The sequence below is a fragment of the Halichoerus grypus genome, chromosome 5 (genome assembly GCF_964656455.1).
Source record: "Halichoerus grypus chromosome 5, mHalGry1.hap1.1, whole genome shotgun sequence".
Lineage (NCBI taxonomy): Eukaryota > Metazoa > Chordata > Mammalia > Carnivora > Phocidae > Halichoerus > Halichoerus grypus.
The window spans coordinates 23,259,482-23,836,197 of record NC_135716.1 but is presented as its reverse complement, the minus strand read 5'-3'; the positions used below and the strand labels follow the sequence as shown (position 1 = coordinate 23,836,197).

Below are 576,716 nucleotides of genomic sequence, written 5' to 3'. Positions count from 1 at the left end.
CTGAAGGATCCCACCATGTCTGATCAAGTACACGTCTTAGTGCTAATGACACATCTGAAGTATGGACTAGGATGTCTATTTCAGGGACAAGGACAAAATGCTGGGGAAGGCAAGAGGTAACTGGATGTTTGCAAGTCATATGTGCCAAACTCATGCTTCCAGGAGATGCATCAATTCAATGATTCAGTAAAAATTGACTGAACACTTACTATGTGCTGAGTGCTGAGAACATAGGAGGGAACAGACAGGCCACATACCTATCTTAGGGAGTTAATGTCCTATACAAAGCTGTCACCTACACTCTTAACAACTTATTTCAAGACACCAGAAAGCTGACTGTGGAACTCTAAATAGGATCCACTTTTCTCCTGAAGGCATTTCTGTGGAATTGCCACCACCACAATATGCTATGGTGATTCTCTTAACACGAATGCAAGAAGCAGGAGTAAAGCAAGGGGCTTGTAGTGTCCTCAGTTCTAAAGTTTAGTTAGCCATTAGACTTTACCAAGTTCCATGCCTTGAAGATGGTCATAGATTCCTTATAATTTCTTCCTCAAACTATTTCCTCTCCTTTCTACCAGCCCTGAACTTGCATCTCTGGTTACTTCGATTAATAACCAATTCATCCCTTAGGTTTCTGAATTAACCTCAAGTCCCAGGTGGTACCGTTCACTGTCCCCTAGCCTGTCACCTCCCAAAGCACACATAGCTCCTAAAATGACTCCCTTCAAAATCATTAAATAACAGGGTGGGGAACTATTTATTTCCTCTTCTTCCTATCTTTCCTCTTCCCTTCTCTTCTGTTCCCTTTCTCCTCTCTTCCTAAATCTTTTCCTGCTCATCTCCTTATTTCTTCTCTCATTTCCCCTTTATCCTCCTACCACACTACCTATTTATTTTTTTCTCTCTCTCCATATTTCTTTGATTTGAAAGATAGTCCTTGCTCCTTTGTTTTGAATGCACCCTCTATCCATTCCTACCATCAAATTTGTACCTCATTAGTTTGTATCAGAACTTTAGTCTTATTTCACAAATAAGACATAGAACATCATATGATGAGAAATATGATTAAGTTTCTGTCCACTTTTTAAAACCATTTCTAGCAAAAGGTTAATGGGTTTAAAAAACAAGCCAGGAAAAAAAAAAAAAAAAAAAAAAAAAAAAAAAAAGCCCTCCAGAGGAAGCCTAAATCATAGAGAGATCCATTTTCAATGGGTATTGCCAACTGTTTGACCAAAAAAGAAGAAAGCTCCAGTATTAACATAACTCTTGTCTGCTTGGGGAAACCAGAGACCTTTTAAGTCCAATACTTATAAATTGGAAAAACCAAAGATAAACTATAGGTATGTTCCAATGCCAAAGTCCTCAATGGAGTTCTGTCCCCTTAAATGTTCTTTTGTTGTTGTTGTTGTTGTTGTTAAACTGAGAAAAACAGACACACATCAAAAAAGCATTTTTAATACATTCAAGAATATAACTATTACCAGGGCTTATGCAGCCACAAAGAGGAATTCTAATATTTCATTCACTTTTGTAGTACCACTATCCTATTCAGAATGCTCACCATACTGATACAATAAATGCAATGTATTTTCAGTTATGTAGCAGATCAAAGTGATAGCATCTAAATCCCTAGGTTTTCACATCCTGTCTCTCAGCAATTCTTGCTGCCACAGGAATATCTTTCAGTTTGTTCAGTCTCATATTCGCAGTGACACCCAGTGGATGGAAACATCTTGAACAAGCTGGCTCTCAGCTCTTTCTCTCTGTCCCCCCACCCCCACCTCATCTCTCCAGGGAAAGATTTTTGTAAGTGCTTTGTTTCTCTGACCTTCTTATGGCTCTCCACAGGAAAATAATTTATCAGATTGCCTAATGCCAGCCAGGTTTTCTTTAAATTTACTCAAATTAGAAAGCCTCAGACATTTCCTTTGCACTGAAGACATTTAAACCTATCAAAATATGTTCAACTAATCTGATATTTGGTTTCTAAAAATAAAATCAGATATACAAGTATAGGGATAAAAGAGGAGAGAGGTACTCAATTAATTTCCTACATTTTGCACTTTTTAATTGCCAGCAGAAATCATGGCTTTATTATTTATTCATAGCAAGTCATTCAGAGCATATTAAACTAAATTGTGAGGAAAAAGTAATATAAACTGTAGACTAAAATCAACTTCATTCCAAATGATGGCTATCAGTAAAAATATATATCCAACTCTTCCTAATATAACTATTTTATTAAAATTAACTAGTTCAGCTGGTCTCACAGGATGAAATAAATGGCTTTCTCCGATTTTACAGAAACTAACAAGATATAAATCTTTTTTAAAAATTTTATTTTATTATAAATGTAATATAAATGTAATGTATGTTAATCACCATACATTACATCATTAGTTTTTGATATGGTGTTCCATGATTCATTGTTTGCGTGTAACACCCAGTACTCCATTCAGTATGTGCCCTCTTTAATACCCATCACCAGGTTAACCCATCCCCCCACCCCCCTCCCCTCTAGAACCCTCAGTTTGTTTCTCAGAGTCCATCGTCTCTCATGGTTCATCTCCCCCTCTAAATCCCCCCCCTTCATTTTTCCCTTCCTACTATCTTCTTCTTCTTCTTCTTTTTTTTTTAAACATATAATGTATTATTTGTTTCAGAGGTACAGGTCTGTGATTCAACAGTCTTACACAACTCACAGCACTCACCGTAGCACATACCCTCCCCAATGTCTATCACCCAGCCACCCAATCCCTCCCACCCCCACCACTCCAGCTACCCGCAGTTTGTTTCCTGAGATTAAGTATTCCTCATATCAGTGAGATCATATGATACATGTCTTTCTCTGACTGACTTATTTCGCTTAGCATAATACCTTCTAGTTCCATCTACATCGTTGCAAATGGCAAGATTTCGGTTTTTTTGATGGCTGCATAATATTCCATTGTATATATATACTACATCTTCTTTATCCATTCATCTGTTGATGGACATCTTGGCTCTTTCCATAGTTTGGCTATTGTGGACATTGCTGCTATAAACATTGGGGTCTTAAAAGAAAAAAAACCTCTTACATATAGCTTCTTTATTCCAAAAACTCATTTGTGCAATATTTTTTATTATGATGCCTTGGAAAGCAGACAAAATTTTGTTTTATTTGAAAAACTTTTTTTTTCCTCTGTGTAGTTAGAGCCAAAGAAGATATTCTTCACCTTTAAGTAGACCATTGTCCAGAATCAAGCACTAGCAAGGGTCTCAATTACTTAAATGAAGCACCTACTCAAGGAAGCACCTACTAGCACAGATTGGTGGTGGTGGTAGAATTAACAGAACATTTTCTGATTTATCAAAGCTACTACCCTCTGAGATCTTTGGTTTTCAAAGAGGTTTTCTAGCATAGAAATGCATTAATTTGCATAAAGAATTGAGGGGAATTTGGAAACAAAGGAATAGGCAGGTCTTATCAGAGTGGTCATCACCAAAGTTAGGAAAAGTCAGTAAGTTCCCTGAAATAAAATTACCTGAGTAAACAAAAGGTTGTACTGGTAACCTAAGTTCAAGAAAAGGGATATATTTGTTGGGAGATGGTTGATTTGGTTTGGCATCATTTGTGCATATTACTTAAAGTTTATTTATACCTAGGTACTGTGACATGGGAATTGGGCATGGAAGGATGAAATAACAGGTTGCAACATGGTGCCTAACATAGGATATTAGCCAGCAGGAAAGGGTCCATCGGATTCTAAAGAATGATTACTCAATAGTGTCACCATATGCTAGTAAGAAGGAAAAGGATTTATGGGCTAAGATTCCTCTTATCCAGGGCATTCCAAAAGATTGGGTTTCACAAGGCACCAACATCTAGGGGAACACCTTTAATATCTTCAGTGATGGGAGTAAGATGTAGGTCTCCAGCCTAAATACTGGAGCACAGGAGAGAGGCAACCCCAACATAATTCCCATGAATCCACAGGGTCATACACACAACTGGGGGAGCACAGTCTCTTCCACTCACTGGAGAAGCTGTTCTTGGCCTTTTCTTTGCTTCTGCCCTCTCCTGAGGTTGCTTCCCTCACCCACTCACAGCTCCTGGACACCCAATCCACCCACTCACTTACTTTCACCTCACTTTGAATGTGATGGGTTGCTTTAGTTGAGAGCGCTTATGTGTGCTGAGCCTCCAGGGCTCTAAAAAGCTCTCCTGGGCCAGGCTGTTCAGACTGTGCAATAATACCTTCACTTAAAACAAATTTTATTTTCACCTGAGGCAGAAATGCTTTCTCTAAAGCTCGCAGAAGGTATCACCCAGGTTAATTATAGCCTGGTCCTTATTAATTTTTGTTTGCAAATAGGCTAACCCTCTTTGGATTAAGTCTCCTGTTATTTAGAAGAAAAAAAAAAAATCCTGAGGATTAGAAGGAAAGGTCTTATAATATAAATATATTTCTAATTGGGCATGTGATACTCAGGAAGAAATAGTTATGTGAACAGTTATTGGAGAAATAAGAGATTGAGCCATTTTGTACTTAAATAGATGAAACAGGTTATACTGTCCATGCTTTCATTCCTTTGTCAAACATTTATTTAGCTCCTACTGTGTGTCAGTCAAGGTGACCAATGTTGGAGATCAAAGATAAACAAATATTTCCTCTGCCTTATTGACCTCCAAGCTGTTATGTGTGTATACGGGAAAGGGGGGGAGGGGGAAATACTTACAAATCCTTTCCCCAACATGATTTACCTAAGTTGGTCTCAAATAAAAGACATCTATACTGTTAAGGAAGAAGTTAAACTGTCACTATTTACAGATGACATGATTCTATATATAGAAAACCCTAAAGGCACTACCAAAACAATAGTAGAAGTAATAAATTAATCCAGTAAAGTTGCAAGTACAAAATTAATACTCAGAAATCAGTTGCATTTCTACATACTAATAAGAAGCAGAAAGAGAAATTAAGAAAATAATTCCATTTACAATTGCACCTAGGAATAAACCTAACTAAGGAGGTAAAAGTGTAGACACTACAAAACATTGATGAAAGAAATTGAAGATGACACAAAAAGACAGAAAGATATTTCATGCTCATGGAGTAGAATTGATATTGTTAAAATGTCCATACTACCCAAAGCAATCTACAGATTCAATGCAATCTCTATCAAAATACCAACAGCGTTTTTCACAGAACTAGAATAACACTGAAATTTGTATGGAATCACAAAAGACCCCGAATAGCCAAAGCAATCTTGAAAAAGAAGAACAAAACTGGAGGAATTGCAATCTCAGATTTCAAGATATACTACAAAGCTGTAGTAATCCAAACAGTATGGTACTGGCACAAAAATAGACACAGAGATCAACAGAACAGAATAGAGAGCCCGAAATAAACCGATGTTTGTATGGTCAACTCAGGAAAGAGGCAAAGGAGGCAAAAATACAATGGGGAAAAGACGGTCTCTGAAATAAATGGTCCTGGGAAAACTGGACAGCCACAAGAAAAGAATGAAACTGGACCACTTTCTTACACCATACACAAAAATAAACTAAAAATGGATGAAAGACTTAAAAGTGAGACCCGAAACCATGAAACTCCTAAAAGAAAACATAGGCAGTAATTTCTTTGACATCAGCCTATAGCAACATTTTTCTAGATATATCTCCTCAGGCAAGGGAAACAAAAGCAAAAATAAACTATTGGGACTACATTAAAATGAAAAACTCCTGCACAGCAGAGGAAACCATCAACAAAACAAGGCAACCTACTAAATGTGAGAAGATATTTACAAATGATATATCTAATAAGGGGTTAATTCCAAAATATATAAAGAAATTATACAACTCATCACCAAAAAAACCTAATAATCCAATTAAAAAATGAGCAGTGGACCTGAACAGACGTTTTTCCAAAGAAGACATCCAGATAGCCAACAGACACACAAAAAGATGTTCAACTTCACTCATCATCAGGGAAATACAAATCAAAACTACAATGAGATATTGCCTTATACTTGTCAGAACGGTTAGAATCAAGAAGATAAGAAATAACAAATGTTGACAAGGATGTGAATAAAAGAGGAATCTTAGTGCACTGTTGGTAGGAATGTAAACTGGTAAAGCTACTATGGAAAACAGTATGGAGGTTCTTCAAAAATGAAAAACAGATGGGTGCCTGGGTGGCTCAGATGATTAAGCATCTGCCTTCGGCTCAGGTCATGATCCTAGGGTCCTGGGATCGAGTCCCACATCGGGCTCCCTGCTCCTTGGGAGCCTGCTTCTCTCTCTCTCTCTCTGTCTCTCATGAATAAATAAATAAAATAAAATAAATTAAATCTTTAAAAAAAATGAAAAATAGAAAAAACATATGATCCACTATTGGGTATTTACCCAAACAAAATGAAATACTTATTCAAAAAACTATTATGTACCCCTATGTTTATAATAGCATTATTTACAATAGCAAAGAATGGAAGCAGCCCAAGTGTCCATCTATAGATGAATGGATAAAGAAGATGTGGTATATACACATAATGGATATTACTCAGCCATAAAAAAGGATGAGACCTTGCCATTTGTTACAACATGGGTGGAACTAGAGAGTATTATGCTAAGTGAAATAAATCAGGCAGAGAAAGACAAATACCATATGATTTCATTGACATGTGTAATCTAAAAAACAAAACAGATGAATAAACAAACAAACAAAAAGCAGAATCAGACCTATAAGTACAGAGAACAAACTGATAGTTGACAGAAGAGGAGAGCAGGGGGTTGGGCAAAATGGGTGAAGGGGACTGAGAGGTACAGGCTTCCAGTTATGGAATGAGTAAGTAAGTCAATAAAGGGTAGAGCATAAGGAATACAGTCTGTGGTATTGTAATAGTGTTGTATGAAGAGAGATGACAGCTACACCTGTGGTGAGCGTAGCGTAATGTATAAAATTGGTGAAGCACTAAGTTGTACACCTGAAACTAATGTAATATCATGTGTCAACTATATTCAAATTTTTAAAAATGCAAAATAGGCATTCCAGATTTAAATAAATAAATAATAAAACGGAGAGTGGGTATAAATCAATTAATTCATATGCAAAGTTGTTAGAAATTTTTCCTTTGAGCAAAATAGGGTTTTGTTTTGTTTTTTTAAGTTTTTTTTATTATGTTATGTCAATCACCATACATCATTAGTTTTTGATGTAGTGCTCCATGATTCATTATTTGCATATAACACCCAGTGCTCCATTCAGTATGTGCCCTCTTTAATACCCATCACCAGGCTAACCCATACCCCCACCCCCCTCCCCTCTAGAACCCTCAGTTTGTTTCTCAGAGTCCATAGTTTCTCACGGTTGCTCTCCCCCTCCGATTTCCCCCCTTAATTCTTCCCTTCCTGCTATCTTCTTCTTCTTCTTTTTTTTTTTTAACATATAATGTATTATTTGTTTCAGAGGTACAGATCTGTGATTCAACAGTCTTGCACAATTCACAGCGCTCACCATGGCACATACCTTCCCCGATGTCTGTCACCCAGCCACCCCAACCCTCCCACCCCCCACCACTCCAGCAACCCTCAGTTTGTTTCCTGAGATTAAGAATTCCTCAGATCAGTGAGGTCATAGGATACATGTCTTTCTCTGATTGACTTATTTCATTCAATAGGGTTTTTTTTTTTAATAGATTTTATTTTTTAGAGCAGTTTTAAGTTCACAGCAAAACTAGGCAGAAGATACAGAGATTTCCTATATACTCCCTAACTCCACACATGTATCGTCTCCCCTATGACCAACATCCTCTACCAGAATAGTGCATTTATTAAAACTAATGAACCACAGAGACACATCACTATCATGCAGAGTCCATAGTTACATTAGTAAAGTTCACTCTTGGTGGTGTACACATTCTATGGTTTGGACAAATGCATAATGACATGTATCCACCATTAGAAAAGTAGGTTTTCATCAAGGGAGAAGATTTGTGGATCCTGATATCCTAAGGACTCAAACAACCCAGTTATCAAAAAAGGCACTGAAAAAGAAGTGAAGAAAAATTACAAAGAGAAGGAAGAAAGGAAATATGAGTTAAGTGCGCGAGGAAAAGGAAGAAGAAGAGATGAGGCAGAGGAAGGGCAGGAAAAGCTACTGCAAACTAACTTCACCTGCTTTAATTACTGCCTAGAGGGGCCCAGATAAATGGAATAATCCTAGAAAAATGTATGTGGACCTGGCCCAGGAAATTATGAAGGTACCATTTACCTACATGAATGGCAAACATCAGCTGCAAATCACTGATACAGGTAAACATTCTGTAGTCCTTGTGAAAAGAAACTTTTAAAAATTCACATCAAAAATAGGACACAAGAATGTGAACATTACTTTAGATTAGCACCAAAATGATACAGAAATAGGCTTACACTGTTTTCTCGTTTTAAGTTTTTTGGTTTTGGTTTGTTTTGTGAACTTTTTATTGAACTATGAGATATCATTTAAAAATACACAAATAATAAGTGCACAGCTTAAAAAATTTTTGTCAAGTGAACACACTCATGTGAGAGGTGCCCAGATCAAGAAGAACAGGAATATTATCAGCACCCTAAATGCCAATCATAAACCCCCTTTTATGCACTACTTTTCCAAGGGTAAATATAACTTGCCTTCAAACATCACAGATTAGTTTTTAAATTCCATACAAATGGAATTATATAGTATATAGTCTTTGGGATTCTGACTGCTTTTGACCCATGTTAGGTTTCTGAGACCCATCCATGTTATTGGAAAGAGGTAAAGTTTGTTCATTCTCAATGTTATACAGTATTTCATTGCATGAATGTACCACAGATTATTCAACCATTCTGCTAATGATCAAAGCTAATGTTCTTAATATCTGCTATTACTTATAGTAAAAAAAAAACCACTATTTTTCATTTTTCCAATAATTTATTTTTAAAGTATATTCAAATGAGCAAAGAACACTGTCATATACATAACTGACTCTTAATTAGATTAATTATTAGTAGGCTATATTGAGAAGGGGAAGTTGAAAAAAAGCCTTTTTGTGTCAATACACACACACACCACACACACACACACACACACACACACGAGTAAAAGAAAGGAGAGCAGATTGGGTCTGTACATTGAGTAAACAGTGTGGGAAGGAAAGTAGGGTTGCCAAGCCATGTCTGAAACCAATTGAGTTAAGCCCATGTTGGGAAAAGGATTTATGACTGACACCACTTTCTTCACAACACAAATGTATGGAGGTCAATAATGACCCTTATGAAACTTATGGGCTTATTATAAATAATTTTATTCATGAATAATAAAGAATACCTTATTCTTAACTTGGGAAACTTCCTTAAATCTATAGAAGAAAATTACAGAAATTGGTTTTGGTTGGTTTGTGTTATATCTCTGTGTGTATTTATGCGTATACACATACACATTCACATTACACGCAGGCTGAAAAATAAGTGGCAGAGGTTCCACTACAAAATTAATAAGCCAGATAACTACCCCTTTTCTTTACTTAATTGGGAAAAAAAAAAAAAAGGTCTATTTTGCAAAATACCTGTAACATGCAATTAATCCAGAAAAAATGTGAGTTTACACAGGTTGCCTATATAACAGTGTGCATTGTCCTGGCCTAAAACAGAGGCTGATCTTAGTTTAAGCTGATGATGGACTCTGTCCTGTAATGCCATAGCAGTAAAATCTGTTTGATGACTCATTACCCCTGTGCACTGGCCATTTCCTGTTCCACTACACTCATAAGCCACTAATGTTCTGGGTTAGCCTGGTACATGTAATCAGACTTAGTAGGGCTCAGGGGACCCAAGTTGTCTGAAGCAAAGTTGAAAATTTGCTGACCCCCCCATTTTGTTACAATGAATCTGGGTTTTAATGTGTGTTCCTGTGATGTCGAATTTAGCTGTCTACACAGCCTGAAATGAACAGTTTACTAATTCTCTACCTCCTTTTTTGCCTGTGTGTGTATGTGTGTGCATACATGATTTAACACAAATTTTATCTTTATAGAAGCAGGCATTACTAAGTTCAAGAAGAAAATCGAACATTACTCTGTCTTATCTTCCTTTTCCAAAGAATTATGGTTGGAATAAAAATAAGACCTACTATATTTGAAGATCAAATAAATTTTACACTTTGTGGGGGAGACACTGTCAATGTACATCCCTGCCAGTATACTCTGACTAAACAATTCCTTCTGTATAATAGGAAAAGGACTTAGCTACTTTTTAAATAATATATATGTTCTTTTCGAATAAGTTTCTTTTAGCCATAGTGATTATTCTGTCCTCTCTTGGAGAGGAGTTAATCTGAAATAAGTTTATGAATTAATTCACTCCTGAATATTTAGCCTCTTTTAGCCAAAATGTTGCCTCAATTCTTCTTAATTATTTTGTCATGTATTGATAGTATTATAGAAACAAATGTGATGCTGATTTCCAGAACTGAGTGAGTGAAGGAAGAAGCTGAATATGAAAATAGGGGATTTTTCCTGCTCTCTTTAGATTAGGATGGGAAAAAGAAGAAATACTATTCCTTCCAAATGACACAATTAAAATAGAATCACTTCTACTTGCACTCTACTGAGCTGGTCTAAATCCGGGCATTGGTCACAGAATATGGAAGGCAGATTGGTTATTGTGGAATAGTTTTTGTGGAGTTAGTGTCTGGAGACCAAATGCTTTCACACATTTCACTAGTCCCTATGCCAAACCTTATGTGTGAGCCAACTCATATTTATTAACTAATGAGGACTTTTCCATTCATTCTTTGCAAATTCATTCATTTGCTCAGATCATACCATGATCAGAGATGATACATGCACAATTAGAATTTAAGTTACTATCAGGATAATTCAAAGTATGTAAAACATTTTCCTGATATCGTCAGGCAATTGAAGCAACATTAAAATATTCCTTCAGGGGCGCCTGGATGGCTCAGTCGTTAAGCGTCTGCCTTCGGCTCAGGTCATGATACCAGGGTCCTGGGATTGAGCCCCGCATTGGGCTCCCTGCTCTGTGGGGAGCCTGCTTCTCCCTCTCCCACTTCCCCTGCTTGTGCTCTCTCTCTCGCTGTGTCTCTCTCTCTGTCAAAATAAATAAATAAAATCTAAAAAAAATAATAAAAATAAAAATAAAATATTCCTTCAATCTTATGAATTGTTTCCTCTAGTGTCCCTTTCACTTGTAAATTATTGGTGCAGCCATGGGGAAGGCAGGATTAGCACCTCTGCTTCTGCAAACTCAGCTGGTGCTCTTTACTAACATCATCCAAGAAGCAGCCTGCCAAGGAGTTGGGAAGTCTGTTTGGCTTTATAGTCTGAAGGCTGTGGTCACTAGGAAAAAAATTCCAGTCACTAATTGTTCCAGTCACTACTGCTGAGTCGCAAAATTAACCTAAAGCTGAGTGGCTCTAATCAGTCATTTTATTATTCCAAAAATCAAATTTACTAGGCATAGGTACAGAGAATCCACACAGATACGAACAAGAATTGAGACAGGAAACAGAAGAAATGGCTTATCTCTAGCCCACAACATCTGGAGCCTTCTGGGAAAACCCGGAGGATGGGGATGACTTGCAGGCTGGGGGCTAGAGTCACATGAAGATTTGCTCACTTACATGTATGGCACCTGGGCTGGGAGATTGGCTGCCATGGGGACTTACATGGGGCTTCACCACATGGGACTTGGGCTCCTCACACCATGGTGGCTTCGGGGCAGGAGGGATTTTTACATGGCAACTCAGGTCTCCATTTGCAAATAGTTAACTGAACAAGGGAGAAACAGCATTATCTTTCTGACCCAGTCTCATAAGTCACATGGTATCACTTCAACCATGGTCTGCCTGCTGACATAGTCAAAAGCTCAACCAGAATTCTTTAAAACTACAACAGGCATTGAAAGATGGTAGCAAAGGGGCGCCTGGGTGGCTCAGATGGTTAAGCGTCTGCCTTCGGCTCAGGTCATGATTCCAGGGTCCTGGGATCGAGCCCCGCATCGGGCTCCCTGCTCTGCGGGAAGCCTGCTTCTCCCTCTCCCACTCCCCCTGCTTGTGTTCCCTCTCTCGCTGCGTCTCTCTCTGTGTCAAAAAAATAAATAAAATCTTAAAAAAAAAAAAAAAAAGAAAGATGGTAGCAAATATGGAAAACAGTTTCTCCATGTATTTGTATGAATAGGCTTTTCTTGCTAATATCCTCTGTAGAAATTGTTAAACATGTCTTTTCAAGACATCAAGAGAAGCTAGACTAAACCTAGTTTTCAGGTTACATTTAGTTTATGACAAAATAACTATTCGAAAACTTTAAAATTTTACTCTACACTAAAAGATAGCCTGGCCTACTTATTTGGACTGAATATAAGTTGTTGTCTGAATTATTATACAAGGTCCACTAATTTATTTTGCACTTTGACAGTGAAGCAAAAGTTGTTTTCCTTTTTTTTTTTTCAATCTTGCTTGAAACTTATTTCTTTTCTAAAACCAAAGAAGATTATCTAAGTTTACAGTCAAATACTGTTGAAAATCCCCAAGACTATGTAGTTATTACCCAGCATATTTTTCTACTTGGACATTTCCAGCAAGATTAGTTATCTTCACCAAAAAAAAAAAAAAAAAGAGCGAGAGAAAGGGAGAGAAATAAGAGCTTACATATTAAAAATATCTATTTATATATCACTTAGTATTATAACTTATATGTAAGGGGCAATGAGAAGATTATATATGAGAAAATCATAATGAGCTTTCCTTTAGTTCTTGCATTACAAACCTACATGGAGATAACATTCCAATTTTAAAAGATATCACAATCCTGGAGGCCCCACGAGTCCTTAGGGCTCCATGTAACCTTATGGCATAGAATGATTAGGTTTCAGAGATGTAATTTTTTTTCCAGAAATGCCAAGCTGATAAACATCTGAAATTTCAACACAGCTGTTCTGAGTGATTTCCTTATTTTCTATAACCACACTGAGAAGTCAAAATTGGGGGAGACTATTTAGAACACTTTTTGTCTCCTCTTTAATAGCCCATTTGAGTGTCTATGGCGGCACTGCTTCTAAGGGAGGTGGAAGAAGAGTTGTCTTTTTCATTATTGTCACTGTGTGTTTTGGGGCTTTAATGGAGGGTTTTCTGATATTTGCCTTTAATGTTCTTTGTCTCATGGCTGGCATCTTCTCATGTAAATCTTAGAAGAGGATTTATTTTGAAACTTAACCTAGCTTTTCCTACTCAATGAAAGCAAATAGTTGAAGCAATTTTTCAGGTTACTTAGGCCCCAAATCACTTTTGTCTCCATTTTTAAAATATTTCCAGTATCTGACTCCATTTCAGAAACATTTTTACTGAGGAGCTGATTTAAAGAATGAAAAAGACAATATTTAAATATGTCAATAACTGTTTTGAAAGCCTAAACTAGACTGTGAACGTGTTCTTGGACTCTTCTTTTGCATTCCTCTGTTATATCCCTGTTCCCGTAACAATCTCTTACTGTTACTACACAAGATTTCTCCTGTTGACAAGCAGACACCAGCATCTTCATCAGAACGTAGGGTTCTATTTACGAGATATTGGGCATGAAAACTTCTGAAGCTTTCCCTACCTGTAAAACAACAATAAAGCTGGGGACTATTCCGTAGGGTCTTAATGGAATCAAACGACATAATATGTATGAAAACACTTTGTACACAGAAACAGGATATACAATGGAAATTGATTCAAGGTCCAAGGCCCAAAATGGCTGTATACATTGATGTAAGTTTGTTAACAGAGGGCTCCTGTGAGTGACATACATAAAGGAAAGGTACAACAAGTGATATTCTCCCACGCATTCATTCATGCAACAAATGATGAGAAAGTATAGCAAGGGCAGGTTAGATTAGACTGGGCAGTGAGCTAACATATGAAAGATAAATAAATGTTAACACCCTGAAGACATGGAGAAGAGCAAGTATGAATATCTCAGTCGCAAAGGAGTTTGATGCATTTAATGACTCAAAGAAGCTATGACTCCCTGTATTCATCTGTCTCTCCAATCCTGGGGCAGTGGTTTGCCCTGTGTCCTCCCCTCTCTTACGGATCCAGGTAGAGTTGTTGATTTTTCAGTCTGAACAACTTTGTACTTCTTAGGATGGAGTGGCAATTCCCAACCTACTGTCGGAGAGAAAAACCTTCCTCTGCCCTATGATTCTTCTAGCTGGACTTAGAATCAAATTGACATGAGACAGATTAACAGGAGAAAATCAAATTTACTAGGCATAGGTACAGAGAATCCACACAGATACGAAATTCCAAAGACAAATGAGGCAACATGAAGCTTGTGTGGGCTAAGGAGAGGGGGAGGGGCCTGAGAATACAGACAGGACAAGGCTCATTAGCAAGAAGGTGAAAGGAGATGTTTGGGAAAAACAAGATTGTTCTATTATGCAGGTAAGTTCCTTAGGTAAAGGGGAGTCTCCATTAATACTTCTCTTCCTGTTGCAGGCTCTCCTTTCCAATGTAAATTTAGGCGGTTGTGGGGGAGGCAGAGAGGCTTTCCTGCATCTGCAGGGTTTCTATAACCATTTTTTTAAAGATTTTTTATTTATTTTAGAGAGGGGGGAGGGGCAGAGGAAGAGGGAGAGAGAGAGAATCTCAAGCAGACTCTGCTCTGAGCGTGGAGCTCATTGCGGGGCTTGATCTCACGATCCTGAGATCACCTGAGCTGAAATCAAGAGTCTGATGCTGAACCGACTGAGTCACCCAGGCGCCCCGGGTTTCTATTACTTTTAACTAGCAATCACCTTTATGCCAAAGGGCACAGCCTGCCCTAGGCCCCTACACTCCTTCCATGTGGAACCAAAACTGGGAAATCATGACCTTTCTTTTTTTTCTAACTACTCACCTCACCTATTTTCTACTGACAATATTCACTGTAGTTTGTCCTTCCACCATGCTCCCTGCCTTGTGCTTCTATCCCTGATCACAGTCATTTCCATGGGTTCTGTGATTTCCCTGATGATGCAGGAATGAATGGCTCAGAGAAAACTGCTGAAAGATCCAACCCTCCCTTCATTTCATGGATCCAATCTTCACTAGCACAGAGATTATTGTTTTAATAAGAGTCTTTCTAGAGCCAGGGAGAAAGAGCACCTAGTTATAACTGCCTCACTGAGGAGTGATCATAAGCAAACTTGGGATAAGAACGTTTCCTCCACTGGGTGTTGAAAAGGTGAGAGAGAGCATTATTATGCCTAATGGTTTTTTAATGTTAAAGTAATAGAAATATATTATCTGTGATTTTTTTCATCAAACCATGAACTCCTTCAAGGTAAGAGAGCAGGTCTTCCTCATGGTACTATTCCTTGCATGCAAAATACAGCACCTAGATGACTCTAAAGAAATGTTTGTGGAATTGAATAATGAACTTTTGCTCAGTCTGGGCAGCTAACCGGCAGGCAGTTAACTGGGCAGTTAACCGGCAGGCAGTTAACTGGGCAGTTAACCGGCAGGCAGTTAACTGGGCAGTTAACTGGCAGTTAATAGAAGAAAGTTAGCTCTGTTGCCTTTAAATTAAATTGTGATGTATTGTGGTATAGTATAGTGTAGTGTAGCTTAATATCCTTTCCTCATAGCCTTGTAGGCTTTGAATATACACTGTAACATAGAAATCAGGGGAAGTAACTGAGAGATACAGAGAGAGAGAGAGTGTGTGTGTGTGTGTGTGTGGGTGTGTAAAGGAGCTAGAGAGAGGTTTTTCTTAATGACAGCTAAAAGCAATCTTTCTGGAAACAAAAGTGAAAATGAGGACCAAGAAGGGTTATAAAAAGAGGTGGATCCCAGAATTTGCCTAGGGATAAGACACAATTTCCATCAGAATATAGAACAGGTGGGATGTCGGGAGTGGGGGTAGTTGCTGGCTAGAAAAGATACTAAGGCTTATTAGGCAGGTCCCCATGAAAAGAGCTGCTGGAGCTACTCTTGGCCCCTCTCCAGGAGGGTTCAGGCTGTAGATTGGGATATACATTGGTCTCCAAAAAGAGAAAACAGGGACGGAAAACAGGAAAACAGTAGCTCGTGTTTCAACTGAACCTACTGCACATAACCCCCACATATTTTCAGTCAAGTAACTAAAATATGGTTCTGCTTGTTGAGATTCCATTTCTTTTAATGGCCATCAAGTGGCAGTGTTTTTTTGTACCCAAGAGGACAAATGTGAAAGAAGATGACCTAAGGTTATAACTCTGTAGAAATTACAGAAGGACACACATTTCTAAAACTGAGAAATTGAAAGTTTGAGCCAGGTTTATCCAATCACCAAGGACAGGAAAATCCTCACATGATAACTGGGCACCAGATGTAACCCACGTCTCCCATGTTTTAGCTAAGTAATATTCAGTCACTTTGCCTGACCCCAATATCCTAAATAATATAAAATATGTTTTACAGATGGATAATTAAGATAATCTCTTATATGTCTTTTTAAAGCCCTTTTGCTTATTATGAATCCATATGCAGGACCATAGCATTTATAAAGTAGGAAATTCTGAAAACATTTTTTTTTTTTTTTAAAGATTTTATTTATTTATTTGAGAGAGAGAGTGAGAGACAGAGAGCACGAGAGGGAGGAGGGTCAGAGGGAGAAGCAGACTCCCCGGCTGAGCAGGGAGCCCGATGCGGGACGCAATCCTGGGACTCCAGGATCATGACCTGAGCCGAAGGCAGTCACTTAACCGACTGAGCCACCCAGGCGCCCCTGAAAACATTTTTATGGACAATCTGACGTGGGCCCCATTCTTCTTTCATTCATTTGACTTTACCCAAACACACACTCCACTCTGATAAAAATGTTTGGCTAGAAGATCTGGATATTTATTTGGACACGTGAATGCTTTCTAACTTATCACTATTTAGAAAGCTGAATTTTAAGTATCGATAGTTGTTGGCAAATTCTTTAACATGTGGATACCCTGAAAATACTTTACTCACCATGTCTAATCATTTTTCCCTTTCTTTTATTATGTAAATTACAGACAGACATAAGGAGAAATAATCTGTAGGCATTAGAAAGAAAGAAAATTCAAGTTTTAACTATTGAAAAAAACTACAAATATCACCTTGGAGGCCAATGGAATATACTAATAAAAGGAATATCACCCTTTTGACCCTTGATGAATACATAATTGTGTTCTGATGGTTGCAGAAATTTAAATTACCTACATTTTGACAACAACAGTACCTAGCACCAAATACTTGATTTTTGTAACTCTTGGAGTTTGTTAGCTTTTTCGATGAAATTCCACAGATACATATTTCCACCCATTGAAATTTAAGGGGAACAGTTTGTTTTTTCATGAATTAAGGGCCTTGGGAAGAGAAGCTACAATAAAATGGAAAAAGCACTAAATAAGAATTAAAAGGTGCACATTTTTGTCTTTATTCTACTACTGGTGTGTTCAATGGTCTTGGACAAAACATTCTGCTTCTTTTTTATCTTTTATGCTTTTAGTTTTTATATCTTCAACATTATATGTGAACAAAATATTATGGAAGTTAAAAAAAGTAGAAGGAGGGAGAGGCAGAGGAAGGGAAGAGGAAGAGGAAGAAGAGGAGGAGGAGGATGGAATATTATGAAGCACACAAATGCTGAATTTCTTCTATTTCTCAGATGACACCAAACTCTGGCAACAAGCAAAGCCCTTGATAATGTGAAAAGTGATGTCATGCAGAGCACTTATGAAAGCAACATAAATATTATTTTTTACAATGTAATAATAAAAAAATTCTTTTTACAATAGAGATTGATTCCCTCCAAGGTAACAGTAGGTAAGAGAGAGAGAGAAGGTGGGTGCAAATGTAGATAGATCTGTGCATCTGGCGTTGAGAAAATGTTAGCAATTCCTGGCTAATGGCTTCTTTTTCCTTCTCTAGTTTCTAGATAAATGATTTTGAACAACATACTTCTCTGAGTTTCAGTTTCCCCTAGTATGGACAGGATAATAGGAGAAAACACATTTGAAAGAGACTAATACTCATTGTAGGTACTCAGTAACAGTGTGTTTCCATGGGAGAATAAAAGAAGAATTGTTTTTTTTTAGATTCAAGCTGGGACAACAGCAGAATAAAAAGAGTTATCATGGGAGTCTTAAAACACTGAGAGTGAATAGAGTTGCAAAAATATGAGGCAAGGATATTCAGGTAAATAGCATGAGTATACAGGATAAATGGGCAATGGCGAAGTCTTTGCCAGGGCCTGATGCTATGTTGTAAGGGGGTGGGGTCAGCAAGAAGAAGCACCCTGATCCAAAGCCATTTTCCATATTCTATAGTGGAGTTTCGGTTTTATCTTGTAAACATGAGCTCTCCAATATAGTAGCCACCAGCCACATGTGATTCTTGAGCACTTGCAATGTGGCCAGTGTGACAGAGAAATTAAATTTATAATTTTATTTCATTTCAGTTAATTTAAATTTTAAAGTTGAAGCAATGTAAACTTTGTGTTGTTGTCATCTTCAAAAATACATAAATATAACAATGGGGCCTGGCAATTAAATGAGGTAAACAGAGATTAAGACATATGAGACGAGAAGAGAGTTTCAATAATGTGCGGATGGCAGTCTGCAATGCTGCAGAAACATGACTGAAATGTTCTAATCACCTTCTCCATTAGCTTTCCTTGTTACTTCTCTAAACTATTGCAAAAGCTTCTTAGTTGCTTTCTCAGTCTTTAGGTTTCAACTTCTAGCAAGTCCATGAGTGGGTTTCAGTCAATGAACCCTAAAATTATATGCAAAAAAAATTTGTAGATACGCATATATGTGCATTTTTGTGCATTCTTCTAGGAATAGGTGCCATCGTTTCTACTATATTATAAATGGAGATAATACCCACCTCCCCCCCAAAAGAAAACCAAATGTTATTGCCCTAGGATCCATGTAAACTAAGAAACCCTGGTTAGAAAAGGCAAGAAATTAACACACAATCTTGGAGAATATCCATATTTATATGAGAAAAAAGTAATAAAGTAGAAGTATACTAAGCCCCCTCCCCAAAATACAGCTGAAAAATACATGGAAGTTTTTCATAAGTTTTTAACTTGAAATGAGTGTTAACTAGCCAAAGTACCTCATTGTTTATGTGAACGGTTCCCATGAAAATATTTTTTAGATCATGCTCTTTCTTGAATATCTAAGAGACAGTATCTGCTAATGTATCTGTATCTAGAAGTAAGATCTCCATTTTTAAATACCATTTCCTGCCCTGAAGCTGGGAAGTGTCTGGCTGGAACATCTGTGAGATAATTGGCTACTACTCAACAGCTATCTAGATGGCCTGGCGTCCTGGGAGTTGGAGCTGGTCATTTCAAAACAATGCAGAGACTGAGCTGTACCCCCATGGGCAGCTGAGAATTTAAATGGATTTCAGGTGCAGAGGTAGTATTACTTACCACTGAAGACTTATAACGAGAACAAGCTTCAGACCTGGGAAAATTAAAAGTAAACAGAACAGATCTATTCATGAGAAGCCAAGTCATAGCCTTATAACTACAACTCTAGCAAACTGTATGGATCGCTTTGGATTGACACAGTGCACTCATCATAATGTATTCATTGAATAATTAGTCTAGATTGAAGAGAAGGCAACATAAGTTTTATTCAATACAGCTTTTCCCAACATGCTTGCTCAGGCTTAAGAATCCAAAGAGGCACCTTGTAGGTTTGTGACAAATCTTTACTGTGGTGTAGACTGCCCAGCAGTTGATGAAAGAAGCACAGGTGTATGAAGGGGAGGTAAGGATTGAAGGGAGGAAACTTTAGTCTGGGAGTCTGTCCTACGATCTCAGAGCTTTACCCTTCAACCTGCCTTTCAGGAGACTGGACAAAAAGACATCGAATTCTCTTCCTTTCCTGCCTTTCTACGATTTGGTATCAGGACCCCTTACTAACAGAAAAATTGACATTGTGCATGGCTTGGGTCCTTGTTTAACTACCTTAAAGGTGAGCACTGTATCTTAATATTAGTTCTAGTTCAAGGGGTAGCTAAGTGTTTCATGTTTAACCATAAACTCAATCTAGTGACTTTTACTCTCACTTGGTCCCTGAAATTGAACTTCTCATCACTGACACAAATCATAACTTACTTACATAAGTAAGTAAATAAGTTTTTAAAAACATTTCAGTATCAGACAACCATAAAAATTTCATAAAAATTTTATTGTTTCCACATGTTCATATCTTCAACTAAAATATATATACATATTAAATTTACCTCCTACACTTATACATAAGCTCTTTATCCAAAATGCTGATTTTGTACAAATTATTTTAATTTGTTTAATCTAAGTCATAAAATGTGAACTGCTGGTGGCAGTAACCATTTACATTACTAGGCCCCACATTTATGAAAATCACTGTGAAGGCATATTATAGACACTATATTTCATCCTCACCACTAGTGATATCATTTCCCTTATATAACATATGAGAAAAATTCAAGATTAAAAATGCAGTCCAATGTTAAGTAGCAGGTAAGTTGCATAACCAAGATTTAAACAAAAATCTGAATCTCAACTCCCATGACCTTTTCATTTTGCAACTCCTCCTTTCCTACTTCATGGACTGTTTTTGTCATCTGTCATTTCTATAAGCAATTAAACGTTGCATACGATCTGAGCCTTATCTCTAGGGGGTTCCAAAAGAGCTCCCTTCATGGTCTTTGAAAAAGACCTTTACTGAATTACATAAGCATTGACTTTTATGGGGGAAAATTGTTCATATCTACTAGCATTCGGAATTTCCCAATTTTTACATAACTAAGAAAGAATTTGGGAAAATAATTGGGAGAATTCGGAATTTCTCAATGAGTTCTTTTACTATAATGGTGACTAAAGATCATTCAGCTTCTGCTTGAATCTTTTCAGTGGCAGGAGATCAATACATTAAAGGCAATTCATTCCAATAAGGTGAATTTCTAGATTTTAGAAACTATACCTATGGTATGAATAGTGTATATACTTTTATGAGGCCAAAGCCTCAATTTTAATCTACTCTTCTCACCTAAACTTCAGAACTGTATATCCAGACATCCAACTAATCCCTCCATATGCTTAGATTGTTCAGGAGCAATGAAAACTCAGCATATTTCAAAGTAAATCCATTTTCCTTTTCCATACCTGCTCTTCTTCTAGTGCTTCCTAACTCAGGAAACGTTTTTCCTATCTCCGTGAATGATACCTTTATCCACATACTTTCTCAAGACAAAAAATGCTGAGGTTATCTCTCATTTCTTAACACTCCCAAGAAAATGCTAAATCTTGTTGATTCTACCAACTAAAAAGCCTTTGACTCTGTCCGCTCTCCATTTTTACTAATACCACCATAAATAATAAATCATTGATGGTTTTCTCAACCATCTCTTAATTGATTTCCTTTCAGGCTTTTGAAAATCTGTTGAGCACATAGATTTAAACCAAACAGATTGAAACCTGAAGCCAGAAGTCACTGTGACCAGGCCAGGACTCATTCCATGATTATATGAGCAACTTCCATGAGATCATGAGAAGTCAGTCACTGACTGGGGTACTACGCAGTAACAACAAATCCTAAGAACTGGTAAACTGAGTAGATCTTCCAGAAGTAGGACTGAGACACTTGGTAGAGTGAGACCCCAGAACCTTTGGGTAATTCAGGGAAGGAGTGGGAGTCCTTAAATATATATGTACTGGGGCACCTGGGTGGCTGAGTCAGTTAAGCATCTGCCTTCAGCTCAGGTCATGATCCCAGGGTCCTGGGATCGAGCCCCACATCAGCCTCTCTGTTCAGCAGGAAGTCTGCCTCTCCCTCTCCCTCTGATCCCCCTCCCTGCTTGTATGCTCACTCTCTCTCTCTGTCTCAAATAGATAAATAAAATCTTTAAAAAATATATATGTGTATATATATATATATATATATATAAGATACTGAATTTATTTTTTAAAGGTAATGAAGCCTTGATTATGTAAATAATAATAACTGTAATAATATTAAATGTTCTATAGTAATTATTTTATCCCTAGTTACTGACCCAGGGGAAATCATTTAAATTTAAATTTAAACTTAAATAATTTTCATTATGCTTGGATAACTATCCCATATTTACCATAATAGCCTACCTTCAGGCTGCTCATAATGTAATAAAAAATAAACTACTATGTTTTTAATACTCACAGTAGAAGTTTCTGTTCTTTATAGCCAAACTAATCCTTAACCAATATACCTACATTGGTCCCCTTATTTTTCTTCTATGTGAAATTATTTTCTTCTTATCTAAAGCATTTTATCTCACTTAATATAAACTAACAATTATCAGTCTTCCAATGCCCTACTATTATTTAGTCTACCATAATTTAAATGTCACATCACAGCAATCATATCTTATTATGTTTTCAAAATTTTTAAATATTAACTTCTGAGACTGAGATATGACAGAAAGCAAAAAACCAGGAAAATATATGAAAAATAAAAAAAACAGAGGTATATACAGTGCAACTCCTTGGGAATTTTCTAATACAATAAATTAAATAATAAGCCAATCTACTTTGCGTAGGGTTACTTAATGAGAGAAATGAATAGTCAATATGTACTTGAAATCTCCTATCTTGTATTCACCTAATATCAGTTGAATCCAATCTAGCAACCAATTATTTTGAAGTTAGTACTTACTAAATATATATTTAAGCATATTCATATGGGAAACCCTTCCATTTGATTTGCAAAGAAAAAACATACACAATCTAGGACAAAATTCTATCAAACACAATTCTGTTTGAATTACACTTCTTTCTCCCAAAGAAGCATGTTCTTTCATTCACCTCTTTTTAATGGGATTAATCAACTACTGCTACAGGATTTTGCAGCTGCATTATTTAAAAGTCTATTAATTTCAACTGAAATCAAAATAACAAGTCAATCCATCTTTACCAGTGTCATTATCTTCATCTCCACTACTGCCAGAATAAGTCTTTATCACTAAAAGTGGAGATGGAAGAAAGGACTTTGCAAATATTTAGAAACCTATATTAAAACAATTGTTGACAATCAATTATGCCCAAAGGGCACTGCACTGCACAACTCGGGAGGGCACCAGTCATAGAGAATAGCCCTGCAAGGGTTCCAAACACATCACTCTTCCCTGTAATATCTTTTCTGCAAATCTGCTAGGAAGAATTCCACAATTGACTTTTCTGTCTCACCATAGATGGATGTCTTCAGTGGTTGAGGTCACGTCTCTATCTTTGTATCATCACTGTTATGGTACACTGGTTGGCACAGAGTACACAAGCAAAGATCAAAGATTATTCTCTGAACTGAACCAAACTTCCGTCTGTATTTCAAAGCACCAACCAGAGAGCTAGTTTGGAGATTCTAGCTAGCATCACTATCTTTTATCTGATAACGTTAACCAGGACCTAACGCACCACCTTAGTAAGTAAATACATGGAGTTTGGATAAAGGAAGGGAAAAGTTGCCAAACTTGCATTGGACCTAAAATCAACCCTGGGAACCCATGGAATGCAGGAGGTTTGAGCTGAACCTCCTTCAGATCCATAATTACACAGAGTCACTCAACATTCTAGTCAACCTTCCCTAAAATAGTTAATGCTCACCTCAAATTTGCACATCAATTCACCACATAGTTTTAACTTTTCAGTTCTAATCCTCTCATTTTTTTTTCGGTTTTAGTTGCCAATTTACCAGTTGCCCACATAAGAAAATCCTTCCACTCCTGCATCACTAAAACTCATGCAGCAGTTCAAATTGGTAGCACTTGTCTGACAGCTCATGGTGAAAAATATTACCATATGCTCCATACAGTAATTTTAGGGAAAGAAATCATCGCTTTAATTTCTGACTTGATTTCTGAAAGGGCACTGAGGTTAAAAATAGGGAATATTGTTTTATTAAAATATTCACCTTTACTACTGTACATGTCATAGTTACTTTGTTTCTTTGTTTACTTATTTATTTTTGAGAGAGAGAGAAAGAGAAAGAGAGAGACTGCAGGGACAGAAGGAGAGAGAGAGAGAGAGAATCCCAAACAGGCTCCATACCCAGCATGGAGCCTGACGAGGGGCTTGATCCCAAAACTCCGAGATCACGACCTGAGCTGAAACCGAGAGTCGACTCTCAACTGATTGAGCCACCCGGATGCTCCGATGATGTCATAGTTTTACATCTTTCTGCTCTCCCCACAACTGAGAAAACATTGTTTATCCATTTTTTTTTTTTCCAAATGCAGTAAGAGGAAGCAACCAAAAAAACACTTTAGAGAGTGTTGTTTTTCTCCCTAGAGTTGAGAGGAAAAGGGGGACTCATCATGGATTCATACCTAAGCAATACAAAGTTTCAAGGTTCAAAGTTCTATGAAATTATGATGCCAGAACTGGAAAAGACTGATATGCACTTATTGGTAGTCACACTTTGACTGCTCTGGAGAGCAAGGGTATATGTAGAGTTTCTTGTCATTAGGAACCATCAGTTGAGAAGTTCACTTTAAACTTGTAATCCCAACAGAGTGGGTAGGTTGCTGGTCACCCACATGGTTAAGAAAGAATCATATACAACAAACCAGGAGAGATACAGGTAAATGTTCTCAGTTAAGAAGCATTTAAGAGAGGCACCTGGGTGGCTCAGTCCTTAAGCATCTGCCTTCAGCTCAGGTCATGATCCCAGGGTCCTGGGATCGAGCCCCATGTCGGGCTCCCTGCTCAGCAGGAGGCCTGCTTCTCCCTCTCCAACTCCCCCTGCTTGTGTTCCCTCTCTCGCTGTGTTTCTCTCTGTCAAATAAATAAAATCTTAAAAAAAAAAAAAAAAAAAGAAACTTTTAAGAAGGGGCGCCTGGGTGGCTCAGTCAGTTAAGCATCTGCCTTCGGCTCAGGTCATGATCCCAGGGTCTTGGGATCGAGCCCCACGTCGGGCTCCCTGCTCGGTGGGGACTCTGTTTCTCCCTCTCCCTCTGCTGCTCCCCCCCGTGGCAAACAAATAAAATCGTAAAAAAAAAAAAAAAAAAAAAAAAAGAAATGTTTAAGAAATCCCCAGAAAAGCCCTATGAAAATGCCAACTTTGAATATCCATCAACCCTAGAAAACACAAATGCCAGATCATAACAGTATCTGTCAATCAAGAATATCCTGCCTCTTACCCCTCTTTGCCTTCAACCTTAAACTCAGAGGAACCAAAAACAGCCTGGGATGGAATGGTGAACTAGGTTAAGAGGATACACACAGAGGGAGAAATAGAGAAGTCATCCATAACCCTCTATCCTAGCATCCTGCATAATGCAAGGCAGAGCTTGGGGAGGTTAAGTATTAAGTTTAAGAATATTCATGATATTGAGTTTTATATGGTCTGGACATGTACTGGAATGAGATTATATGTTTATCCAGCATTTACTGAAATTTTATGATCAGAAAATCACCAAAAAAGTAACTGAACATGCTCTAAATTTCTCTCAAGGTACAGAAAAGTATTTGTGCTGCTGAGAAAGTTTGAATAGGTCTTGAAAAAAAAATAATGTTTTTTGTTTTTTTCATGTTTCCTGTCAATTTCTATTCTTTCAACCTAATGATTTCAGTAATAGTGATGTTTAAAGGCATAGAGGTATCCAAGAATGAGTTCCTCCTGAGGAACTAGAAGTGGACCCATATAACTGAAACCTTTATAAAATCTGTCAAAGTTCAAAATTAAAGTATGTCTTTTATTGGGCTCTGCTATGTCTGGAAATATCTAGAAATCCAGACTAGCCTCACAAAGGATCCATATCTGTTCATAGCATGCACTATTGCTTCCCTAACTACCATATGCCATCTGATCCTCTAAACAGAATCCAATTTTTCCAGATATCCATCCCTCCTGAACATATCCCTATATTCATAGACAGCTGAACACCCCCCAAATTCCAGGTAAGTCCAAGCTAATGAGGGAAATCCAATTTCTTTGCCTATTATGGTTTAAGTTACCTAATTTGCTATGGGTTGTAAGGAATGGCCTTTTAGAGGAAAGAGTTCTGAGGAATATTTTCAGAATCTGGATATTGTTGTCTGTGAATACAGAAAACTGATTATCTCAATTCTCTGCTAGTGGTGGCCCATGCAAAATATGTCAATACTAGACTCAGATGACCTTTTGGCTTATCTGTAAGTCCCAGGCTATCTAGGTGACCATTTCTCTTTACATAGCTGACATATTTTATATTACTGTTGCCAAATCAATTATTCCCAATCTAAGAATGAGAAAACATGCAAGATCATGGAGAACGATCTCTCCCACCAGTATCAAAAAAGTTGTTCCTTTAAAGTGGTCCAGAAGTAGGTCATGGGAGACTGGCAGGGAGTCCTGGGAAATTTGTATTGACTATGTAACAACACCCATGGTTCAAGAAATGTACACTGAAGTCAGATAGCCAAATGTTCTCTTTCCATTTAGGAAAAACTATCTGGGAAAAACTTTGCCAGCTGGGAAAGTATTACTTCAAGTTATGGGAGTCAGTTGGTCATTGGCTATTCTCTGCACCAGTGGACATAATTCTTATACGGACTTTTACAAGGGTGATATCTGTGGCTGCAGACTGGTGGTCAAGAAAGCCAAACCGGGGCCTTCAGCAATGTTCCCCAGACTCAGCTGCCAAGTGTAGGAGTGTAGAAAGCTAATATATTCATTCATTCTAAGTTAGGGATATGTTAGACAAGTGAGATTGAAAGAGAATGAGGATGGGACGCGTAGGTAGCTCAGTTGGTTAAGCAACCAACTCTTGATTTCAGCTCAGGTCATGATCTCAGGGTTATGAGATGGATCCCTGCATCAGGCTCTGTGCTGGGCATGGAGTCTGCATGAGATTTTCTCTCTCTTTTTCCCTCTGCCCTTTCTCCCACTTGCATTCTCTCTCCCTCTTTCTCTCAATAAATAAAATCTTAAAAAAAAAAAAAAAGAGGGCGCCTGGGTGGCTCAGTTGGTTAAGCGACTGCCTTCGGCTCAGGTCATGATCCTGGAGTCCCTGGATCGAGTCCCGCATCGGGCTCCCTGCTCAGCAAGGAGCCTGCTTCTCCCTCTGACCCTCCCCCCTCTCATGTGCTCTCTCTCTCTCATTCTGTCTGTCTCAAATAAATAAATAAAATCTTAAAAAAAAAAAAAAAAGAGAATGAGGTGACGAAGTTTAGTCTTATAAACAATAGTGAGCTTGAACAACAGCCCATGTGTTTAGACTGAAAAGAACTCAAAGAAGGAACAGGGAGAGAGAACTTAAGGAGAAGAGCAAAAACCTACAGGTCTTCATGAGAAAGGAAAACTGGGAATAACTGAATGAAAGAACTAAATGAATGTGCTTTGATTCTTACATTTTTTGTAAATTTAATTTAATATTAGAATGTGGGAAATTGGGGTGCCTGGGTGGCTCAGGTAATGATCCCAGGACCCTGGGATCGAGCCCGATGCCAGGCTCCTTGCTCAGTGCTTCTCCCTCTCCCTCTGCCCCAACCCCCCCACCCCCGCTCATGCTCTCTATCTCAAATAAATAAATAAAATCTTTAAAAAAAAAAAGAATGTGGGAAATTTTCTTTTATTGTATACAGATTCCTGTATGCTTGCAATACAGAAAATCATCTTAATATAATTTAATGGGTTCATTTTTACTTATGTACCATAAATTCTGATAAATGTTGGTTTCAGGTTCATATCAAGAACAGAACATTTAGAATGCACAGTTGGATATACATACAGAATGGAAGGAAATTCTGACCAGTTACCAATCACCTCGGGCACTCCCTCATACAGATAGTAATGGCCATCATTATTCACATTTTTAGGAAGAAAGGTCACAATCCTTCATGTGTCTTCTAGGTCTGAAGTCACACCGACAGGTGAGCAATGGCACAGATTTTACCCAAGTCCAGTGAACGTGTATGTGTATATAGCTGAAAACCTAACAGTGCCTAGTTAGGGAACACAGATTATCAAACTAATTTCTTTGGCTCCTGTTTACATCTATTGTTAATCTATTATTTCATTTTATATTAGATAATTCCCTTTAAAATTCAATGATGCTAGTAAAATTATTACTGAAGATGGATTTATTTTGTAACCAAGAAATAATTTTCTTGATAGCAGAGATTGAGTATAATCCAACCTGTCTCTTCAGTATCTTACACTTGGTGGGTGCACAGTAAATGCATACCAATGTTTGATAAATAAGTGAACACGTAAATGTTTATTTGATTTAGAGTTATTATATCTTTCAATACTCTCACCTTTAGTTGAGGTAAATTATTTTTCTCAACAGAATAGCAGAATACTATATTTTGGAGCTAATAACTTCTTAGCTTTAGCACGCGTAAGAGAACCTGAATTAACTAGGGTATATTTTCAATACTTGCTACTTCTGTATCAGAAGTTCATGCTTGCAGTAGACAACCTTCTTACTTCCAATAAAATAATGCAAATATTAAATATGTAAGCTACATCAAGAAGATCTCAAATGGTACAAACTTAGAGTAGTGAACTCTCTAATATATTTTCCCTTCATATTGAGAAGACTAATACCTGCCACTTTATTAATTTACAGAAATGTTTCTAGATGAGAAAATAGGTGTGAAGCATTTGAGAAAGGTGATATACAACCACAAAGTGTCATTATAATATTCAAGCTGGTATTTTGATTTTTGTGTCTCTAGAAATTCTGTTTCTTCTGTAACAAATCCTTGAATAATTTTCCGAAGATTGCTACACACTCATTCTCACGTTATCAGATCTAATGGCCCATATGCTCCTTAGGAAACATTAGCACTTTCCTACAGAAATACTCGCTAACACATGATGCAAACTTCTGTAGCATTAGTTCGCAGGTGGGAAATATGTTATAAAGACATATGAGCCCATTTTTAAAACATTTTAAATTAACTTTTTAATTTTAATCATTTTTAAGTTATTTTGTTCTTTATGTGGGAGGACAAAATGCTCTTGTACACTTTTTGAGGCAACAGAGCACAAAAATTTAACTCCCCCTTAGAATTTAAAAAGAATTTGAAAAACATATAATTCTCACACACAGGTGATAATCTCAGTTTTCCCATAAAAATCTGTTCTCAGAATAACAGACTGCATTTGTAACTGTCCCTCCATCTCCTGGAAAACTAGGACCACTGGAGGAAGGACATTTGGCTCAGGGACACCGACACATGTAAATGTAATGCTAACAATAATAATCGAAAAAGAAGCTGCAAGAGTTTTCTCTGGAATTTTTCTAAGTGCTTTGCATGTGTTGCCCCACTTATTCTCAAGGCAATTCTATGGTGTGACGCTACTATTCTCCCCATTTTATAGCCCAGGAACTAAACTTGAGAAAGGTTATAGCTTGCCCAAATTCACATAACTAGTACCTAGAAGAGCTGCTATTTGAAGCCACCCTGGTAGTCCAAAGCCTGGGCTCTGTCACTCTGCAGGATTGCCCGCCAGCACTTTTTTTTTTTTTTTTTAATGTCAATGCAGAATTCTTCAGCTTACAAAATAAGAAGTGTAAATCTTGAAGAGGATATTGTTAGGTAAATTGTATTTTTGTCGTATTAAAAAAAAAAAAAAATACTGAAATGGACATTTCACTCCTGGAGAGAAAGTACTATAAGTAACAGAACACAAGTCACTGTTTTAATTCACAATTTGCCAGCAGATCAGAGCCCTTACTGTGAGTTGTGCGGTTATCAGGACTCATAACCCAGGTGCAAGAGGTTAAGCCTGTTTGTGTTTGTAGTTCAATACTAATATTCCTATGAATTAGAACCTCCATTTATTCTGCCTGCTAGTCCTGTCTTTTCTGGCTGAGAACTGTTTATGCAGAAATCAAGGCCAGAACGCTAAGAAGTGATTTACAGAGGAAGCAATAGTTGGTAGGTGTTGGAGAATTTTGCTTTGGCTGAATTAATCTATGAAAAATATGTGTTTCATTCAGGAAGCCAGGATACATATGTAATCATTATAATCACGCATTTATCAATATTCATGGGGAACTTACCACGTATCAGGCACTGTGGTTGGTATTGAGCAGATAAAGTCCCTGCTTCCATGGCACTAGCTATTCTATTTGCCTAATACGTATGCAATTCTTATTTTATATATGTAATTACCTAACAGCAACAGGCAATAAATAAACTAGCAAATACCATGTCAAATGGTGATAAGTACAAAAAGGTGGATGTATGGTAACATGGGTACCCTTTATCACAGAGAGATGAAAAGAAGGCCTCTCAGATAAAGTGACATTTAAACAGGGGCCTGAAAGAAGACAGGGCAGGAGCCAGGCTGATACAAGGAAAAGAATATCCCAGGCAGAAGGAAGAGCAAGTGCCAGGGTCCAGAAATGAGAGCAGGCTTGGTACACTCATAAAACCTGTAGGGGTTTGGCGTGGCTGGAACAGAGCTAGGCGGCCTTGAAGGAAGTGGTAGAAGAGGGGTAGCGATAGGACACTGGGTCATGGGAACATTGTGAGGAGGGAGAGGTCAGATTTTGTAGGTCCATAAGGGTCACAGTCAAGTCTCTTGAATTTTTCACCAGTGCAAAACAGGACCCCACTGAAGTTTGAGTGGGGGACAGATATGATCTGACTTCTGCATTAAAAGGATCACCCTGGAAGCTAAGTCATGAACAGTAGAGGAGCTAGAGTGGTAACAGAGAGGAGCCAGGAAGCAATTGCAATGATCCTATCAGGAAATGTGGGGACTCCGCTGAGGGAAGCAGAGGGGGAAGGCGAGAAGCCCTCTGATAGTGGAAACATCTGAAGGCGAGGGTGACAAGATGCAGTGACAGCTTGGGTGTGAGTTGTGACAGAAAGAAAGGAATCAAAGGTGACTGAGGTTTTCGACACAAATAACTGTAAAATGGATTTGCCACATTCTGAGATGGGACAGATTAGAAAAAGAGGAGGCAGAAGATAAAGAGAAATTCAAGTTTGGTTTTGAATTTGTTAACTTGTGGTGTTTATTAGATATCCAAGTAGCGGTGAATATACAAGTTCAAAATGCAGGTGAGCAGTCCATTGTGGAGACACAAAATTTGGAGCCACTAACCTTAGACAGCTAGGAGCCTTAGGGATGAACAAGATCACTTACAAAGTGAATACAGACAGAGAATAGTAACGGTCCAAGGGCTGAGCCTGAGGAATCCAGTAAGATCACAGGGCTGAGAAGGAGAATCTAGTGAGGTACAGAGGAACCAAGGAAATGCAGGCCATGTGAAGAAAGTGTCTGAAGAAAAGGAGAAAGTGACAAACTGTGTCACGTGCATCTGATAGGTCCTTTTACGTGAGGGCTGAGCAACAGCCACATATGAATATGACACTGTATAGACACTGGTGATCAACGCTGGGGAGCTTTAGTTCACAGGTGGGTGAGAATTTGCACTGGAATGAATTCAGGAGGGATTTGAAGGAGCCGGGCTGGCAACAGCGAGGACAGTCTCAGAATGGTGACTGTATTTTCCTAACAAAAATCCAGGCTATGTGGCTTCACGTAACACCTGTTAGGAGCCAGGACATTTAAACTTAAAACTGTTCCAGCAAATCCAAGGCCTATACTGTCAGGTTACAATGCAAGTACGTTTACACTTGACTGTCCTTTTATAGAGCAAACCCAGTGTAACTTTATCTTCACAGATCCTCCGTTCCTAAAGACAGCTGGTCACAGCAGGCATCCTATGGCGGACTGATAAACGTCTATCAAAAGCTTTAGTCATTGTATGATTTAGTAGGATGTTTCCTGAAGCATAAGGCCAAATACTATTTCTAAATTTAAAATACCCTACATATGATGTTTATGCAAGTGTGCACACTACCACATTTTCTGCCCATGAATAATGCATGTCCTATGCAATTCGAGTCCAAAATAAGAAAAAAATGCTAAACATCTAATAGTCTACATTAAATGCATGACTAAAACTTCTGTGCTTGATACTAAAAGCCTTGAAGTAAAAGGAGGTACTGGGTTAATTCTATACAAATAATAATGATAATAATAATAAAGACAAATAATTTTCTCCACCTCTCTCTTGTTGTATTTCTCCTGCCATTCATTTCCAGAACTTTTCAAATAAGTGAATCTTGCTTTAAAACCATAAGGCAAAATGCTTATTTTTTGGACACTGGATAATGTTATTAAGTGACACAGGCAGTGGAAAGCACGCACGGCTGGAATCAAGACAGGTAAACACGGCTGGTACACATATCACTAATGCTTCTTTACTGCAAACATGTCAGACAAACTCAGCCCAGTCTAGATCAGATGAGATTGGGGGCGTTCGGGGTGGTATGGCTGTAGACAGTCCAGTCTAGATCATACAAAAATTATCTTACTAGAAATTTAGATTCAAAAGGAAAATGCAATTTTGACTATCAAGCTGTAGGATTATTTGTGATGATTATTTTATTTTATATATTTTATTTATTTATTTGACAGAGAGAGAGCGCGCACACAAGCAGGGGGAGCGGCAAGCAGAGGGAGAGGGAGAAGCAGGCTCCCTGCTGAGCCAGGAGCCCAATGCGGGGTTTGAACCCAGGACCCTGGGATCACCACCTGAGCCAAAGGCAGACACTTAACCGACTGAGCCACCAAGGTGCCCCTTGTAATGATTATTTTAGTGGACTGACTAACTTGTCAGCCAGAGCTCAATACCATGTGGTAGCTACGAATTAAGTATCCTTGCTCCCACTGCCTCTAGAGGAATGAGCTCTGGATTCAGCTGTCCAGACCCTAGGGATTGTTTTAACCCTGTGATATACAAACTAATAACATTGTCGTTATCACCATGGGTGTGGTACAGACAGACTTCAGTGAGATAATATGCTCTCTAATCAGTCTCCTGCTGTGTCCTCAGACACTTCACTTCCAATTATTTCCTGTCCTTTGTTTTCAATTTCTTTCTCTCTTCTGCTCAAAGTAATTTAACCTTAATCTGTTCCTTGTCCACACATCCTCCTCCATCTTTTGTTTCCTTCCTCCCTTTCAGAGCCGTTTTTAAAAGGTCTCTACGTGTTCCTATTCCCTGCCCTTTCTCCTCTCCCCTCATTTTCCATACAATTCTTTACTCTAAATCTTACTTATCTATTCAACCAGTACCTACAAGTCCAACTCCATTAGCAGAAATTTATTAATATTAACCCAACACTCACTTTTTCTCTTACATTCCTACTTTACACATTTATGATTTATGCAACAGGAAACAGTATGCATCCTGTTGCTCAAACCATAAACCTTGGAAAATAAACTTAACATGCTCCCTTCCTCAACACACTACTATTAATACATCACCAAGTGCTACTGATTCTACCTAGCTCTTTGCACTTCTATTCACTTCTCTCTAATGTCATAGTTATGTTGAGTTACCTATGAGTATATTGAGTTACATATATAACTATGACATTTATTACTGAGTACATCCTCAATCATTTATTGTCTGGATTTCCCCCCCAAAGCCTCTTAACTGGGCTCCTTGCAAGCATTCTTGCCACTGCTCAATGTATTATCTGTTGTGAAGCCTGAGTAATATTTCTAAATTCAATCTGATCATGTCTTCCTCTTAGTGGCTCCCTATTTCCTATTTCCCTATTTCCTTAGAAAATAATCTAAATTTCTTGAGATGAAGTTTGGCTTAAAAAGCCAATTTTGATCTAGATGGTACGAATGTCTCCACTCTGAATCCTTGCCATGTTCCTCCTATAAACTGTACACTAATATGTTTGAACTATTATTTTCCCCTCTCTTTCTGGGGGAGGGGGTACATAACAATGTTCTCCCATCTCTAGACTTTTCACATTTGATTATCTTTCCATGAACATTACCTTAAATTTGGAACAATTTTCTACATCATGAAATCTTCTCATAGTATATAAGAATATGTACCACTTTCTACATTTTGATGTATTGACCATACATTCTAAGATCCATGTTAATATATCTATTGGGTTTAAGTTGGGTACCTTAGAATTTTCACAGTGCTTGACACTTAGTAATGAATTAATTAAAAAGTCTGGGAAAGAACTGTATAAATTGTTAAGTATTATATAACTGAAAGTAATAATATTACATTACTAAAATTCTTATAAAAGATGGACACAGACAATTTAAATTTCATTAAGCCTATTGTCACATTATTGAATTTGCTATTTACATTTATGTTTGAGGAGGAGCAACTATTTACAAACAACTATAACTCAAAAAAGCTTCTTTTCTGGTTTTGTCTGTTGAAATTACAATTATACTGCCATTATATGTAACACTGATGTACAAGATACACAGGAGCATACTTCTTTTTTTTTTTTTAGAATAATCTGAAAATACAGGCCTATTTTGTTTTTTACAATGAATAATGTAATGGAAGGCTTCTGTTAAGTTTAATATGTCATTTTAAAAAAATTCAGTAGTAGTTCATATAAACAAAGGAAGAAATCACAATTTTCAGGAACCCTAAGGCAAATTCTTTTAAAAAGAGAATTATCTGTGGACAAATAATCAATTTCAGTTTGTTTGGTGGGGGAAAAAAAAATTCCCTAGTTTGTTTTCCCAAAGAAATTCCTATTCCATATTGCCCCCCCGCCAAAATCATTAGTGACTTGGTTCATGATAAAGAATAAGTATAAATATAATTAGCTACTACACACATTTAAAATGTATGACTAAATACATCATTTAATAAATTGCTGCAACCTACTTAAAGCTCTCGTAGAAGCCTTTAAAATGTTATAGTTCTTCATAAAATCCCTTCTTCTTAAGGAGCAATTTAGACTATGTTCATATAACTTGCCTAAAAACCACACATTTGGATTCTGGAATATACTGTAACTCAACAGTAGGTATTTAATTTAACCATTGACTCATCAAACATAGTTTTTTTCTGAAGTTATTGAAAACAAAGCAAAACCATAACTGAAAACAAATGTTATAAATACAATAACTTAAATGGTAGTATCTCTGCCATCTATTTTTGAGTAACAAATCATCCCAAAAGTTAGTGGCTTCAAGTAACAATAATTATTTCTCATGACTCTGTGAGTTGATAGGGATTAGCTGGCTGGATGGTTCTTTTGTAACTACAGTCATTCATGAGACGACATGCAACTGGGAGCTCAAATGTGGCCAGAACATCCACGATGGCCCTCATCCTCCATGGTCTCTCTTCATATCAACCTCTCATCAAAGTCCAGCCTAAGCTTCTTTACAGAATAGCATCTGGTTCCAAGAAACAAGCCCCAGCATTCAAGTGCTTTGTCAAGCCTCTGTAGGATCACACTTGCAATGTCCCATTGGTCAAAGCAGTCATAGGGCCAAGCCCAAACCCAATATGAGACAAAACTACACAAAATTCTGGCAACTGGAAAGCATGACCTTTATGGAATACCAATGTAAGTCTACCATAGACAGTTTAAGCTGGTATATTTATGTTGTCTGATCATTTGTTAAAAGTCAAATATCAACTCTCCATCAGCTGCAATACAAGCATAATTTAATCCAGACAACCTTAAAGCATAAGACACTTTCTTCCTATAATTTTACCCTACAACTTAAGTAATAAAACTTTGGAATCTACATTTTATAAATGATGGGTTTTTATATTGACTTACATTTACTCTTCCTTAAAGTCCTGAAGCTTCATATATAATGTTATCTGTGTCTTTAACCTCTATTCTAAAATTAAAATTTTACCAGTCTTCGAATTGTTTTCATTTTGAAATGTAAGTTTGTGTGGTATAATACTCCTTAATATTGGATTAGAGAAAAATAAATTTAACGTTTGCTTTTATTTAGAAGTCATAGCAGCGTATTCCCTACTTGGAAGGAACTTAATATTTCAGTGCCATGGCTTTATTATGTAACCTTTCCCAGTCTTCTTCAACAAGTATACTGAGATTTTGTTAGCTGGAACACTTCCCATCCATTCAGCAGTGCTATCTTCTTGAAATTCAGAGTTGAAAAACCAGAGAAAGACCAGAGAAAACACTGATTGAGTTGATTCTCTTCTCAGTTCTTGGAATTACAGAAAGTCTTCCCATGTACGTAAGAAGAGATTAGAGTACTCTGCTTTACAACAAAGATTGTATACTTGTTCTCTTAAGCTTTCTTGCTACCCTTGCCATAACCCCTTTTAAAACAAATTACTAGGGGCGTCTGGCTGGCTCAGTTAGTAGAGCATGCAACTCTTGATCTTGTGGTTGTGAGTTGGAGTCCCATGTTGGGTGTAAAGTTTACTTAAAAAAAAATTACTAAACAGTGAAATTTAGAATAGGAAAGGATCTTAAAGGATACTGAGTTACTTTTACTTCTCCTTTAGCTCTATAAGTGCCATAAAATAAGTGCCATAAAATATACTTCATTTTTCAAAATGTGTTTCAATATATAAAATTGAGAGGTTTGCAGCCCAGTCCACCTTTGACTAGCTCTGGCTTTTAGAAATTTTCTTCTTATGATGAAACAAAAATATACCCCTACATAACTGGTACACATTAGTTAGGAGTTTAACCCTGGGGCCACACAAAACACATCTAATCTATCATACCTGATTTCTCCGTTCAACAATACATTGGCATCACCTAGACTACTAGTTGATACATAGTAGGTACTCAATAAATGTTTATCAGAGGGAGACAGAGAAACAGAGAGAAAAAGAGAAAGCTAACAATTACTGAATGTTTATAATATGTTAAACATTGTATTAACCTCCTTAAATCCTGTGCATTATATCATTTGAACACATTTATCAGACTTTTCCTCCATATATTCTCAAGACTAAATAGCCACAGGTCCTTCAACTACTCTGAAATTAACTTTGTTGTCATGGGTTGAATTATGCCCACCCCCGCACAAATTCATATGTTGAAGGCCTAGACCACAGTATGTCAGAATGTGACCTTATTTGGAGATAGTGTCATTACAAATGTAATCCAGTTAAAAACGGACTGTTTGGAATGGGTTTTTTTTTTTTTTTTTTTTTTTGAATGGGTTCTAAACCAATATGACTTGCGTCCTTACAAAAAGGGGAACTTTGGACACAGAGACACATGTGATGGCAAGAAACACAGGAAGAGGATGGCCCATCTGTGACACAAGAGTCCTGAAAGAGATCTTTCTCTCAGAGCCCTGAGAAGGAATCAACCCTGCCAATACTTTGATCTTAGACTTCCAGCATGCAGAACTGAGATAATAAATTTCTGTTGTTTAACCCACCTAGTTTGTGGTCCTTTGTTACAGTAGCCCTAGAACACTAACACACTGGTGTTCTCATGATTTGTGGTGCACAGTCTTAAGAATACAGACAATATAATATCTATCATTTATTTTATACAAGAACTTGGCAAATATTATCCCTCTTAATACTGAAAAGATCAGTACAAAAAGATACTATTTATCTTTATTTTACAGAATGAAGAAATGGAAGTAGAGAAGTTGAGAGATTTGCCCAGTGTCCCACAAGTAAGCTGAGGAGCCAGGATTTACACCAGTGATTCTAAAGTCATTGCACTTAATCTTTATACTGCTCCTGTTTGATTATAGGCTTCTAAAATTATCATGGTTAGAAATAAGTATGGCGGGGCACCTGGGTGGTTCACTTGGTTAAATGTCTGCCTTTGGCTCAGGTCGAGATCCTGGGGTCCTGAGATTGAGCCTCAGGTCGGGCTCCCTGCTCAGCAAGGGGCCTGCTTCTCCCTCTCCCTCTGCCCCTTCCCCTGCTCATGTGCACTCTCTCTCTCAAATAAATAAATAAAATCTTAAAAAAAAAAAAAAGAAAGAAAGAAGTATGGCATTCATTTGTAAACTTGTTTGTCCTGTCACCTGACTGCAACCCCAATCTATTCATTAACTTCTCTATATTTGCTAGACATGTAATACATACATTTTGATAAAAGAAAAGTAATACATACATTTTGATAAAAGAAAATGGTGAGTGCTGTGAATTGTGTAAGACTGTTGAATCACAGACCTGTACCTCTGAAACAAATAATACATTATATGTTAAAAAAAAAAAAAAGAAGATAGTAGGAAGGGAAAAATGAAGGGGGGGAATCGGAGGGGGAGAAGAACCATGAGAGACTGTGGATTCTGAGAAACAAACTGAGGGTTCTAGAGGGGAGGGGCGTGGGGGGATGGGTTAGCCTGGTGATGGGTATTGAAGAGGGCACGTTCTGCATGGAGCACTGGGTGTTATACGCAAACAATGAATCATGGAACACTACATCAAAAACTAATGATGTAATGTATGGTGATTCACATAACATAATAAAATTTAAAAAAAAAAGAATCCTAAAGAATAACTAAATTCCCTCCTACTATCTCTGACCCTTTTTTTTTTTTTTAAGATTTTTATTTACTTATTTGAGGGAGAGAGTGAGAGCAAGAGTGGGACCTGAGCTGAAGGCAGATGCTTAACCCACTAAGCTACCCAGACACCTCTATCCCTGATACTTTCTAACTTAACACATTTGGCTTTAAGCATACAGAATCTAATTTTAAGCATACAGATTATATTTATGATGAACTACATACAGAATTTTAATTTGTCAGGTAATATTCCCAAACCTCATTTAATGATTTGTAATTCTTTGGAGTGATTCTTCTTCTGTTACTCCATCATGATCTTGGTGGACAGTCAAGTGGACTTCAACCCACAAATTGTACCTAAGCCAGAATGTTATCTAAACCATAAAAATCTTTCTTTCTCTCTCTGAAATTTGATTTTTGGGAAGAAAAAATGCAAGGACAGAAGATGGTTGGAAATAGGCTAGAGTACAAACAGAATCTTAAAGAGATTGCTCAGGTATTCCTGCTAATGAGCTCCTAGAGCTATTCTGATTTTGTTTCTTTCAAGGGTCTAGTTTTTCAGCATGTCCTTCTTTCTGTGAATTATCTAATGCCATTATAATAAACTGTCTTGTATTATTAAATAAATTAATCAGAACCAATAGCTATTGCTTGAAACAAAGAAATAAAAACAGTAAGTTAGAACTGGTAATTTTCCTTGGAGGGTTTTCATAGGGTCCAGGAGAAAAAATAAATGGAGAGTAAAACAGACTAACACTTTGATTCAGGCAACTGGCCAGAATAGAAAAAAATGCCTAGAAATTTGAAAACTGCCTAGAAATATGATCTTGGATACTAAACCTGCCTTGTAAGAAAGTGGGCAGCCCCAATCAATACCAGTGATTTTTCCTGATATTCTAATAAAAAGGTAGATGATACCTTAAGTTTAATAAAAGGTGCATGATATTTTAAGTCTCAGATCTTCTTAGTCTCTGATCTTTGCTTAGATACCAAAAATAATACCATATTTAATTCAGAATTCTAGTACATCTGAATGTGAAGCAGAATATTCTAACACTATTAGAAGAAAGTGGATGGAATTATATGAATCTACCTGTAAACTGGCATCTGTTAACTACACTTCAGCAACTAGAGCAAATTGAGTTCTCTCTCTCCTCTAGAAAACTCTCTTGACCTAAAGTATTCTACACACTGAGTTTGAAACATAGGGGTCTTCTTAGCCAGTGTCACCTGTCACTGACAGAGAACCTTCCTCGCCCTGACTGTACATTTTTAGATGGTATCTTATGCTTTTTACTTGGGCCTAACAAAACCTGCTTCTAGTCTCGTGTGTCTCAAACAACATTGCTTCTCTTTTTTTTGCTATTCTCTATGTTTATGAATCTTAGTTGGGAGCTCTCTGACTTTGGACTACATTCTGACTCTGACAAACCTCTTTACAGTGATGTAGCAGGATTGCCCTGAGCCTCTTACTCCAGGACAGAAAGTCACCTAAGAACCACCACTTTATTTGTAACCTTTTATCAAGCAACTCACTAGAACATGCTGTTTTAATACTGACATAGAAATGGAGTACAGTGGAGGCCTTTTCACTCAATCTGTGCGGTGACCACACAAAATCAGCCTGCAGAAACTGTGGCCAGAAGGCGAGACATGATGAGGTGTGTCCCAGGCTGGGCCTGCCAGGGCACGTCAGGTGGAATGAAGGCTCTCACTATATCTGTTCTCCACCACAAGGGCACAATTTGTCCCAGTGCTGCTGCATAAAAGCAGCCAAAGGAGGCATTTAGAGTGATATATGAAAAGGGGAATTATAAGGTTTGTGTGTTGATATTTTCAGAGAAATTCTAAACTTCAGCAAGTGATGACACCCCATCAATATCCTTTAGTAAGAGACATAGAGACACTAATGAATAAATATGCAATAGAGTAAAGGCTTTCGATATGCACAAACTACAGTAATTAACAGGAAAAGTCTACTATCTTAAGTAAATGAAAAATTAGATGTATTTTTTTCAGGCATAAATATAAGCACAAAATCACTTTTTTATTGTCTTGCTTGGCTCCAGGAAAAATCTGCCTTTTCAGAAAAGCTATGTGTAGACAGGCTCGGGTCAGTCTGGCGATGTATTGTTTGAGGAAGAACCAAATGATGGGTGACTACTGGGGGACTGACACATTCAAGTGGGAAAAGCACAGGTTTGACTACTTGGCATGTAGTAGTTTTGGTGTTGCTGTTGTTAAAAAAATAATTTTAAAGATATTTAAGTGTAGGCACAGCATAATTGCTATCCCTAGTTTTCTCACATGCCTGTAAGTGTAACTGAAAAACTGCCCTAACTCTGTCCTCAGTCATTTTCTTTTCATTTCCTGAATCACAACCAGAGGTCATTCCATGCTATCATTTGAAAGCAGAAGTATTGGTAACTGGTAACTATATGCAAAATTCCCATTTCTTAGCACCAGCATGTTCCACAAGCCTCCGCCTTCACTCTTTCTTTTCTTTGAAATGAAAAAAAAATCAGAAGTTTTAATGCCATTTTCTATTTAAACTGTCATATCTACCCAAATCATATTGTAAAAATCTAATTTCATGGGATGTAGCTGTCAAATGAGACAGTGTCTACAAAATGCTCATTTGTTGAAAACTTAAAGAAATTTCCACTGAATCTAATTCACAGCATTAAACTTTTAACTTATCAAAAAATCTTTTGCTTAGTTTTTAACCTTTGTGAGGAGCATCATGAGTCACTGTCATCAACTCACTGAAATATTCAAGCAGAAAGCAGGTAGGTCTACCTAGTTGGAAGTGATGGGCAATTTTCTCAATGCCAAGCTCTTGATTACAGGCAGCATTCTTCCTAATGAAGCTTGGAATAATCTAGCAACCACAAAATTGTCAAGAACAAACTTTCGAATTTAGAGTATTTTTCATTTTTAAAAAAATTTCTCCAATCTGTAATCTTTAGACATACATAGAGTCCTCTACTTACAACTGCATGACTATTTTGCCATCTGCTTAGAGATGTTGATGACTAAATCATTTAGTCCAACGATGATGCCTACGAAGAAATTAAGTCTCAGAACCAACTGGCACAGGTAGACAATTACCAGAATGTGGACTAGTTAGATCACAAATCATCCTCAGAGGTGAGAAATGCTACCAGTCATTAGAATGAAATGGAGATCAGTCATGAGAAGAATCAAGCTTTCAAATCATAAGAAATATAATTTTAAAAGACTTCTAAAAGTGCCAAAATATATGTGAACAGAATTTAAGTACAGTAAGATTAATAGTTTTTAAATTGGCCATCTTAGAAGAAAAAAAAACTTTAAAGCTTCTAAGTAATTTGAATAAAGCCTGCACTAAAATGAATTTGGATATTTAATTGTGCAAAATTGTGAAAACGTGCTACAGTTTTTTTGCAAGAAAGCTATTATTCATTACAATGTTACAGAAACTATTTACTTCTGATAACTGCATAGTTATTCATGTGTGATTATGGGAAACCTACCCTAAATTTAGGGAAACCTAAATTTCCTCATCTGTAAATTAAAATTATGCTATGTACACCATAAAATTGCTATAAAGATTAATGGAGTTAATATATGTAGAACAGCCTCTGGTACATAGTAAGTGTTTTGTAAGTGCTCTATGTGATACTGATAATGTTACTATTCATGATATCATTATGCAGCCATGCAAATCAGCAAATATTGTTGAACAATCTGTCTATGCTCTGCTCAAATGCTGACAATTCATGGTAAGACAAAATTCTTGCACTCATGTAGCTAATATTCTATGGTGAGGTTAAGAAGGCCATTCTACATATGGATAGAGAGGCTTCTTTCTAACAAAGCAACGCCTTATTAGTTTTACCTGTAGGAAAATGAGTGGGAACTCATTGTGTGTGACATAGGGAACTCTTGTGTGCAACAAGGAAATATTACAGGATTTTTCTTTTCTTTTCTTTCTTTTTTTTGGTTACAGGACTTTTCAACAGTGATGAGTTCATCACTGGTAAAGGTTTAATATCCTGCTCTTAGAGAAACAACAACAGAAAAGCTCTGGTTTGTAGTATCTGCTAATTTCCATGGTGTAAATACTTCCCACCTTGGCCAATTTCAAGCAGTTTCGATGTGACATGACTAAATGGTGTAGGTGGGAAGAGATATACACTGGTGTACCATTACCCAGTATTTCCTAGATAGAGATACATGAAAATACATCCAAGAGAGAATAGTAAGATGGAGTATAACAATTAGGAAGTGACAAGTTTTGAGTCTTTATGACTTTTGTTTTTATTGTAATTTACTGAACTGTACACTTACATAATTTCATTTTTATCAATGGCTATTTTTAACAACCAGCTCACAAAATGTCCGATAATTTAATAATTAGTTCTCGTGAGCCAGATAGCCAGGACTAGTACACCACTGCTTCCCAAGCACCATCCTTTCTAAAAGATTATTTTCAGCATCTGTTATTTTATTTTATTATGTAACTGAGCAAGGTAAAGTAGATAGTCAACATCTGGAGAGACGTTGCCGTGTCTGAATTTTGAAATATCACAAAAACTGACAGAAATGGATGGTATTAACATTACTGTATTCAAACAGAAAGGCTTTGCAAGTGTTTCCAGTTAACTGATTTCTCTTATGCTGTACTGCACGGTGACAGTGTGCCTTATTAATAGAGAACAGGCAGCTGCACCAACCCTGGGCTCAAACATGTCAGTTGAAAACACAATGAGGAAAGGGGATTAGTTGAGGATGAGTTTTAGTGTAGGCATTGGTATGGATACAGAAAGACAACTTTGAGTATAAAACCTTAGCCCATGTGCCTACAGCAAGCAATCAAGGGAGTTCTGATAAAATGACACATTTTTTTATGATCCAGGAGCCTTTAATGTAGACCCCAAGGGAATGCCCTGTCAAAATAGATGGAAAGAATTAAGTTTCAGAATCTGGACAGGACACTGAATGAAATGATACAGCCTTTACATCTTTAGAACTTCCCACCTAAATGATTTTAAATCTTAAAGAAATACATCAAATTTGTTAGACTTAATCAGGGGATTGCAAAGTCTTTATATTTGAAAAACTCTCTCTTTTGGAATCTGAGGAATGTTCCCATGGTGGCCCACCACAAAGATTAAATTCTGCCTTTTCAAGAAAAAAAAAGTCACTGTTTTGATCACAGAACAAACAGATCCCCAGGGGAGAAGGACCACCCTGCAGAGAGGGACCCTTTATAAGGAAGGCAGCTTGGAAAGTAAATCTGCCTATAATTTTTGCTAATAAGACAAACCCAATAAAATAAATTTACAGAAACCTAAAGCCACATAATGGTGGTTTTTCCAATATTAAAGTGAAAAATTTTTTAAATAATGGGTTTTTATTGCTTTTAAGTGTTAACTACTTAGGTCTATATGTTTCTATACAGTTTACAAAGTTCATTAACATACACTATATCAAATGATTCTCAGAAAAACATTATAAGCTATTATCTACATATTATAGATAGGAAAACAGCCTCAGACATAAAATGATTTATTCAAGAGTGATCATCAGAAAGGTAAGAGAGCCTCACATCCAGATTTTCTTGTTCATGTCAAGAAGAGGGTTTGAAAATTTTTCTGGAAAGGGGCAGATAGGAATGATTTTCAGCATTGCAGGCTGTAAGCCTCCGTGGTGACAACTGGACTCTGCTACTGCCATGTAAAAGTAGTCATGGGCATGTCTGTGTCCCAATAAAACTTAATTTTCAAAAACAAAGAGCAGGCCAGATTTGACCCTCGTGTCTAGCCACAGTTTGTTGACACCTGGTCTAGAGGAAAGAGATTAGATTTTTAAGTTAGAACTGAAACAGTTCAGATCTACCACCTAACATCTGTGTGATAATGGGCAAGTTACCTACTCTCACTAGGCCTTCTCTTCCTCATTAGTAAAATAATGATAATTATATTTCACCAAGATATGAGAGTTACATCAGGTAACATGTGGAAAGCACTCAACACCTTGCCTTGCACATTATAAATGTTCAGTACATGTTGAGAGCCTCCTCACTTCCCTTCCTTCCCACATTTCATTTTTCTGGAAAATATCTGGTAAATATCTCCTATACTAGAATTTTTTTTTTTAATCCTCTGGAATATAACTTGGTTTCTCTTCTCACTTATTTTTCTCTTTTCTTCCTCTGTACTTTTTTTTTTTCAAAAGAAATGTTCATATTATATGAGTTTCCTAAGGCTGCCAGAACAAATTACCACAGACAGGGTAACTGAAAACAAAACAAATGTATTTTCTCAAAGCTCCAGAGTCTAGAAGTCTGAAATGAAGGTGTCAACAGGGTCACGCTCTAAGACTCTGAGTCGAATCCTTCTTCGCCTCCTCCTGGCTTCTGCTGTTAGCCGTCAATCCTTGGCATTCCTTGGCTTGCAGCTGCCTCACTCTCATCTCTGCTTGTCTTCACCTAACATTCTCCTCTTCTTGTAAGGACACCAGTCATATTGGATTAGGGCTCACCCTAATGACCTCATTTTAATTTGATTACATATGTAAAGACCTTATTTCCGAATAAGGTCACATTCACTGGTACCAGGGGTTAGGACTTCAACATATTTTTTTTTTTTTTAAAGATTTTATTTATTTATTTGACAGAGAGAGAGACAGCTAGAGCAGGAACACAAGCAGGGGGAGTGGGAGAGGGAAAAGCAGGCTTCTTGCCGAGCAGGGAGCCTGATGCGGGGCTCGATCCCAGGACCCTGGGATCAACATATTTTTGAGAGGGACACAATTTAACCCATAAAACATCTATTATCTTCCTTGTATAGAATCTCTTGGTAGGCACACAAAAAAATCAAGAGGAATAGATATAATTCACATTGATCTTTACCTCAAAACATAAGGGTTCTATGTGATTTTCTAATTAACTGATTTCTCATACACAATATTCGGAATTATCAGCAAATGATTATGTTTTGGTACTTAACTCTAGACTGAAAATTGTCTGCGTGCCGAATAAAACAGCAGTCGGCCACTGTCTGACACACCATAGAAATTCTCAGATGTTACTTTAAGCAATGCCAAAACTAGATATCTATTTATTTTTAATTGTACATAAAATGAATTCTTTGCTAGTTATATCAGATTTTTTTTTTTGCAAGTGACAAAAAAACAACTTAAACTGTTTAAATAATTAGCCAAATCGATAGGCTCCCTTAACTTAAAAATGCTGAGGGATAGGGGCACCTGGGTGGCTCAATTGATTGTCGGACTCAGGTCATGATCTCAGGGTCATGAGATCAGCCCTGTGTCAGGCTCTGCACTAGGTGTGGAGCTTGCTTAAGATTCTCCCTCTTCCTCTCCCTTTCCCTCCACCACCCCTCACAATAACACTCATGTGCTTTTCTTTCTCTCTTTCTTAAAAAAAAAAAAAAATACTGAGGGATATAAAATGTCAAGATTGATTAGATTCTAGAGCTTTTATAAAACAAATTTTTCTGACTCTCGATTCTGTTTTTTGCGTGTCAGCTTCATCCTTAGACTTCCTTCCCCTTTCTTTCTAATGCCAACAATTTCTTGGGGATTCTGTTCTCCCATGTTCACACAGAAGCCAAGAGAGAAAGTTGTTTCCTAAAACTTATCTCAGAGTTGCTGGGGATTATCTTTTTGGGAAACATGAATTAAATCCCTCTTCTACCATAGTGGCTAAAATTAGATCTAATTGTTGTTCCGGAACCAACAACCAGTGCCCGAGGATGACATGCTCTATTCCCCATTCTCTGAAGCTAGAATAACAGTATCAAAGCATGTGGGTAGCTCCAGGTAAGGTAGATAGTTGGGGAAAAAACTAAACTCCTGGGAATGGATACTGCCACATTTTGCTCAAATTGTGAATCAGGGTTCAACCAGCAGGAAAGGTGTGTGTGTGTGTATGTGTGTGTGTGTGTGTGTATGTAGAGAGACAGAGAATGGTAAAAAGAGACTGATGTATTACATGGAATTGTCTCATGTTATTGATGTGATTATGGAGACTGGTTTAGCAAGTTGAAAGCCTACAGGAAAGCCAGAAAAAGAACACAATGAATACTCTGGAAGCCTATGAACACAGGCCATTTGTAGTCTTTAAACTGAGAGAAGGCCTAAATCCTCCTCTTTTGAAAGCTCAACTGATTAGGTCAGGCCCACCCAGGATGCTGTCCTTTCCTCTAGATTGAAGTCAAGTGATTAGGGATTATAATCATATCTGTGTAACCCCTTCATAGCAGCATCTTGCTCAGTGTTTGACTTGGAACTGTAGTGCAACCTAGTCAAGTTCACACATCGGAAACTCAGCACAGTTGCTCAGACAGTTCTCTATTTCAATTTAAAAAATTGTCCATCTTAGCTGGACTAATTGTCACGGAGGTAAAAGACTGTATTCCCTGACTTCCCTTGCATCTATATGTAGCTCTAGACAATATGATGTAAGTAGAAGTACTATGTGGGGTTTCTGGAATGTCACCTTAAAAAGACAGAGTAAACTTCTGGTGACTTTTGCTTTTCCTGCTGCCTTGACTTTTGATGTGATGGGCAGGATTCAAGCAGCCTCTTGGGCAATGTGGTCATATGCTAAATATGGTATAATAACATCAGAGAGGGAACCAGAATTCCTGATACCACTAAACTGCCACACCAGCCATGGACTACCCTACTTTAGATATCTTCTACATGAGACAGAAATAAACTACATTGTTTAATCTCTTGTTGTTTGGGCATTTGTGTTAGAACCAGCCAAAATAAACCCCAACTAATACTGGGAAGAAACCACAATATCAACTAAACTGTGATAAAATTGAAACAACTTCTGGGGCATGTTGCCAAAACAATACTCTATCTCCAGTTGAGAGGAAAATTAATGAATACCTCTGAATTTTAAGTTTAAAAAATAGGAAGTTTTGAATTTCATAGGTTGGAACACAGTCTAAAAACACAAAGCATAAAAAAAGAGATGTGCTATTTGTAAAGCTGATATGCTAGGCTGCATCCAAAAGCAGGAAGGGCACTAATATGATTCCTCTAATTTAAAGGGTAGTTAACCCAATTGATGCAGGAAAGTTCAAATTATCCTGCACAGCCAATACCTCTGCTGCACTAGAGTCAGTAATATTATTAAGACAAAACCCAGGCCCTTTAACAAAAATTAAGTTGGTTTATTGTACTGCAAACAAAGAAAATATAGCTTTTAATTTAATATAATTAGGCAAAGAACGTATCAATTCCTATCAAATTCTTCTTCAAATTTTAAATTTGTGTTTCATTACATATACAGAAAATGAAAGCATTGAAACCAAATAATATCACAGCCAAATGAAGGAATATATAGAAGAAATGAAGAAAAAGGAAGAAATTCTTTTGTTTAGCCTGCTATATTTTATGTGTCATCAAGTTTTATAGGTTCATAATTATTCTTTAATTGTTACAACAAATGAATTATTTTAATGTTCCTGTTTCGTTCTTATTTAAATTTATGGAAATTACATAGGTTTGGTCTCATTAAAGTTGGACCACAGGTGTATAACTGCTTAATTTTACTTTTTCGAAGGGGTTTATTTATCCGTCTTTGTGCAAATTTCTGGGGTTGACTCCAACTTTTAGATCATGGTTCAATTTGGTCAATGTCCCTCATGATGACAAAGGAACACAAAATGACTCAATGTGAAACTGATGGATATCGGAGAGGATTTCTTGTGCTTTAAATGAAAATGAAACACGGCACCAGACCAGAATGAATCATGGGAAGCCATTAGGCTTTCGGGAGGACTTCGGAGAGTGGTATGCTTCAGTAAGTCACAGCTTACACGAGGCTACACCAGAACAAAAGCCATGCCATATTATTCCATCAGGGTCCTTGTACTGGCTAGTGATAAACGTTAACCAGTTGAAAAATCTGGGTCCTACTGACGTACACAGAATCTCCTGCTGTCTACTTTGTCGTCTTGGGTTTTTTGGGTTTGTTTTTTTTTTTTTTTCAAATTTCTTAACAGTTTTATTTAATCTAAAAAACCTTTGTATAAAAATTGTTGTGCAAATGCTTTCTGAAGCATGCTGTCACCGAAAAATGTGTGCACATCCTGTAAAAGGGCTTTTCTTATCTTCTTTTCAGAGAACAAATTATAAACACACCTCCTCTTTTAAACCACAAATCACTATTGGCAAAGTCTATAAAGTATTATCATCACTCAGACTCAAGATGAATTAATCCAAATCTCCTAATACAAAATATACACATTTTATACAAAATGTTTAATAAATTGGTTGTTCTATATCCCAGATGGCTGTACAATTTTTGGCTCATAACAAGGTAGCAGTTTTTTAATTGGCCTTTGAGAAAAGCTGAAATTTTTACTGCATGGGTTGGCCTTCTTAATAGCATCTGTGACTTTCCATGGCTCAAAGTCTGAAGATAATTTTTTATTAGAGCAGGCTAATTATTCTTTTCTATGGAAAAGTTAAAATTTGATTTGTCTGACTAGAATATAGTTAGACTGACAAAGATTCTGTTATTGAAAGATATAAAGAATTTTCCATCAATGTGCGTTTCTGACAGTGGCAAATGGCTAACTACAAAAATAAACACATAACACATACACACACAAATAACAAAATCAAAATGTCACTTATAGACCTCCAGTTTTAGCTATGATATGTAAAGAGCTTGCAAGTTGTCACTCTTGTCCTTACAAGAGGAAAGAGCAAGACAAACTAAAAATCAACAAGTTTTCTTGGACTCATCAGAAAACTGAAGACACAGTGCAAACTACCACTTTGAAATCTGGAAAGACAGTCACATCTAGAGAGATGCAACAACCAAGATCTGTCTACCTGGAACAAAAGCTGCTGGAGCCATAAACAGGCAGGAATACATAAATGGTAACCAGGAGAAACTGTATGAGGCTGAGCATAGCCTAGAGTGAGAGTGAGGAATTCCTAGGGCCTACAGTCTTATTAAGGCCTCATGTTTGTGGGCTTTCTCTATAGGAACCCCAATAGGTTCACGTGGTGAAGATCTGAGAAAGATATCCTCAAGGCTCTGAGAGCCTGAAGGGAAGAGTGATCACAAAATATATCCAATGTGGGCATGGGAAAAGGCAACCAGGACCTTATCACTGCTGGGGGAGGGCATTTCTCTCAATCCAGCCACCTAAAAGCTGTGTCTTATGGGGAAGTGGGACAGATACAGTCAACAGGGTTTGGGGCTTCAAGGAAATACATTGGAAACCCTGTCTGAAAAGAAGTAGGATATCCTGAACATTCAAATGTTAAAAGAATACTATGAACAACACTATGCCTAGAAATTTGATAACTAGGTGAAATGGATCAAATTCTTAAAAGATGCAAACTACCAAAACTCATACAAGGGCAAATAGTTTACCTGAATAGCCCTATTTCTATTAAAGAAACTGAATCAATAATTAATAACCTTCTAGAAAAGAACATTTCAGGCCCTGATTGTTTTACTTACGAATTCTTACCAAACAATACTGTTACCAAACAATGAAGGAAAAATAATACCAATTCTCCACATAGAAAATAGAAGTGAACACTTCCAAAAACATTCATTCTATGAAGCCATCATTACTCTAATACCTAAGAAAAAGGTAAAGACATTATGATAAATGAAAAATACAAACCAGTATCTCTCACAAATGTAAATTCAAAAATATTAGCAAATAAAATCCAAAAATATATAAGGTGCCTTCTGGCCCAAAGTACGGCAAGTACAGATCCCATCTCATAAGGTTTCTTCTTAGGGATCCCAGGCTTGTTCTACATATTAATCAATGTTTGAAAATGGTTGCTTTGTGGATTTTTTTGGGGTGGGGGGTTCCTATCTAGTTGATTTTAATATCTGTTTTCTTTTGCTGTAAAATAGGGATGCTACCAACCTTTGGTCAGTTTATCTCCCTTCTAAGATCCCCGGCCTAACAGGAGAGTCTCAAGTTTTGCTCCTTCATAGGAACACTTACCCCATGATTATTATTCTTCTTGTAGTGCTTATTTAGTCGTTTGCCCTCAGAGAACTCTTTCTTGTGAGTGTGTTTACTGCTAACCATTTTGAACTCAGCTTTGTTTTTTTTAACACAGTGTGTGTGGGTGGCCCTAGGAGATTTTCCTTGCTTCCTGAAAGCACAGGGTTACAATAAAAAGCATGTTTTATGTAGGATCTAGTTGTTTGTAGCAAGAAGGACTTTCAGATTTTTTCACTGTGTTGCTGGATAAAAAGTTTTTCTGAATTTCTATTTTTAACTGTTAAGTCAATTCATAGATACTGTTTTTAACATGTTTGGATTTATACTTGTGAATTTTTAAACCATACTGTTAACTTATTTCATGTTTTTCTCCTCATTTCCTATATCTTCTTGTGGTAACATTTTGTTTCTCTTTTGTTTCCTCTAGGGATTTAGATGTTGTGATGGTTAATTTTATATGTCAACTTGGCTGAGCCACAGTGCCCAGATATTTGGTCAAACATTATTCGGAATGTTTCTGTGAAGGTGATTTTTGGAACATTTAAACTGACAGACTTTGTATAATACAGATTGTTTTCCATAACGTGGGTGGGCCTTGTATAATCAGTTGAAGGCCATAACAGCACAAAGACTGAGAACCCCCAGGCAAAACAGAAATCAGCCATCAGACTGCCCTTAGACTCAAACTGCAACTCTTTCCTGAGTTTCCAGCCTACTGGCCTACACCATTGGATTTTGGATGCACCAGGCCTCCAAAGTTGCATGAGCCAATTCCTTAAAATCTCTCTCTTTCTCTCTCTCCTTAAAATCTCTGTCTCCCTCTTTCTCTCTCTCTGTTGCTTCTGTTTCTCTGGGGAACTCTAATACAAGCATATATATTGACTTTTTTTCCGCAACGGCTACATGGACATTTTTAACTTGTACCTGTGACTCAACAATGTCTATAGTTCATCACTCCATCTCTACTTTTTCCCACTTCCTGCTGTGTCTAAGTGTAGGATTTTTTTTTTTTTTTTTTTTAGTCGACAGAGAGAGACAGAGCGAGAGAGGGAACACAATCAGGGGGAGTGGGAGAGGGAGAAGCAGGCTTCCCGCGGAGTAAGGAGCCCGACGCGGGGCTCGATCCCAGGAGCCTGGGATCATGACCTGAGCCGAAGGCAGACGCTTAACGACTGAGCCACCCAGGTGCCCCAGGATTGTTTTTGTTTAGCGTCTTTGAGATTTGTTTTTCTTGATGCTAATGATTTAAGACTTACAATATCTATACAGTCTTCCAACGATTTTCTTTTATTTTAGTGCTGTATTCCCTTCTTTATTCTCTCTATTGGATGGATGGATGTGGGTTCTTCTCACTTTATCCTATATGTATTTTAACTTCTTTTTAATATGCGCTATGTTTTATTTCTCCTTGTTGCATATGTGTGATTTCCTCATTTTTATCTTCCAGTTTATGTAATCCATTCTAGTTGGGTCAGTTTTGATGCTTAATGTAGCTATTTATTTTGCATTGTAATATTTATTTTCTGTTTCCACTCCTATATAGTTTTAAAAATTTGCATATTTTATTTCTATAGTTTTTTTTATTTAATGATTTAAATAAATGTTTTTTCCTTTCAGACTGTTCTGTAATTTTAAATTCTTGAATGTGTAATTTTGCTGCTTTTCTCTGCTGATGTTCACTCTGAATGGATGCATCTTTATGCATTTTATAGTTTCTGACTGTGGACTGGGATTGTTTGTATGAAAGAGAAACACAAAGAAAGAGGAGACATGGGCGAGAGAGTGAGACAGAGAAAGGCAGAGAGACAGAAAGAGAGACAGACAGACAGAAAGAGGGAGGGAAAAACTATCTGGTAGTCTGAGTTGTGTGAACTTTCTTCCAGCTTTGTTTGTTTTGTGCCTCTGCCAGGAGCCTCAGGCCATCACTGATCTGTTACAAAGGTTTTCCTTAAGTTTTAACCATGTAGTTCCCAAATAATGGGAAGACTGTAACTAAAACTCAGAACCACGTTAAGTCAAGGAAATGCGTTTTTTAATTTTCAGGAGATATCTTTTTTCTATTAAGAGCACAAAGGAAGACTTTGTTTTGATTTCCTTTGCTGTGAATATAATTTTTTCCCAGTCTGTTCTTCAGTGTCTTGGCTTTGACTGTATGTGTGCATGCATGTGTACGTATCAGTTATGTATCTCCAACTTTCAATTCCAATTTCTCAATGTATGTGGCCCCAGGACCTTGTCACACTTGCATTCAGGCACTGAAATTATAGTATTGACAATTCCCAGAGCAACTTAATGTTTACCACTCTGGTTTTCTGTTACCTTTTCCTTTGATTATATCACTCATTTACATGTGAGTTTGGATATTTTATTAAATGTTATGAAATATGCATTCAAAATAGTATTTGCTATATTTTAAAAATACTTATAGATATTTGTAGTGGAAGGGATTTTTGAGATACCTGGACTATCACACTTACATTTCAAACAGGTCAGTTTGAGCCAACTAATTGTATAGATACCATTGGCCAGAAATATCTGTATAGCAGCTGTACTTCTTAGTGAAACCAAGTAATATAGGAACCATTGCTCTTAGATGTATTTCTTCAAGCACACAGAACCCAGAATTAGATCTTTAATTTTATCTTCCCTTCCAGAAAGAAAGGGTTTGGATTTTGTCAGTGTTTTTATTATCTCCATTAATTTGAGCAAATAGAACATATAAGCTCACTGAATTGAGGAATCATAGATTGGAATTTGTTGCGGCTGAGAGGAAAAGAATTTGGCCAAAATTCAGGCAGAAAATCAGAGATGGAGAAGACACACAGAAAATTAGCTCCAGAAATCTGCATTCTTATAAATCTGTGTTAAAATCTAAGCTGTGCATTGACAGAATGTAACTTAAAATTTCCAGTGATCACAGATTATTAGGAAACATTCAATTTCTAACCAGTGAGGATGGAGAATCATTGGAGAAACATTCAGGGCTTTCAGTAAACACTACACATCTTAATAGGAGAACAAAACTGGTTCTAGATTAAGACGATTCTAGACTCACTTTAACAAAACATAAACCAACCTCAAAAGAATTAAGTTAACCAATGTGTAATTTAACTGAGTGCCAGAACAGATTCTGAAACTCTTTAAAGGAAAACAATAAAATCTAGCATCAACTACATAAAACTCAAAGCATCTACTAACCAATAAAAAATTTCTAGACATGTAAAGAAGTGGGAACTTGTGACCTATCACAAGGAAAACATTCAGTAAATAGACAAAGACCAAAAATGACAGAGATGATGGAATTATCAGACAAGAATTAAGCAATAGTTTCTATAAATATGTTCAAGGATAAGAAGGGAGGGGCACCTGGGTGGCTCAGTCGTTAAGCGTCTGCCCTTCGGCTCAGGTCACGATCCCAGATTCCTGGGATCAAGCCCCGCATCGGGCTCCCTGCTCGGCGGGAAGCCTGCTTCTCCCTCTCCCACTCCCCCTGCTTGTGTTCCCTCTCTCGCTGTGTCTCTCTCTATCAAATAAATAAAATCTTTAAAAAAAAAAAAAAAAAAAGGATAAGAAGGGAAATATGAACATAATAAAAAGTGAAACAGAATATTTTTAAAGTCATGATTGATTATTTTTTTAAAATTTATTTGTAGGTAGGCTCCATGCCCAACGCAGGGTTTGAACTCACAAGCCTGAGATCAAGAGTCGCATGCTCTATTGACTGAGCCAGTCAGGAACCCCAAAACAGAATATTTTTTAAAGAACTAAATAAAACTAGTAGAAAGGAAAAAGACAAGCTTTAAAATAAAAACTTCACTTGCTGAGTTTAGAAGCAGATTGCATATTGCAGAAGAAAGCACCAATGAATACAAAGACAGCAATGAAAAACTTCCAGAGTGGAGCACATAGAACAAAGAGGCAAAAAATTAAAACAAAACTCAAAAACAAAGGGAAAAACAAAAATAAAAATTTAATCCAGAGACTCAGTGATGTGTAGGAAAATCGGAAGCAAACTACCATATAAGTCCAACAAGGGGAGAAGAGACAGAAGAAAATGTGGAAAATTATGGCCAACAACTTCCAAAATTCACAAAAGCTACAAAACCAGAGACTCAAGTCCAGAGAAATGTAAGTAGGACCAAACAAAGAAAACCACACAAAGGCACATCATTATCAAATTGCCAAAACCAGTGAAATCAGTCAGAGAAAAAAAAAACTCATTACATAAAATGGATCAGTAGATTAACTGATTTCTCATCTGAAGAAACCCAAGCCAGAACACAATAAATTGACATCTTTACGCTACTGAAAGAAAAAATAAAGTTAAACTAGAATTTTATATCCATGAAAACATCTTTCCAAAATGAGAGCAACATGAAAACCATTTCTGACAAACAAAAGCTGAGAGGATTTGAAAAAAAAAAGTTACAGGAAGTTCTTCCAGTGGAAGGAAATCAACACCAGATGGAAACTTTTATCTACACAAATGAAGAGAGAGCACAGGAAATAATAAGTATATAAAAGACTTTTCTTTTTTTCAATTTTTAATTTTCATTGGAGATACACATAACACTATATTGTGGGGGTTTATAACATGTAGAAGGAAAATGCACAACAAAAACAGTACAAATGATAAAAGAAAAAGAGCATAGAGTACTATGGTCATTACATTATAATGAAGTGTTATAATAGTAATTATAGGTAAACTGTGATAAGAAAAAAAAAAGTGGAGGGTAAACCCTAAAGCCACCATTTAAAAATAAATAAATGAAACAAAAGGAAGAACAAATAAACCAATAGAAAAGATTAGATAGAATACTAAAAAGTACTAAAATAACACTTAAAAGGGCGAGAAAGGAGAAGAACAATGGTGACAGGGCAAATTAAAAACAAATAGTTTAGGGTGCCTGGGTGGCTCAGTCGTTAAGCGTCTACCTTCGGCTCAGGTCATGATCCCAGGGTCCTGGGATCGAGCCCCACACTGGGCTCTCTGCTCCGCAGGAAGCCTGCTTCTCCCTCTCCCACTCCCCCTGCTTGTGTTCCCTCTCTCGCTGTGTCTCTCTCTGTCAAATAAATAAAATCTTTAAAATAAACAAACAAACAAAAAAACAAATAGTCTAATTAATGGTAGATAAATCCAACAATATCAACAATACCATTAGGTATAAATAATCTACATACTCCAATTACAGGTAGAGATTGTAAGATTAGATTTTAAAAACAGCAAGACCCAATTATATGTTACTTGTAAGAAACACACTTTAATTAGTCTGCGTGGGCAGCCATAACATAATAGCACAGATTGGGTGGCTTAAACAACAGAAATTTATTTTCTCACAGTCCTGGAGGTTGGAAGTCGAAGATTAACCATCTTCTCTTTGTCCCCACATGGCCTTTTGTCTGTGCATGTGTACAGAGGAAGGGCGAGTCTCTGGCATCTCTTCTTTTCATAAGGACACCAGTCCTACTGAATTTAGGACCCCACCTTTGTTACCTCATTAATCTTAACTGTCTGCTCAAAAGTCCTATCTCCAGATGCAGTCACGTTGGGGCTTAGGGCTTCAACATATAAATATGAGGAGGACATAATTCAGTACATTACACATAGGTACACTGAAAGTAGAAAGATGTAAAAAGGATATACCATGCAAGCAATAATCACAAGGCATAGTAAAAATAAAGTAGACACCAGGAAAAGGAATATTATGAGTGATAAAAAAGGACATTCATAATACTAATCAATTTATAGCAAATATAAAGGCATATGCACATAGTTACTGTTTCAAAATGAATCAAACAAAAACTGACAAATCACTGGAGAAATAAATAATACCCTGATTTTATTTGGTGATACTCTTCACTGTTAATTAAACTGAAGAGTAAGGATATAGAAAACATAAACAATACTATCCTTCAAGTTTACATCAATGATATTATAATAAACTACACCATAATACAGAAAACATATTTATATCAAAAGCACTTAGAACATTCAATGAGAGAGACCATAGTCTGAACTATAAAAAAAAATCAATAAATTTAAAAGGATGAAGTCATATAGATATGTTCTTTGATCATATGGCATTATATTAAAATTCAATATCAGAAAGTTGTCTGAGAAATTCCCCAAATACTCAAAAGTTAAACAATACCCTTTTCATAATTCCATTGGTTTTTAAAGCAATTATAAGGGAAATCAGAAAATATTTTGAACAGAATGAAAAGAAGAAGCACAAAGTATCAATATTTGTGGGGTTCAATTAGAGCAGTATTGCAATAGGTAGAGATGTAATAATAAAGATAAATGAAAACGAATGTAATAGAAAATAATAGATAAAATCAACAAAACCAAATGATGTTTGGTGATATTAATGATATTAATCAGCTAGACTGATTAAGAAAAACAGAAGTCTCAATTTACCAATATCACAAATGAATGAGGGGATATCATCACTAGAGATCCCACAGACATTAAAAAATAATATGGAATTTTGTTAATAACTTTATGCCAATTACTTTGAAAACAGAACAAATGGACACATTTCCTTAAAAAACGTAACTAAGATAATTTGACATTAGTTCAGGGATGAAAAATTAAGCAATGGGACATTATATAGAATCCAGAAACAGAGCCAAACACAAACTAGTGCATGTAGTGGTGGTATTGTACATGACTGGAGAATGGAAAGAAATTACTCAATAACACATGGAAAATGAAATTAAATTCTTAATTCACACTACATATAAAAATCCATTCTCAGTGAATGTGACTTAATGTAAGATAATTTTTATAATTTTAAAGCACTTTTTGAAATAATATGGAACAAGAAAGAAAAACAAGATTGTGTCATAACCTCAGAAATAAGTATATATTTTGAAAGATTTACTGAAAAGAATATTAATGATTAAAATGACTTTTATAATCAGTTATATTCTTTAAATGTTAACAATATTATATTTAGAGAAAAACTACTTCATGAATTAAATATATACTGGGATTACACCCATGTAGAAGTAAAGCTTATGCAAGGAAAGTATTAGAAGGAAAGGAAAATTCAACTATGGGTGTAACTTTTTTTTCTTCTTTATGCTTTTCTGTAGTTTTCAAATTTAATGTGCAATTTATGTAATGGAAATAATCATCTTAAAAACCTTTTAACTGCACGTGTGTAATCAGTATTTGTTGGAATTTCTAGTAAGTCTTGAAAAAGAAAAAAGATATGATCAACTTTCTTCCTTAGGTAGAATTTATAGCCTGGTAGAAAACAAAATACAAAACAGCAATTAAAAATATTAGAAAATGCAATGTTTTGTCAAGTTAGTATAGATAAGCATTCCAAAAATGCAAAAAAAAAAAAAAGAAGAAGAAGAAGAAAGAAAGAAAAAAGTGAGTAGAATGGGCTAAAAAAGGAGGCAAGGAAGTTTTATTTAAGAGGTGAGAACAGAGCAATATAACATTTGGAGAAACCAAGAAGAAAATGATTTTCCAGTAAAGTTGGCATGCATACTTATTGATCAACATTCTACCAAAACATGACCACTTGGGGAAAAAAAGCCCAACTAAGTGCTCTGGCTATTCTCATTTTCTCAGTTAGAAGGGACTCATAATGTGTCCTCTGGTTCAGTTGAGAAATATATACTTTTGTCGGCTTCTTTTTAAGTACTTAGGTTCTTACAGCATTTTCAAATATTGCTTGACTAGGGTACAACCGGTCACTATGTATTCTCAAATAATAATAATAAGCTTCCTACTCAAATGAAATCTTGAGTCCAGTGACTATTCTGTTCCAGAAACCTGACACATGGAAGTTATTCATTGAGTAAGTGAATAAACGGAGGCAGAAAAGATCAAACACACAAAGGTTAGGTTAGTGTCTGGTATGTTTAACAAAATTTAAATCCACAAGAAAAATTTAAGAAAAAAAATCAAAACACAAGGAAACATTGCTGATGGAAGAGGAAAATGCAAAACAAGTGATCATTTTAAAATAGAAAGATAGAATTCCAATACTGATCTTATTAAAATTTAACTTTCCCTCTAAATTTAACATGTTTATACATCAGCCAAGTTATTGTTTAAAATCTACAACTGAAAAGAAGGTAAAATAAATACTCTTTAAAAAGTGGCATAAAATTCTATAATTTGAGAATTACTATTTCCAGAAAGTATGTAATAAAATAATTTTGTGATTTATTACTGAGTGGAAGATTAAATAATAATTTATTTCAATTCAATAGATTTATAAATATAATTTAATAAATTTAATAAATTTTCATATTAGCTAATCCCATATCCTACCATCAGTCATATCCTCCTACATCCAGACAGACGAAAATTTAATCTAGTTTCAAGTATATCCAGGAACAGAGATGTCTCACATTCTTTAAGAAATCACTTTGATATCCAGTCTAGAGCTCTAGATTACTTTAGAACTTTTTTCAAATTCTCTAATTGCATTAATTTAATTTTAAAGTTAGATTTTTAAGTGTGTTTCATAAAGGTAAAAAACAAATAAGCTTCATTCTCGAAGACCCTGCTTGTTGCAATTCTTCATTACTTGCTTCCTTCACCCCCCAACCTCTACAAAACGTTTTCAAAATTTAAGTAGTGTTTTGCACCTGGAAAATACAGGCATGCGTGGGGAGTGGGAGGAGAATTCAGCTGACAAGACTTAAAATAGAGTTCTCAGTTGTGGCGGATTTTGTTGATGGAGAAAGCTGGAATCTTCCCCTTCTGGTCAGCAAAGCAAATTAGGATGGTGTTGAAATTATATCTGTCTTGTCATCTCCCTGGCAGGACACCTCCTGATAGGGCCTTCTGTTCCTCCCATTTCTTGGCAGCTTCTGCCCTTGGGATATCTGGAAATAATGGAACTTTTGAGACTAAATAATGGAGCCTGGCAGAGCTTCTGTAGTTCTTACTTAAAGATCTAAATCATATGTTTGCATCAGGTCACTTAAAGTAAACTTGAAGCACTTGAATTGAAGCTTGAAATACAACTGCTTAGCAATAGAGATCAGTTTTGTCAGCTGTGATTGCAATTTCAACTAGAAAACAAGGGATCGCAGTATTTTGTTAAATGTATCCTGTTGCTTTTAAAGCAAACGATGCTTCACACTTTAGGTAAGAAAAGATAAAATATCCAGACAGACAATTTGGTACCCATCATTGGAAGCAGATGCATGCCTTTTCAGCGTGGCAGGGGATGGGGTCTGCCTGTATCTGGTTTTGCTCCATCCTTCACGGGCCTGATCTGAGCGGCACTTCTTGCTGACTTTGACTCCACAACAAACTCCTGTACGCAATTCTACAGGGCACAGAGCAAAACAGGAATGAACTTTGTACTTTTCAGTGTCAGTATGATTCATGTAATATTCCCAAATACATGTTCTCTCAGTGCTTGGCCTCTTGAAGAAAAATTTTATATATCCCTCGATGAGGGCTAGATTTTATTGCTGGTGTTTTTCTGAGGCAACAGATTTAAGTCATGCCATTTTTGTAAGCACTGGAGGACCTCATTAAAGGCTTGCTTTTATTAGTTTCATTTTAGTCTTGAAAAAATATGACTGTATAAACTGAATTTCAAAAATATGCTGAGTAAAAGAAGCCTTACACAAAAGAGTACATGTTGAATAAGGCCATTTATATAAACTTCTAGAACCAATCAATGGTTAATTATTTGTAAGGCCTTATAAGTAGGAATAAGATGTGCATTTTGATTTCTTTCAAAATGTCTTCACTTGCAAATTCACCTGAGGTAACAGGGACACTCCGAAAGGATGCCTATTAGCAGGTATTTCTCAGTTAAGAGGTAACCAGGAAGGCATTTTTTAATTTAAATTTTTAAACATTTTTGTATTGTGGTAAAATACATGTAACGTAAAATTTACTACTGTAATCACTTTAAAGCATACAATTCAGTGGCATTAAGTACATTCACAATATTGGGCAAACATCACCAGTATTGAGTTCCAGAACTTTTTCATCAGTGCGAAGTAAAATCTTGTATCCGTTAAGCAGTCACTCCCCATTCTCCTCTCCTCCTAACATTATCTTTTCTCTTTTACTCATCTATTAAATGTTTTAAAGTGCCTGTCTATCCTGGCATGGGGACAGGTAGGCAGATGCAGCACTGTCCAAGACAGACACACAGGTCCCTCCTATTGAATGGATCCCTCCCTGCCCTGCTGCAAGGGAAGGCAGTAAATAGAATGGATGAAACTGGGAGGTAAGAAGCTGATGCTTATAAAGAGTAGCACTGACAACATAAGATTGCAATATTTGTTTTCTAGAAACACTTTTTAAAATATTCTTCCTTTAGAAGAAATTTTAGAAGCAAAGACTTTCATGAAAAGTTTTCCATTTACTTTGAAAGAAAGACTCTGAAGTGTTTTGACAAATTATTTAGTGCCATCAGCAAAGGAAAGGGAATCAGGAACTTCTGATTCTATTCCTGTATACTGGTGACTTCCTTTGTGGGTTTAGGCAAATCACTTACTGTTTGCTGTGTTACTTATTGGGGTGTTCTTCTTTCTCAGAATGAGCAAAACAGTTCAATCTTTAAATTGGAAGGGATGTACAGAATGTGCACTGTGGAATTTTCTGCAACAAGGGTAATAACCTACTTTCTGAATGACTGAGAGCCTCCGTATTTCTCAGCATGACCTTTTTGCCTGGCCTCACTGGCCTCCATGCAGATCATGTTCAAAACAGCATCTTTTGACAAATACTGATCATAATCACAAGCCAAACAAGATTCTACACATATTTTTAACGAGGAAGAGAATGGTCACATTGTCAGGCACATAGGATCAACACCTACAAACACACAAATACACACACTTCCCTCAGATTTTTCAGCTGAGTCCCAACTTCCAATGACAAAGTAAGCCCCACAGATTTTGCTTCCCCTGGGTAATTCATTCCCATAGCTTCCCCTTACACTCTCATATACTCATATGTCTAGCTTGTCACAGTCTCTTTTTTACAGGGAAATATGGCAATAAACTACAAATTTTTAATATTAAATTAAAATTGACTGACGCTTTGATTTTGGGTATCTGCTTTTAGTATTTATCCTAAAAATACAATATTGTACACTAGTAGAAAAAATAGATTTAAAAAATTTTATTGCAGCATATTTTAATTTGAAAGAAAAAACAGAAAGCTTAATACTACAACCTGCATATATCCATACAATCGATAATATGTACATAAATATAATTTAAAAAACCCCAATAGAGTCTATACATACTGATATAGAATGATCACCATACTCTATTACTATGGAGATCATTTTTCAAATCATCAATTATTGAACACCTACTGTATTCCAGTATTTTTCTAAGTACTGAGATATAGTAGAAAACAGAACAAAGTTTCTATTTTCTGGGAGGAATTCATAGACAATAAACAAACAAATATGTCAGCTGGTAGTAAGTGCTTTGGAGAATCATAAAGAGCTTAAGGAAAACGGGGAGAAAGGTAGCAATGTATAAGCCAGGGTAAGTTAGGTTATGCTGTGGTAACAAACTCCAATACATATCACTTATTGCTCACATGATAGTCCAGGGACTTTCATTTGGAGAGGTATAGCTCTAAGTAGTAATCATTCAGGGATCCATGATAATGGGGTCTCCAGAAAGTTGTCAAGGCAGGATAGAGGGAGAATGGAGGATCACACACAGTCACTTCAATGCTTCCACCTGTCATTTCTATTTACATTCTATTGACCGAAGTCAGTCACATGGCCTTGCCTAACTCCAAGGTGGAAAGGAAATGCAATCTCCCAACCCTACCCCAAGCCAGTATGGACAGGAAGATCCAAAACATGGGTGAGCAGGGCTAATGTCTACCCAGGCTTATGGAGCTATTAATCAAGTCGTCCCTGATAAGGCGACATTTGAACAGGGACATGAAGACAATGAGAGAATTAGCATTGTGGACATCTGAAGGAAAAACATTCTGGGCAGATGAAACAGCAGAGCATAGATTTGAGGGAATTATGCCTGGGATATGTGAGGATATCAAGGAGGCTGGGCTGATGGAGTAAATGTGTGTGGGGGTTAATAATAATGATATTAAAATAATGCCATTCAAGTAGCAGAGATCCTAGCCCCACAGAGCCTTATAGACTACTTTAAGAATTTGGCTCTAATGTTGAGTGAGATGGGCTAACAGCATGAGAATGACAATATGTGTCTTGTTTTCAAAAGACCCTTCTGTTTGCTATGAGAAGAATAACCTAGAGGCAGGAGGCAAAAGTTGAAGCAGAGAGACAAATTAGGTGATTACAATAATTCACAGGAGATGACAGTGGACTGAGATAAGGTGATGGCACAAGAGGATTAGCGGTGGTCAGATTCTGCATATACTGGAAGGTATCGTGCACAATGGGGAAAAGGGGAAAAGATGATAAATAGTATACACAGTATGATACCATTTGTGTAAAAGAGGGGAAATTAGAAAAGTTTGACTGTAGTTACCTCTGGGCAATGACTGGCATTGAGCAGAAATATTTACTTTTATTTTATATTGTTCTATATATTTTTTTGCACTTAGCATGCATAACTTTTAATAACCAATGATAAGCAAACTAGAAATGTGGCCCTTCAATGTTCACACTGCAAAAACAAATGACTTCAAAAATATTATAAGCTACAGGTTAGAATATTGAAGGAATATATCCAAATTACATACACATAAATTTTTCAGTAAGAGAAGAGTGCATTCAGGTTTGAAGAACTATATCACAAATTATCTAATTGGATCCTCTCAACAACCCATAAATAGCTATCTGAAATTTATTCATCAGAACACTGATTCATTCATTCAACAGACTATTATTGGGTACTTTACTGTATGTCAGTAATTACATTAGATACTAAAAGGAAAATCAGATGAAAGCACAAAACAAATGTAGCCAGCTCAAAGTTAGTAAGCATGCTGCAAGATATCACTGCTTTAAAAGATACAAAAAAGAAAACTGTTGAATCATAGGAACAAGTCTAGAAGTAACAACTCAGAAACACCTGGCAGGCTATATTCAGCGCCGCAGATTCTTACTAGACTGCCGTGTGCAGTCTGGGGCTCCCAACTACAGACAGATAGGAAATCTTGGAGACTTTTCACAGGAGAACCACAAAGACAACTAAAGGATTAGGAAGTAATGTTTATGAGAAAAGGCCACAGAAAGGGGATTATTTAGCCTGCAAAGAGGATGTGGATGGTGACTGAATACCGACCTTTAGGGTAACCAACAGTTTTAAAGACCCTGACTAACTCTCCTCTACCTCAACTGGGAAGAGAAAATGAGGAAATGGTTTGAAGGTGCCATGGCAAGTTAGACACAGCAGTGTGAGGGCTGTCAGACCCTGGTATGAAGGCATGACATTTCCTCCTCAGGGGGCTTGGTATTTAAGAATAAGATCAGTTTTCATCTGCCTAAATGACTCCCCAAATCCCCTTCATCCTTCTGATTCTCTCTCTGGAGAAAGGGATTCCTTGACCCGGCTTAGCTATCCATTCCTATGCCAAATAGCCTTCAAGGTCAGGAAGCTCTCTAATATAATTCACCTAAATAGATCCGGCTTCGACTTGAATCCATTTCCTCTTGTTCTGGCCTCAGTAGAGAGAAAGAAACATTTGTCATGAAGCTCCATTTCAGAACATTTCAAATAATTCAAGACAGCAATTTTGTGCTCTAGCCTTCCTTTCTCTGTGCTAAATGATTTCAATTCCTTCAACATGTCACAGATTTTGCCCACCTTTTAATCTAGTTCATTACAGCATCAATCACAGCACCTCAATTTATAGTAGTGAATTGAAGAGAAACTCTTCTGGAACCTCTCTGTTTTTCACATTTCTTCTATGCAAAGGAATAAGCTCTGATTAAGGACCAGCATCTCTAGTCCCATACAATATCAAGAGATGTAAAAAGCGCATAATGTTTGTATGCTTTGAAGTTGAATGATCTGTTCAGCTGAAAATAAACTTCCTAGGAGGTCAGGTTTTGTACTGAACTGTCTCTTCTAACTTCCCAAAACTTAAATGTTTATGGTTCCTGGGTATATTAGTAAAAAAAAAAACCTTTTTGCTGCAAATGCCAAAAACCCAATTCAAACTCACTTAGAACAAAAAGGGAATTGATATAACCAATCCACAGAGGCAGGGGTGCAGCGGAGTCTCAGCAAGTAGAATACAAAATCAAATACAACCAGGACTTTTTCCTCTTAGTCTCTTGACTCTGCTTCTCTCTGCAATTCAGCTTCAATCTTTCCTCCCACTAACCAAGTTCAGGAGATTTAAACTCTTAAATGTCAGTTAAATTTGCCCCTTCCTCTCTGTTCTTAATTCAACAACCACCAATCTGTTCCTAATTATCTCTTACCAAGATTAATGCAAGGTCCCACCAAGAGACTCCCCCATCCTCATCCTCTTTTCTTATAACCCACTTTAAATTACATCATGTCACTTCTCTGGTTATAAGCCCCCAAAAGATCTTATCCTTTGCCTAGAGAATAAAAATCCACATTTTTAAAGAATTCAAGGCCCTTTGTGACTCCACTACTGGGTATTTACTCAAAGAAATGAAAACACTAATTTGAAAGCATATATGCACCTCTATGTTTATTTGAAGACTATTTACAATCACCAAGATATGGAAGAAACCCAGGTTTCCATCCATAGATGAATGGATAAAGAAGATGTGATACACACACACACACACACACAAACACACACATATACATGCAATGGAATATTACTCAGCCACAAAAAAAGAATAAAGTCTTGCTATTTGCAACAACATGGATAGACCTGGAAGATGTAATAATGTAATAATAAGCTAAATAAGTCAGTCAGAGAAAGACAAATACCATATTATTTCCACTCATAAGTGGAATTTAAGAAACAAAACAAAGAACAAACAAAAGAAACAAACCAAAAACAGACTCTTAAATACAGAGAACAAACTGCGGTACTTGCCAGAGGGAGGTTGGCAGAGGGGTGGGTGAAATAGGTGAAGAGGATTAAAAGTACACTTTTTTGAGAGAACTGAGAAGTATATAGAATTGCTGTATCACAATATTGTGCACCTGAAACTAATAGAGACTGTATATTAATCATACTTCAATAAAAAAATTAGAACCACACTAAAAAAAAAAAAGACCTTTAATGATCAGCATACTTTGAATTTTTCTAGCTTCAACCTTTCCTTACAATTTAACTATTCTGAACTACTTGTATTTTCCTGTTTCTGCCAAAAATATCCATGACTATGTCTGCTAGCACTTCAGTCTGGATGCTCCTCTCTATTTTATCTACCAGGTGATTTATTTTTATCATCTTTGGAGCTGCATCTCAAATTGGATACCTTGTTTTAATGTCTCCAGAGTTAATCCCTCCCCTGGAAGAGGAAAGGATGGTGTTATAGTCTGACAAGCACTATTTATTTCATTATTCCCCTTATCTTCCCTGCTAAAGTATGAACTCTCTGTGGGGACAGAGTTGATGTCCTTCTCATCCTCAAGCCCCACCCCATTTCTTATAAGCTGTGTGATCTCAGTGTCTTCACTTCTAAATGGAATGATGATAACAGTATTTACTCCAAAGAACTAAATGATCAACACATATAAAGTACTTAAAATATAAAATGCCTGGCATGGGGTGTACCCAATGAATGTCAGCTTAACATTGTTGTTATTGTTATTTGTTGTATTTCTACCACTGTGCCTCCTTCACCATAATACTCAATAAATGCTGGATGAGTAAAGAGATGATTAGTCCAGTGTAGGAAGGAACAAACGAATGAATATATCTGGTGGCATCTGGATCTCCAATACCTCTACTTCTTAAGCTTTGTAAGTTCCCTGAAGCATTTAAGTGGTAGCTGGGACTCGGTGGTAACCAACCTTTGTTGGTTAACGAAGAGATACTGAGTATCTTTGATGGTAACAGAGAGAAACTGAGTGATGTGTGAAAACAGAGTTGGGGATGCCATGTGGGTTGGCACTGGCCTGAAACCAAGCCCTTCAATTTCAGCTGCGCTGGCTGACAACAGAGCTCAGGTTGCTCATAAGCAGGGTGGATGCTCTTACCTCCCTTCAGAGAATCTCCTCCTGGAAAGGAAAAATGACATTCAGAGGACTACGAGGCTAGAAAATCACATCCACTTTCCCTGCCAGTGTTCCCCATTCTGTGTTTCAACAGCACTGGGGGAAGTAGATTACTCTTTTTGAGGAAGTATATACTAGTCTTCCCATACTACATGCTTCAAGTGGGCTACATAACTGAATCTTCATAATATTCCTAGGAGATGTCTTATCGTTCTCAAATTACAAACCAAGTATACTAATAAACCAAAACCTATGTCCTTTCCACTTTATTGTGTTACTTCTCTGAAATATTTTAAGGGAACAAAAGAAGAAAATAGGAAATACAAATGGAATTCATCTTGTGTGTTTATCCTCTTTTGGAATCACAGAGATGGACTATGAAAACATCCAAAAATGCCTTTGGAAAGAGGTAAATAAAAGAGAGAAAAAGAGAAGCTCGGTAGTACTTGCCAAGAAAGAGCAATAAAATGCAGCCTTGAGAATAAAGGTGATGTCACTTGAACTCTGATTATTCCTACCTATTTTTCATGCCTTTCTATTGATCTTCCACATAATATAAGCCATAGATTTTAGGGTTAGGTGTTTTATTCTCACCTCTGCCAATAGCTGTATGAATTTGGGCAAGGGTGTGTGTGTGTAAAAGAGACAGAGAAAGAAAATGTGTATGTCTACATAGTTCTTCCCTTCCCTCATAAATTTTCAAGATCTATCCATTTCATCACTGAGAAGAGAGGAAATAGCGATATACATATGTTATAAATCTTGTGCCTTGTGTACTGGAAAATATCTGTAAGATAATCTAGTCTCATGTCCTCATTTTACAGAGTCAAAGTACTTAGAAAAGGAATCTTACTAGTCTAAATGTGTCTATGCTTTGTCTTCTCCCATAAAAAGAATTTCAGAAAACTTTGCTTTCTTTCCAAACATGATTAGAAATAAAGAATTCAACTGTAGATAGCATAATTCTTTAATTTATATACATTCATAGGCATTGTATAAGAACAAGCTTTAGTAAGTGAAATGGCAGGTGAGAACACAATCCCTTCCCATTGCTTTTGTCACTAATAAGGAGAACCACCACAGCTTGTAACAAAATCATAATGGCAGATATATTTCTGAAAGGGTTGAATGCCTGGGGTACAAAATGAGAAACAAGAAGAGGCTTTGTCCTATTTCTAACAGTCTTTTAGTAATGTATTCTTGGTGGTGGTCTACCAACTACTGTGCCAATATTTGTCTCATGTTACTCTCTGGCCACTTAAGTAGGTACCTGAAACAGATATTTCTGTGCTGATACCTTTTATTCTATTAGACTACAGCTTCTTTACTTTACTTTTCTTGAACTGCCATAGTCTTATGGGAAAATAATAACCATGATATAATATTTTTTCTCAGCAGAATGCTTGACTCAGTCACAGAAATGACTTACTTATAGAAATCTCTCCCAGATCTTAAAATTGTCAATTTGTATCAGCCAAACCTCTAAAAAGCTCTCAAGAAGAGTGGAAAATGTTGGTATTTAACCAACATAAGTTTCTGAAAGTTATTTTAAAATTTTCACAAACTATTTACTTTGGTTCCAGGCAAATTAGAAAAAAAAAATTTAAACTCATTGTAAGTGGATTTCTTGATTTTTTTTTCCTTCTCTTTAAGCATCATCATAGAAAAAAACATTGGTTTGAAAATAAGGTGATCTGGGTTTCAGTCACAGCTGTGCCCATAGCCAGTTTTGTGCATTAGGAAAAGCATTTAATCTTTTTGTTTGCAAAATGAAGGGCAGTTCAACCAGATGGCATCTCAAGTTATTCCAACTATAGTCATTCCATTCTCAAATTGGATTATCAGGGTGTGGTTTTTTGTTTTTGTTTTTTTTTTTTGAGGACCAAATTCTAATTTGATCTTGAGGAATCCTTTAAGATTTAGAGTCACTCACCAACACCATCACCCTTCCCAAAAAAGGCAAATGGTAACATAGTTTGGCTGTTACCATAATTATTCCTTGAATTCCTTTCAAAATAGCTGTTGTCTGTACAATAAAGGCACAGAGAAGGGCAGGGGAAAAGAGAGAAAAATTCGATTATCTTAAAAAAAAAAAATAGGAGGTGCGATATTCCCTCCCTCACCAGATGCAAGGGTGATAACTGATTTAGGTGATATTGATCAAGGGTGATACGGATCAGAGATTAACCCTACCATTCTGAGAGAACATGCTGGAAATGCGCTCTTGGAGACCTGATGGGACACTGAGTGATGGCACAGCCTAGTGAGGTTCTATGTCATAACCCGTGCAGTTTTACTACTGAATACAAAAGTAAAATCTTCAGCCCAGGCAGCAGGGTAATAAAGCAACAGACTTAGCCTGGCTTCTCTGATGGTTTGCCCATGTCCCATCCATGACCTCCGGGGGGCGCTGCCAAGTCTCACCCAGAGGTAGACCTGGCCCCTGCAAAAGCAGGGTATAGGCAGGACCCAGCAAAGGAAGCATGGCCGCACCCACTGAAAGTGCTCTCCCCAGGACTGTTCTGTTTCTTGGCTTTGTTTTTGTGTTGTGTTGTGTTTTTTCATTACTTACCACCACAGAAAAGCCTTAAGATTTACTGACTTTGCTTCTGATAAATTTATTTTTTCTTTAGAAAATCCACTCTCTCCTCTAAACTTTATTTTATAGCCCTCTCCTCAGATTCCCTTAATCCTTCAATAACATCTCACTCTCAACCACATAAATAAAACTGCATTTCATTTTTCATGCTCCCCTTATAAATGAACAGATTCAAACTTAGACCTGAACAGTAAGTCTCTGCTCCTTACTCTCCTGACACCTCCATGCTTTGCAAAGTCTCCCCAAATTCTGACTTCACAGAACAAGGCAGTGCAGTCTGGAGATGCAGGTCTTCAGAACAAATGATGTTAAATCCCAGCTCTGCCCATAATAGTCTTGAGATCATGAGGAAGTTCACCCAGCCTCTACAAGTCTGTTTATTCACCTCTAAAAGTGAAAGACAAACCCTTATTTTGGAGGGCTTAATGAATATTTAATTTGATAACATAAATGAACTTAACATAGTTCCTTACACATGGTAAATATTTTTTAAAATATTTAATTTTTATGCTGTTACTACTGTTAACAATATGAACTTATTATGAAATTAAATAACCCAATAAATATGAATCAAATGATGCCAAAAAAATAATAAGGTATGGTTATTGTCCTCAATTAATTTACCATCAAGAAATGACACAATAGGGGAGGAAAAGTAATTTTCCTTCTACCCTTCTAGGTTTTTGGCTGACTCCCCTATAAATAAAAGACAGATTAAGAAGAGAAAAACAAACCTCCTGTATACATGGGAGGTAACCAGGAAAACTGAGTAACTCCCCCAAATGCCCCAAACCACCACCTTATAACTACATCTCCAGCTAAAGACAAAAGTTGTTAAGGGAAGGGAAGTCAGTTCTGGGAAAGTTACCAGGAAAAGCACAGTGAACAAAGACAAGGTTGTTACGCAGATTTGAGTCAGTTGCTTTCTCCACTGATAAGAGTTTCTAGAGATTTAAGTCCTCCTCTTCAAGGTACAGAGAGGGAAACACCCTTAAAAATGGAGATTTCCCTTTTAAATGTAAATCTCCCCAACTTCTACTTGGTTTTCAAGTTATTTCCCTTGTCTGCTGTTTTTTAAAAAACAACCAGCCTAAAATAATCCTTATGCCAAAGAGACATATCTTGGGGGCAAATTCTGATCCCCTTCCATACAATTTCAAAAGTTAAAATTTAGGGGTGCCTGGGTGGCTCAGTCAGTTAAGTGTCCCACTCTTGATTTCAGCTCAGGTCATGATCTCAGGGTCATGAGGTGGAGCCCCAGCTCCTGCTCCATGCGCTGGGCATGGAGCCTGCTTAAGATTCTCTCCCTCCCTTTCCCCTTTGTCCCTCACCCACACACACGCTAAAAAAAAAAAAAAAAAAAAAAGTTAAAATTTATTTGCCTATTTACATTGCTGGAAGGAGTTAATTTGAGCAAGAATAAACTGTTTTTGTAGATTCCAAACAATATCTACCACCAAGAATAATGTCTAACAATAGTAAGTTCTCAATAAATATTTGAATAGATGAATAAATGTCCCTCTCTAAAAAGTTCCTCTCGAATTAGGAGAGACTGGAAGATTTCCATGTTTACTCCCTCGTGAGCCATCTGCCTGGACCAAATCCCTCCAGCCTGCCAAGCCTTCCTCATCAGCAGCTCCATTCCCTACCCTCTATTTATTCCCATGTGCTCCCAAACTGCTGCAAGTGTAACTTTCAGTCAGGAAACCGATTATCTCCTCTGTCTGCTCACTTTGGTCTCATCAGGAGACTGGGGTGATTATATGTCTTTGAAGCACAGCATCCTGGTTATGAAAGAGGTAATGGTGCCTCTATCCTCTGGATGAAATTGCCCCTATTAGCCCTCTCAAGCCCAATCATGAATGCCCATTTTGAAAGGAGCATTAGAGAGAGGGAGGGAGAGAGAGAGAACACTAAGTATTGTGCAGTATTCTGGGCTAGATCCTGGAACAGAAAAGGGATTTCAGCAGAAAATCTGGTCAAATCCCAACAAAGTCTACAATTTAGTCTCTGTAATATCATATCCATGTTAATTTGGCCAACTATTGGGCATATGATGACAGAAGCTACAGTCGGGAGCCATACAGGTGGTGACAGGGAGGGTATCAGAGCTTAGAATAGTGGATGACTACCATGATAATAGCAAACACATGTAGTGGCTTACATACATAGCACTCAGAGTGCCCTATGTTAAATCTCTTAATCCTCCCAATCATTTATGAGGTAGGTACTACTGTTATACCCATTCTATAAAAAAGGAAAGGGAGGCTCAAAAAGTTGGACTTACATTTCCCCAAAGTCAGCAAACTAAGAAGATGCAAAGCTAGTGTTAGGAACCTTGGCAGTTTAGCTCCCACCCCTGTGCCATTAACACGAACCATCCTGCAGCTGTGAAAAAGATACGGCAAAAAGTAAAAAGAGGCTGAAAGCAGGATTATGAAAGATAAATTAGAAACAATAATAGAAGGTGGAATAATGCAAATTAAAAAAGGAGCAAAAATAGAAATGAGTTGGGTTTTGATGCCAGCTCTACTACTAACTAGCTATGATAACTTGAGCAATCACATTTTGTGAGCCTCAATTTTCTTATCTTTAGAAGATAATGGTGATTATAGTACAAATAGCAGATGATTAGACCAAAAAAAAAAAAAAAAAGTAGGAAAATATAAACCATCAGCCATTTCTGCCAAAATGGGCTGATGTGGGAGCAACATGAACGTGGGTATTTCACTGATTAATGGAGTCAAAAAGTTCAGTAATTCAATGTTTTAAAAATAAGTATAAGCCATCCTGCATTTCATAGTGGCATAAAAATAATGCAGCTGTTGCAATTAAATAGTTAACATAACTTAATGCCATAATAATTCACTGGGTGAAAAACTTTTGAAATGCATATGCAAGGCAGACAAAGCTGGTGAAACAGAGGTAAATAATCTGTGTTTTCTGCCCTCAATATTTGGAAATGTTTATGCTTGGGGTGACAAAGACATAAAAGATTATTACCAAAAAAAGGTGATAAGGGCTATGATTTAGAAGGGACTAAGGAGGAAGGGTCATCTAATCCAGACAAGAGAAAAAATGTTTGGACCATAAGGAACATTTTTCTCAGGTAGAGAAGAGAGGACAAACATTCTAGGAAAAGAGGATTTTGTATTCACAGAAAAGACTGGGAAATGACAAGTCTGAGAGGTCTGTGCATCAGTTGTATGGAAGGAAATTGGAATGAGTGGGGGTAAGGCCATTTATAAATTGAGCATGATTATCAAAGACCGAGAAAGGGAATCAGATGAGATCTATAAGCAGAAAACTACTTGGATTAGATTTGATTTTGAGGAACAGCATTAACTACCCTACTGTACAATGACTTAATCAGGTCACATCTGGAACATTAGGTTCAGTTATAAGTGTCCCATTTTGAGAAAAATATTGACAAATCGAGGCATTGCAGAGAGGCTACTGAGATGGCAAATGAGCTGAACACTCGCTTAAAGTATTACAAGAGAACATATTTAACTAATTTCTGCCATGTAATGTATAGCCTATCCCTAAGCATGGATGTCAAACCTATCCCCCAAACAATTTCACCTAAATCCAATAGTAAGGTATCTTCATTTCTATGCAGGGAAGTTTTATTTTTGTAAGGGAGATTGCGGAATGTTGAGGTGGGTGCACATGTGTGAGAGAAGGAAGAAATCATTGACGAAGAATTGAGAGAATAGCATCTTTATCCCCCAGTCCTTTGCTATGGAGAAAAGGGAAGAAATGGATAGAACTATTGAGGGAATTTTAGGACATGACAGAGAGCTGCTTCTAGCATCTGAAGGTAATTTAAAACACAAAGAAGAAGGGATGCCCCTTCCCCTTCTTGATATGGTGCCCTGCACTGTTTTTTTGTTTTGTTTTTTGTAGGTTTTGGAAACCTTGGGCTTTTCATGGTGGATGGTGATAAAGGATATGGACAAGTGGGAGCCAAAGCAGGTCTGAAGCACACGGTTATAATGCTAAAACCTTGACAATTCCTTTGAGAATCTCCAGATAGAACAAAGGGCAATTTGAGAATGAGGAACAAAGTACCATGACATCACAGATGAAAATTATCAAGCCAAAAGACAATTGGCTACCAAGTTTAAGTTCACCCTAAAAGAGGGTAGACTAAAACCACGATGATTAAATCCTATCATAAAGAATGAAATACTGGAGGAACGGGCCAGGAACAATGGATAAAAATAACAGAGAATTAAAATTTTTAATGAGATCCAGTTACTGGGTATTTAAAGTAAAATCTCAAACAGTTTGAGCTTTACATGGGTTTTAAGCACTCTGAAGCTAAGCACCACTGCTCCCTACAAGGTAGAAGAAGATGGCAGACATAGATGAGAAAATTTCCAAGTTCCATTGTGTGTGATTTTCAGTTAAAGTCAATTGAGGTTGAAAAATTAACTGTCATGGGGCAAAAATACACCAGGGAAGTTTAAACTACAAGTTAATGTAGAAAAATCACTTTAGGAAGCCATGATGTCTCCAGATGGCATGAAAAGTAAGTTTTAAGAGTTTGACAAGTAATCCATCCTATGGCCAAGAAAATGGTAACTTTATTGACATAGCAAAGCAGCACTGTGTTAATTTTTATACAAATACACACATGAACACACACACACACACACATATGCACATTTCTCTGGGCTCCAAACCCATGGAGGTTCTTTGTTGCACATTTCTCTTAATTCCTAAGACTACAAATCCTTCACACACACACACTAATTGCATTAGCAAAATATTTCCTTTTGTTCTTGTAGGGTGACTAAAATTAAGCATAACCCTGTCTTCACATGGCCTTGATAACCCTGCTATCAGGACTCAGAATTTTAGACTCAAGCGTTGGGCAAATTGACAAGAAGATAGGTAAGTATGTGGGCAAAATAGGATAAGGTGTGTGTTCCCATCTAGCAAGTTGCACTTGACATGGATATGCAATAGTTCGCTAGCATCTGACACCACAGGTCTAAGAAACTAGTGCTACCCGTCCCTCAGGATGCTCATTACACATTTAAATAACCCCCATAAAGCATCTAAATCCTTGTTTCTAACCCGGAGACTAGTGTGGATACCTCGGGGCTTCTGGCACACACAGCATGTGAGTTTGTCAGTGTCAGTCCATACATTAAATATTAGTATAGCATATTTCTCTCATGTCCGCATTAAAAAAGAACTACATCCCTATGGAGCAAATACAGCCTTTTGGAAACCACTGCTCTCCAAACATTCTTGATCCTCTGCTACCTTAAATAAAATTTATTTAAATGCATTCTTCATATGTTCATTGGTTTATGTTCTATAGACATATAAAGCAATACTGTTAAGTTAGCTATATTATAAAGTATGCACAAAAATAAATATCAAATTAAAATGAAGTATTAAATGAATAGTATTTGTAAATACTTGTATTTTGTTGTATTTATTAATGATACAATATTAACAATGCTACAAATAATGATACAAAGTCATTACAAAATTAATGGTAAGAAATAGTGCCCCAATAAATATAATAACCTAACAGTTTCTGATATCTAATTATAAAGTCTGTCATAGCTAAAAAGGAAATATCCTCAGAGAGTTTGTATATACCAGTGAAAGAAGTGCACTGTTGGCCATCTTTCATTCCACCCATGGATATTCAAAGGTTTCAGGTTTTAATTGGGCTGATAAAACTCTTTTCATATATTAATGAAAAATTAATTCATCCAAATTAATACAAATGTGTTACATTTTTCTATTTTTAATAAATTGATTTAAAATTTATTAAAACAACTTTGGAAGTTTTTTTTTTTAAGATTTTAAAAAATCCTTTACAACCTTTTCACTGTGTAATATGAGAGATTTTTTTTTTTATAGGAGTCTCACTTGAATACTATTTAATAACAAAGTCCAAACAATTCCAAGCATCTTTTTTTCAAAATACTCTCTCCATAGCACATGTATTTAACCCCTTCTTATCATCACCTTAAAGGGAAATACTGCATAGGTATTGATTATCATAACTGTTAATGTAGCACTCTACCATAAGCTGTTAGTCATCACAGAAAGCTTACTAAGTTTGAGATTCTCCTCTTTTATAAAAGAAAAATGCATAACTGATCTTTAAGTCTGTGAATGCTTTTAAATATTACTGGAGAGCAGCTAGATGCCGACATCTATTCTTCTCTTTAGTAAAAGAGTGTCACCAAACTTTAGCTGAGCACAGAGACTTGTAGCTAATGTTCACATTCTTTAGCTTCCCTTGCAGCTGGGTAGGGCCATGGGAATCAATTCTGGCAAATGGGAGGTGAGGTTAAGGGAAACAGGAAACTACCTGATTGTACCTCAGATCCCCTTTCCTTGATGGCTAGAAGGTGGATTTGGCACTGAGTTGTCTTTAACTCTGCAAATAAAGAGGAACAGGACAGAATGAATCCTAGTCTTCAACCAACATTGAACTGCCATTCTAGCCCTGGATTGCACAATTTAGATTATTCTACGAGAAAGAGAAAAACAGAAATAAAAGTTCTGGCATATTCTTTCTGTCCCACAACAGATCATCTTGAGCAAAACTGTACTTTGGAGAATCCTGCTTCAGATGAGCAACTGGCTAAAAATAAAAGTCCAGAAAGTTCATCAAAGGGAGGGATCTAAGGATCTTTATGTTCTACTCTTTTACTTTGTTTTTCTGGTTAATTTTGTCTCAAAACTTAATTCCAAATAATTTAATTTGTTCAAATACATCTTTGTATAGTTTAAGAACATACACAGCTTCTACTAAAATGCTACATTGGGGATATCTCATTCACATATTATTTAAAGAATGATTCATTTAATACTCTAAATATTTGTTTAAGTATACTCTGGCATTCACTTTACCTCTCTTTTTACATTTATTATTCCTTTCTTTGTTCAATTTTATCCATTTCTGAAAATGTACCGTTTGCCATCCTCCAATATGTTTACTTTTTTCTTCTTTTTAATACTAATATTGTTGCTATGAGCTCATTTTTCTCCCTAATATGACTTCTTTATAAGCTTTGTGTGACTAGTGTCTGACTTTGAGAAAATTTTTTAACTTTCTATAAAGATTTATCAGATAGCTCTGAGAAAGCCTTATGCTCACTTTTAAATTTAAACTGAGGCTGATCCCCAGCATAATTAGTCCTCAGATCTACCTGACCTCCAAATGTGTGCACATGTGCAGAAAATAATACCTGCATATATCAAGGATGGTATAGCACAGGACACATTGCCTAGGTCTAAATCCCTGCTCTATCATTTACTCACTGAATAAACTTGAGCCAATTGCTTTGTCTTTCCATGCATCCCTTTCCTGGAAAATAAAATGAGAATAATAATAATCATGCTTAATTATAGGACTACTGTGAGGATTAAATCATGTCAAATGCTTAGGACAGTATCTGGCATACAGCAAGTGACATAACTGTTGTTATTTCAATCAACTATCTCATTAGACTTATCCCGGCTAGGCAGACAACTTTGAAAATCTAGCATTTATGGTTCAATATAAAGGTGTAAGCAGCACACAAGTTTTGGAGATGCTAGCAATCAAGACATGCCAAAGTGACAGAGGAATTTTTAGAATTTTTATGAGTAGACAAAGCCACTCCGTTTTGTCACCTAGGCAGAGGTCCCCAAACATAGTTTTATTGGAACACAGTGACTACCAATCAGTTACATGAGGTCTATGTCTGCTTTTGCGCTACAACAGAGCTGTAGTTGCGACACAGACTGCATGGTCCACAAAGCAAAAAAATATTTACTATCCCCCCCTTTACAAAAAAAAAAAAAAAATTTGCCAACTCTACTCCAGGTCATACTTCACAGTTTTTTTTATTCAAAGACAACAAAGACAGCTGAGCCCCCATGTGCCTGAAAAGAATAGCTGTCTCTCACACTTGCACACACTCAGAACATCTTTCTGTTCTCAGGGATGGAGCTGTTCATCTTAGTGTACCCCTCAAGCTGCACCATCATCATTATGAGGTTGCTCTAACTGGCTTCTCATTTCCCATCATCTCAAAACTCTCCTGCAGTGGGTACACACTTTTGATGCCTTAAAGATGCTAACCTCTTGCTCACCTTGCCTGGTAGGGGAGTCTGATAGATAGGAAAATAGTAAGGAAAGAAGGAGAAGAATCCAGAAGGATGTAAAGGTAGTTGGTGTTCAGGTATAATAGTGAGCAGTGGTAGAGATAACCCACTTATTTTTAATGTGGGCTCCACAATTCAAAACCTACTGATCAACTGCCAAGAGGCTTTGTCCCGACTTAAGTCACACCACCCAAAAATATACATAGAAGAGGAGTTCAGAAGTACCGATATTTTTTCTGAGATGGAAATGACTCCAGAGGTTCTCTGATATAGTGGTCCTCAAAGTATGGTCTGAAGACCCTGGGGTACCCTGAGACCTCTTCAATGGCTCAGTTAGGTTAAACTATTTTTATAATAATACTAAGATATTGTTTGCCTTTCTTAACTTAATTTTCTCACAAGGGACAATGAGGTTTTCCAAAGGTTGCATGACATGTAATATCACAACTCACTGAGTACAGCTGTCTACATAATAATATTGCTGCCTTCTATTAAACCAGACATCAAGATATTTGGAAAAGATACTCTTCCTAATTTTTCTCCTAAAAGTGTACTTTTTATGAAAATATTTTACTTAGGGGCACCTGCGTGGTTTAGTCGGTTAACGGGTGGCTCAGGTCATGATCCCAGGGCCCTGGGATCTAGCCGCATCAGGCTCTCTGCTCAGCGGGGCGTCTGCTTTTCCCTTTCCCTCTGTCTGCCCCTCTCCCTGCTTGTGCGCACTCTCTCCCTCTCTCTCTGTCAAATAAATAAATAAAATCTTTAAAAAATATATTTTATTTATATTAATATATATTAGGCCTATTTTATTTTAAATTATTTAATAAATAGAAATGTTTTGATTTCTCAATTTTAGTTTCTTCTCTGGTAAGCAGTATGCTGATAAACTAGCTCTCTCACACACACACACACAAAGCCCTTATTGGTAGCATTTGCCAAGTTCCATGATGTAAATATTCCTTCTCAAGGGGCACCTGGGTGGCTCAGTTGGTTAAGCGTCTGCCTTCAGCTCAGGTCATGATCCCAGGGTCCTGGGATTGAGTCCCACATGGGGCTCCTTGCTCAGCAGGGAGCCTGCTTCTCCCTCTGCCTGCAGCTCTCCCCTGCTTGTGTTCTCTCTGACAAATAAATAAATAAAGTCTTTAAAAAAATAAAATAAATATTCCCTCCATGGTTAATTTCATGCCACCAATGGTTTGACTACAAGGTTATTTAACAATTGGCTCACAGCACAGACAAAGTAGCACTACAACAACAACAACAACAACAGAAAGCTCTATAGGGCCCTAAGAACTTTTGGAGTATAAAGGGGTCCTGGGACCACAATGTTTAACATAATAAAACCCCTTCTTTCCACAAATAAGGCAGTGAGAACCAGATCACCTTATCTGACGTAAGTGTCTGGCCCCATGTTACCAAAGCAATCAAGTGTAGAGTCTAGACTAGAACCCAAACCCCTTTGCTACTATTTCTCAAAGCTAAACTGGAAAGAAAATGAGTATTTTCCCAGCACAGTGAAGCACCTAAACCTGATTTGATGTGAAAGATAGGGAAAGTATGGTGATGCATAGTAAAGATGAGAGGAGAAAAATAATTTTTATTAGAAGTCTCAAAAGCCATATAAGTCATAAGGATTTTTTTTAAATAAAAGGATTCCAGAGATAAGCAAAATTAACCGAAAAAGTAGCTTCCTAAGACCAAAGCCTCTCAATTCCTAAATCTCCATCCCCAGTGAAAAGAATGTTCTAACAAAGGGCATAATCCTTTCTAAAGAAATAAACCATAAGTCAAATAAACACGGGGTGTTAGGCAGTTCCCCTTTACTTGAAGGATGGGGGCACAACAGTCAACTTTGAAGGAGAACAATTACAGCCTGATGCCCTTAGGACACACTCTATGCACTTCATCACAAATCAAAGTCAATCTCCAAAGGAGAGATACTCAATCCTATCAGTAGAAGTTAAGTCCTCACATTTGCTCACCACTTGCTAAGCAGGAGAAACCTTGGGTCAAATCTCCCTTATCGGGGTCATTCAGAATTAGAGAATTCATTTTAGCTACAGACAAACAACATCTCAAACCACAGATCAAGACACCACTTTGATCACAACAGCTAGTGTTCAGCAACTGCACTTTGTGTGTTAACACAGGATATTTAAAGAAATCACTGAGAGCTATGACACAATAGTCAACTAAACTGAAACATGAACAGTCAAGAATAAATTCCAAAAGGTTTAGAAAGTTAACATTTCCCTCCAGAAATCAATAGTAGAACATCCTTTAGAACTTTAGAACATTCCTGAACAAAAATTATTCATTTTCTACTCCCCTCTCTAAAATACCCATTCTATCATATTTTGTGTTTTATTTTCATAATACTGATCATGGTCTGAAATACATATTTATATTTTCTTATTAGTTTGTTTTTTTATCTCTTCACCCACTCACAGAATATAAACTATGAGAACAGGAGCTATATCCCCAGAAAGTACAACAATGCCTGCCACAGGTAGGATCTTAATAAATATCTGCTGAATGCACAAATGTATGAACCCAAGGTCAATCTCTCCTCTATTCCATTTTTCCTTGTCTTCCGTCTTCCAAATCTCACGTGAATGTTTCTCATTGGCAGACACTAAACTGGAACCATATGGAGAACGGGGACTTGGGAAATGCAGTTCCTTATTTCTCCCCTGCCTGAGAATGTGTTGGTGGTGAACCTAAGCTGAAAATAGATGATCTGTCATGAGCGGTTTGTATGCTGGGTCTCACCCCAGGCTCCCATTACGCTACCTCAACAAGATGGTTATAAAAAGTCTCCTAATCTCTTCAGAGCTCCATCCGACATAAATGCAAAAGCACTATTCTCCTATAGGAAAAGCCTCTGAAAGTCGACAAGCAACAAAATGGAACAGTGAGAGAGTCCCCCTCCATAGGCATTATGTAACTGAAGTGATACTGAATTCCATATGAACAGAAACCAGAAGTAAAATGCAGGAGGGCAGAACAAAGAAGGTGGTGGTAGTGGTGGTGGTGATTTTAATTGTATTCTACTGCTTAATGAGCGCCACTCCTGAGGTCAGAACAGGCTGGAGAGGGGTCTGGTGTGAACGGCATGCAGGTGCGTAAGCAGCTAATGGAAGCGACAGCTAAGATGACATGGAACCAGGGTGTTGAAAAATGAATTATCCATGTGGTTTAAATGGGCCAAATGATATACTGGAACACCATGTGGTTTAACACAAAGCATGGCATTCAAGATGGAAGATTCAAATCCTAATCCTGGCTCTCACACAGACCACTTTTCCGAAACTGAATGAGTCATTTAAACCACACGATGCTGTGGTTTCTCTCTCAGTCAAATCAGTGCAGCAAAATGGATTGCCCAGTCACAACACAGGATGTTGCAAGGAAACTAGGGTGGTAACAACAAAGGTAGCCTATTCTGAACACTGCAAGGTGCATGTGTTGTGCAAGATAATGCCTCTTACATGTGATTATCAAGGTAAGGCTCTTAAGAAATTAATTTGTTTTTCAAACTAAAATCCTATTTCTCTAAACTGGTGCAGTGCATTAGAAATATTACTCTTCATTGCTTTAATTCTGTATTCCCTCTCTTTATATGAATTTACATTACATAACACAAACATTCAGAATTAGAGAATTCATTTTAGCTACAGCAACTGTTGCCAATAATTTGCAGTGTTTTACCATAGCCTGCAAGATCCCCTCTGGCCAGAAATATGCATCCTTGTCCCTGTATTCACAATCTTATATTTAGTCCTTGCCAACAGGCCGTTTAGGTTGCTCCAAATCAAATAAACTCTGAAGCCCACACAGTAAGTATTAGATCATTACTGAGCAGGCGGTACACAGGCTGGAGGTGCAAACAAAACTCAAGGCAAAAGGGAATCACCAGACCTGAAATTAGACACAGAGGCAGTTATGGCAAAGCGGAAAAAGCACAAGACAAGGCATCGAAATAGCTGAAGTTAAATACCAGCTCTGTCACTTACGGTCTGACCGCGGTCAATCCTGAACAGGACTTTGGACCTCAACTATAAAATTGGAATAATAGATTATGCCAGGCAACCAGAGGCAAGAGGGTGCACATTACTCAATTCAGCAAGCTCTGATTCTATAGGCAGATAAGGTTTAGAGCGACAGTGCTTGGGCTTAATTGTAGCTCTAACTCTAACCATATGACCTTGGACAAGGTACTTAACCTCTCTGAGCCTCAGTTTTCTTATCTCTCAAACAGTAAGAGTGGCCGCCTCACACTCAGGTGAGAACGAAATGAATTAACCTAAATAAATGAAGCATTTAGAAGTCAGTGGCACATGGTAACATTCAATAAACACTGGCTATTACTACTGTGTGCCTGGCACGGAGGACCCAAAGATCAGATCAGATAACATCCATGCCCCAAAAAAGCCATAATATGTATCTTCCAAGATCTTTGTCAGATTCATGACTCCTTTAATTTTAGTTAATTTTAGTTTTGCTTTCTCATTGCTCATTTTGTTCCTTACAGCCAAGGAAATTTCATAAAATTTGGGAGTTTATTGCAAAGAGGTTCCTTGCCTGCCATTCGCAAGCTCTCTCTCCCCCGAGAAATACTCACCGGTGACAGTGGTATTAATTCTCTCTATAACAATTGCTGTATCACAGAGAACAAACCACCATGGGACCAGCAGCAAGAACAGTGATAGCTGTACCAAAATCAAAGCAGTCTGCATAACCTCACTAGAAATAAGACAAGGGGTGGCAAATACAAAAAAACATTATTTTTATTCTTTTACTGAATCTGTTCTTTACTGAGGAATCTCATGAGTGCGGAACAAAAACCAAGTTTAATGAACTCTAAAATAAAGGCACTGTGAAATACTATTATTACGGTAGGTTTCCTAATCCAGTATTTCATAATAACGACTGTAAACCATTGGCCCTCGTTCTCAAACCTCTAGACCTCCTACACTGCCCTTCTCTCTCAGATGTCCTCCCTGGAAGCCCCATGTTTCTATGAAAGACACTAAATGGGCTTCCCATCACCAAATGTATAAATTTGCCTTTGTCAGTTTTCCTCCTATCCTTTGTTTTTGTACATCATTCTTCCGGAAATGGAACAAGTGTCCCTCTTTCTCACAAAGGCTCCCTCTGTGTAAGAAATCCCAGGCCCCACTCTGCTTGTCCCATACTGAATTACTGCTTTCCCTTCCTGTAGCTGCACTGTCCCTTTCCGCAGGCTCCCCCAGGTCAGCGTAGAAACTTAATCAAGGGTTTCAAAGTGTAAAAGGTAAAAAAAGAAAACGAAGTTTTCCCTCAGTCCCACACACTCCTCTGACTTCAACCTTACCTCTCTCATCTTTTTGAAAGCCACAGTTCTCAAAGCAGCTATCTACAAGAGACATCACTATTTCTTCACTTCTCTTTTTCACTTTAACTCATTCAAAGCAGCCTCCTGTTCCACTGAAACTGCTCTTGCTGAGATATCCAACGATCTCCATCTGTACCTCTAAGTCCAACAGACTCCTTCTCGGTTTTTACTAATCGTGACCTGTCAATGGCATTTGACCTTGTGAACCACTTCCTCCTTTAAACATACACACACACATGCTTTTTACTCTGCGTCAGCACAGTACAAACTCCTGATTTTCCACCTAGTTCTTTAGCTGTTTTACCCAGGTCTCTTTGCGGGTTCCTCCTTTGCTACCCATCTCCTAAACTTTGAAATTTACCAGCACTACCCACAAGACTCCATGCTCATCTCTCTCTCCACACCTCCCTAAGTGATCTCACATTTATCCATGGCTTCAGTAAATCTCACCTCTAGGACAGACTCTCAACTTGTCTGATCTTCAGATCCATAATATACTCAAATATGTGGTCTATATCTCTACTTGAGATGTCTTACAGGCATCTTTAAAATTAATTTTCCAAAACTACTCAGAGCATCTCCATTGACACAAGTGCCCAAACCAGTACTTGGGGAATAATCCTTAACTGTACCCTCCTACTCCTTGCATCCAATCCATTACCAAATAATTTCAACTTCCTCATTTATCAGCTCAAACATCATTTCCTAATAGACTTCTCTGTATCCAAAGATATAATTGGCTCCCTCCCCATCCCCTACACTATATAGTCCCATACGTAGCTTCCTTTCTCCAAATCTATTACATAGAAATCATCATTTCCTTCTAGCTACCAACACCCAAAATAGAGTATATGACACTGAACAATGCACGTACACACACACACACACACACACACACCCTGAACTTCAACTAATAATGAAATATTAGTGATCCACAAATATATCTTAGAAATTAATGCCCGTGTGATTTGCTCGCTATGGCCTACCCTTCTCCTGCAGTTCAGCAACCAGGTCATCTCCTCCATTAAGCCGCTTCTCACACTTCTCACAAAGAAGCCCTTTGTTTCAACCCAAAGTTGGTTCAAGTCCCCCTTTCTAGGGCAACTTGTTCTTATTTATCTTTGATTTTTCTACCATCTAGCAGATAGACAGATACAAATACACTCAAATTATTTATTTATTAATTGAAATTGGAAAAACAGAAAAAGAGGCAACTCCATTAGTCTAAAAATAAAGATTTTAGTCTTATTTTTCATAAAGTTGGTAAAATGTTTAAGAAATTTCCTTAAATCTCAATAAGTGAATCTTAATGGGCCAAGGGCAATATCATATATTCTCTGAGAGAAAAAAACACATTATTCTTTATTAGAGAATGAAAGAAAAGTAATAATTAAAGATTAATGCTAACTAATGTGAAAAATAAAACTGATATTTATGACTAATTTTTTGAAACATAAATAATAGGCCAATTTCCTTAGGCTTTTTCTAAAAATATATAATGGAAAGTATTTAAAGAAACTCAAAAAAATCCAGGAAAAACATTGTCTTCATATACAATATTAATGGCCTAATTATGTTAAAAATAATTTAGCACTGTCAGAACCAGGACAAGAACATATAGTCTTCAGGCACCTGGGTGGCTCAGGAGGTTAAGCATCTGCCTTAGGCTCAGATCATGATCTCAGGATCTTGGGATCAAGTGCCTTGTCGGGCTCCCTGCTCAGTGGGGAGTCTGCTTCTCCCTCTCCCTCTGCCTCCTCCCTGCTGCTCATACTCTCTGTCTCTCTCTCTCAAATAAATAAAATCTTTAAAAAAAAAGGAACATAAAGTCTTAAAGGAGTGGTGCCTAATAAAAAGAAATCACACAGGGAGTAACAACCTCTTCCCTTTTGCCGGGTATTTGGAGAATACTGCTAATTTTGTTGCACGTAATCATGTTATACTTACATTGGTTGAACTCCAAACATGTATTTAGATTACACACACACACACACACACACACACACACACACACACGCGTATATATATTAATCATGGAGAGAAAATTATGAAATAGCCTTTTTTCTCAGAGTTTGTCTGGGTGAGGAGACATAAAAATAAAGAAATAACTTCAATTGTTTCTGTGAATAACAAAGAAATAATACAGGGGAAAAAGCATAATAAATGGGAAGGATGAATGGTTCAGAACTGTATGAGAAAAGTGATGACCCCTGAATAAAGCATGGAAATTTGTTTAAATGTTTTATTTGTTTATTGTCAAAGTGATGCATTTTAATTGTTGAAAAACTGGGAAGTGCGGAAAAAATAGCACCTGTAATCTAATACCACCACCTAGAGTTACACAAGATAAAATTACAGACTTTCTTCCATTATTTTCTATCTTCTTTACGTCACTGGCTAACACTTTACCTTATAATTATGTTTTCTGACAGCACATGTAATAGGCACTTCAAACAACCCGGTGAACCTGAAATACTTATAAGTAAACTTGAAATCTTTTTGCAAACGTGATTTTTATAGAAGCATCATATTAAGCTATTTGCTATAATACACCAGACCATCCTCTCATGGTGGGATTTTTATTTCTAGTTGTGAGTATCCTAGAGTTATTAGAAACACAATTCTAATAAATAGTTGTCTTCATAAATCTCATTTAAAATGAGAATTTGGCATAGAAATCACAAAGGAAAGAATGTTATCTTTTTTTAAGATGAACAGAGTTTTCATTGAATGATCAACATTCAACACATGACTGATGACAGGATAGGTATTCTAGGCCTCTGGAAGAGAATGTACAAAAGCATACAATATTGACGCATAATAGGGGTTTAAAATTCATAAGCACATTGTCTTGCTAATCCATAAAGATAAGTCAGGTGAGGCGGGATGGGGGATGAAGTTGAAAAAGTATGTAGGAACCAGATCATGAATATGCTTTTATGCCATGATCAGTAACTTATCTTTTATCCTGCAGGCAATGGAAATTCAATAAATGTTTGCTCAATGTAATTGATTTACTCACTGAGGAAGAGTTTGCTTCCTTAAGTAAATAAGACTAATAATGGGATATCTAGCAAGGGCTCAGGTGAAAATATTCTTTCTTCACGAAGTATACCTTATTTTCCTAGCTGAAATTAGAGGAAGCCCTCTCCCAAATCATTCCAGACATCTAATTAATTAATGCCAAAAATTATAGCCACAAATATTTTTTGCATGCTCACACACATTGAGTGTTAATGTTAAAACTTAGACAAGTGCTAGTTACAAACTTTTGATTAGGGGCAGTCTTTTCTTTGGTTAGGGATCCATCGATCAGAGTTCTACCTCCTGACCCTTTGTATACAACACATCCATAATTCATAATATATGATACCCCTATTTTATTTCTTCAAGATGGAGCCAAATGTTTAAAATGTGAAAAGCATTCTAAATGTAGTGAAAAAGTCTAGCCTTGAACATTTTATCAATCTTATATTTTATGAATTTTCCAAACTTTCAAAATTTTCAGTTCAATAGCAAATATTTCTGAACAATGCATATACCAATTCTTATTTTTTTAAGATTTTATTTATTTATTTATTTGACAGAGAGAGAGGGAGAGATAACGAGAGCAGGAACACAAGCAGGGGGAGTGGGAAAGGAGAAGCAGGTTTCTCGCCGAGCAGGAAGACAGATGCTGGGCTCGAATCCCAGGACCCCAGGATCATGACCTGAGCTGAAGGCAGACGCTTAATGACTGAGCCACCCAGGAGCCCCTCATATACCAATTCTTAAAAAAGCATTCTGCTTAGATTTCATTGTAAACATAAATTTCATTTAAAACTCATATTCATTAGTTTACTTAATATTGAATGTTTTGAGTAGTCTTATTAATTAGTGAAACTGGTTTAATCAAGTTTGGTTTACTTGCCAGCTTAATCAGATTTACAACTGACTTAATAGGAATTCAACACAAATGGAGCAAAAAGTGCACAGGTGTTAGGAAGCAGAGTGGTTAGCTTGCAGCAGACATTCATCAGTCCGCCTTACAAAGGGAATGAAGGTAAGCCCTTCAAGCCTCTTAAGCGGAGTTCTGTCAAGCGAGTTACTAATATGATTTCTCTTTTCTCCAAATTTCCAAAGCCCTTTATCTGAAACTTTCATCACTATCTACCCAAATATATAATTACTTAGGTACATGGTTTTTCCCCCTTGAAAAAAAATACATGGGTTAGCATATAGAAGCTTTCATTAAATTTGTTATCTTACTGTTGGTAAAGCCAAAAAGGTCAAACAAATTCTACATGGACTTTAAAAAATATAAATATTATTCAAATTAATAAAGACTTCATATGTATCCTATTAATACTTTGTGCGGGGTTTCCCACATGTACTTCAGTCAATTAAACTCAACTATGCAATAAATGTGATTTTTATGATTGGGTGACTTAATATATATATTTTTTAATGTAATGATCACAAAAGGGATAATACAGAAAATCCTCTAGGACAACTGAGACCAGACAGCCCTGTGCTGGTTGTTCTGTCTTTGCACACTCCCACCCTACATATTCTCCATACTTCCTGCTCTTATCCTGGAAAACTATTTCAACCAGTCTATATGGCTCTGGAAGCCAGACAGGCTTGGCCAACAGGAGGCATGACTGGAGGATGGAAAGAGACAGCGGCCAGGAAATTCTGATCCCCACTTCCATCTCACCTCAGCAGCAAAGTTTTAGCAGTGTCTTTGTCCCTTGACAACTACACCTCCTGTGAGCAGTCTAGTTCTCAGAGGTGAGCCCACACTGGGCTCCAGAAAAACCACGTCCTCACCTTGTCCCACCAGATCGTGGTTATTAATGGCTTCCTTGGGGGCCTCAACATCCCTTACTGGTTCTCTTAACCCTCCCCACACTTTTGTAAATAATCTCTCAACCAATTTTCTTCAGGATCGCAGGTGAGTATGTATTCTGTTTCCTGCCAAGACCCAGGCTGATACAACCACCAAGTATCTAGCCTATAAATCCTTGCATTAAGTTTCTGCTACTCAAAGGAACTTAAAAGTTTTTGCTTTTTTTCCTACGTGACTTATGTTACATACAAGTCTAGTGGAGAACCTAGAGGAAAAAAGCACTCTGGGTATTTCATACAACTTGAAAAATAATTTCACAGTACTTACCAAAAATTTATCATGATTCTACCCTTTGACCCAGAAATTCCACTACTTAGGCTTTATCATTTAGTAATATATTCCAAAATAAATGTTTAATGATAGACCTCAGGAATCACAAACTAAAGGGCGCATGAGAACCAGGCAGGTGCTTTAAGTGAGGACAGCCTGCCAGGTGTGATGTGACGGAGAAGGTAGGGACTGTGACAAGTGGAATAGATAGGAATTTATAATTGCTATGGCCTCAGCTCTGCCAAAGCTAGTTACTGCAATTCAAGAACTAGACCCAGTGGTTATTGATCTTTAAATTTCTTTTTTTTTTTTTTTTTTTTTTTAAAGATTTATTTATTTATTTATTTGAGAGAGAGAGAATGAGAGAGAGCACATGAGAGGGGGGAGGGTCAGAGGGAGAAGCAGACTCCCTGCCGAGCAGGGAGCCCGATGCGGGACTCGATCCAGGGACTCCAGGATCATGACCTGAGCCGAAGGCAGTCGCTTAACCAACTGAGCCACCCAGGCGCCCCTGATCTTTAAATTTCTTTAAGAGAAGCCAAAAACCTGGATTTTCATCTAAATTCTCTTGATTTATAAATGTTGACTCAATTTAAAAAAAAAAAATTTAAACAACTTGGAGCCAAAACCAGATGAATCTGCACTCTTAATGTGGCCCTGAGGGGGCAAGTTTTTGAACATTGATGGATGTTTAAGAATGTTATTGGCTGCATTATTTGAAACAGCAAACATTAAGAGACAAAGTAAATGGCAATCATGAGATAGATTTTACGATATATACCTTCTAGGGACTAGTTTGTTGCAACTACAAGAACAAGGCAGGTCTAGATGTATGAACCCAAAAGGATATACTATATATGGTTATTTTTGAAAACAATCTCACAATAAGATTGTCATATATATGTCATTAAAGAAAAATAAGATTTAGCTAAGTTTCTAAAACTTTATTGTTCACCAAATGGCTTTGTTGAACTTCAGTCAATCATGAACTATAGCAAAAAGAAATAATACATAGTCAATAAATATTGGCTATTAAGTTGTGCCAGGAACATTTCTAAGAGACATACATGTATTAACTCAATTGAATTTCACAACAACCTTTATGAGGAAGCAGTTTTAATTTTCCCCATTTAGCTGCTGAGAAAACTGAGGCACACAAAGAGTTTAAGTAACCTACCCAAAGTTTGTAAGTTGTGGAGCTGGGAATCAAACTATTGGTTAACCCAAACACTTGACTTCAATAATACTGCCTAAATGTTGTCCATGAAATGCCAGAGATACAAGATGGTTCAATATTAAAAAAAAGTTAATGTTGCTCAAGGTATTATTCATAAATTATGTAAACAGTGTTATCAAAAAAAGCTCCAATAATATTTAATTCAAGATAAAATAGCTCTTTTTATTGGAAAGCAAACAACCCACAATTTTCTATATCCCTATTGTGTAAGTTTTTACCAAAGCTTAAAAATTTATAGATTCACCTCTAAGCTAAAACAGTCAGTAACTGTCTTTTAAATATTCAGCCAAGAAACACTTCAGTTTCTAAGATGTTTTGTGACAGATGCTGAAACCATGATTTAAGAGAAGTCAAGGTAATTTTATCTTCTGTGGAGGAAAGAAGAGTTATGTAGACTTTGTAAACTCGAAGAATAAAGGAGAGTAAAACATCCTGAAGACATGCAAGCCTTGTAATATCCGATGCTCCTTTTGTTAAGTATCACCATAGTAGACATGTCTATGAGGAGTCACACTGGTTATACGGGCTTGGTACGCAAGAGGTAGTGTGTTAGAACATGCTAGAGGGACTTCAGAATTTTCCCTCCACAAGTTTCTACACTTTGTGCCACTCCATCCAACATTAGTCAATGTGGGGCTGAGTTCTGACTAGGAGAAAGATTATAACTTTGTCATTACTACTTCCCAGGAAATGGCATTTTTATGACAAAAGCCATGGTCTTGTTAAGGTTACATCAGTATTAATACCTACACATTCACCAGGGATGAAATTTGGCATTTCTTTCTTCCGTGCTCAAGCACTGGTAATTCTTACCCTAATTCATTCAATCCAACATACAGAGTTTATCTGCAGGGCATTTTCAAGTCATTGAAACAAATTACTCTTTGTTCATGTTTTTACTTTTGCTTTCCTAATAAAGATAACTAGATATATGACATTGTTGCTTTATCTAGGAAATTCCTGAAGTTTTTTAAGCTTGATTCCTTAAATGCCTTATATATCAGAGAAAAAGACTGTAAAAGAATACAACACATCACCAAATTACAAATTTCTGTGAGGACGTGACAAATAAAGGAGGAAAGGGAACACTTCTGTGCCAAATTCTGCCAAACAACCTGAATTCATTCAAGGGATAAAATGGAGCAACAAATTTAAAACCAAGAGAGGGGTAACAATTTAAGAGACTAACCAGTTTATTTCTTTATTCTCCTCTCTGCCTGTCTGCCCCCATGATCGTCCACTTTGGGCCACAAAACACAAGGCTATTTCCCAGAGGTAAGGGTATGACAGCTAGAAAATAAACACATAAAATTATCAGTTCGAAGACCAAAGCTTGACCTACGCCAAGGCCTAGAGTTGACAGATTACCATGTTATATCTGAAGCAAAGTACCAGTTTAAGGAAGAAACAGACCAAGACCAAGGAGAGAGCTATCTCCCCAGTGAAGCCACGTCACTCTTGCAAACCAAGATGAAAGTTAGCACATATGCAAGAATAAAATACCTCAGGACATTCTAGTATTCTACATACCAAATTTAGTCCTTCAAGTAGCCTTTATACTAATGGGTTTCCCTTCTTACCACTTTCTTTGATAATCCAATAGAGCAATGACAGCCCCAGAGGTTTTCTTCAAGACCAAGAATTCCAGGGATTATTTTTAATACTGATCTCTTCTCACTCCATACAAAAGGTTCTTAAAATGTTGGAGTGGTGGAAGGGCGCCTGGGTGGCTCAGTTGGTTAAGCGACTGCCTTCGGCTCAGGTCATGATCCTGGAGTCCCTGGATCGAGTCCCGCATCGGGCTCCCTGCTCGGCAGGGAGTCTGCTTCTCCCTCTGACCCTCCCCCCTCTCATGTGCTCTCTCTCATTCTCTCTCTCTCAAATAAATAAATAAAATCTAAAAAAAAAAAAAAAAAAAATGTTGGAGTGGTGGAATCATGTGCTCTCTTTAGGATACTTTAAATACTATGGACCCCTTCTCCCAGGGAAATGCACATACAACAACATTTGGCTATAATTTCAGGGTGACTGCTAAAATCCATCCACGATCCTCCCATGTTATAAACCACTGCCCTGGATAGGTGCAAAACCAAACCAAACCCTGGGAATGCAAGCTGGTGCAGCCACTCTGGAAAACAGTATGGAGGTTCCTCAAAAAGTTGAAAATAAAACTACCCTATGACCCAGCAATTGCACTACTGGGTATTTACCCAAAGATACAAATATAGTGATCTGAAGGGGCACCTGCACCCCAATGTTTATAACAGCAATGCCCACAATAGCCAAACTATGGAAAGAGCCTAGATGTCCATCAACAGATGAATGGATAAAGAAGATGTGGTATATATACACAATGGAATATTATGCAGCCATCAAAAAAATGGAATCTTGCCATTTGCAATGATTTGGATGGAACTAGAGAGTATTATGCTATGCGAAATAAGTCAATCAGAGAAAGACAAGTAACATATGATCTCACTGATATGAGGAATTTGAGAAACAAGACAGAGGATCATAGGGGAAGGGAGAGAAAAATGAAACAAGACGAAACCAGAGAGGGAGACAAACAATAACAGACTCTTAATCTCAGGAAACAAATGGAGGGTTGCTGGAGTGGAGGGGGGTGGGAGGGATGGGGTGGCTGGGTGATGGACACTGGGGAGGGTATGTGCTATGGTGAGAGCTGTGAATTGTGTAAGACTGATAAATCACAGACCTGTATCCCTGAAACAAATAACACATTATATGTTAATTTAAAAAAATTTTTTTAATTAAAAAAAAAACCTTCATTTATAGTTTTAACTATAACCTAAAGGCAGGCAACCACAAAATCTGTAACTCAGACCTCATTTGTAAGGTCCAGAAACACATAGCCACCTGCTTTTTAGACATTCAAACCAGAATCCCATAGAAGCTAGGTCGAAATTGTGTGAGCTATTTAAGTATATGGACTTAACTTACCTGGGCTTGAATCACAACTCTACCACTTAATATCTGTGTACCTAAAGTACTGTGATTCCTCATAATTGTACATATCTTACTAGGTTGTGATAAGGACTAAATGTGCTTTTATGTGCAAAACACTTGGCACAATATCAAGTTAATGCCAAATAAATGTTACATTATCATCACCAGTGCTATTAGCATTATCAACACAATATTAAAAATATTAATTTGATATTTATAAAATGGAACTCTTCCATTCCCTAACACCAGCTTGTTCTCCTGCATTTTCTATCTTGATTAATTGCAGCATAACATACTTAATTGTCCTAAATCAAAAACCTACAAAATATCTTCTCAATCACCTCTTCTCCGCCCCATACTCATCTGGCTTATTCCCCACCAATACAAACAATGTTCTCATTAAAATCCTATTCATTATGTTATGTCCCATCAAACTATTTTCATTTTACCAAAAATACATCTCTATCTGACTATAATGCTCTTTTCCATTAACTTAATTGGTAGTTTCTGCTTTCTATAAAAAAATTCTGATTAAATATCACTGCCTTTAGAAGTATTTTCATAATACTCACCCCACCAAATCAGACAGAATTATTTACTCTTCTCTATGTTCCTTTCTGTGAATGTCCATGACACACCTGGCTTACATCCAGTGCAATACTTGTCATAATATATTGTAGCAGTTAGGCTTCTTATCTATATGAGCAATCATCAGGGACTGCGTCATGTTGAGCCCAGTGCACCCAGGTCAATCACAGGACCTAGCATAAACTAAGCACTTGCAAAGGTTTATTAAATGTATGTGGATAAAATCAAGGACAGTTTTTGATAGTAAATAAAATATACTTTAAAAAATCTTCCTCCCCAACCCTGCTAATAGCTCTGAGTAGGAAAGCAATTTAAGAAAACTTCCTAATCATTCCTGGGAATGGAAAAATTAGAACTTCATCAGTGAGATATTGTTTCAAAGGAAAGCAATCATCCCCCAAAAGTCGAAGTGACACTGTTCTTCTTCCTATCAGTTACACAGTTATGGAATTTTGCTGACAATAGCCAATTGCTTATAACACAACAAGGTACAGGGACTAGAGACTGATTATGGTCAACAAATCTCTTCAATTTCTTAATGTCCCTGTTTATCTCAAAATGTGTTTTCCCAAAAATAACTCTCTCATTTTATAAAGTTTTCTAAACACAGTATACCATATTCATCCATTTTTATAATAAAATATTACTCATACAGACATTATTCTTGCACTCTACAAATTCTGAGATAATATACCTGAATACATGTCCTTCGCTACTATCAATCTAAAGGCAAAAATACAAAATGTCTAAAAAGAAATGCTTCAAAATACATTTCTAATGTTCTGGCATTGGACAAAATTAAGTTACAGAGTTTAACCAAAGGGGAAAATATTTCTAAACTGAATCTATTTGTGATATACTGGTTTAAAATTCAAAACTGCCAACATATTCTGTTTACTCCCTTGGCATCTGTTGCATCTGCCAACTGGTGGCCAAAAATTAGAGCAGACTTAACTAATTAAAAGGGTCCCCATCTGGTAGCTGAACTTCTTGTTTATGCTTCCTTTACATTCTAAGTACAGAGATTTGAACCAGAACTTTTGTGGTTTGTAGCAGCGGGGGCTCTCCCTGGCCGGCCCACTTGCTTATTGTCCTGCTGAACTGAACTTGGCACAGATGGAAATGTTCTCTGTATTTTATGGACTCCCTTCCTGTGTTCCCCTTGGGTTGAATCATCTTCGCCACAAGAGTTTCCATTGTCTCTCAAAACACTTTCCCATTCATTTTTATCTCTGTGGGCCTAGATCTAAGATTATGAGTACTTTATTGACAAACAGAACTCACGATTTGATAAAACCAATACTATCCTTCCTAAGAATAAAACTAAAAGAAAGGATTAAAGGAAAACATCATAGTATAGTGTGTTTCTTCGTGGTTTTTATTTAATCATTGTGAGTATAGTTTCATAATGAAGGAAACTCCTGGTGGAATCATGCAGCAGTCCCAATCTCAGTCTCTGAGTAAGGACTTCTGTTGGAAATTTTTGCCCTGCCTGCTAATAGTTGTGTGTCCCTCAGCAAGTTGACCTAACTCAGTTTCCTCATATGCAAATTTGGGACAATATTTTAAATGCTGTTTCATAGAATGAAATGAGAATCAAATAAGAAATTATGTGCAAAGTGCTTACACCAGTACATGGCATAAAGGAAACTAACAAAGGGCCTATTATTATTGTAAATAGAGGCCTAACATTTTTAAATAATAATAGTTTTTAAAATATACTTGTTGCAACATTTGGTTGTTCTGAAGATGTCATTTTGTTATATTTTTTAAGTGTCTCCTAGAAGCGTGTTATTTTCCAGTCAGTATCAGAGGAAGATTAGAAACATGCCAGGGAGCAGAAGAAAGCAAGAGTTCAATTTCTGTATTATGAAGTGAAACAGAATGACTCTATTTATTTTGTCACATTTTGCCTATTTTCCAAAGATATTTTTTCCTCTAAGTGGACATGAAGTGACAAAAAATGTGAAAACAAACTTACGTGGAGAGATTGAGGAGTTGCCAAACATCTGCTAAAACCCTACTGTGTGCCAGCCCTGTTTTAAGCCCTGGGAATACAAAGATGGGTAAGACATATTCTCTGTCTTCAGAGTTCACAGGGTTTTGTGGGATCCAGGTATATGAGTAAATAAATACGTTTCTGTATAAGTAACCTCAAGCCTGTGTTGTAGTGTCTGGAAACACTTCATAGGACAAGTGACTTCTGAGATGAATTTTAAAGGATTCATAGAAGTGAATGGAGCTCCACATGATAGTTGAGAGGTATTCCAGTTAAAAAAGAGCAGTGTAAACTCAATCATGGAGTAGAGTTGAGAAACAGTATGATGTTCTTTGGGTTGATACAAATAGTTTAGAATTGCTGGAATTTAATGCACATGGCAGAAAGCATGGCAGGGACCAATTATAGAAGACCTCATGCATGAGTTCATCCTACAGTGGCAATGAGAAACTATTGAAGGGTTTAGTATATGTGCTGCTGAAGCGAGCATGAAACTATTGAAGGGTTTAAAGCTGTAAAGTGGCATAGACAAATTTTCATTTTAAATTACTTCCAGCAGCATTGAGGACAGGTCTGAAGGAATAGTCAAGATGAATTTTTGCAACTCAGGCATTAACTAAGGAAAGATAACCTCACCTAGGGCAGTAATAGTTTGAAAGAAGTAGCTAGGATAGACCTCCAAAAATGATGTAAAACATGGGGCGCCTGGGTGGCTCAGTTGGTTGGGCGACTGCCTTCGACTCAGGTCATGATCCTGGAGTCCCAGGATCGAGTCCCGCATCGGGCTCCCTGCTCAGCGGGGAGTCTGCTTCTCCCTCTGACTCTCCCCCCTCTCATGTGCTCTCTCTCTCTCATTCTCTCTCTCAAATAAATAAATAAAAAATCTTTAAAAAAAAAAAAAAAATGATGTAAAACATGGAGGCCTCATTGATTAATCGTACCTGGGGCATGTGCCAGTATAGTGAGGGAGAAATAGGATACCCTCATTTGTAGTTCGGTGACTAAGGGAATAGTGAGGCACCCTTTATACTAGAGAACAGAGTAAGAGAAGCTAGGCCAAGCAGCAAGATAAGGGGTTTAGCTAAATTTGGAGTGCCTATTGCCTATGGGGGCATTGGTGGAACAAATTGGTTATAATTAAAATCATGTGAATAAATGAGATTATCCAGAAAATTTATAGAATGAAAAAAAAGAATAGTCCAAGAATGGAAATACAGGGAAAAAAAGGAATTTTTGGTGAGCAAAAACTTTTAATGAGCAAAAAGAGGAAGAAAAATCCACAAAGATACCAGAGAAGAACTGGTCAGAGAAAAGAGCCAAGAGAGAATAGAATCATGGAAGTCAAACAAATAAAGCATTAAAGGAAGGACAGTACTTGACAAATGCCCAATGGAGATCCCAATGGAGAACCTAAGAACTAAAATGTGTTATGAGTTAGCCTGGACTTTGGAGTTAGACAAACTTGGGTTCAAGTCCATCATTCACAATTTACCATTTGTGTGACTTGGCTAATTTTCCAAATCTGTAAAAATGATGCAATGTATCTCCTTCTAAGGTCTGTTGGGAAGACTAAATAGAACAATGTAAGCAAAGGGCCAGTACTGGACAAATAGATTATACAATAATCTCTTAATAGGGGTACCTAATATTTAGGTTATTTTTTCTCATAAAATGTTAGTACTATAAAATGATCCCATAGTTTAAATTTTCTAGTCGACAGATTAAGTGTATGATCTCTACCTATTTCACTATTAGAACTGGGTGTTATTTCCCCAAACACCTGGTATGTACCCAAGCTTTGTATTAATGAATGAGACATAATTAAAAAGGCGATTCATGGTCAATTTTTAAAATTACAGGTCTAACACTTCATCAATCTAGATAATATCTTTAAATATAATGAAAGTTACAGAATTGCAATCAGGTTTTGATGGAGCTTCGATGGTGGATTTATCACATTATATGCAACAATTTCAGACATTTAAAAGGAGTTTGGCTCTAAAGTGAAAACAATAGTTCCCTTGCCTATCCAAATCCTCTATTCTCATACCCTTAAATTTAGACACAAACTACCTGTCACTGTTACTCTCAGAAAGAAGTCAAGCAGAAAGACATGAAACAAACAAGAACCAAAGGAAGCATACCATATAATACAGGTGCAAACACAGTTTGAGTGTTGCCAGATCACATGCATTATAGTAGGTCCTATAAGGTACCCCAAACGACTCTTCCCTCAAGAAACATACTCTCTAGTAGCAGAAACATGACATTTCAAACATGACTGATATGAAGAAATCATATCAGTATGAGCCCTCAGAAAAGACTTCAAAAGGAAGATTTTATCAGAGATAAAATTTTAAATAAAGAATGAGTTGATTCATTCAACAATACATATCATGTGTCTTTGTGTCAAGCCTTGTTTTTGAGGTTGAGGACTTAGTGGCAAATAAGAATTTATCAGGGGCAATCCGTGTCTGTTAAGCAACAACTGAATCAATTCTAGAGAGAGGGAGCCACCCATACAATGATCTGAGGCTTTCCATTGAGTTATTAAACAAGCATGCAAGAGAAAATTAAATATTTTAAATACAATATTTAAAAACTTCTTGCAGTAAGAATAAAGACTTGAATATTTTAAAATGTCAGTAAAATTATAATTCATTTGATATCACTGCAATTGATACAATTCTCAGCTTTCTTATTATTTCTTTGTCAGCACCCTTTATATAATTTGTCAAAATAAAATGAGTAAGGAATGGCCCAGAAACTGAACATACTTGTGTGGCCTCCGCTATGCTCCTCATGTAGTACTCTGGATCATCTTTAATTCCTATGGGAAATAAATTCTGCACAGTAAGTTTTTAAAACGAATAACAAAGACCTTGACAGAACCTTGTTACGATGGCCAGGGACCTCCTAGACCCACTGCAGGTAATGAAATCCTACCAATGTGGTAACAACTGTGTGTTTACACCAATGAACTATGTCTAGAAAGAGTTCACAGTGCAACGTTTTTGATCTCTTCAGCTGTTTTGGATCTTAGGATAGTAGTTGCTATCAATATTTAAAGAAGCAAGCTCACAACTACTCAAACATAGCATAGGCATAATTGACTGATCATCATTGGAATTGCAGAATTAAGACATTCTGCAATAAGATTCAAAAAATAGTTTTAAAAAATATTTTAGGTGCATTTTTATTTTTGTATGATGTTAATTTTCAAAATTCTAAATAATTAAAAATATATAATGAAATATTAGGCTGAACCACATTAAACTGCCTTTTTGTAGCTCAAAAAAATTTCATATTGTCCAACCTAATGTATAACCTGGAAAATATCATAGTTAAATACTGCAGATGTAACATTGGACCCATGTATCCAGCTGCCAACGAAATAAAACCTAAATATGGTTGACACACTTACCAAAACAACTGAATTCCTCAGCCAAACTGGTAAACACTCTTACCTACATGCCCCTTTCTGATCTTAGTCCCACCTCCCCACCTCCCCAGCACCACCATAACAACTCTCTTGAATATGGTGATTATCCCTACAAGCATTCTTTATACTTGATTTAAACAGTTCCCTCACGGCCATTCTTGCAGTTTCCTTGAGCATAGGCACAAGAGTTCACCTAAGGTAATACCAAAGAGTGGAAGTGCTGTCTTATTAGTGTATGTACACCTGTCTTGCTAAATATTGCTATGGTTCTCCAATGTGGCTCTTCTAATTTATATTCTCACTGGCCAATTAAAAGTTCATATGCCTCCACATGTACCAACACATCATTACCAGATATCTTAATCGTTTCCTATCTGAAGGGTGTAAAATGGTCCCTCACTGTAGATTTAATCTGTCTTCCTGTTTACCTGTTTAAAATAATTACCTATTAGGTATAAATGTAGTTTCCAGACTTGAAAATAAACTGTATATATGCTCTAGGCTAATGAACTACCTGGGCATGTCTGTAGGGTTAGAGAAGGGGACCACTGGAAATCTTTTTGAATATGAGGCCATTGAAAGATGGGGAATTCCTGTGCACATACCTAGCATAACGCCATTTGGATAATATCCAAGGGGACAAAGTGAGACTGTATCTTGTTTATGACAGAAGCCACTGGTTCCACCGTTCCTTCCTCTGGATCAACCTCAAGGATTTATGAATGAATCCTAGAGAGAAAAAACAACCATAGGAGTGTTTTTTCAAATCTATTCTCCAAATCTCTAAGACACTGAAAGAAGTTCAAGGTCATAAAGTTTTGAAGCTCCTGTAAGAGGGTATATTACAAGTGGCATATACCTGTTGTCTGCCATTTTCCTTTCCTCCCCCAGTCTGGACCTGGCCAACGCTCTGTGACTCCAGTGTTCCACTGCGTCTGTGGCTAAGCATACCAACGGCCAGAACCGAAGGACCAAGGCTTCAAGTAGTAGTCTTCCCACTTCTTCTGTTCTGGGTGTGAGACCAGTTTGGCTTCTTCTCAGACTACTCTGTTCTTTACTTCAATTTCTCCCTTTCCATTGCTTCCTGTCTTCAACAATGAAACAGACTATCCCCTTACACATATAAGAAAGAATATACAAGTAGAAGGAAAGGATACCAGGCATCATGTTCCCATGTGCTTTGATGTAAATTTTAATTTATGTACCCAAACAGGCAAAGCAGTAATTATACTGCTTTAATTATGATGGTTGATTTTAAGAGACTAATGGTATGAAAGGAAGAAAGAAAACAAACAGAAGAAAAAATAGTTAAACTTAACATTTTGCTCCTGTTTGTGGTTATTCATCACAATTTACATCTAAGTCCCACATCCTCAAATAGACTACAAGCTCTTTCAGTGCTGACAGAATCTCTTGGGTTCTTTGAGGCCCTACATATGGAATCAAAGGTCCCCTCCAAGTATTTGTGAATAGTACTATCAGTCAACACTTTGACGACCACATAACTAGGTGGATATCTTAAAGAATTAACTCTTATCCCTTTGGTTTTGCATAAGAAAAACTGCTGTTAAGTAAATAAGTAATCCAACATATTAAATTACTTTTCTTTGAAAGAAAGGATAGGAGATGGAAAAGGAATGTGATTACTTTTACTTAGAAAAGTAACTATGAAAAAATTCAAACATTTTTAAAAAATGCTTTCAAATGCTTTCAGTTAAAAAAAATGCTTTGGGACATTGTTGTGATCCAAGCACTAGTTTCTCTCTCTCTCTCTCTCCCCCTTCCTCCCCCACTCCCTTCTGTGTCTCTCTCTACCCTTCCCTTCCTTCCTGACCCCCACCTCACACACACACACACACACACACACACACACACACGCACACACACACACACAGCCCAGATATTCAGATCCCATTTCTGAATGCAAAATAAGGTCCTTTAATCTTCCTTTAGTGACTTTCTACCACTACATATTAAATTATCTGGGAGTCTGGGACAAATGTCATCTCCAGGGTGCTCCTCCCAAATATTCACAGGTTTTTTTTTTTGTTTTTTTTTTCCGCTTGGGGAGTGGAGTTTTCACTTAGTATTGTTCTCAGACATACACCCATCCTTTTCTCTTCTACTTTGTAATGCAGGGGCTAGGATTCTGTAAACTACATTTCTCAGGTTCCCTTACCTTTCAGCCTGTCCTAATAGGAAAACTTAGCAAGTTCATTAAGCAAGAGAAATGAGAAAAGCATGTTTTTCTCTTTTCTTTTTCTTTCTTTCTTTCTTTCTTTTCTTCTTTCTTTCCTTTCTTTCTTCCTTCCTTCCTCCCTTCTTCCCTTCCTTTCTCCTTTCTCTTCTTTCTCCTCTTTCTTTCTTCCTTTTTCTTTTGTTCCTTTTCTTTCTCTTTCTTTCTCTTCCTGTCTTCTTTCATTTGTCCGTTCATTCGTTTGTTCTTTCTTTCCTTCTCTCCCCCTCATGTCCTTCCCCCATATTCTTTCCTGTCTTCCTGCTTCTAACAGCAGCTCTGGAAGTTGCAGTAATTTCTCTGAAAACCTAGCCTTTGCCTCAGTGCCCCTCCTCCACATTCTCAGAGAGTGCTGTCTGCCCTGGATTTTAGTGTACCATCTCTTTTCTTGTTTCCCAGAGCTAGTCTCTGGTTCCTGCTATTATTTTCCTCTGGATTACCTCACTTCCCCTTTTTATTTCCTTAGCCCTTTCAACACTATGTAAGCAATTGCCTCTATTAAATTCCCTCTGTTTGAAACACTTAAGGTGTCCTCTATTTTTCTGACTGGACCTTGGCTGATGCATTTGTCTATTAATCGGTCCTCCTCAATCTTCCGCTGGCTTGCCAGGAGCGTGGGAACTCAAGAACATCCCTCCATATAAGAATCTGCCAACTTCTGGTAATATATGTATATATACTACACTTATACACACACACACACACACACACACACACTTTAAAGAGTATTCTCAGAGAAGTATATCTTAATATAACTCCTTTTATGTAAAAATGTATATGTACACACACACAGATGTCCATATGGGTCATCACACTAACAGTTATCACTTGGTAGGGAACATTAATGGCTTTTACTCACATTTTTATATTAAAAACATGCATCATTTTATAAAGCTATTTTCATCTTGAAAAAAGTTCAAATATCTTAAGAGCACAAGAATACATCATAAAAATTTCATATACATTAATAAGTATGTTAACTGCACAAAATATTTAAATAGGATATAAAATATTATGTATAATGTGAAATAATGTGACTACAATGTGCCTTTCTTGTAACAGGCTTAATAAATGTTTATTAAATTAATAGTATTTTTGATTTTTAAAATTCATTTTGTTATTTGACACATTGTCATTTCTTCTCCTAAAGCATAAACTCTCATAATTGTGATCAATTCTACCCTAAGACATCACTGCATACATTAATCTGATACCAACTGGAGTACACAATAAATAAACAAAAGACTTTGAATCAAAAGAAAATAAAGCACCAAATGTAAGACTGGCAATTACCTCTCCTGGGCACCTGTTTACTATAACTGAACAGCAGGATACTGCAAGACTCCAAACAATTTCTAAAAGGAGGAATAAGGCAATTTCCACAGAACAAGTTAAAGACTGAGTCACTCCATTTTGTTGGTTTGTGCTGCAAACTTAATGCTAATTAGATGTATTTTTTACAGTGTGTTAATAATAGTAATAAAAAAAGGAGGAAAAAATGACAACATACAGCTATGTTATAATAAGCAGATGGTGGCTGGAGATGGGCTGCTCTCCAACTGTTCCCATTCTTTTCCAATTCATGATCAGTAAAAGGAATAAACATTTGCGTTCCCCTAGTCGGCCATAATATTCCAAATATAAGGTTCAGAATTTCAGTGCCTTACCACATAGAAACTCTGTACAATATTTTTTTACCACTCTAAACTTAGAATTGCTAATCCAAAGAGTGAGTGGTAATTTAGAAAGTTTCAGGAGTAATTCTTTTGGAATTATAGGCAAAACTTACCTACTGCCTCCATTAGAAAAGACCCAACAACAACAATAACTTACATAATTTATTAGAAAAGATATATTTTTATTCTGCTCAAAATTTCTTTGGTGATAATTTGTTTTAATAAATATCATAATGGGATATATCAGTCATAAATATTAGTGTACATATTTGCCATCAGGTTTATGGTGTATTTTTGGTGACATGAATGGACACTCATCTTTAAAATCCATTTGGGGACATATTTCTATTTGGGGACATATGTAGATTATCATACACTGTACATCAAATAGATTCATCCAATCATAGTGAATCTGTGATCTGTGCTTAGCAGTTGGTTTTATGTTGTACAAATCAACATCTGTTCTAATTATCTTCATAACACCTAGATTTATTACGTTCTTGACATCCCATTAGGCCATTGCAAGAAAAACTGTAGCATAGAAGACATTGACCTTTTCCATCCCTATGTCATCATTTCTGAAAATTTGCCTGAATTGTATGTACCACTTATTGTCATCAATATGCTCCTAAAGTCCTCATGCCCTCCTTCATTTCCTCCATTTTCTACCCTGTGCATAGTATCTGACATAAATTACTAAGGCATAAAGGACTGCTATGCATGTAACATTATAGCTGTAGGGCCAGTTGGTATTTAACTGAGCATAAAACTTGAAGTCAGTGTCCTCTTCCATGATGACTGCTACTGTCTCAGCTCAAACCCTGACAAGTTCTCATCCGGTCTCCTACAACAGCCAGCAAACAATCGCCCTTTCTCCACAGCCTAGTTTCCCTGAATTCCAAGTCAGACTACACTGGTGTAGTCTTTTTAAAAGGAAATTCTCCTCTTGTTACTCCCTTTGCCACTCAGTATTTGATAAAAATAACCTTTAAATAGTTTCTGACCTTATCTCTTCCTATACCACTCCTATAACTTACTCAATTGTGGGCAATTTTCAAACACTTCACAATGTTTCATGCTGCTGTGTTTTGTTCAGGTTTTTGTTTGGTTTTTGGTTTTTGGTTTTTTTGTTTTTATGCCTGGCTGGAATAAGTTGCACCATTGATCCATCTGCTGAAATTTTGTTGGTCCGTCAAGACTTAGCTCTAATATGAGCTCCTCTCTGAAGCCTCTCTTGGCACCAGTTTAGAAACAACCACTCTGTCCCTGACAACCCTTATACATACCTGTGCTCATCTGTCTGTTTCTCTTACTAGAGTGTGAACCCCTGGAGGCTAGGGACTATGTCTTAATCTGTGTCTGATTTGTCTTCATATTCCCTACAACTGAGTAGCGTAAGCACTTTGCACATGTGCGCTAATAACTACAAACATCATTAAAGCAGGGGCGCCTGGGTGGCTCAGTCAGTTAAGTGTCTGACTCTTGGTTTCAGCTCAGGTTATGACCTCAAAGGTCATGGGATTGAGCCTTGCGTGGAGCCCTGAGTCAGGCTCCACACTCAGTGGGGCGTCTGCTTGAAGATTCTCTCCCTCTGCCCCTCCCCCACATGCTCGCTTTCTCTCTCTCTCTCTCTCTCTCAAATAAATAAATGTTTTTTTAAAAAAATCATTAAAGCAATAGAGAAAACATTTTTTGATATGGAAGTTTCACACTCGAAGGCAAAATATGTATACAGCTGCTGAATCATAAGGCTAGTGTACAGACAATCTATAATCCTTACATAAATATGGCAGTAGACATTTGCTGGGTATCTTCTCAGCATGTATTTTACTTTTCTCTCCTTTTACTGATGATGCTCTGGGTTTCCCAGCTGTGTGGTTTGGATGAAATCAGTTTGTGTCCACCTAATGAAGTAAGCCTTGCTTTCTTTCCTCTCAGAAGAAATCTCATCATCCAGTCACAGTGTTTGCTTCAGAGGCAGTCACATGGCATAAGTCAAGCCAGTCAAAGCCAATGAAAATCAGTTCTGGGATTCTAGGTGACTTATCAGGAAAGTAAATTCCTGTTTCCATGTGCATATAAGTGAGAATAGACCTTATATAATCCAAGGAAATAAAGGCAATCACTCTGTGGCATGGAGTAAATAACCTGCTTTGGAATAGAGCCAACACTGAGAAATTAGAGTTAAATATAGAAAGAATCTAAACCCTGGTAAATATATATATGAACTTTGGACCAAGCTGCTCCTGTTTATTTCCAGCGAAATATTTTTAAATTTATACCATTTTTATTTTTTAGAGCAGTTTTATGTAAAATGACATATGTAAAATTATAATTTACATAATTTATGTAAAATTTTATAGAAAAATTACACAGAAAGTGCTGAGAGTTCCCATTACCCTGTTTTCCCCGAACATAGTTTAATCTATTATTAACGTTTTTCATTAGTGTGGTATACATTACATTAGGGCTCACTCTTTGTATTGCGTAGTTGTATGGGCTTTGACAAATGTATAATTCATGTATCCACCATTACAATATCACACAGAATAGTTCACTGTCCTAAAAATCTCCTGGGCTCTATTATTCATCTCTCTCCCTCCCTCCGAACTCCTAGCAACCACTGATCGCTTTACTGTCTCCATAGTTTTGCCTTTTTCAGAGTATCCTATAGTTAGATCATACAAAATTTAGTCTTTTCAGACTAACATCTTTCACTTAGCAATATGCATTCAAGATTTTTCATATTTTTCATGCCTTAATAGCTTATTTCTTTTTTATCACTAAAAAAATATCCCACTGTTTGGACTAACCACTATTTGTTTGTCCACTCACCTACTGATGAACATCTTGGTTGCTTTCAAGTTTGGGAAGTTATGAATAAAGCCACCATAAACATTCATGTGCAGGTTTGTATACAGAATAATGTTCAACTCAGTTGGATAAATACCTAGGAGTGCAACTGCTGGATCATATAATAAGCCTACATTTAGCTTTGTAAAAAACTGCCAAAGTGTCTTCCAAAGTGGCTATACCATTTTGTACTTATCTAGCAATCAGTGAGAGTTCATGTTACTTACATCCTCATCAGTATTTGTTTCCTTTAGCTTTTAACCCAGCTTTAAGGTATTTTTTCAGTTATTTATAACTGATAAAATTCTATCCAAGAGAGAAAGCATAGGAACAAAAAGGAGAAAAACATAGATGCTTAATAGCATAATATAAAAATCCACACCCATAGTATCTGGACTAAAATTTTAGTTCTTTCATTTATTAAATGTGTGATTTTGGACAAGTTACTTAACCCCTCTAAATTGCAGTTTTCTTACTGGTATACAAAATGGAAGGAATGGTTCTTCCCAAGACTGTCATAAACCCTGAACACACATGACAATGTAATGATCAGAATATTTAAAAGGAAGGTCAAGTATTAGATTACCACCCTAGAGATTAGAAAAAAATGTAAGTGAGGAGAAATAGAGGTGTATTGTTAAATTCTCTTTTCTTATGAACCCCAGATCAATTAAATTTCTTCCTTTGCTTTCTTTGCCTATACCAAAAAAAAAAAAAAATATTATATAGACTCAGAGATCTCTCTTCCCAAATGGCAGATCTGAACTCTAGAACTTTTTGCTTGCCCTCACTTGATTTACCTGTAAGCATTTAATGAAGCATAAAATATCAGTCAGTTTTGTGTTCCTACATATTTATATGTGAACAGTAATGTAGTCACTCTTAAGTGGAGAAGACATAAAATGAAAGTAAGATAATGCTTAACTTTTTACAAAATGGATTTCCTCTGCACAAATACAGAAATCAGTGAGGAGACATTTTACTCTTACCTCAGTATTTTCTGTTCTTCTCTTCCCATGCCTGTCTAAATGTCCCTTTCCTTTTCAATCTTTTTTGTCTTTAAGAAATAGATCTTTACTCAATAATCTTTTGGCTCTCTTGCAGGGTCCCTATCCACAAAACTTTGTGTTCTCTTACCTTTCTTAGGCCAGATATAAGAGTAATGTGGATGAAGTATTAAAATGTTTTCAATATGTATTCCACTTCTTAAGTGAGGTCTTCAGTAGACAAATCAATCAAAATGCAGTATCTGTCAAGTGGCTGTTTTCACTAAGTACATTGTAGGAATTCCTGGGAAGCTATAAAGAACTATAGAAAAGAAAAATCTCTGATTTTTTCCCTCTGTTTTTTTTTTCTTCTCTATTGTTTTTGATGTTCACTTTTCTTAGGAACTCCATAAACTCTAGTTAACTCTTTAGACGAACCCAAATAATTGTTGCTTTCTCATACTTTCATATTTCTAAAAGGCTTACCTTTACTTTTTTACTTTTTACTTTTCTCTGCTAAACATCAGCTTTTTTACTTATTTATAACCATTAATAAAGTTTATAATTATAAAAATTGCTCAAGATTTAGGCCATAGTGAGCTACAAAAAATATTCTAAAACATGACATAACTGTAAGTCACTGCACTTTGATAATGTGTAGGTTGTACTCAGCCAAGCAACATAATAAGTGTATGGAAATGTATCAACAAATAGTGACTACCCATTATGTGCCAGCAACTATTAGATATGAGAGATACCAAGTTAAACAGAGTCTATTCTCTCAAGAAGTTGACAGTCTGGTAGAATGTGACAGGCATATAACAAGCAAAACAACCAGGAAACTAAAAATCACATTAAGTTTAACAAAGAATTTAATGCAGGGAATTGTCAGATGGGTGATGGGAGAGGTGAGAGACAAAGAGCAAGTAGATAAACCAGAGATCAACATCAGCAGGAAGTCCCTCAATTACTGAAAAAACAAAGGGGCCAGAATCCTCTAGCAGAAATGAACCATCCCAGACAAATCAAGTGAGAGCTGGAGCCATAGAAGAACAGAAACCCTGAAAGAAAAGCAGTCTAAGGCAGAGAAGCCAACTTCCTCAGGTTTCCTTTCAGATTTTCAGCGAATCAAGCAAATCCAACCAGAGTCTAGCTTCCATGGAGCCTGAGAAATTTACCAGACAGCAATCAAGATCCCTACAACACAGAGCAGAACAAGAAAAAGGCTCAGATAGTTCACAGGGTCATTGAGCCCAGAAATGGCACATATACTATGATAGATGTCTGAGCAAGGTAGAGTGGAGGCATAAAAGAACTGATCAATTCTAGAGTGAAAGAGAGGAAAGAGCAGTAAATTGCTCATACTAGTATCTCAGAATGGACATGGAAAGAAGGAAGGAAGGAAGGACCAGAAATACATCATTTAACCTTGAACCTTATTAAAAAAAAAAAAAAAAGGAGCTTACAATTTCATATATATATTCTCTGTTAGTGAAAAAAAATGTTAGATATTAAGATGTAAATTGACCCAGAGAGAATATTTCTGAGGGTAACAACTAAGGGAATGTAACCACTAGATAGAAACTTCTCTCTTATTTAGTGCCCTAATGGTCATGTGTGAAGACAGAAAAATAAGAGCCTAGCTCATAAAAGGGAAACTTTAAAAATTTACCCGTTAGGTCCCAGGGACTCCAGGAATGGTGGTGGTGATACAAGGTCTGTAAAGGAAACTTTCATTCTAAGTGTTCATTACAGCATGCTAAGCTAAACCCAAAAAGAAATCCAAGTGTCAAACCTTTTACATATCATAATTTATTTCATGCCCAAAGCCTGGCAAGAATCAATAAAAGAAAGGAAAGTGTTGGGGGCATGAGTTGTAGAAGAAACTAAATGAGGGAGAGCCCCAAAGCTTCAGAAACCACAATGAAACATGATTGTTAAGAGTGTGTCTATTCAGCACAAAGCACAATAGCCAAGAAAAAAATAAATTGAGAATCAATAACCTTAAATTCTAAAATCGCCTTAGAACTTTGAACAATGATATTCATCTTTCCTTTTTTAAAGCAATGCACAACAGGGTCACAGAATCTCATGGAAACCACAACCTAGGAAATTTTATCTTCCCTGACGACCTCACAAATCTTATTTTGCCCTGTGCCACGGGCATTACCGTGGCTGTGTGCATCTCTCGATGGGAGAAACATGCCCCTGAAAACACTGCAACTAAAGGTTGCAGTGCACTATAATTCTGTCCATGTGTTTTTATTTCACTTATGTGTCCCAGTATTTTTTTTTTTTAAATATGCCTGTTAAAAACAGAAAGAAATGCAAATCAGTACTTTCAATCTCCCAAATCTACTGCTTATGTCTTCCTCTGGTTTTGCATTCTCATAGGAAAAAATCTAAATTCTCAAAAAGATTAATGAATTCACATTGTCAAAAACAGTTTACATGAGGCCAGCAGATCTTTCACTAAGAAAAGAAAATCATTCCAATATTTAATATTAAATGTCTGGATTTCATTATTGCCTCCTTGGTATTCAGCTTGTCTCTCAAAATTGTCAAGAGCCCTAAAGTCTTTCTGATGGTCACAAGCCCACCCATTTAGAAAGCATTTTTCTTAGTCAGTGGGCAAGAAATGGCATATTGATAACTATGTTTGCAAATAAGATACTCCAAGGCTCTCACTGGAGGATTAGGTAGGGTGTCAGGGAGTGCCTGCCTTAAATAGACCCTCAATCTTATCCAACATTTGTAGAAGAAAGGATATTTAGGATATTTTTAAAGATGGAGAGGGAAACTTTCTCCAAGAAACCTGTTTCTCTGAGATGACTCAGAAGTGAGGCTCACTATAAACAAGGTTTGTTTCAACAAGACAAGACAATTACAGTGTACTTAATTTGGAGGTTGCACAGCTGCTAAGCTAACTGACCATTCCAATCTAATTTATCCTAATGTGCCCCCATGATTCAAACTGCTTGTCAGAATACCACTGTAGGCTTCAAAAATACCCAAGAGAAAAAGCTGCCAAGCTTTCTCAGAGCCCCTTACGTTCATTTTCACCCAAAGAGCCGGCCACTTTCTGTAGAAACAGTCTGTGCAGAGAGAAAGGTGGAGAAGGGCATGGAATCTGAAGAGACTATCTGGTTCAATACTTCAGGACTAGTGAATGTCTGAATCATCCAGAACAAATACCTAATTTCTTGAAGACCTCAGAGAGGGAAGGGATAAGAGAGAAGGGAAAGATTTATTGAGAGCCTAATAAATGTAATCTCAACATCAGCAATATCCCTTGATACGGAATTCTGTCACCCTCACATTAAAACATTTCTTCCTTGTGCCTAATTTTAATCTTTCTTCCTTTATTTTTACTCTAATTTATATTTGTGTTGCCCAGAATTATAGAGATTAACTGTTCAACAAACCTCCTCAATTTCATCTATTAGTACAGATGAAGACCAAAATGAAAACACCCTTTGTACATCCACAAACCATGTTATTCTTTATATTACCATTTCATTCTGTTCAGTATCTTCTAAGTTTCCATTTTTGCACATCTTTTTTTAAATACAGAAAAATAAAACTAAAAGGTTACTTCAAAGCCTTTTGTCTGTGGTATTTTTTCTCTACATTAAAACAGGTAGGCTTATTCGCACAATGGCATCGTATTGCTGACTCATTCAGTTTACTAAACCAAGCCCCAGGTCCTTTCCTTTTTGTTCTTGTGCACAGATAGTTCTTCCTCAAATTGTATTTCTAATGTTTACTTTTTTGTCCCTAAGTACCTGAGCAAACATACTGTGGTTATAGCCAGGGGATGTTAGGAATTAGAGACAACAGGTTTTAGAGAATCACACTGAGAATTAGTTCCCTCCAGCTCCAAATTTTAAGAACAAGTTTCAAAAATTTTGGAAGTAATTTTGATAAATTTGTCCAGCTTTTTGTTCTAATGTCTCATTGATAAAAGGTAAAATCTTAAGGTGATCAACAAATTACCTCAGCTGATCTTCATTCCTTGGAGAAGATATGTAGAAGGAATTATACTTTATGGTAATAAGGATTTGCAAAAATAAATCAATAAATAAAAAGGATTGATTGATTAAAATTTATATCATGAATTAAATCTGGAAATGCTATGGAAGCAAGTGTAAACTTTGGTATATAAGAAACAGAAAGCTAGCTCCTCACAGCCTCTAGGTAGCTTTCAATGCCAACATATGGGGATGTTTCTATATCTAGAAACAAATAATTAAAGAATTCAGTCTTAGATCAAAGCTAAATGGATATTCCCTTGGAAGCAGGTATGTGCCTCAATAAAATCTGATCTCTATGGGATATGTACCAATTTGGACATATGTATACTCAGTTTTTAAATAAATATAAGAAAGTGATAATTATATTAACTATAAGATATCTTTTTATCTAGTAGGGTTATTTCCAGCTTGTATACTGAGACATTTCTCAACTTATTCTCATAAAATCTAAGTATATACACTTTTTCCAGATTGACTGGAATTTATTGGTACCTTACTTATTAGCAAACCACAGGAACTCAAATTTTACCCTTTGTCTGACACCACCATTCATTTGGTCTCTCAAACTCAAGATTCCAAATATTTTTTATGTAAACTTTTACTTTATTCCATACGGTCAATTGTTACTAAGACTTGTCAAAATTGAACTTGAGTTGTTTTTTTATTTAATATTTCCTTTCTTCCAGCCGGCTCTGTGGCGCAATGGATAGCGCATTGGACTTCTAATATTTCCTTTCTTCCAATACATGTGGTACCTTCCTAATCTCAATAGTCTGCTGATCATTTCAGCAGTTCTCAGGTGATCTTTTGGCCTTTGTCAAACTTCTTGCTGTTAAAGTGATGTTTAAAAAAAATTTTTTTTGGCACAGTAAAACTATAATTTTTTTTTTAATCATCACTTTAGCAGCAAAATCTTTTCTGAATTCTATATTATTTAGGACATTGGGTTACAAATTACAGAACTGTGTAAGAAAACTTTGTCATCTGACCACACATTAGTCACTTGGGAGACTAGGAATCATAGTCTCTATCTGGGGCTGTGGGTGAGCCAACACGAGGGTTCAGTCTATCCATCACTGAAAACAGACAGATCCTGGTAACATTTAGCAGACTGCATAGCCACACACAAAAAAACTTTGTAATCATTTTTGTTTTGTTTTGTTTTGTTTTGTTTTTAAATGACCCTAGCAAAAGTATTTTTAGATTGAAAGAACTATAGTATGATTAGCCCAGCAACATTGTTTTTGAAAACTATGCTCTGCTGAGGCTCTATATTCAGCCAAGATGCCCTTAGGCTGCCTCTGGGGCCAAAAGGTGGTTGAGCAATAAGAATTCTGGCCACTCAATTCTTCTTCAACAAGAATAGCACCTCTATACCACATCATAGATATTTTAATCATAGACATTTTCTCATCCTGAAATAGATAAATATTCTTCTTGACAAGCCCATCTCCATTACTTAAGCAATTTTTTTTTTAAGGTCGAATTGTATTGAATCAGACTGAAACTGTTCTCAGATATTATTCTATAAGAAAAAGGAAAACTGAAAAAAATATTCTGGTGTGAATGCAAGAAAAAAATTTTCTATTTGCAATGTGAGAAGAAAATTTTTCTATTTGGAATACAGAGAAGAATGTGATTTATAAGGTAGGTACACTCCAATAATAGGAAAGGGCAACTTTGGTCTGAATTTAATATTAGATCCCAATATTTTTACCTTCCTGACGAGTATTTATGACTTCCTATTAAGTCTTACAGTGCTGTAGGGGACAAGGAATGGTATTCTTTGAATTCCCCAACCCATCTCCATACCCATCCACTTAATTTTTTTACCCTTGTCTGCTACATGTTTCTTGGTATTTAGAATCTTAGAGTATTGTCAATAGAGAGAAAGCTGACCTCTGACGTCTAGCACACAGTTATAATTTCAATTCCAAGTGAACACCCACTTGATCCCTTTGACAGTAATCCTTGCCAAAGCTTTAATACATAGGGTGAAATCTCCCAAGGCTAGAAATTTTTCTTGGCAGAAGAACATCAAGGGGATGGAAAATGCTTTGAAAGAAGGACCGAAGGTTTTTTTGTTTTTGTTTTGTTTTGTTTTTAATTTTTACACATTAAAGCTTTATCTTTGCCAAGTGCTTCTTCAAGGTTCAGCCCACAATGTCTAAAGGATAGAAAGTGCCTTATGAGATTTTGCTACGATGGGATTTATTAAAGGACTTCATGTGGTTTATACCATCAGAGATAGCTGAAAGGCCCTGGCATTCATATTCCCAAACTGGCTCCAGTGATTTTTCTGTTCTTCCACTTGATCTCTCAGAATTGAGGCATAGAATCCACATTGCTATAATAGTTTCACTCATTTTCTTTTCCTTAAAATTTCACTCTTTCATTTGTGATTATCCTATTTTTCCATTCTCAAAATTTATATTATTTCTAATTTTATTTCTTTTGCATTTTATCACAGCATACATTAAATTCTAGATACATGAAGAAAAACTAGAAACAATCATTAATTTCTTCTAGCTGTATTGCCCCACCACATTAACACTGTGTGAGGCATTTCTTTTGCTCAAATTCAGGACATTTTGTTCTATTCTAACCTTTGTTTTCTTTGTTCTATTAATTCTCATTTGGGGCTTCCATAATAATAATTTGTTATTCTACTTCATATAGTTCCCTATTAGTCATTCCTTAACCCTCATCCTCAAACCTGTAACTGGGTAATTTTTTAATAAAAAATCTGGGTATTTTGTAGTATGTACTGTATTATGTAGTATGACTGATCTAGGACACATACTGAATTTATTCAGTCCCCTTCAAAGAAAATATTTCATTTTAGTAAATTGCCCATGTTTATTAGTGTTTCTACTCTACTCAAATAGTGGAGAGGTAAAAATAGCTCTCTAAGGCAGGCAGTCTCAAGAATTAAGGACATTTCATGAAGGGTAAGTATCCCCAGTGACCAGTATCCAAGGGGGAGGAATGTAGGTTTCAAAAAACTTACTCTTCAGTAACCCTACATCTTCCTTTTCTGAGATCCAACCCCTTATTTCCCTCTCATGGCTCAAGGGCATAAGGACTGGAATAGTTCAAAACCATTTAATTTGTGAAAACTAATTAAATAAGCAAATAGCATTTCATAGGGTGAAGATCAAAGATACAAAACTACTAATACCAGAAAATATTTTTCTTTTTAAAATATGGCAAATACATTGTGTAAAACAAAACAGAAGCATCCACTATTATTGTAATTAACAATTATCAAGGAAATTAAAATATCAGTTGGTAAGTTTAGCATGTGAAACTATTTATAAAATTCTGAACATATGGTTTAAGATAATAACATTAGGGTGATCATATTTATTGTCCAAGCTGGGACACTTGCAAGAATGAAAGAGAGCACTATTAATAATTATGTTGGATGACAGGTATAAACTAAGACCGCCTCTAAATAAATTGAAACATATGATCATTCTTTAAAAATCACAGAGAAGGGGCGCCTGGGTGGCTCAGTTGGTTAAGCGACTGCCTTCAGCTCAGGTCATGATCCTGGAGCCCCAGATCGAGTCCCGCATCGGGCTCCCTGCTCAGCAGGGAGTCTGCTTCTCCCTCTGACCCTCCTCCCTCTCATGCTCTCTATCATTCTCTCTCTCTCTCAATAAATAAATAAAAATCTTTAAAAAAATTTTTAAAAAATCACAGAGAAACTGCATACACTTAGATACAAATACAGCCCATTATTCCATAACTACTTTTTAATAAAAATGTTGTAAGATCCCCAGATAACATAAACAAAGTAGAAAGAAAAAAATAAAGATCAATTACAAGGAAACCAGTTTCTATAAAAAGCATGAAAAATCAGACAGAAGAACTACCATTATAATTAGGGAATACATGATCAGTATCCTAGAATGGCAAAGAGAGTGGACAGTCGGAATAAAAGAAGTGTCTTGATTTCTCTTTCAATTCAAAATAAAACTGAATTATAAAATGGAGACAACTTCAAGAGATTTCTAATCTAGGTCAGCATGATTAAATTGAAAATAAGAGTATAGGTTGACCATCTAAGAGTATTGGTTATTCAATTGATAGTTTAGTCATTAGCAGTGATCAAAACTTCTGTGGAATAAACTGGAGGCTGATAGATTCAGGTGCCACATTAACTACTGCACACCTGGTTAACAGTTTACACACTTCCAGGATATGAGCACACACATAATTTATCAATATGCTTTAGGAATTTTTCCTTTTAACTGAAAGAGTTGAAAATGCATAAAAACAGAAAATGCTTCTTATAAATATTTATAACCTAAAACATTTATTCAATGCCTGTATTCACATGAAAATAGGCTAGAATTTGTCCTAAGAATATTATTAACGTCTAGTCCTTGTTCACAAACAACAGCAATGTTCATTTCTACTATAAAAGATGGGCCTATAAAGGTTGCAAAAATCATAGAATTCTAGACTAGAAAAAAAAGTCATAATTGCTTTTAAAGCTGTAAATATAATAAATCCATCATTAAGAAAACATCCAACTTAATATTGAAATATGTTTGGGTCATTAATAATAATGTAACATTTAAAACCTAACATACTATTCATAATATTTGCTCTATTTAAAATAGACTTGTAAAGCAAAACTGTGATCTTCATCTTATTATCATTGGAACAAAATTCAAATACTTAAAATGACACTCAAAGTTATTTCTACTTTCAAGACTCTGTCCTTGTTTACATAATCTCACCTGTGCTCAGCAAGCCGTAAACAAATATTTCATTCTATAATAAATAAATTCAAACTTAAACAAAAATATTTATAAAGTTGTTTAGGGAACCTAACTTCTAACTCAATTTTTAGAAGCAAGCAAAGCTGGTGTTCTTTTGTTTGTTTGTTTTTACTATAAATTCTTTTTGGCAAACACTAATATCAGAACTTCCTATATAAAATTACAGATTTTTTTCAACACAGATATGAACAGAGTTTATTTTTCATTGATATAGAGAACAAAATACGTTCTATTTTCCCTAGCATATCAATATTAGTAAGTAAAGTCATTATTTCCTTTACCAGAAAAAATTAATACAAATCAATTCATAGAAAGTAGGGTAATGCTATTGAGTTGGGTGTTTTTCTTAAAGATCAGTGACTTACCACAAGTTCTGAATGCAGATATTTTCCATCTGAAGCGCTATGGTATTGAGATGAAACAGGTTTTAATGGTGATAAACTGCCAAGAACTTTTGGCTTTACACAAATAATTGACTTTAGGGTCTTGTGAAATGAAAAATGAAATTGACTTTAGGGTCTTGTTTTGCTTTAATTTTAAAATCTACCTTTGCTTTGTGTTTCCAAAGTACTGTGACTCTGGGAATGATAAGATGCCCCCCTCCCCCAATTTTGGGCCTGTTTAAACCTCCGTAGGTCCTTCTACCACCAAAGTACTGTGGTTAGGAGAGGCATGATTTGGTGGGACCATTAATTTGTTTGAGGCTATAATTTTTGTTCCAGTAACTAACACTTCATTAAGTTGAAATAGTTTCATTATGAAAGGAAATATTCACAGAGAATTTAACCAATGAATGGAAAATTACTAAGTTTCCAACCAGCCTGATTCAGATGAAATGTAAAGCTTATTAATAAAATTGGTTTATGTTTTGAATTTTTAAAATTTTTTAATCAGAGGAGAATGAAGACAAGAGGTTATGTGCAAGCTTTCAAGTTTACCACAGAGAAGCAAAAATGGCATATAAAAATAATTCATTATTCTTTTAAAATGTGTCAGCTTCCATTTCACTGAAATTAAATGCAAATATATGCTTTGTTTTCCTTTAAAAAAAATCTGTATGTTATATCCTGGATGTTATACTCTCATTTAAGCACAGAAATTCAGTTTTATTCCATTTCATTCATTCATTCAATAGCTATTTACTGAGCACCCACTTTGGTCAAAGCATTGAACTAGAACACCAAGGCAAAAAACCCCAACATCTGTCCTTTCCTCAGGAACTAACATTACAGGCAGTGATACAGAGATTACATAACCAAGGTCAAGTTATTTCATTACAGTCATGGTAAGAGGCATGAAGGTAAAGTCCAGGGTACTAAGAATGTTTCTCTGAAGAAGTAGCACTTAAATTCACATCCAAAGAACAAACATATCTGGCTTAGGTGAAGGAGGAAGACAGGAAAGATAATTCATAAAAATACACACCCTGAGGTGGAAAATAGCCTGACTCATGTGAGAAAATGAAAAGAAAAAAGGGATGGGGGGGGGGGGGTGCTGCTACTAAAACTGAAACACAAAGAACCAAGCAGAAAAGAGTGCTGACCCTCTGGAGTCAGACATACTGGATTCAAATCCTGCCTCCAGTGTCACTTATACATTATATGATCTTGAGAAACTTAAGTTTCTTCATCTATAGGATAGAGATAATAATAGTTTTGATTCTATAGTTGTTACAGATTAAATAGTTAACACACTTAAAAGTTTATGGTGGTACCAGGCACATAAGAAATGCTACAGAAATACTAGCTATTATAAGATTGCCCTAACTCTAACCAGAGCCTTCTTTATTGTACTTTTACTTCTCTGAACTGTATCCTCAGTTATACAGTGGGATTGGGAACAGGAATTCTTTGTATTCCCACTGTAAATGTTTCACAATGTGAAGCAAACGGACATCATGGTCAAAGCACCACATACATTTTTAAAACACCCTTTGTGAAGATCTCTAAAACTACAGTTCCAGGAAATTCAGCTTTTCTTGTTGTGGTGGTCATCATCATTATTATTTGGCTTAGTTTTACTTTAACAATGTTATGTCTTTAAGACTAGGGAACATTTAGACTCTCATAGTAAAAAATGCTTTTATATTTTTTTAAATGTAGTCATATGGTGTGAAAGTAGGCTCTATAATACAGAATAATGCTATGTAAGCATACTTATGTTATCTTTGAACCAAAGTTTAAATTTAAACTTTAATGTTGATTTTCAGTTTTTGTACTTTCCTTTCTCTTCCTTTCTTCCTACTTAAAGTCTTCCTATTTTTATTCATTCCTTACTGTGTAGCTAACATAAGCTATACCTTCCTTATTTCTTTTGAGTCTTGGCCATTCAAATCTAATTAGATACTTCTTATCTTGTTAATCAATTATTTTTCCTTTCCTGTTTGTCTTTGAAGACTATAATATTTAGGCCTCCCAATTGTAAAAGGATTAACAAAGCCAGTTACTTTAACATAATTTGTTATATATGCAGGAGAGAACTCCAGCCCTATTCTCTGACCTGAGGTCATAAAGTTCTCACATATAGGCTATAAATGCAGAATTAACTATAGAGACTAGCAAACCCACTAATAGTGATGTTCATAGTCCAAGTACTTATCTGACATTCCTAGTGCAACAGAAATTCAGACTCTGGATAAATCCCTGCATGTTCTCTTGGAAAAAGTCCCAGGTTTACTGATATTCACTCAGGAAGAGATTCAGGATTTTTCTAAATTTATCTGAAAATGAAACTTCTCAGGGGAATGACTATAATCCATTTATAGTCTGGCTCTGCTTGAACATCTATCCTGAAATCTGCCTACAATCATCAAAGACTAAAGTATTCACTCCTGAAGCCCAAACTAATACTTCCTTTATTTGGTTTCCAAATTCTGTTAGGGTTTTCAAATGTTCATTAAAGACTTCTAAGACCCATATGCTTCCCCAGCTATTTCAATTTTAAATGTGATGCTTTTTTAATTACATGCAACATTATGAATTACATCATTTCTGTTTTCAGTTCTATGTCTTTTCCTGATTATAAAATTAATAATCAGATCATTATGAAAAATTAAGCAGAATAACATACATCCATCATCACCCACTTCCCCAAGAAAATTCATTGTATTTCAGCACATTTCCTTTCTAAATTTCTAATATTTAAATAAAAGTGAATTTATTTTCTCATGCAGTTAAATGCCACAAAAATAATATTTTTCTATTCAAAATTAAGTCTATGAAAGTCTATACCCACCTGTTCTCTCCGTAATAGAACACATGATTTTTTCTTGCATCTTTGTAGCATTTTAAAATATAAAGCGGAGCACATATTATACCACTGTCACCATTTCCATAGCAATATATTTTTCCAGTTTAAAAAGTACAATGAGAAAGTTATACATTAAAATCAATAACCCTCTTTAGACAGTAGGAGAGAAAGATACCTTAAGTTGAACAAAGATACAAGCTATTATCCTTTCTGGATTTTTGCATTTAGAAAAAAAAAAGCATAAAAAGAAGGCATTAAGCTCTCCTTGACTTTTTACTTTGCCAAGAAAATTTGCCATCCTGGTTAAATTATATTTCATAATTCTGGGGTTTTTAAAGTTAAATCACATACCAAGTAATTGTGGTTGAATGTGGATCTACCCATTTGGGTTTTTTGTAAACACATACAATTATCTAAAGTGCATTAACCATGACTATTTGTTCAGTGAAGAAATAGCATTTTTTCTGTGTGTCACATATGAAAATATGATAACATTCAGATAAAGGCTAAAGCTGTTGACTGATTTCTAAAATGCAGAAGCAATTTCACCACAAGGAGCTATGTCTACAAAAAAACAAACTTAAATGAAGAGGATGGAAAATTTACTTTGGGGTCATTTGGTAAGTTTTGCACTCCACTGGGGTTTATTCATAGGAAGAACATAACTTTGTAGAAACAATGTCCATAGTCAAGAGATTCTCTTATACTTCCTTTTCTGTTCTTAATCCTAGGTTGACCAGAAGAACACATCAGTACTAAAGAAATTGTTTTCATTTTTTCTTTTTCCTCCAATGCCCACAGATCATAGAAAAGATACATGCTGGGATAAAAGTGGAATATTACAATTATTCTAAATAACTATCAAACCTAATGACTATTAGGGCCATGACAATTACTGATCTACAATATTCAATATGTTTAGAACCTCACCAATTTACATATGAGATTTCTCCCTTTGTACCATCAGGAAGATTAGCCAAAAAGTTAATACTTCCCTGCCAGTTTGCTAGAGAAACTGGACTATTTAATGTTCTACCCAGGTTTTAATACCACAGAGTTAAAAACTGAGGTAGGTGTGGGACAGATTCGCTACTGGTAGTTAGAGAGGAAAATCCATTGAAATAAGTCACACCTTGCTTATCTTATCCTATGGGATTGACATTTTGACCAATATTGTCTGGATTCTCCAATACAGACTGCTTCTTCTTCTTCATCATCTTTCATCATGCGAAATAGTGATCTTCATCTTTTCAGCATGCAGACAAGCAGTCTACACATTGGGGTATGTGGTTCAAAATCATTCATTAAGGTATGGGGAGAAAATAGTAAAACCTCTATTCAATATTAATTTTTATTGAAAACAATAAAAATTGTCTCAGTAATATTTAGTATGTAGTTTGACTTTGTCATGGGTGTATAATGTATAAATGAACATATACTTCTGAGGAACAGATACTCTATACATTTTTACTGTAGAGGCAAAGAATTAGTAAAGTTTGAAAATAATTGTCTCTGCCAACTAATATTGCTATTTTCGAGGATGTTCTTGGGAAAGTAAGCAAAAACTCTCCCTGTCGCACCCCTGCTTGTCTTCTACAGAAGTGGAAGTATGTTCCCAGTGGACTCCTCATAAAATAAGGCATGCTTCTATAAGGGGATTCTTTGTGAGAGGGGTTTCTTTATGTCTGAGGGGGGAGTTTTCTGGCTACATTTCTAAAAGAGTTTTTATGTTGGTCTAGTCTTCAAGATGACCACACCTTCCAGGATTTACATGTTTGTGCAGTTCTCTTCCCCACTGACTAAAACTGATGTATGTAACCCACAGAATACTGTATAAATCACCATGTACAACTTCCAAAACTAGGTTTTAAAAGACATTATGACTTCCACTTTACTCTCTTGGATCACTTACTCTGGGAAAGCCATTTGCCATGTCATAAATATATTCAAGCAGCCCTATGGTGAGGAATTAAGACTTCTAGAATATCTAACAACAAACTGAGGCCTCCTGGCAATACTCAACAAGGAATCAAGCTTTCTTAGCAACAGCTAGCAAGAAACTAACACCTCCTGCCAACAGCTATGTGAGTGAAACATCTTGGAAGCAAATCTACCAGCCTCAGTCAAGTCTTCAGATGACTGTGGACCCACCCAACATCTTTACTACAACCTTGGGAAAAACCCTGAGCCAGAAAGACAGAGCTCTGCTACTTCCAAATTACTCATCCACAGAAACTCTGAGCTGATAAAAGTTTATTGTGTTCAGCCTCTAACTTTTAGGGTAATTTGTTATTCAGCAATATATAATTAATATAACTTTGTTCAATCATCACTATTCTAATAGAATATAACTGTACACATCAAAATTCTGGGCACACCATATTAAAATAATGATAAAAATAAGTTCCCTTCTGTATATTTGACATTGTAATATTCATAAAAAGCAGAGAAGAAAAACTGATGAGTAAACTTGAGGAAAATGAGTCAATCTTTCTAGGATCTCAGAAGAACAGAAGTCAAATTATCAAAGTGAAGTATTTGTTCACTTTTCCAAATGTTGCTAAATATTTGTTCACATTTCCAAATGTTGCCAATTAAATTCTCCCTAACTCCAACATATCACAGAGGCATAACTCTGATCTTCCTCTATATGACAGCGAAAATAATAGAATTTAGTTCCTTCTTCTCTAAGATCTACATGCCTTGTTGGTTTTTCACATTTTATTTTCTTTTTGAACTTCGAAGAAAAGCCATTTCATACAGCAACGTGACTACATTAATCCCATATTCCCAACAGCACTTAAATATATTGTTTAAGCTATATTGATCTCATATAATCTAAGAAAATTTCCCAATTAGTTTTCCAAATATCTTTTTAATCCTCTCTCAGCAAACTAAATGATTCTTGAAGGAGAATAGGTCTTGATTTTCTTTTGTTGTTTCTCAGAGTGATTAGAAATATGTTCTGCATATTGTAAGGACTTGATCAATAAATCTGGTTAACTAATAGAAAAAAAAGTAGACTTTTGGTGCGCCTGGGTGGCTCAGTTGGTTAAGCGACTGCCTTCAGCTCAGGTCATGATACTGGAGTCCCAGGATCGAGTCCTGCATCGGGCTCCCTCCTCAGCAGGGAGTCTGCTTCTCCCTCTGACCCTCCCCCCTCTCATGTGCTCTCTCTCTCTCTCTCATTCTCTCTCTCAAATAAATAAATAAAATCTTTAAAAAAAAGAAAAAAAAGAAAAAAGTAGACTTTTGAAAGAAATTATACTAATATATAATATAGTGAAATAAAGTAAATTAACACAGATAAAATTATTCTATTGGTCAAATAATGAACATACTAGTATAATGATGTACCATAAATATCTTGGTCAGGAGCCCATTGGCCTTATATTACAGTATCAATACCAATCTCCACCAAATTAAACTCTTATATCAAAGTTTATAGCTATAATGTAGAGCCATTTGTCTTTTTAATAAGAAGAAATTTAAAGATATGTCTGATTTTACTTTATACTACTAAAAATATTGAATACCTAGGATGAGCAGGATTACAAGGCATCTTACTTACATTTGAATTTTGAGCTTACCTGGCCAGAGTTTCTGTAGGAGGCCTACAGTGTCCATATGAGGCCCAAAGCTTCGGCTGCCCATTTGACCCACTGATGATTAGACCGTAAGTTTCCTGATATGTCCTATCCATTAGCTGACCTGAGACCTATAAAGGGGGGAAAAGATTGATTGGGCCAATCCATTCTTGTTTTATAATTCTGAGTTTGTTAAACAAGGGGGTCATGTACACTAAATATTGGTGATTGTCATGCTGGGCCATACACAAACTCATGAGAAAGACAGAAAGGAAACTGATAAAGGCAGAACACAATACAGAAGACTCAAGTAGAAGAGATGAGAGTCCTTGAGACCCCAGAGAAGTGAGATCAGAGGCTTAGATCTTGCCATAACATTTCTGGTTCCATTTCACATAAAATTTGACTGTATTTCCATGCCTGTTCCCCTGCATCTTTACATTAACTCCCACTCCCTTTTAACCTGAACAACTCTGAGTGGTTTTTGTTCCCTGCTCCATCAAAAACATTGGCTATAACATTCCTTTAGGCTAAATATAGAAGTGAATTGGAATATTATATCAGTAAAGTAGCATCAGTGAAGATGCAGAGCTACTTGAGAAGAATAAAAATGAGATAAACCTTAATTTACTCCTCTTGTTTAAAGAAACTTTTCCATGGCAATCTCATTTACCATCACAGATTCAACTACTAGAAAGAGAGATATTTCCAAATCTAATCTTCAACCCAGATCCCTCCCCTGAGAAATTTAGATTGCCTCCTAGACCTATCTACCTAAATTTCTAATGACATTTTATATTCAACAAGTTAAAATTCAAGACCATTATTTCCCCTTAGTTAATTCTGCTCCAGTATTTTCTGAGTAACCACCATCTTCCTCAAGCTAAAACTTAAATTCACCTTTGACATCTTTTACATCCTCATTTCACTTTTCTCCCTACCCTTATACACCTATTTTCCAAGAGCTGACAATTGACCTGTGTAACATTTCTCAAATATGCATCCTCTTCTTCATTTCTAGCATTTCTGCGCTAGGTCATCATCCCTCCACTGAAGCAGCCAAAGTAGAAGTAAATATGCTCACATACCTGTCCTTTGTTACATAAGATCAGAAATCAAACTGTTAGTCACGGAAACTTTCTCTCCTAAGTAGAAGTAAGGATCGGAGGTGATGTAAGTGTCATTTTCTCCTCATTGCTGCTTCCAAACCATTTTCTTCTTCCTTCTTTCTAAAATCACCCAATGTTTCTACCATGATAAATCTCATGTCATTATTTGGTCATCTACTAATCCTCATTTTTGCTATCAATTCACTCCTAAGTCTTTGCACCTTGATTTCTTAGTGATTTCATTGTGTGTTCACTCAACACAACTTCTATCATATTTCTTGGTGATTTCAACATTCACATACAAAATATTCCCAGCACCCTGACATCAAATGGCATTGACTTCCTTTCCTCCAGTGATCTCCTTCCTTTCCTCAGTCACATCTCAACCTTACATTACCCAAAAAAGCATATACTTCAATGTCTGAACTGTAAACCCTCCATTATCTCATCATAACCTCTTCTTTTTCCATTCATTCCATCTGGTGTACAATTCTAAAAATCCTTTACCAACACCTGGACCCTCCATTGATCCTAATAATATTTCATGCCTCTCATTCTCCTCATTTTCACTTTACTCAATTTATATTATACTACATATTATTAGAACCACTTTCTTGCATATGCCCTAAATTCTTTGGACTCTCTCTACCATCTCACTGACCTTGAAAGATCTCAAGCCCTGATGAAATGCAATTCTTTATATATTTTGTCCTATCCCCCAAGTAGCGGAATGTGGTCAGAGAAAAACACACATCTTTTTTTTTTTTTTTTAAATATTTTATTTATTTATTTGACAGAGAGACAGCGAGAGCAAGAACACAAGCAGGGGAAGTGGGAGAGGGAGAAGCAGGCCTCCCGCCGAGCAGGGAGCCCGATGCGGGGCTCGATCCCAGGACCCCGGGACCATGACCCGAGCCGAAGGCAGACGCTCAACCACTGAGCCACCCAGGCACCCCAAAAGCACACATCTTTTAAGTTCAAGTGGGCCCTTAAGATTACATGGAAATTTATTTTCCCTAGTTGATTCACTCTCCTACTCTTCCAGATAACTTTCATACTTTCTCCTATTTCCTCAAACTTTCAACACATCCTCTTTGCTTGCCACTCTGCTGAGAGAACAGAAACAAGCAGCAAAGAATCTCCACTTGCACATCTACTAACCTACCTACATCTGAACACACATACTTTGTCTTTACTCCTTCTAGAATAAATAAAATATCAGCACACCGCTTAAGGTTGATCTCCCTACTTGCGCAGTGCAGCCTAGCTCCTGTCTCTACCCAAGAATATTATTCTAGCAATATTCTCCCTCTCTCCTACCTTGTCAATTTCTTTTTCTCTATTGGTTAATTTCAACAGATTATAAATATGCTGTAACATACCCCATCTTACAAAACAACTCTCCTTTGGGGCACAAATCACTTTAAAGCTTGCTACTGCCCCATGCCCTTACTCTTCTATACTGTCAGACTCTTCAAAAGAGTGGTTTATCAACTCTAGCTCCAATTTCTCTTCCAGTATTTTCTCTTCAACCTACTACAGTAAGGCTTACACCACTACCAGTTCTCCATTTAAATGTCATCAATGAACTGCACATTGCCAAATCCAGCCATGAATTTTCAGTTCTTATCTTACATGTACTATCTGCAGTATTTATACTCTCTCCTTCTTGCTGGTTCCCATCTACCCTGAACTATCTGCAGTATTTATACGCTCTCCATCTTGCTGGTTCTCATCTACTCTATTCTCCAGCTCTCCTACTCTGTCAATTTCTAAACATTGGAGTTCCCAAATTAGCCTTTAGACCTCTTCTTTATCTACAATTACTCCTCAAGGTGGGATGTCATCCAATGTCAAGACTTTATATATACCTTTAAATGCTGATGATCCCTAAATCTACATCTCCAAGTTTCACTTACATCCTTAAATCTGGACTTAACTAATCACGGATTTGCTCAAAATATTTGGCATCTCAAATCCAAAATCACACATACAAACCCAAAATCATACCCCTACTCCCCAAAAAATAACTATTCTACTTGAATTCTTCATCCCAACAACAAATAACAATTTCATCTATCCTGTTTCTTAGATGAAAACATTGGAAATATTAATTATCTTCTCTCATTCTCTCATATATATATATATATATATATATATATATATATATATCCAAGCTATCTACAAATTCTGCTAGTGAAAACCCCAAAATATATTTGAAATTTGAAGAGTCTCCTATGGTGTTCTTTGCTTCTCCTCTGCTACACACAGTTTATTCTCCATTGATTAAACAGAAAAACCTTTGAAAAATTAAATTATAACATAATTCTCCTGCTCCAAACCTTTTGAGGGCTTCTCACTTAAATAGGAGTTACACTAGAAGCTCTACAGTGGCCTACAAGGCCTACCATGATTAATGCTGCCTCCTTCTATGACCACTCTATAGTCATATTACTGTCCAGTCTATGACGTCTCTGACTTCTGAATACATTTGCTGTTCCTCTGCCCATATAGCACTTCCTTCAGATACGTACACTGTTCACTCACTCTCTTTCTTATAGTCTCTGATCAAATATCTCATAGATAGGACCTTCCCTGACTACCTTACCTAAAACAGCAAACTTTGCTTTAGGCATAACGCATCCCACTTATTCTTTATTTCTCTCCATAGAACTTATCAGAATCTGAAACTTTGTATGTTTGTATTGGACCATTTTCTATCTCCTTCAAATCAAATACATATTTCAAGAGGGTAAGAAATTTATTTGGTAATGGCTGCCTTTAATACCTACCTTAATACCTATTATAGTACCTCACATATTAAGCAATGAATATTTATTGAATTGAATAATGAGTGAATAAATTGATTCAAGACAAGCATAATTCAATTCAAATATTGGTATCTGAAAGAAATTTTGCCTATGGACTTGACAATATTTTAATGCAGTAAAATCTTCAAAATTTATCTAAAGTAAATACAATGAAAGCTTTCATATAATTTCATATAATTTACTATGAAGTCTTTCAACATGGACCAACATGGACCAAGTAAAAATAATTTTACAACAGGATAATAAAAACTACCCTACATACAGTTTTACTGTGTATTCTTCCTTTTTCTTTCTTTCTTTAAATTTAATTAGCCAACATATAATACATCATTAGTTTTGATGTAGTGTTCAATGATTCATTAGTTGCATATAACACACAGCACTCATCAGATCACATGCCCTCCTTAATGCCCATCATGCGGTTACCCCATCCCCCCACTTTGTCCCTTCCACAATCCTCAGTTTGTTTCCCAGAGTCAAGAGTCTCTCATGGTGGGGCGCCTGGGTGGCTCAGTTGTTAAGCGTCTGCCTTCAGCTCAGGTCATGATCCCAGGGTCCTGGGATCGAGCCCTGCATTGGGCTCCCTGCTCAGCGGGAAGCCTGCTTCTCCCTCTCCCACTCCCCCTGCTTGTGTTCCCTCTCTCGATGTGTCTGTCAAATAAATAAAAAAGATCTTAAAAAAAAAAAACAGTCTCTCATGGTTTGTCTCCCTCTCTGATTTCTTCCCATTCAGTTTTCCCACCCTTCCCCTATGGTCCTCTGCACTTATATTCCACATATGAGTGAAACTATATGACAGTTGCCTTTCTCTGATCGACTTATTTCACTTAGCACAATACTCTACAGTTCCAACCGAGTCAATGTTAATGGTAGGTATTAATCCTTTCTGATGGCTGAGTAATATTCCATTGTATATATGAACCACATCTTCTTTACCCATTCATCTTTTGAAGGACATCTGGATTTTCTAGTCCTTAAAATTCCACATTATGGAAAAATGTGAAGATTTTAACATGAAAAAAAAATTTTTAGAGCATGCACTATACAATATCAACATGGATCATTTAAAAAAAAAAAAAGAAAGAAAAATGGACAAAATGACCCTAGCATGTGACCCCTGTTAAAATGTTTGCAAAATAAGCCTTTCTTTGAGTTACTTTGCTGTCAAGATTATAAGCTACGAGATGATTAAAAGATGAAAATCTCTATCAAGTGGTATGAGACGAGTTTGGGCAAGTTAAACTATTCTTTCTACTGGTTATTTCTTACCAGAACCAACTCTTTAAGAGCTCTCCTTGTTCTGGAAGAGAAAGCCACATCATTGTACATGGACACATCAGCACATATAAATGATATAATAAGCAAATAAAATTTATATCTATAAACTAGGATAAATAAGTTCATATTAAAATAACAAAGAAAAGCACAAGTATGACTTTATTATTTTACCTTGACTTAATAATTAAGTATAAATTGACTTCTATAGAGTGTTAACTAAATACCTGGTATTGTGTCAAGTAGTTTTCAAAAGAAACTCTCTTTTAATCTAATGAAAGAGCCCATTGACAGGTGAGATTACAGAGGCTCAGAGATTTTATGTAAATTGGCCCAGATTACAGAGTCAATAAATGGAGGAGCTTGTACTTGAACTCACAATTACAGCCTCTCGAGCTGGGGCTTAAAGGAAGGCAGTGTGCCGTCTCCACCCTGAGGTGACTGTGGATGTGGATAACCTCATAGCAATTAAGTGAAACTGTGAGAAAGCAAAAAAGCAATCCAAAAGCTATGAGGAAGTTGTATCATAACCTAAACGTAATGAGATAAATCAGGATGAAACCTCGAAGCAGGCTTAGAGGTAGCAATGATTGAATAGTGTCCTCTGAAGGGCAGTGGTAGTGATGATTTATTAGTTCTAACACTGTCCCTTAACCCGTAGATGGACAAGAAAACCCATTTTGGAAACAAAAAATAAAAACAATAGGAAGAGGAAGTCCATCTGGGAAACAAAGAGGAAAAACAATAGGGAAAGAGGTCCAGAGATAGTTTCTCATAGGAATTGATCCTTGAAGGATAAGAAGCATTTCTAGCAAGTCAGGAGAAGGAAGGACATTCCCAAAAGAAGAAGAAGAAGAAGAAGAAGAAGAAGGAGGAGGAGGAGGAGGAGACGGAAGGGGAGGGGGAGGGGGAGGAAAACAGAGATAAATGCAGGGCTTGATGAAGGAAAAAGCCAGCAACTTCAGGGAATAATTAGTAGGATGGCTCCCAAGGGAGGGATTTCTTGAGAGAAGTAATACCAGATAGGAGGCTAGCTGACCTGTTAAAATTATGCTTCCACATTTATAAATTTACATTTGTAAATTAATCTCTGTAGGTAACACCTTGTGTATACCTAACCCTAAATTTAAAGTAGAAAAATTCTAAAATCTGTCTAAAGGGCAGAGAAGTCTCTAAGAATATGCAAACCACCTGACCCTGGATAGGTTGTGGGAGAACTTAAAAGTGATTCATTTGATTGAAATGATGAAGACAAAAACAGACCTGGAAAAGGCAGAAAAGAAAGTGGATAAGAGAAAAATGGAAATGATACTAGAAGGCCTATCATTTTTTGGCCTAAAGGAGAACAGCATGATGGAGATCTGGATAAAATTAAATGATCCATCTGATGATGACAGATTTTTTTTTTTTTAATCATGAATTGTGGTCAGTCTTTTTCTAACCTGAAATCTCCAAGTCTTTTGAAATTCACCATTAATTGCTAACTATAATTCAGACACCAGTAAATTAGCTAACACTATGAAATTGTCATGACCTAGGGAGACCAGCACATATGAGGCTGGAGCCTCAGTGATGTGGGCTAATGGAGAAGAGCAAATAACTAGGACCAGCAAAGTGCTTACCAACCCAAAAGGGTTTTGCTCACAAAAAGATAGCTTTGTATGTCAAAATCTGGCTTCATTTGAGCTAATATTAATATCTAAGGCTTTCAATCTAATGCTGTGAGAATAGTAGCAAGACTTTCCAGTCTACTCTACTAAGGGCAGCTACATTGGACTGAACAATTATGGTTTGGTTGACAGAAGGAAAGCATTTCTTATCTTGAGAGAACTGGACCAATGAATTGTATCAATATCAGTGCCACTGTTTCCAATATATCCATTGATTATATCAAGCTTCCCTTTAGACTGACCTAGAAACAGGGTAAACTGAGCCAGCAGAGGACAGAAAGCTCTGAACACAATGAAAGCAGTATCTGTCAACAGTTACTTCTAGTTTTTTTTCTTGTTATTTCTTACTCTGTTACTATCTTTTTGAACATTATTACTAGTTTCTGCAGCTAAATGGCAAGTTTTCAAGAAAGAAGACCTCCACTTATAGGTTATCCTATTCATTCCACAGCACCTAGCTCCTAATTGGTGCTCTACTTATGTTGATTCACTCTATAAATATAAAGTCTCTAAAGATATGAAATAAGAAAGATTAAAGAGTAGCATCGGCAAGATGGTAAGATAGGAAGTATTCCTCCCACAAAAACTGGTTCAACAACAATACAGGGACCAATTCATGGACCAATTCATGGACCAATTCTTTCTATGAGAAATCCAGGAACCAGTTAAGAGCTCCCTGCACACCAGCTGAGTGTAAAACCAGCTACAATGAAGTTGGTAGGACAATTTTTGGAACTCTCTCTTTCTCTCTCTTTTTTTTAAGATTTTATTTTTAAGTAATCTCCATACCTAACGTGGGGCTCAAACTCACAGCCCCAAGATCAAGAGTCACATGCTCTACCAACTGAGAGTCCCTGGAACTCTCTCACCATAGTCTACCCAACACAATGGCATGAGATGAAGAAACTCCAAGCTCCAAGGGAAAGGAAAGACTGGAATATACATCCAACTTTCTGACTGGGGAGGGCTGCCCAAAGGATTGTCTTATGTCTTGCTCTGTCAGAGTGATTTCAGGACCCAGCATAATCTAGACGTCCATGGGGGCCACTGAGAACAATAACAACAAAGCTGGGTAGAATTCTGCTGCTCCAGAGGACCCATGGTAGAAGAGACAAAGGCTGATACAGCTCAGTAGCCTCTTCCCCGGGGGAAAAGAAATGAGGGGAGCTTGTGTTCAGAGTTCCAGGCCTGAAGGGCCAGTTTCTGTCTAGTCCAATTTGGGGAACTGATGTGACCTGACATAATCTTAATGCCTAGAGCCTCTTGAGAACAAAAAGAGGCCAGTGTCATATTGCAGCTTCAAGGACCTGTGGTATAGCAGACAGACACCAGAGGGAGCAAGAGATTACAAACTCCTGAAGAAAAAAGAAACCAGCATATCCCTTTAATTAGGAATCTAAACAAAGGACTTGTTTGTGTACATTCACAATTAGAGACACAGCCACAGAAAAGGTTTGGGAGGCCCCATGAGTCTCTAGCTGGACTGACTGATGAAGGTCTTTCCCTGTATGGAGCCAGTCCATAAAGACCATGAAAGGTGACTACTTTTTCAAATGCATGCCTACCAACACAAAATTATAAAGAACACAACAAAACAGGGGGAAATGGCCCAATCAAAGGAACAAAATAAATCCCTAGAAACTGACACAAAAGAAACAAAGTTATATGAATTACCCAACAAAAACTCCAAATAACTGCTATTATAAAAATGGTCAAGCTAACAAAAATTGTATCTGAACAAAATGAAAATTTCAACAAAGAGACAGAAAATATAAAAAAGAACCAAAAAAATTATGGAGCCAATAACTAACCAGAAAAATGTGTTCAATAGGATGATATATTCCAAGTGCTTGGGGAAAAAAAAAAAAACTGCCAACCGAGAATACTGTAACCAGCATAAATGTCTTTCAAAAATAAGGACAGATTTTCCCAGATGAACAAAAATCAATGGAGTTTATCACCATTAGACCTGCCTTACAAGAAATGCTAAAGGGAGTCCTCCAAGATGAAACGAAAAGATGCTAAACAGCAACACAAAAGCATATGAGTATAATGCTTGCTGTTAAAAGTAAATATATAGACAAACAAATACAGATACAGTAATACTGTTACAGTGGTTAGTAAATCACCTTTAGTTCTGGTATAGAAATCAAAAGAAAAAGTATAAAATAACTATAACTGTAAAAATATGCTAATAGTTGTACAATATAAAAAAGATACAATTTGTGAGATGAATAACATAGAGTAGGGGGAGGGAAATAAAAGTCTAGAGGTTTTGTATACAATTGAAGTTAAGTCATTAACATAAAATAGACTGTAATAACTAAAAGATATTTTTTGTAAGCCTGATAATAGCCACAAAGAAAATATCTACAGAAGCTAATCAAAGGGAAAAGAGAAAGGAATCGAACCATGTCACTAAAATAAGCACCAAAATGCAAAAGAAAACAGCATGAGAAGAAAAGATGAACAAACAAGTTAAAAGACAGAAAACAATGAACAAATGGCAATAGTACATTTCTCCCAGCAATAATTACTTTAAGTGTCAATAGATTAAACTCCCCCATCAAAAGAGTGACTGAAGGTCTAAAAAATAAATAAGGTCCCATTATGCTGTTTACAAGACACTCACTTTAGATTTAAGGAAACTCATAAGCTAAAAGTGATAGAAATGGAAAAAGATATTCCATGTAAGTGGTAACCAAAGGAGAGCAAGAATGACCATACTTAGACAAAATAGAATTTCTAAGTCAAAACCTATAAAAAAGAAATAAGGACACTGTATAATGATAAAAGAGTCAATTCATCAGGATGATATAACAAAACTATAAGTATATATGCACCCAACATCAGATCACTTAATTATATGAAACATACACTGACAGACTAAAGAGAGAAATAGATAGCAATACAATAATAGGAGATTTTAATACTCTACTCTCAATAATGGATAGAACATTCAGATAGTAAATCAATAAGGAAATAGAGGATTTGAACAACATTATAAGCCAAATGAACCTAACAGACATATATAGGATGATCCACATAATAGCAGCCGAATACATATTCTTTTTAAGTGCACATGGAACATTATCCAGGTTGGATCATATGTTAAGCTATAAAACAAATCTTAATAAATTTAACAAGATTGAAATCATACCAAGTATCTTTTTTCACTACAGTAGAATAAAACTAGAAATCAAAAACAGAAGAAAAACTGGAAAATTCACAAAGATGTGGAAATTAACACATTCTTGAACAACCAACAGGTCAAAGAAGAAATGAAAGGGAAATTAGAAAATATACTGAGACAAATAAAAACACAGCATAACAAAATGCATGGTATTCAGTAAAAGAAGTACAAAAAGGGAAGTTTACAGAAATACCTACTTAAAAAAGAATGAAATACCTCAACCTAACTTTACACCTCAAAGAACTAATATAAAAAGAAGAAACTAAGCTCATAGTTAGCCAGGAGGAAATAATAAAGATTAAAGCAGAAATAAATAAAATAGAGAATAGAAAAAAATTAAAAATAAAAAACTGCTTTTTTTAAAGATCAACAAAATTAACAAACTTTAGCTAGACTAAGAAAAAAAGAAAACTCAAAAATAATCAGAAATGGAAGAAGATACATTACAACTAATGCTATAGAAATAGAAAGTAGTATAAGAGACTACTATAACAGTTTTATGCCAATAAACTGGATAACCTAAACGAATGGATTAATTTCTAAAAACATACAACTTACCAAGACTGTGTCCTGAGGAATTAGAAAATCTGAACAGATCTGTAACTAGTAAGGAAATTGAATCAGTAATCAAAAGCCTCCCAAAAAAGAAAAGCCTAGGACCACATGACTTTACTCATGAATTCTACCAAATGTCTAAGGAAGAATTAATGTCAATCCTTCTCAAACTTTTCCTGAAAAACAGAAGAGGAAATACTTCCAAACTCATTTTACAAGGCCAACATTACCCTGATATCAAAGCCATAAAAAGACACTTCAACAAAAGAAACTACAGACCAATATCCCTGATGAGAGATGCAAAAATCTCAACAAAATACTAGCAAACCAAATTCTACAACACATTAAGATTATATATTATGATGGGGCGCCTGTATGGCTCAGTCAGTTAAGTGGCTGCCTTCGGCTCAGGTCATGATCCCAGGGTCCCGGGATCAAGCCCCACATCGGGCTCCCTGCTCATTGGAGCGCCTGCTTCTCCCTCTCCCTCTGCCTCTGCCTGCCACTCTGCCTACTTGTGCTCTCTATCTCTCTGTCAAATAAATAAATAAAATCTTAAAAAAAAAAAAATTATATATCATGACCAGGTGGGATTTATCCCTAGGCTACAAGGACAATTCAGCATATGAAGATCAATTAATGTGGCAAACCACATTAACAGAACTGAGGATAAAAATCACATGATCATCTCAATAGATGCATAAAAATAATTTGACAAAATTCAACACCCAGGGGCACCTGGGTGGCTTAGTCGGTGAAGTGTCCCAGTCTTGATTTCAGCTCAGTTCATGATCTCACGGTTTTGAGATTGAGCCCCATGTCAGGCTCTGTGCTCGACATGGAGCCTGCTTAAGATTCTCTCTCTCCCTCTCCCTCTGTCCCTCCCCTGGCCTCTAAAAAAAAAAACTAAAAATTTTTAAAATTTTAAAAATTCAACACCCAATCAGGATAAAAATACTCAATAAACTAAGAAAAGAAAATTACTTCAACATAGTAAAGGAGGTATACAAAAACCCCACAGTGACTATCATATTCAATGTTGAAAAACTGAAAGTATTCCTCTAAGATCAGGAACAAGACAAGGATGCCTCTCAACATTTTTATTCAATATAGTACTGAAGATTCTAACCAGAGCAACTAGTCAAGAAAAAGAAATAAAAGGCAACCAAATCAGAAAGGAAGTACAATCATCTCTGTTCACAGATGACATGGTCAAATATGTAAAAAACCCTAAAGTTTCCACAAACTGTTAGAATCAATTAATAAATTCAATAAAGTTTCAGGATATGAAATCAACATACAAAAATGAATTATATTTCCATACACTAACAACAATCCAAAAGGAAATTAAGAAAACAATAACATCAAAATAATAAAATACTTAACTAAGAAGGCAAAAGACTTGTACACTGAAAACTAGAAAACAGTGCTATAAGAAATTAAAATACAAATAATAGAAAGACATCTCTGTTCATGAATTGGAACACTTAATATTATTTAAAGGCCTACACTATCTTAAACAATCCACAGATTCAATGTAATACTTACCAAATCTCAAAGGCATTTTTTACAGAAATAGGAAAAGTCGTCCTAAAATTCACATGGAAGACTCAAAAGACAAAAGACCCAGACAAAAGATCCAAAATAGCCAAGACAATCTTGAGAAAGAAGAACTAAGCTGAAGGCCTCATACTCCTTGATTTCAAAGTATGTTATAAAGCTATAATAATCAAAACAGTATGGTACTGGCATAAAGATGGACATACACACCAACAGAACAGAATAGAGAACCCAGTAATAACTCCACACATACACAGTTAACTGATCTTCAACAAGGGTGCCAAGAATACTAATGGGAAAAGGATAATCTCTTGAACAAATAGTGTTGGGGAAACTGGATATTCCCATGTAAATCAATGAAATTAGACCCTTACGTCCCTCAAAAATACCAACTCAAAATGAATTAAAGACTTAAACATGAGAGCTGAAACTGTCAAATTCTTAGAAGAAAAATAGGGGGAAACCTCATCACAATGATTTTGGCAACGATTTCTTGGATATTACACCAAAAAGCACAGGCATCAAAAGCAAAAATAGGTAAGTGGGACTATATTAAGCCAAAACAGAACAAAACAAAACAAAACAAAAAACAACTTCTGCTCAGCCAAAGAATCAACAGAGTGAAAAGGCAACCTATGAAACAGGAGAAAATACTGATAAAGAATTGATATTAAAAATATATAAGGAATTCCTAGAAAAAAAAATCCAATTTAAAAATGGGCAAAGGATTTGAATAGACATTTCTTCAAAAAAGATATACAAATGGCCAACAGGTATATGAAAAGATGTTCAACATCACTAATCATCAGGGAAATACAAATCATAAACACAATGAGATACCACCTCACACCTGCTGGGATAGCTATTTAAAAAAAAACAACAATAACAGAAAATAAGTGTTGGTGAGGATGTGGAGAAACTGGAAACTTTACACTGTTGATGGAAATTAAAATGGTGCAGCCACTGTGAAAAATAATATGGAGGTTCCTAAAATATGACAAATAAGACTACTATATGATCCAGCAATCCCACTTCTTAGTACTTATCCAAAAGCCTTGGAATCAGAATCTCAAAGATATATTTGCACTAGCATGTTTATTGCAGCATTATTCACAGTAACTAAGAGGTAGAAAGCACCATAAATGTCTATGAACAGATGAATGGATAGAGAAAATGTGGTATATACATATATACATACAATGGAATGTTATTTAGCCATATAAAATAAGTAAATCCTTTCATATGGTACAACACTGAAGAACCTTGAGGACATTATGGTAAGTAAAATAAACTAGTCACAGAAGAACAAATACTTCATGATCCCACTCATATGAGGTATTTAAAGTAGTCAAACTCATTTAACCAGAAAAGGAGTTGCCAGAAGCTGAAAGGAGGGGAAAAGGGGAATTACTGTTTAATGGGTATAAAGTTTCAGTCATACCAGATGAAAAAGCTCTAGAGATTCACTGTACAACATTGTGCTTATAGTTTATAATATATTACAGTATCATACTGTAATATATTGTACCATACTGTAATATACTCTTAAAAATTTATTAAGATGTTATATCTCCTCTTACCACAATAAAAAAAGACAAGGGATTTTAAAATCATGATAGGAATTAATGACATGAATACAGATTCACAGCTACCATTTTGGAACTCCTCTAAAAAGAGAGCACTCTCCTAAAATTAATTGTAAGGAAGACAAACCATAAACTATATAAAATTTGTAATTATGCTCAGGAAGTAGTTATCTGAAAATGCAGTTTGGGTGAAAAACATAAGTTAAAGAATTATTTCAACAAACTAGCAGAAAATAACCTCAGATGAAATTAATTGAAATTACGAACTTTTCCCTAAACATCTTAAGGTGACATCACAAAGAATAATGGGCTCTCTTAAAAAACAAAAAAACAAAAAAAAACAAAAAAAACTCCTGATGAACCTGACCTCTGTGTAGTTCAGTAATTTTTATTGCAAGGTCACTCAGACAAGTTAAAGAAAAAGCTAGGAAGAATAATACTGACACAAAGATGAAGTAAGGAAAGAAACTTTCCAGCACTTGAAAAGTTTTACGCTCAAAAGTGCTGATGACACAGCAGGAATTAAGCCTTTATCCCTGAAGCTAGGTCTGGTTAATATTTCATGGAGTCACCTCTCTTCAGAAGCAACCAAATTAATTCAGTGGCTACACTGAGATCTGAGAGCCCACAGCTTCCTCACATACACACTTTACAGACGGCCAGCTTCCCGTGAAGGCTGCTGGAGCTCTGTCAACACAAGGGAGTCGCCCAGTGGAAGATCCTATAATGCCATGCTGGTAGCAAACAAAAGCAGGGAACAAACTGTGTAGAACAGCCCCAGGAAAACTAATACAACCAACATACACCCCAGAATCCTGTCAATCACTGAATTTCAACATCTGTCTATCATCTATCTTTATCTATCTATCTATCTATCTATCTATCTATCTATCTATCTATCTATCTATCATCTCCAGCAGATCTCCCTTCCAAATGAAATTCTATTTGGAAATCCAATATACATAAAACAGGAAAAAGTGCATTTAATCTGATTGAAATGGGATGGGAATTCAGAGTTCTGCTTACCCTCCTTGGTCTCCCTGTATCCATTGTGTCTCCAACATTTTTGCTGAACTCCAGGGCTTTTCAGAACACAGTTAGAAAAAAGAATAGATATAAACCACTCTATGAAGCTTTCAGTTTTCTTTTTTTCTTTTTTAGATTGAGAATAAAGATCACCAAGTATTTTCATATAAAGAAACAAAGGCTAGAGAACATTCACCAAAAAAATTTTTAAGCAAAAATATCATTCCTGGTTGTCAATCAACTTGCTAGGTAGATGACCCAGAAAAGCTGTGGAGTACAAGAGGAAAATTGATTTAGCTATTTAAATTTATTTAAGAAATATTTAATAGCATCTCTGATCCACCAGGCATGGACAGATCTGAGAGATATAAAGACAACTTGTAGGGCCCAGAGTTCAAAAACTTCTGTGTACAAAATTGGATCACATTTATTCGATATTACTCCATAAATCTCAACATTTTGCAATCCCCCAGCTTGATTGGCAGAAGCCCACCCTTTGTTCAGGGGCTCCTCCCAAATACTTCTGGAAATCCCTCAGGTTACTTTCATGTGTCTACCAAGAATATCTGGTTATCTCTTCCTGCCAACAAACTGGGAACTCACATACTGCTCAAGGCTCTAAGTCACAAAAATGGCAACCTCAATAACCCCCTGAAAATGCTGCTCCTATTAACTTAGCCCCTCCATCTGCCTGAATTCAAGCACAGCCTATGATGCTGCATGGTCAGGTCACCCACTCTCTTGGCCCAATATACCCTCAGAAACATGAGTTGAACCTGATTTATAGGGAACTCTGAAAATGGCCTGAGGGTAGGAGTGAGTTTTCAGAACACCCTATCTAAATATCTGGGCATTAAGTTTATAGACTATACAGAAACATATTAGTCCTAGAATATTAGCCTTCCCCTGTTAACAAGAGGAGAAAAAAACATATGGAAGATTTATCAGCGAGGTTTTTATCTGCTGCCTAATTAGAAAAGATATTCATGACAGGCATATTAGGAATTTCCTACACTTCTTTCAGAGTAGGAAGTTACTATTTACAGATTTATACAAAGGATTATCAGCAGTTTCCCCATTTCTTTAAAATCCCTGGAGTTCTCTTCAATTCTCCACTAACTTCTTGGGTATTACCACTCCACCAAGGATCACTAGGGATGCACTAACTCCCATTTTTCTCTGCATCAATTGGAACCAATTCTTCCCCAGGTGATTATAGTATACCCCACCCCAGGCCAACTGAATCAGAACCTTTGCAGAAGACCCAAGCATTTCATTTTTTAAACTCACCCCAGTGATTGCATTGTGCATCCAAGGTTTAGAACCACTACTTCTTTTGACCAGTGATTCTCAAAATTTAATGTGCATATGACTTACCAGGAATCTTGTTAAACTGCAAATGCTGACCCAGTAGTTCTGAGTTAGGGATCTGAGATCCTTTTTTCCTCCCTATTACTGTGGTCCTGAGAGGTAGTAACCAGTTTAGCATTTTTTTTTTTAAATCTTATACTCCTAACCCCTAAACCCTCTTTGCTTCTTATGTCTCAATAGGCCCTAATGATCCTTTTGTTTTGGCATCTGGCCCTTGGAAAAATTACTTTCACTTCTCTGAGGGAAGGAACGGGATAATATTCCCAGAAAAACTCTCCCAGAAGATGAGAGAAAATATTTTATCTGTAGAAAATGCACAGAATAAAATCAAGACAGTTAAGTTTCCATGTTAAGGCAATCTCAAAGCCCTTACCCAGCTACAGTTTGTAAATTTGTAGGTCCCATTTCTATGTCCTATAAGATATAGTCATGAGAAGAATTTGTCACTGGAGAGAGAGAGAGAGAGAGAGAGAGAGAGAGAAAGAAGGCTTATATGAATGAATAATGTAGTTTTTAGAGGAAAATACACCCCCTCTGATAAAAACATCCTTCTCTCAATCTCTGTGTCTCTCTCCTATCACAATCATTTTTAAAGTACCTTTATGATAGTACTTCTCAACTCTTAAGGCACTTTTAAATGTAGCAAAGCCAAAGCCCAAACCCAACAAAATTAATTAAAATTTTATATAAAGGGGTGCCTGGGTGGCTCAGTTGGTTGAGTATCTGCCTTCGGCTCAGGTCATGATCCCAGGGTCCTGGGTTCAAGCCTGACATCAGGTTCCCCGCTCCACAGAAAGCCTGCTTCTCCCTCTCCCTCTGCCTGCCACTCCCCTGCTTGTGTTCTTTCTCTCTCTCAAATAAATAAATAAAATCTTAAAAAAATTTTACATAAAAAATAATAATAAAATTTAAAAAGTAGCTAAGCCAAGACCCCAACTAGAACAACCGATTGAGTCCCTTGAGATGAAGTGTGACCAAATGTGACTTTTTTTAATTCCCCACTTATGCACACACAGTGGGTTACAAATCATTGATACAGATGGAGAGGAAAATTATGCTAAGGACTTTTGGGTATCCTACATTTCGAGGCCTCCAAAAGGAACTGCTAATGGAAACTGAAGAATAAACAAAGCTCAAAAGATTTTAAAAGAGCATTTGATAAAACTTAACATTCAATTATTAATTAAAAAGAAAACTTAGTAAACAAAAAATGAAAGGGAACATTCTCTACCCTGATTAAGTATTCTACCAAAACCTACAGCAAATATCATATCAAAAAATGAAACCTTCTAAGTATACCTTTTAAAATAAGGTATAATTTAAGGATGACCCTATCGTTTCTATTATTTAACATTGTGCTGAAGGTACTGAAGAGTAAAGGAAGAAAGAAAAGATGGTATAATAATTAGAAAAAAAAATTTAATCTCTTATTATATGTAGACAACATAATGGTGCTCATGGAAAATCTAGAGAGAAAATTTTAGATCCAATAAGAGACTTCAGCAGAGTTTCTAGATATAAGGGCAACAATTTTTTTTAAAAAGTCATTAACATTACTATTCAACAGCTGTAATGGTTATTGCAAAATTTTGAAAAATAACATTAATAAAAACATGGAGGGGCTCCTGGATGGCTCAGTGGGTTGAGCGTCAGACTCTTGGTTCTAGCTAAGGTCATTATCTTGGGGTCACAAGATCGAGCCCTACATAGGGCTCTGTGCTCAGCGGGGAGTCTGCTTGAGATTCTCTCTTTCCCTCTCCCTCTGTCCCTTCCCCCCACTTGTGCGTGCTCTCTATCTCTCAAATAAATAAATAAATAAATCTTTTAAAAAAATGGACAAATTGTAGTATTATATAATGGAATACAGTTTAGCAATTATAAACAATAAATTATTGCTATATATGTCAACATGGATAAATCATAAAAATATAATTTTGCAAAGTTTCATAATAAAGCATTCCAAATGGTACCATTTATTAATGTTTATAAGCAAATAAATGGTATATATATATATGATTTATTAATATTCATGTGATAAAAATACATAAAGGTGAATGAGAACTATATTGAATTGAAACAGCAACTCCAAAATAACTATTGCCTCTGGTTAAGAGAGGGGAATGAAATAGGAGAGGAGTAAGAAAGGGAGTTTTAACTAGTGTTTGTAGTATTTCCTTTAAAAAAAAATCCAAAACAAACAGGAAATCAAAACACTGCCCTTACTATAAATATTTGTAATATTATTCTCTGTGCTTTTTGGTATGCATGAGACATGTTATAATACATATTTTTAAAACAGTGGTGAGAGATGTATGAGAATAACATTGGTCATAGGGAAGCACAGAACATGAGGAAGGAGGTATTTTCAGCAAGAAGTTATCTTAGTCCCTTCGGTCTGCTATAATAAAATACCACAGGCTTATTAAACAAAGGAAATTTATTTCTCATACTTCTGGAGGCTGGGAAGTCCAAGATCAAGGTACTAGCACATTTGGTGTCTGAGAGAGCCTTCTAGCTATAACATCCCCTGGTAGAAGGAGCAAGGGGTCTATGAGGCCTCCTCTGTAAGAGCATTAATCCCATCCATGAAGGCTCTACCCTCATGACCTAATCCCTACCAAAGGCCCCACCTCTTAATACCATCACCTTGGGGGTAAGGATTTCAAGACATGAATTTGGCCTGTGGGGGGGAGGACACAAACATACAGTCTATAGTAGAAGATCTAAATGTCATGGGGGCCGTTTGATTAGGTGGTTAAAAGCTCAATGATTCATTCATAGACAGTTAAACAAAGTAGATAAAACTTTGGAAACTAGTATCAGATGGACATGAGTTTGAATTTCTATTTGGTCACTCATTAGCTGTGTGGACATAGTCAACCTTAACTTCACTAAGTCTCCACATTTTCATCTGTAAATGTTAGTAACAATCGTTCCTATTTGGGGGATTATTTTGAAGACCAAATAAGATAATGTATATAAAGAATTTATTATGAATATTGGTGACATAGTCATTTGCTTTACCTCTCTCAAGCTTGAGTTGGTTTAGTGAAATAACCTAACAAGAACAATAAATCCAATCCAATTGGGATCTATGGGTGCTTCCAAAGAATTTAAGTATTCTTAGGAAAGTGGAATATGAAAGGAAGACCTTAGAGTCAGATAAATGGGGCTTCATGTCCAGGCTCCTCCATCTAAATTAATTCTCTATTTTCTTTCCAAGATTAAAACAATGGAGATAATAAAACATTTTTCACAAATTTGTCATAAGTGCTGAATGAGGTAAAGTATGCAATACTGACAGTATCTACCATAAACCATAAAAGAGTTGCTCAATAAATGTTCATTGTCTTTGTAAAGACAAGAATAATAGGAAATGTGAGATTAAGTCACCAGAATGGGTAATCAAATGCCAAAGGGGTGGTCAGATAAGTGTTCCAGGAAGCAAGAGGGTAAACTGTGTAAGAATGTTAAGGTTGACTCCCCTTTCTTCTGATAGGATTATTCCAAAGGTGTAATGCTTCTCAAGTCTAGGCAAAATTGCTTGTTTAAGGAAGTGACAAAATAAAACTCTTCCTTTGTCTCTCAAAGAAGCTCTTGAATTTTTGGCTCACTACCTTTGAGAATCTTCTCCATCAATCTTCTGAAACAGGATCCCTTCAGGCTTCATTCTCATATCTTATCTAGTTCAACAAACTAGTTGTCTTATCTTTTCCTGTTTTAATCTGGAGATTTCCAGGCATATTTGCCTAAATTTTCATGCTTCATTTGCAAGGCAGTAAACTGTTGTTAAATAAGGCTTGGCTGCAGACTGTGCCTGGGTGCAAGATTAGTCTGGAGTCCTCCAAAAGAGCAGAGATAACCTCGGCAAGGGAGGCTTATCTGGCTTGTTTTTACAAATCAAAGACAAGTTGCTGAACAAGGGTTTATCTCAACCAGGGGAGCTCCTTGAACAATTCAGATAACTTCCTATTTGCCAACCAACTTTCTGTTATCAGGAAATGCTATACCAAGAGCCTGACTGTGTAAAATATGCAGAAATTTTCAGCATACATTTATATTCCAGCTAGAAAGATGATGTTGTCTAAAGTACAGACAAGTGTTGAAATGCTATTAAAAGTGTACAAAGTACCCAGCAGTCAAAAAGCCAGAGCAAGCTGTCACAGATAGGCTCATATATCAACAGCACTGTGACTTTTTGTTTGCCTTTATCACAACTTGGTGTATAAAGAGCCATTTACCTGCCTGAGACTGAGGCAGTTGCCATGTCCCTCTTTCTTTGAAAAGGTGTATTTCAGACTCGTGTGCCTGACTGATGCTCTATTTACAAGAGTTTTCTCTTTAGTAGTGTTCCCAGAAATCTCCAAGAAATTCACAAGATACATTTAGAACTCCTCAAGATCAAAAGCTTCCTGCAAAAATTGAGGGGGTAAAAAGGGACAGGAATCCTAAAGACTTCAAAAGAAAGAAAAAACATGGTAATTTTCAGCAATGGAATTGATTACGAGGAATAAAGTGGTTTATCTCACCAAAGAGGAAGATGAATGGCGGATGCTGCTTCCTGGGCCACACTTTGGTGAGCAGGATCCTGTATTGCAAGAGGAATATCACAAAGTGAGGGGAAGAATATTATATGGAGAGATAGAAATGTTGAATAAAGAAGGCTAAAGTCTGACTGAGAGGAAGCATATGAACTTGGGCAAAGCTATGCAGGAAGTTTAATAAAGTTGCCTCAGACTTGGCAACTACTGAACAGCAGGCCTAATCTAGTATTTAATCGAGAATTCTAACTGTCACAGGAACAAGAAGTTGGAGGAAATGCTGAAAAGTAAAAATAAACAATAATGAGTCTTTTGTATGTGACAAACCACAGATAGACCAATTTTGCTTCTGGTGGGCTTTCATTATGCAAAGGGAATCAGTTCTATATGAAACAGGGTGCTTTTTAAAAAATCAGTTGGCAGTAAATTTGGATAATAAAGATGAGCCTCTGGATTTGAATACATTTATGAAAGAAGATTGACAAAATGTAGAAAAGGTGTAAAGGACCAAGGCAGAAAATAGCTAAATCATTTACCAACAGAAAGTTTGAGAGAAAAATGAAACTTTTATTTTTTTTTTAAAGATTTTATTTATTTATTTGACAGAGAGAGACACAGCGAGAGCAGGAACGCAAGCAGGGGGAGTGGGAGAGGGAGAAGCAGGCTTCCCGCGGAGCAGGGAGCCCCATGCGGGGCTCAATCCCAGGACCCTGGGACCATGACCTGGGCTGAAGGCAGAAACTTAACAACTGAGCCACCAGGCACCCCCAAAAATGAAACTTTTAGACAAATGTAAGTCTATACTTAGGAACTGCAAAACTCTTAAAATAACTATGAAAGAATTTTTATCTGTGAAAAGTCATTCTAAGTCTCTTATGTGGAATGTAAATTCTTAGCTTGAGTTCACTCCAGAGTCCAGGTGTGGTTCAAAAACAGAGTATGAACCAGAAGAAAGAATGTATAACCTTAAACAAGTTACCTCATGCTCTGAGACTCAGTTTCACTCTTACTGTAAAATGGGAATGATACTGATCTCTTGAGGTTGTTGTGAGGATTAAACAAGAATATAAATACTTTGGCACTACTTTGGCATATAGTAGATGCCTGACAAGTAGAGTCAGTCAATATTAATATTATCACCACTATCACCAGGATCTTAACTCATTTTGCCCCAAGACTTAAGATATAAGAAATTGTGCCTGAGTTCTAAGAGGAGGACCTATAAATAAAACAGGGATAAACACTAACAAATTTTCTAAAGAAAAATGGCATGATTCCATGAGAGCAAGCAGTGTCAATAGTATTAATGCTTACATGCCAGCAGGGTTCGGGGCTATGAAACAGGAACAGTGTCAATCAGGGAAAAGTTGTTTAGGATGTCCTGGCACCAAAGTGACTGCAGGAAGTATTCAAACATGGCATTAAAAAAATCAGTGACTTACTTGCTGAGGTATTTCTTTTTCAGTTCTTTTAGTTCCTAAATAATTCAAGGAGAAAGTATCAGCATATGCTAAAACCTCTGCCTTTTTAACATCTTTCTAACACTTACTAATCTCCCTACTAACAAAAAGAGAACAGAACTCAGGTCTAGAGTTCTTGCAGGTGAGAGTCCCTACCTAAAATTCATTGACATGATTTGCTTTTACAGTATTTGTTCTGTGGCTGTCTTTTATTTATAACAATATATTGCCTTTCCAATTAAGGTTGTGATAAAGAATTTTTCTTCAAAATACACCTATGTGCATAAAAAAATATGTGTATGTAAAGAAGAATATTAAGTAAGCCATTTTCCATTAGTTGCATGTTTTTGGTAAGGTTGCTTCAACTTTCTATGCTTTACTTTCTTATTTATAATATGGGGTAATAACTGCACTTACCTCATAGGGATTTAAAAGGATTAATTAAATAATGTATGTGAAGTGCTTAGCCTAGCACATAGTAATATAGCCTTAAGAAAAACTTGCTATGATTATAGAAGTCAATTATTGAGTTCAAAGTATGGTCCACCATTCTATGTAACCAATCTTCACATTTAACAGTGTAGTTATCTAAATTATCTACTAAAAAGGGGGTGAGTTAATGCTATTATTAAATAAGTAGTACAAAACACATACATACATATAGCACAGAGTTGTCAATTATTTCCCTCCCAATCAATAATTGATACACTTTTAAAAATCAAGCAGGGCCATCGGGTATATTAGAGAAGAGTTATATGTGATTAAATGATAACCAAATTAACACCAAGTATCTCAGAAACCACAAAATATGCTTCTGAGTTCTCAGAGGTTAAATAAAAGCAAAGAGAAAAATGTAATTTTTCAAGTTATGGAACATTCTCCATAGCAGAGCACATAGTAGGCCACAAAACAAGTCTCAACAATTTCAAAAATACCAAAGTTATATTATGCATCTTTTATGACCACAATGCAATGAAACTAGAAACCAACAAGAAAAAATCTGAAATGAGCACAACTACATGGAGGTTAAATAACATGCTACTAAACAATTAATGGGTCAACTAAAAACAAAAGAAGAAATAAAAAAAATATATGTGGAGACAAATGAAAAGGAAAACACAACAACCCAAAATCTTTGGGGTGCAGCAAAAGCAGTTCTAAGAGGGCAATTTATAGCAATACAGGTCTACCTCAAGAAGCAAGAAAAATCCCAAATAAACAACCTAACCTTACACCTAAAGGAACTAGATGAAGAAGAATAAGCAAAAGTCAAATCCAGAAGAAGAGAGGAAATGATAAAGATTAGAGCAGAAATAAATTATATAGAAACTAAAACAAGAGAACAGATCAATGAAACAAGGAATTCATTCTTTGAAAAGATTGACAAAACTGATAAACCTTTAGCCAGACTTATAAAAAGAGAGAGAAAGAGACCCAAGTAAACAAAATCAAAAATGAAAGAGGAGAAATAAGAACCAATACCACAAAAATACAAAGAATTGTAAGAATATTATGAAAAATAATATGCTAACAAATTGGACAACCTAGAAGAAATGGATAAGTTCCTAGAAACATATAACCTACCAAAACTGAAACAGGAAGAAAAAGAAAATTAGCACAGACCAATTAATAGCAATGAAATTGAATCAGTAATCAAAGAACACCCCAAAACAAAAGCCTAGCACCAGAGGCTTCAGAGGCAAATTCTACCAAACATTTAAAGAAGAGTTAATACTTATTCTTCTCAAACTATCCCAAAAAACAGACGGGAAAGGAAAACTTCTAAATTCATTCTACATGGCCAGCATTACCTTGGTTCCAAAACCAGATAAAGACACAACAAAAAAAGAGAACTACAGGCGAATATCTCTGATTAATAGAGATGCAAAAAAACTCAATAAAATACTAGCAAACCAAATTCAACAATATATTAAAAAATTCATTCACCACAATCAAGTGGGATTTATTTCTGGGATGCAAGGAGTGGTCCAATATTTGCAAATCAATCAACGTAATACATCACATCAATAAAAGAAAGATAAGAATCAGGGCGCCTGGGTGGCTCAGTTGGTTAAGTGACTGCCATCGGCTCAGGTCATGATCCTGGAGTCCCAGGATCGAGTCCCGCATCGGGCTCCCTGCTCAGCAGGGAATCTGCTTCTCCCTCTGACCCTCCCCCCCTCATGCTCTCTCTCTCTCATTCTCTCTCTCAAATAAATAAAATCTTTAAAAAAAAAGAAAGATAAGAATCATATGATCATTTCAATAGATGCAGAAAAAGCATCTGACAAAGTACAATACCATTCATGATAAAAACTCTCAATAAAGTAGGTTTAGAGGGAACGTACCTCCATGTTATAAAGGCCTTATATGAAAAACCCACAGCCAACATCATACTCAATGGGGAAAAACTGAGAGCTTTTCCCCTAAGATCAGGAACAAGACAAGGATGTCCATTCTCACCACTTATATATACTGTATATATAATATATATATACACTGTATATATATATATATATATATATATATATATATACTGTATATACAGTATATATACTATATATAGAAAACCCAGACCATTCCACCAAAAAACTACTAAAACTGACAAATGAATTCCGTAAGGTCAAAGGATACAAAATCAATGTACAGAAATCTGTTGTATTTCTATACACTAATAATGAAGCAGCAGAAAGAGAAATTAAGAAAACAATCCCATTTACAATTGTACCAAAAATAGTAAAATACCAATGAATAAACTTAACCAAAGAGGTGAAAGACCTATACTCTGAAAACTATAAAGCACTGATGAAAGAAATTGAAGACCACACAAAGAAATGGAAAGACATTCCATGCTCATGGATTGGAAGAACAAATATTATTAAAGTGTCTATACTACCCAAAGCAATCTATACATATAACACAATCCCTATCAAAATACCAACAGCCTTTTTAACAGAAGTAGAACAAATAATCCTAAAATTTGTATGGAACCACAAAAGACCCTAAATAACCAAAGCAATCTTGATAAACAAAAACAGAACTGGAGGTATCGCAATTCCAACTTCAAGTTATATTATAAAACTGCAGTAATAAGAACAGTATGGTACTGGCACAAAAACAGACAGATCAATAGAACAGAATGTCTAACCCAGAAATAAACCCACAATTATATGGTCAATTAATCTTCAACAAAGGAGGAAAGATTATGAAATGTAAAAAGACGATCTGCTCAACAAACGGTGTTGGGAAAACTGGACAGCTACATGCAAAAGAAAGAAACTGGACTAGTTTCCTACATCATACACAAAAATAAACTCAAAGTGGATTAATGACCTAAATGTGAGATCTGAAACCATAAAAATCCCAGAAGAGAGCACAGGCAGTAATTTCTCTGATATTAGCTGTAACAACATCTTTCTAGATAAGCCTCCTGAAGCAAGGGAAACAAAAGCAAAAATAAACTATTGGGACTACATCAGTATAAAAGCATTTGAACAGCAAGAGAAACAACCAACAAAACTAAAAGACAACCTATGGAATGGGAGAAGATATTTGCAAATGACATATCTGAAAAAAGGGTTAGTATCCAAAATACATAAAAAACTTATAAAACTCAATACTCATAAAACAAATAATCCAATTTAAAAATGGGCAGAAGACATGAAAAAACATTTCTCCAAAGAAGACATACAGAAGGCCAACAGACACATGAAAAGATGCTTGACATCACTAGGCATCAGGGAAATCTGCAAATCAAAACCATGATGAGATAACACCTCACACCTGTCAGAATGGCTAAAATTAAAAACACCAGAAACAACAGGTGTTGGTGAGGATGTGGGAAATAGGAACCCTCATGCACTGTTGGTTGGAATGCAAACCAGTGCAGTCACTGTGGAAGAGAGTATGGAGGTTCCTCAAAAAATTAAAAATAGAAATTATGATCCAATAATTGCACTACTGAGAATCTACCTAAAGAATATAAAAACACTAATTGAAAGGGATACATGAACCCCTATGTTTATTTCAGCATTATTTACAATAGCCAAATTATGGAAGCAACCTAAGTGTCCATAAATAGATGAATAGATAAAGAAGATATGGTATATACATACAATGAAATATTACTCAGCCATAAAAAAGATTAAAATCTTGCCATTTGCAACAACATGGATGGATCTAGAGTACAGTGCTAATCGAAAGAAGCCAGTCAGAGAAAGACAAATACCATATGATTTCACTCATATGTGGAATTTAAGAAACAAAACATACAAACAAAGGGGAAAAAAAAAAAAAGACAAAAAAACAGACTCTTAACTATAAAAAACAGAGGGTTGGGGTGCCTAGGTGGCTCAGTCGTTAAGCGTCTGCCTTCGGCTCAGGTCATGATCCCAGGGTCCTGGGATCGAGCCCCGCATCGGGCTCCCTGCTCGACGGGAAGCCTGCTTCTCCTCCCACTTCCCCTGCTTGTGTTCCTGCTGTCGCTGTGTCTCTCTCTGTCAAATAAATAAATAAAATCTTTAAAAAAAAATAAAAAACAAAACAAACAAACAAAAAAAACCAGAGGGTTACCAGAGGGGAAGTGGGCAGGGAGGATGAATGAACTAGGTGAAGGGGATTAAGAGTACACTTATCATGATGAGCACTGAGTAATATATGAAATTGTTGAATCACTATATTGTACACCTGAAATGAATATAACACTGTATGTTAATAACACTGGAATTAAATTTCTTTTTTAAGATTTTATTTATTTATTTGAGAGAGAGAATGAGAGAGAGAGAGCACATGAGAGGGGGGAGGGTCAGAGGGAGAAGCAGACTCCCTGCTGAGCAGGGAGCCCGATGCGGGACTCGATCCAGGGACTCCAGGATCATGACCTGAGCCAAAGGCAGTCACTTAACCAACTGAGCCACCCAGGTGCCCTGGAATTAAAATTTTACAAAAAAAATTATAGCTACTTGAAGTCAGCCCATAATTACCCTGTCTAGGTTCCAGTAGTTGCTGTCCCCTTAGTCCTTCAGATCCAGGGCCGATAATAATTCCTCAGTTACTAGCCCTGAAGTCCCCACACCGTCCCTTGTTGGTTCCCCCAAACCAGCCCACGCTTTTATAAACAGTTCCTTTTTTTTTTTAAAGTGTCAACTGCAAGTTTAAGAGTTCCATATAGTTTTCTAGGGGCCCAAACTGATAGGTCTTTCAAAGACACTCTTTCCAAACAAAATCTTTTCCTTGTTTGTTGATATATAAAATACTTACAATAGAAAGGTGAGAAGCATTTTATTCTACAAAGTTTAAAAGTTTCATATTCTATTTATTCACTGATTGATACACACTTCACCTCTGTCTAAAAATATTACACAAAAGAACTAATAGAAAAAGAGAGATAAAGTTATAAGTTAATAAACTGATAATAAAAAACCAGTAACAGTGACAGCATAAATGTGGCAACTATGTGACTTAACTTGTGGATGGAGTTTGGGTTCAGCTTCTGGACAAAGCAAGAAAAAAATCTTGATAATTATTTACATTAGAAAGCAAAAAATTATAATAAAGTGCAAATTACCAATGGTATTATTCTGTGACTAAACTTCATTGCACTAAAGGTGTAAACAGCAGGAAAAGTTCAATGAACTGAAGTCAGTTCTTTCTTTATTTAAATGGGATTTAATAGAATGGGCAAGAGGGGAAGAAAGGAAGAACATCTGAACACTGTGTGGGGAGAATGCTTACCAAGAGGGCAATGCGCCAAAATAATGAGGGATGGGGAGGGATAGAACAACCTTCAGAGAGGTCATTAATTTTTGAGGGTTTATCCTTTCATTTGACTAGATGGAAATAACTAGAAAACTGAGCAGAAATGACCAGCAATTTGTTATATTTCTGCTACTACATAGCCCAGTCTCTGATGATCTATGAAGATTTTTGTTTGGGGCTTAGTTTTTGTCTTGTTTTGTTTTTTTCTTGTTGTTTTATTTTTAAAAAACATGGAGAAATTCATTAATGAGGAGACTTTATACTGACAAGATTTCTAATATGAAGCTTTACTATAAACAATTATGTGATTTTAAAAAGACTTTCTATTCAAAATTCCAATGGCTATATTAAACACTGTTGATTAGGTAAACCAATTCTCCTAATTCCTCAGATGACAGGGGTCCAGGCAGAGAGCAAGATATCCTAAGAGTTCTTAATGACAAGAGGAGAGGAGGGAGTAGGTCCATTTCTAATGCTTGTGAGGGGGCCCGTATTCCTTAGGCTTAAATATTTTAAGTTAAAAATCAAGCTAAGAAGCTGCTAAGTAAAATGTTTAGTTTTACCAACTCCTTATCAACTTACAGAACTGACTTGAATTTAGACTTACTGGATTCTGTGAAGTTCCAAACCAGAATACAAAGGTGTTGGTAGATCTAACTTCTAACCCCTCCCCTGGCTTTCCCCCTTTTTCTTACCACCCTGACTCTATTCCTAACTGTGAAGAGGTCTCATGCATATATGTGTTGTTATGGACTGAATATTTGCTTCCCCCCAAAATCCATATGTTGAAACCCCAACCTCCAGTGTGGCTATATTTGAAATAAGGAAGTAATCAAGTTAAATGAGGTATTGAGGGCGGGGCCCTCATCCAACAGGATTAGTGTCCTAATAAGAAGAGCCATCAGAGAGTCTTCTCTCTCTCTCCCTCTATCTCTCCCTACTCCCCTTCCCACACACATTGGTGAAAGGCCATGTGAAGACATAAGGAGAAGGTGGCCATCTACAAGCTAGGAAGAGCGCCCTCATCAGGAACCAAATTGATCAGAATTTTGATCTTAGACTTCTAGCCTCCAAAGTGAAAGAAAGTAAATTTCTGTTGTTTAAGCCACCCAATCTGTGGCATTTTATTATGGCAACCTGAATAGACTAAGGCATGTATAAGCACCCAACACTATATCCAGGCTCTGTCCATACTCCCCACAAACAGCAACCCTTTGGCTACCCCTTGTACCTAGAAGTTTGCACAGTGATGACATGGAATGCCATCAAGAGGTCATTCCTAAGCAGAGAACCATCTGGCCAGGGAATTTAGAAATTATGAGTACCCAGAACGTGGTCTGAAAGAACAGGCACAAGCTCTGGGTGGGCACACACCCTTACTCTAAGGAATCCTGTAGAGAGAAGTATGAATTAAGGAGGCCCAGGGCATCCTCTCAAAAATGTGGGGCTAATGCTCAGACCTTATATAGAGAGACTCAAATATGATAGATTCATGGTGCCTCAGGGAATTGTTTTTTTTTCTCTTCCGAATCTCTGGCGATTCTGATGAGCATGGCCCATTGGAAAACACTGTTCTAAAGAACAATTATTGTGTAGTGGTTAAATGCATGGCTAAATGTGGTTAAATTCATTCTAAACCAAAACGTCTGTTTTAGAATGCTTCCTCTATCATGTCCTAGGCATGGATCTCCACACAAATTACTTATCTTTGTCGAATTTTCTCACTGTCAAATGGGATACAGTACCTATTTCATATGGCTGTTATGTGAATGAAATGAATGAATGGTACAAAACAATTATACATGTGTCTAACTCATAATAAAAAAAAGAAAAGTTAGTAAATCTCCACTATTTGAAATAATCATGGAAACAGTATACAGGGGAAAAAATAGTTATCAAACCAATTAATAAACTTTGCCAATATTGTATAGATAAAGCTATTTAAACCAATTTCTAATATAAGGTTTTTGACAGATGAGAAATTTTAAATCTTCTATGTGTTCTCCCTATATTCATTATCTTTCTTCTTCATTAACTCTCATAATCGAAACTTGGTTTGGAATATGAAGTGCAATTGGGCTGCCAAGGGGATAAAAGCATTGTCTCTTCACAGTGTGAAAGTCATTCTATCTCTGCTATGTAAACTCCCGTTAGTAAAAGTGCAAAGTCCATGCACACCTTGAAGAATTTCCCATTCCTACAATTGCCAATTGTCCTGTAAAAGGAGACTTCACTGCTTGTTTCCAGCATACTAAATTCCTAATGACTATCCGCCCACCCCACCATGGAAAAGACATGCTTATTCTTGCAGACTGAGCAAATGCTTATTCAGAACACATATCTAAAAAAGTCTGCAGGCTAATGAAATAATATTTCAGATCTCACATTTCCATGTGGCAGAACAGGAATAGAAAGAAATCCTACTAAAGCTGGTACTGACATTCCCAGATGTGCAGCCATTAACACATGCTAAAACAGGCTTTTTAAAGAGTCTATGCATTTTTCTCCAAAGGAATATAAAATACTGTTCTCCAAAGCAGTCCCATAATACTCTGTCCTCCTTAACTTAGGAGTTATCAAAGCAGCAAGAGATGTTCTGGAACATTGCCTCTGTCATGAATGCCATGAGTGGGGGGAAAGGAAGACAATGTAAATCAGTGTGGTACTTACATTCCTTTGTTTCTTTTGAGTTATTAGAGAACCATACAATATTGATTTAGGACAGGATTAGCCCAAAGTAGTCTATGCATCACTGAAAGGTTTACTTGAGGACCTATTTATCCTTTACTGTTTACTGCCACCCAACATATCTTCTGGTGATAAAGATGGGCCTCTGTCAAAAAGCTCAGTGAAAACAAGCAGTATAAATCCACTCTGCAGAAGTACTTGTAAACTCTTAAATGCAGCCTCTACCTGGACCAGGAGTACATGCTGTGCTTAAAATGACTCCTTTGGGGAGTATTGAAGAATTTGATGTTATCCAACCTTTCAAAATGTATTAAAATGAAGTCCAGACATTATTATAATAATTTACATCACCTAGAATCAGAATTCACCAGAGAATGAAGCCAAAAGAATCATCCCATAAAGCCTTAGGACCCGGCTATATTTACCACAGTACTCATAAATGCCAAGTTCAAGATAAGTTTTGGTTCCTATTGTGGCTTATCAAAACTCACTGAAGGTATTAAAAAATATATTTTCTTAGATGCTTCTTTGACAAAGTTTCTGAGCTCATCATTCACTCTTTAAGACTACAATGAGTACCACTGAGTACACAATTATGTGTGAATGTGGGAATGCGGAAATTTCCCAGTAAGTTTACATTACACATAAAAATATGTCTTAATTATCATTATATCCCAATTTCTTAGTGCTATAGGTGGCTGATAACAGGTTCTTAATTAAGTATTAAACTAAGATATAATAAATTTCTACTCAACAATAAGAAAAGCCATACATTTTTAGGGAAGACACTGGTTTTTACCACTAGCTTTATTTTCATTAAAACAGTTCTACTACAGGACATCGTCAATAGACTCCTCAAGTGGCAAGTTACAATGAGAAGTGTGGTAGACTGATTGCATTAATACCCCCCCACAAAAACTGACCCCTTTCTGTGTTCCTGTCCTTTATCATATAATGTCCCCAGCTCTGACATGGGACTTGATCATTTGACAGCTTTGGTTAAATAAATGTTTAGTTTATTGTTGTATGCAACTGAAGACTTGTGATTGTTAGACAGCATTTGCTAACTGATACAGGGAGCTAGTTAGTTCTTCTACATTTTGTTTGTGTGCTAAGTCTTCTGGAAAATAGAATTAGACTTTTGCTCTAAAGCAGTAAAAGTAGAACATTTGATATCTATTTCATCTAAGTCATTCCTGGTTTACATTTTTTGGTAAAGTTCTACATAATATAATTATAATCTCCTTTTCCATTTTTAGTATTCAATGCCATGTCATTTGTTTAACCTCAAAATATCCACACTGCTGCTAAGAAATACATGTAAGCATGTTACGAGACCATGAATGTAAATAGGACATGCATGCTTTCCTTTCAATCATCCAATGGGACTTTTCCCTAAAAACAAGATGGCTTCAAGAGAGCAAATTCTTACTTTTCACAATAAATGCATGTCCAGAGTTAAATTATACACAAGCTGACAAGCAGCAATAGTGTCATCCTCAGAGCTGGTGGGGGGGGAGGGCATCACAATTCTGTTTAGGAGTTGTACTGATCATGAACCTCTACAATAATTTTTTTTCCTAAGCCAAGCAAAGACATTCTGGCATGCCACCAAATAGTGTAGAATGTCTTTTTCTCAGTACTTATTATTATAATAGACTCTGAAGTCCTTAAGGGAGAAGTTGGATTTTATTTGTCTGTATTGAGAAGGTACTTGGTACAAGTTACTTACTATTAGCCAAATGAATGACTAGATGATTAAGTACACATTCATCTCTGAAGGCGCTCCTGTGCTCCTGAAATAGCCTGGTTAACTGTCAGGGGAAGGCTAAAATTTAAAAGGGCAGAGAATTGAAACTAGACCCATCTATGGAAGATAAGGCATTTTGCCAATGTACTTTGCTCCAGGCCCTTGTCTAATAAGAATCAGTACTGTCACAACTTGCCTTGTCAATCTGCATTTAGACAGGTGCGTGCACTACTATATGTACCTCTCTTGGTTGGTTTTTACTACAAATCTCTTCCTTATTGGGAATCATAATTGTCCCTGCCTTGATAATCACATCAGACTGTGAATTCTTTATATATTCATTTGCCCATTCATTTATCTATTAATATATAGAACCCCATTTTTATGTTCCAGGTGTTCTCCAAGAATGTTCAGTCAATTAAAGTGTGAATAATTTTAAAACATAATAGTAAATGCAATACCAGAGGACAGTGGGGAAAAAAAATTCTCTTTAGTCAGAGTCAGGAACTCTTCTTAGAGGAGGTAACATTTTTGCTGAAACTTAAAAAATGAAAGGAGTTAATTCAATCCACATTGGGTCCTCACTCTATGTTGGGATATGTGAATACTGCAGCGAACAGGAAAGATAAGGTTGTTTCCCTAATGTGGCTCATCATCTAATGATGAAATAATAGACAAAACAGCAATCACAATGTGTTTCATCAAATACAACGGTATTAGGGGATCATCAAGCCTAATAAAAAGAAAAAAAGAAAAAGATGAAAGGGATTTTGTCTTATTCATCTTTCTGCTGTAAAACTGATTGATACAGTTCCTGTTACATGGCTCAAACAACAAAATCTTATTAAATGAATAAGTGGAAGTCACCCTGTGTTACAAGGTCCAAGATTCATTGACCTGAATAGGGTATGATTGGTTAACTCAGCTTTAAAAATGCCCCTCTCATGTTGATCTGAAAATAATACAACTACTAGAAAAATTTTACCTAGAGCTCAGGCATCTATAATGCAGCCTACAAATCAGTAAAATATACTGTCCCTCTGAGTGTATATGGGAGTTGAAAAGGAGAGGGTATGTGAAATGGTAGCAATAGCACAGGCAAAAATCAGAAGCCACTGTAGGTAAAGAAGAGAGACAATAATGCAGGTGATTGAATATACCGGTAATTGAAGAGCTGAAAAGCTAAGCAGGGGATTATCAGGCCACCTAAATTTAGTTAGCAACAGCAGGAAACTCCTACCACTCCTAAGGATGGAGGGACCAAAAGAGCTGGAGCCTCCTGCTGGAAGATGGAAACAATTCAGAATACCTGGTGGGAAACAGAACCTCTTTGGAAAGTTCTCCACCCTGTGCTGGACTACAAGAGAAGTAGCGCTGCTAGGGATGATAACTGAAGCACAGACAGACAAAGAAGGGGAGAAATACTCTGGTTCAGTGGTGTGCTGATAAAGTTCTCCCTTGGCAAAAATATCCCCAGTTTGTAGTGTTTGTCAATTTCTAATGTGTAAATACTTCTAACATGGCTGATTTCAAAGTCCCAAGAATTAACAAGCTGCTTGAAAATTTAATGAGTAATTCACAATCTAGTCTTGCTAGCCAGTATGAACTGCCTTCAGCACACTGCCAGTACTTCTCCTCTCCCTTCTACCAGAGCTGCCTTCCCTGAAGCCAGGGGAAAGGGAGCCGGAGAAATGTATAAAACATTTGTGGAACCTGGGCATAACATTCACAGAGATTACAATGTTATGTTCTAAGGAGTGCCATTCACACTTTATTCCTTATGAATGTTGCCCCCTGGAATCGTGCACCTTTCTACTCTGCATATGCTCAACATAAAAATATCTTTACATTTTCTGGCTGCAGGAACCACTGAAAATATAAAAATAAAAATAAACTTGAAAGGAAAGCTTTGCTCTAGAATCATCTGGTATTGGCCTTTTGGCTATGTCAATAAGGATTCATCAGGGTTCAGAAAGTGTAGGAAGTAGTGATTTTTTTCTGAACTGTAACTGCTAAAGTGGAATTCCACTTTTATGCCCTAAGGAAAACACTTAGATTTTACAGCTATAGAGGCTGTTTAATGGTGTTACATATGGACTGTCAGGATGTCCATGATTTATGCACTGTAGGAAAGGCTTTTCGAATTTAACTCAATATCAAGTTATTCTTTCCACCAAAAGCAACAAGGGTATAAAACCATCCTGTCACTGTCACAGCCGGGCAAAAAAATACACTGAGTAAGTTGAGACATGATTCATCCTACCTTTTGCCTTTTTAAGGTAAAAGCTTGTCTTTGATTGCTATTTATGCCTATACCGAACATTCCTTCTGGATTTTTCTTGAGGCTTTCAAAAGTTTATGTCATGTATGTTTGACCTCCCAAGAAGTCTCAAAATACATGTCAGTGGGATCATTCCTTCCCTTCATTTGCTTATTCTAAAATACAAAGAAATTCTGTCTGAAATTAAAGTAGTAATGGATTCAGTTTGGGCAAGGGTTTATCTTCAAACAGCTGGGATCTTAAAATAAGTACTACCATTGATTTGGTTTTTAATAGCCATCATTTTCCCTAGGCTTCCTCTGGGAAAGGATTTGAAAGGAGTTGAGGTTTTCCACTTACATTAGATTGAGCAGTTCAATTCAGCTCTGTTTTTATTTCTTGGAGCTATCTTGGGAATTACTTTTATGTTATCCTAAAATGCTCACTATTAAAACAATGGATTCATTTTTTACATTATCATAGGCATACTATATTCAATAAATATTAATATTCCTATCTTAGAAAAATCTCAGTGTGTAAAAGGAAAAAAAAACTAGTTAGGTATACAAAGACTTTTCTGAAGTACCAGTTTGGCAGAAGTTGATTGCTATGGGATCTGCATGTCCCATGCATGACTAACAAATACAATACTCACAACTCCATAATTGATATTGGAAAAGCTAAGCAAAAAGAACCTTCTGGAAACACAGGAGCTGGAGGTAGATAATATATTGTTAGACTGCAATATTTGTGAATCTAGTAATTTAAAATAATCAAGATATGAAAATAACATTTGCTTTAGAGTCTTAAAAGCCAATCCACTGAGATTATTTTAAAGACTTAATGATTTAAATGTTCTGATATAAGGTGTTATCACAATACTTGCACCTTTGTTTTCTGTTCGAAATACATTTTTTACCTAATGAACAACTATAGTTCCCAAATTATGTATCAAGTGCCCAGAATAGACCTTTCTCGGGAAGATGTTTGTGCACACACACACGCACGTGCACACATCCATTTTTAGGCAATCTGCATGGCAGTTCTCATTTGCTTTTTCCCCCTCAAGAAAATCTTTAATTCTGTATATTCTGTCGCAAGCTCTGTCAGCAGTTTCTTATGAAACTCTAAACAATTAACTAATGAACTTACATTTTAGTAACTTACTTACAAAAAGGAAAAATAATATTGACATAAATTACAATGTTAGAGAAATGATCAAGGAAATTATTTTCCAGCAACTTGAAAAAAGCAAACCAAATTAATGTCCATTCAGAGTTTTTCTGAGACTTTCAGATCATTTAATTTTCCAGAGTAACTAAGTTTTAACTTAGTCAACTGATAGAACTAAAGTAGCTTTAAGACTGATTCTTTTCCACAATTTATGTAGTTATATACTAAAAACATTAGATCAATCATCAAGTAAATTATTATTGGTAAGAGTATATTTTGGAGACTATGTATGTTTATTCGGTAACACATGGCAAATATTAATGATCAAAAAAGATTCTATGCCCATCCATGACATTTCATTTCCATTTAAATTGTGTATATTCCCATTGCTGCCCTTGCTATATTTTTTCTATTGTTGTTTTCTTTTCCCCATAAAAGAATCACATTTGCATGCAGTTCCAACTACTATTGTAGTTATTCTGAAATTTAATTCTAAACGTGTGCAGATAATATTACAACCTTCATTTACCAATTTAAAGCAGCTTTTCTGATATAGGTCATCTCACAAATCTCCACACCTCAAAGAAATTTCCACAGGTGCAACGAGGTCAAAATTCAAGCAAAATATTATCTTTCAGGTTAACAGTTTTATCATTCTCTTTTTTAGATCAAACTTTTAGATGGGAATTTTAAATATGCTTAATCATATATTTACATTTTTCTCAGGTTTTCCTATTTTATTTTTATGTATGTGTTTGTGTTCTCTTTTAATGAACTATTCACAATACCAAACAGTAATTAAATTTCAGATACTTACATGAAACATAAGGTTGGAAATTATTTTCCCAGGACTGGTGAGGCAGTTTCCCAGCAGGGTTTGATCTATTATTTGCTATTAATGAATAAGTACTGCAACAAAATCAAGAAAAACTTAAAATGTGTATGTTGAAGTAAGTTTCCATTTAAAAATTCCAAATCTTTCTTTATAAAAAGCAAACATAATTCATATAGAAATCTGTAGAATTCCAGACGCTATGTGAAAACCCTCACAGTGTTTTTAGAGAAAGATTTAAACATAGCAATCAGCATTGTTTGTGGTTACAGGGCAATTAATCTCTGATATATCCTTAGGCATAGGAAGAAAACTGACATTACTAAGATTTTATGGTTTTCTTCCTTTCTTACCTAACATCTTGGCATTGATAATTTTATAGTATGAGTGCTGAAGGTTTTTTGTTTTTGATAGAGGGAAAGGGTAATATTAAGCATATCTAAACCCATTTAATATGGATAATGCCTAATCAGACTGATGCCAAAATACAGCAATAACCAATGAGAATGGATCCTGTCTATAAACAACTCCTGGGTGGCCCAGTTGGTTAAGCATCTGCCTTCGGCTTAGGTTGTGATCTCCAGGTCCTGGGATCAAGCCCCGCTTCGGGCTTCCTGCTCAGAGGGGAGTCTTTTTCTCCCTCTCTCTCCCCCTCTGCCCTCCCCCCCCACACACAAACTCATTCTCTCTCTCTCAAATAAAATAAAATAAAATAAATAAACAACTCATGCAAACCAGCTGAATATCAGCCTTGGCACTGATGCATACTGTCAAAGAAATTTCCAGAAACCCAAAAAGTTTCAGTTGTCTATTCCTTATGTCTCTGCCTACAAGTGCATTCCTACTCTCTAAGGTTTGAAGAGCTAGATAAAATATACATACACACATACAGTCTTCAAAGAAGCAACAAATAACATAGTTATTAGGTGCAAAGGGAAGGGAAATTGAGGACTAAGGGAGAAAACTGGTTTGGAATCTGCCTTTGTCCTAAGAGAATTTATTGATCCAGGGAAATTACAGTGTTTGTTTTGTCAACTTCACCAGAAAGAGGGAACAGAAATCAAACCCTAGCATCTATCAGGTAGGAAGCTGAACAGGAAACTTAGCCCAATGGACAATAATATTCTTAAGGTGAGGATGAAGTATATCCTACTTGGATTTATATTCAGATTTTAATCTCCTATGTCATCCAGGGAAATTTTAAAACTTGAAAATGGATTATAAGTTAGTACTGCAAGTTGTGACTACAGTCTTCTAGCAAAAACAAATGCCAATCTTCTGTGGAGAAAAGTATTTCCATTATAGACTTCAATTTATTTCTGAAAAGATTTTTATCAAATACATTGTATAACACACAGCTAATGATCTTGAGTCACACAAAGACAGTAGACCTCTTGAGCAAGGACCAATAAAAATAAACCAACAAACAACAATAAAAAACCAACAAACAAAAGCTACATATTTGCATAGAATTTAGATTTTGAATATACTCAATGCATATTATACAATAACTATGTCTATATTTAAAGAACTAAGACACTGACTATACAACCATAAGCCATGATATGTGATTTAGAAGATTTAAAAACAAAATATATTCTCTAGAATAAAAAAAAATTACAATAAATAAGTAACTCAATGGTCATGTTTTAAAGGAAAACTGGAGACAGATAGGAAGGAATTATTGAATTGAAAGATAGGTTAGAAGAAAATATTCTGAGACAAAAATGTAGAAAATAGAGAAAGAGAAAATAGAGAAGTTGAGAGACTACTGTGAGAAAGTAATCAAAATTCAGAAAAAGAGAATAAGGATCAAATAGAAACATTATTTAAAGAGAAAACACCTGAAAATTTTTAAAAACTAATTAAGACATTAAGACAAATATGCAAGAGGCTCCAAAAAATCCCAAGCAGATTAATTAAAATTAAATGGTATATTTAAATTCTAATATAAATTCTAATATATAACCATGTGTTGAAAATATTTTCCTATGGCTCTGTATTTGCTCACTTGACTGTAATCTCAAAAAGATCAGAATAATATCTAGTTTGTAATCCAGCACTTACTATATAAAAAGACTGGATCAAGAGTAAAATCTAGCTGTATTATTTCAGCAAATAAATACACATGCTCAAATTTTTCAATAAAAAGCAAAAATTTTCAGATCAGTTTTTCAGACTGTAGAATTTCTATTGACCTATGTTCAATTCACTGACTCTTTCTTCTATTATCTAAAATTTGCTACTGATCCCCTTTAGTGAATTAATAAATCTGATTTAGCAAATTTTCAATAAAAAATCATGTGTTACAGGGGCACTTGGGTGGCTCAGTCAGTTAAGCATCTGACTCTTGGTTTCAGATCAGGTCATGATCTCAGGGTCATGAGATGGAGCCATACATCAAGGCTCCACGCTCAGCAGGGAGTCTGCTTGAGATTCTCTCCCTCTCCCTCTGCCCCTTCCTCCCCCCCACCCTCAAATAAATAAATAAACCTTTTTAAAAAATAATGTATTATGACCAGGTAAGTTTTATTTTAGTAATGCAAGGGTATTTGAATATTATAAAATCAAGTGACATAATTTATTACATCAAAAATTAAAGTGAAACTAAATAATACTATCAATAAATACTGAAAAGACATTTTGATAAAAAATTCAATGATTAACATTTTTAAAACCTGTTACAAGAAAGAGGAAACTAAATATGGTGAGGACTACTGAAAACCAGGAACAGATAGTAATTTAAATAGTAAAACACCAAAAAACATTTTTATTTTTTCTATCCCATCAGTAGTTAGTGCTTTGTGAATGTTCTAGCAAATGCATTAAGGAAAGAATTATTACAAATATTGCAAGAAACATAAAATACTGTTGTTGTTTTTCGCTGGTAGTATGATTCTTCATACAGAACACTTGTAAGAATTCAGTTAAAACACAAAACATACCAATGAGAAAATCCTCCAAGAATTAACAAGAAAACTAGGCAATCATAAGCTATACAAAAATTGTCAATAGCTTTTCTTTATATGAATACTAACATGGAAGTGGAAATGAGAGAAATATTTTATTCACCATACCAACAACCATAGAATATTTGGTAATGTATTTATTGAGAAATAAGAGACCTTTATGAAGAAAATGACAATATCTTTTCCTAAGATTTTAAAGCTAAATTATTACACTAAAAAATCCTTTTTAAAGGACATAATAAAGCTTATTAGATCCATGGAAATGGGGACACTTAATATGCGTTAAATTCAATTTCTTCAAAATTAACATATATTCAATAAAATTCTAGTTAGAATGTTAAAGTTATATAGAAATTTGGAATTGGAGACAACTGTATTCAAATTCATATGGAAAAATAAATGTCTGGAAAATGCCAAAAAAGTGATAGGAAAAAAACAATCAGGGGAACTAGCGACACCAGAAATCATAACATGCTATAAAACTACTAAAAATATCAATATGGTATTCAAAAGGAATCGGCAAGTAAATCAGTACAAAATATTAAAAATTCTAAAATAATTCTCCTTTATATGATAATGTAATATATGTCAAAGGCAGATTTCAATTCAATGTCTTATCTAATCTAATACATGTTGATTTTATAACTGGCTATATATCTGGAAGAAAAAAACTTGAGCCCTACCTCCACATATGAAAAAATAAGTTTCAAATGGATTAAAGAAAAAATGTTTGTTTTAAAATCAAAGGTATCTAGAAGACAGTAGCAACAATGTAAAAGAGAGACCGTCTTAATCAAGACAACACCCAAAAGTTATAAAAAATATATATTTAAGCATATTTGACTCTAAATGAACATGAAACATTTGAATGTAAGACATATCTGAAACTGGACTCCTAATGTCTTACTTCCCCAAACCTGTTCCTTCCCCACTCTCTCTCATCTCTGTTGATGGCCACAGTTTTGTTCATTTGCTCAGAGCAAAAGGCTTAGAGTCATACCCATCTTCAGTCAGCCAGGAAATCCTATTTCCTCTGCCTTTCAAACAGATCCAAAGTCTGGCTTTTGACCACTTTCACTCCCTACCTGCTGTAAACCATCATCACCTAAGGTCTGCATTGCTTCAACAGCAACTTCCAGTATCTTCTACATTTCCCCTTATCCCATTCCAATTCTTTCTCATCCAGTACCTACAATTGTCCTTTTAAAACACAACTCAGATCCCATCATTCCTCTGACGAAAACCTTGCAACAGCTTCCCAATTCTCTCAATATAAAAGCCATAGTCCTCACAATGCCCCCACCTGCCCCTATGCCCATTATTTCTCCAACTCATCCCACACTTTTCTCAAGGTTGGGTCACTGCACCAATCACACTAGTCTCCTTGCTGTTGTTCTTCCAACATATCAGCCTTAACACTACTGTTTCTCCTTTCTGGAATGGTATCCCCTGCTATCCACAGGGCTTATTCCCTCTAATCCTTTATGACTGCTTACTGTTACCTTCTCATTTTCTCAAACCCATAGCATACTTCGAGATATTTAAACCACAACTGTGGGCTTGTTGGTCTAGCCCTATGGATTGTTAGTTCATCAAGAAAGGGGGCCTTGCTTTATTTTTATGTGTCCTCACTATTCTCTGTAGGAATTCATTACATAAGCAAGCCTCTGTCTCTTGATAATATGCTTTTGTTTCTCTAGCATGTGGGCCAGTTGTTTTTAAAGAGTTTTCTTTTCCTTTTTCTTTTCCTTCTTTCCTTTGTTTTGCTATACCACTTAATAAATATTTATTTAATTTTATATACCCAAATTCTGATCTTTGTGTTATTCATGAAATCCATACTTTCATGTCTTCCCATTATGACATAAATGAGCTCATATGGATTTTTTTGTGTCACTCAAATAAGTCTCTAATTGTAATATTTCAAAATTTAAATTTTAGAACAAAAGTAACACATACTGTAAGGAGAAAAGCAAATACTTGGCAAAGAAAAATCACTGTTAATATTTTTGTATATGTTCCTCCACATTTTTCCTTTCATATAATTAGATATTAATGTGTTTGTTCAATTAGTTATTATAAAGTTAGAATCACAAACCAAATTTTCCTATCAACAATATTTAGTAAATTTTCCCATGTCAATTAATACATTTTTACAGTATCATTTTTAATGGCTCTGTAGTATTCCATATTATGTCAAACATTAATGTTTTGTCTACATTTCTACTCTCTGAACAATGTGATTTTGTATATCCTACAGCTAATGCCATATATATATATACATATATGGTTTCTTTAGGATAAATTCTTAGAAATAAAATTACTGATTTCAATTGTCCAATGGACAAGGATGTTTTCAATATTTTTCCTAATAAATACCTTGATTATTAAAAGTATTATATCCTCTAACCAATGTCCTCATTTTCTGCACTGGTAGAAAATCTTGGTGACTTTTCAATACCTTTGTGAGCTAACTGGTGATACATAAAAAACATTAATATTTAGATAGTCTTTAGAATGATCAATATTAAGTTGACTTTTAAATTACTCAAAATCGGGGTGCCTGGGTGGCATCAGTCGGTTAAGTGTCTGCCTTCAGCTCAGGTCATGATCCCAGGGTCCTGGAATGGAATCCCACACTGGGCTCCTTGCTCAGCAGGGAGCCTGCTTCTCCTTCTCCCTCTCCCCTTCCCTCTGCCTGCCCCTCCCCTTGTTTGTGCTCTCTCTCTCTCACTATCCCTCTCTGTTTCTCTCTGTCAAACAAATAAATAAAATTTTAAAAAAATAAATTACTAAAAATCTAGTCATGGCAAGACAGAAAACATAACAAATAGTTTCACTAATTAAATATGGTCTGTTGATATGTAAGAAATGAAGAGCTTTGAAATAAATAACAATTACATGGTGCGGTAAATGTATCCACTGAGTGTAGGAGTACAATTAGGCACCAAATTATACGGGAAAATGCAGTTGCATCTCAAGAAGGATCCTAAGCCATAAAACCTGTCCTTGCTTGAGCCATTGTATTCCACAAACCCTGGGGCTCTACAGTGGTTTCAGTGCTTTTCAGATCTTCCACAAATTTGCCCCAATTTTTACTTCACATCTCTCTCCATAATACCTAATCTGATACTGTCATATTATCTTCATTATATTCCTTTTATAAACTTTCTTGATTCTTTCAGACCATCTGTTCATCTATGCTGCCCCCAAATGCATCAGTTAAACTCTGCCAAAAAACATCATTCAAAATTTGACACTTACTCTAAGACACCTCTCTGATTAAGAAACAAGAGATGGCTTGTAGGAAAGTTCAGCTTTCAACCAATTGCTCCTTCTAAAGGTTACAATTACTCTTTCCTCTGTTTAACCTATAACCACAAAGCTTACTCTTTTAAATCTTCATGTAAGTACAGAAGACACAAAAAATACTGAACTGTGTTTGTCACTTTATTTTTAGCCAATGTGAAAAGTTATAGACTGGGACACACTATGTTTTAATTTGGGAAGGGGTTTAAATGTATGATGCCCATGGTCCAATAATTCCAAGGAATCAATGGATATTATCTCCATACTTTATTTCCTAATAAGAGCCTATGAGGCTTTTTGTAGGAGAGGAGGTAATGAAAAGAGAGAATCAAGAGTATTTAGTCATTAAATCCATTACTAACTCCATTTTCTCCATCTCTTTCCTTATAATGTCACAGAGATAAAGCCAGTAGCAAAGACTCAACCCTGGGACATCTCCCCAATTGCCTGGCAATACATGACACATTTGTATTTTTGGTCACTCAATCTAATTGTCTATTATAATTCCTAGTAAAATAAAAAAATCACATTATAGAAGACTAACTTTCTACATGGAAATAAAACTTTTCAAGTATCATTTGCTGTAATTTTTATTCCTAGTACTGTTTGCTGATGCATGGCCTTTCCAATAAGACTGGGGTAGCCATTTTTTTGGACTAATAGAAGAAGCCAACTAGATAAAATCATAAATAAATACATAATTATGCACAGAACCTCCATAAAGGCCCTAACAACCTACTGCCAGTGTAACAGTATGACATAAAGCACTTTGGTTTATAAGAACCTGACACCTTAGAGAGAGAGAGAGAGAGACTTGGATTTTGAATTCCAAGAAAGTTTGGCTTAAAAAGCTGTCTTAGTGTTAATGTAAGCCATAATAGAAAGTCAATCAGAATAAAACTTAGTAGTGTGTTTTCATTTTTGCTTTGCCACCCAGAAAGATGAAATCCTTTCTTGTGGATTTTTAAAAGAAATTTTGAGGGAGAAGAAGAGGAAAAAGATTTAGCTGTAGAGGTAGATCTTAGATATGGAATTTCTACATATGAAAAACTCTATAGTGGATTGGGAGTTTATAAAGGAAAATGCAAATAAGTAGTTTGAGGATAGCAGGATAGAGGGAATTTTGCTCTATTTTTCAACAGAAAATTCTTTCTTTTGGAAAGAAGAAGAGACTAAGATGGAGGAAGAGGTATTGATGTGGCAACCACCAGGCCTTGACCAGGGCAAGAGAACAGACAAGAAAGACACTAGCCTTTGAAATAATTTGAAATAATTTGAAAAGCAGAGACAGTTGAAACAGAGGCTGACAGTCAAAGGTCAAGCTAGATATGCTGACCTCAAACACCTCAAACAGAGGTTACTGAGAGCCAGAGAAGAACAAGAGCTCTGGTTTTCAAAATAATTTGCTTGTGTATCATCCCCTAAAAGAATTTTTAAAGGCTATATTCTAGCTCATTGTAAAAACTGTCATCTGTAATTTTCCATCCTAGTTTTAAATAGTTGTAAGATATGCCATTTCTAGTATATTATATATACTGAATTTTAAAATAAACTTCTTACATCAGTTTTTTAAATGTATCCAATGAACTAGAAATAAAATAGATTTGATATCTGCCATCATCAGTTAAAAAAATTAAATAAACTTGCTAGGTCTACTTTATCAGTCAGAAATTTTAAAATAGAAAGTCATTTTTTCTTTGAACAGTTTTCATTTTAATTTCACTATAGAATTTAATGAGGTAATGCAATATTATGTTTTAAAGTATTAATCAGCCTATCATACTTCATTATAATAAAAATATGCATATAAACTGAAATTCCATTTTTTATTTTCCTGAGATCATGAAGCTTTTAGTGAAAAAAATAGAAAAAGTGTTATCAATAGGAGCCCAGTTAAATCAGGGTGTAACTATATAATGGAATACTATGCAGCTTAAAAATCAACAATGACTCTATTTATTTACATACTCATATAGAGAATATCCTAAGGTATTGAAAACAAGCAACAAAATAATGTTAAAAGGGAGAGTAAAATAAGAATTTCTATGTGTACTTGACTTAAGCAAAAACAAAAGAAAACAAACAAAAACCTCTAAAATCATTAAGACAATACAGTCATCACTATGATGACACCTAGAGCAGGATATTAGACAGATGAGTCAAGGGTGGAAGAAAAGTGTTTACTAACAATTAATTTTGGGTTTTGAGCCATGTGAATATTTGACATAGATACATATGTGTGTGTGTAATTATTACTAGTATACTATAGCAAAGACTGAATATTATAAATTTTGATAAATAATCAAAAACCATAAAATACATTTCAATGAAAACATATCACTTAATGAGATAAATGAAGATGGATTTTTCCAATTAGATTATACACATGTGAATAAATATTATTTATCACTACAATGTAACAGGAATTCTATTCCTACCCTGTTTTTCCATGGTATAGTTTATTTACTCAGAAACCTTCTAAACAATACAGAAAGTAGATGGGAGAAGAAACTTTGGTCATTTTACTCAATTTTTTTTTTAATCTCTTTCCAAGTTTTATGTCAAAAATTCTGAAGTGAGCTATCATAAAAAAATTAATTTTACTTATCTATCATATGATAACTGAATTAACTCTTCCTTTTGATTAGAACAAATTACTGGACAACATCTAATTTACAAAATTATTTCTTACCTGGTTATTAGAGTCATTAACTGTTTCAATTTTGTAAAAGCATATAAAAATACTGTGAAAAAAATAGACTCAAAATGGTTGAAAGACCTAAATGTGAGACAGGAGTCCATCAAAATCCTAAAGGAGAACACAGGCAGCAACCTCTTCAACCTCAGCCGCAGCAACTTCTTCCTAGACACATCGCCAAAGGCAAGGGAAGCAAGGGCAAAAATGAACTATTGGAATCTCATCAAGATGAAAAGCTTTTGCACAGCAAAAGAAACAGTCAACAAAACCAAAGACAACCGACAGAATGGGAGAAGATATTTGCAAATGACATATCAGATAAAGGGCTAGTATCCAAAATCTATAAAGAACTTATCAAACTCAACACCCAAAGAACAAAGAATCCAATCAAGAAATGGGCAGAAGACACGAACAGACATTTTTCCAAAGAAGACATCCAAATGGCCAACAGACACATGAAAAAGTGCTCCACATCACTCGGCATCAGGGAAATCCAAATCAAAACCTCAGTGAGATACCACCTCACACCAGTCAGAATGGCTAAAATTAACAAGTCAGGAAATGACAGATGTTGGCGGGGATGCAGAGAAAGGGGAACACTCCTACACTGTTGGTGGGAATGCAAGCTGGTGCAGCCACTCTGGAAGACAGTATGGAGGTTCCTCAAAAAGTTGAAAATAGAGCTACCATACGACCCAGCAATTGCACTACTGGGTATTTACCCCAAAGATACAAATGTAGTGATCCGAAGCGGTACGTGCACCCCGATGTTTACAGCAGCAATGTCCACAGTGGCCAAACTGTGGAAAGAGCCAAGATGTCCATGACAGATGAATGGATAAAGAAGATGTGGTATATATATACAATGGAATATTATGCATCCACCAAAAGGAATGAGATCTTGCCATTTGTAACGACGTGGATGGAACTGGAGGGTATTATGCTGAGCGAAATAAGTCAAACAGAGAAAGACATGTATCATATGACCTCACTGATATGAAGAATCCTTAATCTCAGGAAACAAACTGAGGGTTGCTGGTTGGGGGGTTGGGTGGGAGGGATGGGGTGACTGGGTGATAGACACTGGGGAGGGTATGTGCTCTGGTAAGCGCTGTGAATTGTGCAACACTGTTGAATCTCAGATATGTACCTCTGAAACAAATAATGCAATATATGTTAAGAGAAAAAAAAAAGAAGAGGATAGCAGGAGGGGAAGAATGAAGGGGGGGAAATCGGAGGGGGAGACAAACCATGAGAGACGATGGACTCTGAAAAACAAACTGAGGGTTCTAGAGGGGAGGGGGGTGGGAGGATGGGTTAGCCTGGTGATGGGTATTGGGGAGGGCACGTTCTGCATGGAGCACTGGGTATTATGCACAAACAATGAATCGTGGAACACTACATCAAAAACTAATGATGTAATGTATGGTGATTAACATAACAATAAAAAATTTAAAAAAATACTGTGAAAAATCTTCAAAAAGACTATTACTGATACTTGTTAATCTTTTACTTAATCTTATTTAAATACCAAGAAAGGGTTGAGAATATAAAATCATTGTTAATGTCAATAATTTTGCCACTACACCATGTTTTTTTAATTTTTATGTAATTTATTTACCTTAAAAAATTTGCTACAGTCCTATCACAATTTTTTTTATTTTAGTACAGTATGAAAAAGGCAGAATTCTTTAGGACAATCAGATCAAGGTATACTTAGAATAAAATTAACATCAAGTTGTGTTTATATTCAGATAGTCTGATCCTCTCCTTTGAAATGAAAATGGAAACCACTGTAATTGAAGGCAAATGCACACATTTGTTCTTCTATACAAAAACTCATTCTTTATATAAAATCAACCACAATTTCAATCAAATTAGAAATCTTGAGAAACACTTATGGGCACATATCCACGGACAATCCTCAGAACTTGGATTTCTCATGATTCCATGACCAGGTCTTCCCTCAAGACAAAGATTCTGAACATTTAGGTGATACCCCATCTTCTGTCAATAAAATTGTAACATTTCAAGTGTAATAGCTTAAAGTAGAAGCAATGGATGTAGTAGATTCAGTAGTTGATAATTCCAGGCTTGGGTTCTGCATATGCAACAAGAGGTGAGCAGAGGCAAGAAGCACCTACTCCTAAAATGAGATGACAAGATGACACCAAGATTCCTCATTCTGAGTGTCTCAACTTAAAACTCGCTGGAATCTACATTACTATTCTAGTGTAGGCACTTTGTGAGAACTTGAAGAGTGTCATTAATGCAAGGAGAGAGCAGGGCATTTTAGACACAATTCTCAGAAACATGATTATCGGAAGTGGTAGGGAGATAGGACAGAGGAAGGGAGGACAGAAAAGGTATGACTCACCCGTTGGCCTGAAATCCCACCACCCTGTCATTTAGTACATTCCCTGGGTTTCCTTAGCATTGGGCGGGTGAATGGTAACTGTTCCACCTCCACCTAGAAGCACAGGAAGCTCGGTTCTTAGAGTCCTCCACACATATATGCACAAAACATCCAAGCAACTCTAAATAGCCATTCCATCTTGTTTCTGGGAGGTCAACAGCACTGCTGGCATCCCCTCTCAATTGCCCAAGGATGGTTTACAGGAACATGGTGACATCTAGGGAGGAAGGCATTAGGACAGGCCCCAAACAGAGATCCCCTTTTACTTATTTCTATCTGAGGGAAAAGGGGCCTAAATGATGGTGTAACTTCATGATTATCTACACAGTTCCTATGTACATGATACCTCCTCTATAGACATTTCAAGTATCTGGGTTCAAATGTGCTCATTCCTTTCCCATGGCCTACAAAGTCCTCTTGCTGTTCCAGAGTGAAGGTCTGTCCTTAAGGAGGATATCCTTGGAAAAGAGGAATGAATGTTTTCACAGTTGTCTTAACTGAGATCCAGCATTTGGACTAAGCCTTTTTCATAAACACAAAGATTCTCTTCACATACCAGCTTGTACTGGTTTGATGCCTGCACCATCATGGCACACTGGTCTCAGATTTTCCAGACAACATCCAGGGGTAAATGGGCAGGTTTCTCTCAGTTAGGCACATGGCTGTTTCCACAGTGACCAGCACACCAGTTGGACCTATTCCAGCACTGCAATGAACTAAGATGGGTTCACCATCCACTCTCACCAACCTCACATAATCTACACATTCCAGAAAGTCCAAGGAGTCACTGGGAACGCTGTGGTCAGGCCACATGACATACTAGAGATGCCACTACAACAGTTTTAATGAAACAGTTTCATCTTTTCACATATTCTCGATAAATGTTCTTTAAAATCTTGGAGCTGCACCTAGAAACATCGCCAAAGGCAAGGCAAGCAAGGGCAAAAATGAACTATTGGGACTTCATCAAGATGAAAAGCTTTTGCACAGCAAAAGAAACAGTCAACAAAACCAAAAGACAACCGACAGAATGGGAGAAGATATTTGCAAATGACATATCAGATAAAGGGCTAGTATCCAAAATCTATGAAGAACTTCTTAAACTCAACACCCAAAGAACAAATGATCCAATCAAGAAATGGGCAGAAGACACGAACAGACATTTTTCCAAAGAAGACATCCAAATGGCCAACAGACACATGAAAAAGTGCTCAACATCGCTCAGCATCAGGGAAATCCAAATCAAAACCTCAGTGAGATACCACCTCACACCAGTCAGAATGGCTAAAATTAACAAGTCAGGAAACGACAGATGTTGGTGGGGATGCGGAGAAAGGTGAACCCTCCTACACTGTTGGTGGGAATGCAAGCTGGTGCAGCCACTCTGGAAGACAGTATGGAGGTTCCTCAAAAAGTTGAAAATAGAGCTACTGTACGACCCAGCAATTGCACTACTGGGTATTTACCCCAAAGATACAAATGTAGTGATCCGAAGTGGTACATGCATCCCGATGTTTATAGCAGCACTGTCCACAATAGCCAAACTGTGGAAAGAGCCAAGATGTCCATGACAGATGAATGGATAAAGAAGATGTGGTATATATATACAATGGAATATTATGCAGCCATCAAAAGGAATGAAATCTTGCCATTTGCAACGACATGGATGGAACTGGAGGGTGTTATGCTGAGCGAAATAAGTCAATTAGAGAAAGACGTGTATCATATGACCTCACTGATATGAGGAATCCTTCATCTCAGGAAACAAACTGAGGGTTGCTCGAGTGGTGGGGGGTGGGAGGGATGAGGTGCCTGGGTGATAGACACTGGGGAGGGTATGTGCTATGGTGAGCGCTGTAAATTGTGCAAGACTGTTGAATCACAGATCTGTACCTCTGAAACAAATAATACATTATATGTTAAAAAAAAAAAAAAAAAGAAGATAGCAGGAGGGGAAGAATGAAGGGAGGGAACTCAGAGGGGGAGACGAACCATGAGAAACGATGGACTCTGAAAAACAAACTGAGGGTTCTACAGGGGAGGGGGGGTGGGCGGATGGTTAGCTTGGTGATGGGTATTAAAGAGGGCACGTTCTGCATGGAGCACTGGGTGTTATATGCAAACAATGAATCATGGAACACTACATCAAAAACTAATGATGTAATGTATGGTGATTAACATAACATAATAATAAAAAAAAAACTTGGAGCTGCAGATTTAGTTTATTTAATTTACTTAAATGTCTGCCATATAACCTAATTGGAAAGGCTAATCTTTACTGCCATATTCATTAGCCCAGTATGATTGACTTTCTTCTGGAAAATGTCTAACTTGTTATTTCTATTGAGATAAGCATATACATTTTCATGACAGTGATCCATGTCTGATACCTAATTCTAAGATAGACAGATAAGGCAGAGAGTCTTGCCAGGAGTTTGTTGTCTAGATTAAATGAGTCACATACATTGAATACTTCTTATCAAGTTTTCTTTGTGTTACTTTTACTATATTTCCATTCCAGATCAAGGCATTATTTGACAGTAGCCAAGGACTAGAACAGGCAGAGCTTTAAATCAATAAAAAATCACTTGTACCATCTTCCCTATATTTTTCTTAAGAGTATTCTTATATAGGGGCACCTGGGTGGCACAGTCAGTTGAGCATCTGACTCTTGGTTTCCACTCAGGTCCTGATCTCAGAGCTGTGGGATCAAGCCCCACACTGGGCTCCACACTCAGTGAGTACCCAGGAGTCTGGGCTTCAAAATTAACTACGCTGTTTGGGGAAAGACCAAATTGTAAAATGGACAATACTGTGTTTCACTAAAGTAGCTGCATTAAGTTATGTTTTGTTGACAACAGTAGAAATGGATTGTAATCACATGAGTGAGTTGGGTCAAGTTGTATTTCTGTGTATTCAAGTCATCATGGATGAAATTATCCTTATTATGGTACAGATCAGAAATGGATTTGGGAGATGAATTTTACTTAAGGCAATTAGTCCTAGGAGTACCAGATGCTAGTATATTACAGTCTACAATACTGAGGGGAGAGGGAAGGATTTCAACTACCTGTGACAACAGAGCTTTTGCTTATTTCCCTAAGGAAAGATGATGCTCAAAAAAAAAAAAAAAATCCTATAAAAAGATGAGTGTTCTGGTTGAAGCCTGACTGGGAAGTCCAGATCCTCCTCACCATCAGGTCTCCTCTTTACTGCTTAGATCTGCTCCCAAGTCTTCGTCACAGAGACTTAGGTGCCATGAGACACAAATGTGACACACTGCACTACGCCAGTCTTTTCATGGACTTGGAGATCAAATGCGCAGCAAAGTTAACATTGAGAACAAAGCTGAGAACCTCAAAAAAGTAAAAAAAAAAAAAAAAAAAAAAATTCTGAAGTAATCAATTTAGCATTAAAATTGAGTTAGGGAATCAGGCAGCCTGGGTATGAATCCTAACTTGGATATTTTTTAATAATATCAATAACTTAAATAATAAATAAATTTAGCAAGTTACTACCTACATCTCAGTTAGGACATCTATGATTACCCAGTTCACAGGATTGTCAGAAAACAACCACCTCATACATACTATATACCTGATGCATAGTAGAAGCTCAGCAACTGATAGATAAACTGATGGCATTTTAATAAAACTCAAGGACTTTTAATTAAGTTACATTTAACAAGGTTCCTTCTATGTATCTCTTCAATTTCTCCCCTCATTAACAAACATACCAAGCTTCTTAAAGCTTATTTGACTGCCCTCATCTTTGAGGGAGACGGAGAAAAAGAACAAGTTCAGTTCAGATTTTTTAATATTTTCAGAGAAAATAATCCTAGGCAGATGACTTAGGTCCAGAGAGAGGGGAGTGTTGAAGCAGTTGTATACACTTCTAATGTATCTGATATCTCAGAGCACAGTAAAGCTTCAAATGACAAAAGGGAAGATGGATAGAGGGGGGTCACACTGCAGGAAAAGTGATAGTCCAGAAAAAAAAAAAAACTATTTTAATAAATAATAGAGGGTCATCATTATGTTTCAAATTATCAACAAATGATCAGACTATCTTCAACATTCTCTGTTTAAGAAATAAATAAATCACCTTAGAAACATCACAATCAAAAGTATTTTTATTTTTTTTAATCTTCGGCACTTAAAGTATTCGGTTTCCTTTCTTCAGAAAATCCATTTGCACATTCACTCAAAAATGACAGGAGGTACTGTAGCATAGTACCAACAAGTTGATGTCCTGGAGGCATACTGCCTGAGTTCAAATGCAGTCAAAGTAGTTGAGTTCAATCCCACCTATACTCATGCTTATGTCTGTAACTTTGGGCAGGTTACTTTTAACCCTGCTAATGCTCACTTTACTCATCTGCACCATCAATGGGGCTAATAATGATAAATAATTCGCAGGTTTGTTGTGAGAAATGATCCAGGTGAAATGTTTAGTACAACTCCTGAAGCATAGTAAGGACTCAGCAAATAGAGGATATTAGTATTACTACTAGTGTTGTACTGCAAGGGTGGTGGGAGAAATACTACTAGCAGTGGCACTGCTAGAATTCATGTTATATTTAGGTATTTACCTCTCAACCATTTCAGATGTGTTTCTACTGGCTCCCCAACTACATTACAATTTTCTTCATAATAACATCAATTTATCAGTTTTTAAAAATCTGCCACAATTCCTACTTGTAGTTCTGGACTTGTAGTAGACACTTAGTAAATATTTCTTGATTGATTGATATAACATATGCATTATAGTTGGATGAATATGAATTAATTTGCATTTCAACTCAAATACTTAAAAAAAATCCAAGCTTCACACTTGATATCTTCATTTGCTCAACTCTATGTTGCAAACAGCTAATTAGGGATGATATGGCACTGTTTGAGTTTTGGCAGACTATAATCCATGGATTTTAATACAACCAACTGCCTAATTTACATTGGTCCACATGCCAGGAAAAGATATTCAAAGAATATTATTTGGTTAAAGAAAATCAGAGGAATGGACTTAACAAATTGTGACTTTTGGAGTCAAAAATTTAGCTTAGAGAAATGGTTTTATTGATGCTTTCATTTATACTGAGCTTTGTTTATGTCATAAATACTAAAGAAACAGTATTTTGCCCCCAGGGATATTCACAGGTATAGCATCAGCCAAGTAAACATGTCATTAGTTGTGGTAATGTGTTCAACATTTTTCAAAGTAATATGGAACAAAAACATTTCAGTTAAAAATAATTTGAATTCTGATGTCCATGCAAATACCATCCTCAACACATAAATTTTCAACTGAGAGTGCTCTTTATGAAAAAATTCAGAAGAAGCAATCAATATATGTTTCCTGAGTTAATTTTTTTTGCTTTTTATTTTTATTCAATATAATTAAAATTAGATAGGACTCTAATTTTAACAAAATGGGACAATGTAAAATAACACATCTCATCTGATTGAGTTATATATATAGCTTACTTAAAACCATGGTATATATTTTGTTTTTTTTGTTTTGTTTTGTTTTGTTTTGTTTGGGGACTGACCAGATGTAACTAGTGTAGTTAAATTCATGTAAATTATCTTTCAAAATCTCATGTTATATTCAATTGCACCAAGCAATACTATAATGTAAACTGTATAAATTGAACAGATGGCACAGACATTAGACAGATAGATGACAGATAGATAGATAGATAGATAGATAGATAGATAGATAGATAGATAGATATAGATAACAGGTTGATAGAGGCATAGAGACATACTTAAATCACTAATATAATCATTATCTGTAATAATCGACTTCCTCATGTCCTCTCTTCTTCCCTCTATGTCCCTTCTATTTTTTTCATCCTTCTAAATACACTGAGGCAATATACAATTAGGTATATATAGATTTAATTATGTTAATTTTCTAATGTAGAAAATAAATCCAGAAAAACTAGATTAGACTTTTTAAGAAAGGAAAGGCAGAGAGTATAAAGGAAATTGATAGAGAAATCAGAAAGACAGGTATGAAAAGAATTTGTTACCTGTTTTGACAAGCTAGAATGAATGATTCAATACAGTGGCAGATATTATTTATTGCCATTCTAATATATACTCTACTCTTCCTCACCTGATTCTGTTTATGTCAATAATATACTCACCTCCCTCCAAAATACAACTAAATCTCACAGTCTTCCTTTCAAGCAGGAAAAGCTAAGTCCTGATCAATGAGGTATCAGTGAAAGAGAATGGTTTAAACAAGGACACGCTTCTAGGAAGGAGATATGGGAAAGGAAGAGATTAAATTGATATGTCCCTTTTGCCCTTTGACTTCGTTAGTGATAAGCATTAAGATGAAAGCCACATGATAAGGCTAGATAACATCTATTAAATTTTTTTTTTAATTTTAAGTCTCTTTTTGAGGAAAAGAGGGGCACCCCTCCATCTCCACACACAACATTTACACTGCTGTAGTCATTTCTAATTTTACTTCCTAGTTCTACTATTTGTATCTACTCTAAATCCAGTTCCTCTTGTTCTATTAGTTTGGTGGCTTTCAGGGATGGAACTAGGTTGAAGCAAATGAGATACCTACAGTACAAAATTTAAGGAAGTATTTATTCAGGGGCAGTTACACAGCACTGAAAGTTAGTGCCTCTCTAAATTTTGATCACCATTATAGACTCTCATTCTTCCCTATATTTTATTTCATTAACACTTATTGAAATTGCAAGTAAAAAAATTATTACTTTTTTTTATTGCTGTTTTAGATATTTTTTTTTTTTTCTTTCCATTTGGAACAACATGGATGGACTTGGAGGGTATAATGCCAAGTGAAATAAGTCAGTCAGAGAAAGACAAATACTGTATGATTTCACTCATACGTGTAATTTAAGAAACAAATGCACAAACAGAAAAAAAGAGGCAAGCAAAAAAACAGACTCTTAAATACGGAGAACAAACTGATAGTTGCCAGAGAGGAGGTGGGTGGGGGGAATGAGTGAAACAGTAAAGGGAATCAAGAGTATACTTACCTTAATGAGCACTGAAAAATGTATAGAATTGCTGAATCATTATATTGTACACCTAAAACTAATATAAACCTGTATGTTAATTATCCTCGAATAAAAATTATTTTTTAAATGATTTTATTATGTTTTTCTGATTGTTGTCTTGTTCGCCATCATTTATATGGAGGGAGGGACCTTGTTCAGTGCATCCCTGTGCCTAATATAACAACATATATTAGGTACACACAAATATGAACTGTGTAGACCCACTCTGTCTCCATTTTATTTGAAGCTATGTGATGCCTAAAACAAAACAACAGATTAAAAGTAAGCCCACCTTTCAAAGTGATTCACTAGACCACCAAAACAGGAATTGGAAAGGTAGCAGCCAAAGACCAATTTGTGACAGCCACATGAAAAGGCTGAACGAGATACTGGAAGAAAATAGAACATACTAAAGAGTTTTTCTTTCTCATCTTTAACCTATAAGAAGAGCTGCAAGAACACCACTAGAATGATTAATATGTATTTCCTGGAGTTTAGGGCACGCAAGACAACTGTCTGAAACATACCAAAGAAACTGAATTGTAACAGGCTATGACTATCAGACTGGGCTATGTTGGCAGTGAGGATAAATGACTTTTCTTGCCAGGCTATAATCATTTCACATTCTTGGCAAGCGGACTCCTGAAATGATTATCTGACCCTAACAAAAGGGGTAGACCCTTGATGCACAGGGCAAGATGCCCAACGAGAGACGAATAATCCATATCACAAGATGTTTGGGTGAACGTTCCCAATGGAAGATGTCTCAGAAGCAGTACAATTGTTTCATGAGAGAATAATTCCAGCAGGATTTTCCCTATCTCTCACATCTCCTTTCTATCCTTGCCCCATCTATAATCCTGGTGGGGGGAGGTGGAGAGGCAGCCTAGTGGGGAGAGGGGGGAATAGGAAAGAGAAAATGCTGAAATGGAAAATCCCCCTTTCCCACTGCAGGTTGCAAATTCCAGCCTGAAGCAGATCCTAGCTGAAGAAACAATAATTTCCTATTAAGTTCAGAATGCTAATTTTACATTGGAATGAAAATAATAATTACACAATGAGACTTTTGTGACTGAAAATGCCAGGAAAATTTTTATTATGTGAAATGACTAGAAAAGTCACAGATCTGCCTCAAAAATTAACTCAAGATATAAAAAGAATAAGCCCAACAGAATGGGCTTGAACACATAGTTGTAATAAGGTAGAGGAAGAAAAATTACTCTCTATGGAGTTTCTATGAAGTTACACTCTATAGAGATGTATTCTTTCAACACAATGGTTACTTTTTAATGAATGAAAAAATGAGCATAAATAGTCCTATTATCAGTGTTCATTTTAACAACTTATTAATGAATAGAGGGGCAGCATAGGATTTTAAATGGCAATCAGCTTTTCCTTCATGCTTTAAAATTATGTATAAAATTAAATTATTTTTCTTATATTATAAAATATAATAGACTGCTATATTTACTGCCATTAATGACACTGAAAATTTGAAAGGCATTAAAATGTATGCTTGTAAGCAGAATTAATGACTTTACCATCCAACTTTTGTCTAGTTTATTATCCATGGCATTCTCCATAGATCTAGAAAACTATTCCAGCCTTCATTAAAGTTTTAAACAGTTATGAAATAGCAATACCCACCACATGGTTTAAATATTTTATGCAACATCTTTAATCACCTCTTTATAATTTACAGTATAGATTGTAAAATCATTACAGATATACATTAATAATTAATATGTAATATTATCTTCTTATAAATATATGTCATAGATGCATTTAAATCCTTTGCTTACAAGGTGAATAATAGAGTTTCTTTTATGACTGCTACACACAGTATAATTTTATTGTAAACTTGTGTTTCATGCTTAGTTTTCTAGGTCAGATTATTGTCAACTCAGAACGATCATGATAGCTACCTTTTGGATTATACAGATAATTTCTCTGTGGTAATTGTTGGGACTATTCACAAATATTCAAGTTTTCTTTGGGGATATATGGCAGGATTCCATTTTCCCATTCCCTTTGGGGATATGCATGGTCCTCTGACTTGCTTTGGCTAAAGAAATACAAGTGGAATTGATGTATCACTTCCAGATGAAAATTTTCAGAGCCCCAGTGCAATTCACTGGAATCGGGAAGCATGTGTCAAGATGCAACTTCTGTCAACCTGGGACCATGCCGTGGCATGTGTGTCTACCCACATTAGTCATGTAGCATGAGTGAGAAAAAAATGTTCTTATATTCAGATACAGCAATTTGGGAATTATTTATTCCTGAAGCACAGCCTAGACCAAGAGGTGGGAAAGATTTTCTGTGAAGGGGCAAACAGTAAGTATTCTAGGCTTTGCAGGCCATAAAGTCTCTGTTGCAAGTATTCAAGTCTGCCACTGAAATGAGAAAGCAGCCATAGGGGGAAAGTGTAAAGGAACAGACATGACTATGTCCCAATAAAACTTTATTTACAAAAAATGTTAGTGCCAGAGTCAGGTTTGTTGTGTGGGGACCTTTGTCAATTCTAGGTCTAGCCTTTCTTCTGTGATATAGTCCTATAATGAAGTCACGGGAAATACATGGAGGTGAACTTCAAGTTATGTATTTAATAGATTATTCTGATTTTTTTTTGTTTTTATTTTAACCATGTGGTGCTCATGTGGTGTATGTGTGTGTGTGTATGTATGTATGTATGTATGTATATATATACACACACACACACATACACACACACTACCTGTTCTTCATTCATTCATCAGTTGATGGACACTTGGACTGCTTCCATATCTAGGCTATTGTAAATAATGCTACTTTAAACATGGGGTTCACGTATCCCTTTGAATTAGTGTTTTAATATTCTTTGTATAAATACCCAGTACTGTGATTGCTGGATCATAGGGTAATTCTATTTTTAACTTTTTGAGGAACCTCCATATTATTTTTCAGAGTGGCTGCACCAGTTTGCTTTCCCACCAATAGTACACAGTGTTCCTATTTCTCCACATCCTCACCAACAATTGTTTCTCATATTTTTGATTTTGGCCATTCTGACAAGCATGAGGAGATATCTCATTGTAGTTTTGACTGGCATTTCCCTGATAAATGATGATGACCATCTTTTCATGTGTCTGTTGACCATCTGTATGGCTTCTTTGGAGAAATGTCTGTTCATATTTTCTGCCCCGTTTTTTAATTGGATTATTTGGTTTTTGAGTGTTCCATTTTCTAAGTTCTTTATATATTTTGGATACTAAACCTTTATTGGACATATCATTTGCAAATATCCTCTCCTATTGCATAGGTTGCCTTTTAGTTTTGTTGATTGTTTCCTTCACTGTGCAGAAGTTTTTTATTTTGATGTACTTCTGATAGTTTATTTTTGCTTTTGTTTCCCTTGCCTCAGGACCTATCTGGAGAAAAGTTGCTTCAGCCAATGTCTGAGAAATTATTGCCTGTGCTCTTTTCTAGGATTTTTATGGTTTCAGGTCTCACATTTAGGTCCTTAATCCATTTTGATTTTGTGTATGGTGTAAGAAAGTGGTCCAGTTCCATTCAACTGCTGTTCAGTTTTCCCAACACCATTTGTTGAAGAGACTGTCTTTTTCCCATTGAATACTCTTTCCTGCTTTGTTGAAGATTAATTAACCATACAATTGTGGGTTTATTTCTGGACTTTCCACTTTGTTCCATTGATCTATGCATCTATTTTTGTGCCAGTACCATACTGCTTTGATTACTACAGCTTCATAATATAACTTGAAGTCCAGAATTGTGATGCCTCTAGCTTTGCTTTTCTTTTTCAAGATTGCTTTCTCTATTCAGGGCCTTTTGTGGTTTCATACTAATTTTAGGATTGCTTGTTCTAGTTCTGTGAAAAATGCTGTTGGTATTTTGATAGGGATTGCTTTAAATCTGTAGATTGCTTTGGGTAGTATGGACATTTTAACAATACTTGTTCTTCCAATCCATAAGCATGGAGAATCTTTCCATTTGTTTGTGTCATCTTCAATTTCTTTCAACAATGTTTTATAGTTTTCAGGGGTGCCTGGGTGGCTCAGTCGTTGGGTGTCTGCCTTCGGCTCAGGTCATGATCCCAGTGTCCTGGGATTGAGCCCCACATCAGGCTCCCTGCTCCATGGGAAGCCTGCTTCTCCTTCTCCCACTCCCCCTGCTTGTGTTCCCTCTCTCATTGTGTCTCTCTCTGTCAAATAAATAAATAAAATCTTAAAAAAAAAAAAAAAACAAGGTTTTAAAGTTTTCAGAGTATAAGTCTTTCACCTCTTTGGTTGGGTTCATTCCTAGGTTATCTTACTATATTTGGTGCAACTGTAAATGGGATTGTTTTCTTAATTTCTCTTTTTGCTGCTTCATTATTGGTGTATAGAAATGCAACAGATTTCTGTACATTGATTTTGTATCCTGTGACTTTACTGAATTCATTTATCAGTTCTAGCATTTTTTTTTGGTGGTCTTCTGGGTTTTCTATATATATCCTCATGTCATCTGCAAATAGTAAAAGTTTTACTTCTTCCTTACTGATTTGGTTGTCTTTTATTTCTTTTTGTTGTCTGATTGCTGTGGCTAGACTACCATGTTGAATAAAAGTGGTGAGAGTGGACATCCTTGTCTTGTTCTTGATCTTAGGGGAAAGGCTCTTAGTTTTTCCCCATCGGGTAGGATGTTGGCTGCGGCTTTTTCATATATGGCCTTTATTATACAGAAGTATGTTCCCTCTAAACCTACTTCATTGAGATTTTTTTATCAAGAATGGACGTTGTACTTTGTCAAATGTTTTTTCTGCATCTATTGAAATGATCATATGGTTCTTATCCTTTCTTTTACTGACATAATGTATTACACTGATTGATCTGCAAATATTGAACAACCCCTTGCATCCCAGGAATAAATCCCACTTAATCGTGGTGAATGATTTTTTTTTAACATACTGCTGGATTCAGTTTGTTAGTATTTTGTTGGTTTTTTTGCATCTATGTTCGTCAGAGATACTGGCCTGTAGTTCTCTTTTTTTGTTCTATCTGGTTTTGGAATCAAGGTAATGCTGGCCTCACAGAATCAATTTGGAAGTTTTCTTCCTTTTCTATCTTTTGGGATAGTTTGAGAGGAAGAGGTATTAACTCATCTTTAAATGTTAGGCAGAATTTGCCTGTGAAGCATCTGGCCCTAGACTTTTGTTTATTGGGAGTTTTTTGATTGCTGATTGAATTTCTTTACTGGTAAGAGGCCTGTTCAAATTTTTTATTTCATCCTGTTTCAGTTTTGGTAGGTTATATGTTTCTAGAAATTTATCCATCTCTTCTCAGTTGTCCACTTTGTTGGCATACAGTTTTCCATAATATTCTTATTGTATTTCTGTGGTGTTTGTTGTTATTTCTCTTTTCTCATTTGCTATTTTATTTGGGTCCTTTCTCTTTTTTTCTTGATGAGAGTCGTTAGAGGTTTATCAATTTTATTGTTTTTTTTTTAGGAACCAGCTCATGGTTTCATTAATCTCTTCTATTATTTTTTTAGTTTCTATATCATTTATTTCTGCTCTAATCTCTATTATTTCCTCTCTTCTACTGAATTTCGGTTTTGTTTGTTCTTTTTCTAGCTCCAATAGGTATAAGGTTAGGTGGTTTATTTGAGAGTTTTCTTATTTTTTGATGTAGGCCTGAATTACTACAAACATCTCTCTTAGAACCACTTTTGCTGCATCCCAAAAGTTTTGAACTATTGTGTTTTCATCTTCATTTCTTTCCATGTACTTTATTATTTCATCTTTTAGTTCCTGGTTGACCCATTCATTGTTTAAGAGCATATTATTTAACCACCATATATTTGTGGTCTTTCCAGACTTTTTCTTGTGGTTGACTTCTAGGTTCATAGCATTGTGGTCAGAATTGATGCATGGTACGACTTTGATCTTCTTGAATTTGTTGAGGCTTGTTTTGTGGCCTACCACGTGATTTATTCTAGAGAATGTTTAATGTGCACTTGAAAAAAAAAGTGTATTCTGCTATTTCAGGATGGAATGTTCTGAATATATCTGTTAAATCTATCCGGTCCAGTGTGTCTTTCAAAGACACTGTTTCCTTGTTGGTTTCCTGTTTGAATGATCTATCCATTGATGTAAGTGGGGTGTTAAAGTCCTGTACTCCAGGGGCGCATGGGTGGCTCAGCCATTAAGCATCTGCCTTCAGCTCAGGTCATGATCCCAGGGTCCTGGGATCAAGCTCCACATTGGGCACCCTGCTCCACAGGAAGCCTGTTCTCCCTCTCCCACTCTTCCTGCTTGTGTTCCCTCTCTTGCTGTGTCTCTGTCAAATAAATAAACAAAATCTTTTTTTAAAAAAGTCCCCTACTCCGATTGTATTATTATCAATTAGTTCCTTTATTTTCTTATTACCTGTTTTATGTATTTGAGTGGTCACATGTTGAGTACATAAATATTTACAATTGCTATATCTTCTTGTTGGATTGTCCCCTTCATTATCGTACCATGCCCTTGTCTCTTGTTATAAGTCTTTGTTTTAAAGTCTATTTTGTCTGATCTACAGGTGTCAATAGGTCACAAATTAGTCTCTTATAGACAGCATATAGATGGGTATTTTTTTTTATTTTATTATGTTATGTTAATCACCATACATTACATCATTAGTTTTTGATGTAGTGTTCCATGATTCATTGTTTGCGTATAACACCCAGTGCTCTATTCAATACCTGCCCTCTTTAATACCCATCACCAGGCTAACCCATCCTCCCAACCCCCTACCCTCTAGAACCCTCAGTTTGTTTCTCAGAGTCCATCGTCTCTCATGGTTTGTCTCCCCCTTGGATTACCCCCCTTCATTTTTCCCTTCCTACTATCTTCTGCATTTTTTTATTTTTTTTATTTTTTTATTTTTTTAAAGATTTTATTTATTTATTTGAGAGAGAGAGAATGAGAGACAGAGAGCATGAGAGGGAGGAGAGTCAGAGGGAGAAGCAGACTCCCCGCTGAGCAGGGAGCCCGATGCGGGACTCGATCCCGGGACTCCAGGATCATGACCTGAGCTGAAGGCAGTCGCTTAACCAACTGAGCCATCCAGGCGCCCCTCTTCTGCATTTTTTTAAAAATATAATGTATTATTTGTTTCAGAGGTACAGTCTGTGATTCAACAGTCTTATACATTCACAGCACTCACCATAGCACATATCCTCCCCAATGTCTATCACCCAGTCACCCTATCCCTCCCAACCCCCACTACTCCAGCAAACCTCAGTTTCTTTCTTGAGATTAAGAATTCCTCATATCAGTGAGATCATATGATACATGTCTTTCTCTGATTGACTTATTTCGCTCAGCATAATACCCTCCAGTTCCATCCAAGTCATTGCAAATGGCAAGATTTCATTCCTTTGGTTGGCTGCATAATATTCCAGTGTGTGTATATATATATACATATATGTATATATATATATGTGTGTGTGTGTGTGTGTGTGTATATATATATATATATATATCACATCTTCTTTATCCATTCACCTGTTGATGGACATCTTGGCTCTTTCCATAGTTTGGCTATTGTGGACACTGCTGCTATAAACATCGGGGTGCACATACCACTTCGGATCACTACATTTGTATCTTCGGGGTAAATACCCAGTAGTGAAATTACTGGGTCGTAGGGTAGCTCTAGTTTCAACTTTTTGAGGAACCTCCATACTGTTTTCCAGAGTGGCTGCACCAGCTTGCATTCCCACCAACAGTGTAGGAGGGTTCCCCTTTCTCCGCATCCCCGCCAACATCTGTCGTTCCTGACTTGTTAATTTTAGCCATTCTGACTGTTGTGAGGTGGTATCTCATTGAGGTTTTGATTTGGATTTCCCTGATGCTGAGCGATGTTGAGCACTTTTTCATGTGTCTGTTGGCCATTTGGATGTCTTCTTTGGAAAAATGTCTGTTCGTGTCTTCTGCCCATTTCTTGATTGGATCATTTGTTCTTTGGGTGTTGAGTTTGATAAGTTCTTTATAGATTTTGGATACTAGCCCTTTATCTGATATGTCATTTGCAAATATCTTCTCCCATTTTGTCAGTTGTCTTTTGGTTTTGTTGACTCTTTCTTTTGCTGTGCAAAAGCTTTTCATCTTGATGAAGTCCCAATAGTTCATTTTTGTCCTTGCTTCCCTTGCCTTTGGCGATGTTTCTAGGAAGAAGTTGCTGCAGCTGAGTCTGAAGAGGTTGCTGCCTTTCTCCTTTAGGATTTTGATGGACTCCTGTCTCACATTTAGGTCTTTCAACCATTTTGAGTCTATTTTTGTGTGTGGTGTAAGGAAATGGTCCAGTTTCATTCTTCTGCATGTGGCTGTCTAATTTCCCCAACACCATTTGTTGAAGAGACTGTCTTTTTTCCATTGGACATTCTTTCCTGCTCTGTCGAGGATTAGTTGACCACAGAGTTGAGGGTTCATTTCTGGGCTCTCTATTCTGTTCCATTGAGCTATGTGTCTGTTTTTGTGCCAGTACCATACTGTCTTGATGATGACAGCTTTGGAATAGAGCTTGAAGTCCGGAATTGTGATGCCACCGGCTTTGCTTTTCTTTTTCAACATTCCTCTGGCTATTTGGGGTCTTTTCTGGTTCCATACAAATTTTAGGATTATTTGTTCCATTTCTTTGAAAAAAGTGGATGGTATTTTGATAGGGATTGCATTAAATGTGTAGACTGCTCTAAGTAGCATTGACATCTTCACAATATTTGTTCTTCCAATCCATGAGCATGGAACGTTTTTCCATTTCTTTGTGTCTTCCTCAATTTCTTTCATGAGTATTTTATAGTTTTCTGAGTAGAGATTCTTTGCCTCTTTGGTTAGATTTATTCCTAGGTATCTTATGGTTTTGGGTGCAATTGTAAATGGGATTGACTCCTTAATTTCTCTTTCTTCTGTCTTGTTGTTGGTGTATAAGAATGCCACTGATTTCTGTGCATTGATTTTATATCCTGCCACTTTCCTGAATTCCTGTATGAGTTCTAGCAGTTTTGGGGTGGAGTCTTTTGGGTTTTCCACATAAAGTATCATATCATCTGCAAAGAGTGAGAGTTTGACTTCTTCTTTGCTGATTCGGATGCCTTTTCTTTCTTTTTGTTGTCTGATTGCTGTGGCCCTAGCCACAGTGGTGGCAGTGGACATCCCTACCATGTTCCTGACCTCGGGGGAAAGCTCTCAGTTTTTCCCCATTGTGAATGATATTCGCTGTGGGTTTTTCATAGATGACTTTTATGATATTGAGGTATGTACCCTCCACCCCTACACTCTGAAGAGTTTTGATCAAGAAAGGATGCTGTACTTTGTCAAATGCTTTTTCTGCATCTATTGAGAGGGTCATATAGTTCATGTTCTTTCTTTTATTAATGTATTGTATCACATTGATTGAATTGCGGATGTTGAACCAACCTTGCAGCCCAGGGATAAATCCCACTTGGTCGTGGTGAATAATCCTTTTAATGTACTGTTGGATCCTATTGGCTAGTATTTTGGTGAGAATGTTTGCATCCGTGTTCATCAAGGATATTGGTCTGTAATTCTCCGTTTTGATGGGGTCTTTGTCTGGTTTGGGGATCAAGGTAATGGTGGCCTCATAAAACGAGTTTGGAAGTTTTCCTTCCATTTCTATTTTTTGGAACAGTTTCAGAAGAATAGGTATTAATTCTTGAAATGTTTGGTAGAATTCCCCTGGGAAGCCATCTGGCCCTGAGCTTTTGTTTGTTGGGAGATTTTTGATGACTGCTTCAATTTCCTTAGTGGTTATAGGTCTGTTCAGGTTTTCTATTTCTTCCTGGTTCAGTTTTGGTAGTTGATACATCTCTGGGAATGCATCCATTTCTTCCAGCTTATCTAATTTGCTGGCATAGAGTTGCTCATAATATGTTCTTATAATTGTTTGTATTTCTTTGGTGTTGGTTGTGATCTCTCCTCTTTCATTCATGATTTTGTTGATTTGGGTCATTTCTCTTTTCTTTTTGATAAGTCTGGCCAGGGGTTTATCAATCTTGTTAATTCTTTCAAAGAACCAGCTCCTAGTTTCATTGATCTGTTCTACTGTTCTTTTGGTTTCTATTTCATTGATTTCTGCTCTGATCTTTATTATTTCTCTTCTCCTGCTGGGTTTAGGCTTTATTTGCTGTTCTTTCTCCAGCTCCTTTAGGTGTAGGGTTAGGTTGTGTATTTGAGACCTTTCTTGTTTCTTGAGAAAGGCTTGTATTGCTATATACTTTCCTCTTAGGACTGCCTTTGCTGCATCCCAAAGATTTTGAACAGTTGTGTTTTCATTTTCATTGGTTTCCATGAATTTTTTAAAATCTTCTTTAATTTCCTGGTTGACCCATTCATTCTTTAGTAGGATGCTCTTTAGCCTCCATGTATTTGAGTTCTTTCCAACTTTCCTCTTGTGATTGAGTTCTAGTTTCAAAGCAGTGTGGTCTGAAAATATGCAGGGAATGATCCCAATCTTTGGTACCGGTTGAGACCTGATTTCTGACCTAGGATATGATCTATTCTGGAGAATGTTCCGTGGGCACTAGAGAAGAATGTGTATTCTGTTGCTTTGGGATGGAATGTTTTGAATATATCTGTGATGTCCATTTGGTCCAGTGTGTCATTTAAAGTCTTTATTTCCTTGTTGATCTTTTGCTTAGATGATCTGTCCATTTCAGTGAAGGGGGTGTTAAAGTCCTCTACTATTATTGTATTGTTGTTGATGTGTTTCTTTGCTTTTGTTATTAATTGCCTTATATAATTGGCTGCTCTCATGTTAGGGGCATAGATATTTACAATTGTTAGATCTTCTTGTTGGATAGACCCTTTTAGTAGGATACAGTGTCCTTCCTCATCTCTTATTATAGTCTTTGGTTTAAAATCTAATTTGTCTGATATAAGGATTGCCACCCCAGCTTTCTTTTGGTGTCCATTAGCATGGTAAATGGTTTTCCACCCCCTCACTTTCAATCTGGAGGTGTCTTTGGGTCTAAAATGAGTCTCTTGCAGACAGCATATTGATGGGTCTTGTTTTTTATCCAATCTGATACCTATGTCTTTTGATTGGGGCATTTAGCTCATTTACATTCAGGGTAACTATTGAAAGATATGAATTTAGTGCCATTGTATTGCCTGTAAGGTGACTGTTACTGTATATTGTCTCTGTTCCTTTCTGCTCTATGTTACTTTTAGGCTCTCTCTTTGCTTAGAGGACCCCCTTCAATATTTCTGGTGGGGCTGGTTTCGTGTTTGCAAATTCCTTTAGCTTTTGTTTGTCCTGGAAGCTTTTTATCTCTCCTATTTTCAATGACAGCCTAGCTGGATATAGTATTCTTGGCTGCATATTTTTCTCATTTAGTGCTCTGAATATGTCATGCCAGTCCTTTCTGGCCTGCCAGATCTCTATGGATAGGTCTGTTGCCAATCTAATGTTTCTACCATTGTAGGTTACAGATCTCTTGTCCTAAGCTGCTTTCAGGATTTTCTCTTTGTCTTTGAGACTCGTAAGTTTTACCATTAGATGTCGGGGTGTTGACCTATTTTTATTGATTTTGAGGGGGGTTCTCTGTGCCTCTTGGATTTTGGATGTCTGTTTTCTTCCCCAAATTAGGGAAGTTCTCTGCTATAATTTGCTCCAATATACCTTCTGCCCCCCTCTCTCTTTGTTCTTCTTCTGGGATCCCAATTATTCTAATATTGTTTTGTCTTATGATATCACTTATCTCTCGAATTCTGGCCTCGTGATCAGTAGTTGTTTATCTCTCTTTTTCTCAGCTTCTTTATTTTCCATCATTTGGTCTTCTATATCACTAATTCTCTCTTCTGCCTCATTTATCCTAGCAGTTAGATTCTCCATTTTTGATTGCACCTCATTAATAGCCTTTTCGATTTCAACTTGGTTAGATTTTAGTTCTTTTATTTCTCCAGAAAGGATTTCTCTAACACCTTCCATGCTTTTTTCAAGCCCAGCTAGTATCTTTAAAATCGTCATTCTGAACTCTAGTTCCAACTTCTTACTAATGTCCATATTGATTAGGACCCTGGCAGTTGGTACTGCCTCTTGGGTTTTTTTGTTTGTTTGTTTGTTTGTTTTTTGGGGTGATTTTTTCCATCTTGGCATTTTGTCCAGAGGAGAATAGATGAATGAGAGAACAAAATGCTAATAGGGTAACAACAACCCCAGGAAAATATACACTAAAGAAATCAGAAGAGAACTGAAACCGGGGGAAAAGAAAGGGAAAGAAAGAAAAAAGAATAAAAGGAAAAAGAAAAAGATAAAAAAAAAAGAATATGATCAAATATGATCAGGCTGGTGCATAGATCAGTGCCACACACTAGATTTTGGGCATATTTTGGTCTGTTAGAAGAAACTGCCTCCCAAAATTTTAAAGAAATAAAAACTTATATACATACAAAAATAAGGGTAAATATGATGAAGGAATGGAATATGACTGTAATGATGAAAATTATAAAAGATTTTATAAAAGGAATTGATAAGAAGTTGGTTGAAAAAAGAAAGAAGAGGAATTAAATAAAAAGGGGAGAGAATGTGATCAGGCAGGAGACTAGAACAAAGCCATACACTAGAGATTTAGGGTATATTTTGGTCTGTTAGAAGAAACTGTATCTCAAAATTTTAAAGAGAGAACAACTTATATATATATACCAAAAATAAGGTTAACTACTATGAAGGGATAGAATATGACTCTAAAAATGAAAAATAAAAAAGATTTTTTAAAAAAGGGATAAGATGTTGGTTGAAAAAGGGAAAAAGAAAAATTCCAAAAAAAAAAAAAGAATAAGAGAAAAAAGAAAATTAAAAAAATTAACTTTGAAAGTCTAAAGAATCACGGGGGAAAAAGCCATGAATTCTATGTGCTGTATTCCCCTAGTGCTGGCGTTCTGCCATTCTCATTGACTGGTAAACTTGGTCTTAGCTGGCTGTTCTTGCTGATCTTCTGGGGGAGGGGCCCGTTGCAGTGGTTCTCAAATGTCTTTGCTGGAGGCGGAATTGCCCCACCCTTGCCGGGGGCCGGGCTAAGTAATCTGCTTGGGTTTGCTCTCGGGAGCTTTTGTACAGCTTTGGAGGACGAGAGTGAAAATGGTGGCCTCCCAGTCTCCGCCCCAGAGGAGCCAAGGACTTGGGGCCCCACTCCTCAGTGAGCCCCCAGAGAAAAGCAGTCAATCACTCCTGTCTCCCCGGTCTCTGGCTGCACTCCATGCTCACCTGGCCTGTGACCGAGTGTTTCTATCTCTGGCACATGACCCCATTTGGAGTCTCCAAACCGAGCAGATCCCTGTGGTCTGCTCCCACGCTGCTCCTCCTGGGGGGAGGAAAGGGAGTCTCCCCAGATCTGTCACTTGTTGGGTCCTGCTGGAAGAGCAGTGGCCCAACTGTGCTGCGGATCACAGTTTATGGCAACCCCGAGCTGAAAGCCCACTCCTTAGCTCCATCTTTGCAGCCGGCTTCCCTGCTCTGATACCTGGGAGCTCTGCTGCACTAGGCACCCCCGGTCTTTCTATGACCCCGAGGGTCCTGAGACCACACTGTCCCAGCAAGTATTCCATCCCCTGCTTAGCCACTGGAGTGACGTCCCTCAGTGCACCAGACTTCTAAAAGTTCCGATTTTGTGCTCCACTGCTCTATCACTTGCTGGTAGCGGCTGACAGAGGCTCCCTCCCCCCACCGTCTATCTTCCCAAATATTGCCTTGGATTCACTTCTCCACACGTCCTACCTTCCAGAAAGTGGTCACTTTTCTGTTCAGAGAGTTGTTGCTATTCCCTTCTTCGATCTCCTGTTGAGTTCGTGGGTGTTCAGAATGGTTTGATCCGTATCTAGCTGAATTCCTAGGACCAGACGAAATTTATGTCTCCTACTCCTCCACCATCTTGGCTGATTAAACCTAGATGGGTGTTGTTTTTTAATGCATTCTGTTACCCTATGTCTTTTGATTGGAATGTTTAGTTCATTTATGTTCAAAGGTAATTATTGATATTTATTTATTGCCATTTTATTACTTGTTTTATGGTTGTTTCTGAAGATTTTCTCTGACACTTTCTCATCTTTCTTTCATGGTTTGCTGCTTTTCTTTTATGATATACTTGGATTTCTTACTCTTTATTCTTTGCATATCTATTAGTGGTTTTTGAGTTGTGGTTACCATTAGGTTTGTATTTAATAACTTCTGCATATAGCAATCTATATTAAGTTGATGGTTGTTTGGGGTACCTGGGTGGCTCAGTCAGCTGAGCATCCTACTCCTGATTTTGGCTCAGGTCATGATCTCAGGGTCATGAGATCAAACCCCACATGGGGCTGCATACTCAGCAGGGAATCTGCTTCTCTCCTTCTCCCTCTTCCCCTGCTTGCACACACACTCTCTCTCCCTCTCTCTCAAATAAATAAATAAATCTTAAAAAAAAAAGCTGATGGTTAAGTTTAAAGAACCAATTCTTTACTCCTCTCCTCCTCATGTTTTAAGTATATGGTGTCATATTTTATATCCTTTTATTTTGTGAGTTCCTTGACTGATTTTTTACATAAATATTCATTTTTACTGCTTTTGTGTTTCCTACCTTCATATTGTCACCTTTGGTCTTTCCTTTCCACTCAAATAGTCTCCTTTAATATTTCTGCAGGGCTGGTTTAGTGGTCATGAACTCCTTTAGTTTTTGTTTGTCTGGGAAACTATCTCTCCTTCTTTTCTGAATGATAGCCTTACTGGATAGAGTATTCTTGGCTGTAGGTTTTCCCCATTCAACACTTTGAATATGTCATGCCACTCTTTGCGGGCTTGGAAAGTTTCTACTGAAAAATCTGACAGCCTTATAGGGTTTCCTTTGTATGTAACAGCCTTTTGTCTCGCTGCTTTTCATATTTTTTCTTTATCAGTATATTTTGCCATTTTAGTTACAATATGTCTTGGTGTTGATCTGCTTTTGTTGATTTTGTTGGGGGGGGGGTTCTCTGAACTTCCTGGATCTGGATATCTTTTTCCTTCTCAGATTAGGGATGTTTTCAGCTATTATTTCTTCAAATAAATTCTCTCCCCCCCTTTTCTCTCTCTTCTTTTTCTCAGCCTCCTGTAACACAGACGTTATCACATTTAATGGAGTCACTGAGTTCCCTAAGTCCATTCTCATTTTACATAATTCTTTATTTTCTCTTTTATTCAGCTTGATTACTTTCCATTATTCTTTTTTCCAGGTCATTAATTCATTCCTCTGCTTCTTTCAGCATGTTGTTCATTCCATCAAGTGTGTTTCCCATTTCATTTGTTGAGCCCCTTATCTCTGCTGTGTTATTCCTTATCTCTGTGTTAATGGTCTCACTGATGTCCTCCACTCTTTTTTCAAGTCCAGTGAGTAGTCTTATGATCATTGCTTTAAATTCTCCATCAGGCATGTTACTTACATCAGTCTCACCTAGATCTCCAGCCATGGCCTTGTCTGATTCTTTCATTTAGGACAAATTCCTCTTTCTTCTCATTTTGTCTAAGTCCCTGTGCCTATTTCTCTGTTAGGAAAGTCAGACGTATCTCCTATTCTTGAGGGTAATAGCTTTATCAAGAAGAGATCCTGTACTGCCCTGCAGTGCAGTGTTCCCTATTCTCCAGGGCCTGGCACTTCCAGGAGTGTCTCCAATATGTGCTGCATGCATTCTACTGTTGTGTCCTGATGACTTTATCCTTCGGTCCTGTCATCTATAGAGGCTCTCTTTGCCTGTCATGGGTAGTGTTTGGTCCTTGGTCTGAATGTGGCACATTTTAATTAGATGTGCTCTGGTCTGCTTGTGAAATGAGACCTGTCACCACTGCCACCAGAACTGAGGCCTTGCTGAACTCCCAAGTCAGGAGACATGGTGTTGTCAGGGGTTTGGGCTGGTCTCCTGGGAAAGGGGGCCCACTGCATTGGGACTGAGGCAGTCATGACCAGAGAGAGCAGTTCTTCTGAAGTGTGCAGGGTGACAGGTGTTGGTATTGTGCTGGTTCCTGCAGGTGGCTCTGTGTTTATGCTGAGGGGTGAGGGAAAGCAATGTCACCAGCCAGTTCCTTTTTTCTCACAGGAATCTCTTCATGAATGCTGTCTCTCTGGGACACACTCCAAGGTGAGCAAATAACCTCCCCACTGTGTGCCCCAGGCACTCTTCAGATTGCTGTTTCCACACCGTAATCTATGGGCTCTGTGCCTGCCTTTTTTCCAAGAGCAGCTCCAATGTCCTCTGAGTTTTCCCAGAGCCAAGCACACTGACCTTTAAAACTCCAGGCTTTAAGCCTTGCTGGTTGCAAATCATGAAATTCATCCCCTCTTGCTTTCCAAGCCAATTGCTATGGGGATTCATTTTCCCCGTGTGCTCCCCTATATGTTAGTCTGTCTCTTGCTCTTCTCCACAACCACAACTCCCTCCCCACCACAGTGGCCATGATCCATTTCTCTCCCAAACTGTGTCTCCATACTTGCTACCTTCTTCCCTGGCTTCTTCTCTACCTTTAGTTGTGGAGTTTGTTCTGCCAGTCTCAGACTGATTTCTGGGGTATTTAGGATGATTTGATAGTTATCTAGTTGTATTCATGGGACGAGGTGAGCCTAGGGTCCTCCTACACTCCCACCATCTTTCCAGTCTTAGTATTCTTTCTACTCTCTGATTTTTTTTATATATTGGAATTTAAACTAATACTTCCAAAGAAGTTTAAGATTCTTTGCGGTTTTCACTTTCCATGTATTTTCTAAATAACATTAGGACTGTGCCTAAGTTAAATAAAAAATAAACATGTTTTTACATTCTTGAATTGAAATATCTAAATATTTCTCCTTCTTCTTAGCTAAATATAATTTTTTTGGCAAGGTTTAGGCAACATTGTTTTTTATTTCAATTATTCAATTATAGGAAAATGAACCATTACAATGTCAGTCTTTATAGTTAGAGATACAAATAGACATTTGCCTAAATAGAATTAGCCAAACCGTTTCTTAATTGAAAAAGAAGTCTTTTCAATGGTTTTATATAGGTGGGAATATGGTTAGATACCCCAAAGGTATGTGGTAAAGAATACATATTCACACTTACCTACATTATTCACACACAAGCATAGATATCTATAGTGAAAATGATGGAATGGAAAATATTTGAGAAAGCATCATTTCTTTCCAAGGCAACTATATGCGCTAAGTAAGTTGAATCAATAAATAAAATATAAATCCCTCTTATTCCCTGTGACTTATATTGATTTTTATTTTAATATAATATATTCATATTCCTCATTTTTTTCCTTAGAGTAACTTCTTCATCAACATTTAAAATAAATGAAGTGAAAATGTTAAAAGTATGTGAAGTATTTGAGCATTAGTGTAATAAGTAACCACATATTTCAATGAACATACTACTTTTTGGCTGTAGCTATTAGACCTGTAAAGAAGTCATTATGTTTCATTCCACACAATTCAATGAATGGATTTTTGACAAGGCAAATTGTAATAATTCCTTTGGAGCCATTACTTTTTTTTCCATGTAAAAGCCTTTCAGCTTTGGGATTATTAGCATAGTAGATCCTTATGCTTCTACAAGTGTTGATGAATTGGCTGGCCTACAAGAATACTCACTTAATTAAAATTTTTTCTATTCATAAATGATAAAAAAAAAATTAGGTCAAATTATAGACTAAATGCTTCCCAAAGTCCTTAATTTTCATTCTGGTGGTTGTGAGCAAAGGTTAACAAAAGCAACTTAACATGTTGAACTTTCGTGTGTGTGTGCATGTGTGTGTGTGTGTGTGTGTGTGTGTGTGTGTATAAACTCTCTAAGCATGTAAAATATGCATTTGTTCTGATTTTCTAGATTATTTACAGTCTGGTATTAAACCCATCAACATTGTAGGTTTTAATGGAAATGCTGCCCAGCCTTTCATGTACTACTTTAAATAATTAAAGATTTTTAAATTCCTGGTTTGGTTTTTACCATGTAGATACATTTATTCCACTCATTAGCAGAACATCGTATAACATAGTCCAAATTAACAAAATGCAAAGAATGTCATCCCAGCAGGAACCCTGGAACATGAAATGGATTTCTATCACTGTAATTTTTGCTAGAGCTCATTTGGGTACCCTCAATATGCCGTAGCAGTTACATTTATGTGCCCAATTCTCTGGCTTAATCTTATGATTTTTCTCCATAACAGGATAAAAAGAACTTACAAATAAGCAATGTGTGTGGATAACTGCTGTTTTGTTTTCTTTTGATACATTTCCCCTACGGGCTTGATTTGTAATTAAAATAAGGTTACTCACATGGAGGTCTTGAAATTTCCCCCATTTTCTTTTATAGTTTAGAAAAATCCCTTTGTTTCTGAGGACTTGAAAAATCCTTATTACAAGAACTTAGATAAATATGTCTTCTTTATAAGAGCTATGAATTTCTTTAAAACATAGTCTTCCAATTGGATAAGATGTTATAAAAAAACAAACTATGAGATATTAATTTTCAAACTACATGGAAAGGGGAGGAGAATTTGCCACCCAAAATATGTCTCTTTGACACAAGGATTATTTTGAACTGATTATTTTTAAGAAACTGCAGACACAGGAGAAGCTCTGAAAATCAAGTAAAAAATACCCTTTTATAAGAGACCTATCCATTTATAAAGGAAATCTCCATTTCTAAAGGTGTCTCCCTCCCTTCCAGTACCAGGAAGAGAAGGATGACTAAATCTCCAGAAATTTATCAGTGAGAAGGCAATGACTTAGATTTGCATAACAACCTTACCGTTATTACTTGTTATTGTACTTTTCCTGGTAACTTCCCGTTCATTAACAAGCCTTTCCCCCCAACTCCAGCATCTTTTGTCATTAGTTGGAGATGGTAGTCAAGGTGCTGGCTTGGGCCATTTCAGGGAGTTACTCAGTATTATGGGTATCTCCCATGTACAGGAGGTATGCATGTTATTAAGCTTCTGTTAATTTTTCTCCTGTTAATCTGTCTTTTATCACAAGGCAGGGAAAGGGGGAATATCTCAGCCCAGAACCAAGAGGATAGAGGGAAAATTATGTTTTTTTGCCTAAAGTTCAACGCATACAGTATCTGCTGAGTATATAAAAATAAGGAAATTAGTCTCCCTATTCTTCCTTTTATTTTTCTTCCTAAAAGTTCCTGGTTTTATTAATTATAATAATTGTGTGTGTGTGTATGTGTGTGTTATTAGTGTATTATATAAAGAGATCTTATAACTTTACTTCAGTAACTACAATTTCCATATTTCTTGGTTTTAGTTAATACTTAAATGGATTTAATAATCTCTACTTGTTCAATTGCTATGGCTTCTCCTTTCCTGGATTCTTTGGTTCATCTTTAGTTGAAGAATTTTGTTGTCAAGTTTTTCTTTTCAAGAAAGATTGTGGGTGCTTTCTAATCCTTCCACACTTGAAAACAATTACTTCTTACCATTTATGCCTAAGGGGTAACAAACAAAAATTGTGAATGAAATCTATTTTCTCCCCTGAAAAATTTGTATATATTCCTCTGCTATCTTCTGGTATTGAGTCCTTCTCTGCATTTTTGGTTAACGCAACTTTTTCCTATTGACCTGTTTTGTGTGTTTTTTCTTGCTTCAGTGCCTTATAATTCTTTCTTCATGATTAATGTTGAATAACTTTACCACAGTATTTCCTGGCTTTCTTTCCATCTACAGATTCATGTATTTCTTCATGTCAGGAATATTTCCTCAGGGAAAATTTTCATTGTTATTTTTTCTATTTGTTCTGCTTTCTTCTTTACCAATTATAGTTTCCAAGTTACCTTCCATATCTATTACTCTATTATTATTTCTACACTTTTCTTCTTTTAAATTTTGTTTTGTGTGATCTCTTTCATTGATCTTCATTTGTATTTAATTTATCTTACTGCATAAAATATGATTTCCTCCCTGCATTGTTTCATTTCTCTTCCATTTCTTTCATGAATTTTGGCAACTTTTTTTCTTTTCCTTTCTTTCTTTTTTCTTTTCTTTCTTTCTTTTTTTGTATTCTTTGTGCTGCCTTCATCTTGAATGTTTGTACCTCTTCTTTCAGCGGTTAGAGGTAAATCACATAGCCTACAATTGAAGAACTTGGAATAATTTTGTCAGAATATATCTTCTGTTTTCTTGGATGAATCCTTTAATGATATAGTTTATTCTTCATGTGACTTTTCCTTATATTCTTTTCTTCCTTTAAATTTTTGTTACTTTGCAGCATAATGGGTAGCATCCAGGGAGGACTACCATAGGCATTTCAGAGTAGATAAGAATACAAATGTATCGGAAGGTCAGGAAAAGCAAATAGGTGATGGTAATCCTACACAGTGGTCACTAAGTAGAGGAAGCCACTCCTATCTCTATGGCTGGAGAAGCAAACAGTAGAAAATAGTGTAACCCAGAGCCCATAAGTATACTATCTCTGAGGCTGCTGGGGTGACACTTTTGTCACTGCGGTGATTGGAGATTCTAATGCTTCTGCCAATGCAATCACTGCATTTGCCAATCACAGTATTCTTACAAACACCTTTATTCCAGGAGGTCCCAGCCACCTACAAAATACCACTTGCCAGAACAAAAATAACAGGAAAAAAAAAATGACTTCTTTATCCTTGCCTTTTCATCCCCTGTCAATACCTTCTATTGGAAGATCCTAACTGGAACCCAACTAACAAGGAACCCTGTGAAATATAGTTTACAGGTTTCCAGTCCTTGGAAATACAGAAGAAAATATAAAAAGGCAAAGTATGGCTGAGGTCCAAAAGACCAAAACTGGCATATGCAGCATCCACACAAAATTCTGGTGCTTATACCCTTCTGATTGCTGCATATATTTGAATGAGCACAATATGGGGTGAAGCAAGAGAATATGAACAGGTATATATTGTAGCTCTGATCCATAATTTCAGAATATTTCATTTGGAACATTTGTATCACCAAAGCTATTGTTTTGTTTTCTCTTATGTCTCCCTTCTGATTTTTCCCTTCCTTCAAAGAGGTTAGTGTATCTCAATTAGAACCACTTAAGAAGCACTTTCTGTTGAGATTTGATGATAACTGCTCCTCCCTCCCTTCCTCACTTTCCTTTTGCTAAAAGGCTGTCATTGTGGCAGAGAAAACTAGTGCTCATGAAATATCCACATCCTCCCCCCACAACCCCAGGCTCCCTTGCAAATAGGATGAAAGCCATGTGGCTCTTTACAGAGAACAGATTGTGAGCAGAAGTTATATGTGTCACTTCCTCAAAGGACCCATTCCAGATGGTAAAGATAAAAGTGGAAAAGAGTTGTCTGACCTGTATCAAACTTTATACAAGCAAAAAAATTATTAAGTCACTGACAGTTGTAGGTTTTCCAAAGCTGATTGCCTTAACTAATAAGAGATGATAGAAAGGCATCATGAGTCTACATCACAGTGGCTCTTCCAGCTCTACCACTCCATTCTATGAATTCCAACTGGTTTTACAGGAATGGTTTCCATTTATCCCATGGGCCACCCACATCCCTAGATTTCATTATTCTAATAAGCAGATCCTTATATAGATGTTTTTCAGACAATTTTAGGAAAATATTTTTCTGCTATACTTTTGAGAAAGAATGTGTCAACTCTCAGCATCTTCCTTCATTAACATACAAATTTAATAATATAGTATACACCCCAGTTTTTGCTTTGGATGAGGAGCTATCTCCCTGTATCACTGAAGATTTAATGGTCTCCATTTTTACCCTTCTTTACTGTCTGGTTGTTTTTAAAAAGATTTTTAGATAAGGTAAAATACAATTTTCCTCTCTACCTTTTTAACTCTTCTGCAATTCCTCACTGAAATTTGACATGTAGTATGATGTGAAATGGACAATGTCAGTTCACATACACGCCTTTCCCTGACTTCTCCACTTCCACCCATCCGCAATATAAACCCCACACCCAGAACAGACTAAATAAACATAAAAATAACAGTCACCCAAAAATTGTGGTGAAATTATGCATAAGAGGAAGATCGGAACAGTTATGTGAGCAAATGAATAAACAAGAAATACATTTAGAAACCTGGGTAAAATACATTTTTGATGTTTTTAATTCCTTTTCCTATCTTAAAGGAGCATTTAAAGTATGTTCACAAACTGTTTTGATAAGACATATGCTCACTGCTCTTGGTAGTTTTTCACACATTCCCAGAGAAAAAAGAAAAGGTATTAGGTCTCTGTGGGCAATTTAACAACAAATAACCATTATAAACAGGTAAGTGTTGTTTGAATGATAATTCTCCAAAAGATAAAATGAGTCTGTTTTAATCAGATTATGACATGAAGTCACATTTTTTAATGGCTCATTGCTATATTTATACTGAGTATATTTTGATAGTACTGTATTCCTATAAATTTTGTCAGTCTTTGTATAGACAGGAAAAAATAATAAAAGGAGGGAAATCTAACAAAATATGATGTATAACAAGAAATATGAATATATTACTTAGAGAAATTTCCTTTGGACACTCCATAGCTTATTTCATACTTGATCATTTTCACAGTGACGATATTAAATATTTAACTCCTACCACCACCACCAACACACCCCTTCATTTTTTTTTAGCCTTAGCTAAAATTTTCCTACCCACTGTCCTAGCACCCACTACTGGGACAGCATCAATGAGACAGCCCTCCAAATATTCATCTCCTCACTGCCCAAAATTTCCTTGTCACCACTTTGCAACTCATCTCATTACTACCATCACTATTAATTCTTCTTCTACTATATTACTACAACTCTCATTACTGAGTTCATAGATGAGTTCAGCAAAAGTTTTTCAGGTGAAATGATGGGAGTAGAATCCAAATCCTAGTGGGTGGGAGTGAAAATTGAGAAAACTGTAAACACAAGTAAAAATAATTCTTATGAGAAGACTGGCTGAAAAGGGGAGGAGAGCTATAATGGGGGAGTAGGTATGAGGTCCTGTGTGGTTGACTTGTTGTTGTTGCTGTTTTAAAAAAGGAATATTTGGGTCTATTTGAAAATGAGAATAAAAAAATAAAAAAATAAAAAAAAAAAACCCTGGAGAAAGGGAGGGGAGACACACAGAAAAGAGAAGGGAACAGTAAAATGTATGGTTCCTGCAAAAGCAGGAAGGAATTGGATCCAAAACTCTGGATCCAAAGCTCTGGATCCTACCTCATTAAAAAGAGGTAAAAGCTCTTTGGTTTCCCTGGCAAGGAGAAGGAAATGATCAATGTGACTGTGAGCATCTCTAGTTTGGTGGCGGTGAGCACAAACATTTTCTATGGGAGGTGTGTTATCTGCTGAAAATGACAAGGAGGAGGCAGTGCTTGCGGTATTTAAGGAGGATAGAAAGGTTACAAAATGGCCATAGAAGAGAGCAGAACGGGTATTTCACCAAATAGTGTAGGGGAATGGACAACCAGTATTAAAAACTCATTTGATGTGGTCATTCCAAATTAATAATGAAACCAATGTGCCCTCTGGTGTGACCGTCTCCAGTAATACTCAGATGTTCTCAATGCTACCTCTACTAATAACTGGGTAGTATAAAGAGCGGGTTTTGCTAGGAGGTATGAGAAAAGAACAAGTATTTTTTTTAAGATTTTATTTATTTATTTGAGAAAGAGAGCAAGAGTAACAAGCAAGGGGAAAGGGAGAGGAAGAAGCAGACCCCACACTGAGCACAGAGTCTGACGCTGGGCTGGGCTCTATCTCAGGGCAGTGAGATCAAGACCTGAGCTGAAGTCAGACACTTAACTGACTGAGCCACCCAGGCACACTGGAACAAGTATTTTTTATAACAGCAACAGGTTATTGAAATGACAAAGTATAAAATTTGAGCTGGATGATAAGAAAAATAAATTATTGTAAAAAGTAGAAATATTAACTCACTACCACCTTTGAAGAGGTGGATATATCTAAAGTTGTAGATTAATTCATCCCTGACTACCTTAATTAAGCAGAAGGCTAGATTTTCTATAAAGAATGAAATCAGATATGTAACTTGAACCATTTTTCAGAGGTATAGGCCATCCCTTTTACTACATGAAATGTTTGCTTGAGAGTCAAATTCACAATTTCACACCAAAGTTTGCATTTGTTTTTGTAAGGAGTAGGCATTAAAGAATTGTTTTAAAAATTTACTGAAATGCATACTCTCAAATGCACATTTCCTAAACAAAAGCATACAGCTATTTGCTGAAGTAATTACTAGTTCAAGTTGGGTGGCCTAAAGCTTTTCATCTGAAAGTTCCAACCAGCAATGATTCTGTACATCAAATAACATTTGGTGTGGGTATATATACACACATATATGGATAACTAATTAACATTATATATGAAGCCACAATAGTATGCATTCCTTTATAATGAAAGGCACAATTCACTGTTTTAAAAAAGAACAAAAATAAACAAACACAATAAAGACATTTATTCCCAGCTTTAACTTCCTTGTATAATTTGATGAAGGTCCAAGGTTATTTATGTTTTGTTCCTAAATGCCCATGAGCTTCTAGAATAAAGTTAATACAGGTTTTTGAAAAAGTGATTAAGTTCCTTTAAATGTAACACATGCAAAAAATATCAAATGGAGGTTTCATTATTATGTTTATGAACAGGTAATAAAAATATTTCAAATAGTTTAATGCTTTAAAAACTTACTTTTTGAAAATAGCTAAGATTCATTCTAAATTAAAGATATTAACTTGGTTGGGAAGAAGGGCTGAGATGGGATGATAAGGAAAAAAGTCATTTCTAGGTATATCATGAGACAAATTTATTTCTTATTCTTGTCTATCAGATCTTCCCTACTCAAGTAAATGTCTGGAAGGCAGCCTAGAGAATTCAACCATAAAGTGTTTTACTTCTATCAATAGAACGTCTTTGTCCATTAATTTCTGAATTGATTTCTATAACCCTGGAGTTTGCCAAGGTAGCAAGACATAAAGCAAATGAATGAAATCTTGGATACATGTAAAAATATTTGCTGGGCCAGTTAGTTTTCCTATAACCTGTGAATATCTGAGAGTGTTCAGCAAATGTGTAGATTATGCCTCTGTTCAGTGAACTGGTCTCCATTTAATCATTTGTTTATTTAATGGAAGTCTATTGTTCTTCCCAGGAAATGTAATATATCAAAATAATATTTGTTGAGTCTAGCAAAGCGCTGACTCCCACTGGACATTAGCCAGTTAGCAGTAATGCATGCAATAGGAGAAAATAGATAGAATCCCACATATTCAAACCATTAGAGTTGGAAGGAACCTTAGAGATTCTTGGGTTCAACCCATTCATTTTACATAACAGAAAACTGAAACCTAGAAGTGTCCTGCCAAAGTTTGCACAAGTACTTATAAATTGGACGAGGACCAGAGCTGAAGTCTCAGACTCTATATCCAATAATCTTTCCTCCAGCTGATGAACATAACAAGAAAAGGGGTACCATTTTTGTAACATATTAGCTCCATGCAATCTCATATAGTTTTATAACCTCTTCAACATATTGGAGAACTAAACTTGGTAATTAGAATAAACACTACAAAGAGACTTGTTATTTTTCCATTCTACATCACAGATATCATAAAGAATATAAATTTACAAACTTACAATTCAGAGTTATATATAACCATCACTTAAGTCCTGAGACTATTGAAGGCATCATGTCTTCTGAGATTTTAAATCAATATAGTGGGAAGCAAAAGTGTAACTGTCTAAATGGTTTTCAACTATTTCCTATTTATAAACTTATGATAAATTTTCACTTTTTTTAGCTTGAACATTGAAGAATATGGTCATCAACTCCACTATACCCATAAGGTACTCAGATGAAACAAGAATATCCAATATATCTATTAATAGGATCACTATGCAAGATTTTAACTTTACAATCTGCTGTTATATGTGTATAGGACTGAATGATAGAACAGTTGTGAAACATTTATGACTGTAACCTATACCAGGTTCTGCCCTGCTCTATCAACTTTGGGTACAAAATGAGGTCTCATTTCATATAATAAAGCAGTTAATAGAGCTAAGACACCAATCCTAAAGTTTGTTTCTTCTTATTGTTATCTTTCCTGTGATGCATGCAACAATCACCTAAGAGTGCTTCCTAAGTCCTGGCCACTGTCAGTAGGAAGGGGAAAAAAACACAGAAAACTGATCTATCCACCAGAGGGACCCACATATTACTACTGTTTTTAATGTGGCTGTCACATGGAGTGGCTATTGAAAACAGGAGTTGAGGTAGCCCAGATTTTCATGCCTACTGCTGGCAACATCTAGGCATACTCTACCAAAATATATCCCTCAAGCAATTACTGCAGTGTCTACCTTCTGCTGGAAGATTTCAGGTCACTTGAGCATAATTCATTACCAAAATCAAGGTACAGTAAAATACCTTTCTGCTGAAAAAAAAAACACTGGTAAGGGAAGAACACACCATGACACTCTAGAACAGTAGTTTCATAGTGTGCAGCTTTCAGGAAGCAGGTACATTAGCCTCTTGCCCCAGGGCTGAACATAACTTGGGCTCTTCCACCAATTTATAGGACTAAGCTGCTAACAGTCGGGGTCTTTCAGTTCATCTAAGACCTGTATACAAGGCTGGAACAGGCAGGGTCTTAATTTCAAACTCATGATATACCTGGTAGTAGCATATCCTCATAGTAAGTGGGGCTTTGGGGTTAAACATGGGCCATTAATCCAGATGTTTCACTCCTGTCATTTCCTTAAGGTCAACCCCTGTACTCTCATTACTTTTTCATTCCTATACTTCACCCATCTCCTTCCCATAATCTTTTCTTAACTACTGGATCATTCACAAGAGTATGCAAATATAACATTCCAATTAAATTTTTTTCATCCCTTGACCCTACTTCCCCCTCAATTTACATATCAGTTTGTTGGTTCTCCTTTATGACAAAAAGAATTGTGGATTCTCAATGTCTTCAAGCACAGTCTTCTCTAAGGTGGCTTAATGTCTATATCACTCTAAATGTTGCCATTTTTAATAGTTTTTTGCTTTCCTTTTAAAAACAAAAAGTATGATCCAACATATTAGACTCTATGCTATGAAAACAAAAAAAAATTATTGTATCAGATAATTTACTGCATATGGATCATGAAATGTTCTTTTATTTTTTTTAATTAATTTATTTTAGAGAGACAGAGAGAGCACACAAGTGAGTGGGGGGAGGGGCAGAGGGAGAGAGAGAGAATCCCTGCTGAGTGCAAAGCCTGACGGAGCCCCAGAGAGTCTGAGGTGGGGCTCGATCCCAGGACCCTGAGATCATGACCTGAGCCGAAATCAAGAGCTAGACACTTAACTGACTGAGCCACCCAGGCGCCCCTGAAATGTTCTTTTAAAAAAAAATGGTTGAAGTTTACACACATACTCATGGGGTTTATCTCTGATGCTTTCTTAGAAATAAAATGGGCAGCAGAGACATACTGTATCTGCCTCTGCCAACGCCCCATCAACCCCAAGCTCTATTTTTTCTTTTCTTCTTTCAATATTAACTAATATTTATTAAGAAACTACTATGTGTTTGATCTAATAATGTTCCCTGGCAGTACAAAGATAAAAAGATAGCCCCAGCCCTAAAAGATCTCATAGCCTAGACAAAAGTAGGCATGCAAATAGCATGGATTACTAGTTAGGTAAAAGTGTTACAGGAACAGGGACGAATATTTACAGGATGAATAGGCAATGACCAGGAGAGAAAGTAGAGAAGGAGATATTCCAAGAGGGGAGAACAGCATTTGCAAATGCAAAGAAAAGGATAAGGCTGAAAACAAAATGTATGAATTGTTTCCTATTTCTGGAGGATAAAGCTTGAAGCAGAAATAGCCATAAAATGTTGAGCAGAAAAAAAATGGACCACTTCTTGACAGCCTTCTATAGTATGCTACTTTTGGTTTTATTCTGTAGGTCAGTCATTCACAAATGGACAAAGGCTCTGGCAAGAAAATGGGAGAATCACATGGGAACCCTTTTCTAAAAACACATGGTTACCATATGTGTTTTGAAAAATGTCTCAGATGATTGATACAGCATCTCCTCCTTTCCACCTAATTTGAAAAATCACTGCTGTGGATTATGGACAGCCATTGGTGAATTCTGAGCAAGGAAATGAATAGATACTTGCCCAATATCCAGATGTATAAGACCTCCATAGATATTGGAGGTCCAATGCCTTGTCCAGTGAATGCCTATCTTACAACTATATTTAACACTTTGACTAAATCCCCAAGATAGATTCAACTCCACAACACATTAAATAGAAATGCAAGTATTATGCAGAAAATTTCATAGAGAAATTTTAGAGAAGTTCAGAAAATAATTTGTTCCACACAATAGTAACTGAATAAAAATTTCACATTACATATCTCTATTCCTCTCACTGCTGTTTCTCATTCTTCTTTTTTTTTCCTAGTCTCTGAAAAATCCCCTCTAACATCCTGAGCAATTTAACTTTTTACCTTCAACTTGCATACCCCATTCAGAAAAACAAAAGCCCTGCAGCCACTATCGATTTTTCTTCAATCATTTATTTCTCTTAGTTTCACCCCTCTATTACAAGTCGCTTATCAAATTATCCAATTCTTTTAAAAGGAAAGGTTCTAACTGTGGACATTTTTTTCTATACTTGTATATGTATTAGAAACATCAGAATAATCATTCATTCATTTTATAAACATTTCTTAAATGCTTATTATATGCCAGTCTATCTTAATTCATAGCTACTATCTAGTAATATGTCTTGCCATTACTCTCTCTCCAGCTTGTAAAAATGTCCTCATAATAGTGAAAGACAATCATAAAAATACTCATTTAACATTTTATTTCAATTATGGAAGCACTATTGTGAGCTCTGAAAAAGCTTTTTCAAACAACAGTCTTGGCTCTTGCATATTTTTTTTTAATGAAAATGTTCAGACTTCTATTCTCCAACAGCTCTCCTGCCCTCCTGCCTAGAGACAGAGAAATGGAATGGGTATCCTTTCTGCCCTTCTGTCATACAAATAACAGATTTCCCCATTAATCACATACAGGTTCGCCATCAGCTAAAAAAAAATTAATTCTTTTCTACATACGGGGAATTTATTTTAAAAAATCAGCAAGTTCTATATTTATAATTCTTTTAATAATTTCACAGTCTCAAAATATAATAAATATATAAGCACAGCAAAACAAAGGCATCTATCTAGTTGTAAGTAACTTCTCAACCAAAGATAGAAGGTTGAAATTCTACTCATGCCCTGTTTTCAAAATGTTGCACTGCCATTTTTGAAACTAATTTGTTGAGCCTCAGTGTAGGACAGAGAGAGAAATTGCATTTACTCGGAACTGTTTCCTGGTGAAATTGTTTAGCCCTCCAACAATAAGAAACTACAGGAGGACATTGAATTACTCCCTACTCAAATCTAAAGCTCCAGTTTGGAATGTGTTCCTAAGAAATGTATCAATCTGAAGAATTCCATGTTAATTAATATCTTTTATTTATTTACATAAAATGTTTGAATAATACATCAAAATTATCCTTATGACAAAGTATGCTTTTTTAAAACCCCTTTCAGACACAGAATACTTCAACGTAGTTGTCTATTTTTTGCATGTGATCCAATTCTGCTTGAAGATAGCTTTGGAACACAGGCAACTATTTCAGGAAAACAGATTATTTAAAACTAGATTTTTATGCCAGATCTTTTTGTTGTTGTTAAAATATTATACAAATGAAGATATTTTAAAGAATAATTTAATCACATCCATCAAACAAAGGCATCAGAGAAGAAAAGCTAAGCATTTTCATTAAAACACTTTAGAATCCATTGTAGACTTTCCCCCACCCCTTGATCCATAGGTGTGTATGTGTGGTGGTGGTTGAAAGAAATTATTTAAAATTAATTTTAAATAAAAAATCTGACTGGGCATGTGCATTGCTTTATTCAATATTATAAACTCTTATCTTTGTGAAATATGTATTCAGTGTGTAAGGTTGCCTGATTTAGCAAATAAAAATACAGGATGCCCAGTTAAATTTTCATTTCAGATAAGCAATGGACACATTTTTTTGTGTAAGTATACACCATGAAACTTTTGGGACATAATTATATTTTCAAAAATTACTCGCTACAGCCTGTATTTTTTCTGGCAACTCTAAGTACATGAATAAAGCATTGAGTCTTTAAAGAAAAATAATTGGATAAAATGCAAAGCTTATGCTGCTTTGATGTTTGCTGAGTCACTTATAAATTGAAGGCCCATCCCGCTCACATCCTGGCATAAGGTGTTTGTGATTAATTTTAAAAGTTTGGACTTAGAGATCTGAGTGTTCTGAAGGTTCATGGAATTTGAGCAGCCAGGATACCAAAGACTTCCGTATCTGTTTTAAACTCAAAACACTGACAAACCAGGAAAATCTGATAGGTCTTCACTTTCCGTTATAATTATTCATTACTATTCCCTCTGAGTGGTACCAGAGACAATTCAGTTTAAATAGAAGTGTTGATTTAATTTATCTAATTTTCCAAAATACCCAGGCACTTTACACATTATCCTTTACATATCTGATTATTCTTTGCTCTTTACATGTGTATAGCCCATTCTGTTTCTCACTCCCTTAATAGCTTCTTCCACTTCCCTGCATGCCTAGGCAAACTCTACCCTGGGCTCAGTTACCCCATCAAGCGTTCCCCAATCATTTCTCTTAACAGTGATTTTCCCTATTCTGAGTTCTTCTGGCACCTTATCATATAATCAGATAAAGGTTAAAAACCACTTGTGAAGGTATAGGTACATCTGGATGTACATACCTGCACACACAAAGTGACACACCCTGCCAAAGATAATTTAATATCCCTTTCTAATTTTTCACTCACTTGGGTGGTTTGCAGAGTAAGCATCTATGAAGTACCTGTAAGCTTTGGAAAAAACAGGAAGGAAAGGAAAGGGGATGTTACAAAGTGAATTACATCTGGGTCCCCTTTGAGGTTCTTTCAGAAAAAAAATGTAAAGGATTTAAGTTATTCTTGGCTACAGGACTAGGCTTGTTTTTTTGGTTTTGGGGGTATTTTTTTGCAACATTACTCTAAGATTGTACCAAATAAAAGCCCATATCTGTAAGATTACATTCAGTTAGCATCCTAATGATAACTAATAGAAAAACAGCTTTGAATATATCTTATGCACAAGGTACTACTATTCTAAGCAGTCTACATGTTCAATCTCATTTAATATTCAAGATAATTGGATAAAGTACTTTCTATCTCCATTTTACAAAGGAGGAAAATGAGATTCAGAGAGGTGTCATAAATTCCCCACAGTCACACAGCACTTCAGATTAATGCAGATAAAATACATAGAGGGAGTTTACTATAATTCAGGCACTGAGCTAGATCCGAAGTGTCAAGCCAGAGGAGATGAAGGGAAAGCAGCGGGGGAAGAAAAGGAGGATGAGGGAGAAGGAAAGAAGGAAGAATAAGAGGAAGAGGAAGAGGAAAACAAGAAGGTAGAGTCCTTAGCCTCCTATATCTTATAGTCTCTTAGGGATAATATATATATGCAAATAAGTAAACATAATCATATATAATTCTGTATAAAGATCATAAGAAGATAAAATGATTAGTTGTGTGGGAGATGAGGAGGAAGAGCAGGAGAGATGAAATATTCACAAGGGGATTACAAAACAAGAATCTGAACAAGAATCCATTAATATACAATGTGGTAAGCACCCATTTATATGTGAAGGTTTATAATTGTGAATGCAAACAATATGTTGGTAACACTCTAAGTAATAAAATAAAGCTGGAAAAACCATGAGGTACCTCATATGCATATAACGGGTCTTGAGTTGTGACATGGATGGGATGGGGAATGTAATACCTCATTATTCAAAATTAAATCCAAATGCCTCCATATAAAGTCCAAACTCCTAAATCTGATGGTCAAAGCTTTGAAAAAATTGGCCCAGGTTGACCTTTAAAACTTTATCTTCAAGTGCTCCTACAAATAAATATTCTTCCCCAAACATGTCAGTCTACTCATTCTTTTTTTTTTTTTTTTTTAAAGATTTTTATTTATTTATTTGAGAGAGAGAGAATGAGAGAGAGCACATGAGAGGGGGGAGGGTCAGAGGGAGAAGCAGGCTCCCTGCCGAGCAGGGAGCCCGATGCGGGACTCGATCCAGGGACTCCAGGATCATGACCTGAGCCGAAGGCAGTCGCTTAACCAACTGAGCCACCCAGGCGCCCCCAGTCTACTCATTCTTTTACAAAATATGCCATGCATTCTTCTTCCTCTATGCTTTTGGCTGTCACTTTTGACATACTTAGAATACACACACGCACATACACACAGTTTCTTCCTTAAAGCTCAACTTGAAAGCTTAAAAGATTCTCTGTGAACAAATGAATAAAAGGACCCTACCAGGACAGACAAGTTTCATGATTATACATACTAGAATAGTGAAAGATCAATAATTCCTTAATAACAACATAATACATTGAAAATATTAATAGAGCTTCAAAAATAGGCTAGCATACTTTCTTAGATAAATTCCCATGTCAGAATAATATATTACCAAACCAAGCCACGTCACAAAGGAGAGTTGATGACCTCAGTTGACACAAATAGGTCATGAAGGCAAATGAGCTAGTTGTAGGTGATTGGACTGGGACCATCTGTAAAATTGTACCTGGGCAATGAGATGCTAAAGATGCCATCAACTTGGCCTTCAGGTAGCAGAGGAATAATCAGATGGAGACCGTGTTCTGAACTTTAAGTGACACTGGAGATCCACAGAGATCAGTAATTGTGAGGCAGCAAGTCAAAAGAACTGAGTTAAATATTCCCTTATCTCCTTACGATTTTCATCAAAACAGCCAGAGTCCCAGTCCTGCTAGGTGAATGTGATAATTATTTCTAACAGTCTGTAAATAATAAAAGCAATCAATGTTAACTATTTTTTTTTAATTTTATATTACTGGACTTTATATTTTAATCCCTCTCATTTATAAAATGATGCATTCAGTCATTCATTTGTCCAATGTATTTTGAGTAACTAGTATGTACCAGGCACTATGTGCCATGAATATGATGACAAACAACACATACTTGATTCCTAGCCTCACCAAGCTTACAATCTAGCAGGAAAGACAGACAATGAATAAGTAATTAAAAATGTGATGAATAATTCTGAAGGAACAGTACATATTGCTTGGGGAGTTTAGAGTAATGTGATTTAACTTAATACTCAATTTCAATTTTACAGGAAGAGAATTGGATGGAATACCAATGGGAAACTCAGTTGGCCTACCCAAGATAAATTGAGAGGAAGCTCTATGAAATATGTTACTTTCCTTTCCTAGAGTTTAAAGGACAAAAGAAAATACTGCTCATTCCCATATGGATAATTTAGTATCAAGATGCTTAGGAGAGGGGCGCCTGGGTGGCTCAGTTGGTTGAGCGACTGCCTTCGGCTCAGGTCATGATCCTGGAGTCCCGGGATCGAGTCCCGCATTGGGCTCCCTGCTCAGCAGGGAGTCTGCTTCTCCCTCTGACCCTCCTCCCTCTCATGCTCTCTGTCTCTCATTCTCTCTCTCTCTCAAATAAGTGAAATCTTTAAAAAAAAAAAAAAAAAAAAAAAAGATGCTTAGGAGAAAGGGAACAACTGGGTCAACTATTAAAGCTCCAAGCCCTTACTTAATAGCTGAAAAGAATTAAGACCCAATGTAGTCACATGATGGGCCTCAGGATTATATATATAAATAGCAGAGCTAAAACTCATATCCAGGTGGTAGACCTCTGCAGGAGTACTCCCTATCCATTGTTCAAGGGAGAGGAAGACAAGTTGTCCCATACTTCCTTGGTTTATGTATCACTATAATATTTTTGAAATATTTTGGTAGGGTGCTGGTTATGGTCACAGGTTTTCAGAATTTTGGGAACAGAGGTGGGGATATAGAAGTTCCAAGAAAAGGGAATCTGAAAAGAAGGAAAGAAACCCAATGTAGAAAGTAGACTGGTAGAGAAATAACCTTACTTCAATCAGGGACATAAAATGTGTTCCTCTTTCCCCTTCCAGTTTCTCTGACTAGTGAGGGCACAGAGGAGTGGCAGAAGGTTGAGGCAGATCTTAAGTTTACCCATAACTTCTACCATCCCTCTTCAGCATCCTTTAATATAGACAACTGAGTTTCTTAGGATTACATCAAGTGTGATTAAAAATATATTTAGATGGGTGCCAGGTGGCTCAGTTGGTTAAGCAGCCAACTCTTGATTTCAGCTCAGGTCATGATCTCAGGATTGTGGGATGGAGCACCATGTCAGGCTCCATGCCTGGCATGGAGTCTGCTTGAGATTCTCTCTCCCTCTGTCCTGCCCTCTGCTCATACTTGCACTCTCTCTCTCTCTCTCTAAAATAGATAAATAAAATCTTTAAAATATATATATATATTTAGAGTGATTTACTTTTTTTATCAGCTATGATATAAAAATCTAAATAGAAACCTAGCCTTTGTTATTCAAAAGCATTTTTCAAGTTAAGTTCTCTGGCACTATTCCCTTCCTACACCACTTACTTTCAACTCCACTGTTTCTTAAGAACACACCTACTGGGAAATTCTGGAGCGCTCAAGCCTGCACCAGGCATGAGAGTTGGTTCACTGGATGACCTATGTCATCTTGTACCTTGTATTTTACCCTGGTGGAGACCTTTCTTTGATTGACCCCACATAGTCCCTGGCTGCTTAATTCTTCACCCTGGACGACCCCCATTTATGACCCAGATTCTACTTCTCAGCAACAAAAGGAAACAAAGCGTTACCAGTTTAAAGAAGAGGCTTTCTTTGAAGCACTTAATACCAAAGGTGGTGTTCAATACACATGCAGTGGGGAAGTGTGGGATCTTTTGTTTGTTGGTTTAATGTTTAACCTTTCCTTAATATCTCTTCTTTTAATGGGCTTTAACCTTTTCCCTTTGATCTCTCCTTTTCAGAGAAGAGGAGCGCAGCTTCTGCCCACCCACCCAATTCACCACCCCTTTCAGCAGTTTTCCCGTCGGCCTTCACAGCAGCCCCAAAGACACTGGCACTTCTTCAGCAATGCCCTCCCCCCAGACTATCCCCATTATACTTGTCATCTTCCTGATTAACACCTCCAACATTCATCCCCATTTTTAAGTACTTGTGAGAGCTCTGTTCCAAGAAGAGAGTTATGCTTTTGTGAAATTTCTCCCCAAAGCATACTTTACTGACCATCTTTCACCACATTTCCTTTAACAGCAAGCACTATTCATCCAATAGAAAACTCAGATGAGAAAATCATATGAAACCTCCACTTTAGGCACTTTGAGGAACTAACTAAATTATTTCAGACCATAAAGCATTACCTCGTACACTGAAGTGAAACTGTGTAAAAGCTCTACCTTCATTGACTGCTACTTGTTTTTTCAAAAAGTGCTTTCACAGACATTATTTTATATAACTCTGTGAGGCAGGCAGGCCAGAAAAGAGAAGAAAACTAGGACTCAGAACATGTGAGTGATTTACCAAGTCTACATCAATTATTACAACTGAATATGGGAATGCCAACTGGTAAACAGTTCTGGCCTTGACTCCAGAGTGACACCCCTACCTGCCATCCCAGTGCCTCCACTGGGACACTCCATTCCTTCCACAATGTCTGGCTCTATGGGGTAGGTATCCTGGGTTATGGTCAACAGTTAGTTCTGATTGTCCACACCTGATTTATACCTGCTGTTAAATGTCCACCACAACTAGGACCAGTGTGAGTTCCAGCTGCAAATCTGTGTGAAGGCGAACTTGTGGTTAGGAATCTTCAAAGATCTTTTTTTCCCTGCTCCCACCAAGAGGCAAGGTTGGTATAGACAAGTTCCTTCTGCCTTGTGCTATGTAAGAGTTTTTGTTCCTTAAGAATATGCCATTCTTTGGGGTACAAATTTTATGCAAGATTCACCTTACTATCTCCCACTCTATGTGGGCCCTCAGCTTTGCTTCCTGTCCTCCACTAATACATATGCCTAATATAACTCACTCTAGATTATCAGTAATTAAAGCTGCTTGCAGACAAATGCCAAATCTAACACTTGCTTACACATCTGGACTTAAACATTTCTGGCCACTGATGATTTCCTTTACTGCTAGTTCAGCCATGCTTTTAATAAGATTTAATCTTTAAGCCAGCATTTTTTAGGTGTTCGATACTGAGAGGGGTTTCTCCAAAGAGCTAGCTCTCCATAATGCCAGAAACAGAAGTCTTTGACCCACAATTTGTCATTTTTGTCTTTTATTGGCTGCCAGACATGCCATATACAGATCTCAAGGAAAAATGAACTTGCAAAATTGGCATAGAAAAGTGGGGTTGCATTTCATGATAGTGCATGGAAATGGACCCTAGGGGTACATGGATGCATGGAAGGCTGTGAAGTCACTGAAATTGCTATCATCTGGAAAAGATGATGTGATCATCCGCCAGAAACATGGGTTTAAGCAAAGGAAAGTTTACACATTTATTAACAAAGGTTTTCTTTAGAAAGAGAGAGGACTTTTTTTTTTTTTTTTTTTTTTTTTTATGAAAGCTAGAGCATCCGCGGCCATGGGAATTCTAGGAAAAGTACACTGCAGGAAGCGGGGACCATGGTGGGCTTCATGCCAAAACAGATTGGGAACCACTAGTATAGAGAAAAAAATGCACTCATCTCACTTACAAGATTGAGACAGTTGGATTTTCCCCTTTGTGCCAGGGAATACATGTTCCCTTAGGGGCTAAAACAGAGACATTCTCTCCAGCTCTGCCAAGGTCACCTTTTTAGGTAGATTTATTCTCAGGTGAAGCGAAAGATCCAGCTCCAGCTGCAATGTATTCTATTTGCCTGCCTTCTAACAGATTTGTTGGTTACAGCTGAATTCCTTGCTCTATACGAGCGGGCAAACCTCCTAAGGGATGGGGTAAAACAACAATATATAGAAACCATCTCAATCATAAGGTAGATATGAAATATGTTAGAAAAGACAAACACCAAGTAATAATAGGAAGACAACCGCACCAAAAAGTCTGGTGTCAAACAAATACTGCATTTACCTACTATTGCATGCTAAGCCTCCCCTCAAGCCAAAGAAAGCAAGCCCCTCAAAGGTCAATTATAGGAAGAATTTAGTGCATCAGAGAAATAAATTCATAGTAATTTCTTCATCCAAGTAATATTTATTGAGCTTCCGCTATGTGCCAGGCATTGTTCTAACAAACTTATTAGTGAACAAAACACAAATTGCTGTAGCTTGTAAGATATTTTAATACAAGTCTTTGTGGATTTCTAATCATTTTTGTGTTGCTATATTTTACTACCTTCCATTCTTGGATTTCTCAGAGCTTTGCCCTTCCCTGTCCTGGATATATGTACAGCCCTTGTGGATTCTGTGGCCAAGAATAGTTTCGGCAGGTTCTCAATCTACATGTAACTAGATGGAGGAGGAAGGCCTTTATCCAGCTCCCATGGATTGGCCTTTGTGCCTGTGAGCTTACGTTCTCCCAAAAAAGATGATTCAGGATAACGATTCTGGCACATTATCTCATTAGGCCTCCTGATACTAAATGAAGAAGGCAGTTGAAAAATAACACTCCATTTCACAAGAGAGAAATCTGGGGCATGGAAAGGTTAAATAACTTCTCTAAATCAAACAGCCAGGAATTGGGCCTGGGACAAGGACAGAGATCTTTAAAATTCACATCACATTTTCCATCCCTTACATCGTACTGTCTTTAGATTAAGTTTAAAGAATTCTGGCAAAAATCAAGACTATACAAAGAGAAAAACACAACTATTAAATAGAGCAGCTATTTTCAGAATACTGCTATAATTTGGATATTGTCAACACTAACCCAAGATACAAAAAATTAATCATCCACATAGAAATGTGTCTTATAAAATTAATTCTTATTTTCTTTAATTAGATAAACTGTAAGATTGTATTAAAAAATATTTATGTTCCAGATGTCTCTCCTAATACTGATAATATAGCAACAAACAAAACTCCACAAAGTATTTCACAATATTATGTTGCTATCGGAGCTTTTAAAATACAAACTTGGAAAATAAAATGCATAAAGGAAGAAGCAGAGGGAAACACATTTGTAAATAACCTGGAAACATGAAGAAAAGAGATCAAGCTGAAACTTAATATCCAGCTGTGTAAACACATTTAGATACTTTTTAAAAAATCTCAAATTGATGGTATTCACAAGGTCCTCCCAGTGCCAAATCGTATACTTCACATTAATTCTTCTGTGATTCCACATCCTTTCCACACTGCATCAGTCTAAACTGTCTATTTCAGATGGAACCACTTGAATTCCATGAATGTTTTTGTTTAATCAACTGAACACTGTAAACTGTTGTTCTTGGTCATACACTCTACTCTTAAGTAAAAATAAGATTTTTGAAGATGAAAGACTTGAGGTGCAGGTGCTAAATATTTGCAAATACTTTCATTACTCTCCGAGATCTGAATTACAAGTGGGGAAGCAGGGCCTTCATTAGTTTCAGTTCAGAAACGAGTGCTAAATTCCACTATTTGAAGGGAGACTAATTTTCTATCAAAAAAAAAATTAAAATGACTAGAAGAGAGACTTCCCAGAGGATTTCTGGGACTTCTGACAGAACTTCTGGGAAGTCAGTAACCATTCTAGCCACACGTTGAAATTCTTCTTCCAATTACATGAAATTAATGACAAGGAGAACCTACAGAGTGTGTGGCATTGCAGTAGGAGTTAACTTAAACCTTCATTTGCAACCTTCATAACTACATTGACAATACCTATTTTGATGAAACTGATCACAAGGCAAATTCACATCTAGGTCCTAACTGCATTATGAATTCAACACCTCTCTCACCCCAACACCCTACTTCAGTCAAATGAATGCTAACCTATCAAATCCAGGAAAAAAAGTCTTGTTTATAAATTGCAATAACTTTATTTTGGACATTAATTAGTTGGCTTAGAACTACACTATTGAAGCTAAATATAGTTGAACTCACAGTATGTACCTTCTACAAATTCTGTGACTATCAAGCCTTTATTTTACCTGTTTATTATGGAAGACTTCCCAGCTCATGGTCCATTAAGTCCATGGTGGTATATTAAACAAATGTACTCAATAAAAATAACTATTTTCTAGATTACATGGAGGAAGGACTGCAAGATCTAACAAATAGAAATATACAATGCTCAGTTAAATGTGAATTTCTGATAAACAATTACATACTTATACTAAAATTACCATTCATTGTTTACTGGAAATTCAAATTTAAGTATGTGTACTGTATTTTATCTGACAACCCTGCTGCAAGGTCACAAAACCAGTACTTATAGCTAGGGAAAATGTGAGATATTAGACTGAATCTACTCATCCAGAATTGTACCTTCTTAAATTGACCAAAATTCAACTTGCTTCCTTGTCATTTTTATGTCTGTGATCAAAGTAGAGGATAGGATGATTAGGTGAATGAACTTTTGGACAAGTACAGTGAATACCTTTTTAAAATTCAATTTTAAAACCAAAGATGCAACTACATTTCTCCTAAACTGTGAAGCCTTTTTAAATGCAGCTTTAAGACTAACTTTAAGACTATTATTTTACAAGAAGGATAGTGTTAATGAAATCTATTCATCTTCCGAAAGGCATAAAAACTATTTATTAAAATTTTTGAAGCCATATAAGAAAAAGAGGACAAGAATCTTTGTAATGTGGTGGTATTGATCAAATAAAATGTGTAAGTGTATGCCAACTCTAAGGGGCAGATGATTATTAAAAATAAAGTTAGTTGCATTTGCTTATCTACATACGAGATTTTGCCATATATTTCATATTTACACATGCAAGTATCAAACTTCCCCCCAGACACTAGGTTTTGGAATACCCATTATTTTTTTTAATATATCTCATGTTGAGATACTTGGATCCATGTTTTTTAAAACATCTTTTCTTAAGAAATAGCTTTATAAATTAGGAAACAAAATTCTTTACATTAAATATATCTAGGAGTAGTTATCAAAATAATTAAATTTAATAGGCAAAAAAAAAGTCACAATACAAAACTTATCAGATGTAAAATATCCCCAAAAAAGTGTATTACCTCCACAACCAATTCAGGTGTGTGTTATCAAGTGGGTCACTGGTGCTTAATCCCATAGTACCCTCACTGAAACCTTGTGAAATGCATCTCGGCACTGTTGGCTTAGGGAATGGAAGAGGGAAGCATTCACCCAGCAGCTCTTATGATCCAATGGTCAAGGGTAATCATATAGGTTTCAAATCCACCAAACATATGGGTTGCTCAAGCGTGCATAAAAGTTGGTTTTTAAAATCAAGTCCTGGGATTTTAGACACATAGTTGCATATATTTCAAAATGAGGTGATTTTAGTCCAGTAATATGGGTTAGACTAAGTAGATGATTATGTAAAGCTTTCTAGCTATGATTCTGTAATGAATTTATACAAAATAATATAATTCCAATTATGATTCTGTAATGAATTTTACAAAATTTTATACAAAGTTTATTTATACAAAACAACAAACTTATTCAGTGGAATAAAGAAAATGCTAATTGGGCATTTTCGTCATTTACAGAACAAGGAGCACACTGACTGAACAAGCCTGAACTCAAGAAGACATCACCAAGACAATAGTGTAGGGGACTCCAACCTCCATCCCCCTATGAAGATCAACAATTAGCTATCCATGAACAAAAACAGCTCTGAGATTGCTAAGGAGTCCCCTTAAGAAACTTCAACAACACAGTGGAACAACAAACCTGAAAATAACCACCCAAAAAGGAATGGAAGAACAGCTTCATTTTACCTGCCTCATCCCCCACAGGCCAGCACTGCTTGGCAAAAAGAAGGCAATTCCCAGCTAGAGTTTCCCTCTCCCATAAGGGAGAGCAGGTGAAAAGACCCGCTTCCAAAGCCTTTCAGGCCCTAAGTAAAGGACCTCCTTGGGGTCCAGCCCAACCAGACACCAGCCAAGCTGAGACGTACAGTGACAGCTAGGAACAAAGAAGAAGTTCAGAGGTTACCAATATCAGCGACACAGTGGGAGCGACCCAGGTTTGCAGTTACCTGCTCTGCAGAGAAGCCCAGCAGCTTTCTCCTCTGAAGAAGCCAACCAGCGACCGCCTGCAGGTTCCACCTGATTTCGCCCCACAGGTGTTCAGGTTCTCAGACACCAGCAGCCTGCGTCCCTCCCAGCAGGCTCCGCAGCCCTCACACCCAGCCGGGGACCCACGCACGCAGCCATCTCTGGCCTCTGCGGCTGCGCGAGTGCCGGATACCAGGCTTGACCTCCTGGCTGACCCCCAACACTGCGCGCATGCTCAGGACTAGCCCCTCCAGCTGCGCGCTGCATGCCCTCGGACCATTCCTGAGGGGGTGGGTGTGTGTGTGTGTGTGTGTGTTCGGACCAATCCTGAGGGGTGTGTGTGTGTGTGTGTGTGTGTGTGTTGCATGCCCTCGGACCAATCCTGAGGGTGTGTGTGTGTGTGTGTGTTCGGACCAATTCTGAGGGGTGTGTGTGTGTGTGTGTGTGTGTTGCATGCCCTCGGACCAATCCTGAGCTGGGTGTGTGTGTGTGTGTGTGTGTGTGTGTGTGTTGCATGCCCTCGGACCAATCCTGAGCTGGGTGTGTGTGTGTGTGTGTGTTTTGCATGCCCTCGGACCAATCCTGAGCTGGGTGTGTGTGTGTGTGTGTGTGTGTGTGTGTGTGTGTTTTGCATGCCCTCGGACCAATCCTGAGCTGGGTGTGTGTGTGTGTGTGTGTGTGTGTGTGTGTTTTGCATGCCCTCGGACCAATCCTGAGCTGGGTGTGTGTGTGTGTGTGTGTTTTGCATGCCCTCGGACCAATCCTGAGCTGGGTGTGTGTGTGTGTGTGTGTGTGTGTGTGTTGCATGCCCTCGGACCAATCCTGAGCTGGGTGTGTGTGTGTGTGTGTGTGTGTGTTGCATGCCCTCGGACCAATCCTGAGCTGGGTGTGTGTGTGTGTGTGTGTGTGTCCACTCCTGAGCTGGACGTGTGTATTGGCAGCCAGAGTGTACCCCAACAGCCAAGGCACCCACAGATGACCTTTGTGTCTGTGTGTCTGTGTTTGCAGCTAGAGTGCACCCCAACAGCCAAGGCACCCACAGCTGACCTGTGTGTGTGTGTTTGCAGCTCGAGTGCACCCCAACAGCCAAGGCGCCCACAGCTGACCTGTGGCTCACTTGGATGCAGCACCTCTAGCTCTGTAAGTGCATCCAGCCCCAGAAGTCCTGTCTCTGGCCCCCGGTGCCCTGCACACGCTCGCCGGGGCTCCATCTGGATAGCCAGGGCTCCTGCCGCTGCTAGCGTACCCAAAGGTGGCCCTGGCCCTAGCTGCTGGCCGTTGTCCTTGCCACTACATGTGTGTCTGCAGTAGGCCCCTCCCATCACTGTCGAGGTAAAATGAATAAACCCTTGAGAATTTCTAAAAAAAAAAAAAGTTTTATTGAAGCCCAAGTTAAAAACAGCTGCCTGGGATACACAATCTTCACAAAGAGTGCTCTGGGAAGGGAACATTTGGTTAAGGGTTATATACAATTTTTACATAAAAAGTTACAAATTATTAGACAACATTGCAGACCTTATCTTCAGTTACTCCTATATGCAGGGCTGTATGACTTTAATCTTATGGGAACCAGGGAAGTTTCTTATTTTTTCTTATCTTTTGTGTTCAAAAGTCCCCTTTTTGGTTATTTTCTTTAACGCAACAGATGTACAATGTATGCTTGGGGCAGAAATAGAGCCCATGCTTTGAGGTTTTGCCGAGTCATTTTGACCTTGGTAAATGTTAAAGGATAGCTTCCCTGGGAGCCCAGGAGCAGGACCTACAAACATTAAAAGTTGAAAATTTCCTTTATCACTACATAGACACCTGCAGGTGGCCCCCACAGCCGAGTGTGTGTACGCCACCAGCTCTGGCCCACAATCAGGTGGGATTTATCTCTGAAATAAAAGGATGGCTCAACTCAATGCAAATCAATAAATGTGATACACCACATTAATAGAATGAAAGACGACAATCACATGATCATTTCAATAGATTTAGAAAAAGCATTTGACAAAATTCCACATCCTTTTATGATAAAACTCTCAACAAATTTGCTATAGAAGGAACATACCTCAACATAATAAAGGTCATATATGACAAACCCACAGCTAACATCATAGTCAACAGTGAAAGTACTCAAAATCTGATTCCAAAAGCCTGAGTGAATAAACTTAGTAAAAACCAAACTATTGTGGTTCCTGCATTATTCCCTGTGAATTTTCAAGAGGAATGCATCTATGTTTTTTCTAATATAATAATAATACAAAATTTTAAATAGTGCTATACACTTCTCCCCATCCTCCCCAATATTTCCTGGGCATTTCACAGCACTTCTCATCTCTGGGACTAAATAGGGTAACCTCCCCCATTGACCAACCTCCATCTCCTAATTCTACCTCAAGTTGTCTTTGAATATTAAGGACAGTTAGCAACTTATGAATCTTGCTTTTTAACATTGCAGACTTTAGTTCAAGTATATGTATAATTTACCTCCTCCCATATCCATCTCTCCCTCCCCCCATTTCTACCTTAGTAATGGGTTTGTTTCACATAATAGCAGCCTCAACTCCCAGAGGAGAGATACCCATTATACAACCTTCCCAAACACTTTAGGAAGCAGAATAGGATAGTGAGCAAAATAATTAACCAGGAGTTTAGACAGCTGAATTGTGGCTGTGTTTCTGCCTGTAATTGCATATTTGACTTTAGATAAGTCAACTGAACTTTTTAATATACCAGGACTTGTTCAACACTGATACAATGTCTCTCTATGAAACAATGGAGTTTTTATCTTTTAAAAGTTGCCTTTAGAAAATGACAAGATTGGTAGATCCCATTTTGCGCTGATTTATTTTCCCCATGAAATTTATAATTAGCAATGACTAGAAAATCATATAAGAAATATTGAACATATATAACTCAGCTTGTTTTCTATAAAGCTATTTAAATGCAAAAATATAAGTATGGGGAAAATGATTATGTAATTACAAATTTTCTCAAAGTTGAAAATATTTGTTTAAAAATGCCTATTTTGGGGCGCCTGGGTGACTCAGATGGTTAAGTGTCTGCCTTCGGCTCAGGTCATGATCCTGGGGTCCTGGGATCGAGTCCCGCATCGGGCTCCCTGCTCCTTGGGAAGCCTGCTTCTCCCTCTGCCTCTCTCTCTCTCTCTCTCTGTGTCTCTCATGAATAAATAAATAAAATCTTTCCAAAAAAGCCCTAGAAATTAAAAAAAATTAAAAATGCCTACTTTCTAATGAACTCTAGTTTGCCAATTTACAAAAGCAGTTTCATCTGCAAACTGGTAGATACAACCTGCTCAAATGAAGAAAAAATTCTCAAGGGGGATTAAAATACAATGAAATTAATTTTTATGTCTAATATTGAGTTTAAATACCATTGGTTTTAAAACTACATGATAAATTCATCTTGCTGTTTTTAAGTTCAATTTTTTGTGCTATTTGTTTTTAAGTAATCTTTGCTAATTACATGAGATCACAGACTCAAAGTATTTTTAAATCCGTACATATTTAAGCTCATATTTAACTTCTAAAAATACTCCCTGTGGTATAAGTTCCAAAAATAGCTCAAACCGCTTTTTCCACTTAAGTAAATGGATCTGTTATTCCATATGTTACCATATAGATGACAGAAATATAAAGATGAGTAAGATATAGCGCCTGGTTTTAAGAAGTTTACAATCAAATGAGGGGAAAATAGGCAAATAAACAATAAAATCCCAGAAGACTACATTAATTAATTTAATAAGTGTTTATTAACCATTCAGTATTTGCCAGCCACTGTTCTAAGTGCCAGGCAGATATCAGTAAACAACAACAAACAAACAAAACGACAAATATCTCCACCCTCATAGAGCTTACATTATCATGGAGGGAGAGGAAAAACAAAAAAGTAAAATATACCATATGTCAAGTGTTGTTGATAAATGGTGTAGAGGGGAGCAAAATGGAAAAGGGGGAAAGGAGTTTGATGATGGTCAGAGAGCACTGAAAGGGTCATATTTGAACAAAAACCTGAAATGGGCAAGAAGTTGGCAAAGGCTATCAGCCTTAGGCAGAAGCACGCTGATTTAAAGAAAAGGTTGATGTGGCTGGAGTGGGTTGAGCAAAAGGGCAGATTAGCAAGAGATGAAGCCAGTGAAGTAATAGAGAGGTCATAGCAAGGGTGTCCTTTTAGTGATGATAAGTGTATTAGTTATCTATTGCTGCATAACCCAGTATTCCAAAACTTAGCAGCTTAACACAATAAATACGTATTATTTCACAAAGATTCTTTGGGGCAAAAATCCAGGAGTCATTTAGTTGGATGCCCTGCCTCAGATTCTCTCAGAAAGTTGCAGGGAGATGTCTGCTAGGGCTGTGGTCATCTGAAGGTTTGACTTGGACTGGAGGATCCATCTCCAGTTTGGCTCACTCACATGCCTGCTAGCATTGCTGGCTGTTGCTGGAAGGCCTCCATTCCTGACTAGGTGGACTTCTCCATAGGGATGCTGGAGTGTCCTCCCAACAGGGCAGCTAGCTTTCCTGGAGAGAGAGAATGATGTAAGAGCGTGCAAGACAGAAGCCGCTGTGTCTTTTATGACTTGCTCTCAGAAGTCACACACTGTTATTTCTACAATGTCCTATTGGTTACGTAGGTCAGGACTATTTAGTGAGAGAGTAAACTACATATGGGCATACATACCAGGAGACAAGAATCATTGAGGGCCATAGGATAGACTGTTACCTCAGTAAGGAATTCAGATTTATTTTGAATGAGATGGGAAGTTACCAGAAGCTTGTGAGCATAGTATCAGCAAAACTTAAGTTTTAAAAGGATTACTACAGTTCCTAGGTTGAGAATGGACAGTAGTAGGACAGCACAGAACCTGGGAGGTCAGTTAGGTGGTTTTTACAATACCAGCAAGATGGCAGATTAGATGGTGATGAGGATCAGAGGGTCAGAAATAATAAGACTGTGGGTGTAAAGAAGAGGAGAGTCAGAAAAGGCCAAAACTGAGATGTGACTTTGGGAGAAAAACAGACTATAAAGAATTTTGGAGTGAATTATTGTGTGCTAAGTGATATAAAACCTCTTCAGTCTTTTTACAAATTCTTCAGTAAAATATTTAACTCTAGTGGCCTCTGGATTTTTTTTTTAATAAAATGTTGATTTCTGCTCCAAGTCCAAGCAGGTCTTTTACAAGCAAAATGGCCCAGAGCCTTCCCTGGGTTCAGCCCACATCTGAGTTCATCTGTATCTGATGCAGAAAACCTTTTCCTGTTTCCCAGTCTCTCTGTTTAGAAATTGGATTCCTTTTACCTTATTTCTTTTCCTGAATCCTTGATTCCAAGTACACATCTGTCTCAGTTTCCCCCTTGCCCCTCTCATACTCCCAGATGGCCAGGCTCCTCTCCTTTCCTCACCTAGCACTTTGGTATTCCTATTTCCTCCTCCTAAACTACCTACTCAATCCTCATCTATACCTTGTCCTAATGAGGCTGTTTATAATTCAGTGTGGCTTCTTGGGTCCTTGTGAACTGCAGGCCTGTTCCTGTTTATATCCTAGAGGCAGATCTAGCTAAAGGAACTTAGAAGATATATGCTACTGGCTAGAATATTTTTACAGTAGTGCCACTATAATTATATTTTATATATCATCATTATTATATTGCTATTATCTATCATTATTATAGGTAAGATGTGTTGGGTTCTCACTATGTCATGCACGCTGTTAAATAATCTGAAGTATTCTGTCACCTAATTCTTAAGGTGACTCTAGGAGCTTAGTATTAATAGTATTATTTATGCATAAGGAAACCAAAGCCCAGAGTGGTGGAGTAATTTGCCCAAAGTTACAAAGCAGATGCATATTCCAACCCAAGCATGTTGATGCCAGACTACAATTAACCACTACCATATATTAATCCACATTTAGCCATCTTTAAGATTCAAAAATCTTAATAAATGATATTTTTATTCAGATATAAAAATACAAAAAAGTGCTTATGTTTTGCTTTGCTTTAATAAGGTACAAGAGAGAACAAACAAATGGGATTGGAGAGACTTGGAATATCATAAAAAGAATTTCTCAATAAATTGAAAACCAAGCTTACATATATCACTTTTGTGAGAAAATCCAAAAAGCTCAAACTTAACCACATGGGTAAAATGTAAAAAGTTAAAAACAGACATTCATAATTCAGGTTGTCAGCTTTCAAAAATTTCATCTTAGACTGGGTATTGTAAACTATACTATGATGTCTTGCAAGAGCATAAAAAACGTTTTGATGGCCAGGGGAAAAGTGAAGTAAATTTGAGTATAGCCAGCAAAATGGGGAAAACTAAGATCAGGAAAAAGAAAAAAAAAAAGAGAGAGAGAGAGAGAGCAAGAGAGAAGGAAGAAGAGGAGGAGGAGTTTATCTAGAAGCTTTTAAGTTCAGGAAAGCCTGGGAAAAGTGGTTGTGGAAACATTATTAATAGTGACAAATTGACATCATTGATTATGAAATTAATGGAAGTAGGAAGAGCCTGTCTCTGAGCTTTTATCCAAAGATTTCAAATGTTTTGAAAGAATCCCATGGTCAATTCTTTCCAAAGAGACTGATAAATTGAACATAATAAAAGCACAGCTCAAGACCCTGTCAGCCAACATTCTGGGATCATTATGTTCTCCCCGAAGGATGACCCTTCTACCATGCTAGAAGCCTAAAGGCTGACAGCCACAAAATATTACCCTGTCTCTAATGATCCCAAAGATGATGTGACTCAGCTTCCAACCTACCTTCCCAGTGATTTCCTGTGCGAAGCAAAAGCTAACTTGGCAATAAATAACCCATTTGCCCATAGTCAGAGAGGACTACTTGACAACCAAATGAATAGAGATTATTTTGAAAATAGAGGAAAAATTACCCTTCACCAAGAAAAGACTGATAAATGAGATGCTTACACTGGTCTCAGTTAACCATTTAAAAAATAGGAACAGCCTGGATAGATCAGTTGGTGGTTAGACGTAATCTCCAAACCATCTGTAGTGTCAGGCTCTGAAAAATCCATGAGGCACGGGAAAGCAAAAGGTAAAGAAGCACACATATGACACAACAGAAAAGCTGTTAGCAATAACTGCTCAGTTTTGTACTTTAGGATGATATGACTTCTCTTGGTTTTTCAACTCAGCATGAAACTGCTTGGCTAAATAAATATAGTTCAAAGAGCGAGATGTCTTTTTTTAGCCCAAGTTAAATCTCAGTTACATGTGATAAAGGAAGAGTGGCAAAACCTGAAACTCAGGTTAACCCATTGTCACCTGTTATGAGATCCAGTCTTGAGAGACAATCCTTAAGCCACCCAGTCTGGAAGAGTAAGGTGGTTGGGGAAGCATTGGCTCAGAGGAACTCTTTTGAGGAAGGAGATAACCCAGTTCAGAATCCTGGAAGTCTATTGCTAATAAGCTTGAACAATGAATATTTTGCAATTAAAAGTCAATTTAGTAAAATTCCAATTAGATTCTCATCTTTGGGACCAGATAGAATCTTCAGTATAGGCTTTCTGCATAGTAGTAGAGATATGAGCTTAATCTGTTTCCTATCTTTCAGATATCAAAATAGATTGTCTGACTGGAACTCTGAATATGTCTCTCAAAGATTTGACCTTCTGACATGGAAGAGGAATACTCTATTCAATAGTATGCGAGTAGCTACCTATTCCATATGAAAATCTCCATAATATTCTTGGAGAGATATAAAATATGAGTGCGTTTTGAATCAAGGACATAATGACCACCGTTATAGCAAAGGATTTTGTAATGAGGCACTGGTGAATAATATTACAATTTTTAGCAAAGATGATGAGAAACATTATCTTCACAAATAATACAAGGCAAGAAAATGAGGATTGTTTAAAATTTTCCAACTCTGTGCCATCCAATCATTTTTCACATACATACACACACACACCACCCAAATCCATGATTCAAGATGACTGGAAAGCAAAAATCTGAGCCTTTGGGCAAAGAGAATAGAGAGAAATGTTAAATGAAAATGTTAAAGTAAGAAAAAAGTTCTGACTCTTATACACTAGTGATGAGAATATAAATTGGAATAGACTTTCTGAAGGACAAATTGGCAGTATTTATGAAAATTTAAAATGTGCTTACTCCTTGACCCAATAATTCTATTTCTAGGATTCTAACCTAGAGAAATATTTCCAGGTGTGCATAAAGGCACAGAAAATGTTCATTATGTATTGTTTATCAAGCAGAAAAACTGGAATCAAACTAATGTCTAGCAATAGGGTAGTAATTCAATTATGATAAATTCTAATCATAAAATACTGTACAAAGATTTAAGAGAATGAGAAAGAGCTGTATGTTCTAATATTTGACTATCTCCAAGACACATTATTAAATAGAAAAGGAATGGAAAAAGGAAAGGCAGAGATCAATATATAGATGGATATTATAGTATGATTAAAATCTGTTTATTTTTACATGTATATTACATAGATATAAATACATTTACAAATGTATGTGAAAGCATTCTTTCAGTGGTCCCCTCTAGAGAGGAAAGTGGGTGTTTAGGGGAGAGGAAAAGTAACTTTTCATTTTTTTAATTTTATAAATGCCTACATTATTTAAATATTTTCAAAACAAGTATATAAAGATTATAAAGGGAAATATTTTAAAACAAAAATAAATAAATAATATTATTGAAAAAGGAAACAAGATTTACTCAGGATAGACTAGAGTATGCAGTGATATTAATCAATACCCAAAGCCCAGTGGTGTATATCATGTGTCTATCACAGTGCAGAGGCAGCAACATACCAAACACCTTACTGTTCTCCAATGTCCAAAGCTATCTTTGCTTTGCAACTGTTTCATCCTCTGCTTGGAGCTCTGATGCGCAGCGCCTCGGGAAGTCCTACTTGTCCTTTAAGAATCATCTCAAGGCTATCACCATTTCAATCACTGATCTTCCTACGCTGTTATAAATGTACCCTTAATGCCTTTGTGCTTCTCACTGCCCTGCATTCATCACAAGAGATTGTAATTGCTGATTTATTTACCTGCCTTTCCCATGAAGCATGTGCTCCTTGGAGGTGAGGCCTAAATATTTCATCCTTTGTATCGTTTTCTTATACCAAGTTCAGTACTTGGTATCTATAGGTATTTGAGAAATGTGAGTTAAATACTTTCAGTACAATTGTGTGGGAAGGGTATAGGTAAGTGTTCTGTGTAGCTCCTGCTTGACATGCCTTCTAAATCCGTGCATTTTCCCTTGATAGAGAAGTGGATTCCTGGGCAGGATCAAGGTTGCTGACATCATAAAGTCCTGATCAAATCTCAGGACAGTCTGGGGTTCTGATCTCCACCTTCTCCAGAGTTAAGCTGCAACCTGAATGGGGATCCCTATATCAACTTGATGTCAAGAATGGCCACTACATTGAAACACTGGCACTGAAACTCCATTACCTTGGGTAATTAAAGCAGTGCCAATGGCAAAAACAGACACATAGATCAATGGAACAGAATAGAGAACCCAGAAATGGACCCTCAACTCTAAGAGCCCACTAATTTTTGACAAAGAAAGAATATCCAATGTAAAAAAGATAGTCTCTTCAACAAACAGGGTTGGGAAAATTGGACAGCCACATGCAGAAAAACGAAACTGGACCACTTTCTTACAGCATACACAAAAATAAATTCAAACTGGATGAAAGATTTAATGTGGGACAGAAATCCATCAAAATCCTAGAGGAGAACACAGGCAGCAGCCTCTTTGACCTCGGCTGCAGCAACTTCTTGCTGGACACATCTCCGGAGGCAAGGGATACAAAAGGGAAAATGAACTATTGGGACTTCATCAGGATAAAAAGGTTTTGCACAGTAAAGGAAACAATCAACAAAACTAAAGGCAACCTATGGAATGGGAGAAGATATTCACAAATGACATATCAGATAAATGGCTAGTATCCAAAAATCTATAAAGAACTTGTCGAACTCGACCTCCAAAAAATAAAAAATCCAATCAAGAAATGGGCAGAAGACATGAACAGACATTTTTCCAAAGAAGATATACAAATGGCTAAATGAAAAAAATGCTCAGTATCACTCATCATCAGGGAAATACAAATCAAAACCACAATGAGATACCATCTGACACTGGTCAGAGTGGTTAAAATTAATAACTCGGGAAACAGTAGATGTTGGCAAGGATGCAGAGAAAGGGGAACCCTCTTACACTGTTAGTGGGAATGCAAACTGTGGTAGCCACTCTGGAAAACAGTATGAAGGTTCCTCAAGAAGTTAAAAATAGAGCTACCCTACGACCCAGCAATTGCACTACTAGGTATTTATCTAAAGGATACAAAAATAGTGATCCAAAGGGGCACACACACCCCAGTGTTTATAGCAGCAATGTCCACAATAGCCAAACTATGGAAAGAGCCCAGATGTCCACTGACAGATGAATGGTTAAAGAAGATGTGGTAACACACACACACACACACACACACACACCACCCTCCTTAAGGCCCAGCCTATCTATTATCTATCATCTATCTATCTATCTATCTATCATCTACCTATCTATGAAATGGAATATTACTCAGCCATCAAAAAGAATGACATCTTTCCATTTGCAATGACATGGATGGAACTAGAGGATATTATGCTAAGCAAAATAAGTCAGTCAGAGAAAGACAAATACCACATAATTTCACTCATATGTAGAATTTAGGAAACAAAACAGATGAACATAGGGGAAGAAAGGAAAAATAAAATAACATTAAAAACAGAGAGGGAGGCAAACCATAAGAGACTTTTAACTATAGGAAACAAACTGAGGGTGGGTGGGGGGATGGGGTAACTGGGTGATGGGCATTAAGGAGGGCACTTGATGTAATGAGCACTGGGTGTTATATGCAACTGATGAATCACTAAATTCTACCCCTGACACTAATAATACACTGTATGTTAATTAAATTGAATTTAAATAAAAAAAAATAACAGTGCCAATGGTCCCTGAACTTTTCCCTCCCCATTGGACCACAGGCCATTCTCTTTAGGGCCCAGCCTAACCAACAGTTTAGGGCCATTAACTCAACACGTCTTCCCACTGCCCTCACCAACCACCCAGGACTTGACCCTTGTCGGGGCTAAGTTCATGCTTCTACTTGAAAAGCTGGCAGTGATTTTTCTTCAACCCATTGACACTAGAAAATCAGAAAACTTCCTTTTGAGAAGCTAAGCTTGAATATAAGCCAAGACTGGGTGTAGTGGTGTCACACTTTCCTACAGACACTGCCATCCTAAGGGGCTACATTTTAAGCAACATTCCTATTCCAAAGACTTCCAACTACTTTACCTGGTGAAGTATTTTAAAGGGCATCTACAAGACTTTAATAATGGCCTTATGCCGGTAAGTTCAGTTATTTAACCTGTTTACACACCAAATCTGCCTGCCTTCACTGGGTTTCTTACCCAATATTTTTACATCTAAAATCTATAAAGTTATAAAAGTAAGTAACTTCTCTAATTTATTTTCCTTCACAGCTTTTCTTACCATCTGACATATTTCATATTTTGCTAACTTATTTATCTCTCTTTTTGTTCCTACTGTAACAGAAGCTCCAGAAAGGCAGAAATTTTGTTACTTTGTTCCCTTGCATATTCTTGGTGTCTAGAACAGTGCCCGGCTCCTTAAAGCCATTTGTATGGACACAAAGAGGGGAGGATGTGGATTAAGAGCCAACTGGCAATCACTGACATGGACTTTTATTCAGCTGATAGCAGGCACAAGGCCACACCTAGTCTGAGTCATAACAGGAGTGTATTTTTTTTTAATCTCCAATGATTTTCATATGCAGCCAGATTTGAGAACCACAGTTGAAAAGATTGTTGTTTGGTTGTTTTCCATTCAACAATATCAATGTCAAGAGGAGTTTCTGATGCTCTTCTTGTCTTTGTCTCTTTCTCTGTGTAAAGAATCTTCTGGGTAGCAAAACCCAATGGAGTTGGGAATGAAATTTGGGGATGGAGGTGGACCTTGTTAACAGCTCCTTAAAGGAACGTTGTAACCTTGAATCAATTTAGGAAAGGATTTAACTAAGGAAATTATGACCCGTGATGACAAGCTGACGATATTTCTGCTTCTATCTCCCCTTTTAGGCCAAATATCTTATATTTGAAGTAGGACTAAGGAAGTAGTTTAAGACATTAAAAACTATGATCTTGGGGCCCAACCAGACTGCTCGCTCTTCCTCATCATGAGCTTTCTGTGTTGACTTCCATGACTTTTTTTGAACGAGATTTGTTCTACCCTTAACATCACAGAAGTGGCAGAGAAGATAATCTATTACAATTGAAACATGATATAACAGCTAAGAGTTTCTTTCCTTGTTTTCTTAAAATTTATTTTTTAAAACTTTTATAGACTATAGGGGGGAAGGGTAGCATTTTATTTTAGCCATTAAATGTTGCCTATTAAATAAAATTCAATTTCTCTGGTACCAAAAAGGCATTTCCTGTCAGCTATAGCAGTTATGAAATTCAATCTACAGATTCAAACAAAATCTTTTTAAAATGACAATCTAATACGAGCTCCCATCTTCCTGGTATAGTAGAAAGTTATTTTGGGGTTTCTGCTTTCCTTAGGCTTCTAGTTTTTGAACTTTCACATGGTGCCGAGGGATGTGACAGGATGAAGTCTGAAACTCCTAGGATCTGCAGATCACCGGTCTTTGAAGTTATGTCCTGATGGCCCTGAAGTAATTCTGCTACCTTCCAGCCCTGCTGGAGCATGAAAATATCTGATAAGCTGTCCAAACGGTCTTTTATGCGGACATGCCACACCACCGAGCCCTTCCTGAGATTTTACCACAGCCCTAGACTCCAGCAGGCTCCCAAGCACAGGATTCCTCTCTCCAGGTCCCTCTCATGTTTTCCTCTCAATATCTCTGCTCCATATGTCTTCCATCCAGGACAGGAAAATTCATCTTTTGTTTGCTTCATAGGCTTCAAGCAAAATCCCCTTAATGAATTGACACATTTGTAAACTAAAAGCCCTTAAGACACACTTTTTCCTACTTTCTGACAAACTGCTTTCCTTCCCTGAGGCAATGAGTTTACTGTGCACTTGAAGGGGATGAAGTAAAAAGGAGAAGTACAGAAGGAAAAAAACCCATCATACTAAACAAAATGTTATCCTACTTCAAGAGTAGATGGTGAAGTTTCAGATAAAATGTATTTTTTTCTACGATTTTGACTGTAAAATGCTTTTCAGCAATGGTTCTATATCCAGATATGGTTTACCCATGTTGTAACTCCTAAGAAATATGTTTTATTATTGCATTTCATCTACCCCCATTTGAACTTCAGGACCTATTATAAGTATTTCATAAATATTTGTTGAACTGGCACGTAAAATCAATTTCATATAATCTAAAACCAAAAAGCAAAGAAGGGAGGATGTAAGTAAGACTGAAAAATTCAGATGTGATAACAGATGGATAAGTTGTACAAAATTTATACTTAATTTTCAATTATTTAAATAACTATATTACCCAGTTGGGAATTCAAATGATCAGGGAAATGGTACAGTTTCCACATTGATATAAACTAATCTGAAAAGACACAAACACGTATGAAGACAGCAAAGATGGGTCACCATTTCCTAAGCTGGATCTGATGAGAGATGGTAGATATGTAGAGAAATAAGGATTCCATAGGGAAGCAAGTTTGAGAAGTGCTGCATATCAGACCTTAGAAATTTAAAAACCACATTAGTTTTTTTATCTGAAGCCTCTGAAGAGTTGTGCAGAAAAGGAATGTTTAATTTTGCTTAAATTATTTTTCAAACTTATTTGAGCATCTTTCTCTCCCTCTCCCTCTACACACACACACACACACACACACACACTAGTATTCCTATTATCATCTAATGGACAAAGACACTGTGTTAAAAAAGATTACCTTTGGGTGCCTGGCTGGCTCAGTTGGTAGAGCATGAGATTCTTGATCTTGGGGCCCTAAGTCCGAGTCCCACATTGGGTGTAGAGATTCCTTTAAAATAAAAAAAATCTTAAAAAAATGGAAAATCCTTATAAAAAAAATTACCTTTGGTATTACTTAATTCTAAGTTCACAATTTACTTGTCTTCCATTTTTTTTCTTAACTGTTCTTTAGTAACTTTTACCATGGAATGAACATTTATTCATTCTATTAAGAAACTACTAGTTGAATATTTGATAGGGAAGTGATTGTGCAAATATTGGCTTAAAATGCTTGTCTTTAAAAATTTATGTACATATTTATCAAGGCTAATGTTTTTTCTTATTCCTGCCTCCTGGTTTCTATGTTTTTAGAATGAGTTTCTCTCTTTCATTCTTTTTTTCTTTCTTTCTTTCTCACTGGCAGAGGAAGTACCTACACACTAAACTTTGAAGACTTTGTAATCTAATTTTTTTTTAGGTATTTCAGCAAGCTTTAGAAGAAACTACAGGAGATAGCCCTGCTTTTTTTGTTTGTTTGTTTTAAACATAATATGGTGTTATCAACCAAAAAAAAAAAAAAAAAAGATTATGCATCTTTCAGAATCCTTGCCAAAGTAACCAGAAGATAAAAAACAAATCCACACAAGAGAGGACCCCCTTTAGTCATTCACATATTATTGGTGAACAGGTGCTTGGCTTTACCTTAAGTTCAGATACAATAGCCAATTTCTTCCTTTTCTTTCTACTTTGGCCTCTGAAGAAGTGAGCTCCTTCCCACTCGTCCTCCATTAATCAAAGAGAATTCATCTGATTGGTGAGAACCTGATATCCACAGGCCAGATCCCAGGTGTGGGTAATTTTCCTTCTGATGCAGGAAGCAGGATTGGCTTTCTGTCCCACGGACCACGTGGGTCTTGTATTTCTATTCTCCATATGTAGACCAGGGTCACTCAAATTTTGATGGGCACCAGAATCATTTGGAAGACTTCATAAAACATATTTTTGGGCCCCTTCCCCAGAATTTTTGATTCAGTACTTTGGGGATAGGGTCCAAGAATTTGCCTTTCTAACAGGTTTCCAAGTGATGTTGATGCTGCAGTCCTTGGATCCACTTTGAGAACTGTGCTAGACAAAACAGAAACAGCCTTTTTTTCACTTATTATCCAGGTCTCCACCATCTCTGTTCTAACATCTTCTCTTCTGGCTGAGCAGGTAATTCAGCCGGTTAAGTCTCTTATTTGTGCAGGTGATTTTTAATTCAAGGGGAAGCTAATGGCTTCATTTCCTTTTAGACACTAAGTCATTATCCTCCCACACAGGATGAACAGTGAATTTTGTACTTTAGATGACTAAACTGATGCTTAACCAACGTTTGGCTCCTTGTGCCTTTTTTAGCAATTGATTACAACTTATAGGGAAGGCGGAGTAAGTGGTTAGATTGTCCCCTAGGTCTCTTCCTGGTCCCAACTTCTTCCTCTTCTGTCCCAAAGCAACAGATATTGTCCTGCCCACTCAGAGGTGGATACATGTGATCTTTCTGCATCTGTAGTTTGCTAAGAATTCAAGCTTTTTCTAATAGAAGGTCCTGTATCAGTGTAAGATATTCCACTGCCTATATTTCTGCAGAAAGAGCTTTATGGAGACATTTTGCACATAAGAAGTGGCAGGTGTTTTCATATCCATATATCATTTGTAGTTCACTGCCACTAGACCATGACAGCAGAATGCACATTTATCACAGAATTTAATATAAAAAGTTTTTTGGCCAGCTTCCTGGTCTCCAAGCAGAATAATCATGATTTTTCTCACTCTGGAAAAAAAAAGGGGGGGGGGAAGGATGGTTACAAACAAGAAAAGAAAAAGCAAAACTTATACTTCTCTTTTTTTAAAAAAAAATTGACATATATGGGGCGCCTGGCTGGCTCAGTCGTTAAGCGTCTGCCTTCGGCTCAGGTCATGATCCCGGGGTCCTGGGATCGAGCCCCGCATCAGGCTCCCTGCTCCGCGGGGGGGCCTGCTTCTCCCTCTCCCACTCTCCCTGCTTGTGTTTCCTCCCTTGCTGTGTCTCTTTCTGTCAAATAAATACAATCTTTAAAAAAAAAAATTATTATATACAGATATTCATTATGTTATTATTTATAGAAGTGAAAAACTGAGATGTTTTAATTTTCACACACAATAAACACCCACAAGAATCTGTTGAGAAAAGGAATTATGGTCCGGTGTTGTGTTGGGAGGGGCTGAACCTGGGAGAAGGTTAAGTAATGCTGTGCTGGGAGAGGGGTGTCTTGTGGTCTTCATATCAACTAAAATCACCTTTGAGATTGTCTTCAGGCACTGTCTTGATTGTTTCACATATGATATCTCAAAATATACTTAAAGAGAATCAGTAGAATATAAATATAACTATATATGTATGTATAGGTTAATAATGGTACCATTTATTTTGAGTTGGTTTGAGTTGAGTGCTGAGTTGGTTTAATTCTTTCACAGTTTTTGGCTTATTTAGAAAAAGCCTAATGAATTCAGTCATACCTTATGCCATTTATCCTCGACTCTTCATCCTAAATATGACAATCCAATTTCTATCTTCCAAGAATCCATTCATTCTCAACTTGGGGTGGGGAGTCACAATATTATCCCCACAGGAGTAAACATTGATTCTTGGGGGATGAAAAAAAAATCATGGTCATTACAAAGGTATGTGGCCCTCCAAAGATCATACTAGCAAAATAGATATATAGTGTAACTGTTGTAAAATTTCATGAGGTGGCAAGGATTAGGAAAAATTCTTCAAAAAGGCTCCTTAGGGCATCAAATAGTGAAAAAAAGGGCCATGAAACACTGCTCTAATGTGTTGCTTCCTGTGTGAGCTCTAATCCACTCCCAAGACTTTTCTGTTGTTATTTCTGTAACCTTTATTGAGGACTTAATGTAATGAATTTGTGATATTGGTATTATCATTCTGCCCATTTACAGTGAGGCATGAAGAATTTTAAAAAAATTAAGTTGCATGGGTAGTAAGTAGCAAAGCCGGTGTTCAAGTTCAGGCTGACTGAATCCACAACTCAGGCTTATCAACATGATGCTCTCATTTAATTCAAAGGTTATCTGAACCCAAATAACTGTAAATCTAGTTCTTCCCCCGAGTTGCAGGCTCTTCTGTCCAGCAAGCAAACTGTTCTACTGTTCTAATCTTGATCTGGTCTACTTGGATATTTCACTGGCAACTCAAAATTTTTTGTTTACTTAACTGATTTATTTTACGATAATTGACGTACAATAAACTGCACATAATGAAAGTGCATAAGTTGTTAAGTGTTGGCAAATTATTCTCCCATGAAACCACACTCTGTAATAAAGGTAAGGAACATATCTATCACCCTCTAAATTTCCTCAAATTCCATTGTAATAACTGTCCAGTTCCTTCCTGAGACCCATCCCAGCCTCAGCAACCACCGATTTGCTTTTTGTCATCTTCACCTTTTCCAGTGTCCTTCACGGTTTAGGTAGAACCAGATTTCCAACCGTTATCATCTCCTTCCGCCTGGTGGAGTTCTTCTATTTCTTGTAGAGCAGTCTGTTAGTGACGAATTCTTTTATCTATATATGTCTGAAAAAGTGTTCATTTCACTTTTGTTTTAGAAAGACACTTTCAGTGAGTGTAGAATTTGAGGTGATAATGTTTTCTTTCATTATTTTAAAGCTGTTGCTCTATTCTTTTGCTTGTGTTGTTTCCAAGAAGTCTGTTGACATCTTATCTTTGTAATTGTACATGATTTGCCTTTTATCTATGTCTATTTTAAATATTTTTCTGTTATTAGCATTTTAAGTAACTTCAGTATGATGTGCCATTGTGCAGTTTCTTCATGTATTTTGTGTTCCAAATTCATTGAGCTTGTTGAATGTATAGGTTTATATTTCATCAAATTTGAAAATATTTCATATGTTATTTCCTTAATACTTTTTAAAAAATTTTTATTTGACAGAGAGAGACAGAGCAGAAGCAGGCGGAACGGGAGAGGGAGAAGCAGACTCCCCGCTGAGCAGGGAGCCTGATGCGGGGCTCAATCCCAGGACCCTGGGATCATGACCTGAGCAGAAGTCAGACGCTTAACAGACTGAGCCACCCAGGTGCCGCTCCCTTAATACTTTTTATCTCTCATTTTCCTCTCCTTGAGGAACTCCAACTGTACTTGTCTCAAAAATCATTTATAACTCTGTTCATTTAATCTATTTTTTCTTTGATCACTTGTGCTTTCGTATCATATTTAAAAAACATTAATCCAAAAATCATGAAGATTTACATTCAGGTTTTTAATACATTTTGAGTTAATTTTTGTATATAATATGAGGTTCAACTTTTTTTTTCTTTTTTTGCATGTAGATATCTGATTATCCCAGACCATCTGTGGAAAATACTATTATTCCCTCCCTGCCCCCATTTAATTGTATTGGTACTTTTGTTGAAAGTCAATCATAAATGTGAGGGTTTATTTCTAGACTCTCAGTGTTATTGCACTGAGTCATATGTTTCTCCTTAGGGCAGTACCTCATTGTCTTGATATCTGTAGCCTTGTAGTAAGTTTTGAAAATGGACAGTTTAAATCCTCTTTGTTCTTCTTTTTTACAATTGTTTTAGCTGTTCTGGGCCCATTGAATTTTCATATGAATTTTAGGATCAGCTTGTCAATGTTTGCACATAAGTCAACCAGAATTTTGATAGAGATTGCACTGAAACTGTAAAACAAATTGGGTAGTACTGCCATCTTGATAATTTAATTTCTTTCAATCCTGAAATATGGGCTACCTTTTGATTTATTTAGGTCTTCTTTAATTTCTTTCAGAAATTTAGTTTGTAGTTTTCAAAGCATAAATTTTGCTCATTTTTTGTTTAATTTATTCCTATTTTATTCTTTCTGATGCTATTTTAAGTCAACTTTTTAAAGATTTCTTTTTCAGGTAGCTCCTTGTTACTGTATAGAAATATTCTTGATTTTTTTTTATATTTTGTCCTGACTTTGCTGAGCTTTTTTATTAGTTCTAATAATTTTTTAGTGGATTGATTAGGATTTGTTTTATGTACCAGATCATGTCATCTGGTAATAGAGATAGTTTTACTTTTTCCTTTCCAATCTGGATGTTCCTTATTTTGTTTTCTTTCCTAACTGACCTGGATTGAACCTTCAGTACAATGTTGAATAGAAGTAGCAGAAGTAGACATCCTTGTCTTGTTTCTGATCTTAGGGGGAAAGCATTCTGTCTTCTTTCACCATTAAGTATGACACTAACTGGTTTTTCACATGTACTCGACTAATGAAGTTTCCTCTCTTCCTAGTTTGTTAAGTGTTTTTTATCATGAAGAGGTGTTGAATATCCTCAAATGTTTTTTTCTACATCTACCAAGATGATTATATGATTTTTGCCCATTATTCTACTCTATTGATGTAGTGTATTACATTGATTTATTTTTGTATGTTAAATCACCCTTACATTCTTGAAATAAATCCCACTTGGTCATGGTTGCAACAGATTCTTAACTGGTCTTTTTCCCATCTCAAGCTCCATCAAGCCATCCTACCTATTACAGGTATCTTTAAAAGATGCAAATCTTAGTCATACTCTTTTATGAAACTCCTTTTTATCGTTATGGCCTTTGGCATAAGACCCAAACTCAGCATGGCATTGGGAACTCTTTGACCTGGCCTAGTAGGATCTCCAGACTGACTGCTTACCACTTCCTCCCTCCAAGCACTGTTAACTACTTGTAATAGTCATCTCCAACTTCATTCCTCTGCATATGTTCCACCTGGAATGGTTTTCATCATCTTTGTCTAGTTAATTCCTAATGATATATCAAACCTGATTTCTGGTGTATGCTCCTCGCAGAAGCTATGTCTCATATTCATTCTCCCAGCATGTAATAGAACCTTGTCATAGGTACTCAGTTTATTTCACTCCTGGTATATATTGTGTCATATTAAGATTATTTTCTCTATGGAAATTTCTGAGGGAGACTATTGGACTCCTTGAGGAAAGGACCTTGCCTTAATGATCTCTGTATTTCTGGTGCCTGGTACAGGTCCTGACCAAAGGATTCACTGATGTTTAATACTAAATGTATGTATGATGGAGGAATAAATATAATGCATATTTTAAAGATCTGTAGAATTCCTAAATACTTAAAATTAATTCCATTGCCTATATAGAAATTCTGTGTGGCACTTAATCACAATCCTAAGTGACGATTTGCCTGTTATACATTTAACATCCAGTCTCCCATGAAGGCAAAAACCATTTCTGTATTGTTCACCACTGTATCCTCAGCCCTTAGCATAGTACTTTTATATACTTGTTGAATGTACAAGTGAATAAATAAATGATGATTTTTTGCATGAAGGAATTATAATTAAATATCTTTCTAAAATAGATCATACTTGATGGAAGTAAAGTATTAACTCTCTGGATTACCTCACTGTTATCTCCCCCCCACCCCCAGATTAGCTGGTTTTAGCAAACTTGGAGTCCTAAAATCATGTACTTTGACATGAAATTGCAATCATCTAATTTCACACTCATGCATTTGCTCTTCATTAGTTAATAATAACTTACTGCAGGTCCCGTTCTAGGTAATTTGTGTAAAGTACTTTTTAGTATATGCGATAGGCATAATTATTGTGGTAATCATTAGTGCCTTGTCATTGAACATTTCAGCCTCCTTCTCGTGCACATGGTCAGATTGCCCTATTGGCCTTGTATCCGCATCTGGCCAATGATTTATGAGGGGAAGTGAAGTAGGTCATTTCTAGGTGAGTACACTTGCTGGAGACAACCTTCCTGAGCTCTTTCCCCTCCGGTATGGTGACTGGCAATAGTCCAGACAATGACTGCTGTAGCTACCTGGGTCCTTGAAGAAGCGTGATGTGGAATAGAGCCCCCAGCTGATCTGCGATGAGCATGCAGAATTAGCAAAAAATAATCTTTTTTTTGCTTTGTAAAATTCAGACATGTGGGGTTTCACTGTAGCGTGGTGCAGATCAGCATGACAGATCCAGTTATTGTCTCTGTTTATAGATGAAGAAACAAGGGTGGAGAGTGGCCAACTGAACCGTTTCCATCATCCCACCAGTGTGACGTAGCCCTGTGGGATTCCGATCAGGCAATCTGCCCGCAGAATCTGCACTCTTCACCCTCGCTCCACGGCTCTACACTAACGTTAGCCGTCTTCTGGCTGGGACACTTTTCCTCACGCGCACGGAAACACACAGCTGTGTATATTCCAAAGGAGAAGTGGATAATAACATAAAGAACCAGTTTAATAGGGCCAAACCTCAGAGAACCATTTTTCTCTCCTGATTGAGTACTCTGTCATTTTAATGGGACAATCATAGTTTCACAAATCATTGAGTTAGGACAATTTCTGGGATAATTACCTTGTCAGTTAAATTTAAAAATATTGAAACTAAGGTTGAAGTTTGAAAATTATTCACAGCTTTTGCTTTCTCCTTGTTTTATAAAACCACCGATAATGTCCAGAAATACATAAATACTCTGATATTGTAAACCTGAGATCAAATGAAGTGTAATCAATTTTTCACAGTGGTTAAAAAGGCCCATGGAGAAAAGCGTGGTTCAGCTGCCTCAGAGGCAGGGCTTATTATTATAATATAAAGTCACTTCGGTATATTTGCCAAAGTAAATTATTCAAAAAATTAGTAAAAATGAAGTCCTTTTTTTTAATGACCCTTTTGATGCTTTTAACATTAATACACACAAAGTACTTAAAATTAATTACTAAGCTTTTTACCATAGAAACAAAGGGCACGAAAAGATACAGAGTTGCTGGTGTTATTTTCCCAATAGAAGAGCAACATAGCATGAAACCCCTTTTAAGAAGAATGTAGGGCTGCACTGCCCTATAGAACAGCACCGGCCACATATGGTTACTTAATTTAAGGAAAATAAAACAATCAATTGCTCATACACTCAGCCACCTTCCAAGTGTCGCTCTTGTGGGGCGGGAGGCAGACTACCAGCATGGTGTGAGTGAAAAGAGAGGCATGTGCCAGGAAGTCCAGAGGAGGGAAATTTTCACCGCTCTGTTCAGGGAAGTTATGCTATAGGTAATTTCTGATCTGAGTCTTGACAGTTCAGTAATGAGAAAGATAGGCAAATAAATGTGGGAAGTGCCCTCATATCAGAGGCAACATTACAAGTAATGATGTAGACTTGAGAAGTCCTTGATGTGTTTGTGAAATTAGAACCAGTGTAGTTTTACCAGCGAGTAATATGTGATGAGCTGTCAAGATCCATGGGGGCCAGGCATTGAAGGCTTTACAGTGCAAAAACCCTTGTGTTTAATTCTGTAAACTAAGTAGGAAGCAGGAAGGTCTTAAAGTAGGGGAGTGACAAGATCAGCTTTGCATTTTAGGGAATTCACCCGGCAGCAGTCTGGAAACTATATCCAGGTAGGAGACCATGACCATGAACCAGAAGAAAGATGCCTCAACAGGGGCAGAGATTCAGAGGGTAGGGGGCAGATGAGAAAACTGCACAGCAGGAGAAATGAGCAGGGCTTGTTCCAAGATTGAACGCGGGGGGTGAGGAAAAGGGAGAGAGCTCGGATTGCGCTCCGGTTTTTATTATAAGGGTGTTTACCTACTGACATAGTATCTTAGAGGAGAGGATGCATAGCTGTTGTAATACAGATAGTCAAGAAATGGTTTTCAACAAAACTGAATGTTAGATGAAAGAACTATGAAATTACTATGTTAAAAAACTGACAGCACATTTTCCTCAGTGGAAGTTTGTTTATAATGTACATTTTGGTCCACAAGGTGCTACCCACCTCCAGACTCTAGAGGAACTTCAGGGGAAACTTTTTTTTTTTTCTTAAAACCTATTGCCTCACAAAAAAAAAAAAGTTGATAGAGGCACATTAGAGAACTTTTTTGATTCTGATGTAGCTAACTTGTGAGGCCCACAAATGAGTAAGTTAAGATCAAACTTGAGTTTGGCAGTATCTCATGTGTACATTTTAGTGATACACATCGTCCCCTGCATTCCCCACTCCTTGCTTAAACACATCCAAAACTTGACCCTTCGTAATTTAATCAATAAGTATTTATTTAGTGACTATTATGTCTAAAATGATTTCAGTAGGCATTACATTAAAGAAAGGAAGACAATTCCAAAAACTTGTTATTTCAAAACATTTCCCAAATGTTACTTTTGTTGTTGTTGTTAAAAACTTCTTCCCCTAGTAGACATTCTCAGTCATTACCAAGTGATTCCATCTAATCTAAAAAATGTCTATTCAATGCCCACTAACACTAGATACAATGTTAGGAACTAAGAACAAGGAATAAATGAGCTCTGCTTTTTTCTGCTCAAGCATCATTCTAATATATTTTACCTCCTCTTCTCTTCCCTGCCCTCTTCTGGTAGATATAAAAATGTTTTCTGAAATAGACCAAAGGCAAGTAGTTGGAGAAGAAATTGTCTGAAACTAGTATCTGTAACCTCAGTCCATCATTTAAAAAATAATGGTTAGAATAGCAGAGATAGGTATAAATAGTAGTGGGTGGGAGAATCATTTTGATTTCCCAAGAGAAATATCAAAACTATCCTCTGCCCAAAGGGCATTTTTGGTACAGTCTTCAATGCTTTGGAAAAGAAGGAAGCTATAGTGATTTATAAAATATTGAATGAGAGCAGAAAAGTTTTGTCTGAATTTTAGTCTTCTGTGACACTTCCATGAGACATCACTCACTTCAAAATATTAAAAAATACCTATTTGTATTTCCCCATAAACATATTTGGAATACCCTAGTTTTTATCTTTATATTTTTCCGTAAGGGAGTTCTTATAATTGATTATAAGCTAGAAGTAGGGATCTTTTTTGAGTAATCTTATATTGGAATTGTGGTGAATTTGATTTCAGTTTTATGTCTGGAAAATAAAATTTAATTGTTTTTTACAAAAAGTATATTTATGTTGTTTTATATAACTAATTCATAACACAACTCACAGGGAGAAGTGACTTTCACTTTTGAAAAGCATATACTATGGAAAGATGCGAATGTTTTAATTTTTTCCAGATGCTTCTGTATTTGTTAAGGAAAAAAAATAACCAAATTGGGAAATAAGGCAAAAATAACTGCTTCACCTTCCGAGGTCATACTAGCATTATCTAAAAGGTTTATTATCATTCTAGTCTCCTGGAGAATGTAACTATTTATTATTACTATTTTACTTCTTTATAAAGTTACCTTATAGAAAACTGATCAGTCACGATGATTTTCTTATTCAGTAACGAAGACAACCCGAGAGGTTTATGGTCATTACTGCCAAACAGGACGTGAACTGTATCGTATGTAATTTAGAATCTTATTCCAGCACTCTTTCTTTTCAAGTCTTTCATATCCTTTTTTGAAACAGCTTTGTCCTATTGCTTGTTCCTCCTTTAAGGAGTTAATTAGAGCTTTTGCATGTGCTCACTCTCCCTGTGAGAATGATGTTTTTGTTGTTTATAATATTTTGAGAGTTATGTTTTGACAATCTAAAAATTAAATAACAATCTAGTTATTTTATTTACCACCAAACCCATTATGATGGAACACCATACATAAGGATCCCATCTATAAAGACGTTACCCGTAACCAACAGAATTTCTAGAAATGTTTGTGGATAAGGCTAAATTGATTTACTTGTCATACGAAATAGAAGATTAACTGGTGTCTAGAAGGTGCAGAGCTCAGTTCTTTGTATGAAGGAATCTGTATAGGAGGCAGCCGGCTCTTTAGCTTACATAAGATGGTGTCGGCCTGGGTTGTCTGCTTTTATAAACTCTGCATGTTTGGTAAGTGGTAAATGACTGATTATATGTAAACTGACTTGCCAAAGTATTACCATGTATTTATTTCTATTAATAAGCCTAGTCCACAAACAAACATGCATTGAGGGGCAAAACAGAGTTTAAAAAAGGAAAATAAAGAATCTCTTTGATGGCTGATTGGATCCTAAACATTAATTATTAGTACCGCCAGTTTTTTATATAATGGGAACTGTTTTATAAAACTTTTCCAAGAATTCCATGAAAATTGTCCCCGAAATAGAAGTCAGCATGTTAAGACAACTTTTAATTTAGTTTTTGCTGTTGTTGTCATCTTTCATGCCTTCCTTCCAGACCAAAGACATTTAAAACACAATCTAATGTATTAATGTTTATAGAATGTTGAGTTATATTTCCTTAGTCTACCTTCAAATCATTAACTATCAAAAATCATCATGAGCAGTGGTGCGTGCCAATAGGCAGTCCTCTTTTCTCTGGGTGTTTATACCTTTAAAAATATTAAAAATATATTTCTGTGTAAAAGAGGACTCTATAATCGAGTTTAACTATCAACAGAGCTGCATATTGGTGTTTGTCTTGAAAAGAACAATTCTTGTTAAATATAAAGCATTTTAGAGTTTGTTTTTGAGGTTAAAGTGGTTGGGGCAGGAAGGCTAAAAGGAGGAAGCTTTAGTGACTTCAGTACTCTCATGCATGTGAGCACAGTCTGGGAAAGAGACATTCAGGAGTGGGCCTTGTTCGAATGATGTGTTCATCTTTAAACTTAGTTAACTGAAATGCAAGTATGTCTACTTGGAGTCTGTGAAGGTGTTAAGGCCATGGATTTGAATCAAAAGAAATGTGCCTGGAAGCTGTATCAAACTTCAGGTTCATGAAATAATGTTTAAAATGGCAAAGAAAAATCTCATTTTTTTACATCTTCAAAAGCAAAGGGCAATCCATTTCCTTTCGGACAATAAGATGCTAGTAAGGGAAGAGGGTTTGGAAGGACAGCAGATGGCCAAAGACACAAAGGTGTCAAATGAGAAAGGCTGCCCCATGCTTTTGTGGCAGACAACTTCAACCAAAGATACCAAGAAAAGCTTCCCTGCAGTCTTTAAATATGAGACTGTCTGGGAAATTAGGGCCAGAAAAAAAGACCCTCCACTGCACTTGAGAATACTAAAGTCTCAGTGAACATCATGGGTCAGTAACGTAAGGGTATCAGGCAGTCTACTCTGTGACTTTCAGGGGTGGTAAACATTTGCTATCGCCTGTGAGGCAACTTGCCTTACCTGAGTGCTTGCGTGCATGCAGGTGGGAAGTGTGATAGCTGGATACCGCGCAAAGACAGGGGCAGCTGACAAAGAAAACTCACCCATAAGACAGCATTGGCTGATTGCTGGCTTACAAGTTAAAGAACCATATATTGGCAAAACCAAACCAGTTTCATTCTCTAGAACTTCTGTGGGTCATTTTATTTGGGTTTTCCAGTTTTGATTTTTACTTTATTAGATATCTAACTAAGGTAAGATAGCGGTCCCTAAGTGCTTTCTTAGAAGTTAACACTGTTAAGGAAGAAGTAACTGTAAGTTGCACTGTTAACAAATACCAAAGCCTTTCTGCTGAGTATATGATCTCATATTTAAAAGTCATAGTGGGAATAACAGAGAAGTGTCTCCTAAAATTTCAATAAAATTTTATTGAGATAATGGGAAGACTTCTTGTCAAGGGTACTAAAACGCATCACGAAGTGAAATGCAAAAAGGAAAGGTTCAGAAGATGCTCCCAAATGAAAAAAACTTATAATTAAGCCACCTTATAACTGAATCGGTTGGACATTTGTGGAAAAATCAAGAGTATATACCAGATTTGAACTCTCTTTTGTGCCTGTTACTGCTCGTGCGCAGTTCTGAGTCCAGAATCAGTACTCAGCAAACACGAATTAACTCACTCAAAAAATCAATCGCAGTCATAAGGAAAACTTGGTAAAACCCTGCATTTTATCGGGTGTATCTTCAGGAAATGTTATTAAGAGAAACTAAGAAGGCCATACTTCCTGTGGTGTTCCTTGTTAGCATAACAAAATGCATGCTGTCTTTTAAAAAATAGAATTAAGAAAATGAGAAATAACACTTTGAACTAAACAAGATGAATATGTTGGGGCAGATTTTTAGGAGCAATTTTTAAAGTGAGATTCAAATACTATTTTCATTTAAGTGACAGTTTTCCGACTTTATCCAAATATCCACATGCCATTGGGATAAAATGAAACCATATTAGTTAAGTGACAGTTTTCTGACTTTATCCAAGTATCTACATGCCATTGGGATAGAATGAAACCATATTGGCTTCTTTAATGTACACGCGGCCTTGTTTCTGAATGAAATGCTTTGGAGTTCTGAATGGAGTAATAGCAGAACAGGAGTGCCACCAGAAAAACATTTCATTAAAAAAAAAAAAAAATAGAGCTTTCCAGGACTATCGCAGCCACTCATGTCCCCACATCTGTGTCTACTAGAATCTGCTTTGCCAACTGTGACTGTGAACGTGAACGGCTCGCTTCTTTTCTAAAGTCATCCTCTCCATTTGGGCATGAGAGCCTATCTCCTTTCACTCACTCACCTATCAATGAACGTCATTCTGGCTGTTTTCCTCTCTCTTTTGGAAGATGAATAAAGCCCTCCTTACTGCATCATCCTCCTTGGCAAAAGAACATGTTTTTATTTCTCCCATGCTAAAACAACTTTCTATTGATTCAACATCTCTTGCCAGCTATCATTCCTTTTTCCAATCCCCATTAGAGCAAAGCTCCCCAGATTGTACACTGTTCTGCAAACCTCTCGTCCTCTTCTCTCTTAAATGTACTCTCAGACTTTCCCACTTCTTCAATCAACTGCTCTCGTCAATGCGCCGCCGACCAGGGGCAGGTACGCGGGCATGCCTTCCGGGCAGGCGTGCACAGGGTGCTGAGCTTCATTGGAAGCTCTGATGTCACCGTCCTGAAACTGGAAATTTCTGAACAAGGGGGCTTGCAGGTTCAGTTTGCTCTGGGCCCCAAAAAGTATATAGCCCACCCTGCTGGTGACCTTCACGCTGTCAAAACGAGTGAGCATTTTCCCACTTGACCTATCAGCAGTATCTCCTACGGTCAATGGCTCCCTGCTTCGTGATACATTTCTGTTTTCTGTGGCTTCCAAGATACCTCACCCTCATTTTCCTTCCACCTCATGGGTGGCTTCCTCCTCAGTTTCTGTCGCTTGTGTCTCCTCATTGCCCTGATTTCAAACACTGGGTGTATTTCCACCTCTGTTCCCTCCCTAAATTATCTCAGCCAGTCTTACGGTTTTAAATACTGTCTAGATGCAAAGGCTAACGCCTAACTTCAACTCCTAGATGTAACAGTCTACTTGATCTTGGGACCCTAAAATGTAGCTTGTCCCAAATTTAACTCCTCTTCCTCCCCACTCCAAACCCGATCCATCGAATCCATTTTTCCAGTTTGCTCAGACCAAAAATCTTGGATTAATTCTCCACTCTTCTCTTTCTCTCCCACTCTGCATCCGGGCCATCTAGTTTATTCTCCTTCTAAGATGATTTCTGGAATTTTAACTGCTTTTCTGCTCCTGTTCTCTCTTGCAGAGATGACTAAATTAGCTTCCAACCTGGTTTCCTTGCTTCTATCCTTGTATGCTCATCTCCTATGATTTATTGCAAGCATAGAAGAGAATGGTCCCATTTAAACATACATCAAATAGCAATCCTCTGCTCAAAACACTAAAATACCCCCTGCTTCAGACGGAATAAAAGTCATACTAGCCAGAGTGGCCTACAATGTCCTAAATGATCTGATCTCCTCTTACCTCAGTACTTTCATCTCTGAGTTTCTAAATATTCTCCCTCTGGTTTCCCTGCCTCAGCCACATTGGCTGCCCTGCTCTTTTTCAAACTTACCGGATAGACTCTCTCCCCTTGGGGACTTTGCGTGAGCTGTTCACTTTGACCACTCCTCCTTCACGTCTAGGCTCGGCTGAGGGCTGTACTCTCGGCTAGCCTAATGAATATGGCTCCATCCACTCTACTGCCTTGAACTCTGCTTTTCTTCTCCAGCGCGTGCATCACCTTCCAACATGAAATGCTACTTATATATTTGCTTATTGTGTGTGTATGTTTATTGTCTGTGTCCCTTCCATACAAACAGGAGTTTGGGTCAGCTTTTCTTCATTGATGCAGTCCAAATGCTTGGAATAGTGCCTGGTAACTAATAAATACTTAATTGATATTTGTTGACTGAATGTGTGAAGCCTGGGTTTGTCCCACAGTCACCACCACCACCACCAAAAAATAACAGCAAGGAAAATTTTGCTATAGAAAAAAAAAAATCAGGGGCGCCTGGGTGGCTCAGTCGGTTAAGTGTCTGCCTTCAGCTCAGGTCGTGATCCCAGGGTCCTGGGATCGAGCCCCGCATCAGGCTCTCTGCTCAGCGAGAAGCCTGCTTCTCCCTCTCCCACTCCCCCTGCTTGTGTTCCCTCTCTCGCTGTGTCTGTCAAATAAATAAAATCTTTAAAAAAAAAAAAAGAAAAAATATCAAGGCAACTGTAAAAAATAAAATCATAGGAAATGAGCCATCATGATGATATCAAATTGATTGTTGTAAACTAACTGGTGCATTTATGCTTTTTCAGATACATTAATTCATTGGGCAGTATGTGCTATGTAGACAGAAAATACCTAAGGAGATTTAAGGTCTGAGGAAAACACCACTGGTTGTAGAATAAACTAACTCTAAAAACGGACTCATATGTAAACATGAGGAAGGCAGACACTACTTTCATGTGAGAGGTGGTGCAGGTTCTGAGAAGTCTGTGATGTATTTGTGGGGCTTGAGTTCATAAATATTCCTGGGAAATCGCTTACAGTTGAGTGCTTCTGCAGTTTTAATTTGGAAATTCACCTATTTATGGAAATAATTTAAAGAATTTCTATGATGTTTTCCTGCTAATCGCACTTGCTATCCCAGGCTCTCCTGCTTACCTGAAGGAAAAGATTAATACTCGTTACATGTTCTGTTGTTATTGCACAAAGGTTGGGAGAACTGGTTGTTATGTCATAATATATTCTGTATCAATACTTTAACATTCAGGGAAGGTGACTTTCGGATTACTGACATCCTAAACGTATTGGAGAACAGCATTATAAAAGTAGCCATAAAATTTCATTGTAAAAATTGCTTACTTTTATTCAAAGAAATTCCTGAAATTATTCATTAGAACAATCAACTGTAACATGAAAAAGCCCCTTTCTCATCAACTGTTAGGCTCTGCTTTTCCATCGCTGTTACTTCCACTCAAAAATGTGCCATGGAGAGAGTCACAAGGACATCTTGGATGTTGCTGGCCATTAACTTTAGCAACTTTTAATCGTTTTTGAAATTTCTTTGTTCATCCCAGCGTGTTAAAAAAACAGAAAAATGGTACTTGGGGTTACAAAGACAGAGAACAAAAGTACAAGCTAATTAGCAGTAGGCTCAAGAACGAAGGCTGGTTTGTCTTCTGTGCAAATGTTTTTCGTCTTAAGCAAATTTGGCTCTGAAAGAAATCAGGCAGGTGCTGCTGCCACGGCGCTTTTGGGTTTCCTGGCAGAGCTGGAGGTGCACTGGGACCCGAGACAAAACCCAGGGGAACCACAGCTAACCTCAGCACTTTGCCCCATTTCCTCCCTGCCAGTCACCAGAGTTTACTATCGTTCAAGCTCCAGGGGTCACACACTGCCTGTCTCGGGGTGGAATTTATTCTGAACAAGTGTTTTGCTTGGCTTGCAATATTAAAAAAAAAAAAAAAAGTCAGCCACCGACATTAAAAATTAGGAGATTTCACATCAAATTCCCTTTGTCCAGTTTTTTCTTGAAAACTGAAAATCTGCAACCCAAGTCAGCTTGGCACTGTTCTCAGAGCCGAGGAAAGGCTACCTTTATATAGCCCTCGGGTTCCCAAGGTCTCCACCCGGCTGGCTCACCCACACACGCTACTTGCCCGCATCCTTTGTGCAACTGAGTTCCTGACCCCTGCTCTACCCTCACAGAGATGGGAGACCAAAGGTGAGGGAGGGCTCCTAGTGCTGACTCGCTCTTCTTCTTTCCCCTCAAAGAATGGTAAATAGCTGATGGTTAGAGTTCTTTCTGCATGGGATCCTGACAGTGCTGGGTGAGAACAAAGTATATTGGACTTCATCTGAAAAGTGGTCCCGACAGGACAATCAAGTTCTACATAAAGAAATCACATTGTTACTACCGCACTCTTATCTAGAGAATGTTGCTCCAGCTGTGAAAAAACCTTGTCACTATTATGAAAGCCCCTGAAAGTCTCTACTCTGCTGTTTTCAAAATAAGGGAGAAGAGAAAGAGCTAGGACAAAAAAAAAATACATAAATGAAGGGGTTTGTTAATTTAGGCTCATAAAAATCAGAAGCGAAGATTGTGTAAGGAGGGTAGATACTAATTAATTTGAAATTTTCAAAACAAATCTTCTGAAGCAGTTAGCTATTTAAATACTTTAAAGAGTCCTGACCTTTTTGTGTTTTTCTTTCTGGCTACAAACACTTGGGTGAATTTTCCCATGTCCTTCTCCTACCTGGATTTCTTCTGCCTCATCCCTCTTTCATTTTTTTTTTTATGTTTTATTTATTTATTCATGAGAGTCAGAGAGAGAGAGAGGCAGAGGCAGAGGAAGAAGCAGGCTCCCCGCCTAGCAGGGAGCCCGATGTGGGACTCGATCCCAGGACCCTGGGATCATGACCTGAGCCGAAGGCAGACGCTTAACCATCTGAGCCACCCAGGCACCCCTGCCTCGTCCCTCTTTCAAAATCATCCTTCAGGAAACCTCCTCTGATTAATCTCATTTAAGCAAACAAACAAGGCATGTAATATATTAATAGAAACTTCTTGAGATTATTACCAGGATTTTCACATCATATGTGGGTACACTGAATTGAATCAAAGTTAAGCCTCAAAAGCAGGAGTTTTTTTACATATTGTAACATAATCATTACCCAATACTCAACACCCGATACTTAATACTCAATAAATGTTTTTTGAAATAAACACCTTTTTTATTGTTGTTCTTCCTCAAGAAACTAGTATATATATATATATTTCTTTACACAAGGCCTATCAATAAGAGATTGGTTAAAGAAAAAAAAAAAAAAAGCAAAGCAAAACAAGTTGAGAGAATCCAGGCCTTTTCAGTCTTAGTCATATTTTTGAAAATGGTGATTTGATTTCACCATCTCAATTCATCAGAGCCTGTCTATATGTTACAATGGTCTGTATTTCCTATTGCTACGTGGATGAAAATGAATCCATATAAACCATACCAACACCATTATGTATAACTGGTGGTAAAACTTTATTATTCAAGTTTAGATGTAACAGACATCTTTGCTGCCTGAAGATTGTTTGCATAAGAAATACACCAAGAACATGTTTGTGAGTAGAAATGAACATGCACTATGAAAACAAAATTAAATAAAACAAAAAAAATATTCCATGTGTTGTAAGAACAGAACTATTATAGCCAACATTCTAATATTCAAATCAGGACTACAAATTGAATATTTTCTTAGCAACATGAAATCATTCCATATGAAAGACATTTTCTGCTGGTGAATATTGCTGTAAGTTAATTTTACATTGGCATTTTGAGATGTTTCCCAACCCCATCCCACCCCCCAATTATCCACGTTGTCAAATAGCCCACCCTAAGAAATTTGGCATTTCTTATTGTGATATTTGCCTTGTTGGTAGCCATTAAGAAACTATCGTTTTATCAGCCTTGTAATAGTTTTGCCTCTTCATAGTCAACACTATAGGCGGTCTAGTATGATATTTACAGCTCATCTTTAACAAAAATGACCCCAACCTTTCCTGGCCCTTGGGAACTGAGAGTTTAAATAAGCCCCTTGGCCATATAATAATACTTGGCACTCCCATGGTGCCTTTCAACCAAGGATCTCAAAGTGCTTTACAAAACAAGTACTACATTACCATTATTATTATTATTAATATTAATATTATTATTATTAATATATTTTTTCCATTTTACAGGTGAGGAACCTGAGGAACGAAAAGAAAAAGTGATTTACTGCAGGTCATAAAATGAAAAACAACCAGGGGTAGAATCAGGATCCAGTTTTGGGACTTATGGGTCTTGAAGGACCATCTTCTCTGATGAAGGCTAAACGTTACTTCCACGTAAAGTTACTCTTGCTTTTCTCTGGTGTAGGACGGAGTGAGGCTTACAGCTCTACCTTTCCTTTCAAGAGAACAACACATGAGCATACATTATCCGGTTTCCATGTGTGGATCAATGTTGAATTTCACATTTTCTTCATCCCTGACTTCACACACTTCTGCCCTAGCATCTTCCAGAGGTCCTAATTACTGCAAATAGTTGTGGACAATTTCTAAACAATTGTACCGCTATCAGGAATGTGTGAATCAGCTGTCTATGAAACAGTGATGGAAAACCAAAAGGAAGTGTTCTCCAAAGAAGCCATCCCGCTGTCCTTGGCTGGGTCTTTCTTTGGGGAAAAAAAACACAGACCCTCAAAGTCCCAATGCATGTCTTTCTATCCTCTTCTCATTTACGGCTGCCTACTGATAGAATTCCACCTAATAGTACCTACCTTTGGTTAGCATATTTAGTTTCATATTCTGGTTGAATTTCAAATCCACCATTTTCTCCTGTGATCTAGGGACGACCAGCAAGCTCTCACCTACTTGCTTACCAAAGATGCCTTGCATTTTTTTTTCTTTTTTTTGCCATGACCCTCAACCCAAAGATTGTGACCTCATGTAAACTTTGGGCAAAAGGCTGGCATACAGCACAGGAGCTGACCACCAGCTTCTTTCCTCCATGCTTCTACCACTGGATCACAGATATCCCCACTCTGGAATTACGTTAATGTTCACTAACTAAACAGGCAGGCAGTTCAGAGGTCTCAGGACGGGTCACCTTGTGATGTTTTGCAGCCACAGAGCAGAAGGCTAGTAAGTAGTTTAATAGCAGGATTGGTACTCTTCAATTTATTAAGAAAAATGTATATCCTCAGGCATTTAAAAATATATATACATTTAATATTTTTGGAGCTGTATTTGCATTGGATCATAATAGATTATGTGCACATGTGCAATCATAAACGTAATGTGCTACCAGAGGCTTCAACAAAGAGCTGTTAAAGATGATCACTTTTTTTTTTCTTCTTCTCATTAATATTACCTTAGAAAAGAATCCCCATGCTTGTTTTCTAAAATCTACCTTTACTAAAAGAGAACAGTTTAGAACAAAACATCACTATCTTAAAAGTTGATTTTTTAAAAGAACATCTCAATATGTCATGTAGAAAGAATGGGCACACTCTTTTCCTTCTGAACTACAGAGTTAACATGTTAAGGTTTAGAGCTCCATCCTTTTCTCATTCACTCAGAGTCCTGTAGTGTCGCTCAATCCACATCCTTCCAAGGTGGGCTGGCTCTTTATGATTTTTTATCCCAAACAACAGTATGATTTTATGGGTGAGAGAGGGAGAAAGAAAGAATAAGAAAAGGCAGAATGAATGCATGAGCTGGTCCTGACCTAAAGTTTGACTCAAAGCTTGATTCAGAATAGAGACAAGTAATTTCAAAAGACTTACAGTTTTTCAATGGTATATAATTTTAGCTGGCATATAATTTTCATCATAGGGGAAGGCTTTTCCAAGAGGGGAAATTCCTAAATCATCTTGAAAGTCCTTAAAAAAAAGGATAAGTACCTAAATAGCTCATTTAAAATCACAATTTAAGGCAAAATCATTTGGAAACCTTAAAACCAAATAAAATAACAACCATTTTTATAATATATTTTGAGAGCTGGAACAAAGGCTTTTGTAGGTCAAAAAGTAAGGGGTATTTTAGTGTTACAATAAGTTTTCATCTTTTAAGAAAAGCCCAACCTCTTCTCCATCAAAACATGTATAACAATGAAAACAAAAATGAAAATAAAATAATCAATAATAAAGGAATATGGAATAAGATCTATCATGTCAATGCTACCCAAGAATATTCTACTGAAAGTAGACTGACCATAAATATTCCAAGAATAGTGATATGTATTTTCCAATGCTAATCGTTACTACTACATCTGTCTGAGAAAACAAAAATCAGATAAAAAAAAAAAAAAAAGAAAAAAGAAAAAGGAATACATGCCAAAAAGGAACAACCTATTTGTGTCTGACACACTAGAGAAATTATTTATGGAGTAGTTTTGCCTAAAAAGTCATACCTGTAATATTGCCCAAGTTAACCAAACTTCTGGCATTTTGCTGATTTGAGCAGTTCATGTATAATGTTGCTTAAGGATTGCCACACTGCACTTCGTTACTAGTCTTTTTACTAAGAAAATGAAATATTGTTTTGTTGTTTGGGACATCTCCTCTCTTTCTGAGATCTTTAACAGCCACCTCTCAAGTCTGCCTGTACATTCTGAGATGCATTCATCGAAATTCCTAAGAAAGATAAATCAGCATCACATAATTTGCATGTCAGAACGCCTCACACCACTTCTTTATTTCAGTTTATGTGAATAGAAGAGCTAGACAGGTGAGATCAGATAGGGCCCTTTCAAAATGAAACTGAAGCTGAAGGCTTAGTCCTGATTTCTTTTTTCTCTCTTTCTCTCCTTTTTTTTTGTTTTTGTTTTTTTGTTTGTTTTTTGTTTTTGTTTTTTACATGAAAACAAAAATGCAAGAATGGAAATGACAACACATCAGAAAGACATTTTTAACTTCATTCACTACGACAGTCACAAACTGCTTGAACTCTACCTGCCATCCAACTTTAAGGAACAAAGACCTGGCACTGGGAAAAAGAAACAAAACCCAAACACAACAAAACAATACAAAGCAACTGGGAATTCGGTAAAACTGAGTGCAAACACGGCTACAGAACGCAATAAAAACACCAGTGCTGCGGGGGCCGGCAGCGCTTATCAAAATAATTTCTGAAATGTTTCATCCGAAACATAGACAAAGCAATAAAAAGAGGATATATGTTTATCATTTTAAGCATAACAATGTGTTAAGAGCTTAAAAATTAAAAAAAAAAAAAAAAGAAGTACTTGGAATGAATAGTGCTACCCTTTTTTTTTCCTAAGTAGGCATAAAAATATTTTCATTTCCTTCTTGTTTTCCATACCATTATATCAAGAACTTCCATTTGTTTCATGTTACCGTTTACAACTTTAATGCACACACACACACACAAAAAAGGTATCTACCGCAATAGAAATAGTTGCTTCATTACCTTGTTTGCTACATTTGCAAATGTAAACAGCTAGGCAGAGCCAGAACTGACTCTAATGCATGATGGAATATCTTTGTTGCATACGTACACTGTAGAAAATAATTATTCAATATGTCAGGCACCATTATTTGAAATGTAATACATTAATATTTACTAGAAAAATAAGTTTTTTTTTTCCTATTTGTTCTCCCAACTTCTTTAATGAAATAAGTTAATCTGACAGTGCATCCAGTAGCTTGTAATATCTTCTACATCTCCGTGGCAAAAAATAAACTACTGGTTGGGACAATATAATGCAAATTATTAAAGTCAGTCCTTGTACATACATCCTTGTAGCAAGCATTGAGGCTCGACTAACAGCACCTTTAACCAATTACTTAATGTTCAGTTATGTAGCCCTATTTCCCTGAGCAGTTATGCTGAGGAGCTTTCCCTTCATGGATAGTTTTACAAAGCCTTAAGTATTAAAAGTACTATGAAGATACACTTCTAAGAATCCTATTTAATGCTACTTAACTAAACCTGTATAAATCTAATGAAGGGAGTGACTGGTACATATACCAACTGTCAGTCTGTGATAACGTAACCTTAGACGCTGCCTGGCCACAAAGTTTGGAACTTCTACTTAACCAAAAGAAAATAAATAATACAGCAGGTTACCTTGTGGAGAAATACCATGTATTCTAAACAAATTCAGCCCATGGTCTGAACTTTTGTATCCATCTAATCTTTTTGAACTGGGGGGGGGGATCCCTTTAGTTATAACGTGCCAAGTGAGATTGGTGACCAAGAGGAGGCTTAAAATACAAATCCAAACCGCTCTATCACATACGAGAAAGAAACATCTGGCTAAAAAACAAAAAAACAAAAAAACGACTACGTAAGCACTGAGGACACTTTTTTGTTTTTTTTTTTTTTTAAATGCATCTATATTTGGACAAAATGAACCTAAATTGCAAACAAAAGGACTACTTTTGAAAGGAGTATCTGAACATCTAAAGGACAAAAATATCAGAGAGGGTGTGCATGTGTATGTACAGGCAGGGCCGGCCAAAATCACCACGCCCCTGGCTGTCACTTTCCTTGCTGCTCTCTCCCCAAGCCTAACCACAGCTCGCATTTCTAGGTCTGGGAAACATGGTCAATGAGAGGAGACTGCTGTAAGAAGCGCCATTTTCCCTTCACTGCCCTGGAGATTCGATTTCTCCTCATCTGCCTAGGATTTCGTGATACTTCTAAATTTAGGCAACAACTTCTGGGTTTATGAACAAATGGACCAATGGCCAGCCCAATACTGCGTTAGTATCATAATATGTAAACCCTTTCAAATTCTAGATAGCTTTGATCTCTTTCTTTACAAACAGAATAATGAGAGTCTGGTGATACTTCTTATGGACCGTTTCCACCGTACACATTCGCCAAGATGGTTTTTTGACTTAACTAGGTTCTAAAACATGACTATTTACCATCTTCCATTTTTTTTTTTTTTCTTCTCACTGACCATTTGTCTCACTTTTTAATCTTGGTAACCTACTCATCAAAAGAAAGAATAAAAGAAGGGAATTTCATGTTGGATAAGGCAGGCTCTATGAAGTATTTTTTTAATAGGTCTTCATAAGACATTACAAGCTATTGAATTCCCATCAAGAAAACCTATTTCTATTTAATTGTGCTAAGTGCTAAGGTTTTACTCTTTAGGTTTTCCATTTTTTTCCGCTTGTGCATTGTTCCTATGCAGGCCCCTCTGGATATGAGTTGTGAAGTCATATTTGTCCGTGCAAAGATGCTGACATATGCTGCACTGGAAAGGTCCACTGTCACCATGGCAACTCATATGCAAAGCATACATCACTTCATCCAGAAAGACAATGCCACAGTGCACACATTTTGTTGAAAGTTCATCTTGAGTACTTCTATCAACTTTCTCTGTTTTTACTACATTCAAGGGACCTTCACTTTTTACATTTGGTGGTGCCTTCGTTTTCTCCTTGGAGGCACCATTTGCAGTTGGCCCAGGTCTGGAATGCTTGATCGCCAAATCTAGAGGAATGTCATTGTCTGATCCAACAGCTGAAAAATGAGGAGGCAGATTGAAGGTGGGATAAGGCACATAGTTTTGGCAAGGATTTGGTAGGCCAGGCACGTGACTCAAGTAGTGCGGATTCCCAGGGACGGAGAGCTTATATTTACTCCAGAACCGCAACCAATCAGCTTCACTCTGGAAGTCATTATGTACAAAGGGAAGTCCGAAAAGGGGGTACTGGTACTTTTCAATAGGGCTGCCTGGTGGTGAATAGTTCGGGTGTTTCACAGGTCTCATGTACTTTTCTATGGGACTGCCTCTCTCAGAACTTCCTTTCCCTTCTGACACGGATGAACTGTTTCCTGGGTCTCCAGTACTTTCCTGAGGACTTTTTATCTGAATGTGCAAAGGTTGCATCCTTTTGTGAATATCCAGAGTTTGGCTGACCAGGACCGGCTGCTGAGCAGAATGGCTTTTAGTCAATGAACCCTGGGCTTCGTATTTACTCAGGCTGGGGAGCGGAATTTCTCTCTGGTGACCTTCAGTTAAATGATCTTCTGACCTCCTCTCCAAGGGGCTTCCGTTGACCTGCTCCTCGCTGCCGCCCCTCTGCTGTTTGTTGAGCTGCTCAGCTTGCAGCGCCTCTGGGTTAAGGCGCTTTCTGGTCCTTCTCCTAATAATCTGCTCACCGTTGTTTTGTTTAATGATGTTTAAAGGCCTGGGAGTCTGCAGAGAACACACACGCACGGTACATAAAAGGGACACGTGAGAAAATACGTTAAAATGCATTAATGATTCCTCACAAATATGAACCACGTTTAAGTTCAAAGCAAGGGTGGATGCTATGTTATAGGTTTACTAAATCTCCTCCTCTTGCCCTAAGCAGGATCGGAGGCAGTCACCAAAGCACACTATTTTAGTCTAATTAAATCGTGTCCGACTTTGCAGGGAGGACTGAAAACTTTAATCTACTTAAAAACAGCTTTCTCAAACTCAATAGATTTTGGAACTGCATCATTTAGTGATAAAACTGTGTAGCAAGTTCCTTGAAGAAACGTGATTTTTCTGCAGTATTTCTCAACTTCTGGGTCACGCACTAGGATGACAATACAGGAACACGGGAGCTAGGCTTTCATGACAAGTGTGGTAAAATTATACATTGCTGCAGACTGAACTGGGTCCCCTCATTCATATGTGGAAGCTCTACCCCACAGTGTGCCTGGATCTGGAGATCCGGTCTTTAGGAGGCAAATAAAGTTAGATGAGGACATAGAGAGAAGGAGGCATTCTCCAAGCCAGGAAGGGAGCTCTCCAACCAGAACCTGGCCACGCTGGTACTCTGACCTCGGACCTCCAGCCTTGAGAACTGTGTGAAAATCTGTTCCGTAGTTTAAACCCCCTAGGTCTACGGTATTTTGTTATGGTAGCCTGAGCGGATGAATACGTGCATTCTTCTAAATAACTGAAAATGTGAATATAAAGTATTAAATATCAGAGCATAAATAATCAAAGACAAATGAGCAGAATCATGAGGAAAGATATCGGGTAATCAAAGCCGTTATCAGTGGGAGACTTTTTTTTTTTTCACCTCTCATTTTTATTTCTCCTTGTTTAATAGGATTTTATATATCACTATGGAAAATTTTACTTGTTAACAGGTAAAGCATTTGTTTTCTGTTGAAAATCTAAATTCTTTTGTAGCTTTGGTCCAAATACCTGATACATCATTCTACTCTGTACTTAGAATGCTGACTTTCACTCAGCTTGTTTTTTATTCAGCTTAAGCGTGGTATGATTGGTAGTTATGTACATGTTCAACAGGCGTTTATATTACAGGACTAAAACCCATAGATAACACTATGCCAAAAACTTTACTTGCAATGAGAGCTCTAACTTTGATTTATAAAATAAAAAGAATAAGTTTAATAATTAATGCATATTTATAGGTTAAAATTTAGGAAACTCTTTAAGTGGGCTAAAACCGGATTTTTCTAAAAGATTACTGAAATCTTCAAGCAAATAATTTCTACATAGAATGTAAATATATATATATGTATTATGTAATTTGTGAATTATTCCTAGAAAGAATGCGCCTTAATGCAAGAGAGACCTTTTATATCTTAAACAAAATATAAATATAAATCCTTTTTGGAATATTTCTATTGTCACAGAGGCATTTTGAAGGCAAGAAAGATAACACACTTGTCACTGACAATTCAATTATTGGTTTCAGAATGAAAATGCCACATCCCTTGGATATGCCATATTCATTTATTTTGTTCAGAATGTTCAGGTTTATAAAGAGCTCGTATTTGTATTATGAGAATATGCAGTATTTAGTATCTATCTATAAGGAAACTGGAAATTTGCATTAATACTCTTTTAAAACTTTTATAACTTTTGTGACAGTCTTTGACATGAGATGTGAGCACAACCTTTATGTATTTAAATTTACGACGTAAAGAAACTCAAAACTGAATACATCTTGCCTCTGGAGAGATGAATATTAAAATAATTGTAAAAAAAAGAGTTTACTTTATATCATAGTTGTTAAATTATCATAAGCTGGAAGAGCAGTAGTTTAATTAATTCTTGGCCTATGATTGGCCAGAGTTCAATTAAAACCATTAATGTCAGTACTCATTAAATGAAAGCTTATTGCTGTGCTAAAATGGTGAAGGTGAAGCAAAAGGAAGGTGATGTGGTGGTGGTGGGGGGGGAGAATCTGTTAGCTACACGTAATAACTAAGGTTTTACAGTTTACCACCAATTAGTATCGTTGGCAGCATGCATTTTTTAAAGAGTGCTTCCAGTGGTCCATTTATGAGGACGTTTTGTCTAAAACTGTATTCCCTGTAGCTGTAATTTATTCATTGGCTGTGCTAAGAGCTATGGTAAAATGCCAAACAAAATGAAAAAGGCAGAGGGAAATGGATTTCTGTTTACTAAGTGGGGTATTCCTATTTTTAAAGGCAGCTCTTGTCAGCAGATAAACTTCCTAAAACTAAAATAAAATATCCTTCAGGACGTCAAATGCATATGGAGATGGGGGGAATTCGTGAGCTTAAACTTTATCAGAGGATTCTCACTAAAATCTGAGAAGAAAGTTCTGGAAGTATTTTGGTGAGCCACAGAAAGAAGCCAGCCAGAGAGTTTAAAACACAAAGCACCTTCGCACCTTACTCTACTGGGATGTGTGCCGTTGGGGCCCTGAGATACCTCACTTGAATATATCCCTCAGAAGAAGCGAAGAGATTGGCCTGGCATTCTCGGGTCCTAGTTCAGAACCACTCTTCTGAACGTGCCTAACTTCTAGCCCCCAAAGCAGCCAAGAGGACACTTGCAAATTCTGAAGTTAAAGTGAACATAAGCATTCTTTCCCTGCCCTGTGTTTACGTGAAACAGGAGAGTCCTCTTTTAGAAACACTTTTTATGTATTTTCGAACTTTTAACGTTTCTCCTTTCTGCCTAAATTAATTTCACCAAATTCTGATAACCATTAGTTCGACTATCTGTTATGGGAAGTTCCCAGAAATCAATCATTTTCCTCGTTTATATCAAAAGAAGCATAATGCATTACTAATGATCTCAAATATATCTCCCCATAACATCGAAGGCCATTTCACCATCAATCACAGGTGCTCTCAAAGTGACTGTGTTAAACTCTGGGGGAGCAGGCCTTGCAAGCCAGGGAACGGCACACATCCTACCACAGACCAGGCTGCTTTATAAAGCTTTTCCTCAAACAGTCTAACAAGCTCTTACCGAGTGAAGCTTCTGGTAGAGGCCACACGCGTTGCATACATATCCGCCATTTGCATTCTTTCGCCAGAGAGAGGTCTTTGTGGTCAAGCAATTGGCACAAAAAACACCCGAGCCTCTACGCCTCTGAAACGGGGGGGAGAAAAACACAAGGTCAGGGGTGAGTCACATGATCAGTGGAGTTAGACCAAATCAACCCAGGAGTTTTGTCTTCAGACTGGCAACAATGACAGTATAAAACCACACTGCCCATAATGAGGTCAGGTTCAATTGTGTTTAATAGGCACCACTGATTTTCATTATAATTAACCCTACAGTGATGGATGAGGTGTGTGCGACACCAAAGGCTTTTCCCAGAAACAGCTTTAACTTCTTGAACTTTCGGTTCTGTGCCTTTAATGATGGCTCCTAAATGCTGAACCCTAAAATATACCTTTTAAAAGTGTCACGACAGAAGTCGCAAGACAGAATGTGGCAATATGTTTAATATACTTCAGCAAAGGGGGGGCCACAGGCTACCTGAGCTTTAAAAATATAGTCAAGCGTGGAATAAAGGCGGCATGGAAACCATTTAAAATTAAGCCCAATTTGTGTCTTTTTGGGGGGCATTCATGTAACACAAGTATTAAGAGAATATCACACACTCAATTCTAGTTTGGGGGGTTGCAATGGTAAACTTTGAAAGAGAACACCGTCTATTTCCCAAAGCTGAGGGGACCAGTCGAAACTTGCTGTCAACTTGAAGTACAGTATTACTGAGAGCGCTTAAGAGGTGCCCGCTGAAGCCAGACAAGCTAGTCCCATCAATGGCTATTTATTTTATTTGCCTCAGACTTGGAAATCACAAGCATTTCCGAATACAAATTGATTTTAGTGGGCTGAATTCTGTAATCACCAGATTCAAAAATAATCTAAGAATATTTAAAAGTAGATAATTAGTATTGCTTGTTCCATTCTTGCTATCAAGTAATGATTCCATTAAACCCATTGAAACAAAAGTCAGGCTGTGTTTGTAGGCGCAAATACTAACAGGCAGGAAATGAAATGCTCCTGCTGCAAGGAAAAAAAAAAAAAAGACAGCCTGAATTGCAACTTCCCTCTCCTTTCACTATGAAGCGAAGCCTTTAATGATAAAATATGCACGTTAGATAAGGAGTGGAAAAAATGTTGCTGGAACCCAATTTTATTATAAATTTAAAATTACAAATACCGTAAGTCAAAATTTCAGGGATTCATAAAATTTAGGCAATTTATTTAACTTGAGTCCATACTGTAGACCAGTGGTATCCCTGCCAAGAAAATACAATGGTTATAATTGTACTCTGATACATTTCAAATGGAAAGCTTTCTGCAGACATAATTTTGGCTTCAAGACTGGAACACTTTCTTGGCATTGAAAGGGCATTTGATTCATCGGGTGTTTCACAATGTATCACTAAAAAGACCTGGTGAGCAGCCAGTTCCCTATAGGGTAATTTTTCCATCCAGATGCAAGTGCTATCAGAGGCCCTCGTCAGCTAAACTAATTATGATCTTGCAATTGCTGATGCCTGCTCACTCTAACATTCGACATCCTCCATTAATCATCAATACAAGGAAAATGAATGAAACGTAAAGAAATGAGGGCTGGTAAGCTGCACAGCCATAAAAATCTGAAATGAGAGCAATAATTTAACAAGATCGGGGGAATGTTTTTAGTGCGCACAAAGTCAGGCTAACAATTGCCCTTTTCAACCAAGAACACGATTTCATTAGTGTAGCAGGTCGTGCTACTTTAGGTGATGTAATAAAAGCTAGATTTTTCACAAAGATAATCTCTGGCTCCCCTTTTAGTCCCTCTCCGCCCAAGTCAGGACCAGGAATGAATGCATCATGGTTAGAGCAATGGCAAATGCTGGGTGTCAGTCCACAAGTCCCAGTTGGGACCTCCTGCAAAAGCAGAGACTGCTCCCTTCTAAAAATCAATGAACTATTAGATGCTATGTTTATCAAACATTCTGGGGCCCCCTTTATCTGAAGTAAGCTGGGGAGCCTAGTTAGGTTATAATTGTGAAACTTCCCTGGGGCCACGCCATCTTTTTCCTAGATCTAAATAACACGTTTGGCAAATAAACACCAACTTGATCCACATAAAGGCAATGTAAATGTCCATTTGGAAACTAACCCACATATATGGCTGAGGCTCAAATCTGAATGTGTAACCATTCACTCCAGCCTGCTTTTCTTTCCTTATGCCCTGGGTGCTTGACACAGCATGCCAAAGTGGGTGTAATCCTGGTTTCTGAGAGCATTTCAATCCTTGCACAATTTTGTGCTTAATTCTCTTGCAAAGAAAGTGCCCTTCATTAGTTAGAGGGAAAGTCCTAAAATTATAGCACTGGTTTCCACAGGCATATCCTGCTTTAAGCAGCACTTAAGCTCCACTAAAGAGGCATATTTTGGGAAAACTACATCTTATTTTAAAGACATCAGGGGTACTCTGGATTCATTTACCCAGAGTCAGTACAGCATGGAGGTTAATAATCAGATTTAGGAGTCAGACTACTTGTATTCAAAACATGTCTCTGCCTTTTGCCAGGTGCAACTTTAGGCAAGTTACTTAACCTCTCAAAGCTTCAATTTCTCCATCTTTAAAGTGTGAGCCGCTGTAGTATGTGGGCAAATGGATGCATTAAAACAGTTCCAGGGATGTAGTAAATACTCAGTAAGTTAGCTATTTGTAAAAGGGATACAATTTTTTTTTTGGTAAGAGAAAAATACTTGGCTAGCTTTGTTTTCATCTCCTTAATCTACTTTTTGAGCATTATAGAGATGCTTAAGACATACAGTCGGATATTATCAAATGTATTTCATTTGTGTCAATCTTATCAAATATGAGAATGGAAAGTTGAGTCAGAGTGAAATATCTAGGTGTTCACACCTAGAATTCAATAGAGCGTACTTGTGTGGGGGTGGAAAGTAGGAGGGAGGTGAGAAATATTTCACATATTAAGTTAACTCCCATCTAAACACATTTATCGCTTTGGTAAGCACTGTACCACTTTAGTTTTGGTGCATTTGGAATTTCTGGAAGCAGCAGAGAAGGTGGCCTATGTGGATAGTATGCTTAGCTGTGTGACCACAGAATCGTAACTATGCCACATCTCTCTCAACTACAACACGGATGAGAGCCCTGACCTGGTCACTCTGTGTGTAATGTAACCTGGCTGGACACAGTAAAGCATCTTTTTGAAGTTATCAACATCCTTAGCCCAATCACGTGTAGAGAAGCAGGTCTGTCGCCAAAGGAAGGCGGAATAGAAGTCTCTCTTGCCCCACTTTTTAAAAAACACGCTTGGCCTTGTTAAAGAGAAAGAAAGGCACCGAAGACTTTATTTCATTCATAGTTTATCATGCATGACAGAGTTTTAAAATATTTTGTCATTCTCCTTTACACTGTGTGTGTTAAGGACGGAAATCATGACTCCTAATGGTCATCAAATATTCTAAGTAACAAGCACCTAGGACAGTGCTCTGTCTTGAAAGACTAAGCGTTAATAAAGTTGAAAATAATCTACTGGAATTAAAAGAAAAGAAGGAATCTCACCTGCTATCATTTTTTTTATCATTAATAGTCACTCCCATTTTTGAAAAAAGTTTTTAAAAAATATTCCTTCTAAATGTCATCCATTTGGATTGACAAATTTATTTCCAGTTGGGCAAAGATGACTAATGATGTTGTAGAAAAGAAACAAGAGAAAAGAAAATCAAGACTGTTCCAATCCTACAATTCACACTTATTTTGGAGGAACAGTTGAAGGCAGGTACTTGCTAGATCCTGACGATACAAAATCAGGTAGAACAAGACTCCAATTCTCCTTTATATACATCATTATAGTCATATGTTGTCGATGTTTCTATATGTGCACATGTGTGTTTAAATAATAAGATTACTTCTCCTTTTCTACAAGCTGGTTTTTTTTTTTTAATTTTTATTATTTTTTTGAGAGAGAGAGAGCGGGAGAAGGAGAAGAGGGAGAAGGAGAGAGAGAATCTGGAGCAGACCCCCTGCTGAGCACGGAGCCAGACATGGGGCTCGATCCCACCACTCTGAGACCATGACCTGAGCCAAAACCAAGATCCAAAGCTTAACCAACTGAACCCCCCAGGTGCCCCCAAGCTGTTTAAGAGTTAATAATATTTTGTATCTCCATGACATTATGCAGGAGAGAGGAGAATCGAGTCACATAGATAAGGTCCCTTCTGGAGAGTTCGTGAGAGGAATCCGAGCTAGGGGATGACACCACTGGTGTACCTGAGGGGCATATTTAGCATGATTCTTATGCTCCTCTCAGGCTTGTATCTCTGAAGCCACAGACCCACTGCATTCTCTGCCCTTGGACTTCTCCAAGTGCCCCTTCTACTTCTTTGTTGCCTTAACTGAAGGAAAGAGTGAGGGAAGGTGGGCCCCAAACCCAAATCTACAAGAAAATCACCTCAAATGAAAATTTCTAAAGAGAAAATTCCAGAAGCAACAATTCAGGGACCTGTTTTTTGTTTTTGTTTTTGTTTTTTTTACTTCAAGTTTTACAGCTTGCCTAGTAACTTTTAGGTCACATTTGTGTTGTCTCTACATAATTTCTGTTGGCTGATAATTTGCTGTGTGAAAAAGTAAGGGTGGTGATAGAAATGGTTAGTTGCAAGGATTTTTGAGGCCAGCCAAAGGCTAGCAAGTAGTTTTCAGTGATAATTACTGAGAATTCTTGGGGATCACTTGTTTCCTATCCACGTTTCAAATGTATTATGACAACAATACTGATTTTCAAAACAGCAATTTAGGTGATGAATTTGGACAATCACCCATGTTAGGATTTGAAATAGAAAATGACATACACATCTTTTAATATAAGTAACTTTAAATCCAACATAATTTTTTTTCCCCTGCTTTGAAGGGCAAGAAGTATAATGACTAAAATAACAGATCAAACAAAAAAAATTAATTTAGGTTCACAGCTAACCACTGTGCAGTATCACTATCATCAAATTTTTCTGAAAGCTTCTGGTTCAAATTTTGCTTTTAGGGGGCTTAATTCTTTTTTTTTTAAAGATTTTTTTTTTTTTTTATTCGACAGAGAGAGACACAGCGAGAGAGGGAACACAAGCAGGGGGAGTGGGAGAGGGAGAAGCAGGCCCCCCCGCGGAGCAGGGAGCCCGATGCGGGGCTCGATCCCATGACCCCGGGATCATGACCTGAGCCGAAGGCAGACGCCTAACGACTGAGCCACCCAGGCGCCCCCAGGGGGCTTAATTCTTTAGTCAGTTATAGATCAGCGGGTTGAGCCTTGGCACGTGTATTGGTGAACCCAGATGTGTCTTAAGAAAAAAAGTGAAAAAAAAGTTTTAAAATTGGTTTAGCTGTTTCTATTACTTACATTATTATTGAAAAATCAGCCCAAAACAAACATTTGAATCAGTTTTCAAATTTCATTAACAAAGAACTGATTTCATTTGATTAATAAGAAATAAATTTGACTGAATTATTCATTCAAGTGGCTTAACATTTAGAGACATGGATATTTATCTGCAAGAGATTAAAGTCTCCATTGGAAAAGGAGTTTGTGCAGAAATGATCCTTTATATTAGTGTTCTATGTATAAGAACTATACTGAAACCATGTAATTACATAACAAGCTTTGATAGGCAGAGTATTTACTCACATTTTTTATGGTTTTAATATCTTAGCCATTTTAAATCAAATCAATCTGAAATTTGATATACACGCTGTTAGGGCAGATATACCTCAAATATTTTTTAACTTTAAATAATTTCTGTGTTTACTTGATTGTATCAAGAATCTTTTGCAAACTTCCTTTTAGGGACGTGTACAGATGGCTGTGATAGAAACTTCTGGTACAATTTTGCAGTAATAAAATTTCAATGGTAAATTTAACTCCGTTTGGTTTTGGGAATGGAATAATTATTGAATGTCCAGCATGTGCCTGGCACCGAGCTACCAACTGGGGGTTATAGTGACGTATATGACAAACATGGTCTATGATCTAGGTTTCCAGTAGAATGTGCTAAAAACACACTAAGTGTGGAGTTAATGTGACACAAATTGAGATGTTCATAAACACTGAGAGTTTAATTTATGCAAATTATATGGAAACTTTTCTGAGGAAACCAAAGTATATTACATCAATAAATCTTATTTATTTATTTATTTATTTTAGATTTTAAAGTAATCTCCACACCCAATGTGGGGCTTGAACTCACCACCCCAAGATCAAGAGTCATGTGCTCCACCAAATGAGCCAGCCAGGTGCCCCAATACAGCTCATTTGAAGGCTGACAGTTATCTAATGATCAGAGAGCTTACTCTCTGTGCTCCTTTACCGAAGTGGGTAATAATAGTCTAGTCATTTCAGAAACAAGCTGATACTTGTTCATTATCCCATAAGTAATAATGTCCTAATGGTAGGACAATGATCAATAACATTGCCCTACCGACTACCAAAAAAGTTGATATGAATTAAATAATGTATTTATTATTACTATCATGTAGCGGGTTGGCATTCAATAATTATGAATAAATGATGATTAGTATTTTAGTCATTATCACTGTTACTTACCACTGAGTGACAGAGAAGGCCACCTCTTCCTCCAAATTCTCCCCAAGCGAGGATTAACCAGCTACTGACTACGTATCAGTAGATAATACAGAATGCATAGAATGCAGTGCCTAAAACCACTTAAAAATAGATGGTGGCTTGCAACAAACATCTTTAAATTAATAGCCAGAATTTTACCCAAAGCACAGGCTACCTGATATTTTAGGAAGAGCAGGGAAAGAACACTGCCAACACAAAGCAATAGCTACCAATATCTTGGCTGACTTTTGCTCCAAATAGAATTGTGAAGAACAGTGCAGTTCAAATGGGCTGCACAGCAAGTCTCTGCCTGATTCAGAACAGCCCTCTTTGCCCTCAGATTTCTTGCCAGAAAACTGAAGAGACTCTACAAGGTTCAGCCAAACATCCATCTTACGATCTCCTATCTCAGAATTTGGAAACAAAATCTGTTTACCCTGCTTAAATTCACTTCCTCAACACATCAGCAATGATAATGGAGACCAGTGTAAATAAAGCTGACATCCCTGGCTAGGAGCAATGGAACCACCTCTGTTCCAGGACATGAGGCAACACATACTCTAGTAATCATACACTGTACCCAGGTAGGAATGCACCTGAGACTTACTGCACTGACACATCACCATGTGGGAGTTGCCCCCCATATCAGGAAATGCTAGTGTGCCAAACACATTAGCTCCATTTCTTCTGAGATGCAACTGGTGACTATTGAAGTGGATAGCAGACAAATCAAGATTTTGCAACATATATCCCACACTTCAAATCATTCATAGAGTTTCTTCAAATCAGCAGAATTTACAAATTTATCACATACATATAGAACCCATTACGTAGGTCTGAAGGACTCCATCTCTATTCTTTGACTTACCCCGTATTTGGTAAATGAGCAAACCAAATATCCAGTGTCATGCCCAAATGACATAAAGAACCAGGACTAGAAAAACCCAGATCTCTGGAGTTCTGCCTACACTGTTTCTGTACTACTGTTCTGCATTTACAGCAATATGTATTCAGACAGCTAAAACTACGGTGGAAAATTTATGTCTGCACTGTCTTTTTTCATTCCACGTGAAAGTCATTATTGTCAAAAGAACTACTCAAGTCTTTCACGGCTTCTATTTCTGCCACCATGGATCCATTTTCACCTTCAGCTACAAAACTCCCTGGAGGCTTTCTCCACAGGGACTTTCTTCCATGCAAGTGCCAACACCTGACACTGGAAAGGAAGAAAAAAGGCTTTTTGGAGGCACAGTTAAACAATTTTAGCACCTCTTAAGCAAACTTCAGCTTGAGAACAGAGCTGATTGTTTTAATAAATTGACTGCACATTTTACCTAACAGTCTATTTTGTAAACACATTTATTATGGGAATTATCCACATTATACAAAATAAAAATCTTAAGTGATAACGATAAAGAAGAAACCTGTTGTAGAAAAAGCCTAACATCCAAAGGGTTCGGCCTCTGTGCACTCAAACACAAATAGAGTTATTTTATGTATTATCTATGAGGGGTTGCCTTTATAATAGATAATGATGAGGAGGATGGTTATTTTGGAAGAAACAGAAAATACCAAACGATAATCAGGAATTCTTTTCATGGCGTGGTGCCTGGCTGGCTTAGGCGGTAGAGCATGCGATTCTTGATCTTGGGGTTGTGAGTTCGAGCCCCATGTTGGGTGTAGAGATTACTTAAAAAAAATAAAATAAAATCTAAAAGAAAAACGAATTCTTTTCATATTAGCTAACAGATTATAACTGGCCCACAAAGTGTTTCCATCCTCATGGCATTCATATATACATCAGTGGTTCTTCACTGGTTCCTAACATTCTTTGATAAAATTTATGACACTCTCCCCAGGAAAAAAAAAAAAAATATGTAAAATACTTTACAAATAACTTCAGGCTGTTGAGAAGAATGTCCTTCACAAGATGTAATCAGGCATTTGGTATGGACCTGAATGCCTACAGATCTGAAGGTTAAGAACTCCTAACATCTATTATCCCAGTTTAGATCAAAATGAATTACTAGGTATTATTATTCCCCCACTTTCATTGATGAGGTAAAAAGCCTAAGAATGGTTCTTTGACTTATCTAGTATCAAACAGTACATCCTAGTCTCTAAGTCTAGATAAAAACACAGGACTGTGTTCTAGAAACCATTTCTCAATCAATTATCTGACAGAATTCTCTCGCTTGACTACTTTGTGTCCCTTCTTTAATAATCACCATCAGACATCTAATATTTCTCCAGACTTAACTATGTGTAGGATAATATGCATAGGCTTTGTTTCATTATCTGACCTCGTTAAAACGATCCTAAGAGACAGGTATCACCATTATTGTTGCTGTTGTTACTGTTATTCTTCTTCTTCCCTCCACTTTACAGATGAGAAAAACTGAGGCCTAGCAATGTTTTTCAGTTGCTAAATAGCAGGGCTAAGATACAAACCCAGGTCTGCCTCGCTTGAGAGCCACAGTGCTAAACTATGTTTCAGGCCCTGGTACTAAAGAGGCGATTGGGGAATTTTTACCAAAAATATTTCACCATAGCTTGGCTTTGAAGAACTCTTATCTCTTCAAACCACCCTACAACAGCTGATTGAAATTATGCAAGTTTTGAGGTACCAGAAAGAAATGACTCATCCTCGATCAGATATGGCAACGATCTGTTTTGAGGTTGACAGATACAGTCATAGGCAGAGGGACACAACACTGGGCTGAGGGAGGGGTGGGGGTGGGGAGGGGGATGGGTGCAGTACACGTGTTTTAGTCCTGCCATCTCAAAAAAGAGGAAAAAAAGTATGTAAAATAAGCCTCCGCTTCAAAGCAGAAAATTAGTCGACACCATTGACTTAGCTCCTAATAACGCCCGTCACATGGGAGGGCAGCTGTGAACCAGAATCTGTTTTTGCATTAGTCTTGGCTAGAGATGGGGCAGCAAAAACGACGCTGGGGTTTTGACAAGTTCTGTAAACACATATGTTCAGATAACAATTTACTAGGTTTACTTTATATACTTGTATGTTCCCTGGCAGAGACCTTTTGCAATGTGTGGTATCATCATTATTCAACATAAAACACTGCCAATTCTGAAAGAGGAGGTTATTTTAATAAATTCCTCAGATTTGGATAATATGAAAATATTTATAATTATTTCCCCTTAAATATTTCCCCTATTATTATATATAAAACTATATGTTCTTCATCAACCTATGGAGCTGACTTTGATACTTTTCATGTGTGATATAGTTTCCATTTCATTACAGAACAGTGAAGACCAAAATATTCTTAACTCTAAACACTTTTTACAGGCTATCAAGTTGAGAGGATACAGTACAGATCAGATGTTAAAACATAGCATGTAGTCTGCTCAGCAGAAGGATGGTAATTGCTGCTTATTTCCACTGAACAGCATACAAATTATGGAAATACAGTTAAATATACTGAAGTTCAAAACAATTAAGAACCATGTTAAAAATCTGCAGATGTGTGTCAACAAGAGACTCGGATACCAAATATGCAATTTGGACTAAATACTTGATAAGACTAGATTGGGAATACTTCTTGTACCATTTCATCCTCTAGGACCTAAATACAAAAATAAAATAAAATAAAATAAAAATTAAAAAAAACAAAAATAAAAAACTAAGAAAAATGAATCTGAATTTCATTTAATTTTTGAATCTATAAATAATTCTCTTAAAATGTCTCATTTGTACTCAGTTTTGTATTTCCTTGGAACACATAAAGTCATAGGTATTTAAATCCACCTTTCCAATGGTAAAAATAAGCACCTAATATGTTATGTCATTGCTCAAATAGAAGATGTATCTTTAAATGAGAATTCCGTTCCTGCTAGGGTTTAAAACCAAACTTGAGCAGATAATTTCATTATAGAAGCATGGTGCAGACAGGGAAATCAAAGCTGATTTTTAAAGTTTTAATAACATTATTTTAAAAAGACAAGTTGGAATTATGAATTTCCTTAACAATCAGGATGTAATTTTGTAATAACTGAAATCTTTCATGGGAAAACTGCTTCTTCAGTAACTCACACAGTCAATTACACAGGAAAGCACGGTAATAGGCTGTCCCCCCATCGCCCCCCCCACATTCAAACAGCTCACGTACACGACTTCCTTTTCCATTACCAACTTGTCTGCAGTACCATCTGTGAAAACGAACACATACCTTGTGCTGCCAGTTTCTGTTTTTGCACGTCCATTAGTGGGACTGGCTACAGCTGCTCAAGAAGAAAGCAATGATTGTCTTTGCTTTTTTATATATATATATATATATATATATATATATATATATATATATATATATGTATATTTCCCCTCCAGTACAACCATATCAGCACAAGGCAATACATCGTCCTGAGTAGGGGACTGCACTTAATAACCTGACTCGGACCTGGGTCTCTGTGTGATCTGGAGTTTGTTAATCACACTGTATCACATACCAAAGCAAGAACTACCTCATCGCATCCAGCACTCTCGAGACGACCCCTCAGTCACTCCTACCAAATGGAACAGTTAAAATCATTCTGTACTGTGACATTCTGTCCCTCGAGCAGAGTATCAGGAAACCAATACTGAGGCCTGGCAGCATAGCCTGAGACACAAAACTCCTGGTGAGTGAGCTTTTATTTCATGAGAGGGGCTCTGAAAATAAAACATAGCAACTCACTTTTCTAAAACTTTATTTTCCCCTGCCTGCCTCGTGTTTACATTATTTTTTTGTTAGCATTATTTTTCTCCTAGACAAACATGATTAAACTGTTCACAATCTTTGCAGAAGATGCAAATATATTAAAGCAAGAAATGACCTCAAATTAATTTTTTAAAGTGATTTGCCTTCAAGAAACATTTCTCCCTACTGTGGAGTAAAAGAATTAAAAAAAAAAAGAAAAAAAGAAAACATCAACTACCAAGTTCTTAAAAATATATATATAAAAAAAAGATTCATAGAGAAGCTGAAATTAAAAACACACACAAAAGAAAAGCAGAGATCCAAAAAATGGCTTAGATGTTTTCCTGTGCTATTCCACATTTACAAATTTACCCCAAATATATCAAAACTATTTTTCTTCATAAGAGGTATTTTGCTGTCAGTGTGTAAGCTTAGCTTTTTGGAACATTAGGATGCCAATTCTGCCTTAGCTTCTCATATACTGAATTGTCTTAAATCATCAAATGGCTCTGCTTTCTCAGCATTTAGGTATAGGAGATAGAGTGCTGGATTCCAATTATTTACAGATGCAAGTCACTCCCAGGGGACTGGAGCTATTAAAAACAAGGGCCTATTTTTTTCTTTCAATCTTTGCATTATCAGTGCACTGCACATAGTAGGCATTTAATTACTGACAGCTTAATTGAACTGACCTCTGTCAGAAGACAGGGTTCTGCTGATTTTAATAAACAGACATTGTGTTAAAATATATGTGTGTGTGGTATGTATATATATATATACATACATGCTATGATCAGCAGCTTATACTTTTTTTTTTTTTTTTTTTTTTTTTTTTTTTTTTTTAAAGATTTTATTTATTTTCTTGACAGAGAGAGACATAGCGAGAGCAGGAACACAAGCAGGGGGAGTGGGAGAGGGAGAAGCAGGCTTCCCGCAGAGCGGGGAGCCCGATGTGGGACTCGATCCCAGGACCCTGGGATCATGACCTGAGCCGAAGGCAGACGCTTAACGACTGAGCCACCCAGGCGCCCCAGCAGCTTATACTTTAAATGAAGCTTTATTCATGAAATATATATGGCAGTCATCATTACAAAAATAGGACTTAGACTGAAAACAGTTTCATTTTTGTGAAATGCAAAATAAAATTAAGTTATGCACCATATTTAGACTATATATTATATGACAGGAGGGAAAAGAAACGGACTTTGCTTGAGCTTCTGAGCGATCTGCAAAACTAGTCGAAATGGCATATGTTGATGTGTGTATTTGTGTATGTATACACATCAAAGTGACAGTCCATATACATACACATACACAAATATACATACATACACAAACGAATCCAGGGCAACATTTTATCACTGACATGTAGTGAGATGCTGCTAGTGGCTTTTATTTTCATTAAAACAATATCATATTTTATAAAGGGCTAAAATACCAATGATGTTGTTAAATTAAAGAGAAAAAAATCCCAAGAGTTTCCTGGAGAGTGGAGAAGAAATGTAATTAACTATGTGTACAAAAGACCGAAAAGGAAATGAAGGAACAGAGTACCTAGGAGAGTGACTTATATGTCAGCCTAATAATTATTGATTTTAATAGGTGGAAAATAAGACATCGATAACTTGTGATTTATTTTTATTATTGTGTTAGAGTCCTCTCAATTCACTTACACACTCAATTAACATAAGTGTAATTATATATGGGAGAATACTGAATGCAATGCTTGACATATATCAGGAATTCAACGAGCGTTAAATTCTTCCTTTCTCTCTTAGTTTCAGAAGATACTGAGTATCAATAGATATTAGATTTTAGAAAATACTGAATAGCTAAATAAGATTTTGGCATGTATATACACATATATCATTCAATTATCTAGATTTACATATTTATGCACATTTGTATAAAAGTTATGCAAAGAAGCTCTTATTTATTCTATTTTTACAACATGAAAAGAGGATGAATAATGATCCTAAAACTCTCTCACATTTAGGTGACTGTCTTAAAATTTATCACATCAATTATGTGTTTGAAAATACTATCTCTCCACCCTCTTTCTCTCTTCTATTCTTCATCTTTTGACTGTGTTCCAAAAGACCTTTAAGGATTTCATTACGTAAATAAACCAGTTTGGTGGTGACTTATTTACTTTCATGAGATTCATCAGTCTATCAAAGATACATGTCTCACCCTAAAACACAAGTGGAAATTTGGGGAAGGAATCCGTATCCTTTGGAATTTTCTAGAATATAAAAGAATGCTAGGTAGGTCAAGTTCCCTTACGAATATTACTCATTCTAGCTAGTTTTCTTCTTTTCATATAGTGCGATCACATAGCTTAATACATTATCATAAAATATGACAATGGATATTTAATTCATAGACTACACAAAGTTGATCCACTTAGATTTATACAGATCAAGATTTAGAAACCTCTGTACAAAAATTAATTTTGGGTGCTGGCTGTAAATTTATATCCATAAGCACTATTTGGAATTTGACATCCCCTATTTTATTTAAAAAAAAAATATATATATATATATGCACACATAATACATTAACATGCACACAAACATACACTTAAAATGTGTATTGCGCATTTACATGCATATTTCCTTTAAAAAAAGTGACTTCTAGGTCCTCCAGTTTAATAATTTAAAAAGTTCAGAGGGGACAATCTCGTATTTTAAAGGGTTTACTTTAAAAACAAAACAAAACAAAAAAGTTACACTTCTTTCCCAAATAAAGGGTTATATATAACTAGAAAGTAAAATATCTCTGACGAAAAAGTAGATATAAAAAGTGTAAGGACAGAATCAATGAAACTTAAGAAACCAGCAGGTAGCATTTCATGAAGAAGGAATAATTTATGTATGATTAAAAAACATTTGCAGATATTACATGCTCCAAAAATTGTGTACTCTCTGAAGGGCAGGTTAAGTAGCTAGATCTGATTTAAATCATCCCTCTTTTTCTATCTACTTTCCAATATTTTATTTCACTCATTGCACATATGTATGTATATACTTAGTGTGCCCATGTGTATATTTCCTTGGCAAAATAAAAATGGAAATAGTCATCTTCTTTTAAACTCATCCCAAATGGAGAAATAATTCAAAAATAAACAGAATAGACTGATTGGTACCAGACTAAAATTCAAAGCAATTCACATGTACAAAAAAAAAAAAAAAAAGAAAGTAAGGAGAGCCTTAAACATAAAAGTCCTAACTTTTAAAGAAGAAGAAAATCACCATTAGCAGAGGTTTAGCTAATTAGCCGATCTAATGCAGAGCTTTTATGTTTGTAGGTTTACAAATTTCAGAAAATGACCAAATTATTCCACTTATACCATTAACTTGACCCCTTCCAGAATTTGACCCTCCTAATAGATTTGTTTTATAAGATATGACATCTTGAACAGCTGTGCTATTCTTTCTTGAACTTGACTTTTTTTTTTTTTAAGCATGAAAATAGACTGATTTGCTAAAACATGAGTATTCTTTGGTAACAGTGGGGGGAGGGAGGAATCAGAAATGGAAAAATAATATGAGTTCCTATCTGAGCGAGTCATTTTGAAACTCAGAGAACACTGAAGTATTACAAACATTTGTGACTAGTTAGAGAAATGATGTAGAGAGAATTTGAAAATAATCACTATGAATTGAGTTCATTAACATAAGGAGGTATGATTATTAAAATGGAGAAGAAATTCATTTGAATGTTCTGATCTTCAAACCTCCTACCACTGAGTGGATGCCATTATGTGCTCGTTGCAAATTGCAGTATGTTTCAAGTCTGGTTAGTAAGGCTCTCTCCAGAATTTTACTTATAAAAACTAAATATAAATCGAGATTAAGTTAGACAATTTCAGGGAAAAGGTTTTCTAAATTTCTTACAGGGCAAATAACTTGCAGGCACATTGGGAATTTTAATCTATGCTAAAAAATACCTCTAGCTAGATTCTATTTAATATAGCAACTAAATAGTTTGATGTAACCGGAATACTGGTCTTACTCAGAACCCTCTTGATAAAAAGCCACACTGGATTTATAGATGAAGTAGGAAGGGGGAACAACACGGCATTTAATAATCACCGCATCTACCCTTACTCAATGCCCTATCAAGTTTAATCTTGCAGAGGTACTTAGGCTTAAGTGTTATTTTTGTACCTTGGCTCCAAATGGCATCTTGACTTAAAATTCCGTTAAGTACTTCAGAAAAATAATAAATTTTGCAGCACAGTACTAAAAGTACATATGAGGCTATTCTTAATTTCAATTATACTTTTAATATATTAGTGATCTGTTCATCCGATCGCTGCTTCTGATAGGTCGACCATTGTTTAACACAGCCCAAGCACACTGTTATTTTTACAAGAAGTGAAGGCATTTGGAAAAAAAAAAAAAAAAATCAGACAACTCTGTTTCCAGTGTCTCGGGGATAATTGTTACCTTTCTTCTTTTCAACTTTAAAAGAAAGCAGTGTCTGTTTTGCTCAGGGCAGCTGTTTAAAGTTCCTGCTGTCAGAATCTTTTCAACTTGAGTAGATTTAGGATTATTTAAAAATGATTATTGTATCGCACTAAGTCTTCTATTGCTATTAATACTTGAGCATCCTAATGTCCATACACAGCACAGTAATTAACCCAGGAGATACGTGTTCACACTCACCTTTGGGATGCACACACATATATTTTTACATGGGTGGTTCTAAATGGTTTATTTTTATTTAAAAAAGTTTTAGACAAACCTCTGATGGGGAATGTAATATTGGTAGTCCGAGATACAATGAAATTTTAAAAATATTTGGTCTTCTACGTCTAGTTCTGAAATTCATATTTCAAAGCAAACTCTGAAGACGATTCACTTACAACAGAGCAACTTCTATAAGCTGGTCCATTCTTTTACTTTATTTTATTAGGCAATATGCTATTGTAATGCAATCCCAGAACATTAGCAGAGAGGTTTTGCTTTAATTGTCATAAATTTACAAAAAATCCTTATTTTGAAAATATATTTTTCAGCTCATAGCTTAAATGATTGGACTTGCTTTCATTATTAGATAAATATATAATTTTTAACTTGGCAATACTGGTATAATTTTCCATTAGAACTACAATTAAAATTCATTTTCGTCCAAGCCATAAACATTGGTTTCCTTTAGCTTCCTTCTAAGTTGATTTAGATTTTCCTTAGCAACCAATGCACAGCCTTCTCCACCCTTTTATTTCTTTGAATGTTTATTACCTGTTGAAATCTTCTTGGCTTGCAGAAATAGCAGACAGGAAAGAAAAAAACTTACAACCTAAATGCCTGATATTTAATCAATAAAGGAAGGATTTTCTCCCTTAGGAATTCACTGCTCTATAAACTCTGCCTCTTCTCCTCTTTCAGGAACAGAGATGAAAATTCTCTGATTCCCACAAAATCAAAACCTCAAGTCACTACGACACACTGAAGAGCCTAAGAAACACGCACTTACTTACTTATGAATTACAGGTTATTCATCTATAATTTTTAAATACAACTGCTTATCACTTGCTATTACACAAGGATGACAAGGCCTCTGAGTCTAAACTCATACTTCTTCCAAAGTTTCTCAGAGATATATATTCATAATATTCATTATATTGATTCTCTCAGTGATAGAAAATCAACTTTTCTGGAGGACAGATCTCATTTCTGTAAGAAAGCAACATTTATTCAGAGTAACGCTGATGAAGAAGACAGCAGAACCACCTGGGTGGGACCCAAGGGTGGCAAACGCGTATGACGGACCATGCTGGTCGTGGGGACAATGACTGATAGGAGTCAGGACCACCACTGGCTGTTGTGCGAGGGCAGAGTTCGGCACCCTCTAGGAGGTCAGGTGTACCCCTTCACTGCTGGGTGGTGTAGCTTCCAGAGATTTGCTCAGGGTGCAGCTGGGGCCCCCGGTGGATCTGGGACTCGGGGTTGAAGGCTAGTCAGTCAGGACTGAAGGGGGCTCACCAGGTTGAGTATTAGTCTCAGCACTGTCATTTTGAGTAAAAGTTTGATGTAACTAGCAGATCGCTGGCGTGATCTCACGGCTCAAAAACGGGTGCTGATCATTATTCTAAAGACTTACAACAACGTTCTCTCCAAAGTCAGCAAAACCTGAATAAATTGGCAGCTTCCTCAGGTGGTGGTTTTGAAAGTCTACACTCACTTGGTAATAAGTTCTGGTATGTTTATTTATAAACGTCTTATTACTTTAAATTATCACCTCATGTAAGGAAGGTTCAGTGCCTTTGAAGTGTTTATAATTTTGAGGGGAGGTAAGGTAAATATACATGAAGCAATTAAGAGAATGATGCAAGAAAGCAGACATGTCTAAATACTAAGATTTTTATGATTCCTCTGCTTCTAAATGCTACAACAAGCGAGAAATGTGAAACATACACACTCGCACATGCACACGTACACACCCTCTCACACACATTCACACGCATGCAGCTGAGGAGCCCAATCCATGCAAGTAGGTGGTAGGACTCGAATGCACTTTCAATCCTTACTTATCACTGCAACTTTTAGTTTCTTTCAGTTGCTTGTGGCAGAAAATACAACCCAAACTAGATTAATATGAGGATAAATCTGATGCCTGCAAATGAAAAAACCAGGAAACACTGACTTTAGGCACAGTTTAACCAAGATTCAAGTGATAGCATGAGAGCATAATTTCTCACCCTCTGGTATATGTTTCCACTGCACTAACTACAGTTTCTCCCATATACCTTCTCTCTGGTTGGCAAAATGGCTGTTGAACATCTAGTGCCATATAGTTGACTGAACAAGTGAGGGGGGGAAACAGTGAGTCTTCTTTCTTGATAGCTCAACACAACGTCCTCAATAGGGCCTTGCTGGCCTAACTCAAGCCATGTCCCTTTCCTACCATGGCCAGATGGGATGCAGGATGGAATGCCTGCATTGGTTTATTAGTCCTAAAATCGATTCTCTAATGTGAGTTACAAATTAGCTGGGTGATCTTATCCAAATGCAGATTTTTATTTAGTAGGTCTGAGATGGGATCAGAGATTCAGTATTTCTCCTAAGCTCCCAGTCTGTGTAACAAAACACAAAGACACACACTTGAGCTCCAAATCTTGGGCAAAATCAGCTTCATCTGAACTAGATGAAATGAAAGTGAGGGAGGTGTGGATTTTCAAGGGAAAACTAAGGACTGTTATCAGAAGTAAGATATTAAAAGATGAGATAAAAAAATCAATACATTTCTTCTACCACCCCCCGCCCACACTCTTCTGTATGTTATCTATCCAGAGGAGGGATCTTTTAGTAAGTAAAGCATCTGTGCTGTGCTGACAGTACTGCTGATCACACCTGAGTGGCCCAACCAGGCCATCTAGTATTTTCTGTGGTTTGAATAATCCTTGAAAGAAGCCATCATTATCTACTCTTCTCATGTAACTCTCTTGAAAGAGTTGATCTATGCCATTTTCTTTTTTCTACAAAAGCCACACTATGAGGAGGTAGTAAATGATCACAATACCACCAACAGTCTGTTTAGAAGAATGTGGCAAAACCTTATTGTCACAAAAAAGCAAGGATGCCCCCATGGCAGGTGCCATGGTCAACTATTTGAGATTCAATCAATCCCATTTCCTTAGTTCACAATGAACATACAGGATATGTTTGGAAGGTTCACAATAAAAGCCCTTGTGGCCAGCTCACGTGAGAACGCTCCTGAAGGTTTATCTGTACTTGAAAGCCAATAGAGCTTTTCAGTAGTCACAGTGATGACAAAGGTAGCATCCGATTTTTTTTTTTTTTTCTGAATGCATGTTCTTACGGTCCTTTGTCAAATATCAGAAAGTGTTAAATGGGCCAATAACTGTTTCCATGGGCACATGTGTCAGAAAAATAACTTATAGACAAATGTATCATCCTTATCTTCCAGAAAGGCTGAATTACTACATTAACAAGAAGAAAGGTTTACCCTCTTTCAAATGAGGTATCTAAAAATATATACGTCTTCTGATCCTATGTCTAGCCCTAGCTCATATTTACACTGTAAATATTAATTACTATCAATTTCCACTTTTGCTTTCTTCACTCCTTAACGAGCTGGTATACTCTTTGTTTGAATTCTCTACATCACTGGGCACGTCTCTAGTTTGGGTTATAACTCAGAGTCAAAGAGAGCATGAGACTACTTTCTATATTCTTTCTCAGGTAAAGAAAAGCTATGACTTTTATTTCCCCCTATGAAGTGAAAGCATCTTATAATCTAGCAAGTGACTGTTGTGTCTCATAAGAGTATTAAGACTAAAATACCTAAACTTGGCATGTATTTTCTATTTCTAAATGAAAGCAGGCCAATGTCATCCAAAAGATGTACAAGTGTCTAAAAAATAGAAAGTGCAAGGCTTACTTATTGCCAAAAGCATGTAAATCTAGTGCCAAAAGTCTTACATGTACAGGATTGCATAAAAACCAAGGCCATGGCCCACTAAATGTGATAATCGGGTGATACGTATCTGTCATCACTTACTTATTCATTAATACTTAATACCATTCATTGACCATCTGCTTGGTGCCCAGTACCATGCTGGATGATTATGGACCCATAGCTATGGACCTATAGGGACTATGGACCCATAGAAGACATGACCCAAGGTCTCAAGTTGCTCACCAACAATCAGAGAAGCCATATAAGCAAAGACCTGGTAAGTGCTCTAATAAAGCTATCTGTATTTACTAGGTTATGCTTCAGGAAAAAAAAAAAAAAAAAAAAAAAAGAGCAAATAGCCAATTATTCTGAAGGGTCATGAACATGATGCACACAGAATGTCTTGTGCTATGCCAGTCACATAATACATACATGTTCAGTAAATTAGTCTCTTCCTTCTTTATATATTTATGTAAAAGGGGGTGGGTGTAAATAACAAATGATATCATTGTCTCTTCCAGTTCTTGCATTTCAATACTTTTCAGTAGTTTTTTCCAGATGATCTGAAGTAATCTCATTGGCTTTGAGACTCACATTTCCTCTCTCCCTTCTCCCTTCCTTTCTCTCTCTTCCTCCTTCCATCCCTTCTTTCCTCTTTGTTTCTTCGCCTTTTCATTTATCATTTCATTTTCAGACTACTCAAGTTCCAGGCATTACACACTAGTGATTCTAAGAAAAACTGTATTTTGCAATAAAACAAACACTCCAAGAACATCTTACACAGTTACTAAAGCCTGATCCAATACACAATGACTGGTGACTGACTGAGGCAACCTAACATAACATGTATTCTTAATAAAGGTGAACTAATGTTAATTTCATTCAAGATACTTATTTAAGTACATAGTAAAATGCACTCTAGGTTTGTCTTTTGTTGCTGTTTGAGGGGAGGGAGCCAAATGGTCTCAATTGCATATGGAGATAGCATTAGATGTGTTTCTTTTGCTCAACTTAGACAGTCAACAAAGTGCCTGAGTGTAGGAGTGTGGATGACGAGTAACTCCCAGCTTCAGTCATGCATTTTCTATAAACTAGGAATGGGGCTATTCACCCCTGGGGCACGGGGAAGCAGTCAGTGAGTCTTTCAGGATGGTGGTGTTGTGATTTTCATTTCCTGGCACAGCATAGTGCTAAATGCAGGAAACTGGGATTAATTTTTCACTGGAACAAAGTTATTTTATCATTCTCCTTTAGTACTCTCCCCTATTTTAGAAAAGAAGGGGTAGGACCTCTGCACTGCCATTTTCAGTGATGCTAACAAGATAAATTAGAACACGTGACATGGATATGAAAGTACAAATCATGTCACAAGGCAAGGGATTTTAAAGAGCATCAAATGGACAGACACTGAACTTGTTAAAATGGCAAAGACACCCAGAGCAGAGACACGACGGAGTCATTAGTTTTTCAACTGACCTGTAAGTAATTTTCCATACTATCCTCTAGGACAAATGGGGTTCACTGTGTCGTGTTCGTCAAGTCTTTACAAAGTTTGTTTTAAAAGTAAATCACTGGTAAAACTGAAATTTATTTTAATAACGAAAATGTTGTATTTAAAGAGCCTAGTTTTTCCCCATTAGCCACAGGGGACATTTTGTACGTTATTATTAGCACTTTGCAGCTAACAAGCAACTTTTAAACACTACTCTGCAACAGCTGTAAGGCTAAACCTTCCAGTCATTGGTCCCTTCTGCTGAACATCCAGAAATGCAGTGTTATGACATGTACAAACATCCACCCTAACTTCCTTTCAACTGAGAAAGCTCAAGATGGTAGGAAAGGGGAGACCAACAAGAATCTGCTCCCTTACTGTACACAGTATCTCGCTCTCTGATTAGAGCCCAGGGCACACTCCTGGGGAAAGCAACAGCTCTGCTTTCTGTCTTTTCATTCCCTTCTCCCATTAATGTTATTTCAATTGTGTTATGGGCTGCACTTTACATCTAAAAAGAAACATTTAGTTTTATTTGAATGCTTAAATGATTAATGACCCTCTAGTGTAGCTGTCCTCTCATAATTGCCATAGAGTAAGCTGCAATTTACTTTTAAAATCCAGACCTCTGGGTACTATCGCGAGCAAACGATAGCTCAGGCATTGGCCACTACGTAGAGTTCATTTTTTAAAAACTGCATCAACTCCCCAGTATTCTAGGTGGACCATTTCCTAAATGTTTACGTCAATGGAAAGTCTTGAAACTTATTATGGAAAAATCAAGGCATTGCCACACTGTTCAATGAAGGAGGGTAGGTGTGCACCTGAGAACTGGAAGATAAAAGGAGAGGGAGGCTCGAATCACTAAGAAGGATTGTCTGGACGGGCCAAGACTCCGTGTTCTTCAAAAGGAGGACCATTTTGCATTTCATCCGAGAGCGGTGCACAGCTGTCCACTGAAGGGGAAGGAAGTAGTTATGTGCACCTATCATGTAATCAAGAAAAGGTGCCTGTGAGTCGTAACAGGACCATGTGAGTTTTACACTTTTCTATTTTATACAGCTAACATCCTCATATCCCAGTGCAAGTCAGAACAGCAGTCTACATAAAACATGTAACTCCTAAAAATATAGCTGTTTACATTTATATAATGGAAAAAGATGTGATGTTTGCTTCCCAAGGTTTCAGCAGTGAGCCTAATAATAAGTTTGTATTGCTCTCCTAACTTTATTTTTTGGAAAATGCAAAATGCATTAAAGAATAGATTCTAAGGCATCGCTGCAGAGCATATTCTGTGTGACAAAGGATAATGGGCCGTCATAGGATAAAAATGGACATTATCAAACCACAGTGCCTGGGAGTCACCTAGATAGCGCTGTCAGTTTGTTGTGTTTTTCTGTTTAAGTCTTCTGGCTAAAATGTTTTCTGACTTTTGTCTTGGCCAATTTTGGGCCACACCGAATGTTAAATAAACTATTATTTAATCAAATACAGGCATATTAGTCTCACTCCTGCTGACAACTTCAATTAGAATATTTTTGCTTTGTTAAAAAAAAAAAAAAAACCCTCATGATCTTTAAACTGTTAAGGCCTCTGCACAACATCTGGTAACAATTTTTGATATATCCAACCATCAAACTTGTATCTCCGTGAAGTGGTTTATCCAAGATTTGTTTTAATTAGGCCGCCTTTCTAACTTCACATGGCTTTCAAAAGACAGAATCACTCAGATGTTTTAAGCTGTAAACTTACTGAAAGGTTCAGAGGCTATAATTAGAGATCCACCAAGGTGGACTATTTCTGTTCATTAGCTAGATAGCCAGGTTAATTTAGTTGCCTCTTTAAAAGAACAAGAAACTATTTCTAACTTTAGCACATTAAAAAAATTTATAAAAGCTTCAAGCTGCTTTTTAACACCCTACTCTTCTTGCTGGTGCTCCTATCAAAAGCATTTGAGTCCAACACTTTCCATAGGGACGCGTATTCCAAATGTATATTTCTCTACTTGGGCAGCCCGGTTCAGTTTTAACGTCTTCCATTTAAATGAAGTACGTAGGATTGCGAAGACAAGATCACAAAGAACAGCATATACCTGAACAATAAATATAAAAATCCATCAACTTCTAGATTCATTTTTTTTTCTGTGTCTTTCTTTTTTTGTTTTTTTATTATGTTATATTAATCACCATAACTTCTAGATTCATTTTAAGAAAGCATCTTCCCTCCATCAACCATAGCTTCTGGTAAGCCACCGTTTCAGTAAGAAATTACACTTACCTTGGATGTTCTTTTTTAATATATTTGCCTCTGTCTAAACCTTGGGGAGTATAAAAATCTCCACTCATTTATTTGCATCACAGGCACAGATTAAAGGCAAAAGTAATGTGGAAACTTAAAACTATTTATTTTATGAGGTAACTATTTAAAAATCCACTGGGAAAATAATGAAAAATGGCCTCATTATCCCTCTTTTTTGGTGAACCAGGCTTCATTCTACCAAAATAAGTCTCCCAGCTCTGTGTGTGCGTGTGTTTGTGTGTGCGTGCATGTGTGTGTGTTGAGGTTGATGGTAGCCCGTGGCTTTCCTCCACAAGTTTTTTATGTTACTCCCTTTGAAGCGCTAGCACAACTTTATAGCTTTGTATTATTATTAAACTTCTTCATCAATGCAGGGGTTTCTCATTGGTGTTCACAAAGCCTAAGAATGGACCCACAGGATCACTAACATTTTAATTCCTTCTGGATAAAATGGACTGACAGCAACTGTAGTGAAGTTCACTATTTGGTCTACATGATGCAATGCATGTGGATATTTGGAAACACTTGGAGGACTGACTTAAATGTCATATTTAGATTCACTTGTATTATATAAACAGTCAAATTCTCAGAGTAGATGATACAGCGTAGGCAGCAAAAACATTTTCACCCACTGATTCTCTGAAGGAAAAAAATACATCTGCTTTTCTATTTTTGCTTACGGAAATATGGGAGAAAAGTATGAATCTTCACCTTGCATTTGAAACTGTAGTGCATTTTACATTCAAACATTCTCTAATTCTGTCCGTGGCAAGAAATATATATATATACATATGCAATATATATATATATATAAAGACTTCAAAGGATTCTATTGTAAATCAGAATTATCTTCCTGGTGAACACAAGGCAGCAGGTGTGTGTTTTTCATTTGTTTAATATTTGGGTTTTGTTTTGTTTGGTGGGGGTAGACCATACAATGTAGTTCAACAGGGAAACAAACTAGTAGCCAATATTTAAAAATTGGGTGATCTCACATAAAAACCCATGTCTTTTTTCCTAGGTTTTATTCACATTTGCAAAATCTGGTATTAATGAGGTTCATTTTTTCACGGGGCAAGACACAGCTGAGGTGGTTGGGACCGCCCCTTTCAGAAGCTGCACTGGCCACTTCACCACGTGACCTCTGAGCCTTGGCATTTTTACACAACCTGCTTGGCTCCCAGAAGCATTTAATTTTGCCATGGTAACTTTTAAGTCCTTTGATATTAATTATCCCAGGCTTTTTCTGTCTGAGCTATTTTGTAATCTGGAGGTACCAGAGTCTGCCTGGCTGGGTTCAAATCCTGTCTCAACACCAAGTAGCTGTGTGACCTTCGACAAGTTGCTTCAACTCACTTTGATATAACTGCTTTATCTGGGGAAAAAAAACAACAACAACAAAAGGATAATAATGATACCTACCTGATGGGTTGTTTTGAGGAGTAAAGGAGTGAATTCAGTGCTTGGATAATGGTACACACTCAATAAATGTTAGTTATTATAGCTCTAGTTTCAGACCTCCATCCTTTCTTCATACTCAAACTCAGCAATCCCATACATCCTGTAACTGGCTGATACCATCAATTGGACAAATATCTAAAATGCATCTTCATGCTTAATATATCCATAAATAAATGCTTTAACTTGGGGATTTTGGTACCTTTCTAAGATATACACCAACAATGTCTTCAATAGAGAGCTAAAATATAGATCTCCCATCTCCTTAAACATTTCAAGTTCCCCATCATTTAGAGAACATGACCTACTGCTCTCCTTCTTTCCCCATTTGGTCTAGCTTGTCTCTACCATCTTCCACCAACTCCCTCCATCCTCACTCCTTTCTCCATTCCCATGGGATCAGATGCTATTCACTTAGACTTGGTACTTGCCAGTCTTTATTTTCTCTGCTGGAGACTGTGCTTTCTTATCACCATGTCCAGTGTCCAGCACAGTGCCTGCAACAGAGCAGGTGCTCCATAAATTTTTATTGAATGCATGAACAGAGGAAGCATGAATCCAACTAATTTAAGGCCTTCCTATCTATCATTTTAGGTCCAGCTCAAACCAGTTCTTCTATCTTCTCTTCCAAGATCTCTTTCTCTCTCTCTCGTATATTCTCCCGTTTCATTTTGCTGGTAGTTCTCCCATTTTATGGTATATCTTTTTCTATAGTGTTTGTTAACATGGCTATTTCTTCCACTAAACCATGAGTTTCTAAAGGGTAGAGAACACACTTTTGGGGGTCATTTTCCAAGATGCTTTGCAAATCATCAGTGCTCAATTATTCAAGTGAATAATGCTTGATCATTTCAAAACTCAACAACCATTTAAGGAAAATCCTCGTTTATCCACAACTGGTTTCTTCTCTTCCTTGTGACTTGGTGGGCTCCACTGTCCTGAATTTGGCACCAACTTTGATGACTTCCTCCACCACAGCCAATCTTCCTAGCATCAGTGTTTTTCTTCCACTAGAGATAGCTCCCTGCATTCACATTTACCTTTCCAATCCACCAAGAATACCATTTCTAGATTGAATTTCTTTTTTTTCTTTTTTTTTAATTTAATTTTATTATGTTATGTTAGTCACCATACAATACATCATTAGTTTTTGATGTAGTGATCCACGATGAAGAAAAACTTAATTTTATTGCTTCCTTGCTCATAACTTTCATCTTTTCATAACACAGCGGGTAAACTCCAAAATCCTCTGTTCCACATTCTTAATGCTCTTTACAATCTCAATTCCTCAATTAACTTCCTTCACTCTTCCTTGAACCCTCCAAACTAGTTTCTTCCAACTTTCCTCAAACAGACCTTGTACAATAAAACAGGTGTATTTGAAACACACACACACACACACACACACACACAAACACACACACACACCAAGCCTTCTACATTCCCAGCTCAGTGCATTTTCAGACCGTTCTCTCTCTTCCCCTCAACCTTCTGAAACCTGTGTAACCTTCAGAGATCAGCTCAACTTCTAGACTTTATGAAGCTTTAAATGCTAAATCTGGTATTTCCTTTTCTTTCTTGCTAAATCTGGTCTTTCTTTCTTTCCTTCTTTCCTTTTTTTTTTTTTTTTTTTTGAGAGAGAGAGTGAGACAGGGAGGGGCAGAAGGAGAGGGACAGAGAATCTTAAGCAGGCTCCATGCCTGATGTGGGGCTCGATCTCAGGACCTTGATCACAACCTGTGCCAAAATCAAGAGTCAGAGAAGCCCAACAGACTGAGCCATCCAGGTGCCCTGCTAAATCTGGTTTCTAACACTTCTCCAGGAAGGCTGTCAAGCCTACCTCCTCATCAGCTAGATGAACATTTTATTCTTTCCTATTTACCCTTTCCGCAACATCGCCCAAACCTCCCTTCAGTGATTTCTACTGAACTACTTCCCTACTCTACACCGGGCATCTTCAATCATATTCCTCCTTGAGTTAGTCCAGACTTGTGGGAGCTAAATTGCACCAAAATTCCTTCTTCATTTAAGGAAACAAAAAGAGCCAATGAGGAAATCAAGTGTCTGTTTCTGTATTCAATTGTGACTTCTGGAAGGCAGGAAATTATGATTTTCAATTGCTCAGCAAAACTTAGTTCACTAAAGAACTGAGAAGAACTAAATGCTCAATTTATAAACTGAAGAGGAGGCTACCAATTTAACCTAAAGACAGTTTTCTTTCAAAACATTGCTTTAACAAAAGGCTAAAAACCTGTAAGGCGAGATGGAGTTACCAGATGAAAATTACTAAAATACTATATTATTGTTGCACTGCCACTACAGATTTAAGAAATTTATCTATAAATATCAATTCATAATGGTTTAATATAAAATGCAACATGTCATTAACCACAATCTCACTCTTGGATACATTTATAAAAGAATGGTAAGTATAATATGCATATATATTTACCATGATGGTTTTCCCATTTAGGGAAATACAATTCTTTTCTGTAGATTTTTTTTTCTTTCAGACAGTGATTCCTTTTAAATTCCAAAGTTGGGGAAAAGTACTATAAAATGACCATCTGGCTTGCCCACGTTGGATTTTGTGTTAGGTTGGATATGGTCATGAGGGTTGTAGTTTGACTTTGCAGCCAAGTGGTTTTTTTTTTTTTTTTTTAATAGACTTCACACAAAATCAAGGATGTGTATCATGGGAATGTTCAAAATACTCAGGTCAATGTTTCCAAGCTATCTGAGAATCATAATTTACATAAAAAACAACGTGCCACGTATGCATTACTAGTGCGTGCTTATTACTCTGTGCTTCCCGCACGAGAAAGGACTTTGTTTCCTATCAAGATGAAAACCACGGCTACTTCCCCCAATCTCACGCTTTTCACCTGCACCAGCTGCTTCCAATTACCCGATTCCACCTGCAAGACCCCCTCTAGTTGTGTTGAGATTGGTTCCTGTTTCAAAAACAACCAGGAGAGTGACCTGGGCCTGAGGCAGAAGGCTGCTTCAGTTAGGAGCAACAATCTTGCATCAATTTAGTTTCCTGCTTGTTTTTTTCTCCTCTGCAATCGTTGGTTCCCAACTCCTGGCCTGGTTTCTGATCACTTGCTTTTCAGTCCCTGAAATGGGATGGGTGCATCCACCCTCCCAGCTTCAGTCCTTGTCTGCTCTATCCACGGCCATTCTAGAATCCTCAAGTGTTGGAACCAACTTACAGATGATGAACATGAGCCTAGAAAGGTTATGGGGATGAACAAGTGTCATTCTGACAAAGACAGACTTATAGATTGGACCTTATGGGATGGCCACTTTATATAGTTCAACCTAACAGAATGCAGTTTCTGAGGTTACCAATTCAGGCTTCCCTTCTGTTGTACCCTGATGTCTTTCTATGCTTCAGCTCCTCCAGTTTCCCTACTTGCTTTCAATGCTTATCCTTGCTCTGATATTTGGGGTGGCAATCTCTTGACCTAGCATAGTGTTTCTCAAAGTGTGGTCCACACACTACAGATTCATCTGGGAGTACTTGTTAAAAATATGGGGTTTTTTTGTTTGTTTTTTTTTTGTCCCACACAAGACCCCCTGAATCAGAAATCACTAGTTATGAGGTCCATGCATCTATATTTTTAACAAGGCTCCCTAGTGATTCTTAGTTCAGGTTTAGTTCACCTCTGGTCTTTTAGTTCCAGTTAGACTATGACCTTCTGGATTGTGCTACAAGTTCTTTACCAAACCTACTTACCACACCTTTGCCCCTTACTTGCTCCCAAGTATCTTCCTCTTATAATCATTGCAACATAACACAAAATGAAATTTCCCTGCTTTGCTACTGGATTATTTGAAGGTAATGGAATTCCACGTGTAGGAAAATTATTTAGCAATTCTGATTTTCTACCTGTATGTTGTTCTTGGTTTATTTGATTTTTTCCATTGATTCTATAAAACAAACATTTCTAAAGAAATGAATGTTTCCTTTATGCCTTTAAGAAGCTCTCAGGCTCATGAACTTTTCTACGAAAGACAGAAGTAATGAAAATTATAATAAAATATGCTAAAAGTAATAAAAAATTATGCCCAGGTGTAATGTCAGTACAAACAATTACCAATCAAACCCAGTCTGGATTCCTACTGGATTAAACCAACCCTTCTAAACTTTATTGAAATCTTAAATAATACCAGATTTCTTTGGGGGGGGGGATTAAACTTACAATTTTACTTCAGAAATAATGTGATATTCTTAGAGTGCCATATTTTATATATCTCAGAAGAAATGTCAGTAGCACTATGCAAAAATAATTCAGCAGGTTTAAAAAAATACTAATATTTTAACTGTTAACTTTGGTAATTAAATACTTGGAACAAACAAAACTTATGTTCAATGTCACCTACTATGAAATCACTGTAGAGATCTGAGTTCATTCGTTTACTTTCATAATTGTTGTCAAAGTTAAAATGTATTAAACCTTTGAAAACAGAAACTAAAATGTTTCAACTTTCTAAATCACATAAAAGAGAATACATTTTATGCTTGCTTTGCAAGCCTCTGATGTCTTTTCCTTTCAAGTACACTAAATTACTGACTTACCATGATGACTAACATAAAAGGACCAAGCAAAATACTGTTCACTTATCAAAGAAGATATATAGGCTCGTTATAATAAAGTACAATTAATTTTCATTTATGTAAACTAAACAACAACGATACTAGTAAGAACGGCCTTAGCCATGCTCCAAATCTTCGTTTCGAAAGAGTCCAAATAGAACGCAGCTTCACAGAATTACATTGGTATATTTTATTCTTTTCTACCAACCATATTGCTCATATTGCCTTAGACATTTTCATTATTCTTGTGATGTTTGAGAAATGACAAAATTAGAGAAGAAGAATCTGATAAAGATAAAGCATGGCACAAAAGCTATATAGATAATTGCCTTCACAAATCTAGTGCAGTTTTCATCTCTCCTAATTAGCCTCATTACCATACTTTAAGACAGACTAGCAGTCACTCAAGACCCTGTTCTTTTCTGGGAGAACAAGTGCTGACAGCCAAATGGACAACATATGGAAAAGTACCCTCTTTCCAGCTAGTCTTCCGTGTACTAGGCCTCTGGCAGAAAATGTAGGACAGAGAAAGTTTCCTAAAATCCACACTCTAATAGGCGTCTCTACCTCAGGGGTAGAACAATGTGCCTTAAATACCTCTCTTCACCCCCAACTTGTCACAATTTGGGGCGTTTAGGTCCTACAGCCTATGTGTTTTCTAACAGGAATGCTGACCATTTTCTAAAAGTACATAAAGAGCGTTAGCACACCAATTCTGCTAGACAACTTGATTTTTTGGACCTCTTCATCACTCAACAACTACCATGAAATTCTCACTTTCGGATGCCCCATGGTAGTTTTTGCCCTTGACATAACTGTGATATCGCCTTAAATTCCTTAGAGACTAAATATAAGAACTTCACTGATCACCCTTTGAAAGTGAGTTTTAAATAATAATTTAAAAAAATGTCAGGTCATTCTTGAGTATAACATAACTGTCAATATCGACTCATTTGCTAGAAGGAAAACATTATGGAATCCATAAAAAAAAAAAATGTTTGGTGACAGGCTGAATATTTTTCAGATTTCTGGAAGCCTCACTGCATATGTTCTACCAGGGTTATTTCTAACTAAATCACTTTTCATAAAATACATTTTGATAAGATTTAAAAGGTTATGTTCAACTTATAATATGGGAAAAGGTCATTATTTGATCACATCAGTCATAGTATTTATAGGATTAATTTTCCCCATTCTAAGAAATCAGAATGTTTCAGTCCCTTTAATTTAAACAATTTCATTATTAAGTACTTCTATAGATCCTTTCTAGGCCCATTTGTTTATATAATCACAGGTATCTTTCTTTTTCCTGATGACTTTTCCAGTTCTTTAAAGAAGATTTTTGCTAGATTTAATTTTGCTTTTGCATTGCAAAACCTATGATGCAATCTTAATGGCAACAAAATCAGGGAAATGGATTTTCTGCACTTTGCAGTTTGGGGAAACTAACAGTCCATTCAGCGTGACTGAAAAATACCCTGAAGGCTAATATTTACTAAGCATGGCACACACACAGGAGCCTTGTTAAAAATCCACAACAAATCTCTCATTGCAAACAAATCCAAAGGCTTCAGAGCTTCTGCAACTGTCTGAGTAATGTTGATTCTGACAGCAGAAAGCTGCTTTCTTACCAATCCAGCAGCTAGCGAGAGGTCTGTTGGCCCCAGACCAAGATTTTATGATTTCTTGCCTGTATTCTTTGCTACATATTCCTCTTGTAACAATCTACCAGAGATGAAGAGCCTAATATTAAGGTGAGGTTTTCTTATCTCCTTACTTAATATTCAAAGGAGATGGGTAAACACCAACTAGCTGTTTAACTTGATCATGTCAATAAAGGCATACATAACTAATGTCGGGTTCGCATCAGACGACTGGAAGAAAAATAATGGTCAAAGCAGCATTCCCAAATAACAGGAAATACTTTGAGTTTCACACAAAACACTTTAAAATGCATGTTGCCTTCATGTGGAGATGCCACGGTAATATGTGATTTAAAACACACACACACACACACACGTGCGCGTGTACGCACGCGCAGATACTTGGAAGAGGAAAAAAGTGAGGAAATTTCTTGCATGAAAAAAAACCAGAGTACACAGGAATGCACTGAACTAGGCACAGGCATGTCATGCGCAGAGTGACTAGGCCGTGTGTAAAGCAGAACTCCGATACGTACATTTCGAAAGTTTTCTTACAGAAATCTGATTATAAATTTAGTGAGTTATTTCTGAAATCTACTTCTTGCACCCACCTATCCTGCCTGGGAAACATCTGTTCTGATCATGATGTGGAGCCAGAAACTGAATTCCAAACCCAATGTGATTAGATGATCAGTATTCAGAATCCTATGTCTGCAGGAGCTGCTCTGAATGGCACAGGCCTCACCAACCATCTTAAATGCTTTTTGAACATGCTTTTCATTCTTCACGCTATTTAACTTTCAAATGCCTTACATTCCATTTCCCAAAAATTAGATAATACAATTAAGCGCCTATGATTTTGGGAGGACCACTTAAAATCACTAGCGAATGCTCTCTTTGAAAAATAACTTTGAGCCCTGAACTTGAAGTAACAGTACACAAGTTTCTCTTTTGTACCTTTCCATTTTATAAGTTTAGGATCTTGTGGCCTGGGAAGATCGGTGTCAGGAACTTCTTTCTTCTCCAGAGTTATGAACTGTAACTCATGTGTCACCCATGCATCCCCAAACACCAATTACACATGAAAAAACAGAGCAGGGAAAAGTGGTTGCACACATATGTGCCTCCTTCTTGCTTCCCCCTCAATAAAAACAAATTAACAGCAGAGCCTTGGGATAGATTTTTAGTGTTCACAACTTACAAAAATTTCATAGATCCATAACACATCCTTTTGGGAACACAGCAAGTTATATACGTTCAAGACCATTATGAAAATCCACAAAACAGCAAAGATCGCAATCAGAATTCTGATGGCACTCTACTGATGACATTTTTCCTATTATCCTAAAGTGTACAAAAGGGTGGTGTGAGCAAACCATTGGTGACTATTAGCAACCAGCAAATTCCTCTCCAGCCTACTCTTTTTCTCATATTTACTTTAAAATTTATTTACAAAGTCTGCATGATGCAATAATTTCGCAAAGAAGTTAAAAACTGCATATTAATGTTAATTGATAGATGTGCAGTGCTCTATTTAGGTCAATGATACTCTACAGGTAAACCTCTGGCACGCTGTTAATTCACAAAGTGATCCTAACTACTTCTGAAAAGCATAAAATCCAAATTTGATTACATGCACACTTAAATGTACTCTCATTCACTACTTGTTTCTCATTCATTCCAGAATCATTCTTTTTTGGAAAAAAAAAAAATAGTGCACTCTATGTACCAGACGTTGTGATAGGTGCATCATTTTGCATTTTAAATGGCTAAAGGGGATAAAAGCAGGAAAAGTGACCTATCTCATGCACTGATACCGCATGTCAAACAAGAACGGGGCTGATGAACACATGAAAGAAACAGACAGCAAAAAATGCAACCACTTTCGCCAATAAACACTAGATCATTTAAGGGAAGTCCCTCCAGAGTTACTGCTTCCTGATTGATGTAATCCTAACCACAGCCTGTGGTCCAAAAATTGCCAATCAATCATGTATACATTACAGGAAAAATTGGGTTAACATGTCTTCATGCTGGTGCTTCAACGATGTTCTGTTCAACCCTGGCACAAGATACCCTTTGCAGAAACCCAGCCTGGTAGTGCATCGTTAGTTTGTTTTCACCTCACCATTTTGTTATGATGTATAGGCAACGAGCCTCCTGTGGCCTTCCTAATCTGAAAACGAGCCAAGAGAAAGAACGTGCTCAGAAGTGTTGAAAGAAAGGCCCATTCTGTGCCCAGGGAACTGCATCTAATACAGGAAATGAACACAAGTTTGCTGTAAGCTGTCCAGCTTCTGAATCAGCTGTTCCCCGCTCAGAACCCTTCGCCCTCCCCCACCCCCACCCCAGAAAACCAAGAGCTAAAAACCAATACTAAAGTTTTGAAAAGTGTTTTCTTCCTCTTCTCCCGTGTTCTCCCAAAGCTGTGTAAATCTAACTTGAATGGTAAGCGGCTTTATTTTAACAAGTGTGAGTTATCAGAGTTCGCATATCAAATTAAACCCAATGAATTCGGGACTTGTTTTAAATTTCAAGCCAGAGGCCCTCACTCCCTGCATTTCACTTGGCGGCTCGCCAGACTTAGTAATAAAGTGCTAAGCAGAAGACAGGAAATACTAGAGAAGTCGAACAATGTTATGACAATGTTTATAACTTTTACAGTCAGGCCTGGCCGCACATGTGCACAACATCAGACTCTGGTCAGACCCGCAGAGAGGAAACCATTCCTTAGCTGGCAGCCTTTTGCTCCAGCCAGATGTTATCACTTTACTGGTATCTTTTCACCAAACAAAAAAAATATATATATTATATATTCTATAATTACATTTCTGAGAAGGAAATGAGGGAGGGGGTCTCCTGTTTGGGAGAAACGGTGCCTCCGATGAATTCTGTCCCATAATTGATTTATTCTGATAGATCTGAGGCAGCTCTCAGACAACAGCATCTTTCCCTTTGATGTGATAACATTCAAACTGCCTTTTTTTTTTTTTTTTTTGTAGAGAGGGGGAAAAAAGCCTTGTTTGATGCCACAGACTGAAATACAAAGGAACTCCCAAGTATCACGGCCTTGGCATGCTTGGATAAGACTCAGATGCCTGTAAAATTAGGCAGGCACCTGACAAGTATTTATATAAATGAGATGATATTCGTGGCGTTTCCTTGAGCACAGATGTAACATAAGAATGTCTCTTGTACTTAAATCATTTCAAGAGCCTGACATATAAAATGTCGCATCACCATTAATAATGCTCTAGATAGATCAGTATGGGAATCGATTTTTAACAAACCTAGGCTCATGGAAAACAAAACCAAACCAAAAAAGCTCAGTGGTTATTTGGAAAAATAGTGTCGGCAATAATATAACTTCAACGTGTCCTTCATCTTCAATTACTAAAACTAAAGTCGGACACAGTCACACATCAATTCAGTGTTCACTGGCAAAACAGAAAAACAAGATCAACCAGACAGAAATCCCCTCCATGATTTCAGATCTGTTTCTCAATTTTACTAAGAGAAATGTCTCCATTTGCATGTGTGCATGTGTGAGAGTGGGTGTGTTCGCGTACGCGTGTGTAGATAGCTCAATGCACCTGTCCTACACCCGCCTTCAAACAATTCATCACATGTCTCAGATAAACATGAAAGCCAGTTCAAAATGTGAAACACATTGTTGGCTTAGCATCCTGGGAAAAAGCCACATCAACTTTATCAACTATGAGAGACACGTTAAAATGAACTCGGTTTTCAAAACACCTTCAAGGAGCCATGTACCTGCTGCAGTGTCAATTAGGAGACTGCCTATTTCTAAAGTACCCAAACTATAAACAGGCAACTGACTTGGATGAATTTGATGAGATAATACCGATGAACTGCTGTTTGCACTGGGATAATTGTTTTCATGGTACACGCATGTGGCCCTAACCGCGTTAACATACTGGAAGCCTGTGGATGGGAAAATGCTTGCAAGGACATTTATTCCCTTGGCCATTCAATCTGAGTTAAGCTGAAATTGGGTATCAATCTGATGGTTCCCAAACTCCTGTTTCGTACTGATATCACCTTGGTTCCTTGTAAAAGTAAATTCCTGGGCTTCATCTCCAGGTCAGGGATTCTACGATGGTATACTGAAATCTCAAGGATATTGGGAGAGACTGCTTGCCTACAGTTAAACCCGCGCCCCCCATCCCCAATTTTACACTAGCCTGAGATGTTCCACACAGCATGTCTGTTGAGCTGAGCAGTGCTGCCACGATGGCTATTCAAGATTTTGAACATGGTGCTGGGTCCAGCCATTCAAATTAGCTGGCCTAATTCAAATAGTTTTCTAGTAATGTTTTAAATTATTCCTCTTGTCCTACTGTACTTCCATGTTATGAGTGTTTGTCTTTTAAGTTTTTCAAGTTTTTTGGCTTTTATGCAAAGTAAGCTCCACTGTGTATAAGTTGTTTTGACATATTTAATTCCACAAGAGAATTCTATCCCCCAATTCTTTCATCAGCATTCACACTACTGCAATGATAGAATGCTCTATTACTTAATATTTTTCTCAGAGCCCAAGATACTGATGGTTGATTAATCTCAATCTGATGTAGTCAACAGTGATATTATTATCACTGTACTTTGATGGATTGAATTATTTGTAAATCCTGTAACACTCCTCATTAATTAACTCTATGGGTTAGAAGCTTGCGGAGTTCAATTTTATTTTGTCATGTTCATGAAATTCACAGAATTTTCTTGAAATACAGAATCTTTTCAAAAAAGAATTCTATGTAACAGAGTATAAGAAATTAAAAGATCCTGCTCTCTAGAAATTGTTACAATGCATGAAATCTTTCACAACACAAACACTTCACCTTAAAACTCTGCATACTTGGATAATATTTCCCATTTCCCCAACTTTTCATTATAGTCCATTACTAGATTATGGGTTGAGATGTAAGTGAGGCCTCTGTAGGCTTTAGGCTTCCAGATAGTAGGTGGATTTTGTTTTTCTTTTTAAGAGCCCTTATAATATCTTGATCAAATTAAACGTCATCATTTGCTTCAAGTTCTTTTGTGTATTTCCAGGGCTCAAACATTCATTCCTAGTTTGAATGATGCAAAAGGTCTGTTGGTATTTTCACATTACTCTTCCTGTACTCTAAAGCACATACTATTCTTCAGAGTTGTTCTTACTGCCCAGCTCTACAACTGGTTTAAGGGCACAAACTGTAAAAAAGGCAAACGAAATTTAAGTGACTATGAAAGATCAGGTTGTAGCAATGCCCACACCAGGGTTTCATTCCACACAAGATGTGTTCCTCTGTAAGACATTTTGTCCAGGTAACCTGAGAGGTTACGATTCAGTAATAGGAGGTCCGTGTTTTAATATTTAATAGATCCAGCATGTATTACCTAATAATGGAAGCTATTATTTATGAGTGCATGCTAATTTTTTAGCTTATACACATTATTTCTGTGGTTTTCAAACTTGTTATATCAGTGAAGACATTTTTTCAAACCTTGCATGGGTGCTCAATATCTCTATATCTCTAATTAGTACACATGAAGCTGCTAGGGGAGAAGGTCTGACGGAATTCTCAGGGCTCCACTGGGCTCATGCAATTAAGATGGTTTGGGGAATCCTTGCTGAACACCAATGCATTATTAACAAATATAAACAGGGGAAATTGAACTCATTTTCAAGATTCTGAAACAGAGCTGAGAAACTAAATAATACATCTAGTAAGCTTCAAATCTGTTTTTTTTTCTTTTTCTTTTTTCTCCAAGGCCAGAATTCTTTTTTTGTATGCCATATGGCTTCTTTTTGAAAGAGAAAAATACTTTCTTTCACAGTGTGTAATACATGGGTAACGTATTTTCATAAGCAATGGCAAATTTTTCTAGATTAAAAATTAGGCAACCCATGAGGAACCTCTGTATACATCCTATTTCATTCTAGCTGACCTGGAATTATATGCTTTAACTTCTCAAGGTGTCCCTCCAGTACTTTGGAGTTTTTAGCCCCTTTCTTTCTTGGTGATTCAGGTTTGATATTGATTTTCTTTTTGTTACCAAATTCTTACTCTGATCTGCAACTTGAATTGTATTCTAAATATGTAATTAATCTATAGGATATTACTAAGTTTTAAAGATTTTATTTATTTATTTATTTTAAAAGATTTATTTATTTATTTTAGAGAAAGCACCTGTGAGCACGGGGTGGGGGGGGAGGCAGAGGGAAAGGGAGAGAGAGAATCTCCAGCTGACTCCCTGCTAAGCAAGGAGCCTGATGTGAGTCTTGATTCCATGTGGCTGACTTGAGCTGAAATCAAGAGTGGGATGCTCAACTGACTGAGCCACCCAGGCGCCCCTATTTATTTATTTATTTATTTATTATTTTTTTAAGCAAACTCTATTATCTAACATGGGGCTCAAACGCCAAGATCAAGATTCACATGCTCTACCGACTGAGCCAGCCAGGCACCCCAGATATTGTTAACTTTTCAAAATGCATTCTTTACATAAAAAATTTACATGGTTCAAATAAATGATAGTTGGGGATTAAGAAACAGAACCAAAATATTTTAGTAATGAAGTGAATTTAACATCTTGTCCAAACCACTCACTTTGGCTACGGCCATCTTAAGATTTATACATTGGAAAATTGTCTGGAGTATTTCTCAGTATATTTAGACACAAGCAAATCATAAAGAAATAATAAAATATATGGCTCCTCTATATTATCTCCCAAGAAAACTCAAAGGCACAACATGGGCACACTTTTTCTTTCCTTATTGTAATAAAATCCTCATCATTTTAGATCATTTGGGTCTAAATTTATTAAGAAGTTTGCTATGAAAATGACTTAGCAAAACCTTAATTACAAAATACATGGAAATACATGTTTTCAAGAAGTGTTCTATTCAAATCAGTGCAATCCAGCATCAGGTAGTGAGCAACCTTATTTGCTCATTTAACAAGTGCTTACTGAGGGTCTAAGAGTTGTCCTATGAGCTGGGAATAGAACAGGAAACAATTAAGATAAAAATTTCTTGCTTTCATTCTGGTGTGGGAGAAGAGTGCACCATTCAAATACTGTGGAGAAAACAGAAATGCATAACACTGTTGTCCTAAAAGAGAGAGAGCACAGTGTGTACCTAAACAGTATTAATGCAAGGAAGAGGAAGTGGTTAATTTAGACTGATTAGATAAAGTACAGTAGTTTTATTTTAAAAGGTAAAGAACTTAGGTTAATTCAAAAGAACTAAAATATAGTTGTCTTTACTTTAAAGGTTAAAAAAACAAACCAAAAAAACTATAATAGCACCGAGGCTGGTCCACACTCAACATTTATAAAGATGGGAATGGTGAGCAGTGTTCTAGATTGCCCAACAGAGGCCTTTAGTGATTGCCTAAACTGGAAGGACCGTGAATTGGCACCTCTGTGAGAAGGTGGGTGAAGAGTGCTCAATGGCTCAGTAAGAGAGCTGGTGTTGGGGTGCCTGGTGGCTCAGCTGGTTGAGCGTCAGACTCTTGATTTCAGCTCAGGTCATGATCTCAGGGTCGTGAGATTGAGCCCTGCATCGGGCTCTGTGCTGGGCATGGAGCCTGCTTCAGATTCTCTCTTTGCTCCCCAACAGGGCTTGCTCGCGTGCTCTCTCTCTCTTTAAAAAAAAAAGAGAGAGAGAGAGAGAGCTGGTGTTGATTACTTCAAGCAGAGAGAACAATTAAGGTTCTGAACTGGGTATAAAGCAATCCTGTTTGTGTGTGAGGCATATACATTCGTGGGAAGTATGGACTATGAATTGGAGAAGTAAAAATAGCAGCCCCTTTAGGAAGTCCATGGGGTTCTGATGAGTAAGCAAAGACAAAGAGACAACTGAAAGGAGGGGTTAAATTCAAGAGAAATTTTGGCACCACATGAGATCACATGACTTCTAGTTCCTTTTCAACCCTGATGCTCAGTGACTGGATATGAGGAAATGGAAGAGGGACAGTCAAAGACAAGGTTCCCTGGGGATATGATTTGGTAGCTAACAGAATGGCTCCCAGAAGGTTGTGCTCTTAGATTGTTTATAGCGTTCCAAAAATAGAAGCACTAGCAAAGCTCAGAAGACTTTGTTTTGTAAATGGTGTATGGCATACTTGAATCTAGAGCTCTCTTAAATGAGTATTTAGTCTCATTTAAAGGAGAGACCATCAGTGTAGTCTTCTTAATATATAGACATACACCTTATCACATCACTTGTAACTATTTGCAGTGACCAGCTGAACCAAATGGGCAAAATCCAAGCCCAGTGCCCAGTTGCTACTGGTCATTCAGGGCACCTCTGTGGGTCTCATCTGTAAGCAGACAGGGTTGGATACATCATATTAACGGTTCCTTCATTCCCAACAGGTTATGTTTCTAGTCAATAATGTTGCTATATTTCAATTCAAATTTTACTAATACACTTATAGAAAATTAATCAGATGTGACTGAAAACATGAGTAATTATTTTACTGCACATTTACTGAAGCAGTACCTGGTAGACATCCAGCACCAAGGGAACATAGGAACACAGAACTTAGCACTTATAAAAGCTGTTTTGAAAGAGGAGAGTATTGATTAATTATGGTAGACATCTATAGTTCTAGTTTAAATTAAAATTATTCATGGAGAATTGAAAACTTTCACCATTAAAAAAAATCCTTTCAAAACTATGTTGAAATTCTATTTTTAAAATACAATACAAGCTAAAATCATTAAATGCTAAGGTGAGTTTTTTAAAATGTGGAATTGTTAATGCAGGTTTATACTTTTCTAATGCATATATTAATTCAAGCTAACCAGTCAAAAGAAAACTAGTATCGATGTTATCCAGTGAGTAGTTAAAATTAACTTGTAATTTACAATCAACAAATAGTTAATAGGCTAAGATCCTAAAAAATTCTTAAATACCCATCCATTGCCTTGTTTACATTTTACCTTACTGAAATTTTTCTTCATGGTAAAAAAATAAAACTTTAGAGCAACGTAAGGTAAAACACCAACATATCTCAATTGTGAAAAGGGAAAAGAACCTAAAACACTCTAAGAAGAGTTACATATATTCCATGAAAACCTAAAAGAGCCTTAACATAAGTCACTGTGAATGAAAACAATTAATTTGTTGATACTGGTCCTCCAAAGGGATTTCAATTCATTTTGACTATTGGTCAAAGTAAGTACTTTCTCATTAAAGGTACTGATTCACGCTTAAAAATGAATTTTGCTCATAAGCCTTCTAAGTTTTAAATTTTACCTTTTCTTTTTTTTAACCAATTCATATTGATGATAGCTTTTAGTGCACTGTATTTCCCAAAGTTCCAGTTGGTGATATTTCTAAGATAGCTCCCCATTCATCTAGGTTTTGAGCCACTCTTCCAACAGGATCAAGATCAACAACCCTAGAATCACACCAGGATGAGCAAATTGTAGAATTTTCTTACCCATAATAATGGTTTTGTAGAATGACAAAGTTAAATGAAAACCAAGTGAGATGATAAAACTATGATCCCCAAAGACTATTAGACTGTTGATTTAGTGATCTTTTAAGTGGAACTGCCTGCCTGAATTTTTGAATTGTGAACAGGTGTTTAGGTGTGCAGAATTCTCATTGATTTTAATGGAGTTACACTATGAAATCCCTATATACTACTTTGATTGTTTCCCATATGTAGAGCATAATCAAATTCAGACCACTGAAGTTATCCACATGTCTCTGAAGCTAGGATTTTGTCAGCATACTGAATTGTACAAACGGATAACCATGGCTTTTCTGTAGAGCAGCTGAGTAAGTATAAATTGTGCAAAATGGTGGTCCATCACATACAGACTTCCAAAAAATGATACATATATTGATAACACACCAGTGAATTCTTTTCAAGGACAGCATTAGCTACCCATTAATAACTAGATTTTTTTTTTAATTATCAGAAAGATACTGAGCAGGGAGGGATTTCTGTCTCTTTTGTTTACTGAAATATCTCCAGTGCCTAAAACAGTGACCCACACATAGTGTCTAATAAATATTTGATAAATGAATGAATTGCAAATAACCCATCCTTAAATACAATCACCTGCTCAGTTAAAATTATAATCAGACTGCAGATTAAGAAAATCCTTTTGTTTTTCTGAAATATTACTATCTTAGTTTATCTAGTATGTAAAATCAACACATACACATACACACGTGCATACACCACAGCAGATTCAAAACATGATTATCTTATTGAAAGTTCAGTAAAAAGCCCATCATACGGTTAAGGTTGGTATTTGAACCTTACCTTCAAGTTCTTCTGGACTTAAAACCAAAAATCAGATATTTTTACCATACAACCCTAGGGTTTATAAAACTTCTACATTATAATAAGGTTGGCATGAAAGGCGCTTTGGAATCACACACTTAACCCTATTGTGCAGAGTTTTGAATAAATGCTGTTATGTGACCACCAAAAAAAAAAAAAAAAAAAAACTTCTACATTATATTTTCTCTTTATTTTTTTTCATACAATAAAATGCACTGAAATTATACTTACTAGAGCAAGAACATCATTTTATTTTATTTACTTTTATTTTTTAAGGACACTATTTTAGAACAGAATTTTGCTACTAGATTGCAAGAACATCACATTGGTGGTAGGATCGGTAAAGGAACAAGTCACGTGATCTAGAAACTAGGTTTTTTTTTTTTTCTTAAGTCAAGCCTTATAAATAAGTTAAGCCTTATAACCAGCACCATGAGAGTCATTTTCTACAAGTTTCAAAATTGCTTTTATTCAGAGAATGGTCTAAGAAACAGTTTGGATAATTAATCTTTCCATCACCTCCCTGTCTACCCTCTGAACCCTTTGTAGGATGCATTCATTCAAGCAACAACATACCATTTATTGATCACCTATTATATTCTTAGCCCTGAGCATACACATATGAGTAAGAAACCATATCTCATATGAATATGTTTATCTTGTGGTTGAAGCCAAATTATGTAACAAGCATTTTAGAAATGGCCAAGTAAGTGTAGCTACAGCTGTATCCATAATACAGTGGTGTTGGCATAGTGGTTAACAGCATAGTGGTTAACAGTTTTGTCTGATGGGGCGCCGGGTGGCTCAGTCGGTAAGCGTCTGCCTTCGGCTCGGGTCATGATCCCAGGGTCCTGGGATCGAGCCCCGCATCGGGCTCCCTGCTCTGCGTGAAGCCTGCTTCTCCCTCTCCCACTCCCCCTGCTTGTGTTCCTGCTCTCACTGTGTCTCTCTCTGTCAAATAAATAAAATCTTAAAAAAAAAAAAAAGTTTTGTCTGAGAGGTTCGCAGAAGGTTTCAGTCTCACAAACATAAGAGTGATAAAGGCTGAACAAGTAGTACCAGCTGAATTCTCTCGCATGTTATAAAATACAACAAAAAATCTGGGAATTCTAGGTAGTAGCAGATCATTCAAATACTATCTGTTATAACTCTCCATGTTCCAGGTAATGTGCTAAACGCTTTATATGTATTAAGGATAGATGACAGATACATATATCCATACATCCATAGGTAGATAGGTGATAGATCGATACAGATAGACCATCAATTACATATTTTGTTAAGGCAATTAATAGTTTGTATTATAATTATTTGTTTACATAGATACCTTCCCTCTACAGAGCATGAATCCCTTGTGGACACTGTCTTATTCAGCTGTGTGTCCCCAGAAACAGCTAAGGTTCCTTCCCCATGGTAGGCATTCCATAAAGGTTTCTTGAACTAATGAACACCTGAACCAACATCTTTGTGGCATCTCTCAAGTCAATTAATATTTCTACACCTCAAATTTTCTCAATCTAGTTGGCCTCTAAGGGCCTTCTGAATTAGAAAATACTATAAAGTTTTCCCTCTAAGTTCCATATTAACTGATTTCTATAAACCTCAGCTATAGGGGTAAGAAAGAAAATATGGTTGTTTCAGGATCTGATTAAAAGCTGCCTGCACATCCTTTATTCTTGAACCTATCCATTCCAGAGACATAAAATGTTTATTAATTGCCTATAGGTTCAGATCTATTTTATGTTCCTGAATTCTTTCTAAATTAGTAATTACTTTGAACACACAAATATAAAAATAACATAAAAGCACAATCTAACAAATTCTAACCTTAAAGCAAACAAACAATGTACACCACCAATAAACCAAAGTCCCTGTCAATGGAGTACAAGCCTCCTCTTTACCTGTTTCCAGTACTTTTCTTCTTTCTCCTAAGAGGTAACCACAATCCTAAATTTAGTGTGTTATCTTTCCTATACCCAAAGAGCAAAGCCCACAGCCAGAAGTGAATGAAATTCATAATGAGGGTATTCTGAAGAAATATCATCTCACTCTCAAAGTCTCAACAATGCCCTGGGTCATCACTACTGATCCCCAAGGAACAAGACAGTTTCCAAGCAACTCCGGTGTACACAGAGGATGGCCAAAAGATCTCTGCAGACAATCAAGCAGCTGCCTGGGTAGAAAAATCATTGTGACCACTCATCACCCCTTCATACGAGGGCTTCAACCAATAGTCTGAGAATTTATAGTGTAGCAAGAAGCAGAATAATGCAGTGGTCACAAGCTGGGGCTTGCAGCCATTGCTCTTGTTTTGTGACCTTGAGCAAGTTACTTAACCTCTCCCGTACTTCAGTCATGTCATCTATAGAGTGGAGGTGAGAACTGTGTCTACCTCACAGAGTTGTTCAGATTAAGTTAATTAATGCATGTAGGATGCTTTCAAGAGTATCTGACACAGGATACCTGCGTGGGTCAGTTGGTGAAGCACCTGCCTTCGGCTCAGGTCATGATCGCAGAGTCCTGGGATCGAGTCCCGCATCGGACTCCTGCTCGGCAGGGAGTCTGCTTCTCCCTCTGCCCCAACCCCCACTCGTGTGCGAGCGTGCACATGTGTGCACACGTGAAAAAATAAATAAAAAATCTTAAAAAAAAGAGTATCTGGCACATAGTGAGTGTGCAATAAATGTTTAAAGTTAATACATTCTACGTCCACAAACAAAATTTTACAAAGGGATGTGCTATTTCCTCCCCATCATCTCCAGAAATCTATCAGGGCCATGCACCTCCTCAGAAAAGAAAGCATACTTCTGGAAAGCACACTCATCACTAGAACTCCATGTTTTGTAGTCGCCTTACAGTGTGGATAAAAAAAACATGAAAGGCCAGGCAATCTTGCTTCTAATCTCTGTTCATTTATTCGATGCCCTTCTTGAGCAGCACCTACTAAACATCAGTCCGTGAAGTATGCACTAGGGATAAAGGGTGATGAAATCAGAGAGGACATTGCCAACAATCATACATTAAACACAGAATTGCACCAAAATTTGACTAAAGGTAGGATCCTTCATTGGCCGTCGCAAAATGTTTACCCTCTCTGAGCCTCAACTTTCTCATTCATAAAATAAAGGCAGTAACACTTGCTCTCTCTCCTTCATGTTGCTGTGAACTTAAGTAAAATCATTTCTATGACTACCCTTTATGAAAGCCCAGACATCATCTGAATAAAAGTGCTCATGATACTGACACTTTGGCTTGGTTGTTGAGATATGTTCACTTAGAAATATTCTCAAGTCTCTCCAGGCAGGGAATGAATCGTAGGAGTCCTGTGTTACGAAGCTTAGATAGAAACCTGTGTGACAACCACGATTCCCCTCAGGTGGACTGACCATAAGCACCTAAACACAACGGCTGGATATAAAAATTAAATGTAGTATAACTGATTTGAAAACTGAAGAAAATAAATGATCATTCTTTTCTGATAAGGTTAACTATTTTATCTTTAGAGGAAGACTGAAATAAAAAGTAATGTCTTTTGCCACCCCTCCTCATAAATTCTGTCTAAATTCCTAGACACAACAATGACAGAATTCATGTAAATACGTCTAACCTGAAAGGTCAGCTTTTGGTACCTCATGGGGTGGTGCAAGAGAGTCTGGCCAGCTACTGACCACACTCAGTGTATGAAACCAAATATCCATCTCCAGGCTGGCAAACCCGAAAACCTTCACTATAAGACCCACCCGCTTTGCTAAAAAGGAGCAGGCCATTTAAAGCGTCCCACTGATTTCAAGCACTCAATTATTCAAAACAATTTAATTTTAAGACAATTTTAAATTAAAAAATAATTTAATAAATTAATATTGTAAAGAAGGGACTATTCCCCAGCCTGAATATCAAATTTGTTTTCCTTATTTCAGAAGTAGCTTCCCTTAGTAGAAATGTCGTGTTGCTGATAGTTTACTAAGTACATGTTTCAGGTTTTGTTCCAAAGCTAATATTTTAATAAAATATATTTTTTATATATAACATATATATATTATATGTTATATATAAAATATTATATATTATATGTTATATATAAAATATTAAATATTAATATATATATATTATATGTTATCACCCCTTCATACGAGGGCTTCAACCAATAGTCTGAGAATTTATAGTGTAGCAAGAAGCAGAATAATGCAGTGGTCACAAGCTGGGGCTTGCATATATATATTATATGTTATATATAATATATATATATATATTATTATATATATGTTTACATATATATAATATATGTTATATATATATATAACATACACCATATGTATATAATATATAACAAATATAACATTGAAATAAATTATATCCATCTTTCTATAAATTAGTTTATAGTTTGATTTTAAGTACCTCTCTCTCCAATTTGGTGTTTTAAATATTTAAATTGCTTGCACACGCTCAATACTTTGCCTCTTCTATGTAGTTAGCCTTGACAGCTATTTATTATAAAAGGCAAAATAACCAAATAGATATCCTGATACGTTTTCTGTACTTTGGAGTCAGGTAAGTCATTAATTTTCAATGAACAAAACAGTAAAATCCTAGTAATAGAGCACAGAATTTCCTACTTTTAAGTAAACTTCTTGTTTTTTTTTCTTCATTGTATCACCATATTATATTATCCAAATCAATTTAAGTATGGTGATATTATTTCCTGGTTTTGGCTTCATACAAAATGCTAGGATATTGGGTCAAGTGTTCTGTAACCTACTTATCATTGGTGATCCCTAGATAAAATTTAGCAGAAAAATTCAAAAATTATAATGATGGTATCAGAGCTGCAATATAATTGCACACAAACTATTAGGAACCCATTTGAACTCTGATAGAGTGGCTCATTATTTGTGGTTGTCTGACAAGAGCACAATATTCTCAGCAATATTTTATATGATATAAAAGGTTAGGTTTGAAAAATTAGCATCACAAATGTCACATTTACTTCCAGCAGGAAATGTGCAACAATATGTGACAATACTGAATAAAATGTTGAAACATGTTTTCCTTTTGTTTTACTTTACTCATTTTTGTAATACAACACTGGTTACTGGAAAATGCCTTACAGCTTTATTCAAAACACATGTTCAAAGATTTGAATGAAAAAACTTTGACTCTCTCTGGAACATCTAACCGATATATCATTTGTGAGCTTTAAATTTTTTCTTACTGTCAGGAACACTTTTATGTCTTTAAGATTTATTTAAACTAGTTTATTATATAATGAAGCTTGTCAGATCATAGGAACAAAGTCAAACAAGATGTGCTATATCAAAGTATAACATTTAACATATAGATTTAAGTATACATATCAAGTACAATGCAATCAAGCAAAGTTTAATCTGAAAATGCAAATGTTTCAGATTATTAAAGCCACATCTGTCCTTTGAAGCACAATTTAGACTGTTTATCAAAAAGCTATGTGTAATTATTCTCTCCTACCCTAGACTTTGTAACAACAGATTTCTTTTCTTAAGAACTTTTCAATTTCACTTTAGAGTTGGGGTTTTAAAGACTTAACCACCAAAGAATATAAGATCACAAATGGAAAATTAAAAATCTTTACAATGTGTCCTATTATAATTGCAATGTTTTGTTGTTGGTAAATTGGGATAATATTTCAAAAGGCACTTCTCCAGGGTTTAAGAAAAATTCTAAATGCTTTTGGAAATCAATTCAATGTAGTCCTGGCTTCAAAAATGTGTGCATAAACACATTATTAAAATTTTTCAATATAAAGTTTTATAATACATTTGGCTTTCTCTGCCTTGGCCAACAGAAACCATCAAAAGCAGCAGTTTAGCTGGTAAAGAGTGACTACGAAGCCTTAGGAGAAACTAGGACAGAGCTTTGAGTTCTAAGTCACCGAAGTTCTCAAATCTTAAATTTATGTATGTATAAAAGAGGCTCTGTTGTATTCTCTATATACATGGACCTGCCTAATATATATACATGTATATATAAACTAGAAAAGATACATAAACCATCCTCAGTACTATTATTACATTTGAACATCTGGGAATGAAATGGGTTGTTGCAACATTATTCTAGAACAGACCTCGTTTCTGTGTAAAGCTATGATCTGTTATTGCACACATAAGAACTGGAAATGACATAGAAGCTTTAGGCGCTCATTTGCAAAATCTACTGAACGATGAGAGCTCATTTTATCTTAGATTATAAAGGCTCACATGTATGATAGTCTTGTTATAAAAAAGCAGTAGTTTTTAAAATTAACTGGAGTCTCTGATCCCTATTGTAGCAAAGTTTAAAAATTAAATGTGTATCTTGAAGTTTGTGAGCGCTGCACTCAGGCATGGAGATCCACTGCTTGTGACTGGAGATCACGAAGGCTCCTTCTACAGGAGTAGGTAGTTGCAATCACAGCACAAACTCTGCTTATGCAAAACCTAGAACTCAAAGACTGCTAAAACCGGAAACTCTACACATCGCCTCCTCCGTATTCAGGGTTTAATTTTATAAGTTATAATCTGGCTTCAGTCATCGACAGGGGACAGAGGGAAAGTGGTAGCTTACAGGAGCTTCTGCTTCACCTCTTACGTTTTTAAAAAAGCGTATTTACTAGTACCTCTGTGACTCCACAGGCAAAGGAAACAAATACTAGATGATTGTGCTCATGTTCTTTTTAAGGAAACCGGGTCAGGAGATAGCTTGAAAGGTTAAAGGGAACACATAATTCTGTAATATCATAAACTCTGTCATAATCTATCTGGAAAAGAAGAAGACTGTTGACAAACGTCACATAGAGGAGTGCTTTATTTCCTTTCTCTAAATGATTGTGAGATTGAGGATTTTTTCTGAAACCTGAATGTGAAGTCTTCAAACTCATGAAGGGCTGCTAATGAAACACAATCGAGTTTCAACATAAGAAACAGTTAGTATGCTGAAGAGCTTAAGTCATAAAACCCTGTTAGACAGATACTGGCTTGGGGTCTAGAGCTGCTACAGGTAAAACGGGGTAGGGGAGACATCCTAAAGAGAGGTGGCAGGGGGCTGAATTAACCTACATTTCAGTAGTGACTGCTCTTTTCACTTCCCTTCCATTTTACAAATGCCCAGAGGCATTTCTGCTGTGGAACATCTTGCAAATTCTAAAAATAAAGTAATAAAGTTTGATTCCTCAACTTTCACAATATTTTGACAGATTCTTCCAACTTTAATTTCCTTTTTGTAATGGTAGTATGATTTGCATTATGTTACATTGCTTCATTTTACCATAAAAAAGTTCATCTCTAGAGAACTGCTCTGAAATTACGCACCACTTTAAGAGACCTCCCCTCAGAACTGAATAAAAATAATTCTCTCATTGTAATCTTATATCGTCGTGGTTAGCGGGATCTCACTGTAGACCTGTACTTGAAGCCAGGTTTGAATTTTCTTAAAGAAATTTTGAACGATAGTCCCATAACAGGTTCTTATTTCGCCCCCGAAATCATTTACATAAAGGAAATGACCAGAACTGATTTATTTAAAATTTGGAGAAGTTACAAAAACAGAAAAAAATCTCATTCAGTGTTGCTGGATTCCCTCACACAGAGAGATAGTGTCCTTTTTTTGGGGGGGGGGAGGGGTGAGAGTCTTAAAAAAAGCAGCTCTGGCACATGGAAGGCAAAGTGGCAAGCACAACAATTATGGTGAAATGTGCTCTGCGACAAAATCCGCTCCCGAAACACTGCCTTGCTAGGAAATCAGCAGAGCAGGGGTACTATTGGAGAAACCTCTTGAAAGAAAGGAATTTGGCCTTTTATGAAACAAAAACAAAAACACACACACAAAACAATATTCCTAATGTGCCTTTTATCCACAAATAAAGCACATTTATTCTGAACGTTTTTGTGATGTGAATTGATAGATGTGTATCAGAGAGTCAAGATAGAGAGTAAGAGACACTGAAGCGGGGGTGGGGAGGGCTAGGCCAGAAGTGGAGTGTTGAAAATGATGTTAACAGACCCGAAAGGGAGAGAGAAGGGAATGTGATACTGGCAGGCTATAAAATGTCACTCAGGGAAATAAGACCGATGTTCAACAGGATAAGAAAGCAGCCTGGAACATCAAATTTCTTATCATTACTCTTCCCTCACTAGGTACATAAGCCCACGCTTCCAGCACCCCTACACCTTCTCGGTTACCTAAGCAAGAAGTGTAATCACTTTTCTTCCCCAGGCTCATCATCACTGAACTTACTCCTCTGATCGAAGGGAGATCTCTGCTACCCTGGTTGCAAGAGAAATCGGAGCCAAGCACAGCCCCACTGTACAACGTGAATGAGAATTATTGAGCCATCCTCCTCCATGGCTGACATCTACTAGAGCTTTCCTGCCTATAAAAATTCCCCACGAAGATGCCATGACTACTGGCTAGAGTGCGCTTCACTGATGAGAAGTGACAAACTAGAGCACTACTTTTGCTGCTGAATTTTAATTTCCAAAATACTAATGCCACAGTAATTTATGTAACTGTAACTCATCAAGGGCCATATATATTTTTTTCAATTCATGTTTTTAAATAGTCAACTTCCAATTATCTTCAAAGGATCAGATGCCCTGCAGTTTATTTCTGACAAATCATCCATTTTATTGTTTCTGACATTGTTACCAACTCTGCTTAATTAAACGTTTATTTACATAAAGGGGATATTTCCTTAATCTAACCCAGGATTTTAGGAGGGAGAAATGCTTTAGGAATACAAACAATTTCCCTTGCACATATGAACAAGCAAATAGTACTTCTGCATGAATGCTGACTTCCAGAATGAAGTAGAAGTGGTGATAAAATTGATTAGAAGGCTAGGATAGAAAAAGTAGGCAGTGTTTCCAGCCGTTCATGAGACACATATTAACCGTGTGGTTACTGTGTCTGAGTTATGGAGAATTTTCAGATTAGAGATACTCTCCAATGAACGATAAAACACCCCTGCCAAAGCTAAATAGAAAGGCTTTTGAAAAGTTTCATCCAACTAAACGGCACAAGAAAATGGAAGAGTGGAACAGAGTAGCTATCTTGCTAGCCCATCATTTTGAAAAGCAGTAGAGTGCATGTATACAGATTTGAAAAAGGGATATACATAGTCCATTACTCGTTTGCTTCAAAGTCATCAGACTTTAGTTAACAAACACACACACGTGCGTGCACGCTGAACCAAACAAAACTCCCAATTGACAAGATGAAACAGTGAGAAGTGGCTCAAGATTCTTATTCACAGTTGCATAACAAGCTCCTTGATCTGCAATATGCTTGGCAGCAATAGCAAGAACAGATATTGTGCAAGTTACAAATTAACTAGAACGTCATTAACCAGTGCTAAGAAGACAGGGCCTGGTGTTGTCTTAGTAAATTGGCTTCTTGAGGAAAAATTTTTTCCTAGCTATGCCTTTGTCCATAATGCCCCAATGAATATAGACACAATCACATTATCACTTCTCTTCTAAAGAATATCAATCGGTTATACTCAGGGTTTAAAAAAAAAAAAAATCAACCACTACACCACATCAATGCTACCCACTGGCTAGAGACCTAGTTCAGTTCCTTTGAAAGCTTCTGGAAAAATAAATTTCTCAATTAATTTCATAAAAGGCTATTACTGAAACCAGACTGAATATTTTCATGTCTAGCCTTGTATATACTCTGGTCATTGATAACGTGAGTATCTCCTCTACGACTGGGAGACAGGGACAGGATTTTAAAGGATGATACCTCTTTATTCTTTGCTTTCCTAGCCACAAGGAATACTAACTTCAAGAACTTTTTAAGGACTTCTCATTTATGCATTCTTTTTCTTTTTCTAGTAGCATTATTAGGGTTTCCACTTAGAGTAAAATGTTTTATGGGTCACCCATTTTATTAATCACACTTGCTTCAATGTCCTCTCCAGTATTTGATGAAGATGTTGAAATGAGAAATAACACCATGCAACAATTAAAGTAATCCTATGCAAGATCTGATTGCTAGCCAAATTTGAAAATAGGAATTGTTTACTTATTTTTGTATTGCATTTATTTAAACATTTTAATGCATGCTTTTACATATTAAGAATATAACTATACATGTTGGCATACAATTTCATAAAAGATGGTTGTTTAACTCTAGTCTTATCTATGAATGTTACATACCTACTACAGACAGAATAATAAGTACTTGAGTCTTATTATAATCAGATACTTGGTTGTTTATTAAAAAATAAGAGCTTTATTTTGTCTGGTTAATGTAATTTTACCAAAGACCAGTCATTTAAAATATTTTGACATTAGCCATTGAAATGGAAGGCTCTTTTTATTAATTATAATGATAGCAGTACATAGTATTAAGACACAAAAGGTAAACAAATGTAACCAATTGGGTAATAGGCAGCTACCAAATTAAAGTTAATAGCTAACACATCTATGGCTCATATTCTCTAGGCTGAAGATGAGAAAATGCCTTAGGTTTTATTACTCTGCGTTCTGGGGAAGTTCCTTTCATTTTGTATTTTACATGATTTCACAGATATTAAAGATTTCATTAGATGAAGTTGATCTTCAGCCAGTTTCTAACTTTTCAGAATTTATTTCTGGACATAGAGTCTTTGCTTTAAATATGGGCAGCAGTTGTCTCCATAACATACCACTCTGCTCCCATGATCAACACAAATATCCCATAAAGATGTGGCTGATTTGCGCCAAGGCCAGAAAGCACTACCGTTACTTGTTTGCAGAGCACGATGCAACTTCCCTGGAAGTCAGGTCAATCAAATGTTTCAATACGTATCTGTCTAATCCTCAGAGCTCTGGGGCATGCACTATACATGATTTCCCTTAGTTACTGTGGATCTTTCCTTCCATGCCTCTTCAGATATTTAGAAGGGCGGGGGGGGGGGGAAGCAAAGCATTCTTAATTAAAGCATTCAAAATGATATCTGACCTTTCACTTGTGTTGACCAAATGGTTTATGCTTTTTTCAATCACTGCAATCTATCATCCTTAATTAGCATCCACCCAATAAAACAGCTCACTTCTGAAGTATATTAATTACTGTTTTACGACTTTGGTTCCTATTATCTTAGCTGTACAGCAACAACTATAAAAAGCGTGGCATTTCCCTGCACAAAGGGGCAGTATATGTTATGTGTGATTCATGTAAGTTACATTAATATTTAGAAGAGTGGTCTGGAATAAGCTGCGTGATCTAACTTCATGCCCTAAGGAGTTGTTTCAATTTTCAGCACTAGAAATAAGTCTTTCTGGGAGACAAGGGAGCAAAACTTTCCGCTCTGGGAATTTCAAAATCATTTAAGTTATGAATGGCAAATCCAAATAATAAAGGACGATGCTAGGTTTAGAAGAAATATTCTGTTCTATAAATTTTGTAACCATGGTATGCAGGGGAAATTCCCTTTTGTATATTTGTGTATAATACAGAGAATTGAGAGTCATTTCACTGTTAGTTTCTAAGTAAATGACTTAATTATTTTCATGATTTGGCTGTGTGGAGTCCTGTAAATAACAGAATTTTCTGTAATATTTACTGAAAATTATTCACCAAGGATTGTTACGAATTTAATATTACAAGACGTTACTAAAAAAATCATAAAACATTCTGGTAGCCTTAAGGAAATGAATATAAAAAGAAAGGAAGAAAGAGAGAGAAAGAGGGTGAGAGAGAGAGAGAAAGAAAGAAAGAGAGAAAGAGAAAAGAAAAAAGAAAAGAGAAAAGAGGAAGAATCAGTCAGAAAAATTTAAATTACTAAAACTTCTCAGAATTCACAAAATCTATGAAAGGAAGAAATTCTCTTAGAGCTTATGGTTTATTTCCATCACTATACAATCATAATGATAGAAAGAACCTCAGGCCTGTTTCGTGCCTTTGTTTAGGACCATAAATAAATCCACTGAGCCATGAGAACTTACTCTGGGATGGACAGATGGAAGGAAAGGATGAAGAGAGGATTTTCTAGAGGAAGGAAATTCACAGCACTTTGCAAAAGCTCTTCCTAGCAATTGATACTATAATAAAACTGGCTTGTGCACTTCTCTCACATCGCAATTTAAATCTCTCTCTTGTCCCATCATCAGTGAGCAGAGAGAACGGTTCTTTACTGTCCTCTTTGAGTAGTGAAAAGTATCTTTATTTAGGATGTTCATTACTGAGCAGAAGGAATACGGTGTTCAATGGCACTTTAATCAGCGTCCAGATTTCACTTATCAAAATATTAAGAGATATAAAATTATTTCTGTAATTTATATAGAGACTCGAGGCAAATTTTCAATTTCAAGTAAAGAAAACTTAAGTGAAATAAAATATGGGGGAGCAGAGTATTTTTAAAACCATGCATGTGGATCTAGTACTTTATGTAAAAGACTAGAGACAGAAATTCTGTTTGCCCATAGGTTATAAATGTAGCAGACCATAATGGTGCAGGCTTCTCTGGTCACTAAGAAAAAAAAAATAATGGCTCTCCAGATTCAAAAGGATATTAAAATTAAGTGTAGAATGGACTTGCTTTCTTCCTGAACTAAAATATGGAAAGCTAAAGACAATAATGTTTTACTGCCCAACTTTCTAAACTCCAAGTGCATGAAGCAGAGAATTAAGTGAAAAATCAGGTTCATAAAAAATGCATAAATGGTATTTAAAAGAGTGCCATAACGAAAGCATTATTTTATGAACTTTGCTTGTCATAAAACACAAATTTAGTCATGTACTGGTTATAAAGTCAGCATAATTTGAATAACTTCTAGGGATAATGGCAAGTTATTTTAAAATTTTTGTTTGTTTGTTTCTGTTCATTATAAAGAAAACACACACACACACATACCCCTTCACATTTTCTTTCCTGGTGAAACTCAGATCATTTTGCTTTTACAATCAGTTGGTGTCAATTTGAAATTCTTCTTGAAAGCTATCATGACTGCATAAGCACCTTTACTATACTGCACACAAAACAAAAGCATAATAAAGTCCAGGAAATTTGAAAAGAAAGCAGTTCAGTCTTAATGACACGGTGATAGAGTGAATACGTAATTTTTTTTAAAAAGCAAATATGATTCCAAAATTCTGTTATTCCCAGCTTACACGTAGTCATGGTCATACTTCAATGATGCTATCTCAATAATTCTCATTTATTACCGATATTACTAACAAATAATGCACTCTGAAAATATTCCCTGGAATACTTCCTACTGTTAATTACTATTAAAAAGTAGTCCCCTATCTCACTCCTATCTGGAAGTAGTTTTTACATATACCCCTTTCCCCACATTTACCATCTATGATATGTTCTAGTTTATAGTTTCAGGAACTTGAAGCATAGAGTTTTAACAAAAGGAAAAAAAAAAGGAAAAAAGAAAATGACACAAGTTTGTAGATTTTTAATTACAAAATATGCTTGACCACAAAGTGATATATGTTCAGAAAATATGCAGAAAAAATATTTTCATTTGTTTAAGCATAAGGAAATATGCATAAGCGGTTGAACCTGATTCGTAAGCAACTATAACACAATTGTTGGCAATATTGAACTCAAATTGGAACTAGTAATTACCACAATATGATTTCAGAGAAGGAACTGTTTCCCTAGGAAACATGGCAGGCTCCCACTACTGAAGTTTGGCCAACTAATCAACCTTCTATTCAACATATAGCCCGTGGTTCCTCTTTTGCCTCAGAGCATCTATTTTTGAAGAAAATCATATTGTAACAAACAAGTAATTCTAATTAAAAATGCTAGGAAGAGCTAGGCAGAAATTTAGTTTCTGCCTAACCAGCAAACAGCAGTCCTTGGTTTATATATACTTTGCAATTCTAGGTCCTCAATATTTGCACAAAACTATGAATTTTCATAAATGTTTGAGTTTCAAAAGGACCAACACGATCAAGCGAAAGAGAGAACCAGGAAAATATTGGGAAGTGTAGCTAATACAATGATGCCCCTGATTTCCATCCAAAGTTTTAACAAGGAATGAAAAACATTATCCTCTACTTCTGAAAATGCCCTCAAAATAAAGTTCAAAAGCCACTTACCGTACTTACATGCCTACTTTGTTCTGTAGCTAATATTGTAAATAAAATAATTCCTTCACAAGCTTGCATTTTTCAAAAACACAATTATAGCCATTGTAAAAAAAATCATGTCATTACATAACTTTAAATTTTGTAGTCCTTGTTATAGAAATAGTAGTAAGTTGAGGTTACTTAGAACAGTTTCCTTAGTATCTGTAGCCTATCATAGCCTAAGAAAATAAAAAAAACCCCAAAAACCAAAAAACAACATTTGAGTGGATTATGAGAGAACTGTGACACAGAAATACCAGGATGTTATTTATCATTTCCAGACATGGTATTGGGGGGAATAAATAATGTTTAAGAAAGCATAAAACTTGGAAGATTAATAGTTATTTTATATATTATTATTATTATATATAACATATATTATATTTATAATATAATAACATATTATTATATTATAGGCTCTCATATATATATAAAAATATATATTTATATATATAAAAGAAAAAAGAACTAAGGAATGTAATTTCTGAGCATAAAATAATTAGAGATGTGCCAGCAGGTACCAATAGCTTATGGTAATATTCAAATGGCTATGCATCATCAGCTCTGCACCAGGAAGAGGGTTCCTTTATATCTTGCCAGGGCTCCCAGGTGTCTAGAAGTGCTACTGTATCTTCAGCTTCTAGGGGGCAGTTCTGCAAGCTTCTCTGAACTATTATCCTGCTACTGTTTCACAACTGATTAGAAGACTGAGTTCCACCACAGACAGGAATTTCTAACCTCAAATAGGTTCAGTGTTGTAGATACAGTGATGGTTCTCCAGCTTAGACCCCAAATTTTGGAATCAGGTCATTATCTATTGAGTGTAAAATATCCACTGATAGCTCCTAAGGTTCAGAGTTACACAACAGTAAGTTCCAGTAGAACATGGTATCCTTAGTCCGTCTATCTATATAGTAAATACTAAACAGGCAATAAGATCTTACTATACAGACTATTTCTTCAATGTACTTTTTTTCTCATTTAATATGTTCTCATGTCAATAAATATAAAGCAATCTATATTGTCCACTTCATGTGTTATTTGCATAGTTATCCATGGTGGATTTAGCAAAGTCCACGCTATCCCATGTTTGAATTGCTTCTAATCTTCTTCCCTCCCTCCTTTCTTTCCTCCTCTCTCCTTTCCTTTCTCTAATGTAAACAATATGTGATGAGCATCCACATGTTTTCTCTTTTGACTAAGTTACTAGAATTCTTGCTGTATTTCTAGCAAGGTATGCTGATTTAAAATTCTACTATGAATTGTAGTCAAATAGACATCTGAAAAGATACAACAATTTGTATCATCAAAGTACTCCCTAGCCCATACCCATGCAATCTGGTAGAAAAACAGAATTCCAGGGGTGCCTGGGTGGCTCAGTTGTTTAAGTGTCTGCCTTAGGCTCAGGTCATAATCTCAGGGTCCTGGGATTAAGCCCCACATTAGGCTCTGCTCAGCAGAGAGCCTGCTTCTCCCTCTCCCCCACCCCTGCTCGTGCTCTCTCTCGCAATCTCTCTCTGTCTCAAATAAAATCTTAAAAGAAAAGAAAAGCAGAATTCCATTTTTATTCAAATGTATATTATTTTTATCAATAATGAGGCTAAAACTCACTTAATATTCTTATTGGTCAGTTATATTTCTTCTTTTCCTGAACTTTGACTCAGTCTTAGTGCCATATATCCACTGCTGAGGAAAAATGTTTTAAATACATTGTAACTTGAATCATAAAGACTGAAAATACTAGACTAGGAATACTACATGCCTTTTTATTTTTTACATGGTTGGCTTTACATATCCGTGTAGGTGGAGCAGTTAGATATCCCACATGAACACAGAGGATGGGTTACAAAATTCTACTTTAAAAATGTCATTCAGCTAGCTTCTAAGGAACAATTTTTGAACATATACTACACAATGTATAGGCACTACAAAGTACTAGTGTGTAGGGGGATAAAAGAATAAAGAAGGTGTAATTTCCTGACTTGGGTTTATCTTTTCAAGTTGCCTAGAAAGGCATGTCTAAAAAATTAATTATGATACTTTATATAGTTAATAGATTTATTACTTAAAATAAATACTCATCCATTCAACAAATACTAGTTGAACACTTACCCAAGACTAAAGGCGAATTAAATGTTGATCTTGCCCTTACATAACTTGCAGTCTAGTGTATGAGGCTCAATAGGACAGATGGAAGTCTAATTCAGGTGAGAAAATATTGTGAGTTAAAGATCCCTTTGCATTGGAAAGGCTCTGTAGAGGGAATAGTACCTGGCCTGCAGCTGACTGATACACATGTCTGTCTGGTGAAAAAAATAAAATAAAATCAAGAAACAAAATTTCATATTCCTTATGAAATGTTTATAATCGAATCCTAAATATAGAGATGATTAGTGTAAAAGACCCCACAAAACCTAAGACTTCTCTCAATTTCTTAAAGAATTTGATCTTTTGTAAAATTTTATACCTAAATATACCCCCTTCATATGCATTTTTCTATATTTAATGACATCACAAATCACCAACAGCTAAGATATCAATATATATATCAATGGAATAAACGGGGTGGCGAAGAAAAGCTTCCATATTAACAAGAGGTAAACATGATGCAGATTTTTTTTTTAAGATTTTATTTATTTGAGAGAGAGAGAGAGTGCGTGCTAGCAGGGGGAGGAGCAGAGGGAGAGGGAAAAGCAGAGTCCTGGCTGAGCAGAGAGCCAGATGTGCGGCTCAATCCCAGGACCCTGAGATCATGACCTGAGCCAAAGGCAGACGCTTAACCAACTGAGCCACCCAGGCACTCCATACAGATTTTGTTTTTAATAAACAACTGGAACCAGGAAAATAAGCATTGAAAGTATGACATAATCTCTGAATATATTTCTTAGAAAATTCACCTCCAAACATTTTGCCACAGCATCGGAAAGCCCTTAGGGTAGTAGTGCTGGACCCAGAAAGGATTAGGTAACTTTACAGCCCAGAGAGAGTGATGGTTTTTCACTCCCCCAAGAAGCAAAAGCTCTTAGAAACATGGAGAGAGGTGGAAGAGGGCAGAGTTCCCAGGGGCATAGTTTTATTTGCATTTATATAACTTAGATTGCATACCATTTGCTTCAATTCACTTTATGTATATGATGTAGTTTAAAGGTGCTCAGGGATTTTCTTTTGTTCAGACTAAAGATGACCTTGGAAGTCAGACAGACCATCATGAGCACCAATCCTGATTCCATTTAGTAGCACGTGATCTTAAGAAATTTACTTTTCCTCTCTGAGCTGCTTTGCCTAATCTATAGCTTTTAAGAGAACGAGTAAATGAAATACTATACAAAACAGTTAGCAGAGTGCGTGGAATAAAGGAAACACTCAATAAGTAGTAGCTATTATTATCAAGAAGTTTCAATATAAGAGCTCAACATTAAAATGCTATCAGGACATCTATAGCTTTCATAGAATTTATAGGGAAAAATGTCAGTTTATAGATTATGCTTTGAGACTGGCTTATTTCGATAGGAAGGATGAATTATTTAAGGAATAGGAAACCTGATGCCTTCTTAGGTGTGTTGAGTTTTTATCTGGGGAGAGACTGATTAATTATTTTCTTCCTTCTGTTTAATGTTTTTTTCCCTTTACTCTGCCGCATGTTATCATAGGTAGCATTATTTGATGTAGGAACACTACATCAAATTGAGAAACAATCTAACTTAATGTGTAACCTCTCACTGTAAGATGAATGCGTGTAAAGGATGGATATATTATGGGAAACAATTTTTACACACGTATCTATTTATTAAATCCCTTTCATTAACAAGTTTTAAAATAGAAGCCTCCTTTGAAAAGATTCCTTTCTTTTAATGATTATACTTGAATGTGAAGGAACTGCTTGTGAAGTGCCAATCTAGCATAATTAGTTAACAGGACTGGCCGTTGTGTTATTTCTCCATGCTAACGATTTGATTCAGTATGAAGGCGAAATTTATGGGCATGCCAGACATAAGATGGTAAAGTTATTAACACTGGTTAGAAAAAAGGCTTACTACAAAATATTTAAAAATATTTTAGATTATAATTAAATGTTAAATGCTATGCTCCTTTTTACCTTTATAAAGAAAAGTACTAGGTCAGATTTATCATTTGCAATGTGTTGATATTTTTCCAATTACCCATCCTTTTCCAAGTACCAAGGGATGGAACAGATTCAGAAAAAGGTGACTGGCAAATAAAATGTATACATATTTGACCTGTTTGCTCATTTTTATTTTTATTTTATTATTTATTTATTTATTTTTTAAAGATTTTATTTATTTATTTGACAGAGAGAGACATAGTGAGAGAGGGAACACAAGCAGGGGGAGTGGGAGAGGGAGAAGCAGGCTTCCCGCTGAGCAGGGAGCCCGATGCGGGGCTCGATCCCAGAACCCTGGGATCATGACCTGAGCCGAAGGCAGACGCTTAATGACTGAGCCACCCAGGGGCCTCTGTTTGCTCATTTTTAGATCAGAAAGTTCAAGTTTATAAATAGTTCTTTAAAAGGCTGGCTGCCACTTAGAATTAATGAAACTAAGAAGCAAAATGTGTGACCTAGCCAAGGCGATTCATCCAACATATGGATTTTAAATTTCACTTTGTCTCAAAACTTTTGTGGTGTTAGCAAATGGAACTCATATTGCTACTTACCAATCCCTCATTTTACCCCAAACAATCCTTTGATCTTAACCAACCTCACCATTTGACCACAACTCCAATATTGAGTAATCTTATTACTTATCTGTCCTTAAAAAATCACAAGGGTTAAGAATATGCTGGAAGTAAAGTGACAGAGTTTCATAACTCAGACACTAGAGAGCCTCATCTAACTGGACCAGAGCATCAAAAACTAGGGCATAAAAACTATGATGAGAACTCCATTCATTCCAAAATCTGAGCAACTATGTTTATTGTTTAAAGAAACTCCTGCCCGCTTGTCACAAATACAGAGGGTAACTATTTGCAGAACAAAGATTGACTATATGTTTAGGGCTGCTTTCAGGAACACAGTGGAAACCTGGATAAGTATATCTGCTGAGAAAGTGATCTTTATTTCCCCCACCCTGAGTTTTTTTCTGAAATGTTTCAGGATAGCTCAAATATCAAACTTTTGGCTTACGGCTTCAATTAAGAGAATTCTCCTTCAAATAAGGGGCTGCAAGAGGCACTGTCATGATTCTAGAGATGAAAGATACTCCCTGCAAAATCTCTGTACAAGTAGGAAGAAAGTTTAATGATACAAATAAATAGAATAGAGGGCAGGATAGGATAGTGCTTTCATGTGTTTCATAAAGTACTAAGAAAGTACAGAGGAGGAAAAGAATTCTTAAGGAAAAGATTGGGTATAAATCAGGGGTTCAGAGTCGCCTGGGTGGCTTAGTCGGTAAAGCGAATGAGTCTTGATTTCGGCCCAGGTCATGATCTCAGGGTCCTGGGATCAAGCCCTGGGTCAGGCTCACAGCTCAGCAGGAAGTCTGCTTCTGTCCCTCTTCCTCTGCCCCTCCCGCTCGCTCGTGAGCGCGCTCCCTCTCTCTTTAATAAATAAATAAATCCTAAAAAAAAAAAAGATTAAAATTAGGGGTTCAGTCAGAACTGCAAACTGATATATATCACTGGGCCAGTCCTCAAATCAGGACATTAGCTTTGCTATTTGAATAACAGCTTTTCATCAAAACTAATCATTCCACTGCAATAAAAAACAAACGATTTCAAATGAGGATAAATATATGTACATTTAGACATTTATAGCCCTAGTTTGCCACATTTTGGTTATGTAGAAGACAAAGCGTAGCCTACATACAAAAATTGATTCCACTGAATCATAAGTGAACATGCATGCAGGTCAATTTTGACTTCGCAAGATCTTACAGTAATAAATAATGAGTTGATTTTTGCACTTTACAAAGCAGTCTTCCTTCCTTCAATTACTAAGAATATTTAAAATCTTTAATGCGAGAAACCATGCATTAAAATCCCGAGAGACGGCTCCATCTTCTCTTGCAAACATCACAATACTAGAAGAACACAGCCCCCTCTCAACTTTCAAGTCAAAACTGCATAAACATGGGCCTTTTAGTATTTCTTCAACACCACTAAAGTTGGGATACATCAATTTAAGAGTAGAAGGAAGTCCCTAAGGCAAGGTAACGCCTTTGAATTTTTTGGCTCCTTTCATCAAAGATCAAATCTAGAAAGAGTAAGAAGACAGCTTCAGTTGACCAACAACATGAATCCAGCAGCAAAGGAAATAAGAATATAACTTCAATAGCCAGGATCCATATCCTGCAGGCATTTTAGATAAAAGAACTCCACCTTAGTTGCAACCAAAAGGAGTAGAAAGCCATGGGAAAATCCAGAAAGATTAATGTAATTATTTCCATGTGATCAACAGAACTTGCTATATAACTTACTATCTTTTGTAATATGCAGTTGTAATTTGGCATTTTCATATGAACGTTATTTAAGTGTCTTGCATTCTAAATGTATATACATTGTTCTTTCATATAAGTTGGTCTTGCCCTCTTTGTGGGCAAAGGCTGTGTTTTCATTCATCCTTATGTACCTGTCACAGGTCCTACCACAGAATAAACACTGTGACTTTCTGTTAATGAATTAAATGAATAAGAAGAATACTATCAAAATTGACATGTGATCATGACTATGAAAGAGGGGAGGTAGAAACAATAAGTGTTGGTGATTAGAATGTCCTAGACATTCTGAGGTCCTTATTTATGCTTTTTATTTAATTCTAGGTATCCCATGATAAAGCAAAAATGATCTTTATCTTACAGACAATATTTAAGCTGAGAGATGTTAAGTAACTTGCATAAGCTCACACAGCTAGTAAGTAGTGGTGTCAGTATTTAAATTCTGGTCTGATTCCCAAACCTTTGTAGATACACACTGTAGGCATTGGTGAAAAGTCACTACCTACCTCTTCCTAAAATTTTAAGCCATCTGAAGGCACAGATACAAACCAGGTTGCAAATTTCATAGATATAACTTAACACAGCAAAGAAATTATACTATAATCAGCTCACAGCAGTCTCTAAAATGAGAGACTGGTTTGAAAGGCATGTAAGTGACATGAACTGGGTTTCTTTTAGACAAGAACAACTGAGAACAAAAGAGGATATTTCCTGGTTTCAAACATTCTTTCATGGGAAACTGTGTTTGATTCATAGTTGCTTTGTAAAAATAGCCTTTAATCACTGTAATACTATAATTCTGGAAAAAAATTAAAAATGGGATGGGATTATCATAAATCAAATGTTTTAGAATTAGTGAAAACATTTTTTTCCCATTAAAATAAACCAACATCAGTGTATCTCAAAACAAGATAGACTATTTCCCAACTAGAAAATCTAAGCATTCCTCCCATCTTTAACACTACTTATAATGCCAGATATTTTCATTAGCTTAGGCCTAAAATAAGGCTCAGGTAGAGAAAATACAGTTGAACATGGTATCGTAATATGACTATCCTATACTCATTTTAAATATCTAATATTTAATATTTAAAGATTCAATAAAAGTTAGATAAGTCAGTATTTCATATACATATTAGTCTTGTAACCCTAACTTGAGAGAAGTCAAATGCACTGTCTCCATAATGTAAGAAATATCTACAGTACAGAGATGTTAAAGACATCTCAAATTTTGCCCTACAAGAAGCAAATAGGGACTAGAAAGCCAATTTTCCTAAATCCCTGTCCTCTTCCCTTTCAGTTCTATAAAGTGTTGCTTCCATGTTTGGAGTTTGTTATTCACTTTGTAACATAAAAGTACTCTTCTTGAGAATACTTCAACTATCAGCCTCAACTAAAATGGCTTTACAAATTTATTACTTCTTCTAAAACTAACACCTTCTACAATGCCATCTTCCAAACTTGGTATTTGAGGGAAGATGCTGTATTAGTTTTCCAATTTTATCTCATTGATAGAACATATAAAAACTTTCTAGAGTAGTGCTTGATATCTTCCAAGAGAAATTCCAGAAATGTTAGCTGGATGAACACATCACCAACCGTGAGCAACAAGTTGTCCTGAGACACCACCTCTAGAACTACATTTCCTCTTGAGACTATGGAATCTGTAACTTCTTGGAATAGGCAGAATCCTAAGATGGCCCTCTAAAATTCTTGGCCTGTGGTATACACACACCTGTTCCAGTCATTCAGTAGCACTGATCTTGGTGCTGCTGTGAAGGGATTTTGCAGATATAGTCAAGTCCCAAATTGGTTGACCTTATGATAGGGAGATTATCGGGGTGGGGGGAGGGGCGCTGACCTAAGCACATGAGTCTTATCAAAATAGATCTTCTCTGGCTGGTCTCAGAAGAAGACAGGTCTGGAAGAGAGCAAACATCTATGGGGGCCACAAGGCCATAAATTGCCAACAAGAGCTGAGAGTGGTCCTTCGCAAACACCTAGAAAATGGGGACCTCAGTCCTACATCTAAAACGAAATGAATTCTGCCAATAACCAGTGAGCCCAGGTGAAAACCACAGCCCTCACTGATACCCCAATTTCAGCTCCGTGAAGCCCTAAGAGTATCCAGCCATGCTGTGCCCAGTCTCCTGACCTACAGAAACTGTAGGGGAATAAATCTGTGGTATCTTAAGCTGCTAAATTTGTAATTAATTACATAGCAAGAAAAAACTAATATGCTCCTTTAGATTTTTAATGTACCCCATGCTTCCTTAACCACACCATGTACAGAGATGTATTTACTATATATTGTCAACTTCTTTGATCAATATGCTATATAGCCACTCTGGGGGGGAATGATAAAGAGTTTGGCCACAGTCCCTGCCAGAGTTTACTGTGGAGTTGAGGGTACAAGGCACAATCATAGGAAATAGCTTAATGACAACCCAAGTTACAGCATGAGTCAGACATTTTGAGCTAGGACGGATGTGATTTGGAAAGATTATCCCGCAACACCTAGATGAACAGGAGAGAAGAAAGGACAGGAGGACCAGGCAGGAGACGATATGCAATGAATCAAGAGAGGAGGAAAGAGGCACATGGTGAGTGGTGGGAATGAAAAAGAAGGACTGAGCCCTGACATATTTGAAGGAAGACTGGATACAACTGTCCTCCTCATCACTCGGATACATGTTTACATCTACCTTAGACGGTGATGAAATCTTCGAGATCCCAGCATTGCTGAATAGTGAGAGAGAGAGTTGATGAGAGACCCGTAAGAAGGAAAAAGGGAGAGGAGAGTCAAGTATGATTCTGAACTTTTTTGCAAAAGAGACTGAAGAAAAGGTAGTATCAATGAAAGAAATAGGGAATCTGAAAATAAATCAGATATAAACTTCTCTGTTCCTGTTTCCTCACTGACAAAATGGGCACAATAAGAGTAACTGCTTCAACCAAAAGACAACCGACAGAATGGGAGAAGATATTTGCAAATGACATATCAGATAAAGGGCTAGTATCCAAAATCTATAAAGAACTTATCAAACTCAACACCCAAAGAACAAATGATCCAATCAAGAAATGGGCAGAAGACACGAACAGACATTTTTCCATAGAAGACATCCAAATGGCCAACAGACACATGAAAAAGTGCTCAACATCGCTCGGCATCAGGGAAATCCAAATCAAAACCTCAGTGAGATACCACCTCACACCAGTCAGAATGGCTAAAATTAACAAGTCAGGAAACGACAGATGTTGGCGGGGATGCAGAGAAAGGGGAACACTCCTACACTGTTGGTGGGAATGCAAGCTGGTGCAGCCACTCTGGAAAACTGTATGGAGGTTCCTCAAAAAGTTGAAAATAGAGCTACCCTATGACCCAATAATTGCACTACTGGGTAATTACCCCAAAAATACAAATGTAGGGATCCGAAGGGGTACGTGCACCCTGATGTTTATAGCAGCAATGTCCACAATAGCCAAACTGTGGAAAGAGCCAAGATGTCCATCGACAGATGAATGGATAAAGAAGATGTGGTATATATATACAATGGAATATTATGCAGCCATCAAAAGGAATGAAATCTTGCCATATGCAACGACATGGATGGAACTGGAGGGTGTTATGCTGAGCGAAATAAGTCAATCAGAGAAATACATGTATCATATGACCTCATTGATATGAGGAATTCTTAATCTCAGGAAACAAACTGAGGGTTGCTGGAGTGGTGGGGGGTGGGAGGGATGGGCTGACTGGGTGATAGACACTGGGGAGGGTATATGCTATGGAGAGTGCTGTGAATTGTGTAAGACTGTTGAATCACAGACCTGTACCTCTGAAACAAATAATACATTATATGTTAAAAAAAAAAAAAAGAAGAAGATAGTAGGAAGGGAAAAATGAAGGCGGGGAAATCGGAGGGGGAGAGGAACCATGAGAGACTATGGACTCTGAGAAACAAACTGAGGGCTCTAGAGGGGAGGGGGGTGGGAGGATGGGTTAGCCTGGTGATGGGTATTAAAGAGGGCACTTTCTGCATGGAGCACTCGGTGTTATATGCAAATAATGAATCATGGAACACTACATCAAAAACTAATGATGCAATGTATGGTGATTAACATAACATAAAAAAAAAAAAAAGAGTAACTGCCTGATAGGGTTGTTACAGTAAATAAGCTAATATATGCATGGTGCTTAGAATGGAGATAGTAATCACTATGCAAGCATAAGCTACTAGTTTTATTATTTGCTCTTTTTTAAAATTCACTAATGACGAATAACCATACCACTTTCTTAATCATTGGGAAGGATACACTGCAAAGGAAACAACATTATTTCATTAATGCACTAAATAAAATTGGAATTAATTTCTGTGATTCACCCAGGCATACCTGCTTAAGAAAATATGCATATATAAGTAAGATACACTTACTAACTTTTTAGTTCTCATTACTTATTACCCTCAGTTCACATCGGTGAAGATTTTTCTACGAGGGGAATATAAAATATGAGCCATGTTACACTTTGGAAATTACACAAATTATTTTAAATTTTTCTATACCTTATGCACTCAGAGATAATAGTGATTTCATTCATCATTCTCTCAACAACTATTTTAAAGATACTATTAGACATATAATAACAATGTGGGAAACATAATGGTGCAACATACCACCCTTTCCTATCATAACCCTTACTGCACTTTACTGTAATTATGTGTCTAATTTTTTTAATTTCCAAGATAGACCATAAATTACCCTGTTCACAAGCTCAGACCCCTTTTTACTGCTGTATCCCGGGGGCCAGATGCAATGCTTGGGGCACAGGCAGCGGTCAGGGCTCCAGTAAATTTTCTGAATGGGTGAATGTCTCTCATTCATAATTAAACAAAGGTCGCAGATTGGGAGGTGATAAGGCTAGATCTAAAGTCAAGAAATATGGATTTTTTTTCACAATTTACACTTGTTTGCATGTGTTTTCTGATATTTATTAAACATCAGGAATAGTGGTTCTCAACACTGATAGAGCAGGTGAGTTTTCATATTTTACAAAAAAGAACATGGACTAAAAAGACAGAGAAATACTGCCCTACCACCGAAAGAAATCTTTATAATCCAAGTACAGCCATGGGTTTGATATGAATGACTGCTGATATCAAAGAGCTTGGAAATTATTTCTTTAGGATAAATCCAGTAAAGAACAAACCAGCTTATGTACACTGAAATTTGCAAATGCACATCTCAGTTTCAGTATTCATGAGAACCTGAGCTACTGTTCTCAATTTCTACAACTTCCTAATTACTCATACATTGAGAAAATCTGGTTTACCATCATAAATTTGCTCAAAATATAAATGATGAAAATGACATACACAATCAGGGAGACACTATTTCTAATGGTTAATTTCAGTTCCTGGTAACATCAGCAACAAAGGACACTCTTTAGCCCCTTCAACACATTAAGGGGCACCTTACTTCATTTTCAGCAGCAATCTGACGTACATTTCATAGTCTATGATATGACGCCCTACCTAAGCTTAACCGGCACTGGCCAAGTGTTGATCAATTGTCATCTTTTTTTTTCTCGTAAAAAATAATAAACGTTGTAATAGCTGCCATGATTCAATATTTAAATAGAAACAAATGAAAACTGTATCTGAATAGAAACAGAAGGGAAGTGTGAGCAAAGCGAAGTGTGAGCAGAGAACCGAAAGCCCTGTCTAAAAGTCAAAATGTAGCCACTAGCTACAGTCTCTTTCCTCCTTCCAGGACTAGGAACAAAACACAGAGCTCAAGAAATTCACTGGCAGCCATTCCTACAGAGGATTACAGAGCATGATTTTCTCAACTTAAAAAAAATTATTTTTTTTACTGCCTTTGTGAATGTGTGCAGGAGGGTCGTGGTGATCAACCTGTTATGTTCAGTTTTAGTAAACCAACCAGTAAACTGGCCATTTTTAAAGAGCTCCTCTTGAATCTTTCAGAAACTAAACTTTTCCTTCTCATCGGCGATGACTCTGGAGAATTCATACCCCAAAACAGAAAACAAGATATATAATGACAAAGTAGACACTGGATAATTCAAAATTAAAATAATCAGCTCATAAGTAGTTGAGGCTTATTAAAATCGAGAATAGGGTATGTATGTTTCAATACTTAAAAATTGTTCTCATAAAAAAACTACATACTCTTTTTGGTAGGTCATAACTACTTCTACATTTTTTTTAATAGTGGCAACATCCTGTCCTCTAAAAGTATAACTCTGATGATTTTATATTTCCACCCTATTATAATGATACCCTTGTCTACTGAAAAACAATCGTATGACTTGGCTTAGCCTTCCTATTCTCCATATTCTGCCCTCATTCTCTAAACTCGGACACATACCTAGTCTCAAGTGAATTACATGGTTCACACATTTTCATTTAGAAATAGATGAGATATATTGGTTACTAATAAAATGTTAGCATTTTTCATCACAGCATGTGGGAACATATTTTCTTATTTCATTTTTGTGTGGTCACATTGCCCAGTTATTCTCATCATACAAACCAAAACTAAACTGCTAGGTGAATCCTAGTCTCAAGAAGCAACAATCTTATAAGGGAAAACAAATTAAAGCTTTTCTCCCCTCTGCTTTTTAGCAAAGACCCAAAATTCTTTCCACAGCATTTAATCTTTTCTAATTAAAAAGTTTTATAGCATACCACTGTCCGACAGAATTTGGTTCAATAATCACATATTTCTTGGTTTACTAATAAAAAGTTGCATTTTTAAACATTAATTAAAAGACATACATTTTGTTTTCATTTCTTTGTATCAAAAGATCGTGAATTATGATGCTCTAAGGATACATTATATTCTAATTTCAGGGCAAAGTATGGTTTTTGGCAGGAAGAAAAAATGTGCCTATGACATTTTGAGGAGGACATTATCAGAAATATACTTCATTAGAATCCCAATTAACAAGAATTCCATTTTTTCAAAAGAGCTACTTTCAAGTTACAACTTTCTGAAACACATTTAAATTGTATTTTAAAAACATTTTCAAACAAGTGTATATTTTACCATTCTTTCATATCTCTAGCAATATTCAAATATGTTTCTTGATCCTTCTTAAACTTATTTTTATAAATAAGCCATTTCCTATACTGCACATCAAAATAAATGGTGCTATTTTGTGTTCCTCCATTCTCTGCTACTGAAAAAAAGTTACCAATCTGATCTTCCAATTTCCTCTTTTTACCTAAATGTAAGTGTAAAAGACGACAAAAATGAGAAAAAAATGTCTGTGGAATGTGGCTGACGGCTATCTCTATATTTCATTCCATTTTGTTTTGTCTTTTTATTTTTATACAGGTATTCGGGCAAGGTCCATGCAGAGGTTCTGTCGAACAAACTTTTTATCTTACCAGGACAAGGAGATTTCGCTGCGGCAAGACATTCTCAAATGTTTCAATCCTCATAAAATCCAGAAATTATAATAAGTAGTAAGTCTGTAAAATAACTTTTTGCATCAGTATTTCCTTAAGGTGAGGATAATTTACAAAATCTTTATTATAAGAGGACAGGGAGCTTTATAGTTAATTATGCCATTTATTCAAAATATTTTCAATTACAACCTGCACATTAAAATCCATACAAAACCAACTATATACCTGGGCATGCATGTAATACATGTTTATGCATGCAAAAATAACTTTTTTCCTAATAGAGCCAAAGAATAACATTCTGATAAATTGGAATTCCACGGTCTAAATGCATATTTCCACTAGAAGAGGCTGTAAGTTTAGTACAATAAGCAGGATATTTCAGCCTTTTATTTTGTGTCCCTCTTGAGTCAAATGGCTACCTTTTTGCCGATATTCTTGTGTCTGTCTCTTATTACTGCTGCCAACAGTCACAGGTTGATCTGCCCAAATAATTTCATTGCCCCAAACCACAGAATTAAACTCATGGAATTTGAAGCTGTGGTTATCTTCTTAAGACTCTTTCCTTTAAATTCATAGCAAGGACTATAAATATGTTTTTCTAGAATTTGGAGGGTTGGCTTATTAATTTGTAAACTGGAAAGCAACTGCTCCTCTATTCAGATTAAATCCAGCATAGACTACATCTCTTTGAATATAAAATTGACAGGATCTTTTGTACTTACAATAATATAATTCTACCATTATCTAAACACACAGTATAAAAAACAACAACAGGGGCGCCTGGGTGTCTCAGTTGGTTGAGCATCCGACTCCTGACTCTTGATTTCGGCTCAGGTCATGATCTCAGGGCTGTCAGATCGAGCCCCAGGTTGGGCTCTGTGCTGAGAGTGGAGCCTGCTTAAGATTCTCTCTGCCTGGGCGCCTGGTGGCCCAGATGGTTAAGCGTCTGCCTTTGGCTCAGATCATGATCCCAGGGTCCTGGGATCGAGCCCCGCATTGGGCTCCCCCTCTCCCTCTGCCGCTCCCCCTACTTGTACTCTCTCTCTGTCAAATAAAAAAAAGATAATAAAAAATCTTAAAAAAAAAAAGATTCTCTCTGCCCTTCTCCCTCTGCTTCCCATCTCCCTCTCTTAAAAACAACAACAACAACAACAACAAAATACTGGAACATATATTCTGAATTCTGGCTTTTCAGAAAATTTTTCAATATTTTATTCAGGATGTCAGTTTACGGTAACAATTCTCTTTTCCCCTCCTGAAGTGCTAACTGGGAGATAAGTAGACATCCCAATGCGTACTGTGCAAGAATGAGACCTCACCTAAGATGGTTCCAATTCCCTTCTTGTGCAACTATTATTCACTATCATCTCTGATCAAGACCTTTGTCTTTTCCTTTTTTAGAAAGTCACAGCTGAATTGCCAGATTTTACCCCCAAAGAAGTGCATTATTTGCATTTATTTATGTGTGATTTAGATTCTGAGATATTCCATTGGAAAGAGATAAATATGGACAGCCTAGTGGCACATTACATTAGTACTCATTTCAATTTTAAGTACTATTGACTTGCTTTTGTGCTTTAGCTTTGGCTTGAACAAGATAGCTGCTAACGGAAAGGAGTCTTAGAAGGCCTGATGATGGCACCCTCCCAGCTGATGAGAACCCAGTAGCAATGAGCCCATCAGAATCACTGTATAATGATAAATATCAAGAAGACAAGTTAACTACCTGATGTAGGCTTAGCAAGGAAGAATAAAGCCAAACACTAACTAAATAATTAATTCAAATTTTTAGGGTAAATGAAATTGGTGGCAAGTAGATATCCTTGGGATATATTTTTTATGATGTTTCTTTCATAAATAAAATATACCCAGGAGGGTCTGAGGAAATTATTAAGGGTTAAGGGTCTTTTAATTTCAAACCAGTTCTCACTTGGCTTCTAATCCATATATTTAAAGTTCTGAAGAAGCTATTGAGAGAAGAAACAAAAAATTGGGGGGAGGAAGGTTAGATTAGTCAGAAAATACTTTAGGGATTATGGATCTTAAAGAAAATATTGACCTTAGGTAGAAAAGGAGGGGCAAGGGTGTTCTCAGTCAGAGACCGTGCTAAGCAAAGTCTCAGAGGTGAGAATGTTCATGAAATATGTTTGGAGGGTGTCCAGAACAATAAGTAGATCCATTTTTCATGCATTAGTTGAAAAGGCAGACAAATCTGCAGTAAGAACGTGACTTTCATTGTGAATATCTCAACATTCGGTGAGAAATAGGAGACACTGAGGTTTTTTGAATATAACAACTCTATTTATTAAACGCCAAGCACCATGCATCATTATGTTTATCATATTTCATTCAATCCACATAACTCTATGGAGAGGGTGCTATCGTCATTCTATTTTATAGATGAGGAAACTGAGCTTTAGACAAGATAATTAATTGGCCCAAGGTCACATGATGAGTAAGCGGCAGAAACGTGATTTGAATCTAGGTCTCACTGAAAAGTAAGTGAACAAAACAGTATTGTAAGGGGGGAAAATGGAACAGAAGTGTTTTTGATGGATAGGAGGGGTGAGATATTAAAAATAAAAGGCTGGTTAAGACTACAAGCTCTCTTTGAAGCGCAGAACCTCATACTTGGCTTTTAGCCTGCACTTAAATATCTCTGCTGCCTGGACTATTAGCAGAAGTCTAGGACTGGTAACATTTTGTCACTTTCCCTTTGAACTTCACAGGTTTTCACCCACATCACCATAATAAACCACCAGTCTTTAACTTTCAGAAATTCTTTTCCAGTTTTAAAAATTAAAACCTGCCGTATGTCACATCACGGTATACAGCCCACCTTTAAGACATATTGGCAGCTTTGATCTCTATAAAGAATTTTTAAAAGAGATTCACCTGTGATATAATATCATCAATTTATACCGCCAGAAAACATACTGGTACAGATCTTCTAATAATTTGAACATCTGAAATTTTATTTTTCTCTATTTAAACAAAATGTAATTTTCAAAGACATGCTATAAATGGGTATGTATTACAAAGGTAATTAAAGATTTAAGTAGACGTTTGCATTAGTTTCATAGAGTACTGTAGCAGAGGATTATTTTATTTTAGTGGGAAATACTGATTGATAAAGGAAACGCTCAATATTTCTGCAGCCAAAATGTATTTCACGTATCTTTCACAAGATTCTGTCACAGCTCTGAAAAAAATATATTCCATCATTTCATTAACAAAGCTTGAACTCATGCTGGGGCATCTCATTCTCAAGCACTAGATTTAACAATGGGACTGTGAACCTCAGTGGCCATGGCAACAGTAGCTAATTCTTCTTTCCAATCATGGTGGCAATTCTCTCCCATGGCTTGAATCAGTTACAAAACAAAATACTCTCAAAGACCTTTCTGAGCCAATAGCCTTGCAGCTAATCTGCTAATAGGAAATAATCTGCAGCTAATACACACATACCAGGGCAGCAGTGTGTTTTCTTAATACTTTGTTTCGTGGGCCTCTTTCCAAAGAAAGCACAGTAAAGAATAAAAAAACAGACATTCATTAAAAATAGTATTATACTACCTGGCCACTATTAATGTCTAAAACTTGCTGCAACTTGCATTGCAAGAGTTTGTTAAATAGCAAGTGGAGAGGAGGCAATGGAGCAACAAAGAGAATGAAAGTAAATTGTTTATGCCAAGAGGGTAAGAGCTGAGTTAAGAGAAGCCGTATTTAAAACAACTGATTTTTAGCAAACATTTGCAGTTAACAAATTAATTTTTTTTCACTCTCTACTCGCCACTATTTGTAGAATCTGTCATTGGATGCACTCCAGCAACAAATATCTCAACTGCCTTGTAAAGCCTTTTTTTTTTTGGTTCTCACTGTGGAATAATGGAAATGGTTTAGCATTGAAATTAGTTTTTCACCTCAAAGGTCAAAGTTTAACCTCTTGAGCAACTATAATGATCTAAAATCATTCTACTTACAGAGAAGAAACAGTCTTCCCCAAACCCTGATAAAACTAATGAATCAGCTTCCAAAGCTCAATATTGCCTTTTGTTCAGAAGAATATGGGGATGTTTTTTGCTTGAAAGAAAAGCCATGAATAATCATAAAGAAAGATGAAATACCTTTTCTACCCACTCGGAGTGGAACTTCCTCCTGCCCGGGGTTGGGATGGCTGGACACAGCAGTGTATATGAGTCCGGATTCCAGACCCTGAATTCTACCTGGCTCAAAGAGATGTGATGACTTTCAGCTGCAACTCTTCATTTGGGAAGAAGTATGGATCCCCATTTTTCCCTCTAGCCGTGCTCCCCCTTCCACAGTTTATAAAAAGGATGCAAAATGAAATAAACAGAAGTAGAGGAGGAATGAAATCTTTAAAGTTAAAGGAATCACAGCACCAAAGGGTATATCCTTCGTCCTCTTTAAATCCGTTTTATAATTCTGGTTGCTATGACAACATGATGCAACTCTATATTACCATGACGATCTGACACAACTTTCAAAAAACAGTAAGCACTGTTTTATTCTGTTGTTCAATTGCTCCCAAGGAAACATGCTGTTATTTACTTCTGTGATGAAAGCTCTACTAAGTCATATAGCTCTTATGTCAGAAAATGGAAAGCCAAAACATGGCAGACAACGGGGGAGAAAAAATATAGGTCTAAATTAACCATTTATTAAGTGGGACCTTTTCCCCCTATTCCTAAAGAATCTGAAATTGCAGGGTTCTTCATTTGAAGAATGGAAATGACTTCTTGACACAAGTGGGGGACTGTTCATACAAAATAGGGCTGGTTTAGCTTCCCAGCTACGAAACATGTTTTGCCATCACCTGTGCAATATGAAATGGAAGTCTATGAACGGGCTACGGGGGAAGCCAGAGGACCAAGTGCAACCCAAGGAATGGATTATACAGAGCTAACCATGTTGTTCAAGCAAAACTCTATTTAAAGAGTTCAAAGTTTTAGTTGAATGGAGCACGGTGTTTCCTAAATTATTAGGTATCTTCAAAAAGGGAGTCTTTGGAGCCCTGTTAGTTCCTTTCCTCGATGATTACTTCCAATTGTCACTTTACAGTGAAATCAATGATCTGATGTCTTAGAAACTTCTTCCCACCACTACCACCCCATCAATTCCTCCCACCGCTTCTCAGCTCATATAATAAATTAACAGATATATCTGTTGAGTAACTACAACATGTCAAATCCTGTTTCTGAAAATCCTTGCAATAATTATGCAAAAATAGGTGTTATTTCTACTGGATGGAAAATAAAACTGCAACTTAGAAAGTCTAAGGAACTCTCAATAAGACTCAGGTATTAATTAATTGGCAGAACCACAATTTGAACCTCGCTCTTTGGTCTCCAAAGCCCAAGCTCTTCCCAACCAATGGACTGCCTGCCTGCCTTTCCAAACAAAGAACATCTTCCAGTTCTTATATTATGACAATAAATAATAACATCTGTAAATATAACAAGCAGTTGTTAAATATAAAAAAACACAACCTACATCTGGATAAGCTTTCATTTGAAAATGGGTAATATTTTGTTACATCAACGTAGATATTAAAAGGCAGAAAAATAAATCATTCTAGGGAGAAAAAAGGTAAAGACGTTAAGCGTGATTAATATCCTATAACAAGTTTGTCTATTTAAAAAAAAGATGCAAGCACTTTGTTTTTTCATCCTGAAATATAATGGCTATCATTTATTGCTAAATAGCTGGGAGGGAAGAAAAATCTAGTAAGTTAAACTCTGCCATCAGAAATTTTACTGGACATTTCAATTCTTATGAAAAACAAGGTAGAGTGAATCTCTCAATATTGTGAAGAAAGGATAATGCCAACTTCATAACCAAAAGAAACCCAACAAGCCTACTGCATTCTGAATTTTTCCGTGACTCGTAGTATACACAGGGAACTTTCAATAAACATTTGTTTTAACAACAGTTTCCTACATTTGTATCTTGATTTCAGATCTAGTTTTTAATACATATTTTATGTGTATATAAAAATGCATGTTTAGTCTTATACACATCTCTTCCCCCAAATCTTGCTACTTAAGCTTCTGATGCTAAATTATCAAATTTCAGTCTCAAAAATACCTTTTAATTTAAGTAGTATTTTCATGTGTCCAAAGCAAGGGGGAAAAAAACTGATGACATAACATTCAAAATGAAGGTAAAAAATATGGGCAGCAAATACCATCTTCACTTTGCTCATGGAATATATCTCTGAGTGAACACAGCAGTCTAATTCAGTTCTCGCTTGTGCCATAGAAAACATCCATTCCCTCACTCCCTTACTCATCATATTTGCTACTTGTATCAAGCCTAGAGATGGTGGCTCCAGTGTCCTCAAGTTCTAATTTTTCTGAACAACAGAGGAAATGACACAGAAGCAAGAGATAGAAAGTGATTAGGGGAGGGGATAGTTCTACCAGTTCTGTTTCAGGAATAGCCATGGGGCCCGAGGAACAATTCTATTTCATGTTGCTCAGTTTCAAAGAAGAGCAGACCATCTCTGCTTGCTCAATTGTTGATGTTATATATGATACAAAAATATCAGAGGTTAAAATTATGTTACATGAATAATAAGCCTTTGTAAAGGGCATCTATTGTAAGCTAAGGTTTTGATTGTGGGCATATACCAAGGTGCGTTCTTGTGATGGTAAAGTATCTGAATGTAAATTAAATCAATATTTATTGAGTGTTTTTGATGCCAGAGGTACCAAAAAACAAGCTGTCAAGGAACCATGAGCCTGGATGAGCTCCATCAGTATCTGTGCATATTCCATATACAAAACCCTATAGGAAATGTATTGATGTTTAAGATCCTGCCTACAAGGAGTTTATGATCTAGAAGTGGAAATTCGTAATAAATATAAGAGTCTGCCGGATACATTGAGAGATACAAATGTTCTTAGTGTAGAGATGAGAGAGGAGAAAAGACTATTAAATTTATTCATTTTGTCTTTTTCAGTTAATTTTATGATTTTAATCTGAGCAGGAACAAAAGCATTCAAAGAAAAGAACTTATATTATTGGTGATATCTCAGCATATAAAAGTGCTCTATAAAATGGAGGATTTTTTTTTAAGATTTTATTTATTTGACAGAGAGACACAGCGAGAGAGGGGAACACAAGCAGGGGGAGTGGGAGAGGGAGAAGCAGGCTTCCCGCTGAGCAGGGAGCCCGATGTGGGGCTCGATCCCAGGACCCTGGGATCATGACCTGAGCCGAAGGCAGACGCTTAACGACTAAGCCACCCAGGGGCCCCAAAATGGAGGATTTTTTAATTCACTGTATCCCCAGTGTCTTCCTACAATAATGTCAGATAGCAATGAATGAGTTTGTTGAATATCTAAAGTGGAATTAAGAATTCATGACCCTAGGCATGTTTCCACCCCGAGTCTACATTATACTGAAATATTTTAAAACCAGCATTTAAGAGCTACAGACAAAGGTTGGTAGATGAAAATTATCAAGTGAATGTGCTTTACCTGATGTTTCTTTGCTCTTTTAAAAGCTAAGACTACTGTTTGTGAAGATAATTGATCCCAAGATTGAAAGTTATATTGTCTCTCTAGCCCTATTCTCTTGTAGAAATAATCTTTGTTAAAAAAGATTTATTTATTTTGAGAGAGAGAGAGAGAGTGAGCAGGAAGAGGGGCAGAGGGAAAGGAAGAGGGAGAAAATCTCAAGCAGACTCCCCGTTGAGTGCAGAGCCTGTCATGGGGCTCAATTTCACGACCCAGAGATCATGACCTGAGCCAAAATCAAGAGTCAGATGCTTAACCAACTGAGCCACCCAGATGCCCCTCTTGTAGAAATAATCTTGAAGTTCAAAACCAAGGGTAAATTCCTCTCTCCAAAATTAAGACAAATATGTCCAAAGGATAATATAAAGCTTCTTAGTCAAAATGGATGGAAGGAAACCCATACACAAAGATCGTACCTTTATTAATAATAAAACTGACCGTGTCCTTGTTCAGATTGTCTTTTCTCTTCCTTTACAGTTTAGAAGTCTTTAGTGGACTAGGGACATCAAAAAACAAGGTCACAGAAGAGGGATAGGGAAGGTCATCTAACAACACTAGCAAGGCAGAAATATTAGATGTTAAGTAAGAAAACTGTAAGAGACAGACAAAACAACTCAAAAAACATACCAGACAGATGTGACTTAGGAAGAGCAATGGGCACTGCTACGTTATGTACCAATGGTCGTAAAGCCAGAGAAGAAATTGCAGTTGATTCACAGACTTCCACTAGGCACAGTTTACCAAATACTTTAGGAATAGTTCCCCCAAAAAAGTTTTCTGGCTTTCTCCGCCCCACCTTTTTCTTCAGTTTTAAGTTTGAAGAATAATTTCAGAATTTGGAAAATTCACTTATATAGAATGTGATAAGCTAGGATATAATGTAGCAGAAGCCACGACTAGATATTTGAATCCTGTAGGTGTGGGATTTAATGTATTTGTAGCAGAAGGTTCATGTTACACAAAATAAGGAAAATCGAACCTTGACTAAAGGAACTTCATGACACGTATTTCTTTGAGGAAATGCCAGGGTTGACGGAGCCATGATTCATTATAACACACTTCTTGTCACTAAAAGAAAACACATAGAGCCCCAGACAGAAATGACCTAATCCTGGTTGTTTACTGAAGTTGTAATAAGGCAATCTGTTTCTACCCCAAGTAGCTCCCACCTGGGAGGTGTGGAAGACTTCAGAGTAGATTCTGTAAATTGGAAATGTTTATTCACCTTTTAAACCTACTTACTATGGTATTAAATGAAGTCTTTTGAAAAATGAACTACCTTTAAATCCAAAGAAAAGACAAAAGTTTTCAGAAATCACATATTTTTGGCATTTATGAACAGTCTTTTGCCTTAAGCAGAACTTGTCATTTAACTATTATTTTTCCCATTTTTATTTACCAGAACAATAAATGAAGGGACGGGTAAAGAGCTACTTTTGACACAATGGTTATGTAGGTTCAGAGACAACAGACTTCTTGGTTATTTCCAAAACTCTGAAATTATGTTGATAAATGACAAAGGGCAATTGAGTCACAGTTATTCTAATTTATCTACCAATAAAATCCTTCTTGCTCCTTTATAAAATGTTTTAAGATTATATTGAGCAAAAATCTTGAGGACGTGTAAGGTGCTATGTTAATGATATATATGTACTACTGATGAATCAATATGCCGAAAACAAAGCACTTTCTGGTTGTTTTCATAATGAGACTCAAACGTTAAGACTGACCAGGGCCAATATATCCCTTGTGTGTTAACACCAGGTTCCTCTTTCCTTCCTTTTCCTGTCCTTTGTGCATTCTACCCTCAAGAGGACACATGATTTCAAAGCTGTTGAAGGCAAAATGTTCTGGTTTTTAAAAAATGTAACAAAGATTTTCAAATGGAGATCTTTTACAGATCAGGCTTTGCTAAACAACAACAACAAAGTTAAAAGCAATGAGAATGTTAAGAAGAAGCCCTAATCAAAATCATAAGTTCGGGGTGTCTCCTGAAACACACAGTTTTCTTTAGCAATGGAGTCAGTCTGTCTGAAGTGTTTCCATACCATTTCTGGGGGAAGAAGAAATGCTGTTTTAGTGCTCTTGGAGGTTAAAAAAATTTTAATGAACATAGATTAGGAGAAATTATCAAATTCATCTGCTGTTTCTGAGCAATATAATTGATTAGATGGTATAAAGATATTTTCATACAACTGGATAGAATACAGGGAGCTAGATCATGTGAAGCTGTGATACTGGGTTATGACATGAAGTGCTCTGGGAAAATGCTGATTTCTTAAATTACCTACACAAGTTCAATGTCATCCTTTTGTCGTTACTAGTCAGGGTACAATTTTGAGTAATTAGATTTGCCCCAGCTATCCATGTCTACTATTACAAAAGCAACTAACTAACTGCATGACATGTTAAAATACATCCTCGCTGAATTCTGCGAGAATCTTCATGCTGAGTAATTGTACCTTCACATAGTTTCTAAAGACACGGAAACAGTATTTTTTTTTTTTTAAACACTGCTGCCAGTTTATTATTCGATGTATGGAAAAACACAGATTAGGGTGTCAGTCATTCAGTTGAATTGACGTCTAACCACACGATAAACTGGGTTTTAATGCCAATACAGGCCAGTCATGGCATGTGATCTTGACAGTGACAGAGAATCCCAAATTTCAACCCTATGAACCCGACATACTAGGAACATGTGTACAGGTCTGGTTATGAGGTAATTTCTGTCACTGTTCTTTCCCATGGAGCTCGGGGGGGGGGGGGGCGGTGTGGATGGGGAAGGAGCTAAATGAGCCTGATTACCAATAACTCCTAATTCTGTAAGTCTCTCCTCCCTTGGCTTCAGCCAATACCCACCAGTCTCTTCAGGTTCTCATCAAAGTTGTGGTACTACTACGCTACAGAAATAGTATTATATAATCCCAAACCATATTTTCCTCAGAGTCCCTTGCTTCTCATTTGACACGTCTTCGGTCGATTTCTACTCTGGTTTATCTATTCATTCGCTAAACACAAAATTGAATGCCCACGTTCCAGGTGTTGTATTAGGTGGAAGAGATGCTAATAGGAAGAAAGAGGATTCTGGCCTCACGGTGTACACCAGCTAGTGGGCGGATCGAGATGCAAATAGAAAGATGAGATGGTATAACTGCTATAACCTAGGGATCCACCAAAGACAGGAGAAGCTTTGAACCCTGACAAAGCTCATCTATGCTCAAGGTCTCAACTGATATTTAAATATCCCAAAATTTCCAAAACAAAACTATCTCCTGGAGCCACATTCTCACCTTACAGTTTTTAAAGGGTGAATCTAAAGATGTGAAATTCAAAGAGTTCATCAAAAACAAATCATATCATTAAGAACAATATGATTTTCACCCTCCCCCACCCCCGACACACAAACCCCATTACTTCTTAGTTCTCTATCTTTATAAATGGTACAACTCTTCATACTGTCAGCCAAGGCCAAAATAGGAAGTCATCTTTTCCCCCCATACGATGCAGCTAACCTTTGGCAAAGCGGATCTTTACCAACTTAACATCTTAAATTCCTCTGAACTACTGCTCTTCTGTAAATCTATGCTGCTGCCCTAGTCCAGCACTTCGCTCAATTTCTAACTGGTTTCCTCGTACCTGGATGCTGGAATGCTGCCCATTTCAGGCCTCCTTCCCCCCTACCAGCAGAATAAGCTTCCCCAAACACAGATTTCATCTTGTCCTTCCCCTGGTTACAATGTTTGGTGATTCACTATCAAGCAAATGTTTTCACGTCTACCTTCTTGGCATTATCGAGCCAGCATGGACTTAACTATGTGGGGAACGGATTCTCCTACACGGATTAAATGTGAGCTAAGGATCTGGAAGAATACAGGCCCACCCTTAGGATATTGCAGATCTGAGCCGGTTTTTTCTTGATGGAACAAAATACAGTCACAAGATCAGGGTGAGATCAGGGAAGTCATGACACTCTTTTCTGAGGTATGGTTTCAGTTTTCAAAAAAGCACAGCGATCAAAATTGGAGAAAGTCGACAGAGAACAGAATCCAGCAGCTTAAAGTAGATGAGAACACCCTGGAGACCTGGGCACTAATAAGAGCTTTAACTTCAAAAACTAGAATAATGAAAGGCTTATTACCTCCAATTATCAACTCCCTTCCCCTTATCTCTTTGATGCGGGATCCAGGCAAAACACAAGGGATATGAAAAGAGAAGCCCAAGTACAGAAATGTGGACATTTACAAGGCTTTGGGTGTCAAAGCACCCGAAGGCTCTGAGACCACAGCTTCTACAGTATCTATGCAAACAGCAAAATCCGGAGCCAAAATAAAATATCTAGAAACAATGCACTGCATTTGGCCCAGAGTAGATGCTCAACAAACATGTGCCATGTGAATTGTCTAAATGCTAAATAGGCAACTGGGGACACCAAGAAGCAGTGAGTGAAACTGTTAAAAACAGCAGGTCAATTAATTAACCATGCTTACAGTATTTATAAACACACGCACACATACACATTTTTAAAATGGCATCCCATTTATTTTTCATATTTTATTAGTAAATGTATATTCACATCCTTATTCATGGTGAAGATTTTTTTTTTTTAAGATAATTCACTTTCACAATAGGTCTTCAATATAAATACCCAGAAATAATCTGGCTTCCTTACTCTCTAACTTAATGCAAAAACCCTGCCTGATAGTGTTTCTCTTTGTGTGTAAAATATTCTAAGAATGACACCTAAGATACCACACAGATGCAGGTGAATTACCAGATAATTCAACCTAGCTGTCAAAAAACTGCCACCAAGTTAAAAATAAAAATAACAACAGTCAACAGAAAAAGTTTAAATCTAATCCTGGATCTGGATAAGACCCTCTTGATTGATTATCTACATTTTAAGAAAAAGCTCCTTTCAGAATTATTAAAAAATAATTGATAAACACTGGAATAAATCAAATATCCTGAAATAGAGTAAAAACCTCCAAACTAAAACACAGAACAAAATTCAGTTTTATTTAAAAATCAGAGGGCTGGGCCAGGTTTATTGAAGTTCCCTCAGCTCTAGAAAAATTATAATTCATGTTGACAACACAAAGAGGTGAGAAAAAAAAACTTTGAAAGAGGCAAAACATCTTTATTTATTAGGAAAGATGCAAACCTACCCACAATATGTATTCCATCATCATCTTGATTAATTTGGAGTATTTCTGGTTTGGTGAAAAAGAATGAACATTTCTTTCTTAACACGGTAATGTTGTAACTTGTACCACCAACTTATTACTGCAATGAAAACCATGTTTTTCCTTATTTGGTATTATCTTGAGGGTGGATAAAAATTGCGCACCTTTATTCCTGTAGACAACAATTTACGTATTTTTCTAAGGGCCTGTGTAAAATCCGCAAGTGAGTTTTTCATTAACTTCTCCCAGAGAAATCTACATACTCCCTAACCAACCTGCTTCTAGGGCTGTATTTCCTATCTCAGGCAGGATAACTTCCTTGCATCCTTACTATAATCTCTTAAATCCTTCTCACTGCTGACTGGTTACCAAATCCTGGGAGTCAACTCTACTACAATGCTCCTTCTTCAGGTTATTAAATCTCACTATTCAAAAATAGATGTAGTCTGGTTTTGGCTTGTCTTTTGGGAAGAAGGGTTACCAGGCCCAATACATTCTAGGGCAAACAGAATGAGAATGAGGCACAATGGTCAAGCAGCTCTGGAGTGTTTTGGGGACTACCAAAAATGAACATTGTTCACAACTTTTTTTTTTCCCTTGAATCAGCTACTAAATGATACATGAGTGCGACCAGGCCAGCAGGTATGATTCTTACCGCCCAAAAAATAAAATTCAGATTATTTCAGATGTTCAGGACCCCTCCACCATTAGATCTTAACTTTTTATTAATGTCATTTACCACTCTCATGTTCAAAACCCAGTACACCCAACTGAGAACTGGCCCTTTTCCCATCATTACACACATTTGTTTTTTGTTTTTTTTAAAGTGGTTGAATAGGAAGCTTCAATAATCTTAAGGGAAATAATTTTCTTAGCATAGGTCAGGCCATGCAGTGATGAGTGATACTGATAACACTGAGTCATTTTCCATGAAATTATTATCTGTCAGGCATATTTATTTCTGAAATCCCCCAAAGATTGTTGCTTTTGAAATGCATGAACACCTACCTCAAGAATTCATTCTGTAACTAGTTAGTTAATACTAATATTAAAATTGTACCTTAAATATAATAAAGTTGAAATAAAATAAAAATGAGAACTTATTTAGGTGCAAGAGAACTTCTGGCTCTGAAACCACCACAGGATAATGTTTTCCTCAAAGACACAGCAGCTGTATGGGGGACCTGGGCTGGCATTTTTGTAAGGCACCAGGCCCAGGCCATCATATCCATGTAGGGAGCCACATCATTTGTTATTCTGGTAAAATTGTATCATCATATCAAACACGCCTTTGTAAATGCAAGAATTCTTCTCAGGGTTATGTGTAGAATGCTCCTAAGGTTACTGTCATTATCAATCAGCATTTACGGATGGTTTCAATGCAAGAATTATGCCAAATTAACCAATGTACAAAAAGGACAATAAAGAAGTGTCTTATGAAATATAAAGCTGTCCACACCATGTATGAAATATAACAAAAACCATGTTTAGGCATGGTTGCTGTTAACATGGTTTCACTTATGGTGTAGACAGGACGGTAAATTATCACACATTCCAATAACAGGACTTGGCCTCACTTTGAAATCACGATGGTAATATTTTTAATATGCAAGAATTCTTACCTGAGGCCACTCATATGAAACAGGAAAACACATGTGCGCTGAAATTGTTTTAATGTGTCAGACAACCACACACTTCGCCCTTTTCTGAAATTTCAATTGCATGTGACGTCTTGATAGTGTATCTTCTATACTAAGTGTTATGTATGGTTGTGTTATTTAATGGTCTGAAATTAAAAAGCCTCTGTCCTGCCCATTTCTACCTATATGCACAAGTATTCTTCCTTAAAATTTTCTCCTAATCCTTTTATTTTTTACAAGTAACAAATAATCCAGCTACTTAGCAGAGGTATGCATTTGGTTCCAATATCTTTAGACATTATTCTTGCAAAGTGATCTTGTAAAGCATTTGGCAAAAACGTGAGCACTTTTGTTTACCAAAGTTAGGTCTTAAGCTTATGGAGGCAATTTGAAAGATTTTGAAAAACTAGGACTTACTGACTGAATGCTTGTTTAGACTTAAAAGCTTCCTGATTTAAAAAAAAAAAAAAAAAAAAAGGAAAGAAAAAGAAAAAGCATGTGTAAGTGTTTGAAAATGCTTTCCTCCCAAAGTTATATTTCTTAATTAGGAAACTTGTAGAGAGGTGGAAGTGAGTAAATTTCAAAACTTTAATGCCTCTAAAAATCTGTCAACATTAATCTACAACCTAAAAATGCATTGTAGAAAATAAAACATTTGATTCACTGTTATTTTTTAGGAGTCAAAATAGTTTTGGGTTTTCAGAGAAAAACGTTTATCTTAACCACAAAGATTTATAGAATGTCACTCACAGTTTTCTAAAATGTTACTGGTAAATTATTCAAAAGGAAATACAAAGAAAAAAATGCCATAAATGATGTTAATGACCTAAAGTGATCTGAAGGTAAAAATCAGAAGATCTGGAATGACTTTTCCCTAAAGAAACACATGTTTTAATTATAATTTACAAATTTGTATGGAAAAAAAAATTAAAGGAAGGAGATGACTTTTCCCATACTGGTTACCAAGAGGCCCAGCAAATGAAGCTCTGAGATGACAAAAGAGAATATAGTTTAGTAATTTATTATCAGACATAATTAAGAATTGAGAATTATCTCTAGAACTGATTTCATGACTCAAATTTCTCTATCATAAGTAGAAATCAAATAGTCTTAATGGAATTCATATCTTACAAAATTATAAAAAGATATATTTATGGAACTGTCTAGTTCTCGTTCCTATTATATTGTCTGGCCCATTATACTTAAAGCATTTAGAGAGGCTTTGTTCAAGTAACTCATTTAATTGGAGCAAAAATTAAATACTGGTTTAGATACTTACCTAAATAAGATTACCTACATTCAAAGTCAGTGAGTCTGTATCTTTAAAACTGTTTGAAAGCAATAATCAATGTTTAAAGCTACATTTTGACAATTATAGCTCTCTCTTTTCTTCAAATATCTACTATCAATACAGCACAGGTAAGTCTCATTCATACCCAGAAATTAAGGAGACACATTTGTAAACTGTTTACAGTCAACATCTGTCCTGTTTTAAATCTCACAATTTTTTCTTCACGATTACACACAGCGCAAAAATGAAATGGTATCTGGTGGATCTCTGTTCTTAACCATTGTAAAGTGTGAGGAGAAAAAAGGGAGGTTGATAGTCTAATTCAGTTTTCAAAAATACTAAAGAAAGAAATGATTCAGGTTAAAAATAAAGATGGCTTAGTTTTATCTCCCTTACAGTAAGTAGCAGAAACATGAGCCGAAACCCCGTGGAAGCTGTACTCATTTCTATTCACAAAGAACTGTTCTACCGTCTGTCTGCAAATAAATCTCCTCAGTAAATAGCTCCAAGGTTGAGCTAAAGAATATTGTATGGATCAAAGAATTCATGTCTTCCTGTGTAAAGTGAACAGGCCGCAAGCCCACTTGTTTGTCTAAAACAATTAGAGGTAGTATGAAAAGGAGGGGGTTGGGACAAATAAGTTACAGCTGATTTTACTCTGCAAAATATTTAAGGGGGGTTTCAAATTAATAACCACCCAGGCCCCCAAACAGCCTAATCTTTGTCAATTGGTGCCAAATTATGCAAGGTGCTGCCAATTCTGGTTGTCTAACAAATCAAGACCAGTGTATGTTACTCCTCGGCTGAAGTCTGATTGATTCTGGTCATTATATGGGCTGATCTCATTTTCACACATGGAATCAATATGGGAGCCAGATGTTCATTTACAGAGAAGCATTGAAACGACTCATCTACACGCAACTTTATCCCGGACCACAGAGCCCCACAGACCCATCGCCTCTTCTCACCCATACAAGGCTTCACACAGTACAAAACCTATAAAACATTCTGCTAATATTACTGTCAGCTGAATGACTTTTACAGTACTATATAAAGTTGACAGATAATACATGCCAGTCCTAATTTGAGATAGACCTTTTCTTTTGGGACCTCAACCATTGAACAAGCAAACAGATTGAGAAGTAACATTTATTACAACACATAAATCATTTTCTTACAACTACTATAGGTCTGGCCCGAGGCTGAAGCCCCTGCATAGCCCGTGAATCCTAATGCATTTCTTAAGTTACTAAATTGTACTGTCATTCCCCTATTGGTGTGCAGGGAAGGGCTCATCTAGCTTTTCATGAGAAAGTTCTCATCACAACAATTTTTGTACTTTGTTCCATGAAAAAAAGAAAGGCTACTAATTTGTCTTCTTGAAATAAAAAGGCAAAGCATTCTCTTGAACAGTAATGACCACCTTAATATATTTATTTATATTAGACAGATACGCTTCGTATTTCATTTCACACCCAAATTACTGTGTGGTTCAACACAAGAACCAAACCTAAGTTTCCTATAAAGATATCCAAAGAATTTGCCCATTTTATTTTATTCTTCTAAATATTTTATTTATTTGACAGAGAGAGACACAGCGAGAGAGGGAACACAAGCAGGGGGAGTGGGAGAGGGAGAAGCAGGCTTCCCGCCGAGCAGGGAGCCCAATGCGGGGCTCGATCCCAGGACCCTGGGATCATGACCTGAGCCGAAGGCAGACGCTCAATGGCTGAGCCACCCAGGCGCCCCGAATTTGCCCATTTTAAAGACAAGACAAGAAGTATCATAGATCACAAATGTGATGGAATCAACATAGATGACATGCACTTTCTTTTTAGAAAAAAAAATGTCATATTCAATATTAAACATGGTAGGATATTAATAGGGAATGATCATATACCACTTAAGGAATTCCTCCAATTTGCAGAGCTGATGGAAATCAAAGTTCTTTATACCTACTGACAAATACCTGTTTAATACTATCCTGAGCTGACAAATCCAACGTGCACTTCATGACATAGTAAATTTCTCTATAACTTTTTCTATAATACTGTTTTGAAAATGCATGGGTGACCTAACATGGTGAGACCGTACCTTGTATCCAGTTGCTTTTCTGTGATTCCTCAACCATCTTGGCCTCAGTGGGGTCTTCTAGTTGCATTTAGTCGGCTCAGTACTGCTTGAGGATAATCTAAAGTATGTCTGTTTTTCATCAGGTAACGATCATTAAGTTTGGCTGTATTTCCTGCTAAGTCTTGCTGAATGGCACATGAAACAGAAGCTAGAAAACCTTTCCTTGTAACCCTGCTATGGTTTCTGAACCTAGACCTTCCTAGAATTGTGGCTCACTACTGCAGAACTCTGACGCTAGAGTCGAGTCCAAATGCTCTCCAACTCAGGATCTACTTTCCTGGAAGTATTTATGACTGCTGCATGTTCCAGCACACCCTGGAAGGACTGATCACTTGGGTCATTTCTAAAAAAAGTTTTCAATTGTGTTCCTGTCTGTGCAGCACTTGGGGCTTTGCCTTTCCTTCTCCTGAACTAAACAAAAATATGGGCCAATCAAATACTCTCCTTCATGTCTTTAAATTCCTCTCAGTGACTCCTTACAGTGAGTTACAATCCTAGTGTGTTAAGAACTACTAATAATTGGTTTGGGGTCAATTTTTTCCTGTATGACAATATCCAAGAAAACTGATGATGAATGAATCTACAAGATGTTTTCCCTAAAGCCAAACTCTCATCATCTCTTGAAAGAAGTAGACGAGTTTCTAACAGAAGAGGGTCCGTTCCAATGAGAAGGCATATGACAAACCAATCAATGCCAGAAATCATAATAGGCTTCCATTTATTAATTGAATTATCATTTATGAAGCACCTGTTAGGTGCCAGGCATGAAGTTAAGGCTGAGGATCCAGAGACAGGTAAGCCATAAATCCCTCTTATCGAGGAATTCGCTGCCTAGTGCGGGGAAGGGATAACAGTAAACACCATAGGCACCCTGCAGTGTTTGTGGCAAATAGCATGTAAAACATTTTAGTTTAGGCCAAATATTAGACCTGATAAGCCCAATTCCATTTTCATTAGTATTGTCAATTTTATATCACCTATACTGCGGTAAAAGCTGTTCCCTCAAGGCTAATTAAAGTTCTTGTCCTTTTATAGAGAAGAAAAAAAAAATAATCAAAATAGAGTTTTCACCAGGGAAAGTTTAAAAGAAGTTGGTCCATTTCCAAAAGAAGTGAGTTACAGAAAACAAAAAAGGAACCTGTTTATGTCCTGGTGAGTCAAACTCAACCTGACGGATTTTTTTTGTTCCTGGCATGCTCTCTTATTCCATATACAGTGCCTCATGGAGCCTTGGGCATCTCTTTTCATCCGTGTGACAGTCTTCCCTTTCTCTTCCATGCCATGGCCACCATTCTGTTTTCATCAGTAATACTTGCCATTCAAACAGATTTCCAGGGTCCTGCTCCCCTCTCCTGATATTATAGAGAGGTTAATCTGCATGAAACATTACTCTCATTTGCAAACATCAATGGCTTTGCCCTAATAAAGTTCAATTAATTTAGCCCAGTTAGGTTTCCACCTCCGTGTCTTTAGCCCTATTTCTTTATGGTAGAGAAGTCCTAGATACAGTGCCTCCTCCTCCAGGATCCACACTGGACCCAATCTATCCCACTTATCTTAGTCTTGGCCAACCTTCAAAGCTCGGTTCAGTCACATTCCCTCACACACATCTGGAAACAAGCCTCATGGTGCCATTCCTCTTCCTTTTACCCTACAGGCAAGCACTGGCCCTATATAGCAGCTATATAAAATATCCACCAAACGTGGCCTGTAATAGGTTTATCCTTTATGAAGCATTTTTAAGTGGCCAAAGAGGAACCTTTTAAGAGTTCTTAAAACTGTGCAGTTGCAGACACTGAACTGATTGATCACTCACAATAGAGCTCAGGTCATCCCTCTATAATTCAGGCTTCACTCCAAAAACTATTAATCTGTACTTCCTAAGCCATAAATTTTGAACTAGCTATTAATACAGCTCAGTTCTTTGGGACTTTGTCTCTTAGGCCCTAAAAAGAATGTTAAACTTCTGACGATGAAACTTCCTCAACTGTCAATTTCTTATTAAAATAGATTTTCATTAAGATTGAAAATCTTTTGCATTGAGTCCCGCTTTGACTTTGACCTTGGCTTTCTCCATGCATTTCACATCTTGAAAGTAAGTCCCTTCTTTTACCTCTTACACAGCTCAACAAGTCGATTCAGAATTCAACACAGATGTCACGATGCTTTATTTATCAATATTACATAATTCCTTCTGCCATATTGAAGCATTTAGAGGAAAGCTATCTATCCTTTATCTCCATTTTGAATGTCAAGGTTATCAGAATTAGTTCCAGAAACAGATGTTAGAAAGTCTCATCTGATTGAAGAAATAAATGTAAAGGATTTTAAGAACGTAGTAAAGCAATATTCCATCACTGATGTATACACCTGGCTCAAGGACTAAATATTAGTCTTTGAGTAGTTTGTTTTACCTTTTCTTTTTCTTTTTTTCTTTGAAGTTGTCTTTCATCAAACTGTTTGGTCCTTCTTTTAGGGCACTTGTGTCAGAGAGTAGGCATGTCAAGAGTTTAAAAAGCATACTTCCTGCCAAATCTGAAATTATTGTCTTTCTGGTGGAAGAAAGAAGCCACAGACATGTACCAGGAAAAGCAAGGACTTTTGTCTCTTTCAATGTGAATTAACTGCTAGAATAAAATTTATTACATGTCTATAAATTTTCTACATTATTAACATTCTGTTCTACTAGATACTATTTAAATTAAATATATATTTCTACTTGAAAATCTTTTTCTCTGGAGAGAACCAAAATATAATGCATGTATTTGACCTTTATTTGGCAGCATGTCTTCCTTCCATTTTGTTTAGGTCCCTGAAAAAATGACCAACTCCCCCTGCTGAGTATCTACATTATTTGTTCTGCCTATTCTGCGCCCAAAGATTCAATCATCTGTTCTTCCTTCCCATTCTCCCACCTAAAAATGATCCCTGTTTGCAGTAAAATACCACATGTTCTTACGTAGGAAGTGAGATTTTTGGTTCCGATGGCCCTTAATCCTCACGAAAGAGATGGGACCCAACAAAACCCCTACATATTCTGGGTTTCCCCAAAAGACAACTGACTCCCGGTTTACATAAAGAAAGGGAGAGTTCAAAGGCTCTTATAGGGGATTTTTTCGACTTCCAAAGATACTCAGCCATGGTCAATGTGACTACGACAAATCTAACTTCCATACTGAATCTAAACCACATTTAGCAGTTAAATCACAAGACATATTTAATTAAGAGGTTACATTATATGTGACATCAAAAAGATAGATAAGACAAAGGCTTCTACATATAAACTACCCTTGGTGTGAGGACAAGCACATTTTAAAATTTAAAAATGATATATCACATACAAAATTTAACATTACCAAACATACAGCTCAACAAAAGTCTGTCCTGTCCTTAAGAAAAGTACAAGTCACTGCCGCCATTTCTAAATAATGAAAAGTTACCTTCATTCTCAAAGGTAGCAAGATTTGTGGCCCTCACTAAAAGTGTGTAAGGATTTCCACTTAAAACTTTCTATTTCGGGGGTTTATAAAAGCTATAAAAATTCTCTCCAAGCTGAAACTTGGCAAATGAGAACTCAGCATGAGGACATTTTTTTTAAGCCTAAATTTAAAAACAGTATGTTCATGTACTTTTTTAAGCATAAGAAGAAAAAAGGAGAGAATTTTTGAGGTTTTAGTTGCCTTTTTTAAAAATCTGCATTCCTCAGGAACTAGTTTGTTTTTAAAAATGGAAATTTGCAGGCTATAAATTCAAATTTGGCCAAGTTTCTTTGAGAATTTGATATAAATTAAAATAATCTAAAATGGACCCTACATGAAGGGAAGAAATCCATTGTTCTCAGAAGACTGTTTCCAGAAATAACTGTATCGCCCTTCCCTCCAGTATGGATATGAAAAATAGATGCATCACTTTTTTTTTTTTCCTAAGCTAAAAAAGCTATTTTTCTCTGAGTGAAAAAGTTCAATGAATCACCATGATATTTTTGGTTAGAGAATACTATATTTTCTATCTCTGCCTCCATCAAAAATTTATACATATACTTATAGTTTAATTATATACATATGCATATACATATATGTATACATTATCTAACATAGTCTCAGATTTTGGTAAAAATTTAGCTCCCTTGAATTTTATGCATATACATTAAATTTCATAAATACATGCATGGTAAAGTAAGGTTATTATATACACGACTATAAAAACATGATCTTAAATATTGTGCTAATAAAATTGGTCTACTATTCTATTAAAAACATCTCAATATATATGAGAATTTATTGTTTCATCTCAAAAAATATCTGACTTCCCTGCCTCACATTTCGTAGTGGGGAATAGGAATGACACAGGCACAGGTCCTGTTTTTAACATGCTCATAATCTAGTTGTGGATCTGGACGTATAAAATGTAAACACTTTAGCCATATTCTCATATAAAACCCGCTATGACTTTTTTTTTTGAATGGAAAAGACCGTTTCCATAGGCCTATTCTCCTTCTTCCATACTTGAGTTTTAGAACACTTAATATAGTTCAAAAACTTTATCACCACAATCTGGTTTAGAGCACTTTTCTCACTGAAAACTTTCCTTTGTGCCCACAGTGATCCTCTTTCTGAAATAAGCCAATCGTACGAATGCAGGGCCCCTCTATTGCTTTTCCCAGAATGCACTCTCCTTCCCTTTGAGAGACATCATTCTGCCTTTGGGACTTTTTTTTTTAAGATTTTATTTATTTGTCAGAGAGAGAGAGAGAGAGAGCACAAGCAGGGGGAGAGGCAGGTAGAGGGAGAAGCAGACTCCCTACTAAGCAAGGAGCATGATGCAGGACTCAATTCCAGGACCCTGGGATCATGACCTAAGCCGAAGGCAGACACTTAACCGACTGAGCCACCCAGGCATCCCAAATCACCTCTTTTTTAATGGGTCACATGCCAGCCACTTCCACAGTCTGAAGCAAAGAAGGCCTGCCTTCAGCCCCTGCCTGCTGCCCAGTCGACTTGGCTTGGTCTTGTTCCAGTTGGCCAAACCCCAGAGTACGCAAGGCTCAAACCTTGATACTTTCTCTTTAGAACTAATCTCAGTCAGTTCTCAACTGCTACATACCTCCTATCTATACTAGAAACTGGCAGGAAATAAATGCTATAAAGAATTAAACTGAATGGTCTGAAGAACTTCAAAACAAGGAAAGGAGGTAAACAGGTCAAATACAAATCAAACCAAAAATACTTTGATGTAAAAATCAAACACAAAATCAGAGTGAAAATGTTATCTTTACTGCTTCAAAGATCTTTATTGAAACTCTAGGAGGAGGTATAATGAGTGTTTGAAGTTTGTATTTATTAAATAAGAGCATATATATATTTTATAAGAACATATATTTTGGGGCACTGGGTGGCTCATTTGGTTAAGCATCTGCCTCTTAATTTTGGCTAGGTCATGATCTCAGGGTTGTGAGACTGAGCCCCACACTGGGCTACACCTGGGTGCATGGAGCCTGCTTAAGGATTCTCTCCCTCCCTCCCTCTGCCCCTCTCCTGTGCTTTCTCTCTCTTTCTTGGAAAAAAAAAAAAAAAAAAAACATATATATAAACTGAAACTCTCCTTCCCTTCTCTCTTATCCCATGGTCTACTTCCAAGCTGTTATGACATTCAATTATTTTTTTCTACATAATTATTTTAAAAATTTTTGCTTAAATTATTACCATTATTTTATACAATGATTCAAGTTAACCATACTGATGCTATTTCTCATTCATACAACTTACAGTTTAAATTTGCAGTAAACTATTACATGCCACAATTCCAAATACCTTCCACTTGAGCCTTTCAAATAAACAGAAGGCATATGAAAAATAGTTCGATAAGCAAAATTACTTTTCAGCATAGGGACAGCAAATGACTGTAGCTACATTAACATTCTCATGTTCAAATGCATATTTCTACTATCATGAGATTCTTACAGTGTCATGTGTCAATTCCAAAATAAGAAAAATGAAATATATTTTGATGGTGTTGTTTTTTTAATGTGTTTCTTGTATGACAAAGACTATTAGAACCTAAGGCTAGAACCTCCAGAGATGATCAAATACATAGTTGAGATAATTAAGGTGGTATTTAAGGGGAATCTGTTGGGGACTCAAGAGAAATGAAGAAACTCTTCAGGGCCACAGAGTGAAGTTGGAAAGAGTCATAGCTGGAATACAAAAATCTACCTATCTTCACTGTCCAAACCTTTTTTTACTATTCTGTGTTGCCTAGCTATCACTAAGGTCTTGATGTAGTCACATCTGTGACAGACATTTTGTAGAAACCAAAGAGATCTGATTTTTTCAAAGACTAAACTCCTCTTTGAGAGTTATTATCCAAGGAGATTCCAGACACTTAAAGCAGTGATATTTAATAAGTTTAGTTAAAAAGTTTAATTAAAAAAGTTAGAATTAGGTTACTATTTTATGTGAAAAGAATTTAACACTCTTTAGATTCCTCTAACCGATGCATTTTTCCATGAAGCATAAATGGAATTAATGCGAAATATCTTTTTCCTATAACTTTAAATCTAAGTAGTCTGGCATGTAGCATTAGTCAAAACAAACAGATCTGTATCTTTTACATAACTGACCTAAATCAGGATGCAGTGAATCTTTCAATAAACTTTAAGTATTTCATAATTATAGTGTATAAAATCATGTTTTAGGATTTTAAGATATTTTAAATACTACTATATAGTCTTCTTTGAATGAAGAACTAGTGTTGATTAGTAAATAAATGTGAAAGGCGACATGCACTAAGAGGATTATTCTTTCACATGAACATTAATATAGGAAATGTCTGTTCTGTCGTAGCTGTAGACACAGAAGGTAAAAAAAAAACAGAACATGCTTCATTTTTGATAAGGTCCGAACACCTTTATAAAGTAATCAAAGAGAATATGCACATCTGCATCCATGCTGTCTCTAGTTATCATGTAAAGTACCGAATGCTAGCTTTTGCTGGGTGGACAACATGAAATCTTCCCTGTCAGTTAGCACTCATGACTTAATAAAATCCATGGCAGAGTAAAAATCAATATGGATTCTCAGACCATTATCTTCTTTAACTCAGTTTTCTCCAATTCCTTGAAAGCTTTCCAAAATTTTTCCCAATGACATTGTGTAGGACACATACCCTTGGGGATCATTCTTTAAAAAAAAAATTAATCATTAACCCGAGTACACCAGAGTACATCAAAGTTACCACATATACCACTGTTCTCTGAATCTATGCTGATACTAAGTATTAACAAAATGGTATATAAAATGGGGGAAAAAGGAAACACACACATATAATAAATACCATTTATTATAAATGCGTTAGCAATGTTAAGACAAATTTTGAAGAAAATTATGGTATTTGGCATTTTAAAGATACCTCTTTACAGAATGAATGAATTTTGTTATAGGTATTAAAATTATTTCAACTTCTTTTGCTTCCAGATGAACAAATGGATCTAAAATATTCATTAATGGGTCTCAAATATATTTTTACATCTGACTTTAAATTTTTCTATTTTATATAGACTTGTAGTCACTACTCCTAAGAAATTTAGGAATCTTTTAATCTGATGTCAAACAATGACTGCAAAAAAATGCCCCAAAATAATTGATAATTTTATGGAAATTACATTCAAATCTTTGGAAAGACTCAAAAAAGACAAGCTGCCATAAAATTAATTTTGGTTTGGATACAGATGACATGTAAAAAAAAAAAAAAAAAAAGACAGAAAACATTATAAAATATAGAGGACTTTAAAAGAGAGCAAAATATACCACCCCAGAGTATGCCTCCTTAGCTAAATATTGATTATTTTATGCTGGTTATTTTTAAGAAACAGCAAACACAGGAGAAGCTCTGAAAATTGAGTAGAAGTTACCCTTTGGTAAGAGATCTTCACAATGATAAGAGAAATCTCTATTTGGAAGGGCGTCTCCCACTCTAGCAGGAAGGGAAGGATGACTAAATCTCTAGAAACTCATCAATGGAAAAGGCAGGACTTAATCTGCATAACCACCTTATCCAGGTTTATTGTGCTTTTCCTGGTAACCTCCCAGAACTGGCCTCCCAACCCAACATCTTCTTTTGTCTTTAGATGGAGATGGTATTGAAGGTAGCGGCTTGGGCCATTTCGGAGTCTTCCTGTGTATCCTGGAGGTACACATGTTCTTAAGCTTCCATTTGTTTTTCTCCTGTTACTCTGTCTGTTATTAAGGGGGTGGGAGGTGTCTCAGCCAAGAACCCAGAAAGGTTAAAGGAAAACGGGATTTCTTTCCTCTCTTAAAATTTCTGCCCTGAAATTATTTCATAACTGCCTTTCTACTTTCACTCAACAGTTCAAAATTGGATATCAACAACTGGAGAAGACACGTTAAAGGACTGGTCTAGGGGAAAAAAAAGAGGTAAGACTCAAAGTAAAGGCTCTACTTCAAGAAATAAATGCTCACATGTTCTGTATGTTTCAGTTGTAATAAAATCCGTGAGGTACTAACTTTTTCAATAATTGCCTGCCCTACCCCATTTTTTTGATTAACCGTATAATAACCAACTGATCTAAGACCTTCCACTTTACAGCAATCCAAGGGGCCTCAACTGGGGTAATTTTACCCCAAATAAACATCTGGCAATGTCAGGAGCCCTTTTGGCTGTCAAAACTAGGGAGGGAGGATACTACTGGCCTCTAGTGGGTAGAGGCCAAGGATGCTGCTAAACATGCCACAGTGCATAGGACAGCACTCCACAACAAAGAATTATCTGGCCCAAAAAGTCAATAATGCTGCTGTTGAGAACTCTATAACAAAGAACATTACCAATAATATAATTATGTAAAATAGGATTTAAAAGTTTAATCACTGATCAATGTCTTGTTAATATCTCTAAGTAACAACAATAATTGCGGGGATGATATATTTGCTCATCATTTTCACACACATTTTATCATTTGATTCTCCAAACAAACTTAGAAGTAAGCAAGGTATGTATAATTAGACCCATTCTAGAGCACAAAGCACTGAGGCTCATTAAGGTTAAACAGTATGAACAAGGTCATTTGAGGCTCAAATAAAACACAGCTATCTTTTTTTTTTTAAGATTTATTTATTTTAGAGAGAGGGAGTGCGCAAGAGCGAGAGGGGCGGGCGGGGGGGGGGCAGAGGAAGAGAATCTCAAGCAGACTCTCCATCCCATGACCCTGAGATCATGACCTGAGCAGAAACCAAAAGTCTGACGTTTAACCTACTGAGACACCCAGGTGTCCCTAAAACACAGTTATCTTAATGTCAGTCAACTGTTCTTTTTAGTATATGTCACTACATCACTGAATTGAAACAACTTTATAAATATTTTATAGAATGCCTGAAAAATTAATAGAATCCTACATTAAAAAAGCACAAGTTGCAGAGGAATATTCTATTGCATTTTTACTTTTGCAGGGAAAAGGATTTGGTAAAAAAAATATATATATATATATACATACATACATATATATATATATATATATATATACATATATATATATATGTATATATATATATCTTTTTCTATAGTCTTTGATATGTATATTGCTAACACAAGAAGATAATCTGCTTTTGTGTTTTTAACCAAAATACAGGATCATTTATCTGGATCTAGAAAACTCACCCTGTTTGTCAAAAAACAAGGAAAGAACACTTTCTGCTTTGGTATTTGCAAAAATTGTTTTAAAACATGAAATCTGTATCTTTCTGTAAGCTTCAAAGTGGAATTGCCAGAGTTCTTATTATCATTTAGATAGATACCCTAATTACTTTCTTATTTCAAATCATGTAAAATCTTCATTATTAAAAAGGTCCCTGAAAGTCTTTGCATAAATACACACCTTCCCTAGAAGATATTTTAACAAGAGATTTTTCTTAACGCCCACAGGAGGAAAGCAGATCAAGGACATCAGCTTGGGGACCCTCCTCTCAAGTAATTTTGATGCAACAGTTGCTATTAAAAGGAAACAGTAAAAATGCCAAAGGATGTCATAGGGGTTCTAAAGAGCTAATTAGCAAGACAACATTAAAACAATAAAAACTGGTTTGAGAAGAAGCTTCCATGATTCAATATACAGAGAAAAAAAGAAAGATAAATGGCATAAATTAGTGTTATGATATAGTAAATACAGTATCTTTCTGCATGAAAGGAAACAACTTTAAAACATGTCTGGTATCATAACTATGTTAAAGTTTAAAGTTCCAAGTTCTGATTTCCAGACCACTCTGGAGAGAACAAGAAATTAAAGACCTGGCAATCTTTCATCAATTTCAAATCTGTGTCAGTTTGACTTTAGATTCTGCTCTTGACCATGACATAGTAGCCTGCTGGTTGTTGAGCTATTTGGCACTTTCACTCCTGGTTGATTGGATTTGTTTAAGAACCTTATTTGTGTGAACTATGATTATTATTTGATTATTTAGTATGACTTCAAGATAGCATAAGTTAAAACCTGAGCCTACAGAATTATTCAGGTAGCTGCTCTGGTCTAGGAAAGGCTTCTAGGCATGTTCCCACTACCTACAGTGCTGACTGACCAGGTATGAGGATGGGAAAGTGTAGGGCCAGAGGTCATGGCCCAACATGAAATGTTCCTATAGCACCCAGCACTAGAAGTGTTTTGGTAGAAGAACAGAATCAAGAGTTGAAATGCACAGAACCAGAAACTGTGCAAAATACATCCAAATCTTACAATTCACATGTGAAGGAAGCTTGATGATGGTGTTACCAAATTGAAAGATAATCCTCAAAATTTACCTGACAAGCCAATAAGTTGTAAAACTAAAGCTGGGCACCTGGGTGGCTCAGTTGGTTAAGCGACTGCCTTCGGCTCAGGCCATGATCCTGGAGTCCCGGGATCGAGTCCCGCATCAGGCTCCCTGCTCGGCAGGGAGTCTGCTTCTCCCTCTGACCCTCCTCCCTCTCATGCTCTCTGTCTCTCATTCTCTCTCTCTCAAATAAATAAATACAATCTTTATAAAAAAAAAAAGTTGTAAAACTAAAGCTAAAGGAAAGGAGCTATCGTATACTGTCATTCATACAAAATAAATTTTGATTATCCAGGCTAAAGCAAAAACTTTTTTCTCTCTAGAAAATGTTACAAAACTCTTGTCATGTGATGAGGTCTTCAAAGATCACATAGACAAAAATGTGAAAGAGATAACAGAGGTGATCAAAAAGACAACCCAAATACTAGGCTTTTTCCCCTAGATTTTCATGATGTTTTTGGTCTTCTGTCAACTTTTCAAATTCTGTAACATGCTATAACTTTTCTCATTCTAACCAAGTATTCATTTTTAGCCTAATTGTGCATCCTAATTATGTATCCATTATTATGAGTTATCTTTCTTAACAGAGGCCCTCCAAATTTAATAAGCTTTATGGTTCCACAAAACCTCGATCCACCATTGTAGATGCTAATCTCTAAATGGAGAAAATTACCAGGAACAGTGATATACTTGTCATTAAAGTTAAAGAAATTCAATATGGCATAGCTGTGACCATCCAAAAAAAAAAAAAAAATTAAGAGGTTGAAGTGATAGTGATATTTTCCCCTGCAGTATATTCTGCCAATTTCAAAGTAAACAGTCAGATAAAAATTTAAACTTATTTCTACAATAGCATCAGACACAAATCAAGTAACTATTCATATTCAGGTACAATGTGTAAAGATATGTCAGTCATAAACACTACAAGACTTCTGTAACTGTCAAGGTCATGTATATTATTTGCTATTTTGCAGCATTTTTCTAAAGGGCAGGGACCTCTTCAATGTACACATTTACATGTGCCCCCCAAACCTGTCTGATGAAAACTCCACTAAAATTTCTTTGATGTATTTTTATAGTCATTATTTTAGAGTGATTATTTTTACAGTAATATTTTTCAATTTTCTCTCACTTGCTATTTTGTTGTTGTTGTTAACTTAGAAGTAGTATTTTCATGGGCAGCGAACTTGACAGGAAAAAACCAAATGTGTCATGAAAAATAAACCAAATTTCAGTCATAAAAGCACGCATTGTGCAAAACGATGTAGAAACACATACTTCAGATGAATAAAACTTCTTCACAATATTCCTAGGGAGGGTTTACCATCATAAACGCTCATGAGAGTAATCCTTTGAACTGAAATTTTTAATTAACTTTGAAATCCACAATGTAAATTTGAAATATGTTGCCTTTAGAAATCATGTTCCAGTTAAGGAGTTGGAATAAACTAAAATCTAAAAAGATTCTTTTTCAAGATAACATATTTAGTGACTCTCAGTCCATTTCAATCATGATCATAAGAGTTGTGCTTTAAAAATAATGTGTCTTATATTCTTTCCAATGTATTTAACTATACAATAGATGTGAAGCCAACAAAAATATTAAATTATTTGGCCATGAAATCAATATACATAAAAAATGTTTTCTAGGGCGCCTGGGTGGCTCAGTTGGTTAAGCAACTGCCTTCGGCTCAGCTCATGATCCTGGAGTCCTGGGATCGAGTCCCACATCAGGCTCCCTGCTTGGCGGGGAGTCTGCTCCTCCCTCTGACCCTCCCCCCTCTCATGCTCTCTCTCATTCTCTCTCTCAAATAAATAAATAAAATCTTTAAAAAAAAATGTTTTCTACATTGTAACTTTAAATTAAAAAGGCTTTGCCCCATATTGTGCAGACATTTATGATAATGTAGAGACTTAAAAACTAAACAAATTAAATGAAAGGTGCTATTTGAATTCTGTATTTATTGGAAGCATAGATTAAGAAGTGAGGTTCTATGACAGTTTAAAGGAAAAAAGTGTCAATTATAATGGATATAATGTTTTTCTAAAAATCTAAAATATTAATTATTAAACACAACAATCTAAAATGTGTTTCCCAAGAAATATTTCTTGTAAAACTCCTCCATATTTTGGCAGCAATTCATGGCATTTCTAGTTCCCAGTTGATTCTATCTACAGTATTCAACTCAGCAAAGAAGGAAACACACATCTAGATTCTAGACATCGATTCATATACATACCTCTTCACTGTCAATGTAATCATGACTGTTTTGCTAATTCATCAACAGAAGATATGGAAACACTTTTTAAAAAGCAACATTAATATATGTCCTGATTGTGATTGGCAGTGTTAATTATAGGGGGTTTTTAACCTGTCAGCAGTTTCAAGACGATTACCCTTAAGTTTAAATTCCAGAAATGCTCCGTATATATGCACACACATACATCTCATACACTAGGAGACCAGAAGAAACAACAAAGGAGCAGGGAAAATACAGGAACACAGGACTGGGCATTATCCCAGCTCATCTCAGATTATCTGTCTTCTAGCTCTTCTTCCCGTAACTAGCTCTAGATTGATTTTTGGTTGAGCCATTTAACATGTTGGATGGATGAACTAGATGATAAATATAGTCTATTCAGTAGTCGAACTTATTATGAATGCTTTCAAAAAAACAAAAATCTAATTTTAACATGCACATTTTTAAGGTGACATCTAAATTTTTTTCTCCATTAGTACTGTTATAAAAAATAACCCAAAATTTGGAAATAAGGCAAAATAAAAAGTAGGTAGCCTGTTCTTTCAGTTACACACTGGGGGATTCTTTAAAGGCTCACATAAGGATTACTTAATTATCTAGGAGAATAACCTGTGTTTGACTTTGCTATTTACGATTAATTACAGGCTCAGCTTCTGTGAAGTTACATGTTAATTTTCTGTCCAAAAGAAATGATAACCACAAAGGTTAAGATTCCATTGTCCTACTGGACAATATTAGTTGATTTTATTTCTAAGTCAGAATGTCATTCCTGGGGGACTAAATAACTCATGTTCCTCTGATTTTCCTTTAAAGCGGCTTTGCCATCTTACTGATTTTTACTGAGCTCAAAAAAGTATCTTTAACATGAGTTTATTATGGATTTATACAAGTATGCTGTTTTAAACTTTTCAAATTTATTTTTTTGACAAACTTTGGAGGTTCCACTAAAATACCCAAGCAGACTCACCTTCCAGAAGTATTTAAGCGAAGGCACTCTATTTATTTATTTATTTATTTAGGTCCTAGGAGTGAATCTCAAACAACAGTAAAACTTAACAATGAAACTTTACCTTCAGTGGTTCTCAGTTTCTCTTTCTTAACCTAACTCTGTGATTTTGTTTTCCTTCCTGGTTCTTGGCCACATTATTTGTTTTTGGTTCTGGTGTCCACAGAGCAAGTAAGTTATCTCCCATTGGTGACACCAATGATAGGGGATCCTATGATGGACCATTTGATGATCTTTAACTACTGGGGTTCTATTCTCTGTTGGGTGGGAGACAACAGAAATTGTTTTGTTAGTCTTTCATATTGTTTGTGTAAGAACACATTACATACCCATGGAAAAGACAACAACGAAAATATCAGCTTCCAACCAATGAGTTTCATGTTTATTTCCTCTTGACCCATGGCTGAGATTGAAGAATTGAAGCTAAAAGTCCTCTGTGCTCCTGCATTTCTCTAATTGACAAGGGACTTTTAAATTCAAAATGCTTTCCTATATCCAGTGTGTATTAATAAATTATATGATAATGCCTAAGTTAAATGAGTTGTATTATGATTGTTTCTGAGATTTACAATCACATTCATTCTAAAAGTCCCACATTCCAAGAAAATAAAATGAATTTCTGAAATTTAAATGAGCTAGTACTTTAAGAAAACAAAATTGTAATACTTAGGGAATTTGCTAGCTTACAGCATCTTTATATAAGAAGATAAATCCAGGTTTATATAACTGAGGTACATCTTTGGATTACTGTAACTTTTGTGACCATTTTGAAGAAACTACTTATCTTTCTCTGATTTTCTTGATGGTCAGGTATAATCCAAGCTCATGCTTCGTTTCTTATAACATTTAGATTTTTTGTCCTAATGAAAAGACTAGTTAATATAAACCTCCTAAACTTCTTACAAAGGTTTACTGCTAACATTTCTCCAACATTATGCCCAGGATTATAAAAAACATAAAATTACGTGTCTCATCAAAATGTTTTTATATCAGCAATAATTACATTCTGTAGTTTGCAGGTGGACCTAAACATAATTGCGTTGGTGAGTTATCTTTAGATAGCTGAATTTCTTTTTTCTTTTTTTTTTAATATTTTATTTATTTATTTGACAGAGAGAGACACAGTGAGAGAGGGAACACAAGCAGGGGGAGTGGGAGAGGGAGAAGCAGGCTTCCTGCCGGGCCGGGAGCTGGATGCGGGGCTTGATCCCAGGACCCCGGGATCATGACCTGAGCCGAAGACAGACGCTTAATGACTGAGCCACCCAGGCGCCCCTAGATAGTTGAATTTCTAAGTAAGATATGGTATTAATAAACTGTTCACCAGTCTATCACAATTACAGTGTTGCTGTATCTTTGGATCATTATAATCTAAATATTCATTTTTCCCACTTTAAAAAAGGGTAAAATAAATGTGTGTGGCCGTAGGGGCCTGGGATGGCTTGTATGAGATCTGCAAATCTGAGAAAATGATTGTGAATGACAAACACATCTCAAATATCTACCTTTCTTAGCTCTCTCTGTGAAATAGAAACGACTTCATTTGGTTAAACATTATAGTTAATATGGGTGATCGAGACTTTCTATAAGCAAGAGGGGCAGAAAAGTGCAACTGTGTAGCAAGTTAGAGAATATGGTCTTTGCTTATATCAATGGAAATAAAAAGAAGAAAGTGGTTTTCAAAGTGAAGGGTCTGGTTGCTCCATAATATGACAAAGTAGTGAAAGATACAACTTGAGTGGGTGCAATAAACTGTACAAGAGTGGAGGGAAGTAAATGTTGTTTGAGTTGGTTTACTAATACCGGCAAATAACGAACCTGAAAAGTAGTAAAATATGTTAAATTTTGGTAAGCTGACAGACTTACACATAAAATAAAACAAAAGGAAACCTGTGAATCCTTTGCTACCATATATCATATTAATACAAAATTAGATATATTTTTAATCTCTGCTAGAATAATACAGAGCATTTTAGTCTGTTCTGAGCAAAGGTTAGAAAAAGGTTATTTTTTACCTTCGGTGTAATAAATCCAGATAGCAGGGATTCTGCTCACCAGAATAAATTTCTATGCGTTGACCTTTCTTTGGCATGCCCTTGATTCTCAAAGATCTATGGTTCCTCAATTAAGTCACTTCTGAGTTTATTCAAAAATTTTATTGTCATTTGGATCGACAGGTAGCCACGCTATTGTTTTTCAGGCACCTTGATCCTAGTTTATTTACCCAAATCCTCTCTGATACCCTTTTGACTTTACTTTTCTAAGATCTGATCCTTAAGTTTAGGGGGGGAAAAGATCATACTCAAGAGAATTCCAACATAGCCCCAAATATGCAAGTTTTACTCTTAACGGAAATATATATGAAAATGTACAGGACAGGGAAAGGCAGGAAGCTTAACAGTTTCAGATGTTTTGATAAATTGAAGGAGGCATGTGAGGGTTATGCCTCTTCCTAGAGAGACTATATAAGCACACATAGTATCTTGAAATTGATTCCCTTATAACTGTCTGTGCATACCACCTAGAAAGTTGTCCCAAACTTCATGCAAACTCTAGTTTGAAAGGCTACTGATCTATCTATAAAATTCCATTCTGAATTTCCAAGATGTTTCTCTAGAGATCAGGGCTTTAATACATGACAAAGCCAACCTTAAAAAAAAAAAAAAAAGGCTACCTGAAAGAGAATCATAATAATGTTATCTGCTGGTATAGAGATAAGTCTCCAGTTAAGGTTTAGCTAGTACATGAGGAAGCTTTATTTCCAGCTTACTAATGAGCTATCAGAAATGTTACTCAAATCAGTTGGAACTATAATGAATTGCTGGCACTGGAAGGTTAAAAAGGTTATTGCCAAATTCAAGATCCATAAAAGGACTTTCAATTCTCTTTCTAAAATTGTTTCAAGAATGGTCTATCCTCCATGGGGGGAAAAAAAAGAACAATGCATTTATTAGGACTCTTTATATAATAATATTTTCATAAAAACTATACATTCAGAAAGTTATTTTTATTCAAACTTCTTAAGAAAACTATCCATAATTGGATTTATTGAATTGTTACCATGATTAGATTTTTAAAATAATCAGTAAGTGCATAAGAATTTATTTTATCTGCCCATATAGTTATGAAATATGTACGTTAAGAGAAGATTTGGCTTTAAGTAGGTCATTTTATTGTCTATTCTTTAGCAATAACTGGCATCTGCGGACAGACTACTGAATTGTTTCATACAACAAAGTTCACATAATCCTAACATCTGTTTTGGTTGCATTTTCTTCATATTTCTAAGAACAAAATTAGAAAAGGCACATGCCTTTTGTGTTAGTATCAACTCTTCCTCTCAAATACAAATCTGTAGTAAATAAACAATGAATAGAAGTTTCTAAAATAATATAAATGACACTAAAATGTTGCTCACATGTTTAAAATTGGTGTACAAATGCAATTAAATTAACTCAGCACCCAATAACCACCCTAATATTGGTCAACAAAATTTGATTCCCTCGACCAGTGATCAAAGTTGAGTCATAGCTTTAACTAACCTTATTATAGTGGTTATAAGTCCATTCTAAAATTTAGAATTTCTCGGGGCTCCTGGGTGGCTCAGTCCGTTAAGCGGCTGCCTTCGGCTCAGGTCATGATCCTGGGGTCTTGGGATCGAGCCCCACATCGGGCTCCCTGCTCAGCTGAGAGCCTGCTTCTCCCTCTCCATCTGCCTGCCACTCTGCCTACTTGTGCTCTCTCTCTCTCTGTCAAATAAATAAATAAAATCTTTAAAAATAAATAAATAAATAAAATAAAATAAAATAAAATTTAGAATTTCTCTAACCTTTATAAAGATATTACTATGACTGCTTATGAAAGAGTTCGTAAGTTCAAACAATCCCTTTAAAGGTTGTTTTTTGACAATAAATAGAAGCTCGTCTATTAGATAAAAATGTACTCAAACTTTTTGGAAAGCATCTGATGCATTTTATCTGAGCATTAAATCTTTCCATTTTACCAGAAATTGAGTATTAAAGACAATCTTCTGGTTAGGTTTTGTTATATTCTGGATTCAGTGAAATCAGATCAGTTCTTCTCCTTATGTACACATGGGGCAGTATGTAGTCAAACTTTCCCATAAAGCATGGAATGCCTCTGAGAGAAAACATTATTAATTCAATGCCCTACAAATTGAATTCAGGTATAATTATAATTGACTTCTAAGCTCAGAAATAGAAGGATTTGTCTACATTACGAAGAAGCCAAGAAAGCAGAATCTATACTATTCCAACGGGCTCACACAGTATTCCCATATCCACTGTGACGTTTATGCTCATAATATAGGCAGCCCATTTAAGCCACCACAGAAGATATTTCCTCCTTAAAAAATGATGGTGGTGTTACAGGTAACAGAAAAAGGCAACAGAAATACATTTTATGGATTTATAGGTATAACAGTAACAACCATTCAGTCTTATTATGTGATAGATTCCTGAAACTTATAGCTTTCACTTTTGTTAACACCTTAGGAGGGTGGGAGAGTGGGCTGAATCAAAGCTTCTGAATGCAGAAAAATGATGTAACAGCAACAATTATTACTTTTATGTTGTCTTCATTGTTATTTTCAAAACCCTGATGCCAAACACCTGGGCTATGGATTTTGACCTATTATGTTATATATCAATCTCACCTTGCTCAAGAATGAAATGATTTAATAAATATGGTAATGATTTTTAAAATCCAATGACAATTTGTTATTTCTATAAATACACAGGAGAGACTGTGAGAGTTGACCATTATACATTGTAATTTACTCCACTTGAGCTTCATAGATGAATACCAACAGTAACATCTGTGAAAGTCATTCATTTATTCAATGAATATGAGACTAGTTGCCACATTTTACAGTTTGTTCTTTAGCCCATTATAGGGAATTATGATATATTAGTCCATTTTTCCCCTTTATTTGTTATTTATAGTTCAACTTTATGAATAGAACTACTTTCTTTGTTTTTATGTATGAAGAATAAAATTCAGTATAGTTAAGCTGTCTCTGAAGGTGAGTTCAAAGCTATGTCTTTATACCACACTGGGTTAGAGAGGACTGGGAGGGGAAAACATCTGTTCATTCACAACGAGAACTGAACTCTTGCAATGATCCATCTATTATGCTAAGCTCTGGGGCCTTGACACACCCACAGTCCCTCCTCTCATGGCACTTACGGTCCCCTTTGAATACCATGGTCTTATTAAGGTCTTAGGAGAAGAGGAGAGGTTTCATGCTGGTAGGTGAGTAATAAGCCAAGTAAGAAAGGAGAAAATGAAGATGCAACAGAGGGAGATGATTGATGTAGCAAGATCTCACAGGCGGCGGGAAAAGCAAGGGTATTATGGGAAAGAAGAATTTTGAATTTTTGAACTACATTATGATACAGATATCATAGGTGTAACACATCAATAAGCAGCCGAAGTGCCCTGTTTCTCAGTGATTAAAAGATTGTGAAATGTGGATTAGTCTAAGACTAAATGAGGTTAGATCTTATAAATTTATCATCTTGTTTTAACGTGAGATCAAAGTACGTGATTAATTCAACAGCACTGACACATAATACAGAGATAATAAAAACGAATTTTCTAGAGTTGTGCTCTCCAGTATGGTAGCCATATGTGGCTATTTAAATTTTATAGAATTAAAATGAAATATAACTAAAAATTTCATTCTTCAATAGCCCTAGCTACCTTACAAGTATAAGATAGCCACATGTGACTACCCAAATTTGGGTAGCACCGATTTTTATTTTTTATTTTTTATTTTTTTAAGATTTTTATTTATTTATTTGACAGAGAGAGACACAGCGAGAGAGGGAACACAAGCAGGGGGAGTGGGAGAGGGAGAAGCAGGCTTCCCACGGAGCAGGGAGCCCGATGCGGGGCTCGATCCCAGAACCCTGGGATCATGACCGGAGCCAAAGGCAGACGCTTAACGACTGAGCCACCCAGGCGCCCCTGGGTAGCACCGATTTTTAGAAAATTTGCAACATCACAGTAAGTTCTATTGGAAAGTACAGAGAGAGCCCAAAGATGCTGACATTTAGAGGGGTTCATAAAGGTGGAAATCTAAATAACACTTCATTTGTTTGGTATGACTAACAGATACAACCTTAAAGACAATGACAACTGTCTCTTCACCTAAAATCGTCACGATGCCACTGGCAAAATGTATACTGAAAAATAATGTAGGGCAGAAAACCACTTGAAAAGATTTTACAACTGGCACCCAGGTCAGAAAACAGTATCAGATTAAATCAGGTTGAAATGGAAATATGTAAAATACTCAAGAAATTTCTGGGTCATTTAGTTGATACTGGTAATGCTATCACAGACCCTGCTTGGGACTATTTTTTTTTAATAGCCTGAAGATGTTTGAAATAGCAGGTAACAGAAAAAAGTGCCAGTGTTATTATCTTTAAATATTCTCAATTTGTTTTCTTTTTGTTCCATTTTCCAGTGATATACTACTTCTATAATTCAGACAAAGGCAAGAAAGTTACAAAGGGGGTTAACAGAGTTAATTCTGAGAGAGTGAAAGAGAGGAGAGAAAAGATGCCTAAGCACTAGAAATGAAAATATAATGAAATCACAATTAAAAATCACAAATTCATGCCTTGCTTAGGAGAAGGCAATAAACTATGTGCTAAAGACAAAACATTAGTTCTAGTACATTAGAAAAGGAATCCCCACATTGCCCTGCCTTAAATTATGTGGCAAAGAACCAGACTATTTGTTTCTACTAGCAATAAATTAGCTAGTCACATAAGGATTAATTGCAAAACTGACCCTTGAAACACTGCCCAGTAGCCCAATTTTGAACAATAACTCAAATTTGGTCTTCTACCAAGGAATTTTTAGTAAAAAGAATCTGAATGGTCTAATTCATAGGAGAGAGATACTGGTGTGAGGCTTCCTTTTACAAATTTTTCCAGCTACCTACCAACCTCCAAAGTGTATATATTATCTGTTTCTCCCAGGAGTCCAGCACCTTTTGGGAATATGAACAGACTGTGCATTTTCTATCCAAGTATTCCAGGGGATATCAGTTTTCATAATACATTCGAATTTTCATTACTCATGGGTTCAAGAATTTGATGAGAAGGTGTTGATTATATAAACGATATAAACAGAGATTTCAACCCAAGGCCATTTTTTTTTTCATTCTGACTTCAGTCTTCTTATTAATTTTTAGCAGTCACTTAAATCTTTATTCCCCAATCTCCAATATCCCAAGAAAATGTGTGCTCTCCACAAGAATGACATCATCTAGGTAAGTACATTTCCATCTTTCTTTTTTTTAACATGCAAAATTATATCCCACATACAAGGTCAAATAACTTAAGTCCAAATATGTGCAAGGCTTTGGTCGCTGTTGAAAAGAGAAAAATGAATGTTTAAGGGATACACTTTTTCTGGCAATCTAACCAGTAACGCATTCAAATTTTTCTACATCTTTTCATACTGAGTTCCTACATAAAAAAAAATAAAAATAAGAAAGAAAGAAAATTCAGTGACAGGCTTGGAACAAAGAGAATAAAAGAACAGTTAAAATACCATTCCTTCACTTCGTTTTTAATGCACTAATGGGCAATTTATAATAAAACTGAAACTATGTGAGGTAAAGGTCCCTTTCACTAGCCAATTACACCTTCACCTGAAAACGGTCCGAAGAGAAAAGTCAACTTTTAAAAAAATGCAGTTAATAGATGGGGAGATATTTACCTCCCAAATGCTCAAGATAATTGAGCATTAATAAAAAGAAGCCATTCTGGTATTTTATTTCAGCTGACATTACCTCCTTTGAGCTAACGAAGTTGAGATAAACCGTTCCCTCTACATAAAAATCAAATGGTCACTGTTACCCATTATCAAAATGTCAGAATCTGACTAAAGCACCCAAAGTTAGAGCTTCCTATTCTTTTACCAGGAAATAAAGACAATTTTGTTTAAAGCCATCTTAGATTTCAATGGATAGGTAAAACTGGAAAATATCAAAGCATAATTAATTACTTGTTGGTATACGCCAAATAGTTTTAAATTTGCCTGTTCTCTTTACTCATCTTCTTTCTCTTTTTGGAACTCGGAAGCAAGTGTTGCACAAAAAAAGTAAATAAATAACTAAATAGGTAACATAAAAGACAGATATGCCCTTTTCTGGGAAAAGTAAAGCTCAAAGCTAACTATTTACTAAACTTTAAAACCAGTTGCAAAGCTGAACAATTCAAGTGACAATATTTGTTATATTAATCTTTTTTACACAACTATGAGCCTAATGCATACCTCTTTATAATAGGAAATAGATTACAACAAACAACTAATATGTATTGAGCACTTAGCCTCACCAGACACTGTATTAAATTTAGTTTTATACATAGTCTCTCAATCTTGACAACAATCTGAGAAAGGGTATATAACTCGGAAGTAAGAGTGTCAGGATTACAACCAAGAAAGTCCAACAATATAGGAAAGCAAAACTGACTTCATTTTTAAATGATAATAAAGATTAAAGCACTCTTGGGGGATGGGTGGGTAGATGGGGTAACTAGGTGATGGGCATTAGGAGGGCACATGATGTGATGAGCACTGGGTGTTATATACAAGTGATGATCACTGAACTTTACATCTGAAACTAATGATGTACTATATATTGGCTAATTGAATTTAAATAAAAACAAAGATTAAAACACTCTTGATCTCACTTCAATATTCCTATGATATCCTCAGAATGGTGCCAAAATCCTAAGGGATAAATGATAAATAAAAAACAAAATTCAAAACTAACCCAGTGGATAAACAGTGGTACAGCTAATAGGCAGGTCTTTAGCCATTAAGCACTTTAATCTTTATAAAAGTCATCTAGAACTTTCCATATAATGCTACTCAATTGTAGAGATGGTATAACACACAGTATATAAAGGTGATATACTGAGTTGTTTATTTATGGTTCTTGGAGAAGCTATTTCAAAATAGGACTTGAATGAAATTAGAATAGAATCACATAACATAGGACAGGTAAATATTAGGAACACTAATCAACATACAGAATGGTGACAGTCAAAAATCTTATGCAAATAAGTAGAATTAAGAACAGTATCACTGGTTAAGTTAAACCACTGAGCAATCTATGTTATTTGGTAGGAAGGAGATGATTAAGAACCAAGTTGGGGCAGTGACACAGGGAATTTAAAAAAAAAAAAAAAGCAATGGATATGAAAGACTGGCATAAAGAAGATATGTCACCTGACTGACTATAAGGCAAGAATGAGCAGGAAATACATAACAACTGAAGTTTCTAGTAGGGAAAGTGCAGAAACGGTGCACATGAAGTGAGTCTAGCTAGCCACAGATGTCAGGTAAGCAATATGTGAAACCAAAGAGTACACTTTCAAACACCTGCACAAAGTTTTACTGTGGCTTTAAATGAGCTGATCTGAGTAAAATTTTAAAATCACCATTACATATACAATATGTAGACTGAAAGTCATATACGCATATTTGCATTATTAAAATTGTCCCCATTATTTTTTATACTAAGTAAAAGGCATGATCTACAAATTGGTGAAGAGGAAAGAGATGTCCTAAGCAGTTACCTTATATGAAAGAAAATAAGTGTCCTTACCAGACAGGTGATTTCCACATCTGCATGCAGGAAACATCTACAACTACCTCCCCTGCATAAGAATAGAAAGCTTATTTCGCAGAAGGATTTCATGCCCATTTTGCACCCTATGCATGTGAGAGTACAATCATCTAAGAGTACAATCATCTACAAGGTGTTTTCACAGTATAAAATCTGTATTCCATTACAGAGTCTTCGATGTATTTATTTTTGTGCAAACAGTATCTATAATGTTGACCAAGACAACAGAAACTAAAAGGTCAATGCCAAGTAGTTATCTGATAACACTAGTTACCAGCATCTGGTAAACCAGACTGAAGAAAGCACAGTCCCCCATTATGCGCAGCACACAACACGAGACTTCTAATAGCAACTGTCACGGAGATATAAAGATGTTTTCTGCACAGGAGATCTTTGAAAAATTACATCAGCATAGATACTTAAACGGGCATTCAAATCCATGAGGGCACAGGGTAAAGAGAAATAAGGAGAAGCTGAGGTTACTTATCTGGCTCCTGTATTTTCCCCCTAATCTGGAGAACTTAATGATAAAAAAATTCTTCCTGCTACTAGCTCTTGAGGCCTTCTCTTTTCAGTAAATTTCATTATCTGACCATTTCCTGTCTTTATTCCTTGAAAACCTGACATTTAATATCATCATAATATTCCATCACAAAGAATGCAGCAATGTTGGGGCTGCCGGGTTGCTCAGTTGGTTAAGCGTCTGCCTTCAGCTCAGGCCATGATCTCAGGGTCCTGGGATCAAGCCCCGCATTGGGCTCCCAGCTCAGCAGGGAGTTTGCTTCTCCCACTCCTTCTGCTCCTCCCACCCCCCATTTATGCTCTCTCTCTCAAATAAATAAATACCTTAAAAAAAATGTAGCAATATTTATTTCACCTGACTTTGTTTTTAGATATTTTCTAGAGATCATGACATATATCACCAAGTGTTAACTCCATGTCTAGCCTTGTGCTGGATCTTCCAGAGAACGTAAGAGGAAGTAAAGACAAAATCCAGTTATGGGAGAACGCGTAGTCTGCTTGAGAAAAATTAGGCATGAAAATCGCAGGCAGTTGGTATAGAAAGAGCATTTAACTAGTATGAGGAAACAAGCTAGTTGTGTGGTCCTCAGTAAGTGAGGAAGTGAATTGGAGTGATCCAGGCTTATCAAACTGCATATGTGTGCACATCAATGTGAAAACATGAGTGGTATCAAGATAAAGACAGTAACTACATTTTTAACTACATTAAAAACATAACTCATTTATTAAGCATGCCAATTGCCCTAAAGAATATGCAATTAATTTTCATATTAAAACAAATAAGTGCCTAAAGAACTTGCGGTTTATTAATTTTACAAATTAACAAAAGATAGCAACTAGAGTGAATGATAAAGGTGCCCAAGAAATTCAGAGAAAGAAAAGACCATGTAGACTGAAATATTTAAAGAAGATCTTTCCTTTTTTTTAAGGAAGCTGTATGCCCACAAACGTGGGGCTTGAACTCACACCCTGAGATCAAGAGTCACATGCTTTACTGACTGAACCAGCCAGATGCCCCTAAAGAAGATGTCTCAGAAACTTTAGACTGCCCACTTCCTAACTCACTGCCATTACTAAACATCTAAGGTATTCTTGTACCACTGGTGTTTAAGTAGGGCCAGCCAACTGACCAGCCAGTTCATGTAACTTGTGGGTTATATAGGCCTTGCTGAAGCCATTCGCTATGATACTAAGCTTTCAGGAAACTTTCAGCTCCAGACATCTCTCAGAAAGAGAGAGACTGAGAACTGAAGAAAAAACAAAGTGAAAACAAACAAACAAAAAAAAAAGTTCAGAGAAAAATGTCCATATGGTAGGGGATATTTTATACATTTTTATGCAGAGGGAGAAAGGAAGACTGCCAAGGAAAAACTGATGACAACATCAGGAGAGGACAGATCAAGGGATTAGAGCAGGTTGGCTCAGAAGGAAGGTGGAGAGCTCCTTTTCCTATCAGGGATGAGATGAAGCTGAAGAACCACTGTTAGTAAAATAAAAGACATTATTTACAAAGAATGAGAGAGGTTCGGATAACTGAGAAGGGTACAGAAAAGTGAAGAACCTTGTCTGTGAGGAGTATCATAGGCAGTCAAATAAAGACCAGTAAAAAGACTGCTAAACGTAAATCGAGGCCCAGCAAGAGATGAAGCCCTCCACTAATGTGGAGACTGAAGTTCCAGAAAGACTGAGGAATCCCAACAGGTAAAAGAAAAAAACTGGAGGTTGTGGTCAAAGATGGGGGTTTCTGAAGTCTTGGTCGTTGTAAGGAATGATGAAATCTGAGGTACGACACGCCTGTGAAAAGCCGAGGAGAAAGCAGTTGGGGTCACCGAACGGAAGAGGTCGAGAATTTCTGAGGGAAAAATACTGGAAGAATCACCAAATATACAAAAGAATCCAAAGATTAGATAATCAGACCCTGGATACTACATGTTTGTACCATGGTTTTCTTTTGAAAATAGCTACAATGGGTCCAACGTTTCTAAAACAAGTCTAGGTCTAGGGAGGAGATGGAATTGCACTTCAGTTTCCGGATGATCCAAAATTTTCCATTGGAGCAACACTGGTGAGTGCTGGGATAGGAGAGAAAATTCTAGCTTGATACACCTTTTTGTGGCTTGTTAATAGCTCAAAATGGAAGATTTATAGTGTTAAGCTGTGAGGCTATCTTCTAGGCTGTCCACCATACTTTATAAGTGTACCTTCCACATGTCATGTTAGAAGGTAGAAAAAAAGTTAAAAAATCTAGAATAAGAAGTAATTCACACATCAGAATCAAGACTTTTGATTCACCTGCTTTGGATATCAGATAAAGTTAGTGCTTCAGCTCACTTTAAATCTTAATTGTTATTAAAAATTTCAGAGTATTACAATCTGGGTAGTATTTCAAACACAAAAGTCTCACATCTCATTTTACAAGTGATGATTACATTGCCCACTCACACAAATAGATGTAGTCAAGAGTGCTACCAATTCACATAACAGAATTTCTTAAAATTGAATTCTAGAAGAATAAAATTAGGTGATTCTTATTCAAAATACGATACTATTGAGCCAACCAAGATAAAGTGCAAGGTATCTATTACTGAAATCACTCAACTGCATATAGGGATATGACACAGGAAAAAGGCACGTTTTTATAATACAATTCATTTAATCCTGAACTTTTAAGACATACCTTAAAAATTATTCTAGGTTATCACAAAAATAGCATATCACTGTATTGTAAAGTATCATTTACATAACTTCAAATGTCTCCTCATTTTTGCCTGATTTTCATTAACATAAAAGTCAGCATGCATTTGATTGGCTAATTTGCCAATCTGGTCACAAAAGTAATCCAAATGGATACTTCACGGAATTAAACCCTGCATTCTATGGTAACATTTAGGAGTTAAATGAGTCCTTCCTAAATAAAGTTGGAGTTTCTTTCCCTCACATTAGTGAGAAATAGATGTATTTTTAATGATTTCATCGTTTAAAAATATTAACACAAATCTGAAGGTCGGAATTCTACATTGAGAGGGAAATTCCTTTATATTCTACTAAAATTAACAAATTGCCTTTGGAGAAAAGTCACTTTGTTTTGACACACTAGCAAAAATGTCCACGTCACATCATCTATTATGAATAAAACGCTGTTACAGAGCAACAGAGAGAAACCACAGTATGTGTCTCTCTTCTTGTCTCCTCCCTCTCATTAGATAAATGAAGGATGCTTTAAATTTTCCATTAGATGATTCCTTAAAAGAAAAAAAATTCTATTTTAAAGTAAAGAGAAAAAGCCAGATATAATTTTAAATCAACATGGAAGCTAACTTCTGATATCTATCCCCTTTCTCTCATAAGTGGTTCACATGTAGTTTTTCTTTTTATAAAGACTTACCCATGAAATGTCTTTGGAAGATGTTCATAGTCATGATTCATTTTGTTTACTATATTGTGTCAAATAAAATGTGTTCTCAGAATTAGACATGTCAATGTTTGAGAAGAGGAATCGAATCTAGTTAAACACAGCAGTCAAAATTTCAAAATCAACTCTCGCCTACAGAGGGCTATACAGAAATCCCATCAACCTCAGAACCTCAAGAAAGCTAAGAAGAAACTCATTCATATATAAAAAGCCATCAGAGAATAAGAACAACTTCTGACACACAATCCTTAGCTGAATCTAAGTAGGGCAAGTATGCAAAACGTACTTTAAAGCCCGTATTTATTTATTATAAAAATCTATCTCTGATCTCCATGCTGTGGGACTTCAAACTAACTCTCCTACTAAATAGACACAACTTAAGACTTCACAAAGATTTTTTTTTTAATATAGGAGAAAAACATACGTAAGATTAAGATACAATCCAAAAAATTATCCTGTTTTAAATTTTTACATATTTATTATTTGTTTAAACAAAAGGTCCAGGCTTTGTTGAAACCTGAAGTAATAGGTAACTGAGCTGGATGGACTTCAAGTAACTTACAAACTGGACAGACGATCATCCTTGCTTCTACTTTGCTCCTGGTTTAATCTTAGTCACATTTTACAAAGCTAACACTTATCCTCCAGTGTTCTACTAATTGCTTGGTGCTATGTTGACTACTGGGAATGAACCACAAGCTACATCACTGTAAACTATAGGGAGTGCTTCAGTGATCAGGAGGTTAAAAACTCCCCATCAGCAGAAAGGGAGAATTCTTGACTTAACTCAGTGATACAAATTATTTCCAGGTGGTGATAATTATCACTTGCGGTGTTTGATATTCCGGACTTTGCATCTAAATTTATACTTGACAAGTTAAACTTTTCATCGTGTGCATTTCCCCGTAATCTCTCAAAGGCCAAAGACAAGGATAGACGGATTAGTGATGGGTGAAACCAATTCCACCCAAAATGGCAACACTTAATTACAAGCCTTGTTGTTTATAATTAACTGTGTAAATCACTAACTTGAAAGTTTCTTTTCAAAGTGTTTAAAACCAACTCTTTTCCCAGGGAGATTTTATACTGTATATTATTACATAGGTAAGTATTATTTTGTTTGTTCTATGAGCAAGATGTGCAAATGACACATTTCACAAACTGTCTTGCAAACAAATCTGGAAAATGTTCATGAATTTCATTTGTAAGGTTGTTTTGTACTTCTCAGAATTTTAGGCCATTCTTTGCCGCACATACAGATGAAAGTCATAAGGAAGACAATGCGCTTACCTAAATGACCATGAGGAAGCAGTGTTTAAGAATGGAGAATGAGTGCCAAATTCTCCAAAATTTCAGAAAATAAAAAAATAAGCTTCCAAATATTTCTTCTGAGATGCATTCATTTTCCCGTGCAAAATACTTAGAATCAGAAAACACTTCCTGAGAACATACTATGTGCCAGATACCATCTGCTTTGAAATATTCTACTTCAATCATTTCTATTTCTAAATACTCAAAAAATGCTGAGAGGCAGGAATAATAACTCCTATTTCGTAGATAAGTAATCTGAGGTTAAGAAAATGTAAGTAACCTATTCATGGCCACTGGGCTAGGGAGGGGTGGAAGATCTATAGTTTGGACTCAGTTTCTCTAAATTTAAGCTTTTTTGTTTTTCAACCAACCCTGACAACACAACATCAAAAAAAGTAAAATATTCACTTGCCCTGAAGATCTGTATCAAAGGAAACCACAAGGAAAAGAAAATACAAATGCATGTGCACTAAATTCTAGATGCCTGAAAATATCACATCATGTTAAAACAGAGTCAACCTAAAAGTAAATCTGTAAAAACAATTCTCTAGTTCTTGATTTGTTACTGAATTAAGCTAATGTTTACTAACAGTATTTACTATGCTGTCTCAGATACCAGAAATATAAGGAAAAAATAATATATATATGAAATATAAGGAATAGGAAACAAAGAACCCTTCCCCCACTTCCTGCAGGAGATCCATCAGCAAAGAGATATCTAGAACACAGCCCCACAGATTCACTGGCAAAGTATCAACAAGAGTTCCAAGGAAAGGCGAAGGGTTCAGGATCTATCTCATTCTAATTTCTAATTTAAGCTCAAAAAAATCTCTGGACTCTAATTCAATCTTGTTAGATTCAACATTTGCCACCACCTCCAAATCCTTACGTCCAATCGCATCCTCTCCCAGTTTCTCATTTTACTGGATAATTCACTCCACCTCAACGGTCCATCATCTAACATCTAAAAGGCTGCTCCCAGGAATCATGTTTCTCTCACTCTTCAAAGTTCATGTAGATTATATTTCTATGGAATGAGGGCTGGGTACAGTTTGGCATGAGAAACCTCCACACTCTCCACACACCACCTCAGACCACCAATATCTCTTCATCCCTCAGAATTTAGAATTTATAATCTGGTGGTACTTCTCTTGGGTTATGAGCTCCATTATGGAAGAAATACTAACATCTTGAAGTTTTTGTACAAATTGGCAAAACAGCATAATAATGCTGTCAGGACACCCTAATAATCAATACCAGTATTCCAAAATACACAAACATTATAGTCAAAGTAGAATACTAGCGGGAATGTATATTATTACTAAGTAATAAGTATAATAAACATTAGTAAATATTGAGGGTTATAAAAAATCAATAATATTATAAAGCTACGGAAACTCAACTAACCAACCAAAGACTGGTGGTTTTATGTGCATGGCATGAAAAGGAAGACCTGTGAATAGCAATTCTTGACCTTCTACCATTGCAGAAGTCACCTCACCAGCTAACTATCAAGTCAGTTCACTGAAAACACCAGATGAAGCAGGGAATCATTAAAAATGCCCCATATAGTATTGCTTTTTATTTTTATCAGTTACTATATTCTTCAATTCAATCATTTATCTCATGTGAAAACACATAAAATATATTTTTGCCAATCTTTGAATCAGATACCACATTGTCCTTCTTACATAAACCCAAGCATGTAATAAACCCTCTAAAATTTCTGAATGCGTATGATCTTTCCCCCAATCTTTTACAATTGTCTCACCCATACTTAATTTGTTACTTCAAGTGATAACATTTCATTAAATCTTTCTGAAGCATCCACTTCTAGAGTCATGGAAGAATTTTCTTTTCATTCTTAGATATCACAACTTTACATAGGATTTCATTTGTTTATGTAAATATACTAGGTACAAAAGCCATAACAGGTTTGGAACAATGACCACTCTTGGTAAACCCCCATGTCACCAGTAATAGTGAGAGTGTATCCAGGTTACATTGGAGAATACAGTCCGCTAACTGAAGGCACTCAGCACGCCTAGACATCAGATGGTGCAGTTTACAGAGTCCAGACGGGTTGAGAGGGTTTCCACTGTACTTTCTTAATATCCGTTTTTCTTTATCATCATGGGGCAACATTTCCAACTTCAGTTTCCACTCAATACACGTTAATGCTCTCACTCTGAACTATTAAAAAACAAAAAGCTGTAATAACCTTTATTCTAGTGTCACCAATTTTCATTGGTAATGCCAAAGCAGAACACTTTCACAGTGCCCAACTAAAAAAGTAACCACTATATGTAGACACACTTCCAAAATTACATACGTCACTTATTTGTGTTTTAAGATGAAAACTCAACAATGAGAAAAATGAAATAGGTACAGAGGTCAAGATGTATAAGTTGCCTGCCACTTGAAGATCCTACCGTCTAGTTGTGACAGTTATAGAGGCTGCCTTATACCCAAAACCAATCTTTATAAACAGCATTCAATTTCAAGTTCCTCATTTGTAAAATGAGATGGGAATAAGAATCCACTCACCCCTGATACATTTTATGAGTCTGATACGGATTTTTTTTAAGGACCACATTCCATTTTAAGGTATACTTAACACATTTTAGCCAAAATTCTGTACTGTAACATAATATTTATTAAGTGAGCTGTCAGGCATAAAGTGTGCCAGAACCTCTTATATCCACACATAGCAGGACCCAAAATGAGTAGCAGTGTACTGAGTTACACCAATATGAAAAGTTAGGGGTCAGAGAAGCCACACAGAGCCTTGCGAAAGCCAACAATGTAACTTAATGTCCTTTCCATGTCCAGAACAATCCTCCATGCAGCTTCTGCAAAAGAGATTAATGGTGGTAGGAGCAGCAAGCCGAAGAGAAATGCGCACTATGGAAGCCCAGCCAATATTCCATTTGTAATTTGTCACATCTCAGCACAATAAGACTACTGCAATTTACAATTTACAATGTTGGTAATTTACAATTCAAATGAGTGCCTTGATTTTTCAAAGAATGGACTGTGTACACATCAGTCAGTATGACACAAAAATGCCCGGTCAGGTTCATTTTAAATGTACGTTTTATTTGGTACTGTTAACTAATCACTATCATTACTTTTACTGTTTACGGATACAATATTTATTAGGCAAAATGTAATTTGGAATCCTTTCTTGCACCCAAACCTAATTCATTTCCTGACTTCCCGAAATATTTATATCCTGATTAGACATATTAGGTCTTTAAAGCTGTTATACTAAGATGATTTATTTATTTCTGGGGCAGTGTTAAAAAAACTGCTCTCTAAGAGGCAGGCTGAAAAAGGAAAACACCACACAGAGTCCCTTCCAGGGGACTTTAAAAAAAAAAAAAAAAAAGAGAGAGATGGGGAGGAAGAAGGAAGAGGTCTAATTTAGGGCCAAGAAAGAAGACTGAGGTGTCAGCCACTCCTGAGATGGCATCCTGGTTTTAGACTTTGACTTCCCACTAGAGCCTATGGCATGACTCTTAACTTGGCTTGCATCAACTTATACATCTGTAAAATGGGGATGATGATACTTACCCACCTCACAGGCATGTTGTGAGAATTAATTAGTGCTTGCGAAATGCTTTGAAGATGAAACAGGCTGTATAAATGCTAACTATTATTATTACGAGAAACCTGTCAAATGCTATAATTAAACAATCTTAAGTCCCACAATACAGCCTACTCTAAAACGATCACAGCTCCATGAGGAAAAGTACCAGCTTTAGCTTTCTCCTTTCAATTTACTGAACAAGATCCAAGAACAAAATTCATGCCTTTCATTTTATACTCGCAAGAAGCAAAGAATCCGTACGCTCCCGAAGCTTGACACAAACAATTTCGTGAAGTCATTATGGCAGTTCTTAAAGCAGGTCAGTGTCCTGCGGGACATGGAAGCCCACGGGAGAGAGATGAAAAAAAGACAAGACTCAGGATATTTTCAACACCACTTGAAGCACACAGGGAAGATAAGTTGCCTTGCTCTTAGTGTTTCCACAATCACATGGTCATGCGGAAAAGAGCCTCAAAGCCTCTTAGTGTACCACAATGAGGTGGTAAAGATTAAGTTTTGGTGTATGTGGGTTCTCTTGCTTTTGTTGTTGGGTTATGCACATATCTGCCTCTAATACCAAGTTTTCTTATATTGTGTTCTCTCCAGATTAGGAATGACTTAAAAATTGCCAAGTTACAGGGCACCTGGGTGGCTCAGTCATGATCTCAGGGTCCGAGCTCAGTGGGGAGTGTGCTTGAGATTCCCTCTCCCTCTCCCCCCACACTCACTCACTCTCTTTCTCTCAAATAAATAAATATATAAAATCTTTAAAAAAAATTGCCAAGTCATTAGCTTTCCAAACACACCTTAAAATTTGTTTTTAAAAATTGTTTAGTCATCTGTGATTTTTCTTCTGAAAGAACCAAGGGTTTATTTATTTTTTTTTACCAAGGGTTTATTTTGTGTAAACTATAAGATCCCTGACTTTAGTTTAAGCAAGTGAGACCAAAAAAAAAAAAAAAAAGAAGAAGATTTTACCAAAATAAAGATTTTAAAAATTGAGGTTAACCTTTATCAAACTGAAAAATGATGTTCCAAGTTTTTTTTTCTTCATTCAGGATTCAGTTTAGCAACTTGTTTAAAGCCCAGTCTTCTCTTTTCATGCACCATGAGAAGGTCAAATTGAAACGAACCAAAAATGAAACAATACTTCACTTTAAGACAAGAAAGAATGTAATTTAATTTAGTCTGGAATTTTAAAGTGGCCCTCTCATCGGCTGATAGATCATTTACTCATCTCATAAAATCCTCAGGCTTTGGTCTGACAAAAATAATTTAATGAATGGTTTCCCTGAAACTACTCTATCAACCTGTTCTAGATGCTCACGTCTATTTCATATAGCGCTGATGGTATCCTTACTACTACAACCTAAAAAGGCACATATCCTAAACAGTAAGACATGGATTTTTCTCCCCCAAAATCATTCTTTACAATTCATCAAGGCAAAATGAACAAAAATATATCTTAAACATGAAATAAAATCCTCTTAAGATATCAGGGTATTTATAGGAAATTTCAGGCTGAAAAGGGAAATAATTCCAAATCCCTTAAATATCATTTTGGTGGATAGAACGATAGGAAAGATGAAGAGACTGGCGATGGAGAGGAAAGATCTAGTACCAAACTTCAAGTTCAAATCCAGCCCATCACCAAGGAGCCAGCCAGATGCCTCCTTCAGGCCTTGTTTTCTTCATTAGTAAAATGGGACTAATAGTATCTACCCTCATGGGATTGTTGTGAGGATTTAACGAATCAATACATGCACTATTTTCCTACCACACCCTCAAGAACACTGTAGTCATGATCTACCGGTATGACGCTGGCTTCAGATGCAGGTGGAAGTGTCAGGATTGCCCTGAATTCCCATTCCTGGGTCTCCCCAGCAGGTTCTGTAGCTAATATCCCAGCATGGGAAAAAGTTCCTCTAATTATACCTGAAAATATTAACTAGAATGTGTACTGTACCAATGCACTCAATAAAGTTAACAGGATCCGCAGCCTAAGAAAATCCCCTTTGTGAACAAGATTGATAAGGAACGTGGTTACTTATACCAAGATGAACTTAAGTACAACCATTTCCACCTGCCACAGAGGCAATGGAGTCCCCCAAGGCCTCACATCTGTATTAGTTAAAATGCATCACTTTAAAATGTAGTGACTTCATTCTTCAGGAAAAGTGTTAACTCCTGTGGGATTCTCAGTGTTTGCTTTTGAGAAAGCCAGTGCATGGACTTGAGAATTCACAAGTAACTGAACCTCACTGGAGGAGAAGGGGGAGGGGGAGAGGGGAAGAAGGAGGAAAAGAATGAAAAATAACTTCTTTGTTTCCATCTTTTCACATATTATTTGAAGTTCCTACTGTTAAATACACAGTCATTTTAAAATGCAGACAACAAGACCTGGTACCTGAGCAGCTTATGGATTCTCCCTTGAGGTAAGTCAAAGAATTTTTTTTTTTTTTTTTACCAATTGTATTTTGAGAATCCTCCAAGCAAAATCCTCTTTATCCATCTCATTATCATTTGCAGCTTTTACATGTAGTTTCTGAAGTGGATGCAGATGCATACGCCCCGTTCTAGAGGATACTTCCTTACGATGCTTCTCCTGTCTTTTACCCTCTTGGAAAGTAGCCTACGCGGTCAAGCACAAGAAGAAATAATACCTGGATGATCAAATATGCCGAAATAAAGAAGCCTAAGAGGCTGTTCTCTATAACCCACATTAGAGCTTCTTCCGGCGTCAGTGTGGTGACCTGTATGATTAAACCACAGGAGGTATGATTTTCATTTCTCTAGTAAGTAATACTTGGACCGAGGAGTCAAAGAGTTCAGTTTCAATAGCTAACACTGTGTTTTCTTCTATGTGTCTCTAATTCCTATCTAGATAATTCCTACTCCTTCTTTACCATACCTGAGAGCCTTGAGGACTACGGGTAGCCACTATTTACTAATCTTCAAGAGCAGATAGTCAGTAAAAGAGCATAAACTATGCAATGGCATCAATTACTTTCTTCTTGAAACTATCTAAAACTTAAGTCAAAACAAAAACCACCCAACAGGTCTACACAATATTCTATACTTACTAAAAACGATTATATTAAAACTGGGTCATTTCATTACGCATATTTTAGATGGAAAATTCGGCTTAGATTTAGGAAAACAATCCAACGACCTAACAATTTCTCAACAGTCAACTTTTATTTCAGTTATATTTTATATTATATTTTAATTATATTTTATATCCATTATTTAAAGTTAGTTTTAGAACAAATGGCTTCACTGTTTTATTTCAAGCATAGACTCAAAGAAGTAAAAATGAATATAAAGTTATGGGGCTGGGGCGCCTGGGTGGCTCAGTCGTTAAGCATCTGCCTTCGGCTCAGGTCATGATCCCAGGGTCCTGGGATCGAGCCTGGCATCTGGCTCCCTGCTAGGCGGGAAGCCTGCTTCGCCCTCTCCCACTCGCCCTGCTTGTGTTCCCTCTCACTGTGTCTCTTTCTTTCAAATAAATAAATAAGATCTTGACTTTTTTTTTTTTTAAATCTGGCTGAACTGCACATATTACAACTCATTTTACCAATTTCTATCCTTTTATCTCCAGATATCACAGACTACAATAAAACCTGTAGACAACATAAGACAATTTACAATCTGAAAAAAAAATAGGTATATATACAACAATGGCATGATAGTGCCCTTAATTTATCATCATCTCTCCTTTAGGGAAGAAACAAAAAAGTCTTCTCAAATTACCCAAATTATAAACTTAACCTGGCACTATTCATATACCAGAACTTATTTAGAAAATACCACGGCTGGCAGAAAGCAACTTTCAAAAGAAATAAAATGCCACAAATTTACATATATATATATATATATATATATATATATATATATATATATATGTGTGTGTGTATATATATATGACTAAATCCTTCCTTTAATATACATATGCATATATACATATATATTTAAAACTCACTTGCAATAATATGTTTTTAACAAGGATCCCACTGCTAGCTATAAAAAATGCAAAACAAACAAAAAACATAAAAAGCCTTATACGAATAGATGACTTTCTCTAATAAATCTGCATTCCAATATATTTAAGTGACACCTGAGCTGCCATTTGTATTAATTTCAGAAATATAATAGCTCCCACATAATAGTATTTGCTTTATAAGTCATTTGACATGTTTTATCCTTGGCATTTCAAGAAAAGAAAGCACTACATGCTCAATGGATAAAGTAGGGAGAAATATAAATGTAATGCTCTTGGCATGCAGGAATATAACACACACACAGAGTTTTTAATGTTCAACTAAGTTAACATTTGTGTAAATTACTTTTAAAAATATTTCCAGATTATCTACACTTATGTTTCATACAAACAGGCACCATAAACTTGGGCAAAGCAGTTTGTCTGCTTAACTATCCACTACTGTGAGCTGAATTAACAGTTTTTAGTTTGATTGAAATTTGCTAACTTTTACAGAGCAGAGGCTCATTCTAGATCTATGTTGGTGAAAAGAAGGGCAGATGTCTGCAAGTACAGACAAAAGGCAGTTAGTAAATAATTCTGAGGAAAAAAATCTGAATCCCACGTTAACTTTCCCCATAAAGGCCCAGTTCAAATGTTTAAATAATAAAACTGCCAGTACAGTTGTCAACTACATTTGAAGTTTATCACTGACTTCGTAATTTCCTAGAAATTAGGTTTTTAATCTAGCATCCAAATTACGGGAAGTTTACTTAATTTTACTTTTTAATTATATTAAGAAATATATCAAATAGTATAATTCTGGTCTGATAAAATCATTAAGATGCTATTATCAAATGGCAAACGCTTAAAAGATGTTTTTATTGCCCATACTTCGTTAAAATGACATCTAAGCATCACTTTTTTTTTTTTTTTTTTTTTAAGGAGGGAAGGAAGAGGACAATGTATGATTCCATTTTCCCTCTCTCCCTCTCTCCCTCTCCATCTCTCTTCCCCATCCTCCTTCTTCCTCTCTTTTTATTCTCTGTGCTAAGCTGAAATCATCCAATGAGCTTCTTTAGCTTTAGCTGGGCCAGTGAAGCATGGGGTTTAACTCATGGGCTGTGCTCTAGAGTGACTTGGCTGTGAACTCTTTTCCCTAGCTCTGGGGCTCTTAAGCAAGTGGCCTGGTACGTTGGTCACTTAACAGGATCATGCATTGTTAAGTGGGTCAGAGAGGAAGTAATCGTCATAACCAGCTTCAGGAAAACCAGAAGGGCCTCGGGCTTCTCTTCTCTCCCTGTTCTCCTCCAAAGAGATTCTCTACCTCTGGATCTACCCTTGTCCCAGTACAGGCATCGCCCTGAAGGTATAGCCTTTAAACTAGCCATCTCTCCACCACTCCTTGTAGACTGCACTTACCTGAATTTTCCTTTTGGGTCCTGTTCTCTGCTTGGAATAGCAAATTCATTATATGAAAACCAAACTGTGCTGGGGCGTAAACAGTGTAACATGCGGCTACTCTGAGGATCACTTCTATTGTAACAGAAAACACGTACTCATAAGAAGCCTAAATATAAAGAAATCAAGTCTTAAAATGGACATTTGAGAAACCAAATTCATTTAGAGGGCTGAGGAAGTGAAGAGTACATTTTAGAAACCTGCAAACCAAGACACCAGGGGAAAGGAAGCCAGCTGGAACATTTGAAACTCTTAACTCTAACATAAACTCTTTTATCTTCTAACAGGCGTATTACTCTCCAGTGGGTCTATAATTAAGGTTTCAGGTATTGGTAAATAAGACTATATTCAAATTCATAAAAGAATTAGTAAGGGATGAAAAATATTCCCAGCATAATCTCTGATGTGTCTTGTTCAGAATGCCAGTCTTAATCACATAGGTTTCTGATTGCTAACAATTAAAATCCTGATCTCCTTTCCCCCCCTAATAGATGAAAGCCTTTGTGAAGAAGATGTAAAATTCGCCCTGTCATACTACTGACAAGTGGCACTGAGCTGGTAAAGTAGTGTATTAATACTGATTACACTGATTAATAGTACCGTAAAAATTGGTTCAATGGTGCTTTAACATTTTTTAAAGGAACAGATGAGAGACATACTGGGCAGAATATATAATTGGTTTTCTCATTCCATCACAAAGAGAAATCTTTGAAATTTATGAGTTAAGGTGGAAGTTGCATGGTTTCTAGTTTTAATCAATAAATTCATTTAAAAACGAAAATGTATAATTGAATATCTCTCTCCACTACCTCTCACTATCAGGAACCTTTAAGCAAAAAATGCTCAAGGCTTAGGACAGATCCTTTTAAATTCAAGCACTGTCAATCTTCTTTATGCAAATGAGTATGTATTCAGCATTATATCATTGTCACAAGTCAATACTGATTATGTTTACAATATGACGGGTCTTGGGAAATATTATATTGCGTAAGATGATAGCATCCATAAACTCTTCTAAAAGTTTCAATGCATAAATTGGTAAAAAAATGTTCTCATATACAGGCCAATTTACCCTAGTATCAAACCTAGAAGATCACTACAAAAAGGATTCCTTCATACTTCTTTTAAGAGCTAAAGGACTATACTCCTGGGTTTGTGTGGCTCACCCAAACTTTTCCAGCTAGTTAGGACAAATTCAAGAATCTCAGTCAAGTAGCCCTTCTACTATAATACCAAGTTAAAGACAGCCCTTCAGAGTAAGATTTAAGATACACGAAGTATTAAATATAAATTAGAGCTCTACTAGATAAACTCAAGGAAGCCACTTGTTTTGGGTAATGCTTTTCATGTCACTACTATGCATCAAGAGTCTGATGGGCAATGTTCACCTCATGAGCCTCGATGAATAACAAATGTTGCAAAAAATCTCTCCTTGCTTTATAAAAAAAATACATAATCACATGTTACCACTAGATTTCTAGTGGTAATAAATGATCTGTGGAGAGATTTAAAAATCTCAAACAGTTGGCTTTTGGAAAGGAAAGTAATCGAAAATAGATTTCTAGGAATAAAACAAAACAAAACAAAGAGGGGCAGCTATGGGCTTGGCAGCCAAGCACTCTAGCTCTTAAGTTAGACCCATGTGGACTCCCATGCTAGCTCACTCACTAACTAGCGGTGGGACTTTGGATAACTCACTCAACCTCTCTGAAGTTCAGCATATTTATCTCTAAAATTGAGGTGATAATAATTAGTGCCTCAATCACTAAATGAAAATCCACATAAAGTACAGCCCTTTTAACTGCTGACTATTTGTTATCATCATAATTTGGAATTGCCCAATCAAGAAACAGCTGCTTTGCAAAGAAGTGATCTCTCTGATACAAGAAATTTCCTACCAAGCCTGGGAAGGGTCTGTTAAAGAATATCATGTGAGGAATTCTTGGCATTGGGTAGGAGGTGTTCTATTTGACTTCTAAAAGCCTTTGATATTCTTGGAAATCTATAACTATCCCTAAAGGTCTCCTCTCTGCACCTTGACTAAGTTTAACTAAACTTTACTGAACTCCAACCAGTGTGTGTGAAAACATTAACAAGAATCAGTCCTTGCCCTAGAGGGATTTCGTTCAATCGGGGGGAGAGAAACACAGACAATTTCCTGCTGACAAGGTGTATCAGTGATACAAGTTCTGTAAACTTTGAGTTTAGGAAGAGCCTCCTAAAGGCTGAATCGTGAAGATACATACATGGAGGACCTCTATGCCAAGCTGAAGACTCCAGGCTTAACTCTGCAATCCTGTCAAAGACTCATATATCTCTCCAGCTGAAGGGTGAAGGATGGATTTCAGAGGCACAACACTGGACTCAAAAAGGCCTGTTCACCACTACAAAACTTTCTGTTTTAACATCAGATTATAGGAAAGAAATATGTTTAATAAATCACTTTTTCTTAATTAAAAAAAAAAAAAGATATTTGGATATTCCATGACTCCAAGATAGATTTGTAAAAGTTAAACCTACCCAAGGCAAATTTCAAAAGAAGAGGAACAAACGTTTTTCACGGCTTTATGATTCAAGTTCCCATACCATTCATTCCATTCTAAAAAGTATGGGTTGTTCCAGAAAAGCTCACAGCTTTGTTCAAGTTGTTATAAACTTAAATTCTACACCTACTATGTAGTTTTTTCTTCCAAGCTTCTCTAGGCCAATGCTTGTGTACTAGATGTGCTTTAGTTCATGTTAAGTATACATTAAAAATTTCCATTTTTGCAAAGTAAATGTGACAAATGTATGCTAAAGCCTTTATCGGCAGAGCTGGATAACTCACATGTATTACATGCAGGGTACTGAGAGTTCAAAGAAGCAAACCAGATTTTGATTATTATGATGCTTCCAGTAAAATGAATGAAATGATTAGTAGTATAAAATTTTTTCAAAGTGCTTTTGAATAGACTTGTATCTATTTTCTAAAACATCTTATATAGCATTAAAAACATAATTGAGCAGAATATGATTACATGGAACAAAATTATGTTCAAAGGCAGAAGTAAAATGCATTCTAAAATCTAAGTTGAGGAGAATACATTTGCAACACTTAATTTAGTGCATCCCTTTTATAGCTGGATTGCTAACACAGCAAAAAAGCAAGCCAGTCCGTCTGCTCTCACCTCCATGCAGGGCCTGCCTTTTGCAGGTGTGCCTCAAGGACTGCTCCCTCTTACTCTTTGAATCATCTTGCAGACACTAATGAGCATCGCTCTTCAGCTTTAATTATTGGCCCCTGACAAGTCAACATAATAGGAATCAGCTTAACCAAGCATACTCCCTAGTGACATGTTCAATTACTCAGGTTGTACTTCTCCAGGAGAGGTCTGAGGGGTTGCTAATTTAACACTGTCAAAAAAATAAACATAGGTATCACTTACAGTTTATCTTTTGACCTTTATGTCACCAAATCTAACAGGATATGCTTCCCCCTGCCCCCCGGAAAGGATCCACAGATTAAGTGTGCTATAAGGCCTTTCCAAAAAATTAAAAAATCTGTCTGAGATACACACTGGTAGATGAAGTTACATAATGTGCTTTATAACCTGAAAATGCTGGAATTTGTGGGGAAAGTTACTTCATCTCTCTCTCAAAAAAAAAAAAAAAGATCTACTCAGATTGCTCTTGTTCTACCACTTTATTTTTTCACATCAGAAAAAAACAATAATCCTGCTACCTTTCATGCAGAGATTAGTTATCATGAGTATAAAACGAAATGCATATTAAACTAAGAATTTTAAGTATCATTTTCCACAGAAATATCTAAATATATTCTACAGCAGATGACAGTGGTTTACAGCAACACACCCCTTTCTTAGGGTATGAAAATAAAATAGTATTTTTAATTCAAACCTGCAGCACAGTAACTTTTTTAGTAAGTTAACTAAATATAACCAACAAACTGTGCCATAATTGAGCCATACCATTAACAATCTTCTTTTAATTTTTGTAATAATTTGGTTGTTATAATCAGCATCCCCATGAGCTCTTATAAAGCTTACATTCTCCCTTTTACACAACTAGTTGAAGATACGCTATTTGTCAGCTTTATTTTTTTTTCCTTCAAAGCACTCTTACCTTCAAACTTTAATCCTGGCAATATCCAGAGGGGAAGGTCCACCCAAGAAATGACTAATTAAAGTTGACCTGGTACAATGGTCACAGACTACACCTCTACCCTGTCCCCTGAACGCTGAATCATAAAAATGCATCTCTACCTAATAAGGAAATGAGATGTCCTAAAGAATAAGAAGAACCTTTACAAATCTACCACAAAAGGAACTGAACGCATGAGTCCTAATGGTAGTGAGACAATTATAACTACATAAAAAACATTTAAAAATAATACCCAAATTACTTATTTTCTCCTATATCATTATAGTTGAGTAATCAGTCTTCCAAAAAAAAGTAACAGTCTTTTATAAAGATTATTGGGATGTAATCTTTATAAGGAACAGGGATTTTGTATATTTCAACTCGATACTGCAATGCCCAGGTCAGTGTCTGGCTCATTGAGAGCAAATACTCTAAAAAAAACCTTTGTTAAATAAGGAATGAATGAATAAAGAAATGACTAGTCTATATTCATCATGGTTAACCCACCCTAAATACAGGTATATGTCAACTCTTCAAAAAGTAGTTCCTATTTCTCCCTTTCTTTTTTAAAGATTTTATTTATTTATTTGAGAGAGAGAATGAGAGAGAGAGAGAGCATGAGGGGGGGGAGGGTCAGAGGGAGAAGTAGACTCCCTGCTGAGCAGGGAGCCCAATGTGGGATTCGATCCCAGGACCCTGGGATCATGACCTGAGCCGAAGGCAGTCGCTTAACCAACTGAGCCACCCAGGCGCCCCTCTTTCTCCCTTTCTTAATACACTAATACACTAACATGAAGTTTAGGCTGACATGCTATTGAAAATCTTTCTAGAATAGACAGCCATTACTGCTGCTCATAGTTTGTGATAATATGTTGTTTTACAATATTCTACCTTCCTCTGTAGTGTGAAGGTAGTTTTTGTAAGTAAATAACAACAAATAAATAAGTACATAGACAAACTAGGAGAACGTAAATATAACCGTATACTAAAAGCTTAATTTTCAGCTCCATTTGTTTTTCTAGATTAAAATACTATGATGATAGGTATTACTGATATTCAGAAACTTTGGTTGGTTTTCTTCATTTTCACAGCAGCATAGGGGTAAGTATATTTATACGAGGATGACTGAATCCTATAACAAATAAGAGCTGAAATTGGAAGATGATATCTACATTTCTGATCTGATTATAAATGGGGGGATATTTGGGGTTCACCATCTTCCCCACACAATTACTCCTTTAATAAACTTACCAGACTCTGATAGCTAAATATTTGCCAAACTCAATTTCTGAATTTATAGACCTTAATAAGCACTTACTTTTCCCTTAAAATCCTCAAAATGTAGGGTGTAGTACATTTAGAAAACATTTTTCATTTTAAGGAAACAATTCTGATAGTGTTGAATATTTAACAGTGTGGAGTATTAATAAATATTTCCATGACAGTGTTTGTATGTTATTTTCCATTCACTAAACCAGTTCCTCAAAAGCATTCTTAAAGTAATGCAAAGCAAATAAACACAGGAAAATCTGTAAAACTGGCTCAGCATTCCTAGGCATTAATGAATAATAGCAGAGGATTTTTTTCTTTCTCACAAGCCCTCGGAGTGGACTTACTGGGGGCGCCCCACCTGTCTTAAGAGGGAGTTTTTAAAATGACGAGGACAGTGAGACGTCCCAGCCGCACCCAGAGCCCGCTATCACACGGAGGCACCTGTAGGAGGGCATTTCTGTTGCCCTGAAGTCAATGACCACTCCATTCCTAAAGTCAATCTTACTCCAAAAACATGATAAGACATTGTGCAAAACAAAATGTTTGATTTGAAAAGGTGACAAGACTGAACTGTGCTTCATTTTCAAATTTTACACGGAGATTCCTATACAATTATTACATGCCAAAGGAGCTACACGTTACAGCAAATGAATATTGCAACACTGTCTGCAATTAAAGATTCACATCAGTTCAACGGCACATTCCTCAATGTCTGGTTAAATGTGAGGTTTATTGATGTAATAATAGAAGCAGAAATAAATTAACAGAGCGGAGGCCCAAAAGAAGAGATAAGTCTTCCAAGGAGATTGGAAACAGAGCAAGTCAAGGGGATGTAAGATAAGGAGCAGCAGCCACAGCTGGCATGGTTCAGAGAAGGCCCTCTGAGAGGTGGGACACTGTGGAGAGGGAGACAGGAGGCCCAGGGGTAGGTGAGGAGAGGGACAAAGGAAGGACCAGGGACACTGAGACCAGGTGGATAATGAGCATGAATGGAACAGGGCAAAGACGGGAAAATAAACGGTTCTACCTCAATCACAGAGGTATTCTTCTTCTACGTTGTGGTTACAGATACCTTCCTATCTCTTCCCAAAACATCTCTGGGAGTCTCGTTCCCCAAACACCCGAACCCTAGAAGGGTTTAACTGTCAGAGGCAAACCAAGTACAACAAGCACTTAACAATCACTGAGTTTTCACAGGTAAGGCTCTTCTAATTGGATGATTCCAAACTAATAATTTAGTTAAAATTATATATATATATATATATTTTACCCCCCTCTGCTAATTTTGCTCTTATAACTTTCAGCAAAATACCAAGTAGCATTTCAATTAGAGTCTTCCCTACTAGGTTATATGTTCCAAACGGAAGAGTATACAGGGTAAAGGAAAGAGATTATTTCGTCACTTGCATTTCTCACTGCCACATCAAGAGTTCTTCTGTAATTCTTGAAAACCAGAAAGGAAAACTAATAGTTATTCATAACATTTCCAATATGTTATCAAGCGCTAATGACCTTTTCCAAGGATTTTAAAAATCAGATTTGTTTGGCAAGTCACCTCCCCCCTCCTTGAGAGGATGCGTTCTCTTCAGACAAGAGTATGTGAAGCAGAAGGCTGATGGGGACCGGATAAGGACACAAAACGTCAGCAGAGCTTAGACCAGTTGATTTCCACATATGCAAACCAGTAGCCAGCATACAAATAACACCTTCACCTTCTGCTAAGATGATGCTAAACTAACCACGGAACTTTAAAGAGTAAGTGTGACTTCAGTATATTCCAACCACTCTACGTGCTGATCTCAAATAAAGATGGTAAAAGATTAACCATTCAAAGGCAAAACACCCAGCAGACTGGCAACCTCCAGGTATCAAGGTTCATGTTGGCAACTATCGCTCACCCCCAAAAGTTCTGAATTTGTCTTTCAAATGATAAGGGCTTTTCAAAAGCTACAGGTTGAAAATAATAATAATAAAAACTACCGGTTGACCAAATATTTTTATAACAACAAAAAAAACCTGCTGGTTGTACTTTTTTTTTTTTCTAAATGGTTGCTTTGAGAAACCACGATATTTTAAATTACCAACTATTTTTACTGACACATAAACAGCCTATTTAAATTGGCTACTAACACTCATGCAATGCTTCCATAGCCAGTTAATAGAACTGACCCTTGATCCAAATTCCAGGATCAACTGTACAGGTCTTGAAAATCAATGTCCCATTGGTGAAAACCAATGTCCTTTATTTACTCTGAGTCCTTCTGATACTAATGTGCTATAGTGCTACCCTATCTGTCAAAACGAATGGCAACTGTTATTCCTCTGCCAATCCATGGGCCTGTGTTCTTTCCAAAACAGACTGCATGTTTCCTAAGCTAAGAAGCACATCCTATTGTTATATATTCCTAATATTTTTTGGTTCTTTACACACAAACATCCATTCAGCAAATCTGGTAATCTAATTAATTTGGGAAATCTTCTTTCTAAGATCTTCAGAAATTCAATCATGTCTAGAGGCAGTTCCTAATTTTTATGATGCTCAGAGTACACCTATATGCCATAGCTCCAAAATTCCCATAATCTTAGTCCTGGCATCTTTTTGACCCTAGTAACTCAGATGTCAGTCTATGCAAAGAACAGGTTTAGTGCTGGAATTTACTGGTTACTTAAAACCCTATTTTCTGTTCTGCACAGCAAAGGAAACAATCCACAAAACTAGAAGGCAACCTATGGAATGGGAGAAGATATTCGCAAATGACATATCTGATAAAATCTCTAATGAACTTCTCAAACTCATCACCCAAAAAAACAAATATTCCAGTTAAGAAATGGGCAAAAGACATGAATAGACATTTTTCCAAAGAAGACATATAAATGGCTAACAGACACATGAAAAGATACTCAACATCACTCATCATCAGGGAAATATGAATCAAAACTACAATGAGATACCACTTCATACCTGTCAGAATGGCTAAAATTAACAACACAGAAAACAACAGGTATTGACAAGGATGCAGAGAAAGGGGAACCCTCTTACACTGTTGGTGGGAATGCAAACTGGTGCAGCCACTCTGGAAAACAGTATGGAGGTTCCTTAAAAAGTTAAAAATATAACTACCTTATGATCCAGCAATTGCCCTACGAGGTATTTACCCAAAGGATACAAAAACACTGAATCCAAGGGGCACATGCACCGTGATGTTTACAGCAGCATTACCAACAATAGCCAAATTATGGAAAGAGTCCAGATGTCTAGAAGGATGAATAAAGAAGATGTGTGTGTGTGTGTGTGTGTGTGTGTACATACACATACATACACATAATGGAATATTACTCAGCCACCAAAAAGAAGGAAATCTTGCCATTTGCAATGACGTGGATGGAGCTAGAGTGTGTTATTCTAAGCAAAATAAGTCAGAGAAAGATAAATACTGTATGATTTCACTCATATGTGGAATTTAAGAAACAAAACAAATGAACAAAGGGGAAGGGGGGAAAAAAGAGAAGGAGGCAAGCCATAAGAGACTCTTAACTATAGAAAACAAACTGAGGGTTGATGGAGGGGAGGTGGGTGGAGGGTGGGCTACATGGGTGATGGGTATTGAGGAGGGTACTTGCTTGATGAGCACTGCGTGTTCTATGTGACTGATGAATCACTAACTTCTACTCCTGAAACTAATATTACACTATATGTTAACTAAAATTTGAATAAAAACTTGAAATATATATCTATAAAAGACCCTATTTCTCATCCTCATGTGTCCCAATTTCACAGGATGCTGAACAATGACCACACTGAAACGTTCTCCTTTTCTCCCCCCAAAATCTAAAAGCTGGCACCAAACTGAAGATGAGCAAACATGATCCTTGAATGGCAAGCGCCATTACTATTCTTGACCCAATATCATAGCACATTTCAAGCATCATAGCTATTTCACCTTTCATCTCAAATTTTATTTCTAAGGATGTTTCTGTCAGTGACACTAAAACACACAAAAGCACTATGTCTAAATCCAATTCCAACATTAATAGTTATGGTACAATTAAGAGGTCAGGCTTTCTTAAGACCAAAAAAAAAAAAAAAAATCTAACGCTGGCATTCAAGTAACCAGATTTCTAAAAATTAGGGCAATCCTAAACTCAATTCACAAAATAATAGTTTTGCCCTTATTACTGAAACAAATGAAAAGTTAGTGTTTTATGCTTAAAATTTCTGATACTCTGTAAACTTCAGCCTAACTTTAACCAGGCACCTAATGGAATACGATATTAGATTAATTTAACTTAACACAGTATGAATAAAGATAGCTGTCACTTAACTGTTAACATTGGGAGAGGCTGATGATAAAAGATAAAATCTCCTATTGGCCTTCAATGAAAGCTCTTGAATTTTTAGATTGTTATAAATGGAAATCAGAAAACAAGGAGGGAAAGCAAGGGCAGGTCAATGTTTAAAGTTAGTGATTCCATTTCTCCCATGTAGAGAGAAAGCCAGACCCCAAACCAGAGCCTGAGCTACTCAACCCTAGCAAAAGTCTTCCAGAGAATCCAAGGTTAAAGACTGGCATAAGGAATCTTGTTTCTCAGTATTTTTCAGTGCTGCCAAGCATTTTAGCAATTAAGTATGAGAAAACACTCCTGGTAGCGTAAGATTCATTTTGTGGATTTATATTCTCCCATTATTGGCCTGTACTTAATCACTGTTTTTTTTTTCATCATCTACTCAGTGGGGTTCTGTACAATTAAGATTTTTCAAATCCGTAATTACAATTATATTTTTGTAACACAGTTTTATGACGAATTGCATGTGCTTTTAGGGTTATCAAATTATCTAGAATCAAGCCTGCCAGATATATGAAAGCATGGTGTAAATGATAGAAAAACTACTCTCACTAGAAATACTAAAGAATCTTTGGAATGCTAACGTGGAATATGGATTTTTATTTTTTAAGAAAAAGGACAGGGAGGTGAAATTTAAAACCAACTGTTTTTACAAAGACACCCTACCTAAAGATTTCATTTGTAAGGATGACATTTCTGCCAGAAAACCTGTGGTCTTTGGTTGCCCTTAAAAGAGCTGGAGCTTTATATAAAATACGCCCATGTTTTAAAATCTACTAAACACCCTAAAATCTCAAGATAAAGCCAGCTGTCTTTTACCCTATAATGTTAATGCTTCAGCACTGCAAAATATATTAATATTTATGAATGACAAAACCCATTTTGAAATCCTATGAAGATGTTTTTGCCATTTATTCTATCCAGTTTATTAGTATGAATAAAAATGCCATATTTATTATCAGCCATGGTTGGTGTCGGCATACCAATATGTCACCCAGCAGCACTTCAAATATTGATACAAAAGTGAGAGTATGTTATTCACTGGCCTTCTAAAACAAGCTTTTAACATTTTAAATCTAGGCATCCATCTTTGCATTACATTATTATTTGGGTAACACTAAATTCATAAAGTGTCGCTTTTGGGGCTATAATAAGGACTAGGTAGGTGTGAGCTCATTCTGATTTATTCGTAGGTTTCACAAACCACAAATATTTTATATTTATTAGCCTTGAATGTTCAGATTTACAAAAAAAGAAGTAACTACGATAAGAGCAAAGATATTTCCATCTGGCTTACTACTGAATACACAGTACCCAGCCTAAGGCCCTACTCTTAATAGGCACTGATACGTGTTTATCGATAGCGTGAATGAATACAGTTTCAACATATTTGAGGCCATACGAGGACATTATTTTTAGGGCAATGCATGTTTACAAATAAAATAAAACTTGACATCAAATCTCCAAACATTAAAAAAAAACAAACCTGAAACTCCTATAAAATCTTATGGTTGCATTTTAAACACACCTTTTCCACGTGTATATCCTTACCATGAAACTGAATCATCAAATTGTTGGATTTTAGTAACAGCAGTGATGGATAAACTGGCATTTGAAGTTTTAATATAATTCCTTTAGTAACATCTTATACATATATCCACTACCTTGAGTCGAAAATGTATGAATGTTGAAACTCCATCTTGACTGCCTGGGGAGGCACCAGGAAACTGAGAGACTCAAAGAACAAGAGTAAGTTACTTATACTTGAAGAAAATTTGAAGATGACTCTCAGCTCCATTCATCCTCTTTCATGTTACTGTCTATTCATCTTGGTTTTTTTTTTTTTTTTTAGGCTAGAATAAAATTAAAGTCAACATTCAGACTCAATCGTTTCCCAAAGATAGAAAGAGGATTACTGTGGGCATTCGAAATCTAAGAAGGCTACTTTTCCAAACTATAAAATGGGTCAGGAATATACAAGCAATAAAATCAGTGATCAATATCAGGCCTGCCCAAAAAGCAATCCATGAAGAAGAATTTTATTTAGAGTCCTTACAACATTAATGAGGCCGAGGCATCTTTGCTGACTGAAGCCAGAAGTTAGCAGAGAAGAGAAACAAAGACTGTTTTCATAAAATCATAACAACCACGTTGCTAAGGTGTAAAGGGGCCGTTTAAGTATCTAGGTTACTTTGTGCCTTGAACTATTTTGAACATTGCAGGGAACTGCTGTCGAATCCATTTTAGGCGAGTCCCAAATGCGAAATTACATGCACTGTGAGAAAAGTTAAAAGAAACGCTGACAACCGTGAGTGGGTAAAATAATTTGTACACTGGTGCAAACTGCCCATTGGGCTGTAACATTTACTTTTATCAACTTTAGGCAAAACTGAGGGGCCTTTCAGAAGCCAGACTGGACAAATGCCCCAAAGTGAGATATGTATTTATGTTTTTACAATGCTACCTGGCAGACAGCGTGGTGGGGAAACAAATAACTATTTTCACTCCCCTTCTGATTGCCGAAGTATTAAGAACCATCAACTTCGCATGAAAAAGTCCCGGCTGAGTTGGTGACATGGAGAAAAGCCTCAGCTTAAATACAGAACGCTTGCTTTAGGAGGTAAAGCAGAAGGGATCTAAACCTACTTACTGTTCTAACATTAATATTCTCTTCCCTCATTATCTCTAGCACACTTACAAAAACTCCAGGTACAAAAGTCACACTTTATTTTCAAAAAGATGAAAGTAACATTAACAGTCATCGTGGATTCGTGATATGATTACTTTGTAGGAATACAGCCCTTTCTATCTGAATGCCTCAGACACTTTATAAACAAAGACTCTGCGGTGCAGCATGAGATAAGTGTGAATGTTATCCATTTTTGAAGTGCCCATCCCTTGCTTTTGACACTTGCAAATAATAACCCATATTCTGGTCATCTGTGCATGTGGCTTATCTTCCCAAAGAGACTACAGATACCAGGAAGGCAGGGGATGCATCTTGGCCCTTTGCATATACTGTCTGTGGCATCCGGCGTATGCACGGCAGGTAATACCTTAGTCTCCAAGGCCATGTGCTTCAATTTTAGGAAGCCTATCTAAGTACAGGACAAGCCACACTTCGATATCAGCTGTGTCAGAAGAAAGGTGATATTTTGCTCTGTTGACTTCCTTCATCTTTGCTTTCAACTTCATTAATCTTAATCTTCCTTAATCTCGTTTTTACTTTTTTCCCTCAACTGCTACAGAACTCCAGTAGCCAAAACAATTGCAATTTGGGTGGGTGGGTGGGGCAGATAAAAAACAAAAAGAAATAGAAACTAAGTAATGGACATAGAACTGTACCCCTGGCAACCTTAAGGATAGAATGGATTAAATGAAACCTGCTACAGGGGAGAAGGATAAACATGAATAATGTCTAACAATCCACCGGCATACTACGTTCATCTTTAAGTTACTGGCTCAAATCATCTTTAAGTTACTGGCTCAAATCATGTGCGGCCTCTAAACCAAGCAAGAAAAACAATGAAAAGTACCTAGCTTGTTCTGATCACCATCAACAATATTACCAAGCATGAACTGAAGTATTACAAAATACACATACTCATCTAAAGGAAAATCTTCAATTGTTAGTAAAAACAAACACCTGGTGGTTACCAACCTAAACCAAGCTTGCCAAGGAAAGGGTGCAACATGTTTTAATCATATGCAGACCTTGATCAACAAGTCCAAAAAATATTTTTTCAAAACCGAATTACAAAAAAAAAAAAAAAAAAAATAGATTTACATTTTCCTGGTTCTTGCATAAATGATCCCTGAGTAACAAGCTATGATTGTAGCAGTGTAGACAAAAGAAAAAAAAAGTAATACAATAATAAAAGTCTTCAAGAAGGTAAGTACGAGAAGACATATATGTATTTGCAGGCAGGTATAAGTCATGCTGTTAACAAACCATTATGTTTTTTTTTTTTAAAGTAACTCAATGAGGGCGCCTGGGTGGCTCAGTTGGTTAAGCGACTGCCTTCGGCTCAGGTCATGATCCTGGAGTCCCTGGATCGAGTCCCGCATCGGGCTCCCTGCTCGGCAGGGAGCCTGCTTCTCCCTCTGACCCCCCCCCCTCATGTGCTCTCTCTCTCTCTCTCATTCTCTCTGTCTCAAATAAATAAATAAAATCTTTAAAAAAAAAATAATAAAGTAACTCAATGATATTAAAAATAAAAATCCTAACTCAGCAGAGCCATTTAAACGTATTTATGTGAAGTAGGAAAATGATTCTTTTATCTTCAAGCTTTTAGCATTCTCTTTATTCTGATTGTTCCGATGAATAAAGAAAATGGCTATTTACCTTTGTCATTTTTTGGGGATACTTTCTCATCACTATTTAAAGAAAGTTTCTCATTAAAAAAACGTTTTTTAGTTTTGGTACTTAATACAAAACTGCAACTAGATTTGTCAAGAATCATTTCCTCTCCTTGGGGCGCCTGGCTGGCTCAGTTGGTGGAGCATGTGACTTTTGATCTCGGGGGCCGTGAGTTCAAGCCCCACGTTGGGTGTGGAGATTACTTAAATAAATAAATATTTAAAAAAAAAAACCAACAAAAAAGAATTACTCCCTCTTCTCTTTCTCCAAAAAGAACTGAAACTCAAATCAGTTGGTCAGTGTGACTGCCAAAAAAAAATGCTTCACCAGTGCTGAACTGCAGTTTATATGAAGGGAAAAATTTTCTTGGTTGGATTTTAGGAACATGGTTTATTTAAAACAACTTTCAGGCTAACTGGAAATAGATTGTATTCAGAACTAAATGAAATACTGAATTTTTTTTTTTTTATGTTACCAAGTACAAGGCAGCGCACTGACAAGGAAACACATTTCTATTTACAAACAATAGAATATACGTGCTTTAAAAAAATTAAAAGAGAAAAGGAGCAGATATTTCAAAGGCGGGAGGGGGTGGTGCTATCTAATTCATCTATCCTTTAGGACAATACAGACATAAACAGCGAAGGAACATCTACGGTCCCACGGTGTGTGTGTGTGTGTGTGTGTGTGTGTGTGTGTGTGTGTGTATTTTTTCTTTCCATTAGTTTTACTAGATTGCCTAGGATTTACATGAAAGGTTGCTGATCACCTAAGGCAAACAGCATGATCCAATAGATTAAATGAAAAGCTACCAGCCTCTCAACAAGCACCACATGAAATGTGGATTCTGTGAATGAAACTCTTGTCTACTGTACCGACATACTGTACCCACTCGCAAGGCCTGGGTAATTTCAAGAGAGGAAAAAAAAGCAAAAATAACCCACCCAATGAATACTTATCACTGAACAGAACGGGGAGCCCTTTAAAGGTAGACAATAAGCCTTTCGGAAGTGCAGGGTTAGGGTGTGCTTTGCCAGATTTTTTCCCCCCTACTTTCCCCGTTGTCTGCACTTTCTTATTCACTACTCAGGAAAGGCAACTCACACTGGTTTCTGTTACCAACCTGGTCCGGCAGGATTTCTCACACCCTGCACAAAAGGCTAACCCCTTACAAAGTACTTATTTCAGATTTACGTCAAGGTTGAGTGAATTGCAACCAGGGAACAGAGTTGAAAACATAATATAAAAGTCTCCTCTGCTAATCACTAAACCGGTGGTTTAGCTGGGGGGTCGGGGAGGGGATTAAAACTTTGTACTGTTTCATTTCCTCTTATGCAAATGTGAAAGAAAAAAGAAAGAAAAAAATCATAGAAATTTAAGGAGAATGATGTAGTCCTTGTTCATTAATTTACATGGAAAATCCAAGACTTCAAAGTGACCATACATGTTTACTTTAACAATTAAATTTCTATAAGAGCCAACTGCATGATTTTTAACTTGTATTCACAGGCCCTCCTGAGTCTTCACTGTACTCACGCTAAGTCCCCTAACTGTCGTAACGCTTAAACTCCAGCTGAGGTATTAGGTGTTATGATAACTCATGCAATGATAATGAGTATTTCTGGAGTATATATCTCCTAGCAGAAACCGATGCAATCTTGGGTCTATTTAACACTGCCAGAGGTAAAACATACTCAGGAACCAGTGAATCAGTTACCGACAAATCTCCTGTGCGTTTGCCACCACTGGAACAAAAAAAAAAAAGTGCACTTTCCTGTTCAGTTACACACCCCCTAATGCCCCACAGAATTCTCTAGAGAACTGGAAGCATCCTAAACGTTGTTCATTTCTTACAGAGAACAGTGCTCAAACTCATTCCTATCACCCCATTTATGAACCGAGTTTGCTAACACTGCCAAAAGGCCCAGGAGTTTATGAAAATTACACTTTACACTGCGAAGAATAAGAGAAAAACGTCAGTAATTAAATAAGATATTACGAGATATAATACTCAGGTTTACAATGAAGACATACTATGCTTTTCTTGACTCAACTGTACACACTACAAAAGATACGCTGCTATTTATACAAGGTATTTTTTAATTCTACATTAAGTGTCTTTAACACGTTACTTTTTATGATGTGGCCATCTGGCTACACCTGTTTTTTCATATATGCAAAAATTATACAATAAATTACTGGTAGGGGAAACAAAAGCAAAAACAAATAAAAAATAGAGCCTGATGACACAAGTCTATTTACACAAAAGTTTGAAGCAAAAATCAATTAGGACTATATCAGTTTATACAGAGAGAAATGACAATTTATTTCATGTGGCTGAACAATATGGTGACAGATGGGTTTGGAAAGCTTGAAAATAACTCGTGTATGTTTAAACAGCTGATAGTGCCCATTACACATTACCGTATGGGCCATCAATTATTTCTTTCCAGTTTTTGGTGCCAAAAATGCTGAATTCAACCAACCCCCTCACAACGTTGGTACCCCAAGATTTCTGTCCATTCTTGCAGCAGATTTGGATGAGAGGAACATGTTTAGTTACAGCAAGAGGTCACAATACACAACTTGCTTAGAGCTGTTTATCGGAGGAAGGATATTTTCTCTAACCACTGTTCACACTCACAGCATACTTGTGAACATGAACTTCACTGGACGCTACGTTTACAGGTTTCTAACTACCGGCACCTCCCCTTGAAGGTTGAGAAGAGGGTCATATAAAAGACAAGCGTTTTTTCATACTCTGTACAATATAAATAGAGGTTTCTAATAAACACTGGGGTTTCTAGAAGACAGCTGGGCGAAAGGAGGATACTTAGGAAGAATAATGTTTAGCATGTTATTGCCACACGGGTACTAAGAGGCCGTTCCGTACACATCAAACTCCTAAATTGGCCTGACATTTTTAAAAGATCTTCATCTTCATTCACTGCTGAAATTCAACTTAGAGACATAGGGCCTTTTTTTTCTGACTTTGACAGGATAGCACTCAGGTGTGAAACAAAGACTCCTGCGGACGCAGAGAAAGAAGTTACACACGCCTAACAATGTGTTTGCTGGAAGCAGCCTGACGGCAACAGGTGTTTTTTCCGTTTTGTTTTGTTTTTTTTTTTTTTTTAAGTTCAGAAGGCTCTCCTAAGTGCTTCTCCCAAAACCATCTTTTAGCAAGCTGGCTGGCCTGCAGGAAGAGTTGAAGCCCCAACTACGTATTCTGTGGGAAAGGTCTGACAAAATCCACACCTACCAAAAGAAGTGGATGAAGATGAAGGACGGTTCATACCACAGAGACACTCATTAGATAAATGTAATATTAGCGCTCTCTTTATTTAATTGCATTGGAAAAAAATGACAAATTTTTTTTTGTTTTCTTTATTGCAAAACATACTGGAGTTTCCTGTTTTGATTTTATTTTCCATTTGATGGGTCTGTGCTTTCATACATATATTAGTGAGCTCGCCAAAATCCTACAAAGCAACCAAGTTTTAAATCAAAATGAAAAGAAAAAATTCCACCCAATTTTCTCAGCTTCTGCAATTTGGTGGAAAATGTAGAAGCTGTCTTTCCAAGGTGCACTGGCTGAGAAAACGATCCTATGAGCAAAAGCAATATAATTTAATCATAGGTTTACTGACGGCACTGACAATTGAAGTAATTCACAATGCCATCTAAAATATATATTTGGTGCAGTAAAAATAACAGCACCAGGAAATGAGAAGCATCATGCTCCATAATTCTGATTTCACCAAAGGGCAACATTTTTTATCACACCAAATTAAAAGAACCAAAAACATTTACTTGAAACTTGAAGGGGTAGGGATTTCTAAGTTCACATATGAACACCACTTTCTATTTAATCTTGTAGTGCTACTTTCAGATACGTTATACCTATAGTATGAAACAAAAGTTTGTCAGTGCATGGCCAAATGCTACTTTAAAGCAAACTATATATACTGAATTACAGGCATACGTACCTAGCCATACCATGGTTATACCATCATCAGCACCAATGTGTGTGTGCATGAGTGTGGATGTGTGTGTGTGTGTGTGTGTGTGTGTCTTTCTGTCTAAATGCCATAATAGCCCCCCTTTGTTTAAGGTCTTGGCAGATGATCAGAAAAGCTGCGTGGAACCAATCTACAGACAGGTTGTCTTTGTTAATCAACAACATAAAGTCACCAACAAGACTGCCCCAAAGCAGGGTGGTCAGAATTATGGAAAGAAACTACAGTCCAGCTCCTCTAAGCCTGGAGCACAGAGAAGAGTCGATCTGCTGCTCAAGGCCAGTTGGCAGAACAGAAAATGGCGGCGGTCCAGGTCTGCAGAGTATCAAAACAGCAGAAAGAACCTGGCCAATGAGCTCCAGGCTACATGGCACTAAGGGAGGGGCTGAGCTGAGGTTCCCTAAGCCATGATTTCTGTTTTGTTGTTGTTGTTTTTGCATTTTATTCTTTCTTCTTCTTTTAAATAGCCAGCTGGCATTCTTAAGGCCAGAGGAAATGTGGAGAATGGCAGTGCTCCAGAAATCAGAAAACAGTGAGAAGAAACAGAATGTCATCACTTTTGCCACTCATTTTTCAAAATATCGGATGATGACTCTTTACTAAGTAACGGCAATGTGATCCTCTGACTATCTGTAAAAATTTAAGACAACCCTGGAAGTTATAATAAAATCTGGGCTAATCATACGCTTCCAGTTTCCCCACATTTCGTTAGAAATAACATTTTTTTTCAATAGATAAGTACTGTATAATTAAAAGTGGATTAGTACCTCTAACCGCCTCAAATTGTTCTATGAAAGAAAAGAAAGAAGATGGAAGCTGGAGGGAAAAACGGAGAACCTAAGACAATCCCATTACTTCAACACCGGACGAGGTAAATGTAATCATCGTTCCAATACCACGTATACGGTGGCCACAGTTAATGTCTCCACTTTTTGTCCTAAATCACCCTGCATTTCTTACTCTTTGAGAAGATTTACATTTTTTCCCCCTGAATTTTCTTAACAACCGTAGCAGTGCTTACCACTGAAAGGAAAGGGTGGTTGACACTGTAAGTCAAATACATCAGGCATATCCAAAATACACTTGTCCCAAAGACAGAGAGATAGCGGGGAAAAGAAGATTCACCACGTGATGAAAATAAACGGCTTATAAATGCCATCAAGGGCGTAACACCTCAACCTGACAGAAAGACTTGGTACAAGAATTTCTTGTACTGAGGAAAATATACACAGGAAAACGGACACATTTTTCCCACATGTTGATTCTTCATTTCTACCTTCCTCGTCATTCTGATCTAACAAAATTCTGAACACAGTTTAGTTTTCAAATAATTTGTCGATATTAGAAATAGGAGAGTGATCCAACGTTACGCATCCACCTTTTCACGTGCATTTCCTTTGACACTTCTAGGAACCTAGCCTAGAAGGCTCCGGGAACAAGAGATCTTTAACAATACCACCTGTGACACTGGCAGAAGAGAAACAAGTCACTCAGTTAAGAGTATTAAAAAAAATTTTTTTTCTATACCTCTCAACACCAAGACCAAGTCTTCCTATATATTCGGAAATATATTCAAGGCAAATATGAAAAATCAGATTTGGAAATAAACACTAGCACGCTGACCTAAAAAGTTTTATGTGGCTTGACAACATAAAGTCTTCCAAATACCTGAAGCAGGCAGCCTTGCTAAGAAAAGTACCACCCCACAGGTCACCCCTGCATAAGCAAAAGAGGAGAGGCCACGCCAGGCACCTCTTACTACCAGTGTGGATCTCTCATGTAATCCTTGGTTCCATTTCTGTCCTCACCGCACAATCCACGATGTTGATATGATTCTCTGGGCTTCCTGCAGCTCCCCCAGGATGGCTGTGGAGTAGAGTCAAATAGCTCCCCTTTCAGTATTCAGGATGGGGCAGGGATTAGAGGGCTGGGTACAATAACTTTCTTAATGGTTTAATTCCTCTCATACGAAGAGTTTTAAACCATCCCCTTTGCAAAGGGGGCTTCCGAATCCTTACAGAAGAACTCAACGTTGATGGGTAAAGGAAATGGGAATGAAAGGAAGGATGTGAATGGAAAGAAAAAGAGGAAGAATGGGAAGGGCATTTTTTTCCCTGAGATGGTGCCGTATGCCATCACTAGCATTCGGATATTTACAGGGCAACCTGTTTTTTTCTCACTTAGGGAGACAGGAGAGTACTCTTCTCTGACATGCAAAAAGGACATGACTAATTCATTAGTAACTCTGCAGTGTTTGTACTATATCAATGAGAATAGCGTGCCACTCTTCCTATCTGTGGTCCTTCAAAGAGTGAATGTTACCAAAATAAAACTAATACCTACTTTTGAGAAAGACGTTCTGTGGTCTGAAGGGCACAGACCCAGTTGTAGACCCTGGCAAAACCAACTGAATGGGGTTCATCTGGTACCAAGGTGGGTCACCCCACATCTAAGAAAGGACAGCCCCTCAACAGGATCTGAAGTGCTGCTGTGGGTTTTGCCAATCACCCGGTAAGACCCTGGGGTTCCAGGCTGTTCTAGATTTCTCAATTAGATCCTCATTAGTTCCTCTGTAGAGAAAACTGACACAGGACATTTCAATAATGATAGGGGGGATAAATTGGTATACCCAAGTTTAACAGAAATTTCTGAAGTTCCATATCTTAAAAAAAAAAAAAAAATACTGTGCAGAAAAGAAGTTTAGAAAATATCTAAATTCAAATCAGCAATTATTTTAGACCAGAAAGAGTAGTCTTCAACATCTAAAAAACTGTAAACCTACCTGCAAGAAATTGAATGCAAAGTTTCCAAATTTAAAAAAAAATAGTTTTAAGAAATGAAGTACTATGTATATGATTTCAGGATCTGTCTCCTATTTTCCTGCGGAAATAAATAATGAGGTGCCTAACTATTCTTCAGTAAGACCAATGCACCCCAAATCTGTCATTTCAATAACCCAAATGCACCAATAAAACAATATGAGCATAAGCAATACTATGGAGAAATTCTAAAGTTTCCCAAATGCCGAACCATCTCTAATTTGTTAAATCAGTGAGTTAAATTCAATGAATCTAAGTAAAATTGTTAAGTATATCTAATTTAACCCAATATATTCAAAATATTGTCATTTCAAAATGTAATTACTATAAAATTGTTAATGTGATAGCTTCATATTAATGTTTTCATACTGAGTCTTAGAAATCTGGTATGTATTTTATACATACAGCACATTTCATGTTAGACTAGCAGCATTTCAAGTGCTCAACAGCCACATGTGACCGACCAGTTACTACTGGACTGTACAATAAGTACTAGATACACTGCTTGTACGCTGGCTCATGACTCTAGCACTTTACTAACACTATGAATCCCTGGCCTGGACCTCCCATTCCATCTCTAGTCATCAAACCAAAATTCAGCTCAGGCATCATCTTCCCCCGTAAGTCCTTGAGGACCTCCCAGGCCAAGACAGCTGCCTGCTCTGAGTGCTTTCCTGCACCTACACTTTCTACTTTGCATTAAAAATCATCCCACTATGTTTCTGTCTCTTCATTGACTGTGTTCAAGGGCAAGGACTTTGTCTTACCCATCTTGTACTTCTTAGCACTTAGCACAGAGCCCAGTGTACAATGGGAAATTGCTATATAATCTTTAAACTTAATGAGACTAACTGTGTTATTTTGGGGCAACTTAGTCAACTTCGCTATACGTTAGTGTCTTCATTAAAATGGAGTTGCAAATGTTCAGCATCACAGTGTTGTACAGAGAATTAACTGAGATGATACCTATGAAGGTGCTTGGCATAAAGGTGGACATACAGAGAAGTACCATCATTGACTGTCTTTCTTCCCAGAGGGCAGACGCCACCTGTTACTGACCCTTGTATTACCCCAATCAAAAGTGAAATGCCAGACACGTGTTTTATGGAAAAATGACCAATTAATTTGAAAAACAAAAATAAACCTGGTTTATCAAAATTATGTACATATATAATATATATGCATTTATATTCATATACATATATATATTCATATGCACATACACATATATGATTGCTTGTATTATATTTCCTATCATTCTTAATGCCTGGATGATTCTACATTCTCAGAATTTTAACCTGAAACATAAATATGGCATAATTATGGACTTTTCAGCATTATATATCAGCCTTTTATCACCATAAAAAGAGATATCCTCTTTTTCTTCTTCCTAATCTTCCCAAGGTTAAATTAGATTTTTCAAAATGTAGTTTACCATAAAAATATTCAACAAATGAGCACTCTATTAGAAGAATACATTGTGGAGTTTTTTTTATTTCTATGAATTTATCTGAAAGTTGATGTTTTGCATTCCAATTTCCAACCAGGAGATATTAAATATACCATTCTGCTAAAATAAATGCATCAGAAAGTTTTCACATATATGACTACTTTAGGAAAAAAAAAATCTATAATTAATGGGATCAAAATTTCACATTGCTTCACATCTCTAAACTGATATATAAATTTAATGATTATATAAGTTGAACCATATCAGCAAATGTGCTCCTTTTACTAACACACATCAATATAATCCCAATTAAAATACTCTGTGAGATTGCCTACAGTATTTCGGATCGAAATAGCTTCTACTGAAATAGACTTTCCTGCCACTCTGACTTAGCATCTCACTTTCCCTTATCAGCAGATGGTAAGCCAAGGACTATTTAAATCCATATGTCTTCCTTAGGCATAGTTCAAATACTGAATAAAAAGATGAACATGTTTTAGAGCTAATCAGATTAGCCTTTGAGGGAAAAAAAGAAACAAAGTGGAATTTCATTTCCTGCAAATGACTTACTACATCACCTTTAGACAACTGAAGCTTCAGAGATAAGTCTCCGTAAAGCATCCAAACCTATACAAATGACTGTATAGGACAAGACTATAGCAAAAGACTTCCCTGACTTTGATGATGTCTTCAAGATTCCTTCCCTCTCTGCACGGATTCCAACACTGCAAGTTCATGAATCTGGTGCAAGACAATTCAACATCCTCAACTCTAAGAACAGAGTCACTGACCAGCCTCCTTTAGCACACAGCTAGACCCTCTCTCTCCCTCTCTCTCCTCTCCCTCCACTCATTTCCTAAAGGGTCAAGAAAGCAAACAAGAACTCCAACAAAACTCCCTGCCTCTACAGATTTCAATTCCACAGATACAGCGCAGTACTTCTACTCATCTCTTCAAGGCCGGGAGACTAGGCTGGTGAGGTTGGGTTTGTAATTCAAACAACACGTGCATTCCTGGGTCCACAGAAGCTTTCAAACTCCAGGAAGACAAATAGCTTTCTCTTCTTCATATCATGCTTTCCAGGCTATAAACCTTTGATTCCCTGACTTGGTCATAAAATTATTGGGATAAACGATCCCATTGCACATTTCCTCTTATCTTAAGCCCAGAGCCCCATGTTCTAAAAGACTCCCTTCCTTAGAAGGGAGCAGTACAGAAGTATGGTAAAACTTTCTTCCCGCATTTTAGACTGAACAATGTTAATCATCCTGCTCTATAAACTATTAGCTGTGCATAAGAATAACTACTTCAACCAAAATGGAATCTAGAATTAATTTTTTAAAAGAATTTACAGAAGAAAATGAATATTGGATTTGTGATTTAAAAATATAAAGATAAACCTTTTAGGTTTTATTGGAACTCTTTTAAAGTCTAGAAACACATTGGCAGACTGCTTCTCTAGATTCCTGTACCAAAAAATTCTGTAAGCCCTGAGAAATTTCTGCTTTGCCAGGTAACTAAAAAATTCAAATTTAAAAATGGCCCAGTAAAGCTCAAATATTTTTTAAATTTTTATGTGAACCCAAAATTGCTATAATTAATTTTGTCCAGAGTAAGCAACTCACTAAATAATATTAACCTTTAATGGTTATCGGGAAAAAAAATTGCATGTAAGAAATAACTTACCTAATTCTTTGGTCCTAAAGAATATTCAGAGATTAATCAGTTTGTAATAAACTATGTAGTGTGTACAAATTATGGTAGAAAAATTATACAAGCAGCGTTGCAGTCTCATGCAGGAATTAAGATATGGTTTTCCAAAAATTTTTAAAAGTGCATATGTCCTCACAGAATTCTAGTCAATTAAAAATATATCAATTCTAGTCCTCCTAAGAGATGAGGAGTATGGCAGGGCCAGTGAGAAATGGAGATATAAAAATGGCACAATCCTTCTCTCTCAGGAGATCGCAATCTACGAAGAGAGAAAAATTCACATATGGCTAAATTATTAGACCTGGCATTTGCTGTTTCCCTCCTATCTTTATACTGTTGTGTCCCAAGCTTATCCAAATGTCCCTTGCTTCAGAGGAAAAACCTCAAACACACACACACACACACACACACACACACACACACACACACTTCGGTGGATCTCACTTTCAGCCCCAGGGAATATCACAAAAATCCCATTCTTACCATCGCAGTGAAACTCAGACACTAAAATCATAAGGATTAGAAACTACAGGGGTGCTAACTCAATCCCATGCAAACCTGCCATGTCTGAAGACTCATCCCGTTTGTTAAAAATAGAACAACTAAGACTTTTGACCAATCCTGAATAGTGTGCAGTCAATCGTCCTGCCTTTCTAGGATGGGCTGGTAAAAAAAGATGGATAATTAATGACTCCAAGCTCATGAGTCCAAATGTAAATCTCAACTGTATTATAACTTCTACCGATCTCAGAGACTTCTATCCACCTATAGTTTGGTTAGCTGTTATGAAGCAAGTTAGGTTCATAAACTCATGATTAGAGTTCATGGTCCTGCAAGTTTGGAAAAAAACACTTAAAAAAAAGCAGTCTAGATATAAAAACTTGAAAGGCTTATCTTAAATAATGGAAAATTGGTATACTCAAGACAGCTCCTTTACTTTTAAATGATTATGCTGTGTCTTTGGAGAATTTTTTAACTTGACTGCCAAAAAAATCTGTGATCATCACACAATGGACTGTGGTTGATTTTTTTAAATACATTTTAACTTCTACTTATTACAATAAAAGGAAAGAAAAAAACTTAGGATTTTTCTTAATATTAAATCAGTAAATAGACTAGTAAAAAAAATATATAAACCTATCTTTCAGATCCAAATTGTTTACAGGAACTGAAAGCCTCGAAGCTTGGAAGATTTTAATCAAGACTTCCATTAACCCCCTACCAATATCTCAGAGACTGTAGGAATTTTAAACAAAAGGGAAAGCAATGCTTTTAAAATGACTTAATGTAATACAGTATTAAGATATGTAACAGTTTTAGTCATTAAACAACAGGTGACATATTGCAAGCAAGAATCTCTTTTTCTTCTCAATGACAAAATAAGATATTAAAAATAGGACATGAAAATGAGCCCAAGGATTAAATTCAGGAGAAATAATCAGTGAATAAATCAGAACAACAATACATAAAACTAAAATACAATAGTTCTTATACATAATGAATCATTCAAATTGGTATAGTATGTATGGCATATGTTTTTAAATGATATTCAAGAATATTTTTCACTTAAATTTGAAAGTAATGGCCCTGAGTAGAGTTATTTTAACTTATATTTGAATAAAAGAGTAATTTACATACACATATCATATGCATATTTATATAAACCATATGTATATATTTTTAAAAACTTTCTGAAGCTTATTTACATTAATTAATTAAATTATTAAATTCTTACTTCAGACTTTGATTAAAATACCCAACTCTGCTCTCAAACTTACTCTTGCCTTTTGGTTTAGCATGTAAATAATAAGACCCTTGAGGCATGCGTGTTTCTGTGAATTTCTAAAGCCTATCAATTAAAAAAGATTTTGCCATACACAGAGATCTTAAAATTTGATCTCATAAATATCAAAATAGTAACTTTCAGGGGCGCCTGGGTGGCTCAGTTGGTTAAGCGACTGCCTTCAGCTCAGGTCATGGTCCTGGAGACCCGGGATCGAGTCCCACATCGGGCTCCCTGCTTGGCGGGGAGTCTGCTTCTCCCTCTGATCCTCTTCCCTCTCGTGCTCTCTGTCTCTCATTCTCTCTCTCTCAAATAAATAAATAAAATCTTTAAAAAAAAAAAAAAAATAGTAACTTTCACTCTAGAGGGGGGCTCAGCCACTATACTATTTTTTTTTTTTGCTGGAGTAACAAAGCTCACCTTCTACTTATATTCTCTTTAGACTTTAGGACTTTGATTCTTCAAGTTTTCCAAACACCAAAGTTCTTTTTTATTTGTTTGTTTGTTGCTTGTACCCCAATAGTCCCCTGCTCCATCCATCCCCATCTATTCAGACTCCAACCCTTTTCAAGAACCAACTGATAAGTAACCTATTCCAGGAAGCCTTCCTTGATGGCTGAATTAAGCAGAGGTCACATCTTCTTCTCAAAAATTTTAAATAAATAAAATACCACATTTTGTTTGTTTCACTCTATAGCACTTGATACTCCTTTTCTTATACTACAATCATTTTTTCTGAACACTATCTCCCCTACTTGTTTGCAAATGACTTGAAGAATCAGTGTCCACAGCATGTCCATATTGATACTACTCCTGGAATATTTTGTACAAACTAGCTTTCAATATAAACGCTATTAAATGAATGTCAATTAATTGATAAGTCATTCCAACTCCTGTATTTCCTATAATCGATGTCATTTCCTGCTATCCATTAGATATTTTCATCTGAATGTTCTGCAAACTTTGTATATTTAAGACTAGCTTCATTATTTTGCACTTGCAAAACAGTTCACTCTAGAGTTTTGCTAATGACACCATTCATCCAAAAGCAATATAGTAAGAAATATGGACTTTAAAGCCAGACTACATGGGCATGATCTAGCTTGACCCAGTCACTAACTAGCCGGTGACTTTGGGCAAGTGACTTTAACATCTATGAGACTCTACTTCTTCTATAAAATGAAATTAAAGGTAGCATCTATGTCATGGGGTTATTGTGAAGATTCAGTGAGTTACTACAGATAAAGAGCAGGGCCTGGCCCACAGTGATTATTGATTGTTAGCTATTATTAGACCCCTCTTCCAAACTCAAAGCCTCATTCATCATAACCTCCCTCCTCTTGGTCACCAACACATGTAAACTCTTGGAGATTCTACATCTAGCGTATCTACGGAAATTATTTCTCATTTTCACTATCCTAGTGCGAACTCTTGGTAACTCATAGGGTAAAAGATTAGCCTACTAATTAACCTCCCTCACTCGAATTCTGGACACCTACTCACACCCTTCCAAGTATCCTATGTAAAATGCCATATTAACCTTATTAAAGGTTTGATCAAATTATCCTTGGCTCCAAAACTCATGATGGTTCTCTATTTCCTTGTGAAATAAAGTTTTTTGAACAGCATTTAAGGAAAATTTCCTAACCTATATGCCAAGTCTTAGCTCCCCAAACTACACTGCACATAACTTTTGGTCAAGCTTTTCTATTATCTACTTCCTGAAAGTTCCCTAAGTTCCCTAAGCTAACCTCACATTGTTCTAACTACATAGCTGTCATATTCACCCGCTAAAAGCCCAGGCTTTTCTCAAAAACCAGCTCAGAAAACTCTTTATGACACTATCTTTAGTCACTTAACTGAATGTGATCTGTTTCTCTTTAAACACCCAAAGACCTCTGCTCTTCTCTCTCCTGTTCATACTATAGTTGTCCATATACCTATCTTATTACTTACAATGACTGTATATTATGTGAGGGCAGGAATACTGATTTATTCATAGTCATACCCTTTATAGCATCTTTCATGGTTTCTGAAATCTAGTAGGTGCTAAATTATCATTTATTGGATGACAAGAAAAGTTAGAGACCAATATGTCAAGGAATGATTCTACAAAGTGGCCTTTTATTTTAGATTCCTGTTTCTTTCAAGTCTTTCGGAGTCTAGGTTAGTTTGGTCTAGTGCATGTTGGTTCTTTGAAAATAAATCTTGAACCCAGATGAATATTAGCATAGTTCAATATAGGCACAACCAAATATGCACTTGAGTCACCCAAACAAAACAAACAAAAGGGTATTTTGTTGAAACTTCATGAACCAGAAATACAACCAGTCTCTAGTATTATGAAAAGACTTTGCATATAGCAGTAAGATGCTTGGAAAAGCAAATGGAAAGAGATGGAGGTTAGAATGGTCTTCTACACTTCCCTTTAACACCTGATTTTTATTCTTACTTTACAATAAACCATGTAAATGACCTTGAGCAAATTAAAATAAATTCAAATATTTCAAAATAGAGTTTGTATACCAAACTCTTCACTGAGTACCTATTAGCATCAATTTTACATGATCACCAAAACATATTAACTTTAAGAAGGTTTGGAGAGAGCTAAACCCTTTGAGATAGTATATCCATATCTATCTATCTACATATATTTACCTTGTAAGACTCACGTCAGTATATTATACTATTTAAATAATCTTTGAATACCAAGGTAACTAAGGAATCTATCTTTCAACTTATAAATGTGAAACAGATTGCCTGATTAGTTATTCGTTGGTGTTTCAGAAATGCACTTTATTCAAACCATCATATTAACTTTTCCCCCTACAATAATCTTTAAAGAAAACATTACGGTTTCTATTTCTTACCTACTACTGTGATATATTTCTAATTACTTAAAGTCAAGAAATGATACTATTTTTCTGTTTCCCAAGAGTATATATACACAGCCTGGTAAAGTAACTTATACTTGTCAATAAACTCTGCTATTGTGTCATCCTGTAAGGCACCTGATTATAGGGAAATCAATTCTAACAACTTAAAGTTGCAAGCAAGATACAATTATTTAGCTACATGGATATTCAATATAACATTATTTATAATAGCAAAACCTGAAAATAACTTAAATGTCCAACCACAAGAAATCAATAATCATCTTTTCTAGTACAACTAGTACAACGCATAATGAAAAACTATGAAGTCAATAAATCGGATGTAGCAGAATATATAATAATACGGAAAAATGTTTATAGCTTATTAAAAAGTAAAATTGAAGGTTATTTAACAATAAGCCTATAAACCTATGTTTGTATGTATATGTCTATGTGTGTAGGTGTGTGTGTGTCTCCAGAAAAGGATGCACTGAAGTGCTGAGCAGTCATTTTCTTATTTTTTCTTATTTATATTTTCTAAAATGTCTATAATGAACATATATATTTTAATGGAAAAGAAAAAGTCCAAAAATACTAATTTAACATCCTTCTCTCTTTTTGTAGACTCTTCCCAATTTCTTTCTCCATTTCATCCCTCGCCTCACCCTAGGGGCCACCTCCTCTCCTAAAACTCACAGGAACTGAGTGGAAATATGGTCATTTTCATCATGACCACCAATATTTCAAGTAAGTCATACATGAATAATGGGATACTAACTGTGAAGGAGCATAAAAAATCTAAGATAGGTTTATAGTTTTAAGATTTCAGTGGGACAAAACTGAATTATTCACATCCATTAAATAGAGTTTGAATGATTCACAGCCAATTTTATTTTTATAATTGTAATGAAACAGCTGGGATTAGAGTCTATTCATGGACTCATAAGAAATTTGCACCCCACCTACTAAAATTAGTTTCTGCATCCAAAACTCTGATTTGAACATCTGACTGAACAAAACAGGCATCACCACTCAATGCCAAGAAACTGAGGAAATAGACTTTAAGCCTGTCATATTCTCCCCAGAATTATTCTATTTCTCATTGCATATACTTCCCTTTATCATCATACACAAGCAGCCCCTTAATAACATGATTTTTGAAACAATTTATTTTGAAAGACTGAGCTTTCTTATATGAGATAAAACTCAAACAATATAATTGTTGAAGATTTCAGACTGCACCATGACAGTGCCTCTTTTTTTTTTTAAAATAACTTATGGATTCCTAGCCATGAGAGGGAAATCTGATTTAAGAATGCACATATCAAATATGTGATATCTCTTTGGACACCAGCAGTACTAAGTCTAAAATATAAGATTTCTGTCTTAAAGTTGCCTCAGGTATCAATTCACAGACCTGAAAGTTTAAGGTTTTATAGAATATTGACTTGGCCCTAGAATTTGCAATTTTAAAGAGATGAGTAATTGTATATTTCAATCTCTATAATTTTCCAAAGGAAACAGTGCACAAGGATTGAATGACTCAGTCAGGGTCACACGGCTGGTTAGTCACAAAGTGAGTCTAGAACACAAAACCTCCTTGCCTCCAAAATCCAGTCCTCTTTCCACTACATCACAAGGGAAGAGTAAAAAGAAAACATGAAATCTAATTTTACCGGAAAATAAAATCCGGTCAAGCCTGAATCACAGCTAGAGCCTGCCAATGAAAGGTGGGGACACACCAGCCTCCAAACCCAACTATAACCTCAGCAGCCTGGACATCCTACTCAAAGAATAATTAGGATCTATTTTGGAGTCTTCAGAAATATTTACATCACATAGTGAACTTGAGGCAAGCTCTAAATTTCAATTTGATTTTAAAAACCATCCTGCATTTTATATACATATTATATAAAACATAAGATATATATATATATATATATATATATATATCTCCTAAAATTTTGACAGTCATATGAACTGGATAATTAATCTGTAGACCACAGATTACCTATCTAGACAGCCCACATTTTAGAAAGCTCCAACTTTCTTTGAGTAAGTTATATAATTCAGCTAAAATAGATAGATTTTCTTGAATGATCAAGAAAGTTTCAAGGGGTAAAGAATGAGGAAAAACAAACAAGTGTATCTCCTAAAATATGGCCAGCCTTGCTTCCATTGTATCATACTTTGCAAAACAGATATGCTTCTGAAAAGTTATAAGTAAATGAAGGTATTTCCATTTTTTAATGTACCAGGAAAGAAATTTTAAAGTTCTATACTGAGTCTTTAAAAAAAAAGCCAAATAATTATTTTTAAGAGAATAGCTCTCTCAAATGTAATATCTGTACATTTTCAAATTCCCATACATGAGTCTAACTTAAGTTATATATATAAATGCCATCATACATGTTTTTCTAAGTGTTATTAATTGGTAAGAATAGCCTGAAACTCTCTATTTGTGGCATGTAACAAGCACAACCTCAATGCTAGTTGAGAAAGTATTCTCGTGCTCCTGTCCTTTTAATACTTTAAGAAATAATAAAGAAAGAATGTTCTAGCTGACATTCTGAAAATCCTATAAAAGAAAAGTACTTTCTAACAAATCAATATAAATATTTCAGCAAAACACAGCAATGAAGATCATTAAATTCCATATTTTAAAGAAAAAAACCAACTTCTTCTCTGTTATATTCCCTTGAAGCCCACACCATTACCACTAAATCTATTACACACACAAGGAAAATAAAAACTTTAAAACTGAGTTGAGAAATTGTGAAGCACAGAACACTGTCCATGGGACAAAATGAAAGCAAGAAAAAAGAAAGCAATTTCTTCCCTGAAAAGGGCAAGCCTATTTGAGTTGACTGCCCATGACTCAATTCTGCTTAAGAAAATGGGTCCTGCTTGAAAATAAATTTCTCTACAAAATAAACTTTGCTTCATATGTAATATGTAAGCATATCACATCACAGCCCTGGCTATTGGTCATTTGTTATCTACCATATACATGGTAAGAAATAGCTCTTAAAGATTATTTGCCTTTTCCTTAATTATCTGCATTCATCATTAAATATGTTAATTTGCAGCTTAACAGTTAAACCTTAATTAAATATTTCTAGGATATTATTCATGAATGAATTTATTTTGTATTTTTAAAAATGAACCATTTAGAGGATGGGTCAAAATCCAGTCCTCTGAACATTACCTGTTATCAGTCATGTACTTTCTCATTTAAGTAACTGTAATTATAAGAAACTGTCCTAAGGAAATGATAAAACAATAAAATAACATATACCAGGAGGTTCATCAAAGTTTCTTTATAGCTAAACATTGGAAGTTACTTGAATATTTATCAGGAGGCGATCTACTGAGCACATTATGATGTAACTATTTCATGGCACAACATGGAGGCAGTAAACCAAATATTGTAAGTTATATTTGTTGATGGGAAAAGATGTCCACAATATATTGTTAAAGGAAAAAAGAAGATTACAAAAGAGTGAGGCAATGATCCTATACTTGAATACAATATATATTTGCATGCATATAAAAAATAAATTAGAAACCTATATAGGAATAGAAAAGTATTTGTGGGTTGGAACTTAAGACTGGTTTTCATTTTCTTCAGTGTTCTGTATGGTCATACAGACACTTCTTTTTTGAAAAGCATCTATCATTTGCATCGTTTTCAAAGACTGATTTTTCCATTTTGACAAAGAGTGTAGGTTTAGATGGAACAAATTATTCTGAAATTGCAGAGAGTCCCCCAGGAATTTGTTAACAGATCATGGAGAGTCAAAGGAGGCTGTGCAATGGTTAAGAGCATGGACCACACTCAAAGCGTCTGGATCAAAACTGCATCTCTGCCATTAAAAGCCGTGTGACCTCGGGCAAATTAATCTCTCTGCCTCAGTTTCCTCACCTAAATAAAAAGGATAATAACAGCTTCAACCTCAAAGGGTTTGGTGAGGATGAAAGTTGTTAATTCAATAATAAACTAATGGAAAGGCCGTAAACTTTTAATCCTGTAAAATAAAATACTAAATTACGTGGCAATCAATTAGAAGTATCCATCTACACTAACCAAATTCTCTGTTTTTTGAATGCTTTCATGTACAATTGTTCTAATGTAGTTTCCCCAGGTTTTGTCTTCCACATCAAGAATTCAAATTGGGCAGCTAGGAGGTACTCTCATGCTGTCCTACTGCATTACTGACTAAACCCCTGAAGTTGATTCCCTGAGAACAGATTATTTTATGGGACATTTCTCTACCAAGACTTTTTTTTCATGACTTAGTATAAGTCTCGAATACCAAAATGTAAACAAAATATAACAAATATAACACTACAGGCAAATGGAATTCAATAAACCACAGTCATGGATCTCATCACTTTTCTCAAACAAAATATTGTGCTTATCAGAAATCTATTTTAAAAATCTTTCCATGTATCCAAATTCTCATAAAAGATTGACTTATAATCACAACTCATCTTAAGTGTTAGTAAAACTATAAAGTCTATTTTGCCTTTTAAACATATATCCATATATTCTTTGCTTTTCCTGGTTAATCATGATGTTACAAATAAATCTCCAGGGTATAAAATGGTTCATCGCTTTCATAATTAATATGCCAAAAGTAAATCTTCTCAATTGAGAAACTATCTTTTTAAAGAGGAATGTTAACATGTAAAATTATGTGTGGGAGCTATTTGATCATTCTGACGTAAATAATGATACCAACCACTCAATTTATCACTCACAAACGTCCTGTACTTACAAAAACAAAAGAAAGATTCCTTTGCCTTACTCCTAATCACTAATAACATAAAAAAATATATATATATGCCTTAAGATAAAGTATTATGGATTTTTTTTTCCAAAATAAAGTCATATCCCTGGTTCTATTCTATTTATAAATTATGCTTAATTACAAACATCTATAAATGAGAATGTTGCTTCACCAAAATGAAAGAAACAGATTCTTCAAACTTCCCAGGTATTATTTGCATCTCCTTGAACTCATAACACAACTAGATGCAGCAGTATCCTGCTTGGCAAGCTTCCTTGAGTTAACCAGTAGACCATTCTAGTAACCAGTGTCTTCCTGTGTAAATACTTAATGAAAGTTCCCTAAGACAGTCAAAGGCAAATGAGGGTAAAGAATATGACAATGGAAGCAGTATTTACTTTTGTTGTTGGCATCAAATAACAAAATATACAAAAATCCAAAATAAAAAAATTTCCTGGCATTTTAGGTCATCAACAGTTCTGTTAAATCTGTCCATTAGATCGGACTTCGCCAGAAAAATACTACATTCACATCAAGGCTGTGTAGCTCACGGCCGCCACACTTTTGAATCATTCTCCATCTGTTGCTCCTGAAACTTGGGCCACCTTCTATATACTCTTCATTTCCAACATCTAAGAAAGAACATTCAACAATGGGTTCCTTTTGGGGCCCTGTTATCTCCTGACTCATGCAGTCTGTGAGAAAAGGAAGCCAAGCAAAAGATAGTTATACAGGAAATAATTAACAGATACTGTGCTGAAGGATACCATTTCACAGCAACTACAAACTTACAGCCCAATTCACTAAAAGATACATCTGCTTCCCCTACTTTACAAACCTGGGCCAGCAGAACTATGCCAGACTTCACAAAAAGTCTAGGTTACAAAGAAGGAAAAAAAAAAAAAAATGCTTCCAAAAATACTTGAGCCAATGAAGCTGACTTATAAAAAAGAAATTGGAATAGAAGAAAATCCCATTGGTCAAGCCAATAAAACCAAACATACATGTATCAAATTGGCTTTAGTTGTGATCTCCTGTCAAAAATGGTATACCTATATAAAAGATGAATAACCAATAAAGGAAAAAAAATCAAGCTACCTAGATTTTATTTAATAAAAACAAAATGGTCATGTTCACTGCTACACTTAACTAAGTCAATGAATGGATTGTATTTTTTAAATAAATCTATATTACATTTGAATTTAAATCATATCCTTTTCTAACAGGTGGACAAAAGAAATTCATCTATGCAAGGCAGAAGCACAGAGATATACAAGGATTGTTAATTCTGGATATAGTAAATGGTTTTTAATACTTTATTCAAATACCAACAAATCAAATATCAACAGTTACCTAAAGAAAGAATTTATCAACATGCCCTAAAAACTACAAGTTTCATAACCAGTGATTACGGAGGTGTATCCTTCCCATTTTTCTAGGTATAGTCTGTTCTCTTTAGGATTAAGTATACCTATATGTAAATATTCAAATGGAACTAGAAAAAGTTATATACATAAACATTCTATTACATCACTACTACCCGCAGATCATTGAAAAACTGATTTTATTTTCATTAAAGGTGAAGGAAAAAAACCAATATCAGACTTTTCCCTTGAAATCATCTTTAGTTTAAAAAAGTTCCTGCGATCTTCTGTCACTGGTTGTAAAGGCATTCAACACTGTCACTTGTTTGAACGTCTGTTTGGCTGCCAATGGACTGTCCCCAAAAGAACATTTTTGCATCTCAATAGACTGTCCGGTATCAACAATCTTTAAACTATAAATTTAACACCACTGAAGCAAGGGGGAAATAACATCTACTTTGTGCTGTCTTGGTATCACATTTACAAAACGAACAAATAATCATACTACTTTGCACTTATCTAGAACCCTGCATCTGACGATCTCAAATGGCCTGACAAACATTAATTAACTAAGCTGCACAGCACTTCTGTGAGGACGGCAGGCATTTTAATCCCAAGAGTGGGATGAATGGAGATCCTGGGAGGCCCTGCCTTTGACAGTCAGTGGCTCAACTTGGAACTCAACTCCCAGAACTTGGAACCCATCTCCCATGGCCCATGGCTGAAGGTCTCTGCCAAAACCAACTGGTGCAAAATGTACATGTTGAAATAGACAGACTTCCCTAAATAAATTTACACGGGAATCTAAAATCATTTTTCCCCTAGATGCATGAAGAAAGTGGACTGATAAGTAGGGTGTCTGAACCTATGGGAGAATTCGAGTTATCATAGCTGATGAGTTTATCTATGACACGCAGATGTTTACCTGGATGTGGATTTGCCATAAACTCCCCCTACACAGTTACCGTCTAAACCCAATTATACTTCTGCATTTCATTAAATGAAAAACTGCATTTGATATTGGCAAAATCTTTGTGAAATTTAATGACAGATGCTTTGTTCCTATTAATGTGGTTATCAGTTAAAAGACATAGCTTTCTATGTCATAAAACCCAATCAAAAACGTCAATTATAAGAATGAGATCTGGAATTTCTTATGCAGGAAATCATAAGACTACTATAGTTGCATTTGTATGAACCTATCTACAAAATGAATAAATAAATACCTTTGTGTAAATATACAACATAGAAGGAACTGGTCAGAAAAATGCACACGATTATACTGCGTTCTGACTACCCTACACACTGTTTGGTTTAACATGAGAAAGGAACATCAAGTTGAATATTTAAAACCAATTAACTTTTGCTTTTAGCACAGAAAATGTTAAATATGTTAACCTCTTCACAGAGCCAAATCTTAAGTTTAAATGAAAACACTGTATTTTCAAAACATTTTCAGGAACTTATTCATGTTTATAAAATCCTTCTAGAAGTTTTAGAAGAGTAACAAAGTTTTCATATAAACTTGGGACTATTTCTAGCAGAGTCTAAAGTCTTTAATGTTTCTTCCTACTCACAAAAGAAAACAAAACCCAATGAGTTTACAGAAATATTAGGTAGTTAATACACAACAAAAAACTAATTTTCATAAAGCAATTTACAAGATAAAGCTTATGTTAATGTGCCCCCTGCTATCCTCAAAGCACAGTGGTCCACACAGATCACATACACAATTTAAAATGTTTTGTAACCTATCAATTTCATACTGGTAACAAAGGAAAAATACAAAACATTTGCTATGTGAAAATATATATAAACAATCCGCTATTGAACACAAAACTAAAAGCCAAACACCTATGTAAAACAAAAAAAGAAAAGAAAAAAACTAATAAGAAAATATTTTGAAATTTTAGTTCTTCTCTATGATTCTTATATTTCTTTCCTCACTTTGAGTGCAGCAAAATTTCATAACTGAAACCAGTTAAAAACATGTATCAGAAAGACCAATATCCTGAAAGCAACTATAATTGTGTGCTTTGTGAATGGCCCTAAATACATTCATCCTGCTCTTTAAAAATGTTTCCAATATTAACCAGCATAGGGTTGAACTACTTCAAATTAACATTTTCTGCTGCACAAATTTCTCATAATTCTCATTATCAATTTGTATAGTCAGTTGATAGTCAAGTTTTTACTTTTAATATTAGAAACTACATGTATAAATGTATATAAGTACACTTTATTAAGGCTACACTATATGCACTATTTAATAAAATGACTTTTAAAACCAATTTTCCTTTTTTTCAAAGTGCTTACTATTTCTAAATAAACAGGCCAAATAGCAAGATAATTTCAAGTTCCACTCTATTTATACTCAAATGTGAATATTATATTCTGTAGATACACATTTACAGACACCTATATTTCCATTCACTACATGTAAATTGTATTTGCATATTTTTATGGTATATTTATAAACTTTTATAGGACACCTTCACTAACAACTAGACCCCTACAACTATAAAATTAAAGCAGTGTTTTTACCTTCAATAAATATGATAGTGATACTCTGATGGGTCTTTCCTTACTGATGGCAGAGGAATGAACTGAGAATTTGGTATGATAATTCAGCAACGCCAATTTCTACCGCCAAAGTAGAATTCTTGTCGAATTCACATTCAGAATGGGCTCTGCTGTTTCTCTTATATGCCTTAAAAAGCTGATCAGCTAAGATATGTGTACGTTGAAAAGTTTTAATTCACTTAATACACTAAATACTGCACAAATTAAATCAGTTACACTTCCTCTTCCAAATAAAGCAGTGAGTCCCAAAAGCAGTATTAAAATAAAATGAAAATATGAATTTTAAAGAGTCACATTTTACAAAAGTCAAGGAAGAATGATCCACGGCTTATATATATAAATTTTGTCATCTCTCAAAATTTAGATGATTGCCTTTAAAAGATGACAAATCCCATGGTTAGGAATTTGATTATTTGTAGAACATGGTGAAGCGGTCTCTCGTTGAAGATTTCGTACTTCAGCAGCTAATGTGGAGGAACTAAAGAAACAGTTGCAATGATGCAACAAAACCTCTGAAGTCAGGGAATTAAGGAAGTGGAAGAATTGAGAAAAAGAACTTTTTAGAAAAGAATCATTATCCCCAGTCTGCTCAAAAAACGTAACACTCTCAGGCTCAGGTTTTAGACTTAACCATATAAAAAATGATTGATCGTTCCAAATTCTTAGTGTATGTACAGGGTGGCAGAAAAGGTAATATTCCAGAAACAGTCTAAAAGAGGCTGGTATCAATCTGGTATCAAACAACTGGTATCAAATGAAGATGTCACGGATGAAAACTATTTTAAAATGGGAAAAAAAAATGGGTGGGGAGCTCTAGTGATACGGATGTAAGGCACCCAATTACAACACACTCTCTCAAGATGCGATATGAAATTTAAAAACGTAAGACATGCATCCCTGCCTTATAACCAAAAACCAAAGAGCCACTTGAGACCAGAGGAGTCCTGAAATGCTAAGAAAATAATGAACATTTACAATTGCAGCTCTATGTATATGTATTGGAAAGAAGCTTCCTGAATTGAACACCCTTCTTGAAGGGCACAAGAACTATTTCTCTTCTTTTTAAAGTTACTTATAATCAACTTGTGCCTTCCCTGCAGGAAGGATTCTTTGTTTCTCGGAGTACAAGGGGCACAGCTCTTCTGTATTCAAGCCCTTCTCTTAGCTCCGGGGCATGACTGCCGCCAGGAAAGGGAACAGCTTTTATAATTAACTGTGCACCTCTAAGAAGCACTGCTCAACTCCAATAGAGAAACCTGAGAAGCACAGATAGGCTTCAGAGGATCTGCAGGAAATGGGAGTAGAGAAGCCGCGCAGACACTGGAAAGAGAAATTTTTCTCTCCAGAATCCATCCAGAGAGACCTCAGTGGTCTCTGACCCACAGGTCAAAGCATTGGGCTGGCTGTGCTCGCTTTCCTAACTGGCCCTTTTGTAAAGTTAGCTGCTTTCTGATCCTACCTTCTAGGCACCAACAAAGCATCGAAATCATGCAGAAAGCTCAACACTTTGTCAGAGTCAAGGTGAAATGTCGAAGTGGGGGTGCCTTAGGCAAAAAGCAAGCATCACTTATGAAGAGTTCGTGAATTTTCAAAATCTAAACTATTTCTTAACACAGCTACAGAGCATGAAGAGAGAGAGCAAGGATCTCATCGTTCTCAGAGGTTCTGTTTTTCCACATGGGACTATGTCTTTCTCCCTACAAAAGCCGGATCATATAAAACACACCGGTATTTCTCTTCTTTGGATGCTCTTCACACCACTCACACTTGGGTCTATCTCATTTTTTCCCTTCTTTTTGGTAACTAAACAACAACAAGCATTGTCATTTGTACATAATTATACCATCAGTTTTAAAAAAAACCTACATTTCCGTATTAACCCCTCACCATGGGCTCTGCATCCCTAGTGATTTAAATCTCTGCTAATTTCCTTGTTAACCAGATACAGTGTCACACCACCTTAAAATTTAAAAGTCATTTACCTATTTTAATGTAACAGATGTGCAATCTTCTGGGATTCTGAAACCCCCTTCTCCAAACGCGGCCTTGCTGTTTTGCATAATCACCAGGAATGATTAACCAACATTCAATCTGAGCTAAGAGCAGTGACAAACAAGTGATTGCCTACCACTATATCAAGGATGTGTAGAGTTCACACACACACACACACACACACATGAGCTACTTTCTGCCACTTCGGCCTTATGAGTATAAATCCCCAGACTGAGACAGATCATTTAGTCTCAGTTGGTAAGACTAAATGATATGAAATCTAGAGAATATGTGTCCTCCCATTTTCCCTTCAAGATAGGTGAATTATTTAAAAATTAAACCTTCCTACCCGTAACAGGGACTGGGATTCATCCTTGGACTTGTTTTCTCCTGACGCAGGATACTGCTGGGTGAGGGTCCCCGACTTCTCTCCGCCAGCTGGCACCCCCTGCAGGAATCCCTTGGTCTCCACAGCCAAGCCATAAATAGGTCGCGCCAGATGGGCAGCTTCGACATTGGGGCTATCCCTTAGAGTCTTGGTCTGCTCTTGGGTGCCGGACACGGGCGTCAGAAGCCCCAGGCTCGCCTGAGTATAGGATGGGCTGCCTCGCAGGATGTCTGCCCCTCTCCAAGTCATGTTTCGAAGGTCATCACTTGAACTCTCGGTCCAAACTTTCTCCTTTAGCCCATCCTTATCTTCTACCTTCTCCCTCTTCACCACAGTCTCGGAAACTGGCTCTCCCATTTTAGAGTCTGGATTGAGCAGACTGTAGACCTTGAGGTCAATTTTGGGCTCCTCCTTGATGGCGGACACAGCGTGGCCATCCTCCTCGCCGTTGGCTGTAGTGACGTCCTGCTCCTGGCAGTGGACAGTGTTGAAGTGCTCCAGTAGTGACTGAGTATCAGCAGCTGTGAAACTGCACTGACGGCATTTGTAGCAGCTGTGTGCTCTCCTGCAGAAGAAAACACTCGTTAGAAACCTAGCACTCGGAAGGGCTTGAAAAAAAACCAGTCCTGTTGAAGAGACTGTCTTGTTTCCACTGGACATTCTTTCCCGCTTTGTCGAAGTTGAGTTGACCATAGAGTTGAGGGTTCATTTCTAGGTTCTCTATTCTGTTCCATTGATCTGTGTGTCTGTTTTTGTGTGTTCCTCAAAAAGTTGAAAATAGAGCTGCCCTACAACCCAGCAATTGCGCTACTGGGTGTTTACCCCAAAGATACAAATGTAGGGATCCGAAGGGGCACGTGCACCCCGATGTTTATAGCAGGAATGTCCACAATAGCCAAACTATGGAAAGAGCCAAGATGTCCATCAACAGATGAATGGATAAAGAAGACGGGGTGTATATATACAATGGAATATTATGCAGCCATCAAAAGGAATGAGATCTTGCCATTTGCAATGACATGGATGCAACTAGAGGGTATTATGCTGAGCAAAATAAGTCAATCAGAGAAAGACAAGTAACATATGATCTCACTGATATGAGGAATTTGAGAAACAAGACAGAGGATCATAGGGGAAGCGAGGGAAAAATGAAATAAGATGAAACTAGAGAGGGAGACAAACCATAATAGATTCTTAATCTCAGGAAACAAACTGAGGGTTGCTGGAGTGGTGGGGGGTGGGAGGGATGGGGTGGCTGGGTGATAGACATTGGGGAGGGTATGTGCTATGGTGAGCGCTGTGAATTGTGTAAGACTGATGAATCACAGACCTGTACCCCTGAAACAAATAATACATTATATGTTAATTAAAAAGAAAAAGAAGAAGATAGCAGGAAGGGAAAAATGAAGGGGGGGAAATCGGAGGGGGAGAGAACCATGAGAGACTATGGACTCTGAGAAACAAACTGAGGGTTCTAGAGGGGAGGGGGGTGAGGGGATGGGTTAGCCTGATGGGTATTAAGGAGGGCACGTTCTGCATGGAGCACTGGGTGTTATACGCAAACAATGAATCATGGAACACTACATCAAAAACTAATGATGTAATGTATGGTGATTAACATAACTTTAAAAAAAAAAAAAAAAAAACCCAGTCTTTAAGGACCTGAATTTTATCTCCTGCAATGTAATAGGTAGGACAAAATACACCATTCGCAACACCCAGAAGTTGGAATGTAATTAACTGGCATTTCTGGTTCCATATAAAGAATGTGACATTCCCTTTTGTTAGATCAACCATAACAGGTAGACACACACATATAAACTAATGTGTCCACACTCCAGCCAATTCACAGTGAAACTCGGTTGGTGTGTTTTATTATTGAAAGACTTGCTCTGTTCACCAATTCTATATTATTTAACAGACACATATATTTGTACACTAATTTCATCAGTGGAGTTTTCACTTTCTGTTTATTTCAACTAAATCGACATTTTTTTCATTATAAATATACATACATCTCTAGTGCTAGTTTATATAGCGTTTACATGTATTAAATTCTACTTGATTACAGTGTTCTTTTCTATCACACAATTTAAATCAATTTAGTCAATGAAATATGGTTGACTGATCTAATCTAGTAAATAAGATGTATCAGAAGCTCGAGATTTTTTAAGACAAATTCTATCTATCCGTGAGGCTTTAGGAACATTCAACAATTGAGCATCTGCTGGGTGTGCAGCACGATAGGGGCTGACTGGATATATTCATTCATAAAGAACGTGTGAATGCAGGTGTTTTCTTTTTTAAAAGGCATAAAACAAAAAGAACGTATTGTTGAATTTCATAGCATCCTCTGCTATTAAAGATGGAACACTGTCAAATTAAGACAAATATTTGATTAACAAAGAAGAACAGAGGCACTGTATCCTAAAAGACATACTGGGAAGGTACACAAGTGACTTGGAATAAGGCATACTTATAAAAACTTTGTATGACTCTCTAAATAAACTCCATGTGGAAACACTTGCTACTTCACTAATGCAATCCGTTGCCAACTTAAAGTAACAAAATAAGTCTGGAGAGCTATTACTTAAAGCTATCACCACGTATGTGCGCATATATATAACTGTAGATGATCATCACAAATTACTTTGCCAAGCCCTGGGGTCACACTGGTGTATGTAGAAGAAACCCAGTCTTTGTCCACCTGGTGTTTAGAGTCTAGTCAGGAAGGACGATCCTCACATTAGACTATAAATAAATATAAAGAGTGGTATGTGCCAAGAACTTTTATGGATGGGATGGTAATGGGGTTGATGGGCTGCATAAGGCAGTCAGGAAGGCCTTTCTGAGGGAGAGAAAACCAACGGATGAAAAGGAGCTATTCTTGTTGGAGGAGGGGGAAGGGGAAGAAGGCACATTCTAGCCAGTCTGAAATACTGAACAGAGGCCATCGTTGCTTTAGAGGAATAAATAAGAGGAAGCATGTCAATCAACAAGCTGGAGGGGTCATCTAGAGCTTTGTAGACCATGATAAGCAGGCAGAGAGATACCTTCAGAGGTTAAAAGAAGCAATTGCAAGGTTATAGGCACAGAAGTAGCATCGTTAAATGTATGTTTTAGTCACTTGGGACCTTAACGGTTTCTGTACTGAATAACTTCATTCCCTTATGAGACCTGTCTGATGGCTGAAAAATCCAAAAGAATGTTCATATTTTAAGGAAGCAAAATTCAAAGGTATTAAGATATGTAACAAAATCTCAGCCAGTATTTGTCGAGAGTACTTAATGCAGTACAGAATTGTCTTCTTATCATTAACAGCTTACATTTGGTTGAATAAATATGGACATTTAACTTTTACTTTTTACAGAAGGTTGTTTTCTATCTTTTCTTCACTGTTTAAGTAGTAAAGATAAAGCAAAAGGAAATACAACAAAGGTGAATAATTTAATGATGAACTGACCATAAAAATGTAATGTTAAAATTAAATTTCTCAAGTGAAAGAAGCCTAACCCTTGAGGAGAAGATGTCTATAACCAAGAGTAAGAATCTTAACCCAAGGTCAAGGCTAGAAAACCCCATATAGGATTCAGATCACAAAAGACAAAAGACAAAAGACTCAAAATCTAGGACCTTGAACCTATGGGAACTTCAAATAAAGAGCAAATTATATTTGAGTATCTAGCAAAATTATATTTGAGTATCTCCAATGGGAGATAAACTCCTAACTTCAAAATTGTACCAAAAAATTTTTATGTCTAAGAAGTTCAATCATACAGAGAAAAACAAATTTATCAGAATGGTTAAAGACCAAGGAAATACCCTCCTGAAGATATACCACATAATCTATTGAGTCATGATAATTAAACAAACAAACTTCAGGAAGCACATTCACAAGCTCTGATCAACCTTCACCGCTAGACAGTTCTAGCGAGTTCACTGCCCACTACGGCAGTAAATTTATGGTTTCCTTGACATGGTGGGGTCTCTGTTTGAAATCTCTGAGGGGAGTTTCTTCCGATAATGTAAGACTATCAATTACCACTGCTCCTTCTACCAAAACTGGTATTTTATACAAAACCAAAAGTACAAAAAGTATAAAAAATTCCAAAGTCCAAAATTTCTACTTCAAGAAATAAAGACAATTCTAGGGCAACAGGAAGGAAAGAGTAGCAATGCACAATAGAAGAAATACAATTTCCTAGGGTACCTTGCAACAAAATATTTTAAAACAGCAGGATCTCAGTTCTTATTGGAGCATTTAAGAGTGTAGACTCTGGGAATGCCTGAATTTCAATCTTGACTCTATCTTTTACTCTATGTGTGACTTGAGATAATTTACTAAACTTGCCCCAATGTCTTCATCTGCAAAATGAAAATAACAGTGCCTCTTGATAGATTCTTGTGAATATTAAGGAAATAACACCTTAGTAGGTGAGTAAATAAGTAGGGTCAATGGGTATAAATCCCAAAATTAAATAAAGCCCCTCTCTTCTGTGTGAATCTATGGTCTTTGTGCAAAGGAGTTTAAACTTACAAACTAGCATTTTGTTATCATCCTTTTCCATTCTCCTATGTACCTTAACCATGATGAACATCGTTCTTAAAAGTAAGTTTATTTCCTAGAAGAAATTCCTTTAAGACACTGACAGGTAGAATATATTCTATGCCTTTTCTGCTTCACCTAGTGGCACTCAATAGCCTGAAAGAATGAGGACTTTAGTACTTTGCTTAATTGCCTACCTTCACTCTTTTCATTAATAGACACAGAATCTTAAGATTCTGAATCACAAAAATAGAAAAAGGCATTACATATATTTTATTAAAGTCTTGGGAGGTGGAGATGCCTTGAGTGTATTCATTAAGATGGTTTAGAATCATGATATATCTAGTAATATATCTCAGTAATTCAGATTATGTGCCTTCAATATCGACTTATTCTGCAATCTAGAAATGTCCTTGAGCCGTCCTATCCCTCCACCAAATAAAGACAACACATGCAACCCTTACCCATGCCTTGATTGGTATGTCCCCTTTAAAATACAAAGGCCGTGGGTCCCTGCCCAGGCACTGAATTCCTCATAAGGTATTACACTCAGCGTCTGGGGCTTCTAGGTTCTCTGATTCCAAGTTGTCCCAATGGACAACCCCTGACTCTTTTGCAGATCTCAGCAAGAGTTATTCTGATCTGCCCCACAGAGGAGCTCCTGATCTGATTGTTCCAGGCAAAACCTTCCCTGGCATGGGTGCTGGAGAACCATCAGAGATCAGTGGGGATGAATACAAAGCAAACAACAACAACAACAACAACAACAACCCCCCCCCCCACCACCACCACCCAACTGCAGAACTAAGTTCTTGGTGAGAACCAGGTTTTACAGTGAAAAGGAAAACACATTTTAACAGGAAGGATATTAAAATAAAGTTGTAATAGTAAGCTCAACTCACACACCTTTCCTTTTGAAGAGTTCAAAGCACTCTGATCTCCCATTTCACTGAAGGATACAGCCCATTTTACAGATAATTAAATGAAGAATGGTGACTTGTCCCTTCAATCTACATCGAGTCAGGAACACAGGGCTTCTACCTTCCAGATCGATGTTCCATTTTTCGATCCTTGACAGCCCAAATTTTTAACTTTATAGAAATCAGTGAAACCACTGACAATATGGAAAATGAAAACCCGAGAGGAAGGGAAATGGATCATCTGACAGCAGAAAACACTGACTACAGTAATGGTCTGCAAAACATGCTGAGTTTCTTAGCAATACAGGGTCCAATGCAACACAGGTAATGCCCTTACTAGCTCATTAATCAGAATCTTAAGATTTTGGGTGTAACAACTATTTATGAAAAGAGAGTAAAGCTTGACAATTAAGCAGTAAACTGCTAAAGTGCTCAATCTTTCAGGCCATTGAACACAGCCAGGTGAAGCAGAAAAGGCAATTTGCTACATAGGACTCTAGAGACCGGAAGGGCTTCTTTCTCCCTGTAATATGTCTTAAATAAATGATAGAAAATATTTTAAAAAGACATTACTTTACTTTCAAAAGCTTAGAGCCACATAAACTTTTTAATAACCTACACTAACATCTAGAGCAGTGTGTCTCCAATTCTAACATGCATAGCAATCACCTGGGAATCTTGCTGAAATCCAGATTCTGATTCTGGAAGACTGGGGTGGTACCCAATATTCGGTATTTCTTATAAAATCCCAGATGATTCTGATGATGTTGGTCCCCAGACCACACCGTAAATAGCAAGAGTCATGAAGCCATGGTTAGAAAGAACTTCAAGATGGGTATTAGTATGGAACAAACTGTCAGCACTTGACAGAATATTTTCAAATGAATTCTTTATGATGAGCAACATCATCTCCCCTCTTAAAGCACATACAACCTTATCCACCTCTGAGAGTCAACACTAACAGCTTTGGAAGTTAAAACTACAACTATAACATTGTCAAGCATAATCCCCAAACAAGAATTAATCTTTTTTTTTTTTTTATAATTACATTGTGTGGGAATCACCTTTCACTATTTATAGTGCTAGGCCATTTATATACATTATCCCTCAACAATCACACAAAGTACATATTCCCATCCCTACTTCATGGGATAAGAATCTGAAGCATAGACAAGTCAATTCACATAGAATAATACGGAGGACATGACACAGTATTGAGCACTTGTCCACGGTCCTCTTTCATGGATGCTGTTTGGTAGCTGATGCAATGTTATTAGCTGATTCAGGAGTTAAGTCCCTGAAAGATGTACATATATTCTCTGACACGTGTCATTCTCTCAATAATTACTGAGAAGACCTTCAACATAATGCCATGTCCCCTAAAAATAAAAATAGATGATTTTAATCCCTAGTATAAGAAACATTACAGAAGGATACAAGTTTAGTCACTGTGAAAATACTTTAGTTTGGACTCGCCTGGGACCTACAAAATGAATTTCATTTTATCAGCATTCATATGAAAACTTCAAAGAAGTTCAAGGAATCTTTCTTGCATTTCCCAAGATCCACACTCTCACCCACACAGACTTCCAAAATGATTCAACCCAAGTATGCCTAGCACCCTCTGAGCTCCTCCAAAGCTCTGTTTTCTTCTGAGGACTTTCTCCACATTGCCTTTTATTAAAATCTTGTGTATGTCCTAGATTACAGTTATACTGTAATTGCCTTAACATCAAGATCAATGTTCACACATCTCTGCATCCACTCCCCACCCAGAACATCCAATAGTAAATATATACTTAGTCACAAAAGGGATAAACCACCACAGCTCTGTGGATGTTCAGGATGCTGGATTTAATATATAGAATCATAAAGCAGCAAAGAAATACTAAGAAGTACACAGATATATTTCATAGACAGTGCATTTTGAGTGGCTTTTCTGAATAAACCCTTCATTATTTAAAAACTCCTAGAACTTCTGGCTACATTTAGCCAAAGTTCTCCTTAATACAAATATATGCTTTGCATTAATTTAAATTCTATATTCTCCTGCCAAACGGATAGCAAACACTCTCCTCATGCTACCTAAGGGAAAAAAATGTCATTTCGTAGGTCTCCCTAGCATAGGATTGCCAGATAAAATGACGACTTGAATGTCAGTGTAAAAAAACCAAATATTTTAGTGTATGTCCCATGCAATATTTGGGATATATTTAAACAAAATCAGTATGTCTCATGTAACATTTTAGACAACGAGGACATGAATCGAAGAAATTTGATAGAAAAGCTAAATCATCCCTTGCCTCCAGAGAAAACTATAAGCTGCCTAACAAAAGACCAAATTGTATTTAATTCAAGTGACTTAAAATTTCTGTGAGAAAAGTTGTTTTATTCCTTACCCTATTTAACAGAATTTTCATGTGCTATAAAAATGCATTTATTTCAGTTCCATCCATATTTCAATGTACAGTGGCTTTAGCAATAGTGTTTCATTCATTAGCAGAGATAATACATTATTTTCAAAGTTCATAAGGGGCTGAGCTTTTCTAGGTCCTAGAAAAAGATCAGCTCAAAGATGCTACTCTATCATTACCTTACTCTGATAAAACTTCTATATTTCTATTTTTTTTAAAGATTTTATTTATTCATTTGAGACACAAAGATACAGAGAGAGAGAGAGAGAGAGAAAGCATGAGCAGGGAGAGAGGCAGAGGGAGAGGGAGAAGCAGGCTCCCCGCTGAGCCAGGAGCCCGATGCGGGGCTCGATCCCAGGACCCTGGGATCATGACCTGAGCCGAAGGCAGATGCTTAACCATCTGAGCCACCCAGGCGCCCCTCTATATTTCTATTTTTACAATAAACTAGCCCACAGTATATGTGAACTCAGATCTGAGCAATGCTTTTCTCTTCTAAATGTAAACTCCCAGAGATTTCTGCCAGCATCTGAAAAGCTCTCCTCTACCACACAGGTGTACTTCTTAACCACTGAAATCTGTTTCTTCTTCAACGACTAAACAAAGCATGGAAGTAAATGAGTAGATCATAAATACTAATCAATTAGACTTTGAAAGGTATTTTTTTGGTAATTATGGAATCTAACACCTATAGACAAATTACCATAGAAGAAGAGTAAATGAAGGTGGTTTAATTTAAATATAGATCAAGAGATCTGGTATCTAATAAAGTTAGTCATTTTGTAATATACACTTTGCTGGTATCAAGGTCTCTAACATGCAGCACTTGAGATTACGGACACTGGAGAATGAGGGATGAAGAGCAGGTGAAGAGAGTATCTGAGGGACAAAGACAAAAAAAGGAATTACAGGTAAATAACCAGATCAGTCAACTTTTAGAAGCTGGAACTGCAAATAATATTCAGCCTTAGTTAAGTACAGAGGAACAGTCTACAAAATATAAGATAAACTGAACTCTGAGTAAGATTCCATTTAATCCACTCATCTTGTATTTTTAAAGCTGAAATAATCTGATTAGTGTTTACTCACTTGGAGTAACTGGGTTTCTTAAGGGGAATATGGGGTCATTTCATTTTCAAGTGGTAGAAGAAAATACAACTCGTGTCATATCTGAAAAATTTCAATTTATGATTCCCTGATTCACCTTCAAAAAGAAGATATCCCTTACCAAATGTTAAAGGAAGACAAACCTCCCCATAAAATAGAAAGTGAGTAAGAATTGGGAAATGATTTCTATGAACTGATATGAACTAGAAATCATGACTAAACTTTATTTTATCCGAGGAATTGATCATGGTTCTTGTACAAAGGCTTCAGGACCATTAAATCTGAAATTCTAATCGTACATACAAATAAAGGTAGTGCCAACTGTGGGTTATTTTCTTGAAGGACTGTAATATCCTGGGTAATGTTCTGTCTCACAATGGAAATTCTCAGCTTGAACTATTAGGTCCATTTCAAAGTATTACAGGCAACTGATTTATTAGGTATTGTTTAAAAGAACATGTCACCTATAACATACACAAATCTAAAATGTAACCATCATGGTCCACACCCTTTGAGAAACTCTGTGCTAATGCACTATGTACTCAGCTTTTAAAGATGTGTTGATAATTAAGTGCTTATCATAAAATCTGCTCTTTAGACTTAGCAGAGCACACAGTCCATGCTCCTTTCGGTGCTCTGTTAAGGTAGAGATTGAGCGGTAGCTACCTTAATTTGACCAGCTATGGTATCCAACGTTATTTCCTTCAGTCCGAGTTACAGATTTTAGGTCTAACAGATTCAAACACTGTCTAAACATTTTTAAATGCATTCATAAATCTCCATCTGGACAGATGCTTGTCATCAGATTTACTACCAAAAATATGTCCATTTTTTCACATTCTAGATAACAAGCAGGTAGACAATGACAATAGTAATGGTTTTTAAGTAGTTATTTACTCATAAGGGGGACTGAGCATTTATTCAAGTATTTATTGGACTTCACTGATGAAAACTGACGTTCCATTTTTCATTTTAAAATGTTATCATATAATGTTAGTCATATACAGAGTCTACATATATGTGTGTATGTATAAATATATATACACATTCATATTTAGGTTTACAAAAAAAATAAAAACTGGAACATAACCATAGAATATGATTACATATATATGTATGCCTTCTCTCTCTGTGTGTTGGTATAAATATATATATACAGAGAAATACAGAGAGATCCATGTATGCATATATGTATATACATACACAGAAAGAGATGCTATAGAGAAAATTATATTTATGGTATAGTTCCATATATGTACATGAATGTATATGAATATATATGGTATATATGTGAATACACAAACACACATATAATATGTATATAGTTTTGTTTTGCTAGTTTTTGTACTCACATAAAATGGTATCCAGCTGCAAATAGTCTTCAATTTGTTTTTATTCTGCCGAAATTGTACTTAAAAGATTCATCTATGTCATATTCAATTGTCATTTACTTAAATTCACTACTGTGTAATATTCCACTGTATGAAAATCTACAAATTGGGGCGACTGGGTGGCGCAGTCGTTAGGCGTCTGCCTTCGGCTCAGGTCATGATCCTGGATCCTGGGATCAAGCTCCACATCGGGCTCCCTGCTCAGCGGGAAGCCTGTTTCTCCCTCTCCCTCTGCCTCTCTTTCCGCTGGTGCTCTCTCTCTCTCTCATGCTCTCTCTCAAATAAATAAAAATCTTTAAAAAAAAAAAAGAAAAAAAGAAAATCTACAAATTATTTAATGACAATAGCTATCATTATTAATTGGTATTTTTTTCCTTTTTTTTCTTCTTTTTTTAAGAGGGAGAGAGCGTGCATGTGTGCAAGCAGGGTGGGAGGGGCAGAGGGAGAGGAAGAGAAAGAATCTTAAGCAGGCTCCACACCCAGCGCAGAGCCCAATACAGGGCTCAATCTCATGACCTTGAGATCATGACCTGAGCTGAAATCAAGAGTCTGACGATTAACCAACTGAGCCACTCAGGTGGCCCTGCTGTTTTTGTTTTTTTGTTTTGGTTGTCCTGCTTGCAAAAACTGCTACTGTGAACATTTCTGCACAGGTTTCCAAATGTATCCATGAAAGACATTTTCTTCTGAGGAGTGTAATTATGCTTCCAGTGGGAATATGAGCATTTGATATTGCCAGAATTTTCCCAATTCACTTTATGCGTCATATGTATTGACCATTTTTACCCTTTATAATTTTTTTAACATCTATGTTTTCTGAGATAAAAATCACCTCCTTTTTTCTTTGGTTAGTATTTGCCTCATGTAACTTCATCTATTCTTACCTTCTTGTTAGTGAGACCCAACTTAATTACACTGAGTCAAAGGATACGCTCTGTATGATACTTCTTTCTGAAATTTGTTTCTTTTTGCTTAAAATGTGTTAATTTTTCTAAGTATTTTATATATGCTTGAAAAACATGTGAATTCTCTAAATTGTTGGATGCACAATTGATATATTTTTATTAAATGAAGTTTGTTAATTTGTTGTTCTAATCTTTTATATTTTGAAAATTTTTTTCTGTTCAACCTTTAGGAACACAGGTTGCTTAAAATCTACCACTGTGATGGTGGTTTGTCATATTTTCCCTGTAGTTGTCAATCAGTTTTTGTCTTACATATAGATTTGACTATATTTCATATATTTAGAATTATTATATCTCCCTCAAGAAATGAACCTCTTATCATTATGTATTGACTTTTCCCTCCTATGCTTTTTGTCTTAAAATCTAAATTGTATGAGTTTAATAATGCTATCTCAATATTCCTTTGGTTTATATTGCCTATAACTCAGTCTATTTTTTTTTTAAAGATTTTATTTATTTTTTTGATGGAGAGAGAAAGAGAGAACACAAGCAGGAGGAGTAGCAGAGGGAGAGGGAAAAGCAGGCTTCCCGCTGAGCAGGGAGCCTGATGGGGGGCTCGATCCCAGGACCCTGGGATCATGACCTGAGCCAAAGGCAGATGCTTAACCGACTGAGCCATCCAGGTGTCCCTCTGTCTATTTTTTTGTTACAGACTTTCCATAGACTTATATTTTGAGCGTGTATCCTATGTAAACAGCTTAGAGTTGAATTTTCTTTTTTAATAAATCTGATAATACCTTTTAAGTGGAAAGTTTAATCCACCCAGGTTCATTAAGTTTTTTGATAGCTGTTTTTTTTTTTTACCATCTTACTTTTAAAATCTTATTTATCTATTTATACATTTTTCCCATGTATCCTCTCTTGCCATTTTTTAAGAAAATAGAATTTTATTTTGTTGTTCCATTCCCCTCTATAGCTTCAGAAGTTATGTACCCATTTCTTATTCTTTCACTGGTTATCCTGAAGTTTCCAAGCATGCAGAGCAAAGTCCTAACACACTACCTCCAGACAATTCAAGGGCTTTTAAGCACTTTACTTCTGATCATTTTCCCTACAAACTTACATAATTGTTTTACCCAACACCTTAGTCTGTCTCCTTTTAACTGTACAAATAAGGCAGACTATGTCTGTTTAGATTTACCAATAGTTCCCTGATCTTTGTCTATGTGAAAATATCTTTGCTTGTTCTTGGAAAATTGTTTTCACAGGTAGGCAATTCTAGGTTGACTATTTTTGTGTTTGTTTTTTTCCTTTCAAACCTTAAATAGAATTCCTCCCTCTTCTGTTTTCCATCGTGGCTGATAAAGTCTGCTGTCAACCTAATTGTCTTTTCTAAGTAGTTGATATGTTGTTTCTCTCTAGGGGCTCTAAAAGGACCTCTCTGGCATTTTAATTTTTACTACGTGTCTGTGACTGAATTTATTTGCATATGTCCCTGTTTAGTATAAGCTATGCTTTTCTGTATCTGTGCGCTTATGTCTTTCATCTTTCAGTTCTAGAAATCTTCTGCCATTATCTCCTCAAATACTATTTGCCTATCTTCCATTCTCTATATTCTTTTCTCCTAGACTCTAATTAGATGCAGGTTAAAACAGCTTATTACATTTCTATAACCTGTCTACTTTTGATACTTTCCATCCCCCTCTTTTAAATATTCTGGCTAATGTCTTCAGATTTAACTTGTGACTAATTCATTTGCCTTCTATCATTTGCCAATCTGTTATTGAACCTATCCAGATTTTAAGTTTCAATAATTATATTTTCAATTCAAAAAATACTATTTGTTTCTTTTCTTGAACATTTCTAATCCTTTATAGTCTCATGGAGTTTGATCAATTTATAAATCTGATTTTCATTTCTTTAAACACATTATTTTTTATAACTGAGAAGTATTGTATTTTATAGCTTTCTTATAACTAAGAATATATTATATTCTTATAACTTATCATTTTCCTGGGTATCTAGATCCATTATTTGCAATTCCCACTGATTTCCCATAGAATGGTTTAAATCCCTTCCTGTATGGTTAATTTCTATAACTCATCTAAGGTTTATCTTCTGCCACAGATATCATGGAGGTGAAAATTGGAGTATTTCATATAGACAAACTTGTGTTTATTTCTGACAGGAGTCAGAGGAGGCTCTAAACGTGGAATCACTTTAGCCACCTTCAAGGTCCAGCTTAACGTAAAACAGATTCACCAGCCGCTTGCTGTCAGTGACTCCAGGCGTAGTCTCCTGAGTGACCTACATCAATGCTGGTATTTGTCTCAGCACATCACACTCCACGCTTGCTATTCACTTCTCCCCAGTCTGGGTTTAGTCCACTCTTGGTAAAGGGAAGACGAGAAAAGCTTCAGAAATTTCTCTAACTCGAGGAAGTCTAGCAAGGCTTTGAAAAGTACGTTTTATCTACTATAGTTGTTTTGTGAGGAGACAGTACTCCTACTTACTCCAGAAACCCAAGTTATAACACAAAAAATTCTGGTGAGGAGAATGGTAGGTAATCAATTAGAGAATGGATATACTGTTTAATTAAATAATAAATAATAAAACAAACAGTGTGGGGAACAAATTCAGGAGTAGAACATAGTAAGTCAGTCTAATGTGAGCTAGGGGTAACATAAGTAAATATGAAACATTAAGAAAAGAGAATTGACCAAGTTCCAGTTACTGACTGAATAATGTTTGCAGTTCAACCAAGATTAAACCTGATTCTTGAAAATGCCCACTGAGTGGAATCCACACCAAAGTTTTCACTCATAACTCTCAATCAACTCTCCTGCTTCTCAGCTGTAGTTTTTTTTTTTTTTATAGCTACCTGATTTCATGTATTTTATAGACCTTAGCTTCTACTACCTTTTTACTACACCATAAGACTAATACATAAAGCACTCAAAAGCCTAGAATATTCCCTAGTTACAACAGAATTATGGAGAAAGTTTCCAAACATGTATAATATGAATAAACATAAATTTAACCAGAAAAATATTCTTGTGATATGGTAAACTTGTCCTCTTATATTATCTTCAAAATGTAGCATATGGGGAAAATGCTTTGATAGCAGAACAAGTTTTCAACATCCATAGGACTATCTCCTTTCACATGCCTAGAACCTTCACTGTTGTTCAACGTTCAGTAGAATTTCTGAAAGTGTAAGTCTCCAAATTGCATATATTTCTACAAGAACTCATAAACAGATCAGAGAAAAACTACTCAGTACCTCAATCCAGGACCACATGAATTACAGGAGGTTTTCTTTTTTTTAAGATTTTATTTATTTGACAGAGAGAGATAGCGAGAGCAAGAACACAAGCAGGGGGAGTGGGAGAGGGAGAAGCAGTCTTCCTGGCAAGCAGGGAGCCTGATGTGGGGCTTGATCCCAGGACCCCGGCATTATGACCTGAGCCGAAGGCAGACGCTTAATGACTGAGCCACCCAGGCGCCCCAGAGCAGGTTTTAATAATAAGTGCAGGAATGGGGTTCCTGGGTGGCTCAGTCAGTTAAGCGTCTGCCTTCGGCTCAGGTCATGATTGATCCTGGGGTCCTGGGATCAAGCCCGGTGTCAGGTTCCCTGCTCAGCGGGGAGTCTGCTTCTGCCTCTCCCTCTGCTCCTCCCCACCAGCCCCCCACCTCACTCATGCTTGCTCTTTCTCTCTCTCTCTCTCAAATATATAAATAAAATCTTCTTAAAAAGTAAGTGCAGGAGGATTTTAATGCCCTAGGAACAAGTATTGCTCAGTTTTCTCATCTAAAAATTGCTAAAAGGTTGACTTAAATTCAAAATGCATAGACAACTGTCATTTGGTGTGGAGCCCTAAGTCTTCAGAAGGGTTTCAAGACCATAAAATAGTCTGAGATTAAACTGTAACTTACCATGGAGATCTTGGCTTATCCTTAACGACTGTGAAGTAAAAAACTCACAGGCATTTCATTTACTTAAAGATCTACTCACTGAGCACTCATTAGCCATTCTGACACTGTGCTAAATTGTGTAGATACGGCAGTGAACAAGACAAGACCAGTTTCTTCCCTCAAGAGCTTATTTTCATTACTATTAACTAAACTCTGAGATTATTCAGTAATATTTTTATTCATACTTTTATTTCTTGGGAGATTTTTTTTTTTTTTTTTGGTCTAACCAAAGCATATAGAAACTCTGCTTTTCCAGACACATTTTCAAGCAATGGCCTCAGCATCCTCAAAAAAAGCCACTCATGCAAGTGATCTGGTATCCAGATGTATCAGGGTGTGTGTGCGCGCATGCGCATGCAGTGTGGTGTGGTGTGGTGTGGCTAATTTCCTCACGATTAAGGAAAGCCTCCTCTTTCAAAAATAGAATGGATTACCTAATTTTTATACCACCTAACAAATGTATATGCACATTGGTAAAGCTCGGGAGGAAGCTAATGTCTGCTAGCCCAGAAATAAATTAGCATGCAGCTAACATCAGAGGAGGCAGGAACACTCACTACAAGTGTGAACACATATTTGATTGCAGGACTGTGTCTTTCCTAGGGCTGACCTTATAAATTAAACAGTGTAAATCTCAAGGAAGTGTTTTCTGAACATTTAGATTCACTGTGAACATTAGGATGCCCTTCAAATTAACATCGAATATTATTAGCCTATTGTTGGACATGAACTGCTTCATTACTGGTGACTGACAACACACACACACTCACACGGACACACAACTCCTAAAAAGAATGGGAGGAACTGTTCAAAATCTTGCGATGGGAAAATTAAAATCTGTTTAAGAAACGGTTTAAAATCTTGGAATGGGAAGATTTTTAAACTAGGATACTGAGTCTACAGAGGGAAAAACATTTAAAAATAGTAAATAAAGCTCTTTGCTTTGATGCTTAGAGGCACAATAACAAGAAAGCACCCACTGAACACTAAGTAACATCTGAACGTGCTGTATTACCAGGATTTTGCTAAACAAATTCCCCTCATATGGCCAAGTCTCAGGTTAAATGCTCCTTCCTCAGGGAGGCTCCTTCCTCAGGTTAAATGCTCCTCATCTACCATATTGGGCTTTGTGGTCATTCTATTCAAACACGGGGGTCTCTACTTCATCTGTTGTGACACTTGTACTCATAATGATCCATTAATGACTTCCCTACTAAACTGTAAGTTCCATGTGGGCGCAGACTAGGTTTGTCTTATTTTCTCCTTTATCATCAATGCCTGGCGCAATGTGTATTTTTGGAGCTAATTCATTAAGGAATTAATGTATAAATGAAATAAAGAGATGCATCCTAAACCCATCTTTATAAAATGTGAAAGATTGGGGCGCCTGGGTGGCCCAGTCGGTTAAGCGACTGCCTTCGGCTGGGGTCACGATCACAGGGTCCTGGGATCAAGTCCCACATCAGGCTTCTTGCTCAGCGGGGAGCCTGCTTCTCCCTCTCCCTCTGCCGCTCCCCCTGCCTGTGCTCTCTCTCTCTTTCTGTCAAATAAATAAATAAAATCTTAAAAAAAAAAAAAGAAAATATGAAAGATTAACTGGGAAAAGTAACATTTAAAAAGAGAATAGGATGAAAGTGAAAAAAAAAAACATGAATGTATCTTATATCTCTGCTTATGGATCTATAATAACTGTGGCTTTACCCACTCAGAGGAGTGAGCATAGAGAAATTCAAAGTCACACCTCTTGTAGAATTCTCACCTTCAGATTACTGTTTCTTTGAGAAATGAGGATGTTGCTCAAATTTTTTTTTTAAAGCCAGAAGAATGTCCAATCTCATTTTAAAAGAAAAATGAGCAACCTGTTCTCAAGCTGATTGCTTCCCAGTTGGAATAGAGAAGAGAACACAGGACAATGGCACCTTTCATTTGGGAGCGGCCCCATCAAAAACGATGGGATGCGGAGCCACTCGGCAAGGACAAATCCATGAATTGTGGTAAATGAGTGACCTCATCAGCATTGCCGTCATCACTGCAAATTGTAAAAGACTGCCCTGCAAACGGCAGAAAATGGGTATGAAGAATAAGAGTAAACGGTCTGAAAAAGTGACCAAATTAAAATCTGTGGTTACCACCTCGATAAATACATAATCTGCAGTTTTATGAACGATCTTTTATGTTTACTTGTCCCGTAACTTCCCCAAGTCATCACAATCATTCCCGACGATTCTGGGATCAGCCCTCTGGATTCTTTGGATCATTTTCTTTGATATTGCTCCTCCCCGCCCCCCACAATGGCTTACCTGTAGTGTCGGGAAATCTCTTCTTCCACCTGGGTAATGAAATCACATTTGGTGCATGAGTGTTCTTTGCCTTCCTTGACAGCCGGCTGCCCATCTGATCCTTGCAGGTGGTTGGCTTCCTGTTTGACCTCCGAAGCTTGGGACTCATGCACACTCTCGTAGTGGAAGAGGAGGACATCTACGTCAGGGGTGGAGAACGCGCACTGGTGGCACTGGTGTTTGACTCGCGAGCTTCCGGCTGCCCCCGGAGACAAGTGCAAAAGCAAGAGTGCACAGTGGGAACAATTACTTTTTCTACAAGCAAATGGGTAAGTAATTTCTCCAAGGTGCTTTTCTGGGCTGCAAAGGCCTCTGGGACAGAAGGGACAGTGCTTAATGGTACATTTATGAATGTTATGGAGCTGCTGATAGTGACGGAGGAGTGGCCCCACTACAATGACGTCAGGGCCGTGGCTTTTGGAGTATCTAAAGTCACAGAACTGACAATTATAGCTCGTTACCATATTATCCTCTGCTCCCTTGCTGGAGAAGTCCTTCTTTTTAGCCCCACTAGAGCCCTTGTCTGCCTTGGCCATTGGCTCCCCTTCTGCACTTTTGGCTAGATCGTTCTGATTAATGACAGAGCCCCTGGAAAGCTTATCATTCAACTCTGGGTTAAGGCCGCCTGACTGCGCTCCTCCGTGCTGTTTGCCATAATGTTCTAGCAGTTTAAGCGAGCTAGATGACTCACAGCTGAAACTACAAAATTTACACCAGTAGTAACTGGTGGCCTCTGTACCATTTTGTCTCGAGGAATCGAGGGGCTTGATGGGCACTGAGTAGCCAACAGGAGTGTCATCTCCCGTCTTGACCGTGATCTTGTCCTGCCACTTTCCCAAGTCTCCAGAATCACTGGACCGAAGTGCAGGGATGGACTTGTTAGAGTTTTTCTCTGAAGGCTTCGCACCCTCCGAGGAGGGGAGGGAAGCTTTGATCTTGTTCGGGTGTGTCTGAAGAAAATGCTGTTCCAGTTCAGCTGAGGAGCTGCCCATGTAAGTGAAATTGCAGAATTTGCAGCGGAAGTACTTGGTGTTTCCCTGGCAATCTGGAGTTTTCCGCCCGATGCCAATGAATGTTCCACCCGAAGTGACCTGGTACAGAAGAGATGGATGTTACTTCAAAGGTATCGTTAATTTCGTGCTCTCTGTAGGAGGGAGGAGGGGATATGGCCAAGTATTCCACATCAAAAAATACAATAGTACTTCTGCTTATTATGAAATCACTTGAATAATCAGAGCCAAAGAAATGCACTCTTCATGTCTCAATAGCTACTCTTTGAGAGGCTCATTATGCTAAACATTTTTGGCCAAAGTAACAGATAAAGATAAGTAATGAGGACTATAACTAATTCAATGGATTTAATAAATACTTTTCTTAAAAAGCCAAGAAAACAATTTTCAAGTAAGTAGGTTTTACTACGGTCTCCTTCAAACCGCATGCTTGCAGAAGTATCCAAATCACAGTGGATTTCTTCTCATGAAGTTAAGGGTTGCTGTCAAAACTAGAGGCAGTTGCTTAGAGATTACTCAATGCAGACGTTCTCCAAGGAAATCCTCTGTTCAGTTCCTATAGCAATGAAGCTTTGGGCAAAGATGAAGTCTACCTTTTGGGTAAAATAAAGGTGCTAAAATGACCACACAAAATGCCTTATGATTAAAGCCCAAGCAGGCACTCTGAGACCAAAAATGAAATGAATGCAGTGGACCTTTAAACCAAAAATGAAACGAATACGGTGGACCTGAAGTCTTGGTGAAGAAGGTCTAACGTAAAAAGTTTAAAATGTTTCCCAACCTAGGACAAAGGAAAAGAAGAAAACCTTCCAGGGCCTCATCTGATCAAGGCTCTGTCTCAGTGGGTCATGGGGATGTTCAAAGGCCAAAATAAAATTGTCCCACCACAAAAATGATCACAGCTCTCCTTTCTATCCAAAATTATAGAACTGTACAGCATTAGGGCAATGAAGTCATTCAAAAGTCACTTTATATAAAATCCTTCCTCCATGTGCCCTGCAAAGGGCAGCTGAACTAAGCGCCACTGCTGAGTAACCAAAATTCCTGGTTTAAAACAGAGTTTTTGATAGAAATGCTCCAAAAAAGGGAGAGATTTCCTCTTCTAACTATCAGAGAATATCTGAGTTTTTCTAGCTACCAGATGTAATAGATTAAGCACGTGACATAATCATGTTCTGCCTTCTTCAACAGCTGCTCAAAAGTGACATGCGTGATCACTGCTCATATCCAAATCACTCCATGAGGAAAGGCTCAAGCATCTCAAAAATCATTTAAGAAGTTCTACTTAATATGCAAATAATATTCCTTTAGCACGCTGAGAAACATGCTTGCACCTCTATTGTACAGGACTGAGAATGCAGTCCATTCTGCCACTTAAAGAGAGGTTGTGAGATTGATCAAAAGATTTAACCTGTCTGGCCAAGAATTATTCAGCTGGGGCCACCTCTACATTTGTTTCCAATATTACAGTTCCTGGAAATGTGCATGATCACAGAAACAGCTCAACACTTACTGTACATTAAGGTAATAATTTACAAACGTCTCCTACAGCCTTTAATCGAAGGATGACAACGTTTCACTTTGGGTGATGTCTACATCCACCATGGCAAGCACACAGACTCCCATCTGTCCACAACAGCCAGGCAGCATCTAACCAGGAGGGGAAGAAGGGGGCGCCCTCCCAGCCAGCAGCCTGGCCACTGGCTGTGTGAGACATGTCAAAGCCAGACCGCATGAGGATACAGCCGATATACCCTTCTAACCTAGCATTTCAGTGACTAGAACGACTAAAATGTGCCCTGGAATGTCATCATATTGCAAAATCCCTCCATCTATTTCCCAGCTCACTAGGGGTGAGGAGGAACCTTGTTTCCAAAAACAAAACAAAGCATTTCAGTGGGATTCCATCAACTCTGGTAACTTTGTTCAGGAACTTCAACTTGAATCAAAAGGGGCAAATGCAGAAGTATGCCCTTCTTCTCTCATGTGAGCAAAACGAGCAAACCAAAATTTTCTTGCTTTGGCTACCACACTGCTTCAGAGTTGTCGATCTTCCAAACATAAAATGATTTTAACTTCTGCTTGTAGAACAGGGATTCCTGAGAAACCACAATACATCATCACTGTATCTTTGATTTTGCAATCTCCAAGCCACATATTCCATGTCTACCCTGAAAGGGCTGAACAAGGAGCACTTAGAGGCCTAAGGAATCCCTAAACATAGGATGTTGAAGCGAATCAAAGTTACTACTACGCATCACAGCATCCCTTCCAGTATTTGACAAAAACTTTAAAAATAAAAATTAAAAAATCCAGGCTAACAATGACTACTATCAGGTGAAGAGACCGTGAAAGAAAGGCCGTGTGGTAAACAGACAAAAAAAACCCCAAAACTTCCAGTATCGCATTTTGGTTTAGGATTAACTAAGTTACCGTGAAAACCTCATTAAATCTTTTAAGTTGGTGGTATTTGTGTGTCTACAGGTCGTGTTTTTTACCTAGGAAAAACCAGCCAGCTCCATTATTATTTAAGATGCTCTTTCAAAACCACCCAAGCAAGCAAACAAAAACACAAGGATCTCATTTAATGACAAGAACAATAATATTGACATTTCTATAAGGTTATCTATTTGTCTTCTTGGTAAATAGCAGTAAATCATATTAGTTTTTATATTACTTAAAGCTAGTGTAACTAGCTTAAAGCTAGTTTTATATTACTTAAAGCTAGTATAGCCATTATAAAAATATGTAAAAAATTATTAAAAGCCAACTTTGGGAAACATTGTTACTTAGTGTTCTATTCCTTTGCTCTTCCAAAAAGATTTAAAGGCTACCCTTGCGGCCATTTTTATACTTTCTTTGTAAGAGATGGACACTTAAGTCATAGTGAAATAAACTGATGCATATCATTTAAATGCCATTCTAAAATAAAACATAATTTATTATTTTAGGAGACCATACCTAAGACTACTGACCATATTCATTGTATTTTCATGATCCATAAGCGTTAACTTAAAACAATTCTTTCGTAGGTTAAATACAAATACACAGCATCAACAGTTAATACAAAATAAGTGTTTGCAACAACAGTTTCTTGAATCTTATTGCCAGGAAACAGCACCTACACAGTCAGAGAATTATTTCAAACTTTTCAAACAGTCGAACCCAGCAAGGAGTAGAAAAAAATTCCCTCGCTATGACTAGACTGAAAAAAGAGATCACAAACAGAATAAACAGTGTAAGTTTCAATCTTTTTTCTTTTGCTAACCAGAATTATAATTACAACCTGTTAATCCAGCAGTTCCTTTGACATGGATATGCATATTTTAAAATTTCTATTAAACTGTAAATTATGTTTGGACCAAAAATTACACCTATTCGTTCATCTAATTAGTAGCCACTGAGTATTTAGTTTGTGCCAATCTCTGGAATAGATACTGGAATACAACAGTGAGCAAGCTAGACCACATCTCTGCCTTTAAATTACTTATATTTGAAGATCGAGATTTGTAGATAATAGTATTAATCTTTACTTGGATTTGTTTGCTCCCGAGGGAAGTTCCAGAAGTTAAAGTCTGTGCAAAGACACATTATTTAACCCCTTGGCACCTCAATCTCCTCATCCTTATGGATATAAATAACAGTGTACACCTTGCCATCTTACAGGATTATTGTGAGGATCAAGGGGAAGAATGTAGCTGAAACTGATTTGTAAACTCAAGATCGTGCCGTTCAATAGAACTTTCTGAGATGATGGAAATATTCTGCAGTCCACCCTGTCCAAGAGGGTAGCTCTGAGCCACACGTGGCTACTGAACAACTAAAACAGGGCTAGTGCAACTGAGGAACTGATTTAAGTAATTTTTATTGATTTTTCATTGATTTAATTTTAATTAACTGAAATTTAAATAGCCACATGGAACTAGTGTATGCCATGTTAGCATATTGTAAGAGTACTATACACATGAATGGGATCATTATTCAATAAAACTGGACTATCTAATTTAATTTGTCCTGCTAATGGGGTGAAAAGGCTAAACAGTGGGAACATGGTGAAGTCATTCACTGACAAACTCATAAACTTGTCACTCCTAGTGTTCTTAGCTGTATACGAAAAGGTTCGATTCTGTTGTTAAAGCTAATGCTTCTGTCTGACTTCCTTCTTGGACTGAAGGAATGATATTTTATCCATCCTTGGAAGTCAGCAGGGGCTCAATATACTTGGTTTGAATGAATGAAGTTATTGTGGTAGATGCGGGCACAGATGAAAATTTGTCCCCAAGGCCCCTGAGTTACCTGGGATGAGAACACAACTGTAATTCACACCCCCCTTATTGACTCAACCGGACATATTTGAGCTTCTTCAAAAAACTGAACAAAATGCATCTTTCACCCAAAAGCCAGCGACTCTGGAGCCATTTGCTTGTGAATTATAGTTAAACAGAAACACTAGACTTACCTGTTAAAGGCATGAAAAAGAACAGATTTGAAGTCATTTTTCACTGATTGAAGACTGTGATGGCTTTTCATTCCATTTTAAACTTAGTTTAAAAAACTACTCCTTCCATGTAAGTATGTTTCATGGCCTTTGTTTCTAATTTATTTACGTATGCCTTTTCACAAAAATGTTTCGCTGTAGAAGTTAGAAATATAAAGGGCTGGCTTTTTGCAAGGTCTTTAACCTTAATTCATTTACTTCCTTCTAATAATACGGAACAAAAACTGGTAAGAGTAATATCTAAAAGAATATGTCAAAGGAAAATATTTTTTTGAAGCCTCAGAACTCTTGAAATGACACTTCAGGACATGTACTTCTTGTCAGGGGAACAAAAAGGGTTGTTTGAACTAAATACAAACTCTTCCTCAGATGTGGTTCATTTTCAAGTACTATAATTGATAGCAACAGAGACAATTAGGAGGGTACTAATTTAAGGGGAGTTGAGGTTATGGGCTGATAGTCAAAACAGTAAAACCTTCACTTAATAAAAAGCTAAGTTGCTAAAAATCACTGCTCAAAGACTGAAGTTACAAATAGCTTGAAGAAATCTGTCAGGGCCGATCTCGGCTGAAAATAACTAGAGTCAGAATCAATGTGCTAATCCACACAGGGAATGTTTCTGCACTGTACAGTGCTTCAAAAAAAACCAGTGTGGCATAGAGTTTGCCACAGTGATGGACCTTTGGTGGAGACGAACTGTTAGACAGTTCAGTAACCTATCTAATTGGACGGTGATCTTCTTAGCCCCATGCTACCACACCCTATTCCTGGCTTTCCTGGAGTCACCACAGTTATTCCTGTAAATACTCTTTTCCACAAAATAAGTAACAAATCCAATAAAAAATTTGAATAATAAGAGCCAACCAATTTTTTTTTGTGGGGGAACCAAAACTTTATATAAGGGGTGATTTTAAGGGTAAAGTCCTGCATATTTTAAATTATGCACATTTTTATTATCAGCTTTTGGATTACAGCCATCAACAGTCTACCCCAACTGGTTTTCTCACTTCACTCGGCATAATACTGACCTAAGTCTCTACGGTTACTTGGTATTTGGGCTGACAGAATACCAATAAATCTTAAAGTCAGTCTCAAGAATTTGGGAAAAACAATATTCCACAGGGAAAAATGCAAAACAAAACAGAAAATGCAAGGCAAGTGGATTATAAAGCTGAGTGCGTGATCCACAGAACTCGTCTCCTGCATCTGACCCAACTTTGCCACTGGCTCAGGATGGAGAGAGGTAAGAATTGAGTGTTTGTTCTAAAGAGTGTCTTAAATGGGAAAAACACGAGAGTGGAATCACTGTGTTACATCCTTCCTCTAGGGAAGGGTGCTTTGTTGCATGCCTACTATGTGCCAAACACAGATGATCCACGGAGAAGTGATAGAGCCCCAAACCCCAGCACGTCTGTGGTCTGGGGCAGAAAGCTCACAAGCAAATAGATGACAATAGCGGAGGGTGTGCTTCTGCTGAGAGAGGTACCAAGTTCCATGACAACACAGAGGAAGAGAACCTACGCCCCAGTGACAGGTCAGCAAAGGCTTCCAGAAGGAGGTGACAACCAAGCTGTGGACTCACGAGCTAGCACTGGACCAGAGCCTCAAAAGCAGTGACTATGGAAAGGCTTTTCGGGTGCAGGAAACAAAGCGAATAAAGCACAAGACAAGCTCTCGGGAAATGTGAAGGGAGACTGGGGGTGAGAGAGAATTTGGAATAGTGATGTCTTATCGGAGAGAGAGAGTTCTACTGAATTATACAAGGATAATTAAAATGATATACATTTTATAGGAAGTAGACCTATCCTTCCTACAAAACGTAGGGTGGTAGCTCTACAAGCAGAATTTTTAACAAATAAAGGAAGGAAGGGAGGGAGGATGAAACGGAAGAAGGGAAGGAGAGGAGGAGGAAGGAGGGAGAAAAGAGAGAAAGGAAAAGAAAGGACAGGAGAGGAGGGGTGGAGGAAGGGGGGCTGGGCAGCAAGAGCAGAAGAGAAAGGAAAAGAAGAGAACAGAAGGGATCGGAAAGAGAGAAGAAGTAACTAAAGAAACCACTAAGAATTTGCTAAGTAAACACGAAGGGTGGGGGTGATAAAGGCGTCAAGCAGGGAAGACTGAAGCAAACTACTCAATTGTTCGTGGGGAGACACACACATCAGAAAGAAATCCAGGGTAACCCTGGCATTTCCAGCCTCGCCAACTTGGAAATGGGAGTAGAGAACAAAGAGAGGGGTAAACGCTAGGGAAGGAGCTAACAACTTGAGCTTTATGCACGTTGACTTTGAGGTGCCAGTGGAACATCAAGGTGGAGCCACCTATCAGCTGGAAAAACAGGTCTTAGAACAAACCACTGTTTACTATAAGATCCCCAAATATACATTGTTACTGGACTCATGAAAGAATTCAGGTGCTCTTTAATCTGACATCAGCAGGTCATCTAAGTATTAAAGGGGAAGTGGGAGACAAGTGAAGTATTTCTCAAGTCCCTCCCTGCAGCCCTACCCCTCACGTTCAGAATCCAGGGAGACCATACAGCTCTGAGCTCGGTCGGGGTATGCAAGTACGTGTCAATGAGACACTTTAAAGGCGTTCTGATGTCTTCTCTCCCGTTCCTGTACTTCCTCACAGGCAAAGATAAAAGTTTAATTACAAAGCCATGGAGAACATAAATGGGAGCCGGATGCATCTACTTAATATTTAACCTTCATAGAAAAACCAACCCTTAGATTGTGCCTAGTAACCGGAAGAGAAAAATACAACTCTCTGGCCATATATTAAATCATAAATCCCTAAAACAAAGTCCTCCAAATGAGGGGAATATGAACAAAATCAAATATGTGGATAAAATGTGGCTTCGTTTTGGGATAAAACACTGCCTTCTTAATTGATTAAATCAAAATCTGGCCCTTCCTCACTTTATCAGAACGACTTTCGGTAGCAAAAGTACCAGTGAAAATGGATCACAGTAATTAAAAATAGAAAAATGAGCAAAATTAATTTTCTTTTCAATGATTTCAATTCTGAGCCTAGTAAAAGTTGAAATAAGGCAGCATTACACTGCAGGGATTGGACGAGAGATAACCTCAAAGAAATCAGTGAGGTCCCCAAATTCAATGAGATTCACAGAGTATGCATCAGAGACCCCGTGTACCAGCTTTGTATGTCCTCCCTTACATACAATTGGCCCATCTTCCAATGCTTTTGTAGTTGAAGTAAACTCAAGTCTTGTATTTGGGAAGGTCATACGTCATAGTGGTTGTGAAGACTGGTTTTGCAGACAGGGCTCTGAGCTCAGTTAGGCTATGCAGTACATGCAAATGAGAAGCTTTAAAGGCATTCTGCTGTCTTCTCTGCCTCACACCCATTCCTGCACTTACTCACAGGCAAGCATCCCATGAACCCCTTGCACAACTCTATGACCTTGGACAGGTTACTTCAATTCCTCTATGCCTGCTTCCTCATTTAAAAAAAAGATGGACATAATAGTAATGTCTACTTCAAGGGTTTTTATGAAGAGAAGTTAACTAGTACACGGACAGAGCTTAGATCTACCTATGCACATAGGAAATCCTTAATAAATATTAGCTGCTGTCAGAAGTGAATCCAAAATTGGAAGAAAATCCCAAAAGACATGTACAATTTTGATTATATAAGCTACAGATGAAAAATAGTAGGGATCAAATTACAAGTAATACAGAAAAATAAATTTTACATTTGACTTCCAATTTAAATAAAGGTCTTTTCTGATATTCTGAAAATGCCCAACATTTACTTCAAACTTTAAAACCATATGATGAAGAAACCAAGAGGTCGGTGGTCTAATGATTCTCAGAAACAGACTCCATGAAGGAAATCAGAAAATGAAAGGGAACTGCTCCCTCCAAACTTTCCTGGGGTGAGACACTGCTTATGGATCCGTGTTTCCAACAGCTGCATGTATGCTGTAATTATAATGACCCAAGAAACAGAATGCACTGACTAATCCGCTGACTTGATATGGTTAGCAGGGCAGGCCATTTGAGGATAATTTTTTTAGCTTTTTAAAACATTTTTATTAAGAGTTAAGTAATGTTAAATTTGATTATATGCACTAATAACCATGATTTCTTCTAAACATTCTGCCTAGAGAGAGATACGGATATTCAAGAAAGCGATACATGTTCTTTAAAGGATAGCAGGTAAGCCAAAAATTAGAGAGAGGTCGACATTTATCACACTGACCCTCATGGAGCAACAACAGACGGAGACTTAACCAACAGGCAGGCAGTGAAGATGGTCAAACTATTCTATTCCACTGGGGTGTGTAACACTGTCCAGCTGGGTCATCTCCATGATGAACATGACCTGGTAAATGCGAGAACTTTGCTTTGCTTGATGGCCTTAGGGTGAGCATATGTTTTATTTTGCACACTTTATTACCTGTTAAAGAGACACAGACCTGAAAGCTGGTATGGCTTCATATGACAAACATTCTGTACTCTATAGACAGTCTGAAGTGATTAAAGTCTCATTCACTAGTTGTCCTAAAGTGCAATTGTTCTCCACTCAGAAAAACAAAGAAACAGAACCTGCTAAGATCTACAACTTCCCTCCTCCTCCAGATCAAAGGAAACTCCAAGGCAAAAAAATAAATATTTGGAAGTGAAATTCAGGAAAAGTCACAATAAACCAAAATGAGATTAATGTTCTCTGATTTTTTTTTTTTTTTTTTTTCTCCCGGACCAAGCTGTTAACCCCCTGTTCAAATGAATGTACTGGCATATGTTAAGGATCTATAAAGCTCATAAGAGTTAAATATGTTGAAAATACAAATACAAAGGATGACTTCTTATCTCTAAAATCTGTTCTTCCTGCTCCTAACGTGACACATTGTGCAACTCCGATAAAAATATTTACAGAACAGAAATGTAATGCTCCCAGCTCAAACACAAGACAGTAACTGGTAAGTGAATAGTGAAATTTTTTCTATTAACCTTCAAATTTCATGAAAGGCCAAAATAAATTTAAGAGCTGGAATCCCATAGCTATGGGAGTCCTGAATAATGCCGAGTGACAGAAAAGGTATACTAATATGGAAAGGCGACATGGACATCGTGAGCATTTATAAACGTGGTATACGTTAAACACTTTCCCGTGGGAAGCACATCTTGACAGGGCTCCGACTTTTATAACCTGATCTAAGGGCTCAGAGCTCCCCCATAAAGATGACGCAAATGCCCTAATGCACAGCACATTAAGGCCTAATGAAACAGCAAGGTTGGTGTTTAACAACTCAGGCCTCCATTCAGCAATGGTTTAAATATAAGCATAATAAAGCAGATTAAAAAGAAAGAAGCTGTAATTACTTTTTGAAGAGCTCAACCTCTCGTCCTATTATTGGTCTATATGTGAGCCTCAAAGTCTGAATACTGGCAATAAAAATTACATGAAGGGCTTCCCAATCATGTCACATCTATTATTTTAAAAAATGTAAGCATAACAATTGATAAAACATGCAGATCACATTTAAAAATTGAGAAACTAACATCCCGGTAGAGTCAAATAGCTCTAAGCTAGCCATTGTATCTTTTCTTGTTTTTCTTGCTAAAGAATTGACATCCTTCTGATTTCAGGGCTGGGCATGCTACCTCAAGGTATGGTGGGGGGGGTGGGGGCGGTTTGAGTTCAACACACAGGGAACACTGTCCTGGTTTTATGATGCCCCCTTTAAAGTGACCTCCATTATCCAACTGGGGCTCTATCTAACTCTGCAGTATAAAGAAACCTTGTGATTTGACACTATTTTTTTAGAAATACCTAATTCTTTGACTTCCTTATTTGTAATAAAATTTACACAGAAGTGAATATTGTCAGCACAAGTATGTCTAAACTTCCAATTATTCCCACAAATACATGTCAAATAATCTGGACTTGGAACTGGAAATCTTAACATTTGTTTAAATTATTTCTTTTTCCCAACTGTCTATCTCATGTTTGTAACCAAGTCAGTTCAAATTATTTAAAACCATCCATGTCGAACCAAAATATAGATCAAAGCCATGGAGTTCTTAAGTCCTCTCCTTCTGGCTTCTGTTCCTTCTTTCTTGGCCTAAAATGTCATAAATCTATCATTAACCAACAACTGTCCTGAATGTTTAAAAAAAAAAAAAAAAAAAGCCAGTTTAATTGAAAAAGATTAATGAATTGGTCATCTAATACTTCAATTAGCTTAAATTACAGATTTATATAAATAATTCCTGAAATTGACTGATTACTGGGCTGTAATACTCATATTTACCAACATCATTTTATCAGAATACACACAGCCATTAACTTCCTACAAATCTCTGACAGAACCGCGTTAAAGAAATTCTATAGTCAGCATTTTCTCCTGCACAGCCTTTAGTCCCCACACAGTTCAAGAGCCAAGGAAAGAAAGCTCTCACATGGCATTTCAGCACAAACATGTGTGGGTAAAAAGGGGAATTTCAGATGTGCTTTTATTCAGCTTATGCATACAGGGAAGCCGCTCACCATTTATTTCGGCATAAAAATATTAATAAGTTACTTATCTTCAGACATGTTTCTGCACCAACATCTGGTGTATGGGCAAAATACTTAAGATCAGCATTTGGCCCAAAAGTATCTTTAGTGCTCTATTCCTAAATCGAACAAAGTTAACTCTCTTTAGGCTCGTTTCTAGATCCAATTGTTTCTTTGAAATAATCATCTGCTTTTTTCCACAGACTGCTTTTTTCTATTTCTAGCCCTATGATTTCTCTGAAAAAAAAAAAATTGATCTTAACAAGATTATCTTCCTGCTTGCTTTTTCCTACCACTTTCTGTCTTCTTTACTACAGCACTTGGTAGACAGCACAGTCTAGGATCAGCTGTTTTATTTCTCCTTCTATTAGTTCAAATTCAGAGAGCTCACACATCTGTTTTATTTCTAAAATCTCTGCCCAGGAAAAGTGTCCAGCTCATTCTACCCAAACATAAACTTTACTATAAATAACTAAGAACCTAACAAATAACTGTTTGGGGGAAATGGAAGTGTGTTTAAAAAATCTGAGTTCTTCCAAATCATCGGCCTCAGTAATCTCGATTTTAGAGCCTTCCTGACAGCGCAGATCAGCTTCCCTCAGAAGTTGTCCCCAGAGTGAACAAACTGAAACTCCTGCCGGAAATCCAGGTATTAACATCATATTACTTGCTAATTATAAAACACCATTTCACATACTGACATTATTCACTTCTAGCCCTTTTATCTAAAACACGTATTTGCGTTCCAATCATGGTTTGACAGCAGAGTGTATCTGACATAAGACAGTGAAATGATCTTTAATAAGACAGCAGTTCAAAGCATGCAGCTTTCATGCATAATAACTATGTTGGCTTAATTTGCTGCTCCACAGAAATAATTCTATTTGTGGAAATTCACAAAGTAAGACGGAATTTTTAAGAGAGGTCTACAAAGATGAAACTGGCTTTTTAAGAGTTCTTTCTATCTCCCTTAAAGTGATAAGATTGCTGTTCTGACATTTTTAAAGGCTTGGAAATTTCTCTTCTGATTCTTTTTACAAGGACTGCAAAATATGTTCCCTACCTGTTATTTACAATTCCTTTGCCTGCCTTTCTTAATTGGAACCAGGTCAATAGAGAGGTCTAGAGCAAATGTGCCAGAGCTATTGAGTTGATCAAAATGACTGATATTTTAAGGGATTGAGGAGGTCAAGTAAGAATGATGTAATTTCATTAGTTCCCTGGTACTTCTTCTAATCATTCCTAAAGAAGGTTACTATTACATCTAATATGTTTTGAAATCCACTGGCCGAATAATACAATAAAAATCTACAGACTAAAACAGAAACTAATACACTTTCTCAAGCTGACCATGAGTTTCGACTATGCTAAAATTGCCAAAATGAAACGAATACATTTCTTTAGAGTCAGTTCTGCATTTCATTCTATTTGAAATGGTAGATTTTTTTTTCATTTCACATATGCCATAAACTAAAGACAGAAGAGTAGATCAAAAAGGTATGCCACTTTTAATAAAACCAGAAATCTAAATTACTGCTAAATGTTTTCATAAATTACTATTTTCCTTAAATGCAGAAAAGAATGCTTTATTGTCCCTATAATCAATGTAAACTTTTATTTCCAAATTTTCATTTGCAATTATGTTCCTTTTTCTGGAGTATATCTCTGCAACTGTCAATATGACCCAAATCTAGTCCAATTGGATTGACATTGAGTATAAAAACCAAATCCTAATGCCAGACACAGGAAAGATCCTCATTGAAGGAAAGATGATAGTGAAAGATTTCTAATCTAAAACTAGAACAAAGCATAAACTACCATCATGTGGAACCATAAAGATTAGTGGCATTTTTGGAAGACTGGGAAAACATCAAATTACCATGAAATATTTCCAGAAATATGAAGCCTAGCTAATCCCATGAAAAGACTTTTCCCAACCTAATAGAAATATTGAGATTATTTTCCATGATAAGAGATGAAAGACACCTCTGCATACACATTTGCCTAAAACAGCTATGGAATGTGTCCATCTGTCCTGCTGAATCTAGCAGGCCACCCCTTTGGTATCGGGAGCTTGATTTTAACACACGTGTACGAATTCACATTTCATTACTACTCGCTTTTTCTGTAAGAAGAGGTAACAGAACAGAGCACCAACCTGCACATCGTAGGTCCCATTTAGTAAAACAGGCCTTGAAGAATTGATGTCCTGAAGCACACCAGAGAGCACGGAACGGTTGACCTTCTGGAAGTCTTTGGAATGGCTGAACTGCACCATGTTGTGAAGGGCCAAGATTTTGCTGTCCAGCTCAGCATCCTGCCTGGTGCGGTTATGCAGTCCTAAGTGATACTTTCGGAAGTGCTTAATCAGATCTGTGGGGTCATTGCCGTAGTAACCATATCCACAGATATTGCATTTAAAGTCCTGAAGCTCTGGAGACAGAGGTGCCGGGTCTGGGTTGTCATTTACCAGTAAGTCAGTTTTGGATTTATTCAGTCTTACACCCCCATCTGAAGGCACTTGTGGGTTTTTTGAGGCCACTGAAACTGGGCTTGAGCCTTGACAATTGGCTTGACCACTCTGCGCTTGCCCTGTTTCCTCGGTAGCCTTTGGTGACATCTTATGATCTTCCTTTGTCTCCAATGAGTCCCCTGATGGGGTGCAGGCCATATCTTGAGGGTCATCTGCCTCTGCTCTTTGAGGAGACTTCAAGGGCTCACAGACTCCCCCAGCAGCTGGAGATGAGAAAGCCAACATATTTCTATCTGTCACCTCATCATGTGGATGCGAGGGAAGGTTTCCTCCTTTACTGGGGCTTTCATAATTGAAGCCAGCCTTCTCGCTCAGGACTGAGCTTTTTAAGCCCTTCTTGATGCTAGAGGATGGATCTTGGCCATGCAAGCTATGTTCCTCCTTATTATTCAGTTCTGCTGCATCACTCTGATCCGTATTTTCTGACATCTGATCTGCAGAAAATTCTTTGTTCTTTCCAGATACCTTGCTTTCTGTACCTATAGGCTCCAGGGTCTGGCCCTCGCCTTCGCTAGCAACGTTTCTCAGAGGGGGGTTCTTTTTCCGGACCATATCTGTAAAAATGCAAGGAAAAGGACATGCAAGGTTATCTGAAAGCTGCAGATATGTGATCTAATCTAGAGCATTTTACTTATTCTATTCAAGGCTTTATAAGGTGCATATAAAAAAACTTCCTCTAGGAAAAAAGTGTTTTAAAAATAGCAAAAAACGGAGACTAAAGCAAATATTTACACTTAGAATTATTTTTGTCATAGAGTGGCTCATTTACTATTTTTAAATGGTTTTATGAATACCAAGATATTGATTATTACTAGCTCTATTTTTCCTATTATTCTTGTCTGCCAAACATTTTTTGCTCACTTTCTTCAGTTATAGTTGATGATATATATATATATATGCTTATTTATAATCCTTATATATTATATATACACATACTATGTTTATAAAATAGGTATACATGTTTATGTTTACAGAATATATATTACATGTTTATTTATATGCTATGTATATATGTATATAAACAACATAAATTGGAACTCAATATTGTTACACACTGTGCAACCAAGATATAAATATAGTTTCAACCAAAATATCCTCATAGTCAAGAGACAGAAACAGCATGTTATAAACAATGTGAAAACTGCCCTATTACTTTCAGGAATGAAGGGTAACAAATGTTTCATCTCTGTCCTACTGATAAATCTCTTTAAGCCCCATTTGGAGACCTTGCCTGAAAGTCAGGAGGAGGACCTGGGACACATCAGAGGGACCAGGCTGGGTGTACTGGGGACTCTATCGAGCATGATGGGGAACCTCACTAAGTCCTGGGTTCTTACGCCCAGCCAGGTGGAGACAGTACCAATCCCACCAGCAGGAGCAGACTGGAAGATGACAGAAGGACAATATTAAATTGAACCATATGACATTGTCATTTGTAGCTCAGTATGGCAAAATGTTAGGTTTCCATGGCTCACCTTCACGTGCTAGCTCAACTAGGCCTTTCAAGTTCGTGGCATCAATGAGTACAGTCAAAATAAGAGCACTGTGACAAATTCCTCTACCAGAGTCTAATGAATCAGAACTTCGGTACGAGGAGATAAGAAACAATCTGTGTTGTGTCAATAACAAAAAGGCAGTCACAGAGGCTCGAGGGAGAACTGAGGTTCATGGCTCATGTTCCTTAATCCCCCAGCTGAAAAACTGCAAGTGCTGTGTGAGTTGTCACCCAAACGTCGCTTAGGAAAATCCACCTGTGACTGACTAATAAGACAAGGCTTCTTCACTGGCCGACTCTGCCACAGGGGCAGATTTAACATTTAGTTACACCATGATTACCCACGATGTCCTGAGAAAATCCAAATTAATAATAGGTGTCAGTTGTTTTCATCTATAATTTCTCACAGGTACTAAGAAGCCACCCTGGCTTTGGATATATGGGTGTACCTTCATTTCCGAAGAGCTGGTCAAGCAAAATTTTTGTAATATGAATCACTGAACCAAGATATTGCCCTCGTTGAGTATAAAGAATTGTTTCCAAGGTCAAAATTCTAAAGTCAAAATAAAGTCATTATTTAGTCAAAATACTAAATAATGTCAAAAAGTGTAACTGTGCTTAAGAAAGTACACTCTCCTTTCTGTATAACAATAACATTAGTCATTAAATATACATAGAATATGTATATGTTCCTCTTGGAACAACAACAACAACAACAGTTATAGGATGAAGGACTGAAGTGTCAAGTACAAGTGATGCTCGAGTCACCTGCATGACCAAGGCATGGAGTGGGGAGAGAAAATGGTCTTCACCTTGGTGTCATTACCGTTAGTCCTAAAGTAAACTAAGCTAGGTAACCCTTGTTTAAAAAAAAAAAAAAAAAAAAAAAGGAACACTGGTTAACTTTTTTTTTTAATGTTTGCATTTTAATGTCTCATCTGTTGATGTCGACATTTTGGTAGACATCTAGTCCTCTGTCAGAAGTGACAGAACTTGGGGACTTGTACCTACACACAGAAGAGTGCAGGGCAATTTTACTGGTAGTCAACAAAAGGAAAACTAAAAAGGAAAGAAAAAATAATAAAATGGAAGTTTAAGAAATCAGCTATCATTTAAAATACAAAAAATAATAATAAAAAAATATAAGACCTTGAGTAAAAAAAAAAATGCTATTCTTAACTTGGCCTACATTCTAGCTTATAGAGTATCAGCTATTCCTACACATAAAACTGTGCTGATTTGCTGTAGCGCCTCCTGCCTTTCCCTCCTGAATTTCCTGTTTGTTTTTTCTATTACACATAAAGTCTTTAGTAACCATTGCAATTTAATCTTTTCTTGGACAAATACTGAATAACCATACCATTTGTATTTCAACATTTTCTCCTCACTGTAAGTTAACCCTAACGATAGTGCCACCAAAATGAAATAAATAAGGTTACACAGAAAAAGACAAAAATCTATATGAAAGGCAGGATCCATAAGGAAATGAAAATGAAATAATCCAACTCATTAAGATCACCCTTCCATTAAAGTGAAGAGAAAATGGTTTCTGCCCATATATTAATGTCAAGGTGATCAGAAAAACAGCAACACTTTACAGAGCAAGGAACTAAGATAAAATACTTAAAAGTGAATAGACATAAATATGTTAATATTGAAAAATGTAACTTGTTTTTCAGAACAAAAAGAATTAGAACTTGCTGATTTATTGTTATCATGCAGAAAAGTAATAGGTCATAGTTTAAAAGGTACTGAAGCAGCGACTAAAGCAACGAAGAGAAAATACGATTAAATTATCATCCTTTCAAATTTCAGTTCCCTCTTCCACCAAGAACAGACCTTTAGAACCCATATGACTCACTGACTCCTTATACTGAATAGAGCCCTTAAAAATATACATCGCAAAGAATGTCAAACTGCTAAAACTTCAAAGAAGTATCAGAAAGGTCATTTGTGTTTTCTTTTTTGTTGTGGGTGGAAGGGGCATGTTCTTTTTAGTTTCTTTAAAAAAAAATCATGGTTAATTTAGTTGACTATACTTTGAAGTAGTTATAGAAAAATAATTTTTTACAGGAATTATATCACCGTAATTTTTCAGAATGACATATTATGTAAATATAAGCACATTTGCAATACTTCTAAGTGGAAGAAACTCCCCTAACAAGTCATAAGTTAGATATCGTAAGGCTACAGCCACCCTCAAGTTATTATCTTTAAGACAAATAACAGATTGCACGATGTTTTACTGTGTGCCAAGAACTTTTCCAGTTAACATTTTCACTTGAAAAAATAGATCACATACTTGTAAAATCATACCCAGCATTGACTTCATAAGGCATGTGGCTTTAGAGTGCTTTTTACAATTATTAATTCTATTAGTCAACTAGCAGGAGGCTAATGCAATTGTCTTAGAAGACGCTCTGAAGACACAGAAGACATTTTGAGAGCTGATCTGTACATCTGCAAAACAAAACAAAACAAAATATTTCCTTCCTAAATGATGTAAATATGCTTTAACGTATCACACCTAAAATACATTAATATGCCAGCACCACAGTCTGCTTCAAAGATACCTAATAAATGCATGAGCAAACCTTGAGCAAGTTCTTCCCCCACGCTGGGTTTTAATAAAACAGCAGGAAAAGGAGGAACGTGATATAAAAGATTACAGAAGTCATTTTCACAACAGACTGTGATGTATGATTTAACCTCTAAAACTCCCAAACCCTAAGGACCAGAATACTTACCTACACTGGGGTGGGGATAGATAATCTTAATTAGTAAACGTGGAGGGGACATGCTTCTGGAAAAGATACCAGGTGTACCTACTGATATTATACAGTCACAGCTGAAGACAAGAAGTGGTACGCATTGCAAAGCTCTTCCAAACTCACATCAGCAGTGTATATACCATGTGGCTGAGGAAGGAACTACTGCAATGCCATCAAGAATTGGGATCTGTGTAAGCCTTCCCAACAGTTACAGAAACATTACACACCGTAACACGGGCTATCTTTTTAGCTAGTTTTACTAATCTTCTATTTTCGCTCTTGACAAATAACTTCATAAAATTGTGATTGAACCAGCTTTCAACCCTCATTATCCCATCATCTTTATTATCTGAATGAAATTATCAAGGCAGGGGCTCAGTTGGTTAAGCATCTGCCTTAGGCTCAGGTCCTGGGATCAAGCCCTGCCTTGCTTGCCCTGCTCAGCAGGGAATCTACTTCTCCCTCTCCCTCTGCCTCTACCTACCTCTCCCCCTGCTCGTGCTCTCTCTTGCTTGCTCTCTCAAATAAATAAATTTAAAAAAAAAGAAATTATCAAGGCAGATACTGCAATAATGGTCATAAAACAATTAGATAATCGCATCAAGGAGTGTTTTGGCAACTCTATTTGAAAACGTCTTTATTCAACTATATAATAGCAATATCCCTCATACTGACTACCAAAAAAGAGTTCAAAATGCCAGTTTACAGTAGGTCCATTATAAACAATCATTTGGATCATGGGGCTAAAAGTGAAGTGGATAAGAAGGAACTGAAGAATCTAAATGAGAGCTACAAGACCAAAATTGCTAACTTTAGTCCTCTGTTCAATTCTGAGATAAAAAAACTGACCTAGGGGGTGGAGGGGGATGAGGTGGAGATGGTGAGGGTCCCAAGTTTACATCATTCCCCACCTATACAAATACATAATGCTCCTCTCACAGCAGACATAATGTGAATACATACTATGTGTCAAGATACTTCAGCAAGGTAAAACATGCTTAGCTTCCTAAAAATGCACTATTTATATTTATTTTCATTACTGAGATGTAAGACATTCCATTTGCAAAAATCCAAATTTCTAAATTATTTCCTCCTAAATTAAAACAAATATAAAGGCTTTCTTTGTATTTCTTAGTTAAAAAAAAAGTTTGTTATAAGAAACAGTAGGATACTGTATTATTTCTACATTATAGTATCAGACAGTGGAAATAATCAGCATTAAAGCTTAAAAAAATCATTCTGGTAAGTCTTTTATCTTACTGATTAAAATGCTTACATATATAAAAAAAATCCTTTTTCTATAGAAGACTGTGACTCATGTTCTCAGAATGGCATCTTCACAGCAAAAGGAATCTGAGTTTTCTATTAATACCTAGATGCTTTGAATTAACCATTAATGATTTAGTCTTATTTCATATGTATGTATAAGTACATATACATACATAATACACACATACATTTAAGAAATACTTGCTCCGAAGAGTTTTGCAGTAGGTAATCAAATGAATTACTCAACCAAAGAAATCAACTATTACAGTAATTTAAAAAGAGAGCTGAGATCACACATACATCCAGTGCCAGTGCAGATTAGAACAAGAATTTATTTCCATTAGATGAGAAACTCCTTGAAGGTAAGAGATATAAATTCCTATGTTCTCTGTAGCATCGTGACCCTAAACAAAGGAAGGAAGAATGGTACAGTAATCACATGTCCAGTTTCTGAACCTGATTCCAATCAGTGGCTGATGTAATCAAGGGCAAGCCCCTTGACTTCTCTGAGCCTCTGTTCTTACTCATATGAGAGAATTGCAATAAATGATTTCTAAACTTCCTCGAACCTCTAAGATTCTATAATGGTTCTGGTTAATGGCTTAGGCACTATAATTTTACCTAAGAAAAACTTTATCCAATTTCCCTAAAAGACTATAAAATATGAAACCATCAGTAACTAAGGAAGGCATAAATACCACTGAGGTTTACCGTTCACTCAGTTACTCATTTCCTCCAACACTCATTCATTCATTCAATAAATGTATACCCAGCATAAGTACGTGCCAAACATCTAGTAAGATGACTGTAGTTTTACCATTAGTCATTCATTTAAGAGAGAAGAAGTATATCTTTAAAAAGCAAAAAAAAAATGTTATAAGGAACCCTTCTTTCGCAAAAAAATTAAAGCCTTGGAGGATCTTTCCAAAAACCATTTCAAATGAGTGCACTTCCAATTGACTGACTCCTTCTCTAGATAGATAGATAGATAGATGGTAGATAGATAGGAAGAAAGAAAGAAAGAAAGGAAGAAAGAAAGAAAGAAAGAAAGGAAGGAAGGAAGGAAGGAAGGAAGGAAGGAAGGAAGGAAGGAAGGAAGGAAGAAAGAACCTCAGCAAGACTAAAACGTTAAGGGAGAAAGGCTTTATAATTTAAGCTCAGTCTCAAATCCTGCTGAGTATGATTTTTATTATAAGTAGCAGTTCTTGTCATCATAATATATAATACCAGATGACATTCTCTTCTTGTTTTTCCAGATAATAAAACTTTCAAGTGTTTGAAATCAAAGCTTAACACAAAAGAAAAGACATGGTAGTCTTCTCCTTAATATATGATTCTTCCGTGCTTGTTTGTATCAACAACCTAGGAGTACCGAGTTATTAATTACACATTTCATGTAGGTTTTATTAAAAAAATTAAGAAGAAAGAAAAAAATAGTAAATTGTTTCTTTTGATCAAAAGTCCCCCACAAAGAATTTAAAGAATTAAGCAAGTGATAGCAAAATAAAAGGAAGGTCAAGTTTGGGGCCTATAGCAAACTAGATAGCTTCCATATGAACAACATATAAAGTTCAGTTTTAAAGAACATATGTGTTTGCTCATTGGTTTAAAAAAAAAAGAAAAAACCTTGAATCCTGTCTACTCCATATATACAGATCAAAATCAGATTGCTTAAGTGAACTATAAAATGCAAGAGAACATTGTTTATCCAAATCATAAACCCAAGAATTGCTGAAGGAGTTTAAATGTTTCTGTTTCTTCAGATTCCAGAGCAATACTTCAATGGTAGATCGCTTTTTTTGTAAACTGCTTCAAACTTCATAAACCCAATGTCAGATCCTGTTCTTTGCTATCCATGTCTATTTAATTTGCTCTCTCTGAATTGATTGTTCCTGAATCTTTAAAGGTATTTTTGGATATCTTAAATCCTGCTGAGATTTAAATGTCATCACCTTCAAACAACTCCCATCAAATAAATCTCTTATTAATTCACATCAAATTAATCCAAAATGATCACTTCTATTAACATATGCTTCAGAGCACAAAGCCCATTAATAGTCATCTGGACACGAGAACTAACCCAAGACTCTCTGAGATAAAATGTACATTATTTAGATATCCTCTTTCAAAGAGTTTTGATGTTGGCCCAAACATATTTTATTAGCCTTCTATTTCATCGAGCTATGCTCTCTATATTTCAAATATTTCATTTCAAATGTACTAGTCTAGGTAAAAAGAGATGGTCTGGTAAGTTAAGTAATCATGTCAGATTTGCCAAAATGAGTCTCCATATATCCATACACATCTTAGAGAATTTCGTTAACCATTTTACTTTTATATGAAAATTAGAAAACTGTTTTTTGCCTTTAAAAACTTTATGCTAGAAGTCTATTTGAAACTGTAGAAGGGGCACGTGGGTGGCTTAGTTGGTTAAGTGTCAATGCTTGATCACGCTCAGGTCATGATCTCAGGGTCGTGAGATTGAGCCGAGCATTGGGCTCCACGCTCAGCAGGGAGTCTGCTTGAGATTCTCTCTCTCCCTCTCCTCTCTGCCCCTCTCCCCCTCAAAAATAAATAAATCTTTAAAAAAAAAAAACGTAGAATATATGTGAAAAAAATGAAGCACACACCTATTTCCCTAATTAAGGCAACAAAAATAAAGCAAGTATCCATCATGAGTTATCAAAAGGAAAGGGGAACTGATTATTTTTGCTTTCATAACAGGCGAGAGGCAAATGTATTACAAACTCTGCTTTGAATAAGATCACAATTTCACTAAGCAAATTAAGAAACGTTATCATTTGTTTCCTCACATGTATGTCGTGTTTCCTTTTGTTTTCTTTCCTCTCAAAGGAAAAATAAAAAAATTAAAATAACGTACAATGACAACTGTTGGTTCAAACAGGCCAGTATGACTTTGCATGTGTACACGGGCCGGATGTAACTTCATCCCTCTTCTTTGTTAAACTTAAGACTATTTCACCTGGTTGATGGGCAAAGAGCCAAACATAGCACGTTAAGTTCAAAAAGTAGAGCTCATGGAAAAGTATAAATGCATCTATTTATCTTGATGGTTATGACAGGAATTGACATTTTGTTTGTATGTAAATTAGATTTCCACTGATAACAAAAATAATGAGTGTTAAGATTTGTAGGAATGCCTTTGACTTTCTTTCCAGCATTTGCCAAAAAACATCTTTGTACATTAAAGGTAGTTTAATTTTAGTATATTGATGTTGCTTTGTCTGTTTTCCACTCTGTTATTCAATAGAAAAGAAAATCTCAATTATTAACTCAATCCAGCAATATAACTGGATAACATCTGTCTCAGATCTCCCATAAGAAATCTGTGTCAATCCCTGCCAATCCATTCGGTAAATTAACATGCATATACAGTATAGTGAAGTTAATAAATGCATACCATGAAGATTCAGTAAGAATGCTCACTGTCTTCCAGGCATTGATCAGCTGAGTTTATTAGGCAAAGTTTTTGTTAATTTTTTTAAGAGTGCCATTCTAGATCCAAGATTAAAACAAATACCATGAAGGCATATTGAGAGCTTATACTAGTCCTGTGTGTATATATAGATATATACACACAGAGAGAGAAAACATATACATGTGTATTAAATATAAATTTAACACAATGTACTATTCAACATATATGTTACATATAACATGTGTGCGTTAAATATATATGTTAAATAGCCAAAGTGAAGGGAAGTAAGTTTGCGCTATCATATACAATAGGTCTTGGTCACGAAACCAGTAACTTGCAAACCACTCTGCTCATCTCCAAGATACCACAGGAAACAGCTCAAAAGGCCTCACCCATCCGAGGACAGCAGTCCAAACAGCAAGCAGGGATGTCCAATGGGAAAGGCACAAATATCATGAGGAATCAGCAAATGTACACAGGCTATGAAGGGGAATTAGAAGTAAGTTCAGAGGACAATTGTATATATAAGTTCCAAGAGATCAGGGATCTTTGTTCTATATGTATTATTAGAAGTCCATTTAAACTAGTAAACAGTACTGATGGATGTTTTCCACAATGTGTAATGAATACATACTAGTAACATTAAATGTGGTTAAAATACCAACCTAGTCGGTGCTGACTGCTTCATGTAACCAACTCGGTATAATTTTTCCTTTCTGATAAAAATATATTATATTCACACACAGGTTGGAATCATTTTTCTCTTTTGTTAAGTATATTGAGTGTTTCCACAGAAAGATGATTTTTTAAAATTCTACACTTGAAAGCAACTTCTGATCTTGACTCCTAGAATAAGAAAAGTTTTCTCTATGAAAAAGAGGAGGGCACCTGGATGGCTGAGTCGTTAGGCGTCTGCCTTCGGCTCGGGTCATGATCTCAGGGTGCTGGGATCGAGCCCCGCATCAGGCTCCCTGTTCGGCGGGAAGCCTGCTTCTCCCTCTCCCACTCCCCATAATTATGTTCCTGCTCTCGCTCTCTCTTTCTCTGTCAAATAAATAAAATCTTTAAAAAAAGAAAAAAAGAAAAAAGAGGAAATACACACATAATCCCTTCATAATTTGGATAGATAACAGGCTCAGAAACCTTCAGCTATAAGAACTTCTTTTTGAATAAACCATTATTTCAGGACATTCTTCCTATGCTCACCACCCCCCCCCCCCAGGTTTAGCTAGGCTCTGTCTGGGATTTTATTATAGTCACTGTTTAAGCATAGATGATAAATTCAAGAATTTTCTCTATGTTCTTCCCATGATATTAGTTTCAAAAAAAGAAATGTAAGGAGGTTCCTTGGTCAAATTAAGTTTAGTGGAAACTGTATACTTTATATACCCTCTTCAGAGATCCACTTTGTACATTAGCAATTACAGCTCTGAAAAGTCCTAGGGGTTGTGGAGTGGTGGCGTCTGTTCAATTTGGATTGGACTGTCCCAATCTCATCTGGCTTTATCTCACATAATGCCATTTACCAACAAAACTAATGTATTGTGTGCACAGAGTGGGAGATGCTGCTCTAGACAGTAATGTTCAAAGAAGAAAATGACTGACTTCAAAACATATATAATATTTTTTAAACAAAACAGTATTTCTTCATTAACTTGTCAAGAAAACTAAAATGCTTTGATCTGAAGTGGATCATTTTGAAGGGTTTGTTTTTGTTTCTGGTTTGGGGTTTTTTTGTTTTTGTTTTTTTTTTTAAGATTTTATTTATTTATTTGACAGAGAGAGACACAGTGAGAGAGGGAACACAAGCAGGGGAAGTGGGAGAGGGAGAAGCAGGCCTCCCGCAGAGCAGGGAGCCCGATGCGGGGCTCGATCCCAGGACCCTGAGATCATGACCTGAGCCGAAGGCAGACGCTTAACAACTGAGCCACCCAGGCGCCCCTGGTTTGTTTTTGTTTTTTTTTTTTCTCCCCAGCATGGCTAGCAACATTAAAAGAAGATCAGGATCCATTATCATGAAAGATTTAGAATCAGTATTTTAAAAGATTGTATAATGGCAGAGGATTACAGCCATGATAGAACACTGAGTGAAAAAGGCAGAAGATAAACATCTATGTACCATATGATCTCAGATGTCCAAATTACATATGCATCAACACAGATGGGTAGGAGCCCAATGTTATCTCTGAGCTAAATAGTTTATACAGCTACCACTGCATAAAGAAGTCCTAATTTTTTTTCAGGTATTATTTCTAACGTTCACTAAGGTGATCTATTCAACACACTATACTCTGTGTACTAGATTTGTGTCATTCATTTATAATAACCAGTTTTATCTGAACCAAATTTGGTCAGGAACCAAAATATGGCAAAGAGTTTCATGGAATATGGCATGCAGAAAGAGGTTAGAGAGAGACCCAGGATTGAGCTAAGGGACCTACAGTTCATACTCAATGACTTATAGATACCTGGGAGAACATGTCTAGCCCACACCCTCCTCTCAGGTTATTAGTAAATCCCATTCCTCCCAACTCAGTTCAGTCTCCACCTGCAGACTCATGTGTACCCATAATAAAAGACAGAAAGCCAATGCCCGGACCACAGTCAATAAATATGTGTTCAGGGTGGACCCACTCTATGACTGCATTCTTTTATAGTATACCTTAAGGTTAGTCTGGCTCAATGGTTCTAGGCAGGGTAGAAGAAGAGAAATTAAGTATACAGAGCTTCCCTATCTCACTCTTACAAATCCCAGGCTCTCGCTTTATGGGCTTCAGGATTTTGTTTTATGGTTACTGCAACCCCCCACCTCCAAATATTAAAACAAAAGATTCAAAATAAATTTATAATAAAACCAGGCTAGGTTAGATGCCAGAGTAAATCTGAAACAGGGAATTAATTATAAGTTAATTTTAAATCCACAGCCAACATGGTGGTGAGGTCACACTGAGGTCTGAGTCTGAGAGGATGACCATATATCCAGCTTACGCATGGGCCCCACAGCTCCTACATTACACAGTCACCAAAAGAGAAAGAATAGTGATTTGATGTATGTGTGGGGCTGTAGAATTAGTGAAGGCAAAAATGAGACTCACTCACGAAATATTTTGTATAGGTAATCTAGTCAATCTTCAAATTCAAGTTCAATATAAACTCAAGAGTCCATCCAAACACACACAAACATACACACACACACCTTTAGAAAAGATTTTCACCACCTGCACCCGAATTAGTAATTTCTTTTCTCCATCAATCTTGTTGTGGACACCTGTCATAACAGAGTAAGGGAAAAATATAGATATAATTCCAGATTCAGGTGTTTTACAAATAGTTCCTTCAAAATCTAACTGAATGTTGAAAGAAATCAAAAGTCAGAACTAGACCTTTTTTTTAAGGCTCACAATCGTGAACGTTGATGTATACAATAACCCGAATTTTTAGTTAATAACAAAAATGTATTATATTATTGTTAACAAGAATCGGGCACCGTGGCCAAGAGTATATTACATCATTTGATTTTCACTTTTTATTAATAATTCTTTAAGTAAGATACTATTGTTTTCACATTTTACACATGAAGCAACTAAGATTTAGAAAAGTCAAATCACTTGCTTGGGTCATAGACCTAGCACATGAAGAACTGGGTCTAAAAAAGTCAAAAGCCTTGCTAGACCACTCGGTTTCCCATTATATTTCTCATAAACTCTTTAGTGTTTTAATGAACAACAGCTGGGCAATGCATTTATAGATACAAAAGTGACGGCACTGGGACGCCTGGGTGGCTCAGTCGGTTAAGCATCTGCCTTTGGTTCAGGTCATGATCTTGGGGTCCTGGGATCGAGCCCTGCATTGGGCTCCCTGCTCAGCGGGAAGCGTGCTTCTCCCTCTCCCCCCTGCTCGTGTTCTCTCTCGCTCGCTTGCTCGCTCTCTCTCTCAAATAAATAAATAAAATCTTAAAAAAAAAAGTGACAGCACTTTAAGAAACTAGAGAACACTCTAAAAGATACCATTTTATAAAGATGGCCATCAAATGTATATATAGTTGTATCAAGTGAATATGCAGTCTTCCCAGCAATCTTACGGACTACTCGGTTATCCTAACTTTTGGATTTGCTTCAAACACCTAGCACATCACTAAAGGTAATAAATTATGCAAGACTCCAAATGGGTTTACTTCTACAAAGCCCTCTACAATTTCCACAAGCAAAAGTCAGTCTTTTCCACTACCACCCATGCCAATTTATGTGTATCTCCTTTTAAGGTACATGCCACATCACACTGTAACTATGTGTTTATGTTTCAGTTACCCCACTAGGTTATGAAGTCCTCCAGACCAGAAAATATCTTTATTAATATTATTAATGTTAACAATGTTAATAAGTAATAACAAAATGTTAATTAACAATATTAACATAATGTATATCCATTCATATGTGTGATTATTTTAATCAAAATACTGATATATAATTCATATATTTTAATCAAAATATATAATTCATATATTTAAATATCTCTGTGTTATCAAAAATTCTCAAGCTTTTCCCAAGTGCAAAACATCTAAGGCTAGAACACATTTCCATCATTAACAATGGCACAGTATGATCATGATTACTGGAGGAAATAAAGCAGCATATTGGCGCAGGGGACATGAGTTTCTAAAAAGCCAAGTGATACTAATACGGGCCCCCCCCACTGAGACGAGTCTACCACAGAGTAAGCACTCACCAAAGTTCTTATGGATAGATGTGATGTTAGCACACTTAGAAATTTCTGCATATTGTTTATCTCATTAAGGAAGACCAGAATCTCTTGACATTAAATAGGCTTGTGAGAATAAAAGCTAAAATAATGAAAGTTGTATCATCAACATAATTAATAACAAACTAAATCAAGACATTCAAGGACTCATGGCATTAAGTCTTTAGTTAGGCTAAAAAAAGAACCAGATATCATAGCTCGGATCCATGGTCATACAGCAATAAATGCATAAGTAGTGAGAACTAAGAATTAAATTTATTTTTTAGAACTGTGACTCACTCTCCCTCTGCCACTCCCCCCTACTTGCGCTTGCTCTCTCTAAGTAAAATATTTAAAAAAAAAAAAAAAAACAAAACACCTGTGACTTACAACTATGTTGATTTGATTTGGGTTCTATATATCTCTACATAACCTTATATACAATTTGAGGACTGAATTACAGTTAGACGAAGGTTCACTAAAAAAAAAAAAAGCATACTCTATGTAGTAATAATTCCATAATGATGTTTCTGTAATCAGCAAAATGAATTTTTATAAGTTCATTTACCTGCATGATTATTTATTCTGTACAAGAGTGCCACATGGTATTTAATATATTTATTAACTATATAATAATACAGGTATCTTCTGCTTTCCAAAAGTTTGCATTATACCACTTTGTTTTTAGGAAAGACCTACATTAGTACTTGTTTTTGCTAACCAAAAAAAATCAGAAGAGAATTTTCGCTTTCACAAAAGAAGCCATTACTATAAGAGTGTAGGTCTTTTCTAAAAGTGAAGTGGCTTAATGCAAACTTTGAAAATATACCATTTTAGCTTATGAAAGTTTTCATAGGAACAATCCTACTTTCAGATAGTGGGGGAAACCTGTATTTACTATAACTACATGCATTTATAGATACAAATGTGATTTATAAAATTTTTCATCATGCATTCTCTAACGTTCCAAAATTAAAAATATTCTGTACTAATAGCATAATGCATAAAAAATAAATAAAAGCTTATATTTTAAAGGAATAGGCTGGAACATAAAAGAATACAGAAAAGTCTCAAACATTTGGATCAGACTCCTAGCAACTTAAAGCATATGGAATGACATAAAACCAGAAGTTTAATTTAAAAGTTCAATTCAGGGGGTACCTGGGTAGCTCAGTCGGTTAAGCATCCGACTCTTGATCTCAGCTCAGATCTTGATCTCTGGGTCGTGAGTTCAAGCCCTGCACTGGGCTCCACGCTGGGCATGGAGCCTACCATAAGAATGCTCATAGCATCATCATTTGAACTGTCAAAACTGGAAACAACCCAAATGTACCTCAACAGAATAGATTAAAAATTTGTGGTATATGACTATACAATGGAATGTACAGTCATACAACAGAATATTATACTGTAATAAAAATAAACTACATACAACAACATGGATGAATTTCACATACACGACGTTGAGCATAAGATGTCAAGCACAAGAGAATGCATACTTTTAATGCATAGGGGTATTATATTTTAATGCATGTGAAGTTCAAAAACAAGCAAAGCCAATCTGAAGTATCAGAATCAGTCAGGAGAGTGATTAATTCCTGGGGAAAGGAAGAGAACAGAGAACAGGAGGGGACACAAGGGTCCTGGCAAAGGGGGCTTGTAGAGTACCCACAATATCTATTTCTGGACATGAGAGACAGTTACACAGAGCATTTATTTTGTAATAATTCATTGAGCTATAGAGGTATGAGCTGTGCATTTTCCAGCTAAAAAGTTAGTGTATGTGTGCACGTGAGTGTGATTTTTCAGTGAAACAGCAGGTGCTCTGCAGGGACCATGCAGTAATATAATGAGAAGAAATAGTTCAGCTCTTCTGGTCTGATGGGCTAACCCAAGCAATTCAATGGAGCAGAAGGCTGCCCTGGGTTACTCAGGCCAGGTTGCAGGGCACAAAGAGCCAAATGTGCTAAAGGAGGCAACAAGGTGGTAGGAGAAAGAATAAAAGAGTAAAGAGAAGAGAAGAAAATAAGTTCTGGACAAGAGAAATCTGAACGGGTAAAAGGTTTAAAAAGAGATCAGAGGCAAAAACAAGAGCAGAAAGCAATAGGTACCCTATGAAAGAAGAAGGTAATAGACAAGGAGGTAGGAGAGAGGAGCTGGTGGTAGTGGTGGTGGTAGAAGAGGATACACTGTATCATGTGGACCACAATCTAAGTGAAGGAAGAGAACTAACTGAGGCCCTGTTATGTACAAGCTATTTGCTTTTTGGCTCATATAATTCTCTCTTTAGTCCTCACTGAAAGCCTGCAAGGAATTGATCAGCTTTATTTTACAAATGAGTAAACTAAAGGGGTGAAAGTAACATGCTTATCTTAAAAGACTAAATGAAATAGATGAAAAACAACACTATGGCTTCTTCCTAAGTTTTGAGTATTTTTATAAGGCTGAATAAATGCTGTTTTTTTTTATTTAAATTCAATTAGCCAACATACTGTTCATCATTAGTTCTTGATGTAGTGTTCAATGATTCATTAGTTGTGTATAACACCCAGTGCTCATCACAACACATGCCCTCCTTAATACCCATCACCCAGTTACCCCATCCCCCCACCCATCTCCGTTTCCACAACCCACAGTTTGTTTCTCGGAGTCAAGAGTCTCTCATGGTTTGTCTCCCTCTCTGATTGAATGCCGCGTCTAAATGAAGTGTGGCTGATTCTAGCTTCATCTGTGCTAGTGGTTCTCAATCTAGGTAATAAAGTACTCCATCTCACAAATCAAATAACGATGGTGTTTCTCACCTTGCATAAAGAAGAGAATTTAATAGGTAAAATTCTATCCATTTTAAACTTTCCACCTGGTTAATATTTTCGTAAGACTTTGGCTTTTATTATCACATGGCCTCTAAAAATGAATGGACAAGCAGCCCACAAATGTCAACAGAGACATGTGAAAACATTATTTCTGAGCATTTGTTTTGTAGGTACAGGTTTGTTTGATATACTATTTTAACACTATTGCATGGAGTTCCTTCCTCAAAGAGAACCACAAAGTCAGAGAATACAGTCGCCTGAACAAGCTTAGGAGCCTTTGGTTTAAGCAGAGTAAGAACGGATTGGCTGGCCCCACATCTACTGAGGCTGTATGTGTTCTGGGTGTCAAAGCATGAACGCTCCATACATTTAACTGCTGACTACAGGAAACAAGTATACGCATGGATGGGAAAAGGTGTTTGTGAAAGGAGCGGTACAATGCCCAGAAAACAGGGACACTGAGCAGGATTATTTAAAATTAACTGCTTCCATCATTCTTTTGAACTTTTTGTTTCACAACATTTCACAATAACAGTTTTATGTGGTTATTTCAAAACCAGATTATAATGCAGAGTTCACCTGAACAAACAAAATTGGTACCTGATAATATTATTATCATCCTCATACCTGCAAATGATGCCTTGTTTACTTAGCCCACAAATCAGGGTGATATTCAGAAAATAAAATACTATCACAATGACTTCATGAAAAAGTTAACATATCACAGGAGTAACAGTACATTTTAATCTTGTCATAACATTAAGAAAGCCCTGCTTTAATGTTGAAATAGAACAAATTACATTAAAAGTGAGACATTATAGAAGTCTCTCTAAATTGTAGCCTGTTAAGTGTTTACCATTTTCTGAGGGGGGTGGGAAATGTTGTAGGTCCCAAAATATGCCACCTTGACTTATGGAAATGAAAATGGAATTCTCTTTCACAAAATATCACCAATAGGGTCCAAATGAGCTAAAAGAGTAGGCAGATTCTGGAAGGTAATGCCTACAGTCCAGTGTATGCACAGTGAAAAAAACTGCATGAAATACTTTGCACTATTCAGGAATATTTTCTGATGATCAAGAATACTACTTGAAAAAGAACCGCTTCAGTGTTTGATTCAGTAACTTAGAATAAAGTTTCTGATGTCAACATGTCCCATAGTTTATCCTCTTGTGCACACTTCATTTCATCCTCATGAAAAAAATGGCAAATGATTACCCAAACAAGCTGCCATCAGAATTTTTTTTCCAGAAGTCAAAGTCAAGTGTTATCTGTTGGCATCAGTACCCTTCAGAATTTAGCACTGAATTCTAATTTCTGTACACCTATTACAAAACTAACTATACGCTATGATAACTGATGCTCATAATCAAGAATATATTACAGGAGACCCCCTTATCCTCAGGGGATATGTTCCAATCCCCCACTGGATGCCTGAAACCTACACAGACTATGTTTTTTCCTATATAGATCTGTTGATCTTTCTATGCTTATGATAAAGTTAATTTATAAATTAGGCACCGTAAGACATTAACAATAACTAATAATAAAATAGAACAATTATAACAATATACTGTAATAAAAGTTACATGAATGTGGTCACCGACTCAAAATACCCTACTGCACTGTACTCACCCTTCTCATGATGATGTGATGGTAAGATGCCTAGGTGATGAGATGAAGTGAGGGGAATGATGCAGGCGTGGTGATGGAGCATTAGGCTACTACTGACATCCTGACCCTACGTCAGAGGAGGATCATCTGCGTCCACATGGTAACAAACCACGGAAAGCGAAACCACGGATAAGGGGGGGGGACCACTGCAACATCACATGTATCCATTCAGCCATATAATATTTTGTGGGCATCGATCGAGGCGCTGCGGATACACCTGTGAAGGTAGACATGAAGCCCTCCCTCAGGGAGTTTACAGTCTAGCCCGAGAAAAGAAAAACAGAACACAGAGGCGCCTGATCTAGATTTTGTATAAGAAAGGGTTCTGGGGGAAAATGACTATAAACTGCAAGACAGCAGAAGCTGGCCAGGTGAAGGGGGCGAGAGTGACTCAGGGATTCAGTGATTCTGCAAACAGAAGAGCTCATTCTCTCTCAAGAGAGAATGTGGCTTCTTGACGGAACTGTAACAGGTTTGGTGGTGTTAGTAATTTTAGTGGTGTTTGGTTAAAATCATCAACTCTCTGCAACAAAGGATTAAAGCATACATTCTGTGGAAGATTCCTTTTTTTCCTGAAAATATGACACAACTCATTTACCATATATGTTCCCAAAACTTTACATAAACTCTACGTACAAACTTCACACAAACTCTTCACACCAATGGATTAGGGATAAAATTTCTACATAGTTATGTAATGGGAAAAGCCTTATTAAGATAAAAAACAATTTAATATCTAAACAATTATCTCTGATTTTGATGCAATCTTTTTACTGTTTGATAAGACAGTGCCAACAGTACTGTAGTTTCTTATCATAAGCAATTACCTACAATCCTGGAAATATAATGATTCTATTCTGACTGATGTTCATTTATAGATTAATATATTAATATGTATGTGCATATATATACCTTGTTTAAAACTGATGGCTTCCCAAAGCCTAATAGTCTGGCTATTAAATAAAAGTTGATACATTTAATTCTCAGTAAAGTTCCCACCTACTATGCCATGAGTACAGAATATTAATGGTTTAAAAAAAATTCTTGTTCACCAAGTTGGAAAATAAAGTACCAAAGCAACATCAAATATCATATATACACGCTGCCTATAGGCAAGGGCACTTCATACCAAAATTTATAGTCAATTAATTCATCCATATAGTATGTATTTATTGACCACCTAGTATGTTTATAACAATGTTGCCAAATAGCAAAAGGAGAAAAAAATTTAAGAGAAAATTATTGCTTAAGAAACTAGCTCCTTCTGTCAAAGAAATAAGGCTTACAGAAAATATCTTGGTAACGATACAGCATATAATAAGATTTTGCACCAAAATCAGCAGGGCAAACAATAAAGTCCTTTGAAGACAAAGAGTAAGTCCTAAATATCTGCTATTATTTTTATGAGCGTTATTATTATGCCCACTATTTCTTTCACTCATAATGCAATAATGGAACATGGTCACTAAAAGTGAAAATATTTAAGGCGGAGGAGAGTAGAGATGAGCCTGGGGGAAAAATAAGAATTGCACAGCTTTGGGGACAAGAAAAGACTGCAGCAAAGGGGTGTAAGAGAAACAAAGGGTTGCTCTCCAATATAAACATAAGTCAAGGGACGGGAGAATCTGGGTTACTAAAATATGTGCTGCAAAGGTTAGTAAGAGAATCTAGAATCCCAGTGGATGAAGTTAGAGCACTTGTGGAAAACAGGAATCCATCTGAAGTTTCTAAATCAAAGAGATCAGGGAAACTGAACTAGAAGTGGTGTGACATGTATACCAAAGAAAGATGAAAAATGAACAGGTATTATATATTTCAAAAAAAATCTAATTTGATCATACAAGAAAGAGGTTAAGCAACTGCCTTCGGCTCAGGTTAAGCAACTGCCTTCGGCTCAGTTAAGCAACTGCCTTCGGCTCAGGTTGTAACCCCAGGGTCCTGGGATCAAGCCCCGCAGCATCGGGCTCCCTGCTCAGCGGGAAGCCTGCTTCTCCCTCTCCCTCTGCCACTCCCCCTGCTTGTGCTCTGTCTCTAATAAATAAATAAAACCTTAAAATACATAAATAAATAAAAATCAATAAAAATCAAAGATATCTTACCAATTCACATGAAAGGATGGGGTTGCAGATATAAATTTGTGACACATTAATGATACTGGATTATTTAGGCGTTAATGTGTCACTGTATTCTTCTATAGTTCAAACTGGAGTTATGACTAGTAATATTTCACTTAATCTGCTTCAATATTCATATTCCTATGTGAACAGAGTTCTCCTGTGGTCATTAGTATTGATATTCTCATAACCAAGTACAGTACCTATAAATGAATAGGCGCTGCTCAGTAAATAATGGTTGAGTGAACTTATTGAAGTTACTGAAATTTAGTGAATAAGTTGAGTGAAACTTATTGAAAAGACAAGAATAGGTAATCAACTGACTGACTAAGCTACCAGACACCCATTTGTTTCTGAATTGCCTGCCGGTACTTAGCATTTTATCTGAGCCCTGTTTATGTTGAAGCCATTTTAACTCCAAAGTTCTTAGACCTGAAGCATTTTATGAAGTTTTCCAAAGTAACTTAGAAGCAAGCCTTCCAAAATGATTCCAGATCTTCCTAGTCCCTTTGGGAGCTCACTCAGACTTGGTCAAAGCTCAATGATACTCCAACTAGTTCCCCTCTGATCCATGCAAGCCAGTAGTTAAAACAGCCAGGAAGACCACAGTAGAACGCACCTCTTTATTTCAAGCCAGTCTATACCCAGAGGAAGACCTGGCAGGCCTCAGCTTTAAGCACTAAAGGCTCATCTAAGATTTCACTTCAACACTACTTCCTGGTAATGACTCAAGTCTCCCAGTTGCTCCCCATCCAGATGGAATTTATTTTTATAGTAGGAGCACTCCAAAATCAGGTTGCTTTGAGGCAGAGATTGGTCCTCTTCACGCCCATTCCAACAATGGCTCTAAGACACGCAGTTGAGAGCCTGAAGATGTGAGCAAAAGAACAACCTGATGTGAGAATTTATGTTAAGGCCATGAAGGTACCTTTAGGCACAAGTCAGCACTGCATTTTTAGCCAAAATATCTGCCACTGTTCTCAAATTTGAAGTAACAGGCCTTGCAAAAAGTTGTGAGCAGAGATCTCCTTGTACTTCCAAAATCAACTCCTGGCAAAACTGCCTCTTTTTCAAGGTTGGATGAGAGAATAAAAAAGAGAAATGCTCGCACTTATACACACATAGTTACACACACACTCAAAAGATTACAGAAGCGTATAAACCCAAATCAAGAGTGGTTCTTGCCAGGGTTTTATCCTCTTCTTTGAATTTATCTTTATTGTCTTAATTCCTATAATAAATGTGTATAACTTGTCTACGTCACAGTTATTTTTTAAAGGGAATGAGAAAAGAATACAAAATTAAATGCATAAGACAATATAAACTGGAAGAGACTGTAAAAGGCAGTGCGCTGAAATCGTTGGCACACTCCCCACTCTTCCCCCGCCAGACTACAAGCTCCTCGAGGGGAACACACGGAGTGGGCAATTCTTCATTCATATGTTGAATGAAGAATGACATCGAGATGCCAATATCTATTGGGAGGCAAGAAGGATTTCTTCAAGTAAATTCACAATCATTACAAAATTTAAAAATAGAAGGCACTGAGCCACCTGGATGGCTCAGTCAGTTAAGCATCTGCCTTCAGCTCAGGTCATGATCCCAGGGTCCTGGGATGGAGTCTAGTGTTGGGCTCCCTGCTCAGTGGGGAGTCTGCTTCTACACCTGACCTCCCCTCCACCCTATTCATGCTCTCTCTCTCACTCACTCTCTCAAATAAATAAAAATCTTTAAAAAATAAAAATAAATAAAAATAGAAGGCAGCCAAACATTTTTAGGTAGAAAGAAAAGGAAAAAGTGAATTTGACTCTATTTCTCTTGTTTTCACTTTAAAAAAAAATCACTGAGCTCTTTGCTTTAAATCAAAGTTTGTTTACTGAAAACACAGGGTCAATCAAATAGTGGCAGTGGAATGTGTTGCCTCTTACTTCAGGAGGTAAGCACTGGATACCAAAGCATTGTCTTTCTAACAAAAGAGGGGCCCTTAACTTCTTCAAGCAGTCAACAACCAGTGAGAGCACCATAAGCATTTACAGTACCAGAACTCCTTCATTCCATAGCCTGTCACCAGGGAATGTCTTAAACAATGGGAAGACTGGAAACTCTGATTTAACTATAATCTTATTTGCATCTCATTTAATTATCAACTTTATAATTGCTTTCAAAGAAAAAAATCGCCTTTATAAAAGGCATTTTGTAGAAATTTTTCATGATGGATTGCTAATTTATATACCTCCCTCTCCTAATACCCAGCTATATATGTTCATGGGAAAAAGAGAGAGAGTCTCCCTAGTGGAATGATAAAACAGTATTCTCGGAACTGAAAAAGGCTATCTTCTTCCATGATGGAGAATATGCACTTTTTTTCTACATCACTGAAGGAGATAAGACCTTCTCCCCACTCCCGTGTTGCGCCCCATCCCTGCCTCTAAGAGTCTTTGCAAGAGCAAAATGATGAGCATGAGCTCTAAGCTTTAAAGGAACACAGTCAAGCCTAAGATTCAAAGTTAAATCCACCAGTTTGTTACAGTTCATAGCGGCATGGAAATCATCGTGCCAATATGAATGTGCATAAGAGACCAAGTCTCTGGGAAAGGCCTTGGAAATGAATCGTGGATAACAAATCCATCATACCAAAGACTGCCCACAGTACATGCTCCAAAGAGCTGAAAGCAATGCAACTTGACTTCATTTTCTTGACTCCTAAGGTGCCCACAACTGTTGAAGAATGCAGTCTATGTTCAAACTGGGAGTGGCTCTCAGTGAGAGGTAAACTGATGTACTGAAAACTAAGTCTCAAATACTCAAGGATAACATTCTCATTTATACCCACTCACCAGTTTACAAGAGGTAAACCTCTGAGGTTCAGCCTGACAGTGAGACTTATTTATTTATCCAGGTCCTTAGCATCAGGCAGTCTCAAGACTTGTTTAACTAAACTCGGTATTACTGCCTAACTTAGCGGGGGTAGAGTGCAGTGGGAACAGTCTGGATTCATTTGTAGTGAGTTTTCTGTATAACTTAAAATATTTTTGAAGAAATATGGTAAAGTGATTATCCTTCTGGAACTAGATCCACTGACACTGTCACATTAACTCACAGCTTGTTAAATACTGTGCAATCTTTCTATAACATTCTTTGTTATGAGACTAGAATCAGCATATGGGAATTGCTCTTTTCCTGCTAAACTGTAGTCATTACTAACTACTCATCTGTGACATGTACTCTTTCTTGTAACCAGGGATTTTAGCTTCACAAAATTTAGAAGCTGCCACATTGTTTCTTGGCATCGCTTTCAAACATGACATCATTCAGATTTTGGAAAACTCCATTTTAGCAAGCACAGGAGTGGGTGCCAGGTTAAAGACTGCCCAAAAGGGGCAGCAGGGTCTCTGCAAGGACTAACCACAGATAATTCTTTCAACCCATACCTTCACATGCCTTTCATTAGAGACACATGGAATTACAATGAGCTCAACAAATACATTTCAAAGTGGGTTATCAAATTACCAGAATATAGAAATGGCTTCCAGTTACTGAAGATCAGTATTGAAACACAACTGTGATGTGGAAACGAAAAGCTCTATATTCAATTTCCTTAATTTCCAAAGTCTAAAGCATGAGCATTTTTAAAGTATGCATGTACTTATTACCAAATACTACACATGTATATGATAATTATAAATAAAATATAAATATAATACAAATATGAGCCCATGACTCACTGGAGAATACAAATAAATAGGGAACTGTTGAAATGATAAAGAATTTTCAGAGAATTGGTATCACTCAAACCCCCTGACAATCTCACTTTGGAAATTCTTAAATAATTCCTAGAACTTCCTCCATTATTTGAAAACTTACATAGAGAAATTCTAGTTATTTCATCAACACACCCTGCAAGCCCCTAATATGGGACTTGTGAATTATTTATTCCAAGTATAATTTGATATCATACATGCCAACAAAAATTTAGGATCAGTGCTCTCAGTAGGGACTTCTTTGCTATCAAATAAAAAGCAATCCCAATGGTTCAATATAATTTCCCCTAGAAAAAAAGTGAATGACATTTCACGTATCCCTGTTGAGAAAATACTCGGAGCTTCTAATCTCAAAAAAAAAAAAAACCTTTAATTTTAATCCTACTGTTATTTCTTTAATAGACATGTTTTGTAAATAAATAGAATTTTTATTTTGGATGTGAAGAACATGCTTACTTCTTGAAAAGGAACAAAAAAGAGAACGCAGACACACGCGCGCGCATGCGCACACACACTTAGCTTGAAAACTTAGGACATACGGTTGCAAAAGATGCCTCAGAATCACTGCACCGTGGCGTACAATGTACCGTGGCTGTGAAATCATGTGACTATTTATTATTCTCCTGCAGAAAACTGGGTGACCTCAGTAGTAACAAATCATTTTTATTCACCAAGTGTTTATAATCATGGGGCACATATCCCATATACAAAAACAAAGATAAATTCTAAAATATCCACAGAGAATCACAAAATATTATCTGTGAGAGACCACTCCTGAGGAAGGATGCCTGATGTATCCTGATGGACTTACCACAACCTACTGACAAAGAAGACAGCGATGAACTCTGAAGGAGAATTTGGTTAAGACTCACTCATTTTAAAGAAGAGGAAGAAATTTCATGAAATGAATACAAAAAGGCGAGCTCTGAGAGGAAATCTCTGCCTTTCAAAAAGTCATGTATTTAAAAAGCCATGTATTAAAATTAAGTACCAATGCACATACATTTTAAAATAAAAATGATGGCCTAGGTCACTCATGACCCATAAAATAAGGCACCGATGGACAATGAAAAAAATACCTCAAAACCATTTCTTTTAAGAACTTTTACAATTCAGAATGGACTTCCACACCAAAGCTCTTACGGCAGAAATCCAACAGAAGAATGGATGAATTAAGGTGTGTGTGTGTGTGTGTGTGTGTGTATATATATATATATATACATATATTCCTCCAAGCAAACGATGCCAACTAGTCTTCTGGAACAATTGGTGCCACTCCTCCCTACAACAGCTGACAGCCAGAATTCTACTCTGCACATATCCTAAATATAAGTTTTAAATCAAAAGATAAAATAAAACCTTAGAAACACCCATTTGAACAGTTTAATAGACACTCCCAAAGTTAATGATATATGAAAATTTAAAAGGTTAGAAACAGAACAATTATAATTATTATAATATTAATATTCACACAGCCCTTTGGCAATCACCAAACCTGTTTTACATATATTATTTAATTGATTTAACCCCCCACAATCTGTTCCCAGGTAGTACTGCTCACAGCCTGTAGATGGGAAAACTGTAAACTAGGGAAGTTAGACACTTACTCTAATTCTGATTTTATTCTAACTAAGCCATACCACAGATAGGAAAACATAGCTGCAACCTAGTGAGCTTCTAAATACAGCTGGACATAAGCCTATTCCAGACAATCATAAGTCCCAGAAGGCATGGGATGGCTGAAACTTCTATATTTTAATCTGTACCGTACATATCCGGAGAACAAATAAGCCTGGAATGAGGCCAAAGTGCTCAAATAAGAGAAATATGCAAAAAAAAAAAAAGCCAAAAAGGTTAAAAAATATCGTGATGCACATTTCTAACTACTAAAGTAAGTACCTTCCAAACTCTAGGAATGGCTGCTCCAACTATAAGAAAAACATATGGTGGACTCGGTCTTTATTATTTGTATGTTATAACTAAGCTCCTGATGCTGTGACTTCAGTACCTTTGTTTGCATAGCGTAATTACGTAGTTAAAAATTTGAGGACAGAGCAGTACTTACTAATAATTGGCTTAGTATTACTGATGTTTTTAATAAGATTATCATTTTCTTTTCAACATGCTACTTTAAAATGACCTTCTTTATTAAATCATTTCTTATATTTAAGGGTCAGTTTGTCTTCAACAAAACAGCTCCAGTTTTATTCTGTCTTATGAAATAACTTATGATATCAACTTAACAAACACGCTCCCTAGGGAAAGCAGTACTAAAAGTTAATGTGTTACAAGTTAAAAAGGAGCTAAATTTCCGTTTTGGGGGGTAAATTTAAAATCAACTGAGGCATCAATATAAAAACCCTGTCCCCTACAAGATGCCCCCCACCTTAGATCCAGCTATATATCGCCTATGTTCTTTACATCAGTCATCCTAGAATCTTGGAGGCAAAAAGGAAGCAACTGGACATACATTATATGAACCAATAAAGTTCAGTCCTTTCGCTAAAACTTTCTTGTGGTAACAACTGAAGAACAGCTCTACTAAAATTACTGATATTTCATGATATGGCCTTAATAATACGGGTTTCCGTATTTTTTCCTTTCCAGAAAAGGACATAAATACAGGGGGTGTAAAAAGCATGGCCTTAAAAAGAATTAATTTTAAAAATAAACTCGATAATGTAGAGAGGGATAAAACTTAATAGGGATCCATGTACAGAACTGTTTCAAAATGTGTTCCTTAAGAAAACTATAAAGTCCTCATCACCAGAACACCAAAAAATATAAGAGAAGCCTCAGCCACTGCAGAGAGGCTTCGTGTGCTTATAAAAAACTACTAAATTAAATTATAACCTACATTGTGACTTAGTGCATATGACTTTCTGATGTTTATTTTACTCATAGCTTCCTGAGAATGCAGGAGACACAATCCTTCCATGTACTCAAGAATGTCTGCTTAAGTAAATACACTTCAAAACATCAGATACCTGGTTGAAGCAGCTCCTTGAAAACGGTGTATGAGAGAGTACGTGCCAGACCGAAAAGCTAGTAATACAACAGTGTGTAACGAATGCAAAACCAGAACTTGTTATCTCAACGGGCGACCGTCTACAAGTTGCACACCGATCGCAGGTGAACAGTCCGATCTGAGGAGGAGGAAGTGCTGATCACCCATCGCGGGTACGCTACGCAGGAGGAAAGGCAACGAGAACGTCAGAGCCAAGAGGGGCCCGCAGCAGAAGAGGAAGCAAGGGAGAGGCCAAGACGAGAGGGAGAGCGTTCTTGGAGACTGCGAAGCAGGTTGGGAAGTGGGGAGAGGGGCGGGGAGGCGGGAGCCGCGGGCGGAGACGAGGAGCAGGGACGCGCGCGCGGCGGGCTGGCGGGGGCTGCCGACCGGCCGGGGGGGCGCGGGGCGCGGAGGGGGCGGGGGAGGCTGGGGCGGGAGAGCGCCGGCAGCCGGGCGCGCACCAGCCACACGCAGGGCCGCGCAGGCCGAGCGCACAGCCCGCTTCCGCGGGGCGGCCTGCGACAACACGCCCACAGCCCGGCGCCGAGCACGCGTGGTGGCTGCCGCAGGCCGGGGGCTCGTGCGAGGCGCCGCGAACGCCACCGACACACACAAAGCTCCTGTCGCCGCGGCTTCAAAGGCCACAGGCAGCCAGCCGGCAGCCTCCTTCCAAGACACCGCCAACTCGCTCTGACTGGAGCTTCTTGAGAAGCAGTTAAAAGGAAATGGAATCCTATTGCTGTTACTGTTCTGTGGCTCTCATTTTTTTTATTTCTCCTTAAAATAAAAGGAAAAAAAAAAAAAAGCAGGTTTACTCTTGGCTTTTTCTTGTGTGACCATACTAACCACCAAAACACGCTGGATCTTTAAAGCTCATTCATAAAACATAAATTACTTTTTTAATTAATCCAAGAGACAAAGAAGCTAATAGATAAGGGGTTGGTTTGTATGCGAACCCAAACCAACCTTTCCTTTTAATGTTTTTGTAACACACAGAAGCCAAGTCAGAATGCCACGCTGAGACCCCATTTGGGGCTGGGGCAGTTGTCCAGAAGCGCAAATAATTTAAGAAACACAAAGCCCTGAGGATTAACAGGACAGTACCACATCCCCATGTCATTCAACAACTTCCCCCTACAAGACTTTGCTGATCACAGCCTTTTTGCTGTAAAGGAGCCAAGAAGACACAGTCAGACCAATAACAGATTTTTTTTTTTTTTTTAACCCAAGATTGCAGCTACCTCTATGGAAAGAACACGAGTTGAACGTGAGTTATTACTAAAACCGGATTTTAAAATGTCACATATAAAGACGATGGTTTTATAGCTCTGAAAATGAACAAAGGTAGATTAGGGTTTGAGAAGAAAACAGACTGAAACAGCACGAGTCTGAAAGTCACCTAGTCTTTGAAACCCCTGGATTCTACAGCAACTGAAAACCCTGCTCACAGCAAATGGGAAGTGCAGCAGAAGTGCTTACCAAGCCTTAGCTCTCCAGCCACACTGCCTGGGTTCAGATCCTGGTTCTGCTCGTGCTACCTGTCCCAGCCTAGGCGACTGCCCTGAGAAACGTGGATGACAGCAGGTCCTCTCTCAGGTGGGGACAATACACTTAGCAGAGTGCTCCACAAATGTGACCCATTACACCATCATGTGAAGGTGGCCCCTCTGGGGAAGGACCCTTTGCCCTGTAAACCTAGCTCACCTAAGGCCTGTGGTTGCTCTCACTTCTCCTTAGTGATCAGCACTAGCTAGGCATCCACCAAATCAGTTGCTGCCACACGTAGCTCATTTCTATGCAAACTGTATCCAGCATTTGGGCAAAGTTTGCTCCCTGATTTTCACAAGTGAAAACACTACCACCGCCCGACCGACACATTTAATAACGTGCTCCTTCCCATCATTACAGGGCACCACACGGCTTTAGCAGACAGGAAGCTCGAGGGAGCACACACCGTCCAGCTGGCAAATAGAGGCATCTTGGGTGACCACTCCTCCTACATACAGTCTGATAAGGAACATTTTAATGGAGCCAAAACATGCATTTCCTTCCTCAATTTCTGCATTAGCAGACATGAGAGCTAGATAGTCATGTCAGGGATTATGAAACTACAATAAAGAGATTTCTAAGCCACCAAGACTATAAGAAGAGGACTACGTTTCGCCTACTCACTTTCAACCAAAAGTAGGCGCCCCTTCAGTTGTGGAAAAATACAGAGCATTTAAAAATTCCTACTTATTAACTAGAATGTACTCTTCCATGGAACTCTTTCTACTATCACTTAAAATAGTTGGTAAATTTCAGGCAGCTATTACTCTTAAAAATCCCCAACAATCCCCTTCAAAGGATTTTTTAAGTTGCTGATAGACATAAGGTGACATCAGAAAAGTATGTCTGAAAAATGCCATTAGCTAAGGTTTCTAGGAAGCTTTGGAATGTTTTGTTATTAAGAAAGAAATAGATAAATGAGAGTCCTCCAAGTAATGAGCTGTCCTAGAAGTAAAGAAATTCGTTAAATAGATCCTCTCCTTGATTTCTCCTTCATGGTTCCATGCCCATACAGATTGGGGAATGCACAGTAATAGCAAGCCTCCGTAACTTTCCAGAGCTGTTTAAGATAATATTTAAGTACTTAACAGATTCATATATTAAATCAAAGGGACTTCCCAATTCTTAGATAAAAGAAAGATTTGTAGTTAAAAAAAAAAAAAAAAACTACAAAGAGAAGGCCAAGGATATGGTCTTAAAAAAAAAAAAAATCCAAAACAAAAAAACTTCAAAATTGTTCCTTGGCTTTTAAAATGAAATTAAAAGTAATTAGTAAAAAATCAAACAATCAAAGAAGGCTCAGGCATTCTTGTTTCAACATGAGAAATGTCTCAGTAGCTCTTATTCAGTTATCACTTCATTGGCCGTCCCTCAAGGAGACCTGGAAATTGAAAAGAGCAAGGAGAGGTTGAATATCCTTCACTGCCATAAACGTGGGCAGCCCGAAGCAGCATTACTTATGCTTCTGCTCAGCTCCTGACAAATCCTATTCACCAATGTCTGTGTTAGATCTTCCCAAGGTCTAAATCTTCCTTGCTCCCTTAACATCCAAGCACTGGACCTCTCACAGGTAACTTTCACCATGAAGCCAATACATAAGCCAATGTCCTCAAACAATGGGACACAGTATTTGAGCTGACAAACATTCAACATGAGAAAGTTAAAACTACCCATTTCTGGCTCGTAACCTTGGAACCTAATATTGTTAACCTTCACGTATTCAGGGCACATCATCTATCACTTTGCCTCTTTGACTATTTTGTTGTAGCACAAGGTAATATGGGTTTTCAATTTCCTATAATTCACAAATGTGTTTGGGCCTCCCTTTACCTCAGCTTTACCAACACTGTCACACTTGGTTCAGTGATGTTAATCAATAAAAGAATTTGAAAGTACCCCGCAAAACACGGCAAGTTAAGTTGTAACCAGCGGTATTATACTTTAGGGACAGTATGTCAGGACAAACTTCAAGATGCAACATCAGATAATCCTTTATCTCTAGGAAACTTAACAACCCAATTTCACAATTTGGTCAATACCTAAAGGTCTCATGATCTGCTGGCCAAAGTGTCCTTCCCCCATGTGCCAATTTAACGTAACACTTTTGAGAAACTACTGCATCTAAGGAATTCTAAAGGGGACAGAAATAAATTGGGTATCCTCTCACTCTCCCCAGACTTGCAATGCCAAGTAGATTCTGGTATGGGCTATATACCAAAACCACCAATAAATGGAAGCACGGGGCAGAGATGTTTTAAATCTAAATGACTGTAGATCTGATGACTTCAGGAAGAAAAACAAAAGTCAACATCTGAGGAAGAGGTAGAGTTCCTACAGTTAAGGATGGATGAAAAGCATCTCAGAGAGGGAAGAACATGAATGAAGGCTGGTTTGGGAATGTTCCAGGACTTAGCACTACTTTGAGGATAGGACACACGGTATAGTACAGATAGAACTGGTAAACTGGGAACAAAGCTTAGAGTCCTGAATGCCAGGCTAACGATGATAAACAGATTTAAAAACAAGTACCTATGGTGTTTGAAGACTACTGATACTAGAACTCAGAAGCCAGGTGAGGTCTGGAGGTGAAGACTCTGGAGTTAACTTCATTCAGATCAAAAGGTGAAAACACGTACTACTAAGGAAAAGTGCAGAGATGAAGAGGAAAAGTCAAGGACAGACAAAAACAAGTGTGGTAGGGATGCACTGCTCTGGGAAACCAGGCCAGGAGAGATACTCAACAGAATGGTTGGCAGCATCCAATCCATTGAAGAGATGCAGTCAGATAGAAAGACCCCTGGGCTTGGCTGCCATGACGCCACGGGTGCCCTCAATACCGCGGTGTCAACAGCAGGAGGAACCTGGTAGATTTCACTTTGTTGAGACATGGAGGTATACATGAAAAGAAAACCCAGATTCAAGATTTCAACGTTTTTCCCACTCTAAAGTTATTTTTACAGCTGACTAGGTTTATCTTTTATCTGAAAAAGGAGAACAGATTCCATATCTGGCTTAGAAACATTCTAATTAATAAATCTCAAAGTGCAACATTTTGACTTTGTGCCATGCCAAGTACAAGATGGAATCCATCTGGAAATAAATAAAAAGTAGCCTTTTGTTTTGTTTTACCTTGTATTTTTCTAAGCTTTCAAGGGAGCTATATTAATTATTTGTGGACTGTTACCTAAAATCAGTCCAGTGCTTAAACCATAACCTATCTCTCAGCTTCAGTAGCCATGTATTAGCTACAGAATTGCAACTGGGCTTTTCCTAGATTCTAAGAAGGCTCCATGAACAACTGTAATTGGATTAGAATCCAAATGAGCAGAAAATAAATGCCATGTAGCTACCTTCTATAAAACATCCAGGATAGTCTTTGTTTACGAATATGAGCTGTGAGAACAAGTATAAAACAGTTCAAGGAATGTTTGAGAAGGGGCTTACTAAATGTGGATGAATATATTAGCAAAGTTGTGATTCCGAAGGGGTAAAAAAAAAAAAATTAAATGTATACTGATTTATCAGGAAAGCAAATCCCTTAGTAAGTGGAAAGGAAAAAAAATATAAAAACTCATCTTATTTAAACCTTATCTGGATGTGACCTGTTTTAAAAGCCAACAAGAAAGTACTTTCTGAAAAACAAAGCCCAGAAGTAAGAGCCACTTAAAATTTATTTTGATCTGCAATGCCAAGAGTACATGGTAAGGTTCCAATCTCTTAAAGTCAATGGAGAAAAAGAGATACTTGGAATACAGGGAGAGGATCAGTAGAAAAATAAATCCCAAAATAACATTAAGAAAAACGAGGGCAACGTAAGCATCGATAGCATTTCCTATGGTTTCATCAAGTAAACATCAGGTGTTAAACTCTCATTAACAGTAGGGTTTTAAAAAAAAAAAATCAACTACATAAAAAAATCAACTACATCATCAACTGCAAGAGGAAGAGGAGGGCAAAATCCTAGATAGTTAGGTAATAGTAATGGAGGTTTTCAGCCTTTCTCTGTACAGTACGCTCACTATACCAAGAAGGAGGTTTTGTGTAAGATGGTCACCATACTCATTAAGATGATTCCTCAACCCATTTTAGAAGAAATGCTTTTCAATATTAAAGATTATTTCATTACTCTCCCATGTAATTATTTCTGACTGAATGTGATCATTTCTCCACAGGCAAACTTTCTTATTTTAAAGCAGCCATTTATAAAGCCTTGTCACCTGAAAGAAACACCAGTGAAACAAAACAACCAAATTAAAAAAAAAAAAAAAGACAAGACTGCCCTCTGGCTAAGACACAAACCCAGACAAATAAAAGGCAGTCCAACAGGTATCTTCAGCTGGCAACTCAACATGAAATGGATTCAAGGGCAGACCCTGGACCAAATCTGGGGGTCTGACACACCTCCTGCTCCTTGCCAAAGACCCTCCTAGAACTGTCTTCTAAAACAGTCTGGGGGATGTCTTGGGTCCAACAGTTTTCTGCGCGGCACTCACCAAAATTCGCTAAAACAGAAATGGAAATAAGAGTGCCATCGGAGGTTGAGGAAGCATCGTAAATCTCACTGATGAGGGGAGTTGCACCAACCTTTAGATTATATAATTATTAGAAGTGAAAGATAAGAAGACACAAGACATTTAAGTAAAATACACCTCAGATGTCTAAGACGACAGAGAATTTTTCCTGCTTTTCCCAATGCGACAGAGTAAATGATTAAAATTAGCTTGACTTTAACCAATAAAGAACTGTTAATTGTATTCATATTATACAGCGGGGTCATGGATAAAAATATAACTTTAAAGAAATTCTGAAAGACAAATAAAGGCATTACATTTATATTTTAAAATATATCATTTTTACTACATTTAAGCTGAAATGTATCATTCAAAAGACAGAATAACAACAGCATTTAAAATAAATGAAGTTCCTTATTATTCTTTTGTTAATTTTTTTTCTAAATGCTGAGGAGTTTATTAAAATGCCACGAATGGTTTCTCAACCACGTTTTAATAACTAATTGCACATTTCAGGCCTAATCTCACAGATGCTGTCTATAGTTTTCAACCTGCCAAGGGGCTTATGGCTGTTATGAATAAAGAAAAGTCCAGTTTCTTGGAAGATAAAAAATCCTTAATTCAAACGGACTGTTTTTATTTTTAAAGTTGGCCTCAAAACAGATAAATGTTGGGAGGTATTTTAAACTACTAAACTACAGGGAGAAGAATAATACAAACTAACTCCTTATTAACGAACGTTTTATAACCAATTCTTTACCAACTGAATTTTATACACATGAATCTAAAGAGGCTTGTATTGTACAGGGGTTTGAAAGAGCATTAAGCCTAAATTTTCTGCAGTAACTTTTTAACTTTCAGGATGACTTCTGGATTACACATTTGATTCCCCTATTGTCATAAGGTATTGATAGAGAAATAGCGTGAAGGTACCAACTGATTTATTACATGATCAATTCCCCACTGCATATGAATAAATGCTATTCTAATTCTATTCTCAAATCCATCCACAAAAGGAAAAATGAAGAGTAATGAATTTCATGTATTAGGCAGACTTCCTCCACAAACCTCACACCTGTCTAGTGTTCTATGCAGAAATGGAGATAGCGACCAGACACGGGTTCTAAACTCAGTTCTTTTTCTCAGTAGCTGTGCGATCATGGGAAATTTCACTTAACTTCATCCTTAGTGCTCTCCTTTGTAAAATAAGATACTTCTGCTAGAATCGATAGTAGCTTATGTCCTCAGCTTCTGTCCCTCAAAAGAAAACATGATCCTATGATCACTCTGAATAATACCTGAACAAAAGAACAATGAAGAACCAAAATTTAAACTTGGGTCGTAGATTTTAGAGGGACCATGCGAGGGAAGTTCAGTCAGTAAGACATGTCTCATTAGCCAGCTTCCACTTTTCCTCAGCAAAAAACTGTTCAAAGGCTCTCAAGCCTAAATCCACATTTCCACGCGTCCGTGGGATGCAGAACGCTAGACACTCTCGCACACGTGATGAAATGTGCCCATGAGCAAAGGAGATGGGGGCCAGGTTTTAGAACACAAGCAAAGAACTAAGAGAATTCTCTTGCAGGCTATGCAGTTCACTCAATATCTGCCCTCAGACAGGTGATGAAATGTATTCTTCTGTTCATTTTCTTTTGTACATGGTTTTATTGACGGAACCTAAAGAAATAAAATGCATATATCACTGGGCTCAGAAAATCTGCGCATATTTTTATATGATCATGTTTTGTCAAAATAAAAGTTAACCGATTATTTCTACAAAGGTTACCCAAATAAACCGCACTTTCTGGAGAAATGATCTATAGAATTGTTTAATTCTTTACCAGCACCCAGGGTCTTGGAATTAAATCTAAAAACACCGTCCTAGCTCTTCCATTCTATTCCAAATAGGTAAATTTTTTAAAATTATTTTTTCAGAATAACACATCAGACATGACTTGAAATCATCCCATTAGCCCAATTCCACAACATGCTTTTGATTACACTGAACTGGACCAAAAGTTTTGGCAAAATATTCACCTGATATCAGAGGAACCAAAGAAGGAGGTGGTTGGTTGAAATGTCTACATTTCTACCAGCAGAGACACCAAAATACTATGAAATACACTCCACTAGGAGTGGAACTAATGCGCTCTCTCAGAGTCAATTCCACTTCGAGAGAATAGTGTGGGTGATGTGTTAGGGATACTATCTAGTTCTTTGGGGCCTGATGCATTCGTTGCAAACAAAAAAATTTTAAAATAGTCTTTAAGATGAATGTGCAGAGCTGTTGCTTCTTTATAGTAGCAGCCTTATTTGTTTTACACATAACCATAATTTAAGGATGCCAATCATTTTAAGCAAACAGCTTGCAAAAAATAAAATAAAATACAGGCAAAACCAGAGAAAATCATCTTTGTACTAAAACATCCTTTACATTAAAATATGTCAGGTTAAAGCAGCCACTGTACATATAAAGTAAATTTTAACCCTGTGCGCTGACAGTATTTTATATTTTCGTATTCATTGTGGAGAATTCCACAAGACTATCTTAAATTAATTTCAAAGCTGGTTAAAATACTTTGTCTTTCTCCTTCAAACAAATTTTTAGACACAAATTGCCTAAGACGCAAATGAGAAAAAAAACTAAATGTCATGTTATTTTACACCATTCACAATATTTGCAATTAGAATAAATATATGATTTTCAAATACCACTCTTCTTTGAAGTAAAAATGAAAGTGTGCAAATGACATAAGACAGGATTTCTCTGTAGTGACTCCTTAGCAATGACCACAATATCTTATCACAGAAAGGTGTGGCTGGAGAGCTGAAATTACTGTTCTCTCAATTTCTGATGCATCAAAATGAGTTTCTGAAAAGAACACAAAAGGAAAAAGTATACAAAATAAATGCAAAATTAATTTGCATTTAATGGTAAATAACGAGGTTTCTATAAATAAGAAAATCTTAGAAAGATGAAGTTTTCCCTCTCCTTTCGGAAAGGCTTAAAAAAACAAAACTAAATATTTCAAAATCAATGGACTTCAAGCAATCCAAGAGAATTTGAAAAACATTTCTCTAAAAACCAATCCAGGGCGCAGGATGTCAATTTGGAAATAATGGAAACATATTTCGCTTTAAAATTCGAAAACTTTTCAAAGACAAAAATTCAAGTTAACATCCCAGTGATTAACTCAGGGACCGCTTAGCCAAGAACAACTTTCGGCACTTAAAACATAAAACTGTCAGTTTCCTCTGCTTGGAGACAAAACATACAAAAAGCAAACATCCACTGCTATATTTTCCTAGACATGAAAGACAGAACTAACTTTTATAAAAGGTGATTACTCTAAATATTTCTACCTATTATTATATTTATGCCATAGCTCCTAAAAATCAGTTACAAATTCCAAACCTCAGAACCATCATTAGTAGATGGCTACTATTCTCGTACATCACTCCCTAAATCTTGGTGGAAATACAATCATTTATTGAACTTCACTAGTAGAGCTCAAGGCACAAATATGTTAAGCAGCCTGTGCTTGGTATCATTGAATATAAGCTACTATAAACAAGTAAAACTCTTTACTAAAAAATCTCAAAGGACTGACAACATGATATTTGGCATTGTATTTCTTACAAATCTAAAGCATACTGATGGTGAGAATAATTTAAGTCCTCTCTTCCCTGAATTAAGATACATTCATATCAAACATCATCTGTGATCAAATGGCCAAATTCATATTTATAAACTTGGAATACAGAGTTTGGTGAAAGCACGGAGTAACTAACATTGTCTTAATCTTTCTGGCAGAAATATGTCACAGTTGGTGCTTACAATCGTTTCAAAATTATACCACAACTTTATTTAATTTCATTCAATGCATTTCCTCATAGAAATGGAATGGCAAAGGCCTGTTCAAGAGCAAACAACAAAAGCATATTATTATTTTGTGGTATATAAGTTTCTTCCTCTTCTTATACTGCTCTCCCCCCACAAATGTACATACTATGAAGAAATGTAGGTAAAAACCCTACAGCTAGCACATTTTTCCACTAAAAGGAGAAATCTTTATTCCTCCTTAAACTGAAATATTAGATCCCAAAGAGGAGAAAAAAAATGGTAATAAAGCATGGCAGAATAATCCAGAGGAAGCATGCTTGCTCTCAGCATAATTTTCTTTAGCATCCTAAAAGGAACGACATCACGCTGCCCGTGATCTTTGCTTACTCCTCTGAAAACCATCCAGAGGATTTTCAAAAAGGAAAAATTCTAGTAGTGCTTTCAAATGCCAAATTAACTTACAGGACTTCCAGTCCTGAAGGAAAACAGCACAGTAGTTAGCACACCAGAAGCTAGAGAATGCTTTTTGTCACGCAAAGTTGGAACTGATGAGTGTGACCCCAATGGGCTTTATCTAAAATTCCCAAGTACCACAGGCAAAGAGGTCAAAGTGTCCTGTGTCAAAATATATAAATAAATAAAGCCATATATTTCAATAGTTCCTTATGTTATAATGGATTGTACAGTATCCATATCCCCCTTCTGTTCATACACACACACACACACACGCACACACACATATCCTTCTAAATAGCAACTGAACATGACACAAACAAAAAGGAGGAAAACCTGCTTACACTTACATCTAGCCCCCTATTTTCCATTTCTATTCATTATTGGTCTCATTTTTAAGTGTTTATTATTGTCAATGATATATCGAATTACTCGGGGAGTAAGAAGAGCATATATATACATAATTAAAAATTAACAATGATGTATTGAACACTTCTGGGAGTAAAAATACATGATAGGTATGTACACAAATACACACAAATATGTGTAACACTGAAGAGTTAAATGTCTGACAAATTGAACATGCAAGATCATGTACACATATTTATACATAAAATGTGTACATTATGATTTTTACTATCAGCCTAAAATCTTATAAGTGACAGTTTTCTTAGTTAAAGTTTATCAGGAGACAAAGAAAAAGCAAAATGTAAATAATTAGGACACTCTTTCAACAACAGAAATTGTCTTAAGAACGGAACATTTAAAAGTAGAATAAACGGTAATGGGATAGAGAGTTAAATAAAGAGTTCACAGTCATTGAGGTTTAGATGACAGTGAGTTTCTTATAGTAATTTACCACATCTTTCATGCAATGAATGTAATGCAAATTTTTCCTAAATGCAATTCTTAGAATTTGCTGATAAGTTACAGAAAATAATGTTTCATATTACTCCTTGCTTGGATGTAATTGCTTCCACTGGCCACTTGTACCTAAGTTATTTTCCAAAACGTACCTAAGTTTGAAGAACTGAGGTGAAAATTTTGCAATAATACTTCCAGTAATAGACTAAAGAAGGTATTAAATATAATCACTTGTGTTTCTTCAATTCATAATCAAATTGATTTATTAACATAAAAATGCAGCTGCCAGATACAGTAAACACCCGATTTTAAAAGATCTCAAAGGTATATCCAGGAACAGTTGATAAAAGAATTATTAATCACTCAACAATTGGGCTAACATGTCGCGAGAAAAATTAGTAGCATGGGCCTTGATTAAAATTAATATATATATGATCAGTCTTAACTTCCCCAGTTGAATGGTATTTTTAAAAATCACAGTGAGTGAGATTCTCTTTCAAAAATATTTAATGGCATCATAAAGTAAAGCTGAAATAAAAACCAAAATCTCTTTCAGGAACTTTTTTATATGTTCAGAACTACTTAAGAGTATTGAGAGAATAACAGGCTGATGTACTTATTTCTACATCTTTCAGAGCTAAAGATGAGGTCTGGATAATGACATCACAGAGAAGTCACAAGGAGAAGTTAGTTTTTAATTTGTTTTGCCAATCTTGGTCTCATTTCAGAACCAAAATTATAATTAAATTAACCCTCAAATAGGTGTTGGGATACATCAAGTAATTAAAATGAATATTACGAAGGTTAAAGTCATTTAAAAAAATATGTAATATGTTAAAATTCCTTTCAGTGCCTGTAATGAGAAACATTCTATACGAGTGAGAATATAGATATGTGTACGTACATGTACGCACTAAGTTAATATGAAGTCACAAGTTCATATGCTGCACTTGTGCATAGCTTAGAGAAAATAAAGCTAAAACTAGATTAGTAATGCTTGATCCCTTTGTACATGAAGTGTATCACGTAATAGAGAAAACAGATTCCACAAAGACTAACTCCTGCCCTATATATTTACACTATTTAGAGATGTCTCTGATCTCAGACATAATATATATTTCTATACGGAAAAACTGCAATACTGATCCACAAGAATCCGCTGAAAGCCATATTGTAGAATCTAATCAAGAAGCACATGTTATATTAAAAGTATTTGCTGATTAGTAAGTTTCATAAATTCTCTCCAGATTCTACAAGTAAAAAAGCTCTGAGGTTTTGAAATCTTTTTTATCTTTTTTTTCCTACAGCTAAAATATATTTAATGTCTAAAGAGCAGTTGTGGTGTATCTATCATCCTATACTGGGTTCATTCTAGGTTATTCTAATAATTCTAATAATATTCAAATAATACATTATTAATGTTTTTTAAAGCTTAGGACATACACATTCGATATTATGAATATGTTTATTATTCTTCATAATACTATACTACTCACTATCATGAAGACAAAGTGATTAACAGATAAAACAATTATAAATGCAAATAGGAGAACCATGCTCCCTTCAAATAAAGGAAAAAAGAAACAGAAAATAAACTATGGGCACTTGTATATTTCTTTCTAAGACTATCTACTATAGAAGGCTTAAAGAGCTGACAGTGAGTCATTGTTTATTCAAATGTTAAACAAATTGAACATATAAGTTAACTTCTGAGTTAGAAGTATCTGGAACATTTTCCAGAGCCTATTTTGACTGTGTCAATTACCTAGATACCAAAGTTGTTGTATTGTGTTGCCTGATGAAATAGGACATACAGCAACCCTCAAAACCAGTATTACAAGCCTGGCAAATAGCATCACATTGGGGTGACGCACAGAATCCATCACCCTAGGGAAAAACGCACTGGGTCACAGTACAGAGTCTTTACATGTTCCATATTATTTCTACATAACGTTTTGGGATAGAAGAGTAAACTATAAAGTGCTACCCCATAAACAGATATATTCAGAAACAGCACTCTCACTTAACTGCTCCTCTCAACAGAAACAAATGGGACTTTAAAAAATTTTTCTTCAGAAGCATTTCTGAAAACATGGTGAAATGTGGCATTTTGATTTATAGTTTTTTTGTTATTTTTAAAATTGCTTAGTAAATTCAGAGCAGATATAAGTATTATGATAATGATGACTTCACTAGGTTTAAACTCCATACCCATTTCAAACTTCAAGACTTCGTAAAGTAGGTCATGTAACTCCTTAAAAGATTCATGTTTAAAGGGCAGAGTTAATGGTTTCACATAGTAGAATCCACCATCAGGTGTATCTGCCTATTATCAGTCCATGTACATTACATCCATACAGCACACCCACAACAACATGCACACACACCAACAATAATCTAAACACAGTATAGCTATCGTGGATACTGCAAGCATTTACACCGCTAGCTTTCTTCTCATATTAGAGGTATCCTATCAGTAACTACCAAAAAATTACACAAATCAAAATATGTTACCTTTGTTCAAACAATACTGCAGTTCATTATACAACAGAAAGTGTCATCCTTAATGGCTCAGGAACCAAGATAGTGGTAGATTCTTGGGAGCAGAAGTGGTGAGGAATGGTTTGAGGCAAAACTGAAACATATTGTTTAAGTAAACCTTAAGGGGAGGGGATCATATGCGCAATTGATGGATTTTTTTTTTTTTTTTTTTTGGTATCATCTCCCACAAAGCCTCCCCAACCCCTCCCCATCACTGAACAGTACACACACTGCTGATATTAAAGGACTGGGGCTCGGAACACCACCTTCTGCCTTTTTTTCCTTCTTGCTAAACTTTATCACTGTTCCCTCAGTTTTGAAGTAATAAACCGACATTCATTAAGTAAAAATGCAATGACACAGAACCCCATAACGTTAAATTTATGTTTGAAAACTCTGTGAAAAATAAAGTAAGACTGACTCTAAGATACTCTCACCATGCTTGATGCAAACAACTTACAGCTTCAGTTCCTAAAGTTTTTCCTGACAAATCCGTAAGTAAAGGAGTAGTTAGCAAAGAAAGAATGCCCCTGATTTGAACTAAAGTCTTAGCTCTCACAAGAAAAACTGAGAAAGACATAAGGTAAGTCAAAACTGTCAAATTTCTATGCAGAGAACACGTCAACTTCCCTGAATATGCAGAATACTTTTATAATTGTAAAAGCCTTAAAAGACATTTTAAGGTATCTCCGTGATACCTAATTTCAGTATGTATTATTTTTAAAATACGCTCTGTGTAACGAAAAGAAAAACAAAAACTCTCAAAACAAATTTGGGGTTAAAAGCCAAGTCCAAGACAAGTAACCATAAGATTTAAACCTTACGAACAATTCACACCAGCAACGTCGATACTCAGTCCTGGCCCACCAAATGGGGCGGAGGGCCCCGTTTCTGGGTGGAGTGTCTTTCCCCAAGGAAGGAAAACCTGGCACAAATCTTTTTGCCCTCTGAAAAGATTTTCCTACTTGCCAGCTTCTGAAGTTGCCCTGATGTCAATCAACATCACCAAGATGTCTCTTAACTGGAGAAAGTTCTGTTTGCCTGTGTAAGATCAGGAAAAGAAAAAATGACGATTTAAAAAAAAAAAAAAGGAAACTAAAAACACTGCATGATAAATAGGGTTAAAAAATTATCATCTAAAATTGTGCGAATAAAAGAACCACCAGTAGAAACAAACTGACCCTTAAAATTAACGCTTTCAATCTTAAAATATATTTTTGTAAAGTTTCATCTATTTTCCTTCCTCTGCACATAAAAATGATTAATGTCACAATTAAACTTCCACATTTCAGGCTCTTGCTAACAGGTGTAGCATTCTTTATATAAACACATTCATTGACCTGTCGCCATTGATGATCTTAATTAATTCATCTCAATTGAAACAAAAACAATGGTTTTTTTCCAACTAAGAAAGAAATCACGCAACACAAATACCCACTCTCCCCAAAACCCAAAAACTGTTTAAGTTACGGTAACCTGAAATGCACCAGCCATCACAGAGAGCAATTGGAGAAATCCAGCAGTGCTCAGCAGGAAAGATTTTTAATAACAGATTGAAAAACAAGAATAAAAATAACTGCATCAACAGAGCCTTTCTTCCTCAGGCCACAAGCCCGTTCTTACTTGAACTTTAAAAAAAAAAAAAAAATGGCATTTTGGCCACTAAAACCAATCCAGAACATTATTAAAAGTTAAAAGCTACCAATTACTTCTGTCTGTTCTTTTAAAGCAAAGTTTGGCATTACGTCAGTTGGTTTAAAGAAAACAAGAAAGAGAGAAAGAGTAGGAGAGAAAGTTTCCTGCTTGTATAAACTAAACCACCAGGGAAGGTGTCTAGCCACTTGTAAAGTATTTACTGCAGGTTTTTAAAGAGCTAGAAACATTTTAAAAATTAAAAGTTTTCTTTCTTATTTTTAATGAAACATGCTTAGGAACAAAAAGCGTACCCTTAATGTCTTTTGGGGGGCATTTTGATGTTATTTGTATTTCAGTTATAGCTTTGAATCAGAAAATGATTCCCAATGATGCTTCAATTTGAAGTGCATAGATAATTTCATCTTTGTTTTTGCTACTTGGATTTGTGCTCTTAGAGAAAAAAAAAGCGGGGGATGGGGGATGACAAAAAGTCGACATTTCTACTCTAATAGCTACTATAGCTTCAGCCACCAGTCAGCCTTCTTCTCAAACTAACAACAATTCATATAATTTTCATCCATCGATCCTTCCCCAAATTCAGTGAAAGAGGTCTCCTTAAGCCCAAAGATCTCTTTCTAAACTAAATCCCGTTCTACATTATTATATCCATCAGAGAACTAAACCAAAGACCAACGAATTCAGTTCCCAGGGACCTGAAAACCACAAAGTGATAGGAAAACCCTAGAGGTGACCATAAAAGCAACATTAAGGACAGTATTTATAAAGGTCATATATAACTAATCCAATATCCTATACAAATAAACAAACAGCCTAAGACCCACTCACACTTGGGGATAGATTTTTAAAAGTGGTTATTCCCTCTACAGCTCTGTTCGCTACTGAACAGTAGTACAAAACAACACTTGGCATTTTCGCATATTTACTTTAATCCACTGGTTAAAGCTTTAGGAAGACAAATAATTTTGGTGATTTAAAAACTCTGCTTAGCTTTTTTCAGTGGAGATAACTGCAAAGTGCGGTAGTCTCCCATATACCTGACAATCACCAGGAACTTCAGAGAATTAGATGAGATTTCTACCTGGCAAAGGCTGTAAGTTTCTTCATATTTTATCTATGGGGGACCCTGCAATTCCATAAATTGTAAAACTATTATAGTAACAAAGAATTCATTACCTTCTGTACAATGATATCAAAAGCTGTAGTTATCACATAGATAAAGTAAAACGACGTCCAGATATGCTGTCATTGAATTTCCCCCAAATTTCAATGAATAATAAATAAGGTGGATGAATGAGTAAACAGGACTCAGAACTAGTTATCCATGGTCCTAGCAGTTATAACCAGCAAAACGGGGAGAGAGAGAAACCTGTTACCTGACAGCTTGAGCAAGGATGAACAACAGAAAGCAAGTCCATAAAACTCTCCTGTTTTTATCAAATTGATTGTAACGTGTGAGCTGCGATATTTGGGACAGAACTGTCTCAGTTTATAGTTTTCTGTGCCTGCCAAAAACAGATGCAGACTACCACACTAGCTGTCCTGCAGAAACTAAATTAAGCAAAGGCAAATACCAAGTGGAAAGTTGTCAGTCTGCTGAATGAATGGCTTCATTTTACACACCAGAGACTATCTCAATAAGAATATGTTTTAATGTGCACCAGTCATTTTATTTTAAGTGCATCACTTATTTCAAAAATAATAATTTTCCCTTTAAATTAATTATAAACACCTGCCCATAACTTTCTTAAAGTCTATTTTATTTTACACACAATAGCATAGTGTTATTACATTATTGTTTGCTACCCAAGTAGTGAAGTAAAAAAATAATTTCTATATTATATGCATTATAAAAAAACATTTGAAGGCCAGTTATTGATATCTGTGCTCATTTCAAAGTCAAAATAAAGTTCTGGCTCAAAAACAATTTTCTACCAGTCTTTTTAAAAATTTCAGTAACACTTATTTACTTCCACAAAGAAGGTAAGAAAAGAGTTTATTAAAACTTAACACCTTTTAGCATATCTTAATAGGAATGTGCAGATCATTAACAGCAAATTGTGATCTTTATTTCTCTCTCTCTGTACACACACATACACACACACACACGCACGCGTGCGCGCACACACACTCACATCAAATAATAACAGTAATAGAAACATCATTGAAATACTAAGATCTTAAAAGCAGCTTTTCCAGAGATGCATCCATTTCCCTGTTTTGAAGGTTTTCCTTATGAATGAAGATTCCCTTATGTGTATTACAGAGTCCTGTACTCTGGAAATCAGAGTAAACTCAGGAGTAGTACGTGACTTAAAAGAAAAGTAAAAATAATACTGAAAATATGGAAGAGGCATGTGCAACTCACTTACGACTAACACACTATTACAGATTCTAACCTGTTTTCAAGCAAAAATTTTATTAAATCATTTAAAACACTAATCATCAGAATGCTGAGCTCTAAAATCAACCTCAGACCTCACAACTACTCTGACACCTTTCTCCTTACTTTTCATGTTACCTTTCAGAGACAAAGGACAACATCTAAATAGCAGCAGACTCCCCTACAGCGTCCAGAATTCAAAGGAGTGACAAACTTTTTTTGTAAGGAACTTGCTGTGTTCCACCATCTACTTGGAGAGCGTCAGACTTGATTATTACGTGTAGGAAAGTATTCTACACACATATATCCTAACATATAATAGATATATTGGGAAGCCGTAAACATCAACTCACCCATGGCAAATAATACTTTGCCAACTGAGTATTAATGAAGTCTCAGAATGCTTCACATTTAGAGAAATCAAATCATAATGTGGCATTAGAATTCTATCTCCCCATCAGGAGTTTTATTTTCACATTGTTAATATTCAAAAATAAGCGTCCAACTTGAGCACGCTCGTGGCCCTGTCTATTTAACTGAATCTAGAGATGTTTTCATCCAGGGGTATAGCTTTAAAAGGAAGTTATGAAATCTGAGGAGAGATAAGCTCTAAGAACAATATGTTTGACTTGTTAAGATTAAGCATGTCATTAATAAACTTTCACTTAAAGGTAAAAAAAAAAAAAAAAATCCTCAAAATGTTGGTATCATTTCCAGACTGTCCTGTCAGCATCACAACTTACAGGAAACGCTTCATCTTCCCATACAAACCCTGTATTTATTCACAACCCTAGCAGACTTGGGGGAAGAAAAAAAAAGCCCACACCATTTTAGAGCGAGTTTGCTTTTTTACATTAACCGGTGGAATATCTGAGAAAGCGTCCTAAGCAAATGAGCAACAAGTAAGAAACTTGACAACAGTGAGCTCAGAAACTTTCATTCTCATTTTGTCCACGTCAAGAACTGGCCGCCGCATTACTTTCCTTTGCTGCCCCTCGCATTTTTAACTCTGGCAGCCTTTTCTAAATGATCAACTTTTCCTAAAACCAGCAGGAAAGTAACATGATGCCAGCAAGATCCATAGGTTTTTAACTTAAGAGCTGGACGACTTTGAAGAGTGGTTAGAGGTTCCTATAGTATTTTTGCTTTGAACAATCAAATTTCAGCCAACAACCAGGCCTAGAGTTATCATTTCTTTATAATTCTCTCCCCAGCCCTATCTGGAGATCCCTTTGTACCTATTTTTCCTCTCAGACCCTTCCCTGTTCACCTGGTGCATTTACAAAAGTTCAATGAATCTACAAAAGTTCAATGAATCGGCCCAACTTCTCTGCGATTTCACTTCTCGGCTACGCTTCTCACTTCACTTACCTCACTTAAGACTCTAGCCGTGATTTTCCAAAATAGGATAAGGAGGAATATTCTATCATAATTTTGATTCATCATTAAAATCCATCGCTTACTCAAAAACTTTCAATAGTATCAATTCTGAGGCCTAAAAAGATATGAGGAAGTAAAGCAAGACCTCAAATTTAATCAGTCCAAGATTCCCTCTGCAACCCACCAGTCCTTCTCGCCTTCTAACTTAAATTGCTTTAGAGTCTTAAGGCCATAAAACGGTTACTGACTTCCCTGGGGAAAGGGGGAAACACCACCATCTCACACAGGTACTAACAAAAAAGCTTTCCCAGCCACAAAAACAGCTTTGCACTTCAAACAGCTCCCACCTCCGCCTCACCCTCAAATTATTCATGGGGTCCTATAATCCTGGAGTTATTTGAAGGGACAGTGATGTTTGCCTTGGCCTTTCAAAGATGCGTTTCTCTGGAACCCAAACAGGAACTAGACAGAAGGCGAAGCGCCCGTCCGCCTGGACGTCCCACCGCTGTCAGGCATTTAATCACCGTCCAGTGTCCGCTGACCCGCGACACATGGCGCATCATCCGCACCGCAGAGGAAGTCTGCCCCTTCCTCAGCCCCTACGGAAGCGCCTGGGCTGCAAGGCCCTGCCACATGGCACGGACAGGGCACAGACCCCTCGGCCAAGCTGCCCTGAGCCGCGCAGAGGCGGGTGCATCAGGGGATGCGACACCCTCCTTCTCCAGCCCAGCTGGGCCTTTAAGGCAAAAAGTTTGAAGCCTGGCTTTGCAAACTCTTCAAAGCCAACGCCAGTCCTGCGCTGTTTTCCCACTTTGGGGACCACACGAAGGCCCCTCTCTGAGACCCTCCCAACCCTCCCAAGTTGGCCCGACTTACTACTCTGCATGCTGGTGCCTAGTCTGCTCCCCGCTTGTCAGGAGCCCCAGAAAACTTGCAGCGGCGGCGGCGGCGGCGGCGGCGGCGGCCCCTCGGGTCCAACCACCTCCAGCTCCTCCGCTGCGCCCGGTAGGAGAGAATTAAAATCAGCCAGAAAGAGACAGCGAGGGGGAGTGGGGCTGCGAGGGGGAGGGGGCACCGGCCTGAAACTTCTTTTTTTGGCAAATAGGGATTTGTTTTTCCTCCTCCCTGGCGGCTGAACTTGACCCTCCTGACTCCAGGGGCTACTGCAGTTTGAAGTCGCTCGTTTCTAAGGCTCAGTTGCCTCAGACCCACCAAAAGGAGGAGAGGAAGGGGGGGAAAGAGAGCAGAAGAGAAGAAAGAAAGAAAGAAATCACACGCGCAAAAAGGAAGAAAGAAAATGCATGTGAAACCCGAGAAGCCTGCGCTTGGCTTTCTGCACACTCTCCCTCTGCTTTTTTTTTTTTTTTTTTTTTTTTTTTCAAAGAAAGTCACTTTTAATTCCCAGGGCTCCCCGCTCGCGATCGCCCACATTTTGCGCACACACGCGCGGGCGCAGCACTCGCGTCGCGGCGCCCCGGGCCCGGCCGAGGGGCGCCCGCGCCCCCCGTACCCCCCGCGGCCCCCGGCCCCGCGGCCCGCCCGGGCCCCTCCTTACCTGTTGATTAATCGTCAAGAACACCCTCGGCAGCCCGAAAGATGGTGGCGCGGCGGCCAGAGCCATGAACCGTCTTCTGTTGTTTGCAGAGTTGATCTTGGATTATTGGGGGGGAGGGGGGGGAGAAAAAGGTCTTTCCTGCCTCCCCCCCTTTCCCTTCCCTCCCCCCCTTTATAAAAAAAAAGAGAGAGAGAGAGAGAGAGAAAGGAAATAGAGCAAGGATGTGCCCGGTGCCGGGTGGGAGAGGGGAGGGGGTGTTGTTTTTTGTTTAAAAAAAAAAAATAGGAAGGCGAGAGAGCGATCGAGAGGACGCGGGGTCTGGAGAAACGAGCAGCACCAAAAAGAGGACGCTTGAGATTGCAGTGAGATCGGGTCTTTATCAGAAATGTTATCGCTTGTCAGGACCTCAGTCTCCGCGCATTACGTCAGTTTCAAGACACCAACACTATTAATATCAAAGGAGCCTTCGCGGAGGAAAGCGCCACCCCAGACCGAGCTCCCTTAAAGAGACAGCGCGCGTCCCCGCGCCGCCGCCGCCGCCGCCGCCGCCGCCGCCCCGCCCGGCTCCGAGCACCCGCCGCCGCCGCCGCCCGCCGGGACCGGCCCCGGCCGCGGCGTGCCGGCTGCGCGAGAACTTCGCCCGAGTCGGAGCGCCGCAAATGAGAGCTGCGCGGTGCCGGGACCCGGCTACCTTCCCGCCCCGCCTCTCCCCCCTCCTCCTCCCCACCCCCATGTGTGAACGTGCGGGCTGGAAACGGAGGAAAAAACCGAAAGCTTTAGGAATAATGTGATAAAGACGAGGACCTACCTTGGGGGTGCTGGGGGGCAGGTGGGGGCCAGTGCGTGGCGGCCAAACCGATGGTCCCAGAGCACCCGGAGATGCTATCATGAACAATCAAAAGAACTCTAAAAGTGCTTTTACCTTTTCGGATGTTACTTTCCCTTCTCCCTCCCCATTAAACGACGCGGAATTGTGTGCGTGCGCGTGCGGCCCCTCCCCCGTCCCTTTTCTAGGACAGGAAGAAGTCTTAGGACACCTAGTCGGTGGTCAAGTGTTTCCCATGCATTGGATGGCTAGAGGGCTTGAGGAGAACAACTTGAACTCTATCCTGAGTTGGAGAAGTGCGGACTGGGGTTGCTATGGTTTTCTGAGCTAGGGAGAAGCTAGCAAGCTCAATGGGTGCTTAAAGGGGGTACTACAAAATAGATAAAATGGGAACATTATTCAAATGCTGCAAGATTAATACCTGCTGATCTTTGGGGGTTTAGTAACAGATAGGAAACTCTGAATTAAAGCATGACATTCTTTTTACTACTTCACATCTCCAAATACTCTCATTGTTAAGTGAAATTCCCTCCACATGAAGTTACTGAATTGAGCGGGGTTTTTTCTTCTTCTTCTTCTTCTTCTTCTTCTTCTTCTTCTTCTTCTTCTTCTTCTTCCTCTTCTTATTTTTTTAACTTCTAAAGATCAACAATGCATAAAAGAGACCCATGACAGGATTCAAAGTATAGTAGGTGTTAAAAACTAAGTAAACATTTCTTGGGCGTTTGGACTTCATTTTCTTCAGTTGGGTGACTTTAAGTGGCATGTTTTTCCTCCAGTGAAAGTCAGTTTAAAGTAATTTTGTGCTAAAAGGAGAAGCATCCTTCCTTCTCCAAACTACAAAATGATTAAAATTAGAATTTTAGAGGTACAATCATGAATCTGTGAAATGAAGATGAAGTAATTTCCTCCAAAATATTTTCCACTGAGTGATTCTTGCCTCTTTTAAAAGATGAATATATTTTTGAAACATCAGAAGTGAAAAAGCCAATCATTAAAAAAAATTAAAACATAAGCATGTGCTTTTAGAAACTGACTCCTTTTTCTGTAAGGTCTTCATTTCTACTTAATATACCTAGTCAGGCAGATAACGTGATTCCTTTTTGTAGCACTTTTATTCCGGAAGGATTTTGGTAGTGTGTACCATACACTCTCTATGAGTAAAAAAGCAATAATTCTTTTGCAATAGAAAAACTAGTCAGGTAAAAGAGTGGTCAAAATACAATTTCACAATGAGGCAAACTATATATTCCCTAAAGGAGTGAAAAGACAATGAACCTTAGATGCATGGAGTTATTCATATGTTATCATCAATTTAAATTAATTTGGGAACAGAGTTAGATTTATGTATAGTCCTGCTTGCAAGGAAAATTAATATCAAAATCCTGAGTAAATCTCATAGCCAGCTACTAATGACCACCTGCATATTTCCACACTAGAGTCATTTAATACTGTCCACCACCAATTTCCACTGTAAAAAGTATTCATATATTAAATATAGACCTTTATTTTCTTTTTTAAGCCATAAATTAGCTTACCAAGTTTTATGGAAATATGCACAGCACAGTGAGAGGCATTTTTATTCAGGGAGAAAAAAAAGGATCTGAGTGAAACATTCTTTAGCCATGACTAACTAAAAATATTAGATCAAATAAATTTTGAAATAGGCACCTCAATGGTAAAACGTTTTTACTTAAAGGGTTAATAATAGCACCTAAAACTGCTGGAGCTGGTATCTAACTGATAAAATCTGAGGCTACAGCATCTTAGCAGCAAAGTTAAATAGTACAATATATCACAAGGATTATCCCCTAATCTCCTTCTGCTCCCCAAGATTTAAATGGCATTTTAAAGGGGGAAGTAATCTTCCCCTCCGTCACCCTCAAATCCAAGGCAATTGTTAAGAGTGTAAATTTACTCACATGAAACAATCATTGATTAAATCGGTTCAAAAAAATTAAATTACATGCTTTTGCAAGCACAAAACCCTTGAGATGGCTGGTGTTTTTCCACCTGTAATAATACAAAATTTGACCATTAAGTATACCCAAAATTATATATTATATAAAAAGTTAAAGCCAAAGGTCTGAGGGTGAATTATGTCCTTTAATTGAAAGGATAAAGTTGCCCTTCAGGTACTGAAGTCAGCAAATTCATGGTCACTTAGAAATTTAATGAATGAAGTTTCACGGACTCAATTTTGCTAAAGCTTGCCTGAGAATTGAAGAATCTCTTCATGTTACTTTTTGTATTTCAAGTTAGAGTACAGCAGATCAAAATGCTGTCTGTATCGACCCATTTACATTAACCACAAAAGATCTGTAGAGAACTTAATAAAAGCACAAATATTTTTGTAAACTTTTTCAAGCAAATTATTTATTTATGAAATAATTTATGAAGAAAATTTTTACCTCATGCTTTAGATATATCACATATGCTCTTGATTGACACAATATGTTTAAGCTCAAAGGCCCTCGTAGCATTTTTTAATTCTAGTAGGAATATTTCAAAACAACCAACTAATACATGAGATCATAATTGTTTGACAGTTGTTTTTAATATATAAAATAAGTTATGTATATTGTTTTCCTTCAAATGTTTGTTGATTTGTCTGTAGAGCCCTGACATTTGCATGGCACAAACTGAATTAGGGGAAATATTAAAGATTTATTTACATTTATTATCTTCTGCTGTCAAGCATATGCAAAGCTCTTAAAAACCATTCTCTTCTTTTGCTTTTATTTGCAATACATTTCTGAACAATGGAGTCTGGATGTTAAAATAACAACCTGTGCCTTTATAGAATACATCACAAAATAAAGAAGAAATTAAGAGAAATTTTTAAAAGTAAACAAAAGAAATAACTTCCAACTGAAATAACTTCTTTATAACCTTTCGTAATTCTTTGAGTTCTGGAATATTCTCTTATGGCTGGACCACTGATGAAACACTACCTTGAGCTGTATTAATGCTTATTATTTATTAAAATTACATAATGCACTTTTTCTGCTTTATTACTTAAACATCCTTTTTTCCCTTTTCTTGTAGTTTATTCAGCAGAGATACAAAGAGGGATTAGTAGTTAAGCACAAGCATACTTGTTTTACATTTTCAACCTTTTAGCACATAACTTACTTACAGTTCCAGTGCCTGTAATCACAATGATTTTACCTGATGGAACACGTATCTCAGAAATGTAATCCAACTGTTTACCCTAACACGTCATAAATTGCTCTTCCTTTCAGAAGCCTCAAAGATTGACAACCCCTGGTCTTAAACGCCTACTGCTATAACACATACTATCAAGAAAATATTTACGTATTATTTGCTCTCAAATTAGTACTAAATCATATACAATGGAAGACCATTTTGCCTTCCAGCATATCAAAAGCAATTGTAGAAGTAGTCTGCCCTCCTTCGTGGTGAGACCTGAAGGAACGGAGCATATCAAAGATGAACTTCCCTGAGTCTATTTCTTCTCTCAATCACACACCACTCAATCTTTAAAAAAAAAAAAAAAAAAAAAGACTTCTCTGCACAAATTATGATCATTTTCCAAACTACCTATTGCTGAACACCTCTGGGTGAATTTATTAAAGATAAATTCAGCTTTAAATAGCCTGTATCTGGTATTCAAATTCACACTTACACTTGCCAAACCTCCCCCCCTGCAATATCAGGCAACTGCCTAGTTAAACAGATGGGCCTTGCAGCCCACCCTAAAAGCCAACAAACATAGGCTTTATTTAATTAAAAGAGGAAACAAATTTCTGAGGTGTAGACACACACAGGCGTGCATACACACACACATACACATGCGCGCGCACACAAAATCCCTGCCAAGGGTGCCCCAGAATAATAACGATGATTTTTGCTTTTTCAGTAGGTTTTATGAATGTCCAAACATATACTATCCATTGGATTGAAAGGAGAAATCAACAAGATAACTCAATGCTATGTATTCAAACCAAACCACTATGGGAAGTAGCTGGACTCACTCCATTCTCTTAAGTAATAGAGATCATTTTCATCTGAATTAACCCGGATCCACCATGTGACCCTGAAAAGTAGCTTTTTCCAATGTTCTTCATATTTCTACCTTCTGCTCTATTATCTTTTCCTGCTGTACTATCTCATCCCATCCACTCTCCAAACTATGCAATTAACTCTCAGTTGTCTATAACCAAGCCCAACACCCAATTTTGCCTATTTTTCACACTGAAATATTCCACCAGAAATTCAAATTTCTGAATTTGAATGATATAAAATATGTCTAATACCATAATTTAGGAAGAGGAGGCTATAAAGAGAGACAACATGGAAGGAGGAAGGAAATAGACAAACCCTATCTCTGTTAAAGTTATGAGTCATCCAGACCAGAAACCTCAGACATTTGACATCTTTGGTAATACCCTCTCCCACAGGCCCCACATCCAATCAGTTACCAAGTCCTCCCATTGTTTATTTTCTAAAGGCTTTTGTAACTCCTACTGCCTTTCTTTCCATCCACATGGACCCTTCACAATTTAAAAGTTATTATCTCTTGCAAGACATCCCATTGAGCTTCTCATCCTTACTCTCTTGCCCTCTGTTCATTATTCTACGAAGCTACCGGGTCAGATCATCTCCCTTCTGCATTTTCTATTCCTCAGGACAAAAATCCCATGACTCCCAACTGCCAAAAGAATAACACCAAAGTGCTGTAGGCCATTCAAGTCCTCCCATAATCTAGTCCCAAACAACTGTTCTGGTCTCATTCTTCACTCTATTCTTCCACACAGGCCAGTCTCCTGACCCACTGACTGAGACATTCCCCACATCTATCTGCCACTTCAGAATGCCTTGTTTTATACTTACAGCCACCTTCCACTTGGAAGGCTTTGAAGGGCCTTTCATACCAACTCTCCATGCAAAATACCCTCTCTTTTTCTAAGGTCAAACTCAGATTCTGCCTTTTGTGTGATGCCTTCCCCAAACTCCAAATCAGAATCAGCAATGCAGGAACTAAGCTTCTATGGGACTTGCTTCTCTCTCTAGCTGGGGATTTATCAGAGTGACTTGTATAATGCTGTTTGTTGACTTTATCTCCCGCCCCTGCTAAACTGTAAGGTTCTTGAGGGCAGAAGACCATCAAGTCATAGATATTCAATAACATCTGTTCAACTGAATTTGGAGATTGGAACAACCTTGTTACATTTTACTTAGAAACACACTATTGAGCCCAAGTTTCAAATGTTCCATGTGGCCTTTTCTTCCTTTCTTTCTCTTCATTTTTTCTTTAATACATATGGGCTGATGCATCATGTGCCAATTGAAGCTTCTGGGTGGTCTTCGTCTCAGCAGCATATTTTTGGCAACATATCAGAGAAGACGTTTGTCCTCCTCTGAAATATTGTCCTCATTATCATTAAGTTTGGGTTCATAATTCCATGTTGCTCTAAAAATAGCGAATTAAATGATCTTTAACTAAATCCTAGGCATTAAAATATGGGGGTATAGAAAATGAGGCTGAAAGCTGAGAAATTTTAGATGGGAAGGGATTTTTTGTAGTTTTAGAAGCCAGAGCATGAGTTAGGAAAGTTATAAGACTGAGGTGCAGATAAACAATCTCTTCAAACGTTAATGGCGTCTTTCTCTATATTATTTGACATTAAAATATCCAATCATTTTAGTATAAGTCTATCTATTGAGATCTATTAATTTTTGTAGATTTAATTATCAAATATTAAGGTGATACTTAATTGATGGTATAGATCCAAATGTCCAGGTTCCCACAGGGATCATGTTTCATAATATTATGAATCCCGTGGAAGTGTGTGTGTGTGTGTGAGTGAGTGTGCCTGTGTGTATACATGGGTATGTGTCTAGGAGTGTGTGATCATCTGGAAAATGAAAACTTTGGTTAACATTCCATCTTGGTGTTCACAGAATTGATTTATCCTTGGTGCATCTAGATAACTGGAAAAGACTGGTGTTTAGACAACCACATAGAAAGAAGACTGTAGACTACCAGCTTCTGGAAGGAAGCTACTCTCCACATTCTCTTTCTGCCATGAGAGGAGAAACACTACATCACCTGGGCTCCCTTGCCATTTGGTTTCTGGCGAGGTTTGACCAATGACACCATTAGTTCAGGGAATGGGGGGGAAAAAAGGCAGTCAGATACTTATCCCCCTGAGTCCCTCCTGTCAGGCAGCCCTTCTACCATGGCTACACTTACAGAGTTCCAGAAATAAGCTTCCTATCCCTTTGGATTTTAGGCCTAAAGGCAGCTGCTTCTGGCTATTGGTAGCCCCTGAATATTTCACCATCTCTTTCTCCTCCCTAACCCCTGCCCACGACTTTGTAAATGATCCTTCTTCATTCAACTCTCTTCAAATTCTTCTTTGGGTGTGCCATGGGTTATCTGCCTAGCTTCTGAATGATATAGAAGGACTTGTGATAAAATCATCTTTGTACTAACATAGCCCACCATAGTCTAGTACAATATAAAGCTAAACAAATGCATGTTGAGTAACTATCGTGTGCCAGACACTGTGTTCGCTGTTCGGTAGCCCAGTGGCAAATGAGCTGGCATGCTCCCCACCTATGGAAATTATGACCTAATTAAGTGCTTCTTAAACTATCTTGGTACTTTCTAAAAATACAAATGTATAGCCTCACCTACTGAAGTGCATCTCTGGAGAATGTAATTGTAGTAAGCACACCTTGTGATTCTTGTATTCACCAAGATACGAGAGAGAGCGGTCCTTTGACTATGACAATATTAAATCATCCAATGCAAATGTGAAGATACCAAGACCTCAATAAATGTTTGTCAGGTGAATGCATGGAGGCATGAATTAATGTTAACAGTAAGGTAGTTCAGATATGGAAGGTCATTTATGGTCATTTGTAGTGTGTAGGGCACTGGGATTACTGCCCTTCCATGGGGTAGACGAAAGTTGGGGTAGAGGGTGCTCTGTAAATCATGCTCATTATTTTCGATCATCGTGCTCTACTGTATTAACTCCCATCCCCTCCTCCCTCCTCCCCAGACAACATGCACAAATCTGCTGTATCAGCCCCAGCTGCGGGGTTTCCCCAGCAGAGCAGAGTCCTGGGCACTTGCTCCAGTTTGCTCCCGTCTAGACTCTGGAGATAGCTCTGTCTGAAAGAGAAGCACGGACACTCATAGTTCAAAGCTAATTAAGTCAGGGAGATAAACAAGGTAAGACTCCTGGGAATAAGGGGAATTTCTTGAGGCCCAAGAAATTCACAAGTTCAAGATTGAGAGCATTGGTAATAATATCTGAGACTTCCAACTATTTTATTCATCCTTCCCGAAGATGTAGATAAGGCGTAAGGCAAATAGCTACAGAGAACCACTACCTGATCATTGTGGTTGCTGTTTTGTGAAATACTAATTACCCTCTCTTTCTACTATTCACAGTCTTAAACTAAGTTTCTAGACAGTCCCACCTAACCTTTTCTCAATATTCTTTTTTCAATATTCTTTAACATATTTTTTTAAAGCAGTTCTGGGCAAGATCCCTGAACTCCTCATATCCAATTCTATAACTAGTCATGCAGAATATCACAGCACAATACATACACATATAGTTACATGTATATTAAACTCTTTAAACAAGGAAACATAATGAAAACATACCTCCTATCACCTCTTCTAAACACAAAAGCACACAGAGAATGCAAATACTGTTTCAATAATGCCATGAGTTTCCAGTTGCTATATGTTAGATTCTAACAGGTAAAATCTCAAGACCACTTTGAGGTACCTAAAACCAAATTTTATTTTATTTAAAGAGACATGCCACTGCATTTTGATCTCATACTAGGTGAATAAAGGCAATTCTACCTTTGGACCATAAAAGTGAAAATGAATGTAAAGTAGCCATCTAGAAACAACCCATTCTGTGGGGTACATCTGAATAATTTGCATAGGAATATGTTATCATGGTCCAAGCATTGGTTACAGTTGGTAACTATAATTTGTCCTACCTTATACTCTCCTTAGTAGGATATTATACTGTGACTTATGATGTCATTACACAAAAATTAAAATCTTGCTCAATGTTTCATCACATAGCCAGCACGGTATTCTATTGATAGAGTAGAGGTCAGAGCTTAGGATCATTCTGCTTTATTAAGACTGTTTTATGACTCAACCACAAGCTACTCTAACAAGTACATATTCCTTAATTATATTTTGGGCAGTGGGTTTCTTTTTTCATTCAGAATATCATTAGAGGAAAGTTATATAATTTCTACTGAGATCATTGTAAAATTTAGCCTCTTTGTAATGCACTTCTGGCCTCCTGTTTCAAAGATACCTTGGTAAAGACTGTCCTAGAAGATGAGAATCATCCACATGCTTATGAAAGCATCGAATGACAAAACATTGGCTTTTTATTGAAATGCAATCCCCTCCTCTAATTTTACAAGTAAAGAAACAGAGACCTAGGCAGTGAAGGACTGCAGTGTCTAAATACACATCACAGTAATCACAGTGGCTTGCTATGTGCCGGGCTCTGTTCTAAGTATTTCACAAAGAGTAGTTCATTTAATCTGAACAAATACTCTATGAAGTAAGTATCGCTATAATCCCCATTTTGTAGATAAGACAATGGAAGCATATGCAATAACATAGCCAAAGTCAAATACGCAATCAGGTATAGAACTAACTGGGTCAAGGGTCTAAAGTGTCACTACACTATACCTTTACTCTGGTGGCAGAACTGGGACTCCAATCTATGGTTTTGACTTGACATTGAAACTTGCAATTGTGAAGTAGGTATGTGTGTTTGTGTGTGTGTCCACTTGTGGTAAACACTTGCTAGTTTTTAGCTACCCACATCCATTCTCTCTTCCCTAGCAATAGTCCACTGGTTTCCCTCTGGAGGAATAGAAGCCCCTGTTCTTAATCCATCAAGATGATGCACTGCAAGGAAAGCAAGCATCTGACTCTGGTCTTGCTTATCAGAGCATCACATTCAGAGTTGGAGCCAAGAAAACCTCATGGGACAAATGGAGAGAAAATCCGGATCTTTTATTCCCCAGCACTCAGTCTTTTTTTGTTTTTTAAAGATTTTATTTATTTATTTGACAGATAGATAGAGAGCACAAGTAGGCAGAGTGGCAGGCAGAGGGAGAGGGAGAAGCAGGCTCTCCGCTGAGCAGGGAGCCAGATGCAGGGCTCGATCCCAGGACCCCAGGATCATGACCTGAGCCGAAGGCAGCCACTCAACCGACTGAGCCACCCAGGCGCCCGGACCCAGCACTCAGTCTTGAGAAGCTATGAGGCTGGAGCTCTTGCAGCTGTCTTGCCACCACAGAAAATTTTAGCAAATGTAGAGAAAACAGATCTTAGACCTAGACAGACAGATCCTGGGTTCTGCAACATTGCTGGGGGCTCTGAATAATACCACACCCCAAGTCAGCTCTAATCCCTGCATTCACTAGTTTTCTTTGTTTATGGCTTAAACCGTGTGAATTAGTATTAGAACTATACTATTGTGGAATTTTAAAAATTTATTTTCATACTTTTAGCCAATTACAAGCAATTCTAACAAATAGATTTTCATGCTTTTCATCCAAAATAGTAGCGTACAGATTGATGACCCATCTTACTTGCCAGATTTGGCCCTGTGTAATTTGTAACAATATTCAACATCATGTTCACCCTCAAATGGCAAAGACATAGAGATATCAGGAATGCTTTGGAAATGCAATGAACATATCCAAAAGACAAATTCCAGTAACTGCTGTGAACAACACCAATGTGTTTTGAATACCTTCTCCTCTCTCAAGCTCTGGGGTATTGTTTGTTTAAATGAGCAGTTTTGGGGGTACCTGGGTGGCTCAGTTGGTAAGCGTCTGCCTTCAGCTCAGGTCATGATCTGCAGGTCCTGGGATCAAGCCTTGCATCAGGCTCCCTGCTCAGCAGAGAGTCTGCTTCTCTCTCTCTCTCTCTCTCCCTCTGCCCTTCCCCCTGCTCGTGCTTGCTCTCTCTCTCTCAAATAAATAAAGTCTTTACAAAAATAAATTAGCAGTTTTATTTAATAATCTTAAACTACATATGTTCTTTATTTGACAAATTACTCCTATTGTATTTATAGAAGGTTTTTTTTTTTTTGTACAATATCCTTCAAAACTTATTGAAATAAGAAAGGGATTAGATTAATCTTAACACATTGATAATTCTTTGGTATTAGAAAAGCTCCATATGAAGATGACCAAGGAATTCAAACCCACACGTAGGTATGAAGATTTCGCAGAAAATCACTGGTAGTCACAAAATGAAGGACAACATTAAAACTTGTTCCAGTGCAAAAGGTTTACAACGAAGCTTATCCTAAGTGGGCACACAATGTATACATATATCATGCCTACTAACTTTGAAATCTAAAGATTATTGGCCTAAGGAGACCCAGGGAGACAGATTCAAATGATCTTTGTGATCTTTCTGTTATCAATTTTAATAGTGACTAAATACTGAGCTATTACATTGTGTTTCATTATTACTCACTGTACTCTATGCAACATGGCTCTGGTGATGTCTATTTTATATTTACCTATAAACGTAACACATTAAAACAAGGTTATTCTGGGGTGCCTGGGTGGCTCAGTCATTAAACGTCTGCCTTCGGCTCAGGTCATGATCCCAGGGTCCTGGGATCGAGCCCCGCATCGGGCTCCCTGCTGAGCGGGAGTCTGCTTCTCCCTCTCCCACTCCCCCTGCTTGTGTTCCTGCTCTCGTTATCTCTCTCTCTCTGTCAAATAAATAAATAAAATCTAAAATAAATAAATAAATAAAAATTAAAGAAAGGTTATTCTGCAACAGTGAATAGGACACTAAAGCATAAGAGATCTAGACCCTGGATATTATACCAAATCTAAAAAGTCTGGTAAATTAGTAAAATATTTGGATTAATCTTACCTTCTAATACATATTTTCCAATTTATCTGTGAAATATTCCTTATAAAAAATAAAAATTTGGGACAAGGCAAAATACAACATTGTTTTACTCTAGTCTAAATAAAGTTATATAAAGTTAGACCTGAAAGTTTCCTTAAAAATCTATTCATCTCACTGTTCTCACTTAAATGCAACAACTGAAAATCAGCAACTGAAATAATAATAATAATAATAAGGACAATAATAATTATTTAAAAAGACACTGACTCTAACAGGCACTGTGTTAATTAAATCCTTTCTGCTTATTGTCTCATGTACTCTTAAAACAACTCTTTGAAGGACACATTATCATTTTTCCCATTTTAGAGATGAGAAATCTGAGGCACAGAGAAAGAATTTCCTTGCCCAAGATTACATGGCTGGTGGGTGACAGAGCTAGGATGCAAATCCAAGCAGTCTTGGCCCCAGCATTACCCCCCGCCAAAAATAATTAAGATATTTTGTATTATATTTTATACTTAGTGATGATATGCAATCACTAGGTTAAAAATAATGATCTTTTCACTCACCAAAAATTAGTCAATTATATAAAGACTGTGTTTATCAAGTGTTTTTTTTCTTTTTAGAAATAATTTTTCTAAAGTAAAGAAATATAATTATTGTAAGTGCTTTTGAGTGTTATTTAATCGTCTTTAATGGGTTTTTCTTTATTTTTCTGTTTGGGCCAAAATATCAGAAAGTCATATAACCACCATACTTTAAGTACATGACTGTAATGCATATTTGTACAAGTTCTGTAATTATGATAATTTTGAACCTGGTTTATATTGGCATCCCTCAACTAATTTTGTAGGCTAATAATTGTGAAATACATTCTGTGATCCTGTTAAAACTTGAGCCAGATCATGTACCACACCCCTACTCGACGTCCTCTAATGGCTTTTCACATCATTTTGCATTAAATCCAAAGCGCTCACTATAACTCAGGAAGAATCCTACCACCACCCCCGACCTTTACCTCTCAATGGATTTCTTACCCTCACCTTTGTTCACTCTACTCCAGCCACTGGCCTCCTTGATATTCTTCTAATATGAAAATATATCACCTCCTCAAGGCCTTTGCATTTTTTGTTCCCTCTGGTATACTTTTGCCATAAATATCCCCATAGCTCTCTCCCTCACTTCATTCAAATATTTCCTTAAAAGTCAGCTCCTCAGTGAGACCTATCCTGAAGACTCAACCGAAAATGTTAAATCCTCGTGCACATTTTACATCCTCCTTTCCTGCTCTATTTTTTATCCACCAAGCTTATCAGTATATGATATGAGTTTACTTATTTATCTGATTTGTCTCTCTCCCTAACTAAGTTGCATGTTTCACAAATGCAGGTTGTTTTCTGTTTTGCTGGCCGCTGTATTCCCTGCATTCATAACAGTACCTGCTGTATAATAGGTGCTCAATAATTATTTGTTAAGTTAACCAGTTAATTAATAGAAGTTGGTTGTATTGAATTATTTTAAGTAAGAGCAATTTCCATTGCAAATGAGATAAATTGCAATGTCATTAACATGAATGTACCTCTCAGTCCACCTACTTTGAATATTCAATTTTATCATTCAAGTTCTTTACTTGGCAGCTTGATAATGGGGATTTTAATTTTATTTATAAAGCATCCCAATCCAATTCATATCACCATCTGCTGATTTTTTTTCTAGCTTTCCAGACAAGTTAGTATTCAACTTGCCGCCAGCTCAATCTAATCAATTGATTGATGGATTGACTGATGGACTGATTAAGTTTTTCATTAAACAAATATTTACTGAACACCTACTATGAATGAGGCACTTGGACAAGAGCAAAAAATTCAAGACCAACAAGAACCCTTCTGTCATAGAACTTATGATGTTATAGGGAAAAGCCAACAGAGCCAAGAATTGGGAGTGGTTCTAGGGCTATTAGAGTACTTTGGTAAGAGTTTAGGGTAGCGCCCTAGGAAGTAGAGAGAAGTGAGGAGACATGAGGAATAATTTGCATGCAGAATTGGTGGTATTTCTGATGGACTGCATGTGAGAAACAAGAGGAAAGGAAGATGCAAAGTTACTTACTTGAAGAAACAGGGTGATGGTGGTGCCATTTACTGGGATGAAAAAGATTAGGGAAGGAACAGGTTTTAGTGGGGCGAGTGTGACATTCAAGTGGAGATGTAAAGTCTAGAACTTATGGTAAAGAGATCTGGGAAGGAAAGATACAATGTCACTTGTATACTGTCACTTGTCATCAGTATACAAGTGACATTTCCAGCCGTAAAAATAGATCACATCATTTCTGGAAAAATTACAGAAAAGCTGAGAACCTAAGACTGAGACTAGAGAGGTCAATTAGAGGCAAAGATTTCTTCTCAACCAACAAAGGAGATTGGGAAGGAGCAACCTATGTGAGAGGAGGAAAACCAGAGCAGGGTGCAAATAACCCAAGAGGAAGGAAACTATTTCAAGAAAGAAGGGAAGCTAAGAGGTTGAGTTACCTGAGTTAGATTTTATGGAATTAGATTGTTGGAGACTTTATCACGATATGTTCCAGTGGAATGATGAGAACTGAAACCATAATGCGGAGAGCTGGGGAATGAGTCAAAGGTGAGAAAGAGGAAGCAATGTGCACAAATAACCTTTTTAGGGTGTATGGCAGTTAAGGATCCGGAGACTTAGGTACGTGAAAGTATGGGCGAGGCAAGACATGTTTTCAAAAATGGCAGATGGATGAACATGCATGTGGAAGGGAAAGATCCTGTGAAAAGAGAGTGATTGATAAAGCGGATAAGAGAGGACATAATGTCAGAAGCCAAATACGTAAGATGGTGACAGATGGCATCAATAACATACCCTCCTTCTTGGCTAGAGAAGGGCACACTTCCTTCATGGTGTCACAGAAACGGCAAAGATGCAGGTATGAGTGTACGTGTGGTAAGAGGACACAGAGAAGCGTGAGTGTATCAGGCAGAGTCCCCAGTCACAAGCTGACTGGATGATTCAGAAGAAAATAAATGTAGTGCAAGTGCACACGTAGCTCAGACAATCACTGGGGAGAGCTGGAAAACCAACTCAAAGCTTGTTTTCAAAAACAACAACTCAAACTATCTTTATTACTAAACTGATAAAGGGGTGCCTGGGTGGCTCAGTGGGTTAAGCTCAGTGGGCTAAGACTCTTAATCTCAGCTCAGGTCTTGAGAGCAGGGCTGTGAGTTCAAGCCCCACATTGGGCATGGGGCATTTATGTATTTTTGCCTTTTTTTTTTTTTTTTTTTTTTTGGTTTTTAAACTAAACTGATAAAGAAATCATTGCTGCCACCTCTGAGCTCAAGATCTGACATTTGAAGAGCTGGCCCTTCTGCCCCAGGAACTTGCCCATGCAGCCATCACCACTGTCTCCACCACCAAAAAAGAAAGAGTATTCCTCCTCACTTCCCTCTTGCAGCAATAGCTCCTTAGTTAGAGGCTGGTGCTGGAACGTCTGATGGTAAAGGCTGTGCCTTAGCTTAAGGAAAGCAAATATCTCACATGATTAGCTTACATAAAGGGAGGTTTTCCTTTACACCCTAGAAAGATGTCTACAGTAAAGAGTGGCTTCAGATGTTGAACAAGTAAAATAAGTATCCCACAAGAACAGTCAAGAAAAGACAAAATATACTAGTTAAAAAAATCTTAATAACAAAATCTGTTCAAAGTTAGAACAACATTATCATAAAGTATAACACATGATAGTTACATAATTTCAGGGATTATAAGCCAGGAAAAAAGGAAAATCCTTTGGCTATAATGACATGACAAAGAAATACTTAAGCACAGTTGCAGACATTGTAATTCCTGATAATTAAGATATTTCTAAAAAAAAAAAAAGTCATTCCAAACTTTAATATTTCACAACTTAGCCATGATCCAAAAAGAATGCTCACCACTGGCGTAACTGTTCTCCAGGTGCTCTATGTTCGCTTTCAGCTCATCGGGAGCCAAAATTATTCCGCATTCATTTTCCTGTTTTTAAAATATTGATACATATTGATTCTAAAAAATTCAAGTGCGGGGTGCCTGGGTGGTTCAGTCAGTTAAGCTCGTGTCATGATCCCGGGGTCTGGGATCGAGCCCTACATTGAGCCCCACGTTGGGATCGCTGCTCAGTGGGGAGTCTGCTTCCCCCTCTCTCTCTACTCCTCCCCTGCTTGTACTCACTCGCTCACTCCTGCTCACTCTCTCTCTCAAATAAATAAAATCTTTAAAAATAAATAAAAAATAAAATTAAAAATTCAAGTGCTATAGAAAGGTTCAAAAATGAGTTAAAAACACCTGAAACCCTATCAGTGCACTTACACTCAGATACACACACACACACACACACAATTTTTCCATAAATGGTATGTATGTGGTGCCTGGGTGGCTCAGTCATTAAGCGTCTGCCTTCGGCTCAGGTTATGATCTCAGAGTACTGGGATCGAGCCCCGCATCGGGCTCCCTGCTCAGTGGGAAGCCTGCTTCTCCCTCTCCCACTCCCCCTGTTTGTGTTCCCTCTCTCGCTGTGTCTCTCTCTGTCAAATAAATAAATAAAATCTTTAAAAAAAAATAAAAATAAATAAATGGTATGTAAGGCATGTTGGTCTCTAGCCTTTCATGAAAGAAATCAAAGAAGACACAAATAAATGAAAAAATATTCTGTGCTCATAGATTGGAAGAATTAATATTATTAAAAATGTCCACACTACCCAAAGCAATCTACAAATTCAATGCAATCCCTATCAAAATTCCAATGACACTTTTCACAGAAAAAGAACACACAATCCAAAAATTTGTGTGGAACCATAATAACCCCAAATAGCCAAAGCAATCTTAAGAAAAAAAGAGCAAAGTTGGAGGTATCACATTCCCTGATTTCAAGCTATATTACAAAGCTATAGTCATTAAAACAATGCGGTATTGGCATAAAAATAGACAAATGCATCAATGGAACATAATAGAGAGCCCAGAAATAAACACACATATATATGGTCAACTAATTTATGACAAAGGAGTCAAGAATATACACAGAAAAGGACAATCAATCTCTTCAATAAATGGTGTTAGAAAAATTGGACAGGGGCACCTGGGTGGCTCAGATTGTTAAGCGTCTGCCTTCGGCTCAGGTCATGATCCCAGGGCCCTGGGATCGAGTTCCGCATCGGGCTCCCTGCTAGGTGGGGAGCCTGCCTCTGCCTCTGCCTCTCTCTCTCTCTCTCTCTCTCTCTCTGACTCTCATGAATAAATAAAAAACATTAAAAAAAAAGAAAAATTGGACAGTTATGTGCAAAAGAATGAAACTGAACCACATGCACCATGCACAAAAATAAGCTCTAATGAAAAAAAAAACCCTCAAAATGGATTAAGACTTGAACAAAATATCTGAAACTATAAAACTCTAGAGAAAAACATAGGCAGTAAGCTCCTTGACATAGGTTTTGGTGATGATATTTTGAATCTGACACCAAAAGCAAAAGCAACAAAAGCAAAAACAAACAAGTGGGACTACATCAAACTAAAAAGCTTCTGCACAGCAAAGACAACCATCAACAAAATGAAAAGGCAACCTACTGAATGGGAGAAAATATTTGCAAATCATATAACTGACAAGGTATTATTGTTCAAAATATATAAAGAACTCATACAACTCAACTGCAAAACAATCCATTTTAAAAATGGGCAGGAGATCTATATAGACATTTTTCCAAAGAAGACATAGAGATGGCCAACAGACACATGAAAAGATGCTCAACATCATTAATCATCAGTGAAATACAAATCAAAACCACAATGAGACATCACCTCACGCCTGTTGGAATGGCTTTTATCAAAAAGACAAGAAGTACCAAGTGTTGGTGAGGATGTGGAGAAAAGGGAACCTTGGTGCCCTGTTGTTGAGAATGTAAGTTGGTACAGCCATTGTGGAAAGCAGTACGAAGGTTCCTAAAAAATTTAAATATAGAACTACTATATGATCCAGCAATTCCATTTTTAGGTATTTATCAGAAGAAAATGAAAACACCAACTCGAAAAGATATATGCACCCCCATGTTCACTGCAGCATTATTTACAATAGCCAACATATTGATGAATGGATAAAGAAATTGTGCTACATATATACAATGGAATATTATTCAGCTATAAAAATGAATGAAATCTTGCCATTTGTGACAACATGGATGGAACTTGAGGGAATTATGCTAACTGAAATAAGTCAGACAGAAAAAAATATCGTATGTTCTGTCTTATATGTAAAATCTAAAACAAGAACAAGGCACAGAGAACAGATTGATGGTTGCCAGAGGCAGAAGTAGGAGGTGGGAGAAATGGTGAACTGTTTTTGTTCCTTTTTTTTTTTTTCACTTAAATAGATTTTAAAATAAACTATGAATAGTAAAAAAAAAAAAATCCTTTTTATAATTGATAAGATGCTGTTGTCAACATCTTTCCATTCCATTTACACCATTATTTTTAATGGCCATGCAGAGTGTTCATCTGTTATGTTTTATACTGTTTCCAGTTTTTCACAGTTGCAAGGAATGTCATGAACATTCTTGATTGTAGAGCTTTTCACACTTGATTATCTCCATAGGTCAAATTCTTAGAAGGGGGATTACTGAAAGACAGGTATATACATTTTACATCCTGATAGGTATTGCCCAAATCATCTCCAGAAATAAGGCACTGATTATATCTTTACCAGCATGGCATGGAAGTGCCCATGGAAACTAATTCTTTTTTGAAGACACTTGGAGGAAATGGGCAGGGATATATAATTTCATACCTTCTGAGGCAGCTCACCTGGGTCCTGCAGGGTCACCAGGGCTCTGTAATCAAGTTGGCATTTACTATTCCTCTCAGATCTTTTCTCCTACGTATTTCAGTCAGTGGAGAAATGCAGGAGCACAGAGAAAGCAGACAGCCAGTAGCTCCGACTTTCTTGTGTTGATAAGGTGCAAAATCAAAGTTCATGGGTTTCTCTTCAGCCTACTTGGTTACCTACACAGATTCCACCTGATAAAGCCTCATAAAATTTAGTTCTGTGAAAGAGCATCTAGTCTGACCTCTTCACTTCACAGCTAAGGAAATGAAAATCCAGAGAAATTCAGTAACTTCTCAAGTTTACACAGTTTCTTCATTAAAAAAAAAGAAATAACAGAACCAAGTTTAGTTCTGGTGCTAGGATATTTTCCTTACCCATTTCTAGGTCAGATTATGTCATATGAGTTCAAGTCATTCTTAGATATGTTAAGCATTTGGAGAAGTAGGTTATCTCCTTCAGGATTTGACTTTTAAGCTATATATCATCTAGTATAGCTCTATCCCCATCATTTAGCAGATATCTTTTAAAAAGTTAGCAAATTAAAACAAAAATGTGAATTAACAAAAGTAGCTTTCCTCACAACTGCTCCTAAAACAAATTCTCACAAATGAAATAAATTTCAATATACCATAGGAACATGTGCCTACCTCTTTGATAAATATTTCTGTAGGGAAATCAATATTAAATTACTAGTAAATTTGGCCTTTTGTACCCCAGGTGTCCTTACTTGAGATAAGCTACATATAAGATACAGTCAATGATAAATTCTGTGGAAGGAGGATTAGTTTCACTGCTGTTTTTGGTGAATGCTTTTTTTGACCAGTTTTATTGATAGTCTTCCTAAATGTTGTATTTTGGTGCCTAGCTTAGCCAAAGAGACATACCCCAGTAAGAAAACTTACTGACTTGGCAGCCTGTATTTTCAAGACTGTGTGATCTGATCATAAAAGACCTCATTTTCACCTTGTACATCCAACTACTTATACACAAAAATTAAATAAACAGTTTCCTTTTCAGTGGAAACCTTAATTTGGACAAGATCCCCACAGAGCTTCCACCCTTACATTGTTATTAAAGTATATGTGGTCTCTGCCTTTTAGGGAATTACATACTTCACCTTTGGTAATACATTTGGTCAAGATAGTATAATGTATTCACCCTTTACTTACACAGTATAAGCCACAGAAAATCATGTATCCACTTAAAAAAGTTCAGTCAAATATTATCAACAATAACAACGAATCACTTAATTCTCCTTGGACATGGTTTTCTTTTCTTCAAAAGGGTGTTGAACAGTGCAACCCTAATTACAGTGTGCAAACCTCTGAAAGGGTCTACACTTAAGTTAGCAAGGTTCCCAGAAAGAAATTTCAGAGGTGAGAATGTTCTAACCAAATGTTCTCCATTTTCTCCACTTCATTTTGGAGTATTACTTAGGGTAGACTGTCCATATACTCAGTGACCCAAATACTACATATCCAGATTTCACAAGGTTGACAAGCATATTCAATGACAAAGTACACTTAGAAGTTATGAGACAAGGCCTCTCAGTCATCAGAGCTCAAAACTGCGTATTCATCTTTGATTCATTCTTACCCATATCCCATATGCACAACGGTCATCAGGGCTTTATTGATTTTTTTCCCCCTTTGTTGTGTTATTTATTTCCATCATTTTTCCTTCCCTATGACTACGTTCCCAATTAAGACCTCCATCTGATGCCTGATTGGTTTGCACCGCTGTCTTCCTTCTCTAATCTACGTTTGTGTCTTTATTAAAGAAATATTTTAAAAACACTTTAGTGTAGTTATTCTTCCATATCAAAATCTTCAGTGACTCCATATTGCTTAACTCATAGATGGTAAACAGTGTGCATTCTGCACACATATCCCCATTACATTCATGCCCACATGCATAGGGCTCTTTCCACCGAACCTTGAAAATCCCTCCAGAGTCAATTCATGATCTTTGTTAACACAAATTTTAGGATATCCTCTATGAATCAGTCTGTCTGTGGATTAATCAATAAATTGGATGTGACACATGATATTTGTTATCCCAGGCTTTCAGAATGAAGTTTCATCTTCTTCATCTAGATTCAACAGCTGCCTAAATCTTTCCCCAGCAGCTTTTCCATCCCTTTTCCCAGAATTCCTCAGGGGCTTTTTATGCTAATCATATCATTCCATGAAAAACCCCTTTTCCGTTCCACCTCTGTGACTTTTCTCACAGCATTCCTTCAGTTTAAATGTCATCCTGGTCCTTTCTGTCTATCAATACGACTTTGGAAAAGTCCTATTTCTTTGTTACGTTTGTAATCCAGGTTAACACAAAGTGAGTGTTTCTCCGCCTAAATCTGTAGTCCTTTTGGTCTATTTGCCTCATTTGGTAATTGACCACATGGTATTCTTGGCATTTCTTGTTATTTCATCTCATATAATTATTTGATTTTTTATTTCTTTGCATTTTGCATCAAGGGGGTTATAGGTTTTGAATTCATATTTTCCCTCCATACTTTACAGTAGCACGGGAGCTCACGAATACAAGCCAATGTTCTAAGTAATTTTTTCTTCATTCCCAAAGGAGGAGAAAATGGTCAAGGAAAATATCAATCATGCAAGAATTATAATATAGTGGAGGGAAGTACAAAGAAATTAAGAAAGCAATAAAGTTAAAAAAACAATAATAATAAGCAGGCTTACATGTTGTGACCAAAGAGTGAGGTCACCATGCTAAAGATAATCTGACCTTTTGGAAACAGAAATCCTATCTGAAGTTTATAAGCAAGAGTATGATATATACTGCAGCGAGAGATGAATTATACTAAGTCTTCTTTTCCTTGGAGATATATTATCCAACTAACTGCCTGTGTTCTGTTTAGTTTTTTTATAAAGCCAAATGAGATCATCCATATTCAGGCTTGTTCAACTCTACTCTCTCAAGTAGCAATCAAACAGCTGTCTTCAGTTGCAACTTTGTGACTCATAATACATTCATCCCAAAATGCCCTTGTACATCTTGTAGACCATATCATCATCATCATAATAATAGTAACACTTAAGCATTGTGTACAGTCTTTTTCATCTTCAAAGCTTCTTTAAATTCTATAATGCAATGAAAACGTGACAAGCTGAAAAAGTATGGAGGGTTTTTATTGTTCTAGGAAAAGAGCGTTGAGCAGTGCAACCCTGATGACAGTGTGCGAACCCCTAAGAGGGGCTATCAGTTGGCAATGTGCACATAAAATGAAACGTCAGAGCTGAAAATTATCCGCTTGAAATTATCTGTAAATGGAACAGACATCTTAGCTATTTGAGAAATGCCCACTGATGATGTGGTTCACTTCTGGAAGTATAGTACCTGGTTTCTGTCTCAGTATCACATTAAACTTCGACTTACGAAGAAACTAATGTTTTGCTGATCGTTTAAAAGCCTGTATGCAAGCTTAGATGTTTAGATACCCATCTGTTGGAAATAGTTGTCTATATTCAAGCTAAATTTTTAGTTTCTATGTCACTTAGTTTCTATGTTAATACCATGTTATTTTTATCAGTCACCTGAGCTCCCTCCCACATTAATTTGTTTGCAGGCTCCTCTTTCTGCAGCTTAAATGACACATTTTTTTCTCCTCCACTGTATCCTTGGAGCTTCTTCATTATTTTAGTTGTTCTTGGCTCTCATTCAGAAAAATCAAAATTGCCCCAAATTTCCTTATTTGGATCCCAGAAAAAAAAAAAAGAGAGAGAGAGAGAGAAAACACTGCTTCCTTTTTGGCCCTCAGTACTTTTCTTTGTGAACCAACTATTTCCCACCAACTTCTAACATCAACTACCCTGCTACTCAATTTTCTCTTATGAAAGCTATAAATCGGTCATCATTATGGCTTCGCCGGCCAGACTGAAAGAGTTCCTTAAAGAGTTCCACCTATTTGCTTTATTGAAACTAATACAGAACAGGCATTATTGCAATACATTTCATGAACCGCTGGCTCCCCCGAATCCCAGGTAGGCGGTGAGGATTGTAGTGACGACAGCTCTAAAGGTATCTGTGTCACGTTGATCTGTAAATACTGGTTATGGCCCTGCTGCTGTGGCCCTAGAGAAAGACTTCTCACTACCCTACCTCTCCTTCCTACTGTTTCCTCTTTCTCGGGGGTGGGGAGGGACAGAAAACCAAAAGAAAACCAAAACTCCTTCTCCTTCTGTGTTTATCCAGGAGGTCAGAGACACCCCCCAACCCCCACCCCAGGATCCTTCCTGACCCTCTGTCGGCCCTCAGCAACCTTAATCTAGGTCATGACCCAAGGAAGGGAACCACTGATCTATGACAATTCTTAATTATCTTTCAGGGTCACCACAGAATATTATATTTTCAATTATTTTCCGCAGGTATTTTGCTTTACACTTGCTTAATTTATATCATTATTTCTGTAACCATTTACAGTTCTTTAGGAGTCCTCACATTTTAACATATTTCTTAGTGTTGACAATTTAATTTAATGTTGGCATCTATCTGCCAACTCCATTAGTACAGATGCCCTTCTCCAATCTTTAGGAAGCTAAAGGAAAATATACTTGTAATCCCTTTAAATACCTTTATATAACAAAATACACTGTCACTGAGCATGTTCTTTGTATTTTGGCCTCTTTTTCTTCCATATAATTTTTTTTTTTTTTGATGCTTAACTAATTCAGCAAGTGTTATTTGGGAAGGAAAATTAATGCTCTGTTGAAATATGAATGTATTACCTTGTGTTTTATTTTATTTAGCATTCTTCTGAGCAATGCTATGTTTTTTTCTAAAACTAATTTGCTCTTATGTTATTATGCCATGTTTTCTAAGTCTTTAGACCTTACGTATTTTTCCTGCTCATATTTGTTTGATTACTTTAATTGTGGAATTATATCTGCAGTAACTTCTCATTTTTTAAATACCATGAAATCCTTTACAGTGTTGGATATAGGATTCCAAAAGTAATACCTACAACAAAGCCTAAAGAGGGACATTCAGGTTTTTATTTTTTTATCTATTATTTTTTCCATATATAGTCCTTACAGGCCTGGATGTTGGATTGGGTGGTTAGGTCTCGATTTGGCCTTTGGCATATCTGAATCCTTGTTATTATGAGATGTATTATACACGAAGTTTGCTGTGCAACATTATTTTTTTAATCCAACTACATACAGTAACTTTCCCTAGTGTAATCCTATAAGCACTCCATTATGATGATTAAATTATCTCTCCACAACCTTAGCAAGCATTGAAATTTATATAATGAATATGTAAAGTCATGTTAGTTAAATCGCTTATATTCTGCATATGTTCAAAAATATTCCTTGATTCTATCAGTCCATAGTCAAGTTTATTAAATACTTATGGTGTAGTGAGCAAGATTAGTAACACGCAGTAGAACTGATTTCTCTGTGATTTCAAAGGAAAACCCTCACATCTTTCTTAAACTAGTAAATTAATTTTCCTCCATATCTTGAAACTCCCCATTCCCTCTGAAATATGCACTGAGGGACTAGCATTCCTTCAAGGGAGTGCTCCATCTTAGAGACTGCTTCTTTTTTTTGCATTTGGGTCATTGATTTGAATACACATTTCAAAGTTTTCATCTTTAACTGCCATGCAAATTTCCTCAGTTAGGAATCCCCCAATTTTATAGGTATGCCACTTGTGAAGAAAGGTCTTAGTACATAGGCTGAATCTGAGAAGCTCATGGACACTGAGAATAAATAGGGTTATGTTTTTCACATTATCCAATTATTTCCATCCTGTTTGGAGCTGTGAGTAGAGTCAGTCTTCTCTGGTTGGGAGTTTTTACTTTCTGGGTTATAAATTTTTAGCACAAAAGGCTGAGAATCATCAACCAATTGCTCACTTCTGAGTCTTGCAATCTATATTTAACTAAATCAGTAAAGAGAAAATGATGCTGAGCTTGTGTAAGTATACAATTTAAACATGTTTCTTTTATAACAACAAATCAGATAAAATGGCAAAATATATATGCATCGTTAAGATGACATAAACGTTGTGCCTATGCCAAAGAAGAAAGCTAAAATAAAGTTTTTTCTGGGATTTATTGTATGATGACATCTGAATGCATTTCTTCATGGCAATGAAAACTACTATATTCAATAAACTTTTTATAAATATTTAGAGACTGTTCAAGATATTTTGTTTTTCTTTCTTTCTTTTTTTTTTTTGGAGGGGGTGCTATCCGAAGAATACTAAGTGGTAGTTAGATATACTTAGAGTCAAATAATCGTAGAATTGAAAGGGATCTAAAAACTTGACCAACTGCCCAAGCAATGTAGAAATTCCTTTGTTCATTCAGAACAAACGATGTCTCACATCGTCCCAAGAAGGGTAAGTACAGAACAGTTAAGATATTTTGAGAGAGAGACACCACATTCATCTAACCTTTATTACAGTATGTTGTCCCACTTGTTCTCTTTTATTATTAGTTATTGTTGTTAATCTCTTACTGAGATTACAGTTCTATGTGAACACTCCCAGAGACAGAAAAATGATTGCTTCTTAAGATAGGCAGATTCATTTTTGGTATTTCTAATTGAAAGGAACCTCTTCGCTGGTTTCCTGCAACATCCACCAATTGTTCCTGCCTACAGACTCTGAATCTTCTCCAAACAATCTATCACCATGGACTTCTCCTAAGATCATTGAAAACGACTCTTTTAGTCTTTTGGTTTTGAGTCCCTCAAGGGTTTGTCACTGTGATCGAAATGCCCTTCCTTCATCGGCCTCTCCACTCTTGTTTGCACAGACTTCGGTTTGACACTACCCTCCAAATGTTGGTGCCCCAAAATTGGAAACCAGAAGTGTCAAGAGGAGCTCTAATGAGTTGTAGGTGCAGAGGTTAACACCATGTTCCTTCACCTGAAAGTAATAGACCACGCGCTGTTGTCGCCATTTTAGCATAGCTATCACACAACTGTAATACAACACTGAGCATGTTGGCAATTAAAAACCACAAGTCCTTCTGACATGGCTCTTGATATATAAATTTTCATGTGTCTTGAACTAGCAAATAAATTTATCACCTAAAATACCATACTACTTTGTGTTGACGTGATGGTTTTTGATAACCATTTTAGTTAATAGTGGTTTGTAATGAAATTTAGAAATGAGGTGAGTTTGGCAATGGAGTTGTCCCCCCTTATCTGTGGTTTTGCTTTCCAGAGTTTCAGTTACCCCCACACTCTGGAAGCAGATGATCCTCCTTCTGACTTCTTGTCAGAAGGTCAAGAGTTGCCTAACGCTATGTCACAATACCTACGTCATTCCCCTCACTTAATCTCAGCACACGGACATCTTACTGTCTCAACGTCGTCCCAAGAAGGGTAAGTACAGAACAGTAAGATATTTTGAGAGAGAGACACCACATTCACATAACCTTTATTACAGTATGTTGTCCCACTTGCTCTCTTTTATTATTAGTTATTGTTGTTAATCTCTTACTGCACCTAATTTATAACTTAAATTTTATCAGAGGTATGTATGTATAGGGAAAAAACAGGGTATATATAGGGTTCGGTATCTGCAGTTTCAGGCATCCACCGGGGGTCCTGGAATGTATCCCCCGGATAAAGGGGGACTGCCGTATTCATTTGTAGGCTACCCATGAAGACTTCTAGTAATTACTGCATCCCCCCCTACTTTCTTATAAACCATCTATCTGATAACCTAATCTTAATTTTGACTGGGGGCTGACAACAAGTTGACTATCATGTAGTTGATGCAATTTGCTTTTACCCCTTTTGGGGAATTGGGATGTTTTCACATCTTTAGTCTGGCACCTCTCCTGTTGTCCATGATTTCTTCAAGATTACTGACACTGGTTTCATCATTGCATCTGCAAATTCTTTCAGCACCATGGGATGCTATTCATAAGGAGACTTGAACTCATTTGAAGTGCTAGGTACTTTTCTACTATCTCTTCATCTATTCTGGAATTCAAGTCCCTCTTAACGATGTTTGTTCTAACCTTTCCAGTTTGAAGATCATGCTCCTTGATAGAAAAGTTGGAAAAAAAAGTTGAGTGGTTCTGCTTATTTTTTGTTGCCTGTTAACGTTACGACATCTTTCCTAAGCAGTGAATATAACCCTTCCTTGTTCACGTTCTGAAACCAAGTAGTAACATTAACCAGAACAACAAAAACCGGTTTTTATTTTTAGCATTCGGATCATTAATAATTCAAAGTCTTAATAATATTCATTAGTGTATAGGGATTTTCTTATGCTAAGGCAATTGGCAGCTCCCTGAAGTAGAAATCATTGAAAGAGCTAGCGTGTGGGACAAATCCGTGATGAAATCTAAGTTATGTGTTGCTCCTCCCAAATGATGTGAGGATCTCTAAAAATGGTTTTCTTTTATTACTTCTAAAGTTAAATAATAAATCAGAAGACTTTATTTTCAAATTGAAGAATAAAACTCGATTCAAAATCAAGTTTTTCCAAACTTGAGTAACTAGCAAATTTGCTCATTTTTGTGATGTATACGTTGTACATTTAAAAGTCCCCTTTTCAAAAAAAATCCTGCAAGACAGGAAAAATTGTATTTCTAAACTTTTTTTTTTTTTTTTGCAGATTTTATAATGGCTTAGTGGAAGTTCTATGAGGACAATATGGATACACAGTCCTGTAAAACACATGGTCTTCAAGTTTAATGACCCAGGGGTAAAGAAGAACCTGTGTTTTGAGGTCCTTGAAATACTTTGTAAAGCGGTAACAGGGCATTTTGGGTTTTCTTTTTTAGTATTTGGGGGCTGATATGTATTGATTGTTTAACATATGGCTAAATAGATTTATTTACACAGGTTTGCCTATACTAAATACATGTCAATATGTACACATTTGCACAGTCCTCTCCATCTCAGGAAACATTAATTAGCAGCTACGTATGCAAATAGGCACTTGCACTACTTTGCTTTTTCAACCATACATACAAAAACATTTTGAGTTGCACTATAAAAGTGCTAATGTTTCAGAGAAACGTGACTTTATTTTTGTATATAAACATCTGCTAAAACAGTGTCTTTTCACACAAAATAGTTGAAAAACTTAAACTTATTAAAGATAAATTAAAAATACACACCACATGTTAGCATAACAAAAACAAGAGTAGTATTATTAATACTGATGTCTCAGGTTAAAGAATTTCTGTTAACATCTTTCAAGGGAAAAAAATCTCTAAAGATTAAATGCTATTGACTCAATAATTATTACTCTAGAAATGGAAAATATGTAGAAATAGAAAAGTGGAATTGCATTTCAAAATTAGAAAAAAAAGTGTTTTAAGGAACACTTTTAACAATTATTATCATGTGACAAAATTAAATAAATAGTAACATAACCAGGAGGGACAGTTATGAGATGGTGTTTCTAAACACATAATGAAATACCATCTATAAAATAAGGGGAGGCTGATAAATTATGGAAAGGCTTATATACATAGTGATGAATATCTTCCTGGGATGTACGTAAGTGGGTATCACCAGACACCAGGAAATACAACTAAACATTCACCAACAGCCCATGGGATTTAAACCCGTTGCTTGCAAAGACATTCTTCTGGATCAGGCTCCATCCAAGTAGGCTGTCAACGTGACTTATGTCACCCCTGCTCTCTCACTGCCCTGGTGATTCTACCTCGGTGTGGTTTTATTTACTTCTCTTTCTCCTTCTCTGCTTGCCTGCATACTTTCTCCCTACTTGGTCAGGTTGCTGATGCTCCACTGGATGAGTTTCATCTATTTTGTTTATCTCAGGCAACTGTAGTTGGCAAGAAGAAATTATTCTAGTATTAATTCACCTTTTGCAAACCGCTGTCTTTTGGTAACATTCAGGGGAATGGGACTAACTTGAGATTAGTTTAATTCATTCCGTACCGTGGTTAAAAACTGCAGGCTGAATCCCTGCTAAGCCATCTCTCATTTTATGCCATTGGGTGCGGGAAATAAAAGAGACGATGAACTAGATGTCCTGGGAAAGCAAAGCCTGGATCGACTTTGTTCACCACTTTTCAGGGCTTGGCACATGGAAGGTGTACATAAATGGATGTTGAATGTTCAGTGAGTCTACTGATCAGTAAAAATCTATTACTACATGGACTATTAATGGCAGCCTAGTTTCACCAACATAATAAAAAATTATATGAGCTATACGGGCAATTTAATTGTTCCTACTCTGATTTATATATACAGGTTTCTATCTCTTTTACTCTGTCAGTGACTGTAAAATTACAGTCTTAGAGCAGAAAAGGAGCCTGGATGCCATTTCATAGATGAGAAGATTGAGGTCTACAATAATCCAGATCTACAACTTAAACTTAAAACTCTTAAACACTCAGGTAAATGTAGGTGTCTGATTGTTCTTACTATTTGCTAAGCTATAGCAATTCATTGAACACCCAAAATCCCTTCCGTCATGGAATCTACATTGTGTCCTTCCTATCAAAGAACTTGATCTATAAGGGATGTGCTACATCTACGTGAGATAAATGACTATTGCTTACCTAATGAGTTAGGCAGCTCATCCCCATCCAGATCTCTAAACTCTTAATATTTGTAAATTTTCCAAAGTACTATGTGGCTTCCCTGATAACCATCCAAACTATAATTCTCTAAATAATTTCAAGGTGGGATAAGTTACTTTTTAATTATACTTACTTTTTGGTAATAGTCACAAGATAAGTATGATCCCACAGGGGTGGGAAGGGTTGGATTATTGAATCTATTGAGAACATTTCTCTCCTCTCTCTGTCTCTGTCTCTCTCACACACACCACACATACACCACACACACACACACACACACACACACACACACACACAATTCAATGACTCCACAGGTATTGCTAGTCCCATTTTGCAGATGAGCAAAATGAGATTGAGAAAAAAAATGGCACCACTAGGAATAGACATAAATGGGTTTTGACCACTGAGCTGCCTGACTCGAAATCCCATCCCAGGATCACACTACTTACAACTAATCCTGCGCGCCAGCTAATCTGCCAGTAAATCAACCTTCAGAGTGTGACTTACTCCCCAAGGGATTTCAGGGCTACTGTGCTACGTAGCACCTGGGTTCTTCATGTGCCCATCTTAGGGAATCCCATGAAACCACTACGGTTTTCAATGCCAGAGAGAAAATTACATCTGGATAAAACCACCAGTATAGACTGCATTTTTGTCTCAGACTCAATAATGATTTCTATTTCACTTATAAAAGTAATATGAGCTAGCTAGCAGAACACTGTGAATTGGAGTCTTAAGAAATTAATATTCCAGCTTTCAAACTGGAACGATTGCCAAATCCAGTGGACATAAATCTTTCTGGAACCCTGCTGCGTTGGAATTTGTTGAACACACTCTCCTGAAACTCCCTTCTCTTGGCTCCTGGATGTCCTCTGGTATCTTTGATGGCTCTTTCTTAGTCTCTTTCTCTCAATCAGTGCTGTTCTCGGGGATTCTGCATCCCTTGGCTCTTCTAAGTCAACATATTCCCCCCATGTGATCATGTTCTCCTGTCATGATCTTAATAATCAAAAATAGACTGATGGTTTCCATAATATATCTCTACCCTGACCTTTCCTCAGATCCACAAATATGTCAATCCAAACCCTGGGTGGACATCTCCCTTTGAATTTCCCAGTTCTCTCACATTTTTGCTTTGCTAAAAATTAAAAATATCATCTCCCATATCTTCTTGTCCCCTGTTCTTCACTTCACATTTGCTTTGTAATGTTTTTGAGCTCAAGTTTCTCCAGTCCTTGAATGCAAATGACGTCATTGGCATTAAGGCGTGTGGCTCATTGCTGTGTTAGCGTCTAACAGAAGACCTGCAAGCCCCCGCAATGCGTTTCACCCCTTAGGGCCTCCGCAACTCCTTCTCAATACCTCTCAAGGTCTAACCCATTGCCTAGTCTCACTCAGTTTAGATCAGTGCTTCCTAAACCTTAACAGACACACGAATAACCACAGGATCTTGATAAAATAAATTCTAATTCAGCAGGGCTGGGTTGTATCTGAGATTCAGCTCCCGGGTTACACCAGGGCTGCTGTCTGCAGACCACACTTTAGAATCATCTTCTATTCATCTTGGTGCCTCCATATTTGTCTTCTCAGAGTAGCCTCCCTTTACATTGACTCTAGGATGAGCTGGAAAACTAATCATGTCTGCTGCTGAAAGACCTTCTCTCTCAGGCACTAGAGAAAATCCTTGCTTCTTCATATAGTGCACAAGATCCTCTAAAGACCTAGCACCCATCAATGTCTCCAAACACATCTCAGAGCATCCTACAGATTTTAATGCACCAATAATACACACCTCATCTTAGGTGCCCCTTTCTCCACAGGGTCTTTATTATAGTATTCCCTGTATGTTCCTGGATGTTTTTTTTCCATGTGTGTATTTCCTGCTTCTTTATCATAAGCTCCTTAAGGTGAAGGACAATGTCTTGGTCATTTTTGTGATCCACAGTATCTAGGATAGTGCTTGCATATAAGAAATAATCAGTAATTGTTTGCTGAGTTAAACTGAAAATATTTAAATTTTCCACTTTCCACTTTTAAAAGGGCATCAGCCTCTTGAAGGCAAAATATAAATATGCCATCACATTTTTAGTGGAAAACTACAGCATAAGCTTGAAGCATTGGACCACTTTCAGAAACAGTGGCAGAGAATGATTCAAGAAATTAATTAGAAACTGGTTGTTTTTAAGTCTTTCTTTCTTTGTAGCACATTTTCCTCATGGACATTAGATAAATATCCTAATTTTTTATCATCTGAAAATATGAAAAAGTATGTCATATTACCTGCCAGTGCCAAAGTGATACTGCTTTGATGAACTTACTTATAATGACGCATGCCAAATTGCCAAATATTACGGAGAGAGGAGAAGACATGGAAAATACACCAGTTAAAGCAACAGAGTTAATTCAATGGGACTGAGGTATATTTTTTAAAAAGGGATGAAAAATATAACTTACAGTAATTTCCAGAATACAAATTAATTTTGTGACTGCATTAATTGATTAATGGTATTAATTTTAAACTATGTCATCTCATTTTTAATACGCAGCGGTCTTATTTGAAATACATAATACATTCAGCCAAAACACTCTGATGTCAGCTACAATCACAGATGAGGTAAAAAAAAACAAAGTTTGGGTTTCCTTCTGGCTGTGTTTAGATGACTTACGAAAATGTGCAGGTACGGAAGCTCTCCTATTGGTAGATCCCCAGCTGCACATTTCACTCCCCGCTTCGGCAACATACCAGGGAAAATTCATGATTGATGACCTGTGGAAAGATTAGAAGAAGGAAAAAAATATGCCACACTTGCTTCTCTACAAGCAGACCGATGAATTTCCCTTTTTAAAAAATAACGATTTTATTCTCAAAGCTGTTTGCATGTAGGCAAATTCAGCTGGTTTAAAATTCTCTCTGTGAGAACACTTAAAGGTAAATAGCTTCGTTCATGGAAAAATGACCTTTCTTGAGTAGCTGTGATGTCCAATTTTTCCCTCGTAGTTACCACATTTCTGGGCTTTTTCAGTTGTTTTAATAAATAGGTGATATTCTTAGCAGAATTATGAAATGTGTCAGCAACATAAACCAAACCAGTTTCTATCAAATAGTGGTTTACATTACTTTCTGACTTACATAGGCTTTTTTTTTGTTTGTTTGTGATAGAAAAAAAAATACATTATATAATTTGTTCCTACAATTTAAGGATTTAGTTTGTCTAATTTTCCAGGTGAACCAGTCTTTAATTCTCCACACCTACATTCTTTTGAATGGGGGAGGACTGCCCCCAAAGATCTGCTCTATCTTCAAGAAACAGCTTTTCTTGTCCTTTTCTTCTGTAGATGGCATGTTTTCTTTGACAGATTCTTCCTGCACTGTAGGATTCAAATCAGCACGATTGACCCACTTTAAACTTTTACAAAGGCAAAACATGTTCTTAATGACAGCCTCTTTAAAATTAGTTGTTCAGGTGGCGTTCAGATTCTCATCCATGTCAGGATTATGATGTTGTTGAAGGCCACTTAGAGTATTTATATTTACTCTGAGCTCTTTGGAAGTTGAAAACAATGCTCCTTTCTACCCAAAGGATATTAAAATAAAGTTATATATTGAATGGGTACTGGCAAAGCTGGACTTATTGGAAGACATTCTTAGTGGAGTGTTGAAATGGCGGATGCGTGAGAGAGACCAGAGTGTTTGCAGGCACTCCTCCCACGGGCAACTTCCTCCTAGAAATGATTCTCTCCCATGATATGTGAAATAATTAATGTTCACCCACCTCACTTTGGTGGAGGAGAGTTTACTTAAAGCATATTTGCCTCTATGTGGCACCTTTCAGCCAAGAATATTTATGAAGTATCATTATGAGACAAAATAGTCGATAAAAATGAAACAAGGAATAAGGAAAAAAGGGATTCCCAGAAAATTATTTGTACTGAGATTTATATCAGGAAAGTTTAGTAACAAACAAACAAAAAAAACTATCCTCAATAATAAAATTGTATCTGTAAGTTGCCACTTTTAAATTATCTAAGAAATACTAAATCAACATTTTAAAAAGTTGAGTTGGGGAGGATTAAAAAGCACTATTTTTTGCAGAAGGGTTAAATTAAGCCCAACTCAACTCAAAATTATTTCATCTGTGAGAGGACATAAAAACAAAAGTGAATTCCTAGAAGTATGGAATAGTATCAAATGGCATGGAAGATAAAATGAAGTTTGAATGTTTTTCAGGTGTCGTCTTTCTCCGAAAGTTACACAACAGAATCAAGATCAAAATGCATGCAGTGTAAAGAAAATATTGCTGACATTGGATTCTTTCCTTTTTAAAGAAATAACTTTTAGTTGGGAATGAAAAATGTATGGCGATTCTAAAACAGGCCCCATAATATGCAGTTTTGTGTACGTTTAAATTACTGGGAGTATTACAATTGTTGAATGCTCATTTAAAATAGCATTCACATTAAACTGCATTCTTCTGCATGTAAGGAGAAGCTTATCATGCAGATCAATACATGGCATATTGGAAAATAATCCAGTTCCCTCCATTCTAAATGGACACCACTCTTCCACCTTCTCCAAAGAGAGTTGTTACCCTCCCATTTCTCCACTGCCCACCAGTATTTTTCTTTCTTTCTTCCTTTCTTTCTTTCTCTCTCTCTCTCCCTCCCTCCCTCCCACTATTCTTTTTCTTTCTTTCTTTCTTTCTTTCTTTCTTTCTTTCTTTCTTTCTTTCTTTCTTTCTTTCTTTCTTTCTTTCTTTCTTTCTCTTTCTTTCTTTCTTTCTTTCTTTCTTTCTTTCTTTCTTTCTTTCTTTCTTTCTTTCTTTCTTTCTTTCTTTCTTTCTTTCTTTCTTTCTTTCTCTCTCTCTCTCTCTCTCTTTTTACTGGGCCCTAGAAAGCACAAGGAAAATAAGTGAGTAAGGTATTTTCTCCATTGCTTCAAATAGCAACATTAAATGTTTTGACCAATGTTGTTAGGTGAGGTCCTCCCACCAAGGCCACCTTTACATTAAGACATTCCTGCTCAGGTGCTGGTCTTAGGGAATTTTCCTGGAAGAGCTAGAGAGAGCAATGAGATGATGCCCACAAAGCACTTAGCATCAGGCATTGCTCCCAACAGGTACTTGGAAAATTTGAGCTATGATGATGAGGGTGGTCATGATGACGATAGGATTTTAATGATAAAATACAAACATACATGGGGCAGGGAGTACCTACTGTACGGTATCCTAATTGCAAGCAATATTTACTTATCTTTTAATGCATAGAAAACACAACAAATTTATTCTTCAAGATCTAGTGTCACAGACTTATAAGAAGATGTAACAGGTATATTTAGCAATGAATATTTTCAATATCATTAGGTAAATGATACTTTTAAGATTTATAGAAATGTGGTTGTCCCTTTTAAGTTAGTGGTCAAGTATTTAATTTTGAATTTTAAGGAAAGGAAGCCAACATAAATCCAGTAGTAGTGAATCAGAAATGCCTTGACAACGTATTGGAGCAAAAGCTTTAAAATTGTATGCAGTGGCTCAGGGGAAAGTACGATGTATACTTCAGGGGAGAACTTCAGTGTTTTGTTTACCAGAACATTCGTCTCTGAAATGTGGGTGTGATATATTAACTAGTTCTACAAATTAGATTTTAAAACCCTCAAGCATAATCTAGCAGGTTAAAAATTCTTTTACCATCCTCACAACAGTCAAGGCCTTTGTGTGTTGGAGGAATTACTGTTTTTAGTGACATTTTCTTTAGAAGTTCCCTTGGAATCAAGTTCTCTAAATCTTTCCTAAGAGGCTTCGTCATAAGGAAAAAAGTGATTGTCAAGCTGTAAAAATGAATGTTTGGGAACTACTCAGATATAAAACCGAGCAGAGCACACTTGTCTCAATAACTTTTTAAAATTTGTGATCCATGAGTCCCAGAAGTGAACACCATTCCAACTTACGATGACTCTGAAATACAGAAATGAGACTGCCCTGATCCTGTGATCTGTCCAATATTTGTTGTATCCATTTTAGTGACCTAAAATTTAATATGAAAATAATACCCTCATGAGCTGTGTGAAGGAAAAGTAGTATAGTAATCATCTGGCTCATAGAAAATTCTGTATAAATCTGCCTATATTTCAATTATGGTAAACTCAGGTCAAACTAATTTTTCAATCAAGAATTTTCAATTTTATTTTCCTCTTGAAATTATTATTATTTTTTTAAATTCTAGAGAACAAGACAGATAAACGAGAAAAGCACCCTGTTTCTATTCTTTAGGGGGGGTAAGAAATAATTTGGCAGTCCTAAGTGTTAGTCAACATTTAAATTTCAGGTGAAAAATACAACAGTTTTTAAAACATTTGGAAATAAATATGTAAATAAATTTATAAATAAATAATTGTTTTTCATCTTTAGTAAAATCCACACACCTGGTCTCAAGTTACTGAATCAGACTAGTCAGTATGTTTTGGATAAAGTTACTAAGCTAATCCAGGGAACTGCTTCTTGAGAAACACCAGGGTGACATGGTCTTTGGCAGAAAATAACTCAAGATCCTCTAACAAAACAATATCCTAGAAAAAGGTAGCTTTGGCATCGATCTCTGATGAACTTTTAGATCCAGTTAGGATCCTTGCTGAAAAGACTACTCACAAAATAATTTCCTTTATTCTTCCAAAAGTGCCCATCTCTTTAAAACGTTTGCACTGCAATGTGACTGCTTTTTAAATGTTGTCAGCTACTTAGAATGATGGGGCACTCTTTGTTTGTCAGTTCATTAATTTATTTAAGATGTGTGTATGGTCAGATTCATGAAGGTAATAAATCTCTTTTGTAGAGACAGATAATTACTTTAACATGGCACGACACAATAACACAGAACTTAATACAAAGCAAGCTTAGCATATGCATGATAGGAAACAATAGAATGTAAGTATTAATAGAAAATAAAAAACAGTTCTCAATTACATAATCATTGAAAAGAACACATTTAGAAGTTGAGCATTTGATATTTTCTCCCTCTAACAAGCTTGCCTTATTGCTAGATACTTTCCCACATTAAAATTCCATTAATGCCACTGTATTTAGATCTCTAGGGAGCCCTTTCTCCCTTGAAAATATTTTGGGGTTTCACAAAAATCGTTTGCCTGTCTCACTGGATTGAACCTCAAAGACTCCTTTGACGCAAGTGTTATTTTGACCACGTGAACATGGTTTCCATTTTTTAACTAGATTAAAACATGCATGAACAAACTGCTCATTGAACTTTAATGTCGCTTTGTTGCTTTGATGGTTTACAGATTTCTGCTTCATAGATGGATTTCCCCCATACATTCTAAAAGTGAAATGATACATTGTAATTTGAATGATAATTTTGTTTTGATGATTTAATTGATAGCAGACAGAGGGATACGATCCCTGCTTTTCCATTTATGCTTTTTCCCCGGCTGAACAGATGAGACGAGGAGTTTCATAAACATCTGTAAATAATTAAGGGATGTTACACTGAACTTATTTCCTTTACCTTCACCCGGACTTTTCTTGAGGAACTACGTGGTAATCCTGGTTCCAGAAAAAGGGCACCTTCCACTTGTCACTCAGAAATCCTTGGCTTTTTTTTTTTTGGTTTGTTTTTTTTGTCAGTTTAGGTGACGATTAAAGGTAATCTGCCCACGATAATTTTCATGACGCCAGGGAAAGTCCTCCCACACCCTTTATTGTTATCATTCCAACAGTATTTGCATCCACTAACTTCACCTTTAGCAGAGCATTCTGATGCCGTTTTTTTTGTTTTTTTTTTTTTAAACTGGGGTTTTCAAAACTACTCCAGTGTTTTTACAACTCTATTTTCAAAAACACCGGGCAAAATGCTGGAGGAAAAAAAAAAATCAGAGCATGGTTTCTAATCTGCTTGCTTGATTCCCAAGCAATACCATATTTTCAAAGAGCAGTTTATCTTTGCATGGACATGTAAAAAAAAGAGTGTCAGCTGTTCAAACCTGTTCCACCTCTGTTGCATCCGAGAAGCTGTTCGTTTCCGTTTATCAGCTATTAAAAAGATTAGATTACATCCCAAATGGACTCTGACTTTCAGTGAAGAGCATCCTCAACAGAGGAAAAAAATTAATTCAGCTACCAAAACGTCTCTGTCGGCTTCACTCCTAACAGGACCTTACAGCCTCGTAGGAGGAAAAATTCTATCGGCAAAGTGAAAAACAAATCAAAACACTTTCATTGACTGCCGTTTGGTTATCCTAACACATACAAGGTCAAAGTTTGAGCAGCTACTCTATATTTATTTTGACCTTGACCTGCTGCCTTGAGTTTTCAATGTTGTTTTCTATTTATAGAAAGTTGAAGCTTCGGGAAGTCTTATGGCATTCGCTAGATAAACTGTTTTTCTCTCTAAGCCCACCTTCTAAATTCCTCCCTCCACTGCTCTCCCCCCACGTGAGCAAAGTTTATATTGTTGGTAGTTGGCTAGACTTTTCCACTGAGAAGTTCAGGAATATTGGAGGGATTTTTTTTTTAATTACTGAGATTTATTGGAGGTAGAAACAGTTGGGATGAAATCTTAGATGTTTCTAAGTTTTCCGAGAAGTATGGTTTTGAGTTTTGACACTTGGATTGAAATATAGTTTCCAGATAGACTGGTGCACAGCAGTAGTCAGCTGGAAGAAGTTTCAGAAACTGAACAAACGCATGTATCCAGTATTCTGGTGGAGAAACGGGAGCACGCCAACGCGTGACAAGTACCTCTCATGCTCCTCCCTTTCCCCCCACCAAGGGCAGCCACTATCCTCAACTTTACTCCACCTTTTTTACAGAACTTAGTGAATTATTATAAAGTGAACGCCTACATTATATCCACCACCCAGGTCGGGAAACTAAACTGCGAGCCACCCAAAAGCCCTTCCATGGGCCTCCAGCCTAACTGTGGCCATGCCCTCCCTTCAGATGGAACTTCCGTCCTCATTTTCATATAAGCATTTCCTTGCTTTCATTTTTATAGTTTTGTCACACCTTATATATTGTAAACTATGTTTCATCTCAATAGGTCGGATGGCTCTCAGGGCGCTTTCAAACAATTGTACAGAATATAATTGATAATGTAATCAATATATTGATTTATATGCACTTGCTCTTGCCACACTTCGACCTTTACCGTGCCTGCACAAAACCTTGGTATTATGAAGCTTGCAGGAGAGACAAGTTAAAGTGGGTTAGTCAGTGGTCATGAGAAAGAAACAAATCAGTAGCTAGCACCTTAACTCCCCTTCTGAAGAGGCCCAGGAGTGAACCAGCAGGGAGCAAAAATTAGCTACCTACCTTCACTTAACTGTGTTCTCCCCGCAGGCCAGATTTGTGATTCCTGACAGATGGATTTGCATGTTGCCTGTTTGTAGCTTACCTAGTGTATGAATGAACAGAGGACTCCAGTCTCCAGCCCTGACAGTCCCTTTTTCCTTGTAAAGTGCATTTATTCATCACCTCGTTAACATGAAGAAAATGAACAAAATATAAACAAGTAGGATGGGAGGACAGTAGGGGTGGTCTACTATTAAATTCTAAGCTAGAAGTAGAGATGGCCCCAGGAGCAGATAGATGATAAGACTTCATGGCCATTGCAAGTCTTTCTTTCCTTTATTATTAGTATTTCATTCAAATATGGGCCCAAGACACAGGGGTGGGGTGTGTAAGTGGAAATTGAAGAATAAAAAAAAAAAAAAAAAACCACACACACACACACACACACACACACACACACACACACACCCAGAGAAAAAACAACCCTCCCCATCAAGAGTGCTTGTTGCATACAGTATTTCTTTTGGCAAAGTTTAGACATGTCTTTCTAGTTAACAAATGTATTCTGCTGTCAGCTCCTTTTAAGAATTATACTCCATGCTTCATGCCAAATAACCTCTTTAAATATTAATAAATAACTCAAGGTATCTTGGAGAGTCTGTGCTTGAGGAATTATGCTAATACTTTGAATAGAAATGACAGAGGGAATCCCCCCTTAGATAGCTGCTCCCAGGAGCAACCTTCCCCAAATTCTGCCTCCAAACTGGTGCACTCCCATAAAAGAGGGGAATGAAAAGGAAGTCGATTTATTTGATTTCTATGAGCTATATGGTGCACAGACCCACTGTGAACTCCTCCCACACTGTGTGGTTTCATTGTCAAGATTCTCCATTGTTAATCCAAACCAGGCCATCCTGATACTGCCATGTAACTGACATCACAACATTTGCTGCTTAGATAAACAAGAATAAAGAGTCCTAAGTAGATGACTAGAAGAACTCACTGAAGAGTCCTAAGTAGATGACTAGAAGAACTCACTGCTATCTGTGCCCATGTGGTGGGAACTTGAAGGAATCCTTTGATTAATCCTGTTGCCATGGGGTGAGTCTTGTGTTTTATGTGCCACCATCATAAACTGTGTGTATGTGTGTGTTTTCTCAGATTTATCCCAGTCAGCTGATTTTATTTTTAGTCCATCTTTCAGGGGTCTTTGATATGCATACACCAAGGCAAAAATGATTTTTCTCTTGGTTATCTTTAAAATATTACAAATTATCCCTTCTGGAAATCACCCTTCTCACATGGACTTTGTCCAAGAGATACAACTTCAGAGTTGAGATATTCATCAACTCAACTTTGTGACATCAGCAAAGGCTGAGATAATTTACAGAAGAGTGTGAGGTTAAAGGAGGCTGGTCCTATGAGGTAACCTGTGTCTCAGCCTTCCTCACAGGGGGATTTTAAGAGGACATTGACTCCTTGGGGCACCTGGATAGCTCAGTCATTGGGCGTCTGCCTTCAGCTCAGGTCATGATTCCAGGGTCCTGGGATCGAGCCCCGCATTGGGTTCTGTGCTCAGCAGGGAGTCTGCTTCTCCCTCTCCCACTCCCTCCTGCTTGTGTTCCCTCTCTTGCTGTATCTGTCAAATAAAATATATATATATATATATATTTAAAAAAAAAGAGGATATTGACTCTAGCTCTTGGCTTCTTCCAACACAATCTCAAATGAGAGTCTTCTAGCTATACCCACCTTGCTTGTCTCAAGTAGACTTAAATATCTAAATTCATTACTATTTAGTTGCACCATTCTTTCATTATGAGATTAATATGTTGTTAAAATAAAGCAGATCACTTATTTAAGGGTTTCCAATCTTGTTTTGTTCAGACTTGGGGGTATAGGCCATAGAAAATATCACAAAAGATGATGAGAAAATTATTATTCTATAATGCAAAAAGTATACATAATAAGTTAATATTTGAATAATGTGTGTCTGTGTGTAGACACCCACATATGTTGTGCATACATATATATACATACATTTATATATATACACAGTCATTTTTGAGCTACTTATGTTCTATCAAGTTGCTGTTAACACTGAATTAGAGAATATTGAAACATTGTTCATAGGGGAAATATAGGGTTAGATTTCTCTGAACCCCTGGTCACAATAGCTTCATCAGCTGATCAATACATAATCTTGTGGTATGTGTATTTCTGTTTAAAGACACCTTATTCAATATATATTGTTGAGTCATTGATATTGAACTCATGGCCAACAGCACTGTAACTCATGCCTAAATGAATCTTATGTTACACAAGTAATTTCTCCATAAGGCACACCATAGCCTTCTCGCCCTAAGGAACAGTAGACAGCACTTTAGCCCTACTCTTGGGGCCATTTTAAATAGTGAAATCACCAACATAAAGCACAAAAATGTGAAAAATGTGAGTTTAAGTATATTGTGTAAGGGACATTTGTTTATGAGAGCTGAAATGAGAAGACAGAACACTGCCTTGCTTATAACTCAGCTGAGACCACATGGCTCCAGGGATTCAAGTTTTTTTTGTCGCTCTCTGCATGTTGGTGGATGACTATAAATTGCTATGAGTATTGATTTTGGGGTTGCAGATTATTATTACTGAGTAGGCCAATTTGTGAACATGGAATCCACAAATAATGAGGAACGACTCTATAGTACAGTGATTATATATCGCAGTCATATATATATATATTATATATATACCTCACATTCATATTGAAGCACCATAATTGGCTGAATTATCCCTTCATCGTTAAGCATTTAGGTGTTTATAAAATTTAGTATTGTAAATAAAGCTTCAGTGAATACATTTGTGCATAAAAGTATATGTCCACATTTAAAATTATTTCCTTTAATAGAATTCCTCAGAGTGTCATAGGTATGAAATCAAAAGGTAGGACAATTTCAAAGCATTTGTAATAAACTATTTAAAGACTTGGCTAAAAGTACACTCCCATTAGTAATGGGTAAGTTTCATTTTCCCAAAAGGGTGAGAAGCTCTTCATGATCCAGCCCTTGATTATCTCTCTGGAACTTACCTCTCTCACCACCACTAGGATAACCCTACTAGGCAACTGTGCTAAACTACTCACAGGCCCAACAATATCCCATATGCTCTTGGCCTCTGTCTTTGTCTCCTTTACCTTTACTGCTTTCCCCTGGGCTGGTACATCCTTATCGTTCTCATTTCATATTAGAAGCTGCTCCTCCAGCAGGCCTTCCTTGATAGTCACCAAGTCTGAATCAGGGGCTTCTCCCATTTGTTCCTACAGATCCTCTCCTTCTCTCCTACATAGCACTTACCTCAGTGCCCTGAACTAGCCTGTTTACTTCTCGGTCTCCTCAACTAAATTTTAAGCTCTTTGAAGACAAGATTCTGTGTTATTTATCTTGTATATCCAAACCCCTAGCACTGTACTTCACATAATAAAGATTTGTTGAAGGGATGAGTCAATGAATAATGTATGAATGAATTGCGTAGTTTCTCACCAAATCCCTATTGTGAAAATGAGTGAAGAGGATGGAGTGACACCACATGGTCAGTGTCGAGGGTGAATGGTAATGATTAGGTTCTATCTGCTCACTTTCTTTCTCCCTGATATTCAGTGTAGGGCAGAGTTCAAGATCACAGACTTGGCACTCAACATGGGTTGAAATCCTAGTGCAGCCACTTATCAACTCCACAGCTTTGAATAAGTCATTTTACTTTTCTGATCTTCAGTTTCTTCATCTTTAAAATTGGAATTATAACACCTACCTCTAAGTACCATTGTGATGAATAAAGGAAAGAATATACATAAAATGTTTTACATCCACATAAAGTCTCAATATGCACCTGGGCATTATAGATCACCTCAATCCAGTCTGAACTCTGCTATCAGATTGAACTTTCAAAACCTGTTCCTGGATAGTTCATCCTTATGTTCAAAAATGCTGTTTCAGCTTCAACTGGTCCTGCTGTGTCCTCTTCAAAATGTCCTTACTCCTGGGACACTTGAGCCCATCCTCTCTCCTTGTATCTCCCACCAAACTGAATGTGGTGCCATGTGTTCACCTTCCCCTGGTCTTACTCCCTACTGACAACTCTTACGTGGTTTCTTCACCATCATGTTCTCAGCTCCTTGCACAATGCATGGCCAATAATATGCTCACAATGGATTTCAAATGAGTAAGCAAATGGATTCTTCCTTCTTTATTTTCTTTATCACAATCCTTTGAGGCCCATGTCAAATGCCGGTCAAACCAAACTACTTGCATCGATATCTTGCACCCTCTCTGTCTTCCTGTAAAACTTTTGGAATTTGACACAGTTAAATTTGATTCCTTCTGCCTTTGAATCCCATGGCATTTTATTTATACCCCCATATGCACCTGCCTTTTTACCTTGAATTATATTTATTTGTTTATTTATATCATCTACTTTTCAGAATGTGTGTTGTTCCAAGGATTACATCTTATGTTTTAGTAGTTTCTGTATCTGCCAAGTACGATGTCTCACACGTAGTCACTAATCCGTTGATATTTGTTGGGTTGAATCTACTGAACTGGTGTAAGATTAACTTCTTATTTAATACCACAGAGCAATACCCACATAATATCCTGTAGTTAGATATTGTTAACTCCCTTTTACAAATTAAGACACAGAGAAAGAAAGAAATTGTGTAACATGGGACTTTTGAAATAAACTAAAGAAAACTTGCCTCTGCAGTTTCCACAGCCAGAGGGGGGTACATACATGGATCCAGTTAGTGTGCATCTCAATTTCTCATGCCTGCACATATTAATATTTACATATTTCATATTCCCCCAACCTTCCTGCTACTTCATTATCCAGACAATTGTGACCTTCTATCTATGTTCTTAAAACCTTAATTTTCAAAATTCTCAATGGTCTATTTTGTGTGGTTTGAGATAAAGGCAGCCAAAGCATAACATGATCTTTATTAACAGCCTTCCTAAACTTACTAAAAATAATATTAGTAATCATAGTAATGCCTTTTCCTTGTACACTACTTTATAGTGTACATATATCCTATAATTTGATCCATACAACCACGCAATGAGGCATTTAAGGCAGGTGCTATTATCCCTGCTTTGCAGATGAGGAAGCTGAGACAATTACATATAAGGTTAATTGATACTCAAGGTAATTCACTTGGTAAGTGGCAGAGACATGAGTCAAGTCCAAGTAGTCTAACTTGAATTTCTTTCCATTCCATCCAGTATTTCCTAGGAATACTCAAGAGCAACAGTGAGAAGAGAAAGATAAGAAGGAGTGGAGGAAAAGACAGGAAGAGTATGACAAGAGTGAGCAGAATCGATTAGATTACTTTAGGAATATTGTAATTTGTTTCAGTTATATTTTACTATATTTTTATGGAAAAACTTTGTGTTAGATTGAGAGACACAAATATAGAGATTAGTAAATATTTTAGGGAAGGAGCCTCCAGATACCATTGCTTTGAATGTCCAGGACCAATTGCTTGCTGTCTACTTTCACTTTTACCACAAATAATTTTTTTCCATGGAATATTGTAATTTAGGAATGTTCCAGAATGCCTGTGTGTGGCAGGGAAAGTTCAGTTTTGAAAATGATGTTCCACACACACCAATGAACACTGTAGAAATTTCATTCAAATTTGTTGAGGAAAACATGCATTCTCAAATCTGAAATCTGAAAACTGAAATCTATAAAATCAATATGCAGGATCAATTTGAGGATCTTATGTACAAGACTCAAAAATGCAATAGAACTCAGGTTTACATTTGTCATTTTTAAAGGTTAAAAACATGTGAACAAAATAGTACACGCTGCTTCTTTCTCAAAATTGTTCTTTATCATTAAATCTTCAAATTTGGTATGGAATGGAATCCCCATCCCACCCCACAGTAAGTGAGTATACCATCTTTCCCCAAAATGAAAATAATATATATATTTTTTGCTGTAAAAATAACTCAAGCACAATAGAAAATACAGAGAAGTTTGAACAAAATCACCTCCAATCTCACTGCCCTATGACACAAATGTATAAAGACATAGAAAAATCCCCCCCCCCACCTTTTTTCTTAAAACAAAAATCAGATCCTCCCATACACACTGTGTTGTGCTGCCTCCCCCATCCTCTGGATCTCTAGCATCCTTCAGGGAATGAAGCTGAATGTCTGGCACCTGCATTCCTTCAGCTCTTTATATATTGAGTCAAAAACAGTGGAGCCCAAAGGAAACCACATGTGTTGAATCTCTGACATGTGAATTAAACCCAAAGTGGGTTGTTAGGAATATGGCTATTTGCTGATGACAAAATTGCTGGGGATTAAACTTAAAAGCACTAAGAAAGCTGATAAATATAAACTCTCATGACAGATACTCTGAAATGTCAATAAAAAATTTCCCAGAGAAACAAAAAGGATACTCTCTTAGAACATATTAGAAAGAAAATAAATTTTAATTCCTGGGTTTTTATTTTTTATTTTTTTTCATGTCAAAAGAACCCGAAATGCCACCTCAGGTGAACTCTCATCAAAATATATAGAACTACAACCTCATTTAATACATACATCTATAAATATAAAGGCTTGTCCAATTTGTTTGAAATTTGTATAGTTCATATTAATTCACTATGCTCAAGAAAACCAGTATTTTTTAAAATGTTCCTTTTAAAGCTTTAAATATTTTCAGGTTACTGTAATAACTCTTGTGACATGCTGAAGAAGGTGAAGAGGAAGACTATAGCCTAGGAGAATATCTTAATATCAGCAGGGTTATCAAAATGCCTTTTGCCTACTAGCTGCCACAGTAAGATAAAATCAAAGTGTGTCCAAGACAAAGTCTCTCAAGGCATTTAAATTAATTTGGGAATTTTAATTATAGTCTGTAAAGCTTCACCCATTTATCATAAAAATAAAGAGAAATTCTAGTTAATTAGTGAATATTTTAAATTAAGTTGTCTTAATGAAATGTAATCATTGCTCTTAAGCATGAGGCATTTTCTAGTATGATACTAAAAGTATTAAAAGGAAATTACAAAAATATCTCATACACACAGCAAAGGTGTTCCTAAAACAAACAACAATAAAAGCAAATAAACCAACAAAATATGCTTAACTACCAGAAATTTTGCTAAAACAAATGTGAAAACAAGTGAAAACGAATGTTAAATTAGTAGGAGAGATCCTTATTTAATGAAAATCGCTAATATAATACTTCACTAAAAAGAACTTTCTGATTTCTTTCCTTTGGAAGGTTAAATTTGAACTAAAAATTATATTAAAGTAAGAGATATACATATAAAATGTGTAAATATTTGGAACAACTTTTAAATAATTATAATTAAAGTAATAACTGAATTATGGTGTGTCCAAATTATCTCCAATTTTGAATTACTAAACGTCTATGACATTTGTCCCAGCTATTGCTAAACATTTTAACAGATGGGCTATTTTGTCACCCTGAAGAGGAAAGAACAATATCTTCCTTTGCCTTAAGGTCCAATCTTTTAAGGCCAAATTCCTGGATCTCTATGAAGTGGCCGGGATGGGGCAAAGCCAACTCCAGAAGAACAGATCCTGAAACTCTTCTCTGAATAAGCTAATATGTACCTGGGTTATTGGGCCAGGGTCAAAAAGGCTCAGATTCCTGACTGGGAAAGTATTTCTTCTTTGTGACATATAGTTGCTCTGTACCAGCCAAATGACGCATATATAAAGTAAAATTTTAAAAAATTAAAAACAAAAAACAAAGTAAAACAGTATTTTTCTTAGTGCCATTTTTAAAGTGAATACCTTGAAAATGTGTTCAAGTATGAATTTTGTCTAAAATTCTTAAAACGAATTTTGTAAAATCATTTAGACAATAACATCAAATTTTCCTTAACCTCCAAGTGTCTGCATCTAACCCAGTCAGCACTTCTGTGTTCTACTCCGTTTGGAGGTTAATTACATGCCCATTTCCCACACTGGCTAGTTAGCTCTTGAAGGGTAAGGTTCATGCCTTGACATCTCTGTAGTCCTCAGAGGACTGAGTGTAATTTCTCCTATATACCACATACCTGAATTGACCTCTCAGCAGAGTTCAACACTGTGGATCAATTTTCTCTTCCAAACTCTCTTCTCTCTTGGTTTTCTTTCTATGACCCAGACTACCTTTTCTCAGTTTCCTCTTGATTTCTCTTCTTTCTGACCCTTAGGTAGTGGAGTTTCTCAGAGCTCTGTCCAGTAACTTCTAGCCTGCTCACTCTATGCACATTCTTGTTAGGCAATCTCAGATACTCACATGGCTTCAATTATCATCCATAAAAGCAAATCTGAAATTTATATCTCCAGCTCAGACCTCTTTTCTGAGTCTCAGATCATGTTTTCAGTACTTACTTGTCATCAACAATTGAGTGTCTCACAGGCACCTTAAAAGTAGCGCAAAGTGAATTCACCTGACTTTCCCTAAATTTGTCTTCCTCATCCAGCTTCCTCAAAAATCCACCATCCACCGAGGTGCCTAAGCCAGAAATCTAGGGCACTATGTCTATCCCCATATCTAAGGTAATATTGTCAGATCCCACTGCTCCCACTGAGTCTATATTCTAATTATCTAGACTCTATCCCATCTCTCAGTCTTCACAGCCATGTCCCTGGTCCAAGCTATTGCTTAGACTTCTGCAATCACTCAGAATAGTCTCCCGGTTTCCACTCTTGCCTCCCTCCCCATCACCCTCCACACTCATCCTGAGATTGACTTTCTCAGAAACTCCCACTGAACACCTTTCTCTGGCTTCCTGTTGTACTTGGAATAAAATAGAAAGTCGATATCAGCCCTGCACTACCAACCTCTTGACTAGCTCTTGGAGACCTCATCTTACGCTGCCCCTCACTCTGCTCTACGTTCTGGGTGCTCCACCGTCTCTCAGGATTCAGGATGTGTAACCATTATTGGTTTCTTGTCTAGAATGCTCTCTCTCTTCTCTCTTTTACTCTCCCAACCTAACATTAATTCTTACTTCTTTACTTCTCAGCTTACATGTCACTTCCTTACAAGAATCTTTTGTCTTTGCTTTCCAGGTCAGGTACACCTATTGTAAACAAATTTTCCCTTGCCTTTTAGGACATTCATCACAGGAACACTTATCTGACATTGGTGACTCTCCCACAGTAGACTTGTCAGCTACAGCTCCATGTAGGCAGAGGCCAGCTAGGTCTTCTTCGCTGACACATTCTGGGTACCCAACACAATGACTGATACATAGTAGGTACTCAAAAAGTATTTGCAGGACAAACAAAGGAACAAATCCATGAACAGAAGCTGCTCAACAAATGTTTATTGGATGAACAGTTGTGCATCTCACTAAGTATTAGGCAACTCAGTTTTTAAATGTATTGCCAATATAGTTTTGGAAGAACCAAGGAAATGATCAGTTATATTCTATTCTTATTCTTGTTTCTACAAAGGATTAAATGTGACTACTTCAGTAATATTAATTCCAGATTCCATAACATAACTCATATGCTTAAGAGAAAGTGGAATTTTTTTTAACAAATGCTAAGATAGTCTAACTTGCTCGTTACTGGTGGACAAATACTTGCCAAGAAGAGATTTATTATTGCAAAAATGGCTTCATTATCTTCAACAGTTCAGATGAACGAAATCATCTGTTCAGATTTTAAGAGGCACATTAGAAACATACATTTAGTTCTAATCTAAATACATTAAGAGGAAATGCTTTAAGTAACTCAGGAAAAAAAGATTTCGTTTACTTCCTTGCTTTTGCTGAAATGTTAAATATTAGAGTTCCAGAAAATAACATATTTCTGTATTTTATAGTATATGTCCATGTATGTATAAATATAACCTATTACATTTATCAACTAAAAATTTAGTGTGGCAGAGAAAAATTATATGAACTGATTTGTCTATGAATTTTTTTCATCTTTACTTTAAAGGGTTAGAATTTAGCTGTTTTTTCAGATAATAAACATACATGTAACTCCCAAATAATAGAATTCTTATTCAGTAAGAAGACCAGGTTAGCTCATTTATTTCTCAAATGAGAAAAGAGATAATGTGATCAGCCTGTGTTTTAGTAAATAACATTTCTCAACTACTACACAGAATTTTCACACTTTCTGAAATCATGGAAACTTTTTATTTAAAAATTGTTGAACCTGACTCATGTAAGGTCTAAATATTTTTAAGGTAAATAGAAATCAAGCTAAATTTACCTCTTTGGTAGCTAAAGGTCTATATTGGGAAGTGTGCTCTATAATAGGAAAACATCAGAATAGGAAGGTGAGAGTTTAGAGAGTTTTATTGGAAAAAAAAAAAACCTCACTTTTAATATTTATATTTTCCATTTATATTTTCTTCACAGGAATTTGAAGCACTTAGAATGTGTTTTTGGGTGTGGCCCCTGATTACATTTGGGGACAATCTTTTTCTTCTGAGATGAATAGTAGGGCATACCTTCAAAAAACCTGGAGTCATAAATAATAACCACACATAAACTTTAAAACAAAAAAAACAGTAAGCCCACCCTCACCCCCAACATGATAAGGCCGGTTCCATTTGTGAAAATTGGGCACTAGCATATTTTCAAGGCAGTTTAAGAACAAAAGGTCAGTTCAAAAGCTTTGGCGTGAAGATTAATACTTGTATCACTACAAAATGCCAGGTAGTGCCCAGTGGCAGGATTCAGACTGAAAGCCATGCAAATTTCTACAGGTGCTTAATATTTAAAGCCATTCACTTGAGCGAAATATCAATACTACCGAACACTGGCTGATTTTCAGTTATATTTTTATACAATATATTCAAATAAATACTGCTGTATATTGAACTCAATTCCTCTTCCTTCCAACCCAAGGTAATAAATCAAGAAAAGTATTTCAGTTCACTTATTGGAAACTATTTCAACTCCTACTCACCAACAGATTAGAACAGGTTAAACAGGTATTTTATAGAAGTATTAAAATGATAAAGCCAAATATCAATCAGTTTAACTGCCAAAACCATAATGTAGCTTCACATAAGGATTGGGGAAAGGCGTATTAGTCATGTAAGGAGATGGGGCAGCTTTGTGGGCATGACTCAGAAGGTATTACATGCCTACATCACCATGTACATACAGGTTGTATTTTAGAAGCAAATCTTTCCTTTGATGATCATTTATTTATGTAGCACATTTCCTTTCATAGGCTTTCAAGGAGGAGTTTCTGACACAGGGATCAGATCATTTGCCTCTGGTGGAAATACACACTAGTTCTGCATCGGGAGCCACCGTCTGCCTTCAGGGTCTTGTCACTGAAAGATCTCAGCTGAGTCATAAAAGCAGAGCAGTTCCTAGGTATAATCCACCTTAGTGGTAATCTGATCCAAATCCCTCACTTTATAGATGAATCCGTGAGGACCAGAGAGGCTCAGTGAGTGGATTCAGGCCATGTAAAGTGCTGCTTAACAGGAACGGAACTTGAACACTGGGTTCCTGATTCCCCAAACAGGTCTCTGTGCCTTTAACCTTTGTCTCTAGACTTATTTTCCTGACTTTCACGTTTCAAAGAATCAATTTTAAAGTACAGGATCAGTATACACTTGCCAAAATTTATTTTGCCAGAGGAGACATTAAAAACATACCCATCAGCCATTTATCATTACTGTCATTTAATAGAAATAATAGCATTCTGACACACAAAAAGGGAGGATTCTAAATGAAATAAATTCGACTTTATGGAAATCTCACTTTGCGGGCTTTGTTGTAGGCCAGGAAACACTTCATCAGACATCAGTGTCCACGCTAACTATTGTGTCCTCATTTGCAAGATCTCTGTCTCCAAGGCACACACAAGGAGAGAATTTGCTCAGGAGAATAAACTTAAATGCGAGGTGAAAATGATTGTAAAATTTTCTTCACTTCCTTCTCTTTCTCCTTCTTCCAATTTTGATGAACTTATCTCAGTGATAGTACATTCTTCCTTCGGAATGAGAACACCTTTCCTGGTTTAAGTGGCTTTGTGAGAAGTGAGGGCACACTCCGGCAGCCACCAACCCCATGTGGTTATTAAGTAATTCCAATGCGGCTAGTCCAAATTGAGATGTGCTGAGGAGGTAAAATAGATACCAGATTTCATGCAAAATGGAACATAAAATATACATAAATCATGTTTATATTGATTACTTGTTGAAATAATGATAATTTGGTTATATCAGATGAAATGAAATGTATTATTACCGTGAATCTTGCATGCTTGTTTTTCCTTTTTAAATGTGGGTACAGGAAAATTTAAAATTACATAGGCAGCTCACATTCTGGCTCTCGTTCAGCTTCTGTTGGACAGCACTGGTTTTTACAGAACAAGCTCTGTGGCTGAAGTACTCAGGTGCCCCCACGTCCCCCGCTCCCAGCGCTCCCCCATTGCTGTCCTCAGAGGTCACACATGGCTTAGTCTCATTTCTCGCAGAATGACTGCAACCTCACAGCAGAGTGTGCTTCCCAGATCGCGTGATGAGGGTTCAGGAGGCATGACTCCTAGAACGATGATTCCTCCTCAGTGGATTATTTTAGGTAAGTGTAAATCCGGCCTCTTCTCTAAGATCTAAAGGGATAGAGCAGAGAGCAGTACTAGGTTCTCTGAAATTCCAGGAGCATCTAAATAAATTCAGGTGCTTAGCCATCTAGGCTTCTAAAGTAGATTCTGTCTACCCTGTGGAATACAAATAGGAAGCCGTACCACTATCCTGGAAGCCTTTATTACACTGTCCACATTAGTAAACAGAGCACACAGGCTGAAACATTCTGAAAAAGCAAATAGAAAAAGAATGTGAATCCAAAAACATTTGGAATGCTTCACAACATTCAATCTTTTTCTTCCATTTTCCTAGATTAAAGACATTGTCTGTGACAGCAAATTGAGGGATTTCCCCTGTAATTTGAGAGTGACCACAGAAACTGTTGTTTTCTCTAAATCTTGATAAACTCAACCTTTTTTCAATTAGTGGAACCTCCTGACGTTAATGTATAACAGTAGATTACTATTTTCTCAACATATAATTCCATTGGGTGGTTGGGTCATAGGCTGTAGCTTTATAGGTGGAATGGCTGGTCTGGGGCATCACAGAATTGCTCAGCACAGAATTTGATAATAACTGTACCCTACCTTCCAGGTATACTGCGGCTGAATACAAAGTGAGACTGTTTGAATGCATTGTTTAAAATGTCTCTGGTGACTCACCGGTCCATGGCCTCTGTCCAGTTAAACTGGTAATCTCCAAGTTGGCAAGGCCATGTTTTTGTATTATTTTCTGAAAGGCTTCATAGACATAGCTATTGCCATGAGTTTTACATAAGGGGGAAAAAGTCCAGGCTGTCATCATTCCACACCTGGATTACTATAATAGCCTGTTCGTTGGTTTCTCTTCTGTCACATCACAAACTTAGTCCATCCTGTATATGGCTGCCAGATGAGTTTTCTGATATGTATCTTCTTCATCATATGAAAACCTACAGCATACCACCCCCTACTAGCACATCTGGTGTAATCTCTATCTGACACCAGAGTCTTTCAGTCTTTCATATATAAACTCTTTACTCATATCTAATCTTATTTCCTATAACTTGTTTTAGTCACCCTTTATGATCTTGAACATTCTACCTCCATGTGTCTGTTCTTGCATTTCCCACTACCAGACTTGCCATCATTGGCTATCCATGTTCTAGTAATTTTTCAGGGTCCTTCTTTCATGACTCTTCAGTCTCTCAAAGATCTCTTTATTCTCAAAATGAGCTTACCACTAAATTACATACACCCTTGACTTCTTCCCTCTTTGTTCCCCATCTGTTAGTCTTTTCTCCCCAATTAGATTGTAAATTCCTTGATATTGCACATCAAACCCAGTAAAGATCTAGACCCATATATAATGTCATGTTTAAGAGGAACGATGTGTGTTCCCATAAACTTGCTTTGAAGATTCCAGCCCTAAAACTTATCTAAACTCTATAAGGTACAGTTTTGTTGTCTGTAAAATAGTGATAACAGGACCTACTTCATGGTTGCTGTTGGGTTACATAGATGTCCAGAACAGGTTTCCTATCTTTGTCCAAGAGAAGTTTTTGATACAGGAAGATGAAGGGAGTGTATGAGGATACTGGATTAATAGTATGGAATAAAATGAGTGTACTATAGACAGGGAAATGGGTATAGAGACACAAGTGAAGGGTGTGGGTAACAAATGTGGGTAACAAACTCATTTTGCATAGGGCTAGCTTTCATTATACCTATTTCATTATATTTCTATTTAGTGTAGGTCACTGGCATTTAGCTCTTTCATGTAGTTCTTAGAAATGTAATACAGGGAGTGGTTATAATACGGAAATCACAAATGTACTTGAAAAGGACAAATTTTTTAAAAAATGATTCCAGTGTTTACACAGGCACTTGAGACTGGATAAAATTTTCAATGGTGATACCTAGATTAAACAAGTGCTGTAATTTAACAATTTAGGCAGAATGAAGATGACATGATCCAAAAAACAATGTGATACATCAACAAGCAGCTCTAGTGACAAAGACACTGATGTCAAAGTGCTAGGAACATTTAGGAAAAAAAAATTGCTTCATGGGATATTTGAATGGTGTAAAAGCAGCACTGCTGAATTAATATTTTAAATACCTTTTGTCATCTGGTCAACAAATATATATTGGAAATAGCTGGTAACTAGTTCATCATCATCCTAAATTATATTAATTCAAGTAGGTCAAAACACATTATTCTTTTTTTTTTTTTTTTCCATGTTTCCTTTTCATCTTCTTATTGCGAAAATGGGGGAATCACCTTACAGTTTTGGTCACATATACTGGGGCAGGCACGGAAGTTGCTCCCTTCTCGATGCTCTCTCAACGGTGAGTCAAGTCCATTGTATCAGAACTATTTGTTTTCTTGCCTGTCTTGCTCCTAGACTGTGAATGCTTTCAACACAGGGTCAGCTCTTTGCCCTCTTTCTGTCCTGAACATTTTAAGCCAAAGCCTGGGTCAGATACTTTTTCACAGAAAGGGAAAATAAGTGAAATCTTAAAGAAATGGTTCATTAAAACTAGTACTATATTACAAATTTGGCCTTTATCTCTAATATTTCGTTAAATGTTGTAAATAATTGTACAGCCTAAAATCAAGGAAGCCTAACTTTTATCATGATCATTTGCAGTATGTGCTCAGAACGGTTTGCTGAATGAATAATGAATGCATGAGTGTGTGAATGATATCCTTCCTAGATCCTTAATTATAAAACTTCACTTTTTTCATATTTTAACATTTCAGAAACCAGGGTGTATCTTACAGTCTATCTAATAAGATAGCATTGTCTCATAATTTTTTTGTTGAATGAGCTTTGGTAGTTTGTGTCTTTTTTTGTCTATGTGTTTCAAGTTTTTCTTTAAATTCTAGTTAGTTAAAATATAGTGTAATATTGGTTTCAGGAGTAGAATTGAGTGATTCATTACTTACATAGAACACCCAGTGCTCATCAGCTATTACTCAGCCATCAAAAAGAATGAAATCTTGCCATTCGCAGTGACGTGGATAGAGCTGGAATGTATCATGCTAGGTGAAATAAGTCAGTCAGAGAAAGACAAATATCATATGATTTCACTCAGATGTGGCATTTAAGAAAAAAAACAGATGAAAAAGGGGGGGAAAAGGGGGACGGCAAACCATAAGAGACTCTTAACTATAGAGAACAAACTGAGGGTTGGTGGAGGGGAGGTGGGCAGGGCATGGGCTAAATGGGTGATGGGCATTAAAGAGGGCACTTGTTGTGATGAACGCTGTCTCATAATTTAAGTGGCAAAAGCTACAACCTGTGCATCACTTCCTATGGATGAGACACAACAGCCTTGTTAAGTAGGTCTTACGAACATTGTTTGGTAGATGAGCTCCCTGAGGCATGGAGAAGATAAGGAACTTGTCTTAATGTCACAACCAGCACCGCATGTTCTGCCTTTTGGATGAAAGATTGACTTTTGAGAGAGTAGTGAAGAAATGATAAGATGTTTTATTTCAAGTTCTACAGGTTTTATGCTACAGTTTAAAATGCATCATGTAGAGTACTTATTAATCACAATAACTGAGTTTGTTACAATTCGACCATAGTCCCAGTTATACTTAACAACTCCAAGTAAGATATTCAAGCCATTTGTATCACTTGTTAAAAATATGTACTTCAAGGGATGCCTGGGTGGCTCAGGCGGTTAGGCGTCTGCCTTCGGCTCAGGTCGATTCCGGGGTGCTGGGATACAGCACCACTTTGGGCTCCCTGCTCAGCGGGGAGCCTGCTTCTCCCTCTGTCTGCTGCTTCCCCTGCTTGTGCTCTCTCTCTCTCTAGCAAATAAATAAATAAAGCCTAAAAAAAAGTGCTTCTAAATTTTATTTTCATCAGGAAAGTTAAAAAAGACAAATCCCTGCTAGGTCCTGGAGAGAAATACTAAGATAGACATTGCTTGCCTCCTTGAGTTAACCCAGTTTTCAAAATAAATTCATTGCTGTGAATTCAAACATTAAAGTCAGCTCAGCATTCCTCACCCATGCTATTAACTATAAAAGCCTCCATCAGATGTCCTTTCCCCCGGTAGAATAAAAACAACAGCAATACATATTAAGTGTATACTTTCAGGAGTCTTACTTGGTTTGAAGGGGATGCCAGACTATTCTGTGATAATAGAAATGTTAAAATCTCTTCAGAATGCTGTCTGTATATCCACGTACTTATGTATATGTGAGTGTTTACACACACACACACACACACACACACACACACATGCACGCATGCATGCACATATTGTTTTCATTCAGTAAATATTCACTGACCACCACTACTACAAACCAGGCACTATGGAAGTCTACATACATTCAGTATGAAATAAAACAGCCTGTTGCCTAGTGGAGAAAAAAGACAAAAACATTTAAAAACATATAATTATAAATTATAGGGAAAAGAAATAAAGAAGATAGAAAAAGAAATGAATGCTAAATGTGAGATATGAGAAACTTGCCCTGTTCTGATATTATAAGAAGTTGAAAATGTTTGCTTGTTGAGTTAAACTAAATTCGTGTACGATGACTGATTGTGTTCAGTAGAAGCAAAGCAAAGTAAACCAAGTGGGGGGCATGTAGGATGCAATTAAAGAGGTAGGAAGCACTTAAAACTTCCATCAAGGTGATCATGATGCAATCCCAGAGCGGGAGGACATTGTTTAATTTAATATGCAGAAATATGATCGGATGGATTGGGAGATCGACACCATAATCAGAAAGGGCAAAAAGCATCACCGACTGCTGTCTGGGGAAGAAAACTCTGTTGGTTAAGAGGACATGAGGGTTATAGTTTCCCTGCCAAGGCTATCCCCATAGTATACAGCGAGAAAAATTAAGGCCTTGGCTAAGGTTCATGTAACTCACTTCGTTCAGCAGTCATCTGAACATTGGCTTGCCCTGAAGCAGTGGTTCTCAGTGGGTGCTGTTTATCTCCTAAGAGACATGTGACAGTGGTAGGAGATAGTTTTGGTTGTCTCAACTGAAGCAAGGGGGCTGTTATTGGCTTCTGGTAGGGAGAGGTCAGAAATGCTGCTAAATGTCCCACAATGCAGAGGCCAGCCCCCCCCATAACAAAGATTGATCTGGTCCAAAATGTCAATAGTGTAGAAGTTGAGAAATCCTGTTATACTGCAAGAAGTACTCTCAGCAACAACAGAATGAAAGACAGAGAGAGAGAGAGAGGAGAGAGAGAGAGAGAGAGAGAATATGCTATACTTTCAAGATACAACCGCTCCTGGTGAGGGTTCTCTAGGAGCTGTGAGGGCTCCCTGACAGTAACAAGAAGGCAAGAACTCCAGTCCTATAACCTAAAGAAACTAGATTCTGCCAACAAGAATGAGTTTGGAAGCAAAATTTCCCCCAGAGCCTACAGAAAAGAACTCATCTTCACTGACATCTGATTTTAGCCTTTTGATGCTCTGAGCAGAGAATCCAGCTACACCATGCCATATTTCTGACCCCCAAAATAAGAGCTAGTATATGGGCATTGTTTTTGAGCCACTAAGTTTGTGGCAACTTGTTGCATATCAATAGAAAACTAACACAAGGCATAAAGGACCAATGCAGTAGTCTGGTGCATTCAAGTATACCAAGTTAGACTGCAAGCTCCCCTTTGCAGCAGTCAAGCTTGTGATGTTCATTATTATATTCCTCAGCATCCATACAGTGTCAGGAACATAGCAGCCTTCGATAAATATTAGTAGACTCACTCATTTTCCTTGGCTTCGTATTTTTTTTCATTGTCAAGGAACATGTTGGAATTCTGTGTACACAAACATAAGTATATTTACACAATCTGTGAACGTGTTTAATGTGAACCTAAATCAAAGAACTGAATCCATGTTGACTGTGCCTATAAATATAGGTTTCTTGTCAGGCAAGGTAGGTTCAAAACCCTGGAGGAGTGAATTGACCATGGCAAAAGTCACTCTCTAGGGGAACTGATCAGGTGATCAGGTGGCCTTAGACACATAAGATTATATTTCTGGGTGAATATGATGATTAATGTTATGTATCAACTTGGGGGGGCATGGTGCCCAACTGTTTGGTCAAACATTATTCTGAATGTTTTGTGAGAGTGTTTTTGGATGAGATTTACATTTAAATAGGAGACCTTTTAGGAAAGCAGATTGCCCTCCATAATGTGGGTGCATCTCATTTCATCAATTGAAGTCCTGCATAGAACAAATTTCATCTATTTAAAGCTCAATTAAGTGCACTAGATTGCATGACTATTATGAACTTCTGAAGGTTCCATTATTTAAACCTTAAAAAAGATACTTGATAAAAAATATATAATCCTTTCCCAAATGCAAACTTTAGTTTCCCTCATAGGAAATGCTAGCACATGCTAATTTATTTCTGTAAAACTTTACTGCGAATGTAAAATGTACAGCACCATCGTATGTGAATTGCAAGTGACTTCTTGGTCAGGCTCACTGGAAAAAGTAGGATTTAAAAAGTCGAATTGAAAGGGAAAGGAGCCCAGAAAGCAGAAGGGAAATATTTCTCTTTTTTCAATGTCTCATAAAGGGAAACAAATGACAATAAAATGAAGTTTACCTGGCTATTACAAGCATTGTCTAGTGTTGAAAGTGGTTGAGAACTGAGGTGGTTTAAGACGGACAGACAGTATGAGTTTTGGCATTCTGTCACCATGGGTGGAATGAGGGTATTTAATGCTTTCCTTTGAAGAACGAGATGGGAAAATCCCAATTTGGTAACATTTAATAGAATGAATAAGCGACTGATGTCGTCTTTATCTTATTATCTTGGGAAGAATGGACACAGTCAATAGGACCTAATAACTGATTCCTTAAGTTTAAAGTGTAGAATATCTGGATAGAATATAAGAGAATAATTCTCATAGTTGCTGAGGGCTTACTACGTGCCAGGTATTGCTCTATGCACTTTAGGGTGGTTACAGTTATTCCTCACAAATAATCCTATGGAGTAGGTATTGTTTTTATGTCCATTTTACAGAGCAGGCAACTAAGACACACAGAAGTCAAGTGACCTGTTCAAATCCAGCATGGGTGGGGGTTGGAGCCAGGGTTTAATCCAGGCGATCTAGCTTCTGAGTTCATGCTCTTCTTCACTAGTACTAAGTCTCTTAAAATGAAAATTATTTACTACAAAACAGAAAAAAATTCACCAATATATTTTAAAACAGCGACAGCTTTGTTGAAAAACATGGACTAACCAATAGGATATCAGGTTAAACTATATGAAACGGCCTTGATCATTGAAATGCTCCTTGATCATTTGTAGGTCACAAATGATCAAGGAGCAATAACCTATATGGTTCATTGTGCACCAAACTCATTAACCTCATGAGTGCAAAATTTCATTGATCTCTTTAATATGCTACTTTTATTATTTAATTGTAATTAATGATTCAGAAAGGCATCACATATTTTTTTCATGGTCTTCACCTTATTAATCCTATTTTTTTAAAAAACGATGAGATCTTAACTTCCTGCTTCACAATTTTTCAGAAAATTAATATCAAATCATAAAGGAAAATTAATAATATCTATTGTCATCTTGAACTTGGAAATCATTAAAATTTTACTTTAAATACGTGTTTATCTCTTTTACCAAGGAAATAATGAGGATCTATTAAAAAATTATTAACTTAATAAATTAGTTTATTCTTAATTAATTCTGCTTTAGCAGGCCATCGAATTCAGAATAAAGTGCAAAAGTAGCACCTTTACAAGAGACTCTTTCTTGGAAAGATATTGGAAACATTTTTTTTTTTTTAGCAGCAAATATAATGTACCCTCAGTGGATATAATCACCCATCACATTAAACTTAAACTCTGGGGCTCTGTCACACAGTGGATACTGCATTGGACTTCTAAACTGAACCTTTAGGGTACTTCTCCAATTTTTTTTCCTCCTATAAATCTATTACCTTTCTTCTTCACTCTCCCCAACCTGGAATGTGCCCTTCATTTTTTTTTTTTTTTTTAATGTTTGGAGTTATTTCTTCATCTTGGTGCCTGTCAAACTCTATTTTATGTTAAGTTCTATCCCATATGTCTCTATTTCATCAACCATTTCCTAATACCTGTTTTTGAGAAATGAAATCTCTCTTTTGAGTTCCTATAGTATTTCATTTGCACCATTGTGTGATCATCACCTTTCCCCTCTTACTTACTTGTGTTCATGTTTTCCCCCTATGGCAGTTCCTTCCTCTATACCTCAGCCCCATTGATTTCAACTCTTAAACATATAATCCATCTTTCCTCTGTCCTGTGGTCTTGCATTTAGACTCATCACACTAGGTTTAAACTGATGTCTTGGCCTATCTTTTATCTGTCAGTTAGGATGCTTTCAGCTATGGTAGCAAAACACCTCACTCGACCTAGTTTAAACAATGAGGATGTTTATCATCTCACAAAAACAGAATTCTAGGGATAGAATGAACATCAGGGTAGAAGCTTCGTCAGGGCTCAATGTTATTGTCATGAATCCAGTTTCTTTCCAATTTGCAGATTTAGCGATTCAGCTTTGCTCTCATGCCTGTTTCCTTCGATTTGCTAGATAGCTGCCACAGGTCCACGTGTCACATCCAGACTAAAAAATGCTCAGAGTACAAAAAAAAAAAAAAAAATTGCCCACAGGACAAAACCAAACCAAACCAAACCCAACCAGTTTCTTCCCTTTGTCTCTTTCTTTCTTAGGAGTAAGGAAACTTCACTGAGAAGACTCCTGGAAGACCACATGTTACCTTATGGGCTTTTCATTTCATTCTAAATTCAATGGAAAGGGTTGTATTAAGGAACTGACTATGGAGAGCCAGTCACTGAATTGGGTAGACCCATAAGGAATTGGTAATCAGTGAAATATATGATGTGTTAGGACTAGGAGACAGGCAGTGGAGATGGATTTAAACAGATGAATTATATTTCATTTGTAGAAACAACAGGTAGTGATGATTGTTGGTAGAGGGATAGGAAAGGGAGGTGTCAGAGCAGACCCCTGGCATGAGCATCTTGGGGAATAGAGGTATCATTTACTGAGAAGGTTAATGTCAGAGAAAGAACTTTTGGGGAAAAGGAATGTTGAAGGCCAATTTCGTTACATTAGAAATATGCAAGTAGGTACTTCAAGTAGGCTGCCATTTATACGGGTTTGAAGTTCCAAAGAGAAGTGCTGTTTGGAAATGAAAATATGGGAATTGCACCCTTAGGGATGGCATTCAAGGACATGGGAGTTGACGACAGTACTTAGGAAGCACATGAAGAGTGAGAATTAAGAAGACCCAAGGCTGAGGCCCATGGAACACCAAACAGAGAAGAAAGAGTTGACAAATCAAAGTGAAAAGGAGCAGCCAGGGAAGTAGGGGGAAAATCAGGAGTATATCATGTCAGGAATGCTGAGAGGAGAGAGTGCCTCACAGAGGAATTCCTCAGTAGCAGGAAGGAAGGAGGGAAAGAAGGAGGGAAGGGAGGGAGGAAGGGAGGGAGGGAGGGAGGAAGGGATGGAGGAAGGAAGGAAGGAAAGGAGGAAGGAAGGAAGGAAGGAAGGAAGGAAGGAAGGAAGGAAGGAAGGAAGGAAGGAAGGAAGGGAGGGAGGGAGGAAGGAAGGAAGGGAGGAAGGGAGGAAGGAGAAATAAAAAAGAGCTCACTCACTCATGGGAATATGCATAGCTAAAAGGACAGAGATCTCCACTACAATGTCTTCAGACTGTCTTCTTTTCTGCCCAACTTGGCACTACCTGAAGCTGTAAAATATTTAGAAACTGATCATTAAATGGGTTTTGAAAGCTCTTTTGTGCCTGTCTGTCTGCTTGCCTTTTATCTGATCTCTGCGCCCAGTTCTGTGTTGGAACATGCACCAGTTAGAATGTCCATTATTATCACAAATAATGAATTAGATGACTCATGAAGCTTGTGTCTTCAAAGTCAGACTTCCAGAAGAAAAATAAAAATTTCCATCATCTGAATGTCTGACATTATATGGACAATGCTCAGACCCAAGGAATGAGCAGCTAATGATAGGATTTCAGGCACTAGGCACTGAGTTGGGGAGGATATTTTAAAGTAAGGTATGAAATCATCTCACATAGACAACTGCTTGTACTGTTTCTGGCTTCAAGAAATATGGAGTTAAAATGATGCTGACATAACTTATTTTTTCCCTAAAAGTAGATTACGCTTTTGGAATTTCAAAGAATGTATCAATTCTACCAGTGATGATGAAACTGGAATAGTTTCACATGGATAAATTTGATAACTTTAATTTATCAGTTCTTCAATGCCATTGGTGAACTTTCCTCCTCATTGTCCACCTTCTCTACACCCACTATCCTCAACAGGGAGAGGTCAAGTTCCAGGTATTTTACCCCAAGCCCAAGGAAGAGGAGTGACTACACAGACTGACCAACAATGCCAAAGGGAAAGAACTTTTGCAGTATCCAAAGTTGAAATGTACAGAGTGTGGTTTTCCTTTGGAAATTAGGAACAAAGTACATTTTAGATATTAAGACCATGGCTTCAGTATCAGAATGAACTGGAGTTCAAATCTCAGTTCCAGTACTTCCTGGATGAACTGACTTGGATAATACTTAACCAGTTTAAGCCTTGTTTTCCTCACCTGTGAAATGGTAAAAATAATGTTGTCAGTGATTACTTGAATATCTGTGACTTATTGTGAATATTAAATGTGTTGATGGATGTAAAGCAGTTAGCCTTAAATGAATGTTATTATACCTGCAACTATCATTGTTAACAGTTTTGTTATTCCCAAACCTAGGAAGAGTGGTGGGGGACCCTAAGCTGCTCACCTGTGGGACAGTGTCCGGCATTACTCTTTCTCTCTGATTATGTTTCTTCTGAAGCAGAAAGGTGGTTTGGGCTCAGTGCTGTTTTCTGCAGGAGAAATCCAACTACAAGTTAGATCTCTTTCCTGGGTATTGGCTTTGGGGAAAGGGTACTGTTTAGCTGACTTTGACTCTATCTGTATCAGCCTATCTAGCCAAGACAAAAGGAATTCTAATAATCCAACCTAGATCATTGAATTTCTACATGGGGGTTTGGGGATAAAACCCCAGCTAGTAATGAAGTATCTGCTGGCTCCCATATTAACTTGGACGAGAGAGGTGTGGTGACTTACAAAGGAAAGCATTAAAAATGCTTACTAGTTCTTATCTTCCCTCACTATGTATGAATAATCATCACCCCCTTTCCTAACAAAATATGCAAGTGTTATTTTCCACTAATCTACCAGATAGGTCACCAAACTTATTTGAATATCAAAGTCAAATATGGGATATATATGTTTCAAATTGACTAATAAGCCCACGTAACCAGGCATGGTATAATAAGTTAATGGAAAGTCCATTGACAAGAAAATTTGATTCACTTAATTCTTCTGCCTAAAAATTTCATTTTGTATATCCTGTTTTTCCAAACTTTTCAAAGCCTGGCATGCCTGTCAAGCAAAAGCTTTCCTGAGTGATTTTACACACACTAGATCATTTGAGCCTTACAACAACCCTATGAAGTAGTAGGTGTTATTTTCATTCCTACTTTACTGATGAAGCTGAGGGTTCAAAAGTTTAATGGATCTTCCAAGAAAACACAGATCAAAAATGATGAAAGTGTCACTTGAACCTGTATGATCTTGCTCCAGGGTCAAAGTGCTTTCTCCACCAGACTTTTAGGTCTTCATCTCAGGAATGGGGAGCCATCATACTCAAGATCATACTTTAAATCAGAAAACAGATTTAAACTCCTTCTTATGGCTTAAAGGGCCCTATGTGACCTGTCCCACCAGGCTTTCTGGCTTCATCACTCAGTCCAAGGCCCCTCTGTGTTAGTCACAGTAGCCATCGTGTGTTTATTGAATATCCAGAGCTCATTCCCACCTAAGGGCTTTAGCGCTCAGTGCCAGTTACCCACTGCTGCACTGCAAACCATCTCCAAAGTTGGTGGCACAAAACAACCATTCTACTATGCTCATGGACTCTGCAGATCACAGATTTGTAGAGGACATAGTAGGGACAGTTTGTTTATGCTCAATGATATCTGGGTCTTCAGCTGAAAAGACTCAAAGCCTGGGGTGACTCTGTTATCATCTGGAGGCATCTCTATGCACATATGTGGTGGTTGAGCCTGGCTATTGGCTGGGGATTCATTTGGGGCTATCATCCAGAACAACTGCTTTTTTCTCCATGTGACCTGGGCTTCCTCAGTGTGGAAACTGGGTAATAAAAGCAAGCATCCCAAGAGAACAGGAGGGAATTACATAGCAATTTTATGACCTAGTCTCGAAAGACACTTAGCATCACTTCCACCAGACTCCATTGGTTGAGATGGTCACAAAGTTCTGTTCAGATTCAAGGAAAGAGTGTCAAGGGCATATTCTACGTAGAGCATATTGGATGGGATATATTGTCTTGGCCATCTTTGGAAAATACTATCTGCCTCATACTTGATCTTTCCTCTGTGTAGTTTTTTCTTCTGTTCTTTGTACTACTGGCTCCTTCATGTTATTCCAGTCATTCTATAGGTAATATCCCCATCTATGAAAACTGTGTCTAATATAGCATCCTTTCCATCTTTCAGCCTTTATAAATCCTTGTTTAATATACCATGTATCTTTTCTGATTTTCTTTTTCTTTCTTTCTCTTTCTTTCTTTCTTTCTTTCTTTCTTTCTTTCTTTCTTTCTTTCTTTCTTTCTGTATCTATGTATCTATCAATCTTTCTATCCTGATCAATCTATCTACACCTACTTATTCATCGATCTGTTGACCACCATATTGTGAGACACAGGACAATGCCCAGCACAGAGAGAGCAGATAGTCAATAAGTATTTGTTCAATAAATTAATGCATGAATAACTCTACTGACATGCATGAAGTTATCAGATTTTGGGTGGTTTTTTTTGGGGGGGGGAGTGGGAACTAGAGGCATGCAGACCAGCAATGAGACCACTGAGAACCTGAATAAGGGAGGTGCTGATAGGGAAGGCTGCAAGCCTGGTGAAAGGGGATATAAAAACGACGTTCTGCTAACTTCATGTTTTTTTCCTGGTTCCACTCTTACTTTTCAAATTCCCAAATCAGAATAATCTGAGGAGGTTTATCAGCCTTTCCAAAGTATAGAGAATACAAGAAACATGCCATGATACATCATTCCATTGCTTAAACTTGGTAACTCAATCTTCACATAGCTAAGTGTTCCTTTAACCTATAAATTTTATTTCACTAATTACTCATTCTCAGAAATGCTTTTCCCTCTTTTGATTTGCTCTACTTCATGACTATAGATAATGAAACCAAAGTTTGAGAATGTCACCTCAAATTTTGCCTGAATTGTATCAAGAGGTGAGGTTACTTATGTAATGATCTTCAAACTGTTCTTAATAAATTACTCATGTTTGTGGTATCACTTTAGAGCTAACCAGTGGTTGAAAAGGAAGGCCTGTTACTCTCTCACAGAGCAAAATTATCTTCCATATTTAATAACTAGGTTCAGATTTCCCTCTAAGTCATTGCCATAGATTAAATCTAAATGCTAAACTCCTAAATTATCTATTTCCAACTCAGACTTCTCTTTTAAAGATAAGATTTATATATCCAATTAGTTACTGGACATTTTCATTTTGATGACTCACCAGAACTTGATGTATCTAAAATTTATTTTATCACTGGCCCAAAAATCTCATTCTATATTCTTTCTTTTAGTGAATGGAACCTCCATGAGAAGCAGATTTTCCAGGAAGCTAATAAAACCTAAGCTTCTAGATCCTGTACTTGCATGGGTTCCTTCTAGTGTTCTCATCTTGTATTCTTGTATGATTTTTCATAATCAGGATATATCCATTTTCTATATCAATAAAAGGTGAACTTTCTCTTTTAAGTATATGATATAGTTTTATTATCATGACCTAGCTTGGCCTTAACAAAAAACCAGCCCCGCTGAATAACATTTGCCCTAAAGAGAGATTATGCATCACTATTTTAAAATAAAAGTCATCATTTTAATAATATTTTACACCTTTTAACTTTTTTGTTCCTAATAAATCCATTGAGTGAGTCACTTCATATAGTTACCTCAGTGTCAAGGGTATACACGGAAGTTCTATCATTCAAATCTAAGGGTTCCATGGGTGCTTTACTAACGTATTTTAAGGACCTAGGAGAGTGACTGGACATACCATCTTTTAAAGTTCTCAGACTATAGTTCTCATCATGTCTACAATGTAGATTTTGTGTTGGGGTGCCTGGGTGGCTCAGTCAGTTGAGCAACTGACTCTTGGTTTCAGCTCAGGTCATGATCTCATGGGTTGTGGGATCGAGCCCCACAGCGGGCTCCATGCTCAGCATGGAATCTGAAGATTCTGTCCCTCTCCCCACTCAAGCATGCACATGTATATGCGCTCTCTCTTCCTCTAAAATAAATAGATAAATCTTAAAAAAAAAATACGTCTATGAGTATTTTCTCAGCGACGTATTTGTTTTACCTAATGTTATTCCTTTTGCTTATTTCTGGATAGAACAGGAGTTTCCTTACATCCAACTACTGTCCTAGTTAAGCTTTACAATATTCTCAGAGGTTATCAACCTCACCCACAGTTTGGCTTAGGGCTTTAACCTGAATGAACACACCAAATGGCTGCCCTGTGTATCCTTGTCAGGGAGTATAATTCTAAAGTCACTACAGCCCAACACTTGGCAATGGCTTGGCTGGGAGAAATATTTCTAGAGCAATCAATGAAGTTTTTCAAAAGAAATTCATAAATATCTTCTAAAAGCTATTCTTGGATTATGCCAGAGTATTAGAGAACTGAGTACATGGCATATAATTCACTTTTACTCAGTTACTTTTGGGTATGGTATTTTTGTCTTAAATTTAGAGCACTATTAGAAATACCTCTATAAAAATTCTTACTTGGTTAACTCTAAGGTTGCACATGAAAACACTTCTCATTAAGCTACACTGAGAGTTGTCTAGATTTCCCTTCCTTCCTTCTCAAGGTGGCAGAATTTGATAGGCTTCAGAATAATCGGGAAGTTTGGTTTCACTCTTCTCTTTTCAGGGAATGACTGTGTTTGACACGTTCTCCCTTATAAACTAAATGGCTGGGGGATCCCACTGATCTATCTGTTCTATATGGGTCTTCTTTTGCATAGCTTTATCTCAGTTTTGGAGGGAGAATGCTCTAGTTCATAACCGTTTAACCTCCTCTCATCCATTCCTTTATCCATTTATTCAGGAAATGGATAATTTATTATTGAACCCTCCCTATATGCTTGTCACTCTTCAAGTCATTGAAGATAATAGCAGTTAAAAAGTCCCTCTACTCATGGATCTTATATTCTATCAGAGAAGATTGTTCCTGACTTCTTTTATATGAGACTCTTCAGTAGATACTGATTTAAATCTTAGTACCAGGACTGTCCTGATCACCTTGTTTATCTAATGGGTATAATAAACATTGGCTCATGGGAAGCCTAGGGCCAAATTTGTTTCCCTTAGATGTTGATTATAAGTGTATGGTTTACTTTTGAGTTCTATCTCATTTTGTGTTCCACTTCTTGTCCCTGTCTTTATATTCCCTTTGTCCAGTTTCTAATACTACCTAATAATTTGTTAGGTCACTTTGTTGTGTCTCTTTAAGAGTCTAAAATCTTCTTCAAGAGCAACATTGAGTATAAAACATAACATACAAATACATAAGAATACCTGCCTCTTTCCTTCCTCCTCCCCACCCCCGACTATTTTATGCTCTCTGACCCACCCTACCAGAAGTAACTTTCTAAAACGCCACTTCCACCATATCATACACTTTCTCATAGCGTCCATGGCTCTCCAAATAGGTCGTTCATAATCTGCCCTTGCTGAGTTACTTTCTTTCAGCGGTTTTCCTTCCTGCAGAGTAAGGCCCTACTTTACTGAATGATTGTAGATTCCCATCCGTGTTTGGCTCTCTCTCACCTCTGAGGCTTTGCATTTGCTGTTTCCTTTGTTTAAAAAGCCCATCTCCTCCACACCCTCTCAGCTGGGCTGAGTGTCATCTTCCCTGGGAAGCCTTACCCGTTGCCTCAGGCTTAGTTGTGTGCCCCTCCTACAGGTTGCCATAGTATCCTCTGCTGACGTCTACCCTATACTTACCTCACGGTATTATAAGTGTTAATTTGCCTGTTCTTGTCTGTTGCTAGACTGTGACCTTCTTCAGGGAGGGGACTGCCTTTCATCTGCAGGTCCCGGGGCCTAGCACAGTGCCCCATAGATAGTGCTCAGTGCAGGTTTATTGGATGACTCAGTGAAAGAGAGACAGATTTCCAAAGGTTGCCTAGAAAAGTGGCTCCCTCTCTTAAAAGTGATTTTTATTTCCCTGAAGGTTTAAAATGGCGTATGATTTGCTCATACTTTCTCACTCAGACTGTGGATGAACACTGCTCTCACTTACAGTCTCTCTTCTCGAAAGCTAATTCAAAAAGACAAAAGAGAACCCCAAAGAGAAGTCGGTCACTTTCTTAGGAGTTTGCTATTTTCTTTTCTCAGATTTATGATCACATTGCTAACATGAAGCCTAGCATACACCAGATGCTCAGTAAATGCTGGTTAAATGAATATCAGTCAAACAAATGATTCACTGATTGAATGAACCAATGTAGAAATTTTACCTACACGGTACAAGCAGCTTTATAGTAAGCAGAATTGTTTTCTGGTGCGGGAAAACCTCTGCTCTACCTGCTCTGTTCTATGCCATCATTTATGATTGACCCTTTTAGGTTAGGGATTAAGAATAAAGACTGCAGGGATGGTATAATACTGAGTGGCCTTATTCAATAAAATTGCAGGACACTTTGGTTTGTGAGTACAGGGTAGGTCCCATTAATTGGAGTGCCATCAGGGATGGGATGGCAGGGTTGAGAAATGGGGAGAAGTCTGAAATAGGACAAACGTAGGGCCAGTGGGGCAACCAGTGAACCAAACTTCATCACCTTTGCCTAAAACAGGCTCTGCTAACTCAACACATCACTCCTTCTTCTCACCCTTCCCGGGTCCTTTCTTCCACAAATATTTTCTAAGGACTTGTCATGTGCCAACTACTTTGGAGATGCAAGGGGTAGAATAGAGAGTAAAATAAACACAGCTATTTCTTCATAGAGCTTGCAGCTCAGCATGAAAGACTGATAATACAATAAGTAATAACATAAATTGCAACAAATGTTATTAAAGAGGGATTTTTCAGAAATGTGGGAACCTACTGGAAATATCTAGCTTGGCTTCCAAAACTTTGGTTCCATGGGTGGCTGTTAAAGGTTTTGTATCCAGGTAGTAGTGGTTTGAATAAGGGGTCCTTGACAAAATTCTTGTGTCTTTGTAGAAGGTTGTAACTATGCAAACAACTCTTCAAATGACTGAAATGTGCTGGCTCCCCTACAGTTGCCTCAAGTTCTGTCTAGACCCAACCATTGTTCATTGACTGAGAGTGTGTCAAAAATCTCTCATGTAATTAAAGTGCCTGGCTTGAACACATCAAAATATTTGATCTCAGGAAATCCCCCAAATACTACATTTCCCTTTTTAGAGGTGAGAATAAGGGCAGGTTTATGTGCATATATGGAATAATGGATGAATTATCCATTAATGTTTGAATGATCCTATTAAGTTACCTGAAAACACCAACGATCAAATATAATAGTGCTCTCAGCATTTACCAAAACAACCAAAAATATTAAAATTGAATGATCACTTTTGAAAACCTCAACGTAATTGAAATAACTCTTGGAAGCTGAAAGCTTGATAAAAAGGATATTAGTTTAAAGCTTTTCATGAATCAGCTATGGGTGTGTAAAAACAGGTTTATCAAGATTCTAGAACTAGTTATTTTTTTTTTCCTTTGTTGAAAATACAGTGTGGGACAAAGTGATATGCTAGCTGAATAGAGTAAGCATAGATTTTTTGCTTTGGTTACCAAATTATTATCAACATCTATTATAGATCTTCCTATAAACTATGATATTAAATACAGTATCACTAAATGGGGCACATCAGCATTTGATCTTCTTGTTAACATTATGTTTATAATGTAACAGCTAAAAGAATTGACTAATTTGGTAAATCAGGTCAATGATGATGTTCAAAAATGAATAACTAACTAACTAAATAAATAAAGATAAATTTATTTACATAACGTTGCCAGCTGTTGGACTAAAATTTACTCTTCGAAAGATGGAGCGCTGGAGTGGATATAAAATCCAAGTGCCTGGATTTTGGCACAAAGAAGAATTAATTCCTTACCTCCTGCATGTTAACTATTTTATATGAAGATGTAAAAATCAATAAATATTTACAGAACTGAAATTTCACAGTGTAAGTGGTACGAGAAAGTGGTAGGGCATTTTGCTTACTGTCTAGATGGTCAGAGAAGACACGTAAAAGCCCATGGGAATCTAATTAATAAAACCAGGTCAAAAATGATGAATTCCAACAGAGTAGTATGGCTAATTAGTCTTGGTTGAGTTTAGAGGAAAGGAAAAGAAAGGATATTTGGGGCTGGCTGCTTAGGATTTGAAGAATAAATGGGTGAGGGAGAGAGCCTCTGAGCATGAATGAGAGTAGTGCTAAAAATGTTAATATGTTTGAGAGATTGAGCGTAATTAAGTTAATCTGGAGGAGATATTTTGGTTTTTGTTTTCAAGAGTAATGGGAAAAATGCCAGAAGGGAACTGCAGGTTGATTTCAGGCTACAGAGATTAAGCTTCCTTCCCAAATATTAAGAGGTAGCCTCTACTTAGAGGCAAGCCACTAGATAAAATATTGACCTTGCAACTTCAAATCCTGTTTGGAAACATATGGGCTAAAAACAACTTATATATATTTATTTATACATGAAAATGTATCTAATAGCCTTGGTTCTTCAAGAAAACCCATTTCAACATCATAAAAAAATTAATGTTGTTGACATTTATCAAGAACGTTATCCTAGGCTCTGTATTATATGCTTTACATACTTTATTTAAACTAATCTTCACATCCAAGATGCATTATCTTACTTAACTCCCAGAGCAAACCCATGAGATAGGAGCTGTCATCATCCTCATTTAATGGAGAAAGAAACTGAGTATCAGAGAGGTTCTGCAACTTCTCAAAATCAAAGGTCAAAGGCTTGTCAAGCTTGATTCCAAAGCTCATGTTGGAACCACATTGCTAGTTTCAAATAGAGAGAACTCTAATGAACTGCATAGGAAATATATTGCCCAAAACCCAGGCCAATGCTAGACACTCTGTCCATACTTCACCATGATCTCTCTTTTGGAATAGATTATGCCGAAGTAACATGTTGTTATTGTAAAAACAAACAAACAAACACAAAAACACAAACCCATATTTTTATCATACAAAATGGGTAATCAAATTTCAGAGAATGAAATAAGTAATGATATCCAAAAGAGAACAAATAGGAGATGGAAGTGTTGGTTTTTGAGTGTCAGCAGATGCAGGTGGTAGCCTACAACCCGAGAGGTCACCAAGATTGCTGTAGGAAATGCGTAATGATTCCCTTACTCTTTCCCGAACTCCTCCCAGGCTTTGGCATCTATTGGTTCTAGTTCAGTGATTAGGAGCATAAGCCTGGGAACCAGAGACATTGTTCCCCTGATCTTTGCTCCTCTCACGAGGTAACCATGGAAGAATGTTGTTCATTTTTCTGAGTCTCTTAGTCTCAGTTTCTTCTTCTGTAGATTGGGATAATAAAATCTCCTTTGGAGCATTGATGTGAGGATGAAATGTAAAGATGTATAGAAACTATTATGTGCAGTGCCTGGCACAGATTTAATGTTCAATAAATGGTAGTGATTATTAGTCATTTTAGGCAAACCAGCATTGTTCCTAAGAAGAAAGAACTGTTCAAAGCAAACAATGAAATCAGAGTGGATTTCCTGTTCTCTGCCTTTTAAGCTTTTCATCAAAGGCAACACAATGCAGCAGAGTCTCTGAGAACAAGCCCAAGACTGAAGCCTCCTTCTCTGATTAATGCAGTGCTTTGAGCACGAGCAAATAATCTGAAGAAGGTTAAATTCATGCATGGCTTAACTCGAACCAAAGTGGTCAAGGATCTTCACAGGCTCTGTGCAGCTGAAGAATTCTAGGGAATTGGTTAAACTCAGAATGTAGCCAAAAGCACATTTGGAGACAAAGTATCATCAAGAAATAGAATAAGTTTTGGCACTGTGGTAACATCATCCATATAAATTTATCTGAAAATTCAGTTTACTTATTTAGGGATTATTCCTTCATCCATTTAACAAGTTCCCTTTCAGCCTCTGGGAAAGCATCAGCCTAGCAACAGAATAAGTTGCTCACCTTTTCCCCTCTGTATACATATGAACATAGGAGTCCAGAGATAGAGATGGGGAGGGGAGTAGTTCTATTCTATTTAGACAAGCAATACTACGATATACTCCGTATCACTTTACAGATCAAGTGCATGCGCATATATATATATATATATATATATATATATATTTCCTCACTCTATTCTGACACAGCAGAGAAAGAAAACGAGGTACAGAGGGTTACATATTTGTTCAAAAGCACACACCATACTAAACGGCAAAGCCCCTATTAGAAGACTGACCATACACTCAGGTTCAGCTAATTTTTGCATCATACCACAGTGTCTGAGCAGTGACGTTCACTAACTTTTATGTAGTGCTGTATGGATTAGAAATCCTTCTGCATACATAATTCTACTTGATTGTCACAGTATTTTGAAAGCAGAGAAAGTTTTGTCCTCACTTTAAGGACCAAAAAATAATCTCTGATAGTTAGGTAATCCAGGACTTCAACTTGAGACTTCAAAATGTCATTTGT

The 576,716-nt window shown here is 36.7% G+C and overlaps 1 protein-coding gene and 2 long non-coding RNA genes across 11 annotated transcripts; 1 reads left to right on the top strand and 2 right to left on the bottom strand.

Annotated features, from left to right (window-relative positions):
* Positions 1–221,507: 221,507 nt before the first annotated feature.
* Positions 221,508–233,201, bottom strand: LOC144381710 (uncharacterized). Its single transcript, XR_013447480.1, has 3 exons — positions 232,304–233,201; positions 231,582–231,671; positions 221,508–222,153 (listed from the first exon to the last, which is right to left on the bottom strand). It is a non-coding gene; the product is annotated as an uncharacterized LOC144381710 (long non-coding RNA).
* Positions 233,202–249,814: 16,613 nt separating this feature from the next.
* TRPS1 (transcriptional repressor GATA binding 1) lies at positions 249,815–505,278 on the bottom strand. 9 transcript variants are annotated; one of them, XR_013447732.1, is made up of 8 exons: positions 504,789–505,278; positions 460,774–460,931; positions 456,602–457,530; positions 442,375–443,504; positions 424,778–425,381; positions 259,559–259,681; positions 252,752–256,519; positions 249,815–252,221 (listed from the first exon to the last, which is right to left on the bottom strand). XR_013447732.1 is itself a non-coding variant. In XM_078072077.1 (8 exons), the coding sequence occupies exons 2-8, from the start codon at positions 460,808–460,810 to the stop codon at positions 255,458–255,460; spliced, it is 3,345 nt and encodes a 1,114-aa protein (XP_077928203.1). In that variant the 5' UTR covers positions 460,811–460,931; positions 504,789–505,278; the 3' UTR covers positions 249,815–255,457. The 9 variants fall into 9 exon arrangements, 6 of the variants coding, with proteins under 6 accessions (XP_077928203.1, XP_035976188.2, XP_035976193.2 ...); XR_013447731.1 differs by having other exon boundaries at positions 249,815–252,974; positions 253,771–256,519; XR_013447733.1 differs by having other exon boundaries at positions 253,771–256,519.
* LOC144381823 (uncharacterized) lies at positions 485,467–489,947 on the top strand. The gene is made up of 2 exons (XR_013447730.1): positions 485,467–485,652; positions 489,777–489,947. It is a non-coding gene; the product is annotated as an uncharacterized LOC144381823 (long non-coding RNA).
* Positions 505,279–576,716: the final 71,438 nt, after the last annotated feature.

What these genes read in the sequence shown, in the direction of transcription:
- TRPS1 (XM_036120295.2), bottom strand. Translation starts at nt 460,810, where the DNA reads ATGCCTTATGAAGTCAATGCTGGGTATGATTTTACAA. An exon ending in TGCTGGGTATGATTTTACAA is followed by an intron (nt 457,531 to 460,773) that starts GTATGTGATCTA and finishes GCATTTTTACAG; the next exon opens with ATATGGTCCGGAAAAAGAAC. An exon ending in AATCCCAGTCCCTGTTACGG is followed by an intron (nt 259,682 to 424,777) that starts GTAGGAAGGTTT and finishes CCCCCGTTTCAG; the next exon opens with AGGCGTAGAGGCTCGGGTGT.